This window comes from Ambystoma mexicanum, chromosome 7p, assembly GCF_040938575.1.
Source record: "Ambystoma mexicanum isolate Mex_15411 chromosome 7p, UKY_AmexF1_1, whole genome shotgun sequence".
NCBI classification, from domain to species: Eukaryota; Metazoa; Chordata; class Amphibia; order Caudata; family Ambystomatidae; genus Ambystoma; species Ambystoma mexicanum.
The window spans coordinates 21,948,359-22,525,074 of NC_090939.1; the positions used below are offsets into that span (position 1 = coordinate 21,948,359).

Sequence of the window (576,716 nt, forward strand, 5' to 3'; positions counted from 1 at the left end):
AGATGGAAGGCAAGCCAGTGACAAGGAAGCCAAAGGAAGAAGGGCTTCAGGAGGGCGAATAAGTGGAACACAAGTAAACAAAAGATGGAGGAAAGAAATGAAGGAAGAAAAACGTACCCAGAGAAAGGATACTACCAATCTTATGAAATGAAAAAGAAACTCACCGAGCCGTTATGAAACCGGAGCCTTAGAGGTAAGTGTGTATAACGAATATCGTGAAACACTTAAGCAAAGGAGAAAGAGCAGGGGGAAAAGAAAAGGGGACGGTAAAGGCGATAAAGATGGCAGAGAATTGCCGGTAGCAAAGAAAAGTATAGAGATAGACCAAACGCAAGTCTGAAATAAAAACGAAAGATAACACAGCGAAATAGTAAGACCGAAAGGAACTGGAGTCAGGAGGACAAGGTAGGAAGAAAAAATACAGGAGGGGGGGACGATTCCAAGGCTGGAAAAACGCTAGGAGGACTGGAGTACGAGGCTTCAGTGGAGCGAGGAAACGAAGATTGTTGCAACGCACTGAGGGGGCGTGGCTAACCTCGTTATGAATGGTCCAGAAACGTAACGACTAGAACGGCGCAGGAGATGCCGTATTGTGTAAGTTAATGGTGCTTCCATCGGGACCATAGCTTCCAGCCCCCCGCCCTCATGACAGTATGCCTCCTTCTTGGGGTACCGACCCCAGGCTTACCCGGATAGAGGGTGTGAAACTGTCGTATACATCTGGGAGCTGAGAGATTATTCACAGGTTCCCAAGAGTCCTCGGCTTGAGAGTAACCTTTCCATCTCACTAAGTACTGGAGTCGACCTCTGTAATATCTTGAATCCATTATCCTCTCCACTTCATATTCGTCTGCCTGGGGATTAGTGTCTTTTAAGTGAAAGGTTCTTCTTTTCCTGTGGTGTGGGTCTGGGATGAACTTTTTCAACAGAGAGGAGTGAAAGACCGGATGTATCCTGCTGAGCTGAGAAGAGAGTTTCAATCGGAAAGCCACAGGATTAATGCGAGCAGTGATGGTATAAGGGCCCAGATATTTGGGAGAGAATTTAGAAGGATGTGTCCAACGAGGTAAGTATCTGGTTGAGAGCCAGACTCTATCACCAACTTGCCAATCAGGATTCTGGATCCGATGTGTATCAGCTTGATGTTTATATCGAGCTCTACTCTCCTGGAGGCTGATAAGGGAGTTCTTCTGTGTTCTGGTAATGTTTTCCAAGAGAGAGTCTATCATGGGTAAACATGAAGCCTGAATATCACCCAGGGGAAAAGAACGGGGATGATGACCAAACACACAAAAAAAAGGTGTCATTTTAATAGCCGAGTGAAGGGTATTATTATAAGAAAATTCGGCCATTGGAAGAAGAGAGACCCAGTTATCTTGTTGTTCGTTAACAAAACAGCGAAGATACTGCTCCATAGTGGCGTTGAGACGTTCCGTCTGTCCATTAGACTGAGGATGGTATCCTGAAGTGAGGGCCCGTTCTATTCCCAGTAGATCACATAAGGTTTTCCAAAAGGTTGAAGTGAACTGAGAACCTCTGTCCGAAAGAATAGTTTCTGGGATACCATGGAGTCGGACGATGTCCTTTAGAAATACCAGCGCCATCTCAGGTGCAGACGGCACTCCTTTCAGCGGTGAGAAATGGCCCATCTTACTGAAACTGTCTATGGTTACCATGATTGCTGAGTATCCTTGAGACTTGGGGAGATCTACCACAAAGTCGGTAGAGACATGTACCCACGGAGTTGTTGGAAGTTTTGGTTGGTGCAATAACCCAGCAGGTTTTGAAGTCAGACCCTTGCTTCGGGCGCAGATAGGACAAGAACCTACATATAGATTAATGTCAGACAGCATGTTAGGCCACCAGAACATTCGTCTAACCAGGTCGGAAGTGGCAGCTAAGCCCTTGTGACCAGCAATCCGTGATTCATGACCCCAATGAAGGACTCGTGACTGTAGCTTGGTGTTGGGAATGAAAAGCTTTCCTTTGTAGAACCACAGTCCTTCTTTCTTGATTAATTGCTCCTGAACCGGCTTGGAAAGAGGTAGTATAGCAACCGGAGTCGCTTCCTTGACGTCCTGTAGAAACCTTGAGATAGTATGGACAATTCGGACCTCAGGTAACAAAAGTTCCCCCTTAAAGGGTGGATTGACCCAACTGGAAGGGCTACGAGATAGGCTATCCGCTAGGATATTCTTGCTGCCCGGGAGGTATGTAATAAAGAAATCATATTGGGCAAAAAAGTAAGCCCATCGGGCTTGTCGAGTATTCTTACACTCCATTTGTTGTAGCACTTTAAGGTTGCTATGATCAGTGCGGATCTCAAATGGATGTCTTGACCCTTGGAGGAGATGTCTCCATTCTGAACATGCCTGCTTAATGGCCAGTAGCTCCTTCTCTATAACAGAGTAGTTGTTTTCGCTAGGCGTAAGCGTGCGAGAAAGGTAGGCTATTGGATGTTCCTTACCATCGTGTTCTTGTTTGAGAACAGCCCCTATTGCCCCTGAAGATGCATCAGTTTCAACCACAAAGGGCCTTCGTTGGTCTGGCTGTTTGAGAATAGGAGCCGAACAAAATGCCTTTTTTAATCCTAGGAACGCTTGTTCTGCCTTGTGATTCCAAATAAAGGGAATATCTTTTTTGAGAAGTGCTGTTATTGGAAGAACTTGCTCAGAAAAGTTAACGATAAATCGTCTGTAGAAATTTGAAAGACCCAAAAAGGCCTGTACCTCCCTTACCGAAGAGGGGGCTGGCCAGGAGAGAATAGCTGAGACTTTTTTTTGATCCATCTCGATACCATGTTCCGATAGGATAAAACCTAGATAGGGTACCGAAGGTACTGCAATCACACATTTTTCCGGTTTAGCCAAGAGTTGATGGCGTCTCAAACGTCCCATGACTTCAGTGAGATGACCCTGATGTTGAATAGGGTTACTCGAAAAGACCAAGATGTCATCTAGGTATACTATGACTGAGACAAATAAGAGATCAGCAAAAAGATGATCCATAAACCTCTGAAACGCTGCTGGGGCATTGACCAAGCCAAATGGCATTACTCGATATTCATACAGCCCAAAGGGTGTACGAAACGCCGTCTTCCATTCGTCCCCCGCCTTGACCCTTAAGAGATGATAAGCACCCCTAAGGTCTAGCTTGCTGAATATACATGATCCTTCAACTGCCTCCAAGATATCTTTTATCAAAGGCATTGGGTAACGATCTCTCACTGTGATCTTGTTTAAGCCCCTATAGTCTATACATGGGCGTAGTTCACTTGTGTCTTTCTTGGCTATGAAGAATAACGAAGCTCCTGCTGGAGACTTGGAAGGACGAATCAATCCGTTTTGGAGATTTTGATCTAAGTATGTCCTCAAAGCTTGTTTTTCTGGTAAGGTTAAAGAGAACATGCGTCCAAAGGGTACAGTAGTACCTGGAACGAGATCGATAGCACAATCTTCGGACCGATGAGGAGGCAAGTCTTTGGGTATTCTATCTTCAAACACATCAGCAAACTCATGAAAAATGGGGTGAATGTTAAGAACCCGAAGGGAACCAGAAGTTCCGGATGGGCTAGAGATCACGGTTGCTTCCGTCTGTTTAGAAGAGCAGCAGTGTTGGAAACAGAACTCAGAGTCGAATTTTATAGTGTTAAGGGACCAGTTAATAACAGGATTGTGTTGACGAAGCCAAGGGATTCCCAATATTATGGGAAAATGTGCTGCTCTTATCACATCAAAGGTGAGGGTTTCCTGATGAAGAGAGATGCATATCTTGATGTCGACAGCAGCTTGTACAATAGGTCCTGAACATAAGGGACGGCCATCCACCCCTTCCACCTTCTGTTCCTCTGTCTTATCTACCAGAGGAATACCTTCTTGTTTAGCCCAATTGATGTCTAAGAAATTACCAGCCGCCCCACTGTCAATGAGGGCTAATGCATTCTTTTTTGGACAGTTCTTGCACTGGAGTGACACTTGAAGGACCATCAGTCGGGCGTCTTCTCCTGACATCTGAGCACAATGTGAGCCTTCCACTGAACCCCGGTAAGCGGCTCCTTCTAAGACCGGGGTCCGTCGTTTCCCCGCCGTCTCGGGGGAACCTCCGGGCAATCCCTGAGGAGGTGTGCATCTGACGCGCAGTACATACATAAACCCTTTTCCTTCCGTCGGTTTCGTTCTGTGGTTGAAAGAGGACCCCTGGTCGTACCAATCTGCATGGGTTCTTCGCTGGAGCGATATGACCCTTGGGTGGAAGTAGGTGACGGTCCAGGGATCGAAAATGTCTGAGTTCGGGTCTTTCTTTTCTCAGATCGTCTTTCCATGAGTCGGTAATCTATCTGCAGGACTAAAGTGTACAAGTCGGTTAATGTCGCCGGTCTAGGAACTCGGGCCAATTCGTCTTTTAGGTCGTCATGGAGACCTCTTCTGAACGCCGTGTATTGCACTGTGTCTGGCCAGCCCACTTCCGCCGCCAGCTTCTTAAAGGTAGAAATATAAGACATTAGGTCCATCGAACCTTGTTTAATATCAAACAAGGCTTCTCCAGCAGAAAATCCAATCTCTTGTCTTTCAAAGGTTTGGCGTAGCAGGGTTGTGAAAGCATTATAATTTTGTAAAACGGGATTGTTGGATGTGACCAACGGAGTTGCCCAGGCAAGGGCATTACCGATCATGTTGGATATGAGGAATCCTACACGAGTGCGATCTAGAGTATAAGTAGTAGGTCTGAAGGTAAAGTATATCATGCACGCATCCAGGAACTCCTTAACCTTTTTGGGTGAGCCATCAAACTTTCCTGCTGCCAAAGACAATGGGGGTAAATCCGTCTGGTGGGCTTCTCTGGCGACTGCCATTTGACGGAGAACAGCGTTTTCTGCCTTAACTCCCTGCAGTTCGAGGGAAAAGTTCTGAACAGCGTTTATTAGCTCCTGGACTTGTTCTGCCGTAGCCATTTTTGGGCGTTGCAATCTGTCAGGAGTGGAGCTCACCTGTATCTCGGTGTCTGATTCACTGGAGGATAATTCCGATCCGGGTAGTTCTGTTGTGTCTTCGGAATATCCTTTTTTTGAGAAGAGATAGGGTCTGTTTCGGGAATGCGCCACAATGGTTGCCTTAAGAAACAGACTGCAAAAATTATGGCACCCTCCCTCTACAGCCCAATATGGGGGAAAAAGCCAGTGGCATAAAAAACCCCGGTTGTATTCAATTCCGAAACTGAAGGAGGAGGAGTGTCTGAAGTCTTGGTTTTGAGATTCCAGCTAACAGTACATAAACAAAGGCAGAGCCGAAGATCTCCGTGGACGTTCTGAAGTAGAGGCTGGCAGGAGAATTCCAAGTATGTAGTCTGTAGAAACAGGAGCTGAAGATTTCACAAACCACCTGGGATTCAGATGGAAGGCAAGCCAGTGACAAGGAAGCCAAAGGAAGAAGGGCTTCAGGAGGGCGAATAAGTGGAACACAAGTAAACAAAAGATGGAGGAAAGAAATGAAGGAAGAAAAACGTACCCAGAGAAAGGATACTACCAATCTTATGAAATGAAAAAGAAACTCACCGAGCCGTTATGAAACCGGAGCCTTAGAGGTAAGTGTGTATAACGAATATCGTGAAACACTTAAGCAAAGGAGAAAGAGCAGGGGGAAAAGAAAAGGGGACGGTAAAGGCGATAAAGATGGCAGAGAATTGCCGGTAGCAAAGAAAAGTATAGAGATAGACCAAACGCAAGTCTGAAATAAAAACGAAAGATAACACAGCGAAATAGTAAGACCGAAAGGAACTGGAGTCAGGAGGACAAGGTAGGAAGAAAAAATACAGGAGGGGGGGACGATTCCAAGGCTGGAAAAACGCTAGGAGGACTGGAGTACGAGGCTTCAGTGGAGCGAGGAAACGAAGATTGTTGCAACGCACTGAGGGGGCGTGGCTAACCTCATTATGAATGGTCCAGAAACGTAACGACTAGAACGGCGCAGGAGATGCCGTATTGTGTAAGTTAATGGTGCTTCCATCGGGACCATAGCTTCCAGCCCCCCGCCCTCATGACAGATAGTTCCATGTCTGATAAATTGAAAACCGGGATATTTCAATCCGGTATCCTTGTGGGTATTAAGTTAGGAGTAACTCCTACTGCGTGTACCCCCTCCTGCATGATCGTTGCCACCTTCTGCCTCCCCAAGGGTCCCATTCCTGGTTGAAAGAATCCCCTCGGTAGCCTCTGAACTGGCCTCTCCCTAAAAAAGGCCTCTGGCACTTGGTCTATAATTTTGTTGTGATCCTGGCTGGGGTTGGTCCTCACCTGCTGAGTTCACTACTTGAACCGGAGAATGATACCCACCTACGTGGCCCCTTTATATTGTAATGAGATTGTTGAGACCTCTCTTGGTTCTTCTGTCGCAGATAATCTGCACTGAGGAATGGGTACATTTTTTCTGTTCTGAATTCCTGAATGTCTTTTCCAGGTTTTTTCGTTTTTTTGGACAAGGTCGTAAATTTAAATTCCTCAAATAGTTTTTCTATCTCCCTTATCTTATCATCTGCATTAGTAATCAAGGGATTTGCTTTGAATTCCTATGATTCCACTTCTTTCTGTAGGACAATGGCTAATCTTTGTGCAGTTGAGATTGTTAGGGCCATAAGGTCCCTGCTACATTTAGTGGCGATTTTGCTGAATCCAGCCTTGTATTCCTCATCATCTAAGAAGAGCCCAGGCTCATTCCGCACCACCAGTCCTGCTGGTATGATGTTTGTCATAAGGTACTCTCTTAAAAAGTGACCATGCAGTTCCGTTCTGAAGACTTTTTTCTTCACTTTAAGGAGTTCATCTGTGTTGCTATGTAAGGAAGTGACTCCTCTATTACCGGCCTGCTCAAAAAATGATGGGCCTCTGATGATGTTGAATATCTGTTCCTCACTGAAGCTCAGAGTAGCACTCTCAGCCATATCATTAAAAATGTTTGTGAGTTGTGAAGAAAGGGATTGTGCAAGTGAGACTAACAAAGATGGGTGAAAAAATGTATCATAACTTTAAGCAAGAAAGGGGACCAAAAAGGTCGGAACACATATACCCTGAATGTGTATTGGTATACTGTGCTCCGTATATGCCCTAAAGACAGCCCAGGCTGTCCGAAAGCTAGTAAACTAAAAGGTAATTCTCTACTCTGTCTGGGACTGGGAAATCTAACAAGTAGTAACACAAGAAAGGGTGTCCCAGCAGGAACAGGGTGAGGAAATAACAGTCAACCCAATTGGCTGTATCCTATCTCACTTTGCAGGGGCCCTTTGTATGGACCCTACAATGTATGTAACTTGAGATCTAATCATTATCTCTGAAAAATCTCTTCTGTGTGTGTATTACTAGCATGGCTCGCATTGCACATATCCCAGGAGTTGAGCACACTATACTTCTCTCTGTAAATGAGATAGTCATATTGAGCTTACTAAGGAGATCCCTCCCCAGTAAATTTATGGACGGGTCTTCGTAATACAATAGGGGTGCCCGCACTGTTTTCCCCCCACTCTTATTTCCAATTCTTCTGTGTATGGAACCTTGACCACCGCCCCAGAAAACCCCTGCGTCTCCATTTTATGATTAGATAGCAGAAACCTGCCTTCTCGTATGCACGATTTTTCTGCTCCTGAGTCTACTATAAAAATGAACACTTTGTTCCCTATCTCCGCCGCCACCAGTGGTTCCTCTGCTGCGTTGAGGGTTGTTGATAGTGTTGGACACGCAAGCGCTCCCTGTGGGCTGTCCTATGAAGAATACCTTGTGTCTTCCCCACTGTCAAAAACGTTACCTGATACTACTGCTGTTCCTCTGAAAGGTGGGGGGGCACTGTTTGCTGTTGTGACAAAGGGGTTCCCGTGAACTGGGGACATGTGCTCTCAGGACTGTGGGTGTTGTTGTGCGTTTTGTGGAGGCGCTCTGTGTTCCTCTACATACCTGGGATCAGGCTGCTCTTCTCTCCTAGCGCCACCCATAAGCAGTCCTTATGGGCTTCCTGGGTGGGGGTGGCCGTACTATTGTTCGTTCTGATATGAGTTCATGGGGCGGCTTCGACACTCTCGTAAAATATTTCCCCACCTCCCACAGTTCCAACATGTCCCTTGTCCTCCTCCCCTGGGGCCTTGTCCTCCATACCCTCCGTACCCGCACCTGCCTCCTCTGGGTCTTCTGTACCCACCTCTTCCTGCACGGGCGCTCCTTGCTTGCCATTGTGGCCCTCCGTATTGTTCCTCACCATTCCATTGCTTCTGCCCATTCTCAGCCCAATTTGCAGCCATCCTTGCTGGTATGGCTATCTGCCCTTCTGCCTCCTCTCGTTCTCTTTCTGCTGGGAGGGCAGCTACCGCTGCCATGACCTTCACTAGTTTCGTCTGAATTAATTTTGCCTCATCAGCCAGTCTCTTTTAAGCTATCTCCCTTTCTCTTTCTTTGATTCTTTTGCAGTGGTGTACTGTAATACTCTGTATTTCTGGCCAGCCCTTGGCTACTAGCCCAGCTATTTTATCAAGAGCCTTCTGAACTTCTTTCAGAGGCCTCTTTTGATTATGAAATAGAACAGGGATGTTAATTGATACCAAGCCATGCCCATGTCCGCCCTCCACATCTTCTGCACCCGAAGAATGAAGGCCATCGCATCCTCCTCCTCTGCCATTGTGCATTGCATCACGGACTGTAAATCTGGTGTATCTGGAAAATGTTCTCTTAGTGCATCCCATACTCTTGCTCTTACTGTGTTGAAAGATGCCCCATCATGGCGGTCACAATCTAGTGTTAGTCCAGGGAAGCCTGCCTTTGCCCACACCCTGTTGGCTTGATCACCTACTGCGGACACTAATCAACTTTTGACATTGCCTATCGCCAGAGGAACCCCAGCAGTGTTTTTCTCAAATGCGTAAATCCACTTACTTGTCCCTCCCGAGAACAGGGGTAACAATTTTAGTAGGTTAGCTTTATCCATCTGGGCCCAGGGTCTATAATTGGGTCTTCCTCCCCCTCTATGTATCAATGGTAATTGTAACTTCTTTTGTTTTGATTTCCCTGTACTCACCTTCGCTCGCTTTTTCCCCCAACACTGCCATTCGTCCCATCATATTCCTCAACCTTCCATTCCATTCTTCTTCCATCACCCTCCCCAAGGGAGGCTGTTCTATTCCTGCCACCACCCCACCTGTTGCACACCCCAACCTTCTGTCTTCTTCTTCTTGATCTTCTATGTCGCACCAATATTCCTCCTCTCTATCCGATGCCATGTGCCCTCCTTCCATGCCCCCTCACTGGCAGCCTGATCTATTTCTATTATTCTCGTGGGTGTATCATTAATTCAGAACAATATTTCTCCCTTCTTCCACCCCTCCTCTGTTGACCTCTGAAATGGCTGTGACACTTGCGTTTGTTCTGCTCTGGTGGTACCGGAGCCTCCTTGTTCACATATATCTCTTAATCATGATACTTCCATCTGGGCAATTGTTAACCGCGAGTCTAAATCTTGCGTGAACTTTTCGATATCTATTGCTGGGGTACTTACCTGGCCACTTGCTCTCAGGCACTCATATGGGGGTGGCGCTGGGGCTGACGGTTGGGATGTTGAAAGGGACGTGGGTTTTGACACATACACTGGATCACTATACCCTTCTGCTGGTATTGGCTTTGGCAGAAGGGGATATAGTCGTGCAACCTCTATTTTACCCTCCTTCTCTTCCTCCTCCCTTCCACTACTATTTGCTGCCAGGGGAGATGTGTTCTGTTCCTTACTCTGTTCCTTTACCTTGCTTGGAGGTACTTCCTCAAAGAGCAACCATAAGTCTAAAATTTCTCGTCTATTCTGCAATTGTTTACCATTGTACTTTACAAACAAGCAAGTGGCTACCATGTCCAGGACGTTCTTATCAAACGACCCTCCTTTGGGCCACACCTGGGGTAAACCTTCCCCTTTCAACTATGTAATCCATGGATCGTGATACTTTGTGATCCGATCAGCATATCCTGGCAAACTCTGACAAATGTGTGACAATGGTGTCTCTGCACCCATCCTGTTTTACCACTGCCTTTCCAACCTTGTAAGTCAATATAACTATAATGCGATCCACAGTACTCCAATTCCTCACTTCTTCATGTTTATCCTTTGTGACACTGTATTTGGTACTCTGCAATCTGTCACACTTACTATGACAGAGTGTGTAAGAACAATTATTCAATGCTGCTTTTTGTCACTGCTTATCCATGTACATTATACACAACAAACATAACAAGACGATTACACAACAATAGCTATTAAACATATCAAATGTAACACTTAACATAAATCCACCCTACATGTCCCCTTTACTCTTACAATTTTTACCCTTGATATGCCAACCCGTTCCCTATCTTAATCCCTTACACATTACCCCTTCACCAAAGTAAAAAGAAAAAAGATTAAGGCCCTCATTACAACACCGGCGCTAAACCATGGCGCTATTAGCACCATGGTTTGTGCCGGTGTTGTAACGAGTCCGCCATGGGGAAATGGGGAAATACCGCTCCATTCCAAGGTTGGCGGGGCGGTATTTCCCCATTTCCCCATGGCCTTTCCCCATTCCCATTTTTGCCCCATACGGCTCAATGGGAATGGGGAAGGCGGCAATTACGGTACCGCAAATTGCAGTACCGTAATTGCCTGCGATGTCCCTTTGCGGGTCCCTACTTTAACGACTGGTCCAGACCAGCCGTTAAGGTCAGGTCCCGCAAAGGGACCTTGTAGTAAGGCGCTAAGTGGTTAACAGCACCGCAGCCTTTCACAGCGCCATTAACCACTTAGTGCCAGGGTCGTAATGAGGCCCTAAGTGTTTCTAAATACTATTCCGAGTCTTCCCCTTATATAAGAATCCTACTGTTTCCACTTATTCTACTCGTTATACCCAGTACTACTCAAGATAGCACTATGCGGCCCCGCCTTCCACCCCCTTGCAGAGCTAGGTTCCCGTATTCCTTTTCACTTTGTAGTCTCCTTAACCGTCCTAATGGCCATATGCAGAAAGAAAAAAGAATAGATTAAGTCCACTAATTCTCCCTTTATTTTATTAACTTTTCTCCCCTCTAGCTTCCCTTCAGTCTATCTGACTCATTACACTACTTTTCCATCCCTCCCTTAGTTCCTTTTAATGTCGCTCGCACTTGATACTCACGTGTCTGTCTTGATCCGAGACCCTCTGGACCCGGTCTGTCAAGGCGCTGCTCAACACTGAATGGCCGCAACCGCCTCCCGCGAGCGGTACCGTGGGTTTTGCAAAGCCGGGACCCGTACCCTCTCGCCCTACTGTGTGTGCATGTCTAGGTGTACCAGTTGCCGTAGGTGGGCAGCTCTTTTGACGGGGTGCGACCTGGCTCTCCACTGTGGCCAGGGACGTCTCGTGCCAGAAGGAACGGAAAGAACGCTATCGCGCCGGGGTCACCAAATGAAAGTGAGCGTCCCCTAAAAATGCAGTGAAAACTCCCCAATGAGAGCCAATAATGGCCACACCCAGGAGGGAATGAGACCAAGACCAAGGGTGGGTGAAAGTAAAAAGTAAAGTTTATCTAGAACCAAAATGGGGCAGCAGAGAACTCTGCAAACTCCGAGAGCGCTCTGCCCAAACATCAGAAAATGCACATTATATGACAAATTTACGTCATCAATGACATGTGCTATAGGGGATACATTGAAGTGTGGCCATTGGACAAAGGGGACAGGGCTGTATCCATGCTGTAGGGGTGTGCTCCCAGAATGGCTGGCATGGAGCGGATTACTTTGTGGAGCACATGGGTCAGCTGGGCTCATCTGGGCGAGGTGCAAGGTCAGGCGATGTCCAAGTAGTGATGATGTACAGTATCTTACATTTGCCCTTGTGGCCACACATACCTTGACCATTGTTTATACATTTTGACATATAAGAATTATATCACTAGACGTTTGACCTGGACAAAAAAAGTGAGACTCCATGGGTCCAGATGCCTAAGCTATTCACAATATGTCATTGACACTTTTATCACACATTCTCTTAGATCCCATGAGAGAATGGTTTATTGTTTGTTAGTGTGAAGAGAATATATTGGCACACATGGGATTAGTAGTTTGGGGTGAGCTGGGGTGGCACATAGATGAGGGGCATACAACTGTCACATCTAAAGGCTTTGGGGTGAAGGGGCTCGTAGGCTATATTTCTTTAAACTGAGTCTGTGGGTGTAAGGCAGGTTCGTGGAGATATCGTGTGTCAGGGGCAGGGGGGTGGGTGAATGCTTGGTGCCGACCCAGCGGAAGGGTGAGAGGTTACATTTGTTGTATTGGGACATCAATAAAACAAGGGCCTTTGGTCATCATACCATCATGAGGGGAAGAATGGCGGGGGCTGTGTGCACGCTGTTGTGCGCAGCACTGCTGGAGAAGGGAGAGAAGGCCCCGTGGCTTCTTGAGTTTTGCCCAGTTCGATTAGTGAGATTATACGTGAACCATTAGAATAAGGTCAAGATATGTTATTGCCACTTCATTTACAACAAGTGATAAGCATGCTCTAATTACATTGTGGGTTATGCATTTGCGTGTACCGTCGTCATTATGCTATAGAATGGCTCTATTTACATTAGCCTCGCGGCTTTGCCATGTATATTGTGCGCATGAGAATCTTATACCATTTGAATACATGTGTGCTTATACATAAGAGTAAATGTCCAGTGAGCATGCGGATTATACCTTTTGCAGCCTAACAAACAAATCACCTAACATCACATACGTTTACGACGATCTTATAATCAACATTATAGGACACCGACATGTGGATCATAATATCCTGTTCATTCTAATAGAGTCGGACACGTTAATTAATTTTCTCCCCTATTTAGCATTCTCAAACTTAGGTGTCTTTTTTCCCCGTCTTGTTTAATATGCACTGTATCAGTATTTAAAAAAAAAACAATTGCATTGTGAAACCTAGGCCTTTTCTCCCCTATTTAGGATTCTCAAACTTAACACTGCCCTCCTACCTGTCTCAAACCGGCGCTTTTTGAAAACTCTTATCCTGAGTGTTGTCGTCTGTCCAATTGCCCAACGTGCTTGCCTCTCGCTGTCTTGTCTACCTACCCCAGTGACCTTCACTAGTGGCTTCCCCTCTCCCTTCCACCCCCTCCTCAACCACCTACTCTATGGTGTTCTCTGTCTCTCCTATCTTTTCTAACTGCTTCTCTATTGACTATCCTGCTCTCCTCACTAAATCTGGTAGGAAGAAGTTTAAAAAGTACATCCTGAACTCCAACCCAGTCCTCCCTATCGCCGATACCTACACCAATGCCTCCTCCAAGGAAACTCTCACTGACATCCTCTTTGTTGTGCCTTCGCCAGACCTATGGACCCTTCATATGGTCTCTGTGCTCTCCCCTTTCTCCTCTTCTCCCATTAATGGTGTCACCCGCTGGCACGCCCTCCTGGCATCCTTCCATTCCTCTAAAGTTATCATTAATGTCTTCTCCAATGGGACCGTCCTGATCCAAGGCCTCAGGCCAACCTTCACCCCTTTTTAAAGACGCTTCCCGCACCTTATCAACTTCCTTCTTTCTTCTCCTGCTGTCCCCTCTCCCCTTTCCTTGACTAACTCGCCTCCCCCTTCTGCCTCCTCCTTGGCTTCCTTGCCTTCCCTTTCCCTCTCTGCCCCCTCTTTGGCTCCATCTACAACTCCGCAGGGTGTACCTCTGATCTGTACCCCTCCCCAGAAGTCCTTCAAGGATGGCAACCTTTGCCATATCGCCACTCTAAACTCTTGCTCTGCTGTCAAACACTCCTCTGATATCTGCCTTCTGGAAGAACTTGACCTTGATGCCCTCGGTCTCACCGAGACATGGTTCATGGCCAGCTCTGTCACAAGCTTTGATTCGCTCAAACCTGACGGCTACAAGATCCTCTCCGCTCCCAGGGCCAACCGCTCTGGGGAGGTTGTAGCCCTGATCTACCCTGAGTGGATTCCTGTCTCTGTCACTCCTACGCAGGCCTACTCCACTTTTGAATGCCTCGTCTGCAGGCTTTCTCTCTCCCCTAGCCATTCCCTTACTGTGGCTACTATCTATCGGCCACCTGGTCAAATTTCATCCTTCCTCTCTGAGTGGGCGGACCTCTCCTCCTCATTCCTGGCCTGAACTACTCAACTCCTCCTTCTTGGAGACTTCAACATCCACCTGGATGCCTCCTGTCCTCCCTCTAGACTCTTTCGCGACATCTGTGACTCTCTCTCCCTCACTATTCTCCCCTCTGGCCCGACTCATTCTGCAGGGCACACTCTTGATGTTCTGATCCCCTCAGACCTTCCTCTCTCTGTCCCTCTCACCACTCCTCTCTCCTGGAGTGATCACTTTCTCCTTTCCTCCCATCTCACCCTCCCTATCCCTCAGGCAAAGCCACTTCCATCACTGCCACTCACCTTCTCGGTCATCCGACCCATGAAGCGCGTGTCAGCTGAGGCTTTCGCCGCCACCTTCTCTCCTCCTCCTTCCCCTTTGGCTGACTCTCATCCTGACACAGCCCTCTCCATGCTCGACTCTGCTATATCTGATACTCTTGATATCCTTGCCCCTGTCATGAGAATCCACCTGAAGCCCAAAGCCAAGTGTAACTCCTGGTATGACTCTGACCTCATCACCCTAAAACGCAAGTGTAGGGTGGCCGAGAGGAAATGGCGGGCTTCATGTACATCCTCTGACAAACTGGCCTGCCGCCTGCTGCAAAGGCAATACCGGCTCTCTGTCCTAGCCAAGAAGAGAGCGCATATCCAAGCCTGCGTCTCTGCAGAATCTAACAACTCAGACAAACACTTTAAAATCTGCAAGGAACTGGCCAATCCTGCCGTAGTCTCTAACTCTCCTGTTCCCTCGCAGGCCCTCTGTACGGCACTGGCTTCTCACTTAATCTCTAAAACTCAGGACATCCTGTCCTACCTCTCCTCCTTTCCCCTCCCCCCCCACTCCCTGCTCTTCCTCTGGCCTCTCTGCAGCCACCTCTCCTCCCTCCTTCTCTGCCTGTCCCCTGTTCTCCACAGACGAGGTTGCCAGACAAGTCTGAACTATGAAAGTCTCGTCGAAACAGGTTCTCCCCTGTTCATCCAAAACTATCAAGGACCACATCAACTCCCTGGCTCCTGCCCGGGCTGATTTCTGCAATCACTCCTTCGCCCCTGGAGTCTTCCCATCCCCCCTGAAGCACTCCCTTGTGGACCCCCTTCTTAAGAAACCCACTGCTGACCCCGCCTGCCCGGCCAACTATCGCCCTATCTCCATCACTCCCTTCCTGGGCAAGCTCCTGGAGAAACTGGCCATCTCCCAGCTTAATCTCCACACTGAATCTGCTGGCTGTTTTCATGACCATCAGTCTGGCTTCAGAGCGGCCAGAAGCACAGAAACGGCTCTCCTGACATCCATGAAGACCTGCTTTCCAACCTTGACTCTAACACCCCATGCGTCCTCTTCTTGCTTGATCTCTCCTCTGCCTTTGACACTGTCAACCATGCCATCCTGCTCAACCGTCTCTGTGATAACCTGGGTATCACTGGTCAGGCTCTGGCATGGCTGACTTCTTTCCTCTCCGACTGACCCTCTGTCACACCGCTACCTAGACCGCGGACACACCATTCCGCTCGCCCCTCCTTGTCTACCCATTTCCGCACTCCCCGATACTCATGCATTATGCCCCCCACTCACGTCGCACACAGCAGGGCACGGCATGACAGGTTTGGGGTAACGGGTGTTTATCGCCCCTCACGGCGGTGGCAGATCAACTGGAGACTCCGTCATTTCAGGAACTCACATCCCTTGCGGAGACAGGCGCTTCCCGGCGCTTCACGGAACACGTGACTTCTGTTGCCTAGCAGCATGGCAACGCTTTCGGTTCACATCACACGTGACTCTACGTACGACCCTTCCGAGGATAAAAGGAGTCTGTGAACCGAGGGCGTTGCTTCACAGCTGTCTTGTTTTGGATCACGTGACGTTCTCTTTTCGTTCAAGGACCTGCTCTGATACTGACCTCGGCTCGCTCCACGGATTGCTCCTTCCCAGCCCTTCAAGTACTTTTGGATTGCCTGTTATCGACCCATGCTTGCTCCACAGACCCCTCTTGCCTAGCCCTTCAAGTACTTTTGGATTGCCTGTTATCGACCCACGCTTGCTCCACGGATTCCTCTTGCCTAGCCCTTCAAGTACTTTTGGATTGCCTGTTATCGACCCACGCTTGCTCCACGGATTCCTCTTGCCTAGCCCTTCAAGTACTTTTGGATTGCCTGTTATCGACCCACGCTTGCTCCACGGATTCTTCTTGCCTAGCCCTTCACTGGCTAGGGCCTCAGTCCTGCAAATAGGTGGTTACCTGTTCTACCTGACCTCGGCTCGCTCCACGGATTGCTCCTTCCCAGCCCTTCAAGTACTTTTGGATTGCCTGTTATCGACCCACGCTTGCTCCACGGACCCCTCTTGCCTAGCCCTTCAAGTACTTTTGGATTGCCTGTTATCGACCCACGCTTGCTCCACGGATTCCTCTTGCCTAGCCCTTCAAGTACTTTTGGATTGCCTGTTATCGACCCACGCTTGCTCCACGGATTCCTCTTGCCTAGCCCTTCAAGTACTTTTGGATTGCCTGTTATCGACCCACGCTTGCTCCACGGATTCTTCTTGCCTAGCCCTTCACTGGCTAGGGCCTCAGTCCTGCAAATAGGTGGTTACCTGTTCTACCCTACAGCTCGTTCCAGCTACAGCTGGGAGACCCACGCCTTGACTCAAGACCTCACAGGTATTCAGGGATTTTGGGGTTATGCACATATAGGTATTCGGGCCCTGTTTCTTTACTTAACCACTGTACCTTTCCTTACAGCGCTCAAAGGGTTCTTCCGGCTGTTCCCGCGTCCTGGTTTTCCGGACTTCCACCTGTGGCCTTAATATTCACACTGACGATATTTCTAACCGTCAGGGTGTTTCTTGGGGACAGAGGGGTTGTTCATACTCTACACGACCAACGAACTTCGTAACACCCTCCCAGGTCCAACTTGGGTCCTTCCTCTACGCTATCTTTTTCTCTACCTGTGGTGTCCCCCAGGGGTCGAACCTCTCTCCCTGGCTGTTCAACCAATACCTGGTGCTCCTGGGCCAATGCATCACCGCTCTCTGCCCCAACTTTCAGTGCTACGTGGATGACACTCAGCTCATCTTCAGGCTACCCTCGGCCTCCTCCTCTACTTCCCTCATCTCTGACTGTCTGTCTGCTATCCAGGAGTGGTGTGCCGCCAATGACCTCTGTCTTAATGCACACCTGCTCCCTCCTTTCCTGTAGCTCTCTGGCCGGCCTCCCTTGGCCTTCTTCCTGTTCCCACATGCAAGGCTAAAAACCTCAGGGTCAACTTCGGCTCTACACTCTCCTTCTCTCCTCACATCTCTGATGTCTCTAAGAAGTCACACTACCAGCTGCACCACCTCAGAGGTATTCTTCCTTTCCTCTCCTTCCCCCAGAAGCTCTGGTTCTCTCTAGGCTGGACTATTGCAACAGCCCCTTTTTAAATATGCCTGCTTCTACTCTCGGCCCTCTGCAACTTATCCAGAGCAGGACCGAAAGACTTGTCCTTGGCCTCAAGCCCAGGGATCGTATCTCTCCAGGACTGAAATCTCTGCACTGGCTCCCAGTGGCTGCGAGGATTTAGTTCAAAACCCTCTGCATCGTCCACAAGGCCTTCTGGGGGTTGGGGCCCCATTACCTTCAACTCTCTCTCCCTAAATGCCTTCCTTCTCGAGCTCTTCGCTCATCTACCTCAAACTCCCTCAGGGTCAGTCGCTTCTCCAAGCAACGAGTTGGGGGGAGATCTTTCTCCACAGCAGGGGCCTCCCTCTGGAACAGCCTCCCCGAAACTTGAGGAGAATCATCTTCGGTTCCGGAAGCACCTCAAAACCTTTCTCTTTGCTTCTGCTTTTTCTCCTCCTCTCCCTTGCTGACTTCCTGACTGACACTGAATTTGCACTGGTTACCTGGTCACCCTCTGATCACGGCCCCAGGTCCCCTTCCCCCGCCAGTCGCACTCCTGCACTGCCTTCCTGGCAACCCCCCGCACGTGCGGACTGTTTCTGTATCCTTACAGTCCCACTACCACCACTTGACACCTGATGTCTGCACTTATCCTTGCACTTGCCACCTGCTGGCCGTACTTTTTCTTACTGTTTTTGTTTTTATCTTATCCTATGTACTGCACTGTCCTCTCCCTCTTCTACCCCGCACTTCTCCTCCTTCCGCTTCCCATGCACTTGCGCGATCTGAATGTCACTGGGCCTAGTAGGATCGCTGTCTGTCTTCCCTCGGTTTCCCCTCCCTTGCCTCGTCGCGCCTTGAAACACTTGTGTATAGGCGCGTTATACATGCCATATCATATCATATCATATCATATCATATCATATCATATCATGATGGTTCTGTTATATCCCAAAGAAACAGCCTCCTTATACACTAAAATAGGAGAGGATTTATAGCTTTTACAGGGGGATTAACACTCTGGGTGAAACAGGGTGCCACACAATTGTGGGGTGTGTATCTGCTACATCAAAAGGGGTGTGAATTTGGGGGTTATCCATAGTATATATATCTTAAGGGTAGGGTCTGCAAGCGAAGAGCTACGTTTGTGGAGATAAATTGTTTTTTCTAGGCCCAAGCTCTTGCCCGCTCATTCGCAGGGCAGTGATGGAAGGAGGAAGGCGAGAGATACAGTGTTTAACTTGCAACTCTCGTGCCCAGTCTCCCATGAGAACAGGGCTGCTGCAGGGACACAGAGGAGAGGAGGTGGGAGAAGTAGCTGACTTACTGTGCGCGGTGTCATGGGAGAGCTGCAGGCCTGCAGGCTGGCTTTGCTATGAGGCCTACTTTAGCATGTACAAAATGGAGTCAGGGTTTAGTACAAAACTGAGTCAGTAATGGGCCCTCTTGATTGAAAGTTGCATCCATATGTGTCGTTCCGCAGCTGTCCGGCACCCTGGCCACAGGCACATGGGCAGCCGTGGGGCAAGCATCATGTGCAAGTGGGTAGGAATGAAGGGGTGGGGGCCTAAAAGACCTTTCCTCTTATACACAAGGTGCAGCAAAAAGTACAAACATTTACATCAATGAGTATTATCTTGACTGAATAAACATATTTACAATGAAGGCACAGTTTCTAACGTAGGAATATGTATTTACAGGAAAGAAGAAAGAGATGGTTGAAGAAGTGCAGAAAGCTTACGTGCGTGAAGCAGCGTGGTCCTGCTCAGTGAGCCAAGATTTAACTTTATTCTTAAACACTTGATGAATAGGTTCAGCTCTGAGTGTAGGAGGAAATGTATTCCAGAGTTTGGCAGCAAGGAAGCTGGAACCCCCTGCCTTCTGGAGCTTAAATCTGGGTATTGATGGTGAGTGGGCTTGAGCAGATCTTAAGGGTCTGCTAGGAGTGTGGTCAGTGAAGCGGTTGGCAAGATAGATGGGTGCCTGGTTAGCTTGGGATTTGTGAGTCAAAGCAAGAGTTTTAAGTGATGTTCTTGAGGCTACAGGGAGCCAGTGTAGACTGTGTCACGTGTCAGAGATATGAAGTTTCCTAGGGATGTTGAGAGCCGCCCTTATGGCATTGTTCTGGGTGATTTGGAGCTTGTTCATGTTTCTTTAGCTGATCCCTAAATATAGGGCATTACATTAGTCCATTTTAGCCATCACGAGGGTTCTAGCGAGGATGATACAGTTGGGGGCCGTTAGTAAAGGTCTACATGCTGTTATAAGCTTGCAAGTGTAGACCGATGCTGATACCACAGCATGGGTTTGTCTTGTGAGAGACATGGTGGAATCGAGGTAAATACCTAGTGTTTTTGTATCATTCGAGACATTAATGGTGTTTCCGTCAATAATGAAGGATTTGAAGGTGGGGTCAAATTTACTGAGTCTAATATGTGAGCCTAAAATGAGTAACTCGGTTTTTTCATCATTTAGACACAGTACATGAGGCGCCATCCAGACCTGGATGACAGAGTAGACATTGTTAAGTGCTTAAGAGTCAATAGCATGGTCGCCAGTGATAGGGATGAGTATCTGGGTGTCATCTGCGTAATGGGTATAGGTGACACCCAGTGTCACACCGATGCGTCCATGGAAGCTATGGGCAAGATGGAGGCGCTATTAGGACTCTACGGCTTGTCTGTTAGCGGTCTAGCCTTTTTGTTGCTACGGGCATATATGGAAGCCACGCCCCCTGCGAGTCGCGTTGCAACTCGCTTTCGCTGACTTTCGTTTTGATCCGTACCAGTGCCTTCCTTGTATTCCTCCCGTTTCAGCATTTTCCCTTGCTGCTTGTATTTTCTCTGCTGCCCTATCCCTCTCGCCTGTATGCGGTTCTCTTCCTTGCTATCCTAGCATATCACTCTGGTAACGTATTCCGACTTTGTCTAGGTCTGTTTCAACTATCTGCTTCGAGCTGCCGCAGACCTGCCTTCCCCGGCGGCGGGGTTCCGACTTGTCGGCTCCCACCCGCTCGGGGTTACTTTCACTACATTTCCGTGCTCTCACTATCTCACTCACTCGCACTCAAACTCACTCGTTCTCTCTCACTCTCTCACTCAGACTCACTCGCGCTCTCTCACTCTCTCACTCAGACTCACTCGCACTCTCTCATTCTCTCTCACTCATTCTCTCTCACTCATTCTCTCTTGTGCTCTCTCTCTCGTTCTGACTTCTCGTTCTCTCTGATCTTACCTGTTTCTCCGGGAGTACTTTTCCCATGCTAACTCTTATTGCTGCGTCCGTGTGTGTTGCGGAGGCCCTCTACAGCGACTCTTCCTTACCTTTCCTTCCCGGGCTCCTTCCTCCTGTAGAGCCCCGCTATCCTTTGGATTTACAAACAAGATCAAGGTTGAAAGTCCTCACCTGCCTCTGGACTTTCAAGGTTTCTCGGCCATCGTCATCTGCAGCTACATAGGGTTTTTTCTGCCAATCCGGCTTTTTCCCTGTTTTAAGGAGCGGGCTCCCCAGGGTTCACTTGACTGTTTGTTCTATTAACGGTCAAAGTGGCCTCGGGAGGAGACATTCCCTATCTCTTTGAACGTAAGAAGGGTAAAGGATCCCTAAAGAAGGAAGGGGAAGAGGAGAAAACTCCAAAGGACCGGAGAAGGAGGCAGAAGGTACTGAGCCACAGTGAAGATCCAGGTGAGGTGATCCCTGGGAAAGGAGCCTTGAGCAGTGACAGTTTGCAATGCCAAACAGCTACTATGGCCTCCTTGGAGCAATACCAGGAGATGGTGACAGCGATTCAAGGCCTTCAGGCAGAGGTTCAGAGCCTCAGAACAGAGAATATCAACCTACGTCAACAGGTAGCGGCTCGAGAAGATTTCCGAGGCGATTTACCACCACTGACATTCTCCTTTGGGAAATATGATGGCAGTCCTCAACTCTTGAAAGAATTCTTGGATGCCTGTATGGTATACTTTACGTTTCGACCTAAAGCTTATGAACTCGACAGAGCCAGAGTAGGGTTTCTGGTCTACAACCTTGTGGGTAATGCCTTGGCTTGTGCTACTCCACTGATAGCTCAGACAAATCCTGCTGTTAATGACTACACTCAGTTCACTCAATTGATGCGTGCCAGGTTTGAAAGACCAGAGGTCCAATATTCTTCCTACGAAGCCCTCCTAGACCTCCGTCAAGGAAACCAGGATGTCCAGACTTATGCTTCCACCTTTATGAAATTGGCGACAGAGGCAGGGTGGCCGGATTCTGTACAGCAGACCCTTTTTCGTCGTGGCTTACATGATGAACTTAAGGACGAGCTTGCTCGGATGGCACGTCCAGCTGCCTTCCAGGATTTGGTCACGATGTCTCTGCAGTTGGAATACAGATTGCACGAGAGAAGGTCTGAAAGAAGGAGGTTTAGACTTCATCAGTCTGTAGGAAACCCAACGGCAAATACCCCTACCAGACTACAGACAGAAGAGCCTATGCAAATTGGAACAACTAGAGGTCCGTTGACTCCTGAGGAACGAAAAAGACGCAGAGAACAGGGTATGTGTATGTACTGCGGATCCTCGAAGCATTTGCTTCGGAGTTGCCCTGAGGTACCCCCGAGACGTTCGGGAAACGCATCTCCCCGGTCTTGAGCAGGGAAAGGAACCGGGCGGAGCTGAAGAATCCCTGCAATTCTAGGCTACAGGAAGTATCGGAAGAGGACCATAGACTCATGGTATTTACAATTTATCTTACTTTTAATTCACTCGCCTCATTGGAAACCTTGGCTATGTTGGACTGCGGTGCCGCAGGTAACTTTATTGATATACAGTGGGCTCAAGAACATGTTATTCCCCTACATCAAAAGAATTGTCCCTTGCCAGTAGAGGGTGTTGACGGAGCTCCTCTCTCATCCGGACCCATCACCCAGGAGACCGGTCCAGCCACCATGTCTTTGTTTCAGCACCAAGAACAGATTACCTTTGATGTTATTAGAGCTGCACACTTCCCTGTCATCCTGGGCATACCTTGGTTACGCAAACATAACCCCAGGATTGACTGGTCTGCCAACACTGTCTGCTTTTTGTCGCCGTTTTGCTCGGCTTCGTGTCTACCCCAGGCTTCTCCGGTTGAGGGGAGGGGAGTCGCAATTCCAACCTCCTTGACGGTTGTTCAGCCGATTCCTCCATATTACCAGCAATACACCGAGATTTTTGAAGATAAACTACCCCGGACTCTACCCCCACATCGAGCAGAGGTTGTGCGATCGATCTGAAGCCTGAAGCATCGGTTCCTTTCGGGCGTATGTATCCGATGTCCCTCCCGGAAAGAAGGGCACTGAAAGTATATCTATATGCCAATCTACAAAATGGCTTGATCCAAGAATCTCATTCTCCGGCAGGGGCCTCAATGTTCTTCATTCCCAAGAAGGGCACCACTGAACTCAGGCCGTGTATAGATTACCGGGGATTGAACAGCTTGACGATTCGAGATAGATATCCGATGCCCCTTATAAAGGAGGTACTTGAGGCAGTTGAAGGAGCTTCAATCTTTACCAAGCTAGATCTCCGGGGAGCCTATCACTTTCTGAGAATCAGGAAGGGGGATGAGTGGAAGACCGCCTTTCGGACTCCTCTGGGACATTTTGAATATAGAGTCATGCCCTTCGGTCTGGTGAACGCACCTGCCGTATTCCAGCGTTTTGTTGATAAGATTTTTTCGGATTTGTTATATGCCTCGGTAGTGGTCTATCTGGACGATATCCTGGTCTTTTCTTCTTCCCTGTCTGAACATCGAAGGCATGTCACTCAGGTCCTCCAAAGGTTATGGGATAATCAGCTCCTAGTTAAGCCAGAGAAGTGCGTCTTCGAGGCTGCTTCAGTGTCATATTTGGGGTTCATCCTCTCAAAGGAAGGGGTACAGATGGATCCCGAAAAGCTACGGGCAGTCCTCAGATGGCCCACTCCAAAGAGTCCCAAGGAGATACAGAGGTTTCTGGGTCTGTCCAACTTTTATAGACGATTCATCTCTAACTTCTCTGACATAGTATTGCCTATCACTCGTCTTCTTAAGAAGGGTCAGAAATTTGAATGGGATTATGAAGCCGACCAAGCCTTCCAGTTACTTAAGAAGACCTTCACGACTGCTCCCATTCTAGTGCAACCTAACCAATCTCTCCCCTTTGTGGTAGAGACAGACGCCTCAGGAGGAGCAATTGGAGCCGCCCTCCTGCAGGCTGGCAAGGATGGAATGGAACATCCGGTTGCATATTATTCTAGGTCGCTTACACCAAGTGAAAGGAATTACTCAGTGTTGGAACGAGAACTATTAGCCATCCGCCAGGCCTGCATTGAATGGAGACATTTATTACAGGGGGCTGCCCATCCTTTTCTGGTCCGTACAGACCATCGAAATTTGAAGGTTTTACAGCAGATGGAGTGTCGGAACTCCCGACATGCTCGTTGGGCCTATTTCTTTTCCCAATTTGATTTTGAAATAACTTACCTTCCCGGAAAGGACAATGCCTTAGCAGATGCTCTTTCTCGGAGCCTGGAGTACCAAGACAATCAGGGCCAGCATGAAATACTTGTGGGCAAGAGAATCCTGGGAATGATTAGCTCCTTCTTGCATGATGTAGAGATTGCTACCTGTCGTTCCGAAGTGTTATCGGAGCACCATCCACTCCTGGTTAAGAGGGGTATGTTATACTTTCATCAGGGCGCACTGTTTCTACCGACTAAGGAACTCCAAACTCAAGCCCTGTATTGGTGCCACGACCTTCCTTCGGCGGGACATAAGGGCCAAGAGGCAACTCTACATTTGGCTTCCAGATATTTCTGGTGGCCGTCATTGACAAAGGACATTAGGGCATATGTAACGGGTTGTCCAGTATGTGCCGCCAACAAGCAAACTACTCACCGACCTTTAGGCCTGCTCCAACAGGAACCTCTACCGTCTCAACCCTGGGAACATATTTCTACTGATTTTATTGTAGATCTTCCCCCTTCCAAGGGGTACACAGCTATTATGGTGACTGTAGACACCCTGAGCAAGATGGCACATTTTTCTCCCTTACCTGGTCTGCCTTCTGCTCCGGCTGCTGCCGAGGTATTTCTGAGAGATGTGGTGAGATTACATGGCCTGCCCCGGACCATTGTGTCTGATAGGGGAACTCAATTCACCTCACGATTTTGGTCAGCATTATGTAGCTCGTTGGGAATAAAGAGAGCTTTATCTTCTGGTTACCATCCCCAGAATAACGGTCAAACAGAACGTTTAAATGCCACCCTCGAACAATATCTCTGCTGTTTCTGTCATCAGGACATGTGGCAGTCTTATCTAGCATTGGCCGAATTCACCCACAACAATACCGAACATTCTGCTACAGGGTGTAGTCCCTTCTTCTTTACCTATGGGTATCATCCGAGACACATACCTCTTTTTGGGGTACCTCCTACTACGGTGCCCTCGGTTGATCAACGCCTCCATGAGCTTCGTTCCATCCAAAAGGAGGCAGTGCAGAAGTTGGAGGCTAGTAGGATCCGCTACAAGAAATACGCCGATAAGAAGAGATCACCTAATCCCAGGTGGACAGTAGGAACTAAGGTGTGGTTATCAACCAAATATCTTCCACGTTGGGTTCACCCAGGGAAATTCTCGGCCCGATTCATAGGTCCATTCCCTATTTTGTCTCAGGTCAATCCTGTAGCTTTTCGCTTACGACTACCACCTAGTATGAAGAAGATACACCCTGTATTTCATACTTCTCTTCTGAAGACTTATCATCCCGATCCCATGAGTTGTTGTGGACTCTCCTCCTCAAGGATCCTGACCCTGAGGAGTATGAGGTGGAGAGGCTGGTGGATGCCCGCTACAGACATGGCATCGTACAGTATTTGGTCCACTGGAAAGGGTACTCTGCTGCAGAACGATCTTGGGAACCCAGACGTAACATTCACGCCCCACGTCTACTTAGACTGTTCCATCGCCGTCACCCAGGTAAACCTGGAGGAGAAGGGATAAGGAGAGGGCATACTGTCACACCGATGCGTCCATGGAAGCTATGGGCAAGATGGAGGCGCTATTAGGACTCTACGGCTTGTCTGTTAGCGGCCTAGCCTTTTTGTTGCTACGGGCATATATGGAAGCCACGCCCCCTGCGAGTCGCGTTGCAACTCGCTTTCGCTGACTTTCGTTTTGATCCGTACCAGTGCCTTCCTTGTATTCCTCCCGTTTCAGCATTTTCCCTTGCTGCTTGTATTTTCTCTGCTGCCCTATCCCTCTCGCCTGTATGCGGTTCTCTTCCTTGCTATCCTAGCATATCACTCTGGTAACGTATTCCGACTTTGTCTAGGTCTGTTTCAACTATCTGCTTCGAGCTGCCGCAGACCTGCCTTCCCCGGTGGCAGGGTTCCGACTTGTCGGCTCCCACCCGCTCGGGGTTACTTTCACTACATTTCAGTGCTCTCACTATCTCACTCACTCGCACTCAAACTCACTCGTTCTCTCTCACTCTCTCACTCAGACTCACTCGCGCTCTCTCACTCTCTCACTCAGACTCACTCGCGCTCTCTCATTCTCTCTCACTCATTCTCTCTCACTCATTCTCTCTTGTGCTCTCTCTCTCGTTCTGACTTCTCGTTCTCTCTGATCTTACCTGTTTCTCCGGGAGTACTTTTCCCATGCTAACTCTTATTGCCGCGTCCGTGTGTGTTGCGGAGGCCCTCTACAGCGACTCTTCCTTACCTTTCCTTCCCGGGCTCCTTCCTCCTGTAGAGCCCCGCTATCCTTTGGATTTACAAACAAGATCAAGGTTGAAAGTCCTCACCTGCCTCTGGACTTTCAAGGTTTCTCGGCCATCGTCATCTGCAGCTACACAGGGTTTTTTCTGCCAATCCGGCTTTTTCCCTGTTTTAAGGAGCGGGCTCCCCAGGGTTCACTTGACTGTTTGTTCTATTAACGGTCAAAGTGGCCTCGGGAGGAGACATTCCCTATCTCTTTGAACGTAAGAAGGGTAAAGGATCCCTAAAGAAGGAAGGGGAAGAGGAGAAAACGCCAAAGGACCGGAGAAGGAGGCAGAAGGTACTGAGCCACAGTGAAGATCCAGGTGAGGTGATCCCTGGGAAAGGAGCCTTGAGCAGTGACACCCAGATAGTCGAGAATGTCAAAGAGGGGCTTTGTATATACATTATATAGTGTTGGGGAGAAACAAGACCCTTGTGGGACCCCACACAGGACTGGAGACGGTTCAGCAGAAGCGGACGGTGAAACGATTCGCATGGTTCTGTTTACCAGGAAGGATCTGATCCAAGAGGTGGCTTCGTCTGAGAAGTGGGCAGCTGTTTTAAGTTGTTGGCACAAAGTTTGGTGGTTGACCAAATCGAAAGCTACCGATAGGTCAAGCAGTAGAAATATGGCCAGCTTGCCTTTATCTTTTAAATCCTCAATTTGTTTTTTTAGGTCAATAAGGGCAGTTTCTGTTCCGTGTCTATGACGGAAGCCCGATTGACAGAGGCCTAGTAGTTTGTTAGATTCAAGGTATGCCTGAATTTGTAAATAGGCTGCCCCTATCCAACATTTTTAAGAGAAAGGGCACCGTGGTAATGGGTCTATAGTTAGCAGGGTTACTCAGATCAAGAGTAGGTTTTTTGATTAAGGGGATCACCCAAGCATCCTTGAGGTTGTCGGAGACAATCCTGGATTTAAAGGAAGCATTTATGAAGATAGTGATGAAGGGAGCAAGGTCGTGGGTGGCCTCCTTGATGATAGGTGCTGGGCAGGAGTCACCTTGACAATTGGAGGGTTTAAGCTTTTTGATAAGGTTTTCTACTTCCCACGTGAAAAGGGGTGAGAAACGAAATGATTTGGCAGGATATGGTGATTTAGAAGTGTTGTAAGCAGGAGAGTTGAGTACTGGGTCTGGGACTAAGCTACATTTTTTTAATGTTAATTTTGGGTTGTAATGTAGAAATGTTATCAAGGAGTGCTTTCTGGATGTTGGTGCACCAGGAGGAAACTGCAATACAGTGGTCTATTGGGTGTCCTGGTCATCGGGCCAAGAACACAGACAGGGCCCGGTTCGACACAGTCCTGGCGCCTTTAGCGCCAGGCTCATCAATAACAGACAACAAGAAACATTTATTGGGGACAAAATGCTTTTATTGTAAGCATAGCACCTCATTCCGGGTGCATTTAACATGGACACTTTCATCACTTAAAGCAGTCCCACGTGTACTCTTGGGTGGGGCTGCTATTTACTGGGTTGCCTTGCACGTGCTGACTCACTAGGAGTGACAGGGTGTGGCAGGCAAGCCAGGCCTAGTGGGCATGCCCACGCTCACAGCTATAAGCTGCTCCAATCCACGAGGCAGATGCTTTGCGTTATTCTGCACACCCATGCAGGGTAATGCTCACCGCCGCCTGGGATCTGAACTTACCTTGGAAATCTTGCTTCCTGCCTCCATACTTACCATCAGGGGAATCAGCTCTCACCTGTGCACGTCTTCTTCACATCTTCTGGAGCGTCGAACTCTTCATCTTGGCACCGCAGCTCACCTTCAAACCTTCTGGAGCGCCGAACTCTTCATCTTGACATTGCAGCTCACCTTCAAGACTTCAGGGACGCCAAATTCTTCCTCTTGACAATGCAGCACTACGTCCACGACCGCAGCACCTGCAAGAAAAAGCCAAAAGCAAGGTTAGACATTAAAAAGACATTGAGTTTAAGCTTGCGCTCCCATCCCATCTCGCGCTTTCCCTTAAACCATCACTCACCTGTTGTTGGACATTGCGGTTTCATCTATCTTCCTCCAGGCTGCGTGCCGCACCTCCACAGCTGCTGTTGAGCCGCAATTCCATCTATTGGGAAGAAAGCAGAAGAGAAAACGTTATTCAAGAAATAACAACAAAATCGAGAGCAATAATACAAGGTGGAAAGCGGAAAAGGGAGAAAAAGAAAGAGGAAAAGACAAGAGACATTGAGAAACACTACCAATCAAGAGAAGAATAGTCGCAGCTGGACTGGACTGTTACTCACCAGGGATCAGTGAAGGAACTAGATTCCACAAGCGCCCCTGCCAGAAGTAGCAGGGCGGAGAGCTCACCATCAATAAATACCAGGTGAGCCTTATGGGCCAGTACATGCCCACAGAAGTCGCACCTTGTGTAGAAGGGTTTGAGAGGTACCATAGTCACTGAGCAGTGCACTCACCTTTTCTCATATCCGCGAAGGAGCAGAGTCACCAATTGTCGCAGTCCACAGCCTATCCGCAGGGGGAGAGATTTGACGGTGGTGATCACATTCCTGGGACGGTTGCAACCGTGCCCCAACGCCTCCAACTCCCCAGGTGAGCGTAACAGAACATGAAGCCTCAACAACTCTCTGCCTGGGCGTTGTGGAAACTTCTGAGACAGACCAATTGGCCCAATTACTAGTTGAATTACGGGCTGAAGTACATGCTTCAATGCAGGAGACCTGTGCATTAAGGAGGGATCTTATTGTGACTCGAGAAAGAACTGATGATTTGACAAGACAGACAGGCACAAGCAGGACAGGTTCCCTTGCCTGGGATAGTCCACTCTTCCGCGCCGCAGCAATCAGCACCGGTTCAGGTGGTTCTTCCAGGGGCAGTTTCTCTAGCCCCGCCAGAACGTTTTCTTCGGCGATCCAAACAAATTTGCCATATTCATGAACCAATGCGGCCTTCATTTCTTATGGAGACCAGGAGCCTTTCCTAATGATCAAGCCAAAGTTGCATTCGTACTCTCATATCTAGGAGGCAATGCGGCAGAACGGTCAATACCATTGGTAACTCAAGCCAATCCTTTACTTCGGAACTTTGGGGATTTTCAGCACGAGATGGAGAAATTATTTGCCCGACATATTCAAGGACAAGCTCTGGACAACAAATTGTTGTCACACAGACAGTGGAACCAAGATCTGTTGACCTACATTGCGACCTTCAATCGTCTCATAGCCCAAACCAACTGGCCAGAGGAAAAGAGAACTACTCTCTTTTATCAGGGGTTGCTTGGAGAACTTAAGGATGTATTGGCTCAAGTTGTGAACCCACCTGAGGGGTGTGCGGAAAACATAGACCTGACAGTGCGACTCGAACATAGGTTGCAGAATAGGAAAATGGATCGAGCCAGGACAGAAGGAAGGTCAGTTTATGTGCGACCCTGTGAGAACCAGACCAAACCACATGAACAGTCGGAACCAATGCAAATCGGTGGTTTATGGAGCCCTCTTACTAAGGTGGAAAGAGAGAAAAGAAGACAGCAACAGCTCTGCTTATATTGTGGTAAAGCAGGTCACTTCCTCCGTGAATGCCCAGTAAAACCACCCAAGAAAATCATCGGAGCAACCGACAAAAACTATGAAGAAGAAGAAGTACAGGACTCCGGGAAACTCCAATGCCCGGCAAGCGTAGGGGCCCACTTCTCGAGCGAGAAAAAGGAATCCGTACAGACCTCACATCTAGTCCTTCTGGTACTTTTGGTGAATCACAAGCAACCGTCAAAAATACATGCCTTGGAGGCGTACGTTGACAGCGGAGCGGTGGGAAACTACATTGACCAAGATTTGGCTATCCGAATAGGCCTTCATCTCCACCAGAAGCAGAAATCAGAAAACGTCACTTGTAAGTGATTTCAATCCGGCACTTCACCGAAGTCAATGCCTAGCCTGGGATGCACAACTGAAACCCTTAATTATTTATTTGTGTCTATAAGTTCTTTTATTCTGAACGATGTACCACTTATATCACGCCCCTCTCTTTTAACTCCCCCCTCACCCCCCCCCGGTCACACTGAACCAGGAATCGGGCTGGTTTGCAAAGTTAAAATATGTATTTATATATATATTATTGTCTGATTTATCATTTGTGTTTATTGGGCCACTGTATATGAAATTATGGGTAACTTAATCCTAATGTATGTTGTTTTTTCGAGAATGCTTATCCATTCTGTTTTTATGGAAGTATAGATACTTTTTTATGAATTTGCAATTTTTGAATGTGTATAACACTGTCTTTTTGTCATTTTTGTCGTTTGATGGATTTTTATATATCCGGATAAACTTGTTTGACTGACATATATCACCCTATTTTTAATGGTTATACAATAATCATCACTTGGGTGATGTCACACGAAACAATCTCTTTAATCACAGGGAGCAATGATGGGAAAAAATAATGCAGCACAGACATAATACTTTTGTGTGTGTTCAATCAAATGGCAATGGGATTACTATTTCCCCCTGCACACCCCTCAATCCCCCCAATATGCAATATAAAGAGATAGCAGGAGAGAGAACCGATTTCAGGAATGCAGAATTCAAGCAAAAGTATCAATCCCAATTTACCCCCAGCAAACACAAGAGAGAAACAGGAATGTTTGCCAAACTGTCAAAAATGGTTTTAAAGTTGGCTTTGAATGGAATAGGTAAAACACTGAAAATGGTTTAATTCAACGAAATTGTTGAAAATCTAATGGGAGCCGCTTTGTATGGTTGTAGATAAACACTAGCAATGATATGAGAGTAAGAAGCAATGTGGAAACTTAATTTTGAGGTCAGGTGCAATGAAAAGCTGTTTTACACGTGATAGATTTTAGCCAAACGAAAAATTTGCGGCAAACTTTTCTGCGTGCGGTAAACGCGATTGCAGAAAATATATAAGGAGTTGAGATGGGTTCTCCTGAAAGCTTAGGATGTTAGCTACAAGTAGACACTTATATTTCGTTTCCAGCATAAAATATGAAGAAGTTATGGACGTTTTCGTGGAGGTCGTTTTTTCAGATAGAGGCAAAATGTAAAACAAGAATGCGCTTTTTAAAATACAAATAGGGTTCTTTACACTAGGGATGGACTATGTTATGTTATGTTAGCGGTACTTGTATAGCGCACCGTCACCAACGGACTTGGTCCCCAGGTGCTCTGGCGGATCTGTAAACAGGAAGGGTGGGTAGGGTTAGTGGGGAGGAGGGGAGAAGGAGAGTGGGAGAAGTGGTGTGGTGTTGGCAGCTTCAGCTCGATATACACCGAGTGCTGGGCTTTGGTGCTACTATACGATCGGAGGAAGGCCTCGAGTGCTGTGGGTGAAGTTTATGTGTTGTTGATGCGGTGTTGTAAAGTGCGTGCAGATTGCTGGGAGAGAGATGGTTGTGTGGTTTTGTGTGGGTTTAAGTATGCAGTAGATTGAGGGTTGGGTTAGTGGGGTCTGTATCCTGGTTCAGGTACTTATGGTTCCGTTAGAGTTGTGAACCTGTGGATTCAGATGTTGCTGGTTCTTCGAGGCCCGACTTGTTTTGGTGGTGATGCGCTGATCCACCTGTATCCTATTGAGTATAGTTTGGATTGGTGGGTGCGTCTGAACCTAATCTTCAGGTGTGGGACTGGGTGGGTGATATTTGTTCCTAGGTGATCTAGTGTGACCCTGGTCGGTTAAGGCTTTGAATGGTTTGGGTCGGGGTCGTGTTGCAGTGTTGTCCTTCTGTCCTGACCGGTTCTTTGATTTTCGTGGGGCGAGCATCCATGGGACTATTGTTTAGTTGTAGTTTTGTGTGGTGGGGCATTGTGCTTCCTGCTTTGTATTGGTGGGCAGTGTGTAGTGATGAAACATTCTGTTTCTCATCCATTGTAATGGGGCCCGTGATGCAGTGCTTCCTTTCTCTCTCTATGTTTTGTTCTTATGATTGTTGGGTAAGGTCATAGTTAAGGTCATGGTCCTCTTGATGATTCGTTCTAGTCTTTTTGTCTTAGTTTGCTATGTTTACTGTCTTTGGTCGTATTGCGACTGTACCCCATTTGGTCCTTTAGTATATCTTGGGATATTTACCTCAGTTTTTCCCACTGACAGATCGGTGTGTATCGCGGTCACTCTACGCTCATTGATGTTTTTAGTTGTGCCAGTGCCCCTGTGGCTAGTCTTTTTAATTATGATGTGAAGAGCCAGGTTTTGAGTAGTTTCCTGAATAATAGGTGGTTTCTTGTGTTGCGTATGTACTTTGGAAGGTCGTTCCAGGTTTTCGAGGCTTGATGAGAGAAGGAGGATACTCCAAGTCCTTTTTGTAAGCCCGGTTGTGTTGTAGGAATTTCAGTTTGTTCGCCGCGTCATTTTGTTTTCTCCAATCAAGTTCTAGTCTTCGGTTTTTTCTTTTCATGGTGCTGAGTAGTGGGGTGAACCATTTTGCCATTGCCCATTTATTAGAAGAAGCAAAGGGTTTTTCTTTGGCGAGGTTGTCTATAGTAGTTATAATCCAGGAATGCAGCAGGGTTACATTTTGTCCAGGTCATCTACTTCCATGAATGTTGGGTGTGGTTTGTTTAGCTCCAGGAGTTCATGCAGGTTGGAGTTTTTGATGGTTCTCCAATTTCTTCTCATGGTTTTCGTTGTTTTGTCCAGTTGATTGTTTGTTAGCTTGGTCATTTTGATTATGAAGGGAATGATGAGGTGGTCACTCCACAGTATTTGGATTGGGGGTGCCCTGGTGAGGAGTAGTTTGTTGGCGAATATTGCGTCAAGTGTATGCCCTGCCGAGTGGGTTGCTCCTTTGACTAGTTGTTGTAGGTTCATTGCTGCTAGTTGGCTGGTTAGCGATTTTTGTATGGTTGTGCTTTCTCCTTCAAACCAGATGTTGAAGTCTCCTAGGACTATCAGGTGATGGTGTTTGATGGCTAGGACAGTGATTGCTTCTGTGAAGGAGTCTACGAAGGTTGCATCGTAGGTTCGTGGTCTATATATTAGTATGAATTTCAAGTTTGTTTTGGATGTTACTGCTAGGCGTATGATTAGAGATTCACATTTATCGATGATTAGTGGGTCTTCCAGTTTGATATCCAGGTGTTCTTTGTGAATGATTGCAAGCCCTCCCCCTTTTGTTTTTTCTGTTTGATTGGACGCATTTGAAGTATTCAGGCAGGCAGTTGTTGAGGGTGATCTTATAATTGTCGTCTAGCCAGGTTTCTGTTACAAATGAGATGTCGATCCCTCAGTCGCAGAGCAGATCGTATATCTCGGTGGCATGTTTCGACATTGATCTTGCATTGATGAGGTTTCAGTGGATCTTATTGGTGTGGTTTTGCTTGTTGGTTGTACCTTGTTTTGGATTGTGGTTGTTCGGATGTGGTTCATCATTGTTGGCGTTGATTGGGGGTGGATAAGGATCAGCAAAGGCTGTATTTTCATTGTAGAAGGGTGTATGAGGATCAGCGGAGGCTGCATCTTCATTGAAGCGGTTTGCTAGATTGAGAGCTTGTGTGTTCAGTGGTTTTTCTTCTCCATTTGTGCTGTTTAGGTGAAGGTCCATGAAGGCTTCTTCTTCATTGAATTGGTCAAATAGGTTCATGTTTGGGTTGTTGGTTATAAGATCTTCGTCGTCCATATGTCCGGTATGGATCGGGTGTTGAGGGTGTCCTTCTGTTCCTGTGATGTATGGGGTGATAGGGTCGGACTCTGGCCACCTTCTTGGGTGTTCCCATCTTTTTTCTAGTTGTCTCGGGATGTTCTTTGTCTGTCTTGATGTCTTTGTGTCGTTGGGGTGTCCTGGTTCTGGGGTTGTTGCCGAGGTATGGTGTGAGATATAAGGAGTGTTCCCTTTGGAGTTTTGTTCTGGTCGTTTTTTTTTTTTTTGTTGTGTTTCTTTTATTTGAGGTTGTTGCTTCGGTGGTGGGTTGATTTTGTGTGCCTGTGTCCAGTGCAGCCTTGTCTTGTGCCCTTTCTCGGCGTCCCTTTCTGGTCCGGGGCATTTTGGTGCTCTGTGCGGAGGTGCCGGTTGAGTGGTTGGCTGCTGTGTCTTCTGTGCCGTCTTTTCTTCCGGTGAGTTGGTTTGTATATCCTCCGAGCGTTGTCTGGTAGGGTTTTGGTGCTGTGCGTACTGTTGTCAGGGGTGTCGGCCAAAGTTCAATGCTGTCTGTTTAGGTCTCTCGGAAAGAATGAGGGCGGTTAGAACTATTCTGTCACGGTCTGGTCCTCCCTGGGAGTATGTTAAGGTGGTTAAGCTAAGTTTGTGCTTGAGGCTATTTCTGACTATGTTCTGGGGTCTTGTATGGTAGGCGGGACCCTAAGGAGTATAGTAATCCTTATGATTCAAAAAATAAATAAAAAGAAGAAAAAAATAATCATTTTGGTGTGGAGTCCCTGCTAAATTTGGGAGACCAGTATAGTGGGAGAGAGGCCTATCAATGTAGTATGAATGTCATACAATACAATAGTTTGGGATAGAACCCCTGATCATTTTGGGAGACCTGTATGCTGGGAGAGGGTCCTAACTATGCAGTCTGAATGTCACACATTATAATTTTGGGGACAGAACCCCTGCTAAATTCGGGAGACCTGTACAGTGGGAGAGAAGCCCATCAAAACAGTCTGAACATCATACAATGCAATTTTGGGGACAGATCCTCCACCAAGTGTGGGAGGCCTGCACAGTGGGAGAGGCCTATCAGTGCAATCTGAATATGATATAATACAATTTGGGAATAGGTCTGTATAGTGGGTGAGAGGCCTATCCATGCGATCTGAGCACCACACGATACGACCTGGTAACAGAATCCTCGCTAGACCTGGGAGACCTGCGTAGTGGGAGAGGGGCCCACAAATGCAATCTGAGTATTACACAACACAATTTGGGGTTGAACCGCTGATACATTTTTGGAGACCTGTATAGTGGGAGAGAGGCCTATCAATGCAAACAGAATATCTTACTGTGCAGTTTGGGGCCAGAACCCCTGATCAATCTGGGGGACCTGTATATAGAGGCCTATCAATGCAATCAGAATATCATACAATACAACTTGGGGACAGAACCCCTGATAAGTTTGGGAGACCAGTATAATGGGAGAGAGGCCTATCAATGCAAATAGATTATCATACTATGCAGTTTGGGGACGGAACCCCTGATCAGTATGGGGCACCTGTATAGTGGGAGAGAGGCCTATCAGTGCAAACTGAATATCATACCATACAATTTGGGAACGGAAACGCTCCTAATTTTGGGGGAACTCTTTATTGGGGAGAGGCCTATCTATGCAATCTGAATATCTTACAATACAATTTGGGAACAGAAACTCTGATACATTTTGGAACTGTTTTATATTGGTTTGTTAAGTGGCTCGGATTCTAGTGTAGAGTGGTTGATCTGCTCCTAACCCAGGCCACTCCTACCTTACTGGTCCTTGTAGTTGATGATTGACAGCTGGTACCTGGCTTCCCCTGTGGACTCCTGCCAACACTTCCTGGAGCCTCCTCTGTTGGGGCCGCCCTTGGCCTTGGGGCTGCCGGGCAGAGTGCCTGGCCGTGAGTGTTTCTGTCCTTGTTGGGTGGCCTAGGGGCCTTGGGCCTGCGGGGCCTTACCTGGGCAGCTGGGGTGGAATGAGCCGAGTGGCTCACGCAGGTCTCTGGGCCTGGACACACACGGAGCTGAGCTCCAATCAGGGCTTGGGGGCGGGATGGGAGGCAGGAGGTGTGGGATGCTGGAAGGGGGAGCTGGGTAGGGGTTGCCGAGCTGGGGGGGAAGCGGGCCTGGCCGCGGGTGTTTCTGTCCTTGTTGGGTGGCCTGGTGGCTGCGGGGCCTTACCTGGGTGGCTGGGGTGGAATGAGCCGGTGTAGTGGAAGGTGGGGGCAGGCCTCAGGGTCTCTTACCTGGTCTCTGGCAGGGATCGAGTGCTGGGCAGCAGCCAGGACATAGCACTAGGCCCTGGGGGAAAAGCACCAATCAGGCTGCAGGGGAGGTCTCGGGAGGTGGGAGGAGGCGGGGAGCGATGCAGAAGGAGAGGGAGAGAGCGAGAGAGGGTAACTCACGGGCAGGGGCCCAGTAAATTCAACCTGTATCCCCCGGTGTGGTGGAGGGTGGGGGCAGGCCTCAGGGGCTCTTACCTGGTCTCCGGCAGGGATCGAGTGAAGAAACAAACTACACGACAGCACAACCACCAGACCAGGACATCTCCAATCAGCTTTTTGCCTGTCGAGACGCTTGCCCTCTTCAGATGAAACATATCAGCTCAAAGATGATTTTAACAATATTATTACAGAATGACTATAGGATATGAGAGAGTTCAGGCAAGACAAAAAGGACAAAAAGGATTTCTAGCAATACAGTTCTGGATATAAGATAGATTTGATTTGGATAGGGATGACGATGGACAGTACATAGGCTAGTGACAATCCTATACTATGGATACTCACTACCAATGTTTTGAATGGAACCGTCAGGGATTCTGGTTCTGGTCAGGGATACTTTCTGGGACAGACTGCTGGGCACACCGGACTGGTCTGGTTCAGCGATCAGCAAGGCGCTCTGGACACGGCAGGACTAGACAGCAAGGCGCTCTGGTCTACACTGCACAGCACGGCTGGACTGGATCTGCAATGGCTCTCTGGTCTGCACAGCACAGCACGGCTCAGCACCAGATTGGGATTTAATCTGCCCTTCTGGTTATGAAGATAATTCTTTGGCAGGAAAGCAGTTACAGCATAGCCTGGCTGCTTCTTTGGTTTCCCCTTTAAGTTGAGGGATGGGTTCTGGAAGTTAGGCTCAGCTGAGAATGGTGCAGCTATACTCTGAGCCTTTGTGCTTGCAAAGTTTCTGTAGTCTGGAACAAGGAGTATGAATGGATCTCCTTTGGAGTGCTTCGCCAATATCGGGATGGTGAGTGGATCAGCCTTTCCTAGGTCCTCAGCTGTCTCTATTTATGTGTTTGATAAAGGGGTGGGTATACTGAATTATCCTAGGCACACCCCCTAGTTAGTCTATTGGCTAAAGTCTGCTCTCTCCCTTGATTGGAGGGGAAAATAGAGTGTCGTCTTGATGATGCAGTTTATGAGGCAAAACATCCTCCCCTTTGCCTTTTGCACATAAAATCTATTTTTTTTCTTTTTACAAGTATTTAATCACCGTAGTGATTTTTACAAGAAGATGAATAGAAATTTCACAGCATATTTGTCCAATCAAAAAATGAAACAAAAAGTCGTGAAGAAATTATAAGGTCTCAAAAGTAAAATGAAGATGAAGATGGAGGTAAAGGTGAAGACGAGAATAGTGAGGGTGAAAATCTATTTTTGATATAATACATCTTTATATGTGTACAATCTTGATACCAATAACATACATAGATCACATATTTTGTGGAGCAAGTATTCTTCCAAGCCTCGTTGCTGTGAGATCTTGGGTCTGGATTTGACAAATTTTCGCACTTTTTATCCGGGACACAATGGGCCTCATTACACGGTAGGCGATAAGGGTTTACCGGTACCGGTATTTTACCGGTACCAGTAAATCCTTACCGCCTTACTACAAGGTCCCTTTGCGGGTTGGGGAATTTAAGGCCTGCTTTTTGCAGGCGTTAAAATCCAACCCGCAAAGGGACCAGTGGAGCTAATTACGGTACCGCAATTTAGCGCCTTCCCCATTCCCATAGAGCCCTATGGGGCAAAAATGGGAATGGGGAAGGGCAATGGTGGAAGGGGGAATTACCGCCCCGCCAACCTTGGAATGGGGCGGTAATTCCCCTTTCCACCAAGGCGGTGCCGGTATTTTACCGGCATGAACCATGGCGCTAATAGTGCCATGGTTCACCGCCTACCGTGTAATGAGGCCCAATGTCTAATTTGTCCAAACTTTTGTACATATGTGCGCATGATACGTGGGCATAATCGTATGAAGTTTCATGCTTCTGACATAAAGACAATCGCTACAAAACCAGAATTTTCACTGCGCCTACCCAGAACATCGCACAGAGTTCTGCTCCTTTTAAAATGTGCACAAAAAAATCACATTCACAATGCTGTTAATTCTATAATTTTTACAAAATCGCACAGTCCTCTATCAGTTTTTTTCAAAAATATGCTTTCTGTCCATTGAGAATCAACAAAAATGTCTGTCCCCGCCTCCTTTCCTCCTGGCAGGTCTGAAGCAATCCACCCCTTTCCTTTTGGGAGAGGCCACTTTTTGACACTTCACAATCTGCATATCCTTTCAGCCAAGGAGGGTCCATTGTCTCTCCCAGGAGCAGCCTAAAATCTCCTCCCCTGATTTAATCAACACAAAGGTGCAAGTCCCTGGCCTTGGTGGGAAGCAGGAGGGATGCCTTTTGTTGGGGGAAGCTGGGGGGAACTGGTTTGGTGACTCTGAGTTCAGCTTAAATTCACTGTCAATTTCTTACATTTTTCTTTGTTTAAAATAAAACTTGCAATTTTTAATCAGGCAACTAGAACTCTAATTCCAGTCTCTAAACCATGAAGATTAAATAGATACAACCTATATTACTTTTGATAACAGGTCACTTCATTCCAAACACTTGATTTCAAATGCACAAGTTTAAGCTTCTGATGCAATTGCTGACAGCTGTCATACAGGCGGCCGCTGGTACTGCGCCCATAGTTTGACAGATTTTCACAGGCAAGCACACTTTTTACTGTGGATATTTTGATGATAGATGCCACTTTTCCTGACATTGTGTGTACATATTGATTCCTTAAATGAAGTGGCGGGTAATACCCAGAAAAAATATTGGATGTTTTGTGGTGTTTTGGACCGGTAATTTGTATTTTCAGCAACCACAAAAAAGGGATTTAAGAGCAATTTCCAGGTTTCTTTCAAGAAAGCACTGGCCTTCAGGCAGTTTCCATTTTTACTCGGTAGGCAGCCCAGTGACTGGTTTCAGCAGTGAGGCCTCCTTTCCACTACTGACAACAGGAAATGTAGATTTGGCAGCCATCTTTCCGTGTTTCAAAGCACAATTTTCATAGCTTTTGGCGCGCATAGGTCTTTTGCAGCTATTTTGATGATTCTTGCACCATCAGCACACAGGGATGTCGCAGGGCAGAGCCTAGTAGGTTAAAACCTCCCACACTGCAGTGGATGGGTCCCAACTATCATCCGGACCGGTGACACAACACACTGAGAAATTCAAGCTTCTGTTGCAGGATGGACATCAAGAGGACTTTACCTTCGATCTCATCGGTGCGCCTCAGTTCCAGATGATATTGGGAATGCCTTGGCTGGAGTCCCATAATCCTAGGATCGACTGGCGAAAACAAGTTCTGACCTTTCCTCAAGACTGTGCTGACACCTGGTACAACAAAGACGTTGTCAACCTGAAACCAAAGAAAGGACTCGTGCTGGGCCTCACTGGCTCTTTACCACTTGAATACTAGGACTACCAGGATGTCTTCCAAAAGGTGCAAGGCAACGTTTTACCCCTGCACAGACCCTACGATTGCCAAATAGACCTTATGCCCGGAGCCCAAATTCCCTGCAGCCGAATTTTCGCTCTAACAGAACAGCAAAATCAACATTTTAGAACTTACCTGGATCAGTATTTGGCAAATGGCTTTATCCGCCCACCCAAGTCCCCTGCTTCATCGCACCTTTTCTTCGTGCCGAAGAAGGAGGGAGACTTAAGAACCTGTATTGACTACAGAGCAATCAATCAGATCACAGTAAAAAAACAATACCCCTTACCACTTATACCAGAGCTCCTGGATCATGTGAAACATGCTCAGATTTACACAAAGTTGGATTTACGAGGGCCCTACCATCTTGTAAGAGTCAAAAAAGGAGACGAGTGGAAGACAGACTTTCCGTACGATGTATGGCCTCTTCGAATATCAGGTCATGCCCTTCGGGTTATGTAACGCCCCCGCAGCGTTCCAATTCTTCCTGAATGACGTACTCTGTGAATTATTGGATGTTTGTGTGCTTGCCTACATAGATGACATTCTCATCTACTCAAATTCCAAGGAAGAACATGTCGGTCACGTCCGGGTAGTCTTAGAGAAGCTTCGACAACACCAGTTGTATGCCAAGCTGGAAAAATGTTTTTTCCATGTAACCGAGGTCAAATTTCTCGTACATATGGACACACGAAAAGTAGACGCAATCCTCCAATGGCCCTCACCAACATCCACGAAAGGAGTACAAAGTGTGCCCGGATTCGCCAATTTCTATCGTCAATTTATCCCTGGGTTTCCGCTGAGAAAGAAGAAGAAATTCCATTGGTCCACAGAAGCTGAGGAAGCCTTCCGGAAACTGAAACTAGCGTTTACCACAGCACCAGTTCTTAAACACCCTCGACCGGACCTGCCATACGTGGTTGAAACAGATGCTTCAAATGTGGCGATGGGAGCGGTATTGTCCCAACGGTACCCGGAAACAGTACAGTTACATCCCGGCGCATTCTGGTCCTGCAAATTTTCTGCCCCCGAATTGAACTACGCGATCACAGACAAAGAATTACTGGCGATTAAGGCAGCATTCAAGGCATGGAGCCACTATCTTCTTGGGGCAAGACACACGGTCACTGTCATCACGGACCATTGTAACTTACAATACTTAAAGACTGCCAAAGCACAATCCTCGTACCAACTTCTTTGGGCTCTCTTTTTCACAGAATACGACTTTATTATCAACTATAGACCGGGAGTACGGAATGGAAAGGCAGACGCACTATCACGCATGATTGAAGAAAAAGAGGCTTTTACAACAGCTGATCCCATGGCCATAATTCTTGAAGAACGAATCCAAACCAAGATCGCCGCCACCACGTGTGTAGATGACTTAACAACCAGTTTGCAGTCCCAGATGACTCAGTCAACACAACAGGAATGGCTTTTAAAGGTAGACCAATACACCATTGAAAACAATCTACCATATTTCCAAGGATGCTTATATATCCAGGACAAGAAACTACAGAACCAGATCATTACGAACTATCATGATTCATTAATAGAAGGACAGCCAGGAATAGCCAAAACGCAGGCTAAAATAAAGCAAAACTACTGGTGGCCAACTTGGAGAAAAGATATTGCCCAGTTTATTGCAAACTATGGTGTTTGTGCACAACATAAGTCTCAGAAGCAAAACCCTGCTGGTTTACTGCATCCCTTGATGATACCACCAGCACCTTGGCGTACTCTGTCAATGGACTTTATCACGGATCTTCCCCCCTGCAATGGTTATACCGCCATTTTAGTTATTGTGGATTTATTCTCCAAAATGGCCCATTTCATCCCTCTGAAAGGACTCCCAACTGCATCGACTCTGGCTACTGTGTTTTTAGAACAAATCGTCCGGTTACATGGATTCCCATCGATATTAATATCAGATCGCGGAACTCAATTTGTTTCTGCCTTTTGGAGAAGGTGCTGTGCAATCGCCAAGAATGACCTCTGGTTGTTCACAAGCCATCACCCTCAAACTGATGGGCAAACCGAATGAAGTAATCAGACGTTGGAGCAGTATTTATGGTGTATGCTGCAGCACTCCAAGGACTCCTGGAAAGACATACTCTGGGTAGCCGAGTATGCATACAACAACTCTGTCCACACGAGTACTGGGCAAATTCCATTCTATACTGTGCACGGAAGGTATCCGCGGACATCAGTGTTTGATCCACTTAATACTTTGGAAATGCCAGCAATAAAATCCTTGCATAACACCATCACCCAGGTTCTTGCGGAAGCAATAGAACAGTTGACTAAGGCCAAAGAAAATCAAAAACTGTTTGCTGATCGGCAACGAAAAGAAGCTCCCGATTACCAGGTTGGGGATAGCGTCTGGTTAGCATCCAGGTACATACCATTGAAAGGACCAAGGGCCTTCCGCCCCAGATATTTGGGCCCCTATACTATCAAATCGATAATCCTGCTGCGATGAAGTTGGAGTTACCATCTCACATGAAGATTCACCCAGTAGTTCATGTCTCTCTTCTCAAACCAATGAAACCTAATATGCAAATTAGTCCTCCACAAGAGCCCGAATTACTAGATGGGGATCCGGAGTATGAAGTTAAATCTATCCTTGACTCCAAGGTAGTTCGGTCCAAATTGTATTACCTTATAGACTGGAAAGGTTACGGACCTCAGGACCAAACATGGGAACCCAGTGAACACGTTTATGCTCCACGTTTAATCCGGCAATTCCATCACAATAATCCCACCAAGCCAGGACCGGGAGAAGGACCACCCTTGAGAGGGGCCTTGACGGGGAGTGCTGTCATGGTCAATGGGCCAAGCACACAGACAGGGCCCAGTTGGACACAGTCCTGGCGCCTTCGGCGCCAGGCTAATAACTAACAGACAACAAGAAGCACTTATTGGGGACAAAATGCTTTTATTGTAAGCACAGCACCTCATTCCGGGTGCAAGGTATATTTAACATGGACACTTTCATCACTTAAAGCATCCCCACGTGTACTCTGGGGTAGGGCTGCTATTTACTGGATTGCCTTGCACGTGCTGACTCAGTAGGAGTGGTAGGGTGTGGCAGGCAAGCCAGGCCTAGTGGGCGTGCCCACCCTCACAGCTAAATAAGCTGCTCCAATCCACGAGGCAGACTCTTTGCGTTATTCTGCACACCCATGCAGCGTAACGCTCCCCGCCGCCTGGGATCTGAACTTACCTTGGAAATCCTGCTTCCTGCCTCCATACTTACCATCGGGGGAATCGGCTCTCACCTGTGCACGTCTTCTTCACATCTTCCAGAGCATTGAACTCTTCATCTTGGCATCACAGCTCACCTTCAAACCTTCCGGAGCGCCAAACTCTTCATCTTGACATCGCAGTTCACCTTCAAGACTTCAGGGACGCCAAATTCTTCTTCTTGACACCGCGCTTCTTCCGCGACCGCAGAACCTGCAATAAAAAGCCAAAAGCAAGGTTAGACATTAAAAAGACAGGGTCGGAATGATCTGGTAAGTCCCCATACTGCCTATCCGGACCCGGTATGCGGTAAGGAAGTAGCCATGCCGCTAAAAGTGGCATGGTTACCTCCTACCGTGTAATGAGGCCCATTGAGTTTAAGGTCACGCTCCCATCCCATCTCGCGCTTTCCCTTACACCATCATTCACCTGTTGTCGAACATTGCGGTTTCATCTATCTTCCTCCCGGCCGCCTTCCGCACCTCCACAGCTGCTGTTGAGCCGCAATTCCATCTATTGGGAAGAAAGCAGAAGAGAAAACGTTATTCAAGAAATAACAACAAAATCGAGAGCAATAATACAAGACAGAAAGCGGAAAGGGGAGAAACAGAAAGAGGAAAAGACAAGAGACATTGAGAAACACTTACTACCAATCAAGAGAAGAATAGTCGCAGCTGGACTGGACTGTTACTCACCAGGGATCAGTGAAGGAACTAGATTCCACAAGCGCCCCTGCCAGAAGTAGCAGGGCGGAGAGCTCACCATCAATAAATACCAGGTGAGCCTTATGGGCCGGTACATGCCCACAGAAATCGCACCTTGGGTAGGAGGGTTTGAGAGGTACCATAGTCACCGAGCAGCGCACTCACCCTTTCTCATATCCGCGCAGGAGCAGAGTCACCAATTGTCTCAGTCCACAGCCTATCCGCATGGGGAGAGATCTGACCGTGCCCTAACACCTCCGCAGAGATCAGGTGAGTGTAACGTGGGGGCTATGGGAGATTTGAGTTCTTTAAGAATCTTAAAGAGCTCTTTGGTGTTGGATTCAGCCAACAAGATACGTTTGTTGTAGGCATCTTTTTTGGCAAGTAATATGGCTTCTTTGTAGTTAGACAATGCAGTAATCAAGGAGGTTTTATTGGTGCTAGATGGGATGCTTTTCCAATGCGCCTCTACATTTCTTTTTGCTTTGCGTAGGTCTCTGGGATAAGGTGTAAACCACAAATTCAAATGTGGACGTGGTTTTGGTTTATGCAATTTTAATGGGGCTATAGCGTTTAGAGCTTTTAGGATAGTAAGGTTATAGGTGTCCACTGGGACTGTAGGGTCAGAGGTGGAAGATGAAATATTATTAAAAAGACGGACGATTAAAGGGAGCAATTTCTCCTTAGTAATGTCCTTCTTGTTGCGAGTGAGAATGGCGGGCGCTATGTTTGTTTTAGTACTTAGAGGGGTGGCTTTGATGGTGAAGATTATTTTGTGATGATCCGACCATATGCATGGTGTAACTGACAACGGTTAATTGTGCAATTCAAGTCTGCAAGCCAATCAAGGGTTCTCCCCTTGATGTGAGTAGGTTCCTGGATGTGGTGAGTGAAACCTAGGTCCGTTATGGAATTGGCTAGGTCAGAGGCTATGGAATCATTCGGGTCTTGGAGGCCGAGATTAAAATCTCTGAGTAGTATAGTTTCTGAGTTGGGCTTTGTGTTAGCAGCAAGAATAGTGGAAATATCTGCGGCGAAGGACGAAATGGGTCCTGGTGGCCTGTAGATAAAGTGCCTTGAGGCAGTATTGTTAGGCGAGATGGGTAATTTGACTGATAACAGTTCAGCAGAGAGGATCTGTGGGCGCGGAGTAGGTCTGAGCCCAAGGGAGCTTTTGAAGATTATGGCAATGCCGCCACCTTTAGATTGTTTAGTGCTCCTGGTTCATCTAATGATGGCATAGTTATCTGGTATAGCCAAGGACAGTGCAGGTCCAGATGCTGCATGAAGCCATGTTTCTGTAATGGCAAAGAAGTCAAGGTCTTCAATTATAATGAAGTTCGGCAATGTCAAGAGCGTGTGCTGGGAGGGATCTGGCATTAATTAGGGCACCTTTGATTGGTGGTGTTTTGGAGCTGGTATGGCTATTGTCAGGTATAATTGGGATGGAGTTCTAAACGGGAATAGTGGTATCAGTGAGGGAGGTTGCATTAGTAGGCGGGTCTTGGTAAAATGTAGGTTTGCTGTTAGTGCGTGGGTGTGAACAGTAAGTTTTATGACAGAATCTGGAGCCTAGTCTCTGATTTCTGATGGGTGTGGCGCAAGGTTGGTTTGGCGTAGGTTTGGATGCAAAATGTTGTAACCAGAGGGCAGGCGAGTTCAGGTATGCGTTGGGGTCTGGCATGGTGATTGTGGGCACAAGTCTGTGCAGGTGAGAGATGGGGGTGGTGGGTGGTAGTCGTGTGCCGTTGTGAGAGGGTAGGGGGTTAGTGGAGAGACCTAGGCTAGCAAAGTTTTGTTGTGTGTGTTGCAGCTGGGCAGTATTGAGAATCAGTCTGTCTGAGGCAGTGTTGGGAGTAAGCCATGTAGTTAGTGATATGTTAAGTAGCGAGATAAAAGTATATTATGACCAGATAAGCCTACACATTGTAATTGGGGTGACGTGAATGGGTGCTTTGGTGGAAGGCAGGCAGAGAGGAGAAGGCAAGAAGAACAAGCCGGTGTCCCACAGAAAGGGACAAGTTATGGCAAAACTCAGAGTAACCTTGTTCTGAGGACAGAGGAGCAAGTCAGTACATTGTGACCCACTTGAATAGGCAAGCGATATCAGTGAGAGGGCTATATCTGACTAATATTTATTCTAGATTGTGATATGGAAGCGGTGGCGGCAGACCGGGATCACTGGAGAATGGAGTGGGTTGCGGAAGTGAGCAGCCGGGTACCAATGCTAGCCTTTGAGGGAAGGGAAAAGACTACTGATCCCAGAATGCCCCACGGAATACCGCATCAGGGAGGGGGACCACCGATGGGAAAGGAAAGAAAAATAAGAAAAGGGAAAACCGGGTTCCCGTATCATATCACACCCACCAGAACAGACACAAAGCACAGGGTTAACCCACAGCGGCCGGAGCAGGGAGGAGGTGGGGAATCAAGGTCAGGTGTGACAAAACAGTTGCTGAGAACACCAGGGGCTGATTACGAGTGAGGACCGGGTCAAGGGTTAAAAGTAACTCGAAAAGTCTCAACCGGGGTCTTCTCTTGCAGGAACGGCGCGTGGCGATGGGCGCCGCACCAAATTGGGGTGGGACCAGCGGAGAATACGAGTGGGCTTACTAAGAAGAAGCAGAAAACCTACAGAGTGACGCCGTACCTTGTCCGAGACTCCAGATAGCAGTACAGAGCAGCAAATCAGCAACCAGAGGAACAGTATTCAGAGAGGTTAACTGTGGGGCCATTGCTATTTGTTTTCCTTTGTGTGCATCGGACGGCGGCAGGTTGAGGGTTGAAAGCCTGGACACGCCGGGGTGTGATAAGAGACAATTGGGACTGACAAACACTAGGCGCAAAGGCAGCGCCTGCGAGGTGAAAGGAACCGTCTTCGGTTGTATGAATTCAATTATCGGTGAAGTGTTAATTGTGAAAATAAACAACGGTTGCAAGTAAAACCTCGGTTGTCTCCGGCTGACTACTTAACAATGGTGGCAGTGGTGGGATACAAAAGGAACGCCAAGTCCCATCAGCATGGAAGCCGTGTTGAAAGCACTGGCTGAAGGCCAACAGCAGCTGCGTTGGTGCAAGTACAAGGGCATCAAGCGCAAGCAGATCGGCAGGCCCTAAAACAGGCTCTGCAAGTGCAAACCGCCGCTCAGGAACAGGGCAGAGAAGCATTGAGGATTCTGGGTGAATCAGTGGCGATACAACAAGCACATCCGGCCATTCCACCTACCGTACTTCAAAAATACCAGGCGGGGGATGACCCCAGTTATTTTTTTGTGAACTTTGAAAGAATAGCCCGAGCAGCACAATGGCCACAGGACCGATGGGCTTTCTTTTTGGCGCTCCTGCTTACTGGAGTAATGCAGGTTGCATATCAGGCGGCCAACCCCACAGGGGACAACCCATACGCGGACATAAAAAATTCAGTGTTGGATAGACTGGGGATGGATGAGGAGTCATATAGGCTCCAGTTTCGAGAAACCAGACAAAAAACCCGGTGAGAGCCCCAGGCAACTGTTCTACCGAGTCCAGGATTTGGCAAAGAAATGGCTACAGCCAAACACCGCCACTTTCAGACAGATTAAGGAAAAGGTGATATTGGAACAATTAATTGACGCCCTGCCGAGTCCCATACAACGGTGGGTAAGGCAACATCACCACCTTACCCTGTCTGAAGCCATAGATGTGGCAACTGCCTATCAAAAAGCCGGAGTACCCCACCCATTTACGGCACTACCGGCTAGACCCCACAGTGAATCTCCTATCATGCACAGCAATTATTGGGGAGCCACCCAGGAACCACGGAACAGACCAGACCCTAAATCTACCAACAGAACCAGCGTCCTAAGAGGGCAGGCACCCCAATGTTTTGAATGTGGGGAATGGGGTCCAGAAAAACCAAGGCCGAACCCATGGACGTTGGAACGTTACAAGCACCAGGATATTGGAAGAAACGACCCTATGTGATTGAGGTAACAGTGGATGGACATCCCCAACCAGCCATGATGGACAGTGGTAGCAGACAGACAGCCATACAACCGCATGTGAGTGAGCAAGACCCAGGAAAGGTGAGAACCATTGACATAAAATGTGTGCATGGGGATGTGAAAGGGTACCCTACAAAAGACATAGGGCCTCATTACGAGTTGCCCGGAAAATCCGGCTCAATTACCGGCATGGCGGGAAGTGCGTGTCCGTGCACTCAAGAACCCGCTAACAGCGGCCGATCACGAGTGCGCGAGCACGCGCGTCCCCCCATGCCGGTAGTGGAAAGACCGCCATCCCGGTAACGGCCCAGCAACCCCCCTATACCCGCATTGTGGCTTGCGTCCACTCCGTAACCGCCTTCAATGAACCACTAAAAACCGGCATGGTAACTCCGGCACGGAATCACCGTGTTCGCAAAACCGGACCCGGAAATTACGTCATCGCGCAGGAACGGGAAATGGGCCGGCAGCCATCTTTAAAAACACAATCCATTGCAATCCTCCACAACCACCACTCCTCCCGTGTCGTCGTGTGACAGAATAGTATCATCATGTCCAAGGCCAGCAGGAAATCCACACAGAGGAAGAGGAAGCAGCGTTTCTCGGACGCTGAGCTCACCATGCTCGCCAACACCCTGGAAGAGCATGCTGACATAATCCGCAGCACAGACCTAAAGCATGCGGCCCAAACCCGCAAAAAAGAGGTCTGGCTTGAGGTCGCTCAGAGGGTGTCAGCAGTGGGGAGCGCCCCAAGGAGTGTGCGTGACTGCCGGAAGCGCTGGGACGACCTCCGCCTCCGTGTCCGGAGGATCCTGTCGGAGAACCGGAATGCCGCAATGGCGACAGGCGGTGGCCCACACTCTCCAGTCAAATTGATGCCATGGGAGGAGACGGCAAGTGGTTTCATCGACCCTGAATCCATTGAGGTGATCGGAGATCAGGAGGCCGGCGCAGCAATCACCACAGAGGAAGGTGAGTGTACCATCACAACCACGTATTACGACATATGATGTGGCCCAACTGATGGGGAAGTTAGAGTGGGCAAGGTGGTGCATCAACATATCCATAGAATAATCATTGTCACTCCCTGCACCACATGGACGCTGAGTGATGACCCCAATCCCAACAGAGGTGCCACATGACCCAACCATGCCCATGCACCCACCACACAGAGACCAAATTAATGCTACCCCACCAGCCATGCATTGATTCCCCACATACCCCCTCAGTAAACCTAAAGCAACAACCCAGAAATGAAATGATGGCTGAATGCATGAACATATCCCACCGCAATTCATCATAGCTGCCATTTGACAACATCACTGATGACCTGCATCTCTTCTATCCCCCAGGCACCGATGATGAAGGTGGACCACTGGACAGGGGTGCAAGCGCGTCCAGTGCACGCAAGGGGACCAGGGCCACCGCAACCCACCAGGCCAAGGAAATGACATCTGCCAAAGCCAGTGTGCCACGCAAGGCACCAACCCTGCATGGGACACCTGCACCCACTGTACAACAACAGAGAACCACAACAGTGGGAGCCGTGCCGCCAGCCACCAGGGACTTTGTGTCCACAGAGGTGGAAGATGATGCAGATTTGATGTCTGGCACACCCACTGCAAGCCACATTGCCAGCCCCCAACCTCTTGCGGAGTCTGAGTGCCTCAATGATCCCTGTCTACATGACTCCGACCTCGGGGAATCAGACTATGTGCTGTTTGAGGACAGTGCCCCGGACGAGGGCTCCGCATAGGCGCCTTCCACCACCCTGCCAGCCACCACCCTGCCAGCCACCACCTTGCCAGCCGCCACCTTGCCAGCCACCACCTTGCCAGCCACCACTCTGCAAGCCACCACTCTGCCTTCCTCCACCCTGCCAGCCACCACCCTGCCAGCCACCACCCTGCCAGCCACCACCCTGCCAGCCGCCACCTTGCCAGCCACCACCTTGCCAGCCACAACTCTGCAAGCCACCACTCTGCCTTCCTCCACCCTGCCAGCCACCACCCTGCCAGCCACCACTCTGCAAGCCACCACTCTGCATTCCTCCACCCAGCCAGCAACCAGCACACATGTGGACAACACCTCGTTGGAGTCCCGCCTGACAAGGGTAGAGGCCCGGCAGGAGTCCATGCTCCAAATCATACACCAGCAGGTAGAAGCAGGTAAAGAGGCCATGAGTGCCATTGTAACGGCTATTGCAGCCAATACTGCTGCAGTGGAGGCACAGACGCGTGCCTTCAGGGAGTGCATGGGGTCTCTGACAGAGGCCCTTCTTGCAGGTAACGCTCAGATGCAGCGGCCACACCTTGCCACAGACAGTGGATTGACAATAGATACTTCTGCAACAACTACCCCTACCACCTCGTCGCAATCCAGTCCAGTGCGTCTGATGAGGAGGAGCGCACGACGGTCGGCCATGGCACCCCCCGAACCAAAACTTCCGAAGAAGTGAATGCACGGACAATGACATTGTGGAGAACCACATTGGGGAAGGGAGCACTGTTCGTTGCACATATGGGGACACTTTGCATCTGTGGTGTGGAAGAGGGAGATTGCAGGGGTGTTGTGAGGGTTTGTGGGGTGGGAGAGGGAATTCACAGGGGTGTTTTGAGGGTTTGTGGGGTGGGAGAGGGAGTTCACAGGGGTGTTTTGAGGCTTTGTGGGGTGGGAGAGGGAGTTCACAGGGGTGTTTTGAGGGTTTGTGGGGTGGGAGAGGGAGTTCACGGGGGTGTTTTAAGGGTATTATGTCCGCCACATCACGTTTGATTGAAATACAACGTAGTGAGCAAGCATATCCTTGTTTGGACTTCATTCTTTTCAGACATGTGCATTCATTTTGTTTGGTGTACAGTGGGCCAATTGGGAACATCAAGGTGTGCATGTCCTGATTCAGTGTGTCGTAGACACATTACTCACATCGTCCATGCGTTCTATGGATTGTGTATATTTTGCATTGGCGTACAGCATGTCTATCCCGTGCAGCACGTACTGGCAGGGGGACTCCTTTGCCTCTGTCTCCATCCCCTTCATCCTCACCCAGGCCATGCCTGTGAATGTGAGGTGGCAGTGTTACATTCCTTCAGACGCACATATTGTGCAGCATGACACAGGCCATGGTGATCTGTGCCACCTTCTCCGGCCTATATAGGAGTGCCCCACCAGACCTGCTGAGGCAGTGGAACTGCCCCTTCAACAGGCCAAAGGTCTGCTCAATCACAACACGGGTACGGGTGTGCACACGATTGTACTCCTCCTCATGAATGTTCTGCGGGTTACGCACAGGGGTGAGTTGCCACTGCCTCAAGGGATATCCTCCATCACCTGCAAGCAGATTCAAATAGGTGTGTGTCACTCTCAACTGCCACATTCAGGCAGCACAGTCATGGCGGCAGCTATTTGGTGTGGCCATGCACATGTCCCTGTAAGCATGAAAAAATGTTATCTAGGTGCAATCTATACTGTCATGAGGTGTGGTAGTCTGGATGGCGTTCAATAGATGATGCAGGGTGTAATCATGCATGCTGAGGCAGATATGCTGTGGTAGTGCAACAATGTTTTGACTCCAATTCATGCTGTTCATTATTTACTATGCTTGGTCACACTGCCCACATTGCCACACTTGTTATCCTGTTCAGTCATTTCATGCATTGCTTGCCATCACCAGGGTGGCCTGGTTGTGCCTCTTACTTGTTCTCATCGATATGCATTATTTGTGATATGTGGCCCAGTGAAGTGTCATGTACCGTTTGGCTGGGTCAGGTGAGGAGTGTTTAGCTCTGCATTAATTCTCCACTCACTGGCTATTGCCACCCAGGTGTACTATTAACCCCCCCTTTCCCACCCTGGTGAAGCATCCCCCCCTTTCCCACCCTGGTGAAGTATACCCTCCCTTTCCCTTTTGCAGTAGCCCCCCCCTTCTGCATCCGCACACATGAGTACCCCACAGCATGGCCATGGGCCTGTTGTGCAACTCACCGACAGCCAGGCACGTGGTCCGGCATGTTGCTCCATGTGACGGGGTAGCGTGGAGTTGCGCAGTACCATGGCATCATGTGTGGATCCAGGAAATCGGGCGCAGCAATGGGTGATGATCTTGGTGGAGTCACATACCATTTGCACATTGATGGAGTGCTATTGCTTGCGATTGCGGTACACCGCCTCTATGGCATGGGGGACTACCAATTCCACATTGGTGCAGTCGATGGCACCAACACAATTGGGCATGCCTGCCAGTGCATGGAAGCCTACTTTGGTTTCGGCTATCTCCTGGGCAGTCCGTGGTAGGGATATGTGGGTGCTTGCGTGCTTCAGGAAGGCATCCAGCACTTGGTTCAGCATGCGTGAGAATAGTGGTTGTGAAATGCCATGCAGCTGGCCCACTGTGTGTTGGTAGGTACCTGTGGCCAGGAAGTGTAGCACAGACACCACCTTTAGTAGTGGGGGGATGAAAGTGCGTATTTGTGTGTGGCTGGCAATGTCGTTCTGTATCATGTCCACTATGGTGGTGATGGTGTCACGGTCCAACCGGTACAGGGTGTGAATCTGCTCAGCGGTTAGGTTGAATGGGCTGGGTCTGGTGCGAGGGATTGGTGGCTGCCTACGAGGCGCTGGTGGCTGCACTGGTGGTTATTGCTGGCCCTGTCTCACCCTCCTTGTCCTCCTGCATCTCCTCTGTGCTGCCTGTTCTTGCTGCTGTAGTTGTTGTTGTTGCTGTAGTTGTAGCAGTATAGGCATGTCCTCCTGCGCCATGATTGCAAATGCTAGTGGTAGCATTTTGGTGTAGGAAGGGGTGTGGTGTGTAGGTGTGCTCCTTTTGTACTGGGCCACTCTACATTGCCTACACCTGTGGGGGGGTTGTGGTGTGTGGGTGTGCTCAGTTCATACTGGCACAGCCTCCTTTGACTCCACCTGTGGGGATTGTGTGCACCTGTGGCAGCTGCCTTGTATCTTGGTTGCTGTTTGCGGGTGGTCCGCAATGCCTGTTTTGCCGGCATCATGCAGCCCATTATTACCGGTTTCGCGATGCCGGTATTTGCATGTTTGCGTGGGTTGTAATTGGCACCTATTACCGGCATGCCGGTATTTCCTGCCTGAAGAGGCGCGTGTACCCGCCTATGCCGCTATTTGCGCCACAGTAAATACCGGTGCCGTTAATACCGGGTTTGTGGGTCAGAATGCTACGGAACGTTAAATGATGCTGGTATTTACATACCGCCATCATTTCTCCCTTACCGGCATACCTCGTAATGAGGCCCATTGTGTTGGGGCTACAGGGACACGAGATACCAGTTAAAGTAGCCATTATTCCCACCATCCCAGTCCCGGTACTAAAAGGGACAGATATTCCAGAATTCGACAAATGGTTAAAGGAAGCTCCATTTTCCACAACAAAGATCGGGGTACCAGCGAGTAGGGTGCAAACCACAAAGAGCCAGAGAAGGTGTACGAACAAGAACAGGGAAAAGGAATGGGCATTGCCCTCATAGACTGGCGAGTGGGGGACCATCTTCCCTCATTCCGGACCGAAACAGGACTGGATGAAACCCTAAAAAGGGCCAGGGAGCAAGCACAAGCAACGGGAGGGAACCCAGTTACCACGCCATACTTCAAGGAAAATCAAGGGCTAATATATATAGGGTGACCCGAGGCTCGCACAACCAAGAGAGGGAGAAATTGCTGGTTCCCCAGTCATACAGGAAAACTCTGATTAAACTAGCACATGATCACACAAGAGGGGGACATTTAGCAGAAAACATGATAGTGAAGAGGGTGTTGCAGAATTTTTACTGGCCTGGAGTTTATGCAGAAATAGCCAGATATTGTCAGGAGTGTGCCATATGTCAAAAAACGAGCCCTCACACACCGGCTCCAGCACCTCTTCATAAAATGCAACTGATTAAGGAGCCCTTCCAGAGAATAGGAATAGACATTGTAGGGCCATTGGAGCCCACCAGTAGAGGGTTCTGGTTCCTCTTAGTGATTGTGGCCTATGCCACTCGGTATCCCGAAGCTTTCCCTTTAAGAGGGATCTCAGCAAGACAGGTATGCGATGTACTTCTACCGTTCTTTGCTCGAATGGGAATACCCATGGAGATAGTAACAGACCAGGGGAGTAACTTCATGTCGATGGTTATGAAGGAGGTGTGCAAAACCTTAGGAATTCAACACTTGAAAACATCGGTATACCACCACCAAACAGATGGGCTGGTGGAACGATATAATAAAACTATTAAACAGATGATAGGAAGAGCCACCAGTCCCACAGAGTTAGGATGGGATCAGGTTTTACAGTGGGTGTTGATGGTACTAAGGGATACCCTGCAATCATCAACCGGATACTCCCCTTTTGAATTGTTATTCGGAAGACAGCCCAAATCCATACTGGGATTACTAAAAGACACCTGGGAACAACGGGAGGAAACCTTCGCTCACAGACTATGTCAATGAACTAAGAGAACATCTAGGTAAACTGAGAGAGTTTGCTCAGGAAACCCTGGGAAGGGCCCAAGAAAGACAAGTGATGTATTATGATCAAGGAAGCCGACCTCGATCCTTTAAGGTATGGGATAAGGTGCTAGTTTTACTGCCTACCCACTGTTAGGGAGAATTCTCTTATAAGGCTAATTTCCCAAACCTAGTGAGTCCCCCAGCAACTTTGCTGGATTTTTGGGGTTTGTTTTTTTTTCTCCTGCTAAGAGTGAGACTCTTTTCCTCCCACTCTTAGGCATGATTTGAGGTATGTCTTTGACTTGTTATGTGCTTATGGGCTATGGGTTTTTACTCCATAGGGTATCATCTGTTTTTGTGTATGTGTTACACAGCACCCTCAGTGCAGTAACACGGGGGTGTCATAGTGACCCCCAAACATAGACTCCTTACCCTGGGACTAACAACTGTCTCCCAGGGCATGTAAAGTCACCATTGACTTTACTAGTCCAAAAGTGTGAACAGAACCAGTACAAACCATCATATTGTGGAAGTACTGGAAGGGGTTAATTCGATTGCCTCTAGGTCTGTTTCCAAGGGGGCACTGTCCAATCCCCCCTTGTCGAGTTTCTGGCTGGTGGCAGTGGTTACCACGCGAAATATTCCACCAGAATATTTCCTGTGGGATTTTCCCATTGATTTTAAACGCACCACTTTTTGGTGCAATGTTAAAGATACCGCCGGTTTATTTATTTAATATTAAATCACCATTTGGGTCTTTTTGCCAGAACTCTTTTCTAAAATGGCGTTCGTGTCTGTCTCTGTAACTCAAACCAAGGTCGGGCCCTTTGTTTCACTTTTTGGCGGGCTTCTCCACAGAAGCCCTCCAACTGGTGCCACTCTGTCTGGGTTCCACAGGATGTGTGGGTGGGGAAATTGGCACCCTGGACTGCATTGCCTTAGCAACCCAAGTCGCACTCTGTTCTGATTGGGCCAGTGGTGAGCCGCCCGGCTCACCACTTAGCATGTTTGAGTGACAGCTAGGTTGTTGAATGGGGGTTTTTCTGCATAAAAGCAGGGCTTTTGGGACTGGAACTTCAGAAGTCGCCACAGGACCTAAGAAATCCAAAGAGGGGAGAAGCTGAGCCATCTGCAACGACGACACCACCGGTGGAGCCCTGCTGCAACGACCTCACCACGTTCTCGACGACAAGAAAGAGTCTTCTTCCTCTGAGCTGGTGGGATCAACCAGTTCGCCATTTCGCCTTCCAGGACGTCTCTTGGTCGAATCGCCCGTGCCAAGCACCCCGGCGGCCGGACAGCCAAGCTGCACCACTGTGACCGCAAATATCAGGAACGCACCTTTTAACCGACGAACTCCGCGGCTGGTTTCTTCCCTGGGCAGTGCAACGACTCCAAGTTTCCTCCTCAACGAGATCATCTCTTCCACTGGTCGAAACCACGAACTGCACCCGCTGCCAGGAACAACTGCCACCGCTGGAGCTTCCTCAACTTTAAAGGTACTGTGTTACACATGGCCTCCCTTTCTTCGGTTTGCTCAAGGTGACCCTTAAATCCTTGGCTTTCCAACTGGGTTGGCCCCCAGACCTCCTAACTTTATCTTTTGAACCACCCCAACCTCTTTTGAACATTTCTACAAAGACTTGAATGCATTTCTCAACTGTGTGATCTTGGGCACATTTCACCTTGCTCCATTTAAAGTGGGCCTGGCCTATGAACTTTGGCTCTACAGTAGACTCTGCCTTCACTAACTTGTTTTTGTCTCTTAAAAGTGTTTGGAACTGTTTTATCTTTCTGACCTGCCTTTTTCTCTCCCTTTTATTTAATTATTGAGTGCCATCTAAGTTACGCGCTCACCTATGTTTTGACCAAAAGTGGTGTTTTGACTTAGACTTGCCTAATCATTCTTAAGGGAGGTGTGTATACTTTTCTGATTGTGTTTTGAACTTCCTTTGATTAATAGTGCTAGTGTATTTTCTAAAGTGTGTGTTAAATAAATAATTATATACTTTTGATACAAAGCTCGGGTCAGTGTTTGCTTGTTCTACTGTGTTTTTAGCCGCATTGTGTATCCTCTGTATACTGCCTAACTCTTCTTGAGAGAAGTCTGACTGTTCAGCCACAGCTACCAGGTAAATCTGGGTGGTACAGACTTCTACCAATTGGGTTTACTGTTTACTCCTGTAGTCTTAATCTTTTTGTAGTGTTCCCCAAGGGAACTGCACAGGATTCTGCCTAACACCCACACGAACAAAATGTTGGCCCAGTGGAAAGGCCTGTATCGGATAACCAAAAACCTGGGTCCGTTGAACTATGAGGTGGAACAACCTGACCGGAAAAATAGATTTCAGAATTACCACATTAAATTGCTCAAGTTGTGGAAAGAAGGAACACTGGGCATATTATGTGCCACACTCTCAGAAATGTCAGCCTCAGAGAAAATGGTACCTAATAGCCGTGATAGCTTGCAAGATGTTGGAATGAGGGAACAGTTAAGTGAGACACAAAAGGCCGAATTATTGGAGACCTTGAAACCGTGGGCCGAGAGTTTTTCAGGAATTCCAGGACGATCCCATATGGCTATTCATTCCATACGCACGGAAGAAGGAAAAAATGTACGTCTAAGGCCTTACAGAATTCCGGAGTCAAAACGTGGAGAAATAGCAAAGGAAATAGACAACATGCTTGAATTGGGGACCATTGTGCCATCTAAAAGCGCATGGTGTTCGCCCGTGGTACTAGTACCTAAACCTGATGGTACCACCAGGTTCTGTATGGATTTTAGGCAATTGAACACCATATCCCAATATGAAGCCTACCCAATGCCCAGGATTGATTAACTGATAGAAAAGCTGGGGTCAGCAGCATTCCTGAGCACCCTGGATCTCACGAAAGGGTATTGGCAGATTCCCCTCAAACAAGCAGACCAAGAGAAAACCACCTTTTCAACTCCTCAAGGCTTGTTTCAGTTCACAGTCTTACCCTTTGGGTTGAATGGGGCACCCACCACATTCCAAGCCTTAATGGATAAAATTCTGAAACCACACGAAGAATATTCTGCAGCTTACTTAGACGACATAGTAATATTCAGCCATAGATGGAACAAACACCTTGCACATTTGACCCAAGTGATACAAGCATTAAAAGTGGCTGGGCTACACATTAACCGCAAAAAGTCCAAACTGGCAGCACATAACACCAGATATCTGGGGTATGCAGTGGGAAGTGGGGTGATAGCCCCGCTGTTGGACAAGATTCAAGCCTTGCAGAAGCTGCGACCTCCTGAAACTAGAAAAGAAATACAAGCCTTCCTGGGATTTGTGGGGTATTACAGGAGATTCTTACCACACTTCTACACCATAGCTGCACCCCTTATGGATGCACTGAAAACAACCCGTCCCCTGCAGATCACCCCGGAGGCCGTGTAAGCTTTTCAGAAACTGATCTGGATGATTTCCACAAAACCCGTTCTCCATTGCCCTGATTTCTCGAAAGAATTCTATTTGCAGGCGGGTGCCTCAGGATGTGGCTTAGGAGCGGTGTTGTCACAGGGGACTGAACAAAACCTGTGCCCAATAGCCTTTATCAGTAGGAAATTACTTCCCCACGAGATTCCGTACTCAACACTGGAAAAAGAATGCCTGGCAATAAAGTGGGCGGTAGAGTCTCTCCGGTATTACTTACTGGGAAGGCGGTTTACCATTTTTACCGATCATGCACCCCTGTAATGGTTGGCCACACAAAAAGACTCAAACCATAGAGTTCTGCGATGGTTTTTGACGCTCCAGCCTTACCAGTTTGTGACTGTTCATAAACCCGGAAAATATCAGATGGTGGCTGATTACTTGTCCCGTGCCATGGACCTGCCCGAACGGCATGGGTCCTCAGGGGGAGTATGTGATATGGAAGCGGTGGCGGCAGACCGGGTTCAGGGGAGAAAGGAGGGGGTTGCGGAAGTGAGCAGCCGGGTCCCAATGCTGGCCTTTGCGGGAAGGGAAAAGACTACTGATCCCAGAATGCCCCACGGAATACCGCATCAGGGAGGGGGCCCACCGATGGGAAAAGAAAGAAAAATAAGAAAAGGGAAAACCGGGTTCCCGTATCATATCAGACCCACCAGAACAGAGACAAAGCACAGGGTTAACCAACAGCGGCCGGAGCAGGGAGGAGGTCGGGAATCAGGGTCAGGTGTGGCAAAACCGTTGCTGTGAACACCAGGAGCTGATTATGACGGAGGACCAGGTCAAGGGCTAAAAGCAACTCGAAAAGTCTCAACCGGGGTCTTCTCTTGCAGGAACGGCGCGTGGCGATGGGCGCCGCACCAAATTGGAGTGAGACCAGTGGAGAATACGAGTGGGCTTGCTAAGAAGAATCGGAAAACCTACAGAGGGACGCCGTACCTTGTCCGAGACTCCAGACAGCAGTACAGAGCAGCAAATCGGCAACCAGAGGAAAAGTATTCAGAGAGGTAAACTGTGGGGCCATTGCTATTTGCTTTCCTTTTCGTGTGCATCGGACGGCGGCAGGTTGAGAGTTGAAAGCCTGGAAATGCCGGGGTGTGATAAGAGACAATTGGGACTGACAAACGCTAGGTGTAACGGCAGTGCCTGCGAGGTGAAAGGAATCGTCTTCAGTTGTATGAATTCAATTATCTGTGAAGTGTTAGTTGTGAAAATAAACAACATTTGAAAGTAAAACCTTGGTTGTCTCCGGCTGACTACTTAACATAGATACAGAATGTTAGCAAAGGTGCAAGTTCGCCCATAGGTGCAGGGTGTTGTGATGTGATGCCGTTAATTAATACATTAGTAAAAAACGCTGGGACATCAATGTTAATAAGGTCGGCACAGGTTCTGGGTGGGTTCAAGTAACTCTGGACATGGTGAAAGGCCAAGCCGAGTGGATAGTGTTCATATGAACTGGTGGCTCGAGCTTTCTGGCCATGGCAGCCAAGCTATGAAACTCTCTTCCGCCTACTAGAGCTGAAATCCTATAGACCAATCAGTAAAATCCTGAAAACATGGGTATTTGTTTAGGCATTGTCACACTGTCTGCACCCTTCACACCAAGCTGTTAATGCACGTAATTAAGTATGTAACCATGTATGTAACCCAGGGGCACCTTGATTATACCGGGTTTATTGCTGCTTTATAAATGCAATAAATAAATGATGTAGACTGTCATTAATTCCCTTCTAAAGGATTGTGAAAACACCTATACTCTCTCCTTTCTAGCACATAGCAGTAAAAAAAGAATCCAGCCTTGGCAAGATGTGCAAAAATCTCAGCAAAGAAAAGATCACTCCACACCTCAACCCCCTCACTACAGACCTCAACCCCCTCACTCCACACCTCAACCCCCTCACTACAGACCTCAACCCCCTCACTCCACACCTCAACCCCCTCACTACAGACCTTACATCCAGCAACCCATCAGTGTTAGCAGATGAACCTACCAGCACTGCCAGAAGGAGACTCCATTGGCTCCCGGTGGCTGCCCGTATTCAATTCAAATTGCTCACCACATGTCACAAATGTATCTTGGGCGATGCCCCTGCATATTTGAAGGCGAGGATTAATATCTACCAACCAAATAGATACTTAAGATCAACGGATGGCTCCCTGTTGGTAGTACCACGTACCCAAAGGGCCCATGGACTGGGGCGGGCATTTCATGTTCAGGGTGCCCAAGCCTGGAATATCCTGCCAACAAGTTAAAGACCATTCTGTTTAGCTAGGATTGTCTTAGTATCTGCACCTTCTTCTATCTTTCGGCGCCTGGATGCCTGCGGGCTTTGGTGCCTTATAAATCTAAATAACATAACATAACAGATATCTATAAGACTACCATAAGCTCTGCTATAGACACAATTGCCCCATTACAGAATACAAAAGCTAAAACAGTGAAGCACTCAAACACCTGGTTCTCCGCCGAACTTAAAGAACTCCGCTTTCAAAAAAGAAAAGCTCTGAACACCTGGCAAAAATCACCCTCCCCAGGCACCCTATCCTCCTACAAAAAAATCACCTCCAAATACAAAAAAGCCATAATCTTAGCCAAGTCAGCTTCCTACAACGAAAGAATTGCTAATGCAAGCTCAGAATCCAAAGAACTCTTCGCCATTTTCAAAGAACTCACCACACCAGCTGCCAAATCACAAGATATTGTTAAACACCAAACCTGGTGCAACTCTATACAATCTGCCCTATTGAACAAAATCGAACTCCTACAAGTTAAAATTAAGGATCACCACAAAAACCTATCACAGCACTTTGAATCCACTACCATTGCCGACCACTTGCACAACCCCTGCCCTGTGCCCCCTTCAGCCAAAGTCTCCTTATCCCCTTTCAAATTCAGGGAAGTAACAGAACAGGAGGTCATTGAGATAATGAACAAGATTAAACCATCCAACTGCAAAGGAGACCCGTGTCCAGCCAGTCTCATTAAAGATTGCACTGAAACACTCGCCCCCTTTCGCAAATCCTTCATTAATGCCTCCTCCAACACAGTTCCAGGCAATCTAAAAGAAGCCTGGGTACGCCCCCTCCTAAAGAAACCCACCCTTGACCCAGAAGTTGCCAATAACTACAGGCCCATCACCACCATGCCCTTCTTGCTTAAGATCTTTTATAAAGTGGCCTACACGCAAATCCAAGACTATCTCGAAACCAATCATATCCTAGGCAAAAGACAGTCAGGATTCCGACCAGGTTACAGGACAGAATCAGCCCTACTCGACTTAAAAATACAACTTGGTGACATCATGGACAAGGGCAAACCGGCACTCCTTCTTCTATTGGATCTGTCCGCCGCCTTTGACCTTGTCAACCATGATATCCTAGGCATGCACCTAAAAAATGAAGCGCACTTCTCCACAGAAGCTATCGTCTGGGTGGCCTCATTTCTAAATGGTAGATTCATGAAGGTCTTCTCGGACACTGCCTCGGCAACCCCTACCATCATCCACTGCAGAGTCCCCCAGGGCTCCTGCACTGCCCCTACACTCTATAACATATTTACCCTCCCATTCTTCAATGATCTCGACAGTCGCAACATAGCGTACACCAACTACGCAGATGACACGCAGGTACTACTCCCACTAACTGGGACATATGAAGAAGATGTGACCGCACTAACCAAAATCTACTCAGCCATCCGAACCTGGATGGCTGCCAACGGCCTCCGCTTAAACGGGGATAAAACTGAGATCCTCATAGTAGGGACCAGCGAAACTCTCAACAAACTCCCCCCAAAATACAAATCCTTTAACATCGATAACACCATCATCACAGTCTCCAAGACTGTCAAAACCCTAGGTGTGCACCTAGATGCCACATTATCCATGTCCCACCAGGTCAACGCTACAGCCTCCTCCTCAGCGCTCACCACCAAGGTGATCAACACAGTCAAGCCGTTTCTCTCCACCAAAAACTGCCTGTCCATCGCCAGAGCCACAATAGGTACCAAACTGGATTATTGTAATGCCCTTTTTCTAGGCACCTCTGTCAACAACCTAAAAAAACTCCAAATCACGCAAAATAACGTGCTCAGGGCAGCACTGACCATTCCCAAAAGGGAGCACATCTCTCAAGCAATGAAAGATGCCCATTGGCTACCGGTAAAAGAACGCATTCTCTTCAAAGCCATGTCCATCACACACAGATGCCTTACTTCAGATGCCCCACCCTACCTTTTGGAAAGAATCACCGTTAACACCTCCAAGAGGCCCATCAGAGCACACCTCGCCAACCAGATCCATGTCACCACGTTCAAAAGAACTAGAGCAGGAGGGTCTAGCTTCCAACACCCCGCACCCAAAAACTGGAATGCCCTGAGTACATCACTAAGGAATGAAAAATCATACACCTCCTTTCGCAAAAACCTAAAAACCTTTCTATCCTGCTAACTGTCTCTAACCAACATGCACACTTAAGCCTGCACTGTAACCACAGCAGGCTTAAACGCTTGGACTACTCAGTCCCCTACCTCCTCCGCTGTACTAATGCTACCTACTGTTTCATCCTACCTATGTTTAAGTTCAAGCCTTGTATGTTAAGCTCAAGCCTTCTGTAACAGCGCCACGATGCCTCAGGGCAGCTCTGTGCGCTTTATAAATGCAAATAAATAAAAATAAATAAAAATAAATAATAAACTATTGTGAGAGTCATTTCCAATATATTCCTGAGGAATCGCTTTGCTTTTACCAGGTGTATAAGGTGGGCAGATTGCATAGGAACCATTCCCTGCCAAGTTTCCCAGTTCCATGCATGACACTTCCAGCCAGTCCTGGCTGTTGCTTCCAATTACACGCAGGAACTTGTAGTTTCGTTTTTCCCATTGCCAGGGTAGGCCTACAAGCCCCAGCATGCAGTGCGGGAGGCAGGAGGGGAACAGGACTGGCTGAAATATTCTGCATGGAACAGGGAAACATGGCAGCCGGTGGGAGAAGGGGATCAGGACTGGCTGAAAGATTCTGCATGGAACAGGTAAACATGGCAGCGGGAGGGAGGAGGGGAACGGGACTGGCAGAAAGATTCTGCATGGAGCAGGGAAACATGGCAGCGGGAGGGAGGAGGGGAACAGGACTGGTGGAAAGATTCTGCATGGAACAGGGAAATATGGCAGAGGGATGGAGGAGGGGATCAGGACTGGCTGAAAGATTCTTCATGACACAGGGAACCATGGCAGCGGGAGGGTGGAGCGGAACAGGACTGGCGGAAAGATTCTGCATTGAACAGGGAAACATGGCAGCGGGAGGGATGAGGGGAACAGGACTGGTGGAAAGATTCTGCATGGAACAGGGAAACATGGCAGCGGGAGGTAGGAGGGGAACAGGACTGGCTGAAAGATTCTGCATGGAACAGGGAAACATGGCAGCGGGAGGGAGGAGGGGAACAGGACTGGCGGAAAGATTCTGCATGGAACAGGGAAACATGGCAGCGGGAGGGAGGAGGGGAACAGGACTGGCTGAAAGATTCTGCATGGAACAGGGAAACATGGCAGCGGGAGGGAGGAGGGGAACAGGACTGGCGGAAAGATTCTGCATGGAACAGGGAAACATGGCAGCGGGAGTGAGGAGGGGATCAGGACTGGCTGAAAGATTTCGCATGGAACAGGGAAACATGGCAGCGGGAGGGAGGAGGGGAACAGGACTGGCGGAAAGATTCTGCATTGAACAGGGAAACATGGCAGCGGGAGGGAGGAGGGGAACAGGACTGGCGGAAAGATTCTGCATGGAACAGGGAAACATGGCAGCGGGAGGGAGGAGGGGAACAGGACTGGCTGAAAGATTCTGCATGGAACAGGGAAACATGGCAGCTGGGGGGAGGAGGGGATCAGGACTGACTGAAAGATTCTGCATGGAACAGGGAAACATGGCAGCGGGAGGGAGGAGGGGAACAGGACTGGCTGAAAGATTCTGCATGGAACAGGGAAACATGGCAGCGGGAGGGAGGAGGGGAACAGGACTGGCGGAAAGATTCTGCATGGAACAGGCAAACATGGCAGCGGGAGGGAGGAGGGGAACAGGACTGGCAGAAATATTCTGCATGGACCAGGGAAACATGGCAGCTGGGGGGAGGAGGGGATCAGGACTGACTGAAAGATTCTGCATGGAACAGGGAAACATGGCAGCGGGAGGGAGGAGGGGAACAGGACTGGCGGAAAGATTCTGCATGGAACAGGGAAACATGGCAGTGGGAGGGAGGAGGGGAACAGGACTGGCGGAAAGATTCTGCATGGAACAGGGAAACATGGCAGCTGGGGGGAGGAGGGGATCAGGACTGACTGAAAGATTCTGCATGGAACAGGGAAACATGGCAGCGGGAGGGAGGAGGGGAACAGGACTGGCTGAAAGATTCTGCATGGAACAGTGAAACATGGCAGCTGGGGGGAGGAGGGGATCAGGACTGACTGAAAGATTCTGCATGGAACAGGGTAACATGGCAGCGGGAGGGATGGAACAGGGAAACATGGCAGCGGGAGGGAGGAGGGGAACAGGACTGGCTGAAAGATTCTGCATGGAACAGGGAAACATGGCAGCGGGAGGGAGGAGGGGAACAGGACTGGCGGAAAGATTCTGCATGGAACAGGGAAACATGGCAGCTGGGGGGAGGAGGGGATCAGGACTGGCTGAAAGATTCTGCATGGAACAGGGAAACATGGCAGCGGGAGGGAGCAGGGCAACAGGACTGGCGGAAAGATTCCGCATGGAACAGGGAAACATGGCAGCGGGGGGAGCAGGGGATCAGGACTGGCAGAAAGATTCCGCATGGAACAGGGAAACATGGCAGCGGGAGGGAGCAGGGGAACAGGACTGGCTGAAAGATTCCGCATGGAACAGGGAAACATGGCAGCGGGAGGGAGGAGGGGAACAGGACTGGCTGAAAGATTCTGCATGGAACAGGGAAACATGGCAGCGGGAGGGAGGAGGGGAACAGGACTGGCTGAAAGATTCTGCATGGAACTGGGAAACGTGGCAGCGGGAGGGAGGAGGGGAACAGGACTGGCAGAAAGATTCTGCATGGAACAGGGAAACGTGGCAGCGGGAGGGAGGAGGGGAACAGGACTGGCGGAAAGATTCTGCATGGAACAGGGAAACATGGCAGCGGGATGGAGGAGGGGAACAGGACTGGCTGAAAGATTCTGCATGGAACAGGGAAACATGGCAGCGGGAGGGAGCAGGGGAACAGGACTGGCGGAAAGATTCTGCATGGAACAGGGAAACATGGCAGCGGGAGGGAGGAGGGGAACAGGACTGGCTGAAAGATTCTGCATGGAACAGGGAAACATGGCAGCGGGAGGGAGGAGGGGAACAGGACTGGCTGAAAGATTCTGCATAGAACAGGGAAACGTGGCAGCGGGAGGGAGGAGGGGAACAGGACTGGCTGAAAGATTCTGCATGGAACAGGGAAACGTGGCAGCGGGGGGAGCAGGGGATCAGGACTGGCGGAAAGATTCTGCATGGAACAGGGAAACGTGGCAGCGGGAGGGAGGAGGGGAACAGGACTGGCGGAAAGATTCTGCATGGAACAGGGAAACATGGCAGCGGGAGGGAGCAGGGGAACAGGACTGGCGGAAAGATTCTGCATGGAACAGGGAAACATGGCAGCGGGAGGGAGGAGGGGAACAGGACTGGCTGAAAGATTCTGCATGGAACAGGGAAACATGGCAGCGGGAGGGAGGAGGGGAACAGGACTGGCTGAAAGATTCTGCATGGAACAGGGAAACATGGCAGCGGGAGGGAGGAGGGGAACAGGACTGGCTGAAAGATTCTGCATGACACAGGGAACCATGGCAGCGGGAGGGAGCAGGGGAACAGGACTGGCTGAAAGATTCTGCATGACACAGGGTGTGGAAACAGAGAAATTGACATGAGGCCGGGAAGCCCAAATGGAAACACACCAACACAGGTTACAAAGGACCATATAAAGCGCTTTATTTCAAAGTTACAAAGTTACCAAGTTATCAAAGTCAATTGACATGCGAATAGCTATTCGGCCCTCTGACTAACACACGAACCTTCAACGTTAGGTTCGCACTGAAAGTGGGAGAGACCGATCATCGGGATGCTTGGGTTTTTATACATTTAGTACTGTATTGGCCAGCGCTCTCACAAGTTAACCATTTCTGGAACCATGGCTAGGGTTCGTAGCCAGGTCGAACATGCAATCTCCATATATTAGATCGGTTCCGCTGATACAGTTACATATTTACACCTAGGTTAAACAGAGGACAGGGTCTTAGTTCATGACCCTAACAAGTAGCCTGCGGACATATTATTCATTCACGTGTGCGGAGGTCACCATGGCCGAAGTCTTACTCGCAATGTCATTCGGCCTCCATTTTGTGATTCGGGGTGACTTCCACACTGCAAGAATACCTAAAATGGCGGCTAGATCCAAGATGGCGGCTTACACAATACATTAAGGTCAAGACCTTGCCGCGGAACCTATGTACATAGTGTTCTTTAGACAACTTGGCGTAGGCCAACATACATTTAAACAATGCGATTGGGGTCACAATATTATATCGATTTCCACAGACCCTCCTTTTGGCCTATGCCAAGTGCTAAAACATAGTTTTCTAATACTCTTGAAAATACCTGAAGGCATTATCATCCATAGGTTCCGCATCATTGTCTGAAATATCAATAGCCATAAGGTCGTTCGTAAGAACTTCTTGCAACATGAACTCTTTAGATGCTGTCTTCGGAGTGTATATCTTTCGCCCTATTGCGCTCATTACCTGGGCACAACATCCCCCCATCATTCCGCATATACTTGGGAGGCATTGAAAACAACAGCAAAGAAATAACAGAGTCCCTAAAATACCTAAAATGACAGAAAGCACCTTCCACCCCCAAGATCGCAGAGAATCCCAAAACCAAGTACTAAGGCTCCAGTCTCCTACAGGGATATGGACTTCAGAACTAAGAGTGTGTAAATTCTGAATTGCTTTAAATATTGTTGTTGAAGAATCTGGTACGAAAACGCAACAAGCGGACCCCACTAATTTACATACTCCACCTCGTTCGGCTAAAATGACATCTAATGCCATTCGATTTTGCAGTGCTACCAATCTTATCGCCTTTTGCTCTAAGGTCATATTGTAAAGTATGTCCGTGGTCCGGTTGATCGTTTTCTCCAATACCCTCGCTAATCCCCTAATGTTTTCTGAATTTGCTATTTGTCCCCAAAAGGGGACTACTGATTTGGCTATATCCCCGAACACTTGTCCGGGGGTATCTCCATCACTATCTCGTCGTGGGCGAGCCTTGGATACCTCTAAGGTACTGGCTATAAATACACCTGGTAACAATATCCCTAAATAACAAGTCCCCTGCCAATCCTTGGGCAACCAGGGAAAAGCTAAACTACCACAAACAAAATAAACGGGTCCCCCTACATACAAAGGCCTATTTTCCCCAGTCAAATTTACAATATATATACAAGGCTCAAAATCTCCCATTGGCCTAGTGCCATTTCTTTGTACACAGAAAGGGACAGAATCAGGATTGTGATTTACAGAATAAGAAGGAGGCATGGCATCCTTATTGCCTATCGGAGCCATCTTGAAAGAAACTAGATTTTGGAAAGGAAAGGAAAGTTTATCAGACGGCCTAATAGAAGCGATATTAGGTCTACTCCTATTTGCGAAAAGCGAGCATCCCAGGGGAGTCAATTCACGTCTCTCAAATTCATTCAAATTAGTGCCATCGAAGTTCCCTGAGATGCTATCATTCCATCGGCCAAAGAAGAGTGCTCTAAGAGAGGCATAGCAGGAAGTCGTTAGAGGTAAGGGATGTATATACCATCCCAGTCCCTTGTTCCCATGTTGTGGCAAATGCGTGCAAATCCAACAATTACTCTTATTAAAAATAGCATGCGTAGCATTCATCACTATCATCAGAGTGTTATTATGATATTTCTGTCTATGCCGAGAGTCCCTAGGGGACAGAGTGTGAAGGTGTACAGAGGGAGTCAAAACAGTTGGTACAATTTCGGTCGGTAACAGAGGCTTCAAAGGATAAATCTCTTCAAAGTACCAAAGTCCCACGGCAGCAGTTGCAAAACTAACAGTAATCAAAACAAGAACACAACAGTACGTTTTCAGGGCCCAGGCACATTGTCCATTGTTCGAACTGGTCACCTCCTTATCTAATAGTTCAATACGAGGAGCAGCGGTGAAGGCGGCAGGCATCATGGTTATCCCGATCGACGGCCCCAATGTTCGTTGCTGGCGGCACTTCGGCCGCGCGACTTCTTAGTCCTTCCCAACCCTAGCCAACAGAACCCCCCCTTTTTCCTTGTTCCAAAAAAAAAAGGGAAAGACAATAGTATTCCAATCACTCCTTTTTTTCTTCCAGATGCACGATACTCGTGCAGCGATTTTATTTTCGTGGTCGAAGGTTGTACCTGATGGTACCCAAGTTTTCCGAATCCAAAAGCAAAGTATCGTCGCTCCCTGAGGGGAGCGTCACGTCGGTGGCGACGGAAGTCGCAGAACTTGAAACAAGAGTTTCCGGAAGTGATTGATCAAGGGAGTGCGGAGACAAAATGGACGGCTCCCCGAGCTCCTCAGGCTCAGAGAATTTCTCCGACGCACTCACAACGCTGCTTGCTACTCCGAGATCAGAGAGTGTAGCATCAGCAAGGGGTTCTGTTTCTTCTGTAACGTGTGGCGTCGGGTGAGGGATCTTCTTGATGTGCGTTGCATGTATCCAGTTCTTCTTTCCTGCCACCCGCACTGCCGTCCTGGTGACCAATAAAACCTGGTAGGGTCCCCGCCAGCGAGGCGCGAGACAGGAAGACCTTTCGTAGGCCTTTACCAGGATCCAGCTGCCGGGCAATATATCGTGTCCTGGGCCCGTAAACCGTACAGGTAAGGCGGCATTCACCTGGTGGTAGATGAAATACAGGTTTTTAGTCAATTGATTACAATAATCTACAAGCAATACATTCTCCACATCCCTCAGGGCTTTAGGTTTAGGGAGGCCCCAAATATTAGCAGGCCTTCCCATAACTACCTCAAAACGAGAAAGCCCAGTTCTAGTCTGGGGTGTGGTGCACATAGCTAACAATACAATAGGTAAAGCATCTGGCCATTTCAATTTAGTCTCAGCACATGTTTTCGCAAGTTTGTTTTTCAAAATACCGTTGTGTCTTTCTACCAACCCCGCACTTTGAGGGTGCCTAGCTGAATGAAAACGTTTCTCAATCCCTAAGGCAACACATATTTGCAATATTACAGCTGCGATGAAATGTGGGCCGTTATCCGACCAGATTATCCTCGGGAGCCCAAATCGAGGAAAATATTCTTTCACCAAGATCTTTGCGGTGGTCATGGCGGTAGCATCTTTGGCAGGGAAAGCCTCGACCCACTTGCTAAAAGCACAAATGATAACAAGAACATATTTCAAGTTATTACAACGTTCCATTTCAATGAAATCAAGGTGAATGGTTTCAAAGGGGACAGAGGGGGGCCCGAAACTTCCCCTTGGAGTCACTGTCCCTTTACCCACATTGTGTTGTAGGCAAATCATACAATTACTAACATGTCTTTTTGCAGTTTCCAAAATTTCATCATTCACCCAAACCTGCTGTAATATCTTCGCAATTTGCTGGGCACACACATGTGTTGGACCGTGTGCCATTGTGACCATTGCTAATACATAAGAATCAGGAAGCAACCATTTCCCGTCAGATGCGTCCACCCAACACCCTTCGTCATCCAATTTCCCCATGCCTTCAGCCCATTTCCTAGATTCTTCAACAGAGGCATCAGTCTGAATATCTCGCACAGACCCGATGCCTTCATCTATTATACAACCATCTCTCACTTCCCTCGCGGTATACATGTCTGTGCTAAGGTCTGTAGCTGTTTGTCTAGCTATCGAGTCTGCAAAAGCATTTCCTTTGCCCACATCATCTATGACCTTACGATGAGCTGCACATTTCATAATCGCTAGTTGTTTAGGGAGTGAGAGTGCTGAAAGTAACTGTACTATTAAGGGACCATGCTGAATCTTGGTCCCATGTGAGGTCAGAAACCCTCTTTCCGACCACAATTTTCCGAAGTTGTGAGCCACCCCAAAGGCGTACTGACTATCCGTATAAATATTAACTCTATGCCCTTGGGAGAGCTCACAAGCACGAGTCAACGCTATAATCTCTGCGGCCTGCGCAGAGTTATGCGGAATCCTTTTAGTTTCTACGATCTTGTTCAAAGTAGTAACTGCATAAGCAGCTGTAGATGTGCCATTCGGAAGTTTAAAGCAGGAGCCATCACAAAACAGCTCCCCTTCCGCATTCTCCAAAGGAGTATCTGAGAGGTCTATTCTGCCCTTTGTTTCTTGTTCAGTGGCGTACAGGCAGTCATGTGATCCATCATCGCCGCAAGCAGAAGTTTGCGGGAGAGGCAAAAGTTCAGCCGGATTGAGAACACAACACCTTTTAATTTGGATATGAGGAGCAAATAGAACTAATTCATACCTGGTCAACCGGGCAGAAGTAAGGTGTTGTGTTTGAGTTTTATTCAATAGAATATCAACAGAGTGAGGTACCATCAAAATCAAATCGTGGCCTAGGACCATCCCCTCACTCTGTTTTACAGACGCAGCAGCAGCAGCAACAGCGCGCAGACATCGCGGCAAAGCGCATGCGACAGGATCGAGGGCGGAGGAATAATAGCCGCACGGCCTATTCTTCCCTCCATGTTCCTGCGTTAACACAGACAAAGCACATCCATTACATTCATGCACAAACAACACAAAGGCCTTATCGTAATTTGGTGTACCCAGAACCGGTGCTGAACACAGCGCGGCTTTGAGAAGCTCAAATGATCGTTGATGTTCCGATTCCCATGGCAGTGGCAAAGAAATGCCCTTCCTCGTCAAAGCCAACATCGGTTTTACCACTAGGGCAAAGTTCGGGATCCACAGTCTACAGTAGGACGCCATCCCTATCAGGGCTCTGACTTCCTTCTGTGATTTTGGGACAGACATGCCAGAAATGTGTTTTATTCGTTCAGGTGTCAATCTTCTCCCCTCCTTTGACAGGAGGTAGCCTAAATAGGCAACCTCCTGGCAACAATATTGAAATTTCTTAAGTGAAGCTTTGTGACCATGTTCAGCTAAATGAACAAGCAACAATATAGTGCCTTCTTTACAAGCTTTCTCAGAGTCTGCAGCTAAAAGCAAATCGTCTACATATTGAAGCAGCGTGCAAGTAGGTGGCAGTTCAAGGGTGTCGAGCTGCTCTTTTAAGGCTCTACTATAGATACTAGGACTTTCAGTGTACCCTTGAGGTGCCCTTGTGAATGTAAATGAGCGTCCCCCCAAGGTGAACGCAAACAAATACCTGCTCTCCTTGTGTATCGGAATACTAAAGAAGGCGTTTTTCAAATCTACGACACTGAAGTGCGTAGCCGTAGCAGGGATCATTGTTAAGATTGTAGTTACATCCGGCACGATTGGAAATTGTGGGGCCACTACCCGGTTAATAGCACGAAGATCTATTATAAACCGGTACGGAATTGCATTGTCGCCTTTCTTATATACCGGTAAGATCGGACTATTACATAAGCTACCTGTAATCTCTTCGATCACTCCACGATGTACAAAATCGGAGACAATGCATTTCAGAGCGCGCTCGCCCTCAACTGAAATTTTATATTGCGGAATGCGCGGCAGTTTAACCCCATGTTTCAATACTATCTTAACGGGCTCAACGTGCAATATTCCGACATCATTGTCGTCTATTGCCCACAAACATTCCGGGACAATGCCGAACTCGGAAGGTAGAGGTCGGGTCAAATACTGGGAGTTAAAAGGTTGCTGTGGTGAAACTGTCAATCTTATTCCGTCACGGGTACAATGGATCACTGCATTCAATTTCTTCAACAAATTCAACCCCAGCAAGTTTTCTCCACAGTTTGAAGTAAGAAGAAAAGGGCACTGGTCTGTAAAAGGGCCCAAAGAAACGGATACCGGCACAGAGACCGGACAAACAGTTGGTATACCAGAGAACCCTATAGAAACGTTTGTTTGCCCTGACAGGGGAATGTTTGGAACCCGAGAATGGTCAATGGAGCACTTCTGCGCTCCAGTGTCGATCAAGAACTGATGTTTCCTATTCCCCACCAATAATTCAACATAGGGGCCCTTCTGAATAACGGGAATAGGTAAAGGTTCCAAACGCTGCTTCGGGCAATCCTAGTAAGGCAGAACTTCATCAAAGGGAAGTTCCTCAGAAAGGTAGACGGCGGAAGGGTGATCAAATATATTTCTTGAGTCCATACTCGAAGTCTGATTTTCCTGTGAAAAAGGTTGCTGGGGATCTCGTAGAAGCTGACCCCTATCAGGACCCCCTGCTCCAGGGCGGCCCCGTGGTCGCCTACCCATACCTCCGAATGTGCCTCCTGACCTCTGACGGAGGGCAGGGCACTGTGCTCGCCAGTGACCTTCCTGGCGGCAATAAGCACACTGATTAATATTTATAGAATTTAGAGGAGTATTTCTTCTTGGAATGTACTGACCTCTAGTTTGTGTCGTACCTCCTCTGGGGTGCCTGACAATTTGCTGCAACAATACCTTAGTCTTTAGGTCACCCCTTCTTTTTTCGATTTTCTCTTTTTCGTTATTAACCCGATTCTCATAATACTGAGCCATATGCAAAACTTCTGACTGAGATTTTGCCTGCCAAGCGCTTTCTGAGGACATAATTTGTGACTGGATGTCGGGCAACAATCCACGCACAAATTTGTCCACAAACAACCTCTTCCCTGACTCTGTACCCAAATCCTGTCCACTGAAGTCGGAGAACACCTGTTCAAACCTATTAAAGAATTCAGTGGTACCTTCAGTTTTTCCTTGGACACAGGCCGTAAGCTTGTCCCAAATAATCCTTTTTTCTGGAATTATAGTTTTCAATTTGGCAACTATTCTATCAGGTAAAGTGAGTATTACCTGGGGTGGTTTCTCACCAGCTGGTCGTTCCCCATCTATTCTAGTTAGATTTACCCATGTATCCCCTAACCCCGGCACATCATCTACTGTCCGTACCTGCTTCCATACATCAACAGGTAAAAGCACTGGAAACAATAAATCCATGTCACTTAAGGTGAACACGGAAGACTGCAAAACGGATTCTATTTCTTTATAAAACCCTGTCGGGTTCTTCCTAATATCAGGGTCTGATTGTCTGATCGTGTTCACTTCCTGTCGAGAGAACGGGACGTGAACAAACTGTGATACATAGTGTGCTGGGATATCCACCGCGGGAGCACCAGTCGCCGCGTTGGCGGGGATTTCTACTTTTGGGACAAGGGTCGGAGGGACCTCTCTCATAGGCAACTGAGATATAGGGACCTCCGACCGCTTACTGAGTAATAAGGCCAAATCAAGCGCTAAAGCAGCTGTGGAAGTGTCAGGCGAAAAAGCTCTTTTACAAATACCTAATAACTCTGTGGGGCAACCAACCTTCTTTCTTATACATTCTTCCTGCAAGTGCTGTACCATCACTTGAATTACCTTTCTTTGCATTTCTACCGTATATTGACTATATGTATCGTATACCTCATCCGGCGGTATTGATGAATCCGAGATCCATCGAACCGCATCTCTAGTACAGATCCGTACTTCCTCGGGTGCTGATTTTCGGCACGAAAGGAACCGTTTCTGCATATATATCCTATCGTCCTCATCATCCTCATTTTGTAATCTTTCAAAATCCTGTCTAAACTCAAACAATCTATCAACATGTCCATATACTTTCTGTTCGGTATCCCTTGAGAGTGCCAAAGCGTTTAGATCTCTCACCCCTTGTGGGAGATCCGAAGTCTGCAATCTACCCCACATTACACCTAAATGAATCCCCAGTCCTTCAATAAAAACGTTTTTCTCGGGAAAATCATGCAAATTAGATAATGTTGAAAATACATCAGTTCGATCACCTTTTTCCATGTAATGTTTAGCCCAAGCAAATAGTTCCTGTTTCCTGCCCGTAGGAACAGTACTACGAGTCACTATCCTTGACCCTGCACCAGGATCTGATTTAATAAACACAGGACTCCCCGAAATCGAAAGTGTAGGTGAACCTAACATGGGTGCAGGGGAAAGAGGTAATGTAACAGACGAAATAGACGGAGGAGCGACAACTAAGGAACTAGGGGTAGTAGGCTGTGTAAGAGGAGTAGGAATAACGATAGGAGCAATAGCAGGAATGGGAAGAGCGCCCACAACAGGAGCATACGGAGGTGGCGCTGAAGAATCAGGCCTCCGTTCGTTTAATATTTTCTCAATAAACTCCTCGGAAACATGGAAATCTTTAGAAGGGTAAATTTTCTGGACTCCGAGCGAAAAAGCTCTGTCCATTTTCTGGGTTTCATCTAATCGTTTTTCCTTGTCATATAACAATGCCTTTTCGGCATTCGTTTTATGACGTCGTGCATGTTTATCCCTACTTTTAAGCTGCTGTAATGCTTCCTTCTTCCAATTTTGTAACACATCAAAGGCTGCTGGCCTAGCCTTCTTTTTAAGCAAGATCGACTCTAAGTATTCAATACGGGGGATCTCAAAACTACCATTGATTGGCCACTGAAATTCGGAGGCATTTCTGGTCTGTCTGTGCCAAATGTCATTAAATACAATACTACCAATGCCATACTTACAGTACATAGTACACGCCGGCGACCCCTCCTGTGGTGCCGGACGGCTAAATTCCAAAGATTGTCGATCGCTGCGGAATAGAGCCCTAAAACAGCTAGACAATTTCCCAGGCATTTCTCAAAGAATTGGTGTTACCTGGTCCAATAATTGTGTCTGCAGATACAATACGCCAAATTCAAATTGTCAGGGTTAAATTAAGAGCCGGGTCACGACTACACCTGACCAAACCTAAGGAGGACCGTACGGTTTTCAAAGGACTTCAACTAACAAATTTTACCTGCGTTAAGTGGTTTCGGCAAATCTGCCCGCCTCGGATTTGGACCCTCGTCAAGATGCCGTGTCAGACCGCACGACTATCGCCCAAGGATCGGATCGTGCAGCGCTGCCGAGGTATCGCGTCTCGATCGGTCGGGCCCGCAGAATCACACCGTCCGATCCCGATTCGATAGTCTGCGTCAACCTTCAATGATCCGGCATCAATCTTGAGGGTCCCTATTCGGGCGCCAACTGTGGAAACAGAGAAATTGACATGAGGCCGGGAAGCCCAAATGGAAACACACCAACACAGGTTACAAAGGACCATATAAAGTGCTTTATTTCAAAGTTACAAAGTTACCAAGTTATCAAAGTCAATTGACATGCGAATAGCTATTCGGCCCTCTGACTAACACACGAACCTTCAACGTTAGGTTCGCACTGAAAGTGGGAGAGACCGATCATCGGGATGCTTGGGTTTTTATACATTTAGTACTGTATTGGCCAGCCCTCTCACAAGTTAACCATTTCTGGAACCATGGCTAGGGTTCGTAGCCAGGTCGAACATGCAATCTCCATATATTAGATCGGTTCCGCTGATACAGTTACATATTTACACCTAGGTTAAACAGAGGACAGGGTCTTAGTTCATGACCCTAACAAGTAGCCTGCGGACATATTATTCATTCACGTGTGCGGAGGTCACCATGGCCGAAGTCTTACTCGCAATGTCATTCGGCCTCCATTTTGTGATTCGGGGTGACTTCCACACTGCAAGAATACCTAAAATGGCGGCTAGATCCAAGATGGCGGCTTACACAATACATTAAGGTCAAGACCTTGCCGCGGAACCTATGTACATAGTGTTCTTTAGACAACTTGGCGTAGGCCAACATACATTTAAACAATGCGATTGGGGTCACAATATTATATCGATTTCCACAAGGGAACCATGGCAGCGGGGGAGGAGGGGAACAGGACTGGCTGAAAGATTCTGCATGGAACAGGGAAACATGGCAGCGGAGGGAGGAGGGGAACAGGACTGGCTGAAAGATTCTGCATGGAACAGGGAAACATGGCAGCGGGAGGGAGGAGGGGAACAGGACTGGCTGAAAGATTCTGCATGACACAGGGAACCATGGCAGCGGGAGGGAGGAGGGGAACAGGACTGGCTGAAAGATTCTGCATGACACAGGGAACCGTGGCAGCGGGAGGGAGGAGGGGAACAGGACTGGCTGAAAGATTCTGCATGACAGAGGGAACCGTGGCAGCGGGGGGAGGAGGGGAACAGGACTGGCAGAAAGATTCTGCATGGAACAGGGAAACGCGGCAGCGGGAGGGAGGAGGGGAACAGGACTGGCTGAAAGATTCTGCATGGAACAGGGAAACGCGGCAGCGGGAGGGGAACAGGACTGGCTGAAAGATTCTGCATGGAACAGGGAAACATGGCAGCGGGAGGGAGCAGGGGAACAGGACTGGCTGAAAGATTCTGCATGGAACAGGGAAACATGGCAGCGGGAGGGAGGAGGGGAACAGGACTGGCAGAAAGATTCTGTATGGAACAGGGAAACATGGCAGCGGGAGGGAGGAGGGGAACAGGACTGGCTGAAAGATTCTGCATGGAACAGGGAAACATGGCAGCTGGGGGGAGGAGGGGAACAGGACTGGCTGAAAGATTCTGCATGGAACAGGGAAACATGGCAGCGGGAGGGAGCAGGGGAACAGGACTGGCGGAAAGATTCTGCATGGAACAGGGAAACGTGGCAGCGGGGGGAGGAGGGGATCAGGACTGGCGGAAAGATTCCGCATGGAACAGGGAAACATGGCAGCTGGGGGGAGGAGGGGAACAGGACTGGCTGAAAGATTCCGCATGGAACAGGGAACAATGGCAGCGGGAGGGAGGAGGGGAACAGGACTGGCAGAAAGATTCTGCATGACACAGGGAAACGTGGCAGCTGGGGGGAGCAGGGGATCAGGACTGGCTGAGGGAATCCACAGCACTTGCATGTTCCGAATGCTTCAAGACCTTTTCTGAACTTTTTTGTTTATATTTCTTTCTCCCTTTAAACGCCCGCGCTTGTCTCGATTTGAAACACAAATCTGCTGTACAAATAACCAATAAATAAATGAAATGAACCCAGTAAAGCCTTGGTGAGAATGTCTGCTGGTGGTTAAAGCTCTGCTGCTTTGGGGCAGGGGTGGGGTGCATGCATGACTGGCGTGGGTAGCAGCATGGCTCTCGTGCGCCACTGCACGGCACTGCACTGCACTGCATGCTACTACACAGCACACATGCACGCATCAGGCATGGGAACTGCTGGCAGCAGCTGTCGCCTGTGGCGCCGCCTCCCCGTATCCTGGCAACGGCGGGAGGGCGGCGGCGCATGCGCGCGGGCAGGCCCAGCGGCCGCCATTTCGGAGCGCAGCATCCGTGCATCGGGAGGAGGGGGTGCCAGAAGGGAAACTGGTTATTACTAGTAACTGGGGAAGTGACATTGTGTTTTTGGAGAAATATAGTTGTACATCTCAGAAAATGAATAATAAATACGGTTACTTATATATGTTCTGCAACTTTTTATTGAGTCATTATTGTACACCATAGTTAAGAGCCAGTATTCAGACATTTGCACTCGATGTGAATCGACTCTAGCAACGCACTCGTGCAGCGTGGTTAGCGGAGGGCGCGACAGGCGACTCGTGTAAAATGGCGGCGGCCTGCCTGCCTGACTGCCTGACCTCCGGAAGATGGCCTCGGAGCCGCGACCCGGAAGTCCCGGCGACTGCCCCGGAAGAGCTCCCGCCGGCGCTGCTCCATGTGTGCTTGACGCGGGCGCTCCTGCTGCTGCTGCACCAACATGAAGTTCAACTACCGGGTGGGTGCAGCCCTAGGGGCGCAGGAGACATGACAACAGAACTAGAGGGCCCTGTTCCAGGTCTAGTAAAGATTCTAAAACCTCCTCTGCAGGCTGCTGCAATTATCTCAAATGCATTATTGCCAATGCTTCCCTTTTCATAGCGCCTCTGCCTTGATGTGCGCGCTTCTAACCACTGGCACCCCCAGAGCGAGCCTTGCACCCCCCCTGCGTGCCAGAGCGAGCCTTGCACCCCCCCTGCGTGCCAGAGCGAGCCTTGCACCCCCCCTGCGTGCCAGAGCGAGCCTTGCACCCCCCCTGCGTGCCAGAGCGAGCCTTGCACCCCCCCTGCGTGCCAGAGCGAGCCTTGCACCCCCCCTGCGTGCCAGAGCGAGCCTTGCACCCCCCCTGCGTGCCAGAGCGAGCCTTGCACCCCCCCTGCGTGCCAGAGCGAGCCTTGCACCCCCCCTGCGTGACAGAGCGAGCCTTGCACCCCCCTGCGTGACAGAGCGAGCCTTGCACCCCCCTGCGTGACAGAGCGAGCCTTGCACCCCCCTGCGTGCCAGAGCGAGCCTTGCACCCCCCTGCGTGCCAGAGCGAGCCTTGCACCCCCCTGCCTGCCAGAGCGAGCCTTGCACCCCCCTGCCTGCCAGAGCGAGCCTTGCACCCCCCTGCCTGCCAGAGCGAGCCTTGCACCCCCCTGCGTGCCAGAGCGAGCCTTGCACCCCCCTGCGTGCCAGAGCGAGCCTTGCACCCCCCTGCGTGCCAGAGCGAGCCTTGCACCCCCCTGCGTGCCAGAGCGAGCCTTGCACCCCCCTGCGTGCCAGAGCGAGCCTTGCACCCCCCCCTGCGTGCCAGAGCGAGCCTTGCACCCCCCTGCGTGCCAGAGCGAGCCTTGCACCCCCCTGCGTGCCAGAGCGAGCCTTGCACCCCCCTGCGTGCCAGAGCGAGCCTTGCACCCCCCCTGCGTGCCAGAGCGAGCCTTGCACCCCCCCTGCGTGCCAGAGCGAGCCTTGCACCCCCCCTGCGTGCCAGAGCGAGCCCTGCACCCCCCCTGCGTGCCAGAGCGAGCCCTGCACCCCCCCTGCGTGCCAGAGCGAGCCCTGCACCCCCCCTGCGTGCCAGAGCGAGCCCTGCACCCCCCCTGCGTGCCAGAGCGAGCCCTGCACCCCCCCTGCGTGCCAGAGCGAGCCCTGCACCCCCCCTGCGTGCCAGAGCGAGCCCTGCACCCCCCCTGCGTGCCAGAGCGAGCCCTGCACCCCCCCTGCGTGCCAGAGCGAGCCCTGCACCCCCCCTGCGTGCCAGAGCGAGCCCTGCACCCCCCCTGCGTGCCAGAGCGAGCCCTGCACCCCCCCTGCGTGCCAGAGCGAGCCCTGCACCCCCCCTGCGTGCCAGAGCGAGCCCTGCACCCCCCCTGCGTGCCAGAGCGAGCCCTGCACCCCCCCTGCGTGCCAGAGCGAGCCCTGCACCCCCCCTGCGTGCCAGAGCGAGCCCTGCACCCCCCCTGCGTGCCAGAGCGAGCCCTGCACCCCCCCTGCGTGCCAGAGCGAGCCCTGCACCCCCCCTGCGTGCCAGAGCGAGCCCTGCACCCCCCCTGCGTGCCAGAGCGAGCCCTGCACCCCCCCTGCGTGCCAGAGCGAGCCCTGCACCCCCCCTGCGTGCCAGAGCGAGCCCTGCACCCCCCCTGCGTGCCAGAGCGAGCCCTGCACCCCCCCTGCGTGCCAGAGCGAGCCCTGCACCCCCCCTGCGTGCCAGAGCGAGCCTTGCACCCCCCCTGCGTGCCAGAGCGAGCCTTGCACCCCCCCCTGCGTGCCAGAGCGAGCCTTGCACCCCCCCCTGCGTGCCAGAGCGAGCCTTGCACCCCCCCTGCGTGCCAGAGCGAGCCTTGCACCCCCCCTGCGTGCCAGAGCGAGCCTTGCACCCCCCCCTGCGTGCCAGAGCGAGCCTTGCACACCCCCCCCTGCGTGCCAGAGCGAGCCTTGCACACCCCCCCTGCGTGCCAGAGCGAGCCTTGCACACCCCCCCCTGCGTGCCAGAGCGAGCCTTGCACCCCCCCCGCGTGCCAGAGCGAGCCTTGCACCCCCCCCCGCGTGCCAGAGCGAGCCTTGCACCCCCCCGCGTGCCAGAGCGAGCCTTGCACCCCCCCCGCGTGCCAGAGCGAGCCTTGCTCCCCCCCCCGCGTGCCAGAGCGAGCCCTGCACCCCCCCGCGTGCCAGAGCGAGCCCTGCACCCCCCCGCGTGCCAGAGCGAGCCCTGCACCCCCTCCGTGCCAGAGCGAGCCTTGCTCCCCCCCTGCATGACAGAGCGAGCCTTGTACCCCCGTGCCAGAGCGAGCCTTGCACCCCTCCAACGAGCCTTGCATGCCAGAGCGAGCCTTGCACCCCCCCGTGCCAGAGCGAGCCTTGCACCCCCCCGTGCCAGAGCGAGCCTTGCACCCCCCCGTGCCAGAGCGAGCCTTGCACCCCCGTGCCAGAGCGAGCCTTGCACCCCCTCCGTGCCAGAGCGAGCCCTGCACCCCCTCCGCGTGCCAGAGCGAGCCCTGCACCCCCTCCGCGTGCCAGAGCGAGCCCTGCACCCCCTCCGCGTGCCAGAGCGAGCCCTGCACCCCCTCCGCGTGCCAGAGCGAGCCCTGCACCCCCTCCGCGTGCCAGAGCGAGCCCTGCACCCCCTCCGCGTGCCAGAGCGAGCCCTGCACCCCCTCCGCGTGCCAGAGCGAGCCCTGCACCCCCTCCGCGTGCCAGAGCGAGCCCTGCACCCCCTCCGCGTGCCAGAGCGAGCCTTGCACCCCCCCGCGTGCCAGAGCGAGCCTTGCACCCCCCCTCCGTGCCAGAGCGAGCCTTGCACCCCCCTCCGTGCCAGAGCGAGCCTTGCACCCCCCCTGCATGCCAGAGCGAGCCTTGCACACCCCCCCTCCATGCCAGAGCGAGCCCCCAGCTTTCCACAGCACCCGACGCTGCTTTCTTTTCAGGAAATGCACGTGTCGTGCCTGGTGCCAGGGCTGTTCAAAGTAACTCAGCAGCAAAGTTAAAATCATTTCCCCTTTTAAGATGTTTCTGGTTGCAGGAATGTTGCTCATGTCAGCAGCAATAGCAGGGGCCCCCTCTCGGCGTGATATGCAGGACCCCAGACCTCCTAGCACTAGCTTTATACATTTCAATAATTATGAAAGTTTAATAGCCAATTTCACTAATAAGCCCACGCTAACATCGACAGGGTTCCAAATTACCAGGAGTTGGGAGCCTGTTTAGCTTCTGGTTATAGCCAAGGGGAGCCTGGTTAGCTTGAAACAAACAGCCACCAGGAGCTACTTTTGACTTCCCAGGGAAGCAGTGATACAACTGTGTAGGTTTGGGAATGTATATAAAGGACAATAAAGAACACACTTAAAGGACATTTGGAGCATATTGGATATGATAGGTTATTTACAACGCACTTAATACCCAGAGGTTTCTATATGAACAGGACAAAAAGAAAGTTTGCATTTTAAAATCTGCTGCACATTCTGTACTCGATCCCGGTTCCCGAGCGGCTCCTGCCTAAATGGGTAAACACGATACACAGGTGCTGCCTTTTGCTCCTGGTCGTCAAGTCCCAATTTCGCAGAAAAATTCTAATTGCAATTTTTTTTACAAGGCAAAAAAATAGATCAATACAAATAGAAACTTTGGTAAAATAAATGACATTTTGCTTCTCGTTCTGTCTGCATACAAGGATATGTATTTCTAGACTTTAAGCTATTTCTAGGCACCCTAATATTACTTGAGCTTGGACTTGCACCAACATTTTACTGAGTGGACATAATTAGAAGAAAGTTAGATAAAACCTCCTCAAGTCTCTGCAATATATTTCCCAAAGCATGTTTGAATTCCTTTTGGGCTGCATATAGAACAACTTCACCATTGGCCTCAAGCCCAGGAACCACATCTCTCCGGCCCGGAAATCCCTCCACTGGCTCCCGATGGCTGCAAGGATCAAGTTTAAGGACCTCTGCATCATCCACAAGGCTTTCTGGGACCCTCAATGCCTTCAACTCTCTCTTCCTAAGTACCTTCCACCTAGAGCCCTTCGTTCATGTACTTTTAACTCTTTATGGGTGAGTTGCTTCTCCAAGCAGAAAATGGGTGGTAGATCTCTCTTTCTGCAGGTACCTCCCTCTGGAATGGCTTCCCTGCCTCTCTCCACCTTGAGCCAAATCTCCTTAAGTTCTGGAAGCTCCTCAAGACCTCCCTTTTCTCCTTTTCTATCTTGCTCCCCTGCTAACCTTTCCTTGCTCCGTCTGCTGACCAGTCCCCCTGCACTTGCTGCCTGGCCCAACTTGCACTGCCGCCTGCTAACCTTGAACTACTGAATTGGGATTGCCCCCTGTAGTCCCAGCCTTCATTGCACTTAACTCAGGGCCCTGCTGCTCTGGGTGCACCCTGTACCACCTCCTTGCACATCTTGTTGTGTACTTGCACAATCTCAATAACACGTTCCCTTGTGACCCCCTCCCTTCTCGCAAACAGGTGTTGCCTGTTTTACTTGATTCTTCTACCCTGCTCCCCCCCATTCCAGCCTACTTCTGCAGGAGTCTGTCCTGATATTAGTCATTCCGAGTCATACTGACCACAGACAATTAGACCGGTCCCCTTAGCTCCTCCCCTGGTATCCATTGTAAGGATGTGGAAGGAGGAGACAGCACTATGGAGGTATGTTTCTGGCTATAGACCGTTATTTGCATTAAAATAAAGGAGAAAACCCTGTCTGACCCTAGTTCTAAGAGGGGGTTCCCTGCCTCAAATAATACTAAGGCGTGTATCAGGATGTCGGTGTAAAGCAAAGAGTCCACCGTCCTGTGTCAAAAACTTAGTTCCAACCCTTATACTATACACGCAACTAAAGAAAAGGGTAGGGTTTCTTAATTCAGAAGAATCCTTTCTTTCTTCGTGATGATAGCTGAAAGTTCACTTGTGAATGATTCAAAATGAAATGTTCTTCTTAAGGGATACAAATCAAAAGTCTCAAAAGAGGTTTCTTGGATTGAGGTTCCAATAAGGCACATAGAACAATGAGTCTCGTTTTCTTCAATGTCAAGAGAAGGATCTCTGCCTCCTGATTCCTTTACCATGTCCAGAAACACCTGGCGATATGTCTCCCTTCTCTTGGTCTTTTCCACAAGGCTCACTGTGTTCACAGCCTACCTGGTTCACTACCCTGCCAGGCACTGTGACTATAACAACGGTTTTGTGCGTAGTTCGTTGTTGGGTGTGCATCCGATTCCTTCTTGGCTTCTCCTGATTCTGAACAGTTTGTACCCGGTTCACTATCCAGCCTGGTTTTCTTGTTGTTGTCCCTGACCCCTGTGGTATTGGCTTCTCTTGCTTGGTTCCCAAACCCCTTTGGTTCTTGCTTTTGGGTTCTGTACCTCTTTTGCTTTGTACCCATTTCACTATCCTTCCAGGTATTCTTGTTGTTGTGTCCTAGACCCCTGTGGTATTGGCTTCTCTCTTTTGGGTCCCAGGCCCCTTTTGGTTCTTGCTCTCACATCATAGACCCCTTTGGCTTCTTGTTCTCTTGCTCTGGGCTGCCCTGGTCTTCCACACCCTCTGGGACCATTGCAAAAGATTTAGGACTACAGGTGTTTGGCAGTAAACCCACTTGGTAGCAGTCTGCACCACACAGATTCACTTGGTAGCTGTGGCTGAGCAGTCAGACTTCCCTCAAGAAGAGTTAGGCAGTATGCAAAGTATACACAATAGGTCAAGAGAACACAGTAGAACAATTAAACACTGACCAGGGCTTGGTGTAAAAGAGATATAATTATTTATTTAAAAACCACATCTAGAAAAACACACAGGCACTAATAGTAAGCAATCCAAAAACACGGTCACTAAAAGATATACACTCCCTTAAAAGAATATTAGACAAGTCTTAAGTAAAGCCCTACTTATTTTCAGACAGCGGTGAGCGCTTAACGTAGATGGCACTCTAATAGTTCGTTTTAAAAAGGGAGAGAAAAGCAGAGAATAAATTGAAACAGATCCCAACACTTTTTCACGAACACAACAAGAGAGGAAGGCAAAGTAACACCGTGAGTTTAGAGTCAGTAGGCCGGATCCGCTTTAAGAGGATCAAAACGAAATGTGTCCAAGGTCACACGGTTGCAGTGCACAAAAGTCTTGAAAGGGTTCAAAAAGAGTTGGACCAAAGAAAGAGACCAGTTAGAGGGTCAAGGCGGCCAGCCCAGTCCAGATGGTTAAGGGATTATTATTACCTTGTAGCAATCTTTAGAAAGGGAGGCCTGGCGGACACGGTACCTTAAAGTGGTGAGAATACTCCAGCGGGGGCAGTTGTTCCTGGCAGCGGATGCAAGTCGGTGCTTCGTCCGGGGGAAGAGAAGATCTCGTCGGGGAGGAAGACAGGAGTCCGTTTCACTGCCAGGGAAGAAACCAGCCGCTGAGTTTCTCAGGTAAAAGGAGCGGTCCGTTGATTCGCGGTCCAGTGGTAAGTGTCTATCCGGTTGCTGGGGTGCTTGGCACGGGCAATTCGACCACAAGCCGGTCTGGGGTGCGAAGAGAAGAAGGTAAACTGGTTGTGCCCACCAGTCAGGGGAAGAAGCCTCTCCAGCCGGGAGATCTTCTCTGTCGTCGGGAAGTGGTATGTCGGTTCCGCAGGGCTCCACCGGTGGTGTCGTCGTGGTAGGTCGGCTCAGCTTCTCCCTCGTCGGATTCTCAGGTCCTGTGGCGACTTCTGAAGTTCCAGTCCCCAAAGCCCTGCTTTTTTGCAGCATACCCCCATTCACTCAGCCTAGCTGTCCGGCTCACCACTTGGGCCAATCACACAAGAGGGCGATTTGAGTTACCAAAGTAACTCAGTCCAGGGTGCCTAAACCCCCTCCCACACCCCCTGTGGTACCCAGACAGAGTGGCACCACTTTTGGAGGCTTCTGTGGAGAGGCCCGCCAAAAAGTGGAACAAAGGGCTCGACTTGGGTTGGAGTCACAGAAGAGAACACAAACACCATTTTAGAATCGAGTCCTGGCAAAAAATACCAACCGGCGAATTAATATTAAATAAATAAACCGGCGGTATGTTTGAGGCTATGAGAATTAAATAATTAAAGTTGGTAGCCTCGAACAATGGGAAAATCCCATAGGGATATATTCGCGGTCGAATATAAAAAGTAGTATCCACTGCCACCAGCCAAAACTCGATCAGGGGGGACGGAGACGTGCCCCCTCGACTAACAGACCCCGGGGCAATCGAATTGCCCTGACCAGTACGTCCACAATATGATGGTTTGTACCGGTTTCTGTTAATAATTTGGGTCTAGTAAAGCCAATGGTGACTTTACATGCCCTGGGAGACAGTAGTCAGTCCCAGGGTATGGAGTCTATGATGGGGTGTCACTATGACACCCCAGTGTCACTGCACGGAGGGTGCTGTGTAACACACATAGTAAAAACACATGAGACCCTATGGGGTAAAGGACCCCATAGCCCATAAAACACATAAACAGTGAAAGGAACCCCATAAATCATGTCCAAGAGTGGGAGAAAAAGAGTCTCACTCTTGGCAGGAGAAAAAAAAACTCCAGAAAGCCAGCAAAGCTGCTGGGGGACTCACTAGGTTAGGAAATTCAGCCTAAAGAGAGAATTCTCCCTAACAGATTACCACAAAGAAAATGGCTCAGGGGGACACTCCCTATTGGATGTGGGTCCTCGACCCGTGTCCCACTGAAGTAGTCTCTCAGGGTTCCCAGCAAGCCTCCAGTTTCCCAACCCTCCTGGTTGCTCAATGGTCTCTGTCGACTGCTTCTAGGTCCCACCCCCCCCCCCCGTTCAGAGACGTCCTACTGCGTTTGAGTTCTGCTGCGGCTTTCTGGTTTCGGGCATTTTATCCCAGGCTGACCATGCTCTCCAGCTTTCTCGATCAGCTGGCGATTCGTCGATTTGTTGCTTGCAAACACGCGCCAACCACGGGTGAGCTCTCTGGAGTGCGTCTGTTGAGGGGCAAGTGTCCTGTCCATAGTTGCTTCGCTTGGCTACTGACCGCTGGCTCCGCAGCTTCTGGTTCCTCCAAGGAGGATCTCTCACAGAATTTTATTTTCCCTCTTCATTGCCACTCATGTCTTGGACAATAGGAATTCCACAAAGAAGAACGCTCAGTATGGTTCAGAGGTGTCTCTATGCTTCTGCACCTCCTTCTCGTTTCAGTACTGATCTTGAGGACTCCTACTGAGTCTGTTGGATTCTTGTCCCAGTACTCCCTACCTTACTGGTTTTAAGGAAATAGATATGATGGGTAAGACAGGAAGGCTGGTTAGGGTTAGGTGGACTATGGGGATACCATGTTCTCCTCGTATTGTCACTACTTCCACAGGGGGCTTCTCTCCCCACGAGATCCACACGCTGAGTACCACCTCCGGGGGGACTATCGGGTAGTGGTCTCACCTCCATGGCCTCATGGAAAGTGACAACATCCGGAGATTCGTCGCACCATCTTCTATCGTTTTTATTCAACATCAGGTATTTGGAGTCCTCAAGTTTTTCTCTTTTACAAACTGAACGTTTTTTTGTCTATTTTTGCACGTTTTGGTGGTCTAATTCTTCAGGTTCGATTCCTTCACTCCTCGCCTACAGCAGTAAATTTCCGAGCCATCACATTCCCTTTGGAGATTCCATCTTCTGCCAGAGGCCTTCAGAACTCTGTGGAGGTGAGACATGTGAAGGAAGAGCCTGTTCATGCCCTGCTCCACATGTAAAATGAAGAACGTTTACATCAAGGTCCTTCCCAAACAGTGTTTTTACTGTCTTTAACCAGACCATGACTTGGCCAATTGGACCATATGCCAGTCTTTTTCATCTAAGATCCACAAGGACCTGCACGGGAGGTTAGTGGCATGGTTGGAATGTGGTTGAAGAGAGGGCCGGTGCCTCTGCCAGGCACAGCAGACCCCTAGAGCGCACTCACTCTTCAGAGGTTGAGGTCCCTCGAAGAATCTTCCCAGGGGAAGAAAGCAAAAAAGGGACATGGACAACACGCTTGGGCTGCAACCTCATCAACTATGTCATTGACATCATTGTCTACGCCTATGGTCACCTCGTTGATCAATTCAGCGCCTAAATCAGTCGTTGACAGTTTCATCGTCCAGATACTCATCCGCGAAATGACGCTAGTCCACGACTACAATTCCTTCGTCCACGCCATCATCGTCGACATTATAACAATGCACTCAATTCACCTATACACCTAAACTTATGGTAAATCCACAGGAATAGAAGCCCTCACTTTATCAGCCCAACCCTAAGTTGAATGGGGCCTTGGCCCAAAAGTTCAGTTTCTTTAGGAGAGGGGACAAAGTTAGGAAATGCAAGACTCCAGAAGACTTCTCAGGACTTTTGCAGTTAACTAAAGTACTTTTGCTATCTTTTAGAACAGCTTTTAAATATTTTATAAGCAAGAGAATGGAATAAATGAAAGTTCTTCACAACCTATCAGGATGTAGTAGACTGGGCACCAGTAAGTATTGTGACTACTCGCTGCCCTTATGCCGATTTCCCCAAAGGTCTTGGCTGGTTGAATTGGGGGTTGGGGGTAGTCGCTGGAGGTAGGTTTTCTTGCCGTTGGATCCAGTAGAAGAGGCCCAGGATCTGTGGGTGCAAGGAAGTTACTGGTCGGGTCCAGCAGCTGAGCACAAACCCTTCCTGTGAAGAAATCCAGCAAGCACAGATGCAGGACTCTTCAGAACACTTTACCAGACGGGTGAAGGCCGGTTCCAGTGGCAGTCACCACACACAGACGACAGCCGACGTCTCACCAGCAAGAACAAAGGATGCCCTCCAGAACAGGATCCCTGGATGCAGGGACGCTGAAACTTGGCAGGAAGGCGACTTGTAGGACTAACTGGCGACCACCGAAGTTCCAGGTGAAAATGCGGTACAGTGCCGCTTCTGGCACGGTAGCTCAAAACTGAGCTGGTCAGTCCACCGGGTGGTCCAGTAACACTTCTGAAAGGCTGCAGGATTGTTAGAAGGCATCAAGACTGGTTGGTCCCACCAGTCCAAAGGGTCAAAGCCCCAGCAAGGGTCTCTTGGGATCGAGTAGTCCAGGAGGGCTTCGATGGGACAGCAGCAAGAATAGTTGCCAGGCCTGTTTGGGATTCGTCCACGGGTCTTTGTCGTTTGCACATCTACACAGGATGCTTAGCGTCTAAGCTGCTGGAATGGCTGCAGGACTCCTCTTATTCTAAATACAGGTGAGTGATCAAACTCAGCCCTCCAGTAGCAAGATCTGCACCACTCGTGCTCACCAGCAGTGGTCCAATCGGGGACCACTGCGGGTCTGACTCACGAATGCACACTAGATATTCTGGCACCAGGATATACACCAGTATATGGATTGCGACCAGACAGTCCCAGCCCACTTCCTGGGTCCAAAGACACATGGTATGCACAAGACAGCGAAAACAGCAGCTTTCCTAGCAAATGCAAGACCATAAAAGGGAATTCCTGACCCGAGAAGTCAGGAAGAAGGCCAAAGAACAAGTGAAAAATCTCCTGGCACCGACATTTTGGGACACTAGCCACTATTAATCGCGGTAAACGTGAATGTGCAAACTAAACATGTAGCAGAAATGGTAAAAAGGCGTCTCCTGCCGCCAGCTTGTCTTCAGGCACATTAAAAAGTAAGCACAGATCCCTTTGGTAACAGTCTAGGGTGATGCAAAAGCATCTCCATTGCACTGCATTGAAAGATGCTGTGTGCAGTAGGAAAAAGTTACCCAAACAGGTGACATGTCAAGAAGCAAAAGGGAAACCTAGATTCCCAGTACTGACAGTCTGAAGGACTATTCGGTTTCCCCATAATAAATGAGCAAAAAGGCCAGACATGTGAAGTATGGGTAGTGTTCGGTCTAGGGTCCTAGTCCCTGGCTGATGAATCCTATAACTGGACCCGCAAAAGAAGGCCTTTTTACTCTTGAGTTGTTTCGCTGTTCCTGAGATCTGAAACTGATGCTGTGAGTGCTTACCTTTTGGGCACTAGGTTGGTGGGCTCTTCTTAAAACTTAGCCTCTCTGTTCCCCCTGGAATGTGGTTCTGGTTCTGCAGGTTCCCGTCTACCGTTGTTTGCTACTGCTTTTCTTCTCTTCGTTCTGGAGCTTCTTGGTCTCGCACCTATAATGCAACTCTTTCAGCAGGTCTCCTCTGGGGTCTATGCACCTGTGGGGTGGAGGAGAATTGCCTAGCTGGGTAGGGCTCTGGTAACCAGGACTAATGTCTGGCAGAGAGACTCACAGGACCCCCCTTGTTATTTACATATTTTAAGTAACTTTGGGTCTCACCCTAAGTTACTAGGGGAATCCAGACGTGGACCCCTTGCTCACTATTCTTAGAGAGGCACAGATCCACCCTACTGATGAGGTCCAACCAGACCGAAACACGTGTCTGGGGTTTCTGTTGGTACTCTTGTTCAGAGGAGAATTGCCTAGCATTTCGGTGCTGGACTGCCTCATGGCAGGACAAAGACTGATGTGTTTTTGGAAATGTCACCTCTGTGAAAGATAGTGAGCTAAAGACTCTGGATGATGCTCTCGTAACCAGGACTAATGTCTGGCAGAGGGACTCCCAGGACCCTCCCCCCCCGCCCATGTTATTTGGATTGAAATAGAACCAGATCAGTATAACCTTTGTGGTATTGGATCTTAATTTCCAACCTAAATAGGTCAACCCACTCCTGATTGCTAACTCGTATTCATCAGTTCAAGTAAAACCATGTTTCGCCCTTGTGTTCTTACAAAATCTTGTTATGTTTGTCTTTGCGGTGTTTATTTTTAAATTGTTCATATTAGATTACTATGAAACAGCATTAATTAAACTTTGAAGGCCAATCTGCACATGATCCAAAAGAAGGAAGTCCTCTGTGCAGGAAAGCCTATGTATTATTCCATGACCTATGACAAATGCAACCTCTCCCAGATCTGATACATGTAAATTGAGCAGGCAGGGGGCTAATGCACCTCCCTGTCCAAGTCCCTCATAGGTTTTCACGTGATCAGACATGGCACCCGGCTTGTTCAATCGAATACTCAATTTTCTCTCAAGTGAATATGAATTAAGATGCTTAATAGGCTTGACTGTAGGCCCCAATGTTCCAGTTTTTGCCATAAATTAACTCTATTTACCATGTCAAAAGATACACGTCAATAGACGCTACATGAATTGGCTGCTCTTAGCAGATAGCAGCAATTTTTGTCAAATAATTAAAAAAAAAAGCCATTTACTCAGGTATTAGTCCCTTTCTAATTCTGTCTGATTTCTAGTTAAACGCCCTGTCTCATTCGCCCAACTTTGCAATTCTCTCAGCACAACGGTTTGCTATCCACATCAAGTGGCGCAATCAGCCTGTAGTCCCTACTGCCCAGTGGATATATTGGGACAATGTAAACTTTCCAAGTTTCAGGAATTCTCTGTTTTTCTAACATGTCATTAAATAATACAAATAATAGAACAGCCCACATGCCCGGCACGCTTTTAAATCCGATATTACTAAGACCATTCAGTCAAGGTGCTTTGGAGGATGATGATTTTACAATTAAGGTTCGAATGATTTCTATATCATTAATTTTCCATTCTCCACTTGTTAGAATTTGGTGGCTTCCGCTATCAGAGGAGCTATACAGATCTGTATAATGCTTCTCCCAAGTGCCTGCCGCTAGAGAATTGTTTTGAGCAAGATTCTGGGATGACTAAGCCCTCTAACTAAAGACCAGAAATTGCTGGAGATTCTCTTATTTTTTATTACGGCCCCAAGCATAGCTTCACTGTCTCTCTGCGATGTGACTTGAGATAATTATAATTTTTTCCTCATTTGTTGCTGTTGCTGTTTTTTCTCTTCACATAATGCTATTTTATTTAGTTTGAGCAATTGTTTCCTTAGTAGCAACCATGGGATCACACTTCTGTCTATTTACTTTTGTTCCTTGGTTTCTAACCGCAAAAACATTTGATTGTTCTATGATGAAATTGGAGAAATGGGAACCTGCAAGGTTTGTGTCTTTTCCACCACGGTTGTATCTTTATATTATAAAATGTCATTATTTGGCAGTGAAATCTTTTTACTTTATTCATATGCCATGTTAAAATATTTTTCTTTGCATTAATAGTAAGGTTACCTAATATCCGAAGTCTGCGGACTATACAATCCGTTTTTAAAACTGACCAACAGCATATTATGATCACTGAGGTTCGTGGTTAGTATTATAAATCCACTGCGCTGCAAAGCAACTCACTAAAACATAGTCGATGCAAGCTGATGTATGGTCGCCATACCATGTCATATAAATGCCATATCAATCATATATCATGTGTCAGTTCTATCCAAACGCCTTAATATTTCCATTTAACATATTCACTCCACAAACGTTTACCACTTGTTTCCAAATTGCCATTTTTGTATTCATCTTCCCATGAGACTTAATGTGTGATTCTTCACGCGACTCATACATTGAATTGAAATTCTTTGCCATAATGACCTTTAGCTTCTTCCTCAACCAGAAGCTTCTCAAACACTATGGATAGATTCCCGGAGAAACATTCAATAGCGGTGTGAGACAGATTCCAGTATACGTCAACAGTCAACTACACTTTCATATTGTCGCATGACAATCTCATCATCCATAACGTTTATACATTTCCCAAATATACTGGATTGGATGGCTATAAGAAGATCAGCCTTTGGTCTACCCCCTTCTTCTCTACTAGCCAACTGTTGGGAACCATCTAATAAGACTTTAGAGAGAAACACCTACTCCTGAAGTAGAAGGATTGTATGTTGGCTTAATTTGCCCCACAGGTCATTACTATGCAATAAATGAAAAGGGCCCCTCGTGTTCCTAGACAGACGAGTCAGCCTGTCTATACATCTTTACTCTAGAGGGGCCGCATCTGCAATGTGCATATCAATGATTCTCTGATGATAAAATATTAGGCCGCCAGCTCCAATCGACCCTTAAGGTCATAATCTTTGCCTGTGTGTCTACCTGGTACATTGGAGCATCTAATATGAATATTCCCTGCCTCAACTAAAGTAAACTAAGGGAAGTGTCAGAATCTCCATGCAAATAATAAAAGTCCTCCTTCCTTTGTCAAAACGGAACTTCTACCCCTTGCATACAACATCAAGTCTTTAAATGAAGTAAAGCCCTGTCTCCACAGGAGAATGCCTCCCGTTCTCCTGATTTAGCCACTTTATTTAATGTCTCTTCAATTCCTGTAGCTCTCTTTGGGCCTCCTTGAGAGCTTCTTTAAAACGTGTATATTTCTGTTTCCCCTGAGGACGGTATCCTTTGAGGTTTCTCTTGGCTTTGTTAGCAGTTTACCACCTTCTAGGATGAGGGAGATCACTTTTCCAGCACCACACACAGTTATCTTCCTCAGTAGCTTTGTGACTATCATGCGATGGGAAAATACTCCTCTGATGACCCTTACAGGCCTCTTCCTGGCCCTCGCACAGTTTACAGCCAGAAGCTGAGACCCTGTTCCTTCTCCCACACTCCCGCCGGTCTGCCCATGATGGCTGTTACCTTCAGGGGCTTTGCTGCATGTAACCGGCTCTTCTGGGGGTCAGTGGCCGTCTCGTTCCTGCTTCTCCAGGCCTCCGGTTACTTTGCTGGTTCCACAACGGCTCTGCGGAAAAGGGCTCCCTGCAGCGTTGGCACTTTTGATGGACTGCGTGGTCCATCTCCTTCTGAAGGTTGTGCCAATGCCTCGCCTATATCTAGCGGGGCTGAAGGACTCTCTTAGCTGAATGCCATCGTCCTCTGCGCATCCTTCTCTTCGCTTCTCGTGTGGGCTTTGAAACTCCCAGGTTCTTAGAGGCAGGAAGACATTACGCCCTTCGTCTGTTTCTACTTCATAGGACTAACTCCACCCCAGCATAACGCTCACACCTATGGTCAATGACTCCTTGGCACTCTATGCCTCCTGTGAGCCACCTTGTGTCAGTACCTGAGTATAGAGTACTCTTCATGCTTCCTTTGCTCTTCTTCGTCTTAGTGTATGTTACATAGGGCACAGTCAGTGTATGGCATTAATACATGGCTCTCTTCTCAAGAGTGGGAATAGAGAGTGTGGCGGTGTCAGGGATTTTCGGGTGGTGGTAGGGTTGGCTCGGTTGCTTCCCATGTGGACGTCCTTATCCACAGGAGGCGAGTCCCTCCCTGTGAGGTCCTCCCGCATGTTACCACCCCTAGGGGGACTTTTGGGTAGCAGCCTCACCTCCCTAGCCTTATAGGAAAGGGCTCCCACTGGGGAGAACTGACGAGACCTAATGAATTGTCACACCTCCCACCCCCTACTGCAATAAAACTGAGAGACAACATAACCCATCTGTCTCAATGCCTGACTCTCGGTTAATATCATATGAAATGTAATGGCAGAATGCATCGTGCTAACCACCATGTCCATTCTCTGAACGCCTATAAAATACACCAATTCTATATCTCTAGATGAAATTAGATGTAGCTTTGGGATCGCATGAAGTAGCGCCAATACATTTGATCGATTTGGCAAAATTGATCTATCATTCCTAAACATAAACTCTATTGACAAGTCGATTAGTGTTCGTTGTCTTCCGCTTGACACGTTGCTGTTTTCCTCCATTGTATTTTTTTTTTTAAATTTGTTTATTGGTTTAATAACATGAGGTAAACAAGAAAGAAAACGAATTTCATTGGCGATTGGTCAAGCATATCAAGGAAATACCCAAAGCCCCTCACCCCCCCGCCAGACCACGGTTAGTTCACTGTTCCTCTCTAGTCCGTGCCCGCGTCCGGGCAACTCTTTCCACTCCGCTCCGTATTATCCGCCTCAGGGTGGAGCAAGGGCACCGTCAGGGCCACCAAACGGTGTAGTTCCTCGCTGGAATCTAGTCTTTGCACATGGATAGCCGTTTCCCACTCCACGGTTTCAGCTAAGATCCACTTCGTAAGGTCTCCCCACCATAGGGGCATATGTGGACCTCTGGGGCTTTTCCACCCCATGGCAATACGTCTTTTGGCTGTTATGTATATAAGGTCAGTGAGCTTGGTTAGGGGTTTGTTCTTCCTGTTTCACCTATATCTGCCTAGGATACAGGCCGTAGGCTCGTCCACCTCAACTTCGATGTCTGCGCTGGCCACTCTGTCCTTCACTTGTGACCAGAACTCCCTCATTACTGGGCATCCCCAGAACATGTGAGTCATTCCTGCTCTGGGTTCACTGCATTTGGGGCATAATTGGGTTCCAGCACCTGTGAATCTTGATATGGCTTCAGGTGTGAGGTACGCTCTATTGGTGATGTACAGCTGGATGAGCTGCAAGCGGGCGTTCCGGGAAACTTTGTTATGGTAGTGGGTTATGTCACCCCAATCTTTGTCTTCAAAAACAAGGCCCAGTTCAGATTCCCACTTACTCCTGCATTTAAGGTCTCCCCTGGTCGTACCCCACAACAGGGCCTCGTAGATTCGTGAGGTTTCATGGCCCCCCTCAGCGGAGTTCAGTATCGTTTCGATGCATTCATTTTCCTCAGTCAGGTCGGCAGCGACTGGCCATCTCTTGTACAAGGCCTGTACGACCACCCTGTGCCACAGGAACTGTCTTGCCGGGAGGCCCGTGGCCTCAGAGTTCCGAGAAAGTTAGGATTTCCTGTTCTTGAATCAAGTCCCCAAAGGTGGCCACCCAGAGAGGCTCCCATTGTGTGCGTGTTTCAAGTTGCCCCCAAAAGTGATTAACCATAAGTGCAGCAATGGGGATCTGTGGGGAGAATGGTTCGTCCGACCCAACCAGCTTGCAGGCCCTTTTCCAAAGCCGGGTCCCGAGCTTGGCGAGGTAAGGGCAGTGTCTCGTAGCACCCTCCCCGGACCACAGTATGTCTCTTAGTAACAACCGGGGGAAAGCCGGTTGGAGGAGGCGAGTGTCCGTCATGCTCTCATCGGCCATCCATTGCGTGACATGTCTCAGCTGGCTGGCAAGGAAGTACAGCTCAAAGTTGGGGATCTTAAATCCGCCCCTTTCGTGTAGTCTTTGGAGAGTCTCCAACGCCACCCTATGCCTACCTCCCTGCCAGAGGAAGCCCCTACAGAGTTTGTTGCGATCTTTGAAGAATGAGGGGGGGATGTTGAAGGGGACGTTAGTGAAGTTATGTAGTAGGTGGGGAAGGGCGACCATTTTAAGGAGACCAGCCGTTCCGGCCATCGAGAGCGGGAGCCGACCCCAGAATTCCATGGATTTCGTGAGAGAGTCTTTGGCCCTCACGGTATTAAGGATGTGTTCTGTGCTGGGGTTGCAGTGTATGGTTATCCCCAAGTATTTGAAAGAAGTTGCCTTCCATTCAAGATCTAGAAGGGGGAGGGATCTGTATTCATCAGTGTAAAGTGCTGCAAGGGGTAAAGGCAAGATTTGCTCCTATTAATCTGGATCCCGGTGAGCTTGTGGAAGCAATCCAGGGTTTCCAGGATGTAGGGTAGGAGGTGCTCAGGGTCTTGAACGTACAAAAGGGTGTCGTCAGCGTACATAGAGATGAGGTGGGTCACCCCATCTATCTTAATGCCTTCCTCCCCATATTCCTGTCTCAGGTAGGCCGCCACTGGTTCCGCGGCAAGAATGTATAACATGGGGGACAGAGGGCACCCCTGGCGGGTGCCCCTGTGTAGGGACCATTTAGCGGAATAGGTTTTGTTGGTGCGTACTCTCGCAGTGGGGTTAGCATAAACTAGCTGGGTCCACTTTAGGAATACAGGGCCTATTCCCATTTTGGCCATGGTGGCATACAACCAGTCCCACCTCACGGAATCAAAAGCTTTGGTGGCATCTAGTGACGCCACTGCGGCCTTCCCTCAGTGCTATAAATGACATGATGTAACCTGCGCAGGTTCTCGGTGATGGTGCGCCCCAGGACGTATCCAGTTTGGTCTTGCTGGATCAACAGAGGGATAACTCTGCGCAGTCTATTCGCAAGCAGGGCAGTAAGGATCTTGCAGTCTACATTAAGCATAGAGAGGGGCCTGTATGAACCACAATCTGCCCCGTCCCTCCCCGGTTTAAGTAAGGGTATAATCACGGCCTTACTCATGGAGTCCGGGAGGGTACCACACTCAAAGGCCTCATTAAAGACCTGGGCCAATATTGGGGCGAGTTTTCCTCATAGGTCTTGTAAAATTCCCCCGGGAGCCCATCCAAACCCGGGGTTTTCCCAGCTGGTAGCGGTCTAATTATCACCTTGACCTCGTCGGGGGTGACGGGCTCGTCAAGGGTCTCAGCCAATTGCGAGTCTAATTTAGGTAGGTCAATGACGTCAAGGGCGTCTTCGATCCTGGTGTCAGAGGGGGGCGGGGCTTCGGAGTACAGGCTACGGTAGAAGTCGGTAAAGACCGAATTGATTTCTTGTTGGGTATGCACGGCGGTGCCGTCAGGTGCGAGTATGTGGCAGATGGGTGGCCTGGGGGGGTCTCCCTTTTATAGAGCCAAGCTAAGAGTTTCCACGGCTTGTCTCCCAGAGCATGGATTCTCTCTGTGTGCTTGGCGTAACTCAGTTTACCTAGGGATTCCCAATGAGCTAGGCAGGTTTGTCTAAATTCGGCCATTTTTTGTAATTGGTCAGGGGATGGGTCAGCCCTGCCTTCGAGCATACTCGGGTCCCTCTCTGCGTGCTCAAGCGAGGATGTAATGGATCTCTGAGCTCCCCCAACTGCTGCAATCATCTTGCCCCTCATGGCCACCTTGTATGCTTCCCAAGTTGTGCTCAAGTATCTAACGCTATGCAAGTTATTTTGCCAATATTCCTCAGTACTGTCTTTTATGCGTTCCTTGAATACAGAGTCAAGTAGGGCCTCAGCCCCCAGCCTCCATGTGGGTATAGGGGGTTTAGGCGGGAACACCTCCCATGTTACCAGTAAGGGAGAGTGATCAGACAGCACCCTAGGCAGGTAGAGTGCATCAACAAATATGGACTGTTGTGTTAGCCTGAGAAAAATGGAGTCCAGCCTGGTGTGTACGGCGTGAGGTGGGGAGTAGAAGGAATACTCACATTGCTCAGGGTGCTGGACCCTCCATAGGTCACTGAGTTGCAACTGTTGGATTAGTTTGGAAAGTATTTTGGCTGGAGGGGAGGGTCGATCGTGTTTGTTATCTGATCTGTCTAGTAGAGGGTCAAGGGTACAGTTGTGGTCACCCCCCCATATCATAATTCTGTCCACATACGGGCTGAGTCACGTATAAAGGGAATGGAAGAAGGCAGTCGCATCATGGTTGGGTGCGTAAGTGCTGACCAGGCATACCTCTTTGCCCTCGACGGAGCCGCACACCACCACCATCCTACCTTCGTTGTCTGTTTTAGTGCAAGTGAGTTTGAAAGGAACAGTGGGGGCAATCCAAATCAGAACCCCTCTGGCGTAGGAGGAGTAAGCCGAACCTATTAGGGTACCAGGCCAGGTTTTGGCCAGGGCTTCCAGTTTCTTGGCAGTTAAGTGAGTTTCTTGCAGCATGGTGATTCCGACCTTGCATCTTTTCAGGTAGGTTTGGACACGCCGTTGTTTAACGAAGCTGTTCAGGCCTCTGACGTTCCAAATAACGACCCTTATTGTGTCAGCCATAGGTGTAGTGTGGTTTATTGTATGTAACAGGTGGAGCTCGAGGTCTTGATGGTGCTGCGTTGCATGTGAATTGTTCCAGTGGTCTCGATATGTCCCAGTGTATGTCCCCAACTTGTGCAAAAACTCCCCTATTCCCACCATCCCCCCCCCTTAACTGTGAAATCCCCAAACATAGAACTGGCCCAGCGAGGTTACCCTCGTTATGACTGTCCCGTTTCTGCTCCGTCGGACCGTGCATTGGTCTCCAGGTGCCCTATGGGCGGGTATATATACCCAAAAGGAAGAAACAATCAGGGGGTGGAGTGAACTTGGACTCCGGGTCTCCGCAAGGAGGATCCATTCAGCTGTGTAGAGGTTCAAACAAAAGTATAGTTCCCACCAGGCTGACAGGAGGATCGTTATCTCGGTCTTCGCTTCCTTTCCTCAATATCAGGGATCTGTAAACCGTCCATCCAGTCCCTGGCCTGAGCCAGAGTGTCGAACAAGTGCGCCTTATTGTTATGCAGCACTTTAAGCCTAGAAGGATACACGAGCATATAACGCAGCCAGGTGGCTTTCAATCTGGCCTTCGTGTGTATGAACTGTGCTCTGTTCATTTGGACCTGAAAGGTGTAATCGGGGGTATATGGCGATTTTAGCAGAGTCCTGTTGGATTTGGCCCCCAGCTCGGGAAAAGGCCAGAATAACTTCACAATCCCTGTAGTTGAGAACTTTTGCTATCACCCGCCTGGGTGGGGCCTCCGGCGGTAGTTTCTTAGCCAGGGATCTGTGGGCCCTCTCGATGGTGAAGCCCTGGGAGAGTTTGCCAGCTCCCACCTCGTGTAGCAGGAGGTTCTCTATGTAGTTAGTGGGGTCGGAGCCTTCGGAACACTCTGGCAGCCCGAGGAGACGTATATTGTTCCGGCGAGCCCTCCCTTCCGCCTCCTCGGCTCTGTCCTCCAAGTTCTTCACCCTTTGCTGAAGCTCATTGGCGTCTCGAAGGAGGTGAGTTTTGGATTCAGTGTTTTCCCGGACTTGTGTTTCAAGCGCCTCGGTCCTGCCAGCCAGGGAACAGACATCTTGACGCAGGAGGCCCAGGTCTGTGGCAGCGGCGTCGATTTTGTTTTCCATTGTTGCCTGGAAAAGCTTGATGGCTTTGAGTATCTGGGTGTTACTAGGCTCTGTAGCCGCAACTGTCGTGGGGTTAGATTGAGCGTCCGAGGCTGCCTTGTTGTGCCCTCGGAATTTGGGGATTCGCAGGCTGCGAAGGTGTCCATCGTGGTCTGGTGCTGCTGCTTGGGCTGCAGGGCCGACGGGGCAAAAATATGAAGCTGCGGGGCGGCAGGCCAATTTCGCGAAGCCAAGAGTGTCTCAGTTCCAGCGGGCGTGCTGTGCGCCGGACGCCCCCCCTGTTGTCGGCTGTGGAGTGGTGGGGGCCCTAAGAGTGGGTCTCATAGTCCGCCAGAGCGTCAATCTGCAGGCAGGGGCCAGGTGTTTTCGCCCACACCTCCCCCCGATGAAGGTTCATGCAGGCGGGGGAAAAAAGACAGCCGGGGTCTCAACGCCTCGGGGAGGCAAGCCCAAGTTCTTGCTTTACTACCAGCGGCGAAGTCAGGCACATGGGGGGGTAGAGTAATGCGCGGCCACGGGCCCCACGCACCCAGCCGCAAATGTGGATGTCCGGGCTGGTCCTCCGCCGCGCCCGCCTACCTCTGCGGCACCGGTCGGCCACTGCTCACGCCGGGGGCCCTCGCGACTATCCAGGGCACACCTCAGCCCAGTCGCGCGCCGCGGGCAGGGCGCAGTCCGGCAGGGGCGTCAGGGTCGGTCCTCTCAATCGATGAGTGCAGCTGTTCAGCTCCCTCCTCCAGGCCCGGCACAAGTCGGCAGCCCAGGATCTTCTTCCCCCACCGGCGGGCAGCGTCGTCAGTGGTGATAGTGCGCTCCGGCCTTTCAAGGGATCAGGGCGCGGGAGCTGCCATTTTGAATCCGCTCACCGACACTTTTCGCACGCCGGGTAGAGGTGTTAGCCGTCTCTTCTCAGCCTGGGAGACGGTACGAAAATTGCTGAAGAGGTTCTGCGGCGAATGGGGCAACTGTAGGGTTCCGGAGCACTTTAAAGTCACTTAAAACAGCTTATCATGGCACATCAGCACGGAGCTCTCAGGAGACACGTCCGCTCTACATGGCGGTTAGCCACGCCCCTCACCCCACCGTTTTCCTCCATTGTAATGTCTCTCATTGCCAGAGAAGGGAAATATTTCATATATTACAGTTATCCTCTATATCCTCACAATTGGTTTGAGTTTGGGTGGGTGGACATGACGGCCAGTGCATTTGCTGCGTTTGCCCCTAACTCATCTCTTGAACCTCTATCACATTGTGTGCCAGTTTGAGCCGTCGGGCTCTCTTCCAGATTTATTATCTCAGCTCTTTTCCCCAAATTCTCCCTTTGTGCAGTAGCTTTGTTTGTGATTGTTCACCACTTCCTTTCCTTGTGGATGCTCGCCTGCCTGCTGATCTCTCGAAGCGTTGCTCTAGGAATAGACCGTCCCGTATGTAGAGGCCACTTGCTGCACCGTGGCTGGCTGTCCTATGCCAAATTCTGCTCTTAGGCCAGAAATCACATATTCACTCACATAGCAAATCAAACAGCACTCTGCACCCAGCACATACAACTGCTAAATGTAAGTTTACAGAACTAGCCATCTCTTCCAAAAATGGCCATTTGTCTTGTAATCTGGGGCCCAAAAAGTAACCCTGCCCACTATCTGTTAATTGCCAATAAAACAGGCGACAGAGGATGGACTATGCGAAGTGTTAGGCAAACCCAGCCTTTATTTGAAGTACACAAAACGCAGAGGGAAAACATGAACCACAGGCATGCCCTCACTCATGTTTCTCCAGTGTTTCACTACTTGAAAATTACTTTTGAGGCACTAACTTGTCATTGATGATATCATGATGACAAACAAGTTACAAAAACCTATCTCTAACATTCGTTGGTTTACAACCCTAGGCTACATATATTTGCTATAGGTGCACAGTCACGATTTGATGGTCCCTATCGACTGGCTCCGACCAGGGCCACCCTACATTAGGTTGGCACTAGACTGGGGTAAGTGTGGGCCCTCATTGGTTGGCATAGGATGTGGCCAACCTTCCACTGACCAGGTGTGAGGACATATTGAATTTTAATATGGGGATGGAGAGATCGGTGTACTACTATAATTGCAATTGAAGTGCAGCTCTTTCTTATCCCTTCATTATCCCCGTGCCATGCCTGCACAGGTCCAAGGGTGCCCTCTGTGAGGCACCCCCCTCTCTGTGTAGTACAGCAGGTGCGATATCGCAGTCTTGCCACATATATTTTGTTCAGATTTTAGCTACTGCAGAATTTCTCATTGCGTCGGCTGGCCGGTTTGTCTTCCTTTGCACATTCGTGCATCTGCACATGAAAAGCTGTCTGCCCTGTCTGGAACAGCTGTGCTCTGCTGCTCTCATCTCCAGGGCTCCCTTTCTACTGCAGCCTTCACATTCCATTCGGATGAGAGTTTGTGCAGCTTGCCACTTCAGAGCTTTTATCTGTCTCGTGACCCACTTCAGCTCTGAGTCCTAACTGGATTTCAAGAGCCGGCCCTGCTTTTCATGTGCAATGTTTAATGACCGGCAATGGCTGTCATGTTTATTTTTCATGCTGACACATTTTGACTGTTTCATTCACTGAGACCTGATGCATTTTCTACTATATGTTGATTTTTCTGTAAGTGTATTCTGCATCTGGCCCTGCATTTTAAATCTTACCCTTATCTGTGTAGTGAGTCCCTTTCTTTTGTATGCAGGAACATAGTTCCTACATTGATGTAGGCACAGTGTGCTCTATTATCTAATTTTAGTTTCTACACTAAGCTCATTTTAAACTATTTCTTTGTGGCAGTTGACATGCATTGCCTGTTTAAATGCAAGTCATAGATTCTGCTTTAGCGTATGTGTTCTCTTCACTTTTATATTTCTGGAATGGAGTAAGGTTGTCTCAGCTTGTATCGTTTTCGCCTGCTCAGTACTGGTGAGTTGGTACTTGAGTGTTTATCTGAGGTCTTAATATAAATTCTCAATCAAGCTAATGTACTTCCCCTGTTTGTAATGTACCAAACCTCTATTGAATGCGCATGTAATGTAATGTAATGTTTAACATGTAAATGTTTACCATACGTGCATGTACTGTCTAACATGAATTTGCAGAGCTCTCAACTGCAATCAGTTGCTCATGGTTGTCACCCAACCTGTTAGTGTAGTGTGCCTGTATTAGTTGGCTGATTCCCAAGCCGCAATGTGGCTCTCCTGCCAGCAATCACATATTCATTGAGTGTGAAAATCGCAAACCACAGCTCACACACAACTTTTAAATGCAACAGCACAGTACTAGGCATCTGTCAAAAATCGTCCTTTGCCTGAATCCTTCTGTATAGCATCCCGTCTCCTTCAATACACTGTACTTTTTATTGTTCAGTGCAGAGGTGGCTCGTCCATATTAAGCAGTGGGGTGCGGCGACCTGCCATTGCTGCCGCCCATTGTAGATGAGCTGAGCCAGCCCAGAGAAAACAGAGCTCTCCCTCCGCTCCTTGCTGCCATTGAGGGAGTTCCCCTTGGCTGCCTTTAACTGTTAAAGGGAAACAAAGTTTCCCTTTGACAGATTCTGTTCTCCTGCGCACATGTCCAATGTACCATGCAAGGATGGGGACATTTGGCTTCTCCAGGCTTGCAAGGTGCAGTAGGGATGCAGGCTGGGGAACTGCACGTCTGAATGTGCACAGGGGTGCTCGTACATCTCCCTGCACTTTCAGACGGCCTGGGGCTTTGCTTTTTCAGCGTTGTAGCTCCTCTGTGCATATGGGAGGAGGCAAGGAGCAGAGGTTCTTGGCCAGCGGCTTATGGTAAGATTTGCGTACGAATGTATGGTATGCGTGCATGTGAGAATGAGCAAGTGTATGATGTATGGGTGAATGAGTGAATACATGTTGTGATAACGTGTATGATATGGCATTTATAGCGTGCCTGTACAGAAGTTCTTTAGGTGCGACAGTGCAAGGAGGGGGAAAACAAAGGGAGGACAAAACAACAATCTTACTAGGAAAACCTCAAGAATCAGAAAGAAACTGGAAACCCAGCGCACGTGCAAGTAATTTTTTTAGAAAAACAAAATATCACAAGTATGGGCTGTCTAGGGCTGAGGGTGGTTGTATCAGATTGTAGAGCCTCTGCTTAGGACTCCACCACATGAAACAATGTAATTGTAGAGGTACAATCACACTGCACCAATATCCAAGAAGTGTTTTAATGCTTGATGGTATAATTCAACTTTGTTTTGAGACCAGCCAACATGTGTTTCAAGCATAGCTCTTTCTCAAGGCTTTGTTTTCATATGCAGTAAATCCAGACTATATTCCTTCGTGATTGCGGATTCTTGAAAAGACTACTTCCTGCACAGTTCGCCTTTCGGCTGCGTCCGAACTTGCAGAACCGCTCGGAGGGTATCCAGGTGGCCAGTGCGTGAAGCAGTCGGGTACATCAGCAGGGGAAAGCAAGAGTGGATACGGAAGCAAAAAGGAAGGTCTTGAGTTGCTTCCGGAACCGGAGGTAGTTCTGCTCAAGTTTGAGAGAGGCAGGGAGGCTGTTCCAGAGCGAGGCCCTAGCTGAGAAGAGAGATCGTCCCCCAACTCTCTGCTTGGAGAAGCATCTGACCCTCAGAGTTGGAGGTGGATGCGCGGAGAGCTCGAGAAGGAAGATGTTTTGGAAGAGAAAGTTGGAGTTGGAGCGGTCCCAGGCCCCAGAAAGCCTTGTCAACCATGCAGAGGGTCTTGGACTTGAACCTTGCAGCCACGGGAAGCCAGTGAAGAGATTTCAGTGCTGGAAGGATACAATCCTTGGGCTTGAGTCCAAGGACAAGTCTTGCAGTCCTGTTCTGGATAAGGTGTAAAGGCTGAAGAGTAGAGGCAGTAAGATTTAGAAAGAGGCTGTTGCAGTAGTCCAGCCTAGAGAGGACCAGAGCTCTGGAGACAGTGAGCTTCTGGGAGGAACGTGAGAAAAGGAAGAATACCTCTGGGGAGGTGCAGCTGATAGTTTGACTTCATAGAGATGTCAGAAATGGGAGGAGAGAAGGAGAGGGTGGAGTTGAAGAGGACAGCAAGGTTCTTAGCCTCACAGGAAGGAGAAGGAAGAGGGCTGAGAGAGAAAGAGGGGGGAAGATAAAAACAAAAATACAACAAACAGACCCAGTGTCCCAATGAGGACCTCTGCCTTAGTGCCATTAAGGCAGAGATTGTTGGCGGCGCACCATTCCTGAACAAGTCCTGAGAAGCCCTGGCGCTGTTCCCTTTCCCTGAATGGGTGTTTGGGGGAAGGACAATATATGGCTCTGTGGGTGCCTCCCTGCCACTGGCTGGAGCCTTCCCAGGGGATGTTTGTTGTAGGCATACCCTTGGGGTGGAGCCTGCATGAATGGAGTGAGTAGTAAATATGCATTCTGTGTTGTGGGTGTCTGGTTTTGGGTGTATGACACAATGCCTGACCCAGCCCTGATGGAAAATGGAATTAATGCAGTGTGGTTCACTGAGTGGCTGGGGAGTAGCCCCCAATTTACATCCTGTGTTGTGGGTTTCTGGTTTCTGGTGAATAGGTTGAATGCCTGCAAGCCTGATTGGGTGCTTGCTGCATGAATGCAATTGTGTGATAGGCTGAGCCCAGCCAGTGTGAATTGTGAGAAACCTAAGGGTATCCTCACACCTACTCCCCTTGTATCTTCTGCTCAGGTGGCCAGGGAAAGGCCATCACCTTTTGATCCTGACCCTGGGGGTGGAGATGAGAGGGATGATCACCTGTGTGGAGGGTCCTTGGGGATTAGGGAGTGGATATCCAAAGGTGACACATGGTATCCCCCTTTTCTGATGAGAATCACCTCCCCTGTCCAGCCTTTATAGGCTATTGTAAGCCATCTGTTCTCATTTCCCCTCATGTAAACCATGATAGTACTGGGACAAGAAAGAGGCATGAGCAGTACTGTGAGGGCTCCTCGTTGTGAGTGGGGAACACCAAGGAGCCACGGGCTGCTGCATGAGAGACCATAGCGAGCGAGCACTGCTCACTAGGAGCTCCTCTGGAGTGCGAGAGGAGCGAATGAGACCCTGCGTAGGTGACCAGTGCAGCCAGAGGAGTGGCCACACACCGGTGAGTGACAGGGAAGGTTCACTCAGGCCGTGGGGCTACAGGGGCATGGTGTGGGTCAAAAATGCAGGACAAAAAGAAAAGGTGTCTGGAGGCCGAAAACATAAACTATTGTATACCGGAAAATTTGCCAAACATGAAACCAGTTTGTGAATAATAATGAATGGGTCTTAAGACCGAAGATGTATGTTGACTATCAAACGAATTGACACCCATGTAAAAAGTCTGAATGCTGAATTGAAGAAAAGACTTGAGAATATTGCATGAATTAAAAAAAAACGTGAGGTGTGTTTGTGAACAAGATGAAATTAAAGAAACCGCACTGGTAAACAAAGTGAAAAGTGTGGAAAAGCAAGACACTATTGGACAGTATGAAAGCAAGACACTATTGGACAGTATGAGAGCAAGACACTATTGGACAGTATGAGAGCAAGACACTATTGGACAGTATGAGAGCAAGACACTATTGGACAGTATGAGAGCAAGGCACTATTGGACAGTATGAGAGCAAGACACTATTGGACAGTATGAGAGCAAGACACTATTGGACAGTATGAGAGCAAGACACTATTGGACAGTATGAGAGCAAGACACTATTGGACAGTATGAAAGCAAGACACTATTGGACAGTATGAGAGCAAGACACTATTGGACAGTATGAGAGCAAGACACTATTGGACAGTATGAGAGCAAGACACTATTGGACAGTATGAAAGCAAGACACTATTGGACAGTATGAAAGCAAGACACTATTGGACAGTATGAGAGCAAGACACTATTGGACAGTATGAGAGCAAGACACTATTGGACAGTATGAAAGCAAGACACTATTGGACAGTATGAAAGCAAGACACTATTGGACAGTATGAGAGCAAGACACTATTGGACAGTATGAGAGCAAGACACTATTGGACAGTATGAAAGCAAGACACTATTGGACAGTATGAAAGCAAGACACTATTGGACAGTATGAAAGCAAGACACTATTGGACAGTATGAAAGCAAGACACTATTGGACAGTATGAGAGCAAGACACTATTGGACAGTATGAGAGCAAGACACTATTGGACAGTATGAAAGCAAGACACTATTGGACAGTATGAAAGCAAGACACTATTGGACAGTATGAGAGCAAGACACTATTGGACAGTATGAGAGCAAGACACTATTGGACAGTATGAGAGCAAGACACTATTGGACAGTATGAGAGCAAGACACTATTGGACAGTATGAAAGCAAGACACTATTGGACAGTATGAAAGCAAGACACTATTGGACAGTATGAGAGCAAGACACTATTGGACAGTATGAAAGCAAGACACTATTGGACAGTATGAAAGCAAGACACTATTGGACAGTATGAAAGCAAGACACTATTGGACAGTATGAGAGCAAGACACTATTGGACAGTATGAGAGCAAGACACTATTGGACAGTATGAGAGCAAGACACTATTGGACAGTATGAGAGCAAGACACTATTGGACAGTATGAGAGCAAGACACTATTGGACAGTATGAGAGCAAGACACTATTGGACAGTATGAGAGCAAGACACTATTGGACAGTATGAGAGCAAGACACTATTGGACAGTATGAGAGCAAGACACTATTGGACAGTATGAGAGCAAGACACTATTGGACAGTATGAAAGCAAGACACTATTGGACAGTATGAGAGCAAGACACTATTGGACAGTATGAGAGCAAGACACTATTGGACAGTATGAGAGCAAGACACTATTGGACAGTATGAAAGCAAGACACTATTGGACAGTATGAGAGCAAGACACTATTGGACAGTATGAGAGCAAGACACTATTGGACAGTATGAAAGCAAGACACTATTGGACAGTATGAGAGCAAGACACTATTGGACAGTATGAGAGCAAGACACTATTGGACAGTATGAAAGCAAGACACTATTGGACAGTATGAGAGCAAGACACTATTGGACAGTATGAGAGCAAGACACTATTGGACAGTATGAGAGCAAGACACTATTGGACAGTATGAGAGCAAGACACTATTGGACAGTATGAGAGCAAAACACTATTGGACAGTATGAGAGCAAGACACTATTGGACAGTATGAGAGCAAGACACTATTGGACAGTATGAGAGCAAGACACTATTGGACAGTATGAGAGCAAGACACTATTGGACAGTATGAAAGCAAGACACTATTGGACAGTATGAGAGCAAGACACTATTGGACAGTATGAGAGCAAGACACTATTGGACAGTATGAGAGCAAGACACTATTGGACAGTATGAAAGCAAGACACTATTGGACAGTATGAGAGCAAGACACTATTGGACAGTATGAGAGCAAGACACTATTGGACAGTATGAAAGCAAGACACTATTGGACAGTATGAGAGCAAGACACTATTGGACAGTATGAGAGCAAGACACTATTGGACAGTATGAAAGCAAGACACTATTGGACAGTATGAGAGCAAGACACTATTGGACAGTATGAGAGCAAGACACTATTGGACAGTATGAGAGCAAGACACTATTGGACAGTATGAGAGCAAGACACTATTGGACAGTATGAGAGCAAGACACTATTGGACAGTATGAGAGCAAGACACTATTGGACAGTATGAGAGCAAGACACTATTGGACAGTATGAGAGCAAGACACTATTGGACAGTATGAGAGCAAGACACTATTGGACAGTATGAGAGCAAGACACTATTGGACAGTATGAGAGCAAGACACTATTGGACAGTATGAGAGCAAGACACTATTGGACAGTATGAGAGCAAGACACTATTGGACAGTATGAGAGCAAGACACTATTGGACAGTATGAGAGCAAGACACTATTGGACAGTATGAGAGCAAGACACTATTGGACAGTATGAGAGCAAGACACTATTGGACAGTATGAGAGCAAGACACTATTGGACAGTATGAGAGCAAGGTGCTAAGCAGAAGAAATACCACGAAGTCAAGTGTGAAAGGGTAATGTGGATAAAGGCAAGAGGTCATTAAAGTGCATCAGATGAACAAGTGGCCTTATAATACAAAGGCATAAAGGAAACCTGTGTTGTTGGTGAAGTCCTATGAGAAAGTATGAACTGTGGTAACGCACCAAGGGTGATCGGTTGCGTGACCTGTGATGGGTGGACCGCGTGGTCCGACAACTGCGCCTACACCGAGGAACCCTTCTTTGGAGTAACCCAAGAAGAGTCAATAGGATGGGCTGGTTGGCCTAAAAGTTCAAGTGATGAAAAGAAAAGGAAAATTACCCAAGTGGATTTAACTGTGACTTTGAAGCCTTGTGAAACTGTTGAACCTCGGGATGGAAACCCCGAGACCATTATGTGGAACTGTTGAACCTGGGGAAGTGAACCCAGAGACCTCTTTTTGGAAATGTTTTGAACTTGGGGAACAGAGCCAAGAGCCAGCCTGGAGCTGGAAGAAGCTCAGAACTTTAGTTTGGGCACTGTTACTTTGGTTGTTGACATCCCTACACATTGTTTAGCTTTTGTTGTGAGGGCAAGTACAGGTTTTGGACACAGAAATACTCTACAAGATGAACATACTGACTCAGACGATCTTAGTTTATTTAGGTAAGGAAATCGCCCCTCCCTTAGTATAGGGCAAGTTAGGCCTTTAAACTATCCTGACATTTGAGTTAATCAAGTCCTTTTAGTTTGAACTTTGAATCTGTTGTCTATGTCTTGCTTCATGATGCCTTCACAGAATGGGGGAGTGTTTAGTATAACGCGGGGGCCTCGCACTCGCCTCCTTGTCAGGAGCTGTAACAAGAAAGCTGAAGCTGAAGTCATCTTAAGCTTGCATCCTGGAGTCCAGTTGGGAGGAAGGATGCTGTGGCTGCATTTCTTCTCCAAATCCGAAAACTGCTGTCTTGACGCAAGGACTGAACCAGAGAGGACTTTGCTAGGTGACCTCTTCCCGAGCTACAAGGGAACATCATGTTTTGCTAAGCTTCTTTTCTCTGGCATCTGGTTTCATCGACAAATGTTTTGTTGCAACTATTTGATTGCACTGTCCTCTAAAAATTGGATTGAGTTGTTGTGTGTGTGTCCTTGTCAGCGCCCATAAGCCTTCGGGTCATTGGTGCGCATTACACATGTATAAACAATACAGTACAACTGCTGCTCTTCACCTGAAGTGTCCTGGAAGCTAGTCCTATGTGTCTGCTGTCTGGAAAACGGATCTCCGTGGATTCAGAAGAGGCGTGTCTGAACCTCTTGAAGTAAATTTCTGTTGCCCAGAGTCTGGAGAAGTGTTTGTGATCGCTGGAAGCCAGGTTGCTGAGTATCGGCCAGAAGAGGGGGTACCTGGCATAGTGCTGCTTGACATCCGAGCTGCGAAAGTTGCAAATCTCTGAAGAATGCTTCAAGGGGCATCCCTGCTATGATATCTATCCACTTGTCCACGCCGAAGAAGGTCGAGGTTCGCTGCCTGCAGTGGAGTGTCCGCCGGTGGGTTTCCCACCACCAAAATCCAAAGATGTCCTGAGTGTCCAGACTTGGTGAAGGTCCGCAGTTCAGTCCAGTCCATTGGCCTGCCCAGGTCGCCAGAAGCCATCCTGAGGTCCGTGCTGCAACTGCAACACCAAATCAAAGAAAGGCGGTAAACCGCGAAATCCTGAACCCTACTACTGCCACTGCACCCGTCTCCACTGAAAGTCATCCAAGGCCACCAACGGTCTTCTCTTCTTCAGACAGGCCTTGTCGGGTTCCGCAGCAAGTTTCACCTTAGTGGGACATACACAGCCAGAGTAACGACCCACCAACCGAGACCACTGCAAAGACCGAAAGTCAGGAGTGTTGCCAGGTCTGGAAAATATCAGGTGCCAAGCTAATGTTGGGATTGGCGGGACTCTGGGCTAGGTAGCATTTTGGTTGTAGCACCCGAGTTTCTATCCTGGGCTACAACCAAAAGACCCAGGGCTAGAGCCCCCTCTGCCCGACTTAGTAACACCTCTGCCGAAGTGCTGCCTTTCTGACACTGCTTGGTTTCTTCTCGCCTTCGACATCCCAGTGACTCCTTCTTCCAAAGGTCCGTCCTCGGGGGAAGAGGGGGGGGTCTCGTCGAGTAAGGCCAAGAAACTTCACCACTTCGCCTGCCAAGGTACTGTGACGAGGAAGAGCATCTTCCATCCTCAGGAATCATACAGGGGTCTCAGCTTTGTTGTGGATCCTGTTCTCCTGTGACTTCCCAGGTACTTTGGGGTAGTGGCTTCTGTAGAAAAAGAAGCAGAGTATTATTGAACATAGTTGGACTGGGCTGTAATATACAAGGTAAAGTGCCCCTTGACGTTTCCTTTACAGGTTGCCCATGATGGGGGGCGGGGGGGTCATCACACAATATTGCCTATGTACATTAAAGAAAGCCGTCTAACCTGCCTTCCTACAGTAATGTCTATGCTATTATCCAATGCTTTATGATTCCTATGCTTATTAAGAACTGTCAGCAGTCTGTGCATTCTAAATTGAATCTGAAGTCTTATTGTGGTACCACATAGATGAGTATATATTTACTAATATTAGGTGAGTGTTACCCGAGTACAAAGTGTGTTTATTTATTGCTGTGTATTTACTTGAACCTTATTTTATATAAAGGGGCTGTGTTATCACATAACATAGTGTGTGGACATTCCTTTGGTGGGAGCATGGTGATTCACTGTACTTAAGAACCAGCCTGCATCACCTCCTGAGAGTCTCAGCCTGGCTGCCCGTCCAACGCTACCCCCCCCTATTGAGAGCCTTGGCTGGGGGGCTCTGTGCTTGTACCCCGACAGTATAGAGGGCAGAAATCCAGACCCCCCCCCCCTCCGGTCTTTACACTCTAGATCATGTATACAAATTGGTCAGGGTATTGCCTTTGTGCACTGGAAAATCATTAGTCAACAGCTCTTTTGGGAAAAGACTGTAGTGTAGAGACTGAAGCAGTGAAGACATTCCAAATGTCATGGCCCACCAGGCAGTCTAGTCTTCTGTTGCTGTTATATCAGAAAAACAGCCCGCCAGGCAGGCTATTGTACCATTCTCACACAGCATCTAGCCACTGTGTGTTTACAAGTCTTGTACGCCGCTTCTCTGGAGTTTGCTTACCTTGATGACCCTGCCAAAGAAAGGATTCCTAAACTGGATATCCACATGACAGACCAAACCACATTTGGATTTTTACCTAGCCACAAGATTCATTACGTTCATGGCGAGTAAGAATTGGTGTGTTGTGTGCATGTGCGAACTGGCATTCCTGATCAGTGATGTTTACGCCTGGCTTGTAATTTGCAACCTGATATAACCACTACAATGCCAGATGATTGCTTCCTCTTGGTTCATAATGTTACCAGAGTTTGGTGTTGAGAAGTTTAAATAGCATTTGTGTCCATTTTCTTCAAACATCCTTTGGAGCCAGCTTCCCCCAGAAGAGCATGCTCCATACTGTTAGATCTGCTTTTAAAACGGTACAGCCTTTTCTCCCATGAAGGAGGACTGCTGTCTGTGGTGTTCCTGTGAAGAGCTTTTGATGTATTTTGTAGCATAATCTTTGTGGCGTCACATCCCTCCACACACCCTTCTCGATCTCTGCTAACCTCCTATTGTGTTGCTTTTCAGTTCTCAAACTTGCTGGGGACAGTCTATCGTCGGGGGAACCTGACTTTCACACCAGATGGTGATTCCGTGATCAGCCCTGTTGGGAATCGCCTGACCGTGTTTGACCTGAAGAAGTAAGTGTTTGATAGGAGCCCATGGCGACAGAGGTGTGAGTGGAGTACCTCCATGAATGGTGGTGGAGATGAAGCGTGTGGGCTGTGTGTCTGCAATTGTTGAGGGTCATACAGAAGCTTGTTGCTGTCATTTCTAAAGTATTCTTTTTCCATCTGTCCCTTCTAGCAATAAATCAGAGACTCTTCCATTGGCGACGCGTCAGAACATTGCATGCGTGGGGCTGTCTCCAGATGGGCGCCTGGCCATCCTTGTGGATGATGGTATTGCTCCATGTTTGGTCCTGTCCGTCGAGGGCGGGGGGGAGGGGGCGGGGGGGGTAGCTGTGATGGGAATGCCAGCAAAGTCATCTATGTGGGGGGAGGGGCAACCTGTACAATTCCTTATATTGGCCTAAGTAATGAATTGTGCTGAACTGCACAGGACAATCTACGAATGCCCACCCAACAGAATTGATAAGGATTGGTGGATTATGCTGAGCAATCAATTATAATGGACTACGATTGGTGTCTTGTCCTCAATAATCTCCTGTAATGAACGGCTATTGTCTTCAGTATTCCAGCATGGGAGCATGGGTGACAATTACTAGTTTGGGTCAGGTTTTTGTCTTTCCTGATGCTGGCTGTCCAGAGAAGATGTAAGCGTTGAGCTGTTCAGTTCCTTGTCTAGAGTTCCGAGTGTCGTGGAGAAATGGACAGTCCACTCTGGACGCCACCCTGCTTGTGTAATATGAAACCAGTGGGATGCGGCCGGGAGAGAATCTCCCAGAAAGGGAAAATCCCTCGCCAGAACGAAGATAATTTCTATGTAAAATCCTCCTCACCTGTGAGATCCCCAGCACTTTTTGCTGGGCTTGTGGATTCTTTTTCCATGTTCCTAAGTGAGTGGGAACCTTTTTGCCCAATCACCCTTTCTTTTACTTGTTTTATGGGTGTAATTTTGCTGACTCTCCATAGTGAATTTTTGAAGATATCCTTTCAAATTACTTTTTGTGCAGTGTTGCCGGGCTGCCCCTTGGTCTTCCCTTTTTAATTTCTCTTTATTTACCCTGTGTGAACTACTGTTCCCAAGGGTAGAGAGGGATTTCCATCCCCTTTAAATTTTATATGTGAGACCAGCACCCCCCACCTTTGTGAACTGCTGGGGAGATGCATGGTATCCCCTTTCTCACGGCTCCAGTATCATTTCTGTTACGGTGATAAGCTAACTCTTATGGCTGGTGGCAGTGGATGTACTTAAATGAGTTTTGTGGTAATATCACACGCAGGCTGTCAAACCAGCTGCAGTAATGCACGGAAGGATCGCCATTCTGCTAGAATTGTGGCTTCTTCCTTTTTTTCGCCATTTGTGGTCTGCTTGTCCTTTCTTGGGTCTTCCTCTGCCGCCCTAGGTGGGGGAGGTCTTGGTTGAAGTTTTGTCTTTGGCGGGAACCCTTTGTGTAGCCCACTGAGGCTCCAGAGTGTCTGTGAGGCCAGAGCCGAAACTCTGCAGCATTTTGTCTTTTGGTGTACCTGAGCGAAACCAGTTCCCAGGGTGGGGGGTGGAGTGGGGCTGGCTGTCCTGATTGGACAGCCACCAGCCCCTTTCTGTAAACTGCAGAAGAGTTTGCAGAAGGTGTGTGTGGGTCCCTGTAGAACTGTCTGATTGTGGACGCTCAAGACTAGTCGACCACTGGAGCTGGATCCAAAGAGGAAGGTGAAGAGAAGATGGCCAGAGCTGATTCCAGTGACCGGAGATGCCTGCTGTGTAACCAGAGCCTGTTCTGACCCCTTTTTTCTTGCGACCTAGGAGTCCTGAAGACGACTCCGACCCATAGACTGTTGGGTCCCTTCAGTCATGAGACGACCTGGAAAACAAGCCATCCCACGACATACTGTGACCTTCCTGGGTTGCTAAATGCCAATGCCATGGTACCTCGAACCTGAGTGCTGTGCATAGTCTTCCGAAGTCCAATTCTCGCTGAACCTTTGGTGGTCTCCTGCTGGACCTTTAGAGGGACGATTTGAATCCTTGAAGTCCCTTCGCCAGAATACAGGACCAGAATAGCGAGGAGAATCCGACCAGCAACAACCGGCCTTCATCAGGTACCTGTGAAAGGGTGCCAAATCCACAGAGCCATGAGGAGCACCGAAGAATCCTTTGTTGGGAGCCTTTGCTGTCGACTGCTGCTTCAAGTTCCCATGCAGTGTCTGTTCTTTCGAAACTGTGACCAAGAATCCAGAGACCAGGTCCTGTGCTTCTGCGGCATGAAGGCGTCTGTCTGCAAGCTTTTCTTCACTGCTGAGGTAATGTGTAGGTTTGGGTAATACTTACCTAAAGTCTTGTGTTAATCCTGAGTGGGTGATTTGTGTATTTGGGAGTTCGCCCAACCGTTCGCCCAGGCCTAACGCTGGAACGCATCTAGGGAGGCTTCTCTGAAGACCCTGAACACTTTCTACTAACTTTGAAGTCTTTACTTGTTCAACAAGATATCTTCTGGAATCTGACCTTTCTGCATCTAAGCCCTATCCTGACCTGCCTACTGTTGGCTCCTAGGCCACTAGGGTCCCTCTTCTGCCTCTGAGATTACTCATGCCTTAGAATAGGGAAGGACTCTTAAGTATATGGACTCTGACTAGAAACTATAACAAGTGTTGCAAAGTACTTGTAAAGGTGTTAGTGTGCAACTTTGATTCCTGAAACATAATAAGTTGCAGTGTCACTGAGTTCTTACTTAACTTTGAGTTGCTTGTTGCCCCTCTGAAAAGTATAAGAAGTTATTTACTTACCTTTTGTATTGTGTTCCACTCTTCTAGAAAGTAATTGAGTTGGTATTTCTTTATTATTCCTGAAACTGAATAAGAGTAAGTGTCTTCAAATAGGGTTTACTCACTTTGAATAGCTGTGCTGTTCTAAATGTGTGCCAGTGGGGTTCTGTTTACCCTGAACTGCTTAGTGCCTTTCTAAAACCGTCTCACAGAGTTCCCACTTACCCCTGCCCCTCTGGAAAGTATAAAAAGTTCTTTACTGACCTAAGAAATGTATTCTACTCATCTGAAAAGTATCATTGGTATAACTGACTGTTGCTGCAATGAGGTTTTACTCGCCTTGAATAGCGGGAGCCATTCTAAACGTTTATCCTGAGTTCTACCTTCTCCATGAATAGCTGACTGCCCCCCCACCACCCCTGAAAAGTATATAAGTTATTTACTTACCTGTGAACTGTTTTCTGATAAGTTATCAGAGTGTAACTGTATCCATTCTGAAAAGAGAATGAGTATACTTGTAACAGTGTTTGTATAACTAGAGTATTCCTGAAACCGAGTAACACATTACCAATAGGGTCTGCTTACCTTGAATTGCCTTTCTAAAGAATCCTCTTTGCCAGTGTGTTCATATAAAATAAACTATTTTATCAGTGTATCAGTGTTTCATTGGACCATATGTATGCTCCAATTCTTTTTGTACCGATCTACAGCCCCCTCCCAATCCTAAAACAACCCTGGCTGCTTTGTCCTTGCTACCCTAATATCGGGTGGTACAGCCTTATACTAAGAGTTGGGGTTTCTGTATTGCCCAAGGTATAGCTTTATAAAGGCAACAGTGTCCTTTAATACAGCATGAAGAAGGCGGATTGTTATCATTCGTTAATCTAGTGTGTAGCATGGCGATTGGTGGCTAATCCTTAAGAGTCCAGCATGATGGCCAGAGACTGGTGGATTTTGACCTGATGTTCCTGCATAATGTTCCCCCTTTAGAGATCAGTGCATGGACTGATGGGGGAGAGAGGGTGCTTTCCAGTTTTGGGAGCACAATGACTACATTTGTCGAGACCCTCAGATCTACCTCCCTGTGGCGGGTAAGCCATTGCTCAGGCTTTTACAGGGCATTGCACTGGGTGCAACATTGTGGTTCTTGCTTATGGCACACAATGTACTGTGGAACTCCTACGCGGTGGGGTGGTGTCTTTGAAACTTGATGAAGCTCTTGTTTTTGCTTAAGCTCTTTCTCGAGAGGGCTTTTGTTTGTCAGTCCCTAAGCTTGCTTGTTTGTTTTGTTTTATTACTTGTATTGCACACCAGACTCCAGGGTATCAGGGTGCATTGCATAAAACAACTTACAGCTTGGTTACATAACAGTACATGGCAGAGCAGAACAAAGACATACATAAACGTATTCCAGGATACACACTTAAAAGAAGCCCTGCAAGTGCAGGGAACCCTATGCGTCAGTGAGTATGTACAAATATACATAGTGGGCCCGGCGAAGATGGGCAGAAGAAGAATCGGTCATAGATTGGTGTAAAAGCCTGCCCTTACTTATCAAGGTCTTTGATCCACCTTATAAGGTTCTGTTGGAATTTAGGGTAAGGTTGATCTGATCGCAGAGAGTGGGGTAGGGAGTTCCAGAGTTGAGCTGCTTTGACCTGGAAGCTGCATCCTCCGACTGTGGCGAGTTTGAATCTGGGTAATGGTGTTAGAGGATTTGGTGGGTCTTGTAAGATTAGTTCTAGAGAGTCTCTCTGAGAGATAACAAGGTGCAGCATTATTTAGACATTTGTATACAAGTGAAGCAACTTTTAACTGGATTTTCTCATAAATCGATAGCCAATTGTTAGCTCTTCTAGTTTCGGAGATGTGGTCTCTCTTAGAGATTCCTAGTGCAGCTCTGAGCGCGTTATTCTGAAGGAGTTGGATTCTCTTGATGGTGCCCTTGTTGGCACCAATGTAAAGAGAGTTGCAATAATCCAACTTTGAGAGAATGAGTGCTCTGGCAAGGGTGATGCAGCTGTTGTTGGACAGGAACGGTTTACCTGCTCTTATCAGTTTGCGGTGGCTGACGCCATCACATCGACTTGTTTATTGAAGGAAAAGGTAGAATCGAGATAAAAACCTAGGGTTTTCACCTCGTGAGCGATGGTAATCCGGTCGGTATCAATGTTGATGGTGGAATAGTTGGGTCCCAGTTTTTTAAGGATGGTGGAGGTGCCCAGGATGATCTCAGTCTTATCATTCAGGCATAGTCCATGAGTGGCTATCCATGCCTGGATGATGAGATACACCCTATTCACAGAGGCCAAATCCTTGTCGTAATCACCAGTAAGAGGTAGGAGAATCTGGGTATCATCTGCATAGTTAGTGTAGGTGATACCACGAGAATCCAGATAATCGAAAAAGGGCTTAGTGAAAATATTGTATAGGGTGGGTGAAACACAAGAACCCTGGGGCACTCTGCATGTAATAGGGATGGGGTCTGCGGCCGCCATGGGCGAGAAGACTCTCATGGTCCTGTTGGTGAGAAAGGATTGTATCCAGGCTATGGCTTCTTCGGAAAAGTGGGCAGCCAAATCTAGATGCCTACATAGGATCTTGTGGTCAACAAGGTCGAATGCAGCTGATAAGTCCAAGAGAAGGAGTAGGACAGATTTCCCTTTATCCCTAAGCTCATCAATATGGGCCTTTAGATCTATTAAGGCTGTTTCAGTCCCATGCTGGGGTCGGAAACCAGACTGGCCTACTCCTAACAGGTGGTTAGCTTCCAGGTGTTTTTGTATTAGTAGGTATGTCATTTTGTCTATGATTTGTAATTGAAAGGGCACTGTTGCGATTGGGCGGTAGTTTGTAGGTATGGTGGGGTTTAACGTCTGTTTAAGTAAAGGGAGCACCCAAGATTCTTTAAGGTTACTTGGTATGGATACTGTGTCAAAAGAGGCACTAATATGTTTCGAAATGAAGGGAGCCAAGTCTCTGGTTGCATCCTTTATAGGTTGGGATGGGCATTGGTCTCCTTGACAGTTAGATGGTTTGATCGATAGTATAGTTTTTTCTGTCTCAATAATAGATACTTTGGAGAATTTGAAAGGGGGGTGAGTGAAGATTTTAGGAGGTGTGTTGAGCATTTTGGGCTAGGAAGTTGGGATCAGTGATGCTTTTTTTCTTGGCAATTTTGGCCTGAAGAGTTGACTTTGTTGGCCAGTGCTTGCTGTATATTAATACCCAGCGAAAGCCAAGGAGAATGCAACACGCATTCCGACTGGCTCTCGCCGGGAATCCCTCAGCCGGGATTCCTCGGCCATTGTCTTTTTTTTTTTCTTGTGTTCCCAGCGCGTCCGCTCCCGATGGCCGCCATGGAAAGGGAAAACGGACTCCGTTTTCCCTTTCCATGGTGACGGCCATTTTCTTTCTTTTTTTTTTTCTCCCGAAACGCAGCAGTGCTTCGGGACAAAAAAAAAGCTTTTAGTGCCCCGGTCACGCAATTTTTGCGGGCCGGGTACTAATAGCAATATAACCCTCACGTCGGGGGCATTACCGACTCTGGTAATGCCCCGTGGAGGGCCTTACCTATGGGCCCCGGGGCATTACCTGAGTCGGTAATGCCCCCCGACGCTCGGGTTATATTGCTTAATTAGAGCACCAGGATTTGTCTTTTGCACAGTTATCTAACACTGGGATGGGAGATTCTATTTCTTTCAAGATGACAAAAAGTTCCTTTTTATACTCGAGTTGGCTTGAGATATTCTAGTGTTGTAAGTTTCCCGTTTAGTCACCAGTATTTCCTTTTTGTAGAGGCTGGTTATTTTTTTATTCTCTACGGAGGGACGTAATCTCCATGCGACCTCGCATTGTCTTTTTTGGTACGTAGTGTTTTCAAGTAAAGTGTGTGCCAGGAGTTGAGATGGGCTTTAGGTTTACTTTGTCTCATTTTAAGTGGTGCGTTTGAGTCGAGAGCTATGAACTCATTCACTAGGGCTTCAGGGCCCAAGTTTTCTGCCAACGAGTGGAAGTTTGGGTAAAATCAAGGGAAGAAGGTTGTCCTGGGTGATAATGTTTTTTATTCCTTGTTGGAATAGGTGGAGCCAGCTCAATGGGGGTAGAGGTAGATGTATTGGTTGCAAGTGTAAATATTATGAGGTGATGGTCTGTCCAGATCTGGGGGGAGATTGATGAAATAGAGACATTACAATTGTAATCCGCTCCCCAGTAGATTATTCTCCCTTTGTTGCATGAGGGTCTTTGGGGTCATTGAAACCCAAGTTGAGGTCTCCCAGGAGAACAACTTGTGAAGAATGTCGAGATATCCTCCTCAAAGGTCCCAATGAGGCCTGTATATCAAGTGAATCGTTTGGGTCTGAGAGTTGTTAATCAATAACTTGGCTGTAAGATTTTCACAAGATTTGATGTCATTAGTTGGAGCTAGTCTAATGGACGGACTAGATTTGACAATAAGGGCTATACCTCCTCCACAGGCTTTTACTTCTATCCGATCTTAACATAGTATATCCACTGGGAATTGCTAGCATAAGGGCTGGTACTGCAGCAGCATGTAACCAGGATTTGGTGATGGCCAAGAAGTCAGTTTTCGGTCTGGATAAGGTCTGAGACCTCAATATCATGAGCTACCATAGATCTAGCATTAATTAAAGCACCTTTAGGGGAGGGATGATAGTTATAGGTGTACAGGGGGTACCTGTAAGTTGGGTCGTAGAAGTGGAGTGTGTGTGTCCTTTATGTACTCTGAGGGAAGTTGTGAGGTATTTTAGTACTCTTGTTCGGAATTACAGTGGGAGTCATTTTCTTACGGTTAGAGGTGGTGAGAGTTCTAGCTAGTGGTTCATGTAATTTAGTTAGTCTCAAGTGCAATCTAGCATTTCTAGAGGTAGTGTTGCATGGTTGGGTGTCATGTGTATAATGCTGTTGTCGTCGCACATAATCACTGGGGTAGATCAGTGATTGGGTTTGTGTCTGTGTCATGGTAGACTTGTATCTGCCTGTCTCAAATGTTACTGCCCCACTTCAGTCTCTGACCTGTTTCTCTCTTACAGAGGGGGCTGCGGTTCTCGTCAGCATGGTCAGTAAGTCGGTGCTGCACCACTTTAACTTCCACAAGCCTGTGCACAGTATTTGCTTCTCCCCAGACGGCAGGTAAGGACGTTTTCTTCTGCTGCCATATCATTGTTGTATAAATCTAGATGGTTCTTTCTCTGTGCCATATCCAAGTTATTATCATACAGCTATTTTTTTAGCGTGGACCTAGCTTCAGGAAGCAACTGAGCGCTTTACAGCCATTGGGGGTGGGGGAGAACAAGGGTATGGAATAGAGAAACAAGGGATTGGGGATCTAACAACCAGGGAGGGGGGAAGGCATTTGTCAGCAAAGGGTCTACAAGTAACCAGTGGAGGAAACTGTGGGAATCAGTTCACCCAGTCTCACTTGGGTATAGTGGAGAGTTGACTGTGTATGTTTGTGTGCATATGTGTACCCGACCTGTGTCAAGATTAGATGTTCATTTGAGACCTACATCATACATGCACCTGGCCTACAGAATGCAGACTGCCTTTGGGGGTGGTGTGGTGTGTTTGGGTGGCAGATACAATACCTGCTTTGCCTCTCTGAGTTGGGTGGTTGGTCTGCGACAGACACTGGGCCGATCATTCAACGTGTCTGTGGTACACGGGGAATGATTACCTGTTTTATGACTGAAATTTACAGATCATAAAATAATTGTATGTGGAAGGAACCGAGAAAATGAGTGTGCCTATTTTGCCCACCTTAATTGTTTTATCAGAGAACAGTCACTCTGAGACAGTCTTCATGCACACGCTTCTTCCGAGATCAGGCTGTGGGAATCCTGCAGTGCCCCATTGATGCATCATGTAGGGGAGAGAGTCATTTGAGAATAATACACTTGGAATTGTGAAGTCGTCTTGTCAGGATTTCATATGGGAAATGTTTTTTGGGGTCTCTGCTACATGACAGTAAGTCAAAATGTGCAACTGAACAAGACCCGCGAGGCTCTGGGAACTTCTCTAGAACCAAGTGTTTATCTTGTGGAGCTTAAAAGAATGTAATTATTTTTATTTTCATTCTTCAAGTCGAACTCCGGGCTCGAAGCACGGATCGGATATCGAACCTGTGTTTCTCGGTGCGGTCTTGTTTCCAAGAAGAGTACATTGCCCCTGAGCTATCCTCCTGGCCCAGAGGATCCTGGGGCGAGTCAATCTTTACAAAAAACACTTGCACTCCAGCAAACGCCTTCTTAGATACTTTTGGCTGTAACTACACACATGCGCACGCAATCACTTTTGTGTATATATGTATGTGTATGTATGTATGTATGTGTGTATAATGCACCCTACAACCCTCTCACCTGTCCTACGCCACATTAGTTTTGTAACTCTACACCCATTGTCTCACCCTCTTGGCTGTTGCGTGACCAAACCTTTATTCCGTTGATGTTTCTTTTGTAGGAAGTTTGTGATCACAAAGGATAATGTGGCTTTGATGTACCATGCCCCGGGCAAGAAGCGAGAATTCAACGCCTTTGTTCTCGACAAAAGTTACTATGGCCCCTACGATGAAACCACATGCATTGACTGGACAGACGATTCCAAGTAAGTGAATCATCCCTCGCTTATGACCATGCTGCATGGGGCGTCCGCCTGTTCCGTGGGCCATGCAGCCAGGCTCTCCCCTCGCCACTGCTGGTCTTTTCACATGATGTTAGTATGATTTATCCCCCCCCCCACCCCCCAACCTCTGTACCCCAATATATTCCCTTCAGCACTGCAGACTTGTGTGATGTTCCCCATGCATACACTCGGCCCTCACAGGCCCCATTATCTATACCCAGGACATTCCCGTCGCCTTGTTTGTCTTCTTCCACGCTATTATTCAGACTCTTGCATCCCCAACCTAATTTCATCAGTTGGCGCCATGCGCCTTCTTCAGTGATGTCTCTTGGGGCAGTGGCTCCAGCTAGACTCTGTGCTCCTTACAAATTTCATCCTTGTCCTCTGGGGTTGGTTGCTAATTTGTCGAAATTTGTGGTGTAGGGCAAGTACTTAATGACGCATAACTGCATCTCTTTACAAACTGGTTATAAAATAACGTGCATGCAATAAAAACTGCATCCAGGATAGTTTGTAAAATGAGAGTAGCATTTTACACATATTCTGAAACCCCCATTTATGAAGCCAATGGTTTTGCATGTGAAATGAGGCATTTGCCAGGTCTTATTTGAATTGAAACTGGGACGTAGACTGAAGTCCTGCCGCCTTCATGCAGCGCTGCATCAGGGAGCATGCATGCTCTCTGTGTGCATCCATTCCTGAGGTGTACTACTTTGCATACAGATGGATATGCACCCAGAATGGAACACTTTACGTAGCCGTAGCCTATCCACCATGGATATGGCAACATCTGGCAATGGGTGGCTGTGCCACAAATGCATTCAACTTTAAGGGCTACCAGAGAGGATGGCTAAAGTCCTTTGTGGCATTAAGTTAGATATTGGTATTAATATTTTCTCATATTGCGCTCGTACACACGTGTTTCAGAGTGCGACAAGGCAAGAGAGGGGAACAGGGGAGAACAAAAACAACGATCTTACTATGCCCAGTGACATTGAGAACGCGCAAGTGCATGGGAGGTGGAAAAGTGCATGGAAGGGGGTGAGGTGTAAAGTGCAGAGCAAAAAAGATAATAAATAACAAGCTGCAAACTGTGGTAGTGCAGCCAGCCGGTGGCAAGTGCTAGGTTTAAGGCGACAAAGGGTGAGTCTGGTAAGTGCAGAAAGAAATAAGGGTGGGGGACTGTATGGTTACAGATACAGGCCCCAGTGCAAGGGATTGCCTGGAGGCAGTGCAGGTGGGTGGCAGGGTGAGCAGGTACCTGGGCCCAGAAGTCAGAAGGTGGGCCAGGTGCACAGTGCCGAGAGAGAGCAGATCAGCTGGGGAGGGGAGGGGTGAAGGCAGAAGCAAAGAGGAAGATCTTGAGGAGCTTCCAGAACCAGAGATGGTTTTCCTCAAGTTTCAGAGTGGCAGGGAGGCTGTTCTAGAGGGAGGCCCCAGCTGATGACCAAGTTCTACGCCCAGCTTGTTTCTTTGAAAAACGACTGACCCTGAGGGAGTTGGAGGTAGAGGAGCGAAGAGCTTGAGAGGGAAGATATTTACGAAGGGACAGCTGAAGGTATATTGGACCCGGGCCCCATAAAACCTTGTGGACAATGCAAAGGATATTGAATTTAATCCTCACAGCAACTGGGAGCCAGTGGAGAGATTTCAGGGCTGGAGAGATACAATCCCAGGGCTTGAGGCCAAGCACAAGTCTTGCAGTCCTGTTATGGATAGGTTGCAAAGGGCAGAGAGTAGAAGCAGGTAGATTTAGAAAGAGACTGTTACAATAGTCCAACCTAGAGAGAACCAGGGATCAAGAGACAGTGAGCTTCTGGGGGAAGGAGAGTTAAGGCAGAATACCTCTGAGGGGGGTGCAGTAGGAAGTTCGACTTTTTAGAGACATCAGAGATGTGGGCAGAGAAGGAAAGCGTGGAGTCAAAGATGACACAGAGGTTCTTAGCCTCACAGGTAGGAGTACGAGGGGGGGCTAAGGGAGGTCAGCCAGAGAGTGAGAGGAAAGGAGGGTGAAGGTGTGCCGATGAGGAGGATCTCCGTCTTGCTGGCGTTCAGGCAGATATCGCTGGCAGTACACCAATCTTGAATGGCAGATGGACAATCAGAGATGAGCGAAGGAGAGGAGGTGGCAGAGGGAAGCCTGAACATGAGTTGAGTGTCATCAGCATAGCACTGGAAGTGGGAGCCGAAAATGGCGATGCAGTGTGCAAGAGTTGCCTGGTATTTGTTGAAGAGCCAGGGTGAGAGGTTGGACCCCTGGGGAACACCACAGGTAGAAATGGAGATAGATGAAAGGAAGGACCCAAGTTGGATCTGGGAGGTTCGATCAGAGAGGAAAGAGGCCGGCCAGGCCAGAGCCTGATCGGTGATACCCATGTTGTCACGGAGACAGTTGAGCAGGATGGTATGGTTGACCGTGTCAAAGGCAGATGAGAGATCAAGTCGGATGAGGACAGAGTGGATCTTAGAGTCAAGGTTGGAGAGCGGATCTTCACGAATGTTCAGGACAGCAGTTTCCGTGCTTCTTGCAGCCATGAAGTTAGATTGATGCTCGTGGAGACAACCAATAGAATTGGAGTGGAAGTTAAGCTGTGAGATGGCCAACCATGTGTTTGTGTGAAATTAGTGTTTTGCATCTATTTTATTTGACCATTAATCCTGCAAAGTTTGTGCATATTGTGTAGGACTATGCAATGTTTTGTGCTGTAAGCGATCTTGGTGTGGTGGTCTGAACGCAGAGTTTACCCTTCTCTCTTCCTCCAGGTGCTTTGCGGTTGGAAGTCGCGATATGTCCACTTGGGTGTTCGGAGCGGAGCGCTGGGCCAACCTTGTGTACTACTCCCTGGGGGGCCACAAGGATGTCATTGTGGCATGCTTTTTCGAAGAGGACAGTTTGGATGTAAGTCTGAGAAGGGCTTGAGGTTATCTTTGGTTGAAGCAGCAAATGTCCACCCAGATTAAAAACATGGACCGGGTTGGATGAGAGCTTTGTGTTAAAATGTGATATTGACCTCTCACTCAGGAACAAATATATTCATTAAATTCTCATATAGCTCAGTCATTTTCCCTCAATGCCACTTCAGCGAGGGTGTTTTAGGTCAGAAATCCCCTTAATTGTTTTGCTGGCTTTTGGTATCCAAAGTGTTTTTGCTGACAAGAGATATTTACGGAAGTCTCCATGACTGTTTTTATTTTAATTTAATTTTATTGGAAATTTGTCAGGTACCTATACAACAAATGGTGTTTTAAGGTGTCCCAAGACAGAAAGGGGGTTGGGGTGTGGGGGGGGGGGGGTGTCATGGCAGAAGGAAAACAGTAACAGTCCTACTTGGCCTTGTGACATTCGGATCGTGCAAGTGCAGTAACAAGAACTGTGAGGAGGGGTGGGGAGTGCATAGGGTGGGAAGGGAAGTGCAGGGTAAAGAGAAGAGAGCGAGTGAAGGGGGGAGGGGGAGAGGGCAACAAGGGGCTAGGCGAGTGCTATGGGGAGGCAGAGGAGGGCAAGTGCTAGGGATGTTGGGGTGCATGGGGTGAGGGTCCACATGCTGAGTGCGAAGACGAGGGTGGACTGGGTGGGGGCGGGTGCCCTGTATAACCCAGAGGGATCCATGCAGCCAGTCACTGAGGCAGACGGGGTGTTAGCAGGGGAGGGGAGAGGGAAGGAAGAAGAGAAAAAGAGGATCTTGACGAGATTCCGGAGATCCGGCTCAAGCCTGAGAGGAGTGTTAGGCAAGACTGTATGCAGTGCGCTTTGGGTGCACTTCAACAACCCTGACCTCCTGGCAATAGGAACCCAACCTTTGGTATAAGTCTGTACTACACAGGTTGGTAGCGTGTTGAGCAGCCATGCTCATCTCAAGAGTGGTCAATGTGAGCAGTAGGGGAGTTACACCGAGATTCACAGTGACAAGTATTCAAATAAACACTTACACACAAGGTTTCTTGAATAAACAATTATTAATTTAGCAGTCAGTTAGAATAAGCCTTCTTCAAAATGGAGCAATATAATAATAACACACAAATACACTTCAATACTGTACACACTTAGTTCCTAAATCAGTAAAGGCCCTTTTGGGATGACCACAGACACAACCTACACCCTCAGGTGACTTCAATAGCTAGGGTGCTGGGGACATTAATATCTTACTGTTGGCATTTAGAATACTTTTAGAAGTTGGTTAAAGGAAAGGTTATTAGAACAAACAAGAGACCACAAATATTCTTAAGCAGACAAATACTTTTGGATCCCCCAAGAAGAGTAATTCAGTACAACAGGCTAAGCCAAAGTCGATGGGCAAAAGTCTTATATGGGATGAAGCACTTCTTGCAGGTAAGTAAGAAAAGTATTTACACACTGATTTAGAAGTCTTTGAAGAAAAGAAGAATCAATGTAGGGCCACACGCTGTTTACTTGTGAGTAGTAGAAGATGCAAGCAACTCTACAACAAGAGGTAAGTTCTCTCAGACTATTACAGTACTGTTGTAGTGAAGAAAAAGTGCAGCAGATGACTCCTGTTCCTGAGCAGCTCTGCAGATCTCACTGTTCCTGGCCCTCAGTCGTGGGGATAAGAGGGAGGACTTCTGGGGACTCCTGCAGCAATGCAATGAGACGGTCACCGCTCGCAACCAGCAATCTTTCCAACAAGTGGCACTTCAGTGTTTCAGCTCCTCGCGACTACCGCAAACAGCAACACTGTGGTTCCTGGCTGTCGAGATGAACTTTCCTTGCGTCTGGGGTCCTGCACTCTGTTGAGGCGTCTCAGGCTCGGTCAGTCCTGCTTCCTGGGAGTCCGGAGGATCTTCCTGGAGCTCTTGGCCAACTTAAAAGCAACGCACACAATCTGGTGTTCCTTTCCCTGGCTATTCAATTTCCAGCAGCAACCAGGTCCGAGAGAATGTCCAGGTGGCTTACTTTGGATGTGAGTGGTCCCACCAACTCAAGGGGAGAAGTTGTCCTTGCAGGGGCTTCTCTGTCGATACGAATTTGGAGTTTCAGATGAGCAGCAGGGCTTAACCGGGCCAACCAAACGGTCCAGGAGTTGCAGCAGGCGTCCTCTTCAAGTTGTTCTTCAGTTCCTTCGTCCAGTGGTCGACTCTGCCTTCCAAGCCAAAAGCCTCGCCTTTTATTCAGTTCTCTCCCATTCATTACAGCTTAGCTGTCAGTTACCCAGCAGGGTGGCTGTCCTTGCCAGACAGTCAGCAGGCCAATCACTACAGAGTGCGTTTGGGTCTCCTAGGAGACTAAGCACAGGGAGTTTCGGGCACCTCCCTCACTTCTTGCCTACCCCAGACACCCTGGAGCCAGAGGCGGGAGTCACTCGTGAATCCCGCCAAAGGCAAAGCGAACAATGGGACCAAACCTGGTTTGGCGTGCATAGTAAATCTCAAGAAGGATCTTTCCACAAAGAAATGGCGAAAAAAGAAGACGGGGCCATTTTGACAAAAATTGTACAATGGGGTGCTTTACTGCAGCTGCGAACGCAGCCCGCGGTAAATGCACACTACGGTAGTTAAAATTGAACCACTACCACCAGCCATTCAGTGAGGAAAGAGTAACATAAAAATGTTACATGAGAAGCTAGACAAAAGGGGGCTATTAGGTAACCCCCAGCACCCTATTGTAAGGTAAATCTGAAAGACTTCCCTGTGCCACTGCACTGAAGGTGATGTGTGACACAATGGAAAAGATGATGCCTTTGGAGTTTGTCAGGCTCCATAACCATAAGAAACACAAAGCTCAGAAATTACATTAAAATACATGAGAGAGTGGGGGAAAAAGGGTCGTGCTCTCTCCAGGTTAAAATAATGAAGCCCTCAAAATCCAGCAAAGTTGATTGGGGGGGGGGGTCTCTAAGGTGGAGGGAATTGGCACATTTCGGAGAATTCTCCCTAACAAGGAGCAGGAGACCATTCCAGAGGGATTCTTCTGCGGTGGAGAGAGATCTACCCCCCACTCCATCCTTAGTGAAGCGTCTGATCAGCAGAGAGTTGGAGCTAGAAGACCGAAGGGCTCTAGCAGGGAGGCATTTAGGGAGAGAGAGTTGAATGTAGCAGGGTCCCAGGCCCCAGAAAGCCTTGTGAATGATGCAGAGGGTCTTGAACTTGATCCTAGCAGCAACCGGGAGCCAGTGGACAGATTTTAGGGCTGGAGAGATGCAGTACCTGGGCTTGAGGCCAAGGATAAGTGTTGCTGTCCTATTCTGGATTAGTTGAAGCGGGCGAAGGAAAGATAGAGGAAGATTGAGGAAGAGGCTGTTGCAGTAGTACAGCCTAGAGAGGACCAGGGCTCTGGAGACTTTGAGTTTCTGGGGGAAAGTGAGGAAACGAAGAATGCCTCTGATGAGGTGCAGCTTATCGTGGGCCTTCTTGGCTGTTGGGCAAGATTGTATGCAGTACCCTTTGGGTGCACTACAACAACCCTGACCTCCTAGCAATAGGAACCCAACATTTGGTATAAGTCTGTACTACACAGGTTGGTAGCGTGTTGAGCAGCCAGGCTTATCTCAAGAGGGGTCAATGTGAGCTGTAGGGGAGTTACACAGTGATTCACAGTGACTAGTATTCATTTAAACTCTTACACACAAGGTTTCTTGATTAAACCATTATTAATTTATTTAACAGTCAGTTTGAATAAACCTTCAGAAGGGGCAATATAATAGTAACACACACACTTCAAAATACACACTCTGAGTTTCCCTAAATCAGCAAATGCCCATTTGGGATGGCACACAGACACTTCCTACACCCTCGGGTGACTTAAATAGCGAGGACTTTGTGGACATTAATATATCACTGTTGGATTTAGGGCAGTACTTAGGACTAGGTCGAACAAGATTATTAGAATAAACCAAAGCTTCTTCAGTGCTTGCCTATGTCTGTGTATGTGATTGTTTGCATGGGAGAGCCTTCCCAGTACCCCTCCTCCCCCTAGTTCATTATAGCACCTTAAAGAGGTCTTGCCTAACTCTAAAGCGCTTAGGGGTTCGGGAGGACCCTGGTTCCTTCCCAACAATCCATGCATCTTATACAGGAACCCAGCCAGTCCACACCCATGCACCATTCAAACTGTGGGTTGTGGCCTTAATGAATAAGCATGAATGGGTGGCTGTATGATGCGCCACACAGCACGACTCGGATCGATTAAGACCAGCACAATTTAATACACGAGTGTATGAGGCTATGGCTGGAATAGGGTGCAGATAGTAGGCAAAATAGATTTCTAAAATTAGGATACAAATTATGAGTATCTAAGGTCCAAATCGGATCCTTGACTATTGTGCAGTACTGGCATTAGTGCCACACTCACAGAATCTTCAACTCTTTTTATGGGTGTCCTTTTTTGACTCTCCATAGTGGCTTTTAAAAAAAAAAAAAAAATTTAGATCATTTTTATTCGTTTTTACAACAAACAAAACTTAACTGTCACACCCGAGATTTTCAGTTACAGGTTTCTTCGCATACAATGCATGTTACTTCTTAATGTCCCTGCCCCCTCGCACCCCCCACTGTACCCCTGGCTCCCACCTCCTGGGATTGATTTTCTTCATCGTTCTCGGGCGTGTCATCGCCACTGGAATTGGCATGGGTGGACCCAGACCATGCGGCTGCCATTTGTCTCCATGCTGTCAGTAGTGCCACTACTTCACCTTCCCCTCTATTGGCTGCCTCATAACATACCACTGTCTCGGCGTGTGCTCATTTTAAGAGTTCATTCCACCATGGCTCTAGTTTAGAGGGCCTATGGGCGGCTTTCCAGCTCATGGCAATTCTCCTTTTGACCAGAATGTAAGCTAGGTCCTTAAGTTTACATACGTGTTTCAGGTTGCGTGGTCTGGTGAATCCCCCCAGCATGCATGCCCACACGGATTCCACGTCTAGTTTAATTCCCTTTTCGGATCGCCTGAGCTTGATTTCCTCCCAGAATGTTCCCAACTCCGGGCACGCCCAGAACATATGGATCATCCCTGCCTCCAACTCTCCACACTTGGGACATTTTTGTTCTTCTGTGTTCCCGAATTTGACTATCATTCGGGGGGGTCATATATGCTCTGTGGGTGACATATAGCTGGATTTGTTGCAGCCTTGCGTTCCTGGACACCTTCTTGTGGTATCTTTGAGCTCTTTCCCATTGCGCGTCCCGCATTGTTTCTCCCGCTTCCTCCTCCCAGTCCCGTCTCTGTTGGAGCGTCTCCTATCCCACTCTAGACATTGTCAGTTCGTAAATCCGGGATATTGCATGCCCTCCCTCCGAGGTGTCATACATCATTTCTATGGCTGTATCCGGTTGCTCTGCTAGTGTTATCTCGGACTACGTTTCCTTCACCCGTTTGACTATTCTATTATATGTAATATGTTGCCCCACATGTATCCCGGTTTCAACCACTATCGTTTGGAAGTCCAAAACTTCCCCTTCTTGCCAGATATCACCCATGGTGACTACGCCCACCGGCTCCCAGTGTTTTTGGATTCCTTTCCTTAGTTACTCATCTACCCTGCGTAGCTCCACGAGTGACGCCTGCGGCGGAACATGTGGCCGGGTTTCCCATAGCTCGGCACGCTTTATGCCACATCTTCCAGCCTAGTGCTAGCAGTCTCAATCTCAAATGCATCTCCGATTTGGGTAGCCATATTAGTTCTTTTAGGAAGTATGGGTTGCTCTCATCCCTCAGCAGTCTGGATTCTGCTGTCTCGTCTTCTGACAACCACCTAGTGACATATTGTAGCTGTGCCGCCAGGTGGTATATCTCGAAGTTCGGCAGGTTTATCCACCCCTCTGTTGTATGTATTGTGTAATTTCCATCGCGCCACCCTGTTTCTGGAGTTGTGCCACAAGAAACCTCTACATAGACTCTGGAGTTTGGTGAAGAAGCGCTCGGGCACCATATGTGGGATGTTTGCAAAGAAGTGTAATAACCTAGGCAGGACCACCATCTTAAGCAAGGCCGCCCTCCCTACCATGGCCAGGGGGAGCTTAGCCCAGCACCCCATGCTATTCTTGATACCTTCTATTGCTCTCTGTGTTATACTTATGCTCGTCTGCAACTGTATGATATATATTAATCCCAGGTATCTGAACGTTCTGGTCTGCCAGGCTATCTGCAAGGTGGGCAAGTTTTCCTGTGGGATGCCTCTGTATCTACCCAGGGAGAACATGCACGATTTTTTGGGGTTCACCACTATCCTCGAGAGAGCCGCATAGCGCTCCATCACTTCCAGGATGTATTGCAAGTTTTCCTCAGGGTACCGTCGGTATAGCAGCATGTCATCCGTGTACAATGATATCGGGTGTGGTTCCCCCTTTAGTGTGAACCCCTATTTCTCTGTATTGCTGTCTCAGGTAGATTTCCAGCGGTTCTAATGCAAGGATGTACAGCATCGGGGACCATGGGCAGCCCTGTCTCGTGCCTCTGCTAAATTGCCATTCATCTGAAATGATCGCTCCCGTTTTGACCCTGGCTGTTGGGGAGCTATACAGCAGTTTCACCCACCGCAGGTACCCAGGTCCCATCCCGTATTCTTTTAGGGCCGCCATCAACCACGGCCACCTGACGAGTCGAAGGCTTTGACTGCGTCTAGCGAGACTACTGCTATTTCGTTTGGGTCGCCCTCTGTCTGTTCTATAATGTGGTGGAGCCTCCTGTGGTTGTCGGATATACTTCTACCTGGGACATAACCGGTTTGATCAGGGTGTATACGTTTATTTATTACCCGCTTAAGTATTTGCCAGTACAGACTTGAGGATCTTACTGTCCTGGTTTAACATAGCTAGTGATCTGTAAGAACCGCAGTCTGAGCTTGGCTTGTCTGGTTTAAGGAACGGGATAATTAATGCCTCTCTCAGAGATTCCGGCAGTCTCCCTTTCTCGAAGGCCTCGTTTAACATTGCCAATAGCGGGGGGAGCACTTCTTGTCTGTACGCTTTATAAAACTTGCTGGGGGGCTCATCTGTATCTGGGGCTTTGCACGTGGGCAGATGCATTACCACTGTTTCTAATTCCTCTATTGTGACTGGGGCTTCTAGGTTCTCTCTGTCTTCCACGCTTAATTTAGGCAATCCTATGTCCTCTAGCGTCTCCTGAATCTCTTGCTCTGTTGTGTCTCCTGCATCTGCATAGAGGTGTTCTTAAAATCTAAGGAATATCTCGTTTAGTCTCCTGGGTGTTCCAGACTTGTCCTGCCTCTCCCGTTATCTCTCTAATTGCTGATATTGGTGTCTCGTTCTTATATAGCCACGCAAGCAGCCTCCCCGGTTTGTCCCCCCCAGCGTGTTGTCTTTCAATGTATTTTTTGTAATTCAGGTTGCTTAGCCTCTCCCAAAGCCCACAACAAGCCTGTTGTAATTGGCTCACACGTTCAGCATCCTCCTGTGAGGTGCCTTCTCTTTTCTGTCTCCTGCAACGCTCGCTCTATGCCCCCTTGGAGACCTCTAGATTTGGATATGGCCGCCCTCCTTATTACCACCTTAAAGGCCTCCCACAGAGCTCCTCTGATTCCACGCTTCCTGTATTATTCCCGAAGTAACCAATTATCTCCTCCCATAGGTCCTCTCCGAATGTAGTGTCTTTCAGTGCCTCGGCTCTAAGCCTCCACGTTGGGATTCTGGATGTGGGGGGCTGATGTCACCACTCTAGGACCAAAGGGGAATGGTCTGATAGTATTCCTGCATTATATTCTGAGCCTACCACTTCCCCAGCAATTTCCGGGGTGGCGAACATGTAATCCAATCTTGTTTTCAGGTTGTGTGGGGCAGCGAATTGTGAGTAGTGCCTATCGTTTCGGATGTTGCCGCCTCCAAATGTCCTCCAGTCTGAAGTCCGTTAGCAGGGCTTGTAGCATTTTTGCTGCGGGGTGGGTTTATCTAGTTTCATGTCTGATCTATTCATTTTAGGGTTTAGCGTACAGTTGAAGTCCCCTCCCCATATGATCGCACCTACTATGTGGGGGCTGATCTCGTTATATAACGTTTTAAAATAGGCCACTGTGTCTTGGTTGGGGGCATATGTGTTTATGATGCTCAGTTCTCTGTTCTCTAGAAGCCCCCGAATCACTGCCATCCTCCCATCCGGTTCCAACCTGGTCTGTAGTATCTGGAAAGGCACAAGTGGTGCCACCCAAATGATTACCCCCATGGCATATGCCGAATAAGTTGCTCCTATGGCGGTCCTTCTCCACTTTTTCTTAACTACCTCCTGTTTTTCCTTAGTGAGGTGGGTTTCTTGCAACAAAGCTATGTCTACTTTTTGCCTTCTCAAGTACATCATCACTTTATTTCTCTTCAGGTAGCTGTTGAGTCCTCTGACGTTCCAGGTTACTATTTTAAGGTCGCCCATTATCCTTTAGGTCCCATCCCCTCTCCCTCCCTCCATGTCCTTCGACCCGAGAATACTTAGCGTGGGTCATGCGCAGTGGCGCGTGGGTGCAAGCTCGTTCCCTAACATCTACCACTACAAACTCCCCAACTCCCCCCGCTCCCATTCCAACCCCAACTGTTGCCCAGCTCCATCCCTGTATCTCAGGTGATCCCGCATTTGGTCCAGTAAGCCAGTACTGGGAACCCAGCAGGAGGTTACCGCACTACTGGTAACTCAACTGACCTATCTAATGGGGTATGAGTTTGGGTGCTCTGTGTCTCCCTGTTATGTGCCACATTTTACCGGCCATCTCTTTGCATAACAAGGCTATAGTCAAGTCCCACTTTCACAGCTTATACAGCACCTCGGCCTCCGAAGTCTCTGCATCATTTCTCCGTCCCGCTCTCCTTCTGGCCGTTCTTCCCTTCCGGACAATTCTGTGCATCCAGCCACTCTGTTGCCACCTCTGGGTTGTCAAAAAATAATGTCCTGTTTCTGTGGAACACCTTCAACCTCGCCGGATACATCAACATGTATCTGTGGTCCGCTGCACAAAGCCTCCTCTTTACTGTTCCGAAGTTGAGTCGTCGTCGTTGCACCTGGAGTGTATAGTCCGGGTATGCTGTGATTGACGCGGATGACCTTTGGATCGTGCCTCCCATTCGAAAGTATTCCAGGATCCTTTCCCTGTCACGATAATTTAATATTTTGGCTATGATCAGTCTCGGGGAGCTCCTGGGGGAGGAGGGGCTCCTTGCCAGGGCTCTATGCGCTGTTTCCACTGCAAATCCCTGGGTTAGTGTTCCCCCTTCTATTTCTTGCAGCAACATGGATTCAATATACTCTGTGGGGTTTTACCCCGCTTCTCCTTCTGGGAGCCCCACGATACGTATATTGTTTCTGCATACCCGTACTTCTGCTTCCTCGACTCTGTTTTCCAGGTTGCCAACTTGTTGACGTAGGGTGTGGATCTCTGAGGCGTTCGAAGCGCAGACAGCTGTGTTGGTCTTCACTTTTTCCAATTCTCCTGTCCGCTCCGCTATTGCTCTTACATCTTGTCTCAGGAGGTTCAGATCTATTTGTACTGCATCAATTTTGGATTCCAGTGCCACTTTTAGTGTAGTCATGGCGCCATCCAGTTTCGTTTCCCACGCCACTTTCAAGTCTGCGATGGCTTCTAGGATCTGCCGGTTCCCCCGTATTGGAGATGCGTCCATCTGGGCGCTTCTGTCTTTGCTCCTAGCTCCCTCCATTGATTGCAGGGTTTTCGTGAAGTCCTCCATCGTGGACTGCTTCCCCTTCCTCTTGGTCTGCTTAGATGCCATTCTGTTTGCAGTTCCAGGTGTGCGGGGCCCTGGCTCTCAGTATTGCAGCTTTTTGCTTCTGTCGGACACTTGACTCGATGTGTGGGGGCTGTTCGCTGTCACATCCGGGTGCTCTGGGCTTGTTGCCCACTCCCAAGGCAGAGGCCTCTTTTGGGCTGGTTCACTGTGGTGCTGCCTGGGTTAGGCCGTCTTGCTTCTGCCTTCCACTGTGGGCAGCCTCAGCTTGTTTGCGCCTTCCTGTGCTTTGGCTGGTGATTTGTCCGGCGAGGCTCCGTTGGGGGTGTCTTTTTATGGTGCAGCGGGTGCTGCGTTATGTCTCGGCGGGGTCCCCTCCCTTCAGGAGTGGGCCAATGCCTTTCTGGCTTCCTGGATTGTCAATGTTGGTGGTCAAACATCAGGTGCCTCGGCTGGGCCTTCAACTTTGTCCTGCTACAGCTTCCTGCGCGATCATGTGCAGCACATTTGGCTCCCATGTTTTCTGGTCCAGGTGGGCTATAGTGCAACCTGACTTCCATGTGCCCGCGGCCAGTATTTCTGTGCTGTTGTGCTCTATTCTATAAGTATTCTGTTCTTTGTGCAGGCTTATGTCCCCCAGGGCAGTCTGCCCCTGGGATCGAGTGTCCGTCTATTGTGGCAGGGTGGTGAGGCTCGCCTTCTGTGTCTGCTCCTTGTGTCCCTGTGGGAGCGCTAGTGGCGTGGTGCAGTGGGGGCCGGCCTCTCGTGTGCCTCCTCCCAGACCTCGGCTCCCAGATTGCCACAGTGTGGCGATGCGCGTTGTGGCGGGGGGCCTACCTAAGAGCTGGGTGCTACGTGCATGCTCTAGGTGCTGTATCTCGTGCTCCCTGTCTCACGCACACTACATTGGAAGTGCTCTGCAGGCGGGTCCCCGAGGGGGCTACTTCAAGCTTCGTTTTTGGTCTAGTTCGGGGCTTAGGGCGGCTTGTTGGACATCCGGGTGTACGCGGCTTCCTCACGTAGGCAGTTTGCGAGGGTCCTTACCGGCTCTTCCTCGCTTGGGGTGACGGTGGGTAACACCCGAGCTTGGCACCGGTGCGCGCCCCGCTGCTCCGTTTCAGTTTGTCCCTTTGTGCTTTGTTGCCCGCGGCATCTTCGTGACGAGTTGCTCGCCTTATAAGCGGGAATCAGTTTGTTGTTCTGTCAGGCGTGCTTTGTGCCCTGCCCTGCTAGTTCCACTTTTGGTGTGTCTCGGATGCCGGGTCTGCAGATTCTGTCTGCGGGGCTCCTCTTCGGGGATGCCGCAGTGTCCAGCCCACCATTCCTTTGTCTTCTGGTGCGGCGGGCATTTTTTCATGGAAGTCTGTCGGGTCAGTGATCTCCGTTAACCTCGGTACAACTTCTACAGCCAAGGTCGGATCCCGCTTCTTTTGTGCGCATTGCACGCTGCTTGCTTTCCCATGCATGTACCTATTTCTTTTTTAGAGGGTATTCTGCATTGTGGAAGGCAGGTCTTCTCAGGATGTTCGTCGGATCCTTGGGAGCTCCGGAGCTTCCCGTCCTTCTACATGGCCAGCTAGCCACGCCCCCTGTCTTTTTAAAGTTATCCTCTTTAACAACTTTTTGGTATTAAGTGCTTGTTGTTGCTGGGTTGCCCTAGGGGCTCCCATTTTAACTTTCTTGTGCTAACCTTGAGTGAACTACAGTTCCCAAGGGTAGAAAGGATCTTTGGATCCCTTTATTTTTATTCTGTCAAGCCAGCACACCCCACCTGGGGAGTGCTGGGGTGATACAATGCATCCCCTTTCACATTAACACTGTAACCATTCTGTTACAGGGACAATCTTACCTTCAATGGCTGGTGGGCAGTGATACCTTGTATTAATTTGGTGCACCTTTACCGCGGGCTGTGATCACAGCAGTAGTAAAGACACCTAGGGGTGCTCATTTTACCTAAATGGCCCCTGTCTTCTTTTTCTGCCATTTTAGTGTTTCTTGTCCTTTCTTGTTCCTTCCCCTGACATCCAGGGTGGGAAATTCCTTTGTGTGATTTTTATCTTCGGCGGGAGTCCCTTGCACTCCCCACCCAGGCTCCAGTCTCTGTGAAGGCAGGAAGCGAGGGAGGAGTCCAAAACTCCACAGCTCTTTGTCTAACTCCTTGCCTGAATGGGGACAAATCCCAGTGGGCGGCTGGCTATTCTGATTGGGAAACCCGGACCGCCCCTGGAAGCTGAAGACAGTCAACCATTGAAACCGAAGAGGATGATGAAGGAAAAGCGGCTGAAACGATTTCCAGAGAGCCTGCTGTGTAACCAGAACCTGCTGTAGCCCTTTCTTCCAATCGACCCGGGGACTCAAACAACGACGACCTTGACCCAGAACCTGGTGAGACCCACTAGTCTAAAGAAGACTTGCGTTGCTGCAACCTTGCCCCAATACCTCGAACCATTGTACGGTGCACAGTCTTTCGAATCTCGCTGAAACTTCGTGGGCATCCTAGTGGATCTCCAGAGACACGAATAGAGTCCCAAAAGTCACCTCAACAGAGTGCTGGACACTTGCAACGAAGAGAATTCAACTGCAACTTTCGGTCTTCTGTGCTCCTTGAAAGGCACCAAATCCGCAGAACTGCATTCAGTCACAAGGAAAACCTTGCCTAGAGCCTTCTCCATTGATCACTGCTTCAAAGTTCCTTCTGAGGTCTTGTTTTCAGTCACCATGACACAGAATCCACTGACCGGGTATTTGGCTGCAGATCCTGAAGTTCTCCTGCTGCAAAATCTTCTTCAATGCTGAGGTACTGTGTTGGCTTGGGTATGTACTTACCTGAAGACCCTTAGGATTTCTGTGTAGCTGTGGGGTATTTTCTGTGATGGGAGGCCTCTCATCCAGTGCACCCAGTCCCACTGCTAAAATCCTGTTAGGGTGTCTTCTACGAAGCCCCTGGACCCTGGTATAACTCAGTACTCACCTGTTTGCACAGTCTTCCTAAAGAACTCTGACTTTTGCTACTTAAGAACCTATCCTGACACTGTGCCTGTTGGACACTAGATCCTAGTGACCACCCCCCACCCCCCCACCCCCTTCTGCCACTGAGAACACTCATGCTCCAAGAATAAGGGAAAGACTTTTAAGGGATTGGGCCTTTTGCCTAGAAAAGGAAATGTGTTTAAAAATGACTTGCTTGAAAAATAATTGGTTTGTAATTGTAACTCTAAGAGTGAACAGTTAACAAAGTTCTTACTTACCTGGGATGTGTGACGCACTATTCTTAAAAGTATGGTTAACATCTTTCTTTCCTTAGAAACCGTGTTGCCATTCTAATAGCAAGTAGATGTGAAGGTATATTACTCTCCTGCGATTAGGTGGTGCCTGTTCCCAAAAGTAATACGGTTGGTTTCACCAGATTATTCCTGTTAGGATAATTGTATGAGTGTCCCCCAGCTGGGTCTTGCTTCCCTTGACTTGCTGCTAAACTGTCCAGAATAAGTCTGTATTAGGTTGTTGCCTACCTAGAATAACGTTTAGTCATTCAGTAAAGTGTGACATTGGGTTTTGCTTTCCCTGTGCTGTGTAACCCATTGACCCTGGTGCTAACTGTCCTTCATAAGTCATACATAAGGTACTTGTATTGCTGGGAAAGATCTAACCTGGACTTCATTGTGAGGTTAAAAAAAGTAAATGGGGTTTACTTACCTTGAGTTAGATGTGTGCCATCCCAAAAATAAGTTACAAGAGTTACTGCTCATCTCAATCTCTGTTTCACTGATCTCAAAAGCACCTGTAATTGAATATTACATCCTTAGGTTTTACTCACCTACTATAACTGTGTGTTATCATAAAAGTAGTTATTGGTTTTTACTGTACCTGGAATAAGTGTTCCACTATTCCCAAAACGTATACTGTCCAGTTGACTGATTATACGATTTGTTACTGAGAGTCATTGTAAAACTGGTAGGGTCTACTGCCATTGCATCACTGTAGATAATTGTGAAAGTAACCATTGGTTTTTACTCCCCACAAATAGGTGTGACCTATAGTGAATGTGTATGAAAAGGTTTGACTTCCCTGAACTACTGTTCGTTGTTCCAAATAAGGTCTTTACTTGGGTCTGTGTACTTTCATGTATATTGTTGTGTTTTTATATTGTGATTTCATATAATGTGTTAGTACTTACTTAACCCCTACATTTATCTGGGCCTACCTCTATTTAAATTAACCACTTATTTTTTTACATACATAGTGTTTCAGTGTTTCTTTGGACCATTTGTATTACAATTTCATTTGTACTGATTCTACAGCCCTCTCTCCCCCCCCTCTAAGATAAGCCTGGCTGCTCTGTCTATGCTACCCTGAACTCAGGTGGAACAGCCTTCTACTAAGAGGGTAGCCTTGTACTGCCTCAGAATAGTTTTACTAAGCCCTTAGTTGGACTTCAGAAAACCTGTCCTAACACTTGGTCATTGAATTGCATAATACATTTGTTGGTAAATAATTGCTAAAACATAATCTGCTGGTGAAACTTTCAGTGACACCACAGAGTGTACAGTCCTTTAGCAGCCTCTCATGCGTATATACACACCTACTATTATTTATTGTGTTTCAGTATAAAACTTTACACAAAACATTAAGAAAGCATTCAGAACGTTCAACATATACGTACGCACGCACTTCCCAACCCCATCCCATGACAATGCTCACTGCCCTTCACCTTAACACCCTTTGTTCTGGGGATTAAAGCAGGCACAGTTGGGAGCAGTAATGTCAGTTGTGTAGGCGGCCATGACATGCTAGTCAGGTGAATGACAGTTTTAGATGTTCACATTTTTCAGATCTTCCTTGGAAATGCTTGGAATGCTCCTGCTTACTTTTGTTTGCCATGTTCCAGCTGTACACTGTGAGCCAGGATGGAGCCCTCTGTGCCTGGCAGTGCGACACAGAACTGGATGGACTTCTGCAGAGGCCCCCTAAGGAGGCAGTGGTAGCCACGAGGTCTGGCTCGGATAAAGAGCCAGGAGCCGAGGATGAAAATGATGATATGGCACAGCAAAGGGGTGAGGAGATTCATGGAAAAGCCAATCCAGAGCCAGCAGAGCGTGCCGGGAAGGTCAAATACTCGAGACTCGCAAAGTAAGTGGTTGGAGGAGCAGAGTTATGGGTTGAGAAAGGTTTGTGGGAAGTCACAGGATGAATTAATTCTGGACAGGGAAATGGTGGTCTTCCAGAGGCTGCACTCTGGCACTCAGCAGACATGGCCCAGGCACTGTTTTGAGTGTGAACAGTACTGCCTGAGCTGCCATTTAGAAGCACTGCCTCTTGTTTCATGCACGTACTCGTGTGTTGCCTCTCCCGCCCCGTTCCTTCAGACTATTTGTCATTCTGAAACCGCAGTTGAAGTATTCGTGTTCCATTTTGCATTCCAGCTTTAGCTGATGATCACAGAGGTGAAAGCAGTGTGTGGATGCACAGTTGTGTATACACGCATACAGTAAACACCTATCTACTTGCGGGTGCCTTACACTCTCATTTTATTGGGCCTCTGCCCTTCTATTTTTGGGGTTTTCAATTTATTTGGGTGGGCATACGGATTGGTGCTGCAGCCCCCCCTGTCACTGCATCCCCTTTCACTCCCTCAGAGTATATGGTTCTGGATTTCACACAATGATTTTCTGTGTTCCTTACTGTTTTAGGGAGTCTGGTAAACTCTATAGGCATCTGCTTTTTGCATTGTGACACACGGCACCTTTTGTGCAGTGCACCTGAAGTCTCTTGGACTTCTCATAATGTTTAACTACATTTTCTTGGATGAACTACTGTTCCCATGAATAGTAAAATGACTCCTGTCTTACCTTTTCTTTTGTGGGTCCAGCACACACCACCCTATATGGAGTGCTGGTGGGGGGGGGGGGTTACATAGTAACTCCTCTATTCCTCTATCCCACTTCTCATGTAACATTCTGATACACTAACTTGAATGGCTGGTGGCAGTGGTTTCTTTTGTACTGCCTTGTGCCATGTATCTGCAGGCTGATTTCTCAGTTGCAGTGCTGCACCTAAGGGTGACCATTTTCACAAAATGTCCAGTTTTTTCGTCATTTCTTGTCAGTTAGTTCCTTCTAGGCTTTTACTGTTGTTTGAATCAGGTTTGAGTCCTTTGTGCATTTTGCCTTTGGCAGGCTTTAGCCCTGAAGCCCGCTCAGGCTCTGGTGTGGCTGGAAAGGCTGAATGTGAGCGAGGGTCCAAAAAATCTCCCTGTCCTTTGTCTCTTGGTGTGCCTGGGTTAAATCAGTTCTGATTGGCTGGCTGGCTGTCCAGGAGCACAGCCTAGGGCTGTGAATCAATGGGAACTTGCTTAAAAGCAAAGTTTTTAGGGCTAGAGGCAGAGTCTACCACTGTAGGACAACATCGGAAGAAGACGTGAAGAGACGTCAGTAGCACCCTCCTGGACCGCAAAGTTCCCGGTGAAGCCCTGGAGCTGTGCTGACACCGTTTTCGTTTTGACTGGGAAGACATGCAAGGGATGACTTCCTCCCTTGGGCTGATGGGACCAGCTAGCCTTGAAACAAGCTTCATTTTAGCATAACCCCCCAACTTGCTGTGACTTTCCAGGGCTGCAGAATCCCAATGCCAGGGACCCCTGATCATCACTGAGTGTATTGTCTTTGGTAGTGTGAATCCGGCCAAAACTTTGTGGGCATCCAGAGGACCCTACAGAATCAGAAAATCTTCATCAAGAGTCCCCTCACCAGAGTCCAGGACCGAGGGATCAAGTAACTTCCAACCGGAGCTGTTTGTTCTTCGTTGGTGCTGAGAGAAAAAGGCCCCAAAACCACAAAAGGCAGCTGAATCAAGGAGAATCCATTACTGCAGAGCCCCTCTCTCAAGTGCTGCAGCAAAACCCTGCCAGATGTCCTCCCTTTCGTCACCACGACCAAGGACCCGGAACAAGGGTCTGCCACACTGCAACAGGAAGGCATCCAGCTGGAACCAATTCTCAGGTACTGTGGGCTTTGGGGTACATCTACCTTTTGCCATTTGTGGTACTTCCTAGCTCTAGGAGTACTATTTTAAACTCTTTTCTGCTGCCCTTAACTCGCCTGCACTGGCTCCCAACTTGTGCTTCTTCAAGGTGGCTCCTCTTGAGCTTCTGTGATATTCTATTGAACTACTGACTATTTCTAAAAAATTTTCTAAGAGAGCATCAGAACTTTGAACTGGCACATTGTCTTTGGCTGTCCTGGCTCTCTAAAGGCCCCCTTCTGAACTTATTGGCTTTGGCAGTGCTTGGTCCCTTGCAGGTGTTAATTGTTGAACACTATGATTGCTGGGATAAAAGACTGCCTACATCCTTCAGGGTGAATCTAACTGTTTTACTACTTGCAAAGTATGTTCTGATCTGACTTAACTTTTCCCTCCTTGATACTCCATATTGTAATGGTGATCACAAATGAGTGCTAATACTGACCTCAAGTGACGTCACTCAGTGTGCTGGAATATGTTTAGCATAAGAAAAATGTACACACCTACTTTATTGCTGCTGTTGAACTGAAGCTTAACTTTGGGTTTAATGTTACTATTGGTTTCTATTTTTTAAAGATTGTCTAATTATCCTTGTGTGTATATATACATAAATAGTTGCACTATAACTTTAAGTGTAAGTGTTTACTTGGATACCTGTATTTACAGTTTTTTTAACGTTTATTTATTGATTGTAATCCAATGTACTCTAGTTAAGCTGCCAATCGACCACATGTTATACAAGAATTTTCAGGCTCAGGAATTCTATTCCGGACACAGAATGGGAAGCATCAGTGTTAGGCAAAGTTTGCATGCAGTACCCTGGGGGACCACTACACACAACTATGACTACAGGCGTAAGCAAAAACAACCTTTGGTATAAGTCTGTACCACACCGTTTTTGGTAGTGAGCTGAGCAGCCAGGCTCATCTCAAGAGGCGAATGTGAGCAGTAATGATGTTACACACAGGTCTACAATCACAAGTATGCAAATATACTCTTATAACCAAGGTTTCTTGGTAAATATTACACAGTCAGTTACAAAACATTCACTAAAAGGAGACAATCAATATCACACACAAATATTCTACAGTACTTCACACTACCTACATCGACAGCCTTCAAAGGGATGTCACTATGAAGACCATATGTGATGCCGCTCCGTGCTCCTCAACACACACGTTCACCAAGCATTATTCTCTGGATGCTTCCCATGCTCAGAATGTCGCTTTTGGTAAGGCGGTACTTTATTCTGCCCTTTAAAATTCTGAATATACAGATTCTACTCCCTCCTTCAATCATGGATACTGCTTTGGGAGTCAAAGATGAGGAATACGTTGGAGGACACAATCCATTTGAAGAACAAGTGCATTCTGGTCTCCTAGGAAACTAAGCACATGGAGTTTCGGGCACCTCCCCGCTTCCTGCCGCCGCCAGACACCCTGGAGCCAGAGGCAAAATGAAGAAAAGAACCAAACCTGGTTTGGCGCGCAGAGTAAATCTCAAGAAGGACCTTTCCACAAAGAAATGGCAAAAAAAGAAGACCGGGGCCCTTTTGACAAAAATGGCACCCATGGGTGATTTACTGCAGCTGCAAATGCAGCCCGTGATAAATGCACACCACGGTAAGTAAAAGTAAACCACTGCCACCAGCCATTCAGTGAGGAAAGGGTAACATAAAATTGTTACATGAGAAGCTAGACACAGGGAAACTAGGTAACCCCTCCAGCACCCTATTGTAAGATGGTGTGTGCTGGGTCTAGAAAGTTACAAATGTAAGTAAAGTCAATTTCAGCTTCCTGCTCTTGGAAACAGTAGTTTATCCCAGAGAAGGTATTTAAACCTTGGGAAAATCTGAAAGACTCCCCCTCCCCATAAACCCCCCATCCACCCCCTGCCACTGCACTGAAGGTGCTGTGAGACACAATGTAAAAGATGATGCCTATGGAGTTTGTCAGACTCCACAACCAAAAGAAACGGAGTTCAAAATCACATTAAAATACTTGAGAGTGGTGAAAAAAGGGTCTCACTCTCCCAAGGTTAAAAATTCAAGTCCTCAAAATCCAGCAAAGGTGCTGGGGGTCTCTAAGGTAGAGAGGAATTAGCACATTTCTACGAATGCTCCCTAACGGGGTCGTCGTTGGCTCAGGGTTCAAGTCCCTGGGTGACAGGATTCCTCATTTCGCATTGAAAAAAGAAGTGTTTACTTAACTGGTTGTTCTGCTTTCCTGGAATAGTGTTTTCAGTAAGCCGGATTGTAAGTACTTAGTGCCGGACCATTGAAGATACTAGTCCTTGGGGGGAGGGGGGGGGGGTGGCTTGGTCGTTTGGTTGTGCAGGTCCCCTTTAACCCTCATTTCCCCATTGATTAGCATTGGGGCTGAATCCTGCTCTGTTTCTCCACTCCTGAGGCTGCTGCGTTTCAAGCCCTCCACTGGATCTCTTTTTCTGTGTCTCCACTGCTTCCCTCTGGGTACCTGTGGGAAGGAGCTGGGGCATGCATGGCTTTGCATTATAACCACAGGCTAGCCTGCACACTTTCACTCCCACAAGTGACACTGAAAGGTGCTTACCTGGAGTTCCGCACCCGTCTTTGGAATTTTAGTGACTCTCCCTTGATTTATTGGGGATTTTTAAATGGATGTATTTCACTCCTGCCGAGGTTATACACGTTTTCACTGAGTGTTGCTGCCATGGAGCCCCAGAAGTGTGAATGAATATTTGTATTTTGTAGTTGTGATGTGACAATATTTGCCCAGAATTTTCATTATTTAGTGTATCTTAAAGGCCTAGTAAATCAATGTCTATTTTTGTAATTATCTGTCCAAATGGAATTATTGCAGTGCTCTGTGTGTCATAGTAGCCCTAAACCACTCCCACACCCCTCCTGAGTCTAAGCCTTGATGCTTGGCTGCCTTACCTTGAACGGGTTTATCTAGACTTCTGTGTCGGTCTAATTCACCATAATAAGCTGCCCTCTCAAAATCCTCTCCTAGGTGGACTTTGGAAATCCGTCCGAACGGCTACCAATATGTATTTTGTTTTTCAGCTCGTGGCCGTTTTGTGTTTCAGAGCTTCTGTTTCAGGTGACCGCATGGTAGGTCCTTTGTGAGCCCACAATGGCTGCCTTGGTTTTGGTCTTAACTTGTTTAGGCCAATATAGGCCCCTGGACCATCCCTCTCACTTCCTGTGGGTCTTGCTGTGGCTTAGTGGCAGTCCCAGTGACCATCTCGAAAGGTTGGTTTTCAGACACTTTGCCCCTGCGCCAATTTAGTGATAGTTTAGCTGGCCTTTAGCCAGCTCTTTTGTGCAAGGGTATTTGGACAGTTTCCTGCCTGTCTGTTGATGCTTTGCTCCAGAAACCAGAAGGTGGCAGGTCTATCGACTGATTGAAGACGTTTGGCAGGTGTTTTTATTGCCCTCACTTGGCAAACCTTCCTGAGTGCAGTGACTGGGCATGTTTTGGTTTGGGCCTCTTGCCTCCCAGTCCAGCGTTCTGGAGATTCCTAGTGACTCCCCACTTCTGCTGTGTTGAACCCTCCACTTTTTACTGCTGCATCCTGGCGTCTGTCATTTATGAAGCTCTTGTTTATGTTCCGCCAAAGCCCTGGTCACCTGGTCCTCAGACTCACTGTTGCTACTTTCCCAGAAATGGTGAAGTTCAGATGTTCGTTTGAAATATTTGCAGGTCTGTTAAGGTTTGCTTCCCAGGACCCTAAGCCTCCTTACACTTGCCCTCAATGCTCTTTTGTGAGCCAGTTTTTTCCTCTTCTACGTCTGTACCCTCAGTACTCTCTTGTGATGCCAGTTTTTTCCCTCTTGCTGGTATATCTGAGTGCTCTTTGGTAGTCTGCGCTCTTCCTGTGATAGTCTGTCCCGGGTGATGTATTTCGATGCCTGTTCTTTTAAACCTGTTTTTCTGCCACTGAGTTTGTCGTTGTCAAGAATGTTTTTTTGTGCTCCAGTCTGCCTGTCTTTGGGGCTGAAGCATGTGCTGTTCCTGGTATTCTTCTTGATTGACTGCTCTAGTGTGAAGTCTTGTGCGTTTCTTCCTGTATTCTTTGATTGAAGTGCCTTTTTGGGGTCTGCATATTTATCCCTGCCTTTATGTGCCGGTGTTGACGTCTGTGCTTCTCCCTCCTCAGACACTTCTTCAATAAGGAAAAGGATTTTAATAACCTGACGTCGGCTGCATTTCACAAGAAGATGCACCTGCTGGTGACGGGCTTCGCCTCTGGCATCTTCCATCTCCATGAGCTGCCGGATTTCACCCTCATCCACTCCCTAAGGTGGGTGCTCGACGTGATGCCCTTTGCTGGACACAACTTAAGAAACTGACACCATCATAATATTTTTTATGAACCGTAGGTTTGGGACACATTTCTTGTTTCCCACCCTAGACTTCAATGGCAGCCCAGCAGCTTTGCCATTGTTTTGAACCTGTGTTTCATCCTTTTTTGCTTTATTTACCCACTCGGCTCATGTTTCTGGGGGCGCTTGCAGCTGTCCCTGCAGGGAGACTGTTCCCCTCACTCATATGTTCTGTCGTGTTTTACTGGAGCACGTGACCGCAGAGGGCTGCAGGGCTACTTTGTATCCCTTTTTCACTTTTGTCTGGAAACATTCTTTATGCCTTTTTGATGTTCCTGGCATAGTATGATATTGTTTATTTGTAAAGCGCCTATACACAAGGCAAGTGTTAGAAAGCGCTCGAGCAGGGAGGGAACAAGGGGAGAAAAACAGTCACTCAGAGCCCCTGAGTTCTGAACGCTACCAGTCTGCCAAGGCAATGTAAGTGCATATGATACAATTAACAGGGTAGATAAAAGCAAATGGGTCCGACGGCGATTCTGCAGTTTTTCCAAGTGCCTTGAGCTGTCACCAGGCAGGAGGGGGGACAGAAAAAGATAGACTATCTTCAGGGCATGGCACGTTCAGATCACGCAAGTGCACAGACGGTACAGGAGAGGGGAGGTGGGAGGACACGTGCAGGGGGGTAATGCAAATGCACCCAGTTAGTCAAACTGGGTAAGTGCTGAGATGCCATTCTCAATGGGTCATTGACCAAGTGCAGTAGCAATGAGGCAAGTGCTGGAGGACTGGCGAGGGTGCCGGGCCCTGAGACTCTGAGGTACGCCCGGCGGCCAGTCGGCATGTTATGTGGAAAAAGAGGGAAAGGGGGAGAGAGAGGAGAGAGAGGTTAGCAGGGTAGAGGGAGAGAGAATGAAGAGGAGAAGAGGAAGGTCTTATGGGGTTTCCGGAACTTAAGGAGATCCGGCTCAAGACAGAGGGCAGCAGGGAGCCTATTCCAGAAGGAGGCCCCTGCAGAGGATGAGGATCTCCCTCCAAATCTCTGCTTGGAGAACCGGCTCACTCGCAGAAGGTTGGAGGTAGATGAGCAGAGGGTTCGGGAGGGACAGTATCGAGGAAGGCATTGGTGCAGATAGGTGGGTGCCTGACCCCAGTAAGCCTTGTGGACAATGCCGAGGGTCTTGAACTTGATCCTTGCAGCCACGGGGAGACAGTGGAGGGATTCCAGCACCGAAGAGATGCAGCCCCTGGGCTTGAGGCCAAGGATAAGTCTTGCGGCTCTGTTCTGGATGAGTTGCAGAGGGCGCAGAGGCAGGGAGGTTGAGAAAGAGGCGGTTGCAGTAGTCCAGCCTTGAGAGAACCATGGCTCTGGAGACAGTGAGCCTCTGGAGGAAGGTGAGAAAGGGAAGAGTGCCTCTGAGGATGTGCAGCTGGTAGTTTGACTTTTTTGAGATGTCCAAAATGTGAGTGGAGAAGGAGAGTGTAGAGTCGAAGATGACCCCAAGGTTTTTTGCCTCACTTGCAGGTGCAGGGCCAAGGGAGGCCGGCCAGAGTGAGAGTGGGAGAGTGGGAAAGCGGGAGCAGGAGTTCCAATGCGAACAATGTCAGTCTTACTGGCTTTGAGGCAGAGGTCGTTTACAGCACACCATGACTGAATTGCGGACAGTCAGATATGATCGAGGTTGAGGGGGTGGCTGAGGGTAGCCTGAAGGAGAGTTGCATGTCATCCGCAGAACACTGGAAGTTAGAGATGAAGCTGGCAATCACACGTGCCAGGTCAGCCATGTAGACATTGAAAAACCAGGGGCATGGTTTAGAACCATGGGGGACGCCACAGGTTGAGGGAGTGATAGTGGCGAGAAAGGACCCAAGTTCCACCTGGGAGACTGGCAGTCGGATAGGAAGGAGGTTAACCACGTCAGAGCCTGACCTGTGATTCCCAGGGTGTGAGACGTGCGATCAGGGTGTTATGGTTTACCGTGTCAAAGTCAGAGAAGAGGTCAAGAAGAATGAGGACAGAGGGAGTGTTGGTGTGAAGATTTGAGAGCAGGTCTTCACAGCTGTTCAGAAGAGCAGTTTCCGTGCCTCTGGATGCTCTAAATCCAGACTGATGGTCGTGGAGACAACCAGCAGATTCAGTGTGGAGGGTGAGCTAAGAGATAGCCAGCTTCTCCAGGAGTTTGCCCAGGAATGGGATGATAAAGATGGGGCGGTAGTTTGCTGGAATGTAGGGGTCGGAAGAGGGTTTCTTTAGCAGAGAGTGCACAAGGGAGTGCCTAAGAGAAGTTGGGCAAACTCCAGTGGCAAAAGAGAGATTGCAAAGATCAGCCAAGGCTGGAGCAAAAGAGTCTGTGTTGTCATTAATGGGTTTAGAGGGGCATGGGTCCACCTGTTTGGATGAGGTCTTCTTAGACCGGACTTGTCTGGCGACCTCGTCAGGTGTGATGGGAGTGAGAGAAGAGAAGAGACGTGGTGGAGGGGCCAAGGGAGGCTCCAGCGGTGTTGGTGTATGATGTGGAAGTGGGAGAGGAAAGGATGTCTTGGGTTTTTGCGGTGATGTGAGAAGCCAGAGCGAGCAAAGGTCCTGGGTGGGTGTGATGGAAGAGTAGGCTGCTGCAATATTGTCCAGTTCCTTTACAGACTTTGAAAACTTTGGCCGTGTTGTTTGATGATGCTGCGGCAATGCGGGCTTGAATAAAAACAATTTACTTGGTGTGGATGCAGAGTCGATATTGCCTTTGAAGGAGGCACAGGCCAGTTTGTCAGAGGGTCCACCTCACGCATTCCATTTCCGCTCAGCAGCCCTACACTTGCGTTTAAGGGCAGCCAGATCAAGTCGTACCAAGAGTTGCACTTTTGGAAGGCTTCAGTCGGACCCTCATGACAGAGGCAAGAGTGTCAAGGCTGCTGGAGATGGAAAGATTGAAGTTAGCGAGGGCTGTGTCAGGGTGAGAGTCAGCCGCAGGAGTAGAAGGCGGAGGCAGTCGCTGTCACTCTTCATGTGTTTGGTGACTTTGAATCAGAGTGGCCGTGCTGATGGAAGAGGAGAGGAGAGCTTCAAGTGTTATGAGGGAAGAGAGTGGTCCATCCAAGAGAGAGAGGTAGTGAGAGGGATAGAGAGAAGGACGTCTGTAGAAATGAGAGCATCCAAAGTGTGGCCCGCTGTGTGTGGGGCCAGAGGGTAAGATCGAGAGGAAGAGGGAATCGCATAGGTTGTGCAAAGGTCCTGAGGAGTCGGGTGAGTCCAGATGGATGTTGAGGTCACCCAATAGGAGGAGTTGAGAGGAGGAAGAGAGAAGAGAGTAGGCCAGGTCAGCCCATTCCGAGAGCGAGAGTGGATTGTCCTGGTGGCTGACAGAAAGTGGCCATAAGGAGAGAAGATTTAGGGAAGAGTGAGAGCCTGCAGACTAGGCACTCGAAGGAAGAGTAGTTCTGAGTAGGGATGATGGACACAGGTATCCATTCTGGGAAGATCAATGCCACTCCCCCTCCTGACCCCTTGGGCCTGGGTACAGAGAGGATCTTGTATCCTTCAGGGAGGAGAGTGTCAAAACTTGTGACGGAGTTGTTCTTGAAACATGTTTCCGTGATGGTGAGCACATCAGGATCCATGCGTTCAAGGAGGTTGCAGACGTCGGACGAGTGTTTGACAGCAGAGCGAGAGTTTAATGTGGCAAAATGGAGCAGCTTAACGAATGAGAGAATCAGAAGTTAATCTGATTCTAAATGCGCTCACTTTCCGCTCTCCATACAGAGTTGCAAATGGATTATTGATTAAGTAAAATTTTTGGAATAGTAATCTGAGTCAGCAGACCAAATTATAATGGTGTAGCCACTTTTCCAAAGTTTTATTTCTGAGGCATGAAGTATGCACGATTGTTCAGTGCCAGAATCTGTCTATGCCAATGCATTTCGGACAGTGTCTGTCATTAGGGCTTCAAGGCACTGTACAAACTTCATAGGAATAATAGTCATCATAGTCATACAGTACCGTTTTGGAATATATAGAGAAATAAAACTTTGGAAAGTGGTTACACCATCATAATTTGGTCTGACTGATTACTACTCCGAAAATGTAACAATCAATTTGCAACTCCGTATGGAGAGCGGAAAGTGAGCGCACTTAGAATCAAATTAACTTCTGATTCTCTCATTCATACAGTTACAATAACCTTGTCTCAAGGCCTCAAGGTGATGCGCTCCAATACCTTATTTTCTACATTTAAGAATTTTGAATATTGAAGCAGTGCCCACCCTCACTCTTTTGAATATGGAGCAGCTTGCCATGCCATCTTTGGAGGGTGGCAAGAGAGCCAGGGGAATAGTGGAGGATGGTGGAGGAGCTGGGACAGTAAGGCAGGGCCAGGGTGCCTGTCCAGAGGAGGAGGAAGGCACAGCAGGCAAGGGGGCCTGTGCAGAGGAGGAGCAAGGCGCAGCAGGCAGGGGGGCCTGTGCAGAGGAGGAGGAAGGCACGGGAGCCTATGCAGAGGAGGCGGAAGCACAGCAGGCAAGGGAGCCTGAGCAGAGGAGGAGCAAGGCACAGCAGGCAAGGGAGCCTGTCCAGGGGGAGAGGTAAGGTTTGCGAGTCGAGGTAGGAGCCTGTCACAGAGAAGAAGGTTGGGTTGAGGACCCTGAACCATGACTGTTCCATTCAGATAGACCATGATGATGACCCTGGAGATGGTGAAGAGGTCGAGGAGGACCTCCCAGCGATGGGAGAGCGAAAGGCGACCATGTACCGGGTCCATAGGTCGGGTGAGGGAACGACAAACAGGATGTCTGTGAGAGTATCCCTGGTGGAAGGCGCTGGCGTAGGTGTCTGCAAAAGGAAGGCCTGGGTTGGAGCCCAGTATGTCCTTCTCTTCCGGCCAGATTTAGTGATAGGAGAGGGATAGGAAATAGAGAAGCAGTTGGAGTAGATAGGAGGAGGGATAGATAGTGATGCAGCGGCTGCAGTGTTGAGGTGGACACTTCCCAGGCTGATGCACCGGGGAACATGAAGGGGTGGGGGATGCGGGGGACAGAGGGTGCTGAGGGGGGTTTCAGACGAATAACCACTTATTCTACAGCAAACCGGCACAGCTAAACAAAAAAAAACAAACGGCACAATTTCCAGGGAAACGGGAACTCTCTGAGCAGCAAGGGGGCACAGCTAAAAATGATTTTCAGGCAAACAGACTTTGAAGGACACAGGAAGGGCAGCACAGCAATCAGTAAATGGTGGAGTGAGTCAGTGTGAAGACTGAGTCACTGTAGAGCAAGGGGCATTTCCAAAATTGAAGACTTCGAAGGCAGAGAAAAAGAGGTTCTATGGGGATGAGGCAGCCACTGAACTTACTTGGTGGCGCGGGTCGGGACGGAACAGTCTGGAGGAGCGTTGAGTGTGGATATGCTCAGGAGCACGGCCAGGCACTGACGGGTCAGACAGGGCCTTAGATGGATGGGCCAGCTTCCGCCTACCGACGCATCTGGTTGGCTTAAGGTGGAGAAGTCCGCCAATCACGTAGGAGGCAGCATGCAGGGAAACAAAGGCTCTTAGACACTAGGCAAAAGCGGCCATCTTAACATGTTGCAATACCAGTGACTGATACTGGTGGGTGCACTAGGCACATTAAAAAGGAGAAATGCAGCCCTTTACACAGGCTCCGAAAGTGTGCTTTTGTTTTTAAATGAAATGTGCTTCTGTGGTAATTAAGAGCCTGTTCCACGCCCGATGGCGAAGTTTTGCAATTTATGATTTCCGTTCCTCCCCAGGTAGCGATAAAACCCAACGGGGCATACCTTGGTGTACAAACAGCGTCATTGCTGCTCCCCCAGCTCAAACAGCACATAGGTGGTAGTGGTGGTGTTGGGAGCACGAAGGGTGTTACTACTGCCTCCTCCGATAAAGTGTCTTCACTGCCATTTGCCTGGGCAAGTGGCAGTTAAGTGTGTTTTTCGAGTGCCGTTAGGACTCCAACTAAGGGCTCAGTAAAACCATTTAACTGAGACAGTACAAGACTCCACTCTTAGTATAAGGCCGTTAGGGAGAATTCTCATAAATGTGCCAATTCCTCCCACCTTAAAGCCCTCCAGCCCTTTTGCTAAACTTTGGGACTTTGAACTTTATTTATTTTTTTTTAACTTTGTTTATTTTAAATTAAGGCAGGATGATAAGTACAGACATTATAAGCAGTGGTTATTTAGGCATGTTGAACCCCAGTCCTCTATCCCCCCCTGCGACTTCTCCCTCCTTCCTCCCCCTGGTCCATCTGTCCCATAGGCCCTGTAGGCGGGCTCCTCCCTCCCGGGCAGTCCGAATTGGGCCTCAGCGACTATGTGTCTTCCTCCGGGATCTCCTGATTTTTTTAAGATCCAGCGGGCCCTGGTGGGTTTGTAGGTCAGGGCGGGGAAGCGCTGGTCGAATTCCAACACTGGGGCCCAGATATTCTGGAAACGATGAAGAGTTCCTGCTTGTGCTGCCGTCACCTTCTCCGCTATCAGAATGTCCCAAAGTTTGGTCCACCATTGGGCTATGTGAGGGCCTTCCGGGGTTTTCCAGGTTCGGGCCACCACCGTTTTCCCTGCTAGTAGGCAGTGAGTTACTAGTTTCGCTCTGGGTCCAGAGCGCGGATAGGTCCCGGGAATTGGAGCACCCAGCAAAACCGGTTCTGGTTCCAAGGGAATCGTTGTTCCGGTAATTTGTGAGATGGACCCTAGGCAAGCTTTCCAGAATGGTTGGATCTTCGGGCAGTCCCACCACATGTGGAAGAAGGAGCCTGGGTGGCCGCATCCTCTCCAGCAAGAGTGGTCCACCTGGGGGTTCATATGGTGAAGTCTGAGGGGCGGATAGTACCAACGCAGCGTGATCTTATACGCACATTCCCTATTGGTGATGCAGGTGGACGAGGTATGTGTTCTGGTCCATATGTCAACCCAGGTTTGATCCTCTATCGGGTGACCCAGGTCCGCTTCCCATTAGGCCATGCAGCGGGTTCTTGTGGTCAGGAAGTCGCTTAGAAAGCGTCTGTACAGGGTGGATACTCTGCCGCGGGTTGGAAGATCTCCCAGGGTGAGTTCTAAGGCAGTAGGAGGGCGTGTTGCTGCTTGCAAGGTTTGGGGATGCGAGCATCAGTGGCGTAGTTGAATATATGTGAATCTATCCCGTTCCTGGAGTTGGAACTTCTCCTTGCATTGGGCGAATGTGAGAGGTCTCTCCCCCGTATACAGCTGGTCTATGGTCTCCAGCCCACCTTTGATCCAGTTACGAAAGTTGCGAGGATTCATACCCGGTGTGAACGTTGGATTATGAAAGACCGGGGAACATGGGCTCAGTCCTCTTGGCACTCCATTTCGTTTTAGCGCCCAGTTCCAGGTGCTGAGGGTGTGTTTAGTTGATAGCAGGAGCTCTCCCCAATGGGTCCTGAGGGGGGGCGGGATGTGTGGTAGAAATCGCAGGGGTAGGGGTGCCCGTGATTGTTCCAACTCCACCCATCTGGGGCGGTTTGTCATATTTTGCCAGGCCTGGACCTGGGCCAGTTGGGCTGCCACTCTGTAGGCCTGTAGGTCTGGGACCCCTAGCCCTCCCAATTTGGAGCTCCCCAGCATAGTTCTGAGAGGGATTCTCGCTTTCTTACCTCTCCAGATAAAGTTCAGCATTTTCCTCTGGATCCCTCGGAGAGTTGGCGTGGGGATTGCCACTGGTAGTGAGGCGCATGTGTATAGGAATCTCGGAAGGAGGTTCATCTTGCATGCAGTGATGCGCCCGAGCAGGGAGATCTCTTGGGTCTCCCAGCGCTTCAAGTCGCCTTCCAGTTCTTTGAAGAGTCGGGGAAAATTGGCTTTGTACGTATCCCTTCGGTCAGCCGGGATGTAGACCCCTAGATAGGGGATGGCGCTCTTTTCCCATGTTATTGGGCACATCCTAGTCAATGGTTCTTGTTCTGCTGGGGTGAGGCCAATACCCAAGGCGGATGATTTATCGAAGTTTATGGTGAGGCCTGAGACTTCGCCGTAGCTGGCGATTTCGTGTATCGCGTGTTTGAGGGATGAGTGGGCCTCCGAGATCGTGAGCAAAATGTCATCCGCGTATAGGGCGAGTTTATGGTGCGTGGGGCCACTTTGTATGCCCTTGATTTGGTCATTCCGCCTAATTTTTTGTGCGAAGGGCTCCATGGTGAGAGCAAAGAGCAAGGGCGACAGTGGACAGCCTTGCCGGGTTCCGCATGATAAGGGGATTGGGGCCGAGTTGTGGCCGTTGATCCTCAGGCTTGTTTTAGGGCTATCATAGTTGGCTAGAACCATCGTTTGGAAAGCTGGCCCGAAGCCAAAGGCCCCTAGGGTGTGTCTCATAAACGTCCATTCCACCCTATCAAACGCCTTAGCTGCGTCGAGAGCCACTAAGACTAGTTTTTGGGAGTTCCGGGAGGCGAGGTCCACCAGGTTCAGGGTTCTCCGGATGTTGTCACCCGCTGTCCGGTGTAGGATAAAACCTGCCTGGTCGGGGTGGATGATCTTCGGCAAGATGCGATTCAAGCGGGTTGCTAGAATTTTTGAGTATATGTTTGCATCGATATTTAAGAGTGAGATTGGTCTGTAGGATGTTATGCTTCTTGGGTCTTTTCCAGGTTTGGGCAGGAGGATGGTGGTTGATTCCTGCATCGATGGGGTCACCGCACCCGTTTCCCTGAAGGAGTTGAATAGGGTAGCCAAGTGGGTGGTCAGTTGTGCTCTGAATAGTTTATAGAACCTGGTTGAGAAGCCATCTGGGCCAGGGGCCCGTGTTTTAAGTGATTTGATGGCCTCCTCAATTTCCTCCCCTGTGATGGGCTCCTCCAGTTCGTCTCTCGTTGCGTCGGAGATCCGGGGCACTGCTGCCTGCTGCAGGTATTCCTGCTGTTGTGATAAGTTTCATGGGGTTGCTTTCATGATTTGGGCCAAGTAATCTATTGCAAGGCGTTGCTTCTCGGGCTCTGAGTATAGTGTGACCCCGTTGGCATCACGCAGGCCCGTGATTGCGTTGATGTGTCTCTGCTTGGCTAGTTTGGCCACCAGAAACTTGTTCGCCTTGTTGCCCTTCGCGTAGTATGACTGTTTGGCCTTCGCCATTAGCTGGGCGGTTTGTTCCGCATAGTGGGCTTCCAGTTTTTTCCGTGCCGTACGGATGATCCGTTGTGTTTTGGGGGACCAGCCTTTCTCCTTATGGAGTGCCTCAGCCTCTCTTGGTTCGTTCTCTAGTGCCGTCCGGGTCTGACGTCTGTCTCGATGGTAGGCCACACCTTGGGCTATTAGGGAGCCCCTGATTACTGCCTTCATGGCGTCCCAGTTGTTCGCTAATGAGGTGTCTGAGGCTGGGTTTTCGTTAAAGAAGTTTCTTATTCCTGTTGCGATCTTGTCTCTGGTGGCCATGTCATTGAGGATCGGGTCGTACAGCATCCATTTACGCGGGATGTTGGGGTTAGGGTTATGAACCCGGAGTTCCAGGAGCACTGGGGCATGGTCGGATATCGCTCTTGTGCCGATGGTGACCTCTTTGACTGAGGGGAACGTATGCGGGGAGATCAGGAACAGGTCGATCCTTGAGAAGATGCGATGGACAAAAGAGTAAAAGGAGAAATCTTTTTCGTCAGGGTGGAACACCCGCCATGAGTCTATTATCTCCAGCGTCCTGAAGAATCGAAGGAGGCTGAGTGCTTGGGCGAAGTCGCTTGGAGTCGGGGGGTGTGATCGTCTTTGGTGGGGTCAGGAACCCCGTTGAAATCCCCGCCGACAATTGTTTGGCCCTCCACAAAGCTAGCGAGAGATGTGCCCAAGGAGTCATAGAAGTGTGGCTGTCCAGTGTTGGGAGCGTATACTGAAATGAGGGTATACAGGTCTCCCATTAGGAGGCATTTAATCGCTGTAAATCGGCCTTCTGGGCGTATTTTCGTTTCCAGAATCTGTGGGTTCAGATCTTTCCTGAAGAGAATCGCCGTACCTCCTTTTTTATTTGTGCCAGAGGCGAAGAATTGGAGTGGGAATAACCGGGATCGAAGGCGGGATACATCTGCCGGCAGCAGGTGGGTCTCTTGAAGCATAGCTATCGCTGCGTCTTCGTCACGAAGTTTCAGTAGACTTGCCTTTCGCTTGTTGGGGGAGTTCAGGCCATTAACATTCAGGGAAAGGATCCGAAGCGACTGAAGGTCGTCTGAAGACTCACTCCCCGTTCCTTGGGTTAGGGGGGGGGTCAATGGGTGGTGGCTCAACTGCCATGTCTGTTGGGGAAACTCTTGATATCATCCTGCACTTGAGGTTTTAACGCGGAGCCCCAACAGGGGGCCGCAACTTTAACAGGGAGGTAGACCGACATTGTCAGTACGGTCGTACCTAAGGCCAACAGGGCCAACTGTCCCATCACGTATCGTGTACTGTGGGTTTCCAAGGAACAAAGGGTGGAAAGTATCCTTGGAGTGGGTATGAACCATGGGTGTGGCTCGCCACCACCGTGTTCAAGGTTGGTGAGCTCGAAATCTAGGTGGCGGATCCTACTTCAAGCAGGGGCATCTGTGTCCAGGCTTACTTGCTGACGGAGCCTGGGATCGTGGAAGCGTCCCCGTTCATCTCTTTCTGTTGTTCCGCTGGGTCGACGACCATGGCGTGCGTTTGGGCTTTGGAGAGGGAAGCGGTCCAGAATCTCCTGTCCCCTCTGGGATTGGCGTCGAAGGATCTCGGGGTGAGGTTGGGTGTAAGATTTTCTCAACGTCTTCCAAGTGGCTGATTCAGTGTAGGGTGCCATTATATGTAAACTGGAGAGCTGTCGGAAACAGCCATCTGTAACGGATCTGTTGCTCCTGGAGGAACAATGTCAGAGGCCGAAGTGCTCTTCTTTTCTGGAGGGTGAGTGGTGAGAAGTCCTGGTATATTTGAAGAGGAGTGCTCTGAAAAGTGATCTCATCTCCTTGGCGACTGATATTGCCTCTTTCGTCGTAAAGAAATGGACCCTGGTGATAACATCTGGGGGGAGGGGGTCCGAATCTTTCCCACGGCGCGGGCGGAGTCTGTGGGTCCGGTCCAGAAGGAGCTGGGATTTGTCCAGATCCGGGAGTAAGGCCTCGAAGAAGCTTCCCACGTAGTCTGCTAGTTTGTTGTCGGGGATAGAGGACGGGACGCCCCGAATGCGGAGGTTATTTCGACGTGCCCTATTTTCCAGGTCTTCATGTTTGAACTCCAGGATCTCGTATTTGTGATGCAGGGAATCGATAGACTTTTGCACTTCCCCCAGTGTGGTAGCGTGATCCTGGGAATGGTCCTCGATCTCTCCGAGCCTCTGTTTGAGTTCTGTGACCCTCTGATCCGTTTGGTCAACTTTAGCGGTGAGTTCCGAGAGGCAGCCGTGGAACTCCGATTTAATGTCCGCCATGAAGGCTATCAGGTCTCCTTTGGTGGCGAGAGCACCCCTATCCTCTTGTGGCTTCTGTGGGGTCAGTTTAGGAGGATCCTGTTTCTTGGGTTTCTCCGGAGCCGTAAACATGGCGGAGATATCTGTGCCCTTGCTCACCTTTGTCTGCCTCGACATGCTGCTCGTGTCGGGCGTTCTTGATTAAGAGAGTAGCAGCGAGGCCTAGGACGGCGGGAGACTGCACTCGGGGAGTGCCTCACCCTCAACCCCTGCTCTGGACTAGATCTGGGGGAGTGGGCAGGGGCGCCCCAGGAAACGTTGGTGTGGGGAGAGAGAGGGTCTCCGTCTGGGATGATGCAGGATGGCCGCGGGGGGAGGGGTGGAAGCCTGCTCTCTCGGTCCCTCAGAGTGTATGTAAGCCGTGGTCACCGAGGCAGCAACCCGCAGTGTTCTGGGTCGCCTTGGTTTAGATTCCGCTCCCCCTCTCCAGCTCATCGGTGTTCTAGGGCCCCGCTACCGCCGGGTGCGGAGTGTGCTGCTGGGTTCCGGCTTGGCGGCCATCTTGGTTTCTTCGGTCGAAGACTGGGGAGAAGTTCAGCCGCTGAATTCTGGTAGAACGCCTCCTCGGTCGAAGGCTATGTTTAGCCAGGTTGTGCCATGTGCTAAAGCGGTTCCGGTCGCTTTAGATGGCATTGGTGACGCGGAACCCCGCTTAAAACCGCCGGAATTCGGCGGCGGGCATCCCACGGGCGGCCTCAGAGGAGCGACCACATCGATGGCGCTCCAAGCCACGCCCCCCGGGACTTTGAACTTTTAATTCTGGTTGTTTTCTGTCTGTATTTTCTTAGGTTATGGAGTTTGACAACTCCATAGGCATCATCTTTTCATGTGTGTCACAACACCCTCAGTGCAGTGGCACAGAGAAACCTTTTCAGGCTTTCACAAGGTTTAAATACCTTCTCTGTGATAAACTACTGTTTCCCAGAGAAAGTAAAGTTAAATTGACTTTACTAGTCTTTTTAAATTTCTAGACCCAGCACACCCTATCTTACAATAGAGTGCTGGAGGGGTTACCTAGTATCCCCTGTGTGTAGATACTCATGTAGCAGTCCAATGCTACCCTTTCCTCTCGAAATGGCTGGTGGCAGTGGTTTTCCAACAAACTACTATGATTTTTCACAACTGCGAACACCGGTAGCGTTAAATCGCGAGAGCCATGGTTTTCAAGATGGCGTCTGAGCCTCCTTTGTTTAAACGGATCCCCAGTCTTCTTTTTTCGCCATTTCTTTTTGGAAAGGTCCTTCTAGAGTTTGTCTCTGCACGCCAAACCAGGTTTGGTCCCTTTGTTCCTATGCCTCTGACAGGCTTCAGGACTGAAGACCGCCTCTAGCGCCCGAGTGTCTGGGGTGGGCAGGAAGTGAGGGAGGTGCCCGAAACTCCCTGTGCTTAGTCTCCTAGGAGACCCAAATGCATTCTGGCATGATTGGCTGGCTGATTGTCCGGCAAGGACAGCCACCCTGCTGGGTGAGTGGCAGCTAGGCTGGAATGAATGGGAGAAAACTGTTTAAAAGGCGAGTCTCTTGGCATGGAAGGCAGTCGACCACTGGAACGAAAGAACCGAAGACTAGCTGGAAGAGGACGGCTGCTGCAACTTCTGGACCGTTGGTTTGCCCGGCGAAGCCCTGCTGCTGGGCCGAATCGCCAAGTTCATCTCGACAGAGAAGCCCTTCAAGGACGACTTCTCCCTTTGAGTTTGTGGAACCAATCGACTCGTATGCCACCTGGATACTATTCTCAGAGCTGGTTGTATTTTCCTCAGAGTGCTGCAGGAAACCGAATAGCCAGGGAGAAGGACACCCGTTTGTGTGCTTGACTACAGCTACCAGAATCGAAGATTTTCCAGTTTGCGTCCAGTCCCGTGCAGTGCAGGAGTCCCCTGACGTCCTCCCGCTTGTCCCCACGACTGAGGCTCAGGAACAGCAGCAAGATCTGCAGGAACTGCCAGGAACAGAAGTCTTCAGATGCATCTTTTTCTTCAACATAAGGTACTGTGAAAACTCGACCGAGAGAACTTACCTCTCACTGCGAAAGTGCGTGAAACTTTGGCAACTTGCAGGCCTAGTCAGCTTGAGATCCGACATATAAAGCTTTCTTCTATGAACTACTTCTGAGAACCGTGGCAAAGACTTTTCTGTTTAACTACCAGGACCGTTTTTACTTATATAAGACTATAGCCCATTGACTTTGGCCTACCTTCGGTTCTTTCGTTCCAGAGGTCGGCTCTGCCTTCCAGTCCTGGAGACACGCCTTTTAAACAGTTTTCTCCCATTCATTCCAGCCTAGCTGCCACTCACCCAGCAGGGGGCTGTTCTTGCCGGACAGTCAGTCAGCCAGCCAATCACATCAGAGTGCGTTTGGGCCTCCTAGGAGACCAAGCACAGGGAGTTTCTGGCACCTCCCTCACTTCCTGCCCACCCCAGACACGCAGACGCCATGGGCAGACTTCAGTCCTAAAGCCCGCCAAAGGCTCACGAACAAAGGGACCAAACCTGGTTTGGCACGCAGAGTTAAATACCAGAAGGACCTTTCCACAAAGAAACGGCGAAAAAAGATGACCAGAGTCTGTTTTTACAGACGGGTCTTGGGCGCCATATTGAAAAACATGGCGGCCCCCGATTTTTAGCTACCGGTGTTTGCAGTGGGGAAAAATCATGGTAGTTCATTATAAAACCACTGCCACCAGACATTTCAATAGGAAAGGGTAGCTTGTGACAGCTACAAGAGTGTTTAGACATAGGGGATACTAAGTAACCCCTCCAGCACTCTATGGGAAGATAGGGTGTGCTGGATCTATGAATTTAAAAAGACTACTAAAGTCAATTTAACTTCACATTCTCTGGGGAACAGTAGTTATCCCAGAAAAGGTATTTAAACCTTGGGGAGTTCAAAGGACACCCCTGTGCCACTGCACTAAGGGTGCTGTGTGACACAACAATAAAAAGATGATTCCTATGGGGTTGTCTAAAACTCCATAACCAAAGAACACAAGAGTAAAACCACATCAAAATACCTGAGAGAGTGGGAAAAAGGCTCACACTCTCTCCAGGGGGAAAAACAAGTCCTCATAATCCAGCAAAGTTGCTGGGGGCCTCTAAGGTGAAGGGAAATGAGCACATTTCTGAGAATTCTCCCCAACACAGACCAAAGCATAAACCTTCTTCAGAATACCAAACAGTAATTCTAGGGAAGTTAGTCCTTATCATGCACATTTAGTACAGGCCACGCCTATTCATGGCGAGTAAAACCACAAGTTACTTTTAGATTACTTTACAGTAAATAAGGGGTAGTGGACCTGGTTGGTCATACAGTGACACTCGCATCATCAACCAACCCTGTTACCAGGATACTTTTCTGATTCAAGGAAGAGGATATGCCTATAACTATTTTTATGATAACTCATGTATGCTAGGTGATGAAGACATTTAAGTGTGATATAGAATTCCAGATCAGCGCAACAGAGACTAAGTTGAGCAATAACTTTTTACACTAATTTAGGATGCCCCAGGCAGACCAGGGTCAGCTACACCTACAGACCACTTTTTTGTAAGAATGGCACCCAGCTATTCTAGGCAGGTAAAACCAAATGTTGTAATATGCTATTACAGTTGCTTTTCAGGTCAGTGGAACAGAGATTGAGGTAAGCAATAACTCTAACTTATTTTCGGATGGCACACAGCTATTCAAGGTAAGTACAACCCATATACCTTTTAAAGGCGCTACCAGCAACATAAAGGTAGGTATAAACCTAGACTGTTTTAGAATCTGTCTAAAACAGACCGGGGAAAGCAACAACCCATGTTTACCCTTTAAGAATGATCCAATGTTATTCAAGGTAGGTAAAACCCAAGGCAGACCTAGTTTAGACAGGCTATACAGCAAGTCAGGGGACAAAGGACTCATTTGGTGAACGTACTCACTATTATTCTGGAGGAAATAGTTAATTGTAGCCAACGGCATTACTTTTGGGAAGAGGCACAACCAATGCACAGGTGAGTAAAATAACCTTATATATACTTTTCAGAATAGTGCCACACGCATTCAAGGTAAGTAAGAACTTTTGTAACTGTTCACTTTTAGTTAGTTACCAACTGAATCATTTACAAGTAAGTACACTTTTAAGCATATGTTCTTTTCTAGGCAACAAGCCCAATCCTTAAGTCTTTCCCTTATTCTTGCAGCATGAGTGTTCTCAGTGGCAAAATGGGTGTCACTAGGTCTCTAGTGTCCAACAGGCAGTTCAGGATAGGCACAGAAGTAGTAGAGCCAGCTCAAACAGGTAAGTATTACACTTTAGAGAGGTTGAAAGGGTCCAGTGACTTCTGGGAAGACACCCTACGAGGATTCCAGCAGTGGGCCTGGGTGAACTGGATGAGACGACTCCCAATCACAAGTAACACCCCAAAGCTACACAGGAATGACAAAGGCTTGAGTTAAGTAAATTCCCCGGCCAGCACAGTACCTCAGCACAGAAGAAGAGTTGCAGCAGGGAAACTTCAGGATCTGCAGCCATACCACCTGGTCAATGAATTCCTTGTCATGAAGACGGAAGACAGGACTTTGGAGCGGATTTTGAAGCAACGATCAACAGGGAAGGCTCCAGGCAAGAGTTTCTTCGCGGCTGGTTGTGGCTCTGTGGTTTTGGCGCCCTTTTCAGGAGCCCAGAAGACGACTAAATATCTCTGATTGGATTTATGTTGCTAATCTGGTGCAGCACTCTAGAGCGGGGACTTCTGCTGGATGCCACCAAAGTTTCAGCTCAATTTAAAAGACCATGCACTGCACGATGGCTTGAGGTCCCAGGGTATACCAATAACCTGGGACCCCCAGTATTGCAGAACCGCAAAGTCATAGCACTACGTGAGATGGCGCAAAATGCAGGTCTTTCTGATTCTAGTGGATATCACCAGGCCCTGGGTCGTTGTGTCGGGTACCATCAGGTCGCTTGGACGGAACAGTAACAGCAGGCTCCGGATACACAGCAGGCTCTACAGTCGCGCGAAATCGCGACAGCTGTATTTTCTTTATCTTCCTCTTTGGTTTCAGCTCGACTTGCCAGCAGCTTCCAGGTTTGAAGTATTTAACAGGAACTACAGCACAACGTCTGCAATCTCTCCCTGCATTTGACAGAAGGGGGGTGGTCTGGCTGTCCAGTCAGTGCAGCCAGTCCCCCATTAAGACTGGGCTCCTTTTAGGCAAGGTGAAGGACAAAGGGCTGCAGATTTTTGGACTCCTCCTGCACTTCTGCCTTTTCGGACATTGTGGAGGTTGGGGGGTGAATACAAAGGATTCTCGCTGAAGACAACTCCCGCTGAGGTCGTTGCTGCCTAGAATGGCAGGGGAAGACCTCAGAAATTACAAATAAGCAAGTAATGGCGAAGGACGGAGCCCACCATTTTAGAGAATGGTGGACGTTCTGTGCATTACGGAGGCTGAATTAACAGCCTCCCAGTAAAAATGACTAAAAGTCATGAAGTTAAAACTGCTGCCACCAGCCATTCAAGGAAACTTGCAATTGTAACAAAAGTGTTCCAGATGAGTAAGAAAGGGGACATTGTATCCCCCCAGCACTCCACATAAGGTGGGGGGGGGTGCTGGCTCACTATATAAAATGTAAAGGGGATAAAAATCCCTCTTTACTACTTGGGAACTGGAGTTCACCCAAGTACATTGTTAGGCAAAATTGTATGCAGTACCTTGTGGGAGACTGCACCAGCCTTGACCTCTTGGCAATAGTTAACCCAACCTTTGGTATAAGTCTGTACTTCACACGTTGGTAGAGTGACTGAGCAGCCAGGCTCATCTCCAGAGGGGTCAATGTGAGCTGTAAGGTTGTAACAGTTTCACTGTGACAAGTATCCAAATGAACACAGTCAAGGTTTTTTGAAAAAACAATTATTAATTTATTCGAGTGCCTGGCACTTTCATACATGTGGATACGCTCTTTTCTCAAGTGCCCTGTTCCCATTGCTCGAGTGCCTGCCACTTTACACGTGGATACGCTCTGTTGCTAAGTCGCCTGTTCCCATTGCTCGAGTGCCTGCCACTTTACACGTGGATACGCTCTGTTCCCAAGTCCCCTGTTCCCATTGCTCGAGTGCCTGCCACTTTACACGTGGATACGCTCTGTTCCTAAGTCCCCTGTTCCCATTGCTCGAGTGCCTGCCACTTTACACGTGGATACGCTCTGTTCCTAAGTCCCCTGTTCCCATTGCTCGAGTGCCTGCCACTTTACACGTGGATACGCTCTGTTCCTAAGTCCCCTGTTCCCATTGCTCGAGTGCCTGCCACTTTACATGTGGATACGCTCTGTTGCTAAGTCCCCTGTTCCCATTGCTTGAGTGCCTGCCACTTTACACGTGAATACGCTCTGTTCCTAAGTCCCCTGTTCCCATTGCTCGAGTGCCTGCCACTTTGATACATGTGGACACGCTCTGTTGCTAAGTCCCCTGTTCCCATTGCTCGAGTGCCTGCCACTTTACACGTGGATACGCTCTGTTCCTAAGTCCCCTGTTCCCATTGCTCGAGTGCCTGCCACTTTACATGTGGACACGCTCTGTTGCTAAGTCCCCTGTTCCCATTGCTCGAGTGCCTGCCACTTTGCACGTGGATACGCTCTGTTCCTAAGTCCCCTGTTCCCATTGCTCGAGTGCCTGACACTTTACACGTGGATACGCTCTGTTCCTAAGTCCCCTGTTCCCATTGCTCGAGTGCCTGCCACTTTACATGTGGATACGCTCTGTTCCTAAGTTCCCTCTTCCCATTGCTCGAGTGCCTGACACTTTACACGTGGATACGCTCTGTTCCTAAGTCCCCCGTTCCCATTGCTCGAGTGCCTGCCACTTTACATGTGGATACGCTCTGTTGCTAAGTCCCCTGTTCCCATTGCTCGAGTGCCTGACACTTTGATACATGTTGATACGCTCTGTTCTGAAGTCCCCTGTTCCCATTGCTCGAGTGCCTGCCACTTTACACGTGGATACGCTCTGTTCCTAAGTCCCCTGTTCCCATTGCTCGAGTGCCTGCCACTTTACATGTGGATACGCTCTGTTCTGAAGTCCCCTGTTCCCATTGCTCGAGTGCCTGCCACTTTACACGTGGATACGCTCTGTTCCTAAGTCCCCTGTTCCCATTGCTCGAGTGCCTGCCACTTTACATGTGGATACGCTCTGTTGCCAAGTCCCCTGTTCCCATTGCTCGAGTGCCTGACACTTTACACGTGGATACGCTCTGTTCCTAAGTCCCCTGTTCCCATTGCTCGAGTGCCTGCCACTTTACATGTGGATACGCTCTGTTCTGAAGTCCCCTGTTCCCATTGCTCGAGTGCCTGACACTTTACACGTGGATACTCTCTGTTGCTAAGTCCCCTGTTCCCATTGCTAGAGTGCCTGACACTTTGATACATGTGGATACGCTCTGTTCTTAAGTCCCCCGTCTTCTCTCGCTTAGTATTTCAGACCAGAGGATCGCTTCCATTTCCATGAACCGCACTGGGGACTGGATCGCCTTTGGATGCTCAGGTATGTGAATAATTCCTCGCTCTTTGCTTGGCCATCATCCGTGACCACCGGGCGCTCTGGAGGCAGCCATGCAGGGGCTGTTCCCCTAGCTAAGGCCACTAGCCTGCTGTGAGTGGTGCTTTCCACCCCCTCCTAGCCACTGTAAAGCTTTTGGATGCTGCATGGGGCTCTGCATGGAACTCCACTACATGCACTTGAATCCCCACCTAGTTCCTCCATCCTTGGAGGGTCGGTAGAGGGAGGTGCCCTGTAGTGCGTGGCATCTGTCTGTACTTGGTTGTGCTCTGAGCGTACATTTGTCCCCTCTTTGTTAAATAAACGCAGTAGGAGGATGAGTTAGTTGCTGAATGGGCGAACACTTAGCAGGCCACAGAGAACCCATGCACGTGGCACTTAGTGGTTAATGTCTGTGCTGTGGATTCTGGATTTTGTTGATAATGCTGTCTTTCCTCTTGCAGGTCTTGGCCAGTTGCTTGTGTGGGAGTGGCAGAGTGAGTCGTACGTCCTGAAGCAGCAGGGTCACTTCAATAACATGGTCTCCCTCGCCTACTCTCCAGACGGACAGTACCTTGTGACAGGCGGCGATGATGGAAAGGTTGGTTGGTCGGTTGGTCGGTCGGTCGGTCGGTCGGTCCGTCCGTCTTCTGCAGCTGGATTTGCCCTTCAAAAGACACATGTTCAGTTGTTATATAAATCTCACCAAAAAAAGAAGCCTGCGATTTAAAATGTAATGTAAATGTGTAATAGTTAGTAGATTTGCTTTTTGAGTGAAATTCTCTCCACCTCAGACCCCAGCACTTTGTGCTGTATGCTTGTTTTTTTTATTGCACTCTTTGTTAGGGAGAATTCTCATGCTGAGGAGAATCTCGGTCTTACTGGCATTAAGGCAGAGATCATTGGTGGCACCACTCCTGGATGGCGGAAAGACAGTCGGGGATGAGAGAAAGAAGAGGTGGCTGAAGGGAGCCTGGAAATGAGCTCGGTGTCATCCGCATAGCTCTGAAAGTTGGGGCAGAGAGCAACAATGCGGTGGGCAAGAAGTGCCAGGTATTGGTTGAACCGCCAGGGAGAGAACTTAGACCCCCCCCCCCTGGGTAACACCACAGATAGAGGAGAGGAAGGACCCAAGTTGGACATGGGAGGGTCTCTCGGAGAGGAAAGAAATCAGCCAAGCCAGGCCCTGATCGTTGATACCAGGTTATCACAGAGATGGTTCAGCAGGATGACATGGTTGACTGTGTCAAAGGCAGAATATAGATCAAGTAAGATGAGGACACAGGGGGTGTCAAGGTTGGAGAGCAGATCTTCACGGATGTTCAGGAGAGCAGTTTCCGAGTTTCCGTGCTTCTGGCAGCTCTGAAGCCAGACTGATGGTCATGGAGGCAACCAACAGATTCAGTGTGAAGATTAAACTGGGAGATGGCCTGCTTTTCCAGGAGTTTGCCCTGGAAAGGGGTGATGGAGATTGGGCGATAGTTTGCTGGGCAGGAGAGGTCGGCAGATGGTTTCTTAAGAAGAGGGTGCACAAGGGAGTGCTTCAAGGGGGAAGCGAAAACTCCACTGCTGAAGGAGTGCTGTTCCAAGCCTAGGTACTTTGTTAGGGAGAATTCTCAGAAATGTGCAAATTCCCTCTACCTTAGAGACCCCCAGCAACTTTGCTGGATTTTGAGGTGTTTTTTTTACCTGGCGAGTGTGTGAGCCTTTTTTCCCCACTCTCTCTTGTATTTTCATGTGATTTTTATACACTTTCTTTTTGGTTATGGAGTCTAACCAGCTCCATAGGCATCATCTTTTACAATTGTGTCAAAAAGCACCTTCAGTGCAGACACACAGGGAAGTCTTTCAGATTTCCCCAAGGTTTAAATACCTTCTCTGTGATCAACTACTGTTTCCCAGAACAGTGGAGTGAAATTGACTTCACTTAGTCCTGTAAAATCCTAGACCCAGCACACCCTATCTTACAATAGAGTGCTGACGGGGTTACTTAGTATCCCTTGTGTCTACTTACTCATGTAGCATTCACATGTTACCATTTCCTCTCAGAATGGCTGGTTGCAGTGGTTTTACAACGAACTTCCATGATTTACTACGACCGCGAACTGTTTGCCGCTCAGGTAACGTTAAATCGCAGGAGCCATAGTTTTCAAGATGGCGCCCAGCCATCGTTGCTAAAATGGTTCTGGTCTTCTTTTTTTCGCCATGTCTTTGTGGAAAGGTCCTTCTAGAGTTTTTCTCTGCGCGCCAAACCAGGTTTGGTCTGTTTGTTCATTCGCCTTAGGAGGGCTTCAGGAGTGAAACCCGCCTCTGGCTTCAGAGTGTCTGGGGTAGGCAGGAAGTGAGGGAGGTGTCCGAAACACCCTCTGCTTAGTCTCCTAGGAGACCCAAATGCACTATGTAGTGATTGGCTGGCTGACTGTCCAGCAAGGACAGCCATCCTGCTGGGTGAGTGGCAGCTAGGCTAGAATGAATGGGAGAGAACTAAATGAAAGGCGAGTCTCGTGGCTTGGAAGGCAAAGTCGACCACTGGACGAAGGAACCGAAGAAGAGCTTGAAGAGGACAGCTGCTGCATCTCCCGGACCATTGGTTTGCCCGGTGAAGCCCTGCTATAGGACTGAATCGCCAAGTTCGCATTGACAGAGAAGCCCTGCTAAGGACGACTTCTCCCTTTGAGTTGGTGGGACCAATCAACTCCCAAGTAAGCCACCTGGACACCCATCTTGGAGCTGGTTGAATTTCCTCAGAGTTGCTGCAGGAAACTGCAGAGCCAGGCAGAGTGACACCAGATTGTGTGCGTTGCTTGTAAGCTGGCTGAAAGCTTTTGGAAGATCCTCCGGACTCCCACGAAGCAGGACTGACCAAGCCTGAACCCCCCTCAGTTGAGTGCGGGACCTCAGATGTGAGGAAGGTCAACCTTGACAGCCAGGAACCACGCTTATTGCTATTTGCTGTACCGCAAGGAGCTGAAACACGAAACAACCACTGAAAGTAAAGTTTGCGGTTACCAGATTTGACAGTGCCAGTACAGTGCAAGAGTCCCCCAACGTCCTCCTTCTTGTCCCCATGACTGAGGCCCAGGAACAGTGAGATCTGCAGAGCTGCACAGGAACAGAAGTCGTCAGCTGCATCTTTTTCTTCTTTACTAAGTTACTGTAAAACAAGTCTAAGAGAATGTACCTCTTACTGTGGAAGTGCTTGTAACTTCTGCAACTCACAAGTCTAATCAGCTTGTGGCCCTACATTTGATTCTTCTTTTTACCAAAGACTCCTAAGAACTTGTGTAAAAACTTTTCCATTTACTTACCTGAAGTGCTGCATCCTATACAAAGACTTTTGCCCATTGACTTTGGCTTAGCCTATTGAATTGAATGACTCTTCTATGCTATCTGAAAGTATTTGCCCTACTTATGACTATTTGTGAATTCTTGTGTTCTAATTACTTTTGCCTTTTACTTACTTTTTAAGAATATTCTGAATGCCAACAGTAAGCTATTTATGTCCCTAGCACCCTTGTTACTGAAGTCACCTATGGGTGTAGGTTGTGTCTGTGGGCCATCCCAAAAGGGTCTTGTCTGATTCAGAAATTCAGAGTGTACAGTATTGAAGTATATTTGTGTTACTATTCTTTTGTTCCCTTCTGAAGAAGGCTTTATAACTGACTGATAAATTATTAATTGTTTATGCAAGACACCTTGAGTGTAAGAGTTTATTTGAATACCTGTAACTGTGAATCTCTGTGTAACGCCACTACAACTCACATTTCCCCTCTTGAGATGAGCCTGGCTGATCAACACGCTACCAAAACCGTGTAGTACAAGCTTATACCAAAGGTTGAGTTGCCTATACCTGTAGTTTGTTTGTTTTATTTAGTATAGCGCTCCAGACCCAGGGGTAAATGGGTGCTTAAGGACAGGCTACATAGTTACAGTAAATAAGCAGTTATACAATTGTGGCGTTAATATGCCATATATAATATGTACAGGCAGGTAGTAGGAAGCATTTCAGAGTATGTACAATATATACAGTTGGTATTGAGCTTAGTCTATCTGAGGATTGCCTTCTCCAGGAGCAAACTAATGACTAGTCTTCTGAATAGTTGTAAGGATTTGGTCAGTTTAATACTCGTGGGAGGGTGTTCCAGAGTTGAGGGGCGAGGACAGTAAAGCTCGAGCCCCCTGCTCTTTTGGCGGAGAATCTGGGCACGGTGAGGCAGAGAGTATTGGAAGATCTGGTGATTCTTGTGTTTGGCTTGAGGGAGAGTTTGTTGTCCTAGTTGTTTGTTCCCAGAGGCTACTGCATTCAAACATTGCCTAACATACTTATCTTTGTCTTGTTGTGTTGCTCAGATGTTTTTGGAGGGCTGCAGTTGAGCTGTTACTTGCACCCTCCCTGCCTGGGAACTCTCAATTGGAGTGAACAACCCATTGTTCTCTTAATTGCTAAAACGATTACCTAAACTGCAACCCTGTAGACCCCTTCATAGACTCTGTGTCTGTTGGTTACCTGCCTCTTTCCTCCTCAGCCCGTGGTCACTGGACCCCCAGGGCCTTCCTTGACTCTTTGTGACTCATTTAGTATGGGGTGGACTTTTGGGGAGTGGTAAAGAAAGGGTTAACTAAAGTTGCCAGAGTTCATCTAAGTTTGCTTATTAGTATCAGTAGTTTTCTCTAACTTTTCTGTTGCTTTACATTTTTGACTTAAAGTGTGCTACCTTTTTATTATACTGGCTGCTCGAAGTACTATGTGCCTCACTCCTGGCTAGTGGATGCGAGAGAGTTTGAACTTGCGGTACCGAGATGTTAGCACCGGACTATGTGAACTGAGCCTGAGACGTGACGGCTGACAAACGACACGTTGCGTGTATGGAGAGAAAGGGAGTGGAGAATACCTTTCCTACATTAACCTAACTTTGATTGTTACCTATTTAGAAGGTGCTCCTCGATACCGCATGTCCATCTTCTACTTAAGATTCTGCGGTATGTGTTTATTTATAAAACTAAGAAACCACTGCTTGGAACTCTCGACGCTGGACATCCAGTGATGATATGTTGAACGTCGATGAAAATTGGTTGTGGCATTAGAATTTCCCCTGAAGAAGTTCTGCGAATTGTTTTTGACTTGTGCAATAACAAAACATGTAGGGTGTGTGATCACTGCTAAATCCAGCAGGATGTTGGAACAGGACATTTTTTGTCTATTTTGAGGACCGAGGTACCCAGCAACTGTTTGTTTGTAGGTGTTAGACATTGATATATTCCACCTGATTGAATACTAGCAGCAGGTATAAGTGTCGTCCTTTAGGGTAAAGATAACCCGGTTTGATGTTCTTCTCAGAAAACAGAATTTCTAATTTGAGAGAATTGTACAATGTATATGGTTTTGCACAAGTCACTTTAATGATTTTTGCTGTGTTGGATGTGAATGCATTTTTGTCTTTTTTAATAATAAATTAAGAATAACATATGAATGAGTGATTATTAGTTTGGGGTTCATGATATAATGTATTGATCTGGTCTCTACATCACTTATACTATATTGTTGATTAGTTACTTTTTAATGCAATCTATTTGACCTGTGCATGTTTAGCGGCGATAGAGTTGCAATTGGTGGTTCTTAGTCCTGGGTTAAGCGCGTGGATACAGTCGAGGTGTTGGGATCTCTCTTGCATATTTATGGTCCTTATACGGGCACAATCCCAACCTCTTTTTCCCCCAAAAAAACCCTAGGTCCTGTTAGGTAAGATTTGCCCAGAACTGGTAAATCTTCCTTTCCTGGTTCAACCCCATACCTTTTTGCTTTACTAGTGGGATATTTTTCATGAATACCTCAGTGAGTGGGAACCTTTTTCCACGCTCACCTAATCTTTAACTCTTTTTATGGGTGTCATTTTTGAGACTCTCCATAGTGTCTTTTTAAAGTTATCCTCTTTAACAACCTATTGGCAATAAGTGCTTGTTGTTGCTGGGTTGCCCTAGGGGCTTCCCATTTAACTTTCTTGTGCTAACCTTGAGTGAACTACAGTTCCCAAGAGTAGAAAGGATCTTTGGATCCCTTTTACATGTTAAGTGAAACCAGCAACACCCCACCTTATGTGCAGTGCTGGGGAGATACAATGTATCCCCTCACATTAAAACTGTAACAATTCTGTTATAGTGACAAGCTTACCTTTAATGGCTGATGGCAGTGATAGCTTTTACTAATTTGGTGCACCTTTACCACAGGCTGTGATCACAGCTGCAGTAAAGGCACCTAGGGGTACTAATTTTACCTAAATGGCCCCTGTCTTCTTTTTCTGCCACTTTAGTGTTTCTTGTCGTTTCTTGTTCCTTCCCCTGACATCCAGGGCAGGAAATTCCTTTGTGTGATTTTTGTCTTCGGCGGGAATCCCCGGGACACCCCGACCAGGCTCCAGTCAGTCTGTAAGCACAGGAAGTGGGAGAGGAGTCCAAAACTTCCCCCTCCTTTGTCTTACGCCTTGCTTCAACTGGGTCAAATCCCAGTGGGGGGCTGGCTGTCCTGATTGGACAACCGGACCACCCCTTCTTGTAAAATGCAGGGAGAGAATGCAGAGGTTGTGCTGTAATTCCTGATAAATACTGCGAACCTGGAAGCTGAAGATATGTCGACCACTGGAACTTAACCCGAAGAGGAAGATGAAGGAAAAGCGGCTGAGACGATTTCCAGCGACCATAAGCCTGCTGTTTAACCGGAGCCTGCTGTAGCCCTTCCTTCCAATCGACCTGAAGACTCTGAAATAGACGACCCCGACCCAGAGCCTGGTAGGACCCACTGGACTCAAGACCTGCATTTTGAGCCATGCCATGCATTGCTGCGACCTTGCGTTGTTGCAATACCTCAATACCCTGGAACCTCAAGCCATTGTGCGGTGCATGGTCTTCGAATTCCGAATCTCGATGAAACATCGTGGGCATCCTGGTGGATCTCCAGAGACCTAAATCGAGTCCGAAAAGTCCCCTAAACAGAGTGCTGGACCTTTTGTAACGACAAGAATTCAACCATGTTTTTCTGTCTTCTTCTATGCTCCTTGAAAAGGCGCCAAATCCACAGAACCGCATTCAGCCGCGAGGGAACCCTTGCCTAGAGCCTTCTTCGTCGATCCCTGCTGCAAAGTCCCTTCTGAGGTCTTGTTTTCAATCACCACGACAAGGAATCCACTGACTCAGTATTTCTCTGCAGACACTGAAGTTCTCCTGCTGCAAAATCTTCAATGCTGAGCTACTGTGTTGGCTTGCATATGTACTTACCTTAAGCCTGTTAGGATTTCTGTGTAGCTGTGGGGTGGTTTTTGTGATGGGGTGGCCTCTCAGCCAGTGCACCCAGTCCCACGGGTAGAATCCTGATAGGGTGTCTTCTGTGAAGCCCCTGTACCCTCTTTCTAACTCTAGAAGTAAAGTACTCACCTGTCCACTTTTCCCAAGGAACTCTACTAAAGAACCTATTTTGACATTGCCTGTTGGTCACTAGTCCTAGTGACCCCCCTTCTGCCACTGAGAACACTCATGCTCCAAGAATAAGGGAAAGACTTTCAAGGGATTGGGACTTCTGCCTAGAAAAGAAAATAAGTGTTTAAAAGTAACTTACTTGTAAAGAGTTGGTTGGTAACTGTAATTCTAAAAGTGAACAGTTCCAAAAGTTCTTACTTATCTAAAGGTGTGATGTACTATTCTTAAAAGTATGGCTAACATCTTTTCTTCCTTGGCCACTGTTTTGGCAGTCTAATAGAAAGTAGATGTGAAGGTATTTTACTCTCTCCTGTGATTATGTGTTGCCTCTTCCCAAAAGTAAAGTATTGGTATCACCAGATTAGTCCTTTGAGGATAATTGTTGAGTGTCCTCCAACTGGGTCTTGCTTCCCCTGACTTGCTGCTAGACTGTCATTAATAAGTCTGCATTAGGTTGTTGCCTACCTAGAATAACTATTCAGTAAAGTGTAACAATGGGTTTTAGTTTCCCCTTCATTGTGAGGTTAAAAGGTATGTGGGTTTTACTTACCTTGTGTTCGCTGTGTGCCATCCAAAAATAAGTTACAAGAGTTACTGCTTACCTCAATCTGTGCTTACCTGATTTCAAAAGCACCTGTAATTGTATATTATATCCTTAGGTTTTACTCACCTAATATAACTGTGTGTTATGACAAAAGTAGTTATAGGTTTTTACTGCACCTAGAATAAGTGTTTCACTATTCACCAAAAGTATATTGTCCAGTTGACTGATTAAGTGATTTGTACTGAGAATCATTATACAAAAGAATATTCTGAATGTCAAACGTAAGATGCCCTTGCATTACTGAGTGTAATTGTAAAATGTAACCATTGGCTTTTACTCCCCAAGAATAGGTGTGACCTATACTGAATGTGTATGAAAAGGTTTTGACCTGGAGAGAGTGAGACCCTTTTTTCCCAATCTCTCAGGTATTTGAATGTGATTTTGTACACTGTTTCTTTTGGTTGTGGAGTCTGTCAAACTCCATAGGCATCATCTTTTACATTGTGTCACACATCACCTTCAGTGCAGTGACACAGGGAAGTCTCTTAGATTTAGGGGTTTGACTTCCCTAGAACTACTGTTCGGTATTTCAAATCGGTTCTATACTTGGGTCTGTGTTCTCTTTCAAGTATAGTGTTATGTTTTTATACTGTGATGTCTTATGTTTTAGTGCTTACTAACCCCTAGATTTATCTGGGCCTACCAGTATTTAAATAAATCCTTTTATTTTTACAATACAAAGTGTTTCAGTGTTTCTTTGTATCATTAATATTACAATTTAACTTGTACGGATTCTACAGCCCTCTCTCCCTCCTAAGATAAGCCTGGCTACTCTGTCTACGCTACCCTATACTCAGGTGGTTCAGCCTTATACTAAGAGTGGAGTCTTGTACTGCCTCAGTTGAATGGTTTTACTTGGACTTCAGAAAAGCTGTCCTAACAGGCTCTTCTGACGTTGTTTTGCCTCACTACAGCCCGCATCCCTCCCAGCCTCAGCCTGGTTGCTTAGCCATTGCTACCAAACCGTGTGGTGGTTCAGGCCAAAGCTAAGGGGCCACAACCCAGTCACCGAAGGTGGGCTTTTCCAAGTTCTGTCAGTCAGTAACTTGTGTAAAACCCCCTAACAATAATGAAAAGCAAGGTGGTATGGAACCATCCAAAACTGTATAAAACAAACAGTAAAGTAGCACGAAGGAAAGTGGGTGGGGGGGGCATAGATAAAAATAATGTGAACCAAAAAGAAAGGCCGCCATTACTTGAGAGAGATTGAGGTTATGGATCAACAGCCCCGTTATGTTGCTATGTCTTGCTGTTTCAGGGAAATTGACATTGTTGTAATGACCTAGATTTGCCTTGGGTGCGCTTGTGCAGGGTGTTGAGGGAATAGCACCATTTGAGGATTGGTCATTTTGCCCCGTACTTGCAACGGGTCTTCCGTTTCGGTTGCTTGAGTGTATGTAGTATCTGGCTGGTAAATCTGGGGGTCCTCTTTGTGCACAAGATGGCCATTGTCTGGTGGCAGTTGAGGGTATGCAAGATGGGTCTGACCTTGTGGACTGGTTGGGGTGATGGATGACTTTGGTGTTGAACCCTATCATATAGACTGGCCTCAGCTGATGGTACGCTGCTTGACTCCCCGCAGGTGAAAGTGTGGAACACCAGCAGCGGCTTCTGCTTCGTCACATTCACAGAGCACACGAGCAGTGTCACTGCTGCTACGTTTACCTCCACTGGTTTTGTCATCGTCAGCGCCTCACTGGACGGCACCGTACGAGCCTTTGACTTGCACAGGTGAGGCCTTTTCTCATTACCATAATTCTATAGGTCTGGCCAGAAGTACCAATGGTAAGTTTCTGTGTGAAGCTTTGCTTCCATTGACATCAATAGAGAACCGCCAAACCTTTCTTATCTTTTGCTTCGTGTCTGGACTTTTGGAGAGAAGTTAAAGGCTTTTGCCTTCTGTTCCTTGCTCAACTCATCTCTTTTGGGAGTACTGGTAAGTCCCCAAGGCTACCAGTGATTGTGGGGCCCCTGTGGCCCTTTGCTTGATTCCTTGTTTTAATGTAGTAGACATAAACTTATATTGTAGTGTGCAAGGGTACTTTTATTAGGTTAGATTTTCATTTATATGCCAAATCTGATTTACATGCGAGACCCCCAACCCTTTCTGTTGGACTTGTGGGTTCTTTTCCCATGTTCCTGAGTCGTTGGGAACCTTTTTCCCCACTCAGCCTTTCTTTTTACTCTTTTTATGCGTGTCATTGCTTTGACTCTCCAGAGTGTATTTTTGAGTCTATACTTCCCTATAGCCTTTTTGGGCATCTCCATTTTATTATCGCAGTACAGAGTCCTTTCTGGGCAGTGTTGCTGGATGGGTGCCCCTTGGGCTTCCCTATTTTATTTTGACTTACCATGCAGAACATGTGTTTTCAAGCTCAGAGAGGGATTTTCATCCCCTATGCGTTTTTCTATTGAGAGCAGCACCCCCCACCTTATGTGGACTTCTGGGGGGATACATGGCATCCTCTTTCTCACTGCTCCTGCAACATTTCTGTTACGGTGACAGGCTTACTATTATGGCTGGTGGTGTGTGTTTTACTCGCAGGCTGTCAAAGCAGCTGCACTAATGCACAGAAGGGTCACCATTCTGCTAGACTGGTGGCTGTTGCGGCAGTCTTTCTAAAGTCCAACTAAGGGCTTCATGAAACCATAGCTGAGGCAGTACAAGACTCTTCTTAGTATAAGGCTGTAGAACCTGAAAGCTTTTGCTAGCGTAGACAGAACAACCAGGCTTATCTTAGGAGGGAGAGTGGGCTGTAGGTTGGTGTAAAGAAATTGTAGCATACCTATTGTCCCAAGACACACTGAAACACTATGTATTGTAAAAAAATAATGGTTTATTTAAAAACAAGTAGGCCCAGATAAATCTTGGAGAAAATAAGTAATATAACATGTCATATAAACTAATCATAAAAACCAATGCAATACCTATGGTATGCAAACTGTTAGGGGGATTAATCATTGTTATGCTACATGCCCTCTCCTAGTGAGACCCCCGGCACTTTTTTCTGGCCCTTTTTCTTTCAGTCGTGAATGAGTGAAGGCTTTTCCATTCATTTGTTCTTGTGGGCTCTATCTTTTGGAACTCTGTTCTTTGTATTCTACCTGTACTATGGAGCCTGTCTGCTCCATAGCTCTGAAAGGCATCTGTGTTTTACTGCGGCAGCACACAGCTCCTTATGGGCAGTGTCGTTGGGGATCCTTAGGGTCCTCCTTTGTTCTTAAACCTTACAGTCTGAGAGATTGGCACACTGTATTCCGAGAGTCCCACTTCGAGGTTATACTTTAGTAAACTATGTGGTATGTACATCCCCAACTCTTATCAGTCTATACTACTGCTGCTGGAGACCAGGTAGAGTGGCAGAGCAGTGAGGCTTATCTTAAGAGGACAATGTGAGCTGTAGGTAAGTACTCTGACCACAGTTAGACATGCACACCAAAGAAACACACATATAGATTGTTAGGCAAGATTGTATGCAGTGCCCTTTGGGTGCACTACAACAACCCTGACTACCTGCAATATAAACCCAACCTATGGTATATGTCTGCACTACACAGGTTGGTAGCGTGTGGAGTAGCCAGGCTTAAATCAAGGGGGTCAATGTGAGCTGTAGGGGAGTTGCACAGAGATTCACAGTCCTCATCCTCACCGAAACCTGGCTGAATGAAAGCTCAGGCCCGGCCTTATCACTTGCCATCCCACCTGGATATTCCATCTTTAGGAAAGAGCGCACTTCTCGGAGAGGTGGAGGCGTTTCCCTCATCGCGAGGGACACCCTCTCCATCAGAGAAGTAGAAGGCATCCTTGACAGCAACAGCGACTACCTCCTTCTAAAAATCAATGTCTCACCCAACTGCACCATATCCATGCACATTGTCTACAGACCCCCAGGCCTGTGTACTGACCTCCATGACACCATTATCCCTGCACTGTCTCACAACATCAAAAAGACCTCGCAGGTTCTACTCCTCGGTGACCTCAACCTAGGGCTGAACGACCCCAAAGACTCCCCTGCGAAACACCTCAAGAAGGCACTCTCCAACCTCGGCTTTGCGCACTCTATTTCTCACCCCACGTACATCAAAGGACACACCCCTGACTGGATCAGCCATCACAACTGCTCCCTTCTCATCACGGCCAACACCCCTATCCCCTGGTCCGACCATCATTACATCCAATTCAACCTCGGAACCAAAAAAGTGTGTCTCTCCGCCACCACCGTGCCGCGCCACCTACGCAAGGAGCTCACGCCTTCTCACAGTCGAGAACCTAGCACCTTACCTCCTTAACCCAGCCCTTCAGGCCCCCTCATCGAATAACCCCGATACCTTAGCTGACACCTTCAAGGATGTCATCACGTCAGCCGTGGACGCCATTGCTCCCCTGACTCTCAAAAAAGCTAAGAAAGCCAAACATGCCAATTCATGGTTATCCAAAGAACTCCTCAACCAACATGCGCAAAAGAGGATTGCACTATCCTCCTGGAAAGCAAACCCCTCTGAAGCCACTAAACAGACGTTCAAAGCCATCTCCAAATCTTACAAGACTAACATCACTCTGCCAAAGGCTGCTTCCTTTAACGCCAGGATCGCTGACGCCAATTCCGGATCTAAGGAACTATTCACCATCTTTGGGGAACTTGAAAAGCCATCTGCCCCCCCCCCCCCCTCCTCAGTCATCAAAGATGACAAGTGGTGTAACAGCATTCGATCTGCCATGCTAGAGAAGCTCAACACCCTCCAAACAAAAATTCGTGGCCACCAAAAAGCTCTCTCCCACATTATAGCGAACATGCACACCAAGCCACCCACCAAGACTACGTCATGCCCGTTGTTCGAATTCAAAGACATCACTGAGCAAGAGGTCATCACCCTGCTCAACTCTATCAAACCTTCCAATTGCAAAGGTGATGCCTGCCCAGCCAGCCTCATCAAAGACTCCGCACCTACCCTAGCCCCCTTCCTTACAGCCTTTATAAACTCCTCCTTCCAAACAGGCCATGTCCCATCAGGACTTAAAGAAGCGTGGGTACGTCCACTCCTTATGAAACCCTCACTCGACCCAACCGTCTTGGGGAACTACAGGCCCATCACGACTGTACCATTCTTGCTCAAAATTTTGGACAAAGCAGCCTATCTGCAAGTCCAAAAGTTCCTAGAGGACAACCGTCTCCTCGGCCTGCGGCAATCTGGGTTCCGCCCCCGACATGGCACTGAAACGGCCCTCGTAGACCTAAAGAACCAAATGGATGATCTCAGAGATGCAGGCAAACCTGCCCTCCTACTACTCCTTGACCTATCCGCAGCGTTCGTTCTGGTGGACCACAATACCTTGTGTCACCACCTAGCCACCCAAGCCAACTTCTCCCCTAAAGCCTGCCAGTGGATCACTTCCTTTCTCCAAGAAAGGGCCATGAAAGTCTCTTCTGAAGTTGCCGCTGCCACCCCTAGCCTCCTCACCTGTGGTGTCCCTCAGGGATCCTGTATCGCACCCACACTCTACAACCTCTTTACTAGGCCCTTGTTTAGCATCCTGGACTCCCTTGGCATTTCATATACCAACTATGCGGACGATACGCAGGTACTCATCCCACTCACGGGTGACTACCTAGCAGACACAGACACCCTCACCTCTATCATCCAATCCTGGATGGCGGAGAATTGGCTTTGCCTCAATAGCGAAAGGACCAAACTCCTTCTCATTGGGTCACCCTTCACTCTCGGTAACCTCGGAGATCAGTACGCCTCCTTCACTATTGACAACATTCCAATTAAGGTCTCGAACCATGTTAAGACACTCAGAGTCTACCTTGACTCCGACCTGTCGATGGATAGACGGGTCAATGCTATCGCTGCATCCTCAGCCTACTACTCCAAAGTCCTCAATGCAGCCAGGCCCTTCCTGGCCCGTCAAAGCTGCCTCACAATTGCCAGGACAATCATCGGGTCAAAAGACTAGACTACTGTAATGCCCTTCTTGTGGGGACATCCAACAAAAACCTGGCCAAACTCCAGCTAGCCCAAAACAATGCACTAAGGGCAGCCACCGGCACCGCAAAAAGAAACCATATCTCCGAAGTCAGAAGGCAAGTACACTGGCTCCCTGTCAAAGAGAGAATTATCTTTAAAACTCTTGCCCTCACCCACAAATGCCTTCAGGAACTTGCCCCTCCTTACCTGACTAACAGAATTACCAGGCACACCGCCACGAGACCTCTCAGATCCCTTTATGCCAACACAATTGTTACGCCTACTACACGTAAAGTGCGCGCTGGGGGCTCCAGCTTCCTTACCCAAGCAGCCACGCACTGGAACGCTCTGCCACCTCACCTAAGACTCATTGAGTCCCACCTAGCCTTTCGTAAGGCTATCAAAACTAGACTTTTTGTCTAACTTGCCGAAATTGTATCATCTACTGCATATATGCCTGCCAATCTGTAACTAAAAACCCTCCTGGCACCTTCCTGTAATCTTAAATCTGTGTATCCTCTGTAACAGCGCCGCGATGCCTTATGGGCTGCAAGTGCGCTTAACAAATGCAAATAAATAAGTATTCAAATAAACTCTTGCACACAAGGTTTCTCGATAAAACAATTATTTATTTATCAGTCAGTTAGAATAAGTCTTCAGAAGGGAGCAATATAAAACACCCCACCAATATAATTCAAAAATACACTCTTATCTAAATGAGTGAATGGGACGACACGCAGGCACTACCTGCACCCTCAGGTGGCTTCAGTAGCTGGGCTGCGGTTGGCATTAATATATCACTGTTGCATTAGGAATATTCACAGGAAGAGCGTTCACAATGAAACAAGTATACACACAGTTATTCTCAAGCAGGTAAGTACTTTAAATACAACCCCCCCCCCCAATGCCAAGTCAGTTAGCCCTTTCCTGGAAGGAAGGCAAAACACACATAAGCAGCAGAGAGAAGAGTCATTCAGGGACCCCAGGCCAACCAATGTTAAGTTAGCAAAAGTCAAGGTGGACTGAAGCACTTCTTGCAGGTAAGTAGAAAGTCTTTTCCAATGTCTAAAAAGTCTTTGTCGAATAGACGCAATCAAAGTAAGGCCACAAGCTGATTGGACTGTGAAGTAAAGAAGCTGCAAGAAGCTCTACACATGCAACCAAACAAGTCTCCGATGAGAACAAGTGGTTACACAACAAGAGGTAAGGTCTCTTTGACTGTACAATACCTTTAGGTTAAAGAAAAAGTGCAGCAGATGACCCCTGTCCCTGTGCAGCTCTGCAGATCTCACTCTTCCTGGGCCTCAGTCATGGGGACAAGAGAGGACTTCTGGGGACTCCTGAACTGCAATGGGACGGTCACCGCTCGCAACCGGCAAATTTCAAACAAGTGGCTGTTTGGTGTTTCAGCTCCTCGTGTCTACCGCAAATAGCAGTGGTTCCTGGCTGTCGAGATGGGCTTTCCTTGCTTCTGGGGTCCCACACTCTGTTGAGGGGGCTCGGTCAGTTCTGCTTCCTGGGAGTCCGGAGGATCTTCCTGGAGCTCTTGGCCAACTTAAAAGCAACGAACACGAACTGGTATTCGACTCCCTGGCTATTCGGTTCCAGCAGCGACTACAGTGGATACTCGACCAGCATTGAGAGGATGTCTAGGTGGCTTACTTTGCAGTTGATTGGTCCCACCAACTCAAAGGGAGAAGTCGACTTGCAGGAGCATCTCTGTCGATACAAATTTGGAGTTTCAGTACAGCAGTAGGGCTTCACCGGCTAACCAACTGTCCAGGAGTTGCAGCAGCCGTCCTCTTCAAGTTCTTCTTCAGAGTCCTTCATCCAGTGGTCGACTCTGCCTTCCAAGCCAAAAAGCCTCGCCTTTTATGCAGCTTTCTCCCATTCATTCCAGCCAAGCTGTCACCCACCCAGCAGGGTGGCTGTCCTTGCCGGCCAATCACCTAAGAGTGCATTCCTGTCTCCTAGGAGACTAAGAACAGGGAGTTTTGGGCACCTCCCTCACTTCCTGCCCCTACCAGACACCCTGTAGCCAGAGGTGGGTTTCACTCGTGAAGCCCGCCAAAGACAAAACAAAGGGACCAAACCTGGTTTGGCGCGCAGAGTAAATATCAAGGGGGACCTTTCCACAAAGAAATGGTGAAAAAAGACGACAGGCCATTTTGACAAAAATGCCACCATTGGGTGCTTCACCGGGGCTGCATACGCAGCCCGTGGTAAATGCACACCACGGTAGTTAAAAGTAAACCTCTGCCACCAGCCATTCATCGAGGAAAGGGTAACATAAAAATGTTACATGAGAAGGTAGACAAAGGGGATACTAGGTAACCCCTCCAGCACCCTATTGTACGATCGTGTGTGCTGGGTCTAGAAAGTTACAAATGTAAGTAAAGTCAATTTCACTTTACTGCTCTTGGAAACAGTAGTTTATTCCAGAGAAGCTATTTAAACCTTGGCAAATCTAAGAGACTTCCCTGTGCCACTGCACTGAAGGTGTTGTGAGACACAATGTAAAAGATGATGCCTATGGAGTTTGACAGACTCCACAACCAAAAGAAATTGTGTACAAAATCACATTAAAATACCTGAGAGATTGGGAAAAAAAGGGTCTCACTCTCTCCATGTTAAAAAAAAAAATCAAGTCCTCAAAATCCAGCAAAGGTGGAGGTCTCTAAGTTGGAGGGAATTAGCACATTTTTGAGAATTCTCCCTAACATAGATTATATACAATTTTATATATTTATTATATTTACACCAGAATCACCTTAAATACCTCTTACGTTTACACAAGAACACTTTGGAATACACTTCAAAGGACACTTATTAGTCTGCGATTATTCGTGGTTACATTTGTTGCAACTTTAGAAAGTGAAAAGACTGCTGTCGTATTATCAGTAACTATGTGCTAATTTCCTCCCCATTAGAGACCCCCAGCTCTTTTGCTGGACTAAGGACATTTTAATTTTAACTTGTGAGTGAGTGGGAACTTTTTCTCACTCATGTAATATTTTTTATGTTGCCCTCACTACTTGAAATGGCTGGTGGCAATGGCTTTTCTACTGCAGTACAGCACCCCTGGGTGACCATTTTGTCAAAATGGCCCGGTCTCCTTTTTTCCCTATTTTTTTGTTTTTGTTTGTGAGGTCTTTCTTGGGTTTTACTCTGCGCGCCAAGCCACGTTTGAGCCCTTTGTTCATTTTGCCTTTAACAGGCTTCAGTACTGAAACCCGCCTCTGCCACTAGTGTGTTTGAAAAGGCAGGAAGTGAGGGAGGTTCCTGAAACTCCCCTGTCCTTTGTCTCCACGGAAACCTGAGTGCACCCATTCCCGATTAGCTGGCTGTCTTTGCAGGACAGCCACCCTGCTGGGTGAGTGACAGCTATGCATGAATGGCAGACACCTACTTAAAAGACGAGGGTTTTGGGTCTGAAGACTGAGTCGACCACTGGAAAGAAAAACCCGACGAAAAAAACGTGAACGAAGCTTGCTGCAACCTCCTGGACCTTTGAATTGCTTGGTGAAGCCCTGCTGCTGTGCTGAAACCCCTTTTTCAATTAGAGAAGCTCCGGAAGGGATACTTCTTCCCTTGGGTTAGTGGGACCAACTAACCCCGAGATGAACTCCACTGGACCATCTGCCCCGACTGGCTGTACTACTTCGCTGCTACCGAGTGCCAGGGGTCGAGAAATCCGTAGTCTAGTGCAACGTGTGAGATCTGGCCAGAAGCTCCAGAAGTCTCTCCAGGTCCCTCCAGAAGCAGAACGACCAGAGCTCGTGTCCACTACCCAGAGTGCAGAACCCCATGAGTGAAGGAAGCCCAACCGGTATCCAGGATCCGCGGTGGTGCTGTTTACCAAGCACTGAAACCGTGAAGTGGTGCTGACCTGAAAAGAGCCCGTAGCTGCAGCTGAGCTCTGAATTGCTGCCCCAGGAGTCCTCCAGACGTCCTTCCTCTTGTCCCCACACTGAGGCCCAGGAATCCCGAATCTGCATTGCTGCAACCAGACAGAAGCAAGCTGGACCACTCTTCTTCTAATCAAAGGTACTGTTCTGACTTGGGGTACTTTGGCAGTGTCTTTGCTTTGCTGTTCTCAGTTGAGACTTGCAGTAGCTACTTTGCTAGAGTTTATTTCGGTTGTACCCTTCACAAGTGTGACAACTTGTGACCCTACAGTGATTTTTCTTCAAATCTCTAACTTTGTGCAATACATTTACTATCTAAGAAGTGCCTCAGTTCCATAGACTTTGCTCCAATTGACTTTGGCTGTCCTGGCTGCCTGCAAACCCTTCTAGTCCATTTGACTTTGATACTTAATGTCCCTCATAGGTGATAACTTGGTTTTTAACTATTATTGCTGGGAAAGGTTTTCTAGACTTCATTCGAAAATGTAAGTGCTCACATGCTCGTAGAACCTGTTTAACCTTTTCCCTTCCCTTAACATTTCCTTTCTACAAACCTCAGAATCTACAAAGTGTACTAGTGATGTATAATTGCCATTACTGTTCTAGTTAGTGAACCCCCTTCTGGTTATAGAAAGTGTGTAAGAAGCATCTCTAAAGAGTACCTACTAGCTTTATGGTGATTCTGAAAAAGTATTTTAAAGTATATTTGATTGTTACACATATTGCCCTTTAAAAGAAATGCTTATTTAAAAACTACTGTTCAATAAATAATGATTTAATAATAATTTAGCATTCATATAGCGCTACAAACCCTCAGGCATCTGAGCGCTGCTTATTATTACCCACGGTGTGTGTTAGGCAGAATCCAGGGCAGTTCCCTTAGGGAGCACTACCCCAGATTAGGACTACAGGTGAGAGCAATAAATCCCCTTTGGTATCAGTCTGTACCACAAAGATTTAGTTGGTAGCTGTGGCTGAGCAGTCAGACTTATCTCAAGAGGGAGATGAGCAGTATTCAGGGTTGACACAATAGGTGGTACAGTACTATGGAGCAAGGAAACACTGACCAAAGCTTTGTATTAAAAAGAGAATATATATTTATTTTATACACTTCTAAGTCAACACATAGATCACAGTTAATAAAGTAAGTTAAGTTTAGTCAAAAGAAAAGCATATACAACTCCCTATTTAATTGTAGACAAGTTTGCGGTATAGTGAAAACTGAGCAAAACGGCACAGTGAAAACCTTCTACAAATGGCACTCTAACAATTTAACGAAAGGGAGGGAAAGCACAAGTTAAACTGAAATATCTTCAGACACCCCCTAGCAACACTTCCCTGAAGTTTTGTGAACAAGTAATGCACAGTAACACTTTAACCAAAAGACAAGTGAATGAAAACTGAGCAGAATGGCACTCCACAAGTTAAAACCGTAGGAAGGAAGAGGGGTTTAGAAGATTTAGGTGCATCAACATATTTCTCATTGAAAACCAATCTAGTGAGAGCAGATCTAACACATCAGCCAGAGTCAGTAGGCCTGAGCCAGAGTCAGTGGTACAGGACCAAGAGCTTAGGAGCAAAAATGTTCTTGTAGCTGCATTCCAGTCTTTAGTAGAAAACTTTTGAAGAGGTAGATGCGAGGCAAAAGACAATGTTAAGAGAGAGGGCGGCCAACCCCACAAGTAGATAAAGGATTTAAAACACCTTTAGGGCTACGACAGAGAAAGGGCGGCCTGGCGGAACAATGTACCTTAAACGTGGAGAAGTGGCTCCTGCGGTGGCGGTTTGTTTGTTTTTTTTCTTTATTTATAATGCGCACCATACCCCGAGGCATCAGGTTGTTCCTGGTAGTTCCAGCAGGTCGAGGGGGTCCAAAAGAGGGAGAGGCTCTCGTCATGGAGGAAGGTTCGAGTCAGGGATGAAACCACAAAAGAATAGCCTAGAACACACATAGCAAAAATGCCTAAGAGTGGGAAAAAGAGTCTCACTCTTAGCAGGTAAAAAGAAACAAACCCTTAAAATCCAGCAAAGTTGCTGGGGGACTTTATAGGTAAGGGAAATCAGCCATGAAATGAGAATTCTCCCCAACAGTGTGTGGTGCTCATTTATCAACCTCGGAAGGATGAAAGGTTGTTTGCCCCTGCCGGGGTTCGAACTTGCATCAGCAGGCTCTGCACAGATGTCAAAGCGAGCACTCTACTTGCTGTGCTATTGGACCGGCATAACCTAAACCTTTTGGATACTTGGATTGGTGAATTTCAATGCTACAGCTCTACAGCTCTCATGTACCCCACTTGACATAAGCCTGGCTGCTCACTCACACTACCAACTTGTGTAGTACAGGGCTTTACCAATAGGTGGGTTCCCTAATACCAAGACAAGGGTTGTGTAGTGTCCCACAGGGTTACTACATCAATTCTTGCTCTCATGTATATTGGCTGGGCGATCCTGCTTTGGTAGCCATAGTCTGTTCCCCCAACCCCTCACATCCACCCCCCCAACGCTTGTACCATTTGTACCCATCCTTTCTCGGGTGCTCCCATGGACCATTGCTGTATCAGCCTAATTTGAGCAGCACGAGTTGGCAAGGCCCATCCCTCCTTTAGCCATTAGGCGCATTAGCGTTGTTAAAGCTATCTGGGGGGTTTTGTTGTGCCACACGAAAGACGAAACAACCCTATGTATTTTATGGAAGAATGATAGGGGGACTTTGATAGATAGGGCTTGAAAAAGATAAAGCGCCTTAGGGAGAGTTACCATTTTTACGGAATGGATTCTACCCAGCCAGGATATCGTCTGAGGATCACATTTTATAAGCTTAGATGTAGGGGGGGGGTTAGTTGGCAGCATATAAAACTTGTAATGTCGGGATGATTTTTACTCACAATAGATTGATTCCCTTTTTCGCTCATCCAAGTTGAGTGGTTGCTTGTAGATCTAAGATTTCCAGGGGTGAAAGTGATAGATTTAAAATTTCCAATTTATTTTCAGTCCCGCCACCCTCCTCCCCCCCGCCCCAAATTTCTTAAATGCACATGCAGCTTCTTGTAATGTGCTTGACAAGTCTACTACGATAAGCAGCATGTCGTCTGCATATGGCATAATATTACGATTGGCGCCTCCGAACGGAATGTCTTTTGTTAGGGAGAATTCTCAGAAATTTGCTAATTCCTCTTTACCTTAGAGAACCCCAGCAACTTTGCTAAAATCCAGCATTTTCATTTTGAACCTGGAGAGAGTGAGAACCCCTCCCACCCCCCTCTCATGTATTTTAATGTGATTTTGGACACTGTGTCTTTTGGTTGTGGAGTCTGACAAACTCCATAGACATCTTTTTGCATTGTCACACAGCACCTTCAGTGCAGTGGCAAAGGGAAGTCTGTTAGATTTCCCCAAAGGTTTAAATACCTTCTCTTGGATAAACTACTGTTTCCAAGAGCAGAAAAGTGAAATTGACTTTACTTACATTTTGTAACTTTCTAGACCCAGCACACACTATCTTACAATAGGGTGCTGGAGGGGTTACCTAGTATCCCCTTTGTCTAGCTTCTCATGTAACCATTTTATGTTACCCTTTCCTCGATGAATGGCTGGTGGCAGCGGTTTACTTTTAACTACCAGTGTGTGCTTTTACCCCGGGCTGACATTTTTGTAAAAATTGCCCCAGTCTTACTTTTTCGCCATTTCATTGTGGAAAGGTCCTTCTTGAGATTTACTCTGCGTGCCAAAGCAGGTTTGGATCCTTTGTTTTGTCTGTGGTGGGATTCACGAGTGATGCCTGCCTCTGTCTCCCGGGTGTCTGGCGGGGGCAGGAAGCGAGGGAGGTGCCCGACACTCACTGTGCTTAGTCTCCTAGAAGACAGGAATGCACCCAAAGGTGATTGGCCGGCTGGCTGTCCGGCAAGGACAGCCACCCTGCTGGGTGACTATCAGCTAGGCTGGAATGAATGGGAGAAACCTGCATAAAAGGCGAGGCTTTTTGGCTTGGAAGGCAGAGTCGACCACTGGACAAAGGAATCTGAAGAAGAACTTGGAAGAGACGCCTGCTTTAACTCCTGGACCGTCGGTTTGCCCGGTGAAGCCCTGCTGCTGTGCTGAAGCTCCGAATTTGTATCGACAGAGAAGCCCCTGCAAGTTCGACTTCTCCCCTGGAGTTGGTGGGACCAATCAACTCCAAAGTAAGCCACCTGGACATCCTTTCGAAGCTGAATGAATTTCCACTGCAGTCGCTGCTAGAACCGAATAGCTAGGGAGAGAAACACCAGACTGTGTGCTTTGCATTTAATCTTTCCAAGAGCTCCAGGAAGATGCTCCGGACTCCCAGGAAGCAGGACTGACCGAGCCTGAGCCACCTCAGCAGAGTGCTGGGACCCAGATGCAAGAAAAGCCCATCTCGACAGCCAGGAATCGCAGTGTTGCTATTTGCGGTAGACGCGAGGTGCTGAAACACCGAAGTGTCACTTGTTTGAAGATTGCCGGTTGCGGTCGGTGACCGTCCCATTGCAGTGCAGGAGTCCCCAGAAGTTCTCCCTCTTCTTGTCCCCACGACTGAGGCACAGGAGCACCAGGATCTGCAGAGCTGCACAGGAACAGAAGCATCTGCTGCACTTTTCTTCAACCTAAAGGTACTGTACAGCCTAAGAACTTATCTCTTGTTGTGCCACCTGGCTTGATCTCAGTTGAGACTTGCCTCGGTTGCTCTTGTAGAGTTGCTTGTATCTTCTACTACTCGCAGGCCTAACAGCTTGTGACCCTACATTTGATTCTACCTTTGCTACAAAGATTTCTAAGACATTGTGCAATACTTTTACTTACCTGCAAGAAGTGCTTCAGTTCACCTTGACTTTTGCCCAATTGACATTGGCTGGCCTGGCTCGTAGAATGACTGTTCTCTTTTCAGCTTATGTGTTTTGCCTTCCTTCCAGGAAAGGGTTAACTGACTTTGCATTTTTCTTTTAAAGTACTTACCTGGTTAAGAATAATGGTGAAGACTTGTCTTATTCTGAAACCTCTTTTCCTTGGCACTCCTCTCGTATATTCTAAATGCAACAGTGATACACATGATCATTGATAACATCAACATACCGGTCTCCACCGCTGTCAAAACCCTAGGAGTCTACCTAGACAACACTCTCCATGTCAAGACAAGTCAGCGCCACCACCAAACTCATCCTTGCCATAAAACCCTACCTTACCACACCCAACTGCCTCGCCATCACTAGAGCAACCATAGGTGCCAAATTAGACTACTGCAGCGCCCTCCTAGCCGGCACATCTGCTAAAAATCTAAAAAAGCTCCAAATAGTACAAAATAATGCGCTCCGCGCTGCCCTGCACATGCCAAAATCCGACCATGTTTCTCAGGCCCGTAGAGAGGCACACTGGTTCCCAGTCAAGGAAAGAATCAACTTCAAAATACTCACCCTCACGCACAAATGTATCAATCATACTGCTCCGTCATACTCATCAGAGACCATAAACAGGAAATCCTCGCTCCGTCCAACAAGAAGCCAATATGACAACCAACTTCAAGTGCCCACCATAAAAAGAGCCAAAGCTGGTGGCATTGGCTTCCCACACATAGCCCCCAAGCTCTGGAATGACCTCCCCACCGCCCTTAGAGCTGAACCATCCCTGCTATCCTTCCGTAAATCTCTCAAAACCAAGCTCTTTACCTAAAACAGCGCCACTACCCCCTCCCACACTCTTGCCTAAGCTGTACTGCATACGCTCCGCTGCCTGAAATGTAACTAAATACAAATGTAACAAAACAGTACTGTATGCATTATGCCTTGTATACAACACCTTTTATGCACAGACTGTAAATCAAATTGCCTGTACCATAATCAACCTTTCTCCTCCATGTAACCAGACAATTGTATCTTTGAACTGTAACAGCGCCACAATGCCCACGGGCTGATTGCGTGCTTTAAAAATCCGAAAAAATAAATAAATGTACACAACACTGTAGCTATTGAAGTCACCTGAGGGTGTAGCAAGTGTCTGTGTGCCATCCCAAATGGGCATTTGCTGATTTAGAAAACTAAGAGTGTTTATTTTTTAAGTGTATTTGTGTGTTGCTTAATATTGCTCCCTTCTGAAGTAGGTTTATTCAAACTGACTGTTAAATAAATTAATAATTTTTTAATCAAGAAATATTGTGTGTAAGAGTTTATTTGAATACGTGTCACTGTGAATCTCTGTGTAACTCCCCTACAGCTCACATTGCCCCCTCTTGAGATAAGTCTGGCTGCTCAGCCACACTACCAACCTGTGTAGTACAGACTTATACCAAAAGGTTGGGTTCCTATTGCCAGGAGGTCAGGGTTGTTTTAGTACACCCAAAAGGTACTGCATAGAATTTTGCCTAACACCTTTTATCTCCCCTGTCGAAATGTAACCAGTAGGGGTTCCAAGTGTAATGCATACAGCATAGGTGAAAGGGGGCCCCCTTGCTTGATACCGAGCTGAAGGGAAATAAGAGAAGATAGCTGACCGTTTATTAAGAGTCTCGTCGTGGGATTCTTGTAGTTCGCCTTAACCCACCCAATGTAGTTTGGCCCGAATCCTAGTTTATCTAGTGTCAGAAAAAGAAACAACCATTCCACTTGTTCGAAATGCCTTTTTTGCATTAATAGAGACGGGGACTGCTGGAATCTGTTTCTTCTCGACTTTGTCCAAAATGTGGCACACTCTGCTTATGTTGTTGTGCGTTTGCCTAGACTTAATAAAACCAGTTTGGTCTGTGTACTAGCAAGGGTAAAAAAATCAACAATGCGATTGGCTAGCACTTTGGTGAAAATATTGGCGTCTAAATTGATTTGTGCAGTTGGGCAATAGGTTCCACAAATAGTTTGGTCTTTGCCTGGCTTTGGAAATAGGATTATTCTGGACTCTTCCATGGTAGGGGAAATCAGTTCTGTATGTAAAAAAGAGTTATTGTATAATTTGGTTAAGATAGGAGTCAATATGGAACAGTATGGCTATCCATCCGGTCCAGGTGATTTGTTTAACGGGAGTTCTCGAATAACCCTGGACACCTCATCTGACATCATAGGTACTTCAAGGGTCTGAGTGCCTGCTGAGGTGAGCCGGGGGAGATTGATCAATTATAAGTATGCTATCTGGAGATAAGGATCTGGGGTGTCAGATTTGTATAAATCGGTGTAGAATGACTGTGCCGTCGCCATTGCAGCACACGAGTTGAAACAGCTCCAAGATGGCCGCCCGTGCCATTTGAATCTTTCCTGCACCTTACTTCCTTATCTGACGAGAGGCGCCTGATGATTGGCTTCTGTAGCCCACTTTTCCTCGCATCCGACGCCGGAAGGCGTAAGCCAGCCGGCCCTTCCTGGAAAGGCCCTGAGGGCAAGGCCAGCAACTGTCCTGAGACTGTCCTGAGACTGTCCTGAGACTGTCCTGAGACTGTCCTGAGACTGTCCTGAGACTGTCCCGAGCCCAGGGCCATACTCCCTGTTTGTGCTCCTGAGACTATGAGTAACCTATGACTGCCTACACTTACTACCTATGCACTCTATAACTAGCCACCCAGAACCTACAGTCCCCTTCATTACTCCACCTGCACTCGCCGTGCCTTCTAATTACTGAGACAACTCTTGCTTCAATAACCTGCGCCTAGTCCGATTGTGAATGCTCTTTTGCTGCTTGTGCATTATACTCCCACGCATGGATCATTCTAAGCCGCAATGTACAAACTGGACTTGGGTGCCCCATTACTTTATGGCTAATATTGAGTGCCATTCAGCGATGGCCTCTATTTCATAGCCTGACTCCACATGCACCCTTGACTGCGCACTCTGCATTTTGCTGTACATTTACACCCTGCTCGTTCCTCGTTGCTAATTCGAATCTAGGTGATCTATTGTTTGTGCATTTTGAACTACTGCCTTTCTGGCTCCCACTGCAATTTACTACCTTATGTGTGGTATCTGCCAAGCCCCCACTGTATAGCACCTGGCTTTTATGCATCAGAACTGCTAGACTCACGCTGCCACATATGCTAATTGCCAGTAGCCCTACACTGCATAATCCCTAACTAGCTCCACACACACACAATGTATATCCCATTGCTTTACACTGTTTTACTTAGATCACTTCTATATATTATCAGTCTACACTCTACAGTATCCTACTTTGCTAGTAAACTCACTACCACTCGCGCCAGCGTATACCTTCCTTAAACAGATCGACATGATCACTTCACCTTGCACTCTTCTACAGAGGAACCTCAAACTACGTGCCAGACTCCCAAGGCTTTATGACCCTTTAACCAAATCAGCGCAAAGTAAGGCCACCACCAGTCCTCGCAACACAAGCCACTCCCAGCACCCTCTCCAACTTAAGAGCAGACTATTCCGAGAGACTATCCTCGCCTCGAAAGGCAATCCTAAAATTCAGCCATCATTCTTGAAACCAGTACAGTCTGGGACACAGGGCACACTTATAAATGCCTGCTCTATGGTAGCCCATGCAATAGATATAGCCGACCTACTACACAATAAAGATTTAGACTTCCTAGCTGTTACCGAATCTTGGCTCCACCCAGCAGCTGGTCCAGCAATTATGCTAGCCCTACCAGACGATTATACCCTATTAAGACTTGATCGTACCACCTCTCGAGGTGGAGGTCTCGCCATAATAGCTAAAACCAAACTAACATTGAAACTTTCTCCACCCCACAATACAGGCTCATGTGAATCCCTAACTGCTAAGTTAACCCGATCAAACACGCAGTCTGTATCTATTCACCTCATATACCGACCCCCCAGGCCTTTTAGGATCTTTTGAAGAGGACCTTACCAACATCCTATCAAACAATCTCAAGAACTCCGGGAGCAGGCATCCAGACATTTGTTTAAACCTCAGCAGCCCCGGCTAGGCGCCAGGCTCATAGACTTTACTTACCTGATGCAGACCATGCTGCAAAAGAGTCCAAGCCTACATGAGGCCTGGATGGGACTATTTTGTTACAGGGACTATTTTTTACTGTGGCGTGGCTTTAGGGAACTACTTACCTGGGACTACTTTGGAGTCTATTTAAACCACACCCGAACAGCAGCACATGCTTCGCGTTATTCTGCATCCGGCAGCGTGACGCTCACCGTGCTTGCAGCCAGCATCCAGTCTTCTGCCACACCCCCGTACCTGCAGCCAGCATCCAGTCTTCTGCCACGCCCGCCTCGAATCCGGAGCTCCTAGAATAAAGAAGAAGAAAAGGACAAGGTTAGAAAACAAACTTATTTCAAATTCCTCACCTAATTCCGGAACCATTTCATCTCCAGACCTGGAAAGTACATCAGTCCTGCACGCGTCGCTTCGCCAGCTCCAGCACGGCGCCATACTCGCCAGTTATCACAGCATCTTTCGATCCGGCACTGTCTCCATCATTTCTTCGCCGTAATCCGGCACCTAGGGGACACAAGAAAAAACAAGGTGAGCCAAGGGAATCAACAAATACAACCTCTTACCACCATAGACTTACCACGGCGGTATTATTCCATAACTCTCCACATTTTCATATGCCGCATCTGTAAAGAGGGAGAAAAACAACACGTTAACGCATGCAATAGTTACCAGACAGCGTTGGGTAACACAGACTCTTACCTGAACGCCAGCAGCAGCTACGAGACCTTCTTCTCACGAACTCAGTTGCAACTTAAGGAAGGAAGGGGACAAGAGTGAACATCGGGCACATTGAACTCTTTGAACTTGATACTTACCAATCCCGCCAGGGACTTCAGAGTCAATACTTACCGGAACTCTCCCAACGCCTTCAAACCAGTGAAGTAACTGGTATCTACGCGCCCCTGCAAGACACGCATGATGGAGAGCTCATCTTTTACGAACATAAGGTGAGTTTACTAAGGGGATATCGGTGGTGATTAGTGGGGGAGAGCGAGAACAGTTGGGAGGCCATCACTAAACCCACAGGTGGTTAATCCCTGTCTCCACTTGCAGGAAAATACTTCTTCGGGTCCAGCAGACAAGACTAGACGGGCCAGTCCAGACAGTCATCTCTGCACTACGCATTACGTTGAAGGAGACCACAGCTTTCCGGGTCCGATGGACACCTCTGTGGGGTCCAGGTGAGCGTAACACCCTAAGAAAGCCCACATCTCAGAGACTAGAAGATCTGTCAATTGGCTTTCAACAAAAGACATTTTCTTCAAATCTGTCTCTCTGACCCACAAATGCCTCCACCAAGCTGCCCCTCAATACTTGATAACGAGATTCACTAGACCGGCATCCTACCGTCCTTCCAGAAAGGTCAACTCTAACCTCCTTCTAGTGCCAAGATTCAAACGTACCATGTCTGGAGGGAACAGCGTTCCTGTTAAAGCAGCACAATTCTGGAACTCCCTACCACCATCCCTCAGGGAAGACCTTCCATACTCACAATTCAGATCCAACACCATCCTCTGGCTCAGGGAACATGACACTTAACGTTCCTCCTTACTGTGCTATACTAGAAATACTGTAAACTGTTTATAGTGTATATCCTTTTCTTGGTGAGGGACTGTTTGTGATGACACCTGCTGCAGTACCTACGCGCCCCGTTAAATTAAAAGGGTTTGTCCATGAAAGTTGAGGTAATGTTAAAGATCTTGCGTCGCACCAGGTTTAGCTACTACGGAGACTTAGAGTCCCTCCACTCCGTTTGTGACAATATATAATGGTTGTGTTGAGCTATCCCTTGATAGTGCGCCGAAAAATAATGGAATGGCAAGTAGTGATGATTAATCAATTCCTGTTTATTTTTGTGATGTTAGAGCCTTTGTGGATGACACGTGTTTCGGCAGAGCTGCCTTTATCGAATCCAGGCTATATAGATAGCTCATAAGTCACTGCATAATGCATAAAGGTGCTGAAGTTCACGACTGAAAGTTGGGAAGTATCCGGTATTTTCGGTAATTGAAAACGGACCTGTTTCACAGGCAAGTTTCTATTGCCTTTTTTGTAGCGTCTGATCTGATTAAGGAAACCATGTCCCTGTTTCTTGGTAATGATTGAAGTACTTGGTTCATTAGATTCAGCTTCTTCAGCTTCTGGACTAGCTGAGGAAGTATTGGGAGTTGTCTCCTTGGATATTGGTTTGGTGAATTTGTTATATTTCTCCTGGAAAGTGGACACTCTCTCTTCACTATAATCCCGGTCGTCCCTATAAAATTTTCTTAGTTTTCTCAACTCTCATGGACAAACCCTTTTAATTTAACGGGGCGCGTAGGTACTGCAGCAGGTGTCATCACAAACAGTCCCTCGCCAAGAATGCAATACTTGTCTTTGTGACATCACTCTACCACGCAAGACCCTCAAGCTAATTCTATCTAAGCCAACAATGGCGGAATACCTAGAAAATCGAGAACAAGAAGCATATACCCTTTTCACCCCACGGGGTAATAATACACATGCATTTACCTCTACTACCCCTAAAAGAGAAGATCTCAGATCTAAATTCATTAGATTAGAAAGGGTATCTCGCCGCGAAATCGACAAATTTTGGGAGATTGTCTCGCTAAAAAACTATCTTTCTAAAGATCAAATACCGAGAGGTTTACGTATTCTCATTTTTCCTGATTTCAATAAAGATGAAGACCATGACCTAGCCAATAACTGGGAAACTAATCTTAACCATTGCTCCAAACAAATGCTCCAGATGCTTATTGAACATGCTGAAAGAGAACAAGCAAGATCTATAGCTCAAATAGATTCTATTAAGAAAGAAAGACATGAAGCCAAAGCTCTTGAGGTTACAAAGGAAAAAAACTTTCTCAAAATGTATGAAATACTAAAAGAATATCAGGATGATATAAAACTGCGAAAACTAAGAAAATTTTATAAGGACGACCGGGATTATAGTGAAGAGAGAGTGTCCACTTTCCAGGAGAAATATAACAAATTCACCAAACCAATATCCAAGGAGACAACTCCCAATACTTCCTCAGCTAGTCCAGAAGCTGAAGGAGAAGCTGAATCTAGTGAACCAAGTACTTCAATCATTACCAAGAAACAGGGACATGGTTTCCTTAATCAGATTAGACGCTACAAAAAAGGCAATAGAAACTTGCCTGTGAAACAGGTCCGTTTTCAATTACCGAAAATACCGGATACTTCCCAACTTTCAGTCGTGAACTTCAGCACCTTTATGCATTATGCAGTGACTTATGAGCTATCTATATAGCCTGGATTCGATAAAGGCAGCTCTGCCGAAACACGTGTCATCCACAAAGGCTCTAACATCACAAAAATAAACAGGAATTGATTAATCATCACTACTTGCCATTCCATTATTTTTCGGCGCACTATCAAGGGATAGCTCAACACAACCATTATATATAGTGTATATCCACCAATCCTCTATGTTTAGACACATTATATAACCTGTAAATATTGTATATCTCTTTGTAATTATAACCTGTTGTATTGGTTCTAATTGTTTTTGATGCTTCCAGCAATGTAACCTGGGCTGGACTCCATCTATTGGGCTCCCTGTAACCTAAGCTTCACAATCCTCTTGCTGCCTCTGCGCCCTGCTACCCTTGGGTTAGGTGCGCACTACTACTAATAATAAACAAACAAACAAATGATTGAAATTGTTTAAGGGTATGATCGGTTTCAGAGGTCACCTCCCCCGAAGGTAATTTAATTTGGCGTGTAACCCTAGATGCTGCTCTTTGACGAAGCTTGGATGCCAGAAGGCGATCCATTTTATTGGCTTCAATATAATATTTCTGTTTAAGAAATAAAAAGGATTTTTCAGCTTTGTTGGTCAGGTGAAGATTTAGTCTGCCTGCTGCAGCTCTGAAAGCTTTCTGCATCCGTGGCTCTGTCAGTTTCCATTTTTTTCAAAATTTGGCAGAATTCCTCCTCTAATTCTACTTCCAATAATGTATGTTGTTTGCGCTCATCAGCTTCTGCAGCTATGAGGCGACCCCTATTTGTGGCTTTAAACGTATCCCAAGTAACATTCAGTGAGGGCTCCCCTCCAAGGTTTAAATAAAAAAATGCTCTAATTTGTCCAGCTATCTGCTCCCTCATAACTTGTCTTGAAATAAGGTTGGCAGGACTCTCCAGGAGGACCACAACCTTGGTTTATCTTTTGTCCGCTTTAGCGTTCGAGTGAGAGGGGCATGATCTGATACAGTAATTGTGTGCGTCATGATTTGCGTGATAGCCCCCAAGCGTGGGGTGGAGACCAGGCATAATCTACACAGGAACATGAACTATACATATGTGAATAAAAGGTGCATCCTTTTTGGTCTCCCTTGAGACTGAGCCAGATGTCTACTAAGGAAAAATCTGCAAATATTTGCTGTAATCCACTCGAGGGGGGAGGCGGCGCCCATCGAGTTACCCCACTTCTGTCCCGTATTGGATCCCATGCCAGATTGAAGTAACCCAATATTAACAATTGGGTGTCCTAGCAAGGTCAGGGTCACAGTCCTAGCTTTGTCAGGGATGTGGCCGGAGGATAGATTGAATTTTCCACTTGTGCTGGTAGTGTACCGTCATTTTCTTGCTTTCTTTTTCAGATACCGCAATTTCCGCACTTTCACCTCGCCTCGTCCCTCACAGTTCTCTTGCCTCGCTGTGGACTCCAGTGGGGAGATCGTGTGTGCAGGTTCCCAAGACTCCTTCGAGGTGTTTGTGTGGTCCATGCAGACAGGACGGCTGTTAGATGTAAGTTCTCAAACAATGTTTGTTCAACTTTGGAAACCGACATCTTTTAAATCTCATGTAGTTCCTGATTGATTTCAAAATGTTGGATAGTTTAAGTGCCGGTTTCCCGGTCTGTCTCTCTCTGCACTTGTACAGAAGTGAAGTGCACTCTGCTGATGCTGCTGTGATTCTCGTTTGTGGATTTTACTAGAAATGTTCACATAGCAACATTTTTCATCTGTTAGGACGGTTTTTCTGAGGTCCAACTAAGGGATTCATAAAACCATACAACTGAGGCAGGACAAAGCTCCACTCTTAGTATAAGGCTGTAACACCTGAGTATTTGGTAGCATAGACTCAGCAGCCAGGCTTATCTAAGGGGGGAGAGAGGTCTGTAGGAAGGTACAAAGAACCTGTAGCATACAAATGGATTAACAGAAACACTTACACCCCGAAGTATTATAAATAATAAAGGTTTATTATAAATACATGAAGTCCAAGGTAAATCTTGGTGGGTAAGTACTTTGTCATAGAATCATACACACAGTATAAAAACACAACACAATGCTTAAGGTACACAGACCAAAGCATAATGCTTGTAATTCTAGGTTAGCCAGTCCTAATTATACATATTTGGAATAGAACACACCTATTCAGGGGGTGTACACCCACAAGTTACTTTTAGTAATTCAAGGGTAGTAGGCCCTGTCAGTCATGCAGTGATACTCTGCAAGAAATCACATAGTTAACCAACCCGGTTACCAGGATACTTTTCTGAATAATGGAACACAAATTCATGGAACAGTATAAACTTAGACTACATTTACCGTAACACTCAGTTATACTAGGTGAGTAAAACCTAATGTTGTAATAAACTATTACAGATGCTTTTCAACACTTTCTAGGCAAAAAGCCCAAACTGTATAAGTCCTTCCCTATTCTTGAGCGTCAGTGGCAGGAGGGGGTCACTAGGTCTCTAGTGGTTAACAGACAGGTCAGGATAGGCACAGATGTTGCAGAAGTCTGAGTTCCTGAGGAAAGCTGTTCACACAATGAAGTTTTTTACTTTAGAGGTGCAGAAAGGTTCCATTGACTTCAGAGAAGAAACCCGAGAGGGGTTCTAGAAATGGGCCTGGGTGTACTGGATAAGAGGTCTTCTAATCGTATGAATCACCCCCAAAGCATCACAGTAATCACAGAAGGCTTAAGGTAAGTAATACCCCAGCCAACACAGTACTTCAGCACAGAAGAGGAGTTTGCAGTTGGATGTCTTCAGGATCTGCAGCCTAAAACCAGGCCCTTGAATTCCGTGTTATGACTGAAGACCGGACACTGGAAGGGAATTTGCAGCAGGATCGTCGGGGAAGACTCCAGGCAAGTGTTTCTTCGCGGCTGGATGTGGTTTTGCGGTTTTGGCACCCTTTTCAGGAGCCAGGATAAGACTGAATATCGCAGTCGGATGCTTGTCGCTAATCTGGTCCAGCGCTATGGAGAGGGGACTTCAAGGATTCAAATAAAGTCCCTGGAGGTCCAGAACGATGCCACCAAAATGTCCGCACGTTTTGGAATTTGGAAGACTGTGCACCGCATAATGGCTCGAGGTGCCAGGGTATTGCAGCCCAGCAAGGTCACAGCACGACGTGGGATGGCTCAAAATGCAGGTCTTCTGGAGTCTAGTGGGTCTCACCAGGTTCTGGGATGGGGATGTCATTTTAGAGTCCCCAGGTCGCTTGGAAGGAAGGAGCATTAACAGCAGGGTCTGGTTACACAGCAAGCTCTCTGGTCACTGATTTTGGGGAGAATGTTCATTTCAGTGCTAAAATTCTCCCACCTTAGAAAGCCCCAGCTCACTGGACTTGGGACGTTTTAATTTTAACTCCTGAGTGGGACCTTTTTCTCACTCTCACATTTGTTTTTCCCTGATTTGGATTTTATGTTTTCACTGTTTTTGGGATCTAACAAACTCCATAGGCATCTGCTTTTTGTATGGCGACACACGGCACCATCCGTGCAGTGTCACTGAGAAATCATTTAGATTTCTCTTAAGGTTTAAATACCTCTTCTTGTGTGAACTACTGTTCCCAAGAATAGTAAGGTGAAATTGATCTTACTTACCTTTTCTCTTTATAGGTCCAGCACACGCCATTTTATGTGGAGTGCTGGGGGGGGGTTACTTAATAGCCCCTTATCCTACTTTCTCATTTAACACTTTTTGTTCCCCTCACTACTTTAAATGTCTGGTGGCAGTGGTTTACTTTTGACTACCATTGTGCTTTTCTACCGCAGGCTGACCCCCCAGCTGCAGTATAGCACACAAGGTTGTCCATTTTGTCAAAATGGCCCCCGTCTTCTTTTTTCACCATATTCTGTTTGTAATGTCTTTGTTGGCTCTTACTCTGTGCGTTGAGAAAATTTGAGCCCTTTGTGTGTTTTGCCTTTGGCGGGCTTCAGCCCTGAAGTTCGCCCAGGCTCCAGTGTATCTGGAAGGGCAGGAAGTGAGGCAGGATCCCGAAACTCCCCTGCCCTTTCCCTCTAGCTATGCCTGAATGAAACAGTTCTGATTGGCCGGCTGGCGGTCCTGAAAGGACAGCCAACCTGTTGTGCAATTGACAGCCTAGGCTGTGCATGAATGGGAAAACTTGCTTAAAAGGTGAGGGTTTTGGGACTATAGGCAGAGTCGACCACTGTAAACCGTAAAGAGAAGCTTGCTACAACCTCCTGGACCTTGAATTGCCCGGTGAAACCGTGCTGCTGTGCTGATCTCCTTTTTCACCTCGACAGAAGCTCCGGCTGGAACGACTTCTCCCCTTGGGTTAGTGGGACCAACTAACCCATAGACTAACTCCACTTTGGCACAATCCCCAACTTGCTGTGCCTCTCCGTTGCTGCACATGCCCAATACCAGAGGTCGAGTGTTCATAACCGAGTGCAACGTGTGCCGCGGAATGAATTCGGCCAAAAGCTCCAGGAGCCTCCTAAGGACCCTCCAGAAGCAGGAAATCCCGATCCAGAGTACAGGACCGAGGGAGCAAGGAAAGTCCAACCTGCAATTTTTTCTGCATCAGTGCTGTTTGCGAAGCGCTGAAACCGCGAAATGCCACTGAATCGAAGAGAGCCCGTAGCTGCCGACGACCTTCCAGAGTACTGCCGCAGTACTGCCGCAGAAGCCATTCAGACGTCCTCCATCTTGTCCCCACGACTGAGGCTCAGGAACCAGGGTCTGCTTGGCTGTAGCAAGACGACATCCAGCTGGACAACTTTTCTTCTAACCTGAGGTACTGTTTGGGCTTGGGGGTACTTAACTTCTTGGCTTAAGTCGTGATTTCTCACTTGAGAATTGTACTTGCTTAACTTTCTGAGTTGATTTCAACTCCCCTTTGAACAGGCCGAACAGCTTGTGTGTCTTCAGGGATTTCCTTTTGAACAATCTGACTTTGTGAAAGAGTTTTATCGAAGAAGTGCATCAGAACTATAGACTTTGCCCAGTTGACTTTGGCATTGCTTGTCCCTCCATAGGTTGTAGTTTGTTGAATACTGTTACTGCTGGGACAGGCTTACCTAGATTTCATTGGAGGATTCAGTTATCAGTTGGTAGTTTTGTATTGCACTCTGCTGGCTATTCATTGAAGGGTATTATATATATATACACAGTGCTTTGTTCCTGTAGTAGCATGTGGATTAGAAGCTCTAACAATTAAACATGTATCCTGGTTGGATAAAATAGAAGGCCATTTTGGGTCTTCCATCATCGTGCCCCATACGATACATTAGTGTAGAATTTTTATTGATGTACCTTTAAAGCCACCATTCAGTAACAGCGAGGTCTTCTCGCACTGAAAGTGCTGTGCTACCCTGTTAGCCAGCTGTTAGGTATCATGAGGGAAAACATAATTCGACTAAATAAAACCAATGCTACTAACATATATGATACTTTGTGCGTCGCCTTATTTAGTATTTAGTGAATTAAACTGGTATAAGTCCATTACAATTGCCTTTAAAAAGAAATTACAAAAAAGTTATTGGGAAAGCAACTTAACTCATTTGTGTAGTTTGCATACCTACCATCAGCTTGAAGGCATTGTACACATTTACTTTAGCCCTCAGAAGTAGTTAATACGCTGCCCTAGTCCGGCAGTCTGTAGATTTCGATTATGGATGAGGACGAACCAACTACCGTTCAGAGCCACGTATGACACCCAACGGCAATTGGCTGTAGACCAAGGGTTTTGCCGGATTTGCAAACTAGCTGAGAACTGGAGACAGTTGAACACATTTTAACTGAGTGCCCTTTGCTTGTGCCTTTATAAATCGATATGTGTGGGCGATGTGTATATCATTATGCCACCATAGCTACTATTCATTTTCGGCACTAGTGTCTAAACATGTCATCTGAGTCGATGCATAGTGTTCTGTATCCTGTATGGTCAACTGCAGAATCAATCTTGCAATGCAATATGTGAATTCCTCCACATGAAGCTTTTTATTGCACTTTGCACTTTGTTACTATCTTTTTCTACTACCATCCCTCGGATGAAGATGATTTGTTGGATTTTCTGGGTATGCATGTATTAGCATCTAAATACAATATACCATGAATAGAATAGAACGTAAATCCCTGCAGGTCTAATGGAAAAATTGCTATGATTACTTGAACATCTATTGATTAATGCATGTTTGTATGTATTGTGAAGTCTGTGAAATGGCTTGTGTCAATGACGATTGAATTTTACACTATCTGGTTATCTTTGATAAATTATATGTATTTTTTTTCTAAAAGTGACGATCTATGTTAAGAAAATATAACTGTACAGTTGTAAAAGTTCTTTGGAACTAAAAGACAACTATAATAAATAAGCGCGATAGGCTAGAGAAAAAGTACCGGGTGCCGTAGTCCGCCCCCAAGTGACTACGGTCGCAACCTTCAACGGACTCGGTGGTGTCGGCGGCTGCAAGGAAGAGATAGTCTAACCCCTCATCGTCCTCAGTCCCTCCGAACAGCGAGGGGGAAGAAGTTGGACACCGTGGGGAGAAAGGTCATCTACTCCTTAGCATTGACAATCAAGGCGGCCAACGCACTGGGGATCCTGGCCAGGTTTGACGGAGAGCTGTGGTTCAAACTGGTCCCGATTCAGGAGTTCCTGCCCGACGACAAGCAGGTGGAGGCGATTGCACTCCTCCAGGGGGAGTGGGTGGGGGGGCAGTGGCTTTGGACCATGCCATCATGGTGGCCCTGGACATCGCCGTCACAGGTTTCCGGCATATGGGGAACAGTGTCTGCCTCCGTCATCGAGACAGGCTGAAGGCCACCAATTTCTGCCAGGAGGTCCAGGTGAAGGTACTGGATATGCCCTTTGACGGGGATAACCTCTTTGGGAAGGCCGTTGACAAGTCCTTGCAGTGAAGATGGATACAGAGACGACTCGTACCCTCGGTACTCTCCAACAGCGCCTCTTCCTTTCGCACCTCCGGAGGATAGTCTGGCAGTGTAACGCTCACCTGATTCTCGCAAAGGCGCCGGTCTTGACTGGGCGACTACCGTATCTCCAAAGGTGATGTGTAGCACCCGGTTGGCTCTTGGGCTGGACCTCTGTGCACTGTATGCCTGACGTGTAGAGTAAGATGTCTGCAGATAGAAAATATGGGGTTAATGAACTGGGGTTATTGGGGTGTCCCTATCTCTTTCCTCTTCTGTAGACCCCCAAAGGTTAACGCTCTCACCTTAGGTAAGTGAATGCCGAGCTCTCCATCTGCCTCGGGGCAGGGTGCTGTAACCAGTTTCTTCACTGGATAGGTAGCGCAGGCCTCTTGACTTCAGAGGACTGCTGTCCGTCGTTTACTGCACGAACGGTAAGTTTCGAGTCATTCAAATGTCTTTAAAGTCTTTAGTAATGATGTCTCTTGTTTTGCAGGGTTCCGGCGATGGCGGATGACAGGCTGAAGTGAGTTGAAGATGGAGCCCGTGTGATGACTAGAAGCGCCTGGAAGCACGTAAGTAAGCGCTTGTTGCCTGCTTCACGATGCGCTCTAACTGTCTTTTTATTTTGCAGGTACGAGTTCGGAGCGGCTGCAGGGTGCCTGAATACCCACTGGATTAGATGTGGAAAGGAGTAATGGCACGTGAGTATTAAAGTTCCCCAATGTCTTTAAACGCACCTTGTTTTGTCTTTCAGATGCGGGATGCAGCGCCGAAGGCCTCCGGATCATGCAAAGAGTTGGTAAGCTTTTGTCTTTCAGATGCCGGAATGCAGTGTGAAGACCTCCGGAGCGCACGAAGAGTAGGTAAGCCTTTGCCTTTCAGATGCCGGAATGCTAACCTGTTCTTTCTTGTCTTTATAGGTGTTGCTGAAGACTGGATTCAGGATGGTAAGCCTTTGCCTTTCAGATGCCGGAATGCTAACCTGTTCTTTCTTGTCTTTATAGGTGTTGCTGAAGACTGGATTCAGGATGGTAAGCCTTTTTCCTTAGGCCCAGGACCGGATGCAGAAGACACGATGAGCGTTCTGCTGCAGAGGTTGCAGAATAACGCAAAGCAAGATTCATCCACCGGGTGTGGTTTAAATAGCCTCCTGTAGTGCTTCGGTGTCTCCTTCCACAGCCACGCCTAGGTAAGAAAAGAGTTCCTGCTTTCCAGAAGAGTTCCAGTGTTCTGAATCTAGAGAGTGGCTCCAGCCCCACCCAACAGGAAAAGTAGTTCCAAACAGAAGGGGATTAGAGGCTCAACTGGCAGGCAAGTAAGCAGCATGGTCTGCTGCAGGTAAGTCCACCCAAGCATTAAGAGCCCGGCGCTTCCAGCGCTGGGACTGGGCATATTTATGAGCCTGGTGCCACTGGCGCCAGGACTGGGTCCAAAAGGTCCCAATTGGGACTGGTTGGCACTCGAAACCTGGGTTATGGATCTGCTTCCAAGGGAGTTGGGAAAACCCTGACCTTTTGGAAGCAGAGATCATGACAGGCAGACCGGCAAACGGTTTCGGTGGAGGCTTCTTGTTGTACAGTCAGCCCTCCCAGTGGAATGCAGGTGCTGAAGCAGGACTGAACCAGCCAGGACGTCGGGCCCCCACTGATGCACCTTGGTGGGAGGCCGGCTGGCGGGATTCTTCAGCGAGTGGTAAAAGATCTCCACCACTAGGTGGGTGCTGGACGCTCTCGCCCACGGACATACCCTGAAGTTTCAGCAAAAGTGTCAGCAGATCCCTCCAGTGACCCGGCAAGCGCAGCACATCCCTCAGCTCCTGCAGGAGGTACGGGCCATGCTACAAAAAGGGGCGATAGAGCTGGTTCCAAGACAACTCTGGGGCTCTGGAATCTACTCCAGATACTTCTTAGTCAAAAAGACGCCTGGGGGCTGGCAGCCCATTCTAGACCTGCAGTGTCTCAACAAGTACCTCAAGTCCCAAAAATTCCAGATGGTCATGTGGCAGCACGTGCTCGGCCAACTAGAGAAAGGAAACTTCTTGACGTCACTGGATCTGGAAGACACCTACTTCCATGTCCCCATTCACAGGAAACATCGAAGGTTCCTATGCTTTGTGGTGCAGGGAAGATACTGCCAGTTCAAGGCCCTCCCTTTCTGCCTAAAGCTGGCTCCCAGGGTGTTCACGAAGTGCCTGGCACAAGTGGCGGCCATCGACGACTCGAGGGGTACACATGTACCCGTACCTCAATGACTGGCTCCTCCAGCCCAAGTCAAGAGAGGTAGCCATCAAACACACGGAGATGACCGTCCAGCTGCTGATCTGGGTTTCTCCATCAATTATCTGAATTCTTGCTTGACACCATCGCAGAACGCACTGTTCATAGGAGCCAGGCTCAACACGGTCGCCGGCCTATTGTCGCCTTCGGAGGAGAGGATAGCGGCTGTGCTGGGGAAAGTGCAACGGTTGTTGTCACTGAAGACCGCCACGGTGCGGACCATCAAGTCGCTACCCACCATGATTTTCTGCATGTTGCGGATGTGTGCTCTGCAGGAGTTCTGGATACAAGTGTCCAGAAGCTTCACAGACAAGATCCCTCTCGACAAGGAGTTCCATTGAGCGGTGAGGTGGTGGGGCATACACTCAAACATTGACTGGCACACAGGGTTTCAAGCCCCCCCCCCCCCCTCCCCCTTACCTGGAGACAGTCACCACAGAGGCTTCCCTGGAGGTCTGGGGATCCCACACCAGACATCTGTACACCAGAGGTCTGTGGTTGCCGGAGGAGAAGGATCTCAACATGAATATCCTGGAGCTACGGGCAGTGTTCTGGGCCCTCAGGTCTTTCCTTTCGTCCCTGAAGGGCAAGGTGGTGAGGATCTTCACAGACAACACCACCATGATGTTCTGCATTCGGAAGCATGGGGGCACTCGATCCCCAGCACTCCAGAGAGGCGCCGAACTTGTGCCACTGGGCCATCGGCCAAGGGATGTTCCTCATCCCCTTTCACCTGGCGGGAGTCAAGAACACCATTGCCGACTCTCTCAGCAGGGAGTTGCGCTCCTGCCACGAGTGGGAGCTTCGGCCGGACTGGGTGGACAGCATCTTCAAGTGGGACAGGCCCCAGATCGATCTGTTTGCGACGACGGCAAACTCCAAATGCCAGAAATTTGCCAGCAGGTTCCACCAGGCGAGGAGCATGGGGGACACGTTCTCCTTTCCATGGGATGGCTGTTCCTGTATGCGCCACCCCCCAAACCCCCATGGCTTCTTCTGCTGCGAGTCGAGGCAAATTTTGTACCCGGACCTTCTGAGCCTATTAGCGTTGCCTCCGGTCAAGCTGCCAGTGGTTGCGGAACTGCTCACCAGGGAAGGAGGCACAATCCTGCATCACAAACAGGGATCGCTGAACCCGGAGGGCTTGACTCCTGCAGCCCTAGAGTTTGGAGGATAAGCGTTGCCGGCGCACTGCAGAGAATTTCTTGCCAAGGCCAGACCGCCGTCGACTCTTAAGTGCTATGGACAAAAATTGAAGCCTTTTGCTATGTGGTGCCGGTCTCAGAAGATCAACCCTCTGGGGATCTGCCGTACTTGTTGTCCTTGGCCAAGGCGGGGCTGGCACACGCCTCCATCAAGGTGCGTCCGGCAGCTATCTCCTGCTACCCCAGGTCTCCAGGAAGGTCTTCTCTGTGGTCCCACCGTCTCGTCAAGGAGTTCCTCAGAGGACTGTTTTGATCTTTCCCGCCGGTGAAGGCTCCTGACCCGGTGTGGGAACGCAAAGTGATGCCGACAAGGCTCATGGGAGCCTCCTTTGACCTTATGCATCAGGCTTCTCTCAAGTACCTCTCGTGGAAAACGACTTTCCTCGTGCATCACCTCTGTCAGAAGGGTGAGTGAGATCCAGGCCCTATCCTGCAAACAGCCTTATCTGACTTCACGAATTGAGGGTGGTGCTACAGATGCGCACCCCTCCTTCATGCCAAAGGTTCCGTCGGAATTCCACCTCAGTGCGCCTTTGGTGTTACATGTGTTCTTTCCGAAACCTTTGTCACCAGCAAGGACCTTGCACTGCTGGATGTTGCTTGTGCTCCGAAGTTATACGTGGCACGAACAAAGAGTTTTCGGAAGCCATCTACCATGGGAAGGGCTTGTCCAATGCTTCCATCTCAAGGTGACTCTCCGGCTGCATCATGCATTATCGGTTGGTGAACTGATGGCTGCCCGGCCGTCCGAGAGCCCACTCCACCAGAGCGATCGCTGCGATGACGGTGTTCCTGTCTGTATTTGTATTTTATTTATTTATATAGCGCACCTGGCCCAGGGGCATCCGGGCACATCACTTGGGTTACAAGGTATGTTGACATACATAATATGCAAGTTACAGGGCAGATTAAAATAAGCATAATATACAGGGTAATATACAGTATGAGAAAAACAAAGATAATATACAGACATATAATATACTAAGTCAGCACAGCAGTGGTGATAGGCAGGGCCAATCAACAAACCCAGATATGTACAGGTAGATAGGTTTACAGGATATATACACAGGCAGGTTTACACAATGAAGGAGGAAGCAGAGGTGCAAAGGGCAGGTTAGTGCCTGGAATGGTCTTGGGCAGAGCGCCAAACTTTGGCCTTGTTCTTGAAGGCAAGGAATGAAGGTTCAGCTCTAAGAGGGTTAGGGAGTGAGTTCCATAGTTTCGCAGCAAGGACTGGGAAGCTGATCCTACCTGATCTGGTGTGCCCCTACTGGACAGCTGCAGGGCTGTTACGTGGAGGTCGATGCACACCTTCACGAGCTTTTACTGCGTCGACAGGGATTCCAGAGAGGAGTCGAGGGTCGGCCAAGCAGTGCTGCGCGACCTGTTCGCTTGAAGGTGAGCCAGGTCCGGAGGTAAAAGTAATTGCTTCTGGTGTGCCTTGCCACCTCCCGTGGTTGTGTAATGTTGTACTGCTATGTATTCTTTATTCATGAACATTTGAATCCATGCCAGACCCCATACTTGAGAAGGAACAAATTACTTACCTGTAACTATTGCTCTCCAGCATGGGTCTGGCCTGGATTCACATGCAAACCCTCCTTCCTTCTCCTCTGTGGCGCTTCTTGGTCATACTGTCACTTTACGTGTTTACCAAACCTGAAGATGGCTGCCAGAGGATGGGCTTAGGGAGAGGGCATTCATTGGCTTGCGGCAGTATGTCCCAGAGTACAGTGATTTTTTTAGTTTTTAAGTGAAAACTGTTTTTTCTTTTACCAAGGATTCCCGGCCTGACGACAGGGAATATTCATGAGCATGTGAATCCATGCCAGACCCATGCTGGAGAACAACAGTTACAGGTAAGTAACCTATTCCTTTCTTTGCATCCGACTACTCACCTGTGTTGCACTGTTAATTGATTCTTGTAGTGTCTCCTAAGAGTGGATGTGTATACATGTAATAAAATGATTTGTGACCTTTATTGGGTTTAGCTAACCTTTCCGTGTCTTCTGTTAACCATAATAAGGGAGCCTCCAAAAATCCTCCACCAGGGCTGATTTTTTTAGATCCATCTCATTACATACCCTCTGTAAAATATCTTAGAATGCAAAAGGTATTAAAAAATGCATAGTAAAGATATTGAGCATTCTTATTGGGTTTTGTATATTTCTCGGGTTCCATGTAAATGATTTCCCCTATTACTTCCTTTGCTCCTCATTGGTAGAATCACATAAAAGTATTTTATCACTCCTGATTGTATCCACAGCCTCAGTGTATACAGCTTTGAAAGAGAAAATTGGAAGAAAAATAGTATCCAAAATAGCCATTCTGCAAGTTCACATGTCATGTCAGAAAAACAATCGGTCAGAGTACGTAGACAGGTGAAGTGTCGGTGGTACCTGTACATGTAGAATAGGGATACTATGACAGGGTTGCCCCCATCAACAGCCCTTTTTGAAATTGAAAAGACAAGCAAGATGTAATATTCTTCACTAACCACTAGATGGCAGCTTGTGCAAAGATTGTGAATCTAAGCAGATACAAGCCATAGAGAGCCTATTACTGGGTAAGTAATGTTTATTTTTTCTGTATGCGTGGTATATGGTGTTCATTTTTACATGTGTGTTTGTAGCCCACTAGATTATTTTAACACATCTCTGTGGACCTGTATTGTATGTGATGTAAGTGTTGTCACTGTAGCCATTTTTTAATCCCCCTGATATCCTATGCCTGCCTTACATCTCAGCCTGTGCTTCCAAGGGATAGTTTGGGAAGTGTGAAAAGCCCTTGCTCATCCACGAAGTTGGCCTCTGGGAACCCCCCACACAGGACTGGTTCTGGAAATCCCTCTGCACACCCTCTCTCCTTCTGACAGGTTGAATGTGTGTGGATGAATAAATGGTTATTTGTGGCTTAACCTCATCCCCTACAAAATACAACATTGGCTCTTCCCAATTTACATTCCCCCCCCCGAATAGGAATTTCCGCCCTCATCTTCTTGCTATTGTATTTGCAGTCCTTTGTATGTGATTTATGCATCTTCTGACTTAATTGTAAAGCTCAGGATGGCCTTGTGGTGTCTGGGCCATGCTATAGTATCCTTTACAATAGCATAAATAGCTCTTGATGTGACGTGGCACGATTCTGGCATCTCCATAATTGTACTTCTGTTCCTGTTTTTGGGTCTCCTAGTTGTTGTCATGCTTCATTTTGCTTGTTTGAATTGTGGACAGTTATGCTTTATCCTTTGTGTACTTACACCTTTATTCAAAGGTATTGGTCGGACACGAAGCCCCAATCAGCAGCCTGAGCTTTAGCCCTGTGCAGACCATCCTGGCAACTGGTTCATGGGACAAGTCTGTCCGGCTCTGGGATATGTCGGACAGTTGGAAGACCAAAGAGACGCTGCTGCTGAACTCTGATGGTAAGACTTGGCTCCTATTCCCGGCTTCTTCTTCCTCCTAAACTATCACTGACACAAGCTTATTGAACTTGCCTACCGAGACCCCATTCTGCTGAGAAACATTGCGGCGGCCCATTCACCTTAGGGTTGGGACACCTTAAATTAGGTTATTGTCTTGTTATCTGGTTCCAACATTGAGTGCGTCTGAAATACTCATCTGCTTTTGCTAACTAAGTTCTTGGATTGTTTGGGGTTTTTGCACCAGTTGATGTTTATGACCGATTTGGAAAAGCCCACCTTAAGTGACAGGGTTACACCGCTTAGGCTTGACCTGAACTACCCAAAGGTTTGGTAGCAATGGCTGAGCAGCAAGGCTTAGCCTAGGAGGGATGAGTGCTGTAGTGAGGCACACAGTACTTGGAGCATACCATTGGTTCAAGGAAACCCTGACACACTAGCAGTTATATAAAAATAGTTATGTATTTTAGGTACAAAAAAGCTTTTCGAAAATAAGTCATATAAGTACTATCCACACAGTAATATCTCAGTAGAATAAAAGGTAGCACACTTTAAATCCAAAAACGTAAAGCAACACAAAGGTTAGAGAAAACTACTGATACTAAAAGGCAAATTTAGATGAACTCTTGCAACTTTAGTTAACCCTTTCTTAACCACTCACCAAAAGTCCAATCATATACTAAATAAATTACAAAGAGTCAAGGGGGACCCAAGGGGTGCAGTGACCAAGGGATGGGGAGGAAAGAGCCAGGTAAGCGGCAGACAGAGCAAAGTCTTTTGAGGTTTCTTCAGGTTTGCAGGCAAGTACGAGTTTGTTTTTGTAATGTAGAGCCTAATGGGTTGTTCACCCCGATGGGACTACGGGTGCCCTGGAGGAGGGTGCCAGTAGCAGCTTAACTGCAGCCCTCAAAGAATACAGGATCAACACAGCAAGACCAAGGTAATTACCTAGGCTTCATACAGTACCTTATCAATGGAGAACTCTGTGCAATAGGTTGGCCCCCATGGTGAGGCGACTGTTGTCCCCTGTTTGGTTTCTTGGTCTGGATGGCTGAAGTAGGAACTTTGACGGGAACAGATGGTTGCACTCGAGCAGTGGGACGCCCAGCAGTGGATCCTCGTGGCATTGGAACCCTTCACAGGCTTTAGTTCACCGACTGTTGTCATCCGGTGTTAAGTAAGATTTTCAGATTTGTGATACATTTCCCAACTTGTCAACCCCAGAACCTTTAGCTTGGACTTGATTAATTTCCCTGGTGAGTGGGAATCTTTTTTTCCCCTCTCGCCTAGTCTTTTACTCTTTTTGTGGGTGTCCTGTTTATGGCTCTCCATAGTGTATGGTTTGTTTGTTTTGTTTTATTTATTTGTATAGCTCTCCAAACCCAGAAGTAGAAGGTCACTTAAAGAAGACGGTTACATAGTGTGATATATACAATTTCAATATACAACAGTTTACAGAGTTCACAAACATAATTAAGCAGAAGGAGGTGTACACACATCCAGGGGGTACGTGTTGCTCTTTGTTCAGGAGCCAGCCGATAACATGTTTCCAGAAGATCTGGAAGGACTCAATGGTTTTAAAGTTGAGTGGTAGGGTATTCCAGAGTTGGGAGGCAAGTACTGTGAAACTTGCACCTCCAGCTCTATTTAAGGAGAATCTAGGCACTGTCAGGCATAAAGTGTTGGAGGATCTAGTGGTTCTGGTGGCGGGTGTCGTGGTAAATTTATTGGTGAGATATGGTGGTGCTAGGTGGTTTAGTGCCTAGTATGTGATGCAAATGGTTTTCAAATCAATTTTTTTGTCGTATGGAGAGCCACTTACACGATTTCCTAGCAGTGGAGATGTGCTCTCGCCTGGGGATGTTAATTGCTGCACGTAGTGCATTGTTTTGAAGTACCTGTAATTTGTTAATTATAGATTGGTTAGCACCTAGCTACAGGCTATTTCAATAGTCCAGTTTGGATTGTATGAGGGCTCTAACAAGAGTAAGGCAACTATTAGACGATAGGAAGGGTCTACTGGCCCTAATTAGCTTGCCGGTGTAGGCGGAGGCTGAGGCAATCATGTTGGCTAGAGTTGGCATCAAGGTAAAAGCCGAGAGTTTTCACGCTTTTAGCAATAGGGATGGTGTGACTGTCGATAATGATGTTGTTGTAGTTAGGATTGAGTTTAGACAGGTTACTGGGAGAGCCGACAAGGAGGAGCTCTGTCTTCTCATCATTCAGGCAAAGGCCATGAGAGGCCATCCACGCCTGAATGATGGAGAAGATTTCATTGATCCGGGTGACGTCCGCATAGTAGTTGCCTGTGATGGTGAGGAGTATCTGGGTGTCATCAGCATAGTTCGTGTGGGTGACACCCAGGCGGTCCAGTTGGTCAAATAGTGGCTTTGTAAATATGTTATACAAAGTGGGGGAGACACAGGAGCCTTGTGGGACCCCGCATGTGATGGAGATGGGGTCTACTGCAGCTATTGTAGAGAAAACCTGCATGGTTCTGTTCGCCAAAAAAGGATTGTATCCATTTGACGGCAGAGGAGGAGAAGTGAGCTGCGGTGGCTAGGTGGCTGCATAGGATTTTGTGATCGACCAAGTCAAAGGCCGCTGAGAGGTCTAAGAGGAGTAGGATGGCGGCATTACCTTTTGTCTTTGATTTCATCAATCTGACTTTTGAGGTCAACAAGGGCAGTTTCTGTTCCGTGTTGGGGTCTGAAGCCAGATTGACGTATTCCTAGCAGTTGGTTGGATTCCAGGTATTCCTGAATTTGGAGGTAGCCGACTCTGTCCAGGATTTTTAACAGGAATGGGATTGTGGTGATGGGTCTGTAGTTGGTGGGTATGGCTGGGTTTAGAGATAGTTTTTTTAGGAGTGGGAGAACCCATGAGTGTTTTATGTTGCTGGGGACTGAGTTATTGATGAATGAAAGGTTGATAAGTTTGGTGATGAAGGGGGATAGATCTCTATCTGCGTCTTTTATGATGTGGGCGGGACAGCTGTCCCCTTTGCAGTTCGAGGGTTTAAGGAGGTGATGATTTTTTGAAGGTCTATCGTAGTTACTTTCTTGAATGTGAAGACTGATTTGGTATCGTTGGGCGTGGGTGGGCTGCGGTTGGTAAACTTGTTGTTAGAGAGTTGTTGACGTTTGTCCTCTATTTTGGTTTGGAGTCCTGTGATTTTTTTGAGGGCGTTTTGGATGCTGGTGCACCAAGGTTTGTCTTTCAAGCAGTTGTCTGTAGGTGGATTGGGATTTTCTAGTTCTTTTAGAATTTTAAATAATTCTTTAGTGGAGGACCCTGCCTGATCAATCCTGACGTTGTGCACATCTTTTCTGGTGGGAATGATCTCACTTTGATATAAAGCAGATATATTCGTGAGATTTGATTTATTTTCTGCAGAGGGATTGGTTTTCCATAGGAGTTGAGCCTTAGCTTTCTTTGTTCTGAGTAACTTGAGTTCGGGGGTGTACCACGAGTTCAGATGAGCCCTTGGTTTATCTTTGTGCAATTTCAGAGGGGCAATGGTATCCATCGAATTGGCCATGGAGTCATTGAAGGTGTCAATCAATAGGTTTAGATCAGCATTGGCTGGCAGTGCATTGAGGGTGGGTAGGACCAGGGGTAGTAGGGCCTCGGCAGTAATGTTGCGCTTGTCTCTGTTAGGACAGGCTGGTGCCATGGGGCACTATTTGGGTGCTACATGATTAATGTTAACTTCAAGAAGGATGAGATAGTGATCTGTCCATGCAAGAGGTTGGGGGTCCTTACAGATTATGTTGCAATGGTAGGTCGATAACCAGTCGTTAATTCTACCTTTCTGGTGGGTGGGGAGGACATTAAGTTGTGCAAAGCCATGTTCGGTTAGGTCATTGGCTAAGGATGCAGCAGGGGCGTCATTGGGGTCGTGGTAACCAAGGTTAAAATCTCTGAGGATAATAATTTGTGCTGATGGCTTAGAGTTTTCAGCAATGAGCGAGGTGATGTCTTCTTCAAAGACCCCAGGGGGGCCTGGAGCTCTATAAATGAGGTGAAAGGTAATCGCGCTTGTGGGGGAGGTTTGCAGCTTGACTGTGAGTAGCTCACAGGATTTCAGTGACACTGAGGAGAATGATCTAAATTCTAAGGAAGATTTGGAGATGATCGCTACGCCTCCTCCCCTGGCGTTGGGTCCATCAGTTCTGAGGGTAGAGTAATTGTCAGGGATGGCTAGCAATAAGTATGGTCCGAACGCTTCATGAAGCCAGGTTTCGGTTAAGGCTAGGAAGTCAAGATCATTAGTTAGAATCATATCGGCGATTTCTATGAGGTGGGCAGCAAGGGACCTGACATTAAGTAAGGCTCCTTTTAGTGGGAGTTGTTTGGGCTTATTGGGTGCCTTGTGTTTCTTGTTGGTTTTGGTGTTGGGTTTGGCAGTGGACCTGCTAGTTGTAATGGGGAGCCTAGTGCCTAGTATATTGTTGCGGCTGTGAGGTTAGGAATGAAAGTGGGGGTAGGTCCTGGAGGCTCGGGTAGTGTGGAGGGTTTAGTGTTCGGTTTGGTGTGGTTAGGCTTAGTAATGGGTGAGGTGCTGCCTGGAACACTGGGTCTAAGGTAGCTGAGGGTTTTATCAGCGTTGGCTGGGAGGCCGGTGTTTATGTGGGAGGTGGAAGGCGAGTGGTACGTGGGTGGGAAGGGGGGCAGGGGTGGTAGGAAGGGCGTGGGGCAAGGGATAGGGTAGTGTCTTGGACATCCAAGTTTGGCTACGCCGTCTTTGAAGGCTATGTAGTTATTACCGCTGCAGGGTACGTTATCCAGCGTGACACAGAAGGGGAACATGATCAGAGAGAACCAGGTGATCATGATCTGGTTACAGGGTTGGTCAGTGCTGGTGGCCTGAGTTGTAGAACTCGTTGGATGAGCAACACAGGCTAGAGCTTGCAGATAGCTAATTTGACCTGGGTAGAGGGCAGGCCTATAGGGCAACACCTAGATTCAAAATAATACACTTAAGCTAATATGCAGTGGGGCAACACCTAGGTTCAGAATAATACATTTGGCTGAAATGCAGTGGGGCAACACCTAGATTCAAAATAATACATTTGGCTGAAATGCAGTGGGGCAACACCTAGATTCAAAATAATACATTTGACTGGGATGCAGTGGGGCAACACCTGAATTCAAAGATGCACAATTTGGTAGTCAGGTATAATGCGCGGCAATTAGGTACGAAGTCAAATGGTCAAAAAGGTAGCTGGGCTTACAATGCAATAGTCAGGTACAGCAATCGGACGGCATGGCAGCTGGGTGCAGCAAGGATACTGCGAGCAGGACTCAGAGGTGACAAGGGTGCACAGATTACACAGTACGGACCAAACGTCAATTAATGGCCTTGTGAGGTTAGGTGTAGCGTTAGTGGGAGTCAATGGTATGTGGGCTCTGGCATAAGGCGCATGCAACAGAGGCATAGGTGTCTGAGTAACCAAACGTAATGGGTTTAAATAGTTGATAGCGGAATCTGTACAGACGCTTGTTGGCGGTATCCTGACTCTGGGACACTCAATGCATTGTGTGCGTGGCATGAGGGCCCTAATGTGGATACTGATAGCGTGTAGGTGCAGGTCAGATAAGGCAAGCGGGCGGTGCGTTGAGATAAGGTTACAGTACTTTACTAGCGCCCGGCTAGATTTTAGGGACCAGAACTTCTGGTTGACGTTAAGTTTTGGGCTTAGGCTGGGTTGCCCCTATGGGCTCCCCTGTTAATTTCTCTTCCATGGACTTGGGTGAACTACAGTTCCTAAGCAGTAAAGAGGGATTTTCATCCCCCCTTTACATTTTATAGAGTGAGCCAGCACACCCTACCTTATGTGGAGTCCTGGGGGATACAATGTATCCCCTTTCTTATTTACCTGTAGCATTTTTGTTACAATTGCAAGTTTACTTGAATGACTGGCGGCAGTGATTTAACCTTTAGTGACTTTTGAGTCTTATTACACGCAGGCTTAAATCAGCCTCGGGAATGCACAGAACGGCCACCATTTTACTAAAATGATGGGCTCTTTCTTTTTACACCATTTCTTGTTTCCTTGTAGTTTCCAAGGTCTTCCCCAACGATTGTACATGGGAACGACCTCGGTGGAAGTTTTGTCTTCGGCAGGAATCTGTTGTATTCTCTGCAAATGCTTCAGAGTGTCTGAGAAGGCAGAAAGCGAGAGTGGATTCCAAAACTCTGCAGCCCCTTTGCTTTCACCTTGCCTGAAAGGAGCCCAGTTTCAATGGGGGGGGGGCTGGCTGTCCTTATTGTGAACGTGCTGTATAGTGCAATAATACAATGTAGATGCTAGAATAGATGTAGGGAAGCATAACTCCATCAAAACGTACCCAAAAGAGGTAATGTTTATGTTTATTAGGTTTATATAGCGTTTATTAGGTTTATATAGCGCTTTAATCCAAAGCGCTTGTTAGGAAAGATTTCATAATTGTATGTAATTTTCCCTCCATGTGGCAACCCCTAAACATTTTGCTGCTGTTTTACACCCTGATCTAGACTTTGCCAGAGAAGCGCAGCCTTCTGCCGCACTCCTCTGGACTTTGGCTCACTTCTTATGGGGAAACTGACATGCCCTTAAGACAGTCAGTACTGGGAGACTTTGTTTCCCTTAGTCCTTTCCTTATGTTGCAGCTTTTGTGTAACATGAAACAGAGTGCACTGTAACTTACTTTACCACGCTCTTGGGTCTCTAGTCATTCCAAAGGCCCTAGAAACTCTCGCTGGACTTATTATGAACTGTGCAAGTGTGTCGCGGACAGGACTGGTGGCTGCTATCGTTTCTCTTGTGTTTTGAACCCTTTTTCACCATGTTATCCGCGCTTACCGTGTTTGGCACAAATGAGTGGCCTGGCTCCAAAATGGCCATGCCACGAGGTTCTTTGTCCTGTCCTCTGACCGTCTTGCCCCTTCCCCTTCCCCAGGTCGAGCCGACCTGGGTCAGTCCTTATTTGGTCATGCACTTTCCCGCGAAACCCAAAGCTTTTGCAGGCTTCTGCATTCCTTGTGTGTGCCTCCAGGATGTGGGCTGGGATGTCTGTTCCCAATACACATCCTGGGTGCCAGAAAGTCTAGTGTGTCCTGAATGCCTGACCACCGTGGTCCGTGATAGGTCCACGTATGATGTGTTTGTGAGCAGATCTCCCATTGGGTCCTCTCAGTTTTGGCGCGAAGGGAACTTTGGATAAGAGGAGGCTGAAAATACCACTACCATGTCGATCTCCTGAGTTCACACCGAACAAGGGATAAGGAGCCAAGTATCCTGCAACCACAAGGCTCCAGTTTTAAAACTTACCAATCTTCAACCTGTTTAACCTCAGAATTATATTCTCCGGCGTGGGCGGGTGGGTGTCAACTCACACTGGGCGGGAGCTGCTGGGCAAAGAGACTGATGGCCAGCAGCTCCCGCCCTTATAAGTGTCCGCAGGGGGACCTGACCGGAAGCCAGCTCCCCCTGGGAACGCCTCTTCCCCTTCAGAGGAGGAGAGGAAGAGGAGCGAGGCCTGACCAGCGACCGGAAGGGGGTGGCCAGAAGGGACAGCCCGCTATGTAGGCTGTCCCTCTAGCGCCCCCTGCGGGGGCCAGTCAGCCTCTTAGCGGGGAGATCCCCATTGGACACCCCCACCTCCTTAGGTCATTATCATAACACAATGAAATGAATAAATGAATACACAGACAACTGTATTAAAGTTCTTTGGAAAAACGCAAGGTCACAGTTTATTTTGGAGCAAGACAACTTGGGACAGTCCCAGCCACATTACAAACAGTCAGATACGGGTGAACCATGTCACCACTTTAGCCACTGGCCAAACTGACAAAACTGCTGGTTATTCCAGCTACACTGGCACAGCCAGCAGGAACCAGGGGCACTGACCAGGATGATTGTTGGCCTAAAGCCCTAAGGAAGGGAGTCGGTGCCCGTCGAGGGATCGGCTTGAGCCCGGCCAATCCCGAGCCGCTGCAGCGTGTAGTACCTCATTGGCTAGGACCGCCCCGATACTCTGCCACGCTTTGATGGTGGCTGACGCTGCCATCAATGCCCCCAAACCCTAGGACCTTGCTTCTCCTTCAAATTTACTAGACAATTACAGCTTACCATACTCGCCATTGAATTCATCTGCAACCTGCCCTCTTTAGCTCACCCAATAAAGCCGTTAGGAAAACATCGTTGCCTTTATCAGATAGGTGGACCCCATCCGCTTCAAAATGGGAAGGCAAGGAGCTCAAACAGCAGTGCCCTACGTACCCCAGGCCCTCTGCCTTGGTGAATTTCGCAACACTTCTGTTGAGGCGCTTTCTGGATTTCTCCATGCCGGCTACAGAAATGGCATCTCTCCATACTTGCCTTTGCACGACTTCTGACCAGAATATTTCTGTGCCTGGCAACTCGTGCGCCATTATACGCAAAGTAACCTGTATTTGTGCGAGCAAGCGTCCGCGACCCAACTTGGCCAGATCGTTGCCCCCCAAATGAATCAATAACCACCTTGGTGCCGGCCGCCACTGGAGTCGCCAGTGAATTGCCGGCAGCAAGGAATGCCACCTCACGCCAGGAGTGCCCACCCACACACACACTCGGTACCCTTGAAACCCAGGTTGTGGCCGATCGTCCATTGCCTGGCCCTTTTTTCAGCGCGTGTCACAAATGAGTGGCCGATCAGCCATACTGCATCATCTAAGGGGAAAAAACATACCATACCATAAATTCTTTGATCCGCCCGGATCCAACACACACGCTACTCCGCCCCGCCCTTGAGTGCCCTCTGTATCTAGTATTATTCAGGGGATGCATTATGCTGGGGGCAGACATACAATCGATAACGGCCCGACTCCCACCTCCCCACCTTCATGATCGCCCGTGGAGACATGCCCTGCTGAAAGGCGGTGGTAGCTGCGCCTATCCTGAAACTAGGGGTGGACCATCCCTCCCCCTGAATTCCCAAGGCCTTCAAGGCCATTGTCAGCACCTTGCGAAATTGAAATACAGAGAGGGGGGAAGTGTTGGCGTGGGTTAGCAGGGGGCCAGCGCTTGTAGCTCTTATTTGTATAAACCTCTTGAAAAGGTGCACAGGGCAGCAATCCGCCAGGGGGGCCCCATGTAGGCATATGTGAAAACCTTTTCCCTGCTGATCCGTCTTGCTTTTCCTCAACCATATACTGACCCCTTCACCTGAGTCTTTGTGGCACAGGGATGCATCACCCAAAGCAATGGCCCTCCCAGATGTGTCTTTCTTGGATGCAGAAACTAGCTCACTAATCCTAAAGGCCCCAAAAAAGGCCCATGCGAACGCCAACCTGAATAGCGCCGTTTCGTATTCGCCGAAGCATATGCTAGGTAATATGGCCAACAACCTCACCAATAACCCAAAGTCTATTGGTTTGCGCACATCCTCAGACCTTGGCTCCGAACGGGCCCAGCCTTTCAATGCCGAGCGCACCAAAAACCCCTTTGTGGGATCACCTCTCCCCTTAAATTTGGAGTGGAAGGCAACCGCCGCCAGATGCGACGCCGCCCAACTCTTTGACAATCCTTCTGAGTGTGCCCAAACCACAAAAGTGCGTACCTGTTCCTCCGCGGTCTGTTTTTCGCACTGCAGATAAGAAATCATGCTCTTGAACTTACCATAACCTTGCTGGTATCTGCATCTTACTCCGGGCGTGAGTGAGCGCTCACTCAACTCTGCGAGTGCCCTGTCCACACCACCAACTGCCACCATTCCTTTTTGAACTGTGCTCCCTCCTGCTTGCCCTCCGGGTGGGCCTTCCGGAACTTGGACCACTGAAAGCGAGAAAGAGCGTCAGCAGCAACATTTGCAGTGCCCGGCACATGTCGAGCCCTAAATTCAATGTTATTATATAAACACACTTCCACTAGTTTTCTGAGCAAGCTCAACATTGCTGGGCAAGAAGCAGACTGTAAGTTAATGGCTTGTACTACCGCATTGTTGTCGGACCAAAAACGTACCCTCTTGTTGGCCAGAATCGTAGGCCATAACAACAATGCGACAACAATGGGGAACATCTCTAGGACCATTATGTTTTCTGTTCTGCCCTTCTTGTGCCACTGCTGCGGCCACTTCTGAGCACACCACTCAGGCCCTAGGATCACACCGAAACCTTTGCTTCCTGCAGCATCCGAAAACATCTGTAGCTCGGCGCTGGTTTCCCACGGGGTTCGCCACATCTGAACCCCATTGAAGCTATCTAAGAATCTGCACCACATCTTTAAGTCCTCTTTGAGGGCAGCGCTTAATCTAATGTGGTGGTGCTTCTGAGCCACACCAGCTGTTGCCCTGGCCAGCCTTCGTGCAAAGACCCTCCCTGCTGGGATGACTTTGGCCGCAAAATTCAGCTTACCCAGGAGTTGCTGCATCTTTTCCAGGGTGGTCCTGTCCTTCGACAAATTATTCATAATCTCAGCGTTTAGGCCTTTGACTTTATCCTCTGGTAACCTGCAAGTCCCCTTAACAGTGTCAATCTCAATGCCAAGGAATGTTAAAACCCTACATGGACCCTCAGTCTTCCCAGGCGCTAAGGGAACCCCCATCTCTCCCATCAATTGCTGAAAGGCAGACATTGCACTTGAACAGTCATCGGACCCATCCTTGCCAGTAAATAAAAAATCGTCTAGGTAATGGACCATAGCCCCCCGCTGCTCTCTTCTGCGCGCCACCCATTCAAGGAACGTGCTGAATGCTTCGAAAAAGGAACAAGACACTGAGCACCCCATGGGCATGCATTTATCCACAAAGAAACCCTCCTTCCAATGGAATCCCAACAAATGAAAGCTGGCCGGATTTACAGGTAATAAGCGAAATGCAGATTCTATATCCACCTTGGCCATCAGAGCCCCTTTCCCCATATTGGCAACAACCAGCATAGCCTGATCAAAAGAAGCATACTGGACAGAGCATGTCTCAGGGCTCAACCAATCGTTGACAGACTCTCCTTTTGGTTATGAAAGGTGGTGGATGAGCCTGTACTTACCTTTTTCTTTTTTGGGAACTATGCCCAGTGGTGACACAATGAAGTTAGGGAGGGGTGGGGCATCAAATGGCCCCGCAATCCTGCCTAGTTCCAGTTCTTTGCTCACTTTTCTATCAACTTCCCTCGGCAGGTCCCTTGCTGAAGGTAGGTTCTTGGCAAAGCAGCAGGTGTGGGGTCCCTCGTAAGGGATAACAAACCCTTCCGTGAAACCCCGAAATAGCAAATCCCTCCCGCACTGTTTGGGGTAGTGGTTTAGATGTTCACCTAAAACCTGTAAGTTAACTGGACAGGGGCCCTTAGTGGACAAATCCAGTCTCTGTGCTGCTGCGCTGATTGCCGGGGGCGGGAGGGAAATGGTAGTGGACTTACTGGCCTTTCCGCTGACCTCTGCCAGCGGAGAAACCTTCCCGCTTGAAACATTTGACCAGGGGATGGTTCCCACCACATTTCCCACACTCGTGGCTGTACCTACACTTCAGACCCCAGTTGCAGCTGCCTTTATTAAAATAACGGCATGTTCTGTTCCCTGTTTTCTTCTCCTCTTTAGTTCCCTTTGCAACACCAGATCCTGCGGCTCCTGACTCTTGACCCCCCCGTCCCTGGGGGGCATTGTGAAAGGGTTGCCCCTTACTCCCACTATTTTGCTTACCATACCAATTACTCTTACCGCTTTTTTGGACATCAGCCCATCCAATGCTCTTCCTTTGCTTACCACACATGAAAGAGACCCAAGCATCCATCATCTTTTGGTCCCAAGTCATCTCGGGGCATTGCTCCATCATAAATCTAAATTTCCTGTCATAATCGATCCACCCGGTAGAACCGTACTCTTTTGCCTCCTCTACAATGGATTCCCTATATTTGACCAAACCTGGTCCATGCTCAGGGTTCTTTTCCATCACTATTACTGACACTATAGCGAACGCTTTCTCCCAGTTAGCGATGTTCTCCTCTGGATGATACTTACGGTGCCTCTTATTATTCTCCTCCGCACTTAAGGTGACATTGGGACCGGCATCTTCTATTGCCAAAAGGCTGAATATGTCAATATTCTTCCTAGCCCATATCTGTTCTTTAATGTCCTGTGGTATATGCCATGCCAAGGATGACCTGCCCGACAACAAAGGTGCAACTGTCACGGGCTGCACAGCACCCAAAGGTACAGTAGGTGGGGGAAGAGGTGGGATGACCGGGTTGATGCCTGGCCCAGGGCTGTTGCAGGGGCGGTGGGTGTGGAAGCGGTGGGTGGATTGTTATTAGTAGTGCCCACATTGGTACCCTCCCACACGCTCCTAGCCACTGGTAATTTGTCCGCTGCCACAGCAGGCGCCCCACTGCCCTTAACTAATAACAATTCCTCCAAAATCATCCCAAACCTTTCATTCCCAACTGCACCGCTGACTGATGGTGTCACCTCTGAGTTAGCAGCAGACACTGTAACAGGGGTGGTGCTATGGTCAATTGCGCTTGATTTATACTCATAACCCCTGGCCCCGCCATCGCCACTTGCCCAAGTTCGCTTGTAGTTTGAACAGCAGGCGACACCTGCAACACCTCTGTTTTCTTACCCTTCTGCTGGTGTTTTCTTTTTGCAGGTAAGGGCTTTAGTGTGATTTCGCTGGGGGGGGGGGTGTCAACCACAGGGGTTGGACAGATTTGCGCCTCTACCACCACTTGTTGGGGGGGCAGCGGTTGCTTCCTGGCTAACACTTTCTTAGCCCAGCCCTTCCCCTCACTGCGCATCCTTTCTTGGAATAACGCCCATATGGCCCCTTCGTCCTCTTCCTCACTTGAACCCGGGGTGTTGGGCACTTCTTCAATTGAGTGGAACAGGTCCTGAGAATCCTCCACAGACATCCTATACTGGAAATGGGAAAGAGTTCAATCAATACCCTCTTTAGTGCATTAAACGGTGCTGGGCCCAAGAAGTGCCTTGACTAGCCCCCTGTCGCCAACTTGATGAAAAAACAGTATTACATGCCCTGTACCTTACCACTCTTCTGTCTTTTGGAAAAAAGGGGGGGGGGGTTAGATCCCTCTTATCTGCAGCTTCTTTGCCCGACCCGTATTCAAAATAAAGCATGAAGTTCAACATAATGGGCAAAACAGAATAAACATGAAAACACCCCTGAGAGGCTTTATCCTGTTAAATTATTCCATCATCATAATTTTGCTTTTATAAAGCGCTACAAACCCTCCGGTGTCTGAGCGCTGCCTGCTGTTACCCACGGTGTGTGGTGCTCATTTATCGACCTCGGAAGGGTGAAAGGCTGAGATTCGGCCCTGCCGGGATTAGAACCTGCGTTTGCAGGCTCTGCAGGGATGTCAAAGCGAGTGCTCTACTCGCTGTGCCACTTGACCAGTTAAGGCCCAAAAGAAGAAACCTGAGAAACAACCCTGCTTCCCTTTCTTGGAGCAGCAGCTGTGTTAACGTGTTCCGCATTGTGGGGTATGGCGGCCCTAATCTATACCACGGGTTCCCCTCTAACTACTTTCCTCAGCCTATTAAAGACCCAACCAGGCGACCTCGCCGCATCGTTTGCCATAAAAATTACATTTTAGAGAAAAGCAAACATGCACAGGAGGTTCCGGACGTTGGGTTAGAACTCCGGTCCCCCAGCGTTCCGAGAGCAATCACGTACCAGTTGCGCCATTGCTGGATGTGCTAACCTCCGTCCATTTGACCCAGATGTGACTCTAACACACAGCCTTCCGAGCTGGGTTCATGCACGCCACTGTTGCGCCAGAATGTCCTGCAGCTATAACCCCTACCGTTTGATAATTTGGCACTGACATAGCGCTATAAACCCTCAGGTACCAAGCGCTGAAGCTTATCATGCACGGTGTGCGGTGCTCATTTCTCGGCTCGGAAAGATGAGGGAGGAACTTGGCCCTGCGTCGGCAGGCCCTGAACCGCGGGCGCTCCCCTCGCTGTGCCATCTTACCGGCTGATTGTGCATCAATCCCCGCTAAAAAAAACCCAGCGGTATCTGGGCACCTTTAAATTATTCCCCATTATGTGACGGGATGCGGGGGCGTGTAAAATACTTCTTTTGTATTTCATCCCCATTGGGGACTCGAACCTGCGTCCTGTCGATTACAAGCTGGTGCAGCAGTGAATGCGCTATCTCGGAGCTGCAATGTTGCTCGTTAATCGAACATTCGCATTTTCACTGATGTTACCATCATTAAAGACCAAGCGCTTACCACTTGAGCCACTGGTGACTGTGTTAACGGCAATTGCCGCCAGGATAATAAAGACAGGTCAGCATAGATAATTCTACTTTACCCGAGGCCGTAACCGAAGCACGGCGGCCCTAATATAAACAGAACACGGCATAAACTCCCATCTGTGGGTACTTGAGGCACACCATATAAAGATGCGCCTGCCGAAACCCCTCTTTTGCAATACATGAGGCACGGCGGCCCGTTATACAAGTATGCGGCACGGCGGCCGTAGTATCCAAATCCCAGCCGTTCAACAACATTCCCGGACCATGCATTAGAACTTAGGTCACCAGCGTTCAAAGACCAAGCACTTACCACTTGAGTCACTAGTGATTGCGCTCGGCCGATACCAAATAGCAACAAAACATGCAATTAGCCTATGACTCCGGGCTTTGACTAACCGATGCACATAACCGCGGCACGGTGGCCATAACGCGATTAAAAACCGCACCCGCTACAAACAACTGCGGCACGGTGGCCATAACACGATTAAAAACCGCACACGCCACAAACAATCCCTCTGTGGGTACTTGAGGCACACCATATAAGCATGTCAAAACAAGTTCTAAGTACACACGCACGGCGCCCATAATAAAAATTGCACATTTAAACCGCACTTGCCACAAATCACCTTAGATTCGAACCCCGGTCTCCAGCATGCCAAGAACCCGCACTTATCGGTTGGGCCATTGTTGTCTGTACTAACTAGAGCATGCAGTAAACCTTACTTGTTAAACCCCTGCGACACGACGGCCCTGGTACATACATGCGGCACGCCGTAATCTCACCTAGCGACTCATATATGAATATTCATTCATTTTTCAATAACCAGGGCTCTGTAAGTTACATACGCATAATGCGATGGCGCCGACCCTTGCATCCGGACTTCCCCCGTTCGGCACGTTCTGCCAACACGGTCGGGTTTCGCACAGTTAATAATTTTTGTAATCCTCGGGTCCGCTTAAGCTGGCGCGGCGGCCAGCGAGCAGACCCTTCTCCCCTCCCCCCGATACTTACCACAACTGCTGCAACAACCGATCGATGCTTCAGGATTCACGCGGGAGCTGCTGGGCAAATTCACACTGGGCGGGAGCTGCTGGGCAAAGAGACTGATGGCCAGCAGCTCCCGCCCTTATAAGTGTCCGCAGGGGGACCTGACCGTAAGCCAGGTTACCCTGGGAACGCCTCTTCCCCTTCAGAGGAGGAGAGAGGCCTGACCAGCGACCGGAAGGGGGTGGCCAGAAGGGACAGCCCGCTATGTAGGCTGTCCCTCTAGCGCCCCCTGCGGGGGCCGGTCAGCCTCTGAAGGTTGCCTCTCTGGCCAATCTTATTTGCTCCTGCTTCATTTTGCTGGCGGCCTGCGGGTACTAGATACAACTCTAAGAGATTTCAAATCATTTCCCAACAGGACTCCTCTTGGCACTTCATTCTGTACACTAACAGGAATTCTAACAGTCATATTATTGCACTGGCTGAGAGCTGGCAGAATAGTAACCATTTATATAGGGCCTCCTGCAAGTTACGTCAGACTTTTGAGTGCCTTAGCTACATCCTCAGGTTTGAAAAAATGTTCATCTGCCACCGTATCTATAGACCTCCAGGCCCTGTAGGCTCCTTTGAGGAAGATTTGACTAACATCTTATTGGATAACCTTAAAATTACCTCACCTTGCATACTCCTTGGTGACTTCAATATTAGCTATAAAGATCCCTCAGATCCTAACGCCACCCAGATCCATGATTCTATTGAGGCACTAGGTTTTACCCAAAAAGTTACAGGTACCACTCATACTAAAGGCGGAACACTACTGCCAAACTTCCATCACTGCCATAACGCCTCTGTCCTGGTCTGACCACCACTTGATCGCCTTCTCTGTCAAAGCTACAGTCCCTGTCCAGGTCGCCAGCATAGCCCCTGCCATTCCCACCAGAATTAAAAAGAACATTACTGCCAATAAACTTCTACCTCTGATCCTTCCCACAGTAATTTCTCTTCCTGCATCCACGGACCCACATACCTTGGTCGAAGAGTACAATAAAATAATGCTTTCTGCCCTAGACAATATAGCAGTCTTGAAAATGAGAAAATGCAAACACAAAAAAACATTAACACTTGGTTCTCTCCCCACCTTAAAGCCATTAGACTACAGAAACGGAAATGTGAACAAATATGGAGACTAGACCCTTCAGATATCAATAAAAACAACCTCACCAAACTAGCGTCCTTGTACAAAAAAAGAAATAATTTCTGCCAAACAAGAATGTTATAATTTACGTATCACCCAAGCCAAATCTAATACCAAAGAATTGTTTACAATCCTGAAAGAAATAGAAACTCCTCTCCAAACCCCGGATACCTGCCTTAAAGACAAAACCTGGTGCACCAGCATCCAGAATGCCCTAGCTAACAAAATAACGACTCTGCAGGCTAAAATTAACAATAAAAAAAGTCTCTTCAACTTACCTCTACATCTAACAACCTCGCCTCCAATGACAATAATATCACAGCCTTTGCACCTCTCACCACCGCACCCCTCGCACCCACTGAACGGCATCAACCCCTTTACAATTTCAAGAAAGTATCCATTCTAGAAGTCGAAAAGGTCATCCTCACTCTCAAGCCGTCCAATTGTCACGGCGACCCCTGCCCAGCGCAAATTATAAAGGATGCCGCACAAGACCTCTTGCAATTTATAACCAAGCTTATAAATGCCTCCTTCTCCACAGGTACCATTCCTAACAACATGAAACAATCCTGGGTCTTACCACTCCTAAAATAAAACACACTCGACCCATCTATTCCTACAAATTAGCGCCCTATTACTACAGTAACATTCCTGCTTAAAATACTTGACAAGGTGGCATACCTACAAATTCAACAATATTTGGAAGGTCACCATCTTTTAGGAGTCCGCCAGTCAGGCTTTAGGCCGCAACATGGTACGGAAACGGCACTAATTGACATTAAGGCACAAATTGATACCCTGAGAGACAACGGCAATTCAGCTCTGCTATTGCTGCTTGACCTCTCAGCGGCGTTCGACCTGGTCGACCATAAAATTCTCTGTCACCACCTGGACTCGGCCACACACTTCTCACATGAAGGCATAGGCTGGATTCAATCCTTCTTAGATAATAGAACTATGCAGGTCTTTGCACCCTCAGCAGCCGCAGACCCTATTCCTATCACTTGTGGTGTGCCTCAGGGCTCATGCTTTTCACCCACTCTGTACAACATTTTCACGAAGCCCCTTTTCGACGATCTAGACGGTCTGGGTATCACCTACACTAACTATGCAGATGATGCACAGATCCTCATCCCATTGACGGGGGACTACGACAAGGATTTGGCCTTTGTGAACAGAGTGTACCTCATCATCCAGGCTTGGATGGCCTCTCATGGACTATGCCTGAATGATGACAAAACGGAACTCCTGATATTCGCACCCAGCCAAATCTTAACAAACTGAGCCAGCGTTACTCTAACTTGATTATAGACAACAACAACATTACAGTGGCCAAGGAAGTCCAAACCCTTGGCTTCTACTTGACCTCCACTCTCAACCTCAAAAAACAAGTAAACTCCATGGTCTCGGCTACTGCTTACACCTGTAAGTTAATTAGAGCAGCTAGATCTTTCCTCACACCCAGTAATTGCCCTATTAATTAGAGCAGCTAGATCTTTCCTCACACCCAGTAATTGCCCTACATTAGCTAGAGCATTGGTATTATCCAAATTGGACTACTGCAACGCTTTATATGTAGGGTGCAATAAATATATTACTAATAAGATTCAGACCCTTCAAAATAACGCTTTAAGAGCAGCAGTCAATATCCCTAAGAAAGCACACATATCTGACCTTAGAAGAGCCAACAATTGGCTCTCTACCAAAGATAAAATCTTCCTTAAATCCATTTCCCTGATTCATAAATGCCTACACATGGCCGCCCCACAGTACCTTACGACCAGATTCCTACAACATTCCACCAACCGCCCTTCCAGAACAGCTAATGCCAACTTACTCCGAGTGCCGAGATTTAAACATTCCAAGACAGGAGGCAATAGCTTCCCAGTCATAGCTTCCCAGTCAAAGCTGCCCAAAACTGGAACTCTCTCCCACCCCACCTATGGGAGGATATGTCTTACCCACGCTTTAGAGCCAGCCTTATTCTCTGGATTAAAGAACATGACATCTGACACTCATCATCAGCACTGTATATAATTGATCTGTAACTATGCATTGTCTGCTGATCCTACATGTATGCTATTTGCCTGTACTATCTCTACTTTGTTGGACATTCTGTATTGTTAACCTGTAATGTATTGTGCAACAATGTAACGCAAAGCTGAACATCCCTCTTTATGTCTTCAACACCCTAATACCTTCGGGTCTGGTGCGCAGTATAAATAAAACAAACAAACAAACACAACTATGTTTGCCCCAGTGTCTCTGATGGCAGGGGCTTCCCGTCCATTTACAAGAACACTGTCCTTATAATATTCGTTTGTGTTCTCTTGAGTGGAGTTGTAGACATCCACATTCTGCTGTTCCCAGGGACACTAAAGAAACACTGGCTTGAACTCCAATGGGGTTGTCAGTCAGTAGTTGAAAGTGTGCACTTGCCATTAGTACTTCTGCCTCACGGATGAAGGCTAAGGAGACAGTGTGGACCCCTGAAGGGTTTACCCTTACATCTGGGATCCCCTTTCACATGATCTACAGATCCACATACAAAACATTTCCCAAATGTTCTCAGGAATTGGGGGTTTCTGTTGACCCCCTTCTGGTTTGGCACCAGAGGGTTCACTAGACCTACCAGGCTTCCCATGGAATAAACCCTTGCTATGCTTGTTGCCCTCTTTTAGATGGTTGGAATTAGAATTCTCTTTACCCCTTTTCTTGTGCTGCTTCCCTTCCCCCTTCTTGTGAGTTGCCCCAGAGTCCTTGTGAGTGGCCCTGTTGCCCACCCACAAGTCAGCAGCCTGTGCTAGCCTCTTGGGATCAATTTATTTTGGGAGAGCAGACATCAAAAATAGATTCTAGCAAAAAAAGATATATCATTCCTTCAAAGGTGTGTACTCTGTACCCCTTAACCCAACTATCTAAGGTTTTCAAACATTCACATACCCAGGTAGCCCAAGGGGTACCATCAGCCTTTTTAAGGCTCCTAAACCGCTTAAGGTACTGGGAAGGGGTCTTCCCAAATCTGGCTATTAGTGCCAGCTTTACTGATTTATAATCCTTTCTCTCACTGGTACCCAATTCCATCACATCATCACAGCCGTTTAGGGGGAGCCTAGACATGAGCCATGGAATTAAACCATTCCCACTTATTCCTTGAAGACCATAGGTGTATTCAAACGTACCCAGCCAATCCAATACATCAGGTTTAGGTTCATAAATACTCACTGCTCATTTGTGCAGGCGAGGCCTCTTGGGACAGGCAGACCTAGCAGACCTAGAAGGCCCTGAAAGGGAAGCAGAATCAAGGGACATCTTTCTCATTTCCATTTCATGCTGCATCTCTCCTTCTCTTAGTTTCACCTCTTGATGTTTGTTTTCAGCTTGGACATTTAGTTTCCTGAACTCCAACTCTAATCTTAGTCTCTCAAGAGAAACATATTCTGATCTTAGATTTGGACCTTGTGGGGTCCCAATGGGAAGTGACTGAGGTACATGGGCAGGCTGTGCAAGAGGGTCTCCCTTCTCGAGACTCCTCTCCCTCCTCTGAATCCTCTTGCAGATTGCAGTTTGACTCTAAATTAGCATCCTCATCAATGTCTTCCACATTACTTGGGTGGGTAGGTGTTACAGGCCTACTACCCAAGCTTTGGTGATTTAACAACCTTACAATCAATTCACATGTATTTCTTTTCAGAGTTGGGCCCCTGGAATTAGACATGTCTTTCAGTTTTTCCACTGTCAGGGCAATCGGGGCTGCCTCATTAAAGTTATCCATATTTGGCATGTTACAATTGCTTATCTTTCTGGTGGAGCTTAGCCTTGTGGCTGGTTTAGTTGGGCACAAGTACAGCAAGTAGCCAATGTTACCACTCCACGCCAATCCCATCACCTGCCACCAGTGTTGGGTAAGAATTGGTGTAGTAACACTGTGTGAGGCTACACAACACTTATCGGTTTGGTATTAGATAAGCCGCTTTTTGGTATAGGTCTGTACTACACAAGTTGGTAGTGTGACTGAGCAGCCAGGCCCATCTCAAGAGGGGTCAATGTGAGCTGTAGAGCTATAGCAATGATATTCGCAAATACAAGTATCCAAGTAACACTTATACTCAAAGTTTGTTATAAATAGTTATTTATTTAACATTATTTACATTTTTAAGTTAGCGTTCTTAACAAAAGGGCAAGAGAGGTAACAATCAAATATACTTTTCCAGAATCAGCATAGGTTTAGTGAATACTCTTTAGAAATGCGTTTTACACACTTCCTCTACCCAGAGGTGACGTCATTCACAAGGACAGTAATGGCATTTATATATCACTTGTTCTACTTTGCAGATTCTGAGGTTGCAGAAAGGAAAGGTTAAAGGAAGGAAAAAGGTTAACAGGTCCTCCAGGCATGTGATTATACTTAAATCTTCCAATGAAGTCTAGACAAGCCTTTCCCTGCGATAACCGTTTAAATGCAAGTTATCACCTCTGAGGGACAGAAAATATCAAAGTCAATGGACTAGAAGAGTCTGCAAGGATCCAGGACAGCCAAAGGCAATTGGAGCAGTGTCTATGGAGCCGAGGCACTTCTTAAATAATAAAAGTCTAGGACAAAGTTAGAGTTTTGTAGAAATCACTTGTAGGGTCACAAGCTGTCTGTAGGGTCACAAGAAGTCTGTGAAAAGCAGAGTTGGAATTACCTCTTAAGGTAAGCCAATGCAAGTCTCAACTGAGAAGAGCACAGCTCAAAAACACTGAGGCAAGTACCCCGAGTCTAAACAGTATCTCTGCTTTAAAGGGTGGTCCAGCTGGATTCTGTCATGTTGCAGTGATGCAGAGCCCGTGTTCCTGAGCCTCAGTCGTGGGGACAAGAGGGAGGACGTCTGTAGGACTCCTGCTTTGGAGGTCGTTGGCAGCTACAGGCTCCTTTCGGATCAGCAGCACTTTTCGGTTTCAGTGCGCGGTAAACAGCACCACTGCTGATCTCGGATACCGCTTGGGCTTCCTTCACTCCTGCACTCTGATGAGGGGACTAAAACTCTGGTCGTCCTGCTTCTGGAGGGTCCTTAGGGGACTCCTGGAGCTTCTGGCCGGATTGCAGACGTTGCACTCGACTACGGATTTCTCGACCCCTGGCACTCGGTTCTTGCAGCAGCAAAGAAGTACAGCCAGTCGGGGAAGATGGTCCAGTGGAGTTTGTCTCGGGGTTAGTGGTGCCACTAACCCAAGGGAAGAAGTTGTCCCTGCCGGAGCTTCTCTTGTCGATTTGGGTGTTTCAGCACAGCAGCAGGGCTTCACCGGGTAATTCAAAGGTCCAGGAGGATGCAGAAAGCAAAACCATCCAGCCAATCAGGACTGGTTTAATTCAGGCATTCCTAGAGACAAAGGACAGGGGAGTTTCGGGAAACTCCCTCACATCTTGCCTTTCCGGACATACTGGAGCCAGATTCGTGTTTGAGGGCTGAAGCCGCCAAAGGCAAAATGAACAAAGGGCTCAAACCTGGCTTGGTGCGCAGAGTAAAATCCAGGAAAGACCTCACAAACGGAAAATGGTGAAAATAGAAGACACTGCCATTTTGACAAAATGGCCACCCATGGGTGCTATACTGCAGCTAAGGATTCAGCCTGCAGTAGATGAGGACAATGGTAGGAAAATTAAACCACTGCCACCAGCCATTTAAAGTAGTGAGGATAACATAAAACATGTTAAATGAGAATGTAGGATAAGGGGCTACGAGGTAACCCCCCAGCACTTCACATAAGATGGGGTGTGCTGGACCTACTAAGAGAAAAGGTTAGTCAAGTCAGTTTCACTTTACTATTCTTGGGAACAGTAGCTCACTCAAGAAAAGGTATTTAAACCTCAGGAGAAATTCAAAGGATTTCTCTGTGACACTGCACTGAAGGTGCTGTGTGTCGCCATACAAAAAGTAGATGCCTATGGAGTTTAGACTCCAAAAACAGACGAAACATATAATCCAAATCAGGTCAAAACACATGAGAGAGTGAGCAAAAGGTCTAAGGACTGTGCTGTTTTCTGGTGAAGAGGAAGGTTCACTGAAGGCTGTGTGCCGCGGTGAAGCTCTGCCCACCATTCTGACAAAATGTAGCGGGATCCACAAAGCGGGTCAAAAAAGTGGAACGTGAAGTGGACAGGCTCCAGGTAGAAGGGACAAAGGCTGCTGTTATTTGGCCTGAAAATTGGAACTTCATCCCTTTATCAGCGGTAAGGCTTGTCGAGTGCCCCTGAGTCTGTTGTACATCCCGCATCAGCTGACTGTTAAAGACTGTAGTCAAATGCTGTGCTGAAGGCCGGTTGCGTATGTAACAGAGTTTATTTATTGTGGATACAGAAGGACGGCGACTCCGGACACTTGGTCTTTGAGCGGTTTCCCATGTGTGCGCCTTTTCTTTGATAGCGCTTTGCCCATGTATTTGCATACTCGCTTTCGGGCATTGGGTTTAACGCAAGGTTATTTGCTAACCCTTAGAGTGCCCTCACTGTTACCATTTAAAGCCTGGTGAGCCCGATTAGGCAGAGTAAGCTCTATTAGTGTATACAGATGCACTTCAGAGGGCGGTGACTGGTTTTTTATAACCTTTGAGCTGCCGAGTGTAATCTTTGGTAAGAGTTTGCCTGTGGGATTATAGAAGTGGTGCCACTTCTTCTCCCTCCGCAATAAGTCACACAAGTCACTCCTTTGAGGAAAGAGGCGTGACACTCCTGTTGGCGGAAAGGAATAGTACAGTGATCAACTGTTCAACATGAAAATGAGAAATAAACAAGACGGATGCCAAAACCAAGCCTGTCAAAAAAACATGCTTCTGTTCAAGAAGAAGTGGATTTAAATAGAGGGTCTACAAAGATCACTGACTTTTTTTGTGGAGCAAACGGTTTCGATTGTCCCGATTGAAATTCAGAATGAACCAGGAGAAAGGGTGATGTCTGTCGAGGAGGTGGCGTGTACGTCAGCAGTGTTGGGCAGAATTGCAGGCAGTACCGTCTGGGAACACCACACACAATTGGGACTACAGGTGTAAGCAAAAACCACCCTTTGGTATATCGGGCCTGAAAAGACATGCAGTTTTTCGTAAGAAGAGAAAAAATAGAAGCAAACTAACAAGCACAGGTCAAAGATTGAATTGAAACAAATGGAAAAATCGCATAATGATGAATTACCTGTCATAACTGAAAATAATAACATAGAAGATATAATTGGTATAAACAATGGGAAACATCCACAAGTACAAAATAGAGCTACCGAACAATAAAATTGCAATAGATATTGTGAAAACCACATATTGAAAAAACAAATCGAAAAAGATACACCTTTTATTAAAAAAAAAAAAATCACTCCTGAAGAACCACCTAACAAGATGGGGAAACAGGTGTAGAGGAAAGGAATCTAATGTTGAAATGGTTTTGTGAGAGGGAAGGAATCTGAAATTGAAAAGCTTTATTGTGATAAAGTGGGAAGGAATCTAATTTTGAAATAGTTTTATGAGAGGGAAGGAATTTGAAATTGAAGAAACTTTATTGTGATGAATGAATTTGACAAGATTTAAAACTATAATTTGGTTCTAAACAATTTAAAAATTCTGATAGAATAAAAATACCATAAAAAGTTTATTTTGGAGCGCACCAAAGGAGTACTTGTGTCTATTATTTTTCGTATATGTCCCTTTAAACTGGAAAGCCGCAGTGTTGCAAGTTCCAGGTGCAGCAAACAAAATCTCGAGTGAAATTTTCAACAAACATAAGGATACTCGTCAAAGTTGCTACGGGCTAAAACAAATAAACAACCTTTGGTATAAGTCTGTACCACACACTTTCCGGTAGCAAGCTGAGCAGCCAGGCTTATCTCAAGAGGGAATGTGAGCAGTAGAAGAAGTTGCACAGAAGTATCACAATCACTGTGGTTCCAGTAGACACTTACACTCAAGGTGTCTTGGTAAAAAATACTTAAACATTTATTTACACAGTCATTTAGAAAACCTTCACTAGTAGAAATTAACTCAATGTTAAACACCAATATATTACAGTATCAAACTCTAAGTTATAAAGACAGTTTGAGCTCCCCTGAAAAAGCAGCCGAATGGCACTTCAGTACTTTTAAATAGGAATTAAAAGCAAAATTTTGTACAAAGGGTTAGAAAACACTTCTTTTAGATAATGCAAAGGTTCAATGTACCAGGAGGGTCAGTTCAATTAAATAGGCCAGGCCAAAGTCAATAGTCTAGTGTTCTTGGATAGGACAGCACAGTTCTGGTACAAATGGAGAAGTCTTTGTAAAAGTTTTTAGAAGTAGTTCAAATGATAAAGAAAGATATGCTGGGTCACAAGCTGATTAGGCCTGCGAGTTGGGAAAGTTTCACGAACTTCCACCTCAAGAGTTAGGATCTCTCAACCGTACGGCACAGTATCTTAAAGTGAAGTAAAAAGATGCAGATGCAGCTGAAGACGTTGGTTCCTGGCTGGTCTTGCAGGTCTCGCTGTTCATGAGCCTCAGTCGTGGGGACAAGAGGGAGGACGTCAGGGCACTCCTGCACTGCACGGGATCGTCGTTGGAGCACACAAAATGGCGTCACTTCTGCTCAAGTAGCTGTGGCTTCCAAACACAAACTGGTGTCCTTTCCCCTGGTTAACCTTGACTAGCTCCGAGAATGGTATCCATGTGTTTGCTGAACTCAAAGGAAGTCCAGTGGTTGCAGCAGCCGTCCTCTTCCAGCTCGTTTTCGGTTCTTTCGTTCCAGTGGTCGATTCTGCCTTCCAGTCCTGGAGACTCGCCTTTTAAACAGTTTTCTCCCATTAATTCCAGCCTAGCTGCCACTCGCCCAGCAGGGTGGCTGTCCTTGCAGGACAGTCAGCCAGCCAATCCCATCAGAGTGCATTTGGGTCTCCTAGGAGACCAAGCACAGAGAGAGTTTTGGGCACCTCCCTCACTTCCTGCCCACCCCAGACACGCAGACGCCCTGGGCGGACTTCAGTCCTGAAGCCTGCCAAAGGGACGCGAACAAAGGCACCAAACATGGTTTGGCGCACAGAGTTGAACACCAGAAGGACCTTTCCACAAAGAAACGGCGAAAAAAGAGTCTGTTTTTACAGAGGGGCCTTGGGCGCCATATTGAAAAACATGGCGGTCCCGATTTTTAGCTACCCGTGTTCGCGGTCAGGAAAAATCATGGTAGTTCATTATAAAACCACTGCCACCAGCCATTTCAATAGGAAAGGGTAGGAAAGGGTAGCTTTTGGCAGCTACAAGAGTGTTTAGACACAGGGGATACTAAGTAACCTCTCCAGCACTGTATGGGAAGATAGTTTGTGTGTGCTCGGTCTATGAATTTAATTGTATTTATTGATTTAGTAAGCGCCTTACGCCAAAGCGCTGTACAATTGAACAACATAATACATAAACAAACAATAACAGCTGAAGCAAATACATAGTGAATCATTCAACAAAAACAGTGAAAAGAGCAATTAACTAAGGGGGATAGGTAGGGAAGGGGAGAGAGAGAGGATGGGAGGGGAGTGGTGATGAATGGTAGGAGGAGGTAAGGTGGGAGGGTGAGAGGGGGGAGGTAGGAGAGGCGGGGAGATAGGGGACAGAATTAGGAGGGGGGAATCAGGAGGGGGAGGAGCTTCAGGGAGGGGAATGGAGGAGGAGAGATTTAAGGGAAGTGCGGAATGAGGTGAGGGTGGGGGTAGAGCAGATAGTAAGAGGGAGGGAGTTCCAGTGTAGAGGTGCTAGAAGTTAGGAGTGGAAACGGGAGGAGGCACAAGGGGAGGGAGGTACAGTGAAAAGGAAATGGTCAGCAGACCGAAGGGGACGGGAGGGAGAGTAGAAGGCGAGAAGGGAGGAGAGATAAGGGCGAGGCCATGGAGAGATTTGAAGACAAGGCAGAGAAATTGAAATTTAAGCTGGGAGTAAAAAGGAAGCCAGCTAAGGGAAGAGAGAGAGACAGAGATGGAGTCGCGGGTGAATTTGAATTTAAAAAGACTAATAAAGCCATTTTAACTGTTCATTCTCTGGGGAACAGTAGTTCATCCCAGAGAAGGTATTTAAGCCTTGGGGAGTCCAAAGGACACCTCTGTGCCACTGCATTAAAGGTGCTGTGTGACACAACAATAAAAAGATGATGCCTATGGAGTTATCTTAAAACTGCAAAACCAAAAGAAATAAACACAGAAAACAAACAGAATTAAAAAGTACAGAGTCCCAAAGTTCAGCAAAAGAGCTGGGGGCCTCTACGGTAGAGAGGAATTAACACATTTTGAGAATTCCCCCTAACAAGCAGAGATTGACAAAGACTCCTCCTATTATTTATGTTACAGCCTGGAGGGACAAATCATAAACCTTGAAAAAGTGGCGGCAGAGAATGTATCGGACTCGAAGAACGTTCGAGGAACCATAGGAAACTAGAATAGGGCAGTCAATGGGAATTACAGCTCTACCTCTACGAGATTGTCTTGTTCACCTCGTCTCACAGGCCTGAATGATGAAACATCTAATACTACCAAAGAGGATCAAGAGCATAATGGTCACTTAATGACCCGGAGCGAAGAGACTGTTTAAGCGGCGAGAAACGTAGAGATGGAGGTGCGAAATGAAGGAACAAGTTTTGCACTAAATATCCTTTTAAAATGGACCACAACATCGCATGTCAAGTACAAATAAATGCTTCACTTCTCGCTGGACTTGGAAAGGGCAATCCTAACAAACAACCATTGGGATGCATCTGTCCATTAACTCTTGACCCTATTGTTGATGTCCAACTAAAGATCAAAGACCTACTGTATGATATGGCATTTATAGCGTGCCTACATACAAGTGTTTCGAGGAGCGACGAGGCAAGGGAGGGGAACAGAGGGAAGACTGATCTTACTCAGCCAGGTGACATTGGGATCATGCAAGTACAGGGGAAGGGGGAAGTGCCAGGGGGCAGTGCAGGTGTGCAACTGGCGGGGGTGGGGGACCTGGGCCGAGAACAGAGGGTAGCCAGGTGACCAATGCAGTTTCAGTTTCAGCCAGGAGTTCAGCAGGGGAGAGGAGGAAAGAAAGCAGAAGCAAAGAGGTGCTTCCAGAACCGCAGATGGTTCTCCTCAATTTTCATAGAGACTGGAAGGCTGTTCCAGAGGGAGGCCCCAGCTGAGGAAAGAGATCTACCACCAACTCGTTGTTTGGAGAAGCGACTGACCCGGAGAGAGTTGGAGGCGGATGAGTGAAGAGCTCGAGAAGGAAGATATGTAGGAAGAGAGAGTTGAAGTTATTGAGGCCTCAGGCCCCAGAAGGCCTTGTGGACAATGCAGAGGGTTTTGAACTTAATCCTCGCAGCCACTGTGCAGAGATTTCAGTCCTGGAGAGATACAATCCCTGGGCTTGAGGCCAAGGACAAGTCTTGCAGTCCTGTTCTGGATGAGCTGCAGAGGGCGGAGGGTAGAAGCAGGAAGTTTAAGAAAGAGGCTGTTGCAATAGTCCAGCCTAGAGAGAACCAGAGCTCCGGAGACAGTGAGCTTCTGGGGGACAGAGAGGAAGGGACGAAGTCCTCTGAAGCGGTGCTGCTGGTAGTGTGACTTTTTAGAGATGTAAGGAGAGTGTGGAGTCAAAGATGACCCCGAGGTTTGTAACCTCACAGGTGGCAGCAGGAAGAGGGCCAAAAGAGGCCGGCCAGATAGTGAGAAGAAAGGAGAGAGCGGGTGTGGCGATGAGGAGAATCTCACTCTTACTGGCATTAAGGCAGAGATCATTGGCGGCACACCACTCCTGAATAGCAGGTAGACAGTCAGAGATGAGCGAAAGAGAAGAGGCGGCTGAAGGGAGCCTGAAAATGAGCGGAGTGTCATCTGGATAGCACTAAAAGTTAGGGCAGAGAGCAGCAATGCGGTGGGCAAGAAGTGGCAGGTATTGGTTGAACAGCTAGAGAGAGAGATTAGACCCCTGGGGAGCACCACAGGTAGAGATAGAGGAGAGGAAAGACCCAAATTCGACCTGGGGGGGTCGATCAGAGAGGAAAGTGGTCAGCCATGCCAGGGCCTGATCGTTGATACCCAGGTTGTCGCAGACGGTTGAGAAGAATGGCATGGTTGACCGTGTCAAAGGCAGAAGAGAGATCAAGTAAGATGAGGACACAGGGGGGTTTGGGGTCATGGTTAGCAAGCAGGTCTTCACGGATGTTCAGGAGAGCAGTTTCCGTGCTTCTGGCAGCTCTGAAGCCAGACTGATGGCCATGGAGACAGCCAACAGATTCAGTGTGGAGATGGGAGATGGCCAGCTTTTCCAGGAGTTTGCCCAGGAAGGGAGTGATGGAGATTGGGCGATAGTTGACAGGACGGGTGGCAATGGTTCCTTAAGAAGAGGGTGCACAAGGGAGTGCTTTCAGGGGGGAAGGGAAGTCTCCAGTGGCGAAGGAGTGGTTGCAGAGGTCAGCCAGAGCAGGAGCCAGGGTGTCAATGTGGTCCTTGATGGTTTTGGAGGAGCAGGGGTGAACCTGTTTTGACTAGACTTTCATAGATCAGACTTGTCTAGAAACCTCATATGGGCAGAACGGGGGAAAGGCAGAGAAGGAGGAAGTAGAAGCGGCCAAAGAGGGGCCAGAGGAAGAGCAGGGAGTAGAGGGAGTAGAGGGAGGAGGGGGAGAGGAAGAGAGGAGAGGAGAGGAGAGGAGAGGACAGGACAGGATGTCCTGAGTTTTAGAGATGAAATTAGAACCCAGAGCCACGCAGAGGGCTGGGAGGGGAAAGGAGAGGTAGAGAATGCAGCAGGATTGGCCAGTTCCTAGCAGATTTTAAAGAGTTGGGCCGAGTTGTTAGCCCACAGCCAAGCCTGCGTCTCTACGGAATTTATCTTCTTGGTGTGGACGGAGAGCCGGTATTGCCTTTGGAGCAGGCGGCAGACCAGTTTTTCGGAGGATGTACCAGAAGCACGCCATTTCCTCTCAGCCACCCTGCACTTGTGTTTAAGGGTGACGAGGTCTGAGTTGTACCAGGAGTTGCACCTGGTTTTGGGCTTCAAGCAGATCCTCATGAAGGGGCAAGAACATCAAGAGTATCAGATATAGCAGAGTGGAGCTTGGAAAGGGCTGTGTCAGGGTTGGAGTCAGCCAAAAGGGGTGGTGGGGTGAGAAAGTGGCGGCAAAAGCAGCAACTGACACATGCTTCATGGGTCGGATAACCAAGAAGATAGGTGGCAGTGCTAGAGGTGGCTTGGCCTGAGGGGTTGAGAGGGTGAGCTGGGTGGAAAGGAGGAAGTGATCACTCCAGGAGAGAGGAGTGGTGAGAGGGATAGAAAGGGAAAGGTCTGAAGAGATCAGAACATCGAGTGAGTGTGTCCTGCAGAGTGAGTCGGGCCAGAGGAGAGAATAGAGCGGGAGAGAGAGTTGCAGAGGTCACAAAAGAGTCCGCAGGAAGGACAGGACGCAGCCACGTGGATGTTAAAGTCTCCAAGAAGGAGGAGTTGGGTAGTCAAGACCAGAAGGGAAGGGAAGAGGAGAGGTCCGCCCACTCAGAGTGTAAGGAGGAGATCTAACCAGGTGGCCGGTAGACAGTAGCCACAGGAAGGGAATGGCCTGGAGACAGAGCCTGTAGACAAGGCATTCTGAAGAGGAGTAGGCATGAGTAGGAATGACGGAGGCAGGGATCCAATCAAGGAAGATCAGGGCTACACCACCTCCGGAATGGTTGGATCTGGGCGCAGAGAACTTCTTGTAGCCATCAGGGAGGAGAGTGTCGAAGCTCGTGACAGAGCTGGCCGTGAACCATGTCTCGGTGCAACCGAGAACATCAAGGTCAAGTTCTTCCATGAGGCAGCAGATGTTGAGAGTGTTTGACAGCAGAGCAAGAGTTTAGAGTGGCAATATGGAGAAGGTTGCTGTCCTTGAAAGACTTAGGGGAGCGGTACAAATCAGAAGTACGCCCTGCGGCGCTGTAGAAGAAGCCTGAGGGGGGCAGAAGAGGAAGGAGGAAAGGGTAGGGTAGCCAAGGAGGAGACAGTAGGGGGCGGCAAGGAAGCCATGGGGGGGGAAGAGGGAGTATAGCATGAGAGGAAACGAAACTTGGAATGTTATGCTATGCTATGTTATATTAAAGGTACTTTTATAGCACACCATCACCAATGGAATTGGTCCCCAGGTGCTCTGGCGGATCTGTAAACAGGAAGGACGGGTACGGTTAGTCCGGAGGAGGGGAGCAGGAGAGTGGGAGAAGTGATATGCTGTTGGCAGCTTCAGCTCGGCATACACTGAGTGCTAGGCTTTGGTGCTAGTATCGGATTGGGTGATACCTCGAGTGCCGTAGGTGATGTTTATGTTGTTGATGCGTTGTTAAGTGCGTGTGGATTGCTGGGAGAGAGATGGTTGTGTGGCTTTGTGCGGTTTAAATATGCAGAAGATTGAGGGTTGGGTTAGCGTAGCGGGGTCTGTGTCCTGATTCAGTTACTTCTGGTTCCGTTTGAGTTGTATCCCTGTGGGTTGGGTTTATGCTGGTTCCTCATGGGCCGACTCGCTTTGTTGGTGCTGCGCTGACCCCGCTGTATAATAGTGAGTATTGTTTGGATTGATAGGTGCGTCTGAACCTTTCTTCGGGTGTGCGACTGGGTTGATAATATCTCTATTCTTTTGTTATCTAGTGTGACACTATCTAGTATTGTTTGATGGGGCGTTGTGCTTCTGCCGTGTAGTAGGTGGACAGTGTGTAATGATGAAACATTCTGTTTCTCGCCCACTGGATTGGGGTTCGTGGTGTGGTGCTTCCTTTCCCTCTGTCTGTTGTCCTTGGGTCTGTTGGGAATGGCTATAGTTTAAGGTCATGGTCCTTTTGATGATTCGTCCTAGTGTTTCTGTATTTGTCTTGCTATGTATACGGTCTTTGGTCGTATTGCGGCTGTTTCCCGGTTAGTCGTTTAGTATGTCGTGGGATATTTTCCTGAGGGTTTTTCCCATTGATGGCTTGGTGTGGATACGGGTCTCTCTCTATGTTCGTGGATGTTTTAGTTTTGTGCGTGCCCCTGTGGCTGGTCTTTCTAGTTACGACGTGAAGAGCCATGTTTTCAGTAGTTTCCTGAACAGTAGGTGCTTTCTAGTGTTTACGTATGTACTTTGGAAGGTCGTTGCAGGTTTTCGGGGCTTGGTGCAAGAAGGAGAATCCTCCAAGTTTTCTTTTGTTGTAGGGTTTCGGTTCCAGGCGGATGTCAATGCTTGATCTGAGCATCTCGTTGGTTGATGTAGGCGCAGTTTGTCTCTCAGGAACTCAGCGCCTTTGTGTGTGATGCACATTATTTTGAATTTTATTTGTTGTTTTATTGGTAGCCAATGTAGTGTTTTCAGTGCTAGTGTGGTGTGTTCTCTTCGGGCTAGTTTCAGAAGCAGTCTGGCTGCCGTGTTTTCAATGCGTTGTAGTTTTTTATTTTTAAAGTCGTTCCGCCATGCTCAAGTATAGGCTGTTGGCATATTGTACTCGGGACATGACTAGGGCGATGATGGTGATTGTTTTGTTGGCGAACGATAGGAATGGTAAGATCCTCTTTACCGCTCACAGGAGGAAGAAGCTTTTCTTGAGAAGGACGTTTACTTGTGGCTCCAACGTGCGATTATTGTCCATAAGGACACCCAGGTTTTTTACTATCGGCGAGGGTGCTGAGGTTGTCCAGAGTTCCCTTGGCCATGGGATAAAGTGGTTTTCTTCTCCATTTTTTTGGGACAATCATTATTTCGGTTTTGCCTGGGTTGATTTTGAGGCAGTTGGACTTCCTCCAGAGGAATACATCACGGAGGCAGATTTCTAGCGTTGAGTTTATTTCCAGGCTGTCTTGTATTTTGAAGATTTGTGTATCATCAGCGTAGTTGTAGCAGCTGAGGCCGTGGCTTTTGATGATCTGATAAGTAGGTACAGGTAGATGTTGAATAGTAGCGGGGAGGAGGAGGATCCTTGTGGTACTCCACAGATGGAATCCCTCGGGCTGGATTTGAAGGGTTTCAGCCATACGGTTTCCGTTCTGTTTGTTAAAGATTTGATCCATAGTAAGGTGGTGTCTGTTATTCCAAGTCCTTCTAATCTCGTTATGAGGGTGTCGTGGTTAACTGTGTCGAATGCTGCTGTTAGGTCTAGGAGTATCAAGGCAGTGCTGTTGTCCGAGTATGCGTTCATTTTTAGATCGTCCCATATTGAGAGTAGAGCTGATTCCGCTGGTCTGAAGCCAACTTGTGCTTGGTCTAGTAGGCCGTGCTCTTCTATGAAGTCTTGAGTCGTTTTATATATGTTTCGTGCAGTTTGGCTGTGTACAAGATGTTGGAGATGGGTCTGTAGTTGGAGAGGTCCTCTACGTTTCCCGCTGTATCTTTGAGTAGTGGCCTGATGTATGCAGTTTTGAAGGCTTGTGGCACTTTCCCAGTTGCGATGGAACGGTTGAGGACGTTCCTGTGATTATTCCAGGGGCGTTCCTATGTTTAAGAATATATTGTTATATATCTGGTTGACAGGGGTCTTCGGGAGACCCTGAGTTATTGCTTTCATTCACCAGTTTGACGAATGTCTCACTGATATTTCTGGAAAGCCTTGTAGTTTGTTTGGGTGTTCCTCCTGGGTGGAGGTGGGGATCGTTGTCAGATCAGGCAGTCTACTTTGTATGGTTTGTTGGCTGCTGGTGATTTTGTTTTTGAAGTGGTCAGCAAGGTCATTGCATAGTTCCGTGGACGGAGTTGGTGTTTTACATCCCGGAGGGTTTTTGATTTCGTTTATGATTTTGAAGATTTCTTTTTGGGCATTTGGTGCTTCGAAGATTCGGTTGTCGTAGTGTTTCCTCTTTGCTTTTTGTATTTCCTTTTTGTATGCGCGGTTGTGTTATAGGAATTTCAGTTTTTTTGCTTCGTCATTTTGTTTTCTCCAACCAAGTTCTAGTCTTCGGTTTTTCCTTTTCATGGTGCGGAGTAGTGGGGTGAACCATTTTGCCATTGCGCGTTTGTGAGAAGGAGTGAAGGGTTTTTCTCTGGCGATGTTGTCTACAGTAGTTATAATCCAGGAATGCAGCAGGGCTACTTTTTTGTCCAGGTCATCTTCTTCCATGAATGTTTGGTGTGGTTTGCTAAGCTCCAGGAGTTCAATTAAGTTGGAGTTTTTGATGGTTCTCCAATTTCTTTTCATGGTGTTCAGTGTTTTGTCCGGTTGATTTATTGTTGGGGTGGTCATTTTGATTACGAAGGGGATGATGAGATGGTTGCTCCAGGGTATTTGAATTGGGGGTGCCGTGGTGAGGAGTAGTTTGTTCATGAAGATTGCGTCAAGTGTGTGCCCTGCCGAGCGGGTTGCTCCTTTGACTAGTTGTTGCAGATTCATTGCTGCTAGTTGGCCGGTTAGCTATTTTTGTACGGTCGTGGTTTCTTCTTCAAACCAGATGTTGAAATCTCCGAGGACTATCAGGTGATTGTGTTTGATGGCTAGGACGGTGATTGCTTCTGTAAAGGCATCTACAAAGGTTGCACCGTAGGTTGGTGGTCTATATATTAGTATGAATTTCAGGTTTGTTTTGGGGCTTACTGTTAGACGAATGATTAGGGATTCGCATTTATTGATGTTTAGTGGGCCTTCCAATTTGATGTGCAGGTGTTCCTTGTGAATGTCTGCGAGCTCCCGGACCCCCTTTTAGTTTTTCTATTTGCTTGGACGCATTTGAAGTATTCAGGCAGGCTGTTGTTGAGGGTGATCTTGTAGTTGTCGTCTAGCCATGTTCCTGTTACAAACAGGAACTCGATCCCTCCGTCGCAGAACAGATCATATATTTCGGTGGCATGTTTGGACATTGACCTTGCATTGATGAGGTTGCAGTGGATCTTTTTGGTGTGGTTTTGCTTGTTAGTTCCTTGTTTTGGTTTGTGGTTGTTTGGTTGCGGTGCATCGTTATTGGCATTGGTTTGGGGGTGTATGAGGATCAGCGAAGGCTGCATCTTCATTGACGCGGTCTGCTAGATTGAAAGCTTGGCTGTTCAATGGCGGTGCGTCTCTATTTATGCCGGTTAGGCGATGGTCGGTGAAGGCTTCTTCTTCGTTGAATTGGTCAGTTAGGTTGGTGTTTGGGTTGTTGGATGTTAGATCCTCGTCATTGTTTTGTCCGGTGTGGCATGGGTATTGAGGGTGTCCTTCTGTTCTTGTGATGTATGGGGTGATGGGGTCGGAGTTTAGCCACACTCTTCTTGGGTGCTCTCGTCTTTTTCCTGGTTGTCTCTGGCTGTTCTTTGTGTGTCTTGGTGTCTGTGTAGTTGGGGTATCCTGGTTCAGGGGTTGTTGCGAGGTAAGGTGTGAGTTATAAGGATTTTTCCCTTTGGAAGATTGTTCTGGTCGTTTTGGTTTTTGGCGTTGGGTTTCCTCTATTTTCAGTTGGTGCTTTGGTGGTAGGTTGGATTTGTGCGTCTGTGTCCTGTGCTGCCTTGTCTTGTGCCCTTTCCTGGCGTCCCTTCCTGGTCCGGGGCATTTTGGTGATGTGTGCGGAGGTGCCGGTTGAGTGGTTGGCTGCAGTGTCTTGTGATGGCAGTACTGGGGTTTCTTGTGATGGCAGTAATGGGGTTTCCTGTGATGGCAGTACTGGGGTTTCTTCTTGTGTTGGTATGCTACGGTGCTTTTTGTGCTGTTGGTTCTTCAGGTGGGTTGGTTTGTGTATCCTCTGAGCGTTGTCGGGTGGGGGGGGGGTTAGGGTGCTGGGCGTACAGTTGTCGGGGGTGTAGTACAAAGTTCAGTGGCTGTCTATGTAAGTCTCTCGGAAAAGGTGAGGGCGTTGAAACTATACTATCACAGTCTGGTCCTCACTAGGAGTATGTTAAGGTGGATAAGGCTAAGTTTGTGCTTGAGACTAAGCCTGACTATGTTCTAGAGTCCCGTATGGTAAGGGGGACTCTAAGGAGTATTGTAATCCTTACAATTTAAATTTTGGGAGCAGAACCTCTGCTAGATTTGAGAGACATGTATAGTGGGAGAGAGGCCTATCCATGCAGTCTAAATATCATACAATGTTGTTTGGGAATAAATGAAGCATGTTGGTCTATAAGTGGGCTGGGCCTCCAGCGTAGAGTTATTGCTCTATTCCCCACCTGGGCCACTCTTACCTTACCGGTCCTTGGTCGTTGCTGGTTGACGGCGGGGTGCTGGGTTCTCCTGCCGGCACTTCCTGGAGCCGCCTTGGTGCCCTTAGCCGCAGGGGGCTGCCGGGCAGAGGGCTGCCATGGGAGGGTCCGTTAAGGCTTGGAGCAGTTAATCAGAGCCTGGGGGCAGATCGGGAGGCGGGAGGAGGCAGGGAGACCAGGAAGAGGGTGCGGGGAGGAGATGGGACTGCAAGGGGTGCTTCGGGCCCTTTTCCCCAAACAAAAATACACAATATGGGCCCAGAGATGGCCAAGCTCACCTCGCCGGCTCCCTCGCAAGGGGAAGGAGATGAGGACACGGCCTGCGCTGGGAGGCAAACAGGGGCTCGGGCTCTAAATTATTAAGGAATACCAAATTCGAGGCCTAAAGAGGCTCAGTGGGCTCACCCACTCACCTGCACGGCCCGGATGGAAGTGGTGTGCAGGTTGAGGTTTGTCAAACAAAAGATGAAATTCTGTTGGGTAGTGACGATGATGATGTAGATGCCCAGTTAACAAATAGAGCTGGAAGACTATCCGAGGAATAAACCCCACGTGGAAAGTAGGGGGGGGGAAGATGTGGCAGATCCCATACCTAATGTGAGACGCTCTTCAAAGCGTGCTAGGAAGAAAGCAGTGAGAAGAGCAAAAAGAGCTGCTCTCAAACTGGTTCATAGGTGCTCGGGTGGGAAAAACTAAAGCTGTGTTGGATTTGCCTGTTATGGTGTGGAAAGCGCTAAAGCTTCCTTCAATAGCAGCGCAATATTGGTTGAATCTTCAGTAAATGCACCAATTGGTGACCCTAAACAACCCAATGGGAAAATGGGAACCTCAAATAAAGTAAATAAGTTTGATAAGAAAGTTGATTCTGGTGGAGAAAAAGAGCGTTCTCCCAGTGAAATCATTTAATATCAAGCGCATTACGAAAGGGAAGATGAAGGCGATAAATAGAAGTTGTCTGAAAATGTGTAATCATTTACGCTGGTTAAGGTTAATCAAAAGTGAAGACCTCAAAGTGGAACAGTGCCCTAACATGATAACGAAAGGTTCACTGTTACTCGGAGGAGGTTGTTTGTCTAATTAGAGCGCATTTGATGGAACTTAACAAGCGTGGATATGAACTGGGCTGTGATTGTGGGGAAAACCAGTCAAAAGGGACATCCTTAATACTGATGAGTAAGTATACAAAAGGCATGGAAAGGGGGGTCGGTTTGAGAGATTTAAATCTAGTAGTACTGTCGACCCCAATCTAAAATCCTATTGGGAATGGCTATGCTCTTTCTTGCCCCCTATGATTGCTGATAATTGAGCAGACCTGGACTATGAGAGGGCACAAACACCTCTTCCTGCCGGATGGGTCGAGCTTGGCTGACATTATCCTCTTACAGGAAACGTGGCTTCTGGTAACGGCCTACTTTGACGGTTTTACTAGCTATAGACAAAATGCTAAAGGAAGACCATTTGGGGGGTTAGTCACATTGGTGGCAAATGATATCCCCTTGAAAGAAGTTACCCCTAGTAGGAGTTATAATAATGTGCTTGGGGTAGAAATTCTTATTGGAGGCACGCAAAAAGTGCTTTTGATTAATGTCTTCGACCCTCCAGGTGATGATTTTACATTGGGAATACAGGGAACTATCTTCGAGTTGGTCACCAGCAGCCACTTTGAGAATAGTGGAGCAGATCTTATAATTACAGGTGACCTGAATGCCCGAATCACTCATCATGGGTCCTCTAATAACTACCTTGGTACTAAGAATAACAACAAAAACCAAAGGTGGAAATTCTTTTTGTTGGAAGAGCTGGACCTTAAGATGGTAAATGGCACTACTAAAACTGATATTCCTATGGGCCCGACATGATGCAATGGCACTTATTCTTCCACTCTGGATTATATTTTCTTTCAATACGAAGGGCTTCACTGAGACATTGGAACTACAGCTTAGCTTCAATGATTTCAGTGACCACGCCATTCTATGCCTTAGTATTACCAACTGCACTAAAAGGTCCTGTATCAAGGATAGGGCAGGGGAGCTAAAAATAAATCAATCTCACGGCGGGACAGACTTGGATGGTCTGACAGGAACCTAGAAATGGTAAATAAAATGGCCCCGGGGCCAAATAGAGGCGTATAGATCTGACAGCTGAGGAGATTGTTGTGTGGATTACCTCCTGTATGGATGGTTTTATGCCGGTGGGTAAAACTATCACAAAGCAGCTTCTGTAGACTTCTTAGGGTTATTTGTAAGCACTTTATTATAAATTACATAAGCTGTTAACTAGGAGAAACCACCGGGTCCCATCACCCAGGCTCAACTGACCAGGCAGGAACCCAGGAGCTGGATTCATAGCCATACATTCCGCAGGCTCACACTGCGTTCCAAACTAGGACACAGCAGCATTCCTGCAGTCATGCACTGGCAACAAGGACATTATAACACATATCCTCTCTTTCCAATGATGACCCAAACAAATAGAGGTCAAACACAACAATACGTGTCATAATGCTAGGCATCTTTTGGAGAGATGCAACTCAAAAGAAATAACTAGGACGTCGTCCCTAAACATACTTCAGACTTCGAATATCCTACTGAGTAACTTCCTGCTTCACTTCAAGCTCTATACAACTATTAATTTATCACTTCACCTCTATACGATACTACTCTGGGACGGAATCCCTACACATGCTTCATACTTATGTGCACTGGTAAGGTGCTAACCTCTACTATACTGGGACGAGATCCCTCTACAGACTTCATACCACCAACTTAATTGCTATAAGAGGATTTAGGCTTCATTGCACCGGGACATAATCCCTACACTTTCTTCACACTTAATAGATGTGAGAAGGCGCTACCCTCCCACCATGCCGGGACGGGATCCCTACACTCGCTTTCTTCACACTTAATAGATGTGGGAAGGCGCTGCACTCCCACTGTGCCGGGACGGAATCCCTACACTTTCTTCACACTTATTATGGGAAGGCGCTACCCTCCCACTATACTGGGATGGAATCCCTACACAATCTCCCCCATACACTGGAAAATATACCTACACAACTTCACACTAAGCAAACTATGGGAAGGCGCTACCCTCTACTATTTACCTCGCCCTCCGACTACCTCATTAGGCAGCTATCTCTACCCAACTCAACTCTTTGAGCACACCGATGACACTGGGAAGGCGCTATCTCCCTTTTAGAACTTCAATAACTTATTATCACATCCATAGGAAATTTTTGCATTCACATATATTGATAACTGTAAAACTGCCAACATATGGAGGCCTAAAAGTCCATGCTGCCCTCTGGCAGCCTCATTTTACACCTTGCTCATTCCTTTCAGCTTCCTAACAGTCCTTGTCGCCACTGGGCAACGTAACGTAATCCTGACATTCTTCAAGATCATTAGTTCTAGCTCACTCTCTCATGGACGCAAACATCATAGCTTGGACAAAAGAAGCCTGTACCCTCTGCCAATGGGATCTTTGCATCTGGGCATTTTTACCTCTTACATCAGCGGATGCACAATTAGGTTGCTTCCTCTGTCGACAGACAATTTCCTTTGTACCCGCAAGTATCAGTCCCAAATGCTCTCCACTTGTTTTAACAGAACTCTTTTTACTCTGCTCGAAATCTACAATAGGGTAGCTTCCCTTTTCTTCGCTTATACACTGGTATGCTCACTACTTCCTGCCCACGTTGTATCTACGTTGTAGGATGCTTTGCTCTGACTGTCCACAGAGTAATACTTTGCTCTGACCCTGCTCAGCGTCATATTGCCTGCACCGGACCAACGTAACGGCTGGCATGTAAACTTTCACAACGTTCTGTCACTAACACGCCGCTCAACACAGTGACATCATCATCATCATTTTCTATCTTACTCGGAAACCTGTTGTATCTCCTGATTGCCAACCATTATTCTTCCTCAATGCTTCTTGCCACCAGTAACGCCAAAGCCTTTAGCGCATACTCATTATGGGCATCTGCATTCTTGATCACTCAATGCCTGAAAAAAACGCACACGCACATACTCACTCACTCACTCACTCACTCACTCACTCACTCACTCACTCACTCACTCACTCACTCACTCACTCACTCACTCACTCACTCACACGCATCACTCACTCACACGCATCACTCACTCACTCACTCTCACTCACTCACTCACTCACTCACTCACTCACTCACTCACACGCATCACTCGCTCGCATCACTTAAACACAGATCCTAGGCATTTTTTTTCTTGTACATTTTGCCTCAACCTTTAGTGCGAATTCTTCCTGGTACTGCCTCTGCACCGATCACACTTTGTAAACGCTCTGAACCCCTACTTCTTCTCATACAAAATGCTTATAGCTCTAGCTCTCACAGAAAGCTACCTCGAGACGTAATCCCTACCCATACTTAAGACTTAATACTTTACTAAGATGGGATGTGATCCCTAAACCATCATCTTCGCAACTTAAATAATAATATGGGAAGAACACCCTACACATACTTGAGACTTCAAAATCTACTTCTAGGGAACATAATCCCTATACTGGCTTCAGACCTCATACTTCAATAAAATGGGACGAAATCCCTACACTCGCTTCAGACTTCAAACTCTAATGCTAGGGGACGTAATCCCTACCCATACTTGCGACTTCATACTTTAATTATATAGGAAGAAATCCCTGCACATACTTCAGACTTCTGAGCTACCCCTATGGGACGTAATCCCTCAAAGTTCAGACTTCATGCTCAACTACTCCGGGACGTCATCCCTACACACAATGGGTCTCTGTTCCCACTTCAACTTCAGGCTTACTTCACTCATGATGCACTACATCCTCTCTTGAAGGTCCTACCTTCATCTAGCTTGGAACTTCTTGCACACTTCAACAATGACAATTTACTACACTTCCCACCTTTCTTAAACACTCGGTAATCACAAACACGCTTCCACACTTCTTAAATTTAAAGCAACTTTAAGCATTATCCACATGTATAACCATCATTGCATCACTTCGCTACACATACTTCAGACTTCACACTATCCCCAGCTTGGGATGCTTCACTACCATGGGACAGCTTCAGACTTCAAACTCTACTGCTAGCGGACGTAATCCCTATACCGGCTTCAGACTTCAATAATATGGGACGAAATCCCTACACTCGCTTCAGACTTCAAACTCTACTGCTAGGGGACGTAATCCCTATACCGGCTTCAGACTTCATACTTCAATAATATGGGACGAAATCCCTACACTCGCTTCAGACTTCAAACTCTACTGCTAGGGGACGTAATCCCTATACCGGCTTCAGACTTCATACTTCAATAATATGAGACGAAATCCCTACACTCGCTTCAGACTTCAAACTCTACTGCTAGGGGACGTAATCCCTATACCGGCTTCAGACTTAATACTTCAATAATATGGGACGAAATCCCTACACTTGCTTCAGACTTCAAACTCTACTGCTAGGGGACGTAATCCCTATACCGGCTTCAGACTTCATACTTCAATAATATGGGACGAAATCCCTACACTCGCTTCAGACTTCAAACTCTACTGCTAGGGGACGTAATCCCTATACCGGCTTCAGACTTAATACTTCAATAATATGGGACGAAATCCCTACACTTGCTTCAGACTTCAAACTCTACTGCTAGGGGACGTAATCCCTATACCGGCTTCAGACTTCATACTTCAATAATATGGGACGAAATCCCTACACTCGCTTCAGACTTCAAACTCTACTGCTAGGGGACGTAATCCCTATACCGGCTTCAGACTTAATACTTCAATAATATGGGACGAAATCCCTACACTCGCTTCAGACTTCAAACTCTACTGCTAGGGGACGTAATCCCTATACCGGCTTCAGACTTAATACTTCAATAATATGGGACGAAATCCCTACACTTGCTTCAGACTTCAATTTTTACCCTTTGGGAGGTACTGCCACTTCAAACTTCAAAACCTCAAACTTCAGACGGGAGAAACTGACAAACCATTCTTCCACACATGCTATCTTACTTTTGACATTAGCATATCTTGTTACAAATAATCACAATTTGTAAATCTAAACATCTCTAAGAGTCCATGCCGCCTTCCTGCAGCCTATTTTTGCTATAAAGTCCATCTCTCTTTGGACAACATTAACCTGAAATTCCTCAAACTTGTTACTTCTAATAAACACCCGGGCCAAAGGTATTTCACACTTAGGGCAGATCACATTAGAACATTCAGCATTTACATAGCAAGCTTAACTATGGCACTTTAAGTTCCTAGACGTCCATATTGCTTATTGCAATGTATCCTACAAATCCTCAAAAGATTAACATGTAGCACACTCATTCCTGTTGCATGAAAAACACACCCACACAACTCACTACTCAAAGATTGCAGTCTATCAAGGTCCCATGAGACCCATACGTGTCCATAAAAGTCCTTCCTGAAACTCCTCAAATGGGTTATACTTCAATCAGGATCCTGCTAAGCATCAAGACTACAAATGTAAGTTACATTTGTCAACTCCTTACATCTCTTGTAATGTCATCACATTTGCACACTTCAGAATACAACTGCATTAGCTCGCATTAAAACCAATAACCTGTTCCCTTCCTTTGTGAAGGCTTATACATCTTTACAAGGATACTTGTAGCTTCCGTGGCTCAGAATCCTCCTTTCCTTTGAACTGCACTCGGAGGTTATCTGGTTTCACTTCAATGCCACGTTAAAGCTCAATAACTCAACTTCTCTCTGCCGAAATGACACGCTGGGCATTCACTTGAATTCTTTTTCCGTTATGTACTGCACCTTACACTACTCCCCACAATCTTTTCCTATGGGATCTGCACAGAACTCTCGAGGCCTCATTTCACTGACCACCTGGCTCCTTTTCTTTCTTCTTTGGGAATCCGTAGCGCTGGTGAAACTGTACAAAGCTTCTCCTTCCATAAGCTATGCACTTAACTTTCAGTCGCAACTTCCGTCTCACAGGCCAGCTCTTCACACATGGGGTTTTAATCCTTGCTTAATGGGGCTTCACAGCTTTCCCAAGCTACTTCTTCTACTTCAGAACCCCTTATAATCGCGCAGGGTGTCCTTAACTTCACCGCTTGCTTGACCCTGGGGCCACCCTTGTTTACTTCCAAGTCTCCTGCTCTCTGCTTCACATCTGTTAAGATTACTTCAAGCTTTATACTTCAACCTTGTGGGGCCAGCGCTTCACTATTGGGGTTTTAATTATGTTATGGGGCTTCACTGGTTCACTTCTTCCACACCCCCTTATCCTCTCTTTCTAGCCCCCTGGGTGGTGGGACTTACTTCTGGATGACTGGGGACAGTGGTCTCTCTGCTTCTTCTGCTGTTCCCCCCCACCACAGCTCAGCTTTATTCCTCTCTGCATGGGTTCTTGAAAATCCTCGTTGCCAATATTATAAAGCAGCTTCTGTAGACTTCTTAGGGTTATTTGTAAGCACTTTATTATAAGTTACATAAGCTTTTAACTAGGAGAGACCACCGGGTCCCATCACCCAGGCTCAACTGATCAGGCAGGAACCCAGGAGCTGGATTCATAGCCAAACATTCCGCAGGCTCACACTGCGTTCCAAAATAAAACACAGCGGCACTCCTGCAGTCATGCACTGGCAACAAGTACATTATAACAAAAACCACCTCTATTAAATGGGGACATAAACCAGAGAAACAATATGATGACATTATAGCCACTGCAAAAAAGGAAATGGGACAGGCAATTAGAAATATCTATCGCCTAAATCTAAGGATAGAAGATAACATCATTAGAAAGTGTAAGGTTATTTACAGTTATAGAAACTGGAGGAAAAGATATTATATGTCCGAAAGTAATGTGATCTGGCAGAACATGGTAAGAACGCTGATTGATGGTGAGGCTAGAAAAATGTGGTCTAACTACAAGATGATCACGGGTGGCGGTCAGGAAGTTCTTATGTGTAACATTGAAGAGTTGACCTGGGAACGTTTCCTGTCTGGGAAATTTGCAGGTAAAGACTTCCCCATGGAGATAAGACCCATACAAGATTTTATCATTGAGCGTGAGGACATCATTGATATCATTAAGACATTAAAATCCTCCAGGGCCCCGGGCCCTGATGGCCTCTGTAATGTTATCATTAAACATAATCCTGAGGTATGGGCTGATGTACTGTGGGCCCTGTTCTATACGATAATAACTACTGGTATTATCCCCAGTTCCTGGAGGATGTCTCACATTATGCTTGTGTTTAAAAAGGGTCCTAAAATGCTACCTGACAACTATCGTTTACTTGCCATGACGGATGACCCCAGCTAAATATTTTCCACGCTTCTATTAAAAGAAATCAATCTATGGATAGTTAAAGAAAATATCTATAGCATGTCCCAGACGCGATTTATAAAGGGCTGTTCTACAAGTACAAAGATCGTTTTTGTTAATACCCTGATTGAGGAAGCTAAATCGAGGGATGATTTGCCTTTATATATATATATATATATATATTTCTGAGGCTTGTGGAATCTGCTTAGATCACATGCTGTGCATAGGCTGACATCTAGTGGAAGCTGCGGAGTATTACAGTTTGTTTTTCGAAAGTCGAAAATGGGCGTCGACACAGGCGTGCCAGTAATACTATCCCTAGTGTGACGTCCACTGTACCCAAGATCCCTCACGCGTGTAGGATCCTCAGATTGTTTTTTTCCGCCATACTGGTCGGAAGCATCTTGCGGAGTTCCCTGGCCTTAGCCATACTTTTGCTGTTATTATAATTATAATTCTTATTCATTTCCTTCCCCACCCCAACGTCGACCCTCAACCTCGACGACGGCTGGAGAAGTCATCGACCGTCGACTGCTGCACGACGGATCTGGGCCTCGGAAGGCCGCTGGCCTCGGCCCGGGCCTAGTAGGCCGCTGGCCTCGGCCCTTACAAGTAGGGAGAGTGGGGGGCGGTACATACTCTTCACTCTTGATATATATAGTTACATTTTATATATTCCTACACTTAGCAGCCCGCTGCCTTAAGGTGCGTATGGAGGGTACCCCTTTTCAATTCTGCCCCAAGTGCAATCGCAAATACCCTTGGGTCGACAGGCACGCCACGTGCAATCTCTGCTTGCCGAGGGATCACCCCGAAGCGAACTGCAGAGCGTGTAGTAGGTTTAAACCTAAGACACTTAAGGACCGTTCGACAAAGCGTTGGGCCCACCACGCCAGGCAGGAGGCCATGGCAGCGGAGGGCGCCTTCAGCGATGGCAGCGACGCCGTACTTTCGGACGGCGAGGGCATTATGGCGTCGAAAGACAGCCGGCGAGCGCAGGTCCCCGACCTCGGAAGGTCGTCCGGCAGGGCGGCTATGGGGAAGACCCCCGGCGACGCAAGCGCTACACACCTAACACACACTAAACACACTAAAACCAACCGGACCTCGACGAAGTCGACTTCCCGGAAAGAGGCACAAAAAGAACGGTCCGACTCGGTGTCCTCTGGGCGCTCTCGATCGAGATCACCTCACGACGCAAGGCAATCATCCACTCTTGCCAAGAGTGCCTCGCTACACACATTAACGGAAGTTCGATCGTCGGGAGACGAAGACGACTTCCACCCCCAGGCCACGCTCCAAGATACCGAGACCGCGGTTAACACCAGTGAGGCCCCACGCCCGAAGCACACAGATACCTCTCCAGACCCTCGGCGCCAGGCGTCGAAAGTCTCTGGGGCCTCCAAGGGACAGGGAAAACACTTTTCCACGCACGGGGAGGGGGGGAAACAGCGGAAAGCACAGCCTTCCACCCCTGTAAAGCCATCCTCTCACCCTAGGCAGACAAGTAAACACAAGTCTACCCTTGAAAAGTCCCATAAATCATCACCTGCTAAAGTAATACCCTGTTCCAGGGAATGGTCCAGTGAAGACATAGACAGGGTTATGTCTAGGATGTCTTCCTTGGCTGATTTTTATGATAAGAACCCAGAACACTTTCTTTCATATAACCCTCAAGGGGCCACACCCTCAGGCTCCTCCGATCCTATCCCGCTAATTAAAAAGCCCCGGGTCGAAAGACCTGAACCCTTCGAGGTTCAGCCTTACTCCACTCCATATTCTACTCCACTCCCCAGTTACCAGGGACAAGTTTTCCCTGAAGAGGACCAGGAGTTTGAAATTATGGAAGAACAAACCGGGACAGATTACTATGCAGAGGATGAGGACCTGGAGGAGGGAGAAGATGAGCAGGAAATTTACAGAGTAGATTCCCCAGTACAAAGCGAAGCCCCAGTTACTGACTCTCCAGTTGATAACCAGCCCCTCCTCAACGAGGTTCTCGCTCGAGCAGCGGAACACTTCCACATCGACACCCACGGTGTACAGGAGGAAAGGGACTTCGCGGAGGAGTTTGTAGGAGAGAGAAGACCGGTCGCTCAGACCATCCCTATCCTCAAATCCATCCAACGAAGAATAGATCCTTCCCTGGTGAATCCTAACCTCACCAGAGCTGTCAACCCCAGAATTGAAAAGATTTTCCGGGCAGCCCAGTCTGACCCTCTGTACATAAGGGGACATCTTAAACCAGATTCCCTAGTGGTGACCAACACTAGAAAAAGGGCTGGCACGCCCTTATCTTCATCAGAAGCCCCTCCCGATAAGGAGAGCAAAAAACTTTACTGGTTTGGCAGAAAGGTAGCCTCAACGTCCGCCTACCAAGCAAGGATTGCGAATTCCACCACCCTGTTGGCTAGTTACAATTGCCATCAATGGGAAGAAGTCGCGGCGCTCATTGCCTCTGCTCCAGAACCGTTAAAGGGCCAGCTGGCTCGGATCTCAGCAGAGGGGAGAGCCGTGTCTGGTTGCATTTTAAAAGCAACTTTCGACGCCGCTGACAACGCAGGGAGATTGATAGCAGAAGGTACTGTTATCAAGAGACATGCGTGGTTACGGCAGTCGGGATTCAAGACAGAAACCCAGGCTTCTTTAATAGACAAGCCAGTGGAACCCGACCTATTGTTTGGGAAAGCGGTCGAAGACGCACTTAAAAATGCCAAAGATGAATATGAGACTCTCAAATCCCTTGGCCAGCTTACCAACAAACCCCCTAACGAGAGGGGGAACAATAATTTTCGTCGCCCACGCGGCAAAAATTCACAAAGAGGCAACTACGCCCAGGGACAGGGTACACAATGGAATAACAACCAGCAGTCTACCCAAAGTTACGGCAGGGGTAACAAGAGAGGTCGTGGAAGAGGCAGAGGCAGCCCCAACAAGGGAGGTGGCACGCCTCCACCAAAACAGTGACGCTCAGTTCAGGGTCCCTTGCCACGCAACCCCAGTAGGGGGACGCATTTCCACCTTCACCCAGGCTTGGGAAGGGATCACCTCAGACAGATGGGTGCTGTCAACAGTATCCGCAGGATATTGTATAGAACTACTGCAGCGTCCCCGGAATCATCCTCCACGACAAAGAGTGCACTCCCTAGAGCATCAAAAGATCCTTCTCGAGGAGATCGCCATTCTGCTAGAAAAGGACGCGATAGAACTCGTCCCAGGACACCAGGTAAACAAGGGTATCTATTCAACTTACTTCCTTGTGCCAAAGAAAGATTTGACAATGCGCCCAGTATTGGACTTACGGCCTGCCAACAAGTATGTCAAGCCCCAAAAATTCCGTATGACCACGCTACAAGAGGTAATCCCCCTCCTAAAAAAGGGGGATTACATGGCAACCTTGGATATGAAAGATGCTTATTTTCATATTTCCATGCTCCCAGCGCACAGAAAGTACTTGCGCTTCAAGGTGGACAGTCGCCACTACCAATTCAAGGTACTGCCCTTCGGGATAGCTTCAGCACCAAGGGTATTCACCAAGGTACTGGCGGTGGCGGCTGCACACCTACGCAGGGAAGCAATCCCGGTGTACCCTTATCTGGACGACTGGCTCATAACGGGGGAAACCCCAGGAATTTGCAGGTCAAACATTCAGAGGACTATCGACCTCCTCCACGAATTAGGCTTCTCCATCAACGAGAAAAAGTCAAGTCTGGTGCCAAGCACCTCAAAACAGTTTCTAGGAGCTATCCTAGATACTCAGAAAGGATTGACCTTCCCTTCAGAAGAGAGAATTCGGAATATACTTCTGCAAATTCCGCATTATCAGTCAGGTCAACAGATAACAGTACGCAAAGCTATGCGGTTACTGGGCATGATGGCGTCATGCATTTACCTGGTCCCCCACGCGCGTCTGCGCATGCGTCCCATGCAGGAATGGTTGGCGAAACAGTGGTCTCAGGCAAGTGGTCATTGGGACGATCTAGTGGTCGTTTCGCCAACACTCGTACAAAGCCTACACTGGTGGACAAGAGAGAATCTCGCAAAGGGGAAACCCTTCTACGATCCCGAAGTACAAGCCGTGGTGACTACAGATGCATGCCTGACTGGGTGGGGAGCTCACCATCTCCACCACACAGCTCAGGGTCTCTGGTCTCACTCAGTAGCCAAGAACCACATCAATATGCTAGAGCTTCTGGCAGTATTCCGAGCGCTAAGGGCGTTCGAGCCCCATCTACTAAACTTGTCGATGCAGATCAGGACGGACAGCACGACAGCCATGTTCTATCTGAACAAGCAAGGGGGGACTCGTTCGCCAAATCTGTCCAAGCTTGCCCAGAAAATATGGATATGGGCACTCAGACGGAACATCTTCCTGTCATCGCAACATGTTCCAGGGGAGCTCAATTCCCTAGCGGATGCTCTAAGCAGAGACTCCCTCCCAGAAGAACACGAATGGGTCCTTCACAGAGACGTAGTAGAAGATCTCTTCTCTCAGTGGGGTTTCCCCACTATAGACCTATTCGCCACAAGCGAAAACAAACAATGCCCAGGATTTGCATCCAGGTTCCCCCAGCCGGACTCCCAAGGGAACGCCCTGTGGATGAACTGGTCAGGGATGTTTGCATACGCTTTTCCACCAACTCCTCTCATCAGGAAGGTGGTGTACAAGATGAACAAGGAATCGATGACGCTCATCCTAGTTGCTCCCATGTGGGCGAGACAACCATGGTTTCCACACCTACGCAGGATGGCGGTGTGCGAACCCATCAGACTCCCAGCCTGGTACAACCTACTGTCCCAGCAACAGGGTCAAACAGTGCATCAGGAACCCAACTCTATGAACCTAGCAGCATGGCTCCTGAAGTCATAGAGTTTGGACATCTCAAATTACCACAGAGGTGTATGGACATTCTAAAGGAGTCCAGGAAACCAAATACAAGGCACTGTTACTTTGATAAGTGGAAAAGATTCGTTATCTGGTGCCAGAATAAACAAATCAACCCGGTTGATTGCACTCCTTCCAACGTTGTGACATACATGCTCCACCTGCTGGATGCAGGGTTGGTTTTTAACTCGCTGAAAGTACACCTGGCAGCCCTCTCGGCTTACACCACATCCCATAACAAGGTCTCGTGGTGGAAAGTACCAGTGGTTAAATCCTTCATGGAAGGAGTAAAGAGACTTCACCCTCCTATTTCGAACCCACCGCCAGGATGGGACCTCAACGTGGTGCTAGCTAAGCTCATGGGACCCCCATTCGAACCCATGCATAAAAGTAGTCTCAAACACCTGACTTATAAAACGGCCTTCTTAGTAGCCATTACCTCCATAAGAAGGGTCAGTGAAATTCAGGCTCTGTCAGTGCAGGATCCGTTCTTTACTATCCACAAGGACAAACTGGTTTTACGCACACACCCTAGGTTCTCTCCTAAATTCATATCCAAGTTCCATGTAAACCAGTCCATCGAGCTTCCGACTTTCTTCCAGAACCCGCAAAGCTCGGCTGAGGTGAAACTACACACCCTAGATGTGCGTAGGGCGGTCCTATACTATGTAAATAAAACCAGACCGCTAAGGAAAACAGATCAACTGTTTGTCTCCGTAGCCACAGGCAGAGAGGGGGATCGCGTCTCTAAGGGCGCTATCTCGAAGTGGATTATCAACTGTATACAGCTGTGTTACTCTCTTTCTGGAAAGACTCTGCCTTTTACGCCAAGGGCCCACTCTACTAGAGGCATTGGTGCCACTCTGGCTTTCATTGCAAATGTTCCCCTCGACACCATTTGCAAAGCGGCTACTTGGAGCTCTATTCACACTTTTACTCAGCATTACTGCATTGACACTCATTCCAAGACAGATACACAAGTGGGACAAGCGGTTCTAAGACACCTGTTTGCTCATGACCCTTCTCACATCCCACCTCCTTCTTCTGGTACTGCTCGCTAATCTATGCACAGCATGTGATCTAAGCAGATTCCACAAGCCTCAGAAGGGATACATTACTCACCGTAATCGTATTTCTGATGCTTGTATCTGCTTAGATTCACATGCGACCCACCCTTCCTCCCCTCCGAGAGAAGGCGCATGATTGCTTGTAGTCTTACCTTTCTGTCTATCTGCTTGGATTATCTGTACTCACGCTACTCCTCATGCTTCCTCATGTCAGAAAAAATACAATCTGAGGATCCTACACGCGTGAGGGATCTTGGGTACAGTGGACGTCACACTAGGGATAGTATTACTGGCACGCCTGTGTCGACGCCCATTTTCGACTTTCGAAAAACAAACTGTAATACTCCGCAGCTTCCACTAGATGTCGGCCTATGCACAGCATGTGAATCTAAGCAGATACAAGCATCAGAAATACGATTACGGTGAGTAATGTATCCCATATATATATATATATATATATATATATATATATATATATATATATATATATATATATATTCTGTTCGCAGAGTTCTCGTCGGCCTTGGACGCGATTGACAAACCTCTATTATGGGACACATTGCAGAACATGGGCATCCCAGAGCACCTTCTGTACTCCTGTAAAATGCTCTACAAGAACAGTTTTGCTGGAGTGAGACTGAGCAGTGAAGGCCATCTATCTAAACAGATTCATATCCAAAGAGGAGTGAGACCGGGGTGTGCGTTGGCACTCACCTTGTTCAATCTGTTTTTTGCAGATTGTGAAAAGTTTTTTGTGGCTAAGGATAATGTTTTTCTGAAAATAGGAAATAAGAAACTGGGGTGGATTGGCTCTGCCGACGATATAATAATTATGGACAATACATTCATGAGCATGTCTCGCAGTGTCCTGGAACTATGTAAATATGCAGAAAATAACGGTTTAAAAATGAACCAATCTAAAACGCAATTTATGGCAGTAGAACGGAAGCGTGCTAATAAACAACATAGTCCTAGTCCATTAGGCTCTATAGAAGGAACAGATTACTATAGGTATTTGGGCTATGAAGTGTCGTCTGAAAAAAAGACAAACGTTTTAGCACAACAAAATAAAAAAGTGAATGCACTGTCTACCATGATTGCAATTACTATTTTCTCTAAAGGAACGGCAGGCAACTCCCTTGTTGGTCTACTTAATATCGATAAGCAAAAACTGGCTGCCTCTTTTCTTTATGGTCTGGAAACGTGATATGTTGACTGGCAAGCTTGGGTGGATTAACTGGAGGGGGTGATTTGGTGAAGAATCCTGGGGCTTAATAACTATACCCCCATTGGGGCAATAAGGTTAGAGCTAGAATTGATCTCCCTGGCCATGATCATTGAAATAGAGGAAAGCTGTTTATTAAAACTGTGTATGCTAACGATCAATCTCTACTATCGGTAATGAAAAGTGCAATGATAGAAAGTAAAATTATGCTGTGCAAAAGTTTAAAATAATTAAGCATTCTTTGATAACATACGCTGGTGCCCTAATTGGGATTTTTGAGAAGGTGCACTATGTCAATCTCTTAAGAAGTGTGCTGAGAAGTGGGACTGGGTGGCCAGCCGTGATAAGATTGCTGTCTTGTCTACATATAAGAGCCTCAAGCTTACCTACCTTAAGTTGATGCCATCTCCGATATCACGTAAACTATTCTTGAATATGTGTCTTAATCGCTTGAAGGTATTGGGCGTTACGGGTGGCTGGCTGGGTCTGCCGCTGGAAAAAAGGACCTGAACACTCTGTAGGGATGATGAATGCTTTGAATCTGCAAGACACGTGCGTACTTCAGGCCCTATCGAAGATCCTCATATGGGTTACCAGACATTTGGTCGAAAAAATTTGGTCGACTGGACAAATGGTCGAACCAATTTGGTCGAAAGCCAAATGGTCGAATTTTTTTATTTTTCATTTTCACCCTTTTTTTGGGGTGGAGGGGGCCCAGACCCCTTTTTTTTCTGAAAAACCCTTTTTTTCCCTAAACGAAAACCAAAAAAATACATATATAAATTTTTAAAAAAAATTCGACCATTTGGTTTTCGACCAAATTACGTCGACCACTTGTCTGGACAGCCCTCCTATGAATGTTATTTCCTGAAATTTGCCAATAACCTTGAAGAAATTACTAGGGAATCACTCTGGCTGAGAAGTATTTTGGACATAAATCAAAGTCCCACTATTGCCATGACTCAAGTATGGAAATGTGTTGAAGAATGCCGATTGCAGTTTGAAGCAGAAGTGAATTTAGTTGCAAATCTGTAGCCTAATATGGAGTATTTGTTCAAATTCTGCTGATGTTTTGGGTATATGTCACTTTTGGTTTGAAGAATATCGTATGCACCTCTAAATACTAAATGTAAGGAGATGAATGTGTACTGACTGTTCTCATTGTTTTAAAGTAACTGAGACCTGTCATTTTTATTTTACGTGTATTTAGGTTTAAATGAATTATGCAAGAGAGGAATTCTCCATACATATTACTATGTTATCTGTTAGGATATAGATTCTTTTCTATTTTTATATGTATGTTGTGTAAAAGGTTTTATGAACTAATATATACAATGAAAAAATAAATAACAGAAAAATGGTCTCACTCCAGGGTTCAAATTAAAAAGTGCTAAAGTCCAGCAAAAGAGCTGGGGGGGGGGGGTCTTTAAGGTTGAAGGGAATTAGCACAGAAATGAGAATTCGCCATAATAAACAGAACTTCTGCAAACTCTCCTTGAAGGCTGCAGAGTTTTGGACTCCTCCCTCGCTTCCTGCCTTTCAAGACACTCTGGAGCCTGAGTGTGAAATCCACAGGATTCCTGCCAAAGACAAAACAGCCACTCAGGTCGTTCCTGCCTAGAATGGCAGGGGAAGACCTCCGAAACAGCAAGCACACAAGAATTGGTGAAAAAAGGAGCCCACCATTTAACAAAATGGTGGCCCTTCTGTGCATGACCGAAGCTGAATTAACAGCCTGAGAGCAATAAAGATTGAAGTCATTAAAGTAAAACCGCTGCACCCAGCCATTCATGTAAAACTCGCAATTGTAACAAAATGTACCAGGTAAGAAAGGGGGTACATTGTGTATCCCCCCAGCACTCCACATAAGGTGGGGTGTGCTTGCTCACTATATACAATGTAAAGGGGATGCTAATACCCCTTTACCACTTGGGAACTGTAGTTCACCCAAGTACATGCAAGAGAAATTAATAGGGGAGCCCATAGGGGCAAACCAGCGTAAGCCCAAAGGTCGTAGGAAACTATAATTTCAACCATACACTATGGAGAGACATGAAAAGGTCACCCATTAAAATAGTAAAAGACAAGATGAGAGGAGAAAAAGAGTCCCCTTCACCTAGGGACAAGGTAAAAGAGTTCCCTAGGCAAAGCAAAATGTTCTGGGGTTGACACAGGTCAGGAGGATTTATCATTGATATAAATCTTGCCTACCAGTGTGAGATGACTCAACGGACGGAGGAGACATGAGGTGTAGAGGGAGGGGCGGAATGGGGTTTGATGGAGCATGGTGGCGGTGTGAATGAGCGGGGTACTAGAGGGGATTAGAGAAAGAAAGGGGAAGGCTAGAGGGAGTAGATGTGAGATGGGGACTTGCAGCATGACACGCCAATTATACCGCCATGTCAGGAGCTTTCAGTAAAAACAGCACAACTTGTGTTGAGGACTTGGCAATCATCACAGGAATATGCAACAAAAATGGGGCCAATTAAACGAAAAGAATTTCCTTTAAACATTTTTAACACATCAATACAGACTTCTGTGCGTAACAATTTGTGTTCGTACATTTTATGTTATGTGTGATTTGTTTAGCACACCTTTGCATTCACTCGAGCGCGTGGTGCTGTAGTAATGGTGTGTAATTTCACTGGTGAGTTTGTTAGGTGACATTGATACATATGGTCTCCGTTCCTTCCACAGTACTCGCAGTAACCTATCGCCCAGACGGGAAGGAGTTGGCAGTGGCAACATTGGACGGACAGATCAGTTTCTGGGACCCCCAAAATGCTGTGCAGACGGGCTCCATCGAAGGAAGGCATGACCTACAGATGGGGCGGAAAGAGATGGACAAAATAACAGCCAAGCAGGCCGCTAAGGGCAAGTACGTGATGTACTTGGAGACATGGAGGGGGTAGCCATCGCTTAAGGCAATGAGAGTGGCTGCTAGGGGAGTTTTCCCAAAGTCCAATTGAGGTAAAACTTCATAAAGCTATCCCAATGGTATGCCGTTCCCCAACTCTTAGTAGCAGTCTGTACTAGCTCAGGGAACCTTGGTAGAGTGGCAGAGCAGTCGGGAGTATGATAAGATGAATATGTGAGCTGGTATGCAGGTCCTCAACTCTTAGTAGCCGTCTGTACTAGCTCAGGTAACCTTGCTAGGGTGGCAGAGCAGTCAGGCGTATCATAAGATGAATATGTGAGCTGGTATGCAGGTCTCCAACTCCTAGTAGCAGTCTGTACTAGCTCAGGGAACCTTGCTAGAGTGGCAGAGCAGTCAGGCGTATCATAAGATGAATATGTGAGCTGGTATGCAGGTCCCCAACTCTTAGTAGCAGTCTGTACTAGCTCAGGGAACCTAAACCTTGGTAGAGTTGCAGAGCAGTCAGCTGCATCATAAACTGAAGAAGTGCGCTGGTATGGAGGTCCCCGACTCTTAGTAGCAGTCTGTACTAGCTCAGGGAACCTTGCTAGAGTGGCAGAGCAGTCAGGCGTATCCTAAGATGAATATGTGAGCTGGTATGCAGGTCCCCAACTCTTAGTAGCAGTCTGTACTAGCTCAGGGAACCTAAACCTTGGTAGAGTTGCAGAGCAGTCGGGCGTGTCATAAAATGAATATGTGAGCTGGTATGCAGGTCCCCAACTCTTAGTAGCAGTCTGTACTAGCTCAGGGAACCTTGCTAGAGTGGCAGAGCAGTTGGGCGTATCATATGATGAATGTGAGCTGGTATGCAGGTCTCCAAATCTTAGTAGTAGTCTGTACTTGCTCAGGGAACCTTGCTAGAGTGGCAGAGCAGTCAGGCGTATCGTAAGATAGTATGTGAGCTGGTATGCATGTCCCCAACTCTTAGTAGCAGTCTGTACTAGCTCAGGGAACCTTGGTAGAGTGGCAGAGCAGTCAGGCATATCATAAGATGAATATGTGAGCTGGTATGCAGGTCCCCAACTCCTAGTAGCAGTCTGTACTAGCTCAGGGAACCTTGCTAGAGTGGCAGAGCAGTCGGGCGTATCATAAGATGAATATGTGAGCTGGTATGCAGGTCCCCAACTCTTGGTAGCAGTCTGTACTAGCTCAGGGAACCTTGGTAGAGTGGCAGAGCAGTCAGGCTCATAAGGCGTGAGTTGGTATGCAGGTCCCCAACTCTTAGTAGCAGTCTGTACTAGCTCAGGGAACCTAAACCTTGGTAGAGTTGCAGAGCAGTCGGGCGTGTCATAAAATGAATATGTGAGCTGGTATGCAGGTCCCCAACTCTTAGTAGCAGTCTGTACTAGCTCAGGGAACCTTGGTAGAGTGGCAGAGCAGTCGAGCGTATCGTAAGATGAAGATGTGAGCTGGTATGCAGGTCCCCAACTCTTAGTAGCAGTCTGTACTAGCTCAGGGAACCTAAACCTTGGTAGAGTTGCAGATCAGTCAGCTGCATCATAAACTGAAGAAGTGCGCTGGTATGGAGGTCCCCGACTCTTAGTAGCAGTCTGTACTAGCTCAGGGAACCTTGGTAGAGTGGCAGAGCAGTCAGGCGTATTTTAAGATGACGATGTGAGCTGGTATGCAGGTCCCAAACTCTTAGTAGCAGTCTGTACTAGCTCAGGGAACCTTGCTAGAGTGGCAGAGCAGTCAGGCATATCATAAAATGAATATGTGAGCTGGTATGCAGGTCCCCAACTCTTAGTAGCAGTCTGTACTAGCTCAGGGACCCTTGCTAGAGTGGCAGAGCAGTTGGGCGTATCATAAGATGAATGTGAGCTGGTATGCAGGTCTCCAACTCTTAGTAGCCGTCTGTACTAGCTCAGGGAACCTTGGTAGAGTGGCAGAGCAGTCGGGCATATCATAAGATGAATATGTGAGCTGGTATGCAGGTCCCCAACTCTTAGTAGCAGCCTGTACTAGCTCAGGTAACCTTGCTAGGGTGGCAGAGCAGTCAGGCGTATCATAAGAAGAATATGTGAGCTGGTATGCAGGTCCCCAACTCCTAGTAGCAGTCTGTACTAGCTCAGGGAACCTTGCTAGAGTGGCAGAGCAGTCGGGCGTATCATAAGATGAATATGTGAGCTGGTATGCAGGTCCCCAACTCTTAGTAGCAGTCTGTACTAGCTCAGGGAACCTAAACCTTGGTAGAGTTGCAGAGCAGTCGGGCGTGTCATAAAATGAATATGTGAGCTGGTATGCAGGTCCCCAACTCTTAGTAGCAGTCTGTACTAGCTCAGGGAACCTTGCTAGAGTGGCAGAGCAGTTGGGCGTATCATAAGATGAATGTGAGCTGGTATGCAGGTCTCCAAATCTTAGTAGTAGTCTGTACTTGCTCAGGGAACCTTGGTAGAGTGGCAGAGCAGTCAGGCGTATCGTAAGATAGTATGTGAGCTGGTATGCATGTCCCCAACTCTTAGTAGCAGTCTGTACTAGCTCAGGGAACCTTGGTAGAGTGGCAGAGCAGTCAGGCATATCATAAGATGAATATGTGAGCTGGTATGCAGGTCCCCAACTCCTAGTAGCAGTCTGTACTAGCTCAGGGAACCTTGCTAGAGTGGCAGAGCAGTCGGGCGTATCATAAGATGAATATGTGAGCTGGTATGCAGGTCCCCAACTCTTAGTAGCAGTCTGTACTAGCTCAGGGAACCTTGGTAGAGTGGCAGAGCAGTCAGGCTCATAAGGCGTGAGTTGGTATGCAGGTCCCCAACTCTTAGTAGCAGTCTGTACTAGCTCAGGGAACCTAAACCTTGCTAGAGTGGCAGAGCAGTCGGGCTTATCATAAAATGAAGATGTGAGATTTACACATGTTTTAAAATACTTGGATCAATACACCAATACACATATAAATACTTTTCAAAGGCCACTGCTTAGTTTGTAGTTGCTCACGGTTACAATTGTTACCTGCGTTTTGACAACAACAGTTCTACCATATTATCGGTACTACTGCACACTTGCGTAAGACAGAAGATATATACGATAATTACATTGAGTTGGCAAAACCACTTCAGAAGAAATCTTTTTGGAAGGATAACCGTTGGTTAATCCAACATTAGCAGAGCTTAAGGTTCTAGAGGCAGTTGTTAGGGAGAATTCTAATTTCTGTGTTAATTCCCGTCTACCTTAGAGACCCCCAGCTCTTTTGCTGGACGTTAGGACTTTTAATTTTTAGCCTGGAGACAGTGAGACCTTTTTCTCACTCACTCATGTATTTTTCTTTGATTTGAACCCTGTGTTTCTTTTGGTTTTGGTTATATTTGCTTATATAGCGCACCAAGCCGGAAGGTATCTGGGCGCTTTCCTTGGTTACATGGTTACAAAAAGTATATACATGCAATGTAAAGTACAATGAATTTGACAGTTTACGGTAAACAATACAGAAGTACAGGTGTAGTATTTTACAGAATATACAGGGGACACGTTCATAATAATGACATAAGCATAGCATATATACAGGTCATGGAAATTACAGAATATACAGGCGCCATTTCTTGTTTGTAAGGTCCTTCTTGAGATTTACTCTGCATGCCAAACCAGGTTTGGTCCCTTTGTTCGTTTTGTCTTTGGTGGGATTCACTAGTGAAGGCCGCCTCTATCTCCAGCGTGTCTGGCAGGGCAGGAAGCCAGGGAGGTACCCGAAACTCCCTGTGCTTAGTCTCCTTGGTTACCTGAATGCACCCAAAGATGATTGGCAGACTGGCTGTCCTTGCAGGACAGCCACCCTGCTGTGAGTGACAGCTAGGCTGCGAATGAATGGGAGAAACCTGCATACAAGGCGAGGTCTCTTTAACAGAAGGCAGAGTCGACCACTGGACAAAGAATCCGAAAGAAAGGAACTGGAAGAGAAGCTTGCTGCACCCTGCTGGACCGTTGGTTTTCCCAGTGAATCCCTGCTGCAGTGCTGAAGCTCAGAATTTCATATCGACTAGAGAAGCCTGACCGGACCCTTGGGACCCCAAGACGAACTTGACTGGAACCCCTCTCCCTGCTGGCTGTACTTCCTTGCTGCTGCTGGAACCGAGGGCCAGGGGACAGGAACACCAGGAACGAGTGCATTGTCTTTAAGCCAGACCGAAGCTCCAGGAAGATCCTCTCGAAGCAGGATGACCCAAACCTGAGCCAGCTCAACAGAGAGCTGGACCCCAGAAGCAAGGGTAGCCCATAAGGTGGCCAAGGAACGCAGTGGTGCTATTGACCGGTAGCTGAAACCGCGATGTGCAGCTGATTTGGAAAGAGCCCTTTGTGCCGCTGACCTTTTAAACCGCAGTGCAGGAGTCTGCAGCCGTCCTCCCTCTTGTCCCCACGACTAAGGCCCAGGAACACAGCATTTGCAGGACTGCAACAGGAACAGAAGCCAGCTGGACCCTCTTCTTCCAACGTTAGGTACTGTTCTGACTCAGGGGTACTTACCTCTTTCGCCTGTAGTTTGCATTATCTCACTTAAGACTTGCAGTAGCTACTTTTGGCAGAGTTGATCTGAACTCTACCTTCACGAGCCTAACAGCTTGCGGCCCAACAGTGATTTTCTGCAAACTTTCTAACTTTTTGCAAGACATTTTGTTCTATCTAAGAAGTGCCTCAGCTCCATAGACATTGTTCACATTGACTTTGGCTTTCCTGGCTCCCTGCAGACTCTTCTAGTCCACTGACTTTGATTCTAACTGTCCCTCATAGGTGGTAATCTATTTGAAACTGTTATTGCTGGGCAAAGTTTTTTTTATCTAGACTTCATTGGGGGATTTTAAAAGTGCTCACATGCTCTGGGAACCCGTTAACCTCCCCTTTTCAGAACCTCAGTGTTTTACCAAGTGCAAAAGTGATATATAAATGCTGATACAGTCCTGATAATTGAAGTCCCCTCAGGGTGTAGGAGGTGTGTATGAAGCTTCTCTAAAGAGTAGCTACTTGCTTATCCTGATTGTGAGAACGTGTTATGAAGTGTATTTTCATTGTTGCACATTGCCCTTTTTGAAGAATGTTTATTTAAAAACTGACCGTTAAATAATTATTTTACTAGAAAACCTAGAGTATAAGTGTTATTTGCATACTTGTATGTGTGGATTTCGATGCTACAGCTCACATTGACCCCTCTTGAGATACTTCTGGCTGCTCAGTCACTCTAACAACTTGTGTAGTACAAACCTATATCAATAGGTGGGTTACCTAATACCAAGAGGGCAAGGCTTGTGTGCTCTCCCACAGGGTTACTGCATACAATCTTGCCTAACAGAATCTTACTTTACCTCTTGGGAAAAGTAGTTCTCTCAAGAAATAATAAGAGAATGAAAAGGAAGCCACTGCATTCAAAATACTGTGGGCTGCCAAAGTACATTAGTCACTCCAAAGTTATAAGAAACTGTACCTCCAATCACACACTATGGAGAGACATAAAAAGGTCACCCATAAGTAAAAGACTAGGTGAAAGGGGTGGGGGCGGGTGGGGCGCAGTACCCACTCTCCTAGGGACAAGGTCAAATAACCAAGTCCAAGCAAAATGTTCTGGGGTTGACACAGGTCAGGAAGATTTATCAATGAAATGAAAATTGTACCCAAGACCCATCAGCCCAAGAATCGAAGCATCCGCAACGGTCTTCCGGAGATCAGTCCAGAAAGGCAGTGCTTCACCGGGACATGGCGGCAATGCTGGCAATGCTGGACGTCGTTAACAGCCATCATGGGCTGTGTTAGGGCGAATGTTCATTTCTGTGCTAAAATCCTCCCACCTTAGAGACCCCCAGCTATTTTGCTGGACTTAGGACTTTTTAATTTTACCTCCTGACTGAGTGGGGCCTTTTTACCAAGCTCTCATGTGTTTTTACCTGATTACATCTGCTTTTGTATGGTGAGACACAGCACCTTCAGTGCAGTGTCTCTGAGAAATCCTTTGGATTTCTCTTGATGTTTAAATACCTTTTCTTGGGTGAACTACAGTTCCCAAGAATAGTAAAGTGATATTGACTTTACTTACCTTTTCTCTTTGTAGGTCAAGCACACACCATCTTATGTGGAGTGCTTGGGGTTACCTAGTAGCCCCTTTTCCTACTTACTCATGTAACATTTGTTATGTTACCCTCACTAATTTAAATGGCTGGTTGCAGTGGATTAATGTTTCCGACCACTGCTCTTCTACCGCAGGCTGCACCCTCAGCTGCAGTACAGCACCCATGGGTGATCATTTTGTCAAAATGGCCCCGGTCTTTCTTTCTTCACCATTTTCTGTTTGTATGGTCTTTCTTGGCTTTTGCTCTGTGCGTTAGGACAGATTTGAGCCCTTTGTTTGTCTTGCCTTTGGCGTGCTTCAGCCCTGAAGCCTGCACCTGGCGCCAGTATGTCTGGAAGGGCAGGAAGTGAGGGAGGATCCCGAAACTCCCCTGTCCTTTCTCTCTAGGTGTGCCTGCATGAAACCAGTCTTGATTGGCCAGCTGGCTTTCCTGAAAGGACAGCCACCCTGCTGTGTGATTGACAGCCTAGGCTGTGCACGAATGGGAAATCCTGCTTAAAAGGCGAAGGTTTTGGGACTACAGAAGAGTCGACCACTGGAAGAAACATACGACAAAGAAACCATGAAAGAAGCCTGCTGCAACCTCCTGGACCTTTCAAATGCCCGGTGAAGCCCTGCTGCTGTGCTGACCTCCTTTTTCACCTCGACAGAGAAGCTCAGACGGAACGACTTCTCCGGCTGGGTTAGTGGGACCAACTTAAACCCGAGATGAACTCCACTTTGGCGCAATCCCCCACTTGCTGTGCCTCTACGTTACTGCGGAAGCCCAATGCCAGGGGTCTAGTGTCCATAGTAGAGTGCAACATCTGCCTCGGAACATATTCAGCTATAAGCTCCAGGAGCCTCCTAAGGACCCTCCAGAGGCAGGAGATCCCGATCCAGAGTCCCCTCAGAGTCCAGGACCGAGGGAGCCAGGAAAGTCCAACCGGATATCTGTTCTACATCAGTGCAGTTTGCGAAGCACTGAAACCGCAAAGTGCCGCTGAATCGAAAAGAGCGTGTAGCTGCTGACAACCTTCCCGAGTACTGCTTCAGGAGCCCCCCAGATGTCCTCCCTCTTGTCCCCACGACTGAGGGTCAGGAACCAGGTTCTGCTTGGCTGTAGAAAGACGGAATCCAGCTGGACCACCTTTTCTTCTACCCAGAGGTACTGTTTGGGCTTGGGGGGGTACTTACCTTCTTGCTTTAAGTCGTGCTGCCTCACTTGAGGCTTGTACCTACTTACTTTCTGAGTCGATTTCAACTCCGTTTACACAGGCTTAACAGCTTGTGGCCCTACAAGTGATTTTTCTGAACTCCCTAGCTTTGTTCACAACTTTTATGCAAGAAGTGCATCAGAACTGTAGACTTTGTCCAAATTACTGTGGCTGTTCTGGCTCCCTAAAGGCACTCTTCTAAATATACTGACTTTGGCATTGCTTGTCCCTCCATAGGCTGCGGCTTGTTAAGCACTGGTACTGCTGGGAAAGGCTCATCTAGACTTCATTGGAGGAGTCAGTTGTCCTCACATTTTCTAAGAAACTGTTCTAACCTTTTTACTTTCTTAACCCTTCCTTTCTGCAGCTCGGAGTCTACAAAAGTATAGTGGTGTGATATATAAATGCAAATACTATCCTTGTGATTGAAGTCGCCTCGGGGAGTAGGAGAACTGTATTGATCATCTCCAAAGATTATTCTCTAACTTTGGTTCGGAAAAGTATTCCAAAGTTCATCTGAACTATTACAAAGAATTGCTTTGTTAAAGAATGTTTATTTAAAATCCAATGTTAAATAAATAACTATCTATAACCAAAACCTTCAGTGCCAAGTCTTACTTGGCTACTTGTATTGACGGATTTCAATATAGAGCTCTACAGCTCACATTTACCCCTCTCGAGATAGGCCTGGCTGCTCAGTCACACTATCAACTTGTGTACTTCAGACATATACCAAAGGTTGTGTTACCCAATACCAAGAGGACAAGGCTGGCGTAGTCTCACACAGTGCAACTGCACCAATTCTTACCCAACAGGTCGGTCTTCAGCTGGTTGCAACTTCTTGTTGTAGTCTTGGATCTCACCAATGGATGATCTAAAGAATGGCTGCAGGAGTCGTCCTTTTATCCTAGATTGCGCCAGGGTTGCTCCTAGCCCTCCTCTGCGAAGGATCTGTACCATTCGGGCTGGCAGAGTTTTAGGGAGATGTATCATTTTTACGCTTCATCCCCTCTCCTAGTGAGATTCCCAGCACCTTTTTCTGGACATCTGGACCTTTTTTTAAATCCTGAATGAGTGGGGCCTTTTTGCACTCATTCATTCTTATGGTCTGGGTCTTTGAAACTCTATTCTTTGTATTTTATTCTATCCTATGGAGTCTCTATTCCTCCGGACCTCTTAAAGGCATCTGTATTTTAGTATTGCAGCACACAGCTCCTTATCGGCAGTGTTGCTGGGGACCGTTAGAGTCCTCCTTTGAGATTCTTTTCTTTATCCTCAAGTAACTACAGTTCTACGTAGTATCTCTCCTAAAACTCCATACTCTGAGAGATTGGCACACACTCTGTAGAGTGCCATGCCATGGGGATACTTTGTATCCCCATTCTCTCTTCTCCTGTGACTTTTATGTCACGTAGAAAATCTCCCAGTTATGGCTCGTGGAAGTGGACGTGTTCTACCAACTGTTACGTTTCTACCGCAGGCTATGTCCATAACCTTGGTAGTGCACAGTAGGAAAACTAGAAGGCAGAAGCTCTTATATCTCTTACTGTTGAAAAACTGAAAGAAATGTGTAAAGATAAATATCTTAGTACTAAAGGAAAAAATGAGTTAATCCAAAGTTTGTTTGATTACCAGACTGTGAGTAGGCCTGTAACCCCTACTCCTAGAATTGATCTAGAAAATGATGGTCAAAGCTTAACCCTTCATGCCCAACTTTCAGAAAGTGAACCAGATGAGGATGTTAATGTGTTTCTTGATCCACCTTCCAATCCACTGACCTTGCCCCTACCTATGTCTAAAATGTCAGCTGATCTGGTTCTAGAAATGGAGAAAATGAAAATGCAGCTTGAATTTAGAAAACTGGAGATTCAGTCTGAAATGAGAGACAAAGAAATGAGGAAGAAACTGCAACTCGGGAGGTGTGGGGGAAGTAGAGGTGCAGCATGCGCTAGACACGAAAAAGCTGTCACTTGATTCCACTTCTGTTTGAGTCCTCGTTGCCTCACCACTCCAGGAGCAGGAGGTCTTGGCTCCCCAAAGATTTGGTGAGTGTGCATGATGCAAAAACTGATATTTTCTTTTTTGAAACAAACTATTTACACTTAATAAAAATAAAGATATTCTTGATTGGCTGAGTACATTTGTATTTACATGTAAGGTGCAAGGTATTTGTGAAAGTGAGTTTGTTCCATGGGTAATCTCTAGGATCCCCCAGAACGGCTGTGATGGTGTTGAATGTTGTTGATAGACAAGATTACCAGTTGGTAAAAACTGCTCTCGTAGCCAGGTTTGGGAAGACCCCTTCCGAATACCTAAAAAGGTTTAAGGACCACAATAAGAGAGATGGTAACTTGTGGGGGGGCCACTTGGTTATGTGAAAGCCTGAACAATGTACATGGGTGTATTAAGGACTACAAGGTGAGCTCCTATGAAGGCATGAGGTGTCTCTTCATGCTGGAAAGTATATTTGATGCACGTTCCCCAGAGCTGAGGCAGCACGTTGCTGACTACAAGGAACTGGACCCAAGAAGCTAGCGGTAGCTGCTGATTTGTGGGTGGCCAACAGGGCTACTCACAAGGATTCTGGGGCTCCTCACAAGAAAGAGGATGGGGAGAAGCATAAGGAGGATGAGATGGATCTTTCCAAAATGTCCCCACCAAAGAGGGTCTGAAACATAACAAGAGTAAATATCCCCCTAAACAACCTTATAGGGCTAGTGAAACCTCTGGGCCCAAACCAGAGGGAGGTTATTAGAAAACCCCATTCCAAAAGACATTTGGGAAATGTGCGGTTTGTGGGTCTGGTGACAATGTGAAAGGAGATCCCAAATGTAATGGTAAACCTTCAGGGATCCCCTCTGTCAGCTTAGCATCCACCCATGATGTGGGTATACCAATGACAAACGCTAGCTTTCACCCTCAAGCTGAAGAACCAGGCTAGAGTTTCTTTAGTATCTCTGGGCCTGTGGGATCAACAGAACATTGATGTCTCTAATTCCATTCCAGACAATACTAAAGAGTATTATAAAGACAGTGTACTTGTAAATGGTCAGGAAAGCCCTGCCATTAGAGACACTGCGGCCAGTATAACTGTGGTAGATGAACGTTTTTTTCAACCTGAGGGAATTGCTAAGGTTCCCAAAAGGCTTACCAAGTTAGCAGGAGGGCCAGTCCAAATGGGTCCCGTACTGCCAGATATCCATAAAAGTAATGCCATGATTGTTAAGATCACTTTGCGTGTTTAGTCTGAAGTGCCAGGCAGGGCACTCTAGGCAATGATTTGAAGGCTCTAGGTGTAGTTTCCAGCACCACAAAGCCGCCTCCTAAGAGAAGAGAGCTAACCACAAAAGCAAGACAGGCAGCCTTAAGAGAACTTCCAACTGACACCAAGGGGAAACCTCGAGTCTCCAGATCAAAGAAGGGTCCTAAGCCCAAAACCTCCACAAGGAAAAAGATTCCTGTAGAAAACCTAGAGGTCACCCCTGTGACCCCACCACCAGCTGAGGGTGAATTGGTGACCGAAGCATCCCCTGAAGAACCTTCTTCTGATGAGTCAGAGGTGGAGGAGATTCAACCCTGTCTGGAAGATCTGGATCCAAGAGACCATCCTGAGCTGCAGACTTTGCTGGCAGAAGGTGGACCCTCAAGGACTGGCTTCAATAGGGGACAGAGGGAGGATCCCTCTCTAGAAGGTCTGTGTCGGCATGTAGCTTCCCAGAGTGAAGGGCAAGACACTGAGAAGCATAGGCTGTACTGGGAGGATGGTCTCCTCTACAGGGAGCCTACGCAGTCTATCCCAGGGGACCTCAGGAGACTGGTGGTACCCCAAGAATTGAGATCTAAATTCCTACAGTTGGCACATGAAGTCCCCCTGGCTGGTGACTTAAGTTTTAAGAGGACCAAGAGGAGCATCTAATTGTACTTTTATTTTTTATATTATACATATAGCCAATTAAGGATTTGTACATATACAACCACAACATACATAAAAATCAAATATTTAAATCCAGATCCATCCCAGTGCATGAATTAAAAGTATCAATTGATCCCTAAAATGTTAATAACGTAGCCATAAAATGTTATATAAAAAAATAAGGTTGGCATCATTCCCTTCAAATAAGCTTTTCCACATAGCACCAGTATAATTTGTATCAAAGTTGGTACAACAGGCCTTTAAATGGTTCATTCTTAATGCATCCGAACTAGCACAGTAACACGTTATATGTGCAGCATTTCCGCAAGTTGATCCACCACATAGGCGCACAGCCGCAGACTGCAAGGTGTACCGCTTTGCGCTGCCAACGTATACAGCACCTGTGTCCGGTTACATTTTAGTAGTAAATAGTTGCGTATGATAGCTCTGATTGGAAAAGCCTCAATGTATTTCGGTTTAGTACAGCGGTCCAGCCAGTAATGAATGCATTGGCCACTATGAGAATTGGATGCTAGTGTACTAAATTACTCACTGACCACAATGCATTTTTTAACTCCCTTACCCATAATTTAATAATTTTCCGGGGCTGAGACTGACATTGCAGATCATAACCTGTGGACCAGCGTTGGTATTCAGAGCGCGTTTTACCTAGTGTTCCAAGATGTTCATAGTGGTCAGCTCTTTTATAAGCCCGAAATGCATCAACAATCAGTTTTATTATCGAGTGGTAATAAATTATTGTAACAAAGTTAATTTACTAGCAATGACTGCATTTATTGGTCGGATGTTGAATTCAAGCAGAATGAACTCTATAGTCAAAGATGTAGGCATACAAAACGGAATACGCAGAATCTTACTTTTAAGTCGCACAATTTTTGCAGTCAAAAGGTGACCCCATACCTCTATGCCATAGGCCATACAGGGAGCAATGTTTGCAGAGTAAAGGAGAGTAATGGTTTTGTAAGAGCAACCACCTTGTTTACCGATAAACACACTGTAGGCCCAGGTGATTTGCATACATTTCGCCTTATTTTCATCCCAGTGGAGGGCCCAATTTAATCTATTATCAATCAACACGCCCAATTAGTTGTACTAGTCCATCTTTTCTACAGCCAGGTCATTTAATTTCCGGTATGGTGCTTATTTTTGCCAGAAAAACACCACTATTTTGGTTTTTGTGATGTTGATCCGCAGACCATTAATGGAGGCGTATGTGTCGAGGGCATTTAGCATGAGTTGGAGTCCCCTCAGAGTGTAATCGAGGAGGAGTAGGTTGTCGGCGTATGCAAACCACCCGATCCTCAAAGGCCGATTTTTAACAGGGCACGCACCCCATGGTTGTAATAGATCACATAAGTCATCTAGATACAGATTGAATAAGGTGGCTGCAAGGTGGCCCTAGAAGTGGGGATTAGATTGGATGCTCTGCCATTGCTGTTGAGTCTGACGCTCACACTGGTGTCATTGTGGAGTAGCTTGATCATATAAAGCAAGCCAGGCGGAATATTCCAGGACTGCAACTTATTCCATAGTCTGTTTCTCATAACGTTGTTGAATATAGAGCTACAAACTAGAAATGGTCCATAAACAACTCAATTGAGAGAGCTAGAGTCAACAGATCATGGGTTGTGCTGGCTTACATCTGAATCCGGATTGATTAGTGGGCAAGATGTTATCGAGGATCCATTCATTGAGTTCAATTAAAAGGACGTTCGCAAAGACCTTTGCAGGTATATCCAGCATGGCCAGCATACGGCAATGTGAGGGGCTTTTTCAGGAACCTTTGTTAAACACAGGGAGGATGGTACTCCTTCCATGTTGGAGGGATTACTCCGAGCTCGCCAATAGGCGTGCAGGGCATAAGTCCATATTTCAGGGGATTTTATAAGTAAGCCGTTGCAGGAGCCATCTGGTCCCGTGGCTCGCGAGGATGATAATTTGGAAATCATGCTACAGATACCTGTTATGGAGGCAGAGCATGTCCATTTAGCTGTAGTTGTGAAGTGTGTATTGTCTCCTGGAGATGTAGAACCTAGTGTTTTACCAACATGATCAGCCCATCTGTCTTCTGCAACGCTGTTTATAGGTATATTGCGTTTATCCTAGCTGCTAAATACTGCCCATGTGCCTCTATAGTTATATAATTCGTCATTATTAGCTAATTTCAGGCATCATTTTAATTTAGCATTTGCGAAGTGGCGACGCAACCAAGCTCGGTAGTTCACCTTGAGTAACTTTAGTTTTGTAGCAACTTCTTTGTCATGTACCCCCTGTGACTTGTTTTTAATAAGTCGTTTCATTTCCTTACGCAATTGTTTTTTTGCAGATTGAGTTTGGATATCATACGGTTGTCTAGAGCCATTAGGGATTCCAGTGTTCACTCACACAAGTTTGTGTACGTTTTCTGAGTGTAGTTACCTTAATTTCTGCCATTAACTCTGTAAATTCAGGTCTGATGGAATTCTTTTGTAATGTCCCATTTGTCCAGCGTTCAGTAAAAATAGTCGAGGCTCGCACGCAGACAGCCTTAGCACGTTCAAGGTTGGTTGGGTTCCATTGTCTCTTATTTTCACCCGGGTTCAAGAAGATGTCACCATTAATTTCATAACTCTGCTCAGCGATGGTGGAAGTGAGTAGAATGCAGATTGGCAAGTGGTTGCGCTCATCATGGATCAGGACTGACATATCTTTCACCAGGTGTAATGCTGCATTATTAATGAATATATAATCTATTGTAGATGCGCAACTGTAGAGTCAACCACTGGACGAAGGAATCCGAAGAATAACTTGGAAGAGACGTCTGCTGCAACTCCTGCACTGTTGGATTGCCCGGTGAAGCCCTGCTGCTGTGCTGAAGCACAGAAATCGTCTTCACTAGAGAAGCCCGACTTCTCCCGAGTTGGTGGGACCATTCAACTCCAAAGTAAACCCATCTGGACATCCTCTCAGAACTGGGTGAATTTGCACACCAGTTGCTGCTGGAACCGAAGTGCCAGGGAGAGGAACACCAGATTGTGTGCTTTGACAAGAGCTCCAGGAAGGTCCTCCGGACTCCCAGGAAGCAGGGCTGACCGAGCCTGAGCCCCCTCAACAGAGTGCGGGACCCCAGAAGCAAGGGAAGCCCATCTCAACAGCCAGAAACCACAGTGTTGCTATTTACGGTAGACACGATCGAGCTGAAACACCGAAGTGCCACTTGTTTGAAGATTGCCAGTTGCAAACAGTGAATGTCCCATTGCAGTGCAGGAGTCCCCAGAAGTCCTCCCACTTGTCCCCATGACTGAGGCCCAGGAACAGCGAGATCTGCAGAGCTGCACAGGAACAGAAGTTGTCATCTGCACTTTTTCTTCAACCTACTGTACAGTCTAAGAGAACTTCTCTTATTGTCCCACCTGGCTTGTTCTCAGTTGAGACTTGTCTTGGTTGCTCCTGTAGTGTTGCTTGTATCTTCTACTACTCACTGGCCTAGCAGCTTGTGACCCTACATTTGATTCTACTTTTTCTACAAAGAGTTCTAAAACATTGTGCAGGACTTTTACTTACCTGCAAGAAGTGCTTCAGTTCACCCTGACTTTTGCCCAAGTGACATTGGCTGGCCTGGCTCCCTGAATGACTCTCTTCTCCTGTGCTTATGTGTTTTGCCTTCCTTCTAGGAAAGAGTTAACTGACTTTTCATTGGTTTTTTTGTTGTTGAAAAACATACCCGATTGAGAATAATAGTGTGAACCTGATCTATGGAATCACTGCGACTACATGTAATTGCGACAGCCGAAAATGCTGACTTTCTTTTTTGATTAAATGCCCTTTACACTGCATAGATATGCAGGGGGGAGACCCCCCGCCAACCTCCATATTTCCATAATATGCCATTATCCCCCACATATATATGTGGTGTAAAGGGGGTGTTTAAAAAAAAAAAGTCAGCATTTTCGTCCGTCGCAATTCCCAGGTCGGCATTTTTGTACAATTGCGTGTGAACCCTTGTTTTATTCTGAAACCTCTTTTCTTTGACACTCCTCTCAATAATAATCTAAATGCAACAGTGATATATTAATGCCCCCAGCACCCTAAGTATTGAAGTCACCCGGGGGTGTAGCAAGTGTCTGTGTGCCATCCCAAATGGGTATTTGCTGATTTAGAAAACTAAGCATGTGGGCCTTTGAAGTGTATTTGAGTGTTGCTTTTATATTGCTCCCTTCTGAAGAAGGTTTATTCAAACTGACTGTTAAATAAATTAATAATTGTTTAATCAAGAAACCTTTGTAAGTGTTTATTTGAATACTTGTCACCGTGAATCTCTGTGTAACTCCCCTACTGCTCATATTGACCCCTCTTGAGATAAGCCTGGCTGCTCAACACGCTACCAACCTGTGTAGTACAGACTTATACCAAAGGTTGGGTTCCTATTCCCAGGAGGTCAGGGTTGTTGTTGTGCACCCAAAGGGTACTGCATACAATCTTGCCTAACACTTACCTCAATCTGTATTGCATTGATGTGAAAATCAACTGTAATAGTATATTACAACATTAGGTTTTACCTGCCTAGAATAGCTGGGTGCCATTTTGAATAGTCTTCTTTAGGTGTAGCTAACTTTGGTCTGCCTGGTGTATCCTAAATTAGTATAAAGAGTTCTTACTTACCTTAGGCTTTATTCCACTGAGCTGCTGAAAAGCAACTGTAATAGTATATTACACCAAAAAGGTCTTACTCACGTAGAATAACTGCTATACTGACAGTAGTTATAGGTAAATACTGTTCCTTGAATCTGTGATCCACTATTCAGACATTATCCTGGTAACAGGGTTGGTTTACCATGTGAGTTCCTTGTTGAGTGTCGCTGCATATCTGACGGGGTTTACTACCCTTGAATTACCGTAAAGTAGTCTGAAAGTAACTTATGGTTTTACTCCCCAAGAATAGGTGACCTATACTGAATAGGATAAGGTCTGATTTACCTAGACATACTGTTCATTTTTTAAATAAGGGCTTTGCTTTGGTCTGTGTACTTTAAAGCATAGTGTTGTGTTTTTATAATTTCAGTAATTTATAATGTGATAGTACTTATTTTCGCAAAAATGTATCTGGGCCTACTTTTATTTAAATAAACCCTTGATTTTTACAATACATAGTTTGTGTTTCTTTGGACCATATGTGTATTACAGTTTCATCCGTACTGATTCTACAGCCCTCTCTTCCTCCTAAGATAAACCTGACTGTTCTATGCTACCCTGAACTCAGGTGGTACAGCCTTATACTAAGAGTGGAGTCTTGTACTGCCTCAGTTGAATGGTTTTACTAAGCCTGTAGTTGGACTTTGGAAACGCTGTCCTAACACTGAGCAGGCAGAAAGTGGGCGAGGAGTTATTCACTCCCCTGCCCTTTGTCTGCCTGAGTGCCTGAATGGAACCAGCTCCCAATGGTGGTCCGGCTGTACTGATTGGACAGCCCCCGCCCCTTTCTGTAAACTGCTGAGAGAGATTGCAGAGGAGTGATTGCAGAGGAGTGTGTGCTGAAACTGAATAAATGGTGAGGTTCCTGAAGTGAAAGGCAAGTCGACCATTGGAAACTGAAGTAACCAGAGAAGAAGACGACCAGAGACGCCTGCAGATGCTTTGCAACACTGTGAAGCGACCACTGCTGTCTAGACCCTGTTTTCTGTGCGACAGTCGTATTCCGAAGAGGACGGCTTTCTGTTTGACTGGTGTGAACAACCAGTCACTAGATGAACTCCAATCTGAGCCACCTCCTGAGGCTGCTGTGCCTCTCCAGAGCTGCAAACCCCCAATAGCAGGAGACCTGCAACCCAATTGAAGTGCATAGTCTTTAAAAGGTTGAGTATATCCAAGTCTTTGCTGAGCTCCAGATGAACCTCCAGAGACACAATCCGACTGTGCTGGACTCCTGGAATCAAAGATTGACCTGGCAAATCGTGTCCTATGTTGGTGCTGAAGAAAAGGCGCCAAAACCGCACAGTGACCAGAAGAGCCGAAGAAATCTGTGCCAGATGTCCTCCATCAAGACTGCTGCTTGGAGATCCCGTCCATTGTCTTGCCTTTCGTCACCAGACCAAGGAATTCGGAGGTCGGGTCCAGCGCTGCAACATCGAGGAGAATCCGGCCACGGACATTTCTTCAAACCTAAGATGCTGTGGGGAGAATGGTATTGCTCACCTTGATCCGTGAAGTCACTCCAGAGTATTGGAGTGCACCTAGAGATGTCCAAGTTACCCCCTCTTACCTCTGGCCCAAGCTGCTTTTTGTGTCCTTTTAGCAAGTCCTTTGACAGGGTCTCCACCATTGGTTTAATCTTCCTGCATCTTAAAGATTAGAAAGTATCCACAGGAACATTTTATATTCTGCTTCTTTACTATACTTTGAACCCTCTCCGAACTGCCTTTTCGCAAGGGTTGCATTTTGGACTTTAAAAGCCTTGCTGTGTGTAGAAACTGCCTCTATAACCTTAAGCTCTGCTAGTATTTGTCTAACCAACTGTTTTCCCTCCAAAAAGACTGTCTTATGTGGTTTTGCTAACTAATGTGTACTGCATTTCCTTCGTTTTACGGAACTGCGCGGTACAACCGATAATTTGATAGAACTGGCATTCGTGTCAAACGCAGGGAACACTTGTAACCGCAAGCAACTACAAACGAAGCAGTGGCCTTTGAAAAGTACCTACTAGTATTTCTGTGTGTTTTGGTTAAATGTAGTAATTGTTTTAAAACATATCTTTGTAAATATAATAAATATATATTTTAATATACATATGTGTGTTTCTTTAAATTGTGTTCAGTGTACTTACCTACAGCTCACATCTTCCTCTTATGATGAGCCTGACTGCTCTGCCACTCTACCAAGGCACCGTGTGTACTACATACTGCTACTAAGAGTTGGGGACCTGTACACCATTGGGATAGTTTTGAGGTCTTACCTCAAGTGGACTTTAGGAAAGCTCCCCTAACGGGGACCAAAGTGCTGCACTGGCATCCTTTGTTGCTCTGAGTAGTCCACACGGTGAAGCACGGCATCTCCAAAGACGATGGCGAGGAACTTGTAGCAGCCCTTCTTTCCCCTGATCCGGTCCCTGAAGCACCTGACTGTACCTGCATTGCTGGACGGAGAAGCGGATGGCTCTTCACTTCCATGGCCTTGAAGACTGGTCCAGACCAAACCAAAGATCTTCACCAGAGGACCCCTGGCAAGCGCTCTGGTTCAGTCGCCCCTTGCCTGAGAAGCTCTAGATGTCTACACTACCTCCGTTCCTCTGACTGCACCACCACTCGCATAGCTTCTCCTTCTTCCATGCCGACCCCACCCTCTGAATTTGAATTGTGTGCCCAAGTACAACATGGGTGCTCTGAAACCCTGAGGTGCCATCTGTGGTGCCCTCTGTGGTCCAGAACAGTGTGTACGATAACCACCACTGCAAACCGCCAACGGCATCTTGCAGAATGTCTTAACCAGGGTATTGATCTCCTGGCTCTCCAGCACTGCTGCTGTCATTTTCTTTCATCCTCCCTGGGCCTCTTCACTCTTGAGGGCCTCCCTCATATGGAGCTCCAGGAACTGCTTTGGTAACTCTCTTCCACCAAAGTCTGATACTATTTGAAATACTGGCCCCTCTTGTTCTCTGAGAACTTGCCTACCTGAATCCAAGTGATAGTTACGCGTAACCACTGTGTGCTCTGTTTTACAAAGCCTTGCTTACATGCTAATGTATTTTTCTCTTTGCCTTTTTCTTAATAAAATATAAAGCTAAACCTTTTATAAAACTCTAGTGCATGGAACTTCTTATTTTTTTTATACCCAATCCGACTGGCCCTACAAAATGCAAAATCCTTGACCCACCCATCCAGCTAGTGTATTGGGCTTGTTGGGGGCAAAAACCCAGGCGAGGCCAGTTTAAACCACAACAGAGGGTGAAGGGATGTGGACAGTTATCCCTTGTCAGCACGACAACTATTAAATGACTGCTTTATTGTCCTCACGGCATAGAGATGGCGAGTAGCGCTAAAAAATGGATTAGTAGCCCACTCCCGGTCCTCGCATACCTGTAACTCAAGGGGATCATGACAAACAAGCGATGGAAAGACGAACTGCAAAGAGAACTCACCCCATTGGAGAAGATATTGGACACAGGTGCGGGCACCAGAGGTTTGATAGGAGCGATGTAGACAGCGCTAGTGGAAGTCGACAATTCCTCCGCCGAACTTCTTAAAAGCTAAATGGGAGACCGACCTGGGACGAGAACTTCCCCCAAGATATGGCCCCAAATCTGCAAAAAAACAGCAAAGACGTCCATCGCATGCCAATACAAACTTCACGCATTTTAAATTACTTCAAAGATGGCAATATGATCCCTCCAGACTAGCGAAAATGTATCAGAGCATGGATCCACATTGCTGGCATAGATGTGGAATGAAAGCCAACTACTGGCACATGTGGTGTTTCTGCTCGGCCGTACAGGCGTACTGGGACGAGGTCCTTAGCTGGATTAAGGAAATAGATGGCATAACCAGAGAAAAGGCCCTACTACTCCTTCTGTTTGGACTAGAAGAACAAGATAACGTAATCATCCAGCTTCCGAAAATGATACACGGCCTACTTCTGGCTGCCAGAGCATGCCTCGCCACCTTCTGGAAAAGAGAATCTCTCCCACAGACGTCCGAATGTATGTCTGTGGCAAAGAACTTACATCGAATGGACAGCCAGCCTGCTGCCCTTCATGGGGATCGCACCTCTGTGGATCTAGCGTGGACTGACTTCCGCGTTAATTATGTTGATCTGTCGTAAAATGTGTGCAACGATCCCGCCAATTAACAATGATATTGATAGCCAATTCTCTTCATGCTGTTGCTTGTGGCATAGTTGAATCTGTATATACTTTGTATTTATCAAATATGAAGAACATCTCCTTTTGTGGCGTTCATAACAATGAGTAGCAATGTTCTGGACTCTAAGTGACGACAATCCCAAGCAGGGGGTGGGATAATTGGGGCGGTAAGGGGTAAATGTTATCTTAATAACCTATTGAACTCACTTTCATGTATTTTTGAATCATTATTCCTCGCCACTGTTCATAGGTTTGTTATCATACCGTTTGTTGAAAACACTTGATGTACTAAAAAACAATCAAGTTAAAAATAAAATGGATTAGTGCTGCAGTGGCTACCATACTGGTATTTTGGGCTACCAATGCAGTAAAAGCAGCTGCGCACTTTGTGAAGCCAAAATCTAATTACTGCTGACACGAGCCTGCTCCAACACGCTTCAATGACCCTGGGACCAAAGTGGGCTGCTCTAAAAGCCCCCCAATGTCCTCTGAGCCCATAGGGGCTACCATGGAAAAGCACATCAAAAAGGTCTGCAAGTGGACTTCAGCAGAAGTCCCTCAGCTCGCACAAAAATAAAGCTGAAGACATTTTAAAAAAAAGGTCATTTCAAGTTTTGGGATCCCTTAAAACGAGAACCACAAAAATAGAATTCTGTCCTAACATACAGTATAAATGTTTCGATATATTTTGGGCACATCATCATGAAAGGGATTTACGGTTGCCTGCAAAAAGAGCAGCACCGTTCACATAATTTTTAAGTCTGCATCATCAGTGTTTTCCAGTGCCTGCATATATTTTTTTTAAATTACATTTATAGAGCACACGAAAAACCTTAAAGCGTCAAGACACTGTGAGGTTAGATGCAAGGTTACTATAGTCATAAGTGATTTTCAGTGGGGTTATTGCCATAAATTGTGGGGGTAACAACATTAGAGGTATTTACAACGGCAATATCTCATAAAATGTTTTCTCTATTCAACAACCAAAAACCTTTAGCTTTTTTCATGCTGGTTTCTCCATAGGGGCCACCTTCCATAAACCTCTATTCCACTACCCACTCCTCTTCCGATATCTTCCATTCTTTTTCACACATTTGCTTCCTTTTCCCCCCTCGTCCTTGGTTTCCTTTTCCCCCTCGTGCTTGGTTTCCTTTTCCCCCTCGGCCTTGGTTTCCTTTTCCCCCTCGGCCTTGGTTTCCTTTTCCCCCTCGGCCTTGGTTTCCTTTTCCCCCTCGGCCTTGGTTTCCTTTTCCCCCTCGGCCTTGGTTTCCTTTTCCCCCTCGGCCTTGGTTTCCTTCTCCTCCTCCGCCTTGGTTTCTTTTTCCCCCTCAGCCTTGGTTTCTTTTTTCCCCCTCCGCCTTGGTTTCTTTTTTCTCCCTCCGCCTCGGTGTGCTTTTTCCCCTTCTGCCTCGGTGTCCTTTTTCCCCACTGCCACGGTTTCCCCACACCCCTTGTTACCCATTTTCGCTACAGTTTTCTTTTTTCCTATTTTCTTTCATTTTTTATCCACCCTAACTTTCCTATCAATGCTAACAATACATATGTATGGTCAGTATGGATAAAGGTTACAACAAATGAGGGTTTGCCTTCCTTTTTTTCAAATTTATGACTGCAAGCCAGTTGAGGTGTGGCATTTGGCTCTTCACACATGGGGGGCGGGTTGTAGCTGTACATCGCTCTCCATTCACATTGAGGGAGTAACAGCACGTCACTGTCTTTTCACATGGATGGGATGTGAGGGTCGCTGCACGTGGCTTTGTTCACTTGGTGGAGGCTTACCTTTACGTGGCTCAGGGAGTACATGAGTAGTGCATATTGGGCTACCTTCTTATCTCTTTGCGCGTTACTGCAATGAACTTCTCACTCCTATTTCTTTCTTGCTTGCAGGTCCTTTAACACTCTGTGCTACTCAGCTGATGGACAGTCTCTCCTGGCTGGAGGGGCCTCCAAATTTGTGTGCATCTATCATGTGGAGGAGCAGATACTCGTGAAGAAGTTTGAGATTTCCTGTAACCTCTCTCTGGACTCCATGGAGGTAAGGGCCTTTTAAGGCTTGCTGTATGGGTCTCTTCTGCGGCTGTGATGTGATTGTTCACACTCCTTGTTGAAAGAGATGCCTTCAATTATCTGTTAGTTATTTGGCTTTTATAGTGCACAAGTCACCACCCTAGTGATTTTAATGCGCAGATTCCTTGTCTGTGGAAGAGTGAATTGTGACCCCACCTGGGGTGTTAACCCTTACTGTAGTCTGTGGGAAAGGAGAGGAAAGACTAAGAGTAAGTTGGGGGAGTCATGGGTGAAAAAAAAGCAACACACTTGGGTAAACCGATATTAGGCTAGATAACAAAAGCTAGAATGCATGTGCAAGCTAGACGATAAGTGGCTGCACGTAGGGAACGACAAGATAACAGCTGGGGCTGGGGGAGAGAGACCGCCTTCAGGGCAACCTCCTCTTTTGATGGATTTGGTAAGATTCATGTGTGATAGCCTTAAGATGTGCTCCAGATGAAAGTAGACAGTGAAAAGATTTTAAAAAATGAATCCAGAAGCACCCAGCATCACCTGAATAAAGTATATTGTTTCAGTGTACTGTGCGTTCTTTTTTTGGCAATTTGCACATTGTGTGATTTTTCATAAAACGTGCACACTGCAGCGGAATACGTGGTGTGCAGAGACCATCGCCGGGGGACTGACTAAGCATTCTTGTTTAAATCCTCCTGTAATTGCTGGCCTCTCTTTCAGGAGTACCTGGATCGCAGGAAGATGACAGAGTTTGGTAGCCTGGCCCTTGTCGATGAGGGGGCAGGAGATGAGGACGGGGTCAGTCTTAGCCTGCCGGGCGTCAAAAGAGGTAAGGCATAGCCACTCGCTACACAATTTACTGGACGTCTGCCCTGCATCCTGTTCGCTCCCTCTTTTTCCAGCCCTATTACCCTCTGCTCCCCTGAGACACCTTCTTACTGGCTGTTTCCACCTTACCTGCTTGCTACAATAGCTCTACTCGGCCAGCTTCCCCCAGTTGGTATCTCCAATGCCAACCTTTCATGCTTCTTGGAATAGCTGCTATTGCTGGGGTAGTGTTACTACTGGTACTACTGACGCTCCTTCTTTTAGTGCTACCACTGCTGCTGCTAGTAGTATTATTAATACTGCTACTAATAGAAGCACTACCACTTCGAGTACTACTTCTCTTGGTGAGTGTTGGGAAAGATTATCTTTTTTTTAAAACTTTTCTTTATTGGCAAGGAACAGTAGCTGGTACGTTACACATTACATCAACAAACCGTGTTACATATTTTAGAGCATGGACAACAAAGCAGAGCATTAGCAATAAACCATGTACATTCGCAAGTGCGCATCGAGTCTAGTAAGGCTGCTCATAGTTCAGATTACACAACCGCCTGTTCTGGTGATGGGGGAGAAGATAGGAGCTCCAAGTCAGCCCTGCTGTTCAAATAGCTACAAAACTCTGTCCACATGTTTTTGGGGCGAGCATTCATAGGCAGTGTGTTGATATAGTCCTCCTCACACATCTGTGTCCAGGTAAGAGCCCTTAACCACATTTCTAGTGAAGGGGGGGAGGGGATCGCCGCTTCCAGCACTGCAGAATGCATCTCTTAGCCAATATAGGCCCCACATTCAAGAATTTAGCAACACGCCTTGCCCCAGTCCCCTCCCACAGCCCGAACAATACAGCCAGGGGGTCAGGGTCAATCCGGAACCCCACCATCTCTGAGAGGGCTTCAAGCACAGCCTCCCAGAATGGAGCCAGCGCCCCACAGGACCAGAACATATGGGCGTGAACCGCTTCGTTGGATCTGCATCTCTGGCAGGCGTGAGGCTGATCACGTGCAAATTTTCCAACCACATGAGGAGTATAATACAGGCGATTAAGTAGCTTATATTGCACACATCTAAATCTAGAATTGAGGGAGACCTTGCGTGTGTGTGTGTGTACACATTTTTGCCCGCATATCGTCAGTGATGTCCAACCCCAGCTCATGGCTCCAAGCGTCCCGGACCTTGTGGGATCATTCTACAACTCGTGCTATCAGCATTTTATACAGGGCGGATACTATGCCCCTACCCCCTGCGGAATTAGCAATGTAGCAGATCTCAGGGGGTTCGTCCGGGTACGAAGGCCACATGTCTTGGACTGCCGCTCTGAGTCTAAAGTATTGCAGTAACTCCAGTGATGACTTGGAGTGTCCTAGCCTCCATGTCTGCAGGGTGATGAATTTCCCCTCCGGGAACAAGTCAGAGAGTGCACGATATCCCAGGTCCAGCCAGTGCCGCATGAGAAGTTTATCCTGTGTGGGGGCGAGGTCCGGGAATGACCATAAGGGCAACCATTTATAGTATGGGCAGGGTTCGGAGTGGGATTGCAGAATCTGTTTCCATTCTTTGATTGTGGTGGCCACTGGATCAGCCGGGGCGTCAGAATGGTATGAGTGAAAGAGGATTAGGGACATAACATTCACCTCCTCGGTCGCCAGGATCTCGAGTTTAACATGGGGAGGAGGGTCTTGGTGTTTATACCAGTGTGTTGCATGCTGGGCTTGTGCAGCTATCCAGTATTGGGTTAGATCCGGTGCGTTAAAGCCCCCCCCCTCTCGTAGGGTAATGTCATATGCTGCCACTTCCTGCGTACGGCCCCAGAATGCCACAGGAATCGGGCGTACCCCGCATGCAAGTCCGTGAAATAGTACTTCCCGGGCCAGAGTGGGACGTTAGCGAATATGTATAGAAGCCTTGGAACTAAAATCATTTTGATTAGCGGCAGTCTCCCTGAAAGGGACAGGAGGAGGTTACACCACCTCTTCATTCTGGCTTCTGCATATTGCGCGGCAGCCACATAGTTGTCGGCCAGTAAGGAGGATCTCAACAGGGATACCTGGACCCCTAGGTACTTAATGCCCTCAGAGGCCCACCGGAGCGGGAATTCGCATTTCGGTTGGGGAGTTGCAGGTGTGAGGGGGAAGATGTCTGACTTGGTGTAATTTATGGTGAAGCCCGAGAATGTACCTATTTTGATTATTTCGTGGATGATTGGGTCAAGATGGACCGAGGGGTCCCTGATGTACAGAAGTACGTCGTCCGCATACAGTGATAGGATTTTGGGCGTGTCACGCAGGCGTATCCCCTTGCGAGTATGCTTGTCTCTCACACTATCCGCCATGGGCTCAATAGCCATCACGAACAGTAGGGGAGAAAATGGGCACCCCTGGCGTGTCCCTCTATAGAGGGTGAAGGAAGCTGAAAGATGAGTGTTAACCAGGACTCTGGCCACAGGGTTGGTATAAAGCAGTTTGATGTAGGAGAGCATGCATGGGCCGATCCCCATCTTCTCAAACACCGCCCATAGGTATTGCCATGAAACCATATCAAACGCCTTTTGGGCATCTAGTGTCACAGCAACCGCGTTAGCTTTAGGGTCAATTCTAGAGATGACGTTGAACAATCGCCGGATATTTAAGGCAGTGGAGCAGGTGGGGACAAAGCCACTTTGATCCGGGTGGATCAAATATGTCATGATGGGGAGGAACCTGTTCGCAATGATCTTGGCAAATATTTTGGTGTCAGTATTCATGAGGGAAAGAGGTCTGTAGGAGCCGCACTCCTCCAGAGGCTTGCCCGGCTTAGGGAGCACGGTAATGGTGGCTTCACGCAGGGACTGGGGGAGAGTGCTAAGGCGTAGCGACTCAGTCCACACCTCATGTAGGCGCGGGGCCAGTAGAGCAACATGCTCCTGATAAAATTTGGCGGTTAGGCCATCCGGGCCGGGACCCTTTCCCTTGGGGAGGGCCGAGATGGCTACGGTTATCTCGTCAAGGGTGATGGGTGCGTCCAATTGCTCTTTAGTGGCGTGGGATATATAAGACATGGGGATACGGTCAAGGAGAAGATACAGATCCTGCGGGCTATGCTCGCGCTGCGGGTGTAGAGGGCAGCATAGAATTCTGCAAAGGTCTTAAGAATGGGTTGGTCAGACCAATGCCGCACTCCATTCTTGTCAGTGATACTATCAATCCGGGTTCTGCCCCCCTCAATCCGGGCCAGTCTGGCCAGCGTTCGACCAGGTCTTTCCACTTCGCCATACTTCCGAGCCGCAATGGGCCGGGCGTAGTATCGTATCTCCCTGAGGGCATGGGTCTCGAAGGTTTCCAGTTCCGTTCGTATCTGCGCCAACTTGGGTGGGGAAGGGGCGGAGGCGTATTCACGCTCTAGTTCCTTGATTTTGGCCTCGGAGCGTCGTAAGGAGTTCCTAATGCCTTTCAGGACCCCAGCTTCCCTAGAGATGCACATCCCTCTGATGAACACCTTGAATGCCTCCCACCGAACCCCGTCGGTTGTGTCGTGACGTTTGTTGTTATCAAAAAACAAAGTGATATCTGCAAGGATTTCGGCCTTGAAAACTATGTCGTGTAATGCCTCTGATTTAAAGCGCCAGTTGGAGTGGCGAGGGAGGGCAGGCTGTAGAGTTATGTCCAATGTCACTGGGGAGTGGTCGGAAAGTGTGCGCGGTAGTATCTGCATGCAGAGAGTTTTCCCCATGAGCCCAGCCGACAGGAGGAAGAGATCAATTCTAGAATGACTGTCGTGTGCTGAAGGTTTATAGTCATTAAATCGAATGTAAAAATGTCGAAAGTCATAGGGCCTCATTACAAATCAGGTGGTCCGGAAATAACGGTGGCGATAAACCCGCCGCCACCGTTGTTTCCGGACCGCCTGATCCCAACTCCTGCAGGCGGGAGGTGATGTTCCCGCCAGGTTTGACCTGGCAGGTTTAACACCGCCCGCCTGCAGGCGGACGAGGAAACACCGGCAGCATTACCAGATGCTGCCAGTGTTTCCATGATCCCCATTCCCATTGAGTCCCATGGGACTCAATGGGAATGGGGATTAACACCATTCCGCCTCCGTGATTGCCGGGAAACTGGGGTTGTAATGCCCCGGTAATTCCGGGAATCACGGAGGCGGAATGGTAATACGAGTCCGGCGGTAACCAGACTCGGTTACCGCCGGACTCGTAATGAGGCCCATAGTGCTCCCCCAACCCACCCTTTTTGTATTTTATTTTTTGTTTTACCCATTTTTTTACCCTGTAACCCAAAAAAAACATGTAAATAAAAAATTAGACATTTTTGTTTTCGACATTATTTTTTCGACATTATTGTAATTCGACATTTTTTTTCGATATTATGACTGCACACCGTGCTGAAGAGTAAATTGTATATTCCCTAGCCTTTGGGTTAAGCGCTCTCCAGGCGTCGACTAGGCCAGCAAGGACCATGTGAGCAGGATGTTGATGTCATGGAAAAAATCAGGAGTATCTATGCTCTGGGCTTATGTGTTAACCAAAAGGCACTCAGTGGTAGCAAGCGGACAATGGAGGATCACATACCTACCCTCCCGATCTATGTGTCCAGTGCGTAGGGAGAACTCCACTGATTTGTGAATTAAGGTGATGACACCCCTGGACTGAGAGGAATATGCCATGTAATATATGTTGAGGCCCCATGCCGGTGCCAGAGAGGACGAGAGGTGCGCAAGGGCGTGGGTTTCTTGCAAGAGTAGTTTTTTGACCCCATGCCTCTGAGCGTACGCCGTTATCCTGTGGGCCTTCGTGAAGTTGCTGAGCCCCCGGATGTTCCATGACATTAGCCTAATAGCCATGTTTCAGTTTTAGGGGGCATCCCAGCACCGTGCAGAGGCGCCCCAGGCAGTGGGCCGACAGGAGAAGGGCAGCCCAGGCAGCAGTGCAAAAGGATCCCACAGGAGAGGAGCAGCGCCGCCCTGAACCTCCGGCCAGGGGGGCTGCACAGTCATGATGAAGTTTGAGGGCCCGTGGGCCCGAGGCAGCTTGGTGCATATAGGGTCTCTGGCGCCCGCAGAACTGGGCTGTAGGCAGGTTATGGGCGCAGTAAACACTTTAGGGGCACAGTACGTGCCAACTTCAGGCCCCCGGCTCCTCACTTGTAGATGTCAGTATCAAGCTCCCCGACGCAGTAGAGGCCCCAGCCACCGCCGGGCTGCCCCAGGTGACCAAGCAGGGTGTATGCCCCTGGAGGGGCAGCCGGTGGGCCAGGCACAGACATGGGAGCCACGTCGCCTCAGGGGCAGCAGGACCACTCCAGCAGCCTCCGCGGGGCTCGACAAGTCGGCGGGGAAGCCGCCAAATGAATCCGGCTCGATGTCTTTGGTGCGGCGGGCTGCTCCGGCAGCCCCCGCGGTGGAGAGCCAATCAATCCGGCAGCCGCAGGTGTAATGTAGCCGTCGCGCCTGCGCTCCTCCAGGGGCGGGCTGGAAAGGAGGGGCCATCCGGGCCAACGGCAGGTCCAGGCGCACCTCGCCACAGGGAGAGCGGGGCGGGGGGAAGAAGCGCCGCCCCAGAGATGCGCAGGGGACCAGGCGGGCAGGCGGCCAGGCCGAGAGGAGGTCAAGTCCGCCGCTCCAGATAGCAGCACACAGCGCGGCAGGGCGTCGGAAGCAGGCAGCCGACCAGTGGGAGATGGCGAACCGCAGCCCCAGCAGCACACGGGGGCCGGGCCCGTAGTAATAGCACGCGGCTTAGCAGGCCTCAGTTGTCAGGTACGCAGCTCGGGAGGAGAAAGGGCCCCATTCAGCACCAGAGCTCCAAATTTTCGCCCCGACACAGATCTCTGTGTTGGTCCGGTATTAACCAACACAATGCGCTCGTTCCCAGCGCTGGATGATGCAGGGAACCGCTGATGCATGCGGGTATTCAGCCATTGGGTCATGGAGCTAAAGAGCTAGGCAGCCATCTTGCAGGCTGCTCAATAGCGCCCCCCCCCCCCGGGAAAGATTTTCTTTTTGCAAAGTTCCCTCCATAGTTTCCTATGGAACCCCTATTCTTTTTGCTCTGTTTTTGGTCCTGACTTGTTGAAGGAAAGCAATGGCTTCGGCTTCACTTAGCTTGCATTTTGTTCATTGGCTGTGGGGAAACTGACTAGTCCTTCAGATTGCCACTACTGGGAAGGTTTGTTTCCCTTTTGAATTCATGTTTCTGATGCTTGTGAATCTGCTTAGAATTGCATGCTGTGCATATAGTCCGACATCTAGTGGTAACCGCAGAGTATTGCATCTTGTCTTTTGAGGATCAAAAGGGGACGTCGACATGGTCGTGCCTGTAACACTATCCCTAACGTGATGTGTAGTGTACCCAAAATCCCTCACGTGTCGAGGTCCCTCAAATAGTTTTTTTCCACCCATCTAGCTGGTCGCCTTCTGCAGAGCTCTTACAAATTGAAAAATTATGTTCTCCAGCATTGGATCTTTCATGGATTCACATGCTTAGAATATTCCCCGTCTACAGACTGGGAACCCTCGGTACGCTTATAAAGCCGTTTCCCATAGGACACAAAGTTTTCCTATCTATGTCGTTTTTGGGGCCGCCCACGCATGCCCACTAGGACGTAGCGGTATAAATGCCCCGCCCCCGCGGCTCCCTTCAGATTTCAACCGTCTCCAAAGTAGTGGGAGCACCTCGTGTAGTCTATTTTGTCTAGGTTGTGCTGTTGGAGTTTTCTCCTGATGTCAGGAATAGCGCTGTTCCGCCCATGCGCTACATGCGGGTTGAAGGTGTATGAGGGGGACGGACATATGGATTGCATATATTGTCTACACCCTCATCATTCGGCAGACAAGTGCGACATATGTCAGGGCTTCTCCCAGAAGACTCTTAAAGATCGAAGTCGAAGACTAGTGGCATGGATAAACGATGGAGCGGGGGCCTACCTGCCTTCGGAGGTGGGCTCCATGCGCAGCGTGGCCTCAGTGTCAAAATCTTCAGGGGCCCCGCGCCACTCGACATCGTCGGAACCCCCGGTGAAGAAATCATGACCGGCGGAGAAGGAATCATCGAGAAGCCATTCTAAGGAGTCTTCGTCGAAGAAAGCCTCGTCATCCTCATCTTCGACGAAGAAAGACAGAAAAGAAAAGTCGAAATCCTCCTCGGGTGATCATCATAGATCGACCTCGAGTCGAGATGCCGAGAAGCATAGGTAGAGTTCAGAAAAGGCGGGAACGGCTCAAGGACCTACACGGCCACCACCGTCGTCGATGGCAGGGCAGTCGTCGACCACTTCTCTGCCACTGACACAATTGGTCTCAACCGTTCTTGGGCCGCAGACGGTGACGACGATGACGACTACGGGACCAGCTTTAGCCTCGTCGACGGAGATCCCGCAAGAGGCCTGGCGACCAGAAGTATTCGACCCAGTTTTGCCAGAGACCCTACTGCAGCAAGAGGCCTTGTCAGTGTCCTCGGGAGATGAGGATGTGAGAGTAGCTGGCCCTGCAGACCTCGGGTTACGAGAGATTACCAGGCCTCTCTCCGGGAGCATTCCGGGGTATACCCCTCTTCTCAATCCGCAGTCACTCTTGTTGCTGGAGGTTTTATCCACGTTACAAACGTTGTTGAAGACACTGGACGCGAGACTACCTCAAGCAACTCTGGCCAGGTCGGCCATCGACGAACCTGACCTGTCTTGTCGGCCACCTCCGTCAACCCCCACGGCAGTGCCAGCGGGTGGAGACCTCTCAGCTCCACGCCACGAGGAAGGAGAGCTGATAGATTCAGACTCTAACAGTAGAGCCTTATCGGATGTCTCACTTTCTCCCTCCAGGGATCCAACCTGGGAGTCGAAAGCGGAATTAGAAACCCTGAGAAGCCCGGCTCAGCCGTCTTCCCCCGGACGACATTGGGTCATTTCACACCATGATGGCCGAGGCTTGTACAGAATTCGGGTTGGCCCAGGAAGAGGAGAAAAAGGACTGTTTTTTTTTTGACCACATGGGAAAGAGAAGGTCGGTGTATACAGTACCCATCCTGGATCATGTGTGGCAGGAGGGGTTACAGACCATGCGCCACTCTTTCTCAGAACTGGCAATAAAAGGTCGCCTGGAGAAAAAATTTAAGGCCCCAGAAGCTACCCCCAGGTGTCTGTCCTCCCAACCAACCCCTGACTCGGCGGTGAGAAAGGCGAGGGCCCAGCACAAGTGCACAACCCCCCCGTAAAGTGAAGCCAGAAGACAGGATGCCTTTGGCAAAAAAGTGCTGTTGGTAGGTGCAACCACAGTGGAAGCGGCCAATTCTCTGGCCATAGTTGCCAGATACGACAGGGAGATGTGGCACCGACTAGCTCCTATGCTGGAGCATCTTCCGGAAGAACATCGTAAGGTGGCGATGTTACTGGTCAAGGAAGGTGAAGAGGCCTCCAATGATGCCATGAACATCGCGGTGGACCTCGCGGAATCGGGGTTTAAGCAGGTGAAGAACCGTGTGGTTCTCCGAAGGCAAGCATGGCTGAAATGCACCAACTTTAGACCAGAGGTGCAATACAAGGTGCTGGATATGCCTTTTGAGGGAGACCTTCTGTTCGGCGAGAAGGTGGACAAGGCCCTGAAGGGCATGAGAGAGAGGACTCGGACACGGCGTGTTCCTTGGGGGCCCCTCCAAAGTGGTCGAAGTTTCAGGTCTTTTCGTCCCTTTAGGGGAGCATCAGGAAACTCCAGATTCTCGGCATCGAGAGACAGATCCTTCAGTAGGTCAGCATACCCCTCCCAGGGATACAGAAGCGGCAAAACGACGCAGAGGCTACCAGGCCCCCAAGAAGAGAACAGGTTACTTGTCGTCGGCGAGGGATAAGCAGACCAAGGACCAGCAATGACGGGCATCGGAACGTCCTTCTGCGGAGCTCTTACAAATTGAAAAATTATGTTCTTTCCCGCCCTTCGGTCGTCTATATATTATTCGTCCCCCCTTCGACGATCACTTCTAAACCACCCTCGACGACAGCAGAAGAACAGACTTCGACGGCTGGTGCTCCGGTCGACGCTGTCTACCGCGTTGCCGGTCCTTCTGGCCGGCCTATACAGTAGGTAGAGTGGGGTCCGGGGGTTTCTTTCTTTATCGGAAATGTCCCTTTGGTTTTGCTGTTGCTTTAATACACCTGAGCTCTGGACAGGACACCATTAAAATGTTGCCCTTCCTGTAAGGGCAAGTACCCCTGGAAGGACAACAAGTGTCTCCCTCGCGATCACCACGTGACGTGCGGTCGATCTTGTCAGCTCTTGCGTCCTAAAATGATCAAGGAGCATCAAGTTAAGCAGTGGGCAACCTACGCCATGATGCAGGCGCCAAGAGTGATGAGGAGGCAAGTGACGGCCCGACAGACAGGCCACCAGCTCTGTTATGGGAAGTTCACACCCCGGCGACAAGGGCACACACGCACCACCTAAGCCCAAACACACAACCCCTAAGGCCTCCTCGACAGACACATCAAAGCAGCGCATAACGCCAACAGGCCTGCCAAAAATTTCGACAGTGTCTCTGAATCTCGCGGTTCGTCACCCTACATGCAAAAGTCTTCCCGCCATCTGGCTGGGATTTCCTCTCATAAGGGCATTCCCCCCCAAAAACACACACAGTGGCCGACACGCCGTCCAAGGCCACACAAGCTCCTAAGGCTTCGACAGAGTCATCAACCGCGACTGCGACAGCAGACGCGTCGAGACCTTGCATTCAGTCGCCGAAAATACGCAAGAGTCTTGCGGCTATTATTTCGGCAGCAGGAGAACACAGGGGCACCCCCTCTCATCGAGAGGAATATTCTGAAGCCCTGCAGCCTCTCTCAAAGACTTTATAAGGAAAATCTCCACCTTCCGACCAGCCTTTTCCAGACAATTCTGCATCTTCCCTGTGGACTAGGCAGATATTTGAGAATTATATGAACAAGATGGCCCAATATATAGATTGCTGAGATAAATATATTAGACTCCTACCCCATTACACAGAAATTGCAGAAGCTTCCCATTCATACACAAATCCACCAAGTGCTGCAGGTCCGAATCGCCAAGTTCATCTTGACAGAGAAGCCCTTCAAGGACGACTTCTCCATTTTGAGTTAGTGAGACAAATCAACTCGTAAGCCACCTGGATACCATTCTCGGAGCTGGTTGTATTTTCCTCGGAGTGCTGCAGGAAACCGAATCACCAGGGAGAAGGACACCAGTTTGTGTGCTTGACTACAGCTACCGGAATTGAAGATTTTCCTTTGCCAGCTTTTTAACCAATCCCAGTGCAGTGCAGGAGTCCCCCGGCCTCCTGCCTCTTGTCCCCACGACTGAGGCTCAGGAACAGCGAGATCTGCAGAAACTGCCAGGAACAGACATCTTCAGCTGCATCTTTTTCTTCATTGTAAGGTACTGTGAAAACCCGACCGAGAGAACTTACCTCTCACTGCGAAAGTGCTTGAAACTTTGGCAACTTGCAGGCTTAGTCAGCTTGTGGCCCAACATATGAATCTTTCTTTTACGAACTACTTCTGAGAACTTTGGCAAAGACTTTTCCGTTTAACTTCCAGAACTGCTTTATCCTATACAAGAATTTCGCCCATTGACTTGACTCCTCTGGAGAACTCAAACTATTTGCACTGATTAAGAGTAACTATAATAATCTTTTTATTACCCTATACCTTTTTGCTCCTACTTCAAAAACTCTGAATGCCATTTTGCTCCTTCTTCAAAGTAGTTTAAATGCCTCAGAACCTGATAGTGTGAAGTACTGAAGTATATTCTTGTGTGATATAGAGTGCCTCCTTCTAGTTAATGTTTTATAACTGACTGAAATAAATTAATAAGTGTTTTACAAAGAAACCTTCAGTGTAAGAGTTTATTTGTATACTTGTAATTATAGACCTCTGTGTAACATCCTTACTGCTCTCATTCCCCTCTTGTGATAAGCCTGGCTGCTCAGCAACGCTACCACAAAACTGTGTAATACAGACTTATACCAAAGGTTGGTTTTGCTTACACCTGTAGTCCTAGTTGTGCGTAGTTGTCCCAAAGGGTACTGCATACAAACTTTGCCTAACACCAGGCGATCGAGATTGCGTGCTCTCTGCCTTCTTTAACGTTCCATATTGTCAAATTCTCTCTGCTTCCTTGCTTCCTCTCTGACTCTGTCTTCCTTTTTCTTCATATCCCTTCTCTAGTTTGCCCTGCATATCTCCTCATCTTTTCGTCTCTGTATTCTTTTATCCCTTAACTTCTGTTCCTCCTCTTCTATTCTTTTTCATTCTAGCCTTTCCTGCTCATCGATTGCTCTGTTTGTCATCTCGTTTTCTTTGCTCTTCTGCTCTTGTTTTCTTGACTGCTCCTCTTGGTGTAACTGCTCTCGTCTTTGCCTATCCTTCCTTTTTGCTCCTTCGTCTTTCAATCGTTCCTCTCTCTTTATCTTTTGTATCTTCCTCGTCCTGATCTTCCCTTAGTCCTACATCCGCAATGCTTTTACCATCGAGTTTAAGCAAAATGTGACCACCCAGCCATTCGTTCTATAAAATCGCCATCTCATCAGCTTTCTCTCTTTATTTCTCTTCTTATATCTAGAGATGTGCTTGCTCAGTCACTTCTCTCTTTATCGCGTCCCTCCCTGTTCCTCAGGACTTTAGGGATGGCATCTCTCTCCATACTTTTCTCTGGACCCTCGTCACTACTTTGCGTATGTGACTCATATGCCGGGTTACTATACCCTGTCGCTGCCTTGAGCTCCCTCAGTGGGTATAATCCATCGTCTTTCTTGCTCTCGTCTTCTATTTCAGCTAGGATGGGAGGAGCAGAGGCCTCCTCACCCCCCTCTTTGCATACATTAAGTATCCAATCTACAGGGGGGTGGTTCATCTCGCTCCTCCTGGTACATTTTCCAGAACTCTAAGCTCGCTAGGCGCTTGTCTAGCTTCTTCCCAGTATACGCTGCATGCAAATATGTCATCACATGCTGCAGGACTGCCTTCGATAGTGACCCGCCTTGTGGCCACGGCATAAACATTTTATCTGCGGTTCCTTTAACCCATTCCGCACTATACTGTCTAAGCTTAGGTGCATGTTTCGGCAACTGCTTGCAGAGGTGCACAAGTGGCTGTCATGACCCTTGCCCCTGGCCCTCACTGGCAAGTCAGCCTTCCAGTTAGGGCCAGGTGAAAGGCCTTAAAACCTCATCCAAGACTCTCTTGGAGTCAGTCCTGGCGCCTTTGGCGCCAGGCTCATAACCATCATGAAGACCAACATTAGAATGGGACTATTTACTTGGGACTATTTAACTTGGGGGGGTGAGGGGGTTCAGCCAACATGGAGGCACACACATAGCTCAGTTACAAGGAACTGAGCTATGCGGTCTAGTCTTTTGGGTGTGGCAGGGCTGGGACTATTTTACCTGGACTACTTTACCTGAGACTATTTAAACCACACCCAAACAGCAGAACATGCTTTGCGTTATTCTACTGTGGGCAGTGTAACGCTCACCGTGTCCAGATCTTTGATGCCAGTTTACCTGAATCCAAGGACCTGCAAAGAGAGAAAGAACACTACGAAACTTACCTGGAATAGTATCCTGTCTTCAATCCATCACTGACTTCAGTTCCACTGACCTGAAGGTACAAACTCCATCATCCGGCACCGCATGCATCCTGGAATACCATAACCCGGAAAGAGGAGAAAGAAAGACAGCATTAGTAAGCGTTTACTCACGTTTCCTCCTGAATGAAGAAAGCCACACAATTCTTACCTGGGTAGTCATCTCCTGGTCAGTATCATTGCTGGAACATTACGGCGCTCGGCGAGGAACATCGCAACCTGCAAGGAGAAAAGACACAGGTTAGCAATATAAAAGGCGAAACAGCACCGCGCATCGCGCATTACTCACCGGACAGCATCGCGCAATCCACGCTTTCGCCTACCGGCCCGTGCGCATCTTCATACTGCATGACAACACCAAAATACCTTTCCATACAAGGAAAGAAGAAAGACATTATTATTCGAACTAAACGGAACATAACTGCATATAAAGACTGTAAAGCAGCAAACCTACGGAGTCGCAGCAGGCCTGGATTCCCACAGGGGGCTTGCACCAATGAAGTAACTTGGTCGCTGCTCGCCCCCACATCTACGCGCCCCTGCCAGGAGGAGCAGGACGGAGAAGGCCCATGGGGGAGGAAGGAGTTGAGGCCCAGGAAGGTGGGGAAACATAAAGACAATCTGGTAATGAATCCAGCTCTACTATTTTGCAGACCCATCTTTAACCAGAGGCATCACCAAGGGACAGGGAGAGGGTTTGAGAGTGGAAATCATCCAACCAGGGCTGGGTGGCGTCCCCGTGGATACCAGGTGAGCCTAACAGTGGCGTGATATCCTCCATTCTCAACTCATCTACTCTTAATCTGTTTTATACTAGTTTGTTTTTAATCACAGATTTCAAAGGTACGTTTCAGAAAAATAATACAATGTGAGCCAGCACCAATCATCTCAAGCTCCAATTCCGTTAACCACCATTTTTACTTTAATCTTGCTAAAAAAAACAACCATCAAGTTCAATTTAAAAAAACCCATCAATTTTCCGTTTATGATGGCATCATTCTTCAAAACCCACATAAAAAAAAATAACTTGAACGGTCACATAAATCTCCTATGATCTCTCTTAGACTTGTCTTGCCCTCTAAAATACTTCATACAAAGTGTAAATTACCTCTTTAGATTCGCCCTTTAATCAAATCCATTTTCTACATGTTCCACTACAGGACTCTGGGTTCAAATTCCTTCTGTTACGTTGTACAAAACGCAGGCCAGGGCGTATTCTCTTATAGTGGCCTCTCTCATGATTATATATTGCTCGGCCACACTCAAGTCAATATCTCCTTCCCCATATACGTATTACACTCTTACTCTCACGTTATGTTTTATCCCGCCACCCTCCGTTACTCACTGTGTTTCTTCACTCATCACCCATACTTTTGCCAACTCACTGTTTTTTACTCAACGCTATCATTTTCACCTTCTCACTCTCGGGATCGTCCGTCTTTTTTACCGCCTCATCAACCTTCCGATCGATCCGCTTCTCGTAGACGTGGGAGGGGATTTGATAGAAACTAGGGACCCGTCACACCCAACTTGCAGGTTTTTTAAAATTACACTAACCACTATCTACAGGGAGCTTCACGTCCTTTCAGCCGAATGGCAAAGGTTGTCCGATATTTGAGAAACTCTAAAGTTTACTCAGGTCGATGGCTTAGAACCATCCTCTCGCTACCAAGTGAACTGGAGAACCCAGCCCCTTTGAGTAGCAATTACCCTGGAAATGGATGGGGATGCAGACTTTATTCATACATCACTAACAGAGACGACTTAGGAAGTTGGCAAAAGGAAGACTGTTTTAATATCAAGTATCTAAAACAGGGAGCATAACGCACATCAACAAATTCGCTCGATCCTCTTACTCAAACATTCTTAGTAAAAACTGAGATCTTATAAGCAATATTAATCATCAATGACGTCTAACCTACATGTTACCTATGTCATCCTACGTGGCAAACTGCAAAAACCCATGAGTATGGGTGATTGGTTCTGAGTGAATATCTAAGTACACTATCCATACTAGTCTAAAAAGTGTGACTATGTTAATGGTCACTTAACATCAGGTGGGGCAACTAAGCCCTCTCCTAAAAATGACCACTACGAATGTCACTAAATACACAACGTCCCATTGGTTTACACAAATATAGGACCCCTAAATACGCAGTCCTCTACAATTGGTTGGCACTCTAACCTCCATCCGTACTTTTCCACCTACGTCTAGCAGCCTGCAGGCTGGCCAACCAGGTGCTGGTGAGTTCGCCTTAACATTAGCTTCCCACCAATTAGCATATCAATCCATCATCACCTCAGTGGGTCTACTGTCAATTAGACCTTTCAAGCTCAGCCTTTTTGAGTGTTTTTAGCTCTGAGAATTTAGGGAGTGAGAAGCACAGTCTGCCCTCGTGCGTAGGTGTGATCATTTCGTTCATCCAACTTCATGCTTCCACGATTTGTAGCCAATATCCGTTCACTCCAGTTTGATAAGACCTTGGCCTTTTTGGCTCATCCAGCCTTGTCTGATGAGATTCACTTAGTAATTCAATTTGCTTTTTTACTGCAACACATGAGAAATGAGGTTTTTGCGTAGTGGAAACATCCATTCTTTACTTATCCATATGCATATATATATATAGGCGCTTTCCGCAATCTATTCACTATAAAGCCAGCCTTAAGATTACTTTGTCTGCTTGCGTTTCTTTTGCATCTGTACACGTGTAAAATTACTTGATATCTTCATAGGCTTCTTCATCTTGATCCCAAGATGTCACTTATCCTTGATACTTTCTTGATGTCTTATAGAATATCTACACTCTCTGGTCTCTGCATCTCTTCTAGGTACGTCATCTCACTTCTGCGTGACATGGACTGGCGATGGTTGATGACGTTACCATTCGTCCTTGCCGTTTATTGGCTCTGCTTCTTCAGGGATTTAATTCAAAAGACCATCATATTTTCTTGTATGCAGGTATAGTTTTCTCAATGGGAACCTTGCCTCTAGGAGTCTCTTTGCTGTCGGTATTTTCACTGGTACCACACAGAGTCCATACTCTGTCCTTTGTTGATTCAACTGTTCTGTGTTCGTCACATACTCAGCATACAGGTAAAAGAGGTGGGATGGTTGAGGTAGGGATACTTGGCTCCTCCTCTACACCTTACTTAAATGTTATAAGCCTTAGTAATAGTTATGTATGAAAATATGCCCTATGTAAAGTGCAACGGTTTGTTAACGCTAGGGACTGTCCCTCTCTCTCGTCTCCCGTGGGCCCAATACCTAACCCAGATGTTCGTATTTCCCAGTTCTACTCAGCAGTGACCCCTACTGTCTCATATCTAGTCGTAGACTAGTCATGGCTCCCTAAATCCCCCAGGGACTTCCTAACTTTCCCCACACGTTCGTATTCTGGTAGGGATTGGGTTAGTGTTTTGCAATTGCTCTGTAGGATGCAGCTGACTTCACTCATGCCCAAGGTCGTCTTACCCTGCTCCTCTACCTGCTTCCTCTCCCTTAGCCCCTCCCCACCAAACTTGTTCCCCAATATTTCACTCCTCCAGTCTCCTGCCTGAACCCTTTGATGTTTACTCTTCCCTCTACCAACGCGTCTTCCATTTCTGCAACTACCACTCCTCCTCACCCTACTACTCCTCTCACACTACCACTCTTCTCACGGTTCCATGTGATAATGTCCCTGCAAAAATGGCGCCATGAAAGAATGGCGCTGTTTTTTGGCAGAGACATTATTATGTATATAATGAGACATTATTATGTATATAATGTCACCTATGCCATTTCCCGGCGACTATATATATGGTGACAGTATATATTTTCGCGCCCTGAAACACTTGTGTATGGGCGCATTATAAATGCCATATCATATATCATTACCTGATAACCTTCTCACACTACTACTCTGCTCTCACTACTACTCCTCCCACACTACTACTCTGCTCTCAATACTACTCCTCCCACACTACTACTACTCCTCCTCCCACACTACTCCTCCTCCCACACTACTCCTCCTCCCACACTACTCCTCCTCCCACACTACTCCTCCTCCCACACTACTCCTCCTCCCACACTACTCCTCCTCCCACGCTACTCCTCCTCCCACACTACTCCTCCTCCCACGCTACTACTCTACCCACGCTACCACTCTACCCACGCTACCACTCTACCCACGCTACCACTCTACCCACGCTACCACTCTACCCAGGCTACTACTCTACCCACGCTACCACTCTACCCAGGCTACTCCTCCTCCCACACTACTCCTCCACCCACACTACTCCTCCACCCACACTACTCCTCCACCCACACTACTCCTCCACCCACGCTACTCCTCTACCCACGCTACTCCTCTACCCACGCTACCACTCCACCCACGCTACCACTCCACCCACGCTACCACTCCACCCACGCTACTCCTCCTCCCACGCTACTCCTCCTCCCACGCTACTCCTCCTCCCACGCTACTCCTCCTCCCACGCTACTCCTCCTCCCACGCTACTCCTCCTCCCACGCTACTCCTCCTCCCACGCTACTCCTCCTCCCACGCTACTCCTCCTCCCACGCTACTCCTCCTCCCACGCTACTCCTCCTCCCACGCTACTCCTCCTCCCACGCTACTCCTCCTCCCACGCTACTCCTCCTCCCACGCTACTCCTCCTCCCACGCTACTCCTCCTCCCACGCTACTCCTCCTCCCACGCTACTCCTCCTCCCACGCTACTTTTCCTCCCACGCTACTTTTCCTCCCACACTACTCCTCTACCCACACTACTCCTCTACCCACACTACTCCTCTACCCACACTACTCCTCCGCCCACACTCCTCCTCCGCCCACACTCCTCCTCCGCCCACACTCCTCCTCCGCCCACACTCCTCCTCCGCCCACACTCCTCCTCCGCCCACACTCCTCCTCCGCCCACACTCCTCCTCCGCCCACACTCCTCCTCCGCCCACACTCCTCCTCCGCCCACACTCCTCCTCCGCCCACACTCCTCCTCCGCCCACACTCCTCCTCCACCCACACACTATCACTCTAGTACTGCTCCTCCCGCACCACTAATGCTATTTCTCCCACTCGACTACTCTTTCCGCACTACTACTCCCATCCTGCAGCTCCCCACACACCACTCTACGCACCCACCCTCCTTGCACTCTCTACCACCCTTCTCACATTAACTCCTTACACTATCCTTTCTACACTCACTCTGCAGAGCCACTAATACTTCTAAGCCAATGCCTTACCTGCTCCACAAATCTCTTCCACGCGCTGCCACTTCCTTCTTCCCACTGCTGGTCTCGTGGTCCACCTCTGTCTTCACGACTGGCCTCACCTGGATGACCCACACTTCCTGTTTCCTGCTTACATTTCCCTTCGGCTGTCCTGATTGGCCAGCTTTCCCTTGCCAATACTGTTCTGTCGTACCCTCCTTGGAAGTATATGTGCACGGGGAAGTCTCTCTCCACTCGGGCTTGCTGTGGAATAATCATAGCCACGCTGGAAGTTGAAATGTACACTTCATATTTCCAGCTACGCTTCCTGATAATGTCTCGATAATAAAGGGAAATGGCTTGTTTTTTCTCATTAGTCTCTGGTGGTCCAGGGGAGAAGTATGTACCAGTATCCTCCATTGGCTCCAGACAGAGAGTTCACACAAGGGTCTGCAAAGACACATGCTGGCACAAAATTAGGGGCCAGTAATTGGGGTTACTCTTTTGCCCCATCACTCTCATGCTTAGGACTGATGCTGATTCCATTCCCGACTATGCTAAGTTTCTGGCATGGTCACATTAGGGATAGTGTAACAGGTACGCCCCTGTAGATGCACTTTTCTAATTAAAAAACAAAAGAAGATGTAATTCTCTGCACCAAGCACTGAGCCTCTGCCTATATATAAAACACGTGATTCTAAGCAGATACAAGCCACAGAAAGCCGATTATTGGGAAAGTAGTGTTTTTCCTATTATATTTTTACTTTTGAAAATGTAAAGTGTGCCTTAGTGTAACAGCGTGATAAATTAGTGTTATTTTTTTGCTTACCTGTGTTAGTCTTCTCTTCCTCCTTATTTCAGTCTTGCGGCTTGGATAATGCTATTTAGGAGAGTGACTTTGCTCAACTGGGGTTCTTAATAACCTTGCTAACCCTAGGTTAGCTTTTCCATGTCCTAAAAACCATGCACTTGGACCTTCTAACCTCTGTTCTTGTTCCTTTAGGTGACATGAGCTCGCGACACTTCAAACCTGAGGTTCGAGTCACCTGTCTGCGTTTCTCTCCTACTGGTGAGTATCTAACCAAGGCTTTAATTGCAGTATCATAGACTCCAACCTACAGCATTTCTCTCCACTGCACTCACCCTCTCCTCACCCATTAGAAACTCTGCAACATCTGCTTTTTCTGTGTAGCGTGCCCAGCCAGACCCTCACCAGGGACATTAGAAACTCTACACCATCTGCTTTTTCTGTGTAGCGTGCCCAGCCAGACCCTCACCAGGGACATTAGAAACTCTGCACCATCTGCTTTTTCTGTGTAGCGCGCCCAGCCAGACCCTCACCTGGGACATTAGAAACTCTGCACCATCTGCCTTTTCTGTGTAGTGCACCCAGTGGACTCTCACCTGGGACATTAGAAACTCTACACCATCTGCTTTTTCTGTTAGCGTGCCCAGTGGACTCACCAGGGACATTAGAAACTCTGCACCATCTGCTTTTTCTGTGTAACGTGCCCAGTGGACTTACCAGGGACATTAGAAACTCTGCACCATCTGCTTTTTCTGTGTAGCGCGCCCAGCCAGACCCTCACCTGGGACATAAGAAACTCTGCACCATCTGGTTTTTCTGTGTAGCGCGCCCAGCCAGACACTCACCAGGGACATTAGAAACTCTGCACCATCTGCTTTTTCTGTGTAGCTCGCCCAGTGGACTCACCAGGGACATTAGAAACTCTGCACCATCTGCTTCTGTGTAGCTCGCCCAGTGGACTCTCACCTGGGACATCAGAAAGTCTACCCCATTTGCGTTTTCTGTGTAGAGTAACCAGCTCTCGCCTGGGTCATTGGAATGTCTGCAGGTTGTAAGATGTTCATATTAGTGATAAATCTTCCTCGCCTGCATGAACCCCATAACCTTTGCGTGGACTTGGTAATTATTTGACCTGGTCCCTAGGCGAGTGGCAATTTATTTCCCTCTCAGAGTCTTTGACTCTTTTTATGGGTGCCCTTTTTTGTGTCCCTCCATAGTGTGTGTTTGAAGTTATAGTTTCCTACAACCTTTGGGCTCAGGATGGGGTACCCCAGTAGATTCCCCCTGTTGATGTCTCTTTGATGTACTTTTCCATCCCCTTTACATTTTGTATAGGTGAGCCAGCAAACCCCACCTTATGGGGAGTGCTGGGGGGATACAATGTATCCCCTTTCTTACCTGGTAACATTTTTTTAGAATTTTGCTAGTTTTACATGGATAGCTGGTGGCAGTGGTTTTACCTTTTGACTTTGTTTTCATTACTTTCAGGCTGTTCATTCAGTCTCGGTAAAGCACAGAAGGGTCGCAATTTTTTTTAAATGGAGGGCTCGTTCTTTTTTCGCCATTTCTTGTGTGCATGCTGTTTCTGAGGTCTTTTCCTGCCATTCTAGGTGGGAACACTTCCTGCCTTCTCAGACACTCTGCAGCCTAGGCGTGTAATACAAAGGATTTGCACCGAAGTCAAAACTTCCACTGAAGTAGTTCCCACCTAGAATGGCAGGGGAAGACCTCAGAAACAACAAGCACATAAGAAATGGCGATAAAAGGAGAGGCCCTCCATTCTAGTAGAATAGTGGCCCTTCTGTGCATTACCGTGGCTGATTTAATAGCCTGCGAGTACAAAATCACTGCCACCAGCCATTCAAGGAAACTTGCAATTTTTACAAAAATGTTAAGGTAAGTAGGAAATGGGATACATTCCATCCCCCCAGCACTCCATATAGGGTGGGGTGCGCTGGCTCATTATATAAAATGTTAAGGGGATGGACATCTCACTTTACTTCTTGGGAACAGTAGTTAACCCACGATATAATAAGAGAATTTAAAAGGATGCCGCTGCATTTAAAATACTGTGCCCTGCCAGAGTACATTAGTCAGTCCAAAGTTATAAGAAACTGTACCTCCAATCACACACTATGGAGAGACATAAACCGGTCACCCATAAAACGAGTAAAAGACTAGGTGAGAGGGAGGAAAAGATACCCACTCACCCAGGGACAAACTAAAATTACCCAGTCTAAGCAAAATGGTCTGGGGTTGACCCAGGTCAGGAAGATTAATCACAAATCTGAAAATCCTACCCAACACTCTCCCCAAGGCACAGCAGACACATATCCTTGGTTAGGGGTTGAGAATGGTTGTTTCTACCGGTCCAGGGCTCGAAGCACCAACAGAGGCCTTCTTACCATCCGGACAGAGGAGCACAGCTTCACTGCAACAACAGTTGGAGTCGATACTGGTCAGCTGAAGGGGTTGTCTTTGGGTCGTCAGCTGGCTGCTACTTTTCATAGAAGTGTTGGTTCCAACAATCAGTTGCAGGTGCCGTCCTTTTATCTAAGAGTCAGACTGCCCACCAATAAGGATCTGCACCGTTCAAACAGCCAGTCATGGCTAGCCACTGGACACCACCTCGGCTCAGCAACTGACCTTCTGGCAAGGGAAGAAAGGGTTGCTGGAGACCTTCCAGCGATGAGTTGTGTGTTCAGCCTGCTGCTCTCCTTCGTAGGTGTCTTTGCTCCAACGATGATCCAAAGAATGGCTACAGGTGTACGTCTCTTATCCAGAATCCAGGCTGGAGTTGCCCCTAGCCCACCAATGGCAATTATCTACACCATTCAAACTTAGCGGGTGTTTTCCAATGAAGAACCATCTGCCACTTAATCTGCCCAGCAACAGACACGCGATGCACAGATATTGACTGGGTCCAGATGAACCTAGCCGCCACGTCCGCCCGCACACATACACACAAAGAGACACTTTGCCTGTGCAAGCTGGAGCTTTAGGGTATATGGTACTCTGTTTGGCATTAAGCAGTGCAATGCACAAGTGCATGAGACTATAAAAGGAAACGGCACCAGCCCATGCTACACACATCATACAATTAGGCAGAAAACTACCAACAACCAAGTTATAGAGACACAAAGAAAGGACAAGGAACAGTAAAGTGTCTCTGCTGCACTTCACAGAAGAGGATGTGAGCAGATAAAAACATACATGGTTCTGCTGCACTGATAGCTGTGTGGACTGATCACTGCCTCCAGAAGGGATGAGCCTAGCAAGGTAAGGGAATAAGTGAAGCAACAAGGCTTCACTTACCAGCAAATGTCAGTAAAGGTTCAAAACAATAGCAAATGCTACTGTGTCCCGTTGATGTTTACAGAGGGAAAGCAGCAAAAAGAAGAATCTTTCCTACATTGGCTTGAAGAAGAAACATATGAAATATATAGGGTTTCAGTTTTCCAGAGAGATCAAGTCCACCATTCATTTTGTGATGTGAGGAGATAAAACTTTATTCTGAAATATGAGTTGCCATCAAAGGACAAACAATAAAAATACTGCAACAATGGAAACATTTAGATACGACCTAAATCATGTAGTGCACAAAAGTCGACTCAAATCGCTTATCAATACATAAGCATTGCCTACGCAACTTAAGTGCCCGTTCAGTGTAGAAATACACTTCAAGGCCCGTCGGCAAATCTGACGCTAACAATAAAAATGTAAGTGCTGATTGTTCATGTCTAATCTTGGAGGTTCTTAGTGCTTGGATTATAAAATCCTTTCTTAGTTTTGTTATGGTGGGACAAAAAAATAAAAAATGCAACAAATCATTTTTGTCACTCTCCCAGCTAGGACAGTTTCTCCAAATAGTGCGATTTGTTAGTGAAGAGGGCACCCTTTCTCCAACAAGCAAGAGATTTGCTCTCAGGCCCATAATGACTGCCCTTTCCCTTGTGGAGACAAACCATTGGACATATGCAGGCCTTAGCATTTTTAAAGGCTGTGTACCGATAATACAATTGTACGCTTTGTTTCTGAAAGTCATTTTTGTTCCTCATTTTTACTCTTTGAGGGTAGAAGGCCTCTGTTACCTCTCCTCTGGTGGTGTTACCTATCTGCAACTCGTCAACGATAAGAATGACCAAGGCCAAGCTCTTGTAGAGAGGATTCTATATACTGTTACCAAGGCGAGACAGCTCAGGAATTTGTGACCATGAGGTCCTTGACTAGGGCCCTAATTATTGATAATTGGGGCCTCTCCCACAGACGCAGCCAGTAAATGAAAGGCTGTATTGATATGGGGTCTTCTATATAAACCAGTTCGTTATTTGTGTAGCGGGTGCCCTGGAAAGCCCTGTGGTAAACCTGTGATGTTCCTTAGAAATGTTTTTCAGTTATTATTATTTATTTGTTTGATACTGACCCTACGCAGCCACGCCATATGTTAATTGCTCTGTTGATTTAGCTGCGTACATTTGCAGGGTGTGATCCATGGTTAATCTACCCAATTTTAACCCAAATCTCAGGAGTGAGACATTTATTTGTGATATCTTTATGATTTGCTGCTTTATATGTAATGACCAGCCATAAATCACTAGTGATCATCACCCCAAGGTACCAAAATGATTTGACCCACTCGAGACTGTTCGCTGCTACCAGTATGGCGTTCCCTAGTGGCTCATTATTGCCAACACAAGCTTTGACTTTCCTACATTAATTGCCAAGCCGCTTTCTCCCATATAATCGACAAATCAATTTCTGAAGGGTGTGTTGTCCTAGCCATTAGGACTGCATCACCTGCGTGCACAAATGCACACACCCTTTGTTTAGCTATCATTGGGACATCACTCACCAAGTGTTAGGAAAGATGTCTCTTTACTGCACCCTTCCTTCCATCTTTATGAAACACCCAAACATTTTGCTTTTATTTTTGAATCTGACCTGTACTTTTTGCAGTGCATTGAAGCCTTAAGCTTCATTGCATTGGTGTTTGCTCATAGGTCATGCAGAAAATAACGTGTGTTAGTGTGTGTTAGTGTGTGTTATTGCTGCTATTGGCGCACATGGCTTTTAGGATAAGAAGAGGACCCCTGCATGCATTCTTCAGAGATCCTCGAGAAACCTGAAGGAGCCAAGCATTCTGTCCAGGTGTGAGACCCACGAAGAAACCTGAGACATGACTGAAGGAGGCCTGGCGTCCAAATTGGTTTATAGTCATTGCATCGGATGCAATAGCATCGAATTCCATACCAGAGGGAAAAAAAGCAATCAAATGCATTTTTTAAATTTTTTTTTTCGGGCGGGCGTTCCCCTATACACCTTTTTTTTTTTTTTTTTAACCTTTAAACCCCATTTTTATTAAACGAAATCCTTTACCTTTAAAAAAAAAAAAAAAAGCATTTGATGCTTTTTTTTTCTCTCTGGTATGGCATTCTATGCTATTGCATTTGATGCAATCACCAGATACCACCAAATTCTGCTGCTGTCCTGGAGGAGCCCTGTCTTGCTACTGATCTTTAGCAGTCCCGAGAAGGAGCTGCGACCCTTAAAGTGGAGGGACCATCCGTTCCTGAGGTCTGCTCGGTGCCCTGTCAAAGGAAGCCTTCGGAAGTGCTCTGGAACTGTCCCGTACCTGACCAGCTTCGAATTTGGGCTACCGTCCTGCCAGCGTCACTGTTGAGTTTCATCCTGAAACTTGGGGCATCCTTAGCTGGCCCTACGGGTCTAGCTTCTACGACATTTTGGCGTCCTAACATTGAGGGTACCCAAGATCGGAGGGAATGTCCGACCGCACCTGCTGAGTCCTTTTGTGTTGCTGTGCTGCACTGACCACTGTCCGAAATCGCTTACCTGACCGGAGCCCAGTCCTGAGAGGGGTCCTGCATCGGGTATTTGTTGCATTCTTAAATCGAGGGTCCTTGCAACAGTGAAAGACACCAACTGGAGAACAGCTTGAACCTGCAACCCCTGTGAATCGAGGACTGCGACTTTCAGCAGGAAAAGCAACCTCGGACCCTCCTCCTTTGTCCTGGCAAGTCTGGGGAAGAATCAGAGTACGGTGGTAAGTTACAGAGCTTCTAACCTACCCCTATACTCCCATTATAAGTCAATGGGCTTATAATGAACTTAATTCTAACACTTTTGGCTTTGCCATTGCTTGCCCAAGACCTCTGAAAGTTGGGGCTACTTTTGGTAGACTAACTCGTACCCCAACCCAAAGAACCCTTCAATGGACCCCAGATACCCTACATGCATGTTTTCCTGCTTCATAACTTATGTGTAACGTTTACCTGAACTATCGGGCAAAAGGCCCTGACAACTTGGAGCTGGACAGTTTTAGTTGGGGATCATCTCTGTGGGCCTTGAGTGCATAATACCAATCTAACCTTTCCTTTGCAGGAGTTTCCGATATATATTATACCCTATAATAAGTGATAAGTGACTGTATATATGTATCTATTGTTTATTAGTCTTGTGTGATAACTCTACTTGCTAGCAGTCATTTTTCATAGTGTGTTTTGGGCATAAATACATTTTTATACGTCCTGTCTGTGTCATTTGTGACTTCCATTGTGTGACCTCATTGTGGACCCTTTACAAGCTCATCACCTCTGAAGATCGTGGCCTAGACTGCCTGTCACCGCTGCCTGAACTGGTTTGGCTACATCTCCCCAGAGTTGCCCCTGTCACAATATAGGTTGGCTTTCTACACATCTGTCCACTAGGCCTGAATATAGAAAATCAGTCCTAACAACAAGTCCACTAAAACATTTGGTAGTAAGTTTATATAGAGATTTAAAATCTATGAGGCCAGGACCCAACCCTGTCGCACTCCACGGAAGATCATAAAAGCTTGAGTTTCTTGGCACTGTTTCCTTGTCTTACCTTTACCGTCAGGTTAGTATGCATGTGGTCCAAGATATCTAGCATCTCGCCCGGCATTCCCTTGGAGTGCAATACACTCCAGAGTTTGCCGTGATGAACGCAATCAAAAGCGGTTGAGAGGTCCATGAAGGCTAGGTAGATCATGCCCTTAATACTTTGCACTTTTTTGTCCAATGCCCTCTCAAAAGCCATATTGGTACTCTGAGAGGACCCGGTGATCAGTGACCCAAGCCATGATCTTTTGATGCCACAAACGCCCAAACCACTTATCTGATGTATCAGTGAGTGAGATTTGCCAGTAACAGGCTGGGTCAGTTCTTTCTCCTTTTTTAAAGATTGGAACAATGATCGCCTCTTTCCATGAATCTGGAAAGATCTTCAACTGGAGCATTTTGTTAAATGCCAAGGTGGCGGCCGGTATCCAGATCGGTTTTTCGCAGTTCGCAGTTCCTGGCTGTCGAGATGTACTTTCCTTGCTTCTGGGGTCCCGCACTCTGTTGAGGTGGCTCAGGCTCGGTCAGTCCTGCTTCATGGGAGTCTGGAGGATCTAGCTGGAGCTCTTGGCCAACTTAAAAGCAACGCACACAAACTGGTGTTCCTCTCCCTGGCTCTTCGCTCCATCAACCAGCTCCAAGATGGCTGTCCAGGTGGCTTACTTTGGAGTTGATTGGTCCCACCAACTTGAGGGGAGAAGTCGTCCTTGCAGGGGCTTCTCTATCAATACGAATCAATACGAATTTGGAGTTTCAGCAGAGCAACCGGGCAAACCAACGGTCCAGGAGTTGCAGCAGGCGTCCTCTTCAAGTTCTTCTTTGGTTCCTTCGGCCTGCGGTCGACTATGCCTTCCAAGCCAAAAGACTCACCTTTTATACAGTTCTCTCCTTTTCATTCCAGCCTAGCTGTCAGTCACCCAGCACTGTGGCTGTCCTTGCCGGACAGTCAGCCGGCCAATCATCACGGAGTGCATTAGGGTCTCCTAGGAGACTTAAGCACAGGGAGTTTCGGGCACCTCCCTCCCTCCCTTCCTGCCTACCCGAGACACCCTGGAGTCAGAGGCGGACTTAAATCGTGAATCCCGCCAAAGGCAAAATGAACAAAGGGACCAAACCTGGTTTGGTGCACAGAGTAAATCTCAAGAAGGACCTTTCCACAAAGAAATGGTGAAAAAGAAGACTGGGGATATTTTGACAAAAATGGTACCCTTGGGTGGTTTACTGCAGCTGTGAGTGCAGCCTGCAGTAAATGCACACCCTGCGGTAAATGCACACCACAGTAGTAAAAAGAAACCACTGCCACTAGCCATTCAGTGAGGAAAGGGTAACATAAAAATGTTACATGAGAAGCTAGACACAGGGGATACTAGGTAACCCCTCCAGTACCCTATTGTAAGATAGTGTGTGCTAGGTCTAGAAAGTTACAAAAGTAAAGTCAATTTCACTTCACTGCTCTGGGAAACAGTTTATCCCAGAGAAGGTATTTGAACCTTGGGGAAATCTAAGAGACTTCCTTGTGTCACTGCATGGAAGGTGCTGTGGGACACAATGTAAAAGATGATGCCTATGGCGTTTGTCAGGGTCCACAACCAAAAGAAACAAGTTCAAAATCACATTAAAATACATGCAAGAGTGGGAAAAAGGGTCTCACTCTCTAGAGGTAAAAAAAAAATCAAGTCCTCAAAATCCAGCAAAGTTGCTTGGGGGTCTCCAAGGAAGAGGGAATTGGCACATTTCGGAGAATTCTCCCTAACAATTACCACTATGGTTTTACTCGCCTTGAATTAGCTTGCTGCCATTCTAAATGTGATTATATTTTGCTTTACTTACGTACTCTGTTGGACTTGTAATACTACTTACCATTCTAAAGAATTTGCTTTACCTATGTGTATATAAAATAAACCATTATTTTTACAATACACCAGTGTATAAATATTTCTTTCAACCATATGTATGCTACAAGTTCTTTGTACCTTCCTATATCCCTCTTTCCCTCCTAAGATGAGGCTGGCTGCTTTGCCGTTGCTACTTACCTTGAGTTGTACAGTCTTATACTAAGTGTTGGAATTTCTGTAGTGCCCAAGGTATAAAGTCTTATAAAGTCTTACTTGGGTCGATTTTAGTAACACTGTCCTAACGCTAAGCAAAACAAAAAAGGTGATGCCTGGAAGTTTTTTTAATTAATGTGAACCTCTGGTCAACCCTCCAGACCATCGTTCTGTGCCTGCCAAGATATTACAAAAAAGGGAAAGACCGTTTGCAAATCCGGCTTGGATCCTCACCAAAAAAGGGTAGTCCAGTCCGAACTGCTTGTTCAGATCCCTTCTGCATAAAACCATAAGCAATTCCTCACCAAACAGCCCCCTTCAGCCCAAAAGATAAACATCTACAAATCCAAAACCCCCTTGTTCCTCTTCCCGTTTCTGTTTTTACACAGCACCCCACAAGTGGAATTCTCTCGCTGGCCGTTCAGCTGCCCTCAGCTCCTCTGCTGCGTGATGTTGGGTAAGATATTTTCATAGCAATGATAAATCTTCCTGACCTGTGTCAACCCCAGAACTATTTGCTTTACTGGTGGATTATTTTTCCTTATACCTCTGTGAGTGGGAACCTTTTTCCACACTCACAGAATATTTTACTTTTTTTTTATGGGTGTCATTTTAAAGACTCTCCATAGTGTCTTTTGAAAGTTATCCGATTTGACAACTTTTTGGCAATATGTGCCTATCGTTGCTGGGTTGCCCCAGGGGCTCCCCCTTTTAACTTTCCTTTGCTAACCCTGTGAGAACTGCATTTCTCAAGGGTAGAAAGGATCTTTGGATACCTTTATTGGGTGCGATCAGCACCCCCCACCTTATGTGGAGTGTTGGGGAGATACTGAGTATCCCCTTTCTCATTTTTAAATGTAGCATTTATGTCACAAGGACAAACTTACTTTTAGTGGCTGGTGGCAGTGAACCTTTTCATTAATTTGGTGCCCCTTTACTGCAGGCTGTTTGCATAACCCTGGTAAAGGCACCCATGGGTGCCCATTTTACCAAAATGCACCATGTCTTGTTTTTCCGCCATTTTGGTGTTCCTTGTCCTTTCTTGTTACTTCCCCTGACATCCAGGGCGGGAAATTCCTTTGTGTGATATTTATCTTCGGGGGGAGTCCTGTGGACTCCTCGCCCAGGCTCCAGAGTGTCTGTGAAGGCAGGAAGCGAGGGAGGAGTCCAAAACCCGACCCAGAGCCTGGTGAGACCCACTAGACTCAAAGACCTGCATTTTGAGCCATCCCATGGCGTGTTGCGACCTTGCAGGTCTGCAATACTTCAAAATCCTGGAACCTAGAGCCATTGTGCGGTGCATGGTCTTCTGAATTCCGAATCTCGCTGAAACTTGTGGGCATCCTGTTGGATCTCCAGAGGCACGATTCCAGTCTGAAAAGTCCCCTCACCAGAGTGCTGGACCCTGCAAACGACGAGAATCCGACCAGCAATATTTTGTCGTCTTCTGTATTATTGAAAAAGGTGCCAAATACACAGAGCTGCATCCAGCCGCGAGGAACACCTTGCCGAGAGGCTTCCCCGTGATCCCTGCTGCAAAAGTCCTTCCAGTGTCCTGTCTTCTTACTGAAGGAATTCAACAACCAGATTTCTGGCTGCAGATCTTGAAGTCCTCCTGCTGCCAAATCTTCTGTGTTGAGGTACTGTGCTGGCTTGGGTATTTACTTACCTTAAGACTAATGTAATTCCTGTGCAGTTTTGGTGTGTTTTTTGTGTATGGGAGTCCTCTCATTCAGTGCACCCAGGCCCCTGCTGAAATCCTCCTACAGTGACTTTTGTAAAGCCCCTGGATCCTCAACTAACTCAGAAGTGAAGTACTCACCTGTTTGTACAGTCTTCTTAAGGAACTCTGACTTTTGCTACTTGGGAACCTACCTTGACTTGCCTGTTGGTCACTAGACCCTAGTGACCCCCCCCCCCCCTTCTGCCTCTGAGAACACTCGTGCTGCAAAAATAAGGGAAATACTTTTAAAGGATTGGGCCTTTTGCCTAGAAAAGAGAGTACGTGTTTAAAAATTACTTACTTGCAAAAGAAGTTGGTTGGTAACTCTGTGAGTGAACAGTTACAACAGTTATTACTTACCTTAGAAATGTTCTCCCATTCTGAAAAGTATATGTAACAACTTTCTTTTCTTAGAAACTGTTTCACCATTCTTACAGAAAGGCGATGTGAAGGTATATTACTCTCCTGTGATTAGGTTGTGCCTCTTCCCAAAAGTAATACGGTTGGTTTCACTTCACTATTCCTATTGGGATAAATGTATGAGTGTCCCCAACTGAGTCTTGCTTCCGCTGACTTGCTGTTAGCCTGTCCAGAATAAGTCTGCATTAAGTTTTACCTACCTAGAATAACTTTGAGTCATTCATAAAGAGTAGCATTGGGTTTTGCTTTCCCTGGTCTGTTTTAGACAGACACAAAAAGAGTATTAGGTTTACACCTGCCTTAAATTGACTGACCGCTCCTGTAAAAAGTATATAGGTTTTATTTACCTTATAACTGTTATCCTAAAATAAGTTAGTTATTACTTCCCTTAGTCTGTGAACTGAAAAGCAACTGTAATTGAATATTACACCCCAAAGTCCAACTCCCCTAGAATAACTGTTATCCTGAATCACAGTTATAGGTGTTTTACTGTTCCTAGAATAAGTGTTCCACTAGTCACAAAAAGTATATTGTCCAGTTGGGTTACTAAGTGATTTTTTGCTGAGCGTCACGGTACAACTACTAGGGTCTACTACCCTTAAATTACTGAAAGTAATCTAAAAAGTAATTTGGGGAGAATTCACAGGAATGTGCTAATTCCCTTCTACCTTAGAGACCCCCAGCCCTTTAGCTAGATTTAAGGACTTTGAATTTTTAACCTGGAGAGATCTTTTTCCTATTCTCTCATGTATTTTTCTATGATTTTACTTTGAAGTCCGACAAACTCCATAGGCATCATCTTTGCATTGTGACACAGCACCTTCAGTGCAGTGGTACAGGGAAGTCTCTCAGAACTCCCAAAGGTTTAAATACCTTCTCTTGGATAAACTACTGTTTCCGAGAGCAGTGAATTAAATTGATTTTACTTACATTTTGTAACTTTCTAGACCAGCACACACTATCTTACAATAGGGTGCTGGAGGGGTTACTTAGTATCCCCTTTGTCTAGTTTCTCACGTAACATTTTTATGTTACCCTTTCTACAACTAATGGCTGGTGTCGGTGGTTTACTTTTTACTACCATTGTGTGTTTTTACCACGAGTTGCGTTCGTAGCTGCAGTAAGGCGCCCATGGGTGCCCATTTTGTCAAAATGGCCACAGTCTTCTTTTTTCGCAATTTCTTGTTGGAAAGGTCTTTCTTGCGATTTACTCTGCGCGCCAAACCTGGTTTGGTCCCTTTGTTCATTTTGTCTTTGGCAGGATTCGGGAGTGAAGCCCACCTCTGGCCCTGGGGTGTCTGGCAGGGGCAGGAAGTGAGGGAGGTGCCTGAAACTCCCTGTGCTTAATCCCCTTGGTTACAGGAATTCACCCAAAGGTGTTACGGTCACCTGGTATCCACGGGGATGCCACTCAGCCCTGGTTGGTTGCCAGAACCTTCTCTCCGATTTCCGGATGGTGTTTTCGGAGGAAGTCTAGCCTGAAAACACCGGAGGGCTGTGTTCAAGACTGGCCGATTCAGGTAAAGTATCCCCCCACCACCCCTTTGGCTTCAGCCCTTAGGCCCTCTCCTCACCTTGTTGTGGTATTATGCGTGCTCTCCATCCTGCTTTCTTAGCAGGGGTGCGTAGTCTTCAGTGGGCGTGGGCGACCGAGTTACTTCACGGGCGCGTGCCCGTTCAAGTGTCTTTAAGGTAAGTCTTATTGCAGCAGTTTTTTTATAGCGCTGTTTGTTCTTGCCTGCCTTTCTTTTGTGATTAATAATGTCCTTTCTTTCTCCCTAGGCATGCGGGAGATTCAGCGTGGCGTGCTGGTTGGTTTGAGCACCGCCGGCAAATGATGGCGAGAGATGTCGCTGCAATGCGGTAAGTAATGCGCTATGCGCTGCGCCGCTTTGTCTTGCCTTTGTTAACCTTTGCTCCTCTCTTCCTTACAGGTCACGTTGTCCTTCTCCAGCAGGTGTGGAACTCCGGAACGATGCCGGCCGGGAGGTGACAAGACAGGTAAGCTTCCTGTGATGTTCGTGGCTTAAGCAATGCCGGAGTGTGCCTTTTCTAATGTTGTCTTTCTCCTTTTCAGGTCGATTTGTTCCGGTAGGTATGTGGTGCCCAGAAGAAGCTGTTCACTGGAGAGTAGATGACAGGATGGAGATTGCAGGTAAGATTCTATAAACGATGTTCCTTTTGTCTCCTCAATATATTTAAACCAAGAGATAGGACACAACACTACTAAAGTACATGTGTAATACTGAGCCCCTACCAGTATTCCAGAATGGAACACGAGTACTTATATCTTGAAAGAATAGATAAAGTACAACTAAGTACAAAAAGATATATGAATTTATTTATACATCACAATTCGAAAAATACGAACAATTCGAAAAATAGACCCATATTTCAGCACAACAACTGATCATAAAAATACAGTTCAAATATTAAATTTCGACCATTCATCATAAAACATTTATACCACATACGCAAACACAATCTTAGCAGCAAATCACACTATCATAAAACAAATGTGTTCTCAACAATGTATATAATCCCGACATGTAACATGTTTCAGTTCTTGTTGCCATACAATGGCTGAACTCTCTTCAGTGGAAAACAGACACTCTTTTCTTGTAGTATTAAAATGTGTTCAATGTTGTGCAGTAGGGGTCCTAAGCACATCCACCAACAGATGTGGTACACACCGGCTGCAAGATAAAAGGGACACAAAGAACCTAAGGACTCAGTATTCACCAAACGTTAACTCAACACCATTCACCATCTTAATCAACAACAAGGCTCCAAGGCCTTGAAAGTTTAAAGAGAGGGTGAGAAAAACAGTCACCATGACCATATTACCAAGGGCCTAAAACAATCACCCTAGGCGTGAAACCTAATTCACAGTATTCAAGAATAGGACTGCCAATAGTCACTATCCGGGAGGCAAAATATTATATATTATATTAGTTTGCCAAACCACTGTAAATGTGGTCAAATTAGTATGAGAGGTGAAAGAATCACTAAAGGTAAGCGGAGTACACCATCACCCAAAGTGTACGAGAAAGAGCGAAACCAATGTGGAACAACCTTTATGTGAAATACCAGGCATGCCAGAGTGGCAAGCCACAACTACACATTATCTGGCCGTGTAAACTGAGTGATCCAACAATGGGATACACCCAAAAGAAACAACACGATGAGTTGTCATTCACTGTCCCGCAAATGTGTAAGGATGCAGTCCAATCATTTAACTCATAGATTTTAAAGGTGTTTCCTATAAATCTGTAAACACAGAAAAAAAGAAACACAGAAAAAACCGTTAGTCTAGTATCCCCCACAGTGGGGACCTAAAAACATTAATTATCTGCTGACACAATTAGAACACCCCAGCGCGCTTGGGCAAACCAGGGCACCAAGTCTATCCGACTGCTGATAAAAATAAAATATCACCAATGTCGCCCGTGCGTGAATAGAAATGCAAACGGGGCTTTAACACATGGCAGCGTATTCTCTGGAATACTGGTAGGGTCTCAGTATTACATCTGTATTTTAGTAGTGTTGTGTCCTATCTTTGTTTAAATATATTGTGATACCCTCTAAAGGTAGAGATAGTGAATATTAGGGGTATATTTTGTTTGCCCTTGTTTGATTTACTACCTTTTGTCTCCTCTGCAGGCTCGTTGCTCTGAGGCTCACGGGTATCACAGGACACAGTGAGCGTTACGTTGCAGTCTGTAAAGTAACGCGAAGCATGCTCTGTTGCTTGGGTGTGGTTTAAATAGCCTCCCAACAAAGTAGTCCAGGTAAAGTAATCCCAGGCCACCACACCCAAAACATTATACCGCATAGCTTCTTATGCGAATGCCTCCATGTTAACTGCTGGCGCAATGAAAAGTAGTCCCCCTTCAAACATGTTCTCCACAATGAATATGAGCTGGTGCCAGGACTGACTCCAAGAGAGTCTTGGGAGTGGATGCAAGGACTCCAGGGCCTTAATTGAGCCCCGAAACCTGACCCTACCTGGCAAGTGGACTTGACAGTGGGGCTCTGGGGTAAGGGTCGTGACAAAAGGTGATTGGCCGGCTAGCTGTCCTTGGAGGACAGCCACCCTGCTGTGCGATTAAAAGCTATGCTGGAATGAATGGGAGAAACCTGCATAAAAGGCGAGGCTTTTTGGCTTGGAAGGCAGAGTCGACCACTGGATGAAGGAATCCGAAGAAGAACTTGAGGACGCCTACTGCATCTCCTGGACCGTTGGTTTGCCCGGTGAAGCCCTGCTGCAGTGCTGAAGCTCCGAATTTGCCTCGACTAGAGAAGCCCTGCAAGGACAACTTCGCCCCTTGGGTTGGTGGGACCATTCAACTCCAAAGTGAACCCGTTTGGACATCCTCTCGGAGCTGGCTGTACTTACACTGCTGCTGCTGGAACCAAAGTGCCAGGGAGAGGAACACCAAACTGAGTGCATCGCTTTTAAGCTTGTAGAAGATCCTCCACACTCCCAGGAAGCAGTACTGGCCAAGCCTGAGCCACCTCAACAAAGTGCTGGACCCCAGATGCAAGGAAAGTCCATAGTGGTAGCCGAGAACCGCAGTGGTGCTATTGGCTGAGAGTTGAGGAGCTGAAACCGCAAAGTGCGGCTGAATTGAAGTTTGTCCTTTGCTGCTGCTGACCTTCCCATTGCAGTGCAGGAGTCCCCAGACGTCCTCCCGCTTGTCCCCACGACTGAGGCTCAGGAACAACAGGATCTGCAGAGCTGCAGAGGAACAGAAGCCAGCTGGAACCGTTTCTTCTAACCAAAGGTACTGTAAAACTAAGGGAACTTGCATCTTGTTGTGTAGCCTTACTTGTTCTCAGTTGAGACTTATCTTGGTTGCTTGCAGCTTTTGCACCTCACAAGCCTCCCAGCTTGTGGCCCTACATTGATTCTACTTTTTCTACAAAGACTTCTAAAACATTGTGTAAGACTTTTACTTACCTACAAGAAGTGCTTCAGCTCACCATTAACTTAACATTGGCTGGCTTGGCTCCCTGAAAGACTCTTCTTACCTCTGACTTTGTGCATTACCTTTCCTCTAGGAAAGGGTTCATTTAATTTGCATTGGAGGATTAAAAAGTACTTACCTGCTTCAGAATATTTGTGTACTTATTGTTTTATCGGTGAACCCTTTTCTTTGACACCAATCTCAGTATTGCTCTAAATGTACTAGTGATATATTAATGTCCACAGTGTCTTAGTTATTTAAGTCACTTCAGGGTGTTGAAATAATCTGTGTGCCATCCCAAATGGGTACTTGCTGATTTAGAGAAACTAAGAGTGTGTGTTTTGGAGTGTATTTGTGTTACTGTTATATTGCTCCGTTCTGAAGAAGGCTTATTATTCAACTGACTGTTAAATACATTCAAGAAACCTTGAGTATGAGAGTTTATTTGAATAGTTGTCACTGTGAATCTCTGTGTAACTCCCCTACAGCTCACATTGACCCCTCTTGAGATGAGCCTGGCTGCTCAGCCACATTACCAACCTGTGTAGTACAGACTTATACCAAAGGTTGGGTTCCTATTGCCAGGAGGTCAAGTTTGCTGTAGTCTCCCAACGGGTACTGCACACAATCTTGCCTAACAGCAACTATTGGTTTTGACTTCCCTAGAACGCCTGTTAGGTGTTCCAAATAAGGTTATATGCTTTGGTCTGTGCACCTTCAAGCAAAGTGTTGTGTTTTTATAATTGTGGTTATATATAATGTGATAGTACTTATTCCCCCCCTAGATTTATCTGGGCCTACTTGTATTTAAATAAACAATTTATTTTTACAATACATAGTGTTTCTTTGGACCACTTGTATTACAATGTCTTTACTGATTGTACAGACTCTCTCCCTCCTAAGATAAGCCTGGCTACTCTGTCTACGCTACCATGAACTGGAAGTACAGACTTCTACTAAGAGTGGAGTCTTGTACTGCCTCAGTTGAATGATTTTAATAAGCCCTTAGTTGGACTCTAGAAAAACTTTCCTAATACGTGAACGTCCACATCAACTGCTCAGCCATCTGTGCTCGGCAGCATCTGCAACCCCTCCTCCCCCATATGACTAATTGGGACCAGCTCTGAGGGATTCATAAGTGTTGATGGGTTTGCTTCGTATGGTTCCACTTCTCTTCCTATCCATTGTGCTGTTTACCACATTCCTGATTGAAATGCTGAACAATTGATTGAGCGCGAATGCAGATGTGTAGCATTAAATGCTTTTATCAAAGACTCGCATTTTGCATGCTGCTTTCAAGGGTCGGTATCCTTACACGTGGAGCTTTGCAATTGGTATTTTGCAGGACGGAGCTGGGCTGCAACCACGACAGAAGGCCTCCTTATTTACTCACTGGACTCTAGCTTGTTCTTTGATCCTTTTGATCTGGACCTGGACATCACACCCAGTAGCATACGGAAGACGTTGCGCCAGAAGGAGTACACAGCAGCTATTGTCATGGCTTTCCGCCTAAACGAGAAGGCTCTGATCCGCGAGGTCCTGGAGAATGTCCCCTGCAATGAGAGTAAGTGGCTATCTCTAGAACATAAACCGTGCAGATCCTGGCCAGCCCAGACGGGGAGGGTCAGAGAGGACAGCCTAGGGTAAGGCCGGTAGCTGGAGAAGGGCATTTATCAACCTGCCTGTGATCTACTTTAAAGTTCTGCAGTGAGAGTAGGCAGCCATTACCAGAAGGTAACGGATCAGAGCCTGCTCTGCGCGAGTGCAAGGTATGGGTAGAATACGCTATCTTTAGTAGGGGGGGCGCCAGTGCATCAAGAGACATCAATTTGTGTGCCTAGCAGTGAGGGCAAGTGGCTGCTAGGACAATGTGACCAGGCAGAGCTAGATTTGGTCTGTGGTGTGCGTTTGTGGGGAACATTGAGCTGGATTGGGGCGTGGGCAAGGATTGCCAGCAGTAGCAGTGGGAATAAGCAGCAATTCATAGGGTATTTACAGACATTGGAGGCAGCAGAGAGGGAGCAGAGTCAATGTGTGGAGGTATTCACAAGGACAGTAGGGAGCAGTGCATGGGAACTATCAGGGAAGGACAGATTGCATTAGATGTTACGGAGCATTATAGGAACTGTGGTGGCAGTGTTTGTGGCCAGTGTACAGGCAGAATAGGAGTTTGGATCTCTGTACAGGGGCTGGTGAGCGGTAATGTGGCAGGGAGAGAATATTGGCTAAATGGGAGTCGCTTAGGAAAGTGGGTCTGGGTGCATATCCATGTCATGCCCTTGGCTGAACTCTCTCATCTTCAAGGCCTTTCTCCAGACTTACCGCAATATACTAGCCATTGCTCCTTCCGCACCCTCTCTGCATCTTCTCTAAGCCCAACGTCCTCCGTGATATGAGCCAAGTAGTGCATGCTTTCCTGCTTTGTGTAAGGGTTTGTTTTCTCATGCAGATGCACCTTTCTTTAAACTGTGATCCCATCTGCCACACATCCCCATGTTTTATTTAAATGTACTCTGCTGGTCCTCCGTGATCTACTCTTTGTAACCTTTTCCCCCACCAGCTCTGTGATCTCTGATGTCTAAACTCTCGCTTTGACATCTTTAACTAGCCTTCTGTTTTGAAAACCTTTCCCACACCCTACCCTGCTATGCACTGTCCATGATCCCTTAGCGTTAATTAACTCTTGCTTTGCGATCAGTTATTTTACTGTTTTCAAACTCTGCTGCTTCTTATGCCTCTTTGTTATCATATTTATGAACCCTCTCTGTGATCTGATTTTTACCTCTACCCCTTGCCTGCCGCTCCATTGATCTGAACGGTTTGAACCTTCTGCTGCCACTCATGATTTCTTGATTTCTTGATTTCTGATGCTCTTTCCCTTGCAGTTGATGTCATTTGCTCCTCTCTGCCGGAGGTGTACGTGGAGAAAGTGCTGCACTTTCTGGCGTCCGCCTTCGACACCTCTGCTCACCTGGAGTTCTACCTCACGTGGGCTCAAAGACTGCTCATGCAGCACGGGCAGTCCCTAAAGGCCAGGTACGTTCTGTACTTCATCCTGCTCATGGTGGGGGTAAGCCGGGGCTAACACGCTATTCAGGCAGCATTTCATTTTTGGGTTTCTTGCTTTCTAACTTTGTGGGCTCCTTAAACCTTTTGCTGTCTTCCGTGGTTATCTTTTTTTTCCTTGACTAGAGGGACTTCTCCGTAATTCTCCATATCACATGAGCTCTTTCTATAGACTGTTGTCCATAGGAGCCCACAAGGTGTTCTTTTTTAGCGACTCTGAAACAGAGGTCAAAAGGCATATAGCCTTCTAACTGGTATTTGCCAATAAAGAGACAACACAGAGTGGGTTGTGGTATGCCAAATGCAAGGTAACCCAGCTTTAATTGCAATGTAAAACTGGGGGGAAAATAAGATTAACAGCCAAGCTCTCACTCAAGATTTTTCTCCACATCTCAACAGGAAACTGCAGTTTCTATAGCCATTTTGATGTCATAGTTATGAAAACCTATCGCTCCTGGTCATTGGCTCCCTCTACTATGCTACATATACGGAAGTGGCGCGCAAGTGGTGTTGTCGGTGTTAGACTATCCACTGAGGCGTGCAGTGCACCATTGAAACTTTTCTTCCAGACTGACTCACTGGACTTGGAGCAACTTTAACCTTTATTGCAGAGCTGCGGTGCTCTATTGCTGGCTCCTTAAGGCTTGGAGGAGGAGCCTGCTGCGGCGCGACACACCATCAAAAGCATCCACTCCCCTCTCACCCCGCCCTCCCTTCCTCTTTGTCACCAACTCTGATGCAACTAAGCAAATCTACCCTGCCCCTGAGAAAGTCCCGCCTGCCCTTTGTGAATAAGTAGCGGGCGGTACTGACTAAGGAAAAGGAGGTGGAGCGTGATCTGCTCGCCACGCCCCTCCCCGGGCCTACAGGATATTTGCCATGAGGAAATGATACCTCCCACCCAGAACACGGGTGCCAACCTGAAAACAACACATGTGGCGGAGAGATTTGATACACGCTCCCTGCCATTACCTTTGACCTATACAAGTAATATTGAGGAGGCTCCGGTTATTCAAACGGAGGAGATGGCTGTTATAGCAGAGCCTGCTGGACAAACATTGGAAAGGGAAGGGTTCATGGAGCCCGCCCACCCTCGAGCAGAGGAAGTAGACAGCTTAAATGGAGATGGCTGTCCGACGGCGCTCACAAATCCATCTCAGATTCCAACAGAACAAAACATGACTCCTGACCCAATCCCCAAAGTGACCGTGCAGGAACCCTCCACAAAAACAGGTTTAAAGGAACCATCAAGGGGGGCAGAAAAAGCAGGGTTATTGTACATCCCACCCGGGCCCAAGGACACAAAAATACTTGACTTGATAAACCGGCCCTGATCAATTCACAGCAAAACAAATTGGGGGAATCTGGATCCATAACCATAGGGACCGACCCCCGACATCCCTTGCTTTGAGGATCTCAGTGAAATGGAGATAATGAGCTGGCATCAGGAAGGTACATGGATGGAAATGAGCGAGCCACCAAAGACCTCCCCCCAAATTATAGATCTAGTAAGTGACTGTATAATGGGGAAAGATGATATGAAGGAAAACCTTAGAAAGTTCACTACGCACTAAGGATCGAGATGCCCCCCCCCCCCACCACACATTGAGTAGGGAACTGGGGAGCCTGAACTCAGATGATGCCTCAAGTGGGGAGTACCTAATAGGGAAGAAAGACCCAGGCCAGCCAAGCTCAGCAACTCAAGCCTGGTGAATAAATTGATCCAAGACATATCGAGCCTCACTGGTAAAATTGTAAGGGAAAAAAAGAAGCATGTCCATAATGGAGTAGCTGGCTGCATTGGATGACGAAACGCCTCCGGATCCTCCTGATCAGCGAAATCTAGGCCATGGGAAAAGAATACATGTTCACCCATTAATGCTCAATCAGATGCAATAAACAAAGTGCCCCCATGGAGCCTAAGAACCAACAGCATATGGGGATTGATGAGATCTCGCTGAGGAAAATAAGTGATCTATGCATTAAGGGAAGAATGGATGACTTTATTCACACTCAGAATGTGGTGATGGCAGCTCTGAACATTGCGATTGCACCCTTTCTTAAATTGTATGAAACCATCATTGACTCTCTGCGATCAGTCTATACATTGAACCTGAAAACTAAGGAAAAACTAAATGAAATTGAAGGTCTTGCTAAACGACTAGACCTTAGAATGGAAAAGGAGTCGGATTTGACCCAACAATGGCAAAATCGGCTAGGGGACCTAGCCCGACAAGAATCAAATGATAAACCGCTTTTGGTGGAGGCCATCCTGGAAGACCATAAGTGGACCACAAAGTCCAATTTGCAAAAAGCCTCTCAGGATACTCTAATCCACTATGAATATCTGGGTCCCCCGGCTAACCTGGACTCGATTGGAAAGGGGAAGACGCGACGAGAACCAGAGCAAGCAAAGCAGCTTGTAGGGGGGCCCTTGGTTTTGGGCAAGGGACGTAGCCTCCCTGGTCCGGCCACCACTGACTATATTTTATGGTCAGGTGGAGCAGAGCCAAGAACGAGCTATGCGATGTTCCAAGAGACAAACCAGTCAAGTAAGCAAGAAACAGGAGGCCAGGGAAAAGCACAACAGAAGGAACCTATGGGGATCCTCCAAAAGAAAACAAAAAAACAAGACCATAAACGAAAGCGAAATGGCTATAGAGCTTTCTTCAGGAATATTAAAATACCAGCACCGGAGGAGCCAGAACCTCAAGCAAAGAAGCCAAGGAGAGAAATGAAACTAAATCATACGCCAAAAGATCAGGCACCCCAGAAATCACTACCAATTGGTAGAATAGATAATGATCTGTATATCGCCACAGACCTGGAATCGAGCACATGCTTGAGTGATCTCATTGAAATAATCAAAACCAATAAAGCGGAAGAACTGTGGGACAACATCAGTCCTTCGTCCTTCGGACTGGCAAGAAATCGACAAACATTCAACCAATGACCCAGTGGTGAAAAGGCGAGGAGTAGGCGCTGACGAAAAGAAACTGGATAAAGATCCTACAAGGGGAAAAAAGGTTGTATAAATATCCCCAGTCCACGGGAACAAAGAGTTGATCAAAGGAAGACGACCACCCATAGGCACAGGGAAGAAGCGGCGTGATTCCTGAAGCCCACAAATCCACGCCTAGACCATCTTCAAGGGCTAACCGAGAACGAGACAGGACTTTAAAAAGCCCAGATCTATTGATACAACTAGAAAATAGACGTAGATTAAGGCAACAAACATAAGCAGTAACGATAACGATGAATGAGAAGATTAATAAAACACATCATACCAACATAAAAAAGCAAGCAGCTGAGGACATCTGTATGAAGAGTAGAGAGGTGGAGAAAACTGCTGGCGAAACCTACAAATTGAAATTGGAAAGGTCCCAGAGAGTCAGAAAGATGATAGTCTTAAATAGAAGGACCCTTCCGACTTTACTCAATAAGCTCCCAACATACCTGAAGATCTCAACTGATGATATAGTAATCGTCGAATTTACGATGAAACAAGAACTGATTTATTTATACTACACTTGAGATCGCAGAGATTACAAGACAGAGAATGGCGAGCAAAGGACACATTGGCGGACTTAGGATTCAAGCTCACTGAGGTAAAGCCTAGCTATGGGAGGACAACAGGAAAAAGACCTCTCTCGTCCAAATACGGAATGACTGGAAGACCCACGGAATGGAGTGGAGCCCAATGGTCATAGGCACACACAGAGTCTAATAAACCAAGACCCAGCGCCAACTATCGACCCAAGGAAGCCAGGAAAGATAACTCCTCTTCAGAGAACTTGGGAAAAAGACTGCAGAAACTGACTGAGACACCACTGTCAAAATTAAGGTTTACGGTCGATAACTCCAATCCGAAGAGGAGAAGGGTAGGCTTGGAGGACAGAAAACAGCCACAACATATCAGAGACCCCCGGCCAGCCGGCAGAGTGACCGATAAAAAGACTCAATAGATTACTGCAGAGGGAGGGGAGAAAAGATCACTCCTGGCCTCATGGAACACTCGCGGCTTTGCCCACCTCTACTCTGGTGAAAGTAACTTTCTGGAAAGTTATGAGCTAATTTGCTTACAGGAATCGTGGATAGGAACAACCCCAGTGTGTGAGGGATACCAGGTCTTTATGAATCCTGCGCAGAAAGACCCACTGGGCAGACCACGAGCGGGTCTTGTAACCCTGGTCAAATATGAGCGTGCCCGGCAGGTAATAGAACATCAGATACCTAACCCCTTTGTTCAAGTGTTAAAATTAGTTACAAATAGCGGTCCACAGGAGAGCAGACTCCTTTGAATTAACACTTAGTGGAGCAGCAAGGACTGTGAAATGGAAAAATACCTACCGGACATTCTGACGGTCATTGATTTGTCAATGCTTGAGGATAAAAACCAACTTATCCTAATATGTGGCCATTTCAACTTGAGGTTTCTAGACAATAAGGGCTGTCTGAAAAAAATCATGTCTAGACACAAAGGAAGCTCGCTGGCTGAAAGAAATGGATATCAGGGAGATGACCGTGCTGAATGGACAGACTTCAGGTGACGTGCCAGGGGCTGACACCTGGGCCAGCAACTTGTGCAGCGCATGTCTAGACTGTTGTTTTGTCGCTGGGAACACCCTAAAATGGATCAACACCTTTATAGTCAAGAAGCAGAAAGTGAATGACCACACGCTTTTGGAAATAGAACTTCTATGGCGAGCGAAAAAGACGAATCATCATATCATCCCGCCAATTGAATTATCATGGGGCAGGAATAGGCGTAAAATAAAATCTCATGCCATCCTAAATTAGTGGACCGCCTTGCTGACAACGTTAAAAATAACCAGGACGCAATCGAGTACAGATGGTTTCTCAAGGACTATGAAGTGAAGACCGATCCGAATAAAAACAAAACTATTGTAAGGAAACATGTGTATAATCCGGACTTGATGGAAAAAAGGAGGGCTCATCGAGCTGAACTGCGTCAACTCTGGAAAAGTCCTCACCAGAACAAAGAAGAAATGATAAGGCAATGTAAACGATCATATAACAATTGGCTAAGTCTTCACAGGCCTGGAGGTCACAAGCTAGCAGCAATAAGAACATCTAATACAAGGTCCCTCTGGGAGATTATAAATAAAGGAGAAGATCACCAGGCCACCCTAACTTCAAATCAAGTCGCAAAAAAGCAATGGGTGAAACACTACACTGCCCTCTTTCAGGAGACCGATACGGTCGAAGATATGCAAAGAGAGAGCAAATCAAGTCTGTGGCTCATTGAAATCGATAGAGAAGATATACCACAGAGGATTAAGAAACTCGGTTCCTCAAGAGCGGCCAGGCCGGATGGAATATCTAACCGTATGCTGAAAGAAAATGGGGAAGGTTGGGCAGCCTTTATTTACCCGCTTTTCCAACGGATTCTAAAGACCAGAACCATACCACTAAAATGTAAGGAGGCCCTTATAGTACCCATTTATAAGAAAGGGGATCATTCTAACCCCAGGAACTATAGGCCAATTGCCTTGCTGGACTGAATTGGCAAGCTATTTTCTTCCATTCTCTTGAGGGATCTTAAAAGCTGGACGATAAAGGCAGGAATCCTGGATAAGCGCCAAACAGCATTTATGTCCGGAGTTTGGACTTCACTGAACCTACTTCTCCTAAATTTAGTAAAGCTGGGTGCATTGGAAACCAAAAGAAACATCTATCTAGGCTTTACAGACCTAGAACAGGCCTTTGACGGAATCAGCAGACCAACGACTTTGGGCCAAATTAAAAAAATTGCATTGTCCGGAAGACCACCTTGAAGCCACCCAGGCACTGTATTCTAACACCTCCATACAAATTGTGGTTTCTAAAGGAGGCAACGTTACCGTGAAGATGCTAACCTTCAATGGCATCAAGGAGGGGTGTGCTTTGCCTCTTTTTGTTTGCCTTATATTTGGCGGACATTAAGGAGTACCAGGAAAAATACAGGCCTTTCCACCGATGTTTGAAGATACGGACTTGCCCTGGTTACGTTATGCAGCCGATGTATTTTTGGCTCAAACAGAGATAGGTCTTAAATTCTGCAATTCTTTTCTGAAGACCTATCTCGATAACAGCACGAAGATCAACATAAGAAAATCAATGATCATGATCATGCAGTCTGCAAGAGGTCCTAAGAGGAAAAAGAACCCATTTGTATGGACAATCAATAACCACGCCCTGGAAATAGTGGACACAGCAACATTGGGGTCAGGATCAACAAAAACATTAACAAACGGGCTCAACATAGTCTTATCAGGGAGAGGCTCGTCAAACTATCAAATCAAGGGCAAGCTTTTCTTTCTATTGCCAGAGCCACCATTGAAGCCAAACGAGATTATTGTAATGCGCTACTGGCTGGCACCTCCAATTCCAATCTCAATAAACTCCAAACTACACAGAATAATGCACTATGAGCAGCTCTCAATATACCTAAAAGGGACCACATCGCGCACGCCAGAAAGGCAGAACACTGGCTACCTGTCAAAGAGCGCATTACATTCAAAATACTTACCACCGCACACAAATGTATCAACCTGTCTGCACCCTCATACCTGTCTGACATACTAGCCAAATCTCACTCCACCAGACCAACTAGGCAATGCCACACCAACCAACTTAGGGTCCCATGCATCAAACGAGCCAGAGCAGGTGGAATACGTTTCCCCTACATTGCCCCTAAGCTATGGAATGCACTACCTAGCACGCTCAGAGCAGAAACCTCTCACTGCCTTCCGAAAAAACTGAAAACCACTTTAACTAATTCCTCTTCCTTTCGTGCCATTTACTCTTTCCTCCTCCTCTCCTCCCTTCTCCTTTCCTGTAGCTACTATTTCTTCTTTTGCAACTAAGTAATGACTTCACTGTATGTACTGCAAGTCATGCTCATATCTGTAACAAGCGCCACGATGCCCTCTGGGCTGCCTGTGCGCTAAACAAATGCGAATAAATAAATAAATTTGAGATGTGGAGCCTATTCAATGATCCCAGTAATCACATTTTACAAACAAAAGGTGGTGGCAGTTCTGACCTATGGCGTTGAATCACTGTTAAACCTGCCATGGGAAATATGGGATACTTCTGGTGAAAGGTCCCTGGGCTCCCGAATTGTCTACCAGTGAAGACAATAAGATACGAATTGAGGCTGCAATCCTTGGAAGTGATAGTTTTGTGGAAAACCATCTCCCTATACCGCAAATGTATCCTGGACAATCGACCGATTCCGTTTGAAATTCTGGCAAATACAGAAGTGAAAAAGAAGGATAATCTCTTTCAAGCTTGGAAGAAGAAATGTCAAGAGGCCTTAGCATACTACAACATCAAAACGGAGCTGCTTAAGGGAAATCCTGACAAAGTGAAGAAAACCCTTTAGGAAAAAGACTGGGAGGAAACTACATCGAAGAGATTGAATAAATACTGTCACAACATCATATGGGAACGTAAATCATTGAACGACCCTCCACCATATTTGAGAAGGTTCCCATTGCCCCGATACAGGGATCTATTGATGCAATGTAGACTAAATATTCTCCCATCTCTTGAGGTCCTATATCTGAGGAAACCGATTACACTTCAAGAAGCTGGATGCCGCTTATGTGGCAAACCTGAAACATTGGAAAGAACGAGACACCTGATTTTGTCTTGCCCGAGACTTTCATCCCAAAGAAAAAGGTTCCTGGGCAAGTGGGTGGAACAAATTAACCAAACTATGGAAGAGGACTACTGGGAAAGACTGGTGATGGTAGACCGAATTGGGCGTACTTTGATGCCCTCAAATTGGCAGAATGGATTTTCACTGCGATAAACGATGGGGAATAAATTATCAACTATATATATACATATATAAATAATGATTGTATAACTCTTCATTTAAGATCCTACCCATAAAACATCTAATAAAATGTGCTACATCTTCATGCTTGAATATTATTGGTAGGCTCTAAATTACTACTGCTGTGAAAAAGGACATGTCCTTATCGGTTAACATGCGGTCACACTCTCCGTGAACTGGCGGCATGATGACATGTTTTATTGTAGATGGAAGGAGAGGACAAGCATATTGCCTTTGTTCTTAATTAAATAAAACAGCCCATGTTATCTCTGCCATGATGTTGCTGAGTCTCAAGCACCTGTTCTTGCAACAGTAACCGCACCATCTTGTTCTTGACACATTTATGAATACTGTTATTCTAAATCATTCTGCCTTCACCATGTGCGCGGTAATTATTTGTCTTTTAGCAGTATCTGCGTTTCTCTGTCACGCCTAGCCAATCGCTGAGACATTAATCTGCCAACTACTTATGAAATTTCCTGGGATGTTCTGTTCGTCCCATAGACTTCCAATAGTCTGCTGTGGTGTTGCAACTTCATTTATCTTGACAGTCGAATGCACACAATGGTATCTTGTTCTGCTTTGTAACACTTCCCTACTGAGTCTTGGGCCTTCACTTTCCTTGGAGGCAGCTATGTCCAGCCACCACACCATTTTCCTGAATTAAATGTATTTGTTCAAATAGCGTGCTTAGCTGGGTCCTCTCTTAAAGCTGCCATGTTTAATTCTCAGCTGTGCTGGTGCAGGTTTAAAATGGCAACTGCTTGTCACGTTATTTTCCTCTGCAGGACACATTTATTTTGCATTTATTTTGCGATCTACTGAGATCCTGGCGCATTCATTTCACATTATATTTCTCCCTATGGGTATCAGCAACTTTATCTACCTACAGTTGTTCTGCCCTACTTGTGAAGTGAGTCCCCGTATTCTGTACAAGCCTTCCCGTCACCTTATGTATTCTATTTTAAAATGCATGAATTGTGCAAGCTAATGCATTGTCCGTTCCCTACTTGTGTGGCACAAAATAACTATCCTTTGTGCCAGCTGCATTTCCAGGAGAATTTAAAATGCAGTTTCAATTTTGTTCTTTCTGATCTTCTAATTTCATTTCTTCACAGGCAGGCAGGGGGGCAGAGCCTGAACATGCTCTCTAGTCAGTAATTACCCCACTACATTTCCCTCTCTGGTCGAGTCATCGACCACTCCTTCATTTTGTCTCATATTATAGCCATCCTTGGGCAGCCACACTCTGGTGACCCTCCTCAAGTTACCTCCTTGACTGTAAGCCAGCATTCGCCATTTTCGTCACATTTCATCCAGTGCTCATTGTAGTTATGGGTGTTTTTTGGGCATGTAAACAATGCTCCAGGCTGTCTAGCTGGCTGACCCAATGGGTACATGGGACTGTAAGCTTAGTAATCATTTTGAGTGTACTGATGTACAGTGTCGGCCACTTTAACCATTACTGTCATTACGAGTGCCTTCTTGCCAGTCTTTTTACATTGGCTTATTGCTATTCCCAAGATGCATAAAGCCATTGGGACCAGTACCATAATTGGCAACAGAAATTTGAATGCATCTGTCAGCCAGGTAGGCATCCAGGAGAATAGATAATTGAACCAGCTATCGTCCTCAATGCCATCCACTTGCTCCTCCATTTTATCGTGCAGCTCTTTCAAGGAGTATATGGCCTCTATTAAGGTCCCATTCTCCTCCTCATGTGCGGGTACATACGTACAGCAACGTGGTCCTGTCTTTGCACACACACCTCCCTCAATGGCTGTGAGGCGGTCCAGTACATAACTGTTCTGTAGGGTCATCATCCTGACCACGCTTAACTCCTCCTTGATGGCATTGAAGCCTTTTATTGTGGTATTAATAGTTTGTAACAGTTCCCACGTAGTTACCTGGATCCAGTGTGTATTTGCTGCTGATTCCAGGCCAGGCATTAGAAATGATGTGAAGAAAGTTGTAGTTTTACCAAACAATTTATGACTCTGGGATTTCATCGAATGCAGCATTGGCCTCTTTGAAAAAATATCTAGTTCCCTTTGTGTGTTTTAGGCCTAGGGATTTTTTCTTCCTGTTGTGTGCCATTGAAGGAAAAGTCCCAATGTCAACCTTACTTTGTGGTATTACCAGCGCTGGTGCATTTAGTAGCACTATTGTAAATATGCCACCCCAGTTGGGCGGAAGCTGCATACAAGCGCTTGTACTCGAGGCCCAGTAATGGTCCATTTAATACAGCAGTGCCAACTTTCATACCTGGTAAATCCATAATGTGTTTGCACCCTTAATTGTTACCACGGTTTACTGAAGCATTATTTCTTAAGCATAATGTTGGTGCGTGTAGTTTGGTTATGGGTAGTGGTCCTGCTTCATCTTCTACCCATGTTAAACATTTTGCAGTTTCTTTCCATTCCTCACGGCACACTCTGTCTGCGTTTTCTATTACTTCTATTGGCACAGTCCTTAGTGCCTCTGCTTTGCATCCCATTATTCCATCACCCCTTCCTCGTGAGGAATATTCTTGCCCTTTTATTTGTAATTGTGGTGTGTGCACAATGATGTATCAAATTAAACCGGGCATCTTTACACCTTAATATTTGGTGATCCACTACTTCGATATCTCCTCTTTCTGGACCTGATAGTATGAGCACCTTACTTTTCATTCGTATACTCTCCATCATGTGTGCCTCTTTCAGATAGTTGTCTTCTACTTATGGGAATTCTGATCCTGTGAGCTACTTCACCATGGCCGATTGTCCCTGAAATTCTCCTCTCGTCTGGCATACTGCGAGATGCACCAAGCATTGTGCTCTGTACTCTGGTACTTCTTGAGGTATAAATACTCGAGAGGCTGTCATGGCATAGGAGATAAATGAGCAAACAAAGCAGCTTTCCCTTGCCCTTTCTCTTCCCACCTTCTCCATTGACCTACACCATGAGATTCGTTCAATATTTATGGAATTCTAAAAATAACCTTGTGTAATATTCATCATCTGCAATACTTCTCCTAGCCCTCACTGACTCCACACGTGGGCGGAATACCATTTCCTGCTCTAACTAGAAAACAACTTGTTTTTTAACTTCACTAACATTATGCCACAGGAACACATTTATCTTATAATCAGTCGAATACAGTGTGAGATAAAATAGGAAATTAAAACAAAAGAGAGAGGAAAACAGAAGCACCACAGTAGCCATAATTTCTGTCTTCAGATGTGTCCCACAGCGTATTGATTGGGGTGTTATGACGATATCAGGAACATAAGGATATGAAAACATTCGTATAGGTTACTTAGTACCGGGCAATAGTAGGTTATTATTTTTCAATGGTGAGTGAGGCGAGCTGTATATACCTTTTTCAAAACATTTTACAACATATAATGACAATAGTAAAGGATTTGATTGATTTTCAAGCCACTTCCACTATTATGTGGTCCATTTGAAAAATATAAAAATAGTGCTAATAAAAAATAAAAATGTGAAAGATAAAAAAATATTCCCAATAAAAATGTAAAGCTAGAAAAGTAGAAGAAATAGTCTGGGGAGGGAGGTGGCACTCTTATATCATCTTATGTTGGTTATGTTGAATCACAGAAAAAAGTTGACAACTGCAGTGGTATTCAATTCTATTTTGTCTTTTTCTCTGCCTTTAGTGATACTTTCCTGCCTTTCATTTCCTGTCAAGAAATGATAGAGGTATTTAGTCATGGACATCAAAAAGTCGTGAAACTCATTTACAAACACAGTCGCAATGTTTAGGGATCTTTCTGCGCACGCATAATACAGCCAGTCCTTATGCAGCGTGTCACGCGATCTTGCTAATCTTGCTAACCCGTGATGCCCGAGAGTTTTGTACATTTTATAAATGTAAAATAAATAAATAAATCAACACAACGCTCCCCGAGATTCTTTCACTATGTATACAGTAGTGTTGCAAGGAGATTCTGGTGGCACTATCACAGCCTGCTTCATCTTCATGAGCAAATGTATTCTTACATAGATGCCCGCATCTGCTTCTTTGGACATAGGATACTGTTTTACTCGAGGTAAAATTGCCCCTTTAATTTTATTTGTACTGCCCTAATCCCTTTTAACAACCTCATATCATATGGACTGGTCAAATCTTCTTCCATAAATGATGGTACTTTTTTAGCTAGCATTATTTGTTGTGGCACCTCTTTATACTCTATTCTCAGTTGACATGGTATATTTATCTCAAACACCACCTCATCAGAGTCACTGTAGTCAGACAACTCATCTGTGTCAGTCTGTGTGATGCATCAAGTGCTATTACTGTGCGCCAATTCACCCCTTCCTCATCAGTGCCGTGTAAAATCACTCTATCCTCCCTCACAACAGCCATCTCTAGCTCAATTGTAACTAGTTCCCCTTCAGTTACATCTGTAGGTATCTGTGTTCTGAATAAAAAGTCCGTGGGTAGTCTTAATAACTGTCCCTCAATGTGGCTAAGCCATGCTAACATCATTTGTACGCCATTGAAAAATACTTCAGGATCCACTGGTACTCCCCTCTGTACTGTCTGTCCATGAAAGGCTTGTAAGTATTCTTTTGCTGCCTGGAAATATATGCCTGTTGTAGAGCATAGTGTGCCATCCTCTGTGAATGATATTAACGTATTGAGTTTCGACATAAGATCTCTTCCCAATATGTTAACAGGTGTCTTCCTGGAATACAGGAATGGAATAGCTACCATATGATCTCCTACTGTCACAGGCAAACTGTCAGTGAAAGGAACTGTATTTGTAGCCCCAGAAAAGCCTGGCCATGAATATTCCTGACTTCGGAAATCTGCCCTCTCTGACACAGGACTTTGCGCCAGTGGTCAACTAAGAAGGAAAGAGTATGGTCGCCTGTAGATACTGCTACCCTTGGTTCCTGTTCGGTGTCTGTGGTTGCTGATAGGATAGGGCATATTAAGATATTCTGCGAGCTGTCCTATTGGGGGTACATGTACAGTCCTGTCCCTGTAAAAGGGTTCCACCCAACCGCTGTCACTCCTATCCGTGGCATCTGTGGCAGAATATGGGTATCCCACTGTGTCACTACTTGTTGTGATTGCACTGCACTCTGTGGTTGCTGTGTCAATGTCTGTTGTGGCGCTATCTGTGGCTGTATCTGTGGCCCTTGGTGTTGCTGCACCTGCTGTGCTTGTTCCTAATCTGGTGAATATTGTGTGTAGTCATAATACCCATAGTCTTGCTGTGGTGCACCATATGGTGCTGGATATGCCACTCCCCCCCACCCCCCTTTGGCCCATACTGCATTGCTCCTCTACTTCTACACACACATGACATGTGTCCTACTTTCCCACGTGGCCAACATATACTGCTCCAGTTCACCCAGGTTCTCCGAAGCCGTGCTGTCCATCACCAAACCCAAATCCTCTTCCTCCTCTGAGGTGAAAATAACTCTCCCCTCTTCCTGAATAATAACCACCCATGCTCTGCTGTGGCATGACGGCTCCCTGTCCATTATTCCTGTCTCCTGTATTTATCAATGCCGCTCATTCTACCGCCTTTTTGGATAATTTCTTCTGCACCAATTGTGCCTCTTCCTTTTGCCTTGCCTCTATTTTCTTTTGATCCTTCTCCTGCTTTAACCTACAGTGAAGGACAAACGTCAATTGTATCTCTGGCCATGGTCTCATTTCAACCCCCACAATCTTTTTTAACTGTGTCTGTACTTCAGGTAGGCCCTGACATAGAATATAATAAAACACTGGTATATTTTTATCCCAATTGTCTTTCGTTTTCAAACACCAACGTTCTTTAATGTCTTGAATATAGGCAGCTGGGTTCTCAGTAGGCCCCATCGTCCTAGTAATTATGGCGCTCATGTCAGATTGTTCTGGAAATAGCACCCTCAGTGTCTTCCATACATTAGCTCTACAATTATTAAATGGTGACCCGTCATATTTAGTGGTGGTATGTTCTGTAACTGCAAAATAGCCTGCTCGCTTCCACACAACCTCTGCCTGGTCACCCAATATGGATGCAAATAGGCTTTTCATGTCACCTATAGCTAATGCTGTCCCAGCGGTCTCCCGCTCTAGCTTGCAGATCCACCGGTCCACCCCTGCTGTCAGTGTTGCCAGCTTATCCATCAAGTTATATTTGTCTATCTCGCGTATAGTGGGGTTGCCCTAATCCCTTGTGGGCCAGTGGGAATTGTTACCCCTTTTTTGCGCAAAGGTGTTGCTGCACGAGTTATCCTTCTCATTGTCTCGGCTACAGGGTGTCGCTGGCGTTCTGGCAAGTTTCTTAAGAAATATGGTGATTTATGGTCTTCATTTATGGGCAGTACTGATATGAAGGGTGGATACAGGCTTAAGTTTGGCCCAAGCAATTCTGCTATCTCTCCTATGCCTGGTCCTATGGTATCCATTTGTGAGGCTTGTGCCGCCTCTTTTCCCCACTCTATCACCAAGGTCTACCCAATATGTCTGTCTGTCACTTTCTCCACTGTCGTCACCCTCAAGTATGAGATCAAAACTCTCTCCCTTAACAGGCTCCCTTACATATGGTCCACTCATTATCTCTGGCAACACCTCTCTGCCCCTGGTCTCTGGGGTAATTGTCCCACGCCCTTCCCCCCACATCTCTGGTATCATGTTTCTGCTCATCTTTTGGCTCATCTCCTTCCTAATTTTTCAATGTTTTCCTTTTCTCTTGTCATTCTCCTGTCTCTTTACAATACTCAGAGCTTTCTCCTACCTCCCTTTTCCTTCTTTGTCTTTCCTATTCCTCTCTCTGCATCTTCTCTGCTGCTTCTCTCCATTCCCTCTGTCTCTCTTTGTGCATTTTCCTCTGTCTCTTCCTGTGTCGTCCTCCTTACTTCCTCCCTGGCTGCTTCCCTCATTTCTTCATACTCCACTACCTTCACATAATTTTCTGTGCCTTTCCCATCAAGTTGCAACAATATGTTTCCTCTACACATTTCTCTGGTTTCATCATAGTCTTTCCACTCTCTCCATTACCTATGGGTGTGCTTCTCACCCTGTGACCTTCTATCTGCATGCCTCTCACTCTCCCGAGCTCTTCCTTAGCTGCTCTTAGCTGCTTTTCTAAGCTACGTAGCCCTCTATACTCTTCCTCATCCCTTAACTGTCTCTCTGAGCTGCGCCATGCTTCATTCTCCATTTGCACTAATGGTGCCTTTCCTTTTACCAATTTCACTCTTCTCCTACTTTCACCACTTTCCTCATCAGGGGATTCATATCTGGGATTACTATACCCTACAGCTGCTGCTTGTGCCGGATGTATTCCTGGGAAGGCCGGGGCTGGTGTGCTCTCCTCATAGGGAGGTGGTACTGTGAATTGTGTGTGGATGTCAGCCTCAGCCGGTGATGGCAGGGCTGTTGGCTGTGTGCAAGCGCTCTCCTCAGTGGGAGGCGGCGGCGGCGCTGTGGGCTGCTTGTGCTCCCCCTGACACATATTAAGCATCCATTCCTTCGCAGGACCCTCTCTCTTCCTCTGAGGCCTTCCAGGGCTCTAATATACCTAGCCTGTTCTTAAGCCTCCTGCCCTTGTGCATGGCGTGTAAGTATGTGCACATATGTAGGAGTACATCTTTACAGTGAGTGCCCTCTTGTGGCCACGACATGTACATTTTGCAAGCAGCCCCTTTCACAATAAAGGAACGCTTTGCATAGGTGAATTATTGGTGTATCTTAAATGATAACTTTTACTTTTAAGCATCGCGCAGCTTGGCACTTAAACAGAATAAACAATGCAAATATTGGTTAGATTACCAGAATTAGAACAGGAATAGTCTTCACAATTCTCTCACACTTTTCCCTTACTCACACCTCCTCCCCACTTCAGATATACACCACCTATTAAATCCGTTTTAATTTTCTCTGGCCATGCCCCAATACCCAAACCCTACTTCTGGGTCACCACAACAAAATCTGCTCACAATCTAAATGTTCATACTTACCCATTAACCTCTATCAAACAATACGATCTGCTACTCTCACAACCCACAAAGAAACACCCACCTCTACAGGACCTGTCTCACAACACAATGCCGGCAATCAACAATTTAATCAATTAAAACACAATACAATACAACACAACACAATAAAATACAGCTGTCTTTCTGTTTCTTTCTTTTGCCCAGGGTATCCTTATCTCTCTGTCTCTTTAAGTCTACTCTCAAAAGAAGGTTGGGCCCTTAGGGGCCCTACTGTGCAGCCTTCCAAGACCATGTCGAGGGCTATCCTTAATCAACTTCAGTTTCTTAAATACAATACATTTCCCACCCCCAACCGTTACCATGCACATAGCATACTCCCTTTCCGTGGACCTTTGAGGGTTGTGAGCCCTGGGATCCCCTCAATTTGCGATCTCCTCCTGTTGTTTCCAGTGGGTAGTGGAAGGCCAGGCATTATTCCACTCTAAAGCCGGCTCCTGCTGTCCTTCCTGTTAAGTTGTGTACAGCCTAATCGTCTCTTCTGACCGATCCGCTGTCCAAAAAGAGGGTGGCAGGGGGTCACCTCAAAGTCCACAGCCCCAACCATCCTCTGCTACCAGATAAAACAGATGTCAAAAACCATGTATCCCTCACAAAGGGCACCAGAATATCTCATAATAAACCACAAGATGTGGAGTTTCTGAACACTGTAAAGGGAGTCATTTGTCATCCTTTTCAGTTATTTGTGGGCGCTTGGGAATAAGCCAATGTAACACCCTAAAGAGTTTCATATAGCCCTCTAACTGGTATTTGCCAATAAAGAGACACTACAGAGTGGATTGTGTAAAACTGGGAGAAAAACACAATTAATAGCCAAGCTCTCGCTCAAGATTTTTCTCCACATCTCAACAGGAAACAGCAGTTCTGATAGCCATTTTGATGTCATAGTTATGAAAACCTATCGCTCCTGATCATTGGCTCCCTCTGCTAGACACATATATAATTCTGTGTCCAACAATAATGATTGGACAATCGATTATCTAAGATCCCGCCCGTAAAAAAAGATCCCATAAAATGTGCTACATCATGATGCTTGAATATTAGTAGGCTCTAAATTACTTCTGTGGTGAAAAATGACATGTGTATCGGTTAACATGCGGTCACACTCTCCGTGAACTGGCGGCATGATGATGTTTTATTGTAGATGGGAGGAGAGGACAAGAGTATTTCCTTTGTTCTTAATGAAATAAAACCGCTCATGTTATCTTCGCCATGATGTCGCTGAGTCTCAAGGAACAGTAGCCGCACCATCCTGTTCTTGACACATTTGTGAATACTGTTATAAATCAATCTGGTTTTACCATGTGCGCTGTAATTGTCTTTTTGAAGTATCTGCGTTTCTCCGTCATGCCTAGCCGATCGCTGAGCCATTAATCTGCCAACTACTTAGGATGTTCAGTTCGTCCCATAGACTTCAAATAGTCTGCCGTGTTGTTGCAACTTGATTAACCTTGATAGTTGGATGCACATAATGGTATCTTGTTCTGCCATGTAACCCTCCCTTATGGAGTCTTGGGCCTTCACATTCCTTGGAACCAGCTATGTCCAGCCACCACACCATTTTCCTGAATTAAATGTATTTGTTCAACTAGCGTACAACTGCTATTTAAAATGGCAACTGCTTGTCACGTTATTTTCCTCTGCATTTATTTTGCTACCTACCATGTTCCTGGCATGTCACATTGTTTCTCCCTATGGGTAGCAGCAACCTTATCTGCCTACAGTTGTTCTTACTGCTTGTGTAGTGAGTCCCTAGTTTGTGTACACGCCTTCCTGTCACCTAATCTATTCTATTTTAAAACACGCTAATTGTGCAAGCTAATGCCTTGTCTGTTCCCTACTTATGTGGCGCAAAATAACTATCCTTTATGCCAACCTCATTTCCAGGAGAATTTAAAGTGCAGTTTCAAATGTCTCCTTTCTTATCTTATAATTTGTTTCTTTTGTTGAAGGCAGGGGAGCAGAGCCTGAACGTGCTCTCTGGTCAATAATTGCCCCACTACACTTCATTTTAGCTGCATAGATCCTTTCACCCTGATAGGTTGGTGGCAACTGAGATTTGTACCCTTTGTTGCCATTTATGCACCATTCATACCCCATTGGACCTATATGGTAACTATTGGGGAACTTGTGAATCTTTTAAGGACTGCTCACAGCCATTTTGTTTCAGGCTATCCCTTTGTGTTGACCAAAAGGCATAGCCAAAATGGCCATTTGCTGATGTTGGCTCATCCTAAACTCACAAAGAAACCCTCAGTTGAGGCTTCAACTCATGCAGACTGGTTTAAAGACCTCCTGGCTTCCAAATCTACAGCCAATGTGGAAGTGTCTGTGTGTTTGGTAGTTTTTAGGTCCAGCCTGATTAGCTGGCCCGCCGAAACCTTTGGCCAGCTCCTGAGGGAATGTTTTATTAGTGGAAGACCCTGTGCATTCCTTTTTAACCTGAAGATTGCTGCTGAAGGCCCTGGCTTGGCTATACTGGCAGAACCATGCCTCCTTTGTGCTGTGCATCCTGCTCCTCCTTGTGGGTGGAATCCCATCCAGGGCTCTTAGTTTGCTTCTTGCAGTCTGCCCTCCTTGCTTTGCTGGCCCTATTTGGTGGTCCACTCCGCCCCTGCAGTTGCTGGACGCCTAGTGCCATCCTTCAGACCCAGTTGCCTAAGCTCGGAAGTGTCTCCTGGTTTTCATGGTGGCTTTCTTAGTTTGGATCCTTGCTGGGTAATATGATTGTGTATTGTGGGCGATTTCTCATTCTGCTAATTTCCCCATTGATTTCACTAAAGGCAGTTAGGTTGAACGCCCTCTTTTTACTTGATGAGTGGCCTATGCACTTTTTGCTGGTATTTCTAGTTTGGACTTTATTTTTTTTTGCTCAACCAGGCCTAATCTAAAGCCTAACTGAGAGAAAGGCTCGTATTTAGTCTCTTGTGCATTAGGTGTCCTTATGACTTCTTAAGCCGGGATAGCCTGTAATGCCTTAGAGAAGTGTTTTCTCTATTTCTGTCTTTCTCTTTCTTCCCGTTCTCTTTCCTCTTGTTCATTCTCCCGCTCTTTCTCTCTATTTTGGCCTTTCTCGCTCTTTTTTGCTCTTTCTCTGTGTCTTCCCCTCTTTCTCCCTTTTTCTCTTTGTCCCGTTTTCTCTTTGTCCCTTTTTCTCTTTGTCCCTTTTTCTCTTTGTCCCTTTTTCTCTTTGTCCCTTTTTCTCTTTGTCCCTTTTTCTCTTTGTCCCTTTTTCTCTTTGTCCCTTTTTCTTTGTCCCTTTTTCTTTGTCCCTTTTTCTTTGTCCCTTTTTCTCTTTGTCCCTTTTTCTCTTTGTCCCTTTTTCTCTTTGTCCCTTTTTCTCTTTGTCCCTTTTTCTCTTTCTCCCTTTTTCTCTTTCTCCCTTTTTCTCTTTCTCCCTTTTTCTCTTTCTCCCTTTTTCTCTTTCTCCCTTTTTCTCTTTCTCCCTTTTTCTCTTTCTCCCTTTTTTTCTTTCTCCCTTTTTTCTTTCTCCCTTTTTTCTTTCTCCCTTTTTTTCTTTCTCCCTTTTTTTCTTTCTCCCTTTTTTTCTTTCTCCCTTTTTTTCTTTCTCCCTTTTTTTCTTTCTCCCTTTTTCTCTTTCTCCCTTTTTCTCTTTCTCCCTTTTTCTCTTTCTCCCTTTTTCTCTTTCTCCCTTTTTCTCTTTCTCCCTTTTTCTCTTTCTCCCTTTTTCTCTTTCTCCCTTTTTCTCTTTCTCCCTTTTTCTCTTTCTCCCTCTTTCTCTTTCTCCCTCTTTCTCTTTCTCCCTCCTCCCTCTTTCTCTTTCTCCCTCCTCCCTTTTTCTCTTTCTCCCCCTTTCTCTTTCTCCCCCTTTCTCTTTCTCCCCCTTTCTCTTTCTCCCCCTTTCTCTTTCTCCCCCTTTCTCTTTCTCCCTTTTTCTCTTTCTCCCTTTTTCTCTTTTTCCCTTTTTCTCTTTCTCCCTTTTTCTCTTTCTCCCTTTTTCTCTTTCTCCCTTTTTCTCTTTCTCCCTTTTTTTCTCCCTTTTTCTCTTTCTCCCTTTTTCTCTTTCTCCCTTTTTCTCTTTCTCCCTCTTTCTCTTTCTCCCTCTTTCTCTCTTCTCCCCCTTTCTCCCTTCTCCCCCTTTCTCCCTTCTCCCCCTTTCTCCCTTCTCCCCCTTTCTCCCTTCTCCCCCTTTCTCCCTTCTCCCCCTTTCTCCCTTCTCCCCCTTTCTCCCTTCTCCCCCTTTCTCCCTTCTCCCCCTTTCTCCCTTCTCCCCCTTTCTCCCTTCTCCCCCTTTCTCCCTTCTCCCCCTTTCTCCCTTCTCCCCCTTTCTCCCTTCTCCCCCTTTCTCCCCCTTTCTCTTTCTCCCCCTTTCTCTTTCTCCCCCTTTCTCTTTCTCCCCCTTTCTCTTTCTCCCCCTTTCTCTTTCTCCCCCTTTCTCTTTCTTTCTCCCCCTTTCTCTTTCTTTCTCCCCCTTTCTCTTTCTCCCCCTTTCTCTTTCTCCCCCTTTCTCTTTCTCCCCTTTCTCTTTCTCCCCCTTTCTCTTTCTCCCCCTTTCTCTTTCTCCCCCTTTCTCTTTCTCCCCCTTTCTCTTTCTCCCCCTTTCTCTTTCTCCCCCTTTCTCTTTCTCCCCCTTTCTCTTTCTCCCCCTTTCTCTTTCTCCCCCTTTCTCTTTCTCCCCCTTTCTCTTTCTCCCCCTTTCTCTTTCTCCCCCTTTCTCTTTCTCCCCCTTTCTCTTTCTCCCCCTTTCTCTTTCTCCCCCTTTCTCTTTCTCCCCCTTTCTCTTTCTCCCCCTTTCTCTTTCTCCCCCTTTCTCTTTCTCCCCCTTTCTCTTTCTCCCCCTTTCTCTTTCTCCCTCTTTCTTTCTCCCTCTTTCTTTCTCTTTCTCCCTTTTCTCTTTCTCCCTTTTCTCTTTCTCTATCTCTCTCTTTCTCTTTCTCTCTCTTTCTCTCTTTCTCTTTCTTTCTCTCTCTCGCTGTTTCTCTCTCACTCCTTCTCTCCCTGTCCCTCTCTTTCTGCACTACCACAATCTTGTCCTCCTGGCAATAGGCACCCAACCTTTGGTATAAGTCTGTACTACACAGGTTGGTAGTGTGGCTGAGCAGCCAGGCTTATCTCAAGAGGGGTAAATGTGAGCACTAGGGTGGTTAAACAGAGATTCACAGTGACAAGTATCCAAATAAGCACTTAACGTTTCTTGATTAAATAATAATTTATTTATTTAAGTCAGTTTGAATAAGTCCTCTTCAGAAGTGGCTATATATATATATATATATATATATATATATATATATAACTAACTAACACACAAATATACTCCAAAATACACACACTTAGTTTTCTGAAACTAATTGGGGATGGCGCACACACTTCCTACACCCTGAGGTGACTTCACTAGCCAGGACACTGCTGACATTAATATATAACTGGTGCATTTAGAGCAATGCTTTTAAGCCTGTCAAATAAAGGGTTATAGAATAAAACAAGATCATACAATTATTCTGCAGCAGGTAAGTACTTTTGAACCCCCAATGCAAAGTAAGTTAAACCCCTTCCTGGAAGGAAAGGTAAACACAATGTCGGAGGAAAGAAGAGTCATTCAGGCAGCCAGGCCAGCCAATGTCAATTGTGCAAAAGTCTTGGTGAGCTGAAGCACTTCTTGTAGGTAGGTAGGTCTTGCACAATGTTTTAGAAGTCTTTGTAGAAAAAGTAGAATCAATGTAGGGCCACAAGCTGGGGAGCTTGTGAGGTGCAAAAGCTGCAAGTCTCAACTGAGATCAAGTAAGGCTACAACAAGAAGAGGTAAGTCCTCTCAAACTTTACAGTACCTTTTGGTTAGAAGAAATGGTTCCAGCTGACTTCTGTTCCTGCGCACCTCTGCAGATGCTTTTGTTCCTGAGCCTTAGTCGTGGGGACATGAGGGAGGCCATCTGGGGACTCCTGCACTGCAATAGGACAGTCAGCTGCAGAAAAGGCCAAACTTCTATTCAGCGGCACTTTGCGGTTTCAGCTCCTCACATCTCAGCAAATAGCACCACTGCGGTCTCACGGCTACCACTCTGGACTGCCCTTGCATCTGGGTTCCAGCACTCTGTTGAGGTGGCTCAGGCTTGGTCAGCCCTACTTCAAGGGAGTTCGGGGGATCTTTCACAAGCTCAGGTCTGACTTAAAAGTGATGCACTCGGTTTGGTGTTCCTCTCCCTGGCACTTTGGTTCCAGCAGCAGCAGTGGAAGTACAGCCAGCTCCGAGAGGATGTCCAAACGAGTTCACTTTGGAGTTGATTGGTCCCACCAACCCAAGGGGAGAAGTCGTCCTTGCAGGGCTTCTCTAGTCGAAACGAATTAGGAGCTTCAGCACAGCAGCAGGGATTCACTGGGCAAACCAACGGTCCATGAGTTGCAGCGGGCGTCTCTTCCAAGTTCTTCTTCAGAGTCCTTCATCCAGTGGTCGACTCTGCTTTCCAAGCCAAAAAGCCTTGCCTTTTATGCAGGTTTCTCCCATTCATTCCAGCCTAGCTGTCAATCACACAACAGGGTGGCTGTCCTTGCCGGACAGCCAGTTGGCCAATCACCTTTGTGTGTATTCCTGTAACCAAGGGGATTAAGCACCCCTGCCAGACATACTGGAGCCAGAGGCGGGCTTCATTCGTGAATACCACCAAAGACATAACGAACAAAGGGACCAAAACTGGTTTGGCGTGCAGAGTAAATCTCAAGAAGGACCTTTCCAGCAAGAAATGGTGAAAAAAGACGACCGGGGCCAGCTTGACAAAATGGCCAACCATGGGTGCCTTACTGCAGCTACGAACGCAGCCCGCGGTAAAAACACACAATGGTAGTAAAAAGTAAACCGCTGCCACCAGCCATTGACTAGAACGGGTAACATAAAATTGTTACATGAGAAACTAGACAAAGGGGATACTAAGTAACCCCTCCAGCACCCTATGGTAAGATAGTGTGTGCTGGTCTAGAAAGTGACCATTTGTAAGTAAAGTCAATTTCACTTTACTGTTCTTGGAAACAGTAGTTTCACCAAGAGAAGGTATTGAAACCTTTGGGAAATCTAAGACTTCGCTGTGTCATTGCACTGAAGGTGCTGTGTCACAATGCAAAGATGATGCCTATAGAGTTTGTCAGACTCCAAAGTCCAAAGAAACAGTCCAAATCACAGAAAAATACATGAGAGAGTGGGAAAAATGGTCTCACTCTCTCCAGGTTAAACATTAAAAAGTCCTAGAGTCCAGCAAAAGTGCTGGGGCTCTCTAAGGTAGAGAGGAATTGGCACTTTTTGAGTATTCTCTCTAACGCTCTTTCTCTCTCTTTTTCTCTTTCTCTTTCCTTCTCTCTCCCTCTTTCTTTGACTCCCTTTCTGTCTTTCTGTCTCTTTTTCTCTTTCTCAATCTTTCTTTCCTCTCTCTCCATCTCCCTCTCTCTCCATCTCCCTCTCTCTCCTCTTTCTCCCTCTCTCCCTCTCCTTCTCTCTCTCCTTCTCTTTCTCTCCTTTTCCCTCTCCCCTCACTCTCTCTCTCCTTCTCTCTCCTCTCTCCTTCTCTCTCTCCTTCTCTCTTCTCTCTCCTCTCTCCTCCTCTCTCTCCTCCTCTCTCCTCATTTTCTCTCCTCCTCTCTCCTCTTTTTCTCTCTCCTTCTCTCTCTCCTTCTCTCTCTTTTTCTCTCTCCTTTTCTCTTTTTCTCTCTCCTTCTTTCTCTCTTCTTCTCTCCTTTTCTCCTGTCTCTCTCCTCCTGTATCCCTCTCTGCTTCTCTCTCTCTCCTTCTCTCTCTCTCTCCTTTTCTCTTTTTCTCTCTCCGTCTCTCTCTCCTCTCCTCTCTCCTGTCTCTCCTCTCTCCTTTTCTCGCGCTCCTTCTTTCTCTCTCCTTCTTTCTCTCTCCTTCTTTCTCTCTCCTCTCTCTCCTTCTCTTCTCTCTCTCTCTCTCCTCTCTCCTTCTCTCTCTCTGTACCCCCTCTTTCTCTCTCTCCTCTCTCCCTCTCTCTCTCTGTACCCCCTCTTTCTCTCTCTCCTTCTCTCTCCCTCTCTCGCTCTCCTTCTTTCTCCTTCTCTCTCCTCCTTCTCTCTCTCTCTCTCTCTCCTTCTCTTTCTCTCTCTCCTTTTCTTTCTCTCCTTCCCCCATGGGGTTGCAGGTTCGAGTGCTTCCTCCGATTAGGACCAACTGCAACTTCCAAAACCTAAATGATTAAAGCAGACTGTCGCAGTGCAGACCCCTCCAGGACACTTCAGAGGATGGATAAAGAGGCATTCCAGCGACAGTCACCACTTGCAGGCAGCGACCGGTGATCTTCCAGGCGCAGTCACAGCAGCAGCACAAGCTCAGCCTCCTTTGATGCTAGCTCGATGAAATTTCAGGAGAAGGGGGTCATGTGGCACAAGCTGGCGACCACCATTCTGTGGCTTAAAGCGTAATGGAGACAGCTGCAGCATGGTAGCCCACAAGGGAGACAGTCCACCGAGCAGTCCCCGGGAAGTTCCCGAAGGCTCTTGGGATATGCAACATCGAGTAAGCATTGAGGCAAGTTGTCCCACTAGCCCAAAGGCTGAAACACTGACTAGGGTCTTCAGAGTTCAGGCAGTGGATCAGGACTTCACTGGAGGGATGATGGTCTAATGCACATTCTCGTCCTCGGGTAGTCAGAGGGTTGCTCATCTTCGCAGGATCTTGCCTCCAACGTGGATGTCAAGAATGGCTGCAGAAGTCGTCCTCTTATCCAGAATTGGAGCTGGAAGCAAGTCCAAGCCCACCAATGGAAAGGATCTGCCACATTCAAGCAGCCAGTAATTGTCCAATCGGGGACAACTACTGGTTCCACATCCGCCCAGTAGCAGATTCTCTGGCACCAAGGGATGTGGACTGGGACGGGACAGTCCCAGCCACCCTCCCTTTGGCTCACACACAAATGCTGACTAGCCCGCGAAGGCAGCAGCTTCCCTGGGCAAGTGCATGACCTTATGTAGCCTTTCCTGACCTGAGGGCCAAGAGTAAGACCACACTACCATATGGCCAAAGAACAAGCGTAAAACCTTGTGGTACAGCCATCTTTGGTTGTTAGTCACCTTTAGAAGCCATTCACGTTAAACACAAGTGCACAAGAAAAATAATATAAAAACTGTAAAAATGTTACTGCTGCCACCAGCTTATTTTAGGCACAGGTAAAAGTAACCTTAAACACGTAAGAAAAGTTAATAAGATACAAAGTATCCCCTTTGCACTTCACTGGAAGATGCTGTGTGCAATATACAAAACACAGGAATCCAAAAGTGAAACAAAGTTTCTCTGCACTAATAGTCTGAAGGACTGATCAGTTTCCCCGATAACCATGTGAAAAATGCAAGGGAAGGCGAAGCTGAAGGCTTTACTTCCCTTCGAAAAAGTCAGGGCAGGTTAAAAAACAACCAAAAAGAAGGGTGTTCCATTGAAATGAATGGAGGGAAAGGTACAAAAGAGAGCATCTTTCTTAACAACACCTTCTCATGTCAGGAAAGGCCTTGTATAGAAAGCCCTTTCCCTGGGAAAGCTGGGGCGTTGTGTGTATGAGGTAGAGAAGGGGGCTGGGCCCGTCTAGTCCCAATCCACATCTATGGTGCTGAAAGTCAGTTGCTGAATGAATGTGATGATCAGTGGTTGTCCAGGATTGGACAACTCTGGCCTCTTTGAATGGTGCAGATTGTTGGGGAGAATTCTCTGAAATTTGCTACCTAAGAGACCCCCAGCAACTTTTCTGGATTTTGAGGACTTGATTTTTTTTACCTGGAAAGAGTGTGGACCTTTTTTCCCCACTCTCATGTGTTTTGATGTGTGTTACATGTGTGTTCTCTGATTATGGAGTTTTAGATAACTCCATAGGCATCATCTTTTCATGTGTGTTACACAGCACCCTCAGTGCAGTGACACAGGGATGTCTTTTAGACTTCCCAAAGGTTTAAATACCTTCTCTGGGGTAAACTACTGTTTCCCGAGAATGTAGAGTGAAATTGACTTTACTAGTCTTTTCCAAATTCATAGACCCAGCACACACCATCTTACAATGGAGTGCTGGAGGGGTTACATAGTATCCCCTGTGTCTAAACACTCATGTAGCAGTCAAATGCTACCCTTTCCTCTTGAAAAGGCTGGTGGTAGCGGTCTTACAACGAACTACCATGATTTTTCCCGACCGCGAACACCAGTAGCTAAAAATCACAGGAGCCACGTTTTTCAAGATGGCGCCTTAAGCCCCTTTGTTTAAACAGGTCCTGGTCTTTTTTTCTCGCCATTTCTTTTTGGAAAGGTCCTTCTAGTGTTTGTGTCTGTACGCCAAACCAGGTTTGGTCCCTTTGTGTGCCTTTGGCGGGCTTCAGGGCTGAAGTCCGCCCTTGGCGTCTCAGTGTCTGGGGTGGTCAGGGAGTGAGGGAGGTGCCCGGAACTCCCTGTGCTTAGTCTCCTAGGAGACCCAAATGCACTCTGGCGTGATTGGCTGGCTGACTGTACGGCAAGGACAGCCACCGTGCTGGGTGAGTGACAGCTAGGCTGGATTGAAAGGGGAAAAAAAACCTATTTTTAAAAGGCGAGTCTCCAGGACTGGAAGGCAGAGTCGACCACTGGAACAAAAGAACCGAAGACTATCTGGAAGAGGACGGCTGCTGCAACTACTGGACCATTGGTTTGCCATATGAAGACCTGCTGCAGGTCCGAATTGCCAAATTCCATTTAACAGAGAAGCTCCTTCAAGGACGGCTTCTTCCTTTGAGTTGGTGGGACCAATCAACACCTGGATACCATTCTCAAGGCTGGTTAGATTTAACCAGGGAGAGGGACACCAGTTCGTGTTCTTGAATCTATAGCTACTGGAACTGAAGTGACTCCCTTTTGTTTGCTTTCTTCTACGATCCCATGCGGTGAAGGAGTCCCCCGACATCCTCCCTCTTGTCCCCATGACTGAGGCTCATGAGCAGCGAGATCTGCAGGAACTGCCAGGAACCATGACTTCAGCAACATTTGTTTTCTTCACAAAAAGGTACTGAGCCAACCCGATTGAAAGAAAGCCACTCTCGCTGAGAAAGTGTGTGAAACTTTCCCAACTTGCAGACCTAATCAGCTTGTGACCCCACAAATGATACATTTTCGCCTAAAATACTTCTGAGAACTTTTGCAAAGACTTTACCGTTTGATACCAGAACTGCTCTTTACTATCCAGAACACTAGCCCATTGACTTTGGCCTGGCCTATTGACTTGAATTGGACTATGCTGGTGAACTGAAACTATTTGCACTGCCTAGAAAGTATATATAATCTATTCTACTTACTTTTGTCCTTTTTGCTCACTGCTAAATAACTGAACTGCCATTTGGCTCCTTTTTCAAGGGAGCTCAAACTGTCTCAAAACCTTTTGTATTGAAGTGTATTGGTCTATAATAAGTTGTCTTGTGCTAGTGAAATGTTTTATAAATGATTGTATAAAGAAATGAATAAGTGTTTTACCAAGAAACCTTGAGTATGTGTCTACTTCACTGTGATTGAAAGTCCTTTGTGTAACTACTTGTACTGTTCACATTCACTCTTGAGATAAGCCTGGCTTCTCGGCTGGCTACCAACAAACTGGGTGGTACAGACTTATACCAAAGGTTGGCCTTGCTTACACTGTAGTCCTAATTGTGTGTGGTGGTCCCAGTGGGTACTGCATGCAATTCTGTCTACACAGATCAGTATCATTGGTGGGCTTGGACTTTCTGCCAGCCTGAATCTTGGATAAAAGGAGGGCTCCTGCGACTGTTCGGCAGAGCCAAGACTTCTACGAAGAGGAGCAGCCCACAGACAACCCAAAGACTACCCCTTCAGCTGACCAGCATCAACTCCAGTGTTGTCCTGGTGAAGCCCTGCTCCTCTGACCTGATCTCAAGAAGGCCGTTGTTGGTCCTTCGACCCCTGGAGTGTTGTGCGAACAACCAATCTCCACCCCTGCTTGAGGATCCGTTACTGCTGAACCTTTGGATGTATGCATGGGCCAACCAGTGGACTCATCAGCCCTCTCCTGGTCTAACTCGCTGCAGCCATCGCCCTTCCCAGCAGATCCATGAAACTTTACAGATCTTCAGCTTGTGTCACAAGTTTCACTTCAAGGGATGCTGGGGCTGCTTCTGTGTTCACCACTATCCGATTGGCTGTCACCGCCTGATTGTGGTGATCTTCGTTGGAACACTCCTTCAATCCTGTGAGCTGTCATGGTAGGGTCTGCACTGTAGAAGTCTTCTTTCTTTGTTTGGGATCTTTGTCTGGAAGCTGACAGGAACCGATTCCTGTGAAACCAAATCCTGATGCCGAGAGTGAGCCCTGCACCCACGACTCTTGAGCCTTGCTCAACCAAAGGAGGGCAGAAGATTGTGTCCCCAACGGGGGTGGGGGGAGCTGAGGGCAGGGCTGTCACAACGTGTGGTGAGGCCCGGGGCAAAACGTTTGGTGAGGCCCCCTTAGAATTCTTTGCACTGGGCCAGCGTTGCCGCCGCAAACAGGAGATGCAAGAAATCTCCCATTGAGTTTGTGTGGAGCAACCCAAATACTCTTCATTATTATGGCAGCAAATCAACTACGGCAAAGTGGTGTTTCTGTACTGAAGACAAGTCCCCTTCAGAATAACAACTTTGCCATGTGTGTAAATATATACAGGATGGCATGACGGCGGGGGGTGTGTGACGCAGCTTTACGGAGGAGTGCCCTGCCCCTTTGTGTGCATTGAAACACACATCATACCCAGTGACAGGTAGATGGTGTTCACTGGCAGCTGATGAATGTTTGAACTGGAGAAGCTTAAATGTGTGCAACAATTATGTGGGACTGACAGAGCACAGTGAGGGAGGAGCCCAAACAAGGGGTGCTTGAGAAGGTTTCCTGCCCCCAAAATTGTTTTGAAGCAAATTAAAATTGTTTATAAATTCGGGTGAAATGCCATAGAGTTTGCGATTGGTTTCATATGGTAGCCCACGCACAAGCCCAGCAGATGTAAGCCACAAACCATGCACAGGAGCGTTTTCCATTGCATTTAATGCTGCCTTTGCCCACATCATGCGCCAGTATGAAAACATGTTTATGCTGGCTGTTTGAATACATGTCCATGCAGGCTGAATCAATATATTTTATTTATTTATTTATTTATTTGGCATTTGTAAAGTGCGCCGAACCCAAAGGCATCTGGGCCAGCATTACCATATAAGGAATCACAGCCAGTAAAAAAAACACGGAACGTATATACAGACCAGCTGTGCACCATGAGTGTTATTGCTGGCTAGACTGGCCAATATTCAATGTAGGCCAGTCTAGCCACCTGACAACACTTATATTTTCTTTACCTAGGCCTGGCTGAAGATGAGTTGGGGCCCATTTCAACATGACGGTTCTGGGCCCCCATTGCTTAGAGCGGAAAACAGTCTCAGGCCACCGTTGGGTTCATACATTATAATGGAGACAAAGAAAAGCAGCCAGGAGTTAATAGCCACTAATTATCACAAGACGGCCAGCCAGCAGGGAGCTAAAACACTAAATGCCCACTGAAAATCTTAAAATCCCCCTTTGTCAGAAGTTGGCTGATGTGGGGGAACCAGTGTTAAAAGGCAATGTGGAGATAACAATTCTGTGTACCTCAGGGAAGTGACCGCTGAAAGGGCTCCAGCAAACGCAGCTGTAAGACCAGCATTTGAAAGCGCTCATTTTAAGCCCCAGAACGAAAGGAATATAGAAAGGAATATATTGCCATGTTAGAAAACTGCTGACTGGCAACATGGGGGCATTTGCTGGGGTCCCCCGGAGCCATTTTCAACTGAAGGAGCTGAAAGGCCTGGCGAGACAGCCAGCTAGCAGGGAGCTGAAACACTAAATGCCCACTGAAAATCTTTAAATCCTACTTTGTCAGCAAGTGGGTGATGAGGAGGAACTGGTGTCAAAAGGCAACAAGGTGATAACACTTCTATATACCCCAGGGAAGTCAAGGTCGGAAGGGGTCCATCAATTGCAGCTTGATGGAGCACATCTAGATATGCTGTTTGTTTCATTTCCACCATAGGAATGCCTAAAAGTGAGCCTTCTAGGCTCTGAGTGGTGGTTTTCAGCTGGCAGCGGAGCATCTGTGCAGGTGGCAGATCCACATAATTGTACATATTATGAGAAAAGTGAATCTAATGATCTTACAGTCGATAAACTGAAAGAGGTGTTAAACGCGAGCAAAATCTAATAGATACCAACCCAATGTGTTCGAAAAACAGAAGGCCGCATTAGCGTTATCATAGGTGTCACCCTCCTTACAGTCATCTACCTCACTATCCAAGCCCTCTATACGCCCATTCACTTCATTGGGCTCTCACCCCGTCCAAAAAAAAAGAAATCTGGTGTTTTCACCCACCTTGGTAAGGTTGAGTGCTATGTAACTATCAGCTGGAAGTTTGGGACAACGAATATGCATATCTATCTTTGTGTTGCATTCTGGGACTTAAAGTTTACACGCTGATGGTGCTGACCACACACACGGGTTGCCATTGATTCACCCAGGGCTCAAGTTGAGGGTACACGCGGGTGGACAGAGTCCACCCACTTATTTAAGAGAGTGGACTCAGTTCCCCCCATCTAAAATGAAAAACATTGAATTTCCTCTTTGAAAGTCCTCACCAGGTTTGCAGGCCGGACACTTCACTACTGCATAAATAACTAACAACTAAAGGTGAAATGTCCCATTTCAGTCCTGCACACTCCAGGGAAAACATTTGTATTGGTTTTGGAGTTTAAAACGTGCACACCTTTTAACATTTTCAAAAACACCATTAGATGAAAATATCCTCTCTTTTTTGTTGTTGTTGTGTGTGTTGATTTTGTGAAAGGCAAATCCATTCATCCTGTGCAATTTGAGTGGTTATGCAAAGCCAATTTAATGAAATGTGCATATTTCACCTTCATACGTTAATTTATGGCGACACATGCCATTGCGTTTCTTGATGAGTCCCCCCTCTTTAATTTTTAGCACTTGACCCTCATTCACCAAATTCGGACACCTTACCTTCTGCTGTAGCCTATTGGCCCCTGCAGGCGCTGCTGTGATCATCCAAGGACCCCTGGACCAGGCCACGACGAAATCCAACAGAAGTGCTGGGCAGGCGCTGGAGTCCAGGCACTGAAGTCATTTCACTTGACTACTTCATCGCTGACTCCAACGCCTGCGTCGTCTGCAAAATGCAAGGTTTGCAAACCACGTAGAATGATGCTGGGACCAGGCGCCGGCAAACTGTTACATTGTACAGTGCCGCCGGCGCCACCTGCCAGTGCCCACTATATCCCCCGTGGGCCATGGCCCTCCCCGCCCCACCCCCATCATGCTGTGTGCTCGTGGTGTAACTTTTTTTTTTAATCCTTTTTTTTCAATCCTAATGACACCTCACAGCTCCCAAGATGAAATGTCATCCAGGCGGCTGCGAGGCCCCCCCTGCGTGCGAGGCCTGGGGCAGTTTGCCCCCCCTGCACCCCCCTCGTGACGGCCCTGGCTGAGGGGGAGGCAGGGGGCGGGTGGTGTAAGTTAACCAAGCTGTTTCTGCCCCCCCCCGCCAAGGGCTCCATAGGGCAACATTGGGCATAACATCGTGACCTTAACTCACCCGGACCTGTGGTGCTGGACCCTGGGTTAAGGATCCTTTCCTGGGCCTACCATAGTGAGCTGGATTCAGTGGAGTATTTACCTAAATACTTATCTAACTTTGACAACTTTCTAAAAACACCTCCACAGCCCACTGCATCCTTCTGATATAGACTCACCTAAAGAAGCTATATGATATGACAGTTTATTTATATAGCGCCTATACACAATGTGTTTCAAAGCGCTTCAAGTGGAACTTGTGACTTTTGGGCACAAGGCCCCTTATCTTAGGGTCAGACTTATTTAAGTTTGAGGGAAGTGTTCTTGTGTTGGTTCTGCCCATTATTGCCTTGCATCAGACTACTCTACTGTATTGCACTGGTAATTCATTCATATGCAATTCTATTCCCCCATTGGTGAATGTGCATATGTTCATAAGGTTTTATGTGACAATACTTACGTGTATTTTCTATATGCTTAGCGTGTAGCTTAAGGCCTAATAAATAACTGTGTTTTCATATACTCCACTGTCCAACTTCAATTTCTGGTGCTCCATACTTGGGTTTTGACTAACCCTTTGGTGTTTTACCTGCTTACCACAAATAGTGTGTCCTCCCAAATGTTCCCAGCAGGCCTGATTTGGAATAACCATCCCAATCCACCCCCCTTCACCTTCCCTCCCTTCACTCTGACCTACTTTCCCCCCTTCCCGTTTATCCCCCTTCACCCCTCTGCTTGCTTTTCCCCCCACACACACACCTTCACTTTATTCCATTCGTACTGTTGATTTTCTGTCCAATGTATGGAGCCTGTTTCTTCATCCAACGCCTTGATCATTGTTTACAGCTGAACTGGTTATGCATTATTGTGATCAATATTTTGCTGGTGTCCCAGGTTTTTTCCTTCTCCTGCATAGTTACATTGGGTCTTGGTAATGTTCATTGTCAAATTTCAATTAGTGTTTGAATGTGAATGAAAGCAGAACATCCTCTTTGCAAAAGCATCTAAATTATATCGCAGTCTATCCAAGGTTGCAAGAGTTTGTATAATTCTGAAGACTGTGCAGGGTGCGGATGTACAGCACTTTTAAATGCCTTGGAGATGTTTGACTGGTCTTCTGCATTTGTTTGCAGTGTCTAGTTCCTTTCATTACATGCTTGCTCAGTGTTCCCATATAGCGGTGCTTCTGAACCATCACAGGGGGCTGGGGTTGTAAAAGGTTGTCAATAGTTGACTGGTTTTGTGACTATAGCCATAAGGTTTTAGAATGTGCAGAATCCCTAGTGACAGAAGGTTTTTTTTATCCCACGCCCTTCACCTGGCCACATTCTTAGGAAGGGGCCTCTGCTAGCCTTTGTGATCCACCTCTAAACCCTTACCCCACAGGCCTCTGATAGACATGTGATACCCTGTGTGCCCTACTCCTCCATGCGCCCTCCTCCCGAGGCCCATGCTAACCTGTGTGCTCATCCCCATCCAGGTCTGGAACACTTCTACCCATGATTCAAGCTCTCCAGAAGAGTATCCAGAATCACTTTGATGATATTTCCAAACTGTAAGTAATTCTGCAACATTACATTACTTTGTGAGTGTGTGCGCTACTGCTTTGACTACCTGTGTATGCGGTATTACCCAAATTGACCGAGCACAATTCACTGAATAACTTAATTGGTTGAATTTTAATGGTCCTAATTGACCTTTTGCACAATTGACCTTTTATTTTTTTATATATATTGGGTTGGTTTTGTATTATAAATAATACAAGGGGTTTGGTGGGAGGGTTGCAGGGGTTTTGGATTGGGTGGGGGGGTTTCCCCCACATATATGTACTAATTGACCTTTAAAATCCGGTCAATTGTGCAGAAGGTGAATTGTAATTCGGTCAATTCGTATACAAGGTACTGTACAACTACTTGTGTAGATGCTCTGACTATTGTGATTAATCCAATGGAGTCATCACGGATCCCCCGGCGGGAACTTCCTCCCATGTGGCATGGGGACAGCAGCCGCTACCTGATCCTGACTCTGGGGGTGGCTTTATGGGGGAGGATCACATGGGAGGAGACGGCCACCGGGGAGATGTCATGGCTTCATTGGTTGAGACGTGGTATCCCCCAATTTCCCATGTAGAAGACCCCCTTATCCCGGTTAAGTGGCGCAGCGAGTAGAGCGCTCGCTTTAACATCCGTGCAGAGCCTGCCAACGCAGGTTTGAATCCCGGCAAGGCCAAACTCAGCCTTTCATCCTTCCGAGGTTGATAAATGAGCACCACACACTGTGGGTAATAATAAGCAGCGCTCGGATACCTGGGGGTTCATAGCGCTATATAAATGCTAAATTATTATTATTATTATACCCAATACCATAATGGCCTATTGCCTTGTATCTGATTCCCCCCACTACCCCATCAACCACCCCTTAGGGGAAAATAGAAAACCCTTTTTCCAAAACCCTTTAGACCAAACTCCCATCCAAGGTCAGAAAAGCAAAAGTTCTCAGAAAACCTTTTTCAATTCTAATTCCCCTTACTATAGAACTGATCTTTCATATGGAATAATTGAGAGAGGTTCGCCCAACACTTATTTTACAAATGTTTTGCATTTATTTCAGCGCACCAAGCCCTCAGGCATCTAGGCGCTAGTTGCAGAAAGTGCCGGGTACATGGTATATAGTACATTGGTGAAGTGCAAGAATGAGCAGATGGTGACAGACCTACAATGTGTACAGACTGGCCCCGCCACACCTCATGTTACAAGGGCGGGGGTTACATCAAGCATCGTATTGGTCAGATAGGTGAGATTACACCGAATGGCACCGCCACACCTCATGTGACAGGGGGGTGTGGGGGGGGGGCTACATCAGGCAGCATATTGGTCAAATAGGTAAGATTACACCGACTGGCAAAGCCACACCTCATGTTACGGGGGGCGGCTACATCAGGCAGCGCATTGGTCAAATAGGTAAGATTACACCGACTGGCAAAGCCACACCTCATGTTACCGGGGGGGGGGGGCTACATCAGGCAGCGTATTGGTCAAATAGGTAAGATTACACCGACTGGCAAAGCCACCCCTCCATGTTAAGGGGGGCTACAGCAAGCAGCGTATTGGTTACCCCCCACCCCACTGCATACCCTTTCCCCTCTAGACCATCTGTCTAGGTTTGCTGCCTCGTCAGTAGAACATTCATACCCTAAGCGCTTTATGTACTTGCTCTACATTATACGTTACTGTTACTTACCACTAATTCTAGGCACCACCTTACTTGCATCTATCAAGCCCAACTTGATATTGAATAACATGCACAAAATGACATACATATCCTTAACCATGAGCAATAGGCTCCCTCCAATGGACAGAATCCCACCATCAGCCTTCTTGCCTACAACCAACCGCTAGAAATATGCCTACTGTGACTATATTACAGCACAACACATATTTGAAGTCACCCGCTGTTAGGGAGAATTCTCCAAAATGTGCTAATTCCCTTCACCTTAGAGACCCCCAGCAACTTTGCTGGATTTTGAGGACTTTATTTTTTACTTGGGAGTGTGACCCTTTTTTCCCACTCCCTCATGTGTTTTGAAATGTGTTTTACTCTTGTGTTCTTTAGTTATGGAGTTTTAGATAACTCCATAGGCATCTTTTCATGTGTCTCACAGCACCCTCAGTGCAGTGGCACAGGGATGCCTTCCAGGCTTTCCCAAGGTTTAAATACCTTCTCTGGGATAAACTACTGTTTCCCAGAGAAAGTAAAGTAAAATTGACTTTACTAGTAATTCCTAGACCCAGCACACCCTATCTTACAATAGAGTGCTGGAGGGGTTACCTAGTATCCCCTATGTCTAGATACTCATGTAGCAGTCCAATGCTACCCTTTCCTCTCGAAATGGCTGGTGGCAGTGGTTTTACAATGAACTCCCATGATTTTTCCCGACCGCGAACACCGGTAGCGTTAAATTGCGGGAGCCATGTTTTTCATGATGGCGTCTGAGCCCCCTTTGTTAAAACAGGTTCTAGTCGTCTTTTTTCACCATTTCTTTGTAGAAAGGTCCTTCTAGAGTTTTGCTCTGTGCGCCAAACCAGGTTTGGTTCCTTTGTTCATTCGCCTTTGGTGGGCTTCAGGACTGAAGACCGCCTCTGGCACCAGAGTGTCTGGGGTGGGCAGGAAGTGAGGGAGGGGCCCAAAACACTCTGTGCTTAGTGTCCTAGGAGACCCGAGTGCACTCAGGTATGATTGGCTGGAATGAATGGGAGAGAACTGAATAAAAGGCGAGTCGCTTGGCTTGGAAGGCAGAGTCGACCCCTGGAACGAAAAAACTGAAGACGAGCTTGAAGAGGACGGCTGCTGCAACTCCTGGACGGTTGGTTTGCCCAGTGAAGCCCTGCTACAGGTCCGAATCGCTAAGTTCATCTCAACAGAGAAGCCCTTCAAGGACAACTTCTCCCTTTGAGTTTGTGGGACAAATCAACTCGACTCTAAAGCCACCTGGATTCCATTCTCGGAGCTGTTTGCATTTTCCTCAGAGTGCTGCAGGAAACTGAATAACCAGGGAGAGGGACACCAGTTTGTGTGCTTTACTGCAGCTACAGGAATTGAAGATTTGGCAAGTGCCAGCTTTGAACAGTCCCAGCGCAGTGCAGGAGTCCCCCGGCGTCCTCCCTCTTGTCCCCACGACTGAGGCCCAGGAATAGCGAGATCTGCAGGAACTGCCAGGAACAGACGTCTTCAGCTGCATCTTTTTCTTCATTTGTAACGTACTGTGAAACAAGACTGAGTACTTGCCTCTCGTGGTGAAAGTGCATGAAACTTTCGCAACTCGCAGGCCTAATCAGCTTGCGACCCATCATATAATTCTTCACTTTACAAACTACTTCTGAGAACTTCTACAGAGACTTTACCTTTTACGTACCAGAACCATTTTATCCTATCCAAGACTTTAAGCCCATTGACTTTGGCCTAGTCTATTGACTCGTCTGGTGAACTCAAAGTATCTGCACTGTCTAAGAAATTGTAATCCTTTTATGTTCTGAACCTGTTTCTTTTTACTCCTCCTTCAAAGTATTCTGAATGCCATTTTGCTCCTCCTTCAAAGTAGTTTGAATGCCTCAGAAACTTCTCGAGTATAGTACTGAAGTTTATTTGTGTGATATTTAATTGCCTCCTTCTAGTCAATGTTTTATAACTGACTGTTGAATAAATTAATAACCAAGAAACCTTGAGTGTAAGAGTTTATTTGAGCACCTGTGATTGTAGACCTCTGTGTAACATCATTATTGCTCACATTGCCTCCCTTGCCCACAAGTGCCTCAACAACAAAGCACCACTCTACCTCAAGGACAGGCTACATCGAAGAACCTCGACCAGACCCACAAGAACAGCGAACGCTAACTGCCTACAAGTCCCGCGATTTAAACTTGCTACTATAGGAGGGCACAGCTTCCCAGTCAAGGCTGCGCAGCTGTGGAACTCACTACCCCATGGCATTAGAGAACCTCAGCCCTTTGCGAAATTCAGGCAGAACTTGACCAATTGGTTGAGAGCAAATGACACCTAACTACCCTGTCTTGCTGGACTTGACTGTATCCATTGGCGAACTAACCTGAAGTTCTACTTGCACCCCTTTACCAGGATATTTGAATCTGCCTCTCTCTTTCTGCACTGGAATGTTCCTGGTGCCTGTTTATTATTATTGTATATATTATTATTTTATATTCCACTCAAGAATACCTGCACCTGTAAAACTTTGTTTCTGGACTTCGATCAGGCCTTGTATATATCCGCCTACTGTAAATTGTATGATGACCCTGTACTGTTCCTACTTAACATGTACCTGTAACTAAGTTGAGCATATTCCTGTCTTGTGCGCCCTGATGCCCCAGGGTATGGCGCGCCCTATATATAATAAACTAAACTAAACATTCCTTCTTGAGAAAAGCCTGGCTGCTCAGCTCCGCTACCACAAACTGTGTAGTACAGACTTATACCAAAGGTTGGTTTTGCTTACACCTGTAGTCAAAGTTGTGTGTAGTGGTCCCAAAGTGTACTGCATACAAGCTCTGCCTAACACCCGCCCTATAGCTTGAACACTTGGCCACCAAACCCACACTGAATCAGCCTTGCACGCGGAATCCTAGGAATGCCAGACTAGACACCAGGTTCCCACCAGCCCTGCCAGTACACAATCCCACTACCGCTACTAAAACTCACAATACTACTATCAAATCAGCACATCCCCAGGATCATATCCACCACGCTAACAAGATCAAAGACACCTCTAACAAAGCCACCCCTATTAAGGGTGCACTAATCAACGCCAGGTCACTCCCAGCACATGCTCTAGACATTGCAGACTTCATCACTACTCAAGACCTTGATTTCCTAGCAATTACTGAGACCCGGCGGCATGCTGCATCAGGATCATCTCTCTCGCTAGCCATCCCCAATGACTACTCCATCCCCAATGACTACTCCATCCCCAATGACTACTCCATCCCCAATGACTACTCCATCCCCAATGACTACTCCATCCCCAATGACTACTCCATCCCCAATGACTACTCCATCCCCAGATGCGATAGAAATTCCAACCAATCTAAAGGCGGGGGTGTCGCTTTCATCTCCAAAACCGCACTAGGCCTCGGACCCATATCGAGTCTGCATATTCCCTTAGCGGAACTACTATCCGTCAAGCAACCTGTCTCAGCTACCCAAACACTCTCTATGCACCTGACCTACAGGCCACCAGGGCCAGCATCCACATTCCAAGAAGACATTTCCACCGTTGCTCTCAAATCATTCTATTGGGAGACCTTAATCTCGGCTTCCAAGATGCCAAGAACTTCAAAGCGCTAGAAATTGGCAATACAATAACAGAACTAGATTTCACCCACTGCATCCAAGAACCCACCCACGTCAAGGCAGAACCTAGATTGGCTCGCAGACCTCAACTGCAGCATAAATAGCCTTTCCAACACTCCTTGTGCTTGGTCTGATCATCACTTGATCACATTCACCATCAAATCTGACAACCAACATTCTAAGTAGAACATTGCACCGCCCATCCGCACTAGAAATAAAAGGGACATAACCAGCGAGAAACCGCTTACACGGATCCTACCCATCCTAAACATTGCCATTGAGTCACACACTGACCCCACAGCGCTAGTCGATATCTACAACCAAACTATCCTTAAGGCTATTAAGACTATTGCTCCACTTATATTAAGAAAGCCTAAACCATGCGCACACCTCAATTCCTGGTTTACCCCAACCCTTAAAGCATTACATAAGGAAAAAAGAAATGCAGAGGCCCGCTGGAAGAGCCTGCCTACTGCATCCAATAAGATTAATCTCACACTAGCATCCCTCAGCTACAAAGAGGCAATCTTCCAAGCCAAAAAAGACACCTACAACAACCAAATTCCCAAGCCAAATTGAGTACTAAAGAACTCTTTAAGATACTCTAGGAATTGGAATGACCAGTAGCACCTCCGGTTTCTTGCACTAAAGATATCACATGGTGCTCCAACATTCAAAAAGCACTTGCAGGTAAAATCGGCAAGCCCCAAAAAAAGTAGTTTATCACTCGACCCACGACAGTCCCTCTGTCAGCTCACCTAGCCCCCCTCAACACGCACACAAGCTATTCAACTTCTCACCACTCTCCATCAAAGATGTAGAAAACATAATCCTCAAACTTAAACCATCTAACTGTCAGGGAGACACCTGCCCAGCCCCCATCATTAAGGAGGCAAGGAAAGAACTAGCACCATTCACAAGCTTGATAAACGCTTCATTCAACACTGGCATAGTACCGAACAACCTCAAAGATGCAGGGGTTTTACCATTACTCAAGAAGCCTTTACTAGACCCGAGTATCCCCACCAACTATAGGCCCATCACTACAGTCCCCTTTCTGCTGAAAATCCTGGATAGAGCAGCTTACCTGCAGATCCAGGATCACCTAGAATCTAACAACCTCCTGGGCCTCAGAAAATCAGGCTTCAGACCCAGGCATGGGACCGAGACAGCCTTGATAGATCTTAAAACCCAAATTGAAGACTTAAAAGATAATGGCAAGTTGGCCCTCCTCCTTCTACTCGACTTATCGGCTGCATTTGATTTGATGTGTCACCAAATACTATGCAACCATCTTATTTCCGCAGCTCACTTCTCCGACAAAGCTACCACCTGGATCAGATCCTTCCTTGAGAATAGATCAATGAGGGTCTTCTCGCCATCAGCCTCCGCTGAACCAGTACCTGTTTTGTATGGAGTCCCTCAGGGTTCATGTGTATTCCCTGCACTTTACAATGTGTTTACAAAGCCCCTCTTCGATATCCTTGCCCGTTTGGGTGTCACCTATACAACCTATGCAGATGACACCCAAATACTCATTCCTATCACTGGAGACCACAAAGTAGATTACAAAGCACTCAACAACATTTACTGCGTCATTCAGGCCTGTATGGCTCAACTCGGCTCTGTCTTAACGACGATAAGACAGAGCTACTCCTCCATGGCTCACAACCTAGTCTCAACAAGCTAGATCCAGACTTTGACTCCCACTCTATCATTAACAAGACAAACCACCGCTATAACCTCGTCAGCGGCTTATACATGCAAACTCATATCTGCCTGTGGCCCTTTCCTAACCACTGTCAACTGCGCTACCTTAGCAAGAACTCTGGTCATGTCAAAACTGAACTATTGCAATGCGCTCTACTTGGGGACCTACCAACGGAATAAAATTAAACTACAAGTAATCCAAGACAATTCCATTAGAGCAGCGTTGAATATCCCCAGAAATCACCACATATCTGATAATAGACGCAGCTTACACTGGCCACCTGTTAATCAAAGAATCGCTCTCAAATCATTATCACAAATGCATAAGTGCCTAGTAAACTGTGCACCTAGCTATTTGTCAAACCTATTCACGCGCTATATTTCTGACTGTCCCGCAGAGAGGCTCAAGCACACACTGCCTTATGATACCAAGGTATAAGCTTAAGAAGGCTGGGGGCAGCAGCTTCCCTGTGCTTGCCGCGAAGCTATGAAACTCTCTACCCATTTCACTCAGTACTGAACCCTCCTTACAGTCCTTTAGAAGTAAAGCTAAAATCTGGCTTGCGGCGCAAGACCTCTAGCTATCACACTCGTGACTAACTAACCCTTCTTGTGCTACTCGTAAGTAATGTACCTTGTGTACACGATGTGTTAGTTATGTATATAGCCTCACTCCTGTGTTCCATTGTAAATACCTGTGTAAATGTATGTACTACTGCTTTTGTAACGATTTGTATACCTATCCAAAAAATGCACCCAGATGCCCTTGGGTTTGGCACGCTATACAAATAAATAAAATACAAAAATACAAATGCGCCAGGCAGCGTATTGGTTAAACAGGTAAGATTAGAAAGATTGGCAAAGCCACAACTCATGTAACAGGGGGCTACATCTGGCAGTGTATTGGTGAAATAGGTGAGATTACACAGACCGGCAAAGCCACACCTCATGTTAAGGGGGTGGGGGCCACACTTCATGTTAAGGGGGTGGGGGCTTCAGTAGGCAGCGTATTGATATGATATGGCATTTATAACACGCCTATAGACAAGTATTTCAAGGTGCGACGAGGCAAAGGAGGGGGAAAAGAGGGAAGACGGACAACGATCCTACTAGGCCAGGGGTCATTCAGATCGCGCAAGTGCATGGGAAAGAGGAAAGTGCGGGGGGTCGGGAGGGACAGTGCAGTACATGAGATGATAGAATAAATAACAATAAGTAAAAGTAAGGCCAGCAGGTGGCAACTGCATGGGTAAGTGCACGCATCAGGAGTCAAGTGCTGGTAATGGGACTGTAGGGATACAGAAAAACAGTCCCCAAGTGTAGGGGTTGCCAGTGAAAGTGAGCAGTCCCCAAAATACAATACAAACTCCCCAATGAGAGTCAATAATGGATCCCCCGCCACCCGGAGGTAATGAGACCAAGACCAAGTGCGGGTGAAAGTAAAAGTCAATCTTTATCGAAGTCCAATAGGGCATGCCGATGACTCTGCTTACTCCGAGAGCGCTCTGCCAAACAATACACGGTCATTGCATTAAAAAGGGTTGCAGCGTCATCAGTGATGAAATCGTATCAGGTACAAAAGTTACATTTCATTGGAAGAGCTGCAGATCAAGTATAGCTTCATAGGCGCCGCCTCCGGATGATTGGATAGTTGCTTGGCGGGAAGGCGGACATCACGTGCATCAGCTGAGCTGGTCAGCGTGAGGCGAAGGTCGGGTGTTTCTGGATAAGGTGATTTATACTAGCTTTCTAAACTGAACACCACTTCAAAGTACACAATAAAAGACACCCCTAAAAACCAACCATTGACGGGTGGGGGGAGAATCGTATATTTCACTTGTTGTATAGACATACATTTGTCTTGCATCATTGATCGGGAGAAAGGTATGGGGGTCATCTGTGTCAGAGGGCAAGGGGGTGGCCACTCCGTGTGGGGTCATGAGGGGATACATTTCTTGCTCTAAGGCACCAGTGTGAAATGGGCCTTTGGCGGCAGCACTATCATGACTAGGTTTTCATGGTTCTTTTAACATATCTATGCATGCATTGTGTTAACAGCATTTGGCCTGAACTGTGGGGCAGGGGCGCCTCGGCCCAAATCTCTTACCTACTACAATCAATCAGCTATCATATTTATCACGCGTTCAGTTAGACCTCATGAAGGCTGTTTTATTATTGGTTTTAGTACAAGGAAGGATATGTGGTCGCCCGCGGGATTAGTGATGAGGGTGAATCTCAGGGGCACACTGTCGTGGGGTGAGGTTAGAGGTTGTGTGAGGTTAGAGGTTGTGTGGGTAGTATAGCCTCAGAGTGGGGTCTGCAAGTGCAGAGCAGGTTTGTAGAGATGGATGGGTTTTTTTTCCATGACCAGGCCTTGGCTGGGTCATTTACAGGGCAGTGATGTAAGGAGGAAGGCGAGAGATGCAGTGTTTTGTTTGTAGCCTTTCACGTTCAGCTTTCCTTGAGAACAGGACAGTCACAGAGACAACAGAGGGGAGGTGGAGTAGCTGGCTAACTGTGCGCGTACCCAGGGGGAGAGGTGCAGGCCTGCAGGCTGGCATTTCTGTGGGGCCTATTAGGGCAGATACAAAATGGAGTCCGTATTCATACAAAATGGAGTCGGTAATCAGCCCTCTTGTGGCTGTTGCACCCGTTTGTGTCGTCCTGAGGTTGTCCGGCACCTTTGGCCAGAGGCGCATGGCCAGCCGTGGGACGAGCATAGTGTACATGCGTGGACGGGAATGGATGGGAGGGGGCCTAAAGGACCTTTCCTCCCATACACCAGAAAGGCAGTGCAGGTGTGTGACTGGCGGGGGAGGGGACCAGGGCCCAAGATCAGAGGGTGGCCAGGTAGCCAGTGCCGTTTTAGTTTCAGCCAGGATGTCAGCTGGGGAGAGGAGGAGAAAAGGCAGAAGCAAAGAGAAAGGTGCTTCCGGAACCGGAGATGGTTCTCCTCATGTTAAACACCTTGTGTTACAGGGGGCTACATCAGGCAGCATAGTGGTGAAATAGGTGAGATTGCACAGACTGTCAAAGCCACACCTCATGTTATGGGGGGCTACAGCAGGTCATGTGGATGAGGGTCTCATCCATCTGAATGGTACTTATGTACCCTAAGCAAGACGAAAGAGGTGTCAAAGATGTACAGACACCTAAGTTCGATTTTCTGCACAATGCACTCTAATCGCAAAATCGAAAGTGGTGGCATAGAGCCAAGAGCACCAGAATTTGATTTTCTACATAAGGTATTATAAGGCATGCCTAACGTAGTGGTGAGAGGGGGGAAAACATGTCGCATTAATATAAGCAGAGATTAAAGATGTGTAAAGAGGCTGCTTACCAGTGCGAGTGGGAGATCTAACGTGGCCTGTTGTATTGAAAGTCCTGTGAAAGCTTTACGGTGGGGTACTCCTTCATGCTCTGACAGGCTCCAACAGGGCCTTTTGTGTGGGTGTCACGGTTCAGGAGCAGAGTGCCCACTCTCCACATAAGTGGCGCTGTCCCTCAGATTGCGGGTGCCATGGCGCCTCTACTGACGCCATGAACTCAGTTCGAGGATCGCGTGTCGGCATGCGAGCGTTACCCCTGTTCTCATGACTACGCAGAACACGCCTGTATGTCAGAACGTAATGCTGAACAACATGGAAGAATAAAGAAGCAAACCTCCATGGCACCGGTACGTTTGACTACAGTAAGTCCCCCTTGTGTTCCGTTCCTGTCACTCTTGGCGTTCATTGACTACCATTGCTTATTCCTGATTCTGAGTGCATGACTATTCCTTGGATCGCGTATTTGGTACCTTATTGCTGTCTTGGTTGAACAAACTTTTCTTCTGTTTTACGGATTGCCTGCTGGATTTCCCTTGAAGGTTTTGTTTGTTTTCGTCTGGGCTACGCGGGATTTGTAGAACCTTGCCCATATCCTGCTCGACATTGTGCACTGAACTATGGACGCTACGCTGGGATATTAGAGTGCACCCTGTTTGCCCTTAGTGCTTCCTCGTTCTGCCCGGAAAACGGGTCGCCACTAACCTTACTAATTTCCCTTCTTGCTGCGCCTGGTCTCTCTCCCCTTTTCTTCTGCTACTTGGAAACACCTTCCTTCTGGAATTGTTTTTATTTATTTATTTATTTTTAAAGTTTTTTATTTGTATTTATTTATTTATTTTTTTAAAACGTTTTTTTGCCACCAGCTTTAGAGCTTCATTTATTTTGAAGTCCAGTCCTAAGGCGATTCGAGTTAGTGTCGTATTAAGACCTGTTCAATTTAACTCCTTTCTACTCATTTCGTTGCAGCCTGGCGGATACCTGGTGAAATGATTTGCTCTTTCATCTGATCCACAGTCCTGTCCGTAAAGTCAACGGACAGGGCCGTGTTTCACAGGAAAGGTCGCCTTCTCAGGAGGCCCACAGTGGGCTAGCTGGCTGCAGCCTTAACCTCTGTGCTCTCCTCACCACTTGAGGATTCGCTGAACCTAAGTATTTTGCATATAAGTACTGACTGTGGGCCTTTGCTTGGGGTTGTCTCTCCTCTCCTGCCGGCTTGCAATTGGCTTGAAGTCGAAGGGCAGCCAATCAAGAGCTTCATTTACGCCGACGCACCATGACAACCTGAACAGTCCTCAGAGGCACTCTAGTGCAGAGGATGGGGGCAGCCATCATACAGAAAGACAGTAATACTGCAGGCAATGGTGCCTGAGGGGGACACACGTGTTTTCCAAATAAAGAGGAATCCAGATCTTTGAATACTGGCTGCAGCTGCAATCAGGCAACTCTGCCATGGTGCTCGGAACGCACATGAAGAAAATAAGGAAAAGGTTGCATACAAGTCCAGAAAGGGATTGCCTCTTCAGGGTGCTGCTGGATGGCGCCAGGGGAAGATGGTGATCGCTGCTTATATGATGGAGCTGTATGCGACCGCTATGCCGTGGCCGCGGAATGCAGGAAGGAGGGACAGGCTGAGACAGGGCCTTTTGTGTGAACCTTTGCTGGGAGCCTGCTTTCCTCGCCTGTCGGCTTGCAATTGGCTTTAAGAGTCGCAGGGCAGCCAATCGAGCTTTGTTTACACTGAAGCACCATGGCAACCTGAACAGCCCTCAGTGTACTGTGCATCAATTCATATTGGTGGACTCCAACAACCACCGAAGTACTGAGACGAGGAGGATGTTGGAATTGATGCAGAGTAGGATCCTCAAGCGCAATTAACGTGCTCGTTCTTTTGTGAGAGCACCTGTCACCAGGGCATTTACAAAATGGAAACCAAATTGTGAGAGAGAGCTCAGGAGAAGATGTTGCATCTCTCTTGGAGGTGTGCAGAAGCTTGGAGGCACGAGCCGGTTTTTGGGTAAGGTTTTCATTTCAGTGATCTTGCTGGCCTGTGTCAACCCCAAACAGTTTTGCTTGGACTTGGTAATTATTTTACTTTGTCCCTAGGTGAGTGACAATTGTCCCTCCCCACCTAGTCATTTACTCTTTTTATGGGTGACCTTTTTATGTCCCTCCATAGTGTGATTGGAGTTGTAGTTTCTTTTAACTTTGGACGGACTGTAATGTACTATGGCAGTACACAGCATTTTAAATGCAGTGACTTCATTTTAGTTCTGTCATTATTCCTTGGGGGAACTACTGTTCCCAAGAAGTAATGTGAGATTCACATTCCATTTACATTGTTTTTAGTGAGCCAGCACACCCCACCTTGTGTGGAGTGCTGCAGAGATGCAATGTATCCCCTTTCTTGCTTAGCTGGTAACATTTATGTTACAGTTGCAAGTTTCCTTGAATGGCTGTTGGCAGTGAAACTATGTGTATGACTGTTAGTCATTATTACTCGCAGGCTGTTGGCCTCGGTAATGCCCTGAAGGGCCACCATTCTGCTAGAATGGTGGGCTCCTTCTTTTTTTTGCCATTTCTCTTTTTCTTGTTGTTTTCCGATGCCATTCTAGGAAGGAACAACTTCAGTGGAAGTTTTGTCTTGGTCAGGAATTCTTTGTATCTTTGTATTCCATGCCTAGGCTCCAGAGTGTCTGAGAAGGCACGAAGCGAGAGAGGAGTCCAAAACTCTGCAGTCCTATGTATTACACCTTGCCTGAAAGGCACCAGTTCCCAATGGGGGGCTGGCTGTCCTGATTGGACAGCCAGACTGCCCCTCCCTGTAAACTGCAGGGTGTGAGAAACCAAAGGGCGTCTCCCTTGCTAGTACCCGGGGATCTTTCTCTCAGGTGGCCAGGGCACAGCCATCGCCTTTGGATCCAGACCCTGGGGGTGGACCAGTGTGGCAGGATCACCTGAGTGGGGTGCGGTGGGGTGCACTCGCAGAATGGGGGTGAAGCAATCGATGGTGAGACGCTGTATTCCCCTTTTCCCGTACCCATATCCCATCCTACTTTATAGAATTCTCCAACGTCCCAACTGCCCCCCCCCCTCTACACAAACACTGGGTCGAAGAAGAGGGCAACTGAGATTAAAGAGGCTAACTTGCATATCTTATTGGACATGTCCCGCTAATCAGATCAGGCAAAGTCGGGCATTTGACTTTAATCACATACATCTGATACCCATTAGCTCCCCCCACACGGATAAAAGGTGGAACATAGAGAGACACTCCGAGCAAGGTGGAACACGAGAAGGAGCAGATCTTCCGGGGCGAAGGCGAACCCATTGGAGCAGGACTACCGATCGAGGGACTAGAGCGAAGGATCGGGAAACCCTGAATATCCCTGCAGGAGGTTGTTGCCTCCGGAAAACCGTGAAGGATACACGGAGAAAGCCAAATCCCAGAAAAGAAGAAACCTGCATTGTGTTTCTAGGACGCCAGCAACCCTCCCGAGTGAATGACAGAGTTGGGGAGGCGAGGCCATGCCTGTGGTATTAACCTTGACTCATGAATTAAAGCTGCAAAGACGAGAAAGGAATGCACACAACCGGTGAGTTAGCGAAAGACATGAAAGGCCGGCTTGCGTCAAGGAACGATTGAAGCCACAACAGTGTATCTCGCAATTGAAGATTAGTGGTGACATGCAAAACAAAGCAAATCAGTTGTGAAGTTTAAGTTACCGATAACTGTGAAGCCAGTGATGCAGAGTGGTCCAGCTAAAGGCAAATAGCCCACTCGAAAGTCTCGGCAAAATGTGTGATATCTTGTTATAAAGCAGCAACGTGAACAAACTCTGAAATACGCAATGGTCAAGATTAGCCCCGACAAAAGAGGAAGTTAAAAGCTGAATGATTTAAGAGAAAGATTTCTTTGAATTTTTCTGATTGTGGTATGGAACTAACAAGACCAAGAGACACTGGTGCAAATAATCAAAGGGAGAGCTGAAGTGAAAGTCGAAGTGGTCCTGCAGAGGTCTATAGTAAAAGCGTTGTACATTCGAAAGTCTTTGACATCAGTAAAAGGTCCAAGCCCTACTGAGGGAGACCGGAAGTGTAAAATAAGTTGGGGGAAGGGAACCCATAACGAATATGAAAGAAGTTTGGGGAAGGGTACCCCTGCAAGTGCTGTGAGCCGGAGCCTGACAGAGGGAGACCTACGTGAACTTTTGTTGAACTGTGAAAGAACTTTTGGAAAGCTGAAGTAAGTGACTTTAACATGGAAGGCCAAGCGGGCCCTGACCCACGTTTTTGAACCGCCTTGGTTTAATCTGAGCCAGAGTGCATCATCCTGTTTTCGGGGGCCACCTTACTCCATGCTGTCCAATGTGGGGAGCAGAGCTGACTCAGCCATCCTCATTGTGAGGGAGAATTATCACAAATGTGCTCATTCCTTTCACCTTAGACTCCCAGCAACTTTGCTGGATTTTGAGGACTTGATTTTTTTCCTGGAGAGTGTGACCCTTTTTCCCATTCTCTCATGTGTTTTGAAATCTGTTTTACTCTTGTGTTTTCTTTGGTTATGGAGTCTAACCAACTCCATAGGCATCATCTTTTCATGTGTGTCACACAGCATCCTCAGTGCAGTGGCACATGGAAACCTTTTCAGGCTTTCCCAAGGTTTAAATACCTTGTCTGGGATAAATTACTGTTTCCCAGAGTAAGTAAAGTGACATTGACTTTACTAGTCTTTTAAATTCCTAGACCCAGCACACCCTATCTTACAAAAGAGTGCTGGAGGGGTTACTTAGTATCCCCTGTGTCTAGATACTCATGTAGCAGTCAAATGCTACCCTTTGCTCTCAGAATGGCTGGTGGCAGCGGTATTACAACGAACTACCATGATTTCTCCCGACTGCGAACACCGGTAGCGTTAAATCGTGGGAGCCATGTTTTTCAAGATGGCATCTGAGCCCCCTCTATAAAAAGAGGTCCCGGTCATCTTTTTTTCGCCATTTCTTTGTTCAAAGGTCCTTCTAGAGTTTTGCTCTGCGTGCCAAACCAGATTTGGTCTCTTTGTTAATTCACCTTTGGCGGGCTTTAGGAGTGAAGACCACCTCTGGTGCATGAATGTCTGGGGTGGGCAGGAAGTAAGGGAGGTGCCCGTAACTCCCTGTGCTTAGTCTCCTAGGAGACCCAAGTGCACCCGGTGGTGATTGGCTGGCTGGCTGTCCGGCAAGGACAGCCACCCTGCTGGGTGAGTGGCAGCTAGGCTGGAATGATTGGGAGGAAACTGGATAAAAGGTGAGTCTCTTGGCTTGGAAGGCAGAGTGGACCACTGGAACAAAAGAACTGAAGATGAGCTTGAAGAGGACGGCTGCGGCAACTCCTGGATCATTGGTTTGCCTGGTGAAGCCCTGCTGCAGGTCCGAATAGCCAAGTTCACCTCGACAAAGAAGCCCCTGCAAGGTGGGACCAATCAACTCAACAGTAAGCCACCTGGATACCAATCTCAGAGCTGTTTGCATTTTCCTCTGAGTGCTGCAGGAAACCTTATAACCAGGGAGAGGGACACCAGTTTGTGTGCTTTACTCACAGCCACCAGAATTGAAGATCTGCCAAGTGCCAGCTTTTTGACCATTCCCAGTGCAGGAGTCCCCCGATGTCCCCTCTTGTCCCCACGACTGAGGTTCAGGAACAGCGAGATCTGCAGGAACTGCCAGGAACAGAGGTCACCAGCTGCATCTTTTTCTTCATTGCAAGGTACTGTGGAAATAAGACAGAGTACTTGCCTCTTGAGGTGAAAGTGTTTGAAACTTTTGCAACTCACAGGCCTAATCAGCTTGTGACCCAACATATGATCCTTCTTTTTACAAACTACTTCTGAGAACTTTGGCAGAGACTTTACAGTTTACTTACCAGAACCGCTTTATCCTATGCAAGACTTTAGTCCATTGACTTTGGCCTAGCCTATTGAATTGACTCTTCTGGTGAACTCAAAGTATTTGCACTGTCTAAGAATAATTGTAACCTTTCATGTCCTAATAATCTTTCCCTTTTACTCCTCTTGAAAAGTATTCTGAAATAGTATTGAAGTATATTTGTGTGTGATTATATTGCCTCCTCCTTATGAATGTTTTATAACTGACAGATAAATTAATAAGTATTTATCAAAGAAACCTTGAGTGTAAGAGTTTACTTGAACACTTGAGATTGTAGACCTCTGTGTAACATCATTACTGCTCACATTCCCCTCTTGAGATAAGCCTGGCTGCTCAGCTCCGCTACCAAAACTGTGTAGTACAGACTTAGGTTTTGCTTACACCTGTAGTCCTAGTTGTCTGTAGTGGTCCCAAAGGGTACTGCATACAAACTTTGCCTAACACTGATCCTTTGTTACAACACTGACTTTCCTTTGCATACACATTGCCCTTTACACCCTTTTTGTATAGGGCAGGCATTAGGTTTTGTTAGTGTACTGACTTGGACTGTGCTTTCTTTATTGATGGTGGAAACTACTCCCATAGCTGGAGGGCTAAGTAGGAGTTTTTCCAAACCCCTAAAATGTAATAAAGGTTTTGAAACTCGTACCTCGTGTGTCAGTGCCATACTTGTGATTCCATGCCTCCCTTACAAGGGAGAGTTTGCAGAAGTTATGCTTTAGTTCCTGATAAATACTCCCGATTCTGGAAGCTGCTGACAAGTCGCCCACTGCAGCTGAATCGGAAGATGAAGAAAAGACGTCTATAGCAATTTCCAGCGACCAAAGAGCCTCCTTTGTAACTGCAGCCTGATGCAAACCTTCCTTCCTATCGACCTAGGTGTCTCAAATGTGATGGCAGCTTCCCAGAGGCTGTTGCGATCCACTATTCTCAAGAAGCCCTGCATTTCGAGCCATCCCACCACATGCTATGACCTTGCTGAGCTGCAAACTGCCAATATCCTGGGACCTCGAGCCAGTGTGTGGGGCATGGTCTTCCGAAATCGGACCCTCGCTGAAACTTTGGTGGACTCCTACTAGATCTCCAGAGACCTGATTCAAATCCCTGAAGTCCCCTCACCAGGGTGCAGGACCGAGAGAGTGAAGAGAATCTGACCGGGGATATTCGTTCATCTGGCTGCAGAAAAAAGGCACCAAATCCACAGAGCCGTGAGAATCCATGAAGAAACCTTTGCTGCAAACCTCCTCGACGACTGCTGCTGCAAGTAGCCAGCCAGTGTCCAGTTCTTTCGACTCCAGACCAAGAATTCAGGGACTGTGCTGCTGCAGCCTGAAGGCATCCACTCTGAAGCTCTTCTTTTCTCCTAAGGTACTGTGCTGGCTTACGAAATACTTACCTTAAGTCTTGTGTGAATCCTGTGAGGCTGAGTGGGTGATTTGTGTGGTTGGGAGTTTGCCCATACCACTTGCCCAGGCCTAATGCTGGAACGCATATAGGGAGCCTTCTCTGAAGTTCCTGAACACTTTTAACTAACTCTGAAGCTAATACTTTATTGGTATTGTTTATTTGTAAAGCGCCTATACACAAAGCAAAGTGTTTCAAAACGCTCAAGGAGGGAGGGAAAAAAGGGAAAAAGTCATTCAGAGCCCTTGAGTTTCTGAACAATACAAGCCTGCACTACAAAGAGTAGGTGCATGCAACAAGTGCATAAATACAATTAACATCGTAGATAGCAGCAAATAGGTCTGACGATTCTGCAGTTTTTCCAAGTGCATTGAGGTGCCACCATGCAAGGAGGGGAGACAAGGGAAAAACAAAGACGATCTTCAAGGCATGGTACATTCCGACCGTGCAAGTGTGCAGACAGGTGCAGGAGAGGGAGGTGGGGGGGACCAAGGGCGTCCAGTCAGTCAGAAGCTGGGCTAAGTGCTGCGAGATGCCAATCTCATAGGTCATTGACCAAGTGCAGTAACAATGAGGCAAGTGCGAGTGGACAGGCGGGGGTGCCAGGGACCTATGAGACTGAGGTACACCAGGCAGACAGTCAGCAGGCTGTGTGGAAAAGGAGGGACAGAGGGATAGAGTGGTGAGAGAGGTTAGCAGGGTAGAGGGAGAGAGAAGGAACAGGAGAAGCAAAATGTCTTGGGTTTCCAGAACTTCAGACGATCCGGCTCAAGACGTAGGGCAGCAGGGAGGCTATTCCAGAGGGACGCTCCTGTAGAGTATAGTGATCTCCCTCCAAATCTCTGCTTGGAGAACTGTCTCACTCGCAGAAGGTTGGGGGTAGATGAGCAGAGGGCTCGGGAAGGACAGTATTTGGGTAGGTGTTGTTGCAGATAGGTAGGTCCCAGGCCCCAGAAGGCCTTGCGGACAATGCAGAGGGTTTGAGCTTGATCCTTACAGCCACAGGGAGCCAGTGGAGGGATTTCAGCGCTGGAGAGATGTGGTCCCTGGGCTTGAGGCCAAGGATACGTCTTGCGGTTCTGGTCTGGATGACTTGCAGAGGGCACAGGGCAGAGGCAGGGAGGTTGAGAAAGAGGCTGTTGCACTAGTCCAGCCTTGAGAGAAGCAGGGCTCTGGAGACAGTGAGCCGCTGGGGGAAGGTGAGAAAAGGAAGAGTACCTCTGCTTTACTAACTTTGAATGGTGTTTCCCCCTTCTGAAAAGTATTGGTACTGTTATATTATGGTTATGTTATTTTGCATTTATATAGCGCCTCATGTACCATTGGTATGGTCTCACGGCCCTGGTAGGTTGAACGCCCTCGGGAACTGAAGTTCAAGTCAGTAGAGAGAGTCAAAGGTGCGTGTGAGCACCGGATATGTGTGCAGCTGGTGTGGCATTCGTGTAATAGCTGCTTCATAGCGGTAGGAGTGGTGGTTGAAAGATCAAGAGTATGTGTTTGTTCTGGCAGGTTTCATCCAGACCGGTTCTGGCTGCGTTAGGCCTGAGGAGAACGCCTGGCTGGAGGGTGTGTAACCAGCAGTGTTTAGTTAAGAGTGATGTGGAGTATGCGGCAGATGTTGGTATGAGAACAGCTATACCGAATGGTGTCATAGTAGCTCTGTGTTCTAGTTGAATGGTGGTGTAAAGAAGAGAGTAAGTATGGTGATGTGATATGATGGTTTGCATGCTCTTTCAAACGATCTATGCACTCCAAACCATTCCATGTATGTCGCGCACTTCTATGCGCTCCGGTTCGCTCCATGCGCTCCGGTCCGCTTTGCACGCTCCGGTCCGCTTCGCGCACTCCTGTCCGTTTCGCGCGCTCCGGTCCGTTCCCATGCATTTGAATCCGTTCCATGGACTCCGATCGTTTGAGTATTCTAAGTTGTTTTATGCATTGATCCACATATTTCGCTCGTACCTTCCACATATTTCACCTGTAACTTTCACATATTATACCAGTACCTTCCACATACGTCATCCGTTCCATCCACACACTTCCCAGTTCATCCACATACATCACTCGTTCTATCCACATATGTCACCCATTCCATCCACCTACTTCACCTGTTCCATCTGCTCGTCCGCTCTACGCACTTGTCCGCTCGAGGCACTTGTCCATTCCACGCCCTCGCCCGCTCTACGCCCTCACCCGTTTTATGCACTCACCGGCTCTACGCACTCGTCCGCCCCATGCACTTGTCCGCTCTACACGCACCCGTCCGCACCACGCCCACAACTGCTCTACACAGGCCTCCGCTCTATCCACTCACCCGCTCTATGCACTCACCCGCTCTATGCATTCTCCGCTCTACACGCTCATCCGCTATATACAGTCATCTGCTCTAAGCACCCTTCCGCTCTATGCTCTACTCAATCATCCGCTCTACACACTCAACCCCTCTACACACTCAACCCCTCTACACACTCAACCCCTCTACACACTCAACCCCTCTACACACTCAACCCCTCTACACACTCATCCGTTCTGTTCATTTTGTCCATTGCAATCATTATATCCATTTCATTAATTTAGGCAGCATTACTGTTTTCATACGATTTATTCTTTTTATCCACTTCACTGCATTGATCTACTTTACTCATTCTATTCTTTGTGTCCTTTTAGTTTACATTAGTTGTCGATTTCTCACTTGGATCTTGATGTATTGTTATTTGTCTTATTGTTATTCAAGATCTACTAGATTGTTGAGTTGGTGTCATTGAGATGCTGTTATTCAGTTTGAGTTAGTTTGAGTACGGGGTTGATTTTAGGGGAAGAGCCAAGTTTTCAAAAATGTGCGGAAAGACATTAGATCTTCAGTTAGGCGGATGCGAGGTGGGACTGCGTTCCACAGCGTGGGGGCCAAGGCTGAGAATGATGATCCGCCTAATCTGACTGAGTTTGTTTTAGGTATGGCTAGGAGGCCGGCTGAGCTTGATCTTGGAGTACGTGGAGGGTGATATGGTTTTAGCTTGTCTTGAAGATATTGAGGTCCGGTTTTATGCAGTGCTCAGTGAGAAACGGATAAGGTTTTGAAGGTCACGCTTGGGGCACCGGAAGCCAGTGCAGAGTTTTGAGGGCTGGGGAGATGTGGTCTCTCAGGCCGAGGGCTAGTAGAAGTTTGGCTGCAGCGTTTTGTGCTCTTTGTAGTTTATTCAGTTGGTAAGCGTGGACTCTGAGGTAGAGGGGGTTAGTGTAGTCCAGTCTTGATATAACAATTGATTGGACCACGGAGAGTCTGTTGGGGAAGGAGAGGCATGGAAAGATGCGCCTAAGAGTTTTAAGGTGGTAGTGGCAGGACTTTGAGACGTTGTTGACTTGCCGTGAGTGTTAGGTCAGAGTCAAGGGTGCATCCAGTGTTTTTACTGAGTTAGAGGGAGTTGGTGAGTTGCCCATGGCAGATGGCCAGGGTAGTGGGTGTGGAAGAAGTTCGGAGTTGCCACTTACCATGATTTTGGTTTTGGAGGGGTTTAGCAAGAAGTGGTTTCTGGTAATCCAGAGCTCTGTCGAGGAGGCAGGAAGCAAGGTCTGGTCAGCAGTTGGGTTTTGAGTTCAGGAGTTTTAGAATTAGTTGGGTGTCATCAGTGTAGTTGTAACACAGGATGTTGTGTGAACGCATTATTGGTGGGAGGGTGATCAAGTAGAGATTGAACAGGAGGGCACATAGGCATGCTCCTTGTGGAACTCCCGTGTCGACTGGTCGGGCTTGGGAGGAATAGGTGGAGAGTAGCGTTATTTGGTACCTATCTTTGAGGAACAAAGCTATCCATTTGAGAGCAGTTCCACAAATTCCTAGGGAGTGGAAGCGGTCAAGGAGGACTGAGTGATTTATTGTGTAGAAGGCGGTGGATAAGTCAAGAAGGATTAATGCGGCACATTATTGAGGTTAGGGTTGTTTCAGTTCCGTGTTGAGCTCTGAAACCTGATTGTGCGGGGTCTAGGAGGTTGTTGTCTTCGACAAAGGCATTTAGCTGGGAGTAGGCGATTCAGTCAGTGAGTTTGGCAAGGAACCTGGTGTTTGAGATGGGGCGGTAGTTTTTTCGAGGGAAGGTTTTATTATTAGAGGTTTGACATGAACCGTTTTGAATGCGTCGGGAAAAAAACCCGAGGAAAGGGAGTCATTTATGATGGATCTTGCGTGTTCTCCTGCGCAGGTAGAGGCGAAAATGTCTTTGAGGGTTGTGGCCAGGCAAGGGTCTAGCGGAGAGCCAGATGGTTTGTGGGCAGAGAGAAGTTTGAGAAATTGGTCGGTGATATTGGACTAAAGGAGTCGAACGTTGGTTGCATAGTGGTCGTAGGCGGTAGTTTGACCGGTATGGGCGGAGGGTTGCCTGGTGGATGTAAGAGAGCCAGTTTGGTGGTTAGTGTTTGTTCTTTCGAGAGCCGTGGCGTAAAAGTGGAGAGAGAGTAAGTCGCACAGATGTTGTGAGGGGGTCGGGACGGTGGTAGTGCATGCTGGTTTGGTGAATTCGGTGATGATTTTGTAAAGTTCTTTGCTGGGGTTTTTGCAGTTTAGGATTCAGGAGTTGTAGTGGGCTTTTTTTGCTGTCTGGATTTCGGCCTTGTACTGGGCCAAGGTGGCTCTGCTCTCTGGGGTTTTCTCTTTCTGCCATTTGCGTTCTAGGTATTTATAAAGCTGTTTAGTGGTCTTCAAATCAGGTGTGAACCATCTAGGAAACAGGCTACGGCGGGCTGATGGTTTGCAAGAGGGTGTGAGCCGCATTAGTGGGGTATTGAGCCATGAGTCAAAGACGTCGGGGGTTAGTTGTTTATTGAGTTGGCAGGTAGGTGGAGGAGACTGGAGGAGTGCGTCTGCTAGGTCAGGAAGGATTATTAGTTTTTTCCAGCATTTGCTGAATGAGTGTAAAAGCTTACCAATAGGGTTTACTTATCTTGAATAACAGATGGTCGTTCTTTAAGTGCACCATTGGGTTTTGCTTTCCCTGATCTGCTTCATACAGACCTAAAACAGTCTGAGTTAATATTTGTCTTTGAGTTGCTGGTAGCTTCTCTTAAACCTTTATTCACTTTGAATACTGGTCATAACTAGCTATTAGGTAGCGTATAGTTATGTACCAATAGGCCAACTACTTACCTTGAAATACATAACGTAATTGGGTTTCGATTTCCGTGAATTGCTTAGTGCATTCTAAAATAGTTCAGTGATCATACTTATCATTGAGTAGCTTAAGGCCCCTCCAGAAAGTATGTTGTTCTACTAGCTCTGAACTGAGGTCTAAAAAGTAATGTTGCAAGGAGTATACTTGTAGCAGGGTTAGATTATTATGCGATTTCTATAACTGAGTGTCACTGCATGATTGGCAGGGTCTACTACCCTTGAATTACTGGTGGTATTCTCAAAGTATATATAACCTGGTTTTACTCCCCTTGAATAGCTGACTGCCATTCTGAATGTGTTGTAGGTTTGACTCACCTTGATCTGCTGATTGCTATTCTTAATAAGGTTATACTTTGGGATGTATCCCATAAGTACTGAGTTGGTTTTTAGAATTGTGTTTATATGATATGTTCTAGTGCTTATTCACCCAAGATTTATCTGGGCCTACTTGCATTTAAATAAACCCTTTATTTTTACAATAAATAGTGTTTCAGTGTTTCTTCGGACCATATGTATGCTACAATTTCTTTGTACGAATCTGCAGCCCTCTCTCCCTCCTAAGATAAACCCGACTGCTCTGCCCATGCTACCAACTTTCTCAGGTCGTACATCCTTATACTAAGAGCGGAGGTTATGTACTGTCTGAGAGGTATGGTTTTATGAAGCCCTTACATCGGTGCGGCAGAGCCAAGGGGCGTGCCAGCAAAGAGGGACTGAATCGTTGCGATAACCAGCAGGGATGAGAAACTCCAGGAACCACAAGACAACTCCTGGGTGTTCGGCCGCTGGAGGAAGCCGTGTTACCCGTACCGGGACCTGGAGGCAAGCAGGCGTGCTGGAGTGGAGAGGCAGGAGAAGGCAGAGCGATGTCAAGGCCATCCAGAGTAGAAGGCGAGCGGCACAGCTGCGCTTTGGAAGAGCAAACAGGACCGAAGACGCCATACAGAGCTGGTGAGTCAGCCCAAGCGAAGTGGGGACCCCTAGGCATTTTGGTGACCCCACCAAACACTATTTGAACTTTAGAAGGCCACAGAGACCGAAAAGATAAGATTGAGAGTAAAAAAGGCATAATACAAAGGCAACCCCTAACAACGTATGAGCGCATGGAATGCCGATATGGGGAAAACTGAAAGTAAACATTGAAAGCACTAGAAATGAAGAATTGAAGAGAGGATATGCAAATGTAAATATAAATATAAAGAGGGACTGTTACACAGGTATCCAGTCATTGCATAGAATACAAAGCATTGAATGACAAAGCATCGAAAAAAATGCATTAAAAAAAAGCATTGAATGCATTTTTGTTCAAAGGTAAAGGTTTTATTTTTATTATAATGGGTTTTAAGGGGTAAAAAAAAAGGTGTTGGGGGAGCCCCAATAAAAAATGAGAAAAAAATGCATTTGATGCTGTATTTTTCATTGCCTTTTTTAGATGCTAAGGCATTCGATGCAATCACTATAAACCTGTTAGACATATATGGAAACAAGTCCTAGCATGCGAGTAAACCAGGCAAATTGCAAGCATACGAGAAGTTCTGGCAGGAGAGTATACACGGCAGTTGGAAGTATTTAGGAAGTCCTGGCAAGTGAAAGTGCATAAGACGTCCTGTCAGGGGAGCATACCAGGCAAATTGCAAACCTGTAGAGTAGTCCCAATGACGGACGGACAGTGTTTGGTTTGGAACAACCGAGGAACTTGGTAAAAGAAGGAAACCACAGGGCTGAACAACCTTGCACTCAACGGGATTGTTGTGGGCCAAGGAGAGACACAAGGAACTGTCAGAATAAAAGACATTGCCATCCCATTGAAGAAGCCAGGGGAAGGGAACCCCCCCCCCCTCTGGGACCAAGGTTCTGGTACCTTGGAGACCTTTTATGTTGGAGCTGTTCTATCTTCATTCATGAACACTTTCCCTTCGCAGCTTATTATTTTTGTTTGTAGTGTGGGGGCCCGGATAGGATGTTTGGACATGAGTGGCTTTTTGATCTCTGACATCCTGACAAAGACGGTTTCTTCGTTGTTGGTTATAGGTAGGGAAACTCTTCTTAAAGCAGGGTCAGAGATGTATTTTCCCAACCCTTTTACGTTAATAACTCTTTAACCAAAAATATGACAACTTTGCATTTGGCTTTCATTTCTGACCCCTTACACTGTGCTGTTGTGCGGAGTGTCTGTGTAATCTCTCTCGCTGCCAACGTGCTGCAGCTTTGTCTGCCTGAATGTGTATGGCTGCTCTGATTGGCAGAATGTGAGCTAATGGCTGGCTGGCTGGCTGTGTACAAGGATGCTCTGTGACCATCTGCATGTGCAGTTGCTTGTGGACTACCTGCTTGTGCAGCACGACTCTGCCTTTCTGCCCATGTTGCTATGTGGGCATCCATTTGTACAGCTGCTTTGTAACTTCCTTTTTGTGGAGTTGGTTTCTTCCTGCATTCACGCGCAGCTACACTGTACCTGCTTTCACATGTCCTCCTACTTGCCCCTCAGTGCATGTTCTCCTCCTCCCTGCCCTCTCCACCTCAGCACTGCCCCTCTTTGTGTCCTGTTTGTTCTACTCAGCCCTGCTCCTGCCACTGTGCCCTATTCTCACTGTCTCAGTCCGGCCTTTCTTCTCACTGTGTCCTGCATGCACTCCTCTCCAGCCCTGCTCCTCGCTGTGCCCTATACTCGCTTGGGCTCCGTTTCTGTGGCCTACATGTTCTCATTTGTCCTGCTCCACTCACTGTGTCCTAAAGGTTCTCCTCCACCGGATCCTTAATTGCTGTCTCAGCCCTGCCTCTTCTTGTGCCATTCGGTCTCCTCCCCTGCCCTTCTCCTCTCACTGTCCTATATGCACACCTCCACAGCCCTACCACCATCACTGCTTCCTGTGTTCTCACAGACCCTGCTTCCTTCACTATGTCCTGCTTGTTCCCTTCATCCCTGCTCCTCTCAATGTGTCCTACATGTTCTCCTCAGGCTTGCCCTCATTGTCTGCCTCAAGCTCTTCAGCCCTGCTCCTCATTTTGCCCTTATTGTTCCCTGTCCGCTCTGTTCCTCAGACCTGCTGCTCACTCTGCCCTACACTCTACTCCTCAGCCCTGATATGATATATGCTATGTTATTTATAACGCACCTATACACAAGTGTTTCAAGGCGCTACCAGCTCCTCTCACTGTGCCATGTTTGGAAGTGTTTTCTTTTTGCAAATCTTCACACTACTTCCTTTAATCCCCGAGCACGAATGCTGGACCTTTCTGGATTTTTCATCCACTTTTAGGCTGAGTGAGATGTTTCTACATCACTCCCCTACTCCAGTCAATTTATTTTTATTTTGGGTGCACTGGTTCATCTTTGAGTTACCGGTTTGGGGTAGTTTGTTCGTCTGATAATTGTTCGCGGCTAACCGTTTGAAATGAATCTGTTCGCATGCGAACAATAATCGAGAAACAATCCCTACACACATTTACCCAAAATGACCCCACCCCCACTGCCCCAACACTACTTACCTGCCTGCTTGCCACCAGGTACACGGCAACCATGCAGCATCAGATCTGTCCCTCTAATGCACGTCGGATCCGATGCCGCATGGCCCCCTTTTCTTTTTTCTTGTTGTTTCCGGTCCCTATGCTGAGGAAGGGGGGGAGAGGGTGGAGGAGGGGCCTTCAACTGCCAAGGCCAAACATAACAAACATAGGGAGAGAGGGACACCCCTGCAACCCCCTCTCCACATGTTTGGTATGTTTTATAATCGATCGAATGGTACTGGCCCAATTTGCCCAAAATGTACCATTCGATTTTATAATCGGTCAGGTCGGCTAATACCGAGTTACCAGTGCTAGGAGTTCTCTCCCTTTGTTTCTGGTGACTGTTTTCTTCGGCAGCCCCCCACCAGGGCCCCTTTTTCTCCACTGTGTGCACGGTGCAGTGTCTAGTGCATGTGCCTACCAGTGCAGGAGATATCATCTTTACAATCAAGCACAAGCCATTATGGAGTGCTGTAGGAACTCTTTAATCTCCTCATTACTTAGTCAGCGGTAATATTTGTATTACGTTCTATGTACCGCCTGAGAAGGCTGGTGGTAGTAGATACCCTTTAACCCTTTTTCCCAATGCACCATAGCCTGCTGCCTTTTTTAACATGATGATGCTTTTAGGAGGACCATGTACTCAAAATGTCTACTCCTCGTGTATGAGGTCCTGTTCAGGGAGGCTTGGTCTTTGTTCGCAGTCTTTGATTTTCAACTTCGGGGAGGGCGTTCTAATCGTGCATTGTCGTGGGCCTCCCTCAGGAAACCTGAGCAGTGTGTCTCAGCTGGCAGGAAGTGGGGGGGAGGGCAGCTGTATGCCCCCCCCCCCGTCCATATGTCTCCATCGGCTGGACATCCCGAGAGACTGACTGCCCAGTACTGGACATCATCTCCAAGTTTGAATGTTGCAAGCTTCCTTATTTGAGGGCTGGGCTGACTCACACCCTGATGTCTGGGTATAAGGAGGGGAGCTGGACCCAGGTAATAAGTTCACCACTGGAACCTGAAGAGATCCGAAGATGACGACTGACTGAGGGATGCCAGTTGATTGCTGCAGGAACCAGTATTCACTCCCTCCTTTGTGGGGGTTACAGGGACTGAGTTCCCAAATCTCTCTTGAACTGCCTCATCCGCACTGGGTTTGTAAAGGGTTCAAAGTCCTGCTAAACTTGGTGATACTTGGGGCTGAGCCAGGTTGGTGGTGGCCTGGTCACTACTTCCAGGCCAAGTCCCCGGGCCCCTAGACTTGGTATCGGCTGGTAGGTATCCAGTCCTTTTAATTGCTGACATTTCACAGTGCATTTTATTTTTCACCACAATTTATTTCTGAATATTTACTTTTACTGCTCAAATCAATGAGGGGATGTTTGGATGCGGAAACATGGAGTTTAGGTGAGGAAGGGGGGGGGGCAAAAAAACCTTTGTTCAAAAAAATAATGAAATACTGCAGTGAAATTTGGTCGGTTAAAAAAAGCACAGAACTGTGGCCACTTGCCAATACTTGTACAACTTGACTTAAGTCATTAAGTATTCTGTTTTGGCTCTACACTTGCTTCCTTCTTTGTTAAAGAGTTTCTATTTTGATGGGCGGGCCACCTCACTCAGCAAATCTAGGCACTGGACTTGTGAAGTTAGCTACACTGTGAATGAGTTTCCTTATAAGTATAATTCTACTTTTAAAACTTAAAGTTATCCCTACTTTAGCGTAGTGTGTATGGTGTGAAATCCTAAAGCAGTTCTTGCCACTCCTGCTCTTCCCACTGTGATCTGTGCCGCTCCACGTGCACACTGCTGTGCTCACTGTGATCTGTGTCGCTCCACATGCACACTGCTGTGTTCACTGTGATCTGTGCCTCTCCACGTGCACACTGCTGTGCTCACTGTGATCTGTGCCGCTCCACGTGCACACTGCTGTGTTCACTGTGATCTGTGTCGCTCCACGTGCACCCTGCTGCGCTCACTGTGATCTGTGCCTCTCCACGTGCACCCTGCTGCGCTCACTGTGATCTGTGCCTCTCCACGTGCACACTGCTGCGCTCACTGTGATCTGTGCCGCTCCACATGCACACTGCTGTGCTCACTGTGATCTGTGCCTCTCCACGTGCACACTGCTGCGCTCACTGTGATCTGTTCCTCTCCACATGCACACTGCTGCGCTCACTGTGATCTGTGCCGCTCCACGTGCACACTGCTGCGCTCACTGTGATCTGTGCCGCTCCACGTGCACACTGCTGCGCTCACTGTGATCTGTGCCGCTCCACTTGCACACTGCTGCGCTCACTTTAACCTATTGTCATAGATCTGCTTTTCCCCACAATGGGCTAGTTTTCTTGTGCATCCTTCTTTAATGCCTCTTTTTTCATGTTCTTTTTACAGCTGCGACTGGAACCGTTTCAATATTAAGTATGCACTGGCTCTTTCACAACAACGAGGGATGAAGCGAGTAGCAGATGCTCCTGTGAGCGATGACGACGAAGCATCGTACTCTAGCATGGAGGAACAGTCCGAGGAGGAGGCTGTCCTAATCTGAGAGCCAGCATTGCCGAGTATGTGCATGGACGTTGCATTGGGGGCGGAGGGCTCTGTCTACTGCAGCTGAACCTGTCTGGACTGACATTGAGGTCAGAGCCTCTGAAGGACTGTGTGCCCCCAACCCCAACAGCAGAGGGGTTTCCCAAAGACTTCCCTATTAACCCTATCTTCTCATTATGTGGGGAAGCTTGGAAATGCTTGAGAACCCGCCCCGCCTCCATTCTTATTTCTGTAGGCGACGATTGAAGGAATGGAATGGAAAACTTTCTGGGGTACCTCACTCATTCTTTATAAAGAAATTGCCTTGGAGCAGTGGCGCCTCCTCACACTGCAGGGAATACTCTGGGCAGCAGAACTTCCTTGCCCCTTATTATTAAATGGTGTCCTATTTTTTGGGGCATCTACTGGACAGTGGCCCATCCTCGCCCCCTCATTATGAAGATTAGTGATAGACTGTTTTCTCACCCCCTTGTTTGCAACGAGGGTTGTACCTTCAGACTGCTGTATCTTAACATACTATCATTCTGGCCGGCCTTTAAAAGGATGCTGAGTGGCCCTCATAGTGGCTAATTGTGTAATTGTCATTAAATCTTCTGGTTTCTTACGCCTGCTTTCATTTTTGTTTCTTTTGTCAAACTCTGCTCCTGCAGCCAGTAACAACTTTGTGTGATGTGTCACCAGGAAAGAGGAACAGAATATTTGAGATCAGGGTGTTTGAGGGAACATAATGTCTTTATTCTCAAATAATCTAAGCAAAAGGCAGCCTTGTTCTCATGCTATAATAATGGGTCGATGTGGGCTAAAACCCTGATTACATTGCACTGTCTTTCCCCTGTTCCTTTCTTTGCTTTTCCTGAGCTCTGATCCTGCTTTGGTCTGTCCCAGCCAGAGTCTTTCTTGTACATTGGCTCTTCTAACCCTTTTATACAGGGACAGAAGAGTTTTACCCAGTGGAACTGCGTATTCAGGTCTGCTGAGATAAACACCTACCAGCTCATGCAGGTGCCAACTAAAACAATTCATGGATCATCCTATGATTAGTGTGCCTGCAGAAAAAATCAATCCCTTTCCCAGAAACAACTTCAGATCTGCTGGCCAAAGCTTGGTCCATTTCCACCTGGGTGGTGGCAGTGCCCGTTTGGAAGGCCTTCTGGCGACCACCCTGGCACCCTTGAAATGTGTCCTGCATACTCTGCAAATTTGCCCACTTCACCCCCACCCTCATTGCACTGCACTGGCTGCTACTGCAACCCTGTATCATCTTCAAATACTGCTATATCATCTACAAGGCTGTCACCCTGAAGTCCCAAAGATGCATCGCTGAGGAACGCTGCATTTCTGGAGGCCTGTGATCCACCAGAAGTAAGGACATGTGCTGACATTAACTCTGCTGGTGCAGGAAGGGAAACCTGCTGGTACAGGAAGGATAAAAACAGAAACCAGACCTGCTCTGTCTACGTCCCAAGACACTGGAACCCATCAACATCCAGCTCGCCCGTCTCTTCTACAGTTCCAGAAGGCGCTCTAGACCCTCCTCTTAAAGGGATGGCTTGTCCCCAACACCTAGGTCCATACACGGTCCGCTCTCCACCGTCAACACCTGGGTCCATACACGGTCCTCTCTCCACCGTCCCTGAGACTGGGTGATCTGATATCCACTGGGTCCTCCCCTGGTTACTTGTAGATGCATTACCGACTGTTAGGGAGTTTTACTAAAGTCCACCTTAGGTAGAACTAGAAAAGACTCACACTTGGGACACAGGGCTCCAACTCTTAGTATAGGCCTGAACCGCTCAATTATGTTGGTAGCAATGGCTGAGCAGCCAGGCTTATTTTAGGGGGGAGAACAGGGCTTAAGGTATACACATGGGCCAAATAAACACTGACACACTAAAAGATATTTACAAAGAATGATTTATTTTACATATATAGAAAAAAGGACTGGAAACCAATCCGGGTTACATCGGCACTCCGGCTGTGATCAAAGCGAAAGGCTGGATGTCTTCAATAAATCCACACACAGACTTGTGTTCCGTGCAGTCAAAGTGTCCTTTATTGTTTAAGATACATGGACAAAGGAGGCAGCAACGGTCTTAGATGCAAGAAAGGAACGACGCGTTTCACCCTACTCGGGCTTCGTCAGGTAAGTTATATATATTTCTGAGGCTTGTGGAATCAGGCGCGCGTGGGGGACCAGGTAAATGCATGACGCCATCATGCCCAGTAAACGCATTGCTTTGCGTACCGTTATTTGTTGACCGGACTGATAATGCGGAATTTGCAGTAGTATATTCCGAATTCTTTCTTCTGAAGGAAAGGTCAACCCCTCCTGGGTATCTAGGATTGCTCCTAGGAATTGTTTTGAGGTGCTTGGCACCAGGCTTGACTTCTTCTCGTTGATTGAGAAGCCTAACTCGTGGAGGAGGTCGATAGTCCTTTGAATGTTTGTCCTGCAAATTCCTGGGGTTTCCCCCGTTATGAGCCAGTCGTCCAGATAAGGGTACACTGAGATTTGTCCCTGTGTAGGTGTGCAGCCGCCACCGCCAGTACCTTGGTGAATACCCTTGGTGCAGAAGCTATCCCGAAGGGCAGTACCTTGAATTGGTAGTGCCGACTGTCCACCTTGAAGCGCAAGTACTTTCTGTGCGCTGGGAACATGGAAATATGAAAATAAGCATCTTTCATATCCAAGGTTGCCATGTAATCCCCCTTTCTTAGGAGGGGGATTACCTCTTGTAGCGTGGTCATACGAAATTTTTGGGGCTTGACATATTTGTTGGCAGGCTGTAAGTCCAATACTGGGCGCATTGTCAAGTCTTTCTTTGGCACAAGGAAGTAAGTTGTATAAATACCCTTGTTTACCTGGTGTCCCGGGACGAGTTCTATCGCGTCCTTTTGTAGAAGAAAGGCGATCTCCTCGAGGAGAATCTTCTGATGTTCTAAGGAGTGTACTCTTTGTTGTGGAGGATGGTTCCGGGGACGCTGCAGTAGCTCTATACAATATCCCGTGGATACTGTTGACAGCACCCATCTGTCTGATGTGATCCCTTCCCAAGCCTGGGTGAAGTTTGAGATGCGTCCCCCTACTGGGGTTGCGTGAGAAGGGACCCTGAACTGAGCGTCACTGCTTTGGTGGAGGCGTGCCGCCTCCCTTGCTGGGGCTGCCTCAACCTTTACCATGACCTCTCCTATTACCTCTGCCGTAACCCTGGGTAGACTGTTGATTGTTGTTCCACTGTGTACCCTGCCCCTGGGAATAGGTAGATCCTCTCTGGGAATTTTGGCCGCGTGGGCGACGAAAATTACTATTCCCTCTCTGGTTCGGGGGTTTATTGGTTAACTGACCAAGGGATATGAGTGTCTCGTATTCGTCCTTGGCATTTTTCAGTGCGTCTTCGACCGCCTTACCAAACAACAGATCGGCTTCCACCGGTTTGTCTAACAATGATGCCTGTGTTTCTGCCTTAAAACCAGACTGCCGTAACCACGCATGTCTCTTGATAACAGTACCTTCTGCTATCAATCTGCCTGCGTTGTCCGCGGCGTCGAAGGTTGCTTTCAAAATGTAACCAGACACGGCTCTACCCTCTGCGGAAATCCGAGCTAATTGGCCCTTTAACGGTTCAGGAGCAGAGGCTATGAGAGCCGCGACTTCTTCCCACTGATGGCAGTTACAGCTGGCCAACAGGGTGGTGGAGTTAGCAATCCTTGCTTGATAGGCGGACGTTGAGGCTACTTTCCTGCCGAAACCGTATAGTTTTTTGCTCTCCTTGTCGGGAGGAGCTTCTGACGAAGACAAGGGTGTCCCAGCCCTCTTACGAGTGTTGGTGACAACTAGGGAGTCTGACTTCAGATGTCCTCTTATATAGAGAGGGTCAGACTGAGCTGCCCTGAAAAGTTTTTCAACTCTGGGATTGACTGCTCTGGTGAGGTTTGGGTTCAATAGGGACGGATCTATTCTCCGCTGAATGGATTTAAGGATAGGGATGGTCTGGGCAACAGGCCTCCTTTCTCCCACTAACTCTTCTGCGAAGTCCCTTTCCTCCTGTACACCGTGGGTGTCAATGTGGAAATGTTCTGCTGCGCGAGCGAGAACCTCATTTAGGAGGGGTTGGTTATCGACCGGGGAGTCGGTAACCGGGGCTTCGTGCTCTACCGGGGAATCTACTCTGTATGTTTCTGGGTCATCCTCTTCTCCTTCGTGGTCCTCATCATCCCCATAGTAGCCCGTCCCGGTTTGCTCTTCTATTATACCAAATTCTTGGTCTTCACAAAAGGAAGCCCCTCCTTGATACCGTGAGTATGGAGTTGCGTAAGGTTGTACCTCGAAGGGTTCAGACCTCATAGGGCTTTCAAACCGGGCCTTCTTACTCGGGGGGGATTGGATCAGTAGAGCCTGAGGGTGTGGCCCCTTGTGGATCATACGAGAGGAAATGTTCTGGATTTTTATCATAAAAATCAGCCAAAGAAGACATTCTTGACATGACCCTATCTATGTCTTCACTGGACCACTTTTTGGAACTGGGAATGACTCTCTCAGCAAGTCTATGGGATTTATCTTGAGTAGCTTTTGCTGGTTGTGGACCTATCAGCAGACCTGGGCTTGTCTGTCTGTTTAGGGGGGGTGGAGTGTTTAATAGGTGTGGAAGATTGTACAGGTAGTTTCTTCTGCTGTTTTCCCCCCTCCCCGTGCGTAGAAAAATGTTTTCCCTGTCCCTTAGTGGCTCTGGAGTTTTTCGACACCTGGCGTGGGGCCTCGCTGGCTTTAATTGCGGGCTCCGACTCCTGGAGCGCGGCCTGTGGGTGGAAGTCGTCTTCGTCTTCTGACGATCGAACTTCTGTTAGCCTAGGGAGCGAGGCACTCTTGGCAAGAGTGGATGATTGCCTGGAGTCATGCGGCGATCTTGATCGAGAGCGCCCAGAGGACACCGAATCGGACCGTTCTGTCTGTGCCTCTTTCCGAGAACTCGACGTCGTCGAGTCTCGGTTGGACTTAGTGTGCTTAGTGTGTGTAGTATGTGAAGCGCTTGTGTCGCCGGGGGTCTTCCCCATAGCCGCCCTGCCGGACGACCTTCCGAGGTCGGGGACCTGCGCTCGGCTGTCTTTCGACGCCGTAATGCCCTCGCCGTCCGAAAGTACGGCGTCGCTGCCATCGCTGAAGGCGCCCTCCGCTGCCATGGCCGCCTGCCTGGCGTGGTGGGCCCAACGCTTCGTCGAACGGTCCTTAAGTGTCTTAGGTTTAAACCTACTACACGCTCTGCAGTTCGCTTCGGGGTGGTCCCTCGGCAAGCAGAGATTGCACGTGGCGTGCCTGTCGACCCAAGGGTATTTGCGATTGCACTTGGGGCAGAATTGAAAAGGGGTACCCTCCATACGCACCTTGAGGCAGCGGGCTGTTAAGTGTAGAAAATGTATAAGGTGTACCTATATACAAAGAGTGTAGAGTATGTACTCTCCCTACTTGCAGGGCCGAGGCCAGCAGCCTACCAGGCCTGGGCCGAGGCCAGCGGCCTTCCGAGGCCCAAATCCGTCGTGCAGCAGCCGACGGTCGATTTCTTCTCCAGCCGGCGTCGAGTTGTCGAAGTTGGGGTGGGGAAGGATGTCAATAGATAATTATTTTAAAATTTTTAGCAAAAGTATGGCTAAGGCCAGGGGACTCCGCAAAATGCTTCCGACCAGTATGGCGGAAAAAAACAATCTGAGGATCCTAGACGCGTGAGGGATCTTGGGTACAGTGGACGTCACACTAGGGATAGTATTACTAGCACGCCCTGTGTCGACGCCCATTTTCGAGTTTCGAAAAACAAACTGTAATACTCCGCAGCTTCCACTAGATGTCGGCCTATGCACAGCATGTGAATCTAAGCAGATACAAGCATCAGAAATACGATTACGGTGAGTAATGTATTATTATATATATATATATATATATATATATATATATATATATATATATATATATATATATACACACATTAAGGTAAATTAAAAGGTAAGTACAATAATGCACAATAAGAAACTTTTAGAATGGCAATATGCCATTCAAAGGTAAGTAAAAATATTTTTGAAAAAACTGTTTTAGGTAAGATAAATGAAACAAAACTAACATAAGGAAAGTAAATACTTTGCAATAATTTCACAAAGGCCTAACACTTAGGAGTCCATCCCTAACTAGTGATGAGTGTCTCATAGTCGGCTATAGAAAGTTCCAGAGGAAGTCTTCAGTAGCAAGTAAAGCTTTTGTTGGAAAATGGGTTCCGGGACTTTGGCGCTCTCTCCCTGTAGGCTCACAGGCGTTGGGCCTGGCTGAATGTGTATGTGCAAACGCACAAATCAGCACCTTAGTAGTGAAAACGTTGCAGCATGATGCATCTACGATGCTGCAGCTGCAGACCCGGTCCCCGGATTCTTGGTCACCACTAGAAGACAAAGAAATGTGGAGTTTTGGACTGATTCCTGCCGGAGTCAAACCAGGACCTCACCCGACCCAGCACGGCAGAAGAAGTACTAAGAAGGGACACGCAAAAGATAAATGGCTAAAAAAGAATACAGCAACCATTTTGAGTCAATGGTGACCCTTCTGTGCCTTACTGCGGTTGTGAGTACAGCCTGGAAGTAAAAATGCTGCACAAGTAGGTAGGATAAAACCACTGCCACCAGCCATTCAGGTTAGCCTGTCACTGTGACCAAAATGTTACAGGAGCAATGAGGAAGGGGATATTAGGTAGCCCCTCAGCACTCCACAAAAGGTGGGGTGTGCTGATCCCACAATATAAAGGTTAGCAAGGATACTGAATATCCCTCTGCCCATGGGAACAGTAGTTCTTGCAATGAAAATAACGGAAAATAAAAAGGGAAGCCCAAGGGGCTCTCAGCCACACTGCACATAGTGCTGTGTTTGGCAAAAGTCAATGACGGATGCCATGGAACTTGGAAGAAAGCATTTCTCCAACAAAGAGTTACAAAAAGAAATAAAATGTATCACAAAAAATTGGTTAAAAGAATGAGTGTGTGTGGAAAAAGGTTCACACTCACTCTGGGGAACGGACCAAAATACATAAATCCAGAAAAAAGTGCTCAGGGACTCGCATGTAGAGGAGATTGTGCATAAAAATTAAAATCTACTTAACACTGACAATTGCCCTCCCTCCCCTGTGGTTGTATCCCCACTCTCTGGTTTCTCTGCTCTGTAAACTTGTTCTTCATGTGATGCTGGAAATGCATCGGAGGGACAGGGCCTCCGTATCCTTGTCCTTTACTACTTTTTATCATGTGTTCTGTCGTGTTTTCCGCGCAGGAGTTCATGTGGGACTCCTGGCGGTGCAGCTCTCTGGTTTTGGTGAACGGACCCATGGGATACCCTTATGGCACCTATGGGTGGGGGTACAACCCTGTGCCCCTAGTGTATGTTTTTGGGCTAACAGAGCAGGGTACAGGCTGGTGGCAGCTCCGTGCTGAATTGACTGGTGCCCTGAGTATCCTCCATTTTGGGATGCCCAGGCCCTGTCATTGGAATCAGTAGATTCCTGATGGAGACAAGATAGCCTTCCATCACCTGTTAACTTGAACTTCCCGAAGTCCCGGGAAGCCCTGATTTGGTCCCTTCCCCTTGATTGGCTGTTGGGTGGAAGTTCCATGTATGGTAGTGTGGGGGAAGTGCTGACCAGACTGGCTGGAGCCTTCCCAACGACCGTATGTTGTGGGTGCACCTGTGGGTGGGACCTGGGTGAATGGAGTATGTGACGAATATGCACTTCTTGTTGTGGATGTCTGGTATCTGGTGTTTGACACAATGACTGAGACAGCCCTGCCCGAAACTGGTATGAATGCAGTGTGTAGTGTTGAAAGGCGTGGTACTTGTCCGAATCCACATTCTGTGTTGTGAGTGTCTGGAGGGAGAAGAATGGCCTGAATGCACCGTGTGCCTGATTGGTTGGCAGACTGCTGAATGCCCTTCGTAGTGATTGGATGCTCGAGTGTGACCCAGCGGAATGAATGGGAGATCAACAGTATATCTGGGGACCTCTCACTGCTAGGAATCGTGTTCAGAGCTGAAGTCCAAACTACGAAGAGTAACTGGAATGAAACTGACGCTTGAATTTGAAGCCCTGCTGGAAGAGAAAAATTGCTGTTGCTCTCCTTCATTCTGAAAGCTGCTGTGTCTCCAAGGACTGACCCAGAGAGGACCTGGTAAGGCGCCCTCTTCCCGAGCTACGAGGAACCATCATGCACCAGCTGATCTTTGCCAAAGCTCCCCGGTAGACAGACCTATGACAGGCTGCCGACCGGAGACGGGGACTGCCGACCGGAGACGGGGACTGCCGACCGGAGACAGGGACTGCCGCGGAATCCCAAAGAGAAGCGCCCGGATTGTTGTCCGCCACTATCGACGACTGCCGTCGCCGACTGGAGCCGCCGTGCTCCCGTTGCCTAAGAACTTTTGATCCAAGGACGCTCTCGCCTGCATCATCGCCCGTCTGATCCCACTGGAGAAGGCCAGGCCGTCGACGCGCCGAGGAGCATCCGCCGGTGGGTTTCCCACCACCCAAAGACCACAGAGACCCTGACGACTCGATGCCCTTGCTGGGCCATCGTTCTTCAAACTCTTTGTGGTCCAGAACTATCGACATCGAGGTGCTCCGCACGCCTCTTCCTTGCAGGACGTTTACGCTTCCCTGTCGACGATCACCGCTAGGAAAGAAGCTGCCACTTCACCGCCGTAGTTCACCCTGTTCTCCATCGGACGTTCGACGACCCGTGACTCCTGCCTTAAAGGTAGGGCACTCAAGAAGGGCCATGGATTCCCCAACGAGGAACGCTACAACGTCAGGTACTTTGGGGTTGCAGAACTATTGGAAAGTCTCTTGTGAACAATATATGGACTGGGCTTGTGATCTATCTTTCTTCTACAGGTTGCCCAGGTGGGGGTGGGGGGTCTCCACACAGAACTGTGTCTAGGTATCGGGGCCAGTATTCTAACCAACTGCTTTCCTCTTATCTCTATTGTTGGTTTCCGTTACAAACTGATTTGTGTGCCATTTAACCGTACAGTTGATGCACTTTAAAGAGATCTAATAGTAATTGTGGTACCACGTAGAATTGTATATTTGCCATTATAGATAACCGAGTACAAAGTGAGTTAACGTGATATTGTACATAACCTTGAATATTATATAAAGACTGTGTTTTAACTAATACAGTGTGTGGACATTCCTTTGTGGGTGCTTGGGGACTACACGGTACTTAAGAACCAGCCCGCATCACCTCCTGAGACGCTAGGCCTTGATTGCTCGACCACGCACCAATAATAGAGAATCTTGGCAGGGGTCCTCTGTGCCGCTCCTCTACCATATAGAGAGCGGAAGTACAGACCCCCCTGCCCCCTTCCGCGCTATGATTGTAAAGTGCTCTGTTGCTTTCCCGAAGCTCGGTCTACACACAATAAATACCTTAATAATAATAGTATCAAGTTGGAGGATCAAACTTAAGTAGATGCTCGTAGGTTGAATTTAGTAAGACCCAATGTTGAAACCAAGATCTCAGGGTGTCCACCGGGTAAAACATCCTTCAGTTAACTCTCTTGTGATCTTTTAAGTGCCCCAGAACACTTTCCATTGGATTACATGGACATTGGAAAGATTTTCTCCCCACCCCTAGATATGACTTTGCCTACCAGCAAAGGGTCACTCAATCCTACTACAGGCTCTTTCCAACGTTCCAAGATCTCCAGAATCTGCCAGGCTCTACCTCAACAGGGCAGCACTGTTTCTCTTTCCTCTCTTCTGCAGCTCTTTTGAACTTACAGCCACTACCAGGATGTTGGCTGTGAGGACCAACTGGCAAATCAAGCTGCCCCCCTTAACAGTTCCTGGCTCCTGCCAGGTTCTGAGCTAGAGCCCTGTCCAGGAAATGTTCTCTTTTGCAACTAATCCTCCATTGATTTAAATTGGGGCTCCGGCTGATCTATTATGGATTTGGCTTTGCCTGTCTTGGGGGTCAATGGGTTTCTTTTAGCCCCACTCACCCTCTGCACTCGTTTTGTTTGGTGTACACTGGATGGACAAAGTCCAAATTGTTCCCAGTGCAGAAGAGCTCCAATTTTTCTACCTGTTAGTTTTAATGTATCGCGTGTATAGTCCTAGTTTTCACTGGTGTGGAGCGTCCCGTTTGCTGTACTTTCTGTCGGATTATTTGGTTTTTCATTCCCTTGTTCCTACCATGCAGGCTTTATTTTAAAGCCTCTCTGTGAGAGTGGCTATATACTTTTTTTGTTTGATGTTATTGACTTGATTTGATTTATTAGGTGCTTTCGTAAAAAAAGGGCAGAACACAAAAAAGTACAAATTCACATGAAGAGTTAACATGCAATAGCATAGAAGGCAAAAAGACCTATTAGAAAGCAGATGGGTTTTGAGTTGTGTGCGGAAAAGGGAGAGTAGGTATGAATGGACCTGATGTGGAGAGAGAGCTCATTTCAGAGCTTGGGGTCTAGGAGCGCGAACGAGAGAAAGCAGCATTGGGCAAACCGTGGTCTAGGAACAGTTAACAAACAAGAAATTGAGATCTGAGGAACCGAGAAGGGACATACAAACAAGAGAGCAGAGAAAAGGAGAAGCAAGTCTATGGACAAACTTAAAAAGTGATGTAGAGAAAATGAAACTGAGGCCAGATTCAGAAGACAGTATAGCAGAAAGGAATGAGCTCTCAAGCACTAGTGCGCCTCCAAACCATGGATTAGTATGGGATATGGAGGAGTCGTCATGGCTACGGTGTGGCGATGCCCAACGTCACATGAAACCCCAACTATCAACATTTGCTTTGACACCATTGTGCATATGCAAGGAACAATGCAACTTACACACCATATATGAGTATCGGTTGGGTGAACCTAACGGCATATCCTATATTTAGTGATTCAAATCATTTAGGAGCAGCACAAGGGAACAGACATTTTCTTTCAAATATTCGTGCCCTCAAATTGGGAGTCTTTTCAGTCCATGTCAGCTATAAATGGTCAATTCTCATTTCAGTCTTGAAAGCATTCAGATGTTAGAAATGACTGTTAAGCGGAAAACCTGTGCAGTTCCCTCTGGGACCACTGCAAAAGATTTAGGCTTACAGGTGTTGGCAGTAAACCCACTTGGTAGCTGTCTGTACCACACAGATTCACCTGGTAGCTGTGGTTGAGCAGTCGGACCTCTTTTAAGAAAAGTTAGGCAGTATGTGGAGTATACAAAATAGGGCAATTTACACAGTAGAACAAGCAAACACGGAACAGAGCTTGGGTGTAAAGATATATAGGTATTTATTTATAACAACATATCTAAGAAAACACTCTGGCACTAATACGGCAAACAGCTTCAATTACAATTACTACAAGTAAATCAATCCCTCTACTAATAGTTCGACAAGTCTAGGTTCAACGGCACCACTTAATTGCAGACAGAGGTGAATGCTTTAACCTAGATGGCACTCTAGTATTCGTTAGGATGGGAGAGAAAAGGCAGGGTATGAAATCAACTCGGTACCAACACTTTTACGAACAAATGCAAGGCAAGTAAGGCAGGATTTACTGTAGATCGCAAAGTTCAGAGGCCAGGCCCACTCGGAAAGAGGCAAGGCGATATGTCCCAAAAAGTATCACAGTGGAAATGCACTTCTAGTCTTTGTCGCAAATTGTCACAGGAAGATTGGACCAGTTCAGAACAGAAAGTTAAGAAAGCTTGGAGGCGACCCACTGGAGAGGCGAGGATTAAGACACCTCACGCTAACCGTCACGAGGGAAGCCAGGCGGACACGGTACCTTGTATGTGGAGAGACAGCTCCGGCGGGGGCAGTTGTTCCTGGTGGTGGATGCAAGTCGGGGCTTTGCCAAGAGAAGAGAGGATCTCGTCGTCGACGGAAAGTTGAAGATCGTTGCACCACCAGGGAAGAGACCAGTCGCGGAGTGCTCCGTCACAAGACACCACCTTTTGGTTGCGGTACAGTGGGTAGTGGCTATCTGGTTGCCGGGGTGCTCTGCACGGGCAATTCGACCACTACGTCCTGGAACGAAGAAAAAGCAAAGGGGACTGGTTGTTCCCACCAGTCAGGGGAAGAAGACTCTCTGGCGGGGAGATCTCCTCTGTCGTCGGGAAGTGGTGAGTCGGTTCAGCAGGGCTCCACCGGAGGTGTCGTCGTTGCAGGTCGGCTCAGCGTTACCCTCGTCGGATTCTTAGGTCCTGTGGCGACTTCTGAAGATCCAGTCCCAAAAGCCCTGCTTTTATGCAGAAAACCCCCATTCATTCAGCCTAGCTGTCAATCAAAACACGCTAAGTGGTGAGCGGGGTGGCTCACCACTTGGGCCAATCACACCAGAGTGCGACTTGAGTTGGCAAGGCAACTCAGTCCAGGGTGCCTAAACCCCCTCCGACACCCCCTGTGGTACCGAGACAGAATGGCACCACTTTGGAGGGCTTCTGTGTAGAAGCTCGCCGAAAGTGGAACAAAGGGCTCAACCTTTGGTTTAGGAGTCACAGAGACGAACACAGACGCCATTTTTAAAAACCGAGTTCTGGCAGAAAATACCAACCGATAGATTTATTTAAGTTAAATAAACCGGTGGTATGTTTAGAGATTGACGAGAAAAAGTATCAACCTCCAACAATGGGAAGAATCCCATAGGGTTATATTCGGGGTCAAATATAACAAGTAGTGTTCACTGCCACCAGCCAAAACTCGACGAGGGGGGACGGGACAGTGCCCCCTCGAATAACAGACCCAGGGGTAACCGAATTACCCCTACCAGTACGTCCACAATAGGATGGTTTGTACTAGTTCTGTTAGTAAATTTAGGTCTAGTAAAGCCAATGGTGACTTACATGCCCGGGGAGACAGTAGTCAGTCCCCGGGTATTGAGTCTATGGTGGGGGTCCCCTAGGACGCCCCGGTGTTACGGCACAGAGGGTGCGTTGTAACACACATAGCAAAACATATGAGACCCTATGGAGTAAAAGACCCCATAGCCCATTGAACACATTGACATTCACAGGAATTAACCACATACATGTCCAAGAGTGGGAGAAAAGAGTCTCGCTCTTGGCAGGATGGAAAAAAAACAAACTCCAGAAATCCAGCAAAGCTGCTGGGGGACTCACTAGGTTAGGAAATTCAGCCTAAACCGAGAATTCGCCCTAACAAAATGGTTGGTCATCCAAGATTGGATGGTGAGGGCGTAATCCGAGCTCGAGTGAGGGCGTAATCCGAGCTCGAGTGAAGGCTGTCAGAAAAAAAGAAGAAAGGGACTAAGAGCTGAGGGTCATATGCATAGAAATGTGCATGAAGACCAAAGGACGAAACCATTGAAGAGGAGGGGGAAGTGTAGAGAGAGATCAGAGCACCTGGTGACAGAGCCCTTTGCTGTAATTCCTTAATACTCCTACTAGGGCAGGGGTACCCCAGAGGAGCCCTGCTGTCCCCGGGGGAGGGAGGGGGGGAGGATTCCTCCCTGCTAGTTGTGGGGATGGGCTGGTGACACATGGCCTTTCTACCAATGGTATCCACCCGGTAGAAGTGTTTTGTCTGTCTGGCGTTATATTTTACTCACCCCTGCAGGTAGCTTGAGGCCCTGAGGGCTCACATAGACTTAGGCTCTAGCCTTAAGACGAGGGTTAACCAGACCTGTTAAGGGTGGAACAAATCCTGGCACGAGCAAGATGTACGGAAGTTCATGAAGCACTAAAGGATCTAAGGCTGATGAGGGAACAATCTACGTGAGACTTCACGCTGCACTTAGGTCCTCTTGAACATTGCTGCAGAAGCAACACTGCCGTTCATTGCCTTTCCTGCAACTGTTGGAAATAAAAGGCACAGCTCATAGCATTGAATGGAGTATGGGAGTTACTTTGTAATGGTGCAACATTGGCTGAGCATCAATTGAGGCACTGAAAAACATTACATTCTCCAGCATGGGGTCTGGCATGGATTCACATGCTCATGAATATTCCCTGTCGTCAGGCCGTGGATCCTCTGTAAAAATAAAAAGCTTCACTTAAAAACTGTATTTCTCCTCTGAACCATCACTGTCCTCTGGGTCATACTGCCCCCCTCCAATGACAGTCCTCTCCTTAAGCCCCTCCTCTGGCAGCCATCTTCAGATTTTTACTGCACGCTTCGGTGTTGGGAGTCCTCGCGTTTTCGACGGAAAAAGTTCTATTTTTGTTTCAAAGAAGCCTGTGTGCTCTTTTCTTCATCTGCCGACAGCGGGAACCCATCTGTGAAGTTCCACGCCCCTCAAGGGTGAAGATCCATCGATGATTCAACCAGGCCTCTTGGGCCTACTTCGCGCCCTCTGACCATGAGGGAGGAGGAGGAGGGACGGTCCCTCTTCAGGCACTGCTCCAAATGCAGGCTACGGAATGTGTTTGTGGAGGACTAGCACCTGCAATGCCTGTACTGCCTACACCCAGATCACAAGGAAGTAGAGTGCGAGATATGCCTCGGTTTCTCCAAGAAAACGACCAAGGTCCGAGAATCGGTCTAATAAGTCCTTTGAGGGAGCCTCATCTGTGGGGGCCCAAGATAAGGTCAAGAGCTGCAAGTCTGAGTCAACTGGGTTCGCAGCGGAAGCGGGTCCCAAAGTGGATAGGGCACGATCAGCATTACCTTCCGCCTCCATTGCTAGCCTACCATCAAGCTCCTCTTCAGAGAGGAAGTCATCTACCCCGACTTAACTACGTGAGAAATCTGAGACGCCGTGGACGGAGGAGAAGAAAGCTGTGCAGGCTCAACCGGGAACAGGCAAAGGCCTCGTCCGCGGCTCCATCGATGACTACAACCACGGGTGCTGCTCCTATGAGAATAGCTCCCACGAATCAGTATCTGCCCCCAAGGTGCGACACCATCGCAGTGACTTTGGCAAAGTCTGCAGGCACACCAATAGGGGTGAAACCGACCCAGGCCCTGATTCAAGACCTTCGGGGAGGAAAAAGGGAGGGGGACGAGGAGGCCCCGAAGCAGCCCTCTCAGGCCATTGCCCAGACCATTGAGGTCTCTTACACCGACGACAAAGATAAAGAGTCCTTACATACAGTCCACCAGGATGTTGATGATGATGATGATGATGGAGGAGGAGGACAACATTTCCTTGGATATTCTGTCGACTCTTCACACCTTGGTGTCAGAGATCCAGATGAGGATGCCTTCGGTTCTGGTACATGAGGCCCCCTAAGTCCCCGATCAGCATCCACCGGTCGGTGAATCGCAAAACAGTTTCACTTAATGCATTTCTCCTCTAATGCAATCACTGTCGTCTGGGTCATACTGCCCTATCTAATGACAGTCCTCTCCCTAAGCCCCTCCTCTGGCAGCCATCTTCAGATTTGGTAAGCACGTAAAGTGGCAGTATGACCAAGAAGAGCCGCAGAGGGGCTGGAGGGAGGGTTCGCATGTGAATCCATGCAAAACTCATGGCTGGAGAGCAATAGTTACAGGTAAATAACTTAAACCTTCTCCAGCATGGGGTCTGGCAGGAATTCACATGCTCATGAATAACAAATACACAGCAGTACAACATTACACAACCACGGGAGGTGGCAAGGCTCAACAGAAGCAATAATCCTTACCTCAGGAACGGACTCACCTCAAGCGAACAGGTTGCGTAGCACTCCCTGGCCGACTCTGGACTCCTCCCTGGAATCCCTCTCGACGCAGGGGCACACCAGAAAAGAATGCCTTTGTTGCTGCAATCGCTCTGGTGGAGTGGGCTCTTGTACGGCCGGGCAGTGGTCGATTAGCCAACCGATGACACTGCGTGATGCAGCCCGAGAGCCATCTTGAAATGGAAGCCGTGGACAAGGCCCTGCCATGGTTCACAGGACCAAAGTTCACAAACAGCTGTGAAGTCTTCCGAAAACACTTTGTGAGTGCCACATAGAACTTCAGGGCACATGCAAGGTCCAGCGAGTGCAAGGCCCTTTCCGCCGGCGACAAAGGTTTCAGGAAAAAAACAGGTGGAGTTCAGACAGAACATTTGGCATGAAAAAGGGGTGTGCATGCAGCACCACCCACGATTCGTGGAAAGTCGGGTATGGTTGCTTGCAGAATAGGGCGCCTGGATCTCAACTACCCTTCTGGCAAAGGTGATGGCCACAAGAAAAGCCGCTTTTCACGAGAGAAACTTGAGTGGGACCTGATGCATAAGCTGAAAGTGGGCCCCCATGATCCTCGTCAGAACCACATTGAGTTCCAACGCCGGGGCAGAAGCCTTCACCGGCAGAAAGATCGGGAAAGTCCTTTGAGAAACTCTTTGACAAGTCGGTGGGACTAGAGTGAAGATCTTTTGGGGGACCTGGTGTAGCAGGAAATAGCCACAGATGCACCTTGATGGAGGCGTGTGCCAGTCCGGCCTTGGCCAAGGATGGCAGGTATGGAAGGATCTATGGGGCCATGACCCTCAGAGGGGTAATCTTCTGTGACCAGCACCACGTAGCAAAATGCTTCCACTTGTGACCGTAGCACTTCAAGGTCAACAACGCCATAGCCTTGACAAGGACCTCCGCGCAGTCCGCCAGCAACTCGTACCCTTCAAACTCTAGGGACGCAGGAACCAAGCCCTCAGGTTCAGCGATCCTGGGTATTGAGGAAGGATTGCGCCTCCTCTACTAAGAAGATCCAGAACCACTGGCAGGTGACGCTGACAGGCTGAGAAGGTCTTGATACCAAATCTGCCTCAACCACAGCAGGGCGACGAGTATCATCTTGCATTGACAGTGTGTTGAAGACTCTTAGCAGGAGAGGGAACGGAGGAAACTTGTCCCCCAGGCTCCGGGGTTGGAGGAATCTGCTGGCAAACTTCTGGCAGTTGGAGTTTGCCACTGTCGCAAAAAGATCGATCTGGGGTCTGCTCCATTTGATGAATAGGTGGTCCACCTGATCCTGACGAAGCTCCCACTCGTGGCTGAGGGAGTCTGCAATGGTGTTCTTGACTCCCACCAGGTGTAGAGGGACGAGGACATCCCCTGTCAGACGGCCCAGTGCCACAAACCCTGCGCTTCCCTGGTGAGCGCCGGGGATCGAGTGCCCCCCGCTTCCTGATGTAAAACATGGTGGATGTTGTCGTCCATGAAGATCCTCACCACCTTGCCTTTCAGAGACGTTAGGAACAACTTGAGGGCCCAGAACACTGCCGTAGCTCCAGGATGTTGATATGAAGATACTTCTCCTCCAGCAGCCACAGGCCACTGGTGTGCAGGCATCTGGTGTGCGCTCCCCAAACTTGCAGGGAGGCGTCCGTGGTGATTGTCTCCTGATACAGGGATTTTGAAATCCCATGCCTTGGGCGATGTTGGAGTGGACACCCCACCATCCTATCACCTGACGGAACTCTTCGTTGAGAAAGATCTTGCCCGAGAAGCTTCCGGACACCTGTATCCAGCGGGCGTCCAGGAATTCCTGTAGGGGTCGCATCTGCAACCTGTAGAGATGGACAAGGTAGATGCAGGACATCATACCGAGTAACGCGACTTGATGGCACGTCCCATGGCCATCTTCGTCGACGACAGCCGTTAAACCTTTCTTTGAATGGCTGCTCTCCTCCTCCGAGGGTGACGCCAGGCAAGCCACAGTTTTGAGTGTGGTGCTTAGGAAGAGCACGTTCTGCGATTGCGTTAAGCAGGACTTCGGATAGTTGACGGACAATCCAAGATCCGTCAATAGTCGGAAGGTAGTCTGTGTGTTCGTTGGCCAGCTCCCGCAAGCAGGCGCGTACCATCCAGTCGTTCAGGTAAGGGTATATGTATATGCCCTGTAGACATAGCTGGGCCTCCACTGGTGCCAAGCATTTTGTGAACACTCTTGGGGCCGACTTCAAGCCAAAAAGGTAGGGCCTTGAACTGGTAGTGCTGGCCCTGCACCACGAAACATAGAAATATCCAATGTTTCTTGTCAATTGGGACGTGGAAATAAGCATCCTCCAGGTCCAACGAGGTCATGAACTCTCTTTTTTCCAGTTGGCCAAGCACATGCTTCAACATGACCATCCTGTACTTTTGGGATTAACCATTTGTTCAGACGTCATAGGTCCAGGATAGGGCTCCAGCCCCCTGCCTTCTTTCTGACTAGAAAGTATCTGGAACAGACTTCGGAGCCACTGAGCCGTTACCATCGCCCATTTTCGTAGAATGGCTGGTATCTCTTCCAGAAGCTGAGGGATGTGCTGTTCCTGACAGGAAACCGGATGGATTATAGGATACCTGGGTTGTTACTCCAGGGTGTGTCCTTGGGCGAGAGCTTCTAGCACCCATCTGTCGGTGGTGATCTTTCTCCACTGGCTGATTAACCTCATCAGCCGGCCTCCCACCGGGGCGCACGAGTGGGGGCCCGACATCCTGGTCAGTTCATGCATGCTTCAGCGCCGGCCGCCATGTCCTGTGGGTGACAGCGATGCTGTCCTCTGCTACCGTAGGCTTGTGAACAGCCTCTTTAGGCTTCTTGCATTGAGGATCTGGAAGGTGGCAGTATGACGTGGAGAACCCTTTTGGAGACCTGCTCGACTTTCCCTTGGAGGAGCGAAAAGATGATGAGTGGTGCTGCTGGAGAGTGCCCAGGGACCGGGCCGTCTCTGTATCTGTCTCGAAGGCCTGGAGGGTCTCGTTGACGGCCTTCCCAAACAGATTCTCTCCAAAGGCATTGTCCAGCACCTTTGCTTGGACCTCCCAACGGAAATTAGTGGCTTTCTTCCAACCTTTTGACGAAGGCAGACACCGTTCCCCATTTGCCGGAACCCTGTGTCGGCGACGTCCAATGCCACTGTGATGGCGTGATCTGAGGCCACTTCCCCTTCTTGGAAGAGTGATGGCCTCCATCTTATTGTCGGGGAGGACCTCCATGATCAGTCACAGCTTGTACCACAATTACCTGTCGTAAATGGCCAGGATCGCCAGTGCGTTGCCCGCCTTGATAGTGGAACCTGCGGTGTAAATCGCCTTCTTTCCCATGGCATCCATTCTTTTCCCCCTCGCTGTCCAGAGGGACCGAAGACGAGGACGGGTTAGCTGACCGTTACCTCGCAGCCACCGACACCACTGAATACGGCGATAGCTGCGACGCTAGGCACTTGGGCACAAAGTGCTACACCCTATAATATCTCTTGTCCAGCCTATCCTGTTTGGCTGAAGCCGTGCAAGTGTTCTTCATCAGGGCCAGGCCCTCCTCCCAAACGTCGTTCAGAAAAGACACTGCCATGATTGTCTTCCTCTTGGCCTTGCGCCTTTGATATAAGAAGCCCTCCTTCTTGATTTACTCAGATATCAGCTGGAATAGCTCAGAGGCCGTGGCGATCATGGAGTGGAACGATCCCACATCGTCCGGTGGGGACACCCTATGTGGAGCATCCAAATGTGATTGAAAACAGAGACTTGCGGGCGCCATATTGGTTAAAGGCCTGGAGGCGTGGTACCGTGGCCTAGCTGTGCAGGGCATATTGAAGGAGCACCAATTTGGAGCACTTATTTGGGGGGTAAAGCAAGGGGGAAATGGGGAAAGAAGAGGGTTGTTATTTTGATTGAAGGAGTTTGAAAGGGTAGAATTGGAGTGCATGTGTGCAGTCAGCCGAGGTTACGGGGATTGAAAAGGTGAATGCTTTAAAGTTGTGAGTGAACTGTCTCATGTTGCGAGTCCTTTGTATATATTTTTGCCTAGTTTGTTGTTTTAATGGTGTGAGGTGGTATCCGCGCCAGCACGTCCATTGTGAGGTTTGCCCCAATACCCTTCAGTTTGTCAGTTTTGTCACCTAGGGGTGAGGTGGCATTTTATGGGAAGTCCACCCGTAGATACCTTCCTGAAATATTCCCTTGGCACCCTTCATTTTGTATTGACTGTGTGGACAGAGCTCTCGCCTCGCTTTTCTTGGTTTGTTGAAGTAGTGAAGGGTATCTTCCTGTAGTCAGGGAAAAACCATATTGTAGTTGAGAATTACGTACTAGTAATGAAGAGAGCGAGAGCAGCGGTGTTGTAGTGAAAAACATTGTGCTCCTTCTATGCTTGAGTGAAGGAGATATTTCAGAGATATTGATCAGTGTGTGTTTTTTGTATTAAGGTGCTGTCTTTTGTGTAAGAGTGAGAAGTATAATTAAAGTAAATGGCTAAGCTAGGTGATTGCAGTGAAATTGAACAAGCTGAGTGATTGTGGGGGAAGACTAAGAAACTGGGAAGGGAAAAGGGGTTCCTTGGGTGGATAATTTGTGCCGCAGGTTCGGCGTCAGTGTTTTTTGTGAAATTATTTGGGGTGGATTATGGAGACTCGACTGACTTATTTGTATCGGGTACTTTCTGGCTGTAAGATGCAGATTTTAAAGTATCATCTGTAATGGCTTTGAGAAACCAAGGGTAACATGCTCAATTCTTGGCCCACTGAGGGGGATGGGAGGGGCCTATGCTAAGGCGATAGATATTGGTAAACGGGCATACTTTACCTACAAGGCACAAGGGTTCAAAGTTAGAGAAGCGGTTAAACATCTTAGATCTATGGAGGATGTATGAGAAAAGCAGGAAAGCCCATAATGTTAAAGTCTCAGAGCAAGGGCCGGAAAAGGAGGGTGCAGGAGTTCCTTCTGCACCGCCCCCATATGGGTGCTATCCTTTATCACCCGCAGAAGGGTATACAGACCCAGAGTTCGAACCTCCATTTTCTACAGTGGCCACTCGAGTGGTTGTGAGAAGGACACAGGCAACGCCTCCATCAGCTACGATTCCTAGAAAATGGGATATTGAGGAAAGTGGAAGGATAACTCCTTCAATGGTTAGGGCTGTATTAAGGTTGAGAACGGAGAGCGGAAAAGGAATAACTCCCGGACTGCTAGGTTAGCAGAGAGGTTAAGGGTGGAGGGACGTGAAAGAGTGAGGCTGGCAGCTAGAAGAGTAGATGAAGGATTGAGAATGAGTGCAAAAGGGGAGACTGTGCCTTTTACCGCTAGGATAGAGGATAGGCTGCAAATGATTGTGGAGACACAGGATTGGAAAGAATTGGAAGAAGCGCAGGGGCTAGCGAAGAAGAGGTAATGCTGTTATGACAGCAGAGAAGTGAGGAGCGGGAAGACGTAAATAGACGGGCACAGGACGTAGATGAAGGAAGGTGGAAGCATGGACAAGTTCTTGTTAGGTTGGATAATTCCATTATCAAAGAGGTCCATCTGCACCTGGAGGATGGAAGTATTGCTATGGGTAAGAAATTTGAGCAAGGGAACGGGAACTGGCACCCTATGCTAGTGCTGAGTATGCTTCGGTGCCTGTAGAAGTATCAGGGGAAGTGATAACAGGATTAGGAGACAAAGGTGACTGGTAGTAAGTTGTTGAGTAGGGTGTAGCAACCTCATCTCCCACTTCAGTAGCAGCGACCGAGAGTAAACCATGGGGTCTTAGGTGTGTTGTGGTACTCGCATGGCTGTCGTATGTAGTAGGGGAGAGATGTTGGAAGCCCAAGTAAAAGGGGGTATAATCAATTTCTGTTGCTCCACACGGGTCAGGGAAAGGCGTATTATGTCCTGTGGTCACACATGGACTGGAATAATTTGATGAAGGCACTCCATTCGCTCACTGCAGGGGCGGGGAAGTGGATTTATGCATTAGAGAAACACACTGACGGAATCATGTTGGCTATAGGAGAGCTTATTTGCGGCTCAAATGGGGGAACAGTCAGATGCACTTTGGTGGCGAGGAGGATATCCGGGAGTTCAGCTGGATACAAATATCCACGATGGAGCAGCATTTAATAATTACAGGGCACAGGTATGAGGGGGCTTGTGGATTATGTATCCTGATACGCCCAATATAAATTCTATTCTGGTCAAAACAATGAAGCTAGATGATGATCCTTCCGCACACATCCAGTTAATTCAGGAGATGTGAAGGGCAGAGATGGGAGAAGTGTGAAATAAGAATGTGGGGCTCTTTTCTTTTTTCCACAGTAGAATTTAGATAAAGTTGTAGGGATGGAGTCCATGACCTGGCCGGAAGTTCAGGCACTATGTGCATTTTTGTAAAAGGAGACAAGAGAAGGAAAAGGAGAGTATAGAACAGGCACAAATGGCAGAGGCCAAGCTTGTCCAGAAAATGTTAGCGAAAATCGGTTTGGAAGGAGCAGTGTTTACTAGCTCCATGGAAGTACAGCAGGGACAATTAGGACAAAAGGGACATAGTGAATCGGGTAAGACATAAGGTTGGATGAATGGATATGCTCCCAGTCCAAGGCAAATGGGAAGGTTTTCATTAGGAAATGGGTCATTCGGTGGAGTTCGGAGGAATGGGGCCAGGTTTACCGGGTCGATGGGAAGTAACTATGGAGGGTTGTATGGGGTACAGTGTTGGTTGTGTGGAAGGATGGGACACGTGGCACAAGACTGCCAGAGCAGGCCACAGTATTTTAATGTAGGAGCTCTGCAGATGCAATTTTGACCCTGCCATATGCCCCAGACTCTGTACAATCGTAGAAGGCACAGGTTGAACAGAACCCAGCGATGGGAGCTGCACAGACCCATGTGAATCAAGCGACCATGCCAGTACAGGCACCAGTACAGACATCCTTTAAGCCAAGGAAAGGTCAGTCATTACATTAGAGCAAGGGTTTTTGGAAAGAATCCTTTCTCGCCTCCCGGTGCTGTTATATACTGAGATTGGGACAGCCAACAGTGATCTGATGTGTCTGTCAACACCGATCTGGAAGAGGAACCCCCGCATAGGTGTGGAGGTAGGTGACCAAACATTTTAATTCATGGTCGATGCAGAGTCTCCAAAACTTGCATCAAGGAAGGTGAGTTCCCATTGTCAGGCAGAATGATGGACATACAGGGATTCTCTGGGACTATCCTGTCAGTTTCTTACACTGAAGATCTACATATTAAGGTAGGTACACAAAATGTATCTGCTCCTTTGTTGTGTTTCGCAGATACCCCAGCAAATCTCTTGGGCAGAGATCTCCTCAGTTGACTTCACATGTCAATTGGCTTCACGGCAGAAGCTATAGTATGCTCGACTCCAGGGTTGTGTCCAGTAAGAGAAGCAGTGCGTTTGCATGCATACTGTAGTGATGGCGTGATAAGGGGCATACCTGTACATTCAACTTTGTTTCTTTATGGGGTCATGTTTTTATTGAGTTGGGTCCGAGTAATCGGGGATCAAACATAGCGGGCACCAACGGAGTTTTTGTTTTGACCAACTGTGCCGCAGGAGGTAACACCAGGCACCATTGTTAGGATTCTTCTGTAAGCAGTAGTCGTTAAGCAAGGCATGGTGGTTCCCTCAGGCACCGATGAGGAAGGCAGAGTGGTGCACAGTTTTGTGCATCAATCCAACCTTATTGCTAAAGGACGTGTCCATCAAGCAGTTGTTAAGACACCGAAGACACAGGTGAGATGGTTTTTGAGATTGGGTTGCCTTGCCAGATAGCGATGGAGCAAAAGAAAGTACCACTTATCATGCTCATTGTTAGAAATACATCGCCACATTGGAAGGAGGATTTGAAAAAAGTGCTGGTCTCGTTATGGACCAGCAATCCTCATGATGTGGGGTTGTTAAATGGTGCTGGAGCAGTGGGGATAAAATTGAAACCTGGTGCGATATTACCCAGGTTAAGCAGTACCCTATATCCAGAAAGACGGGCGAAGGGATTTATGAGACCATTATGGCATTGTTGAAGCAATGCATAATACAATCTTCTGTGTGCCCATGTAACACAGCCATCTACCCTGTGAAGAAAGTGAAAGGGGTCCAGTTGGAGGGTGGTCCAGGATTTGCACCCCCTCAATATTTTTGAGGTGGAATTCCCAGTGGTACCGAATCCTGCTACCATATTCTGTAATATCCCTACTGGGCCGACCCACTTTACGGTGATTGATTTAATAAATGCATTTTTTTTGGTCCGCCCACACCCTGATTCTCAGTACCTCTCTGCGTTTACATATCGTGGTCACAGATTCAAGCACACGAGGTTGCCCCAGGGGAACTGTGAATCTGAGAGTTTTCAACAGGGTGGTCCAAATGGATTAGGGGAATTTACATGTGTCCAGTACAGTAATCCAGTATGCGGATGATTTGCTAGTCTGTAGCACTTCAGAAAAGCAGTGTTTTGGGGATTCGATAACGCTCCTCACCCAGCTTGCGGTGAAGGGGTACAAAGTGGACAAAGAACAATTGCAATGCTGCCAGACAGACGTAGTATATTTGGGGCAAGTGATATCCCCTGCAGGAAGGAAGCTAATGCTGGAGAGAGCCACCAGAGTTCAGAATACGCTTCAGCCAGTCACTGTGAAATAAATGCAGCAGTTTTTGGTACTCTAACTATTGTAGAGCCACTGTTGTCACTATTACACTTTGCACTAATGGAGGTAGCCCTGATGGTGTTGGTGTTAGCAGAGGCAGACTTTCACAAATACTGACACATTATCTTTCCATTAGTGGACGTGGCCCTAACGCTGACATTTGTCTCCTTGTGGCACTGTGTGTATGGGGTTGGTCTCAGAGGTTTCAAAGAGGGTTTACAGCCTTGTCTTACCTGTAGAGGTACAGCCGCTCTTGATCATCATCTAAACCTTCTATGGGTTGTTTGGAAAGTTGAGTTGCTGATGCAGAAATTCTAAACACATACATGCTCCTGATCCCACAGGCTGCTCCTCCTCTAGCTTCTATGAGCACACCAAGTATATTCAATTGCTGTTCGTTCAGGGATCAACCTTTACAGTAGATGTGAGTGATTAGATGTGCTCTGAGCTGGAGATGGGATTCTAACAGAAGTGATTGTAAACCAAGATCCGTGCCCTCAGTATTCAAAGAAGCCCTCTTCAAACCTCAATTCCTGTGCAAGTCGTGCTGCAGTTCTTAACGGAGACTGATGCTCGCCTTAGATGCTCTGGCGAAGTGCTGGCTTCCACCTCCCTTCCTCGGGCTGGTCTCTTGGTCTGTTACCACCTCCTCTGATCTCACCCGAATAGCCCGCACATTCCTGTTTCCTATCTCCCTTCTTATTTGTTTATACAGCACTGCAGCCCGCGGGCATCAGAGCATGTTACATGAAGACAGGACAGATTAGTTCAGGGCAACGTGACAGTGGTATCAGTCACATGTAAAATATCGGTGGGTGATTGGTGCAGGGGGTTGACTAGGGTGCATGATGGTATCATATTTGAACAGGAGTGGCTTAGGTTTTTTCCTGAAGCATAGTTTGTTTCCAGTCTCAATGTCGAGGGCAGTTCATTCCATTTTAGAACTGCTTTGGTCGTGAAAGCCCTACCTAGTCCCTTTTTTGCTGGCATCACTTGGAGGAGGCCTGTATTAGGTGATCTAAAATTGTGGCTTGATTCGTGCCACTTGAATTGTTTTTTGAGGGCATTTCCAAATAAGCATTGATGGACCAGAGTAAGTGATTTGAAAATGATGCGATCCTCTACGGCTAGCCAGTGTAGATCTCTTCTGTCATTTGTGTTATATTCGCTTTTTGGTTTGCCGGTGATAGTTCTTGTGGCATTGTTCTGGATCACTTGGCATTGTTTCAAGCATTCGCGGTTTGCGCCCAATAGTAGAGAGTTACCATAGTCTAATTGGAAGAGAATTGTAGCTCTGGCTATGGTTGTACTATTTTGCTGGTTTAACAGAGGTCTGATTTTGTTTCAGTAGTTTTTGGTGGTATTGACAATTTCTTTTGAGGTAGGCTGTGTGGGCTTCTGCTCCCAATGATGCCTGTAAGTAGATGCCTAGCGTCTTGACTTTTTCTGATATTATGATCAGTGTCTTTTTGATGTTAAACGAAGAGTATGCTGGGCTCAGTTTTTTTCTAGCACAGGATGATCCGAAGATCTTTAGCTCAGTTTTGGTACCATTAAGGCACATCTAATTTGCCTTCATCCAGCATTCAATGATGTTATATATTGATGCAAGTTTTTCACTATCCTGCCCATAATCCCCACTTAGTTCAAAGACCAGTTGGGTATCATCGGCAAAGTTAGTAAAAAAATATGCCGAGTTGGGTCAACAATGTGCATAAGCATCACATATATAGAGTGAACAGTAGTGGTGAGAAACTAGCTCCCTGTGGAACTCCACAGTCCACTGGTTTGATAGGCGAGGCGTAGTCGCCCCAGATGATCTTAAATTGCCTATCCTGCAGGAAGGATGACACCCAATCTATGGCCTCTTGTGAGCAGTTTCTGGATAGGTCCAGGGCCTATCGGAGCCTTTGATGATCAAGCAGATCGAAGGCTGCCGAGAGGTCTAATAAGATCAGCAAACCTGTTTTGCCTTTGTCAAGGATACCGAGCATTTCTGTCTGCAGATAGAGTAGCGCAGATTCTGTACTGTGGGCTGTCCTGAAACCCGATTGTTGTGGGTGAAGGAGATTGTTATTGTCCACATTCTTGGAGTTGTTCTGTGGCAATCTTATCGAATATTTTTAGTAAAAGATTACAGTTAGTAATTGGCCTCAGGTTTGCAGGATCTTGTTGGTCAAGTTTTGGTTTCTTTGGCAAGGGTGTTACAGTTACTGTTTTAATTATGGCGGGGACAATGCGGTCCCTGAAGGAAGCATTTACTATTCTTCTGAGGAATGGAGCAAAGATTTCAGCATTATCTAGTATTAATTTAGGTGACAGCACATTTTATGTGCAAGGGGTGCATCTAATACTTGAGAGTTTTCTTCATATGTTCCAGTGTTATTGGTGTAAATTGAAATTTAGGACTTTGTGATTCATACCCGACCTCACGCGATTGGTCTGGGAAAGGGAGGTTGATCGTCTTACCGTTTGTTTCTCTCACCTTGATGATTTTGTTGTGAAAGGCTATTTGGGCTTTTTCGCAATCTTTCTCTGTCGCTTGAAATGGCGGAGAGCTAGCTTTAGGCTTTTCTATGGCTTTAAGAATCTGGAAGAGTTTTCCAGTAGAGTTAGATGCAGTGGCAATGTGTTTGTTGTAGTGTTTTTTTTAAGTTCAGTATGTTTTGTCCTATAGCTAATATCTGCATTTTTCCAGTTCGATTTGTTAATTTCAGTGGGGTCTTTTGACCATTTCATTTCTAGTTTCAATTTCTCCTTTTTTAGTTTGGTGGCTTCAGCATTGAACTATTTTTGGTGGTTTATATTAGGCCTGACTTGTTTATTTTTCATAGGCGCATGAAGCTCTAATAGTTCTCTTATGTGTTTGTTGTATGTTAATACAATTTCCTCACATGAATCATCATCTTTGGTTTTGAGCATAATTTGGTTGATTCCTTCCAATAGAATGGTAGGTGTAATTCTTTTAGGTTTCTGCCTAAAACCATTTTTGGAGAATTGTTTAATTTCTCTGTGTTTTCTCTGTTTTTTGTTTTAATGTTAGCTTGGATTCAATTTTATGATGATCCGACCAGATACATGGATATGTTTCCAGAACTGTTATGTCAGCGTTGTTTTTGATTATCCAGTCTAGCTGATTTCCAGTGACAGCAGTATGGTCATTATTTATTACTGTAAAAGAGCAGTTGTGTAGGTCTTCCTCTAGGTTGATGGCTTCGGGGTCTTTGGCATTGCCCCTCCATCTGTTGATGTCTCCGAGGACTATTGTTCCTGTATTTGGTACTTTAAGGTTATTCAAGATGTAAGTCAATTAATCGTTGAAGTCAGAGGTCAATGACAGGGGCCTATATATGACTATTAGGTTGATGCAGTCATTGTGGGTAGGGATCATTTGAAGGAGTAGAACCTTGCATCCAGTGCACTATATATGTGAGGGGAATCCCCCCTCATCCTGTTCCCATTGGACTTCTGGCCAAAACCAAGCTAGTTCTGTCTTTGCCACCCGTCGGGTGTTACACCGGTCATTGTTTATATAAATATTGCCAAGCAAACTCCCTTTTTCTCCATGGGGCCACCATGCTCAACATTGGTGTCACGCACTGGTGAATGTCCCAGTTCGTGTTGGTGGGCAACTTTGTGGGGAATTCCTGGGTACGTATTGCCAAATTGATGGTAGCAAGCCACTCCGCAGCAGGTTGACTCAAGCCTTGTAGGGACTTGTTGCTGCTGATGTGCAGATGCTTCGTGACATGCAGCATTACTTGCATCTGTGTGGATCCTTTCTCTCTGGCTTCTGATTCGCTCTGCTCTTGCAGCACATAGAGTTACGCTTTCTGAAATGCTGATTTTTGAGGCTCTGATGGGGTAGGCGCTTGCGAGTGGTCCACCTAGAGTTCTGTGGTGTCTGGTTGCCTGGAATGATCGAAGCAAGACTGGTAAGCATGTGTTTTCAGAGGTATGGGGTGATACAAATTGGTACCATTCCGATACAAACAGGCACTTGAAAGAGAAATAATTGGAGCACTCTCAAATGCCACTGCCGCCCTCTGGTGTAGGGCTGGCTCTTTTTTCCACCCTGGTAGGTCTCCCATCCCATGACAAGGGGGGGGGATCCCATCCCTGCACCTACAAAAATACACTTTAACCCAAAATGTGATTTTCATCTGCAAACTGTCACAGATGGCCTCAAGAACTCTCCAACTCTCAAAGAGAGTTCAAGGGTTGTTTATTGAAAGTCCTAGGAAGGGGGATCACTAAAGGCCATCCCTCACTGTTGCATCTCCCACAGGATTTTCCCTCCCTAACCTAGGCCTCCCTAAATTCCATGTGGTCTCTAGAGATCGGTGACCCCTCCTATCTACCATCTGACTGTCTCCCTTTTTAAAAAAAAATGTTTATTACTTGTGTATAGTCAAAAAGAAAAATTTACTTTTACAAGAAGACGTGGGATATACGTGGTCAACTGTCTTTCTGAAGTGCCGATGGTCAGTGGTTTCTTCACAGAGAAATCTAAAAAAAACAGGTCCTGATTTTGCTAGTTTACTAAGATTTGATTGGAGTTGATCTTTGTGAGAGCTGCTTCCAGAAGTTTTGCAGTGGCCACTGAGCATCTTGTTTTTTCCCCTGAAATCAGACGGAACCACCATGTTTCTTCTTCCACCAGTGCTGAGGTGGCCCAAAGTGGCGTCAGGAACGCTGTGCGTTTTGCAGTTAGAGTAGTGCAGTTGAGAACCAGGTGGCGGACTGTTTCCTGCTTGTCTGGGTTTTACACAATCTGCAGGTCGTGTGGTTGGTTTGTCCTCTTATTGCTAGAATCTCTCTAGTATGCAGCAAGGTTAGTCGAGCTCTTAAGAAGGTTTTTTGGAGTTTCTTGTCTGGGAATTTGATGCAATAGGCCAAGGGACATTTCAGTTTATTGAATGTTGACGGGAGGTGCTTCAAAAGTTTATTCGCGACTGCTTTTTCTCTTGTGGTAATCCAGTCTTGGTTTTTGAGCTTGTATGTCTTTCTTTGCGGGTTGTCTGAGGTCGTCTGGAGTACATGCAAGGTTGTTCAGTTTGGATTTTTGTTGGTCGGCCCAGTGTTTTAATGCTTGGCATTTGTTCTCACCTCGTCATCGATGAGTCTGTATATGGGAAGACAATCCCGTATCAAGGTCTTCCTGAAGAGTGAGATTGAAGACAGACTGACAGTTGCTTCCAATGAAAGCGGGCCCAATTCTCTTCTCAAAGCTGATATCGTTACCGAGCTTGGAAGGCCAAGTACCGATCTCCAAAGATAGCCTTCCAGTATCGGCCAAATTGAGTTTGGCATGGTGATTGTTGCTTCCATTCCGTACGTTAGTGCCGGCACTGCGTTGCCCTTGTAAAAATTGATCGCTGGTAGAAGCGAAAATGTGCCGCACTTCCTGTCAATTAGTCTCATTTGCGATGCCAGGTTTTTTGTTTTGTCACACAGATGTTGTTGCATTTTGATTCCTTTTGCTGACTCGTCAATAATGACTCTGAGGTACTTAAAGTTTTGGGCGACTTCAATTTGTGATTCATTCAGGAACCAGGTAGTGTTCGTTTTGCGATCTTGATGAGGTTTGGAGAGAATCATAATCTTCGTCTTACTGTTGTTTATCGTAAGGTTGTTGGAGGTCATGCATTTAGCCAGGTTGTCCAGCTGCCGTTGAAGGCCTATCGGCGTCTGATCAAGCAGTATCATATCAACTGCGTACAGAATTCGTGAGACCTCGGTATTGCCTATTTTCGGGGGAAAGCAGCGTACGGTTTCTTCTGACTCTTTGTAGTCCCCTAAGAAGGCCACAAACAGGGCCGGTGCCAGAGGGCATCCCTGCTTGACCCCACGTTCTGCTGGTATTTTTTGTGAGAGCAAACCTTATTGATTTAGCTGTAGAGATGTCTGGGTGTGTAATGCTATTATTGGGTCTACGACTTCTTCTGGGCAGTTCCATGATTTTAATTTGTTCCAAAAGATGGTTCTGTCTACTTTATCAAACACCTGTGATAGGTCAGTGAAGGCCGCGTATGCAGTTGGGGCTCCTTGTTTTATTTTTAGCTTGAATATGTTTAAGAGAAGAATGTTCACGGAGGTGCTACGTTTTTTTTTAAAAACTCATCTGGAAATGGTCTACACGGGGCCGTTTTTGCCATTTTTGATAGTGCTGTAACAAGAGTGGCGAACAGTTTGCCAATGATATCTAGGAGGGCTATTGGGCGATAATTCGCCGGGTTTTCCCTATTTCCTCTCTTAAAAATCGGGACAACAGTTGCTTTGGTCCATGAAGCAGGAATAAGTCTGGTTTCTCTGCAGTGATTGAAAAGAAAGTGATAAAATACGTCCATTTGTCTATGTGGTTTTTTAAGTCGATATTAGTGAGCCCGTCGGGGCCTGGCGCTCTTGATGTTTTCAGCTTTTTGATGGCTGCGTTTGTCTTATTTTGCAGAGAGATCGATCCAGGGTGACAGGTTAGTCTCGGGAGCTGTGATCCCACTATTCTGTGGTGCTGCGAAGAGGTCTTTGAAAATCGTTGCCCATGCTGATTCTGAGACTGAGTTTACCAATTGAGTCACTGAGTTTCCCCGTGCTTTGTTAATTAGGTCCCAGAAGGCGCCAGATCTTTTGGTCGTCGGGGTTCTTAACATTGTTTCGGCGTCATTTTGATAGAGTTCGGCTTTGTAATTATTGTGTGTGTAAACATTGGTGCGTTAAGCTCCTGATGCTGGCCACTGTCAGTCGTAGCCTAGTTTGTTGATTGTTGGCCTCGACCAAGGCAGGGAAACATTTGGTTTGCTGACAGTTCGAGGACCATTCCATGGACAGCATGTTGTGATCACTTGCATCTGTTTTTACCACCTGGAACCATTCGATTTCCAGGAGCATGGCACTGGATACAATATGTAATCCAGTGGCATTTAAATTCATTCTTTCCCATGTGGAGATCTGTGTTTGCCGGTCCTTAATCCATGCAACGTTATGGACATTTCTCAATCATTAGGTTCATCCATGCTCGGCCCCTCTCTTCTGTCAGCGACGAGGTGGAAACTGGAGCAGGTTGGTCTTTTAGGTCAACGCATTTTGAGTGCATGTCACCGCAAATGATTATGGATGTTGTATTCCAGTCAATGATGATGGAGTCAATAGTATCTGCCACAGATTGGCAGAAATCTGTTGTAGTCATTTTTTGAGGATTCCAGTAGACAGTCATAATCGCGACGTTGGTCGATGCCCAGGACTTTGAGGTGTTGGAAAAGTGGTTCCAGTGGATAAGAACCGCCAGTATCCCATATGATCCTGCAATCCTCTCGACGATCTCCAAGTCCGGACCTGACCGAACTGCGATAAGGAGGCCTGCTGACGGTCGACCCATAAGACCTTTCACTGCTGGAGAGATCTCTATTTTGAAGCCGTCAATTGCCGACTTCTCAAGAAGCCACGTCTCTTGGAGACAAAGAATGTCAAATTGCCCTAGGTCCTGGCTGTTGGGATCGGTTAGGTGGCCATGGCCTCTAGTGTTCCATGATGCTAGGGTCAGAGCCTTTTGCAAATGGGGTTTGTTTTCTGTGATCAGTGATTGCTATTTCTGGCGACTTGGAATTAGGGCTGCCTTTAGCCATTTCCAAGGGCCTACCACAGTGGGTTCTTTGCTTTTGCAAGTAGGTGTCGCATGGTGCTCTAATAGTGGGTTCCCGTCTGTGGTCTCTGTAGCTGTTGATTCTATTTCGGCGGGAGGATATTCCCTGTAGCGTTGTGTACTTTGGTGTCCCTGTAGCCTGGCATCTCTGGAGTAGTATGGCGTTGATCTGGTCTGTTCTTTGACCTCTTGGGAGTGGTTAGGGAGCGTAGTATCCGTTGGATGTTTGCAGTGGTTTTTTTCCATCGTCTCCTCAAAATGGGTCTTCAACTCTGTTCTCCGGGCATTGTGGTAGTATTCCGTTTTAGAATGCTATTTCCTTATGTTGGTGCTGGATACCTCCAGTTTCGTTTTTTTGGTTGGGGTGCCTGGGGTTTTTATTTCTGATGGTAGGAAGCCAGCTAGTTTTAGCTCTCTGCCAGCCTTTCGTGTAAGGTCTTGAATTGCTGTTGCCTTGATGTGTAGATAGGCTTTAGCCTTCTTCTCTCTGTGGTAAGGTGAGCTTCAAGTCTTCGATCTTCAGTTCTTTTAGGGCAGTTGTGTTTTCCACTATTTTCAACACCGATTTTCGATTTAGAACCATTTATTTGTCCTTTGCAGATGCCTGTTCTATTTTAAAGATTCAGATCTTTTTTCGAGTAACCTCGTCGGACTCTGGTTTTTCTAAGGGTCCTTTTGACTTTTGGGGATGCTTAGACGAACTAAGAGTTCGCGGCCGAGTAACTGATGATTCTTGTTGCTGTAGTGGTGGATTTAGTTCTGCATCTGAAAGTGAAACATTTGGGTGTTGCTTGTGTTCGTTATCCATTTTCTGTTGGGCGGGCTCGCCGTCGGACTGGCAAGCAACTGTAGGCAAAGTGGTTATCATCTGGACGCCTTTTGGTCCCCTCTGATCGTCTTTAAGAGTTTCAATTGCCTCTATGTGGGTCTGCGCGGTCATCTCGTCTGGCACCGGTTCTAAATGTTGAGTTAGGTTTATTATGATACTTGAGTTCAAAAAGTCTGCCGTGGTTCTAGGAGAATTTGTGAGGTCGACGGTCAAGAACCTTTTGTTGGCCGTTGGTTGATGTCCTGGAACCAGGGTACCTGGTTGGTCGGACAAGGTTTTGAGTTCAGGTAGAGAGGGGGTCAGAGTTTGCCTCAAGTTTTCTGTCCGGTCCTTCTCAGATAGTTTTAGAGCTTTTTTTTCCGTTCCTAGACCGTTTGTACCTCTGTTTGTCTGTGGTAATGATGGGTTCGCTTTGGCTTGCATTTGGTTTGTTCTTGAAGGAATTGTAAGTTGTTGGTTGAACATTGGGGCGTTTCCCTCGTTACAGCTGCCCTGGAGCGTCTGTGTGGATTTCTGTACGAACGCTGGAACTGCTGGATCTTTTTGCCTGTTTTTCCACCTATTGGTTTCGAAATCTACTTCAGTCAGGTCCCATTTTCTTTGTAACATGTTGTATTTCGAGTCTATGGCTGTTATGAATCCTTCCAGAAATGTTAGTTTAGACTGAATTAGTGCTAACGTTGAGGTGTTGTCTTTGGAAGTATCACTGATGCTCTCGTAAAGTTTGCAAAAGGGAGCCATTGCTATTGTTATAGCTGACATGAATGTTATTTGGTGAGTCTTTGTGCGTGTCAGATGGAAGTTCGCTCAGCCTTCTGTTCTTCAATGGCGTGGCCGCACGCTCCACGTACTGTGGGGTCAGGGTTGGGCGCCGATTTTTGTCTAGAATGGGACCATCCTCAACGGGTGAGACCTGGGCGAGGAGTTCCACGGCCCGTGTCGTCGTGTCTTGGGGGTACTGAGTCAGGGATGGGTGCTGGAAGACTCAGTGAGGGTTTAGGACTTGGGAGATGGATTTTCGCCCAAGATTGCACACTCGTCTCTTCCCTGAGGATATTCTTTTTGATGGAGTAGCTTGAATACGTCCGGCAGCTCCTGTGCTTGTATCGGTACATCCATCATGGGCGTTTGTCTTATTTTCTCTATGCTGGTGGTCTTGGGCTGATTATTTGCCCCTAAGGCACTGTTGTTAACCTGCCTGCCCTTTGGTTGTGGTGTAGCTTCACCCTCTTGGGTATCGTTGCGTTTGTCCACTACAGCTGCTGTTTTTCTGAGTTTGGGCAATGGCGGAGTGTCTTCCAAAGCCTCTAAGATTTCAGCATCTGAGGGCTCAGTATCGGTAGGCAGCTTCCGTTTGCCTTGTGTTCTAAAAAAAGTTCAAGAAGGCACTGGAAAGCAAGGGGGTCGGTAGGCTGTTTTTCCCGGCGTCAACTGTTTGTTGGTTTTATGTTTGGCAGTATGGATGTTTTCTGCATTCTCTTTCACCTTAGTTCCACTTTTTTGTGTGGTTGTATTTTCTTTGTTTCCTTGAGTATGGGGCACTTGTGTTTTGCCCCTTCATCTTTTCTTGTAGGGAATTCTTTTTGTTTTTGGGAGCTGTAAATGTTTGTTCATTGTTATGTCAGCCGGAATACTCTCCTGCGTGGGCTCAAAGTCGAATTGGGATGAAAGTGCCAAGGAGGGGTTTGTTTGCCCCGTACTTGCTTCCTGGGCAGGAGACTGCTGTAGTTCAGCCTGTATCTCTCTTGTGGGCTTCATATTCCCAACCTGTTGCTGCTTGTCCGGAATAGGAGGCATGACCCTGTCACTCAGTATGGTCTCTGGTATCTCTGTTATCTCCTGTGTTTCATGTATCTCGTTTTGAGCGTGACCCGGGCACGCGTGTATAGTTACAGTTGTTCTCAAGCTTTTGCTGACTGAAGTTCATCGGGAGCATCTAGAGTAATTGGGCGAGGACTGACTTGCTTGGAATCAGGACCACGTGGAGATGTGGATCTCGAGGGATCCTGCACACCAATCACGTTTGATGGACGGGGTGACAACAAGCTGCCATTTTCCTCAAGAGCTGCTTCGAGCAGCGAGTCTGGAGCCGGTGCCACCAGATCCCCCCCCCCGTCAACCCGCGCCACTGTGCCCAGATCCCACGCAAGCGTCTGTTGTCGAGGATGGGGTTTTCAAAGGTACTGACTGCAGCATTTTCCCTTCCAAAGTGAGGAATTCTAGCAGAGATGTGGGTGCAGCCGGGTGAGTTTTCTCACTTTCACTCTCGGTCTTGGCAACCTCAGCACCCTCGGCTGCTGAGGACTGCAGGACTGCTCAACTTTGCTCAACTTCGCAAGCTCCGCGTTCCACTCCGGGCTTATGTGGGTCCTCCCACACACAAATGACTGACTCCCTTTAGGATTTCCTGGTGGATCCTATCCAGGGGTCCCTGAAGAACAACAATGATTGTTTTAACTGGTATAGGTGCCTTCCAATTACCCAGGATCCACTCATTCTTCCCTCTCACACCCTTGTATTCCCCACCCTGATCTTCTTGCAGTCTCCTTCCCTTTCTCCTACTCTCCTCCCTGCTCTTCCTCCCACCATCCCTCTTCTTTCCCACTCTATTCTGTCCCTTCAATGTTCTTTCTCTCTACTTACATCTACCCCCTCTTATCACACTACAGTGTCTACTCCTACTACTCTCCTCTCCACTACACTCATCTCCCACAGGCTCCCTCCTTTCACTCTTCCAGGCACCTTTTCTTATTTACTATCACTCCTACACTCTCCCCTAGTCTCATTAACTCACCTTATATGCACTCTCGAACCCAAGTACCACTTTCTCTCACCAACCAATACCTCACTTTGCACTCGCTTGCTGTAATCTTCCTCCACGCTCTACTGTAGCATCCATCCTGCACGTTGCCTCTTGGTCTGCCTTCTCCATTGACCTCACCTTAACAACCCACACTGCCTCAATCTTTCTGACCCTTTTTATCCTCCCCTTTCCATTGGTTCTCCCCCCCTCAGCTGCTTCCCTGTGCTAACGACTGGCTTCCTATTCCCCAGGGGGTGGGCTACAAGCATCAGAGAATATGTAACAGGTTTTAAGCACTGCCCCCTTTTCGTATGCGATCTTTTGGCATTTCATAATGGTATAGTCAATATCACAGTTCATAATCTGGATTAAGTGGAGCATCTGGATTTCTGGTTCGATGTAGGTGGTGATTCCAGGTATGCAGTGATTTTGTCGAATGGATAATGAGAAATAACAATTTGATCTAAACATTTTCTACGAAAAAAATACTTAATTGTTTTAAAACTATGGGGGTGGGGTAAGGGGTTAACGCGTGTGGGGAGGGGATTGTGTTGGGATTGTAAACAAAGGCAAACATGGTGCTTGGGTGAGGGTGAACCCCAAATAAAAAATTATGTATTTTTTCGTTAACATTTTTTTAGATAGAAATGTTATTTGTTATTATCTATTTGTTAAAATCACATGTAAACATCTTCCCCATCCGTTCTGCATATCACTACCTCTCTCTGGTGAGTGGCAGGCATGGATATGTATTGCTAGGAATCCTGCTACTTGCAGTCCTAGAGAAAAATCACTGGCCAGCATGTTGCAGAGCAGGTATGGGGCAAGTCAAAGTGGTACTGTGAGCATTTAGCCACTAGTTAGACAAGGTAGAATGGGCAGAGACTCCCACACCCTGCCTCTGGGGCTGGCTTGGCTCTGCTGGAAAGTACCTTGTGTTAAGATGGTTGTAGATATTGCGAGGCCACCCTATTATGGTGAACACGGAGACCCTTGCAATAGCCACACATTTTCCTTTTTTTACAACCAATGTATTCTCTTTGTAATACCTCAATAATTAACATTAATGAAAGAGAGGAAAAACACAAAACACATAACCAATAAAATAATACATTTAGCATATAATTGAAGACATCCAACAGATGCCAAAGATTGCAATGTGTCAATAATATAATTAAAATATCTATATACAATGTGGACTTATCTTAATTTCTTCGAGGAGTCGTTTGTCTAATTCATCTTCTATAATAGCTGTTTTTAAGCCACATTGAAGAAGTCGTTCCAGAGTTTATCAAACAACTTTCCTTTTAAATTCAACATAACTCTTTCAACATTGCATATTGAGTACATTTCTGCCATCCAGAAGTCTTTTGTTGGTGCCTCAGTCGATTTCCAGGTGCCTAGGATTATTTATTTTTTGCTGTCAATGGTGCCTTCAAAATCCAGGATATTTGATATGACAAATCTTCTAGATCTGTGGCTTCGGCAAGAATCATTGTTTTAAAACAATTCATCTCTTTCGTCGTCCAGTACCTTGTTGATCTCTTACCGAAATGACCTTCCTCTCTGACATTCCCAGAGCATATGTTCAAGAGTACCTCTTGAGTAACTACAACCCCAGCAAGCATCAGTAGAGTTATGCCCTTGACTATATAAGCGATCTGGAGTCCAGAAAACTCTGTTTAAAATGTTAACTTGTCGTGTTCTTTCACCAGTGTTCATAGACATTCTTGGAATATTTTTGCATAATGCTTCCCAACGTTGAGGTGTCCTCTCTTCCTTCAGACAGAATGAACAGGATTGCAACAACCTATAATTTCCTTTAGAATTTGCATGTAGTCTTTTATACACCTTTGAAGCCATATGATCCTGACCGCCTATGGATTTCATAGAGTTCAACAGGTCAGATGAATACAGCTTTTCCAATTTCACAGCAGACCTGAGATTCCTGTACACTCCATATCGACAACTTCTAATGCCGAATTTTGTCTTTAATCCTTGAAATGATGGCCATTAACCTTTTTCAAATAGGTAATTGTTTGTCTCAATCCCGTCCATAAACCAGTCAGGCCAGAATATAGTTTTATTAAACCAAATTGGCAAAGATCCCATCAATCCCGGTGACATTGAGGGAGGAAGTTATTCCATGCAAGGTTAGTCGCAAGAAGTCAGTCAATGTAGACTTCTTACCCCAATCTTTATTAGTTGTAGATAGAAGAGCTTATGGATGTAGCGGGCTAGACTCAGCGACAGCCCATTCATCTAATTCGTCTCCAATGAATGGTAGGAAATGTCATGGCATGAAGGCCTGATAATATCTTTCAAAATTAGGGATATTCAAATATCCTTTTTCATTCTGGAGTTGCAATTTCCAGAGCTCCAATCTTGGCTTTTTGTATTCCCAGAGGAATGATTGGATCATAAAGTCAAGCTCTTTTAACAGTCTTCTGAACTGGAAGTGGAATCATGCTCATGACATGCAGAAAAAAGGGCTCCTGGCTTGGCCCTGATCTACCCAGGTAGGTACACAATTATATAATAACACAATGATCAGGGTGGCTGAAATCGCATACATTCATAATATTACCCCTACAGGAGGAAAGACATTATTCTGGAGTGCTGTGCGGACCAAAAGATAACATTTTGCCCCAAAGCTTTTAATGCACAACAGTATATGATCTTCAAGTTTGTTTTTCAAAACAGGACACACATTTCTTACAGAATTCTGTACATAATACAAAAAAGTGCAGTCCTGTCATACTGACTGGAGTTGAATATCGGTGAGCATGTTTCATTCCTTACAGCATCTAGGGAATTCAGTTTACAGATAACATGTATACAAAATACATCACAGTACACAATTGACAGTGTTGATAATGGGGACTGGTGAAAAAAATAGGTAGACGACACTGTGTTTTGGCCAAAATGATCAGCCGTTTGATAGAGCTGGCAAATAGTTGGCCTTCATCAGGATGGAAAAAACAGGTTGAACCGGAGGTGTCCTGTTGTTCTCTGTCAAAGCAATGACATGAGATACGTGGTTGAGAAAGTATGTGGTTTCAGGATTGTCATTATTTAGTAGAGCATAATAATGCTTAATTTTAAGAGAAACACTGATCATTTCAATGAAAGGCATCACTTGTCTTACCGTATGATCAGTGTTGCTACGGTGAAAGCTGGTGAGCTTGTCCCCTGTGCAAGGTCCAGGAGATTGTGATCACAGATTTATGTGGTGTTTCTTGAATGCCATAATGCCTTTGGAGAGACAAAAGGAAACCTGAAACGCTATTAGTCTAGTAGTTGGTCTTTTGGTCTAGAACCAATACAATGTTGTGTGCATTGGTAACCATGTTACTCTTACCAATTGAAGGCGTTTTACTGGGCTCGAGATCTCAGAGTCCTAATGATGGACCTGGGGATATATGTCCTGGGTGTGATATCATTCTGCTGTGGTATGTTTCCAAAACTGGGGACAACAGAGAAAGGGGAATATTATTAAGGTCCCCTCTGGGCTAAATAGCTACGTGGCAGTCATCCAGGGGCCCCTAGGGGTCCCTCACGTCTATGGAAACAAGGCAAGTCACCCCACACGATAGATACGCCAGACACGACGTTGTATTCCCAAAGCTAGGGTTTGTTGCAAAGCAAATAGTCTCAGTTGGCCAACTCGGTCTCACGCCCCGCGACGTGTATCTCTAGACCTCGAGGGACGCAAGAGAGTGAATTACGTATATCAGTTACATATATACACAATGCATATCATACAATCAGCTGTGACATGTTTAACACCCCCCTTTATTGTGTTTCTTTGAACTCGGTGTGATGATGGACACTTTCGACAAATGACACCTTCAAATATCTATTCTAGTAACAATATGCAATTTTGCAAGTGCGGAGGCATCTTTTAGTTGTTGAACAGAACACAGTTCTTCTGTTCTTGGAAGCGAGCAACATACGGTGGAAGAGTCGCATTCCAGACCTTGCTATCTATGAGGTGCTATTTGTGTCCTGGGAGCCGACACGCTCTACAGGGCTCGGTGAAGGGGGGCCGTAAGAAGAGCATAATTCAAGCCTTTAGCTGCTTTATTCTAACATATTCTACCATATAACGAGACTGGCTGGCAGCTGTGAAATGACTAAATGCTCTGCGGCTCTGCTTCAAGGCTACATTCGGGAGGGAGCCGGGCATTCCTTCCCGGCCCTGCCTACGTTGTGTTTCAACGAACTCTTATTAGCCTTGCGGCCCTGCGGCCTTGTCCTTTCACATTCAGACAACAATATTAACAGTCGAGCAGTGTAAGAAGAAAATGTGCTGCGAAGCAATTTGAACAGAAAACAATGAGCAATTGTTAGAAAACAAAATGACGATCCTTGTTGCATCAAAATGGCCCTTCATTGGGAAACTCGGAAACCTGTATTTCTATCATTTCATGCATGAGACGTTTGGCTCACGGCCACCAAAATACGTTTGCCGTCAATCATGAGAGGTTCCATTTTTCTAGACTGACACTATGGTGGGTGTCTGATGCGAGGGCTGCATGCGGGCAGATATGCAAGTAAGCCATGCAAATAACCTGTGTCGTGACGGAGCACAAATAGTGTGTTGAGCGGTTAATGTGCTGGATATAGCACTAAGTGAAACCCGTGTGTGAGTTAAGGATGATGTTTAGCAAGCCTGAGTTGTGAGCAATGGCGTGCTCAGACCTCGAGTTGTGAGAGCCCGTGATTCAAAATAGCTAATGGAGGGTGGTGGAGTTATGAGTGATCTAAAACCACACGCACATCCCAAAATCCAGAATGTTTGCTTACCTCTGGGAGCTGATTGTGCTCCAGGAGAAAGTTGGATAGTGAGACGCTACTTCTCAGTGGAACGTGGAGCTTTGTGGCCGCGCGTCTATTCCGCGATGCTGTGCACCATTGCCGAGGCAACGTCGGCATATATACGAACAGTGGGCATTTTGGAATTTCTTTGTGGTCGCAACGAGATGCTGCCATGGAAACGCCAGACACCGTCTACCGGCGTGATCAAAACGGGGCTGATATGTATAGTTTGGTAGTGAATTGGGAGCGGCCTGGACCTTCTATTTAGTGTCTTACTGTGGTTGGTGCCGCATTCGGGAGGTGATTGTGCCAGGTATGGAAATACATTAAATTGAGATTTAACATAAAAGCCGTTGCTGAAAACAGGGCCTTCCTGCAGAAAGTGCACCGAGTTTCTAGACACGGCCTGCATGGAATACTTAGTGACACAAAAACAATAATTGCCCATTTATGGAGACATGATTAATTTATGGTCTGGCACTGATTGGGTGCGAGTAGACATATATTCCAGATGGAGAGACTAAAGTGAACCGTGCATACTGGTGTAATTACAAATGTGGATTTCTTAATAGTCCATATATACATTGTTGACGTTTCACAAAATTTAAATACCACATTGAGGAGGTGATTGTACCAGGGCTGCAAATACACTCAATTGAGATTTAACATAAGCACCATTGCTGGAAAATGGGGTCTTCCTGCAGAAACTGCACTGCGTGTCTAGACACTGCCTGCATGGAATGCTTAGTGACAAAAAAATATATATATAGTAATAATTGTCCATTTATAGCAACATGATTAATTTGTGATTTAGCACTGATTGGGTGCGAGTGGACAAATGTTCCAGATGGAGAGACTAAAGGGAACCGTGCATACTGGTGTGGTTACTAATGTGGATATTTTGAATAGTCCATGCACATTCAACATAATTCAAATAACATTTGTTCCAGATGGAGGGACTAAAGTTAACCGTGCATACTGTTGTAGTTACAACTGAGGATATTTTAGTAGTCCATATTAACATTGTTGACGTTCCACATAATTCAGTCAAGGGTAAGTATGCATCAATTATCCCCCTCTGAATAAATTCTCATCCGCTGTATGAAATTTGCTAAGCAAGTTAATACAGAGAAACGAGGTAAATACTAAAACAGTTACAAATCTCATGTCTATTGGATAAGGTATCCCAAACAAGTTAACTATACAAAAAGAGCTTGTTTGAAGTCAGGAAAGTGTTACACCTCTGTGTAGTATGTCCTTGAGCAATTCTGGTGTGAAGCAGTCTCATAGGATCCTCGTCCCGATCGGGGTTGGTTCTTGATTTAGTTCATCCCTGGGTCTATTTAACCTGGTATGTTATTAAAAATGGAACACTTATCCTAGTGTCTCAGTGTGATAATAGTGGTGGAAAAATGTATACTCAGGAGTGACAGAAATGTTTCCATTCGACAGTGATATTTAGGCCTCACTGTGTTAAGCCTGTGCACCCATCGTTGTTCCAATTGTGTCAGAGCCTTGTTGATATCTCCCCCTTGTCTTTGCGGGGTCATCTGTTATGATAGGATATTTTTTATTTATTGTGTTGAAGTACAAACCATTTGATGTCATTATTGGAATGTCCCAATTTGATGTAGTGTTCAACTAGGGGCTTGTCTGGTACTTTGTTCTTGATTCAAGATCTGTGTTCGGATATTCTTTGTTTAATAGCTCTGATGGTTTTTCCCACTTATAGAAGCTTTCACGGGCACTCTATTATATAAATAACACATTTGCTATTGCAGTTCGCATGGGTCGTCAGTTCCTAATGAATGTTTTTATGGTTGAATGTTTTCTTTGTGTCTGTAAAGGCACATGCAATGCATTGTCCACACTTATAATAGCCCTTTACTGGAGACAAGTTCCACAGTGTGTTTGGTTCAACCGCGGGGTCAATGTACGTGCGTACCAGGGTGTCCTTTAGGTTTCGATTTTTCTTGAAGGCAAAGACAGTTTTTTTGTCTAGAGTTCCTTTGTTCTTGATCAGGTGTCCATTTTTATTGACCACTCTCTTGATCATGTTGCTCAACGGGCTATACGTAGTGACACATACTAGTCAGTCCAAGGGTGTTTTTGTCTTGGGGGGGGGGGGGGGGGGAGGCATATGTTTCTCTCTGTGTTGGCTGCTCTCTTCCGGGCATCCCTGATCGACTTCTTGGGGTACCTCCTGCTTAAAAGCCTGGATTGTAGATCATTGGCATGTAGCTCATATTTGTCTTTGTCAGAACAGTTCTGGCTGCTCCTCAAGAATTGCCTGTATGATAGGTTGTATTTTAGTCCTTGCGGATGATAGCTCGTGAAGTGCAACAAGCTGTTTCGATTGGTGGGTTTTCCATAGAGTTCAGTCTTCAGAGTGTCTCCTGACCTATAGATATGTAGGTCTAAGAAGTCAATTGCATGGGAATCCCACTGGATGGTGAAGTGGATAGGACAGTTTCATTTGTTGAGCCATTGATGGAAGATGGTCAGCTCCTCCTTAGTCCTGGCCCATATTAGCAGGACATTGTCGATGTATCGATGCAAGAGGGCAATCTTGTCCTTATGAGGGTTGGAGTTGCGGTGATGTGGTTTGCCTCATATTGTGCCATATATTGATTGGCAACATCGGGGGCAAAAGTGGCCCCCATGCTCACTCCGTTTGTTTGCTTTTAAAGCTGATCTTTAAAGAGGAAGAAGTTCTCGGACATTGCCAATCTTACGCACTCCAGGATGAAGGATGGATGTACGAGAAGATATAGTGTCTAATCTCTTGTCTAAACATATTCTTAAAGCCTCTAGTCGTTCTTGCTGAGGGATGGAGGTATTATAGGGCTTCTACGTCCATGGTGACTAAGATACATGTATCTTAAAAAGTAAGGGTGACAATGTACAACATTGTCTTTTACCACAATGTAATCAAATGTGGATCTTACCGTTAGTTGTCACCTCTGCCTATGGACTCGAGTACAGCAATTTCACCCAACTCATGAATTCGGGACCAAAATTCATTCTTTCCATTGTCTTAAATAGAAACTCCCATCTTACTCGATCGAAGGCCTTTTCTGCATCCAAAGACAGGGCCACTGACTCCATTCCATGTTCTTTACATTCTGATATTGTCAGTAAGAGTTTTCTCATGTGTGTTGCCCAGATTCTGCCTTTTATAAATCCAGCTTGATTTGGGTGAATTAGCTTTGTCGATACACTCTCTATCCGGTATGCCAGGATCTTTTAAATAATATTACGATTTGAATTAATTAGGCTAATTGGTTTGTTTGTTTGTTTATTCATTTGTTAGGCGCACCAGACTCGTGAGGAAAATTGGTCTATAACTGCCTGGAATTAATGGGGGTCTCCCAGGTTTTAAAAGTAATGAGATTGTAGCATGTCTAAGTGAGGGAGCTAGCTTGCCCTTGTCTCTACAATGCCCAAAGGTGCCTTTAAGCAAACCCAGTATTTCTAAAGGCATTTCTCTGTAAAATTCAGCAGGAAAACCGTCTGGTCCGGGACATCTCCTCACATTTAAGCCAAACACGGCCCTTCTTAACTAATCCATTGTTCTCTCTTTCCAGTTCCAAATTTTCCTCTACAGATAAACGTTCTAGTGACTGACTCATCAGAAATTTGTCAATTTGTGTAGAATTTGAGGGCTTTCACATTGTACAGATGTTCATAGTATTCTATTCATCATTGATTTTCTGAGGGTTATAGAACACACATCCTCCATGTCATTCAATCGCACCAATCGCTCTTTCTTCTGCTCTCACACGCAAACAGATGAGCCAGTAATCAACCACATTTCTCCCCTCCCTCGTAATAATGACAACATACCTTAAAAAGAACACGTTCAGCTTTTTCACTCAGGTTTTTATTTAAATCATATTTCATGTTTTAACGTTTGTCTTTTCCCAGCATCTGGTGAAATCATACCTTCCTTTTCCAAATCTTTCACGTTCGTGCTTAGTGTCAACAGCCTTTTTCTTTCCTCTGCATCCCTGATAATCTCATGAGTACACCCCTCATCACACATTTGAAAACATCCCATACGTATCAAGATCCACCTCACCATTTAAATTGTGTGCAACACATTCCAGTGCTTCTTTAACCAAAGATTCCCTCATTGCATCATCCTTTAGGATTGCAGTATTCATTCTGTACATTGCAAAGTTCAGAGCTAAACGCAAGCTAATGGGGGTATGGCCTGAAATGATTATTCTCTCAGCACTACATATCCTAAAATGTCGGGTCACTTTTCCAGAGGTCATAATATTATCTATCTTGGAATCATTGTCATGTGTCCAGAATGAAAAGTGTATTCCCTATCCCTGGGGTGTTCCCATCTCCAAACATCTGAGTGACCAAAGTCTTTCATGAGCAAACCTAGCATGTCCCTGTCTTTCTTTTTGCCATCTCAGCCTCAGGCTACTCCTATCCATAACCGGGTCGAGGGTCACATTGAAATCTCCTCCCAATATGATGTTTCCCCCTTCCTGTCCAGCAAATGTCTCCCCACTTTACTGAAAAGGGGTCCACTGTTCATAATTGGGGCACACACATTACATATTGTCCTTTCAGTATTCTGAACGTGCATGGATATAGAAACCAACCTGCCGTCCTTATCTGCTTTTGAATTTACCACCATTCCTGGAAAATGTGTCCTTATTAAAAATCAAAACCCCACAAGATGCCGTCGAGTAAGAGGAATGAAAGAATTGACCAGCCCAGCTCTTGCATAATTCTTCTGCTTCACTTTCAATCAAATGAGTCTCTTGTAATGATGCAATATCGCTCTTCAAATGCCGCAGGTGTGAGAGCACTTTTTTGCCTCTTTATCGGGTTATTCAAGCCTTTTACGTTCCGTGACACAATGTTTATGGAGTCGGGGTCTTTTAATGCATTGACCACCATTTCTTTAATGTCTTGTAGTAACATCGGACAGAAGACCGCTGACAAGTTAAACCAAATCTAGTAATACATTAATAAATATTAACACTAAAAATCAACATATAAGGCATACCACATCTCGGAGTAAAACTGAAGAGTCAGCAACCCAACAATGACCAGATAACGGGTCTGCACTCTCCTCCCTGGATCTTTAAATTCTACGAACCCAAGAGAAATCTGCCCCAAAAACATGTCACAGTCGACCTTTAAATTGTCAACTGAGTGACCTACATACAAAGCAGTTCTTTGATCACAATGCTCTGGTTAATGAATTATTAGCGTCCTTTAATTATACAAATGTATGAAAATTCTAGGGTGCATTAGAGTTGGTGAATGGCAATATTATATGTGCTTGGTCAAATCAAAGCTGGAGTTGCAGTAGAGAGTGGCGCTTAAAGTAAACATTAGCAAGGGCAATGCTGATGGGGAATAGACCTGTTTGCTGGGGGGGGCCGGGGGTTGTTAAATCATGTCTATCCACAGGTTCAAATGGGGTCTCAGAGCTCTCCCTTACCATCCAACATGAGCTCTCAAATCAATAAATGCATTGGAGCGATGAAATGGAAGTTGTATCTTCTTTCTATGACCCTCCCTGTTATGTTATGTTATTGTGTTTGTACCACGCCAAAGCCCATAGGCATCCAGGCGCCGAGAGAACAGAGTACAGTGAATAAAAAGACTACCGCAGAAGATTACTCTAGTTAAAAAGATGCGTTTTTAATTGTTTTCGAAAGGCAAGAAGATCTGTTGTCTTGCGCAGGGATGCAGGCAGTGCATTCCATGCCTTAGCTCCCTGGGTGTGAAAGGCTCTTCCAGAGCCTCGAGAGCATTTCACCCGGTGCTGTACCAAAAGATAGCCTTCAGCCGACCTGAGGTTTCTTTTAGGCTGGTAAATGCTAATGACATCCTTGAGGTAGGCAGGAGCACTACCAAAATGCATTTTTGGCATATGGTTATCAATTTGAATTGAATTCTGCATTCCACAGGAAGCCAATGCAATTTTTTTCTGGCTGCAGTAGTGGGTTCTGAGCACTTCATTTGGAAAATGATGCGAATGGCTTTGTTTTGTATTTTTTGTAACTCCTGGATTTCTGCTTTACCTGCACCGCCTAGAAGTGCGTTACAGTAATCTACACGTGGCAAGATGTCAGCTCTCCCTCCATAATGTTCGTGCAGGGCAGGTGATTGCTATCGACGGGTGGGTGCTTGTGTGCAGTTTGGCTGTTGCTACATGTATTTCAGCACTGCCAGAAGGGTTGACCACTGACTCAGTTATGGGAGTGAGTGCTCTTAATGGTTGTGTCTGACATTAATAGGAGGTTCAGCGCTTTAGAAACACCCTCCAGAAATAACCCAAACAGTATTTGCCTCACCGTAAGAATGTGGGCGTCTAATATCTACATCCTATGATGGGGCCTGCATTGGCAACGTCAGCAGTGCCCTCGGCTCTGCACAAGGGGCGCATTATCAGCTTGACAGTGAACCCGAGACATGGGCCGCCTTCTCCTTCTTCCAGCCCCGGTTTAGTCTCTTCTGGCTCTTTCCAGCCTCATGACACATCTAGAAGGACGATGTGGCAAATCCGAGGATTGATGGAAGACTGGCAAGTGGCATTCAAATCCAAGCCTGAATGATCTTCGACTGCTCTGTCCGAGAGGGGACATCTCCTACCTCCCCAGTCATCCCTTGAGACAGAGCAGTGCCCAGAAGGGCGGTGCTCCCTAACCAATCGATGCAGCGCTAAATGCTCAGAAGCCGCCTCCAGGCCCTGTGGTTACCGGGCACACAGAATCCAACCAGCACAATGAACAGTGACTTACTGGTACTTTACACTTCTACTGGTTCGGATCACTGGGCCCTGAGGTGCTGGTAGCTCAGATGATGATTGGAAACCTTCCTAGCAACATCCTCCACTGGCTGAATAAAACCACAATACCAGTGCAGTGGGTTACCAGGAAGGGCCCGGCGTTCCCTATTACGGGGAGAGCCAGGAGATGGAATGAGCGGCTTCAGCGGGATTGTAGACTCTCCTATAAGAGAAGGATCAAATTCGTAAAGTAAAACTTTAAGCCAGCTAAATTACTATCCACCAGAATAACAAGGGAAGGCCCCCCACCTTGCATGGAAGTAGGTGATGATCTTTCAGCATAGAGGAATGCAGAAGGAACAAATGAATAAGGAAGGGAAGTTGGTTGGGTACTAAACCCCACACGGCACGATGGACACACTAGAGTCGGGTTGGTGCACCAATATTTCAGCAAAGCATCTTATGAGTCCATGCACGTTATAAAGAAACAACAAATCTGTTATAATAGTAACACAAAGTTTTGGAATGTCCCATAAACTAGAATCTGGTGAAGTGAGGACCGGTAGCCACTGAAATGTGGAGATATATATGGGAATTCAATTTAGAATGCCGTGATACTTGAAACGGAATTCCCTTCATGGTAACAGTGATGGTGAGTATCCAGAGAATGCTGCATAAGGAATATTGGTGAACAGTGAGAAACACAGGTGAGGCGCACTGCAGCATGGAACACGGTCCAAAATCACCCCCGGAATGGGCTGAAGAGAGTTCCTCTGGGATGCGAGGTAGTTGCCGGTCAACAGCGCTGTCATCAGACTGTACACCGAGGACACTGCCGGAAAGTGCTAGGGTCAATGGAGATGCACTACTGCAGCAGGCGAATACACGCCTGCAAAGTACTGATGGGAAGTAGCCAGAGTGTGCTGCAGACGTTACAGCTGTGAACTGTAGAGGAGGTGCCGTCCTGCAGGCGAAATAAACACTGTCGAAGGATGTAGCCAGAGAGTGCTGCGGACGTAACCGCTGAGGAGGCTGTGGGTTGCAGATGTAACCGCTGAGGAGGCTGTGGGTTGCAGATGTAACCGCTGAGGAGGCTGTGGGTTGCAGATGTAACCGCTGAGGAGGCTGTGGGTTGCAGATGTAACCGCTGAGGAGGCTGTGGGTTGCAGATGTAACCGCTGAGGAGGCTGTGGGTTGCAGATGTAACCGCTGAGGAGGCTGTGGGTTGCAGATGTAACTGCTGAGGAGGCTGTGAGCTGCGGATGTAACCGCTGAGGATGTAACCGCTGAGGAGGCTGTGGGTTGCAGATGTAACCGCTGAGGAGGCTGTGGGTTGCAGATGTAACCGCTGAGGAGGCTGTGGGTTGCACATGTAACCGCTGAGGAGGCTGTGGGTTGCAGATGTAACCGCTGAGGAGGCTGTGGGTTGCAGATGTAACCGCTGAGGAGGCTGTGGGTTGCAGATGTAACTGCTGAGGAGGCTGTGAGCTGCGGATGTAACCGCTGAGGATGTAACCGCTGAGGAGGCTGTGGGTTGCAGATGTAACCGCTGAGGAGGCTGTGGGTTGCAGATGTAACCGCTGAGGAGGCTGTGGGTTGCAGATGTAACCGCTGAGGAGGCTGTGGGTTGCAGATGTAACCGCTGAGGAGGCTGTGGGTTGCAGATGTAACTGCTGAGGAGGCTGTGAGCTGCGGATGTAACCGCTGAGGATGTAACCGCTGAGGAGGCTGTGGGTTGCAGATGTAACCGCTGAGGAGGCTGTGGGTTGCAGATGTAACCGCTGAGGAGGCTGTGGGTTGCAGATGTAACCGCTGAGGAGGCTGTGGGTTGCAGATGTAACTGCTGAGGAGGCTGTGAGCTGCGGATGTAACCGCTGAGGATGTAACCGCTGAGGAGGCTGTGGGTTGCAGATGTAACCGCTGAGGAGGCTGTGGGTTGCAGATGTAACCGCTGAGGAGGCTGTGGGTTGCAGATGTAACCGCTGAGGAGGCTGTGGGTTGCAGATGTAACCGCAGGAGAGGTGGAGACGTGACGCGATAAGAACACCCCGCTCCAAATAAGCAAAAGAAAGTTCAAATGCTTTCCAAACTGGAAATGGAAAGCTGCAGGAGAAGGTTGCTTACGAACAAAAAACGAAGAGCAACCGGAGCTTCAATTAACCTGATAAGAAGCACCGGACTCCAGTTACTACATCCCTTAAATGGAACAACCCCTGCACACGCGATCAGCGTCACGTGACCTACAGCTCTAACGGTGGAAAGGACGTCCCCTCAATAGATGCCCTTTCCACAGCAGACCAATCCTGTACCTAGAATAGAATGGCCTGGCCACCGTTCTAGTAGCCAACTGTTGCTTGACCGTGATGGCGTTCTACTGGCTCTGGGATGCACTGGATCTGGCAGCCAGGACACCCTGTTGAAAACCAGAAAGTGGTTTCGAGATTAATTGATCTGCTTCATCTCCTGTCCTGCAGTTACTGGTCTGCCCACCAAGCCTGGGGTGTAATGAGCCCCCAGCCTGAGAGAGAGTAGATTAGACGGAGTACAACGAATGTAATGGCGAATGGAACCACCCTGCACACCTGCCCTGAGCCCCCACATCCACCATAATGATTTAAGCTCTTTCCACCTGTGCGGCTTCATATTAATTGTTTATTCCCATTCTTGATTGTTTTCTCGTTACTTTAACCATAGCTCTCAACCTTTTTTGTCAGCAAGGCGGGTGAAAACCCCCGATTTTCTTTTTGGCGGGTGAGAGGCCCATAGAAGTGAATGGGCGTATGAGGGACTTGGCGGGTGATTCATCTGCTTTCAAGGCGGGTGAGTTGAGAGCTATGCTTTAACTGCCTAAAATAGAAGCCATTGTATCCGTTTCCCATTTTCATTGCTTTGTTCAGCAAAAGCTGAAGAGGTCACCATGCATTTCCATCTCGGTGGCCATAATCATACACTGTTCATAGACTCTTTGTGCTGTTAAAAGCCGCTTTGTAATGTTCATGGATCAGACTTGGGCACAATTAAATTACCTGTGCATATGGTGGAACAGGACAAACCACTTCATTGCTCCTATCTTAACAGGCCTTGTGAAAGGACCGAAGAAAAAGCTCCGGATCGGATCGTGTACCCCAGGACGGATTCCCCCTTCAGACTCGTCTCCGAACTATCCTGCAGGACACAGACCTGGGGTCTCTGGCCTTGGATCCACGACAGAAAATGTGCTCAACTTTGGGCTGCATTCCGCCATCCGGTAGCCCACGCTCACTTCCCTGACACTGACCTCCATATTCATTAGAGCAGGGCGCCTTCAATTGCATAAGCCGGAAATATAGCCATTTGTGGGTTTCATAAAAAAGAACCACTTTTTTCACAGGCAGCCTTTAAAACTCTTTCTTTTGCATTTGTCTTAGTAAAAAGCATTAAGATCTGTCTGGGTCCCTTGGTAATAGTGTTCCCAACTCTGAAAGCGTATTTCAGATCCCCAGGGAGTAAAACCCCTTGGCCATATCCTCAGAGAAGACTCTTAATAAAACCTCTTCTAACTGACCATCTTTTGTCACGTTCTCAGGAAGACCCATTATTGTGCATCCTTGATCTCGGATCCAACTCCATGTTTTTGATTTTCACGTCTGATAGTTCATTCTTTAAACCATTATGGGCTCTGTAACTGCCTGCAATCTCCGAAGATAAACACGTTGATTTATTTTCTATTTGACAAACCCTCCCTTCTAGATCAGAGACCTTGAGCTTTACTTCTGCCATCTCACCTTCATCCTGGGCCACTTTCAGAAGCAGCGAGTAAATATCTTGCGAGCTAGAAGATTGTTCTATGTAAGCCTTGGATTTCTTAGGAATTAGATTGTTCTGGTCTTCAATCCTCTACTTTGTATTCATTGAAGAGACTGCATCTTTTTATTATCAGACATCAGGGAAATGGGAGCTCCAAGCGTAAGCTGCTGCTTGCTCTGCCAACATTCCGGAATAGTCTGGAATTGCCAAACGTAATCAAGGTAAGGTAGCAGAGTGGCAAGGCTTAGTCTCAGGAGGGGTATACGAGTGCTCAAGGGCTACAATGAATCCACACAGAACAGCCCTAATAATTCAGTACAAAAATATACAATGATTGATTAGGCCTTTGTAAACGCACTAAGCAAGTGAAACTTCTAGGTCGATATTATGAAACACTTACTATAAAACAGATATATACATTCACCCTTATAAGATATAAGAAAGCATTTGATACAATTAAGCAATAAGCACCGAGCTGCGGGGGCATTTCCAAAACAGGTAACGCCCTGTGGCCCATAGTTATAGGGCCGAGGGAAGCGAGGGCTTTAACGAAGGCCCCAGGGAATTACCTGACTTGCTAATGCCCCCACAGCGAGGGGCTTATTGCTATTAGTACCCCGGCCCGCAAGACTGGGGTGCTAATGTTAGGGAGAATTCTCTGTAAAGGCATACAGGCCGATTCATGGAATAATTAGCGCGGCGCAAGTGGGCAAAAACGTGCGAATCGCAGTGGAATAGCGAAAATCGCAGTGCAATTGCGAAAATCGCACGAAAAGCAGCGCACGTCGATTCATGGAAGGCCGTGCGTGAGAAAACCAGCGGATGTGCGATAAAAAAGTGCGCGGCGCACGTTGGCGCACAGGCCATCTAACAGCGTGCGCCAGGTCACAGCGAAAATCGCACAGGCCACAGCGAAATTCGCACATAGCGCGGCGCACGCAACAAAAGTAGGCGGAACACGGGCGTAACACTCGGAATGGGGAACAACTTGCCAAAACGTGGGCGTCACGGGGGAAGTACAGGGCACAAGTGCGCGGAACGCCCACACGCTCGCCTACAACACGTATTCATGGAATAGAATAGGGCAAAAAAGCGCACGCTCAAACCAGCGCACAGGCACAAACACGACCGCCACAAGAAAGCAGGCGGTAGCGTCTCTGCGGCTGTAAGAAATGTGCGCCAAAAGGTGCGCCAACAAATAGCACCTATATACTGCCATGATGAATGTCCCATACTGTGGCCCTCCAGGAAAAATGACGTGCAAAGGGGTACCCACAAACACGGACACCCGCTGACAAAAAATACGTGTGCGTGTATACCGGGGTGCGCGGGAAGTCTAACACGCGATTTCAGCAGGGTACGTGCATCACAGGGGTTCGCGTGAAGTTATTCACGCGATCGGGCCTGGGGGAGCGGGCTACGTGTATTTCAGGGGTTCGCGTGAAGTTTCATACGCGATCGGGCCTGGGGGAGCGTGCTACGTGTATTTCAGGGGTTCGCGTGAAGTTTCACACGCGATCGGGCCTGGGGGAGCGGGCTACGTGTATTACAGGGGTTCGCGTGAAGTTCCTCACGCGATCGGGCCTGGGGTAGCGGGCTACGTGTATTACAGGGGTTCGCATGAAGTTCCTCACGCGATCGGGCCTGGGGGAGCGGGCTACGTGTATTTCAGGGGTTCGCGTGAAGTTTCACACGCGATCGGGCCTGGGGGAGCGGGCTACGTGTATTACAGGGGTTCGCGTGAAGTTCCTCACGCGATCGGGCCTGGGGTAGCGGGCTACGTGTATTACAGGGGTTCGCGTGAAGTTCCTCACGCGATCGGGCCTGGGGGAGCGGGCTACGTGTATTCCAGGGGTGCGCGTGAAGTTCCACACGCGAATAGCCTGGGCGCGTGTATTTCAGGGGTGCGCGGGAAGTTCCACACGCGAATAGCCTGGGGGCGCGTGTATTCCAGGGGTGCGCGGGAAGTTCCACACGCGAATAGCCTGGGCGCGTGTATTTCAGGGGTGCGCGGGAAGTTCCACACGCGAATAGCCTGGGCGCGTGTATTTCAGGGGTGCGCGGGAAGTTCCACACGCGAATAGCCTGGGCGCGTGTATTTCAGGGGTGCGCGGGAAGTTCCACACGCGAATAGCCTGGGCGCGCGTGTATTTCAGGGGTGCACGGGAAGTTCCACACGCGAATAGCCTGGGCGCGTGTATTTCAGGGGTGCGCGGGAAGTTCCACACGCGAATAGCCTGGGCGCGTGTATTTCAGGGGTGCGCGGGGAAGTTCCACACGCGAATAGCCTGGGGGCGTGTGTATTTCAGGGGTGCGCGTGAAATTCCACACGCGAATAGCCTGGGCGCGTGTATTTCAGGGGTGCGCGGGGAAGTTCCACACGCGAATAGCCTGGGCGCGTGTATTTCAGGGGTGCGCGGGAAGTTCCACACGCGAATAGCCTGGGCGCGTGTATTTCAGGGGTGCGCGGGAAGTTCCACACGCGAATAGCCTGGGGGCGCGTGTATTTCAGGGGTGCGCGGGAAGTTCCACACGCGAATAGCCTGGGCGCGTGTATTTCAGGGGTGCGCGGGAAGTTCCACACGCGAATAGCCTGGGGGCGCGTGTATTTCAGGGGTGCGCGGGAAGTTCCACACGTGAATAGCCTGGGCGCGTGTATTTCAGGGGTGCGCGGGAAGTTCCACACGCGAATAGCCTGGGCGCGTGTATTTCAGGGGTGCGCGGGAAGTTCCACACGCGAATAGCCTGGGGGCGCGTGTATTTCAGGGGTGCGCGTGAAGTTCCACACGCGAATAGCCTGGGCGCGTGTATTTCAGGGGTGCGCGGGAAGTTCCACACGCGAATAGCCTAGGCGCGTGTATTTCAGGGGGGCGCGGGAAGTTCCACACGCGAATAGCCTGGGCGCGTGTATTTCAGGGGGGCGCGGGAAGTTCCACACGCGAATAGCCTGGGCGCTTGTATTTCAGGGGTGCGCGGGAAGTTCCACAGGCGAATAGCCTGGGCGCGTGTATTTCAGGGGTGCGCGGGAAGTTCCACATGTGATTTGACAGTGTGGGTCCTCCCAGGTGTACCCTGTACACCCTCCACGGCCCCTGCAGGCAGCCCACACCACAGGGGACTACCCTGCATCCCATGTCATGTCCCGCAGGCAGCCCACCCACAATGGGCATGCCCCCCAGCAAAGGCACATGTCTCCTTGAACTAATGAACACCAACTCATGTCCCCTTGCACCCCCACCCCCCAGCACTGTGGGGGCACCTGCCAGCAGGCCTCCACCCATGTCCAACTCATGTCTCCCACCACCCCCACCCCCCAGCCACCAGGGTCACCCTCCACCAGGCCCCCACTCATGTCTCCCACCACCCCCAAACCCCAGCAGTGCAGGGTCACCCTCCACCAGGCCCCCACTCATGTCTCCCACCACCCCCACCCCCCAGCCACCAGGGGCACCCTCCACCAGGCCCCCACTCATGTCTCCCAACACCCGCAAACCCCAGCAGTGCAGGGGCAGCCTCCACCAGGCCCCCACTCATGTCACCCACCACCCCCACCCCCCAGCCACCAGGGGCACCCTCCACCAGGCCCCCACTCATGTCTCCCACCACCCCCAAACCCCAGCAGTGCAGGGTCACCCTCCACCAGGCCCCCACTCATGTCTCCCACCACCCCCACCCCCCAGCCACCAGTGGCACCCTCCACCAGGCCCCCACTCATGTCTCCCACCACCCCCAAACCCCAGCAGTGCAGGGGCAGCCTCCACCAGGCCCCCACTCATGTCACCCACCACCCCCACCCCCCAGCCACCAGGGGCACCCTCCACCAGGCCCCCACTCATGTCTCCCCCACCCCCCAGCCACCAGGGGCACCCTCCACCAGGCCCCCACTCATGTCTCCCACCACCCCCAAACCCCAGCAGTGCAGGGTCACCCTCCACCAGGCCCCCACTCATGTCACCCACCACCCCCACCCCCCAGCCACCAGGGGCACCCTCCACCAGGCCCCCACTCATGTCTCCCACCACCCCCAAACACCAGCAGTGCAGGGTCACCCTCCACCAGGCCCCCACTCATGTCTCCCAGCACCCCCACCCCCCCAGTCACCAGGGGCAGCCTCCACCAGGCCCCCACCCATGTCTCCCACCACCCCCACCCCCCCAGCACTGTGGGGCACCTGCCAGCAGGCCCCCACCCATGTCCAATCCATGCCCCCCTGCACCTGGGTCCCAACATTCCCCAATCATGTCCGTAATGCCCATCCTCCCCTGCCAAAAGGCCCAACCAACTATCACACCCACCCACATATCAAAGGCAATTACATGTTACACCCCCAATTTAAATAATGCAATTGAACACATGTCTGTCACACACAATGGCTGCAAGTGAATGACAAAACACCCAACATGACATGCCTGAAAGCAATGAGATGATACGACACATTGAAGAATAAAAAAATAATATGTATTGAACAGCAAGTAGAATGGAAATGAAATAAGAAAAAACACAAAGCAAATCAAACAAAACAAGATGAATGTCCAAGAAAATAATCTGAAAAATTAAAATAAGCCAATGAAGAACCATGAAGAAGATCATCCTGGGTCCATGAGCCCAACCAAATTAAACCTAACTATGACTACTAACTAAAAACTGAACTAAATACAAAAAAGTGGTGCATTGTCCAATCGCAACCAAAAAAAAAATTCAAAAAAACAAAGGAAACCTAACCCTAACTATACAACTATATACAAAGGCAGTGGGCTATTCGGACGGCTCACTGGTTGTTGTCATGGGCCAGGGCATCATCGAACTCCTGGTCAATGGCTTGGAGGCGGGCATGTTCCCTGGCCCCGAGGTCCCGCAGGGATAACGCAGTGTCAAGCTCAAACTCCCTGCGAAGACCCTCGAGGCACTCAGCCCGCCTCAGCGCCCTCCGCATGGAGTCCTCCGCCCTGACCATCGTGAGCCGTTCCTCCTCTGCCCGCTGCCGCTCCGCACCTATCCGCTGGCACAACCGCTCCCACACGGAAGCCACTCCCATTCCAGGGTTCTCCTGCCCTCCGGCCGATGCCTGCACCCCTGATGTTGATGGCCCCGAGCCATGATGCCTCCCACGTTGAGCCTGCTGCTGCCTCCGACGCAACTGCCTGTGCCAGCACGACGGCATCCAGGCTGATGGAAACCACCGACGCCGTCGTGCACGTGCCCTGCCCGATGATGCCGTCACATCCTCCATCTGCTGGGGTCCAGTTGCTGTGGTGTCCACCCCTGCTGGATCTCTGACTCCCGACTGTGGCAGGGATGGGATCCCCACCGAGCTGGCTGCATTGGTCGGGGCAGGTCCACAGGGGGCCCTGGTGGCATCTGGGCTGGAAGACGGCAAGGAGAACGACTGGTGGATAGCCTGCACAGAGGAGGAGAGGGCCGCCACATTGGCCAACACATGCAGGAAACCCCCGAACATGGCCGATCCCAATTGGGCCACGTCGGCACGGTGCACTTCGTGATGACGTGCGTGCTCCTCCCGGGAAGCACGCACGGCATCACGAATCACAGCCGTGCGCATCGCGACCCCAATCAGGACCTTCTCCGCACGGCCAGGGGTTCCCACGTCCGCAGGTGGAGGGGAGTCAGGTGACATGGACATCCCGCCTACCTGCGGACAGGCCTGGGACGGGGCATCCCTGCTGGTGCATGGTGGTGCACTCACAGGGTCAGGGACAGCGACATGCACAGGCCCCTCCACGGTGACCTGTGCTGCCTCCTGCCCCTGGCCCTGGACTGCACCACTTGCACCAGCAGGGATGCCCCCACCAGGCCCCATGTGTGCCCCAGTGGCGGCCTCCTCCTCCTCTGTGCAAACCACCAACCTGGATGGCTCCTCACCGTCTCCCACCGTAGCAGGCCCCTGTGGGGGCTCACCCACCCCTTCCGCTGCAGCCGTGGGGGCATCCCCGCCGCCTTGCTCCACAGCGCCGTCTCCGCCCTCTTCTTCACTAGCCGCTGCGTAGAGGGAGACAAAGAACACAAGCATCAGGGCACTGTACAATGGTCCCCTAGACAGGAAGCAATAGCAGATGAGCACCACTGTCAAAGTACACTTCCATCATGTCCCTCCACAACACATGGGTCAGTCCAGGCAAAACACACACAGTAACAGGCATGGTGCATGCCATGGACATTTCCATGCATGTCCAATGGACTCTTGAAACATTCAATGATATGTTACTCACATGCATCATGGCTCATGCCTATCACATGCACACACTTCACCTCAGTCACATCCATCTGGCCCCAAACACACCAAACACAGCGGATACAAGGGTAATTTGGCTGCTTTACTGAATCTGTGCATTGTCACACACACGTGTCATGCATCCATGGCATGCACAAGTCACAGACACGCAGGTCAGGCACACAGACATGGCTACCATATATGTACCTGGCATCAGCACCCATCCCTCACCCCCACCCATGTCCAGGTACAGAGACTGGCATGCTCTCATGTTCAAAATCTGCATAGGGCTCCCCATGCGGCATTTCAACACATGCAACAACCATGTGCATCACACATCACTGGTCGCACATGCATTACCATGATGTCCCTGCACACATACATGCATACATGGCCTATGGCACACATACAGGCAAGTATCATAGAACCAGCACACCGCAACATGCCCTGTCTCACACAGTAATGCATGGACACTTACCGCTCAACTCCAGACGGGCCTCCCTCTCAAGGATCTGGGCGTGGAGCGCTGGGCGTACGCGTTCCAGGACCCTCATCTGGATGGAACTCATGCGGCCCCGGCCCCCCTCCACAAGGCGCCGGGCCTTCACAAGGGTCCTGGACCTCAAGTCCTCCCAGCGCTTCTTGATCTTCAGGACGTCGCGGGTTGCCACCCCCTCCGCGTTGATGGCAACCACACAGTCGGCCCAGATCCTCTGCCGTCCTTCCTTGCTGGCGCGGGACGATCCAAAGAGGGCATCATACTGCCCCAGGACATGCTCCACCAGGACACCAACTTCGGTGACAGTGAAGCTGGTGCCCCTCTGGCCTGGGGTTGCCACTGGTGCCAGATGTGGAAGTGCCCGACATGGCAACCCCAGAGGCAGGTGTGGGTGGGCAACTGGGTCCTGGGGCTGGGCTGTGGAGCGATGTAATCCCAGTCGGGAGTCTTCAGTTCCAGCAGGGGTGGACACAGCAACTGGACCCCTGCAGATGGCTGATGTGCAGGCACCAAATGGCAGGGCACGGTGGCAGCAGGCAGGCAGGCAGGCAGGCAGCAGCAGATGGCACGTGGGAGGCTGCTCGGGGCACTGGGGGGCAGTAACTCGGCCTTCTGGGCAGGAGCGTGGTCTTCCATGTGTTTTCGCGTGGCCAGCTTGATACGGAGTGATTTGGCACGTGAAAATCCTGCACGTCAGCGTGAAATCCGAGGAAAGGCCCTTAGCGCGTAAGCGCGTCAGCACGCATACGCGATTCTATTGGACCAGAGTCCCTCAGCGCGTAAGCGCGTCTGTGACGTGACCCGCACGGGTGTTCCCCACTCAGCACGTGATGACGGGGCACACGTGGAGATACTGCACGTCAGAGTGTCATCACGTGTAATTGGACAAAAGTGCGCGTACACGCGATTGGCCTATGTACGTGTATTTAATGGGTGCGCGGGCACTTACACACGCAAGTACGTCAGCGAACCTGTATCCCGTGGTGCGTGTGAATTTCCACACGCTATTGGACTGGGAACTGGATTCCAGGGGTGCGCGGGTCACACGCTGTATCCCGTGGTGCGTGTGAATTTCCACACGCTATTGGACTGGGAACTGGATTCCAGGGGTGCGCGGGTCACACGCTGTATCCCGTGGTGCGTGTGAATTTCCACACGCTATTGGACTGGGAACTGGATTCCAGGGGTGCGCGGGTCACACGCTGTATCCCGTGGTGCGTGTGAATTTCCACACGCTATTGGACTGGGAACTGGATTCCAGGGGTGCGCGGGTCACACGCTGTATCCCGTGGTGCGTGTGAATTTCCACACGCTATTGGACTGGGAACTGGATTCCAGGGGTGCGCGGGTCACACGCTGTATCCCGTGGTGCGTGTGAATTTCCACACGCTATTGGACTGGGAACTGGATTCCAGGGGTGCGCGGGTCACACGCTCGCCTAGAACACGCGCAAAGCATACATTTGCGGACTTTAACAATAACAAGCTCAGACGCCAGGATGAACATACCTTTCCTAGCAGCAGTGGCAGTGGGCTACCAAAGGAGGAGGAGGATAGTCAGGGCCAGAATATTCACACCCAGAACCAGCCTTTTCGGGATGCCTGATGACCAGGTGTATGGGAGGTACAGGTTTCCACCACACATTATACTGGACCTGGTGAGTGAGTGGGAGGATGACCTCACATCACCCACCCTGTGCTCCCAAGCACTCAGCCCCCTGGAGAAGGTCCTCAATGTACTGCACTTCTTAGCCACTGGATCATTTCAGCGCACAAGTGCCATAGTGGGTGGGGTGTCACAGGCCACCCAGTCACGCTGCCTACACCAGGTCTTGAACATCATCACTGCACGCCCATCAGTCCGCAGGCACATATACCTGCCCAGAACACCTGCAGAAAGGCATGCTGCCGCCCTGGATTTTTACGCTGTGGCACAATTCCCCAAAGTGCTAGGTGCCATCGACTGCACCCATGTGGCTCTACGTCCCCCCAGGGCATCTGAGCACATCTATAGGAACCGCAAGCACTGGCATTCCATCAACGTGCAGGTAGCATGTAATGCCAAGGGAATCATCACCTCAGTATATGCCAACTATCCCGGCTCCACCCACGACAGCTTCATTTACCGAATGTCCACCCTAAGCCCGGACCTAGAAGCTGGGCGGCATGGCGATACATGGCTGCTTGGTGAGTATGTATGCCACTGCACATGCATGCATGTTGGATACTGAGCAAGATCACAACCCCATCAATGATACCAATCACCACCTCCACAGGGGACTGTGCCTACCCTCTCAGCCCCCACATGATGACGCCAATTCGGAACCCCACCACGCCACCCCAGGTAAGATATAACACAGCCCACATTACAACCAGGGGCATAGTGGAGCGCACATTCGGAGTGCTAAAGTCACGCTTTCGCTCCCTTGACCGTTCTGGCGGGCAGCTGTTATACGCTCCCCCAGTAGTGTGCAGGATCATAGTGGCAGCATGTGTCCTGCACAACGTTGCAACACGCCGGGGCCTGGCCGTGGACATGGTGGTGGCCCCACATCCCCAACCACATGCACAGCCGCTGCGCATGGGAGGGGAAAGGGCACGGGGGGAGGCAGCCCGTACACAGCTAGTGGCTAATTACTTCACATAGAAATCACACCCCTGTGGAGTGCACACTGCCCTGGCACATTCCATCTGACAATCAATGATGACTCAACCTGACACTGATCCTGAATGTCTGGAGAATGAACCGGGAATACCATGTCAGCCTGAGATTGTTCACCTGGAAGTGTCACAATGTGTGCATCCCTACCCACACAGACACCACCAATGCAGTTTTGTGAAGTTACACATTGAAGCAGCTAAAATGAATACCCACTTGCAAAATGCAACAAGAGGACAGTGCCATGTCAGCCAACCCAACCCCAGCACCGCCACACGACACACCGTGCCATGTCATGCTAATTGCAGGTAAACAAAGTAATCCCCACAACATGACATCAGTCTCACTATGTACAGTGGCACTATTAGAAACCTGCAACACTTGAAATGCTCACAGCAATGCCGGACCAACAACATACTTGAGCACGTAGTACCATTAACATGACATCACAAATGTTACATATTAGTAGTCTCACCACCTGGAAATGCCTGCACTCCCACCACTACCAACTGTGCAGTGTTGTCGCCATGTAGAGTTGTAGGTGCACTGCTGCCAACATGGACCCCATCTCCAGACTAGAGGTCCTTGTGTGGACATGAGGAAGGGACCTGCAAATTGGGAGGTAGACACAGAAGAAGAGTTACACATCAATGCAACATGCAGTGTACAACACAACAGCAATATGCACTAGGAATGTATACACAGTATTGACTACAGACTGCCCACACAGCTCATGGGAGTCCAACGTCACTGTGTAATTCACTGTCACTTGGGCACACCCTTTGCAAGCCCATGGAAACGGGAAGCAGGAGGGGTGTGTGTGACTCAAACCCAAGCATCTGAACCAAATACATTACAAGCCTGCATGTGCCCAGCCACAATGCAGCGTATGCCCACAGGAACCACGGAAGCCAACAGATCGTCCCAAAAAAATTGGGAATAAAAGAAATAAAAATAAAAATAAGAAACAATCAAAAATGGCCATTGATGGGCCCGGGGGGGTTGGGGAGGCCACCCAGGAGGTCCGAGGACAGGATGCACACCAGAACCCACCTGCGTGGATCCTGGGAAGATAAAACACCTCCATGGGCTCATGGCCCACACGGCTACCCTATTGTGGGAGTATCACTGCTGTCGCTATTATCACCCTGTGCAGCTGCATCCGGAGGTGGTTGCACTATGGGAGGCAGCCCACGCAAGGCCCTAGTCTGCTCCTCCATGGCTGCAAGCATGCGGGTGTGGTAGGTCTGGTTCTGGAGGATGAGTGTGCGGAGGTCCCCATGCAACAACTCACGGGATGCCCGGACCTCCGCCCTCGTTGCCTGCATCTCAGCTGAGAGCGTACGGGTGAGACGCTCCAGCTGCTGTTCTGTCCTTTGGTGTGTTGAAGCCTCAAGCTCAACAAGAGTCGTCCTGAGGTGAAGGAGCTCCTGCCTCAGGGCTTCCCTGTGGCCCTGGGACTCAATGGAGATGGCCTCCTGCAGAGTCGCCAGTGCCGCCCGCCTGTCCCTGTTGGACCCCAACATGTCCTCCCTGTGTGACTGGCAGATGGAGTCGGTTGCCTGCTCTAGTCGCTCCATCAGCCTTTCTGGGGGGACAATGGAAGTGGCCACCCTATCCATGGCCTGAGCCATCATCTCGGATGATGCAGCCTGTTGGGTTGCCATACCGTAAATGGATTGCTCCCATGCGGTATTGCCGGGTGGCGTACGGCCACCACGTCGGCGGGCACCACACCTGTCTGGGGCAAGGCGAACTGCGCCTTGCTGTGCCGGCACTGCCTGAGGCTGCAGGACTGCATTCCCCCTCTGATCTGCTGGCCCAGGAACAGGATCAGATGTCGCGGAGTGTGACCCTGCATCCGTAACCACCGAAGGCGTAGCTGCCAACACTGACATCCCCATGGAGGGTTCTGACCCTGGTGCAGGTGGGTGAGACAAAACAGAATCCCTCCCTGGAACACTCACCTGCGACGGCACGTAGGTCTCATCCGAATCAACACCTGAGTACAGCTCGGGGGAGGTGCAGCCAGAGACACCCCTTGAGAGCACGACCTGCAGCACTTGTGGGTTCTCCCCCACCACCACACCACGTCCCTCACTGGTGGTTGGTCGGCCCTCGGACCCCTCCTGGGTCTGCACCATCTCCACAACCCCAGTATCAGGTGCGTCTTCCCCTGCAAAGACATGAAAACAAAGAAATGGAAACAGGCATTAGCACCATGGCACACATTGAGGGCTGAGAAGCAAGAGAACCAGTACTTGATTGACACATGTCCCACATGACTAAAACCCTCCCATGCATGCACCCTCACTGCGTATGAAGGGCAGGCAAATGGCACACACTGATGACACCAAGATGGAAGATGAACACATTTTCTGCATGCTGCCTGGCAGTGGCATCACACATTGGCCTGTGATTGGCAGGTGAAACACACATGCCATCACACAGATGGCATGTACCATTGCTATTGAGTGAAGATGGGGAGGAGGGCAGCACCTATTCATTCAGTCCAGTTCCCGCATGTAATTGCTTTTCTAATTCTAACAGGTCAGATTTTTCACCTGGAGCTGCCAGTCTGAAATGGTCCAATTGCACAGGGACATGTGTGTACAAATGATATCCAGGTGACAGTCACTCCACCATACCCATGTCAGACATGTGACTAGTGGACAGCGACATGCCTAGTGAAAGTGGTGGAATGCAAACAAACTGACTGAATGAACAGTGAAAAAGAAGCAAATATGTTGTGGCAAGGTGACACTTCAAGGGCAACTGGCGTGCAGTTGGGCTAGATGTCTACTGTTGGCAGAAGGGATACTGCTATGGCCAAATGCAGCTGCGCAGGAAGGATTGCATGAAGCACATGGCTGACCCATACGACTCAGGCGCACACACTCTCACCTGGCACCCGAACAGAGCCCTCACACACACACCATGCACATGGATGACACACACATGCATGTGCACTCACCGGACAATGCCTCGTAATCAGCCAGATCTCCCACGCCTTGGATCTGTTCCTCCGTGACGTAGGTCCCAGCGACTGACTCATGTGGAGTGAGTTCCATGTCTACTACTGGAGACCCACCTCCAGTCACTAGAGTTGCAGCATGACTTGAGGCCAGCTTACTCTTTGCCCTGCGCTTTAGGTCATTCCAGCGCTTATAGCAATCATTGGCTGTGCGCCTCACGATTCCAAGGGCACTTACGATGTCCGCAACGGTCTGCCAGTGTGCCTGGCGTTGTGCAGGTGTGGTCTTGGATCCTGCAACAATGACCATCTCGTTGTCATGTCCGGACACATACTCGACAAGTGCATTCAGTTCGTCATCCGTGAAGCTGGGCTTCCTGGACGGGCCGGACTGTGTAGCCGTGTCTGGGGCATCAGCCTGTGCCGGACGAGCACTCTTCCTCTTCCGCTTGGAAGGTGGTGGTGATCCTGAGTGTCCTGCGCCGCTCTGGACACTAGGGGCAGGAGCCCTGGTGGACTCTGTATCAGGAGTGTGGGATTGCACACTCAGCATGGGAGTTGGTGCAGGCATTAGCTCTAGTGTGATGGTGTCAGGGGGAATGTCAGGAGCATGGACTAGGACCGACACTGTCCTGGCTGGGTGTGTGAGGGCTGGGGTGGATGGAGCCGCAGCTGCCCCTGCAGCCTCTCCGCCCTGCCTCCTTGGTGCAGCAGATGACCTTGCTGCCCCAGATCCACGTGGCATGATGGCATCAACGTGCACCAGCGCACGTGTCGTAGCCCTGCTGACCTGGAAGTCAGCCATGGAGTCAGCCAGGTCTGGTGCCACAATGGGCTGGTCCAACAAGGGCTGAGCATGGATGGTGTCAGCCACATCAGCCTCAATGGGAGGGGGGGAGGAGGGGAGGGGGGGATTATGGGTGCCCGTGACTGGTCCTCCACACATGGGGGGACAGGCTCACCCTGCAAGTTACGACCACGTCCCCTACCGGATCCACCACGGCCACCACTTGTGGCTCTTCCACCTTTGCCACCCTTACGGAATCCTCGCCTCCCAGCCATGGCACTGATGTTAATGTGCGTATGGGAGTGGATGTAGACTATTGTCCTGGGCAATTGGGGGTCAAAGGGGTTGGGTACCAGATGGTAATTGTACCCTAGTGCTCTAGCAAGGCTGAATGTAACCCCTAGGGAAAGATGACGGGTCACGCAACGCACAGGAGGCCCAAAAAAGGGAGATGACGTGCACGCAACCCCTCCTAGACCACGTGTGCAGAAAGAAAAACCTGCACTACGCTGTGGCACCCAGAAACACAAGAATGAACGTATGCGTGTCACACGCAGCCTAGAATGACCTCTGAAGGGGTAGGCTACACACGGGGCAAGCACAGATGTTAGATACGTGCGTGACTCACCGTCTGCCTGGTAAACGAGCGTGTAAAAGGAGCACGTTTGGTTGGCAACACCCCCGCCAAAAGAAGATTTGTACGCTGTCTGAGGAGACAGGACAACAGTAGAAGGGAACACTGTTTGAGGGAACAGGCCCAGGTAAACCAGTAAAAGAGAAAAAAGAGAAAAAGCTGTCAGAGGTAACAGGGAATACGAACTAGAAACGCTGTGAAGTAAATCGCGTGTGAAACGACAAGAAGTACAGAATTCACCCACTCGCTCTCCACGAAAAGCACGTACAAGGAAAACGTGTTCTACACGTACCTTTTATACAGGCCCACACGTCCAGCGTCACTTACGCGGCGTGTACGCGCTAGGGCCATTTCCACCTATTACATGCTTTGTCACTTCTGCGTGTAGGGCCATTTCCACCAATTACACGCTTTGTCACTTCTGCGTGTAGGGCCATTTCCACCAATCACACGCGATTACACTCTGACGTGCAGTCTTTCCACGTGTGCTCTGTCATCACGTGCTGTGTGGGAAACACCTGTGCGGGTCACGTCACAGACGCGCTTACGCGCTGAGGGCCTTTCCTCAGTTTTCACGCTGACGTGCAGGATTTTCACGTGCAAAATCACTCCGTACCAAGCTGGCCACACGTACGCACATGGAATACCACGCTCCTGCCCGGAAGGCCGAACTACTGCCCCCCAGAGCCCGAGCACGCTCCCACCTGCTGCTGCCTGACTGCCTGCTGCCCCTGCACTGCTGGGGGGTGGGGGTGGTGGGAGACATGGGTGGGGGCCTGGTGGAGGCTGCCCCTGCACTGCTGGGGGGTGGGGGTGGTGGGTGACATGGGTTGGGGCCTGCTGGCAGGTGCCCCACAGTGCTGGGGGGTGGGGGTGGTGGGAGACATGAGTCGGGCATGAGTGGGGGCCTGGTGGAGGGTGCCCCTGCACTGCTGGGGGGTGGGGGTGTAGGGGGACATGAGTGGGGGCCTGGTGGAGGCTGCCCCTGGTGGCTGGGGGGTGGGGGTGATAGGGGACATGAGTGGGGGCCTGGTGGAGGGTGCCCCTGCACTGCTGGGGGGTGGGGGTGGGGTGGTAGACATGGGTGGGGGCCTGGTGGAGGCTGCCCCTGGTGGCTGGGGGGTGGGGGTGGTGGTAGACATGGGTGGGGGCCTGGTGGAGGCTGCCCCTGGTGGCTGGGGGGGTGGGGGTGGTGGAGGCTGCCCCTGGTGGCTGGGGGGTGGGGGTGCAGTGGGACATGAGCAGGTGTGCAGGGTAGTCCCCTGTTTTGTGGGCTGCCTGCAGGGGCCGTGGAGGGTGTACAGGGAACACCTGTGAGGACCCACCCAGCCTAATCGCGTGTGTAACTTCCCACGCACCCCTGTAATACACGTACCAAGCCAAATCGCGTGTGAGAATTCCCGCGCATACCTGAAATACACGTACCCTGCTGAAGTCGCGTGTAAAACTTCCCGCGCACCCCTGAAATGCATGCGCCCAGGCTATTCGCGTGTGGAACTTCCCGCGCACCCCTGAAATACACGCGCCCAGGCTATTCGCGAGTGGGACTTCCCGCGCTCCCCTGAAATACACGTAGCACGCTGGGAGACATGAGTGGGGGCCTGGTGGAGGGTGCCCCTGCACTGCTGGGGGGTGGGAAGGGTGGTAGACATGGGTGGGGGCCTGGTGGAGGCTTCCCCTGGTGGCTGGGGGGTGGGGGTGCAGGGGGACATGGGTGGGCGCCTGGTGGAGGCTTCCCCTGGTGGCTGGGGGGTGGGGGTGGGGTGGTAGACATGAGTGGGGGCCTGGTGGAGGCTGCCCCTGGTGGCTGGGGGGTGGGGGTGATAGGGGACATGAGTGGGGGCCTGGTGGAGGGTGCCCCTGCACTGCTGGGGGGTGGGGGTGGGGTGGTAGACATGGGTGGGGGCCTGGTGGAGGCTGCCCCTGGTGGCTGGGGTATGGGGGTGCAGGGAGACATGAGTGGGGGCCTGGTGGAGGCTGCCCCTGGTGGCTGGGGGGTGGGGGTGGGGTGGTAGACATGGGTGGGGGCCTGGTGGAGGCTGCCCCTGGGGGGTGGGGGTGATAGGGGACATGAGTGGGGGCCTGGTGGAGGCTGCCCCTGGTGGCTGGGGTGTGGGGGTGGTGGGAGACATGAGTGGGGGCCTGGTGGAGGCTGCCCCTGGTGGCTGGGGGGTGGGGGTGCAGGGGGACATGAGTGGGGGCCTGGTGGAGGCTGCCCCTGGTGGCTGGGGGGTGGGGGTGATAGGGGACATGAGTGGGGGCCTGGTGGAGGCTGCCCCTGGTGGCTGGGGGGTGGGGGTGCAGGGGGACATGAGTGGGGGGCCTGGTGGAGGCTTCCCCTGGTGGCTGGGGGGTGGGGGTGGGGTGGTAGACATGAGTGGGGGCCTGGTGGAGGCTGCCCCTGGTGGCTGGGGGGTGGGGGTGATAGGGGACATGAGTGGGGGCCTGGTGGAGGGTGCCCCTGCACTGCTGGGGGGTGGGGGTGGGGTGGTAGACATGGGTGGGGGCCTGGTGGAGGCTGCCCCTGGTGGCTGGGGGCTGGGGGTGATAGGGGACATGAGTGGGGGCCTGGTGGAGGCTGCCCCTGGTGGCTGGGGGGTGGGGGTGCAGGGGGACATGAGTGGGGGCCTGGTGGAGGCTTCCCCTGGTGGCTGGGGGGTGGGGGTGGGGTGGTAGACATGAGTGGGGGCCTGGTGGAGGCTGCCCCTGGTGGCTGGGGGTGATAGGGGACATGAGTGGGGGCCTGGTGGAGGGTGCCCCTGCACTGCTGGGGGGTGGGGGTGGGGTGGTAGACATGGGTGGGGGCCTGGTGGAGGCTGCCCCTGGTGGCTGGGGGGTGGGGGTGGTGGTAGACATGGGTGGGGGCCTGGTGGAGGCTGCCCCTGGTGGCTGGGGGGTGGGGGTGGTGGTAGACATGAGCAGGTGTGCAGGGTAGTCCCCTGTTTTGTGGGCTGCCTGCAGGGGCCGTGGAGGGTGTACAGGGAACACCAGTGAGGACCCACCCAGCCTAATCGCGTGTGTAACTTCCCACGCACCCCTGTAATACACGTACCCAGCCAAATCGCGTGTGATAATTCCCGCGCACCCCTGTAATACACGTACCTGGCCAAATCGCGTGTGATAATTCCAGCGCACCCCTGTAATACACGTACCCAGCCAAATTGCGTGTAAAACTTCCCGTGTACCCCTGTAATACACCTACCCAGCCAAATCGCGTGTGATAATTCCCGCGTACCCCTGTAATACACGTGCCCTGGCTAATCGCGTGTAAAACTTCCCGCGTACCCCTGTAATACACGTACCCTGGCTAATCGCGTGTAAAACTTCCCGCGTACCCCCGATATGAACGTTACCCGCTTTGCGTTCCTTGTTTGGCAGCCCTGTAAACTGGTCCAGGGTTAGCGCAGCCCTTTGCGATGATTTAGCGATTTTGATGGCTTTTCCTTGCGCGAGGGCGTTCTTGGGGGCGTTACTGGCGCTGCTGCAGGGTCGCTGCGATACTCTGCGCCACGGCTGGTTTGGGAGCCTAAAATCCATGAATACGCTGTGCGCGGAAATCGGTTTTAGCGCACGTGCCTGGCGCAGACAATCGCACGCGGACACTCTGCGCCAGCCGCTTGCGACACTTTTCTGCGAAATTCTATGAATTACCCTGATAGTCTCAGAAGGGGTATACGAGTGCTCAAGGGCTACAATGAATCCACACAGAACAGCCCTAATAATTCAGTACAAAAATATACAATGATTGATTAGGCCTTTGTAAACGCACTAAGCAAGTGAAACTTCTAGGTCGATATTATGAAACACTTACTATAAAACAGATATATACATTCACCCTTATAAGATATAAGAAAGCATTTGATACAATTAAGCAATAAGCACCGAGCTGCGGGGGCATTTCCAAAACAGGTAACGCCCTGTGGCCCATAGTTATAGGGCCGAGGGAAGCGAGGGCTTTAACGAAGGCCCCAGGGAATTACCTGACTTGCTAATGCCCCCATAGCGAGGGGCTTATTGCTATTAGTACCCCGGCCCGCAAGACTGGGGTGCTAATGTTAGGGAGAATTCTCTGTAAAGGCTAATTTCCCAAACCTAGTGAGTCCCCCAGCAGCTTTGCTGGATTTTTGGGGTTTATTTTTTTCTCCTAAGAGTGAGACTCTTTTACTCCCACTCTTCGACATGATTTGAGGTGTTCCTTTGACTTTGTATGTGTTTGATTGTCTATTGGGTCCTTTACCCCATAGGGCTTCATGTGTTTTTGATATGTGGGTTACACAGCACCCTCCGTGCCGTAATCCAGGGGTGTCGTAGCGACCCCCTAACATAGACTCCATACTGTGGGACTGACTACTGTCTCCCAGGGCATGTAAAGTCACCATTTGCTTTACTAGTCTTAAATTGTGAACAGAACCAGTACAAACCATCATATTATGGACGTACTGGTCGGGGCAATTCGATTGCCCCAGGGTCTGTTGTTCGAGGGGGCACTGTCCAGTTCCCCCCGACCGAGTTTGGGCTGGTGGCAGTGGATACTACTTTTTATATTCGACCGCGAATATATTCCTATGAGATTTTCCCATTGTTCGAGGCTACCACTTTTTAAAATAGCCTCGAACAGACCGCCGGTTTATTAAATTAATATAAATTCACCGGTTTGTATTTTTTGCCGAAACTTGGTTCCAAAATGGTGTTTGTGTTTGCTTCTGTGACTCCAACCCAAGTCGAGCCCTTTGTTCCACTTTTTGGCAGGCTTCTCCACAGAAGCCTCCAAAGGTGGTGCCACTCTGTCTGGGTACCACAGTGGGTGTGGGAGGGGGTTTAGGCACCCTGGACTGAGTTGCCTCGGCAACTCAAGTCACACTCTTGTGTGATTGGCCCAAGTGGTGAGCCGCCCGGCTCACCACTTAGCATGTTTGAGTGACAGCTCGGCTGAATGAATGGGGGTTTTCTGCATAAAAGCAGGGCTTTGGGGACTGGAACTTCAGAAGTTGCCACAGGACCTAAAGAATCCGGTGAGGGAGAAGCCGAGCCAACCTGCAATGACACCACCGGTGGAGCCCTGCTGAACCGTCTCACCACTTTTCCCGACGACAGAGGAGATCTCCAGTCCGGAGAGTCTTCTTCCTTTGACTGGTGGGGATAACCAATTTGCCCGTCTTTTCACCTTCCTAGACCATCTCGTGGCTGCCTTGCCTGTGCTAAGCACCCCGGCAACCGGAATACCACGGTTTACCACTACTGCGAAGAGAAGGGTAGTGCTTTGTAACCGGGAAACTCTGCGGCTGGTTTCTTCCCTGGCAGTGCAAGGCAAGGACCTTCATCTTTCCTCCACGTCGAGACCTCCTCTTCCTCTGGATGAAACACCGACTTGCACCCGCTGCCAGGAACAACTGCCCCCGCTGGAGCGTTCTTCCCATTTCAGGTACTGTGTCCCGCCTGGCTTCCCTTGAGACAGATCGGTCGGGGTGACAGTAAATCCTCGACTTTCTAACCTGGGTTAGCCTGGGGCCTGTTAACTAACTTTTCCTGACTTGATCTCAATCTTTTGTGAACTATCTACAAAGACTATTTGGGCATAACCCCACTGTGTGATCCTGGACACATTTCGCTTGCTCTCTCTAAGAGTGGGCCTGGCATTTGAACTTCCTTGCTCTCCAGTCGACTTTGCCGAAACTGCCTCACTGTGGTTCTTTGAAAAGTATTGAAATTTGTGTGCTTTCATAACTCTGCCTTTTCCCTCCCTTTTTATATAACTTATTAGAGTGCCATCTTATGTTAAGCGCTCACCTCTGTCTGAAAATAAGTGGTGATTCTCACTAAGACTTGTCTAATAAGTAATTAGGGTGGTATATATATAATGGTGACTGTGTGTTGAATTTACTTACCTCTTTTTGTGCTAGTGTAATTTACAAGTGTGTCTTTAAATAAATAATTATATACTTTTACACCAAAGCTCTGGTCAGTGTTTGCTTGTGCTACTGTATCTCTGTAGCTATTGTGTATACTCTATATACTGCCTAATTCATCTTGAGAGAAGTCTGACTGCTCAGCCACAGCTACCAGGTAAATCTGTGTGGTACAGACTGCTACCAATTGGGTTTACTGCCAACACCTGTAGTCCTAAATCTTTTGCAGTGGTCCCTAAGGGAACTGCACAGGTTTCTGCCTAACAGCTAATATCATTTTTCTGTTCTGAAAAGCTGCAGCGTTTCAGAACACAAAAATAATGGCCAATAAAATGGCCGCCAGGGCCCGGGGGGCCTTTCCATGGCGGCCATCAGGAGCGGACGCACTGGGAACAGAATTGTTCCCAGCGCGTTCACTCCCGAAAAAGGAGAAATAAGAAGGTAAGTGGGGTTGGGAGGGTCGGGAGGGGATTGTTTGCAGGGGATGGGGGGAAGGAAAAAAACATACCTGAATCCCCGGCGGGGGAAGATGGCAGCCTCCAGCCGTGTGGAAGCTTGGAGCGGGGATGGCCCCATTTTGAGCCTCCTCATTGGCTGAGAGGCTGCCACGCCCCCGTCGGGAACAAAGGAATGGAATACAAGACGAGGGATTCCCGGTCAGGTAAAGCCCTGGCGAGGGCCAATCAGAATGTTTGTTACATTCTGATTGACCCTCGCTGGGGTTCTAATAACCAGTATAACACAGGCGAGGATTCGGATGCCACAGAGCAGTTTCCCTATCACTTAGTGATTCCAGCCCTCCTCATTTCCACGGGTATACTTTTCAGGTAAGTTTACTAAGAGATTGGCAATGGTAATGGTTATGAGTAAAAGAGTCAGAAAGGTATGTAAAGTTCAGGTAAGTGAACTCACTCAATCCCAGACACAAGGATGGACCTAGGAAGAGATCCTTGATTAGGCATCCACCGACCAAAGTAGGGAAAAGAGTGATTTAGGGACAGGACTTTACACCCATGTAACCCTATGAAGAAAGGGGGGGCGGGTGCAGGTAATATTTTTAAAAATGTTATTTTTATTGATATAGCAGAAACAAAATCAACCTTTCAATAGTTTACAAAAGATAAAACCAGTATTATTACACTTTGTACACTTCATCATTAAAACCGTGTTAACTTACCCCTCCTAACTCTGATGCCTCCAGAGACCACTGCTGGGGTTCTGGAATTGGTTGGCCACACAGCCTTCTATGCATGATCTGGTTTGCCGACGGTCCAAGGGTTGCGGGTGCAGTGGTCACTTTTGGACACATGATTTAGTTTTGGTTTGTCGTGGTGCTTAGGAATCGGTTCCAGACACCTTCCAGCTGAACACTCAAATGAAGACAAGATGAATATGTCTACGAAGTAGACGACCACAGGACACCATTAGAATGCGAAGAATGGGGATTGCAATGGGGGTCACCACAGTCAGGTGGCAACGGGCAATCTTCAGTGGAACAATCTTCAGTGGATGAACAAAGGAGCAGGCCCAGCAGAGCTCCTGTTGATGCAACAAGGCTGAAAATGCAGGAGCAGGTGTCTTGTAGTACAAGCTGAAGATCTCCATACCCAAGGATGCACTCGAAACGGCGACAGGTGCAGTGGGGTGGCCCAGGAAAGAGCTGGTCAGTCAACTCGTTGGTCCAGGGACACGTATGAAGGCTCAGAGGCACGGTTCTGTAAAAGAGTACTGGTGCTAACGGAACAGACAGGCTGGGAAGACGGGCACCCAATGATATGCTATGGCATTTATAACGCGCCTATACACAAGTGTTTCAAGGCGCGACGAGGCAAGGGAGGGGAAACCGAGGGAAGACAAGCAGCAATCCTACTAGGCCAGGTGACATTGAGATTGTGCAAGTGCAGGGGAGGCGGGAGGGGGAAAGGTGAGGGGGCAGTGCAGTACATAGAATAAATAAAGACATTAAATAAAAAGTGTAGCCAGCAAGTGGAAAGTGCAAGGGTAAGTGCATGACATCAATGACGGAAACAGTCAAGGTAAATGGCAAAGGCCTGTATTAATAGCAATCCATATAAAACAGGGACAGCAAAAAGCACCCAAGTCTCCAAAGCTCTCAAAATTACAATACAGAACATTGAGTTATTAACAAGGATCATCATAGCTGACACGATACCACAATCTTAGTTGCAAAAACCTACGGAGTTAGGGGATTGGTTAGGGGGATTGTCTACATATACAATGTGTACGCGTTCGTCTTTTCATTGGACATAACTATCTGATGGCCCCACCTTGGACCACCCTTATATTAATAAAGGTAAAAAAGACATCATCTTAGCAACGGGTAATTGGCTAATGCAACAGTTACAAGGTGGCATCATATTGAGTGCTTTAATTGTTTGGCATCTTTCTTACAAACCTTGAACACTTGGCAAGTCATCAGCACATGAGCAAAATAGTGGAAGGAGGAGCGACTTCAATGAGCTGCGTCTTGCAATTAAATAAGAAACCATCCCCGATTTCCTAGGCCGCACGCCAGGGTATCTAGCTCTGAACTTGGCCTTGTTTGGCGCCTCTCGTTCTGGGAATCTATGGGGAGTCGAGGTAGGTGTCTGTCTGGAGCTTTATGAATGGACACTTTTATCCAATCCTAAATCACGTGTGGGGAGACCACGTTTTCAATTATTCTGCATGGTTTTTATTGGGATTTTAGCTCATATTAAGACGGCTGTCTTTAGCCACTGGGGACTTGTTTGAGGTATTCTGCATTCAGTATTAAACTTTTAATCAGCCGGCACCTGGCATTAAAAGGTTGTTCATTCGTTTACCTAATCTAAGACAAATATGCCTAACGCTTGGGAGTTATTAGCTTCTGTTCGCTGCAGAGTCATTGAAACCTCCCCTTTCATTGCAACGTTGGCAGGGGCTGTGCAGCCACTGTCTGGCCTGCATAGGTCTGTATTTTCAGATAATTCAGCAAGTAAAATCTCCCTGCAGCTTTGAGCCTTCTTAAATGCTTCCCATTCACTCTAACATAGCTTTGTTGTCCGTTTTATACAAGATGTTTAGCAAGCTTTATATGTATATCGTTTGTCTTGCATTTCATCGTATACATTGATAATGTTCCTCATGTCTATATGGTGCAGGTAATATTGACCTATGTATGCGTGTCTTCATAGGGAGTGCATATTTGCTTCATGTCTATTGTTTCTTCGAATGTCAGTTTGGCAGTGATGTTACTTGCTCTCGTCCTATTCAGTTACAGCTTGTTAATTTCTTCTTGAGTTTCCAGATGTATCTCTTCACTTGTTGCAGGATGAGGTCAATAGGGTTGTCTGCCATGACCCTTGCCCCTGGCCCTCACTGGCAAGTCAGCCTTCCAGTTAGGGCCAGGTCAAAGGCCTTAAAACCTCATCCAAGGCTCTCTTTGAGTCAGTCCTGTCCCCATAACCATCATGAAGACCAACATTAGAATGGGACCATTTACTCGGGACTGTCAGGTTGCTTGATTGTCGTGTTGAGTATGATACCTCCGTCCCCAAGTACCACAGAGAGAGAATACAAGATTACTCCCAATGCGATCATTGAGTCCACAGGTGGGTAGTTCTTGAAGCCCGGAACCACAGAATGTCGAAACCCAAGGCAGCTGTAAAGGAAAACCTTTATTAGCAATCAGATGAGTACAGTACAAGCAAACAAGCAGGGTAAAGAGTAGTGCTTACCTAAGCTGATGGGTGATGGAACCCGGAACCCAGAATCCTATGATGGGTGATAATTCTGTGGAGGGGCACGTGAGTTGGTTTCCCCGATGACAATAGGGAGAAGAACTGTAGATTGGCTATAGACCCAACCTGCCCTCCTGTAACTGATGAAACGAAAAGACCAAACTCCAAAGAACTTGGTAACGTAATGCAGTGAAGAGGAAAATGCCAAGTCCATTCAGGGTAATCCAAGACAGTCCAAAAGGTGTTCCGAGTTCAAATGATCCAGCAAACAGAGCCAAAGGACGTGAGCAAAGCAAATCCAAATAACAGTCCAAGAGTCAAGAGCCGTGAAACACAAAGTATCCGAACGCCATACAGAGTCCTCCAAAGAACAGCTGTGAAGCACGGAAGTGCGGAAGTTCAGCGCTTAAGTAGTGGGTGCTTCTGCGTCACATGATCCGCGAGTGAGACGGACGAACGCGTCACGTGAACCGAAAGCGCGACACGTGAGCGTTGTTTAGATGTCAATGATCTCAATGATCGCGGAAATGACTTTCTGCGCGCAGTGTCCTGCAGCCGGCGTCTGCGAGCTCCCTCTTGCAGACGCCATGGCAGACGCCAGTGAAGGAACGGGGAACCCCTGAGTCTACATATGTGGCCCTTGGGGTAAACCCGCTCACGTGACACCCGTCCACTGTGAGTGACAGGAAATGGGAACCTGGCTGGGGTAACTGAGGCATTGTAAGTGTTGCCTGTCCTAGATGCATTGTGAGTGTTGCCTGTCCTAGATGCATTGTGAGTGTTGCCTGTCCTAGATGCATTATGAGTGTTGCCTGTCCTAGATGCATTATGAGTGTTGCCTGTCCTAGATGCATTATGAGTGTTGCCTGTCCTAGATACAGTGTGAGTATTGCCTGTCCTAGATGCTTGTGAAATAGGGACGGAATGAGAGGATAGCGTGACAGGGACTATTTAACTTGGGGGGGGGTTCAGCCAACATGGAGGCACACGCATAGCTCAGTTACAAGGAACTGAGCTATGTGATCTAGTCTTTTGGGTGTGGCAGGCCTGGGACTACTTTACCTGGACTACTTTGGGTGTGGCAGGCCTGGGACTATTTTACCTGGACTACTTTACCTGAGACTATTTAAACCGCACCCAAACAGCAGAACATGCTTTGCGTTATTCTGTTGTGGGCAGCGTAACGCTAACCGTGTCCAGTTCTTTGATGCCAGCTTACCTGAAACCAAGGACCTGCAGAGAGAGAAAGAACACTACAAAACTTACCTGGAACAGTATCCTGTCTTCAATCCATCGCTGACTTCAGTTCCACTCACCTGAAGGTACGAACTCCATCATCCGGCACCGCATGCATCCTGGAATACCATAACCTGGAAAGAGGAGAAAGAAAGACAGCATTAGTAAGCGTTTACTCACGATTCCTCCCGTATGAAGAAAGACACACAATTCTTACCTGGGTCGTCATCTCCTGGTCAGTATCATTGCTGGAACATTATGGCGCTCGGCGAGGAACATCACAACCTGCAAGGAGAGAAAAGACACAGGTTAGCAATATAAAAGGCGAAACAGCGCCGCACATCACGCATTACTCACCGGACAGCATCGCGCACACCGCACTTTCGCCTACCGGCCCATGCTCATCTTCAAACTGCATGACAACACCAAAATACCTTTCCCTACCTAAAAGGAAAGAAGCAAGACATTATTATTCGAACTAAGAGGAACATAGGAACTGCATATAAAGACTGTAAAGCAGCAAACCTATGAAGTCGCAGCAGGCCTGGATTCCCACAGGGAGGCTTGCACCAGTCAAGTAACTTGGTCCCTGCTCTACGCGCCCCTGCCACGAGCAGCAAGACAGAGAATCCACCTTTTACAATATTAAGGTGAGGAGAAGGCCTAAGGGGGAGGAAGGAGTTGAGGCCAAAGGAGGTGGGAAAACATAAAGACAATCTGGTATTGAATCCAACTCTCCTATATTGCAGACCCATCTTTAACCAGAGGCCTTACTAAGGGACCGGGAGAGGGTTCGAGAGTGCAAATCATTCAACCAGGGCTGGGTGGCATCCCTGTGGATACCAGGTGAGCGTAACATTGTCTTAATGAGTAGCTTTATATCTTTTCTCGTACCTGTGGTGTAGCGGCGGAGGAGGGGCAGATGCCATAAATGATGTACTCCCCTCGTTTCTGTGATATGGATCCGGGGCAGGGGCAAAGACCATGAATGATGTATTCATCTGCCTCTCAACATTCCTCCCCCTCTGGTCAAGTCCTTGACCACATCTCCTCTAGGACCCTCCTCCCAGTAATGTACCTTGTGGGGTCCATATTTTAGTTACCCCCTCAGGTCACCTGCATTTTTTATATGCACATCCACACTCGGGTCATAGCAGCACTCCCCATCTGGTTTGCAGAATACCCAATGTCCCACGTAATTACGAGGGTCTCAGGGCTAACAAAAGTTTGATACTGGAGGGATGATAGGACTTTGACTTATGTCTATTTGAGGTAAATCATCGGTTTGTGTGCATTTGAGGATTTTAGTGTCCTTGTTTATCACTATTTTCATTCCTACTGCCTTTTTTGCATTCTTTTTACATTGGTTTATGGCTATTCTCAGGATGTAGAATCTCAATAACACCAACACTAGTATGGCTATTAGTATTTTGAATGCATTAGCCAGCCAGTTAGGGATCCAGGAGAATAGATGGAAGCTAGTCACCATCCAGTACTTCTTCCACCTCCTCTATCTTTTTATTGTGAAAATCTTTCAACAATTCAATGGCCTCTGTGAAGGTTCCATTTTCCTGTTCGTGGGCAGGTTTGTATGTGCAGCAAGACGGTCCTATTTTTGTGTATACCCCACCCCCCATGGCTGTTATTAAATCGAGGGCATACCTATTTTGAAGAGTCAGGAGCCTTATTGCTCTCAGCTTTTCCTTTGTGGCATTTAAGCCTTTCACTGTTGTGTTAATTGATTGTTACAGCTTCCAGTGGGTTATTTGCAACCACTTTGTATTCATATTGGCTTGTAAACTGCCAGTAAAGAGGGATGCAAAGAACATTTCTGTACTCCCGAACAATTTTTGCTCATCTGGTATGTGGTTGTATGCTTTTTCGATTTTGTTGATAAATAGTTGCTTCTTTTTGTTCATTTGAGGGTGAGGAACATTCTCTTTCTCAAATGTGCATTAATTTGAGGGAAATCTGTAATGTGTATGTCGCTTTGGGGCACTACCAGAGTGGGTCTGCTTATCAACACAATTGAGCCCCTCCAGGACATTTGTGGCCACATAAATACCCTCCCCAATTTGACAGCATCTTCATATATGCTCTGAATCCACAAGCCCAATAGTGGTCCATCAATACTGCAGTGACTGTATTCATACCGGGCACAACAAAAAGGCATTTGCACCCTTTATTTACCCCTACTTTCTCTGGGCCATTATTCCTGAAACATAATGTGGTATTTTCACAGGCATTCTGGGTAGTGGTCCTGCTTCATCCTCTACCCATGTTAGCAATTTGTAATATTTAATCCATTCCTTGAGACGTACATCATTTGCGGTCTGCACCACCTTTACTGGTACCGACAGGAGTGCTTGTGCTTTGCACCCCATCATTCCTTCAACCCATCCCGCTGAAGTAAATAACTGTCTGTATATCAATAACTGGGGTCTCTCCCAGCACCTTGGCACCCCAGGCGTCTCTATCCCTACAACATTTGGGCATTGTAACCATTTTTTGGTCTACTGTTGTAGCGTCTCCTTTATTTGGGCCGTTCACTATATATTCTATCATTTTATTTTTCATCTTCGTGTCATCCATCGTAGTCTGTTTTTATATAGCTATCCGCATAGAGGGGGAATGTGGTTTTTGACATCCATCGTAAAGTGGCCCATCTTGCTTTTTGATTGCCCCCTAGTCATGCAAAGGGCTAGGTGAGTTAAGCAATGTGCATAATGGGCTAGTGTTTCTGTGGCCACATATGTCCTGGAGGCACTCGTGGCGTAGGGAATGAGCAAGCAGACATAGCAGCTTGTGTCAGATGTCCCTCTCCCCACCTGGCTCATGTGCTGGTACCACATATTGTTAGACGCCTGGGCAGAGTCACTGATGTAAACATTTATATGTTTAAAGTCATCTCTAGCATCTTTTTTCTTCCTTTTCATCTGCTTAGTTGCAACAGAAAAGTGTTGGTTTGTTACTTAATCTAACATGGGAATGGGGGTCACATTGTTTTACATTTGCTTGGGTTCATTATAGAGAACCAATTCTCACAATAGAATAGAGGCTGCAGAATGTAATAAATGTAGCTACCACCATTACTGTTAATGTATCCACGTGTTGCAAAGTGCCACGTGCGTTAGGTGGCCAACGTACAAAAACTGATATTTTACAAATTTGAAATGGCCCATTCTTTTCTTTACATTGGATCTTTCACGTTAGTTAGTTCCAAGATGCTGGTATCTATGGGAAAAACTGCCCAATTATAGCTTGAAGATCTCTTTAAAAAATAAACTTGAGTCTTTGGGTCCACCAAAAGGGAGGCAAGCGTTGCGTTGCTCGTTCTTAAAGCACGATAACCGTCTACTATGTAATAGAAAATTGCAAATAGTATCGCTTTAAATGGCAACATCAAAAGTTTGTATTTTTCTCTGCTTGTGAAAGTGCTTATCTTTTTATTTATGCAGGTAAAATGGTCAGAGGAAAAAGTTCACTCGATTCTGTTAATTTACTTATTTAGGGAAGGGTAGTTTGTTTTTCTCTGTCTGCTGGTTGCTGTTTGTTTCTTGTGGCAGATCGTCCCTGCATCTGCGTCACCTCTTCTTCAGCTTCCGGAACTGGTGGCTGGGGGTTCTCTCCTTGTATGGTTTAAGGTTGCTGAGATGGAGCAAGGCTCGCCTGCCCTGGACCTGTACCTGTACAACAGTAGGTGAGACTTCCTCAATGAGGTACGGTACCTCAAAGCGTGGCTTGTGCCAACGCCTTACAAAGTTCTGTATTAGGACCTTGTCACCAGGACATGGGGCTTTATTAACTGTAAGGGATTGATTTACTCCCTGTCTTCCTCATTCTTCTTTGACCCTCCCCTGCCAATCTCGAAGCTGTTGAGACATAAAAGTGACACTCAACGTCACATCAGACAAATTATCATGCATTTCAGAGCCAATCACATCGGCAGCATTATGAGCATCAGTTCGTATTCGAGTAGGAGGAGTAAGAGGTATATGCATACAGCGTGCCATCACCAGCTCATGAGTCGGGTGATGGTCTGAGCTGGGCTGATTGCATAATGCAAATAGGACTAAGGGTAGGCAATGGAGCCTTCATTTTTTAGGGTCATTTTTAGCTTAGCAATTTGTTCTTGGAGGTTGCTGTTGAGACGCTCACAAATCCTGTTTGCCAGTGGGTGATAAATGGAGGAGAATGTAGGCTTACTACCCAGTAGGATTGTGATGTGCTCAAAAACTTCATTTATAAAATGCGGCCCATTGTCCCAACGAAGGACTTTGCACACTCCCCACCTCAGAAAGAACTCCCATACGAGGAACTTTGCAGCACATGTGGCATCAGAATGTGTGCATGGACCGGCCTCAATCCATTGAGAGAAAAGAGACACAACTACTATCATATATCTTAAGCTGTTACGAAACTGGAGCATATCTACATAATCGATATTCAAATGCTAGAAGGGTCCAGTAGGATAGGGTATTGCTTGTCTCACTGCTCGCAGCATGTGCCCTGCTGTGAATTTCTGGAAAACTATACAATTTATAATAAAAGCAGCAACGTGTTCTGTTAAGTTGAGCACAAACCAGTCTTGCGATATCAGGGCTGCAAGACTCTGTCGTGTTGTGTGTGTTGGGTAATTTAGTTGATCTAATGCTACTTCAAGTAATTCAACGGGCATAACTGGTTTGCTGGTGCTGTCCTGCCGCCCCATTGCTTCTGTGGGGGATAATGAGCACCCTCAATGCTTCCACAAATCCTGCTCTTCTGGAGCAGGATGTCCCTGCAATTCAGTGCTCTGCGCTATGAGCAAGGCATGAAAGCCTTCTTTCATTACCATTATGCCTGCTATTTATTAAGTGATGTGTCACATGCAGATATTTCAGGATACTACGCTGCTTTTTTGGCCTCTGTCAGTGGCTTCATTGCAGCAGGAAATTAAATCTGTGCACTTAGTGTGGGCTACGCACTTCACCATGGCGATGGCTGATAGTAGTTGTAGTGCGTCTGAGTCTATCCAATAGTGGTGCACGTTGCACTGGTGTGCCTTCTGCGCATAGGAAGCGTCTCTTCCGATGTGACAATCCTGCGTGTACTGTTGATGTCAAGTAGGTAGAGTCGGAATGCACTGCTACTTTCTCATCCTCATATGTTTCAAGTTAAATGTTAAATGCCACAATATGCGCTACTAATTATGCTGCTTGCGCTGAAAAATGTAAAGGTAATCTCGCACTTGCTACTGTCTCAAAGTTGCTGTTCTTTTTTACTTTTACTATACTGCAGTTCCGGTATGTCTCTCCCCTGGGTTCTGGTTGATCGTCGAGGAACCGTCAATAAAGAGTATTCCCCCTCCGACTAGGGCATTTTCTCTAAAATGGGGTATACCATCATAGTAGTTAGTGTACTTGGTGCAATCGTGCACGTGATCTTCATCCTCCACTGGCTCTGTCATGAGCATTCACTACTCTGCACCTAACAATTTTGATCGCTGCGTTTGAGATGATCACCTAATACCCAGATGCTCTTTTGATGGTCAATGTGCTTCTGTGTTTCTCAAGAATGGCGAATAGGGCAATCTCCACATATAGCCCATTGTGATACTGGCAGATTTTTCAATTGCAAAGGCTGCTGCCACCAATAATTCTTCACAGGGATAATGGCCTCTCATTACTGGATTTAGAATACCACTATAATATATTAGTGGTTTGTGTCTCAGGGTAGTCTTTTGTGTGAGCACTGCTGTCATTACTACTCCATATGAATGAGAGAATAAGAGCAATTCTGCACTGTAATTAGTAATCCGGAATCCCTAGAACGGGTGCTGTGCATATTGCCCCTTTTCAATTAATCGAATGCTTCTATCATTTCCCTTGACCAGACTGTCACTGTCCCCTTTCTGAGCTTTCTTGAGTCCTTTTAATAGAGGTCTGATAAATGCACTGTAATCAATGGACCATGCCCTGCAGTAATTGCAAAGGCCCAGAAATTGTTGCATCTCCCTCACTGTCTTCCGTTGAGGTGTTTCCATGATTGCTTCTGCTCTTTCAGGGGTCGCTTTTCTTCCTTCTTGAGATATCAACTACCCTATATACAATAGTTCTTCCTGGCAATATTGTCATTTCTCTTTGTCCACTTTGTACCCCTTCTCTGCCAAGGCTGGCATCAACTGCATGGAGTCTTTTCTGCACTGCTCTTCTGTCTTGCTGCACACCAGAATGTTTTTTACGTACTGGATCACTACACTGTCAAGGTGTACATTTCCTAGGTCTATCTGGAGTACTCAATTGAATATTGAAGGAGACTCGCAGTACCCTTGGGTTAAACTAGTGTGTTTCCACATTTGATTTCTATATGAAAAAGAAGTAAAGTCTTGTGACACTTCATGAAGGGGTATTGAAAAGAAAGCATTTTTTAAATCAATCACTGTAAAATATTTGGCTTTGGATGGAATATTACACAATATTGTGGCTGTATTTGGGACCAACGGGAACTCTGCTGATATAATATTGTTTTCGGGGCGTACGTCCTGAATAAACATTCACAACTCCCCTGCACCTGTTGCCTTTTTCACTGGAAACAACGCTGTCCCTGTTGAACTAAAGCAGAAATTGTCGCAAATGCCCTCATCTGCTTCTTTTGACATTGGGTACTTTTACTTTAATACATTTATATAGCGTGGCCACTGACCTGGAGGCTTAAGGGCGCTAGACATCGATGACAGAATACAGACACTCAGGAGCTGTGCAAAGACAAAATATGAGCAGAGTTAACAACCAGAGAAGTTTTTTTAAATTAAATAGAAGGGTTTTTAATCCCTTTCTGAAGACCATGGTGGAGGTCATTTCTCTCAGGTTGTGGGGCAACCGTTCCAGGATGCTGGTGCTACAGCATAAAAGGCTCCAGTTTTCAACTGTGATAGCCTGCAGGCGGGAACCTTTAGTATAGGTGCGCCATCAGCAGGGAGAGCAAATGTAACATTAATGAATGACGGAGCATGCGCAGACACACTACACGTGCTCCGTCAGCAGGGAGAGCAAAAGTAACGTTAATGAATGACTGAGCCTGCGCAGACACACTACAGGTGCTCCGTCAGCAGGGAGAGCAAATGTAACGTTAATGAATGACTGAGAATGCACAGACACACTACAGGTGCTCCGTCAGCAGGGATAGCAAATGTACCGTTACTGATTGACTGAGCATGCGCAGACACCCTACACGTGCTCCGTCAGCGGGGAGAGCAAATGTAACGTTAATGAATGACTGAGCATGTGCAGACAAACTACAGGTGCTCCGTCAGCAGGGATAGCAAATGTACCGTTACTGATTGACTGAGCATGCGCAGACACACTACAGGTGCTCCGTCAGCAGGGAGAGCAAATGTAACGTTAATGAATGACTGAGCATGTGCAGACAAACTACAGGTGCTCCGTCAGCAGGGATAGCAAATGTACCGTTACTGATTGACTGAGCATGCGCAGACACACTACAGGTGCTCTGTCAGCAGGGAGAGCAAATGTAACATGAGGAACCACTGAGCACGCGCAGACACCCTACAGGTGCTCTGTCAGCAGGGAGAGCAAATGTAACATAAGGAATCACTGAGCACGCGCAGACACACTACAGGTTCTCCGTCAGCAGGGAGAGCAAATGTAACTTAAATGAATGACTGAGCATGTGCAGACACTCTACAGGTGCTCTGTCAGCAGGGAGAGCAAATGTAACTTTAATGAATGACTGAGCATGCGCAGACACTCTACAGGTGCACTGTCAGCAGGGAAAGCAAATGTAACGTTAATGAATGACTGAGCACGCGCAGACACTCTACAGGTGCTCCGTCAGCAGGGAGAGCAAATGTAACGTAAGGAACGACTGAGCATGCGCAGACACACTACAGGTGCTCCGTCAGCAGGGTGAGCAAATGTAACGTTAATGAATGACTGAGCATGCCCAGACACACTACCGGTGCTCCTTCAGCAGGGAGAGCAAATGTAACGTTAATGAATGACTGAGCATGCGCAGACACTCTACAGGTGCTCCGTTAGCAGGGAGAGCAAATGTAACATAAGGAACCACTGAGCACGCACAGACACACTACAGGTGCTCCGTCAGCAGGGAGGGCAAATGGATCACTATGAGCCGGGGTTAAGTTAACGAAAATTTGTCTTCATTGACTTCAAAAATCGTAACAAAAGAAATTAAGTTGGGTAAGAACCGCTGTTTAGAGTCCAAAGTTCGTTATCAGCAGGCTTGGTAAGAGCATAAGGGAGAAACCTTAGTTCAGTCTTCGTATGCCCACTGGAACCTCTCGGCTGCTTCCTCACTCTCTGCTGGCCTCTGCAACAGAAAGGAAATGAATCAGTCAGTTTTTCCTTTTCTCCACCCTTATATAGGGGTTTGGACAATTCCACCCAATCAGGATGCTTCCCCGCCCGAAAGTTTGAAAAGCCCCTGCAAGCCCCGACCCCTTCCCTAGAGGATCCTGGTCGCCATAATGAAGCCCGCACTGGTGCCTCGTGGAGAACGCTGGTTTTCATTGTAAAAGTACACGGTAAATTCTGATATACAGTAATGCTGTTTTCTACAGTTTTCTGTGGCGCTCTATTTTGTTTATTCACACGCTTGTATGGTTTTCTGTTCCGGTCATTATAACTGCGGTTTGACTTCGAAAGGATCTCGCCAACCTTAAACTGGAAACAAGTTTTTCCCTCGGCTGCCTGAGCCGGCGTTGACTTCAGAGGGAACGTTTTGCCTTTGATGTGTAAACTATTAACATGAGTCATGTCTTTTCCCGCAGCTGCCTGAGCCTGTGCTTTTATGAAGTCTGTACTTGTACGGCCGCAGCCGTGAATATCGGGGCCTGTGTGTGTTTCGCTTTCATGATCCAGCACTGTTTTATTTTCTGTCTCTTGTCCCCACCAACCCTCCTTTGGGTTTTCCGTGTCTGGCGCTTCTGTCAGGTTGTCACATACACCTCCTCTGGTATAAAGCCGATCGGGCTGCTCTAGACACCGTTACAAATAATCAGGGACAACCTGGAACGCAGCCGGTTTGTGTACCATTTTGAAACAGTAAGCTTGGAGTGGCAGAAACCATCTCAGAATCCGTTGATTTGAGTCCTTATGTACGGCTAGCCATTGCAAGGGGGCATGGTCTGCGAACACTGTGAAGTGTCTTCCCAGTAGATAATAGCGTAGACTTTCAATTGCCCATTTTATAGCTAGACATTCTTTTTCCAGTGTTGAATAGGCCATTTCGTGTGGTAACAGTTTACGACTAATACATGCTACCGGAAATAAATCATCTTCGGTCCCTTGTGAGAGTACGGCTCCCAAACCTGTTCCTGATGCATCTGTTTGTACGTAAAATTCCTTTTCAAAATCAGGGCATCTCAAGACCGGAAGTGAGGCTATGTGTTTTTTTACGTTCCAGAAAGCCATTTTTGCGGACTGTTTCTGTGATACATCTTCTTTATAGGAAGACTTCAGGGCCTCTGTCAATGGACTGGCGATGCTGGAGAACAATGGGATAAACCTTCGATAATAACCCACGAAACCCAAGAAGGCCCTTATCTGCTTTCGGTTACAGGGCATGGATAGTCTCATGATGGCCTTCACTTTTTCGATTTGTGGTTTGATGAACCCTTGTCCAACAAGGTACCCCAAGTATTTAGTTTCCTTGGCTGCCAAAATGTTTTTCTTTGGATTGATATGTAATCCTGCTTTTCCCAACGCGGTGATCACTGCTGTTAGGTGACTAAGATGTTCTTCCCATGTTTTGCTAAATACTATGATGTCATCCAGGTATGCTGAACTGAATTCTTTGTGGGGAGCTAAGACCTGGTTCATCAAGGTTTGGAAGGTAGCCGGGGCCCTGTGTAACCCAAAAGGTAATACAGTAAATTGGTACATTCCTGAAGGTGTAGAAAATGCGGTTTTAATTTTGTCCTCTTCTCGTAGTGGGATCTGCCAGTACCCTTTTGTTAAGTCAATGGTACTGATGTTGTGGGCTGTGCTTAGTTGGTCTATTAGTTCGTCGATTCTGGGCATGGGATAAGCTTGATAGGTTGAAATTGCATTCAATTTCCTATAATCCATGCTGAATCGGATACTTCCACCCGGCTTAGGCACCAAGACGATGGGTGATGACCAGTGACTGTCTGAGGGTTCGATTACTCCCAATCGTAACATCTCTTCTACCTCCTTTTGAACTGCGGCCCTCTTTGCTTCAGGTAGTCTATAAGGTCTGACTCTCACAGTTTGAGAGGGATCCGTGTTGATGACATGTTCTACTAGATGTGTTTTTCCTGGAAAGAACGAAAAAACGTTTTCTAATGGTTGTAGCTGGACCTCCAGTTCTTTCTTCTGGTTTGGACTGATTTGGTGTCCCCATTGAACTGCATGCATGGCTGAGTCTGTTCTAGTTATTTTTAGGATGTTCATGTTGGCGGTCTCGGCCCCTTTCCATTCTTTCAAGAGGTTTACATGATAGTTTTGCTGTTTCTCTCTTCTGTCTGGCTGCTCCACCAAATAATTCACGGGACCCAGAACTCTTATGATTTTGTAAGGTCCCCTCCACTGTGCTAACATCTTATTGGATGACGTGGGCAACAAAACCAACACCATATCACCCTCTTGGAACTTCTAGCTCTAGCACTATTGTTATAGTAATGAGCTTGGGATGTTTGGGCTCTCCCCAGATTTTCTCTGGCCATCTCCCTTAGTTTGTTTAGATGTTCTCTCATATCGAGAACATAGTCAGTAAGGTGAGTTTCCTTCTCTTGTTCTTCCCATTCTTTCTTGGCTGTATCCAGGACTGTTTTGGGTTTATGACCAAATAACAACTCAAAGGGAGAAAATCCCGTAGACGCTTGAGGTGTGTCCCTCAGTATCATTAATACCCATGGTAAGACTCTGTCCCAATTTTTTCCTGTTGGTGCCGTGACTCTTTTGAGCATCATTTTGAGGGTTTTATTATATCGCTCTACCAACCCATCGGTTTGAGGGTGGTATATTGATGTACGTATCTGTCGGATATTTAGCTGTTCGCAAACCTTCTTCATCACTCCTGAGATAAAGTTGCGTCCCTGGTCTGTTACTATTTCTGTGGGCAAGCCAACTCTTGGAAAAAATGGAACTAATTGGTTGCATACCTGTGTAGCGCTAATGCCCTTCATAGAAAATGCCTCCGGGTATCTTGTGGCGTAGTCTACTATCACCATGATGTAGGAATATCCATGACTACTGGGTTCTAATGGTCCAACCATATCTATCCCAATTCTGGAAAAAGGCTCCTTTATAAGTGGCATGGGTTGTAGGGAGCTTTTTTTGGTTTTTGTGGGTTGTTTTTTTGACAAATAGGACACTCTTCGCAATATTTGGCCACTTCTCGGTATATTCCGGGCCAAAAGAACCTTTTTAGCAATTTCTCCTGTGTTTTCTCCTTCCCCAAGTGTCCTCCTACAGCATCATCATGTGCTATTCGTAGAATGGTCTCTCTAAATACCAACGGTACTAGTAACTGTTCCAATTCTTCCATCTTTTGATTCAAAGTTACTCGATAAACCAGATCGTTCTTTGACTTGAACCACGGATAGACTCCTTCCTTGTTATCTGATGTTGCTTGATCTCGAGCATGTTTTAAAGTTGGGTCTAACAACAGTTCACTCCGGAAGGACCTGGTCCCTGACTCTGGTAGCCAATCTATTATTCCTACATATCTACGACTTTCATGCCACAATTTTTGTTTTTCTCTGACTTCTCTTTTTGTCTTCTTAGGTCTGGGATGTGACTCATCTTCGATTTCAGTTTGAGCATAGGGCGCAGTATGCAGCCACTCTTGATCACGTAGACATTCCTCAAATAAAGGTAGGTCTTTACCTACTAGCACTTGTGCCGGTAAATGGGGCATTATGGCGACCTTGATCCTCGTGCTAACCCCCTTTACCTCAAGATGTACTTCCTGGGAGGGATATGCCTTGGTGTCCCCCATGCACACACATAATAGGAATAGTTCCTCTACCCTTCCCCGCCAAGCCACTTACTTCCGGTATTATGGTGGTCTGCTCACTTCCTGAATCCAGCAGGGCTTGTCTCGGTTTTCCATCCAGTCGTACTTCCATCAGATACGGATCCTTCCTTCTTCGGTATTCTTGTTTTTGGGCATATCCGATTTCCATTGGCTCTGGCTTTGGTTTTCGTGGGCAATACCGGGCAATATGCCCCCATTCAAAACATTGTGGTTGTCTGGTCGTCGTGTTCCAACCATTTCCTTGGCCTGGTTGACTGCTCTTTACCTCGGGTAGGGCTGTTGTTTTGGGTACCAATTTGATGGGGTCTACCGACGGTGTTCGGGTAGTACCTGCTTTCTGAAATGCTGTTGCGATATCAATGGCCTCCGCTAGAGTGGGCCTATGATGTTGACGTACCCATCTTTGCATCGCGGAGGGTAAAGCCCCTATGAATTGTTCGAGTTTAACTTTCTCCATTATTTCCTGTACTGATCCGGAGGCTGGTTTCAACCATTTGTCACAGAGATCGTGTATTCGATAATACAGTTGTCTGGGGGTCTCACCGGTTCTTAGGCGGGTATCCCTTAGTCTGGCTCTGTAGGCCTCATCGTCGACCCCCATTCGTTCTAATATGGTTTTCTTGATCTCCGCGTAAATAACATCTCCTGTTGGATTTGCCGCCTGATATGCTCCTTGTTAGGGACCAGTCAATAATGGAGCAATGAAGTGGCCCCATTTCTCCACCGGCCACTGCGAATTTCTTGCCACTCTCTCGAAGTTGGTAAAAAAATACCCTGGATCTTCACCTTGCTAATATTTTTGTAGTACATTAGTTGGGGCTATGGAATTACCCCTTGTAGCTGTCATAGTCTCCGTGATGTGCTTGATGGCATCTTGCGTGGCTGCCTGTATCTGTAGAGCCTGCTGTAACGCCTGTCGGTCCGTTTGCGCTTGATGCGACTGCACCTGCATTGCCTGTTGCAGTTGTTGCTGACCATCTGTAAGTGCTTTGATTATGGCTTCCATAGGGTTCTCGATCCCACCACTGATGTAATGGATCACTATGAGCCGGAGTTAAGTTAAAGAAAATTTGTCTTTATTGACTTCAAAAATCGTAACAAAAGAAATTAAGTTGGGTAAGAGCCCCTGTTTAGAGTCCAAAGTTCGTTATCAGCAGGCTTGGTAAGAGCATAAGGGAAAAATCTTAGTTCAGTCTTCGTATGCCCACTGGAACCTCTCGGCTGCTTCCTCACTCTCTGCTGGCCTCTGCAACAGAAAGGAAACAAATCCGTCAGTTTTTCCTTTTCTCCACCCTTATATAGGGGCTTGGACAATTCCACCCAATCAGGATGCTTCCCTGCCCGAAAGTTTGAAAAGCCCCTCCAAGCCCCGCCCCCTTCCCTGGAGGATCCTGGTCGCCATAATGGAGCCCGCACTGGTGCCTCGTGGAGAACGCTGGTTTTCATTGTAAAAGTACACGGTAGGTTCTATGATACAGTAATGCTGTTTTCTACAGTTTTCTGTGGCGCTCTCTTTTGTTTATTCACACGCTTGTATGGTTTTCTGTTCCGGTCATTATAACTGCGGTTTGACTTCGAAAGGATCTTGCCAACCTTAAACTGGAAACAAGTTTTTCCCTCGGCTGCCTGAGCCGGCGTTGACTTCAGAGGGAACGTTTTGCCTTTGATGTGTAAACTATTAACATGAGTCATGTCTTTTCCCGCGGCTTTTATGAAGTCTGTACTTGTACGGCCGCAGCCGTGAATATCAGGGCCTGTGTGTGTTTCGTTTTCATGATCCAGCACCATAGCTCCCAACTAACACGCTTCTGGTGGGTGTCACCCGCCGTGTAAAAGGCTGACTCACCCGCCAAGCCTCCAGCACTCCCATTCACCCACCAAAAACAAAATCGGGTGATTTCACCCGCCTTTGCAACACAAATGGTTGAGAGCTATGCCAGCACTGTTTTATTTTCTGTCTCTTGTCCCCACCAACCCTCCTTTAGGTTTTCCGTGTCTGGCGCTTCTGTCAGGTTGTCACAGTAACGTTAATGAATGACTGAGCCTGCGCAGACACTCTACAGGTGCTCCGTCAGCAGGGAGGGCAAATGTAACATGAGGAACCACTGAGCACGCGCAGACACACTACAGGTGCTCCGTCAGCAGGGAGAGCAAATGTAACGTTAATGAATGACTGAGCACGCGCAGACACACTACAGGTGCTCTGTCAGCAGGGAGAGCAAATGTAACATAAGGAACCACTGAGCATGCGCAGACACACTACAGGTGCTCCATCAGCAGGGAGAGCAAATGTAACGTTAATGAATGACTGAGCATGCGCAGACACACTACAGGTGCTCTGTCAGCAGGGAGAGCAAATGTAACATAAGGAACCACTGAGCATGCGCAGACACACTACAGGTGCTCCATCAGCAGGGAGAGCAAATGTAACGTTAATGAATGACTGAGCATGCGCAGACACACTACACGTGCTCCGTCAGCAGGGAGAGCAAATGTAACATAAGGAACCACTGAGCATGCGCAGACACACTACAGGTGCTCCATCAGCAGGGAGAGCAAATGTAACGTTAATGAATGACTGAGCATGCGCAGACACACTACAGGTGCTCTGTCAGCAGGGAGAGCAAATGTAACATAAGGAACCACTGAGCATGCGCAGACACACTACAGGTGCTCCATCAGCAGGGAGAGCAAATGTAACGTTAATGAATGACTGAGCACGCGCAGACACACTACACGTGCTCCGTCAGCAGGGAGAGCAAATGTAACATAAGGAACCACTGAGCACGCGCAGACACACTACACGTGCTCCGTCAGCAGGGAGAGCAAATGTAACATAAGGAACCACTGAGCATGCGCAGACACACTACAGGTGCTCCATCAGCAGGGAGAGCAAATGTAACGTTAATGAATGACTGAGCATGCGCAGACACACTACACGTGCTCCGTCAGCAGGGAGAGCAAATGTAACATAAGGAACCACTGAGCATGCGCAGACACTCTACACATGCTCCGTCAGAAGGGAGAGCTACTAAGCGTTTGAATCACTGAGCACGCGCAGATGCACGGCGGTCCGTTATTGAATGACTGAGCATGCGCAGACACACACTGCGCATGCTCAATTTCCTTGGGTGCTATTTTGTGCGAGATAGGAAATTGCGCCATGACACCGGCATGGAGCGCGCCTCGCTCGATGATCCTGAGCACGCAGATGTCCTACGTGCAAACGTCTGGTCGACCTAATAGAAATACGTTCCTACGTCATAGCGCCATAAAGGCATTACAGGAAATGTCGGCAAACTTTTAAAGAAAGACAGAATGCTATCGGGTGTCACAAGGACTTTAAGTGTGTGTCCGATAAGGGAGGCAGCGTAAGGCCGCGGTGTATGTGACGCTCTTACTCTCCGGTTTCCCGGCGGCGGCGGCGGCGGCGGCGGCGGCGGCAGGTGAGCGCGTGGCGCGGCTCTTGCAGTGTGTTGCGGCCTCCGCTCCCCTGTGCGGGCTGCAGTCCGAGGCCTCCCCGCCCCGCCCGTGACGGCGCAGGGGCGGCCCCCACTCCCGGGGCAGCCCCTGCTCATGCTTTACCCGGGGGGCAGGGGGGGCACCGCGCACACCGCAGCCGAGCCTCCCAGCGCCGGTCACGCCCCCACTGCTGGGCGCCGGAGCAGGCCTCGCAAGGCCCGGGGGCAACACGACTAGGACGGGAGAGCGAAGCGATCCCTGAGCACGAGGCTCAGCGGCAGGTGGAGCGCCAACACCCCCAGCCTCCAAGCAGCGCATTGTAGAAGGTCGTGACACCCGCATCTTAGAGATGTGTTCCACTGCGCCAGAATTGCACACACAAGAGGAGCACAAATATACAAATACTTCCAATCCAAAAAGATTCATAGACATTGAGTGACAGATGCCAAGCAAGAGCCTCTTTCTTTGCATCTGTGCCTCCAGTTCTAAAAATCGTTCCCGGTTGCTTGGACGGGGGGGGGGGCTCAGCTCCGACTTAGTTTTGCCTGCGGGTGCCCGGCCCCGGAGCACCTGCGTACTCGGTGCACCTGGTAGTACCTGCTGTGCAGCTACTACACCGACCCTGCTCTGGTGCAAGCGACTGCATATATAATAATACCTGCCCTAGCTAATGCCCGCAGACGCAGTGACTGCTGTGCAGCTACTACACAGACCCTGCTCTGGTGCAAGCGACTGCATATATAATCATACCTGCCCTAGCTAATGCCCGCAGATGCAGTGACTGCTGTGCAGCTGCTGCACAGACCCTGTTCTGGTGCAAGCGACTGCATATATAATAATACCTGCCCTAGCTAATGCCCGCAGACGCAGTGACTGCTGTGCAGCTGCTGCACAGACCCTGTTCTGGTGCAAGCGACTGCATATATAATAATACCTGCCCTAGCTAATGCCCGCAGACGCAGTGACTGCTGTGCAGCTACTGCACAGACCCTGCTCTGGTGCAAGCGACTGCATATATAATAATACCTGCGCAGGTTAATGCCCGCAGACGCAGTGACTGCTGTGCAGCTGCTGCACAGACCCTGCTCTGGTGCAAGTGACTGCGTATGTAATAATAACTGCCCTAGCTAATGCCCGCAGACGCAGTGACTGCTGTGCAGCTACTGCACAGACCCTACTCTGGTGCAAGCGACTGCATATATAATAATACCTGCGCAGGTTAATGCCCGCAGACGCAGTGACTGCTGTGCAGCTACTACACAGACCCTGCTCTGGTGCAAGCGACTGCATATATAATCATACCTGCCCTAGCTAATGCCCGCAGATGCAGTGACTGCTGTGCAGCTGCTGCACAGACCCTGTTCTGGTGCAAGCGACTGCATATATAATAATACCTGCCCTAGCTAATGCCCGCAGACGCAGTGACTGCTGTGCAGCTGCTGCACAGACCCTGTTCTGGTGCAAGCGACTGCATATATAATAATACCTGCCCTAGCTAATGCCCGCAGACGCAGTGACTGCTGTGCAGCTACTACACAGACCCTGCTCTGGTGCAAGTGACTGCGTATATAATAATACCTGCGCAGGTTAATGCCTGCAGACGCAGTGACTGCTGTGCAGCTACTGCACAGACCCTGCTCTGGTGCAAGTGACTGCATATATAATAATACCTGCCCTAGCTAATGCCCGCAGACGCAGTGACTGCTGTGCAGCTACTACACAGACCCTGCTCTGGTGCAAGCGACTGCATATATAATAATACCTGCCCTAGCTAATGCCCGCAGATGCAGTGACTGCTGTGCAGCTGCTGCACAGACCCTGTTCTGGTGCAAGCGACTGCATATATAATAATACCTGCCCTAGCTAATGCCCGCAGACGCAGTGACTGCTGTGCAGCTGCTGCACAGACCCTGTTCTGGTGCAAGCGACTGCATATATAATAATACCTGCCCTAGCTAATGCCCGCAGACGCAGTGACTGCTGTGCAGCTACTACACAGACCCTGCTCTGGTGCAAGTGACTGCGTATATAATAATACCTGCGCAGGTTAATGCCTGCAGACGCAGTGACTGCTGTGCAGCTACTGCACAGACCCTGCTCTGGTGCAAGTGACTGCGTATATAATAATACCTGCGCAGGTTAATGCCTGCAGACGCAGTGACTGCTGTGCAGCTACTGCACAGACCCTGCTCTGGTGCAAGTGACTGCGTATATAATAATACCTGCGCAGGTTAATGCCCGCAGACGCAGTGACTGCTGTGCAGCTACTGCACAGACCCTGCTCTGGTGCAAGTGACTGCGTATATAATAATACCTGCCCTAGCTAATGCCCGCAGACGCAGTGACTGCTGTGCAGCTACTACACAGACCCTGCTCTGGTGCAAGCGACTGCATATATAATCATACCTGCCCTAGCTAATGCCCGCAGATGCAGTGACTGCTGTGCAGCTGCTGCACAGACCCTGTTCTGGTGCAAGCGACTGCATATATAATAATACCTGCCCTAGCTAATGCCCGCAGACGCAGTGACTGCTGTGCAGCTGCTGCACAGACCCTGTTCTGGTGCAAGCGACTGCATATATAATAATACCTGCCCTAGCTAATGCCCGCAGACGCAGTGACTGCTGTGCAGCTACTACACAGACCCTGCTCTGGTGCAAGTGACTGCGTATATAATAATACCTGCGCAGGTTAATGCCTGCAGACGCAGTGACTGCTGTGCAGCTACTGCACAGACCCTGCTCTGGTGCAAGTGACTGCATATATAATAATACCTGCCCTAGCTAATGCCCACAGACGCAGTGACTGCTGTGCAGCTACTACACAGACCCTGCTCTGGTGCAAGCGACTGCATATATAATAATACCTGCCCTAGCTAATGCCCGCAGATGCAGTGACTGCTGTGCAGCTGCTGCACAGACCCTGTTCTGGTGCAAGCGACTGCATATATAATAATACCTGCCCTAGCTAATGCCCGCAGACGCAGTGACTGCTGTGCAGCTGCTGCACAGACCCTGTTCTGGTGCAAGCGACTGCATATATAATAATACCTGCCCTAGCTAATGCCCGCAGACGCAGTGACTGCTGTGCAGCTACTACACAGACCCTGCTCTGGTGCAAGTGACTGCGTATATAATAATACCTGCGCAGGTTAATGCCTGCAGACGCAGTGACTGCTGTGCAGCTACTGCACAGACCCTGCTCTGGTGCAAGTGACTGCGTATATAATAATACCTGCGCAGGTTAATGCCTGCAGACGCAGTGACTGCTGTGCAGCTACTGCACAGACCCTGCTCTGGTGCAAGTGACTGCGTATATAATAATACCTGCGCAGGTTAATGCCCGCAGACGCAGTGACTGCTGTGCAGCTACTGCACAGACCCTGCTCTGGTGCAAGTGACTGCGTATATAATAATACCTGCGCAGGTTAATGCCCGCAGACGCAGTGACTGCTGTGCAGCTACTGCACAGACCCTGCTCTGGTGCAAGTGACTGCATATATAATAATACCTGCGCAGGTTAATGCCCGCAGACGCAGTGACTGCTGTGCAGCTACTGCACAGACCCTGCTCTGGTGCAAGCGACTGCGTATATAATAATACCTGCGCAGGTTAATGCCCGCAGACGCAGTGACTGCTGTGCAGCTACTGCACAGACCCTGCTCTGGTGCAAGCGACTGCGTATATAATAATACCTGCGCAGGTTAATGCCCGCAGACGCAGTGACTGCTGTGCAGCTACTGCACAGACCCTGCTCTGGTGCAAGTGACTGCATATATAATAATACCTGCGCAGGTTAATGCCCGCAGACGCAGTGACTGCTGTGCAGCTACTGCACAGACCCTGCTCTGGTGCAAGTGACTGCGTATATAATAATACCTGCGCAGGTTAATGCCCGCAGACGCAGTGACTGCTGTGCAGCTGCTGCACAGACCCTGCTCTGGTGCAAGTGACTGCGTATATAATAATACCTGCGCAGGTTAATGCCCGCAGACGCAGTGACTGCTGTGCAGCTGCTGCACAGACCCTGCTCTGGTGCAAGTGACTGCGTATATAATAATACCTGCCCTAGCTAATGCCCGCAGACGCAGTGACTGCTGTGCAGCTACTGCACAGACCCTGCTCTGGTGCAAGCGACTGCATATATAATAATACCTGCGCAGGTTAATGCCCGCAGACGCAGTGACTGCTGTGCAGCTGCTGCACAGACCCTGCTCTGGTGCAAGTGACTGCGTATGTAATAATAACTGCCCTAGCTAATGCCCGCAGACGCAGTGACTGCTGTGCAGCTACTGCACAGACCCTACTCTGGTGCAAGCGACTGCATATATAATAATACCTGCGCAGGTTAATGCCCGCAGACGCAGTGACTGCTGTGCAGCTGCTGCACAGACCCTGTTCTGGTGCAAGTGACTGCATATATAATAATACCTGCCCTAGCTAATGCCCGCAGACGCAGTGACTGCTGTGCAGCTGCTGCACAGACCCTGTTCTGGTGCAAGCGACTGCATATATAATAATACCTGCCCTAGCTAATGCCCGCAGACGCAGTGACTGCTGTGCAGCTGCTGCACAGACCCTGTTCTGGTGCAAGTGACTGCATATATAATAATACCTGCCCTAGCTAATGCCCGCAGACGCAGTGACTGCTGTGCAGCTACTGCACAGACCCTGCTCTGGTGCAAGCGACTGCATATATAATAATACCTGCGCAGGTTAATGCCCGCAGACGCAGTGACTGCTGTGCAGCTGCTGCACAGACCCTGCTCTGGTGCAAGTGACTGCGTATATAATAATACCTGCGCAGGTTAATGCCCGCAGACGCAGTGACTGCTGTGCAGCTACTGCACAGACACTGCCCTGGTGCAAGTGACTGCATATATAATAATACCTGCCCTAGCTAATGCCCACAGACGCAGTGACTGCTGTGCAGCTACTGCACAGACCCTGCTCTGGTGCAAGTGACTGCATATATAATAATACCTGCCCTAGCTAATGCCCGCAGACGCAGTGACTGCTGTGCAGCTGCTGCACAGACCCTGCTCTGGTGCAAGTGACTGCGTATATAATAATACCTGCGCAGGTTAATGCCCGCAGACGCAGTGACTGCTGTGCAGCTACTGCACAGACACTGCCCTGGTGCAAGTGACTGCATATATAATAATACCTGCCCTAGCTAATGCCCGCAGACGCAGTGACTGCTGTGCAGCTACTGCACAGACCCTGCTCTGGTGCAAGCGACTGCATATATAATAATACCTGCGCAGGTTAATGCCCGCAGACGCAGTGACTGCTGTGCAGCTACTGCACAGACCCTGCTCTGGTGCAAGTGACTGCATATATAATAATACCTGCCCTAGCTAATGCCCGCAGACGCAGTGACTGCTGTGCAGCTGCTGCACAGACCCTGCTCTGGTTCAAGTGACTGCATATATAATCATACCTGCCCTAGCTAATGCCCGCAGACGCAGTGACTGCTGTGCAGCTGCTGCACAGACCCTGCTCTGGTGCAAGTGACTGCATATATAATAATACCTGCGCAGGTTAATGCCCGCAGACGCAGTGACTGCTGTGCAGCTACTGCACAGACCCTGCTCTGGTGCAAGTGACTGCGTATATAATAATACCTGCGCAGGTTAATGCCCGCAGACGCAGTGACTGCTGTGCAGCTACTGCACAGACCCTGCCCTGGTGCAAGTGACTGCATATATAATAATACCTGCCCTAGCTAATGCCCGCAGACGCAGTGACTGCTGTGCAGCTACTGCACAGACCCTGCTCTGGTGCAAGTGACTGCGTATATAATAATACCTGCGCAGGTTAATGCCCGCAGACGCAGTGACTGCTGTGCAGCTACTACACCGACCCTGCTCTGGTGCAAGTGACTGCATATATAATAATACCTGCCCTAGCTAATGCCCGCAGACGCAGTGACTGCTGTGCAGCTACTGCACAGACCCTGCTCTGGTGCAAGCGACTGCATATATAATAATACCTGCGCAGGTTAATGCCCGCAGACGCAGTGACTGCTGTGCAGCTGCTGCACAGACCCTGCTCTGGTGCAAGTGACTGCGTATATAATAATACCTGCACAGGTTAATGCCCGCAGACGCAGTGACTGCTGTGCAGCTACTGCACAGACACTGCCCTGGTGCAAGTGACTGCATATATAATAATACCTGCCCTAGCTAATGCCCGCAGACGCAGTGACTGCTGTGCAGCTACTGCACAGACCCTGCTCTGGTGCAAGTGACTGCATATATAATAATACCTGCCCTAGCTAATGCCCGCAGACGCAGTGACTGCTGTGCAGCTGCTGCACAGACCCTGCTCTGGTGCAAGTGACTGGGTATATAATAATACCTGCGCAGGTTAATGCCCGCAGACGCAGTGACTGCTGTGCAGCTACTGCACAGACACTGCCCTGGTGCAAGTGACTGCATATATAATAATACCTGCCCTAGCTAATGCCCGTAGACGCAGTGACTGCTGTGCAGCTACTGCACAGACCCTGCTCTGGTGCAAGCGACTGCATATATAATAATACCTGCGCAGGTTAATGCCCGCAGACGCAGTGACTGCTGTGCAGCTACTGCACAGACCCTGCTCTGGTGCAAGTGACTGCATATATAATAATACCTGCCCTAGCTAATGCCCGCAGACGCAGTGACTGCTGTGCAGCTGCTGCACAGACCCTGCTCTGGTGCAAGTGACTGCATATATAATCATACCTGCCCTAGCTAATGCCCGCAGACGCAGTGACTGCTGTGCAGCTGCTGCACAGACCCTGCTCTGGTGCAAGTGACTGCATATATAATAATACCTGCGCAGGTTAATGCCCGCAGACGCAGTGACTGCTGTGCAGCTACTGCACAGACCCTGCTCTGGTGCAAGTGACTGCGTATATAATAATACCTGCCCTAGCTAATGCCCGCAGACGCAGTGACTGCTGTGCAGCTGCTGCACAGACCCTGTTCTGGTGCAAGCGACTGCATATATAATAATACCTGCCCTAGCTAATGCCCGCAGACGCAGTGACTGCTGTGCAGCTACTGCACAGACCCTGCTCTGGTGCAAGTGACTGCGTATATAATAATACCTGCGCAGGTTAATGCCTGCAGACGCAGTGACTGCTGTGCAGCTACTGCACAGACACTGCCCTGGTGCAAGTGACTGCATATATAATAATACCTGCCCTAGCTAATGCCCGCAGACGCAGTGACTGCTGTGCAGCTACTGCACAGACCCTGCTCTGGTGCAAGTGACTGCGTATATAATAATACCTGCGCAGGTTAATGCCCGCAGACGCAGTGACTGCTGTGCAGCTACTGCACAGACACTGCCCTGGTGCAAGTGACTGCATATATAATAATACCTGCCCTAGCTAATGCCCGCAGACGCAGTGACTGCTGTGCAGCTACTGCACAGACCCTGCTCTGGTGCAAGTGACTGCATATATAATAATACCTGCCCTAGCTAATGCCCGCAGACGCAGTGACTGCTGTGCAGCTGCTGCACAGACCCTGCTCTGGTGCAAGTGACTGCGTATATAATAATACCTGCGCAGGTTAATGCCCGCAGACGCAGTGACTGCTGTGCAGCTGCTGCACAGACCCTGCTCTGGTGCAAGTGACTGCGTATATAATAATACCTGCGCAGGTTAATGCCCGCAGACGCAGTGACTGCTGTGCAGCTACTGCACAGACACTGCCCTGGTGCAAGTGACTGCATATATAATAATACCTGCCCTAGCTAATGCCCGCAGACGCAGTGACTGCTGTGCAGCTGCTGCACAGACCCTGCTCTGGTGCAAGTGACTGCGTATATAATAATACCTGCGCAGGTTAATGCCCGCAGACGCAGTGACTGCTGTGCAGCTACTGCACAGACACTGCCCTGGTGCAAGTGACTGCATATATAATAATACCTGCCCTAGCTAATGCCCGCAGACGCAGTGACTGCTGTGCAGCTGCTGCACAGACCCTGCTCTGGTGCAAGTGACTGCGTATATAATAATACCTGCGCAGGTTAATGCCCGCAGACGCAGTGACTGCTGTGCAGCTACTGCACAGACACTGCCCTGGTGCAAGTGACTGCATATATAATAATACCTGCCCTAGCTAATGCCCGCAGACGCAGTGACTGCTGTGCAGCTACTGCACAGACCCTGCTCTGGTGCAAGTGACTGCATATATAATAATACCTGCCCTAGCTAATGCCCGCAGACGCAGTGACTGCTGTGCAGCTGCTGCACAGACCCTGCTCTGGTGCAAGTGACTGCGTATATAATAATACCTGCGCAGGTTAATGCCCGCAGACGCAGTGACTGCTGTGCAGCTACTGCACAGACACTGCCATGGTGCAAGTGACTGCATATATAATAATCCCTGCCCTAGCTAATGCCCGCAGACGCAGTGACTGCTGTGCAGCTGCTGCACAGACCCTGCTCTGGTGCAAGTGACTGCGTATATAATAATACCTGCACAGGTTAATGCCCGCAGACGCAGTGACTGCTGTGCAGCTACTGCACAGACACTGCCCTGGTGCAAGTGACTGCATATATAATAATACCTGCCCTAGCTAATGCCCGCAGACGCAGTGACTGCTGTGCAGCTGCTGCACAGACCCTGCTCTGGTGCAAGTGACTGCGTATATAATAATACCTGCGCAGGTTAATGCCCGCAGACGCAGTGACTGCTGTGCAGCTACTACACCGACCCTGCTCTGGTGCAAGTGACTGCGTATATAATAATACCTGCGCAGGTTAATGCCCGCAGACGCAGTGACTGCTGTGCAGCTGCTGCACAGACCCTGCTCTGGTGCAAGTGACTGCATATATAATAATACCTGCCCTAGCTAATGCCCGCAGACGCAGTGACTGCTGTGCAGCTGCTGCACAGACCCTGCTCTGGTGCAAGCGACTGCACATATAATAATACCTGCGCAGGTTAATGCCCGCAGACGCAATGACTGCTGTGCAGCTGCTGCACAGACCCTGCTCTGGTGCAAGCGACTGCATATATAATAATACCTGCGCAGGTTAATGCCCGCAGACGCAGTGACTGCTGTGCAGCTGCTGCAGAGACCCTGTTCTGGTGCAAGCGACTGCATATATAATAATACCTGCCCTAGCTAATGCCCGCAGACGCAGTGACTGCTGTGCAGCTGCTGCACAGACCCTGCTCTGGTGCAAGTGACTGCATATATAATAATACCTGCCCTAGCTAATGCCCGCAGACGCAGTGACTGCTGTGCAGCTACTGCACAGACCCTGCTCTGGTGCAAGCGACTGCATATATAATAATACCTGCCCTAGCTAATGCCCGCAGACGCAGTGACTGCTGTGCAGCTGCTGCACAGACCCTGTTCTGGTGCAAGCGACTGCATATATAATAATACCTGCCCTAGCTAATGCCCGCAGACGCAGTGACTGCTGTGCAGCTGCTGCACAGACCCTGTTCTGGTGCAAGTGACTGCATATATAATAATACCTGCCCTAGCTAATGCCCGCAGACGCAGTGACTGCTGTGCAGCTGCTGCACAGACCCTGTTCTGGTGCAAGTGACTGCATATATAATAATACCTGCCCTAGCTAATGCCCGCAGACGCAGTGACTGCTGTGCAGCTGCTGCACAGACCCTGCTCTGGTGCAAGTGACTGCATATATAATAATACCTGCGCAGGTTAATGCCTGCAGACGCAGTGACTGCTGTGCAGCTACTGCACAGACCCTGCTCTGGTGCAAGTGACTGCATATATAATAATACCTGCCCTAGCTAATGCCCGCAGACGCAGTGACTGCTGTGCAGCTGCTGCACAGACCCTGTTCTGGTGCAAGCGACTGCATATATAATAATACCTGCCCTAGCTAATGCCCGCAGACGCAGTGACTGCTGTGCAGCTACTACACAGACCCTGCTCTGGTGCAAGTGACTGCGTATATAATAATACCTGCGCAGGTTAATGCCTGCAGACGCAGTGACTGCTGTGCAGCTACTGCACAGACCCTGCTCTGGTGCAAGTGACTGCATATATAATAATACCTGCCCTAGCTAATGCCCGCAGACGCAGTGACTGCTGTGCAGCTACTACACAGACCCTGCTCTGGTGCAAGCGACTGCATATATAATAATACCTGCCCTAGCTAATGCCCGCAGATGCAGTGACTGCTGTGCAGCTGCTGCACAGACCCTGTTCTGGTGCAAGCGACTGCATATATAATAATACCTGCCCTAGCTAATGCCCGCAGACGCAGTGACTGCTGTGCAGCTGCTGCACAGACCCTGTTCTGGTGCAAGCGACTGCATATATAATAATACCTGCCCTAGCTAATGCCCGCAGACGCAGTGACTGCTGTGCAGCTACTACACAGACCCTGCTCTGGTGCAAGTGACTGCGTATATAATAATACCTGCGCAGGTTAATGCCTGCAGACGCAGTGACTGCTGTGCAGCTACTGCACAGACCCTGCTCTGGTGCAAGTGACTGCGTATATAATAATACCTGCGCAGGTTAATGCCTGCAGACGCAGTGACTGCTGTGCAGCTACTGCACAGACCCTGCTCTGGTGCAAGTGACTGCGTATATAATAATACCTGCGCAGGTTAATGCCCGCAGACGCAGTGACTGCTGTGCAGCTACTGCACAGACCCTGCTCTGGTGCAAGTGACTGCGTATATAATAATACCTGCGCAGGTTAATGCCCGCAGACGCAGTGACTGCTGTGCAGCTACTGCACAGACCCTGCTCTGGTGCAAGTGACTGCATATATAATAATACCTGCGCAGGTTAATGCCCGCAGACGCAGTGACTGCTGTGCAGCTACTGCACAGACCCTGCTCTGGTGCAAGCGACTGCGTATATAATAATACCTGCGCAGGTTAATGCCCGCAGACGCAGTGACTGCTGTGCAGCTACTGCACAGACCCTGCTCTGGTGCAAGCGACTGCGTATATAATAATACCTGCGCAGGTTAATGCCCGCAGACGCAGTGACTGCTGTGCAGCTACTGCACAGACCCTGCTCTGGTGCAAGTGACTGCATATATAATAATACCTGCGCAGGTTAATGCCCGCAGACGCAGTGACTGCTGTGCAGCTACTGCACAGACCCTGCTCTGGTGCAAGTGACTGCGTATATAATAATACCTGCGCAGGTTAATGCCCGCAGACGCAGTGACTGCTGTGCAGCTGCTGCACAGACCCTGCTCTGGTGCAAGTGACTGCGTATATAATAATACCTGCGCAGGTTAATGCCCGCAGACGCAGTGACTGCTGTGCAGCTGCTGCACAGACCCTGCTCTGGTGCAAGTGACTGCGTATATAATAATACCTGCCCTAGCTAATGCCCGCAGACGCAGTGACTGCTGTGCAGCTACTGCACAGACCCTGCTCTGGTGCAAGCGACTGCATATATAATAATACCTGCGCAGGTTAATGCCCGCAGACGCAGTGACTGCTGTGCAGCTGCTGCACAGACCCTGCTCTGGTGCAAGTGACTGCGTATGTAATAATAACTGCCCTAGCTAATGCCCGCAGACGCAGTGACTGCTGTGCAGCTACTGCACAGACCCTACTCTGGTGCAAGCGACTGCATATATAATAATACCTGCGCAGGTTAATGCCCGCAGACGCAGTGACTGCTGTGCAGCTGCTGCACAGACCCTGTTCTGGTGCAAGTGACTGCATATATAATAATACCTGCCCTAGCTAATGCCCGCAGACGCAGTGACTGCTGTGCAGCTGCTGCACAGACCCTGTTCTGGTGCAAGCGACTGCATATATAATAATACCTGCCCTAGCTAATGCCCGCAGACGCAGTGACTGCTGTGCAGCTGCTGCACAGACCCTGTTCTGGTGCAAGTGACTGCATATATAATAATACCTGCCCTAGCTAATGCCCGCAGACGCAGTGACTGCTGTGCAGCTACTGCACAGACCCTGCTCTGGTGCAAGCGACTGCATATATAATAATACCTGCGCAGGTTAATGCCCGCAGACGCAGTGACTGCTGTGCAGCTGCTGCACAGACCCTGCTCTGGTGCAAGTGACTGCGTATATAATAATACCTGCGCAGGTTAATGCCCGCAGACGCAGTGACTGCTGTGCAGCTACTGCACAGACACTGCCCTGGTGCAAGTGACTGCATATATAATAATACCTGCCCTAGCTAATGCCCACAGACGCAGTGACTGCTGTGCAGCTACTGCACAGACCCTGCTCTGGTGCAAGTGACTGCATATATAATAATACCTGCCCTAGCTAATGCCCGCAGACGCAGTGACTGCTGTGCAGCTGCTGCACAGACCCTGCTCTGGTGCAAGTGACTGCGTATATAATAATACCTGCGCAGGTTAATGCCCGCAGACGCAGTGACTGCTGTGCAGCTACTGCACAGACACTGCCCTGGTGCAAGTGACTGCATATATAATAATACCTGCCCTAGCTAATGCCCGCAGACGCAGTGACTGCTGTGCAGCTACTGCACAGACCCTGCTCTGGTGCAAGCGACTGCATATATAATAATACCTGCGCAGGTTAATGCCCGCAGACGCAGTGACTGCTGTGCAGCTACTGCACAGACCCTGCTCTGGTGCAAGTGACTGCATATATAATAATACCTGCCCTAGCTAATGCCCGCAGACGCAGTGACTGCTGTGCAGCTGCTGCACAGACCCTGCTCTGGTTCAAGTGACTGCATATATAATCATACCTGCCCTAGCTAATGCCCGCAGACGCAGTGACTGCTGTGCAGCTGCTGCACAGACCCTGCTCTGGTGCAAGTGACTGCATATATAATAATACCTGCGCAGGTTAATGCCCGCAGACGCAGTGACTGCTGTGCAGCTACTGCACAGACCCTGCTCTGGTGCAAGTGACTGCGTATATAATAATACCTGCGCAGGTTAATGCCCGCAGACGCAGTGACTGCTGTGCAGCTACTGCACAGACCCTGCCCTGGTGCAAGTGACTGCATATATAATAATACCTGCCCTAGCTAATGCCCGCAGACGCAGTGACTGCTGTGCAGCTACTGCACAGACCCTGCTCTGGTGCAAGTGACTGCGTATATAATAATACCTGCGCAGGTTAATGCCCGCAGACGCAGTGACTGCTGTGCAGCTACTACACCGACCCTGCTCTGGTGCAAGTGACTGCATATATAATAATACCTGCCCTAGCTAATGCCCGCAGACGCAGTGACTGCTGTGCAGCTACTGCACAGACCCTGCTCTGGTGCAAGCGACTGCATATATAATAATACCTGCGCAGGTTAATGCCCGCAGACGCAGTGACTGCTGTGCAGCTGCTGCACAGACCCTGCTCTGGTGCAAGTGACTGCGTATATAATAATACCTGCACAGGTTAATGCCCGCAGACGCAGTGACTGCTGTGCAGCTACTGCACAGACACTGCCCTGGTGCAAGTGACTGCATATATAATAATACCTGCCCTAGCTAATGCCCGCAGACGCAGTGACTGCTGTGCAGCTACTGCACAGACCCTGCTCTGGTGCAAGTGACTGCATATATAATAATACCTGCCCTAGCTAATGCCCGCAGACGCAGTGACTGCTGTGCAGCTGCTGCACAGACCCTGCTCTGGTGCAAGTGACTGGGTATATAATAATACCTGCGCAGGTTAATGCCCGCAGACGCAGTGACTGCTGTGCAGCTACTGCACAGACACTGCCCTGGTGCAAGTGACTGCATATATAATAATACCTGCCCTAGCTAATGCCCGTAGACGCAGTGACTGCTGTGCAGCTACTGCACAGACCCTGCTCTGGTGCAAGCGACTGCATATATAATAATACCTGCGCAGGTTAATGCCCGCAGACGCAGTGACTGCTGTGCAGCTACTGCACAGACCCTGCTCTGGTGCAAGTGACTGCATATATAATAATACCTGCCCTAGCTAATGCCCGCAGACGCAGTGACTGCTGTGCAGCTGCTGCACAGACCCTGCTCTGGTGCAAGTGACTGCATATATAATCATACCTGCCCTAGCTAATGCCCGCAGACGCAGTGACTGCTGTGCAGCTGCTGCACAGACCCTGCTCTGGTGCAAGTGACTGCATATATAATAATACCTGCGCAGGTTAATGCCCGCAGACGCAGTGACTGCTGTGCAGCTACTGCACAGACCCTGCTCTGGTGCAAGTGACTGCGTATATAATAATACCTGCGCAGGTTAATGCCCGCAGACGCAGTGACTGCTGTGCAGCTACTGCACAGACCCTGCCCTGGTGCAAGTGACTGCATATATAATAATACCTGCCCTAGCTAATGCCCGCAGACGCAGTGACTGCTGTGCAGCTACTGCACAGACCCTGCTCTGGTGCAAGTGACTGCGTATATAATAATACCTGCGCAGGTTAATGCCTGCAGACGCAGTGACTGCTGTGCAGCTACTGCACAGACACTGCCCTGGTGCAAGTGACTGCATATATAATAATACCTGCCCTAGCTAATGCCCGCAGACGCAGTGACTGCTGTGCAGCTACTGCACAGACCCTGCTCTGGTGCAAGTGACTGCGTATATAATAATACCTGCGCAGGTTAATGCCCGCAGACGCAGTGACTGCTGTGCAGCTACTGCACAGACACTGCCCTGGTGCAAGTGACTGCATATATAATAATACCTGCCCTAGCTAATGCCCGCAGACGCAGTGACTGCTGTGCAGCTACTGCACAGACCCTGCTCTGGTGCAAGTGACTGCATATATAATAATACCTGCCCTAGCTAATGCCCGCAGACGCAGTGACTGCTGTGCAGCTGCTGCACAGACCCTGCTCTGGTGCAAGTGACTGCGTATATAATAATACCTGCGCAGGTTAATGCCCGCAGACGCAGTGACTGCTGTGCAGCTGCTGCACAGACCCTGCTCTGGTGCAAGTGACTGCGTATATAATAATACCTGCGCAGGTTAATGCCCGCAGACGCAGTGACTGCTGTGCAGCTACTGCACAGACACTGCCCTGGTGCAAGTGACTGCATATATAATAATACCTGCCCTAGCTAATGCCCGCAGACGCAGTGACTGCTGTGCAGCTGCTGCACAGACCCTGCTCTGGTGCAAGTGACTGCGTATATAATAATACCTGCGCAGGTTAATGCCCGCAGACGCAGTGACTGCTGTGCAGCTACTGCACAGACACTGCCCTGGTGCAAGTGACTGCATATATAATAATACCTGCCCTAGCTAATGCCCGCAGACGCAGTTACTGCTGTGCAGCTGCTGCACAGACCCTGCTCTGGTGCAAGTGACTGCGTATATAATAATACCTGCGCAGGTTAATGCCCGCAGACGCAGTGACTGCTGTGCAGCTACTGCACAGACACTGCCCTGGTGCAAGTGACTGCATATATAATAATACCTGCCCTAGCTAATGCCCGCAGACGCAGTGACTGCTGTGCAGCTACTGCACAGACCCTGCTCTGGTGCAAGTGACTGCATATATAATAATACCTGCCCTAGCTAATGCCCGCAGACGCAGTGACTGCTGTGCAGCTGCTGCACAGACCCTGCTCTGGTGCAAGTGACTGCGTATATAATAATACCTGCGCAGGTTAATGCCCGCAGACGCAGTGACTGCTGTGCAGCTACTGCACAGACACTGCCATGGTGCAAGTGACTGCATATATAATAATCCCTGCCCTAGCTAATGCCCGCAGACGCAGTGACTGCTGTGCAGCTGCTGCACAGACCCTGCTCTGGTGCAAGTGACTGCGTATATAATAATACCTGCACAGGTTAATGCCCGCAGACGCAGTGACTGCTGTGCAGCTACTGCACAGACACTGCCCTGGTGCAAGTGACTGCATATATAATAATACCTGCCCTAGCTAATGCCCGCAGACGCAGTGACTGCTGTGCAGCTGCTGCACAGACCCTGCTCTGGTGCAAGTGACTGCGTATATAATAATACCTGCGCAGGTTAATGCCCGCAGACGCAGTGACTGCTGTGCAGCTACTACACCGACCCTGCTCTGGTGCAAGTGACTGCGTATATAATAATACCTGCGCAGGTTAATGCCCGCAGACGCAGTGACTGCTGTGCAGCTGCTGCACAGACCCTGCTCTGGTGCAAGTGACTGCATATATAATAATACCTGCCCTAGCTAATGCCCGCAGACGCAGTGACTGCTGTGCAGCTGCTGCACAGACCCTGCTCTGGTGCAAGCGACTGCACATATAATAATACCTGCGCAGGTTAATGCCCGCAGACGCAATGACTGCTGTGCAGCTGCTGCACAGACCCTGCTCTGGTGCAAGCGACTGCATATATAATAATACCTGCGCAGGTTAATGCCCGCAGACGCAGTGACTGCTGTGCAGCTGCTGCAGAGACCCTGTTCTGGTGCAAGCGACTGCATATATAATAATACCTGCCCTAGCTAATGCCCGCAGACGCAGTGACTGCTGTGCAGCTGCTGCACAGACCCTGCTCTGGTGCAAGTGACTGCATATATAATAATACCTGCCCTAGCTAATGCCCGCAGACGCAGTGACTGCTGTGCAGCTACTGCACAGACCCTGCTCTGGTGCAAGCGACTGCATATATAATAATACCTGCCCTAGCTAATGCCCGCAGACGCAGTGACTGCTGTGCAGCTGCTGCACAGACCCTGTTCTGGTGCAAGCGACTGCATATATAATAATACCTGCCCTAGCTAATGCCCGCAGACGCAGTGACTGCTGTGCAGCTGCTGCACAGACCCTGTTCTGGTGCAAGTGACTGCATATATAATAATACCTGCCCTAGCTAATGCCCGCAGACGCAGTGACTGCTGTGCAGCTGCTGCACAGACCCTGTTCTGGTGCAAGTGACTGCATATATAATAATACCTGCCCTAGCTAATGCCCGCAGACGCAGTGACTGCTGTGCAGCTGCTGCACAGACCCTGCTCTGGTGCAAGTGACTGCATATATAATAATACCTGCCCTAGCTAATGCCCGCAGACGCAGTGACTGCTGTGCAGCTGCTGCACAGACCCTGCTCTGGTGCAAGCGACTGCATATATAATAATACCTGCCCTAGCTAATGCCCGCAGACGCAGTGACTGCTGTGCAGCTGCTGCACAGACCCTGCTCTGGTGCAAGTGACTGCATATATAATAATACCTGCGCAGGTTAATGCCCGCAGACGCAGTGACTGCTGTGCAGCTACTGCACAGACCCTGCTCTGGTGCAAGCGACTGCATATATAATAATACCTGCGCAGGTTAATGCCCGCAGACGCAGTGACTGCTGTGCAGCTGCTGCACAGACCCTGCTCTGGTGCAAGTGACTGCATATATAATAATACCTGCGCAGGTTAATGCCCGCAGACGCAGTGACTGCTGTGCAGCTACTGCACAGACCCTGCTCTGGTGCAAGCGACTGCATATATAATAATACCTGCGCAGGTTAATGCCCGCAGACGCAGTGACTGCTGTGCAGCTACTGCACAGACCCTGCTCTGGTGCAAGTGACTGCATATATAATAATACCTGCCCTAGCTAATGCCCGCAGACGCAGTGACTGCTGTGCAGCTGCTGCACAGACCCTGCTCTGGTGCAAGTGACTGCATATATAATCATACCTGCCCTAGCTAATGCCCGCAGACGCAGTGACTGCTGTGCAGCTGCTGCACAGACCCTGCTCTGGTGCAAGTGACTGCATATATAATAATACCTGCGCAGGTTAATGCCCGCAGACGCAGTGACTACTGTGCAGCTACTGCACAGACCCTGCTCTGGTGCAAGCGACTGCATATATAATAATACCTGCGCAGGTTAATGCCCGCAGACGCAGTGACTGCTGTGCAGCTACTGCACAGACCCTGCTCTGGTGCAAGCGACTGCATATATAATAATACCTGCCCTAGCTAATGCCCGCAGACGCAGTGACTGCTGTGCAGCTGCTGCACAGACCCTGCTCTGGTGCAAGTGACTGCATATATAATAATACCTGCCCTAGCTAATGCCCGCAGACGCAGTGACTGCTGTGCAGCTACTGCACAGACACTGCCCTGGTGCAAGTGACTGCGTATATAATAATACCTGCCCTAGCTAATGCCCGCAGATGCAGTGACTGCTGTGCAGCTGCTGCACAGACCCTGCTCTGGTGCAAGTGACTGCATATATAATAATACCTGCCCTAGCTAATGCCCGCAGACGCAGTGACTGCTGTGCAGCTGCTGCACAGACCCTGCTCTGGTGCAAGCGACTGCACATATAATAATACCTGCGCAGGTTAATGCCCGCAGACGCAGTGACTGCTGTGCAGCTGCTGCACAGACCCTGCTCTGGTGCAAGCGACTGCATATATAATAATACCTGCGCAGGTTAATGCCCGCAGACGCAGTGACTGCTGTGCAGCTGCTGCACAGACCCTGTTCTGGTGCAAGTGACTGCATATATAATAATACCTGCCCTAGCTAATGCCCGCAGACGCAGTGACTGCTGTGCAGCTGCTGCACAGACCCTGCTCTGGTGCAAGTGACTGCATATATAATAATACCTGCCCTAGCTAATGCCCGCAGACGCAGTGACTGCTGTGCAGCTGCTGCACAGACCCTGTTCTGGTGCAAGTGACTACGTATATAATAATACCTGCGCAGGTTAATGCCCGCAGACGCAGTGACTGCTGTGCAGCTACTGCACAGACCCTGCTCTGGTGCAAGTGACTGCATATATAATAATACCTGCGCAGGTTAATGCCCGCAGACGCAGTGACTGCTGTGCAGCTACTGCACAGACCCTGCTCTGGTGCAAGCGACTGCATATATAATAATACCTGCGCAGGTTAATGCCCGCAGACGCAGTGACTGCTGTGCAGCTGCTGCACAGACCCTGTTCTGGTGCAAGTGACTGCATATATAATAATACCTGCCCTAGCTAATGCCCGCAGACGCAGTGACTGCTGTGCAGCTGCTGCACAGACCCTGCTCTGGTGCAAGTGACTGCATATATAATAATACCTGCCCTAGCTAATGCCCGCAGACGCAGTGACTGCTGTGCAGCTGCTGCACAGACCCTGTTCTGGTGCAAGTGACTACGTATATAATAATACCTGCGCAGGTTAATGCCCGCAGACGCAGTGACTGCTGTGCAGCTACTGCACAGACCCTGCTCTGGTGCAAGCGACTGCATATATAATAATACCTGCGCAGGTTAATGCCCGCAGACGCAGTGACTGCTGTGCAGCTACTGCACAGACCCTGCTCTGGTGCAAGCGACTGCATATATAATAATACCTGCCCTAGCTAATGCCCGCAGACGCAGTGACTGCTGTGCAGCTGCTGCACAGACCCTGTTCTGGTGCAAGTGACTGCATATATAATAATACCTGCCCTAGCTAATGCCCGCAGACGCAGTGACTGCTGTGCAGCTGCTGCACAGACCCTGCTCTGGTGCAAGTGACTGCATATATAATAATACCTGCCCTAGCTAATGCCCGCAGACGCAGTGACTGCTGTGCAGCTGCTGCACAGACACTGCCCTGGTGCAAGTGACTGCGTATATAATAATACCTGCCCTAGCTAATGCCCGCAGACGCAGTGACTGCTGTGCAGCTGCTGCACAGACCCTGCTCTGGTGCAAGCGACTGCATATATAATAATACCTGCGCAGGTTAATGCCCGCAGACGCAGTGACTGCTGTGCAGCTACTGCACAGACCCTGCTCTGGTGCAAGCGACTGCATATATAATAATACCTGCGCAGGTTAATGCCCGCAGACGCAGTGACTGCTGTGCAGCTGCTGCACAGACCCTGTTCTGGTGCAAGTGACTGCATATATAATAATACCTGCCCTAGCTAATGCCCACAGACGCAGTGACTGCTGTGCAGCTGCTGCACAGACCCTGCTCTGGTGCAAGTGACTGCATATATAATAATACCTGCCCTAGCTAATGCCCGCAGACGCAGTGACTGCTGTGCAGCTGCTGCACAGACCCTGTTCTGGTGCAAGTGACTACGTATATAATAATACCTGCGCAGGTTAATGCCCGCAGACGCAGTGACTGCTGTGCAGCTACTGCACAGACCCTGCTCTGGTGCAAGCGACTGCATATATAATAATACCTGCGCAGGTTAATGCCCGCAGACGCAGTGACTGCTGTGCAGCTACTGCACAGACCCTGCTCTGGTGCAAGCGACTGCATATATAATAATACCTGCCCTAGCTAATGCCCGCAGACGCAGTGACTGCTGTGCAGCTGCTGCACAGACCCTGTTCTGGTGCAAGTGACTGCATATATAATAATACCTGCCCTAGCTAATGCCCGCAGACGCAGTGACTGCTGTGCAGCTGCTGCACAGACCCTGCTCTGGTGCAAGTGACTGCATATATAATAATACCTGCCCTAGCTAATGCCCGCAGACGCAGTGACTGCTGTGCAGCTGCTGCACAGACACTGCCCTGGTGCAAGTGACTGCGTATATAATAATACCTGCCCTAGCTAATGCCCGCAGATGCAGTGACTGCTGTGCAGCTGCTGCACCGACCCTGCTCTGGTGCAAGTGACTGCATATATAATAATACCTGCCCTAGCTAATGCCCGCAGACGCAGTGACTGCTGTGCAGCTGCTGCACAGACCCTGCTCTGGTGCAAGCGACTGCATATATAATAATACCTGCGCAGGTTAATGCCCGCAGACGCAGTGACTGCTGTGCAGCTGCTGCACAGACCCTGCTCTGGTGCAAGCGACTGCATATATAATAATACCTGCGCAGGTTAATGCCCGCAGACGCAGTGACTGCTGTGCAGCTACTGCACAGACCCTGCTCTGGTGCAAGCGACTGCATATATAATAATACCTGCCCTAGCTAATGCCCGCAGACGCAGTGACTGCTGTGCAGCTGCTGCACAGACCCTGTTCTGGTGCAAGTGACTGCATATATAATAATACCTGCCCTAGCTAATGCCCGCAGACGCAGTGACTGCTGTGCAGCTGCTGCACAGACCCTGCTCTGGTGCAAGTGACTGCATATATAATAATACCTGCCCTAGCTAATGCCCGCAGACGCAGTGACTGCTGTGCAGCTGCTGCACAGACCCTGCTCTGGTGCAAGTGACTGCATATATAATAATACCTGCGCAGGTTAATGCCTGCAGACGCAGTGACTGCTGTGCAGCTACTGCACAGACCCTGCTCTGGTGCAAGCGACTGCATATATAATAATACCTGCGCAGGTTAATGCCCGCAGACTTAGTGACTGCTGTGCAGCTACTGCACAGACCCTGCCCTGGTGTAAGCGACTACATATAATAATAATACCTGCGCAGGTTAATGCCCGCAGACTTAGTGACTGCTGTGCAGCTACTGCACAGACCCTGCCCTGGTGTAAGCGACTACATATATAATAATACCTGCGCAGGTTAATGCCCGCAGACTTAGTGACTGCTGTGCAGCTACTGCACAGACCCTGCCCTGGTGTAAGTGACTACATATATAATAATACCTGCCCTAGCTAATGCCCGCAGACGCAGTAACTGCTGTGCAACTGCTGCACAGGCCCTGCTCTGGTGCAAGTTACTAGATATATAATGATACCTGCGCAGGCTGATGCCCGCAGACGCAGTGACTGCTGTGCAGGTGCTACACAGACCCTGCCCTGGTGTAAGTGACTACATATATAATAATACCTGCGCAGGCTAATGCCCGCAGACGAAGTGACTGCTGTGCAGCTACTGCACAGACCCTGCCCTGTGTAAGTGACTACATATATAATAATACCTGCACAGGCTCATGCCCGCAGACGCAGTGACTGCTGTGCAGCTGCTGCACAGACCCTGTTCTGGTGCAAGTGACTGCATATATAATAATACCTGCCCTAGCTAATGCCCGCAGACGCAGTGACTGCTGTGCAGCTGCTGCACAGACCCTGCTCTGGTGCAAGTGACTGCATATATAATAATACCTGCCCTAGCTAATGCCCGCAGACGAAGTGACTGCTGTGCAGCTACTGCACAGACCCTGCTCTGGTGCAAGCGACTGCATATATAATAATACCTGCCCTAGCTAATGCCCGCAGACGCAGTGACTGCTGTGCAGCTGCTGCACAGACCCTGTTCTGGTGCAAGTGACTGCATATATAATAATACCTGCCCTAGCTAATGCCCGCAGACGCAGTGACTGCTGTGCAGCTGCTGCACAGACCCTGCTCTGGTGCAAGTGACTGCATATATAATAATACCTGCCCTAGCTAATGCCCGCAGACGCAGTGACTGCTGTGCAGCTGCTACACAGACCCTGCCCTGGTGTAAGTGACTACATATATAATAATACCTGCGCAGGCTAATGCCCGCAGACGAAGTGACTGCTGTGCAGCTACTGCACAGACCCTGCCCTGTGAAAGTGACTACATATATAATAATACCTGCACAGGCTCATGCCCGCAGACGCAGTGACTGCTGTGCAGCTGCTGCACAGACCCTGTTCTGGTGCAAGTGACTGCATATATAATACCTGCGCAGGCTAATGCTCGCAGACGCAGTGACTGCAGTGCAGCTGCTGCAAACACCCTGCTCTGGTGTCAGTGATATAACTAAAAGAAATGCCGAAGCACTCTGGCAGAGTCACCCAATAGCTTCCAATAAAGACAGTTTCCCGAAAGCATCTCTCAATTACAAAGAGGCGATCCTATAGGCTAAAAAATACACATACAATAATCGCACCATCCAAGCCAACTCGAGTAGTAAAGAACTCTTCAACATATTAAGAGAGCTAGAATCCCTGACTCCTGCACCAAAGACTCCACTTGGTGCACTAACATTCAGAAAGCACTTCTGGATCAAATAACCATGTTACAAAAGGAAAATAGAAGACAAAAAAACTAGTCTTTCCACCACTTCATCTGAACCAACTTCACATATTCCACACCCTAACACTCACAAGTTATTTAACTTCTCGCACTCTCCACCAAAGATGTTGAGGACATAATCTCTGAATTAAAACAGTCAAGATGTAAGGGAGACACGTGCCCTGCCCCTATCATCAAAGAGGCAGTCAAGGAACTGGCCCCCTTCATCACCTCCCTTATCAATGTTTCATTCAATAGAAGTATAGTCCCTAATAACTTAAAAGATGCTTGGGTCCTCCCTTTACTCCAGAAACCAACTCTAGACCCTAATATTCCGACCAATTATAGACCTATCACTACGGTCCCTTTTCTATTTTGGATAGAGTGCCTATCTGCAGATTCAGGAGCATTTAGAAACAAACCACCTTCTCTGGCAATCGGGCTTCAGACCAAGACACGGTACGGAAATGGCTTTGATTGACCTTTAAGCAGAAATAGAAGAACTAAAAGACAAGGGCATACTCGCCCTCCTCTTACTTCTGGATCTGTAGGCGGCATTTGACTTCGTAAATCACAAAGTCCTATGCAACCATTTAACTTCAGCAGCACACCTTTCTCCGAGAAAGCCACCACGTGGATCCGGTCTTTCCTAGACAATAGATCTATGAGCGTTTTCTCACCTCTAGCCTCCTCTGAGCCTGTACCAGTTGTGTGGAGTCCCCCAAGGCTCGTGCGTCTCTCCAACTCTATATAATGTGTTCACAAAGCCCCTCTTTGATTACCTTGATTATTTCGGTGTCACCTACACTAATTACGTGGCTGACACTCAAATACTCATCCCCATCACTGGAGACTATAAGGTGACTCTAAAGTACTCAATGATGTTTACACTGTCATACAGGCGTGGATGGCTAGGCATGGACTCTTTAATGACGATAAGACAGAGTTACTCCTCCTAGGATCCCAACCTACACTTAACAAATTAGATGACAAGTTTGACTCCTTTTAATATAGATGGTAACAATATCAGGGTATCTAAGGATGTGAAAACCCTTGGCATCTATATTGACTCCACACTAACCCTATCTAGACAAACCAATGCAATAGCATAATCGACGGCCTACACATGCAAATTAATCACGGCATGCAGACCTTTCTTAACTACAACCAATTGCACAACCATAGCCAGAGCTCTAGTTTTATCAAAACTAGACTACTGCAATGCGTTATACTTGGGGACTAGCTAACGGAACTTAAAAAAAGATGCAAGTTATACAAAATAACACTATCAGGGCAGTGCTGAATATGCCCAGAATCCAACACATCTCTGAATTCAGACGAAATCTGAACTTGCTATCAGTCAATCAAAGGATTGCTTTTAAATCTTTGTCTCTCACACATAAGTCAAAAAACAAATGAACAGGATCAAAGAAGCCAAAACACACACTCCTGTTATGAATTAACACATTACAATATTCATTGTTCGTGCAATAATTTAAATTTATATCACAATGTGATATGTATCTTCAAAGGAAAACTCAATGTGTCTTGGGTGCTTCGATGTTCAAGAAGGAAGATCTCGAAGAAATATTTCAATCGGATGTTCCTGAAGAATCTCCTCAGCTCAAGTTCGGTCTCAAACGGTTTAGCCCTTGAGGCAGGAACGAAAGAAAGTCCCTTTTCCAGTAATCTGTTCTGCCTCATTCATCAAATGTTTGGATAAGTTGAAGATTGGTATCCTGTCCTCTGCCCCTGGTTCGAATACCATTGGCGGGTTCTCATTTGTTGTCCTGATGATGTCGGTCTCCTCCTCGGGCGGCCTCATTGCCCTCCCCTTTGAAACAAAGGGTGTTGTTGTGGTGGTCCAGATGGGCCTGCGATGCTTGGGTCACTGCCACTGCTTGACGATGTCCCAAAGAAGGTGGCTGCCCTGTTTCTCCTGTTGTAGTTTCCTTGCTGTAGGTCGGTATAGTAGGTTTCACGGAGGTAGGGATAAATCTTCTCTTCAGCGTAGTTTTGTAATGTCTTTCTTAAATTTCATCACTTTTCTGTCTATCGTGACGGTCTTAAATTTCTTGATTTCTATTTCTAATTTCTCAAGTTTATCTTTAGCATGTTGCACCGATTAATCATCTAGGAATTTCTTCTGTAGTTCTTCTCTAGTTGCATCAATTCGGATCCCTGTTTTTTACATTCTTCATCCATTACTAGTAGCTTTCCTGCCACAGCCTCGTGGAGTCTGCCACTTCGGCAGCCCCAAAATGGCTACCGCTCTGAATACAGCAGTAGTCATGACTACTACATAGCGTTGCCGGAGGCCCTACTAGTTTTTTGGAGTTGGTTTCCATTCTGATACTAGGTAAGACATGATGCCTACTCGCCACTCAGCCTTTTCCTTTGGTCTTATGTTTTAATTTATTTACACATGGCCACACTCTCAGTGGACCGCATTTTGGGAATAGGACCCATTATGAAATACATAAACTTACGCGCTGAGAATTGCAGAGGCACCTCTGCGTGTGTATATTATATATTTTTTGACACATGGCCACGCGTTTAGTGGACCACCTTTTCGGAATAGGACCCATTGTGAAATACATTAACGCACGCGCTGAGACTTGCTCATTTTCCTAACAAAAGCACCTCTGCCTGTGTTTATTTTTCACAACAGGTGTGATTCCTTGAACGCACCAGCAGCAATATGCCAATCCATACTGACTTACCTGGTTTGGAGTGCAAGAACGAGATAAGACGCTTTAACAGAACGTTTTGCCACATCACGTTAGTAATAAATAGAGTCCCCCTTAACACATTAATACCTTCGGTCCTCTCTCACATATTGGACCTGAAACAAGGACCAATTTTCTGTCCCAATCGGGACGCTAAGACTACACAGTCTGCAACTCCCATCCGTGGTTCCATCCGTATACGGTAAGACTTGCATTTTTGGCTCCTTCTGGAGACATGTATTATTCAATCACGCATTAAATGTGACTAATTAAAAAATCATATTCCATTGCCTGGAACCATACACACATTCCTGACACGCTTCTCTGTCCCTTTTCCTCGACAGAACCCAAAGGAAACTCCCACCATTCACTACTTCGTCCTGATGAAGGCCTACACAAGAATGGCTACAAATCCAGCCCTTTAAGGCCGAAACAGTCGTGTTGACTATGACTTTACGTCTCAGTGTCCAACCCAGACACTGTTTTATTATTGTGCATCATAGCACTGTGTACTGTATTGTATATTATGTATTACTCATGTGTTCCTTCTATGGTTTCAGGGTAGATACGTTCTTTTTGGATTATAATCCAAGGTGTTCACCTCGGGTGAGCACCATTTGTACCATTTGTTGATTGTCTTTTCTAAACATCGAGCTTTCCTGTGACACTCCTTTTGAAGATACATATCACGTAGTGATATACATAAAAATTATTGCACGAACAATGACTTGTAATAATGTGTTAATTCATAACAGGAGTGTGTGTTTTGGGTTCCGTGACCCTGTTAATTTGTTTTTTTAATATTGACCTACCTGGGTATATTGTAAAGGTTCTCACACATAAGTGCCTTGCAAACCTCGCGCCGAGATATCTGACCAACAATTTCTCTCGCAACACTTCAGAGCGCCTTACTAGATCTACCCAAACACATTGCCTTAAGGTCCCTTGGTTCAAGCTACAGAAGGCAGGAGGCAGTAGCTTTCCTGTTCTAGCTGCCAAATTGTGGAACACTCTACCTACCCCGTTAAGAATCAAACCATCCTACCATTCATTCAGAAGTAAGGTAAAAAAATGGCTCTTAGCTCAGGAACTCTAGACTTGCCCATTCTGCCTAAACATACCAGATCTACTTTACCTTTTTGTTAACTCTGCAACCTATATGTTATTGCTATTGTCTCATTGTGTTATTATATATGCTAATGTAACCTATATGTTATTGTTATGCTATTGTGATGCTATGCTATGCTAATGCTTACCCTATGTAAATGAAAATGCATCTGCAACTGTGTAACCTACTCTATATAAGAAATGCGCCCAGATGCCTTAGGGCTTGGTGCGCTTTATAAATATACAAATACCAGGGGAACGTCGATTTCTTTTCCTGGTTTCCCAGTGAAATAGATGCGGCTACACAGCTTAGGGGAAGGGTATGTGAGAACCCAGAGGGTGTTTCACCCGCTAATCCCTGGGGGATCTCTCTCAGGTAGCCAGGGCACGGCCATCGTCTTTGTATCCAGACCCTGGGGGTGGGCCAGTGCGGGAGGATCACCTGGGTGAGGGGTCTTTGGGGAGTGGGACACCTGATGGCGAGACGCGTTATCCCCTCCATAACACCTTTACTCCATACTACCAGGTAGGATACATGAACACTTGCACACAGACAGCCCGCTCTGGGAGAAAAACGATTCTTACTCGAGAATTGTACCTGACGTGCCCCACTATTATGGTCAGGCAATTACTGTTAACAACTCACACCTGACTTCCATTAAGCTTCCCCACACGGATAAAAGGCAGAGCACAAGAGCACACTCTGAACGAGGCAAAGCACACGCAGGAACAGCGTTTTCCAGAAGGCAGTTGAACGAGGGGAGAAAGGCAGCAAACAGACAATGGAGGGAGATACCCTTGACCTTTCCTCCGAGAAACCGTTCATTTCCAGAAACCTTCAGATTAAAAAGGCGTAAAGCTAGGAAACCAGACTGAAGAATCCTGCATTGTGTGTCTCAGATACCCAGGGCTCTGCTCCATGACTGGCCGAGTCAGGGAGGAGCTGCAGCCGCCATGGTGCCGTCCTTGGCTCCAGGATTAAAGCAGTGCCAGGGAAATTAACACAGCCGGTGAGTTGGGGAGACCGGTCTGTGTTGAAGTCAAGGTTGCAGGCAGAAACATTCTATGCTTAATAGACTCCATTGCTTGTAATGCAGTTATTTTGTACACAACTAAGCCTTAATTTAATTAAGTGCAGATATTTTATAAGCTCAATTGCCAATGAATGTTTTTACTTTAATATCAGAGAAGGTACAAGACATAGTAACAGAGTGGTCCGCCACCGCTGGTATGCTCAATTGAAGGTCTCTGTCTTGATGTACCCAGCCAAGAAGTGGCATACACAAAAGCAATAAAGTGAAATGTATGTATGAGGTGAATCAAAGTGGTCCTCCGATTGTAAGAAAAATCTATCGCACAGTCGAATTTTGATAACAAAAAGAAAGCAAAGAGAGTGAGATTACAAGGTCCGAGCCCAATCGAGGGAGACCAATTGTAAACCTGTGTTTAAGGGTGTCCGAGCCCGACTGAGGGAGACCCATGGTGAACAATAAACCCGAGAACTTGTGAATGTGAAAATCCTGGTGAGAACGGAACTTTGGTACTTGTTTTACGCCAGGCATTCTGCAATAAGAGACTTTTATTGGGAAAGAGACTTTGGCTCAGAAGGCCCAGATACCTTTGTTTTGAACTGCATCCTCGTGGGCAGAGAAGTCCGAGTGTGTGCGAAGCTTGAACGTGCCGCCTTGTCCCGTGCTGAAAATGTGGCCAGAGGAAGCCAACTGCACAACTATCCTGACGTATTGTTTCTTGAACACTTTTCTTTTTGCATGCATTATTGTCCCACACATTTGTATTTAGAAGTAATAATTGGCAATAGGTTTATTAGTATAGGCCCTTTTTATTTTGACAAACTCCACTAGGACTGCGTTATTATTTGATGGTCGTAGCTTGCTCCCATTCTTAGATTTAGGGTTAGATAGGCAATCAACCCATTGAAGTTCAATAAACACCCTTGAACTGTGATTACGTGTGTCTGTCTTCACTGTTTGATACCATGCCTTCCTTACAGCCCCCAGCACTGGTAGCAGCAACTACAAATAGTCATATGGGCCCAGAGGCATGCATGGTGCTTCGACTGGCACGGTGTGCACCTGGTGCCGGGTGCAAGGGTAGTCACGGCATCCTGAACATTTGTTAGGCAGGCCCCGCAAACCCTTGATTAAAAAGTCCCTAAGGTACTGAACGCCTCCACTCCCACCTACCAAATTTCTAATTACCATTTTGTGGATTTGCATTGATTTCACACAAACATAACTTTTATTCGCGGGACAGCTTTGGATGAAAGTTTCCTCAAGAATTATCTGGCATGGATCCATCCAAACTGGACATTATGGGGACACTTTGGTAAATGGTTAAAATTTTATCAACAAAACAAAAAACGCCTTCTCCTATTAGTTTCCCCTTTCGAGGAATTGGTGCTCATAATGAACACCAATAGCACAAAAACTGATGGATACATTCTCACCAAATAAGAAACAAGTTTGGTACAATGCATCGCAGATTTTATTTTATTTTTTGTTTGGTGTAATTTTCTAAAAATGTTTAATTGTAGGCAGTGGACCCACCCACATTAGTATTAACATGCTGTTTCACCCCCTGCTTGCAATTGTAAACATTTACAAAACAGACTTTAAACGTACAGAGTAAAATCAAGCAACATTGTGAGGTGTGGCAGTGACAGTGCCCATGGCTGGTGGGATCTGATCAATTAATTGTACAGAGGATTTGGGCCTCAACTGTAGGTTCGACCCAATGGCCTTGATCACAGCCTTTTAGCCCGTTTAGTGTAATGGGGACTGTGATCACGGCCAAAGGCCTTTGTAACTGGCCATGGCCGGTCTTATCTGGTTAGGAAGTAAGCAGAGGATATGACCATTTTGCCTCTGTCTTTTTAATTCTGTCTTTTAGGTGGCGTTAAATCTCCACTTATAACCTGAAACTATTGCATACGTACAGCTAGAAGTGAATTGATGTTAGGAGGGATGCACAGCTTGTGGGCGTTTTGGTTAGTTATCCACCCACTGATTGCCCATAGCCAGGCTAATTCTTATGGCATGTCCCCCACACTGTCTTAACCTTCCCACCCAAAACGTGTCCTATTCAGATCATTTTGATCTAGCTTTCTCAAGCTGTAACATCAAACTTGTTGCTCTAAGGGAATACATGTGTTATTTCAAAGCAGTCTTCATAGAATATGTCAATGTCAGTGGTAAAAATGCCACTCGTGTAGTAAAACTGTCTTAACTAAGTGTGCCGACAGCCACTTGATTTATAAGCAGTATGCACATTCTTTTGTGGAAGTCCCGTTGAAAACGAGCATTTATTTATTTATTTGACATTTGTAAGGCGCACTTAGCCCAGGGGCATCAAGGCGCACATGCTTACGTATATGGTTAGAGTGCTTTTGGTATAGTGAGCCAGTTTTATGAGGCAGATTACATACAAAAATGCTGTTACATATTTACACAATGTTACCCGGCAGTCAGGTTATTTGCAATGGTGCTGTTACATGCTTACACAATACCGCAAATTTACACGATGTGGTAGGTACATGTTGTTTACTGTAGTCCTGAACTGAATAATCTGGTTTTGAGACTTTTCTGGAAGGACCACAGAGAGGTGTAATTTCTTATGTTAGGTGGTAGAGCTTTCCAGAGGTTAACTGCGACTACCGGGAAGCTGGACTCACCTGCCCTTACTCTCTTGAATCTTGGGACAGAGACAGAATTGCTATAGGAGGATCGGGTCGGTCTGTTAAATTGTGTTCTATTGATCAGACTGTTGAGATAGGCTGGTGCCTTGTTGGCTAGGCATTTGTGGGTTAGTGTAAGTAGTTTGAATTTAATTCTGTCATGGACCGGGAGCCAATGTAGATTTTGCCTAGTGGAAGAGATGTGATCTTTCTGGGGTATATTTAAGGCTGTTCTAATTGCGTTGTTTTGCACTACTTGGAGTTTGTTTATGTTCCTTGTACTAGTGCCTGTGAAGAGTGAGTTGCAGTGATCTATCCTGGATAGGATCAGTGCTCTTGCTAAGGTGATGCTATTGTCTGTTGAGAGGAATGGTCAACTGGATCTGATAATTTTAGACATGAAGGCTGCGGACGAGACAATGGAATTGACTTGTCTGGTAAGTGAGAGAGAGGAGTATATCTAAACTCCCAGAGTTTTTATTTCTTTGGCGACTCGGATGTTACTGATGTTGAAGGACTTTACTTCTTTGGCAAATTGTACAGTTTAGTTTTGTTTCCCATTAGGATGAGCTCAGTTTTGTCATCATTAAGGCACAATTCATTTTGTGCCATCTAGGCCTTAGGGGACACCCAGTGGGAGACCCACTTGCCAGCCTAGCCAGCTTAAAGGGATCCAAAATGTTCTGGTCAGCAACATACTGACGCGGCTCTGGTGAACAGGCTTCAGAAAAATGCTCAAAAAACAACAGGTGGGACAATTCAACAAAGGTGTTCTCCTTGTAACCATCAATCCACCCAATCATGTTCATGTGCGCAGCACTCACCCAGTCAACCCAAGACACATTCTCTCTTTTCTTAAAATCTCTGAACCTTTTAAGGTATTGGGTAGGTGTCTTGCCAAACTTGGCAATTAAAGCAGACTTCATACACTCATACTGACTCCTGTCTTCCACACTCAGCTTCAGAATACAGTCATACCCAGTTTGAGGCACTCTGCTTAACAAACACTTAGCCCAATCTCTTTTGTCAACATCATGAATTGCACAAGCCATCTCAAATGCTTCAATCCATTGGAGGATATCAGAACCCTCCACAAACACACCAACCAAATCTTTCATAAACTTGGTGGCTGGGGACCTGCCACTCTCAACTGGTTTAGCTGAAGTCTCCACTATAGCTTTCTCTAGCTGGATTCTTTGGTGCTCAGTGTCCCTATCTTTGAGTATCACTTGCTGTGCCAACTCCTCTTTCTTCAACTCAGCTTCTGTTGCCAACTTTTTGTATTGAAAGGCTACCTGTTCCCGTTGTAGCTCCAATTTTAAAAGATCAATCTTCAGGGCTTCCCCCTGAAGAGCAGTGCTGGGGTTCGGAACAGAGGCAGCAGGAATGGTGGCATTCCCAGAAACAGAATCAGCAGAAACCCCAGGGGCAGAGTCCTCATTGGTTGCATTCCCCCCTCAAGAGTTTCACCAACAGTCTGGTAGTCCACCAGGGCAGCTATCAGCTCAGCCCTAGACTTATCCACAAAGTCTAACTCCCTGGCTTCACAAGCACTCTGGAGAGCCTCTAAGCTCATCCTAGTCAATTTACCATTTGCAATAGACTCCATTGCTTGTAATGCAGTTATTTTGTACACAACTAAGCCTTAATTTAATTAAGTGCAGATATTTTATAAGTGGCACGGTTATACACTGATTCTTAAAACCATAAGCATCCCACCGCTGCCACCAGTGTAAAGATACTGGTGGGGGGTGCCTGTACTTCCGCTCTCTATATGGTAGCGGAGAGGCACAGAGGACCCCAGCCAAGATTCTCTATAAGGTAGCAATGGACGAGCAATCAAGGCCTAGCTTCTCAGGAGGTGATGCGGGCTGGTTCTTAAGTACTGTGTAGTCGCCGAACCCCCACAAAGGAATGTCCACACACTGTATTACTGAAAACAGTCTTTATATAATTAATATTCAAAGGTATGTATGTTAGGCAGAAACCTGTGCAGTTCCCTCTGGGACCACTGCAAAAGATTTAAGACTACAGGTGTTTGGCAGTAAACCCACTTGGTAGCAGTCTGTACCACACAGATTCACTTGGTAGCTGTGGCTGAGCAGTCAGACTTCCCTCAAGAAGAGTTAGGCAGTATACAGAGTATTCACAATAGGTCAAGAGAACACAGTAGAGCAAGTAAACACTGACCAGGGCTTGGTGTAAAAGTGATATAATTATTTATTTAAAACCACATCTAGAAAAAACACACAGGCACTAATAGTAAGCAATTCAAAAACACGGTCACTAAAAGATATACACTCCCTTAAAAGAATATTAGACAAGTCTTAAGTAAAGCCCCACTTATTTTCAGACAGCGGTGAGCGCTTAACGTAGATGGCACTCTAATAATTCAGTTTAAAAGGGAGGGAAAAGCAGAGAACAAGTTGAAACAGATCCCAACACTTTTACCAGAACATAACAAGAGAGGAAGGCAAAGTAAAACCGTGAAGTTAGAGTTCAAGAGGCCGGATCCGCTTTAAGAGGATCAAACGAAATGTGTCCAAGGTCACACGGTTGCAGTGCACAAAAGTCTTGTAACGGTTCAAAAAGGAGTTGGACCAAAGAAAGGGACCAGTTAGAGGGTCAAGGCGGCCAGCCCAGTCCAGAAGGTTAAGGGGTTATTATTACCTTGTAGCAATCTTTAGAAAGGGAGGCCTGGCGGACACGGTACCTTAAAGTGGTGAGAACGCTCCAGCAGGGGCAGTTGTTCCTGGCAGCGGGTGCAAGTCGGTGCTTCGACTGGGGGAAGAGAGTATCTCGTCGTGGAGGAAGACAGGAGTCCGTTGCACTGCCAGGGTAGAAACCAGCCGCAGAGTTTCCCAGGTACAAGGAGCTGTCCGGTGATTCGCGGTTCAGTGGTGAGTGGCTATCCGGCTGCCGGGGTGCTTGGCACGGGCAGTTCGACCACAAACCGGGCTGGGGTGCGAAGAAAGAAAGGAAAAAAAACTGGTTGTGCCCACCAGTCAGGGGAAGAAGCCTCTCCAGCCGGGAGATCTTCTCTGTCGTCGGGAAGTGGTGAGTCGGTTCTGCAGGTCTCCACCGGTGGTGTCATCGTGGTAGGTCGGCTCAGCTTCTCCCTCGTCGGATTCTCAGGTCCTGTGGCGACTTCTGAAGTTCCAGTCCCCAAAGCCCTGCTTTTATGCAGCATACCCCCGTTCACTCAGCCTAGCTGTCAATCAAACATGCTAAGTGGTGAGCCGGCCGGCTCACCACTTGGGCCAATCACACAAGAGTGCGACTTGAGTTACCAAGGTACCTCAGTCCAGGGTGCCTAAACCCCCTCCCACACCCCCTGTGGTACCCAGACAGAGTGGCACCACTTTTGGAGGCTTCTGTGGAGAAGCCCGCCAAAAAAGTGGAACAAAGGGCTCGACTTGGGTTGGAGTCACAGAAGAGAACACAAACGCCATTTTAGAATCGAGTCTTGGCAAAATATACCAACCAGCGAATTAATATTAATTAAATAAACCGGCGGTATGTTCGAGGCTATGAGAATTAAATAATTACAGTTGGTAGCCTCGAACATGGGAAAATCCCATAGGAAAATATTCGCGGTCGAATATAAAAAGTAGTTTCCACTGCCACCAGCCAAAACTCGATCAGGGGGGACGGAGACTTGCCCCCTCGACTAACAGACCCCGGGGCAATCGAATTGCCCCGACCAGTACGTCCACAATATGATGGTTTGTACTGGTTTCTGTTAATAATTTGGGACTAGTAAAGCCAATGGTGACTTTACATGCCCTGGGAGACAGTAGTCAGTCCCAGGGTATGGAGTCTATGGTGGGGTGTCACTATGACACCCCTGTGTTAGTTACTGCACGGAGGGTGCTGTGTAACACACATAGTAAAAACACATGAGACCCTATGGAGTAAAGGACCCCATAGCCCATAAAACACATTACCAGTCAAAGGAATACCATAATCATGTCCAAGAGTGGCAGGAAAAGAGTCTCACTCTTGGCAGGAGGAAAAAAACAAACTCCAGAAATCCAGCAAAGCTGCTGGGGGACTCACTAGGTTAGGAAATTCAGCCTAAAGAGAGAATTCTCCCTAACAATGTACACAATCACAATAACGCACTTTGTACTCTGAAATCAACAATGATAAATATATAAAATTCTAAAGTGGTACCACCAATGTTATCAAATCTCATTAAAGTGCATCAACTGTACGGTTAAAATGTCACACAGATCAATAACGAGGAAACCAGCAATAGAGATAGGAAGGAACGCAAGATGGTTGAAACAATAGGCAGATTTCTGGCCCCTACTAATAGACACAGTTCTGTGTGGAGATCCCCCCCACCTGGGCAACCTGTAAAATAAAGATATATAGCACAAGCCCAGTCCATATATTGTTCAATAGTCTTATTTCCTCCTATAATGTTTTACCCCCCCAATGTACCTTGTGGAGTAGAGTTCTTCGAAGACGCGTCGAAGGATCCTTCTTGAGTGACTCCCTTTAAAGCAGGAGCCACGGATCGTCGAGAGGCGTAGAAGATGGTGAAGTTGTCGTCGACGGTGGCGATAAGTTCGAGGGTGTCGAGACCACGGCGTCGATCCAGGCGGTGCTCGTCAGCGACGTCCTGCGAGGATGAGGTGTGCGGGGCACCTCGCCGATTGATTGTTCAGGACCGCAAAGAGTTTCAGAAGGACTGTGGCCCAGCAAGGGCGTTGAGTCGTCGAAGTCTTTGTGGCCTTCAGGTGGCGGGAAACCCACTGGCGGATTCTCCTCGGCGCGTTGGTCGTCCTCGACTTTCTCCGGCGGGACAAAGTGGTCGATGTTGCGGACAAGGCAGTCCTTCGATTCAAATGTTCTTAGGCAAAGGAACGGGCGGCTCCGGTCGTCGGCGGCACGGCGTCAAGTGGTCCCCACGGCTGGGCAACACAACTTCGATGGGCCTCTAGCGGTTACACAAACCTGTGAACCCTGGTCGACAGCAATAGACTTTGACAGCGGCGAAGTCCGGGTGCTTTGCTTCGTTCTCCTCGGCAGTCCCGTCTCGGGTCGGCAGCCTTTCGAGGTCTGACTGGAGCTTCGGCAAAGGTTAGCGGTGCTCGATGGTCCCTCGGAGCTCGGGAAGAGGGCGCCTTACCAGGTCCTCTCTCGGATTAGTCTTCGAATTCGGCAGCTTTCAGATCAGGTCGAAGCAAATGCAACAGCAAGTCTTCTTCCAGCTGGGCGTCGAGGGTCAGCAGTTCCAGTTACTCTTCAAGTGTAGACACAGCTTCTGAACAATTTCCAGTGGTGAGAGGTCCCCAGATATACTACCCTGTCTCTCATCCACACTGCTGGGTCACACGCAGCAGCCAATCATACAGAAGGGTATTCATGCAGTCAGCCAGCCAATCAGGCACACAGTGCATTCAGGCCATCCTCCTCCCTCTCCTCCTCCCTCTCAGACACTCACAATAACGATTGTGGATTGGGACAAGTACCCAGCCATTCAACACTACACACTGCATTCAGGCCAGTTTCGGGCAGGGCTGCCTCAGTCTTTGTCTCTCATACCAGAAACCAGACAGCCACAACAAGAAGTGCATATTGGTCACACACTCCATTCACCCAGGTCCCACCCACAGGGCGTACCCACAACATACAGTCACTGGGAAGGCTCCAGCCAGTCTGGACTGGACTTCACAACAACACCATATATGGAACTTCCACCCAACAGCCAGTCAGGGGGAAGGGACAGAGTCAGGGCTTCCCAGGACTTTGGGAAAACAAGGTAACCGGCAATAGAAAGCAAGAGGCCACAGGGGCCATCTTGTTTTCTATCAGGAACCAACTGATTCCAGTGGCAGGGCCTGGGTATCCAAAAGAGAGAGAGAGCTGCACCGCCAGGAGTCCCACATGAACTCCTGCGCGGAAAACACGACGGAACACACAATAAAAAGGCAGTAAAGGACAAGGATACGGAGGCCCTGTCCCTCCGATGCATTTCCAGCATCACAATGCTAAGCTAGTATTGGGCACATTTATCTAAATTGATTTGGCTGGTGCAAAAGTAAACAGTATGCATTGATAGTGCTAGTTCAGAGGCAAGCAGTAATCAGAATAGGCTAAAATCAGTAGCAAGCAGTAGGCGGAAAATCAGCTAATTCAATAGTAAGCAACAGGCTACAATTAGGCTATTTCAATAATCAGCAATAGTTCAACAATTCAGAGGTAAACAGTTTGATTAATGAATAGTTAACTTGGCAGTGGGTAGAATATAGTTGGCTGACAGATACTTTCACTGTCATGTAGGTGGGGTTACAATTGAACAATAGGCTGTGAGCATTAATACAAACAGGACGGTCAGCTTATGAGGCAGCTTAGATTGCGAATGTGCAAATCCACAACAGCATGGATTTTGGGGTTAGTGGGTCTTGTTATAAAGTTAGTGGACCAGGTGCTCTCTCATAGATTATACGTGCGGTCGCCGGTCGTGTGTTCGTCTGAACATATTGCTAATAGATCTCAGCAGTGTGCGTCGTAAGCAGGCAGTGGGGAAGTGGGCTAGCAGCTCCTGGATGGCTTGTACCGCATGGGAGTGGGCAGACACCTCAGGTTGGGGGTTTCAGTTTATCGTACACTTAAGGTGTGATGTGCGTTATCATACACTGGCGCAACGCTTACCGATGCATCCGTGTAGATAGTTGAGCTGGCGAGGACAATCCGGACAGTTTTTTCCCCACTCTGGCAAACTCTGGTCAGGCTCAGTCAGGTGCCTTATTTGTGTGCCTTGGTAGGGGGCCGGCTTCCAACAACCCAACAGTTTTGGTGTGGGTGTTTGTCGTCACCACCGCCGCCGCCGCCGCCGCACAGTCTCTGGCTTCTTTATCACGAGGATACTGGCCAATCATTAGCATCGGGGCCTTCTGTGCTCAAGTCTCTTCATTCAGAGGGCCTGATGCAACCAAATGGAATGATAAGTTCTTTTCCTCTTTCAGATTTTCAAGTTCTCAATTTATATGATTCGCTATTCACCCCACACAACCCAATTTTCGTCACCTTGGAACCCCTCATGTGGGCTCAGATCCTCTTAACACAATGTTTGTAGGATATTCATTTTTGGGTGACTCACGGTTCACCCAGGATCTACCCTCTGCAGATCCCTTTCAACAGAATTAGTCTCTCGGCCGGGCTCGGTCCAATTTCAATTTACATCAACTATCGAAGACTTTCGAATGTGCACAGGGTTTGGCTTGACCCATTGCAAGACCACTTTGATTTCACAATTCTTTTCTTTTGACATTTGCCACCTCTCAGTTGGATACCGAACAGACTTTGAGCACCCACGTGGTGCCAGATCACTCGGTCTGCGGTATCGTATCTTGACTTCAAAGTTCAGTCACTCATCTGCTGGTTTGATTATATTTGCGCTGCTTGCCGCATACGCTTGACACACTGTTCTCTTCAGTTTTCTCTATACAATGTTGCCGCTTGCAACTTTGGCTTCAACACAGACAGGTCTGGTATCCCTCTCTCCAACTCACCGGCTGTGCTGACTTCACTGGTGCTGCTTTGTTGTAGGAGCCAAGGGCAGTACCATGGCGGCAAACAATTCTCTCCACCTTGACTATCGATGCGGGAGAGCCATGGGTACATGGGTACTTCCGACACACAATGCATGTTTCTTCAGCTTTGATTCTGGGTCTTACGTTTCCTATTCTCGAAGGCTCATGAAAGTTACGGTCTTACAGTGAAAAGGTCAAGGGCACGTCCCTGCTTGCAATCCTCTTCGCTCTTGCCGTCTTTCGCCTTGTATTAAACTACCATCTTGGAACAGCTGCTTCCTCGTGTGCTTTTTCCTTGCTCAGAGTGTGCTTTTGTGCTCTGTCTCTTTATCCGTGTGGGGAAGTGTGATGGAAGTCAGGTGTGTGTAATGATCAGTAATTGCCTGACCCTGCCTGATCATTGTATTGGACACGTCAGGTATACGGCTCGGGTGTTAGTCAGTTTTCTCTCACAGTGAGCTGTCCATGAGAAAGTGTTTGAGTTGGAAAAGGGAGGGGGGTTGAGATCCTACCTCGTAGGATGGGGATAAAGGTGTTACAGGGAAGGGGATATCGCGTCTCACCACCCAGTGTCCCACTTCTGCTCCCCGAAGACCCCTTATCCAGGTGATCCTCCAGCACTGATCCACCCCCAGGAACTGTATCCAAAAGCGATGGCCGTGTCCTAGCGGGTGAGACACCTTTAGGTGTCACACACTTCCACATACGTCAATCTTTTCATTAAGTGGACACCCTAGACCTAACACTCCCTGAAATACAATAACTCCACAAATTGGGCATTAGAGACCGGCTGTTTGAATAAAATCAAGTCAACATGCTCCTTACTTTATACAGGGGAAGATATCACAATCAACTATATGAATGTTACAAATTACATGCACAGTTAGAGTAGGCCTGCCTGTGGACAATCTCGCTAAATGTAATACGTGTATTCCGTGAAAGAACAGAACTACTGCTAATATTTCTGACAATCCGGATCCTAAATACTGCAAGGTCTCCTCTAATGCTATGACAATAATGCTGCTTATCAGCCAGCATGTTCACGCGCTTCATTTACACAAAATCCACTGGAGCCAATCATTAGCATGTCCCAAAAAGAAATGTTCTCCAGTATCATAACCGACCATACTCGGGAGGATAGCTCAGGGGAAATGTACTCGTCTTGGAAGCAAGACGACGCCGGGCAACATGGGTTTGACCCCGGGTCCGTGCTTAAAAAGCTCTGGGTATTACGTGCGGTTATAAATAACCAATCACAATTACAATCAGCCCTACAGATAAGGGGAGCATTGGCCACTTTTACTCCCTAAAAATAGGCAAATACTCCCAAAAAATAAAAATATTGAGTAAAAATACTCAAAATAAAAAATGGGAAATGGACACATAAGCCTGTGCCTCTGCTTTCACTCAAACAGATCCATGGGTGTGTTTGGGCCAGTAGTTCATCTAGTACCACAGGAAGAGGCCAAATGTATCTTTTAATGTGCATGAATAACTTGGTGCAAAGAAGTATTTCTCACCTCCAAAAAATTCTGTTTTACAGTTGAACATATTTTTACATGTTTATAAAATACTCCCTTTGGCAACGGGACTCATGTTTTTACTCCTTAAAAACTCACTTTACTCCCAAGTTTCAAAATGATGGAGTAAAATACTCCCACTTCAAAATCTTATCTGGAGCTCTGATTACAATTACCTGTTCCTTCTTATGTACAAATGAGATTATGTACCCTTTTTTTTTCTTTTTTTTTTTTCCTTCCTTTCCAAAATTCCCGATTGTTGATTCATGTAATTTAGTGTGATGCATGTTTTCTGAGATATCTTTGTAGATCCTGAATTCTTAATAAAATAGTTCTAAAAAAAATACTATTACAAGTATTAGTACCAGAGAGAACTCCCACAGCAAAATTACTTATTTATACACATATTTACATCACGTTGCACCCCTCCCCCCTTGTGAATGTGCGGTTGTAAATTTCGAATGTATGTGCATACGATGTAAATGCTGACCAAAATGAATGACATCTGAATTCTGAATTCTGATGGCTGGGGTCGGAAAGCAGTTTGGTTAGAACGTCCGTCCATCCACCCATGATAGGAAAATGGTTATGTAATTTTCAAATACAAGAATGAATAAACCTCCCACTTAACAAATCGGGTCACACTGGATAAGGTCATGAGTTGGGGGATGAATGAAATTGTCAGGGGCTTGTGGGCAGAGGCGTACCCACAAAGCAGAGGAGAGAAAAGTGCACAAGAGAGACAGGAATTGTGCAGACGAGAAAGGATAGTCAATAACCATAGACGGGCAACAAAGGCAATTAACAGAAAGGCGCAGGGAGCACAAATAAGACGCACGTTAGGTTCCTAATTGCGGTGTACACAGAAAGGGGGAATAGTTTCACACAGGGTCAGGGGAACTCTAGCCTTCTGAGCTGGTGACTGTTACGTGCCCCCACTCTGAATGCTCATGGAAAGAAGCAGTGGCAGTGGGTGTCTGTGTCTGGACCCTAAGGCATGAACAAGGAAACAGTACTCACGAGACGGAGGCCTGTATGGGTCCAGCAGGAACTGAACAGTGACTGCCTCCTGAAACAGGAACCAGCACACTGTTAACAATAGGGCACAAGGTACAGTACTGAAGCACGACAAAGGAAAAGGGCAGAGATTGCCTGCTGGAAACCCAGCAGCCAAACTCTGAACAAAGGAATTACACAAGCTCTGGCGAGGACAAGAACAGTAACAGAAATATTCAGGGAAAGAATAGGAAGTCAAAGTGAGCAAGTTCTCGGACAGGGAACGGGAAGAAAGAGGAAAAGCAAGAAGACTAGAATCTACGTGTAAGGGTACAGGAGACTGGAACTGCAGACTAGAAACTAAGGACCAGAATAAAGGAACATCAGACTGAACTATAGACCAGGAACCAGAAAACTCGGGACCAAATCTCTGGACTAGGAGACAGAACTGCAGACAGATAACCAGGACACTCAGGACTGGAATCTAGGAAGCTAAAGCTAGGTAATGCAGACTATGGGCACATAACAAGGACTGCAGGCAGGGAGCAAGACAATAGGTGGTAGAGAGCAAGGGGCTGCAGACAAAGAACAGAGGACTGCAAGCAGGGGAGCAGGGCTGCAGTGTAGGAAGCACAGATGTGCAGAGCAGAATGCAGGGGAGTGCAGGCAGAGTAGGGCTGCAGGGCAGGGTGCAGAGTGCACTGGAACAGGAGCAGGTTCTGGCAGCAACAGGACACACAATTCCAAGGATCAAAGCACAAGGTGCTGGGAGCAGCTGCTTAAATATTGATCTGCTCTGTGCTGAGGCAGGTTCATTAGCAGCACCTGGGGCACCACACCTGATGGTAATCTGCCTCTTCCCTCTCTGGTCCTGGGAAAGTGAAAGCGGCACTGTCCTTTAAGGCTTCTGGGAATTGTGGTTCTAAGACTGCTATATACGAATGGCCAGGGAAGGAGAACTGCCACACGGTGCATTATGGGATATGTAGTTTGTGAAATTAAATAAGGAAGTACCAAAGTCTTGCAAACGGAAAGTAAAGACATAAATACGAATAGGTATTGTCCTGGGAGGATTATGGCGAGTCTCAAATAGACCACAATGGGTGCAATTTGGCACTCCAGTGGCATAGTCATGACAGAAATGTTCATTTGCTTACATGTCAAGAGGAGTGGGAGTGACACAACATAGCTACCTCACATTACCAAATTAGTTTACAGTATCTATGGTTTTGCAGACCCATAGTGATTTACAGGAAACAATGAGGAAACTGACACGTTGCAAGAAAACACAGTTTTAATGTGAATTATAGTAAAAGTAAAGATGGCCGGGAGGTCAGTCGCGTAAAACAGGAAGACTGAAAGACTCTCAACCAACTAACCCACCCACCCACATTACATTACAGTATTTAAGGGCGTAAACCACAAGATTAGCATACAATACAAAATATCAGGTATATTACAATTCCTTCATCCCCATTGGCTGTCACCTACATGAGTGCCTAAACGCAATATATGTTCTGGAATGTTATTGGTTAGTGCAATCCTAGTGAGTTTAGCCCCCTGCGACGTCCTAATTGCTTAATCAGCAGAAAAAGGGAAACTAACCCCCATGTAGCAACACACTTGAAACTGTGAGCTTCTCTCCCATGGGACTAGTCATCTATCTTGGCAACCCCTCGTTCTCAGGCCTTGCAGCCCCTCTAGCAGTAACCTACTTTTGCAAATACCTTAGTGTAACATATCACTGTCTCTGACACACAGTCTTCTGGCCAAGGCCTCCTATCTCCTGGGAAGCAGGTGGCCTCATGAGAAGTGTAGCTAATGCACCTGCTCTTGAGGAATTGAATCTCATATTTCTGTGTGTTCGGACGCCACACTACCATGTACCCAGCAGTCCTAGACTCGATGGAGGGCAGTAGAACTACAACCTGGGCTAATGTTTGGGCATCATTTCTACACAAGGCCTTTGCTCACACTGGAAGAATGCCCTTCTGTGATTCTTGTGTGTATCTGCTCTGCATCAAGGACAGAACATATTACCTTGTGTGCGACTCAATGTCCTGGGAACACCTTCTTAAAACAATAGCTAATGCGTGTCCTGCCCCTCCACCACGGTTCTGGCATCATTGCTTTCTCTGAAAGGAAACGGGACTGTGATTTGATTTTAATAAATAACAGAACATTCAGAAATGGGCCTTGCGTTGTGAATGGCAAAACCTATAATCTTAATTTCAGTAACTATTTAACAACTTTTATTTATTCAGCAGGAGCATAACCAGGTTACAACAGTCGCATTCACTTTTGGGTACTTAACATGCTCTTTGCTGTTAGCCCTTCCTTAGCACTTTCAACACCCGGCTTGCTCCCACGGTTTTACATTACTTCCCCAACATATGTCCCTTTATCCTAACCACTCCCCCTCCTGCCCCCCACCCCATTTTTAGGCAACTTTTATGGTTTAATTGTCTTTTCCCCTAATTGAAGGTTTCTGTCCAATTGACCCCCGCCCCCCTCAACCACCCAGGGGTAATCCTATGCCTGTTTTCTGAGGCTCAACAAACATGAACATTCTTCAGTATCGACGGTTTGTGGAAACAGTTTTCTCTGTCCTTAATACATTCTTGGAAGGGGTTCCAAACTGCCAGAAATTTCAAGTATTGTCCTCCTTTTTAGGGTGCATATTTTTTCTATTGCCATAAACCCAATCTCCACCCCCCCTCCCAGATCTCGACCCACCACTAGGTTATCAGGCCCAGTTCAGTTTTCCACCCTTGCGCCAGTGTCAGTTTTGCTGCTCTCAGTAAGTGGGTGATGTGGGTAGCCTTATGCCCAGTCGCTGCATATGTGCCTTCTATCACTGCTCCTAGTAGGACCACCTTTGGTGCCATTGGCAGGGTCACCCCCGTTATATCTTTTACGTGCCCCAGGATCTTTTTCCAGTACATTACTGCTTTCGGGCATGTCCACCACATGTTAAAAAGATCCCCCCCACCACATTGTCTCCAGCACTCTGGGGGGTATTTTGCATTTATTTTATGTAGACGGTAGGGGGACATGTAACACCTATAACAGAGTTTGTAGGCTGACTCTTTGATCGCTATGCATTTTTTAAATTGTTTTTAAACTTTGGTTTTATTGGTAATTTTTCAGAAAAAGAAACGATGACAACACCGGGAGCAGTATGAATATCACATTTAACATCATCATCAAACCCCCGTGGTCTCCCCCCCCCCCCCCACCCCTCGTCCCTTCTCCCCCCTCCCCAACTCAGCCCCTCCCCCCAGATCAGTGTCCCATCGTAAAACCAATCGCAGGAGTCGTCATCAGTACTCGTAGTTCAGTGCCTTGGAGCTGTGCTATGCATTCCCGTAAATGCTAGCCTAGACGGATCCGCTGTCTCCCGGGCCGTGGGTTACACCATTGTCCTTGAGTGGTACTCTCTGGGCTCCATCGCCCTCACGCCCCGTGTTGTCCACATAATGTCAGTGAGCATCCCACCCCCATGCCTGGTAAACCCCATACCAATTTGCCTGGAAGGTGCTCGATCATTGTTTACCATGGCCGTCAGTTTGTCCATGAGGAACATGTTCTTAAGTATTTTTAGCCAGTCTTCCTTAGAGGGGGTCTCCAGGCTTTTCCACCTTTGCGCTAGGGCCACTCTTCCTGCTCGCAACATGGTCTCCCACATCCTTGGGTACCTATATATTTCCGCCTCCTCCGGTGGGAGGCCCAACAACATTGTCAATGGATTGAGTGGGAGTAGTTCCTCGGTGACCTCCGCCATCCATCCCCGTACCTTCTCCCAGAACCCCTGTATCTTAGGGCAGAACCACCACATGTGACCCCTCGTCCCCACTTGGCCACATCCTCTTGGGCATCTGGGGAACACCCCCCGAGAACATCTTGGATAACTTCAATGGGTCTCTATGCCATCCCTGTAAGATCTTAAAGTTGTGCTCCATGTCCGACGTGAACAGGTTCCCATGGAAAGCTATTTTAAACACCCTGGACCATGCGTCCTCCGAGAGAGCCTCTCCTGCCAAGTCATTCCAGAACCCACAAAACCCTCTCCTCCCTTCCAAGTTAAGTGTTCAGTATTTGGTACATTTTGGATACTACCCCCTTCCTTGTTGTGGCCGTGTCTAGTAACTTTTCAAAGGGGGTGAACTGTCTTTAGGCCCCAAGTCTGGTCACAGAGGATGCCCTTCAGGCGCAAATGTTCAAAGACTGAAAGAGACGCCCGCCCTAGCGCATCTCTCAGCTCCTCGTATTCGAGGAACTCGCCCTCCTTGAACAGTTGCCCCGCCCATTCCAGCCCCCCATCCGACCAGGACTGGGCATTCCTAAATCCCCTGCTACCTAGTTTGAGCGGGTGGCCGCAGAGCGAAGACATCAGGGAGGGCCATGAAGTGAGGTGCGCAGTTGTGGGTCCTTCTTTCCAGATTGACCAAAGTATTCCCAGGGTTGGGTGGGTCTGCAGTCTATTTGGGATGTGTTTACGCGGCAACCACAAAAGGTTGCGTACTTTCAGAGGGTGGGCATCCATGTCCTCCAGATAAGACCAATAGGTGCCCATCCCCTCCCTCATATGCTCCAACAGGACCCTTAGCTGGGCGGCCCGGTGGTAGAGAAGGAAGTCCGACAGCCCGAAACCACCCTCCTCCCTAAGTAACGTTAGAATGGCCTTTCCTATCCTCGGGTTCCGCCCTTGCCAAACAAACTCTCGGACTGCCCTCTGTAGGTATCAAAACATCTGGTTAGGGACCCCCGTTGGGAGTGCCGTGAAAAGATACAGCAGTCTTGGGAGGATGTTCATTCTCACCGCTGTCATGCGCCCGTACCAGGATAGGATCATACCTCCCCACCTCCTCAGGTCTGATTTTATCTCCGCCACAATGGGCCCATAATTCGCCGAAGCCAATTTTGAGAGATCTCGTGAGGAGCACAACCAAGTACCTGATGGAGTCCCTCCCCACCACAATCCCCGCACACCTATCCCGGTGGTCCAGCCCCGGGTCCCAAGCCCTCATAGGGAGTAACACTGATTTTGATGCGTTTATTTTTAGCCCTGAGAATTGCCCAAAGGTCGTCATCAGGGACAGGAGGGGGGGGAAGCGAGGAGCTGGGCTCCACCAGGTATGCTAGAATATCGTCAGCAAACAGGGAGAGCTTGAACTCCACCTCTCCTCTTTTAATCCCTTTAATGTTGGGGTGAGCTCGGACCGCTATGGCCCGGGGCTCCATCGCCAGGACATATATTAAAGGGGAGAGTGGGCATCCCTGCCGCGTCCCCCGCGTGAGAGGGAATGAGTCGTAAAGTTCTCCATTCACCTGTATTCTCGCCGTTGGGGCCCCGTATAGGGCGGAAACCCAGTTCCTGATGTGAGCCCCGAAGCCCATTCGACGGAGGAGGAGTTGCATGTACCTCCACTCTACCCTGTCAAAAGCTTTCTCGGAGTCCAGGGAAAGCAGACTTGCTTCGAGGTCTGATTCTTGGGCCTGGTGGATTAGGTCTATCGTCTTCCTGATGTTATCAAAGCCTTGCCTGCCCCCTATGAACCCCACTTGATCCCCGTGAACCAGCTTGGGCATTATCCCCTCCATCCGTTTGCCTATCACCTTGGCCAGGATCTTAACATCTATATTGAGGAGGGAGATTGGGCGATATGAGGAGCATTCAGTGGGGTCTTTGCCCTCTTTGGGCAGAACCACGATTATGGCCCTCATGGTATCCGGCAGAGAGCCCCCCTCTAACACCCCGTTAAACACCCTCACCAGGTGTGGGGCTAGGATAGCCCGGAACCTCTTGTAGAAGTACACAGAGAAGCCATCTTCCCCCGGGGACGTTCCCACCTTCATCCCACTGATCGCGTGCTCCACCTCCTCTTCCGTCACCCGGCCCTCTAGACCCTCTGCCATTTCACCTGTCAAGGACGGGATCTGGATGGAGTCCAGGAAACCCTCAATCTGAGTGTCATCCCCGTCATATTCTGACGAGTATAACTTTTCATAATAACGGCGAAAGGCTGCTCCAATGTTTGAGGTGTCGTGATCTAATGATCCCCGATCATTCTTCACTGCCTTCACCGTTCTGTTCCTTTGAATCTCTCTGAGTTTCCAGGCCAGGATTTTGTCAGCTCTGTCCCCCTTCTCATAATATTTCTGTTTCACTAGCTGGAGGCTCCGCTTGGTCTTATGTAACAGGAGGTCTTTCAACTGGAGTTTGTAGTTTTCTAGGGAGGCAATCTGATCCCTTTCATGGGGAGCCTCCGGGAGGTCACCCGGCTGGAGTTGGGCTATCCTTTCCCTCAGGGACTTTTCCTGGGCCTCCCTCTCCCTCTTTTTCTGGGCTCCCATTCTAATGAGGACACCACGTAAGGTCGCCTTAAAGGCGTCCCACAGCACGTGTGTGCCCACCTCGCCATTGTCGTTCAACTCGAAGTACTCCGAGATGGCGTCCTGCACTTCCTGTGCTAGAACTTCGTCCTTCAGCAGGGAGTCATTACACTTCCATCGCCCTCTACTGCCACTCCGCCATCCACCTACTATGGTGGTACGGACCAAGTCGTGGTCAGACCAAGGAACCGGGTCAACCCTGTGGCCAGAGACATGTGGAAGAAGGGGCTCGTCTACCAGGATGTAGTCTATACGGGAGTATGATGTGTGGATTGCTAAGTAGTATGTGAAGGAGGGGAGGCCTGTCCTGGGAGTCGGAATGGTGTCCACCAGGGCCAGCTCCGCGTTGACCCTCTGGAACGTACAGGCCATGGTTTCTTCTGCGACCCTAGTGAGCTGAGGCCACAAGTGTTTTCTGTCCGCGGTTGGGTCTAGGACCATATTGAAATCCCCCCCCCACCACCAACATCCCGTGAACAAACAATTTCAATTTGTCCTTCACTCCCTCCCAGAATTGCGCCTGGCCTTCATTAGGGCCGTACACAACTGCCAGAGTCAGAGGGTAACCCCGCAAAGAGCCCTTTGCCAGCAGATATCGGCCCTTTGGATCCTTCACCGTGGCTTCCACTTCAAAGCCAACATCCCTTGCTAGCAGTATGGCTACCCCCCTTTTCTTGGTTCTGTGGGATGCGCTGAGGACCTCCCCGATCCCGCCCCCTCGCAATTTCGGTTCCTTCTCCCGAGCCCAGTGTGTTTCCTGAAGAAAGGGCAGGTCGAGCTTTGCGCTCCTAAATTCCCTGCAGACCAGGAATCTCTTGGTTGGGGTGTTCAACCCCCGCACATTAAGGGAACCCACGCCCAGGGCAGGCAGATCCTCAGCCATTGTCTAGGATCAACATCTTACTGGGTAGCTGACTCATGGCACTTGTCCTTTCCAGCTCCTTTTGTATTATAACCTGATCTCCCTTGCCCCCTCCCCCTGCCCCCCAGGTGGGCCTTAAACCTGTCCCCAACTGCCCCCTGGTCCCCCCTCCGAACTGAACAACCCCAACTATTCATTCAACCCCCACCCCCACCATAGTTCCACCATTGCTGGTAATTGGCCGGACCACCAGCCTACCGCCTCCGGCTGGGCTAATGTCGGAAATCACTCCTCCTTGAGCCTCCCCCTTCCCCCCACCCCCTCACCAAGCCCCCTCCCCCAGGGAACCGACATACTTGCTGTTCTGGGAGGCCCCTTACGTCCTTAGACCCCGTGGTCCTGGAAGTCTACTCGTCCTTGAGCCAGGCCGGACATTGTGATCGTGAATTAAGTTCTTTGCCCAGTTTCCCCGTACCCTTTTTCACTTCCAGATTGGTTTTCCAGCTACCAGGCTACCCCAGGCCCGACCGGCCCGCTCCTCCGTGACCGGGATCGGCGTCTTCCCTGTCCGTCGTCGGGGACGGCGGGTTCAGTTTCTTAAATTTCCGTGGACCCGTCTTCTTTCTCCTCTCTCCTTGTGACCTGCGTTCCCTGGCTCCTTCCACTGCGAATCCCGTGGGTTCTCTCCTAGGGGCCGAAGGTTGTTCCTCCGTTCCCTATTTTCGAAGTCGTCCATTTGCCTGGCCCTCTCCTCGTCTCTTTTTTTCTAGAGCAGCTATTCTCATGGACATGTCCATCTCTTGGGTCGTTGCTGAGGACTGGTTGGTCTCCAGCTGCAACAGTCTGTCCTCGACCTTGTCCACCCTACGGTCCATGTTCTCCATTTTCTGGGCAATGTCCACCCGCATGTCTCTGATCTCCTGCAGGACCGAGGCAAAGCCCTTTTCCATGGTAAGGGTGGGCGGGGGTGAGGTCTCGGGCTGGGACATTCTAGTCATCCGATCCAGGCCGCTAATCTCCCTTCTGGCGTCCTGGTAGCGGAACTCCTGGAGGGTTTGGCGCCAGCTCATCCGATCTCCCTTTGTCTCTCTCCGGCCGGTGGTCTTCGGGGGCCAAGAGTGATGACCCTGCTGGGAGACCGCCCTCTCTCCTTTGGGCAAAACCGCTCCGTATGGAGCTATCTTTGAGCAGGCACACGCCCCACCGGTCTCTGGCGGGGGCCTCACACTCTCTACACGCCCTTTTCGCGCTGCTTGTGGTCGTCTGTCCTTGTGGTGGGGAGGTGGCGACGATGTGTATCAAATTGTGATCGGATGAGGGTCCAAGCTAGGCCCCCGGGGAAGGGGGGCGCAGCGTCCACGGCGTGCTGGTTAGGTACTATCGCCCATGTTTTCTTCTGAGTTCGTCTCCAGGCGGGCACTCGCCCTGGGAAGGAGCCCAGGGGCCACCACCTGGATAAGTCTCTCACCTTCTTCACCAGCCGTGCCCCGCTGTTGTCTTCTGTACACCGCTCTGATGGCCCTCGCCAGGGTCCGTTGGACGGGGTCACGGCGCCCCTGTTGTTCGACTCCGTGTTCGGGAGCTCGGGTCAAGCGGGCTGCCTCTCCTCTGGCGGGTCTGGGATCACGGCTCGAGTCGCCGCCACCAGGGGCTTCCGCTCTGTGCTGGTACCGTCCTCCTGTGCCGCGGGGCCCCGACGGTGGAATCCCCGCCGAAGCGCCGGCGTGCTTTGTGACCAGGGTAGGGTGGAGGGGTCATCGGTGGTTCTTCAGGAGGGTAAGTATATCTGTGTAGTTGCTGTAAAATTAAGGAGTGAACAAGAAGAAGAGTTCTAATTGGTGTAATCCTACATTGTCACTTTCAAATAAATCTTTTAAAGAAGACAAGTGGGGAAACACGTGTCGAGGGCATTTATGAATGTTTATTTAAGTTGGGCAACAGATGCAAGTAACCTGTGAAGATAACAGAGTTTGCTAAATAAATTCTATGATTGGAGCGCCTGTCAAGTATTTTTCATTGAGCTCCATAGTCCTCGAGCCTACCTTTGTTAATCTATGGGTGGCCTGCGGCCGCCGTGTTATTCCACTCCCTCTCCCCTCCTTTTATATCCAGGGGTCGGAGGGGGTGTGGGCCCCCTTCTTTCTGGGGGGGATGTGCTTCTACAAGTTGTTCCTTTTTCCCCTCAGGGATCCTCCCTCTTCCCTTTTTTGTTGTGCGTTTCATGTGTGGTGAACGTATTTTGTACCCGTTTCTTGATGGTCCCACCGTTGCATCAGCGATTGGGGGGGGGGGGGTCTTCAATCTGACTCCCTTTGATGGTTGCCGGGTGTGGGGAGGCCTCTACTTGCTGCTTCACTGCTTTGCTGGAGGCAGGTTACTTTTCTGTCCGCTGCACCCCTACATATTCGTCTGGGCTGCCTCGCGTTGTATAGTTTCCAGGTCGGGCATCCTCCTGCATTTTCAGCGTTCTCTCCTCTCAAACATTTGGTGGCCGGGTGGGGGGGACACCTTGGTTCCTGCTCCCCCTGGTATCTTTGTTTCTCTTGGATTCCCCCCTCTCTCGTAGGCCCTCTGACCTCCAAATTCTGCCTGGGGTGTTTCTTTATGGGCCGGTGCTCTCGGAGCGGTGTTTGGAGCTTGCGCTGATCTGTTACTGAGTCTCCCCGCCTCCGTATGCCTCTTTCCTCCATTGTTGTCTGCTCCTGCCTGTCTACTCACGACCGCTGCTCCGGCATAGCAACACATTTTGCAGGATTCGCTGCTCCTCCTCAGGCTGCTCCTCTGCTGCTGGTCTTCACGGCCTCACTCCTTCCTGCGTTGTGTGCTTGTCCGGCCTGGCTGCAGCTGCCACGTCCGACTCTGCACTGTGGGGTCAGGCAGGCCGTGCCACATTTCTGGCCTCTTGCCTTGGGCCGTACCTTACTGCAGGGTCCCGTCTCCGGGGCATTTGTCACAACTTTGGCAGCTGCTGACCCAGCTTGGATCCAGCTGTCTGCGCTTTCTGCGCTTTCCGGAACTTTAGGGGGCCCAGCCTTCCGTCGGAGGTGCAGACGTGCTCCCTCCATTCTGCCTCTCTATCCGCTTGTTCCTCCTGTTTCTTCTCACCACTTTTCCGATTCCGGTCTGCTGTACTTGAATGGGCTGTTTTTCGTGTGGTTACTACTGCTTTATTATGTTTTAGACACCCTATTCACTCCCGCCCGGACGGAGCTATGGCGTGCGCACCTTCATGGGATGACGGCCATCTTGGAATCTCCAGTAACTACTTTTAAAACAGCAGACGGCATGCCCTGTCGTCTTAGTGTTCCACATTAGGCTTAATGTGACCAAATGGTATTCTTTATGTTGTTAAGAATGGTAATGAAACACACACAGGGCCTGGTATAACAAAATGGTCTACCCTTGGACAGCTTGGCAGAGCTCCTCATCTGGTTAAAATTCTCACAGCCTATACTTCCTGTTTTGTTTGGTGTGTTGATAGTGCATCCCTATCGCTACATTTTTCACAGATCACCATTATCAAACTACTGTTCATTAGGCTATAGTGCAGGGCACCTTCAAGCCAAAGCCCAATGTTGACTATATCTCTGAAAAATGCAAGGATTGTTTTTATCTTGGATTTAATTTGTCACATGCTTCAGTGTCAGCACACAGAAATATTCCGTTTTACACCGCGCAGGCACAGAGAACGCCTTTTTGTATTTATTTAAATATAATCCCCCTCCGCTTTAATTCAATAAAGGCAGGATGTAACCGAAACTAGCAAATTACAATATCATATTCTGCGAATAATAGTTTGGGCATATGTGCAGAGAGCTGGAGCTGACAATCTTCCAGATGGTATCCAGATTCAGCGCTCATCTAGTGGGGACAGGTGTTCCTCCAGCTTTTAATTCCAGGTTGAGAAAACTATTCCCTGTGTGTCCATGTTTTTTAGAATGTGCAAATTCCCATGCTTATGTCATTATTATGTCACACTTTTTGATTTGTCAAATCTTTCCATTGGACGACATGCCTAATAGAATACACCACTCCAATCTTCATTGGTTTATAATAATTTCAGAACATGTGAAAAGAAAAAGGTCGAGCCCAATGTGCTCTTAATACTTTTAAATTCAAACGCTTTTACGCTAAAGTGATGAAATGTGGATTTCTGTGGATATGTGGCATGAATGTGATCTATTTATTTGTAAAGATATTAATACTTTTATTAATAATGAAAAATGGATGTATAGTAAGGCTTTCTATGATGAGTCATGTAATAGTTCTCTCAGGCATTTCGTTGAAGCCATTAGTCAATGATTATTCAGGGTACTATGACAGGTCTCTTTTCCCCATCCATTAGGCCAACCATGTGGTTGACTTAATGATTAGGCAGAGTTCAAAAGGTGTCACATTAGTGTAAGTATGTTCCTTTGAGACTTGGCTATAAAACGGATAAAACTTTGACCATCTGGTCAGTTTGAATCCTAATCTCTGTACACACTTTGAATTTCATCTTACCGGAATCTTATTAAATGTATATTCAAGTAATTATCCTTAAACTAGGCTCATGTGGGAGGGGCATAGACCTGATGGTGGGCTTAATAGGGTTTCTTGACAACATGGCTTAAATCTTTCCTCTCGAAAGGCCCAGTTCAGTCTCATGGGAACATAAGCCCACCGCATTGAAATCTGTAACGAGGGGCAGGAGTGAAGTATTAACTTTTTATCAGTTCAAAACAAAGACAACCAAACTAGCATACTTACTTTCATGAATATTGTTTGTACTGCAATCATTTGTTCCCAAAATAGTGTGAATGAGAATCACATTACAGTTTAAATTATGTTAATAAAATGAATAGGTGATACACTGTAGTGCTTCTTTTTAAACCCACACACACACACACACGTTTGATTTCTAGTATTACAGTTGAATGCTTAGACTAGTGCTAACATTCAACATTAACAATATTTTCCTAGTTTGCAACTGGCGTCGGTTTTCTTTAGCTTCCCATATATTGTTTACATGTGGCAACTCTGTCAGTTGTCATGTGTTGCCTCTCATGGATGTTAATGAATAAAGCCTGCATTTTTTTGGCGCCTCTTCCCTTTAAAATGAGGCAGTCTCCATATTTCTTGTTGGGTGCTGTCCAGTCTGCACTTAAAATGAAGCAAAGCGGTTTTTTAGCATCGGTTTGCTTTAGTAGAATACCTTTTGGGTTCCATTTATTTTACCAATCGTACCTCTGTCCTAACTAAGATTCTTCTACAAAAGAAAATAATGATTCACCAACCGACAAGAACAATCGGATCAAGCAACGAAATCTGCCTAGAACCAAAACCTTAGACAAGGAAAATGCTACAGGGCATCCTCCTTCTCTCACCTGGCAGCAAAAACCTGGAAAACCGTTCCAAAGACATACGAAATACAAAGGACCACCACAAAACCAGAATGAATCAACTGAAAAAAGGGTAGTAGCATTTTCTTTTAAAAAACACGACTCCCACGACCCCTTCCAAGCGAATCCCCTTCACCAGGCAAAACCCAAGGGACAGGGACTGTTGATGGAGATTAAGGAGCATTAAACACTAACACCCTACAGGGCAGGGAGCGCTTAGAATTCATAGGGAGGGGACCATGCTCTATGAGCTCAGGGAGACGATGCTAGGCAGAGCCCTCTAACGACCAAAGAGCAACCCATAACTTTAGCAATCTTAACCCAGTATGGGGCAGACTCTCACCTCCTGTTTTGCCCACAGATCACTAGACCGTCTCAGCGATAGACCACCGCCTCGCACAGAACCAGGCGAATCAACCACAGAGGAATGCTCCAGCAGACAGCAAGGCCAAAGACACCCAACACAGATGCCCGAAAGAATGAGATAACCTGATAACTCATCTGCTAAAACTTCAACTCTAGGCACACGCCTCTCAAACCCTAAAACAAACACAACCACTCTCCTGAACCGCAAGCAATTCACTACATTGCAGCAACAAAACAAGCCACACATAGGGCCTCATTACGTGTCCAGCGGTAACCCTGCTGGTGCTACTGGCGTGTTGCCGCTGGACTCGTAACATTTTACCGCCACTGGACATCCTGGTGCCCCCGGGACATAACAAGTCCCGGCGGCGCTGGAAGTCAGACTCCTGGATTTCGTAACTCCCCAGTCCCTTAGAACTCTATGGGAGTGGGGAGACTGAAGCGCTGGCACTGTTGCTAACAGTGCCGGCGCTTCCGTGAAGAGTCTGCCTACCGTGGCTGGTGCGCCCGACAGGCAAACATGTACTTTGCCAGTCCAGAAACAAGGGTGTTGGTAACCTTACAAGCGTCCTTGTTTCCAGACCGGCAAGATTGTAATGAGGCCCATGTTACGTGTCTGGCGGTTACCCTGCTGGCTTTACCGGCGGGTTGCCGCCGGATTCATAACATTTTACCGGCGCCTGACTTCCCAGTGCCACCAGGACATTACAAGTCCCGGCGGCACGGGAAGTCGGGCTCCGTATTTCGTAACTCCCCATTCCCATAGAGTCCAATAGGACTCTATGGGAGTGGGGAGACAGAAATGGATGGTACCTTTGCTAACAGTGTCGGCACTCCCGTGAAGAGTCTGCCTTACCGTGGCTGCTGCGCCCGGCAGGGTCAGACCTACGCTTCTTTCCGGATGGGCAAGATTGTAAAGAGGCCCATAGTCTCGCACATGGGAGCTCACAGATCCGGAAACCGCACCCATGCTCAGCGAACAGTGCTAACCAAACTGAAGCTGCTAACAGAACATCACAAATCTTGCTCTGCCTTTATTCTGAGACACCCTTCTAACTGATCCTACCCTCTTAATGGTCGGATCCGCCAGAGGACCACTCTGGTGGTGGTAGTGCGCGGTATGAATATCCTTTAACATAACTGTGGTATTTGATTTTAGACACCTCGCAGGAGCGTTGCACTACCCTGCCCTTTACACATCCCACACTCTAGCGAACACAAACGAGGTATACATGTGCATAGGTGAAGAATTCCTCGGAATTGTACTGATTTGAAACTCACGCAGGGGTTGCACATGACTGTCAGTCGGCAGAAGCGCCTCTTGCTTTAAATAACAGATAGCTGTCTCTACCATCCTGCATAAGAGCTTTCCAGAAACAGGGATGTTTCTATAGTGTGTAGTTTGCCAGGATAAATGGGCCAAGATCAGGTTTTAGTTTATGGGGTTTATTCACTCCGTTTTATTAGGGGATCATTAAGCAATAGGATGTTCTGTAGCAGGTGTAATCCAAAATAACATACTATAAATATTTGCACAACCAATGCATGAGCTGCATTCTGCAGAATGAAGTCCGTACCCAGTCTGAATAAGTAAGACCATAAGAGAGAGTGTGAACACGTTGGATGCATGATTTGAAATGCAGTGCAGTAAATGAAAGGGCAAGCCGAAATCTAAAAGGCCAAGTAAAGCCAATGGAAAGCTGTGAGAGATCACTTACTGGGATGCACAGTCCCAAATACCCAGCCAATTCTAGCACACATTGTCAAAGAATTCATGTGTTGCATGCTGAGGCACAAAGTCCAAAACCCTTGCCATATCTAACAGTCCTTGTGAGAAAATACTTGCCATCATCTGGGTTATTAAACCTACAAAGGAACAATTGAGTAAAAGGGTGGACTATGTTGTTCCAAGCATCAGAAAGAAAGCAATTCTATGATTTGTTCAAAGTCCTTGATTGGACTGAAGAAGGAATTCTTTTATATACATTACTGAAGACCTGTTGATTCTGGACTGACTGACAATGAGGCACAGTAATTAGTTCCAAGTCTATGAAGGACTGAATGACAAATTAATTGGTTGCCAGGCTATGTCTCACAAAAGTGATTGCTTCTATTCATTTGACCGACTAAAAGTGGACAACATTTGTTTTTGTTTTCAAGTATGTCATGAGAAGATAAAGGAATTGGGCCATTGGTTGAAAGTCTTAAAAGGACTCGTAGAGAAACAATTGTTCTGGTTACATGTCTTTATATCGAGGTAATATATAACGAATGCACATATAGCAAATCTTTTATCTTGAAAACCTTTATAGTGAATACTTTTTTTGGGAGGCCCACAAACCCCCCTGTTTCCCACCCCTAAAAACCCATCCCAACCGTTTCCCCCAAAAAATTGAACCCCTTACCCCACTCCAAATACATTGCTATAAAGGTTTTCAAGATAAAAGATTTGATATATGGGGATTCAATATACAGGTTTCGATATAAACACTGTATACAAATAGTTCTGAATCCCTGAGACACAGAGGGAAAAATTGCATTGATTAGAAGTTCCTGAAAGTATTAAACTGAAGAAAAGCAGCTCCTGGTGTGAGAATAACAGACTGTGAGAGAGCGAATGTCACTGTGATCAGTTATTGGGAAAGCAAGAGAAACTGACCTGTAACAATTCAACTCCATGGAGGAGTAAGGGATAGAGCAAGATTACTGCATAATTTGTGGAGCAGCTTGACAGCCAAGGCAGTAGTAGGTTGATGGAGACTAGTAACCTTCCACAAACGAGGGTGGAGGGCATGGTAGGAGGCCAGATAAATGGGTGCCTGATTTCAGATCTCCTCCCTACCTTTCCCCTCATAATGACTCTGTAATCTCCAAATGGTAAAAATATTGAGGTTTTGAAATAACGTAGTGTATACTGATCAGAATCTAAGTGATTTGGCCGCGGCCGAAATGTTCGTATGAGAAAGGTGCGAACTACCAAAAGTTTGCACCTTTCTCATGGAACACACATAAATACTCACACAACACACCCATAACACCCCCCACCCACACCCCCAGCACACTTACCTTCATCTTCACGCTGGGTTCCTGCAGCGCCAGTTCCCTTTAACTTCTGTGATCGGGAACCGGCCCCACAGGATCCTTTTTCTTTTCTTTTTTTTATTTAAACGGAAGGCCACAGGGGTCCTCCCCGCTCACTATACCATTAAGTGTAGTGGGCGGGGTGATGTGGAGGACACTCCCGCAGCCCCCGTTTTTTTTTATTTAAACACTGCTACCACCAAAGGGTCGAACTTTTGGTGGTAGCATTTTTAGAACTTTTGGTAATTGCGACATTTTTGTCAGTCAAATTGGCCTATAGCTACTGATCACATTCAAACGGTCAGTTGTAACATGATCTTCTGAATCTGCCTGCAGTACACAAGCACAAGGATACGGGCGCAGGGTGGCAGCAGAGGATAGGACAGGTGAGTGCAGCCCGACATCCTGTGGTTGTTTCGGATGTGCACACAGCACTGTTAATAAAAATAACATACACCAAGCAAACCTTTAGAAGATTTGGGCGCTTGCCTGCATCCCTGGACTGGCAGGAGAAAAGAGAACTCAGAGATGCATTGAAGAGGTGCTGGAGTGCTAAAAGATGTTCATTTGTCACGTAGATAATGAGTAATTTTTCTTTGATATTATGCTGTGAAAGGCCCACTTTCAGAAGAGAACTAGACCAATTTCACAACAGCTAGACTGGTACCGTTGATCAGTCACTGGCAAAACGGCAGCCATGTTGGATTACATTGATCATGGAAATCAATGCTCCCAACTAGTCATTTAATGCTCTGTAACCTCTCAGCATTAACCCAGGAAGTCTACACTCCCAACAATGTTATAATTAAATGTAACTGCTGCAAGTCCCTTTTCCACATCGGAGGTTTCTTTTCCAAATAGTGACATCAACATTGCCTTTGTGACTTTTACCATTATTATTTCCAAGAATGCTTGGAACAAGTTAAGACTCCTCATCCTGTCAGCTGGAGATGGAATAACGTTACAGACGCTCTACAAGAGAATCCGGAATGATGGATCTAATTATATAGCCTCTCTCTTGGATTCACACACCATGAACGCTACTATCAACAATGTGGATTCCTACACCATATACACAAACTGGGATTATGACCCTTAAAAATGAAATACGCTAATTCACTGATCCCTCAAACAAAGGTTCTCGAGTGAATGAAGTGGGTGTGGCGGAAATGAATGCAGCTGCATTTAAGCAGGCGACCCTTGTAGACAGGATAACCTACACTGCCATGGTTTCGCAGAAATGGTGGAAGAGGAGAACATCGTGGCTTTTACAGAAAATGCATACTGGGGACCTCACAAATGATTGATGCACCACTTGAAATACATAGACCACACACAGTCAAACGAAGAGAAAGCAAACAAAAAAATCCCAAGATTTATCATAACATGTTTCTTAAGAAACCAGCATGTCATAGAAATACTAACACTCGTAGTTTGGCATGGCCAGAAGATATTTATAGCAAAAGATTACTCCAAAGAAACTATGGATCTCAGAAAACTATTTTTAGCATTGTGACCTAAAATATGCATTGCAGTATCCATCAAGAATGCTGGCTGTAAAGGAGAGTGAAACCGAAGACCCAAAGGAGCTTAAGATCTTTTTACATGGATGGGTACTAGTTTGCAATCACAAGAACACTTCATGCCGCCCCAGAATGAAACGCATACAGCTATCCTACAGACCCACTTAAAGGATAAGGAGAAGCAGGGCTCTAAATTGAGGCGAGCTGAGAGCTGCTTAGCCCCCGCTTATAGAATATAAGCGCCTGGTTAGCTTGACACCAACAGATGCCAGGCACTACTTTTGGCTCCCCAGGTCAATTGATGCAGAATAAACACACCTCTGTGAATAGAACTCATTGCGTTTAGGACAATCCATAACTAAATATAAGGACACATCTATACGATAGTTAAAGCATAAGTGGTCATAACAAATGGACAAAATGATAGGTTTGCATCTTATGTTAGATTTGACGATTGCTATGTAATATCTTCTCGTCACCAGTGGTAGCTCCTGGTTAATGCGTGATACCCGGAGCTGCTTTGATCTCCTGCTTATCGAATCTTAATTTCGATCTTTCTGAGAAATATATCCCACAACCAAGACAACCCACAGTTAAATGAAATATTGTGCTTGCAGATAGATTCTAGAAAGGAGAATTAATGAATTACAGAGAAATCAACATTACCATTAAAGACTTGATGTTGATTCTCAGATGCATTTGAGTTTTGGAAAGAATTCTATCAAAAGTCAAATGCAACTAAATTTGCTTCCGTATCTTCTGTGTTGCTGTGCTTTGATTCATCGAGACCACTTTGTAGTCTACTCCTCCAACTGGTTAGTGATATTTGTGCATATAAAATAGTGTGCTGGGTATATGTGGCGAATTGAGGGGGTTAGTAACTTTTCTATTACTGGATAGTAGCTTGCAACTTAAGTTTAACACTGCTGGAAAAATGGAGGGATACATGAGCAAGACAGCCCCAGTCTCACAGGGAGCAAGCACACCGTTTGCCGACTTATGCTAGAACTAGAGGGCCCAATATGGGATTGGTAATTCAGAGACATTCGTTTTCATAGACATTGTTGTTCATACTTGGAAACAACATCTGACAGTGGCGGTTCGGAAAGAACCACTGACTTCATTAAAGAAAGCATGGGGACCATAGTGTTCAGTAAGGCTTAAGCTGCCGACCTTACACCATGCAGGGCACTGGCCATTTGAGTGAGCCTCATGTGCCTCATTTGCATCAGATCATGTTTCTGTTTATTTTTAATTGCACAGTGTGTTGCTTACATAGTTAAATCACATTCACGATGTCACCCCTTTGATATGTTAGCCAAGCATATGAAATATTGTCTTTGTAGATGTATTAAAAGTTAATAAAGAAATAATGGTATTTGTATCCTCCTTTTTCTTGTGTGGACATGCTCAGTCTGAGGGTAGTGGTGATGGGACACCGTACATCCCTCCACAAGTGAAATACCATGCTCTAGAAGATGATCAGATAGACAGAAAAATGAATGAATAATGTTTCTCTTTGTCATTGGACCACACCTTACGGCATGGGCTGGAGTTAAAATTCAGAAGTCGCTTCTCTTCGCTCTGTGGTGGTCATTGGATCACAGTATCCTGTTTTTTGTGTTGTTCCGTGCACTGTGAGTGGTCATTTGAACATATTATCTGGGTGTTCTCTGGGTAGTCATTCTTTTGCAAGTATCTTGGTTCTGTGATATTTCACAGCATGAGCTGGTCAATGCATCAAAGTCATCTTTGTCAATCTGCTAAAACGTGTTAGGGTATTAGTCTTTATACTATGCACTACACCATTGTATTGACTTTAAGGCATGTTGCCTTGCCTGTGTAGGGGAGATTTGTGGCCCTGTCAAGAGTGGCACCCAGACCTTGGTCTGTGAGGGCAAAAGAAAACACTTGTGATAGGTGCAATAATACGTTTGGGTAGAACACGCACTCTTACCAACTTTGAGTTCTCCTATATGTTCCAAATAGTATTCCAGGTTTTTATGGGCCCAGTTTTGTAAAGGCAAATAGGGCGTAATGTGGTTTACATGGATTAATACATCTTACTGTGTTTTTTTGTGGAATGCTAATTGCATATTTTCTTTGTTCAGCAGGTCAACCAAATGTAGCAAACACGGATAAAGGGGCATTTCTGAAAAGCATCCTGTATAGTAATAGGTGCAAGATTGGTGGTCAACAAAACTCTTCCCATGATGGCTGTGATCTCATGAAAGTTCTCTTGGACACCAGGAAACCCAATCGCAACATGGAAAGACTAACCTCCTAAGGATACATATGGTTGCTATCAAAGAGAGAAGCGTATCCCATCTAAACAGTCTTTCCTGTTCGTAGTCAGTATGTTGCACTAAATAAGTGAATGTGTACCATGAATACGACACAATTTTAACACTGAAAGAGTTCCAAGTCATTAAATGATATACAGTGCGCAGTGACCATCAGTGTGCTGCATGTAAAGTGGAATAACTGGACATCAGAACATCCATACAGGAGATATCCCCCAGGAGAAGAAATGTTATCCCATTGAATCTAACCCATACCTTTTTGGAAATGTGAATCCAACTCAGTAATAATCCACTGCAAAGTGTCTGTTTGGAGAGGCCTTGTAAATTGACTGGCCGTAGCTAAGCTGGTAATTGAAATGACCATGTAAAGTCAAATACCATGAGTCGCACTACATACTGCCATGCAATGTAAATAAGTTATTTTATACTGATGAGGATCAAGAAAGACTGAATGGATAGTGGAGATAAATAATGCTTCAACTCTTAATGTGTATGCTGAGTTACTTGGTCAAGCACACCAAACTTTATTTACTGAATTACAGTATGGCAAAGTCCATAGTGCACCATATAAATTATACATAGATGCTCACACAAGCTCTGGCCTTGGGGTGTGTTGGAATGGTTTCAACGGAGTAAGTGGCACAGAAAAAGGCAACATCCCTACTGCAATGTTAGTCCAAATGTCTTACAAAATAAGCACCACAAGATTAGAAACTGTATAAGGGGTATAATTGCATGCCCTGCTCAGGGCATGAGATTGATTTCTGTCTTTGCATGCATGCAATAATAGGCATAATGTTGTTCCATTGAGCCAGAGAAACACTGTGCCAGTGATGGGACACATAAAGGAGCTGGAGTTAATCAAGATTTCTTTGCAGGAATATAGCAATTTGCACATAACATAAATACCATGGAGGAGTTGTCTATGTGCCCTGAATGTGATAAAGATTTCCATAGGAATGCCCATGCTAGGGGACCTCAAACAGGTCACAACAAACTAAGACCATATCAGTGTGTTGAGTGTGATAAGGCATTCTTTAGAAAAAGCCTTCTATTGCAACATCGGCAAATCCATACCGGGGAGAAAACCTATGCATGCATTAAATGTGGCAAATGGTTTAGGATTAAGGGTTGTCTTTCACTAAATCAGAAGCTTGGTGCAGAAGAGAAATCACTGACATGTACTGAAAATAAGAAAGAATTCAATCCAAAGATAAAGATGATCTCACGTCAGAGAAATTACACCAGTGGGAATCTATATAAATGTCTTAAATGTGGCAAAACTTTCAAGAGAAAGAGTCATTTACTGCAGCATGAGAGGAATCATATTGCTGAGAAACAATATAAATGTTCTGAATGTGACAAGGCTTTCTCACAAACTTATCACCTATTGCTACATCAAAGAACTCACACTGGAGAGAGACCCTATAAATGTTCTGAATGTGATATGGCCTTCATCTCGTATGGACTGCTGATGTTACACCAGAGGACTCATACTGGTGAGAAACCATATAAGTGTTGTGACTGTGACAAGGCTTTCATCTCATATGGCCTTCTAATGATACATCGGAGAAATCACCCTGGGGAGAGACCATATAAATGTCCTGAATGTGACAAGACTTTCAAACAAAAAAGTAATATGTTGCGACATCGCAGAAATCACAATGGGGATAAACCCTATGAATGTTCTGAATGTGACAAGGCTTTCAATCAAAAGGTTGATCTTGTGCGACATCAGAGAAGTCACACTGGTGAAAAACCATATAAATGTCCTGAATGTGGTAAGACTTTCTCTCAAAAGTATAATCTCTTGCAACATCAGAAAATTCACACTGGAGACAGACCATATAAATGTTCAGAATGTGATAAGGCTTTCTTGGAAAATAGTTATCTGTTGCAGCATCAAAGAAATCATACCGGGCAGAAACCATATAAATGTTCTGATTGTGACAAGGCATTCAAGAGAAGGGGAGATCTACTGGTACATCAGAGAAGTCACACTGGGGACAGACCATATAAATGTTGTGAATGTGAGAAAGCTTTCACACAAAGGGCTCATCTATATCAACATCGGAGAAACCACACTGGCGAAAAACCCTTTAAATGCTCTGAGTGTGACAAGGCTTTCAAGATAAAGTTTCAACTAACAGTACATCATCGAACCCACACTGGGGAGAGACCATACAAATGTTCTGAATGTGAGAAGGTTTTCCACCAAAAAAGTAATTTAATAAGACATCAAAAGAATCACAGTGGGGATAAACCATATAAGTGTCCTGATTGTGACAAGGCATATATAAAAAAGGGAGAGCTGATGATACACCGAAGAAACCACACTGGAGAGAAACCATATAAATGTTCAGACTGCGACAAGGCTTTTAAGCAAAAAGGTGATCTATTGATACATAAGAGAAATCACACTGGGGAGAGACCATACAAATGCACCGAATGTGACAAGGCTTTTAAGCGAAAGGCGTATTTAGTGATACATCAAAGAACTCACAATGGTGAGAGCGCCTGTAAATGTTCAGGATGTGACAAGGTGTTCATGGATAATGAAGAGCTCGTGCAACATCACAGAAATCATAACTGTGGAAAACAATATCCATGCCTTCAATGTGAAAAGGCTTTCAAGAGAAAGTTTGATCTATCCAGACATCAGAGAATTCACACTGGTGAAACACCATTTAAATGTGTTGAATGTGACAAGACCTTTAAGACAAAGGGACACCTATCGGTACATCAGAGATCTCACAGTGGGGAGAGACCATACAAATGTTCTGAATGTGAAAAGTCTTTCAAAAAAAAGTTTGATCTATCACGACATCAGCGAATACACACTTGTGATAAACCCTATAAATGTTCTGGATGTGACCAGGCTTTCAAGGAAAAGAAGGAACTAGCAGTACATCAGAGAACTCATGCTGGGGAAGAAATATATGCATGTTCTGAATGTGATGAGGCTTTCAAGGAAAAGAAGGAACTAGCAGTACATCGGAGAACTCATGTCGGGGAAGAACTATATGCATGTTCTGAATGTGATGAGGCTTTCAAGCAAAAGGGTGATTTTCTTCTACATCAGCAAAGGCACCCTTTTAGGGAAATTATATATGTGTTTTGAATGTGCAATCCCTATTAAGCAGTCTTGTAGACAAATTAAGTCTCCCTGACTTAACATTTGTCCAAAACACAGGTAGCTGCCAAGTTACATCTGTGTTTATAAAATGTAGAGACGAGCCAGAAGTATGCATAATAAAGAACTTTATCTAGCATTTCAAATAAAATAAGCATTTATTTGTATGACTTCCTTTTGAACATTTAAAGACAAAGCGAATTGAATGTATTGGTTTCTCGACAGCTGGCAAGCATATCCAGAGTGTGGCTGAAATTAAGAGGAATGCTTGGTAACATAGTTTCCAGGATTCTTCTGAATTGGAGGTTGTTTGAGGCATCTGAGAGCTTGCTGTGGGCTGTTACAAAGGATGCTTCTCGCAGAATAGTTTCTGCCTTCCATAAGTTGCCTGAGCCTGGCTCATGGATATTGAGTAAGGGAAGTCTTGAAGATTTATAAGAAGAGATGCATCTTGCATGCATGATTGTGGCATTTCCAAAGATGCACTTATTGACAAAGACTTTGCATTTCTCTTTAATGGTAAACCATTGGAGAGGTTCTATAATAGGACTTGTAATATACACTCTACATTTGTGATCGGTTTAATGTAGTTATCGGGTGGGAATGCGCACGTCTAGAAGCAAATTCATTATGCAAGCTCATGGGTGATCAGAGCTTGAGTGATGCCTGTCTAAAAGGTTACACGTTCTTGCAAGGCAAAGATTGTTGCTACATATTTTCGTTACATTTGAAACTGATTGTGGTGGGGGGGGGGGGAACTGAATTCTACTGTCCAATTCTTTGCATTTCACATATCGCAGTAAAGTAATTTAGGAGAATTGGAATTTAAACTTGCATAACAGAGTATATTAGATACAAATGACCTTGTGAAGCATATGCTCTAAAGCAATATGATGGAAGTACATGCATAGCCTGAACGTATTATATTTTAGGCTTTCTCCTTTTTTTAAACCTAGTACCAGAGTTAAATATTATTTACATCTGCTAGTTCAATTACAAGCGATAATAAACTGTTTGTGATTCTGTCACGTGAAATGTGTAGAGAACAAATAATGTGACTCTTGTGAAGCTGCAATTCCTTTATAATCTGTGTACAATCACGTTTTGCTTTTAATGTAATTTTATTATATTTGATTAGAACGTTCTAGGAAAGGAAACATTTCATATATAGTATGTGTGTTACCTCTTTGTGAAAGTGGCTGTGTGTAGTCATTGCAGATATTTATCTGAAGCCTTATTCAGTGTTTGAACTCCCACCAATGTATGTTGCTGTGTGTGGTTCTAAATGTTATTGATCACCATTTTGCTCCCTCACATAACTCAGAATGTGAGGCGGACAACTTGGTAATGGTTTTTCATAAGATGCCATTTTATTAACTCAAAAGGGTTTGACAAATTTCTCACTATTCCTACCCTGACGGGTATTTCTCTGCCTGTCAAACTAAATGTCCCTCACACTTATACATAGAATAACTTAACAAGGTAATGTATGACAATTCAACTATAACAGAAATGACACTAATGTTCAAAACCTGATAACTGTTACTCCTTGTAACCTGGGTGAGCTCCCCGTCCCCAGATTCAAACAGGATTTTCAATCAACAGTTCAAAATGAGAATGTTCTGTCCCGCAACAAAGTTCTAATGAAGTTCGTCTTGCTCCAACAAGTCTTTCACTTGGACTTGACCAACAGTTCATAATAACCCACAAGTCTTTATCTCCCCATTTGTGGTAGAATGTTTAACACACAGGGCTTCCAAAATCTACTAGCCCACTTGCATTGGCGAGTAGATTTTATGAAGGGTGAGTTCCATTTGCATGGTACTTGACCTTGCTGGGGATTATGGGGATGGTTGAAACTTTTACTTGACATTTACTGCAAACAGCGCTTCAGTTGACTGCTGTTAGCTGTACTGTCCGCTAGAGCTGCAGGAGCTGCTGGAGCTGGAACTCGATTTGATAATCATCTTTTGGACTTTGGACTTTAATAACGGTACGCCACATAGAATACATTGGGGTAATCTTACTGTGGTTTTAATAACCCTATAACTCCTACTAAAACCTGTTTCCTTTTAATTTTAGTGTCTGCAATAAGCCACATCCCCCTCAACCCAGAAACAGCACTTAAACAGCAGCCGCGCGCATCTGCACATGTGCATTGATTTGAGTGCTTCAGTCAAGTGCTGTTAGCTGTTTGCGAGGTGTGGGGGAGTGGGGATTGAGTCTAGGAGCTGGTGATGTCCCCTGTTATGATTAAGGGCGGTATTGTTGGGGGAAATATTCAACCATCTAAAATCTCCGGTGAAACGTTGAGTGTAGAAAATGTTGCTGGAAACAATCTGCTCAATGAGACCTGTGGCTGCATTTACCACCTCAGACATGGGAAGGAAGGCCTGCATTCCAAATGTGATAACTACTATATCTTAAAGTGCTACTAAAGATTAATCAAATTAATAAAAAATGATTAAATATCCCATAGATCCAGGACCAAATGTGCATCTGGAACAAGTTCCAAAGGGGATTATGCGAGATTTGAACCAATCATTGCAATCTGTTGGTTCTAAGTCATTAGAAAGGGTAATGAGCTCCACTGTTATGATTTTACTGATCTCTCCTGGATGCAGGAGTTATCGACTCTCTGCGTGACAGACCAAGGCGCACTAGATCAGGGGCATATCTTGGGAGCAAAAGCTGTCAGTGGCAATATAGAAATTAGCCGTGACAAAAGGGCAAATGAGATGGTCACAGTAGGGTCACAATCTATTGAAATGCACGCTGTGTTGCTTCATATGTCCCCTGTAACTTCACCTGCACTGTTGATGGAAACTCAAGAAATGGCTGTTCATGAGCTACTTGATGTTAGTACAATGCAGTGTACAATACAGCATGACAGATTGGTTAGAAAGCATTAGAAAGCATGTGGTAATAGACCCCACACCTGTCACCTGCCTAAACACATGTGATGGGAAGCTTGTGGATGTGAGAATGAGGGTGAGTGTGAGGCTGTATATACGCACACTTTGCCTCCAGCTTCTGACCTTGGTAAGATTCAGTCTGTATTACCCATTGATCCCGTTGTTCTAACAACCCTATACCACCGGTCCCTGCCATTTTACCGGATAATAATAGTATGTTTATCAATTTGGATTATGTAATACACCGAACTTTCAGTGAAAACATACTAGATGCATCTGCTGTACACAAACACACTTTGAATAACAGTAATGTAAGTTCGACAAGCCTAACCTCAAATGCGATGTTTTAGTTTATAAAACCTTACTAGCTACAGTGGTGGAACGATGTGTAAGATTAGAAAATAAATTAGATGTACAATCCGTACTACTACATAAAAGTATAAATCGCCATAGGAAAATTCTAAAAGATCAAAGCACAAATACAGATGGTATTGAAAGTATTGTGTGTTCTGCCCAAGAAGCTACTGATGAGGTTATGGTTCTGCAAATGGTTGCAAAATGATAGGCGGTAATGCTAACAAAGGGAAAAAATCTATCTCCACCTTAAACACTGCTTCAGAAATGTTGAATGTGAATATGATAATCATTGACTGTACACTAACTAGACAAAAGAATGGAATGCCAGAAATAAAAAGTAAGAGCAAAAAGTATCGAAAGAAAATATCACAGCTGTTATTTATGGTCAGGCGTACCAAGAACACCTGTGTGATAGAGGATGATTCTAAACAACTAGAAATAGCCAAAACAGTTCAGTCTACTAGTATACTCGTACCAAATAAAACTAAAAAAGTGACAACAAATAAAAAAACCTAAAGAAACGCTGCTTGAGAATACAGATCAGCAGTTGAGTACAGGTAATACAATATCCACACCCACATAAGCCATCACAAGCGTGAACAATACACGTCTTGTACGCGATATCGGTAGTTACATGGTTGACGACACGGCAAACACTAAGTAGGGTTCATGGGAAGTACACCTGGTAAAACTAACTTGCGCAGAACACAGAAACAAGGGGAAAAAACAAGCCGCCAGAGGGATGGAAGAGTGTATGTTGCATGACGTCCAGTGCCTGTTTGTGGGTATTACCGAGCTGACTAACATACCAGTAAATGGAAAGATAAAACAAGAGATTGCCGCCACACAAACCAGTGCTTACTTTCAAGTGCAGCACTTGTGCAACCTGCCACCAATATTAGCGGGCAGTGTGAGCAATCTATTGATGAGTGTACGAAGTGTGCAACTGGAAGTCGAGCACTACAACTGTGATATATATTCACAGATGTCTTACATCCACCATTGAATCGTTCATCTGTTCTGCGAATACTACATAGTGTGGTTCCATTATGGGGTATAACTACCGAGGATTTAAACACTGTAAGCCAGGAGGAACATACTACTAGAGTTTCTCTAATGTATGGTTCACTTTAGACACCACCCCGACTATATTGCTCAGTATGAAAGTGATATGGGCTATAGTTGTATGATTGCTCCCATCCTGCAGAGTAAAGGTTGACCTTTATTGTGGCACTCGGACAACGCAGGAAAGCCATACTTAAGATAGTAAAGTGCATACCCTGATACTAGGAACTGTATTGAAGAGTGGGGCGAGTCAAAAAGATGTAAAAATGCAAGTAGTGCGATTAGTAGTGCGAATTAACATACTGTTAGTGATGATGGCTACTGGCAATGGTTAGCGAAAGCCTTCAAAGCATGTTTTGCGAATTCATCACGCTGACGACACATGCTAATGTCTTGGAACATTAGGGGTTTTAACCACTTGACCACTGAAGAGGGAAAATGGGATGCTCCCTTCTCCCGATTCTCTGCCAGACCATGGCCTAGATCATCACGGCCCAAGCACCCACCGCGAGAGGAATTCGACCCGCTCACAGATGCCCCAGACGTCAACATCTACCATGGCCATGCCCCACATGGCCAGGGAAACTGCCCGTCAGTCAAGCCACATGCTAGGACCTCTGGCGAAGCTGACACAGACCATATGGATCAACTCGACTAACACAGCAGCACTGAAGGCCACCATCGTTAGAGATGCCATGACGACATAGCCGACGGACGGTAACACACGTGCCACCATGCACGACTGGTCAGACCCACACAAATTTCACACGAAGAACATACTCACTGCCATGACGTAATGGACCGTTTACACACACACCGATGCATCGGTGTAATTTTTCACATAGGCTAAACTACAGCACTGCAGAAATGCAAGACACAAGAAGAGCTCGTGTACATGCTTGCAAATGCTTCATCGCTACCATAACCATGATAACATAAGGCACCCATGTATAAGAACCCCTGCCGCTCACCGCGACACCTGTGATGTGAACCACATGCCGCCTATCATGGATCAGGCCAAAGTAGGCCTCAGCACCAGAGTAGGCCGCAAACTCAGAAGCCGCAGGCCCGGAAAAGCTTGGACGGAGATGCAAGGTGCTGATCATGCAGAACAAACCCTGATGAGAGCCCCACAGCCGAGGCCACGATGTTGCAACTTACACGACGCGCGTCTGAAACCAAGGTTACACCTGCTGTGGCTAACCGCCCCTCAGAGCCGAAATACAGATCAAATGCTCATAATTCTGCTCCAGCCTTGGTCTCACCACACGTGACCAAGCCGACCTGATGCGGTGCCAAGTACCAAGGACCAGGGAAACTCTGGGGTCTCACGTTTGGGACACAGACTGCAACAATGAGTGACAAACTGGATACTGGCAGCGGTGAGAAAGAGGCGCTCCTGCAGCAAATGGCAGACCTGTCCATTGTCCTCCATTGACACATAGTCACACATTGTTTCTAACATCAGGTACACTGCGAGCTGGGAACGACGATGGTCCCAGGCTTGGGGGCTCGCGGATGAACCAATCAGGAAACGGGGGGGCTAACTACTGACGGCATCACAACCTAGCCAATCACTAACCTTTCTAATGTAGCAGTTTTTGTGTAACCATTTCTAGGGACGACCCAAGTGTACCACCTGACCTCTTCTCTGCCAACCACTAACCAACCTATATGTTTCTATACTAACCCTATCACTCGGGGAACCAACCCGAGGTGGCGTTAGGTTTTGGGGGAAGTTTCCCAGGTGACGCACGATGAGGCGTCACACATTATGAAAAAGGGCTTGCGAGCCCACTCTTGTGAGATGTGTTCCCGGATGACCTATGATCCCAGAACCTGTCCCTGCCGTTTTCTAATAAACAGCAGTAACGCCTTGCTCTTGTTTGTTTGTTTGTTTGTTTTTATTATTTATAATGCGCGAGGATACCCGGAGGCATCAGGGCGCAGCATTTACAAGAATTTTCGAGGCTTAGTTGCAGTCATCATAACATACATAGGACAATAAGGTAAACCAAAGTTGTATACAAAGCAGCAGTGAGGTAGACAGACAGGCATTATATACAAGTAGACAGGTAAGCACACATGGTTAAAGTGTGTGCAGGTGTTGCGGCATTTGTTTGTTCTAGTGGGCCTCTGCAGCCATGAAACTACCTTGGAGCGGAAGTTTTGGTAAGGCAGGTCGATTCAGATGTTTGCAGGCAAGGAGTTCCACAACTTGGCAGCTTTTACCGGGAAGCTGTTTCCCCCTATGGTGGCACGTTTGTAGGTGGGAACGGATAGGCAGTCTTTATATGCCGCTCTTACGGGTTTTAAGGAAGATTGTCTGTGAAATCTATTGACCAGGTAGGTTGGGGCAGCATTGTCGAGCGCTTTGTGGGTGAGTGATGCCGTTTTTAAGAGGATTTTGTCATTAGTGGAGAGCCATTGGTTCTGTTGGCTGAATCCTGTTATGTGTTCTCTTCTAGAGATGCCCAGAGCTGCTCTAAGAGCGTTGTTTTGGAGAATTTGTATCTTAGTGGTAGTGGCCTTGGATGATCCCAAGTAGAGGACGTTGCAGTAGTCAAGGCGGGACAATATGAGGGCTCTGGCAAGTGTAAGGCAGCTATTGTCCGAAAGGAATGGTTTGGCTGCGCGGATTAATTTGCATGTGTATGCCGTGGAAGATGCTAAGGAGCTTACTTGTCTTTTAAAGGAGAAATTAGAATCCAAGTGTTTTGACCTCTTGTCCGACTGTGATGTTATTCCCATCAATCATGAAGGAATTGTATGCCGGGCCCAGTTTCTTTAGGCTGGAGGTGGTGCCTAGGATGATGAGCTCTGTTTTATCATCATTCAGGCATAGCCCATGAGTGGCCATCCATGCCTGGATGATGATTTATACCCTATTTAGCAAGGCCAAATCCTTTTCATAATCTCCAGAAAGCGGAAGGAGGATCTGGGTATCATCTGCATAGTTAGTGTAGGTGATACCGAGATGATCCAGATCATCGAAAAGGGGCTTGGTAAATATATTATACGGAGTAGGAGAGACATAGGAGCCCTGTGGTACTCCATAAGTGATGGGGAAGGGGTCTGCTGCAGCAGTGGGAGAGAAGACCCTCATGGTTCTGCCGTTTAGGAATGATGTGATCCAGGTGATAGCCTCAGTAGAGAAGTGTGCCGATGAGTGGGGGTGTGAGCATAGGACAGAATGATCGACCAGATTGAAAGCTGCAGATAAGTCGAGGAGTAGGAGTAGGGCAGCTTGTCCATTGTCTCTGATTGTGTCGATCTGAGCTTTTAAGTCAATGAGTGCGGTTTCAGTCCCATGTTGGGGGCGGCAACCTGATTGTCTGGATCCTAATAGGTGGTGATCTTCCAGATGCTTCTGTATTTGTACATAGGCGACCTTGTCCAGAATTTTCAGTAGGAAAGGGACGGTTGTTATGGGTCGGTAGTTAGTGGGTGTGGCTGGGTCAAGTGTAGGTTTCTTTTAGTAGTGGTCGTACCCAAGATTGTTTTAGGTTGGTGGGAATAGAGCCGGTGGCGAAGGAGGTGTTAATCAGTTTCGTAATGAAAGGGGAGAATTCGCGGGCAGCATCTTTGATGAGCTGTGCTGGGCACAGATCTCCTTGGCAATTGGATGGTTTCAAGGATAGGATGATTTTTTCAACTTCAAGTGTATTGACTTTGGAGAAATTGAAGCGGGTAATACCTGTGGACATAAGTTTGTCTGAGATTTTTGGAGGGAGAGTGACATTGAGGGAGGCTTTTTTGCTAGAGATTTTGCTTCGTAGGGTCGTGATCTTATTCGCTAGGGCACTTTGAATTTCTGAGCACCAGTTTTTATCTTTGGTGCAAGTGTCAGGAGGTACTATGGGCGTTTCTATTTCTTTAAGGATAGAGAAGAGTTCTTTCATGTTGGATTGCGCTTGAGATATGCGAGAGTCAAAAGAGGTTCGTTTAGCCAAGTAGATTTCTTTTTTGTAGAGTGCGGCTAGTTTGGAAAGTTTGAGTTTATTTGCGACTGACGGGGATTTTTTCTAAGTGGCCTCGCAGTTTCTTTTCTGCTGCCTAAGATTTTTGAGGAATGTTGTGTACCATTTGTTGAGGTGTGTTTTTGGTTTGCTTGGTCTGAGTTTGAGGGGGGTGATGATGTCCAGTGAGGCGGCCATAGTCTTGTTGTATTCTTTGACCAAGGTGTCAGGGTCGAGGTTGTCAGAGAGTGTATTGAGTGTGGGAAGTAGGGTCGGGATGAGTTTTTCTTCTGTCATATTCTTGTTTCTAGTGAGAGCTGGTGGGGCCCTAATGGTGGGCAGAGGAGGAGGTCTGTCAGTAGAGAGCATGAACGAGATTAGGTGGTGGTCGGTACAGGCTAGGGGTGAGATATTCGTGATTTTCGCTTGGCAGTTATAATCAGCTACCCAGTCGAGTGTTCTGCCTTTTGAGTGAGTGGGTGCTGTGCATCTTTGCGTGAAACCTAGTTCGGTGAGAGAGTTAGCTATGGTACTGGCGATGTGGTCTTCCGGGTCATTATAGCCTAAATTGAAGTCTCCCAGGGTGAGAACTTGAGTGGAGCTTTTAAGATTGCTGGATAGAATAGAGTTAAGGTCTTCATCAATGGTGCCGATGGGGCCTGGTGGGCGGTAGATCAAGTAGATATTGAGAGTTTGGGTATTGGTAAGTGGAACTTTAATTGATAGTGTTTCGCATGAGAGGATATTTGAAGGAGTTGCTAGTCTCATGGTAATGCTGCACTTATGGATAATGGCCACACCCACTCCTCTGGAGTTGGGGCGATCTTGTTTCTGGGACTGCCAGCAGGAGCATGGGACCTGCTGCTGGGTGGAGCCAGGTCTCAGTAATAGCGAGGAAGTCAAGGGGCCTCATTACAACCCTGGCGTAGGACCATGGTGCTATTAGCACCATGGTCCATGCCGGATTCCGCCATGGTGGATGGCGGATTTACCGCCTCATTCCAAGGTTGGCGGGCGGTAAATCCCCATTCACCATTGCCCCTTCCCCATTCCCATTTTTGCCCCATAGGGCTCAATGGGGATGGGGAAGGCGCTAATTACGGTGCCGTAATTAGCACCAAGGTCGCTTAGCGCCTTGGACTTTAACGCCTGCAAAAAGCAGGCGTTAAAGTGGGAATCTGGCGTTAAGGGTTTAACGGCACCGCAGCCTTTTACGGCGCCGTTAACCCCTTAACACCAGGGTTGTAATGAAGCCCAAGGTCTTCTATGAGGATTAGGTCTGCTATTTCAGTAGCATGGGCTACCAGCGATCTAGCGTTAATCAAGGCTCCCTTGATTTTAGGGCTATCTGTGTTTTTGGGAGTAGTGGTATTGTCCTGTGTTGGTTCCGGAGTGCTGTGGATGTAGGAGTTGTGAGATGGTGTGGAATTGCGGTTTTGGGATAAATGTGAGGTTTTTGTAGAGGGGATTAGTTCTAGGCGGCAGCGCTCTGGGGTTCTGTGTATTGGGCAGTGAGCGGGCAAGGGGCTCATAGATTTTGGCTAGTCTAGCTCTGAGCCCTAGGTTCCTATCTATAGTGACTCGAGGAAGACTAATCGGTGGCTGTGGGTGAAGGATGTTTGTGTCTAAGTTTGGTTCAAGGATGTTGAATCCAGTTAGGGATGGCGTGTTGGGTAGGTATGGAGCCATCTTAAACTGTGTTGTAGTGTTTAAGGGGATCAGGAAACATGCAAGCAGGTTGGTGGTGATTGGGCACATATTAAGTAGGTTATACCTATACATCTAAGTACAAGGGGCAAAGTGGCAAAGGTACATTTAGCAGTGGCTTGATTCATGTATAGCAGTTAGGCTAAGATACAATGAGTGGTGACCAGATTATACCTATGCATCTAAATACAGGTGTGTAAGGGGGCTAAAGTACATATGGCAGCATCTAGATTCAAGTATAGCAATTTAGGCAAGAATGCATTGATTGGCGACCAGATTATGCCTATACATCTAGGTACAAAGGGCAAAGTGGCTAAGGTACATTTAGCAGTGGCTAGATTCAGGTATAGTAGTTAGGCTAGAGTGCATTGGCTAAGAACTGGGTTGCAGCTATGCAGTTAAGTTTGAGGTAGGTGGTTGAATGGGCAGTATGTAGTATCTAGATTTGAGGTAGGGCAGGATGGCTGCAGTACATAGAGTGCCAGCTAGATGCAAGATGAGGTGGTTTGGCTAGTGTGCGTTCAGTAGCACCTACGGTGAAATGACAAGGTGGCGAGAGCATGGAGTGTCACCTAGAATCGAGATCTGGCAATGAGACTAAAAATGCGATGAGATTTCGGGATTAGATTTGGGTAGGCAACAAGGAGGTAAACAGTAGAAGATAAACATGTGCAGTTTCACAATAACAGTGCAGTCTTAGCGTGGTGAAGTTGTACAAGTGATGGGAGGGAGCAAGTCAATAGGAGGTGCACAAGGTGGCATTTACCGTCAAGCTGTGGCAAATGGCTAAGGTACGGTGGGATACACAATATCAGTTAAGGCAGCGATGTGAAGTGCAACATGTCATGCAGTTACTTGAATATTTCAATTTCACGTGGATGTTGGCGGGCAGCTTTGCAGTTGTGGCGGCGTTGCAATAGTGTGCAAAGTACCTTAGAATGAGTGATCGGCTGAGTCGTGCGCAGGACTGCTGTAGGAGTCAAGGTTCCGGCACACTTGATGTGTGCATCAGGTGACGCCCGGGCAGCTCGTGCGAACAGAGAGCTGTTAAGAGGGCTGTGGCACGTGAGAACGGACCAGCTCGGTCAGCTCAGTCAGGTAGCAGCCTTTGTCTGCTGCCTTCATCGAGCCGGCTTCACCTGCCGGTGCACCTCATTAGGCTAAGGGAGTGCAGGCAGCCAATAGGTGAAAGAGGCGGGCTTGAGCCCTCTGCTGCCGAGATGAATCAGATGGTGGAGATGACGGGGGCCATCTTTCAGTAGCAAAACCTCGTGTTGCTGCTAAATTGGATTTACATGGAAATTTGCTTCGTTTCGTTTCCACGCGGGCACGGGGCTTTTACACGATTCTTAGTTGCATCGCTTGGAAGGTGCATTATTTAGGGCATAAAAATGCAATTATAAGGCGCTTTTGCGGGAAGTGCCTATAACGAAAAGGTGTAGCCTCCAGGCTTACCTTTGGCCCAGCAGTACTCCAGACTGCATGGGGCTGCTCCTGCAGCTCGGGGGTGAGGGAGCTCCTGCTCCAACCTCGGTGAACCTCTTGCATGTGTCTCATACTCATTGGGGACTGCGGGAGGAGTTGGAGCCTCCCTACCCCCGGAGGTCCGCGGACGGCCCTGTCGTCCCCCGGGAGATCACCCCGACAAGTTGGAGGCACTGCTGAGATCTGTTGAGACCTAGCACTGAGGGTGAGGCAAGAGGGAGACGCAGCCTGCGCCAAGGTGGCCTGGCACAGCGGCCCCCTCCACCGTTGTGCCCTTTGGAGGACTACAGGACCATCGCGGAACTGCAAGAGGACCGGACAGCGCAATCTGGAGAGTGGCCATCGGGAGCCGACTTGAGAAGTATCCCGCCCGCGGTTGGCGAGTGTCCAGACGTGGTCCAGATGAGGGGAGGTGACGAGCAGATTGGGAGGGGTACACCGCAGCCGAGCAGCACCGGCAGGCAAAAGCCGATGTGAGTATGACACGTGCAACTAGCAATGCAAAATTGTGTGGGTGGCGGGAGGAACTGTAACGAGGGTGGCGAGTGGATTTAAAGGGTGCTCAGAAAGATTTTGACAATTGAGTGGCGGTTGATGTGGAAACTATTGCGGGGCAGGCACGAGGGCCGCCTCGTATAGCATCGCAGAGTGCGTAGGGTGGGGCTTAAGACACCCACATGTGGCTGATGAATCGCGCTGATTGGTTTTGATCGTGGGCACCTGTGGAAGGGTGTGGCCTTCCTACGAGTTGATGTTTTTCATTGATGAGTAGATGAGGATTCCTATTGGTTGAGTGTTTTAGCTCGGTGAATAGATGACGTATTCCTGGCTGAGGTAGCTTGATTGTTTCTCGGTGCAGAAGATAGTGGGCTGGTTAAGTTCCCTGGTGCGGGAGCGTATCACACGCGAGGCGATGCAGCGGGTGCAGTTTACTATAATAACAAAGTGATTGATGTATACTCCACTCCAGGCGTGGTGGGAAGACAGCTGTGGGGATTGTGGGGGAATAACAGTGTAAAAGAGCGTGCATATTACTTTCTTGTCTATTGGTACGTACCTGTATCCAACTGTCCTAGGCCTGGTGACGTCACCCATAGAGTTGCATAGGATTGCGTGGTGCTTTCTGAATTGCGGTGGAAGGGAGAGGTGGCCCCGCACGGAGAACGCCGGCCTACCTCGATCCAGAATGGCTACGGGAAGTGGTGGAAAAGGAAACGGTGGGAGGGAAAATGGGAGAATAGAGGAACTGCTGGTGGGGAAACGGAACGAGAAGGGAAAAGGGGGAGGAACTGAGGTAGAGATTGAGGGCACGCCAGGTAGCAGCGGTGCAAGGAAGGTGGGGTGGCTTCAAAAGCACGATGCGCGGGACGCGAAGCCGCAGGGGGCTTTGCGCGCCACGGGTCGAAGGGGACCCTAACACTAGGGGAAAGGAGCATAAGGAAGGCGAACCTGTAGCGCAAGAAAAGAGGGCGGTGACACCTCGCGCAAAAGTATTGTAACACCATTTTTTTTACTTGCCAACAGAGAGTCGGAAGACCCCAGTTTACGGGGCCAGGTAACAGTGGTACTGAAAAGTAAGGGTTTTAAGAATGTCTGTGCACAATGGTATAGGGACAGGGTACAGGAACCCGCTAACAACACCACTCCAACACACTTGCGCTACGCTACCTCCACATAGAGATAAAATAGTAAAGTATAGTATTGAATGGACCCATGGAACAGATAATAAGATAGGGATAACTTGGCCGCCCAATGGCAGCTTTGATATGTACACTCAACACTCCTAGCATATCTACATAACAAATCTAAAGGAAAGAAGCTAGCGAACCATCTAGAAGTTCTCGATCTCTGGAAGCTGTTCCAGGGATGCATACCTGGGGTAACAGGGATGTTGACAATGCAGGGGGTGAAGGAGGAAAAGGTGAAAGAAGAGGGAGGGTGTAGAGCACCTCCAGAAACTCTGGGCGCGGAGGAAAGTGAGGAAGAATCGGAGGGGTCATACCCAGTAGTAGAGGTTAAAAAGGAAGGAGAAGGTGAGATGCCCATAACTAAGGAGGTAAAGGAGGAAACAGGAGGGCTGTACCCAGTAACAGAACTTAGAGAGACAGCGCAGTCACAGTTGTCAGCTGCAGAAGGGTACTCGAACCTTACGTTTAGCCTGCCACCGTACGCACCAACAGATAGCTACCAAAAGGGGAGGGGTGTGGGGAGCGCCGCACACGCACAGTTGAACACGGGAAGTGCACAAAGGACGCATGTAAACTTTGCTAATGTAGGACCAGCCCATGGATAACTGCCCAAGTGTTGCTGAAACTACGGGGGAAACCAACAGAAGAGGAATTTATAAGGTTAGAAAAGGAGGAGGATGGAGGAGCACACGGAAGGTGCGAGGTAGGTACAACAGAAGAGGGGAGGATGACAAGGACAGGAGGCGGTGTTGGAGGAAAAGCTGGCAGAACTAAGGGAGGCACAGAGTCTACTGATCAGGCAACTGGAGCAGGAGGAACGAGAGAAACGGGAAAAGGACGGGAGGTAAGAGTGGTAGAGCGGAGTTAAACGAGCAGGAGATAGAAAAGAAGAAGAGGGAGGAGGACTGCTTAAGGGGAATTGCAGAAAGGGTAGCACGAAAGGGAGCAGCGGGAACTTAGGAGGAAAGAAGAGGAACGAGAAGCGAACGACAGGGAAATGACGCTTTGGAAAAGGAAGATCATAGCAGAAAGCGCACGTAAGTATGAGAAAAGGAGGATATTAGAGAGCTTACTGGAAAAGGAGGGCAGGGTATGGTACGAAAAGGATAGAGATTTCAAGGCACTCAAGCAGGTAAGTGATGCAATAATGAACGCATTTAGCAGGGCGAGAGCGGAGGTAAAGGGTGAGGGGAGTAAGCAAGGAAGCAAGGAACTGGGAGGATCAAACAAGGCCCACGGGAATAAGATGCATCCGAGTAACACAGAGGAAGTGCCAATGGCACAAACACAGGGAGAGACGGGAAAGGCAGGTGAGTATGCCGATATAGATTTAGACACAGTAACAGTGGGGGGGAAAAGCATAACTACCTGGTTAGCTTTCTCAGACGGGTTTTGTAGTGAGGAAGAAGAAGGATCTTGCGAGGGGAGCGGGGAAGTGCTGAGTAAACTATACGTAACACACACAGACTGTGGCTCGTCGTTGGAATGCAAGACACGGAGGAGGAGAGGGAGAGCGAGTGAGCAAAAGACAGCAAGGAGAAAGGGCACAGCGGCCACTCACACCACCAGCACAACACACGCCGTATGTTAATAGGCTTAGAGACCTCCCAATACGTAGAATGGAGGAAGTGACAACACCTCATAACAAGGACCAGGTAGGTAAGCGGAAGGGACTTGGGGCCAGAGGAGAGAATAGGCTTACACAACACCTTACTGACTTCATCGAGTAACTCTCTGACATGGTAGAGGATAGTGACTACGCACATATAACTCCCTGCAGACGCACACCAGGGGAGGTGAGCGAATACACCCAAATGCCATTACCAGAGAGAGGGGGAGCAAGGCCGCAGTATGTTCCATGGAAGCACGCAGATAAGGAGAATATTAAATGTAGGTTGCCATCATTGAGCGGAGGGGCTGGGAAATGGATATACGAAATGGAGAAACAAACTGCTGGACTAAAGTTAGCAGTGGGCGATGTAAAGGGGTTGTTGATTTCTATATTGGGTGACGCAGCAGATGACATCTGGAAAAGGGCAGGATTCCCAGGGGTGACCATTAACGACACATCACATGACGGGGCACCATTTGCAAACTGCAGACACGCATTATGGCAAGCATTGAGAATACAATACACAGACATGTCAGACATAGGAGCAATAACTTCACGCAAGATGCGTGAGAATGAGCACCCTGTCAATTACATCCAAGAAATCTAAGAGAAGTGGCGCTTGGAAACGCGGGAACCGCGGGACAAAACACTAGCAATTTTTTACCACATACTGATTCAGGGCCTCCCAGAACTGGTACAGAGAGAGTTAAAGAAATTAGTAGGAATGGAAGCAAAGGCATGGCCAGAAATACAGCTAACAATAGTACACCATTGTAGGTTGTGGCAGGAGAAGATGAAGCAGAAGGAAGAGGATAGGAAAGCAGAAGAGGCGAAATTGGTACAAAAGAAACTGTCCAAATATGTGATGGAGGGTGCACTAATAACAGGCCCCATACAAGCAGTACAAGCACCAGACGCAACACAACAGCACTCAGTAGCACAACCAATACAACAAGCACAGGTAACTACACAACAACTGTCACCACCATATGCAGCACAACACTCCTATGCTCCTCAGGTGGGGGGTGGATACACTCAAATGGGAAACGGCCAAATAAACAACTATAGAGAAGAGGTGGGACAGTAAGAGGGCGGGGATGCGGGCCACCAGCACAACAACAGGGGGGAGGGTTCTGAGGGTACAACACATACGGACATCAGGGATACTCAGACAGCACTCAGGGGTACCCATGTCAAGCATGAGAGCCTCCAACATGCTGGACGTGCGGAGTGGTGGAGCATGTGTCACGTACATGCAGGGCAAGACCGGCACAAGCTGGATGGGGGAGCAGGGACAACAAGGATACAATGGGGGACAACAGTATTACCCACAGACACCGCAACAACAGATGGTACAAGGTCAAATACAGCAACAACCAATGCCGCCACAAATTCATCAAGCACAGCAGCAAGCGCAACAACAAATTACAATGACACAAAAACACGTTCAGACGGTGCAACAACTGACACAGATACAGGACAACAACCCACAACCCATAGAGGAACCACTGCAGCAAACACATCTGGGGAGGGTGACAATACTGGGCCACAACCCATACACAGGGAACAGACAATCACTATACCCCCAATAGGACAGCCCACAGACGTCCTTGTTGTGTCCCATCCTGTCGGTAACACCTAACCCTGCGGAGGAACCACGCATACAGGTGGCGATAGGTGACAAAACATTTTCCTTTCTAGTAGACACAGGTGCAACTAGGTCTTGCATAAAGGAAGGAAAGTTTAACTTGTCAGGCGATGCCATGCACACTCAAGGATTCTCTGGGGCTAAAGGGCTGGTTCCTTTTACTGATAATAACTCCTTATCTGTTGGGGAGCACGACTTATCTCTACCGTTGTTGTATTCAAAACAATCACCCGTCAACATTCTTGGAAGAGACATCATGAGCAGGTTGAACGTGACTATCTCTTTTACTGACAAGGGAATAGTGTGCTCCACACCAGGTATAAACATGCTCACGGCCAGACAGATACTACAGGCCTATTGTGTAAAGAAGGTGATAAGGGCAGAGCCAGGCGACGGGGACCTCTTCCAATACGGGACAGACATGGCAATAGCATGGCTACTGGGAATAGAGGGCAAGATATGGAGGAGACCTGCAACATACCTCTTCAGGCCAGAGACACCCACTGACGAAAAGGAAGGGGTAATAATATCAGTGGATGTGGAGAGCATTGTTGCAAAACCAGACTACATTGCAGTACACGCCCAGGATGGGGAGGGGAAGGCATGGAGAGCAGTGATCGCATTAGCTGAAGGATGCAGGCTTACACAGGTACCCGATGAGGAACTGTTCTCTGATGACAAGGGAGATGAGGAAATGGTGTTTGACATGAGTGTTTATATTTGGCTGAAGATAACACTCAAAGAGGTAGCTCAAAAAATGGCGATGGCACTGGAGGTGCCCTGCCCTACCCAGGTACCATTTTATGAGGCAGACTTAGCAGCAGTACCCGCATTGTTATTGACAACTAGTCCCTATGACGTGGGTTGCATCAAAAGTATTGGAGGTGTGAAAATAAAACTAAAGAAAAGGGCAATACTGCCCAGGGTGAAACAGTACCCACTTTCAAAAGAAGCCGATGAGGAGATATATGAGACAATATCCGCCCTAGTAGAGAGAAGAATACTAGTACCATCAGAGTCACCATGTAACACGGCAGTGTACCCAGTGCGTAAGGCAAAGAGGGGGTCATGGCGTTTCATCCAAGATCTAAGGCCTCAACCACATTGTGGAAGCAGAGTACCCTCTTGCAGCCAACCCAGCAACGATACTGTGTGGAATTCCAGCAGAGGCGTCGCCGTTCACCGTGATCGACCTCAAAAACGCCACCTTCTCCATCCCATTGCACCCTGATTCGTAAGACTTAACAAGCTTCACATACCGCAACACAAAGTGGAAACGCACTAGGCTGCCATAGGGGTACTGTGAGTCAACATCCAGAGTAATACAAATGGATTTGGGCAACATGATGGAAAGCACAGTGCTGGAACATGTTGACGATATCATCATATGCAGCACTACTGAGGAGAAGTTTAGGAGAGACTCAGTTAAAATGCTCACAGTACTAGCTGAAAAAGGAGACAAGGTAGATAGAGAGAAACTGCAGTACTGCCAAGAGCAAGTACTTTACATTGGACAGATTATTTCACAAAAAGGAAGGAACATTGAGCCACAAAGGGCACTAGCAATACAGAACACACCATGGCCACAAACAGTGAGAGAACTGCAGCAGTTCCTGGGCCTATGCAACTACTGCATGGCGTGGGTCTTTGATTACAGCTCATACATAGGACCACTGCTTGAGGCACTCGGAGAGGCACAGAGGGGGCAAAGGAAATTGGAATGGACATGAGAAATGTCAGACGCGTTCAATGAATTGAAAAACATTATTTCAACTGCACCAGTACTAGCTACCCCAACTATCAAAAAGAGTTCTACATATTTTCACATTGTCACTCGCAATAATGAAAGCAGTACTGACTCAAAAGACTAGCATGGGACATAAGCCAGTGGCCTTTTACAGTGGCTATTTAGACCCTGTAATGATGGGACATTTCCCATGCAAACAAAGCCTAGCAGCCGCAGCATTCACAGTGGAAAAATAATCTTCCATTACCATGGGATGCCAAACTATTTTGTATGTTGAACATTCCCTATTTGCAATATTGACAAAACCAAAATCAACACTGACAACACAAAGAGCATCAGGATATGAGATTATTTTATCCAGGCAAGAACTCACAGGGGTGAGATGCACTAATGTAAACCCAGCACGATTTATAGCAGAGGAAGCAGTAAATGGAGAATACTCACATGACTGCCCGGAAGCTATTGAAAACTGCTCGGGAGCAAGGAAAGTGGAGGAAAATGTATTGGAGGGGGGTGAGGTTATGTACATTGACGGGTCATCAACTATTGTTCAAAGTGATGGAATAAGACGAACATGAGCAGCGGTAGTACGGCTCAGAGAAGACTGGATCTTCGTTCCAGTCAAATGTGTAAAATTACCACAGCACTACTCAGCCCAAGCAGCAGAATTAGTAGCACTTATCTTGGCCTTAGAAGAAGGAAATGACAGAAGAGTAACTATATACTCGGTGGATATGTCACTTCAACAGTGCACTCAGGATTGACAAAATGGGAAAGAAGAGGGTTCAGAAGAGCTGATGGTTCTCCAGTACAACATGCTCTCCTTCTGGCCAAACTAATTAATTACCCAGAAGAGTTAGCACTTGTGAAGTGTCAGGCCCACAAAAATGGTGACGACCCCATATCCAGAGGTAACGAGGCAGCTGATGCACATGCCAAACATGCAGCATACTTTGGTGAAATTTGGACACTCCCAGAAAAACAAAGAAAGGGGGGGAGGTAAGACAAATGCTGATGAAGGACTGGTATACACACATCCCAGAGACACAGGTCATGGAGCTGCAGGCAGCAGCACCAATGGCAGATAAAAAGGAGCTATGGGTAAAAAGAGGATGTACCATGTCTCCCACAGATGCACTATGGCGTCAGAACAATACAGAGAAAGTAGTGATGCACCTAGCACTGTTAGAAATAGCCTTGACACAATTGCACCATCCTACGCATACAGGGAAAGAGGTAATTGCAGCACAAATTAAGGAGAACTGGTTCTGTCCCGAGTTAAACTCACATGTCACTAATTTCATCAGTAACTGCCTTACATGCCAGCAATTCACGTCCGGTCACACGCTGCAAGTTATCAAAGGTACTATACCACGGCCTGAAGGACCCTTCCTGCACCTCCACATTGACTACGTTGACATGATCAATGTATGTCAAGGCTACAGATACCTGATTGTAGCAGTGTGCCCATTTTCACGGTGGATTGTGGCCGGTCTATGCTCCCATGCTAATGCGTTCAGAGCAGCAAGGTTCCTGGTGAGGGAGGTTTTCCCAAGGTGGGGGGTATGCGAAGTGCTAAGGTCAGACAATGGCCCCCATTTCGCTAACGAACTGTTCCAACATGTAACCACTCTCTTAGGGATTAGGCATAAGTTTGCATGTGCATACCATCCTCAAGCTAATGGCGTATGCAAACGCCTTAACGGCCTCCTAAAGGAAGAAATAGCAAAAATTAAGCTAACTACCAAGAAGAGTTGGCTATACTACCTTCCTTTGGCCTTGTTTGAATTGAGGAATAGACCAGGGTCAGACCTCCACCTCACTCCCCACGAGGTGGTAACTGGACGCCAAATGCATCTACTGCTCACACCACCATCAAGGGCCATAACTGACTACCACGCGATCAGTACTGTTTTTGGTAATGAAATTCATGAATATTTCTCTTCTCTGGTTACTAGTGCTGCTTTTATCTCTCAACAGCTTAAACGGACACAGGGCGGGACGAAGAATGATCAACAAGGAGAAGCCACCAACGAGGAACAAGAACAGACAACACAGTGGACAGTGAAAGAAGGGGCTACTGTGTTGCTCAAAACCTTTCAGCGAACGTGGAGCAGTCCATGTTTTACAGGACCCTATATAGTTGAAAAAGTAGCCCCCAGGGCGGTGAAGCTCAGTGGAAGAGAAGTGTGGACCCACTTGCACGACATCAAGCCCTACAAAGCACAGACCCCCCTCTCCTCAGCGGAAGGGCCAACGCTTCAGCAACAACACCAGAAATAGCAGCAGCCCAAGACCCGAATGCCCCAAAAGACACTAACGATCAACGCCCTATAGGCCACCCCATGATTACAAGGTCCCAACAAAACAAATTCACTTAGCATTAAGTAAACACTCCCTAGCCACCAGCCATTAAAGGACACTGACAAAAGTATCTGTAATATACACCACACTGTGTAAACACGTGCATGTTCTCTTCTCTTTTTGTCTTGCACATGCAGGAACTGCGTATTATTATTGTGGTTGCAATAAAAGCAAAAGTACATATAATATAGAAACAGAGTCATTGCCCAGGGGTGAATGCTGCCCGCAGACGACAATACCCCAGAAGCACTATCATACCAGTTTGTATATGTTATAAAAAGACCAAAATGCCTACAAAGAAGAAGAATTTGTATATACTATAATATATTTCTTATGATAATTACTCAATCATTTCTACCCCTCAACGAAGCACTACCAGCCCTACGAGATAGGGCGGTAAAGAAAGCGTGGGAAGAGATTTTTGCCTGGGCATTGATTGATTACCTAATACACAAGGCTTAACTAAACAATACTAACAAAATAACGCATATTTTCAGAAATTTCAGGCGGGCACCTATAGCATCTCAAGTAGCTGCAGGACTGCAGCAAAGGTAAGAGTGGAAATGCCAGTGGTATTAGCAACTGTAATTAAATGATGACAATATGTTTCACCACTAGCCTGATTACTGCCGCTGTCTGGCAGGCATACTATGCTTTTTATGTGGCTGCAGTTACCACTGCTAATATTTCCCCCCAAATGCCTGCAAGGAGCACTGTATCAGGTGGGACAACTAGCACAGGACAAAACATTAAAAGGGACAAACGTAGCATATCAAGTGATGTAAATGGGGTTGACACATATCTCACAGAATCTGCACACGTCTCTAACAACATGTGGTATAAACACATGTCGAAAATTGGTAAGGATACGACAAAGGACAACTGCTATGTATGTTCATTCATTACCTATGCCATGAGCGCTTCCAGAACATTTGTCGCCCCAGAAGTGCCCGCAACAACTGCTGAATGCTTGCTATACTTAGCATTATTTCAAACAAGAGGAGGGTTCCAAGGGAAAAGGGCGACACTCCGGTGGAAATCAAAATCGACATACCCATACGAAAACAACTTCATCAAAACACTCCCCATGTATGATAATTCCTGGCAACAAACTCAAGTACATAGCAGAGGGACCAGAAAAAGGGGAAACACAAGAGGTAACGCTGGATTACCTACCATGCGAATGGTACGCAAAAGAGGTTGCCGGTGAACCAGGATGCTGGGAAAGACCACTGATACTGATATATGGGAAGGTGTTCACAAAGGATGGATGGGTGGACGGAGTTGTAGGGAGCAAGATGCTGACATTGGCAAAGTCACCCGTGATGAAAGTACAAGAAGAAAATGACAAGTGCTATAAAGAATGGACCAAGAGTGCTGCACTGGTGATGTGGTTTGATAAAGATGAGGAATCAATAACAATACTTCCGCTGACAGCACCGACACTGTGTTACCAGCATGACGGAGAAATAGACGTTGGAACAAACAAAGGCTGCAAGAGAATAGTGAAGCTTCCTGAGGGGGGTGCAGGAACGGCTGCACTAATGGATCACTACTGGGCCTGTAGAACAAGAGCATACAACAGCCTGCAGCCAATGTGGAATGGAGTATGTTCTATGGTCCACATCAATGTACCATCACTAGTGGTGGCACAGAAGCATGTTAACTTGGAAAATTTCCCAAAAATGGACGAAGGAAATAAAAGAAGGAAATAATCACTGAGGATGGTAGGATGGAAACAAGAGAACGACACAGTACGCCTCTTCAGAGTGAAGAGGCAAGGAGAACCACTGACAGGAAACTACCTGTGGGGAAAATCGAAGACAGCCCTGAGTGACATCCCACCAGCACACAGATTATTCAGCAGAGTAGCAATGTTCTTCTCCTCCATCATACATCCCGGACTACAAGCATACGCCAATGCAAAGTGGTTACAGATAACTAGGTGGGAGCTCATGCGGAAAATCAACTCTACTGTGAACGGATTCAACGCAATAAAAGAAGAATTAAGAGCAATACGAATGGTAGCCCTACAAAATAGATATGTATTGGACCTCCTGATAGCAATGGAAGGAGGTGTTTGCGCCAAAATTGGAAGTTCATGTTGCACATTTACTCCTGCTAATGATGAAGACAACGGTACATTATCGGAGGCAGTATCACAGCTTGCCCAGATGCAAGCCAAGATGGAAGATGAAGCAAAAGGAGTGAAAAAGGATGGTAGCTGGTTTTCATACCTCTGGTCCTGGATGCCATCTTGGCTATCAGACGGTCTCAAGGTAGCAACAGGATGTGTCATCTTGGGAATGGCTGCTATAATGGGGATGAAGGTATGGAAGACAAGATCTAAACACACTGCTGAAGAAATGCTAGGTATGCACGTCCCAATGCCAGCTGAGGATGACAAGAATGCAGACATTATCAATAAGGAATGTGAGCGTCTGCGCCAACAAATAGTGGAAGCAGACATGTACCCACCGTCAATCAAAGTTGAAAACCCAAGAAACCTGAAGAGCTACATTGGGAAATGGGTTTACTGCACACCCGGTGGCAGATGTGTTTATATGTATTGGTCTTTTGAAGATCATGTGGACCGATACGGACACTTGGCAGGAATAACGAAGGTATGGTGAGTAAGTGGAGACAAGAGAGTGGATAATTTTGTGGTCGACAAGTCGACCAGAGGGGGGACTGCTGAGGGAAAATGGGATGCTCCCTTCCCCCGATTCTCTGCCAGACCATGGCCTAGATCATCACGGCCTAAGCACCCACTGTGAGAGGAATTCGACCCGCTCACAGATGCCCCAGACGTCAACGTCTACCGTGGCCATGCCCCACATGGCCAGGGAAACTGCCCGTCAGTCAAGCCACATGCTGGGACCTCTAGCAAAGCTGACACAGACCATATGGATCAACTCGACTAACACAGCAGCACTGAAGGCCACCATCATTAGAGATGCCATGACGACATAGCCGACGGACGGTAACACACGTGCCACCATGCACGACTGGTCAGACCCACACAAATTTCACACAAAGAACATACTCACTGCCATGACACAATGGACCGTTTACACACACTGATGCATCGTTGTTATTATTCACATAGGCTAAACTACAGCACCGCAGAAACGCAAGACGCAAGAAGAGCTTGTGTACATGCTTGCAAATGCTTCATCGCTACCATAACCATGATAACATAAGGCACCCATGTATAAGAACCCCTGCCGCTCACTGCGACCCCTGTGATGTGAACCATATGCCGCCTATCATGGATCAGGCCAAAGTAGGCCTCAGCACCAGAGTAGGCCGCAAGCTCAGAAGCCGCAGGCCCGGAGCAGCTCGGATGGAGATGCAAGGTCCTGATCAGGCAGAACAAACCCTGATGAGAGCCCCACAGCCAAGGCCACGATGTTGCAACTTAAACACAGTGCGTCCGAAACCAAGGTTACACCTGCTGTGGCTAACTGCACCTCAGAGCCGAAATACAAATCAAATGCTCATAATTCTGCTCCAGCCATGGTCTCACCACACGTGACCAAGCCGACCTGATGCAGTGGCAAGTACAAAGAACGAGGGAAACTCTGGGGTCTCACGTTTGGGACACAGACTGCACCAATGAGTGACAAACTGGACACTGGCAGCGGTGAGAAAGAGGCGCTCCTGCAGCAAATGGCAGACCTGTCCATTGACGCATAGTCACACATTGTTTCTAACATGAGGTTCACTGCGAGCTGGGAACGACGATGGTCCCAGGCTTGGGGGCTCGCGGATGAACCACTCAGGACACGGGGGGCTAACTACTGAAGGCATCACAACCTAGCCAATCACTAACCTATCTTATGTAGCAGTTTTTGTGTAACCATTTCTAGGGACGACCCAAGCGTACCACGTGACCTCTTCTCCGCCAACCACTAACTCACCTATATGTTTCTATACTAACCCTATTACTCGGGGGAACCAACCCGAGGTGGCGTTAGGTTTTGGGGGAAGTTTCCCAGGTGACGCACGATGAGGCGTCGCACATTATGAAAAAGGGCCTGTGAGCCCACTCTTGTGAGATGTGTTCCCGGATGACCTATGATCCCAGAACCTGTCCCTGCCGTTTTCTAATAAACAGCAGTAATGCCTTGCTCTTGCGTGTGTCTCATACTCATTGGGGACTGTGGGAGGAGTTGGGGCCTCCCTACCCCCGGAGGTCCGCGGACGGCCCTGCCGACCCCCGGGAGATCACCCCGACACCACAGATAATGGGCTCCTAACATACATTGACCTATATGATGTGGTCATTCTCCAGGAAACCTGGATGACAGAAACATGCAAACTTGACGGTATAAGTAATGCACAGATACTAGCCGTAAAGGGTCCAAGTGGATGCCCAAAGGGCATGCTCTTGATATCGACCCGACATCCGTGGCGTATAATAGAAACTCAGACTGCGACGCCAGTGGTCCAAGCAGTTTTAACAACCATACCCTTGCTTCCCAAGGTGTCATGGGTTATATTATGTATCTACAAATCACCTAACCCTGTTGTGTATACACAAAACATTGCAATAGTGGAAAACACCATTGAAACTCTTGATTGCAAAATACTGATATGGATAGCAGGGGATTTCAATGCTAACATTTGCTCCCACGTGATGGACAACTCTGCTCTTTATGAGTCTGCCCCAGCCATGCCCTTACAACAAAATAGACACGGAAAAGCTTGGGGTGAAATGTTATATCGCCATCATTTCAGTATGCTGAATGGCTACGGCCCTGGTGATGTTGATGGAGCCGAAGGAGAAAAGGTTCCCAGTTAGGGAACTCCCGTCCCCTGCACACTATCAATGGCTCAAGAAATAAGACCAACTGTTGAGAAAAATATTAGTCCCCTATTCAAAAGGAACTTTATCTCTTTGTCTTAACAATTTCATTATATAGCATTTGGTTGATAAACTTTGTAACTGTAAATATGCATCACAATTTGATATGTAGTTCACATACATTTTTAATGGTCATGTGGCCCAATGCGTTTTGAGAAACTCTCTTCATCAGGGACGTATTATTTTTTCACATTTTTCTACAGAAAAAGAATTCATACAGATATGTATCAATATTCTATTGCTTAATAACCACAGCGTATATTTTATACAGTCAATCAAAAGAAATGTTTTCATTGCTTGATAACCACCAAATATAATCAGTAGTTGATAGAACAGAAAGATTCAGGTTGCTCAGATTTCTGGGTATAAATGCAGTAATATAATAAAACGCATTTTATAACGGAAGTTGCTCAATATACAATCTTATGATCATGGGTGATATAGTTATAACAAAGGAATTTTTTCAACTCTGCATTAGTAAGTTGATTTGCGTTTTAAAAAAAAAAAGGAAATGGAATATTGCTTATAGTAACAAATTGGGCCTCATTACAACCCGGGCGGTAAGTAGTGGTCATTACCGGCATGGAGCAACTACCGTGTCCGTGCTGGCAATAGACCGCTAAAAACGGCCTATTACGAGTACGCAGGCACAAGCTTTGCGCCATGCCGGTAATGAACCCACCGCCATGCCGTAAAAGTGCGAAAAATCTCCCTTTCCGGCATCGTACGTAGTGCAAATAGCACCACCGGCATCCAAGCCATCGGCATTAGCGGTGACCTCTATTAGCGGAAACCGCTATTAGTGGTCACCGCTAATAAGCATACCCGGAAGTAGCGTCATTGCACAATAACGGGAAAGAGCACGGCGGCCATCTTTAAAAACACAATCCATTGCCATCCACCACAACCAGGAGCCATCTGACCCCCAGAACTCTACCACACCTCCAACACTACCTGTTGCATCTAACCATGCCGAATGCCGTTAAAAAAACCACAGATCACCTGCGCAAGGAGCGCTTCTCCCGAGAGGAGTTGACCATGCTGGCGGAGACACTGCAGGAACATCCAGATGTTGTGTTCTCCTCCGACATGTCCCGCCCTGCAGTCCAGCGCAAGAAACAGATATGGGCGGAGGTTGCCCAGAAAGTAAGTGCCGTTGGCACCACACCCCGCACTCCCAAAGATGTACGTAAGCGCTGGGACGATCTGCGTTTACGTGTGCGGAGCATCCTCTCTGCCAACTGCAACCTGGGGATAGCGACAGGCGGAGGTGCAGACTCCCCCATCAAGTTGCAACCATGGGAGGAGATCTGCGCCAGCACCATAGGGACGGAGGCAATTGAGGGAGTGGGGGACATGGAGCGAGGAGCCCCGTCATCGGCTGATGCAGGTAGGTGTCCCAAATGAAACAATGCCAATACCAACACGATGATGTCCACCTGAACTGACAGTGCAATGATGTAGAGCAGGGTCCACCAGACACATATGTACAAGACTGCCTACAGGCAGTGCACAGCATCATCTTGTCCACATGCATTATGCACCCCATATGTGTTTCAACCCAGACGCTTCCATGCATCACCCACCCAAAAGCCAAGCAACCCGTATGTCACTCACCCAATGTCAATCAACTGCCATTCCATGTGAATGCAGCCACCCCAATCCATGCCTGATGCCTGTAGACCCATCACTAACCCTCTCCCTCTATTGGTCCCCCACAGGCACGCATTCAGACAGTGGTGACGAGGACACTAGGGAGGATGATGCCACGCCACAAAAGAAGGCCAGGGGCAAGGAGGGAGAACACCGCCCCCGACTTCAAGGGGTACAGGCCAACCTGCACCACTGCGGAAGGGCAAGAAAACCCCAGAGGTCACAGCACCAATGTGCACTACGGCCCCCACAACAGCACCCACACCAGCACCCAGGAGCCAGTGGCAGAAGGCACAGCATCGGCTGCCAGCAGCACAGTGGGGGAGACAGCTGCCACAGCAGCCGTTTTTGGACGATGAGGCAGATGTTCAGGCGCATGGCGCAACTACCGGCACAGCCCCCTGCATTCACCACAACTATCCCCATGCAGCATGCAAGGGCTGTCTCCTGGGGATTCATGGCCCGGCAGTTTTAGCCCCACGCCAACTGTGCATGATCAAGAAACACTGTTTGAAAAACCTATCACATATCCACCACTATTCTAACCAGCCAAGAGGGGATCAGGGCTATTCAGAAGCGCCAGGAGGAGCTGACAGGGTGTTGACGCAGCATATCCAGGAATGTGGCAGGGCAAGGGATGACATTAGGGAATGTGCTGCATCCCTGAAAACAGCAATCGAGACCACCTCGAAGGACATTTGCGCCGAATTGGCAGCAGTGCGGCAGGTCCTCTCCGAAATGGTGGCAGCAATGCAGGCCATGCATGCAGTTGAGGGGGGAGGGGGGAGCTGAGGGGGAGAGGGTGTGTGGAGGATTCGGGGTAGGGGGTATTGTTGGTGGATGGGGTGGATGGCTTGTGCACTTTGTTATATTTCATTAATACACCTGTTGGGAAATCATATTTCACATGTGCGGACATTGCTTTATTGGTGAACAGTCTACAGTGTCCATGTCCCTGATACACCCAGTGGCCTGAGTGCCACCTCCGTGTCACACTCCCTGTCCATGTTTGCTAGAAATATTGGTTGATCAGAGTCTGACTCATGGCACGTCCCTCCTGTGCATCGCTGCCTCCCTGAAGTGCAGCCCCATCTCCACCCTCCTCATCCTCATCGTCAGGTGGTTGCAGTTCAGCGTCAGGGGGCAGAGGCACATTCCGTCTGATGCACATATTGTGTAGCATGACACATGCCATGACGATCTTGGCCACCTTCTCATGGCCGTACAGGAGTGCCCCACCAGACCTGCTGAGGCAGCGAAATCATGCCTTCAAGAGGCCAAATGTCTGCTCAATCACCACACGGGTATGTGTATGTGCATGATTGTAAATGGTTGCAACACTGCATCATTTTAATGGTAGGGCAGCTTACATCTTGCATTTCTTGGTCAGGTGTCAGGTCCAGTCTGGCCTGCTTTGGGTTATGAGCATGGTCCATTCTCCCAGGCACTCTCAGCCAGGTGAAGTATGCATCCCCCCCCCCCCCACATCTCAGCCAGGTGAAGTATGCATCTCCCCCCCACATCTCAGCCAGGTGAAGTATGCATCTCTCCCCCCCCACATCTCAGCCAGGTGAAGTATGCATCTCTCCCCCCCACATCTCAGCAAGGTGAAGTATGCATCTCCCCCCCCCACATCTCAGCCAGGTGAAGTATGCATGTCTCCCCCAATCACCTACCCACATCACAGTTCCATGAGCCTAACATGCAACTCACCGAGAAGTCAGGATCTCTGCCCGCATGTCGCTCCATGTAGCCTGGTATCGTGGAGTTCCGCAGGACCATTGAATCATGGGTTGATCCGAGGAATCGGGCACAACAATGTGTGATTATCCTGTTTGAGTCACATACCATTTGCACATTGATGGAGTGGTATAGCTTACGGTTGCGATACACTACCTCCATGGCATGTGGGACCACCAATTCCACATGGGTGCAGTCGATGGCGCCAATGCAACCAGGGATGCCGGCCAGTGAATGGAAGCCAACTTTGGTGTTTGAGATCTCCTGGGCTGTCCGTGGTAGGTAAATGTGGTCGCCTGTGTGCTTCAGGAGGGCATCAAGCACTTGGTTCAGCGTACGTGAGAATAATGGTTGTGATATGCCATGCATGTGCCCCACTGTGTGATGGTAGATGCCTGTGGCCAGGAAGTGGAGCACAGATGCTACCTTCAGTAGTGGTGGGATGGCGGTGCAGATTTCAATCAGGCTGACAATGTCGTCACGTATCATGTCCACAATGGTGGTGAAGGTGTCCCGGTCCAGACGGTACAGGGTGTGGATCTGCTCAGGGGTTAGGTTGAATGGACTGGCTCTGATGCGAGGGATTGGGGGCTGCCTGGGTGGTGCCACTGGCTGCATTGGTGGGGCATGCTGTGCCTGCCTCACCCAGCTTCTCCTCCTGCGTCTCCTCTGTGCTGCCTGTTGTTGTTGTTGCTGCTGGAGTTCCACTGCAATCATGTCCTCCAGCCCCAGCATTGCTAGTAGTATTGGAATCGTTTTGGTGTGTGACTGGGTGTGGCAAGGGGTGGGGTGTGCTTCTTCTGTGCTGGCCCAGTCTATATTGCCTCCACCTGTGCTGATTGTGTGCACCTGTGGCAGTTGGGAACACTGCACATGGCCGTTTACGGGTGGTCCGTGATGTCGGTATTTGCTCTATGCCGGTAAGGTACTTTTCGGGCTTCAGTAGGGCGTTATTTGCATGTCCGCCTGACTTGTGATGTTCCCCTGTTTACGCCATGCCGGTATTTGCGGCATTAAGGGTCGCGTGCCCGTGCTCCTGCTGCTATTAGCGGCACCGTTAATTACGGTGCCGCTAATAGCGGGTTGGCGTGTCATAATCGTGCGGAGCGGTAAGCGATGCCGGTAATCCATTACCGGCATCGTTATTCACTTACCGCCCGGGTCATAATGAGGCCCCTTGTGTGTTTCCTACTCGAGTAAATTCTAAGTTCCAAAATTGTAACAGATCCACAGGTTTTCACTATGACTACAGGTAATTCACAACCTATAGAATACAAAATTAAATAAAAAATATATAGATGCATTCTGGTAAGATTGCTATACATGTTAGAGAAAAATATCTAACCCTTAAAAGGTGGGGCCTTATTTGATGGTATTAATGGCCTTTTGTCCAATGTTGGTTAATTAAAATGGCAGGTGTCTCAAGATGTCCACTGGATTCAGGATATCAGAAGTGAATTCCCAATGTCTAAAAAATGTTTGGTAGCTATTAATGGCTGCTATACAGCCCCCAATATGTAATATGCGTATTATTATAATTTTCTTTTAAATCTTACCCTCATTAGTAATGTCCTCAGACACAATATTAAACGGCCGAGTTAAATGATGGACAGCCTTGGCTTTCAAAACTGCGAGATTCCGATCTGGAAAGAAAAATGATAACAGGGGTCTGAGGTGGGAGCAACTGTCATGACTGGCAGCCCAATCTCTCTCTCCCTCCCCCTCTCTCTCTCTCTCTCTCTCTCCTTCTCTCTCTCTCTCTCTTTCTCTCTCTCTCTCTCTCTCTCTCTCTCTCTCTCTCTCTCTCTCTCTCTCTCTTTCTCTCTCTCTCTTTCTCTCTCTCTCTCTCTCTTTCTCTTTCCCTCTCTCCCTCTCTCCCTCCCTTGTGGGGACTAACCTTTCCCAATGTTTTAAAAATATGCTAACAGCAGAAATATATTCAGAAAAAATGTATATTATCGGATCCAACTTCAAATGTGCAAAAATTCTAATTTGTAATCATGTGTACGGTACCATCACTGTGGGGACCTGAACGCGTGTTACCATCCTTGTGAGGACTTAATTCTTATTATTTGGAATGTAATGTTTCCCTATGCAAATAGCTAAATGTTTGTTTCGTAGACATCTTTGTAAAATACCTAGCTCTATTTCTATATATGAGTACCTACTCATACCAGATGAATACACAATAGATGGATGGCAATAGTGTTGTTTTTCCATAAGAAGCTCACTTACAAACACGCTCAATCTGGCATTATACTATATTTTAAAACACTCCAAATGTGTCAGAAAAGAGAACTGGGGCAGAGAATGCTTAGGTGAATGGCTCGGGATCACACGCTGTGCTCAAGTGAGGAAGCAGTGATTTGAATACAGGTATCCTTGTTTCACAGTCACCATCTTGTCCACCGAAACACATCTACTCTCTATGATTGGTCTGATGACGAAGATGTTACAGTCCTCATTGAAATGGTGTTTGATGTTGGTGATGTTGAAGTCCCACTAGAGATTGTATGCCTTGATACTGGTTTCAGATCCTCACAGAGATGGTGTGTATGCATAATCATGTTAAAGACCCTACACCTATGTTGTTTTATAAACCACACAGAGATGGTGCGTGATTAACATAATGATAAAGTACCCATAGATATGGTGTTTGATGTTGGTGATGGTGAAGTACCAAAAGAGGTTGTATGTCATGATAATCATATCCATATCCTCACAATGACGGTGTGTGATAATTATGTTAAAGTCCCTGCAGAGCTGGTGTGTGTTAATAAGAACTTTAAAGTCCCCACAGTGATAGTATGTGATAATAATGATATTAAAGTCCCCAGAGAGAAAGTGTGTGAAGATCTTGATGTTAAAGTCCCCAGAGAGATGGTGTGTGTTAATAATTACTTTGGAGTCCCCACAGTGATGGAATGTGATAATAATGATATTAAAGTCCCCAGAGAGACAGTGGGCTTCAATATAAGTTTGGCGGTGTGGAAATAAGGGTGCCAGTAGTAATGTTCCGGCACCCTTTCCATACCGCCAAACTATGAGAATGCTGGTAGGGGACACTGAACTCCAAGCAGGCCTGACCTGCCGGGTTGTCAGACCCCTACTCACATGTCTCTCACTGAAGCAACGGCACTGCTACCAACAGTGCCAATGCTTCAGTGTCCCAATTCCTGTAGAGTCCTGTCAGACTCCATGGGAATGGGGATGTACTGTTCTGCCACCTGCCATGATATCCCGGTGGCACCGGAATGCCAGACAGCAGAAACTGTGTTACAGGGTTGCCGTTAACCCGCCGCCCACCAGTGGTTTTAACCGGCAAACCTGTAATGTGGGCAAGAGTGTTATTATCTTGATGTTAAAGTCCCCAGAGAGATGGTGTGTGATTATCTTGATGTCAAAGTCCCCATTGAAATGGTGTTTGATGTTGGTGTTGGTGAAGTCCCAATAGAGATTGCATGCCTTGATACTGGTTTCAGTGCCTCACAGAGATGGTGTGTATGAATAATCATGTTAAAGACCCAACACCTATGTTGTTTTATAAACCACACAGAGATGGTGCGTGATTAACATAATGATAAAGTACTCATAGATATGGTGTTTGATGTTGGTGATGTTGAAGTACCAAAATAGATTGCAGTCATGATAATCATATCCAGATCCTCACAATGATGGTGTGTGATAATTATGTTAAAGTCCCCAGAGAGCTGGTGTGTGTGTTAATAATAGCTTTAAAGTCCCCATAGTGATGGTATGTGATAATAATGATATTAAAGTCCCCAGAGAGATTGTGTGTGATGATCATGAGATTAAAGCCCGCAGAGAGATGGTGTTTGATGTTGGTGATGCTGAAGTACCAATATATATTGTATGTCTTGATACTAATGTCCAGGTCCTCACATGGTGTGTGATGTACATGTTATAGTTCCCACAGATATGGTGTGTGATAATAATATTAATGTCCCCACAGATATGGTGTGTGATGTTGGTCATGTTACAGTCCCAATAAAGATTATGTGTCATGATACTGATTTTCCGGTTCTGACAAAGATGTTGTGTGCAAATAAGATTAAAGTCCCCAAAGTGATGCTGTTTGATAATGAGGATTATAAATTCTCCCTTAAAGCTTGTGTGTTACAAATAGGACACCAATTTCTACATAGAATTGTGTGTGTGTGTGCGTGGACGGGGGTGATGTTTTTTGACTTGATTATGTTGCACTCCCAACAGAGATGTTGTTTGGTAATAAGGATGTTGAAATCTCCACAATGATTATTTGTGATGACTGTGGTGTTATAGGCCCCATACGGATGATATTTGATTATGATGATGTCAAGGTCCCCAAAGAGATGGTTTGTCTGCCCTCACAAAGTCAGTGTGTGTGTGAAAATTTCAATGTTGATGTCCCCCAGAGAAATTGTATTGCGGTAATAAGGCCGTTAAATTCCCCACTATAATTGTCTGTGATATTGAAGCCCCAGGTTCTCAAATTAATAGTGTGTGATAATGGTAACCACCTCAATTCAATTTTTGTTTGTTTGTGCATTATAATACAAACGCGAGCGTTTGCTGCACTTTACAATCCCTGCAATGCTTTGGCTGTCCTTTGATTGAGCCTCAAACCACTCGACCACCATTACAGCAAACGAGGCTGTATCTACTCCAAGATGGCCGCCCGTGCCCTCTGAAGCCTCCCCTCTCTATGCTTCCTTCCTCTGTCCGGAGACGCCGGATGATTGGCTCTGCCAGCGTGCCTCTCCACCAATCGGGCGACGAGGCGTGTGCCCAGCCCCTGGAAAGGCTCCGTGATGAAAATGATCTCTGCCCGATGCCTGTAGCATTCGAAATTCGTTCGTGCTGGAGCAGGAGCTCCCAGCCACTGCAGGAGCAGTGACCCACGGCTGTTTAACCTTGTGCAGGACTGCACCAAGGTATGTCACCAAGCCCCAGCAATCTGCCACTATCTGGGTTACTCTTAGTGCGTTAGGCGCGGTAACCACCTCAATTCAATTTTTGTTTGTTTGTGCATTATAATACAAACGCGAGCGTTTGCTGCACTTTACAATCCCTGCAATGTTTTGGCTGTCCTTTGATTGAGCCTCAAAACACTCGACCACCATTACAGCACACGAGGCTGTATCTACTCCAAGATGGCCGCCCGTGCCCTCTGAAGCCTCCCCTCTCTGTGCTTCCTTCCTCTGTCCGGAGACGCCGGATGATTGGCTCTGCCAGCCTACTTCTTCACCCATCAGTCTCCGGAAGGCGCAAGCCGGCCCTTCCTGGAAAGGCCCTGAGGGTAAGGCCAGAAACTGTCCGGAGACTGTCCCGAGCCGACCAGAGCCCAGGGGCATACCCCCTGCGCGTATACCCCGAGACTGTGAGTAGCCAATGACTGCCTAAACTCACTGCATATGCAAAGCTAAATGCGCAACTTAACTTGGTCACCCCATTACTTTAAGGCTAATACTGAGTGCCACTCAGCAAGAACCCCTATTTTACAGCCTGACTCCTAATGCACTCTGCTTTCTGTTGCACATGTCCATTTCACACTTTACTCTATCCTCCCTGCCAAGGATTCCAGGTGATCTACTGTCTGTGTACTCTGAACTATTGCCTTACTGGCCCCCATTACCAAACACTTCCTCATCATGTGTGGTAGCCAAGGTATCTGCCTAGCCCCCACAGTACAGTGCATGGTTCTTATGCATCCGACTCTACCAGAATTGTTAGTCTCACGCTGCCACATATGCTAATTGCCAGCAGCATTAGACCACAGAATTCTAATGTTTGCACATGCATTTTTAGCCCTAGCGTGAATTTTTGTATCTAGGTGAACCCTGCTTGCACATTCATATTTAGCCCTAGCGTGCATTTTGTATCTTGGTACATTGCGCTGTACCCTATGGTCACCAACAGACCACTTTTATGTCTGTGTGGCGTATTATGGCCACTAGTAGACCACCTCATAACTGTATTGTGCCTCATGGTCACTAGTAGACCACCTCATAACTGTATTGTGCCTTATGATCACTAGTAGACCACCTCATAACTGTATTGTGCCTCATGGTCACTAGTAGACCACCTCATAACTGTATTGTGCCTATGGTCATTAGTAGACCACCTTATAACTGTATTGTGCCTTATGGTCGCTTAAAGACGACCATTTCAATTGTGTTGTGCCTTATGGTCGCTTACAGACGACCATTTCAATTGTGCTGCGCCTCATGGTCGCTTAGAGACCTCTGCTCAATTGTGTTGTGCCTCACGGTCGTTTACAGACCACTGTTTAATTGTGCTGTGCTTCATGGTCGTTTAGAGACCTCTGAACAATTGTGTTGTGCCTCATGGTCCCTTACAGACCACTGTTCAATTTTGTTGTGCCTCATGGTCGCTTAGAGACAACCGTTCAATTGTGTTATGCCTCATGGTCGCTTACTGACTATTGTACTACTGTGCTGTGCCTCGTGGTCGCCTAGAGACCACTGTACTATTGTGTTGCAAATACGCCTTTTTGATTGCCCCTTAGCGTGTCTCATAGCCATTAACAAACTACATTCCACGGTATTCCGGTAGTGAAGTGATGACACAAACATAGTTACTGCCACAGGGCACTGTACTGCTAAATGTCTCCTTGGATTACTGTATCTTGGGCTAGAAATGCTAGCTTAAACCTAGATATCGTCATAGGGCTCTGTACCAAGTGACTCCCTAGACTAATGTACCTTGGACTAGAAGTGCTGATTCCAACCTAGATATTGCCATAGGGCTTTGTATTGCCATTGTACCTAGTACTCCTAAAATGTACACTACCAGGAGCCCATTGTCCTGCATTACCCTTATCCTAGCTACTACTCTGCTAACAATTACATTGGTAAACTATCACCCTCCCACCATCACACTAGTATCATACCCACTTGGGATTAACACAGAAAGGCTCTCCAAATCAACTATGCAAGAATTACTGTTATCTCTACCATGCATGACTACTGTCAGAAACAGCAGACTCCGGGCAAGACTACCTAAATTATATGAACCACTTGCCAGAACACTAGCACCTAGCAACAACAGATCCCAAATCTCACTTGCCACCAATACTAGCAAAGCCAAAGGCAACCAACTACAAACCACACAGACGACAACACCAGCCAGCCCACCTTGCCATGTGCCTAAAGGAGCTTTAATAAATGCTAGATGCCTGATAGCACACGCCATTGAGATATCGGAGATCATACAGCTAGAACAATTAGACCTATTAGCAGTAACTGAATCTTGGTTGCACACCGCCGCAGGCCCTGCACTATCCCTAGCGATCCCTAAAGGTTACACCATCCTCAGATCAGATAGAACTGAGGCACAAGGTGGTGGAATTGCACTCATTGTAAAAGACAACTTACCAATCAGACTTATACCACACTTGGATACCAACTCGTGCGAGAAGTTATCAGCCAAACTTAATCTAAATTGCACCCAAACTCTTACAATCCACCTAATATATAGACCACCTAATTCCATAGGGACTTTCGAAGATGACCTATCCAATATCATAGCAAATAACTTAAAAAACTCCTCCCAAGTCATTCTATTAGGAGACTTTAATTTAGGATATTATGACCCTAAAGACGTACATGCATCTTCTGTGGCAAATATCCTCAGAGAACAAGGTCTCACCCAAAAAGTAGTGTACCCTACACACTGAAAAGGAAGAACTCTGGATTGGATAGCGGAACATAACTGTAATGCGACCATCTCTTCCAATTCACATGTGTTATGGTCAGACCACCATCTCATACCTTTCACCCTTAACATTGAGAAAACTATTGCCCCACCCGCTCCACTAGCTCCCCCAGTCCCTACTCGCAACAAAAAAAGCATCACTTGTGATAAACTACTCCCCCTCATCTTACCTACCCTCAATGCCCTCCCAGAAAATCTGGGACCAGATGCCTTGATCAAAGTATTCAACAATACTATGACCACTTCCTTGGATACTATTGCGCCATTTAAACTTAGGAAAAGCAAACCGAAGGCACACCTCAACTCTTGGTACACACCCCATCTAAAAACATTACGTACCAAAAAAAGATCATGCCAACTACGATGGACAACTCACCCCTCTGAAGAAAATAAAACAAATATGCGCGCTATCTCTGCCCTCTACAAAAAAGAAATATTCCTTGCCAAACGCGAATCCTACAATTCAAGAATAGCCCAAGCTAATTCTAGTACTAAGGAACTCTTTGCTATCCTCAAAGAACTTGAAGCACCCATCACAGTACCTGACAACTGCATTAAGGACAAAACTTGGTGTGCAAACATTCAACAAGCATTGACAGGTAAAGTTGCTACCCTTCAAAAAAAAATTAAGAATAAAAAAGCCTCACTATCAACCAACTTGCCTAACAATACTATTATATCCCCCCCCACCACTTCTGACACACTAACACGATTCAAATTTTCAAAAGTCACTATCCTCGAAACAAAAAAGACAATACTCTCACTCAAACCGTCTAACTGCCACGGTGATCAGTGCCCGGCCCAACTTATAAAGGACGCAGCCAGAGAGCTATCACCTTTCATTACCAAATTAATCAACGCTTCATTTAGGACCAACTGCATCCCTACTAACTTCAAGGAATCTTGGGTGCTCCCCTTACTAAAGAAACAAACCTTAGACCCTCTAATTCCTACGAACTACCGTCCCATTACTACGGTACCGTTCCTCCTGAAAATCTTAGACAAAATAGCCTATCTACAAATTCAGAAATACTTGGAATCCAATCATCTGCTGGGATCTAGACAATCAGGCTTCCGGCCCCAACACGGGACTGACACTGCGCTAATTGATTTGAAGGCCCAGATTGACGACCTCAGGGACAGGGGCGACCTAGCTCTCCTCTTGCTCCTGGACTTATCAGCCGCATTCGACCTGGTCGATCACCAGGTCTTGTGCAGCCACCTGGACTCGCCAGCACACTTCACCCCTGAAGCTATTGCTTGGATACAATCCTTCCTTAGTGATCGTACCATGAGAGTATTCTCTCCTATTGCTTCAGCTGACCCTATCCCTATCACGTGTAGTGTCCCCCAGGGTTCTTGTGTCTCACCTACCTTATATAACATTTTCACTAAGCCCCTTTTCGATGATCTGGATCATCTAGGTATCACCTACACTAACTATGCAGATGATACACAGATCCTCCTACCAATTACCGGTGATTATGAAAAGGATTTGGCCTTGGTAAATAAGGTTTACCTCATCATCCAGGCATGGATGGTCTTCCATGGACTATGCCTGAATGATGACAAGACAGAGATCATCATCCTGGGTACACAACTATCACTAAAGAAACTAAGCCCTAATTATTCTGCCTTTAGAGTCGATAACAACATTATTACAACTGCCAAGGAAGTAAAAACACTAGGATTTTACCTGGATTCTGCCCTATCGCTTAACAAACAGGTAAACACGCTGTCTTCGGCCACAGCCTATACCTGTAAATTAATCAGAGCTGGTAGAACCTTCCTTTCCAATGCCAGCTGCATCACCCTTGCTAGAGCTCTTATATTATCAAGACTCGACTACTGTAATGCCATGTACATTGGGGCAAGTAAACAAACCACTAAGAAAATCCAACTCCTGCAAAACAACGCCCTTAGAGCTGCGCTTGGAATTGCGAGGAGAGACCATATCTCGGACACTAGAAGAGCTCACAACTGGCTCTCTACGATTGACAAAATAAAACTTAAAGTTGCCTCCCTGACTCATAAATGTGTAAACAAAGCAGCCCCTCGCTATCTTATGGACAGAATCATCACTAAACCTAAGACAAGACTAACTAGACATTCAAATACTAATTGTCTCCTGACCCCCAGATTCAAACTAGCCAGAGTGGGAGGCAACAGCTTCCAGGTCAAGGTCACCCAATTATGGAACTCACTCCCCACCTCACTCAGACTAGAACCATCCTACACAAAATTTCGCCATACCCTTATAAAAATGCTCAAAGACTCTGATGACTAAGTGGT

At 47.7% G+C, this 576,716-nt stretch overlaps 2 protein-coding genes across 5 annotated transcripts; both read left to right on the forward strand.

Moving 5' to 3' along the window:
- The first annotated feature begins 77,238 nt into the window (after positions 1-77,238).
- PWP2 (PWP2 small subunit processome component) lies at positions 77,239-383,986 on the forward strand. Of its 3 annotated transcripts, none has more exons than XM_069635678.1 (21): positions 77,239-77,330; positions 110,725-110,837; positions 111,004-111,098; positions 118,637-118,736; positions 120,063-120,206; positions 122,988-123,123; positions 137,744-137,985; positions 144,019-144,162; positions 163,047-163,117; positions 163,576-163,712; positions 172,765-172,913; positions 194,611-194,758; positions 206,908-207,058; positions 260,769-260,949; positions 282,879-283,026; positions 283,734-283,842; positions 302,638-302,703; positions 319,827-320,045; positions 321,367-321,517; positions 354,435-354,509; positions 383,227-383,986. In XM_069635678.1, the coding sequence occupies exons 1-21, from the start codon at positions 77,313-77,315 to the stop codon at positions 383,378-383,380; spliced, it is 2,751 nt and encodes a 916-aa protein (XP_069491779.1). In that variant the 5' UTR covers positions 77,239-77,312; the 3' UTR covers positions 383,381-383,986. The 3 variants fall into 3 exon arrangements, 2 of the variants coding, with proteins under 2 accessions (XP_069491779.1, XP_069491780.1); XM_069635679.1 differs by having other exon boundaries at positions 77,248-77,390; XR_011283393.1 differs by lacking the exon at positions 321,367-321,517.
- Positions 383,987-474,244: 90,258 nt separating this feature from the next.
- LOC138525626 (zinc finger protein 845-like) lies at positions 474,245-538,912 on the forward strand. 2 transcript variants are annotated; one of them, XM_069635681.1, is made up of 2 exons: positions 474,245-474,431; positions 534,553-538,912. In XM_069635681.1, the coding sequence occupies exon 2, from the start codon at positions 535,655-535,657 to the stop codon at positions 537,863-537,865; it is 2,211 nt and encodes a 736-aa protein (XP_069491782.1). In that variant the 5' UTR covers positions 474,245-474,431; positions 534,553-535,654; the 3' UTR covers positions 537,866-538,912. The 2 variants fall into 2 exon arrangements, with proteins under 2 accessions (XP_069491782.1, XP_069491781.1); XM_069635680.1 differs by having other exon boundaries at positions 534,556-538,912.
- Positions 538,913-576,716: the final 37,804 nt, after the last annotated feature.

Excerpts from the sequence above, each read along its gene's own strand:
- LOC138525626 (XM_069635681.1), top strand. The coding sequence starts at position 535,655 with ATGGAGGAGTTGTCTATGTGCCCTGAATGTGATAAAGATTTCCATAGG.
- PWP2 (XM_069635678.1), top strand. Across the intron at positions 137,986-144,018 it reads AAATACTCGAGACTCGCAAA|ACACTTCTTCAATAAGGAAA; the intron begins GTAAGTGGTTGG and ends CTCCCTCCTCAG. Across the intron at positions 320,046-321,366 it reads GAATGTCCCCTGCAATGAGA|TTGATGTCATTTGCTCCTCT; the intron begins GTAAGTGGCTAT and ends TTTCCCTTGCAG.